Source organism: Camelus ferus, chromosome 11, assembly GCF_009834535.1.
Source record: "Camelus ferus isolate YT-003-E chromosome 11, BCGSAC_Cfer_1.0, whole genome shotgun sequence".
In the NCBI taxonomy this organism is placed as follows: Eukaryota; Metazoa; Chordata; class Mammalia; order Artiodactyla; family Camelidae; genus Camelus; species Camelus ferus.
In genome coordinates this window covers 20,815,289-21,392,004 of record NC_045706.1, presented here as the reverse complement: position 1 = coordinate 21,392,004, position 576,716 = coordinate 20,815,289, and the positions used below count along the sequence as shown (strand labels likewise).

The 576,716-nt window shown below is 37.3% G+C and overlaps 2 long non-coding RNA genes and 1 other non-coding gene across 3 annotated transcripts; 1 reads left to right on the top strand and 2 right to left on the bottom strand.

Moving 5' to 3' along the window:
- Window positions 1–143,998: 143,998 nt before the first annotated feature.
- On the bottom strand, window positions 143,999–573,448 carry LOC116667022. Its single transcript, XR_004323799.1, has 4 exons — window positions 572,788–573,448; window positions 372,239–372,317; window positions 279,449–279,543; window positions 143,999–144,076 (listed from the first exon to the last, which is right to left on the bottom strand). It is a non-coding gene; the product is annotated as an uncharacterized LOC116667022 (long non-coding RNA).
- Window positions 195,188–196,990, top strand: LOC116667023. The gene is made up of 3 exons (XR_004323800.1): window positions 195,188–195,539; window positions 195,714–196,089; window positions 196,927–196,990. It is a non-coding gene; the product is annotated as an uncharacterized LOC116667023 (long non-coding RNA).
- Window positions 306,804–306,876, bottom strand: TRNAS-AGA. The gene has a single exon. It is a non-coding gene; the product is annotated as a tRNA-Ser (tRNA).
- Window positions 573,449–576,716: the final 3,268 nt, after the last annotated feature.

The window sequence follows — 576,716 nt, the reverse complement described above, 5'->3', positions numbered from 1 at the left end:
TCATCTTTGGATTCCTGCTCAGAGAAAAATTCAAGTTCCAAATATTTCCATTTATCATTACCATACAAGAATACAAAAACCTCAAAGAAGTAGAATATAAAAAGTATGGTTTCCCATTTATCCTCACTTATGTCTGTACATTTTGCTTATTTAAAAAGTAAACAAAAGTCAGTAAATGAAAATTTCAAAAACTAAGGGGGTATCCTGGACACAATTCACATATTCACATTCAACTCAGAGTCTCAAATATTCTTCTATCCTTAAAGCATGGGTCAAGAGTACTGACTCTAAGAAAGGTTACTTTAATGCCTTACAGGGTCCTAAACACCAAATGACTACTCATTCACATTTATTGGACTGTTCTTATTAAAACAAGTAAAGTAACTCTGACTCTGGAAAACTATTTTCATCCTGTTAAAACATTGCATTTTTAATTTAATTTTTTAACTTGAATTCTATTAACCAGAATGTCCTATTCTCAAGTCTTTGACTCAATTGATATATTTACATTTATATCAACTCAATGATATAAAATCGCTTATATTTTCAACTACAGTGTACTGCCCAGAGCATGTTTTAGGCTTGGTTGACTCTTCAAGGAAGAAGCTAGGTTCTTAGATCCATTCTTCCTGTGGATTGATCGCTGTTAGGAAGAGGCCCTTTTCCCAGGTGTAGCAATTTCTGTTGACGATGGCCTGCTCTACATCTGCTTGTCCACCTCTAAGCTCACTAGTAGCTTTGGTGGACACATCCTGTACACCCTGAGAGCATCTGACCACAAGAGCCTGTATCTTTGTTTCTCTGCCTTAGAGCAGGGTACCCTGAAAATGCTGGAATTTGACATACCCAGGGCAACCTGATTGGAGTTGGAGTTGGAAATATTCCAGCTTCCCCAACTTCCATGAGACATTTGGGCAGTGCATTTTACAGACATCTGAGGGTTCCCAGAGGGGATGGAGCCCCAGTTCCCAAAGCATCACTCACTCATTAGCGCCCCGCTTGCCGGCTCCTTGCGCTCTCTGGCTCACTTTCACTGCGCCTTCACCTACGCTTCCTGACGGGGCTCTCAGATAAATTGTGCCGAGGTCTTTATCTCAGGGTCTGCTTTTGTGGGAACCCAAGAAAAGCAAATCACCCCTCTTCTGATTTTCTATCATGGTGAACTCATGTTGTTAAGTCAAATAACCACACTTTACTGTTAAACACAGAGAATAAGTCTGTTTAGAACCACTAGGTGATTTATAGGAGAGCTCCTTCTAATTCCCTGGGACGTGTCAAGAAAATGATGCTTCCTATTTCTGAAGGTTCTCAAGAACTACAGGTGATTTTTGCAGATGGTTAAGCATACTTCTTTAACAAGAATCCAAACTTTTGAATTACTATATTGCTTTTAGAAAAGAATTTAATAATATATTTTAAAAGCAGTATCAATGGTCACAGCCTTGGATCCATTAATTCTACTTCTAGGAATTTACTTAAAGAAAATTCATATCACAAAAGGCTTACATATACTACAGATATGAAAATATGCACTTCAGAACTGCTTACAATAACAGCTGAAAAAAATTTGAAAATAATCTAAATGTCCTACAATGGGGAATAGACAATTAGATTATAATGCATTAACTAGTTCTAAAATTATGTAGCCAACAGAGATGGCACTAACAATTATGGTTTTGATGTAACGGTAACTGAAAAGAAGCTATGAAAAAACACACTTGTGTTACAATTTCCTTGTAAACATAATATTTGCATACGGACAAGAATTAGAACAGAACTGGGTAAAGTTACCTAAAATCTATCAAAATTGTGCTCTCTTATCATCTAGGGACAAAACCAGAAATGAGAGGCAAAGAATGTTGTTAAGGCTATAAATACAATGTGTGTGTAATTCAAAGATTAAGACAGTGTTAACTAATCATAAACATTGTTAGACATATGCCTTAATTCCTCACTCCCCCTTACTATCAACTTGGAAATCCTAGATTAAGAATGTTAAGATATAAAGGCACACAGAAAAGGAGAAAATGCTCCTAAGGAGATAAAGCGATTTGTTAATGTTAATTAGTGGAGAGCCAGAATTAGCTCTGGCCCTCTGACCATCAGTGTAGGGCTCGGCCAATTTCCTTATCTGTAAGCAGAGTATTAACTCCTGCCCTACTGCAGGTCTTTGGCTTTTGTAGGAATTAAAGGATTTCTGTATATTGCAAACCCAGTCCACAAGGAAGCAATGCCAAATTTAAAAGAAAAGTCAAGTGATAAAGATGGCTGCCTGTACACCAGAAATTGACACATTGTAACTGACTGTACTTCAATAATTAATGGGGGGAGGGTGGAAATGGCTGCCTGATTTACAGTCTGTAGTGGTCCAGGGCATAAACTTTGGAAAGAGGGTGATTATCTAGTCTGGGAGGAGCAGGATGTTAGTTACTCCTACAAAGGTCTCTGAAAAATGGGTGTTTCAGCCAGAGCTGTGGTGGATCAGCTAGAAGCTACTGATGCCTGGTTCTCTTTCCTCAGGCATGAGATTCTTTGTACCTGTATCATCTGGGAGTGATTCAGACCAGGAAGAGCTAGAGCTGCCAACTTAAGCTCTGTTTCCTCTCATCCACATTTCCAGCACACTGCACACACTGCCTCCCTTAACACTTGATTCTCTTCCCTCAAACTAGGTCCCCTCTCCTGGGCTCAGCCAGGGACAGTTCAGCCCAGGCTTTTAGACAGATCTCTGCTGAGCTCCCCCAGTTCTCTGCAGGCTCTTCACAAACAAGTAGTCAGCAGGAGCTATGTGGGAATATGAAGGAACAAGTCTCTGCACACAGGAGATGCCCAGGAAGTGCTAACCAAGAAAGGATGGAACTCTGCAAAGTAGCACGAGGTTCAAATTGTGAACCACTACTTTAAACGTTAAGAACACTATTATTCTCCGGTACTGCATCATTATGGAAAACATATAACAGGATAAAAAAGGGACTAGATGTTTTAAGACCTGGATTCTGTTCTTGATTTGACCACTAACTTGATCAGTGACTGTGGACAGTTAGTTGAACACTCTAGGCCTCTTCGTAAAATAAAGGGATTTTTCTAGATGATTCCTAAGATGTCTTGTAGCTCTGACGTTCTATGACTATATGTGAACAGCATTAAAAATAGGAGGAAAATTAACATGTACATATACAAGCCGGCTTTCCTATCAAGGGAACAGTGCAACAAAAAAAACAAACTTTTTGACACATACTAATCAATACTAAATTACTCATAGTGTATATATCAATACAGGTTTTAATAATAATAAAGCCTCAGTCTGGCTGCACAGAGGCAGAGTGCAATAAATAGTATATTTCTGTCAACTTCTTGCTTAAGAAGGACTCTTTCTCCGTCTTTCTGTCCTCCTCACCTTTCTACAGAATACTCTAGGTTTTAAGAACACAGATTCAGCAGCCAGACTGAGTTCAAAGTCAAGGACTGCTAATATCTAGCTGAACGGCCTTAGAAAATGATTTAACTTTTCTGTGCATCATTTAAAATAATACAATGACAGTATTTACCTTGAAGGGTAGCTGCAAGGATTAGATGGCAATATACATAAAGCTCTGAGAACATGTAGTATGTGTTAACTCTTAAGAGCATAATTAGTCTAAGTATATTAATATCTGTCCTTTATAAGTGGGATATCCTATCTTGAGAAAACAATAAATAACTTGTAATGGGAGCATGTTGAGTATCCGTGGGATAGCCGGGTGGCCATGCCTAGTGGGCAGTCCAAAACTTTGGCTGTAGTTCAGGGGCAGATCTAGGCTGGAGGTTTATACTTATCAGGCTACCCACAAAGGCAGAGATTGCACACCTAGAAATGGCTAACTTTAGCCATGGACAAAAATTGTGCTGTGCGAGGAGAGGAGGGTGAAAGAACAGGGCTTTCATTTGACACCCACTCTTGAGGAACAGATTAAGGTAAAGGAGCTAATGGAACATACTCAGAAAGAGAGGCCAAAGAACTAAAAGAGAGTGATTTCATAAAAGCCAGAGTGCAAAGTTTCAGGCAGAAGCTACTCAAAGCAGTCAAGTTATGTGGCCTTGAGACTAGATAAAGGCTGAGAAAAAGGCATTGCCTCTGACAATTCAAAGATTATTGCTAACCTTAGAGAGAGCAGTCTTGGAGGAGTGATGAAAGAAGACGCTAGATTTCAGTTGGCTAAAGAATAAATAGGAGGTGAAAACCATGAGTCAAGGAATGTAGATTACAATTTCAATATGTTGTCCGGAAAACAGAGCTCATACCCGATAGAGCTGAGAACGGGAACCCAACCCTTATAGGTACCTACCAAAGAGTCGTATATTTTTTTAAAGACATAACTTAGTATTTTGTGCATTTCCTCTTGAGAAAGTCTTTTAAAAATAATATGCAATAAAGGTTTCACTGGAAAATAGCTTTAAACTATTGTGATAATATACAGAATTTTCAGGGGATTAACATTAAAATAGCTACTTGTAAATATCAGAAAGGCTATACTCTTAGCTTGCTGTTATGGGGTGAAGTCTATATGATACCCAGACAACCACGAGGGAAATGGAAAAACTGATTTCATCGGCCTATGTTTTGTCTGCATGGTGCCAAATAGCCGTTTTGACTGATACTCTCACTTACTAGTCTCAGTCGCATACTTGTGGTAGCATCATTTAGAGAAAGCCCCAGGTGTTTAATGAGGGCCTGGCTTATCAACATTGTACTATGTGGCTAAGTTTATTCATCTACGAAGGCAAGGTAAAATTATATATATATATAAAAGTATGTATATGCATATATGCATCTATATATGCATATACGTGTGTGTGTGTGTGTATACACCAACACATACAATCTTCCTACACTATTTAGCATGTACCAGTCTGGCTGATTTTTTTTAAGTTAAATTTTTTTTTCTGATATTTAGCATTCCCAGGATGATAATTTTGTGTATTCTGTTCTTAGCTTTATTTAAGTCAAAGGCAGCTCAGTCAAGTTACTATTTTAAAGTTCATTCTATTTAATTAAGATGGTAGAAAATAAGGGAAAGATGGTAGGGAAAAAAACAGGAAAAGTGCCAAGGGTTGTGAATAAAGAAGAAAAAAAAAATTAGAAAGCTGAAAAGGAAAAAAGAAAACAAAATATTGCTTTCTTAGAAAGAAGCTAAGAGTTAACTGCAGAAGTCCTTGCTGATGGATTCAGTTCTTATCCTGGATATCTTTTCCAACTATGAAGGTAAGACATTTTGAGAAAGATTTCTGGGGTCATAGCTGAAATTTTCACATCAGGATTAGTTTAGATCTGCAGATCTCTGACTCATGACCTCCTAAACAGAATATAAATTTGCTCTCAGAAGAAGGAAGGCGAGTTAATCTAGTGGAATGCTTTAAGTAGCTCCCAAGAAGAAACATTTTTATCCATTCTACTTAAAAAGGAGAAAAGCCTAAATTTAGCTCTAACAGACCCAAATTGTCCAATGAATGCCATCATGAATGCTTTCAAATAAAATAACCTTATACCTCACAGAAAAGGTGAAAGGACACAGTATGAATACCATCATTATAAGTAACTAATTCTGTCACCATTTTAGATTGTTTCAGCAAGGAAGAACCATAATAATTATTGGGCATTTGCTATCAAAAACATTTTCTATGAAAAATCACTCTTCTCAAAATAGATTTTGAAAAATAGATGTCATGTTAATGTCTGGCATGGTCCTGTCACATGTAAGTACACTTAGTGAAGAAAATCCAGGAATGGAGTGAGACTCCTAGTTCCCAGAAGTGTAAGAAGGTGCTAATGCACAAATGTGAAGTTGCCCACTCTGTGTTTACTTAAAAGAGAAAAAAAAAAAAGTCTAGAAACTCCAAGAGCAAAATTATAAAGGACACCAAGTTTGACATAGGTACTCTCTCTTCCTTTCTGTATTTACATATTCCTTCTTCCTCTATCAAAGTTAGGTGCTTCTTCTGAGTTCTGATTTTTAAGGATTCTATTCTCAAACAGGAGTCAATAAAGAATCTTAAAAAAAAAAAAAGACTTAAATGATCTTATTTATAAAACAGAAACAGACTCACAGACATAGAAAAGGAACTTATGGTTACCAGGAGATCAAGAGGGTGGGAAGGGATAAATTGGGATTTCGAGATTTGCAGATACTAACTAGTATATATAAAATAGATAAACAAGAAGTTTCTACTGTATAGCTCAGGGAACTCTATTCAATATCTTGTAGTAATCTATAATGAAAAAGAATATGGCAAGGAATACATTTATGTATATATATGACTGAAAAATTATGCTGTACACCAGAAATTGATACAACATTGTAAACTGACTATACTTCAATTAAAAAAAATTTTTTAAAGATATATTCTAACTAAGTAGCTGTTAAGATTTAGTCCCTCCAGGAGGGACTTGGGGTTACGGAAGTCCTAGATACTGCTCAAAGCATATCGTGTTAGTTTGAGCTGATAAAAGATGCACAGGGAACAACAAAGATGATACCTGATTAAGTGCTATTGACAGAATCACTGTCTCACAGCATTATCCCTTCCAAACTATTTAGTAGTAGGAGTATAGCCTTTGAGTGAAAATGACAGAATCTGGGTGGGTTCACACTCGGTTCTGCCATGTATTAGCTGCATGACCACCCACAATTCCCTTAAAATACATGTGCTTCGGTTTTCATGTATTTATCACAGAGGTAAATACAGTGTCTTCCATCTAGCGTTGTGAGTATTAAATTTGTCATTCCCCTACTCCATGAGAGTTGTCTGGTGGCAGGTGAACACTGCCAAGCAAGTTTCTCCAGCATCCTTTCTGGCTTTAGCAGGTAGATGGTAGATGGGAATACAAAGGATTCATCACATCCAATTTAACATTACCGGGCCATCTGGTAGGACTACAGCTGCCTCTTCATGCTATAGAAGAAAGTCCAGAAACCACATGAAAAGCCTGGTGCCAGGGTCCCAGAGGAGGTAGGAAAAGTCTTTGACACCGAAGCACAAGGCAGTGCAAGCCATTTAGCTCTGTGCTACCTATGAACACATTTTTCCTTACCTCTGGAAGGGGACATGGCTCAGTGGGGATGAGCAGCTCAGGCAGCAGGCGGCATCTAGGGGTGAGAGAGCCAACATAAAGCTTTTGTTGTGAAGGGAGGTAAATGTTTCAGACGCTAACAGGAGAACAGCAGGATGGTGACCTGACAATGGACTGGCTACTCCCTGAACCCCAGCCGATGCCCTTGCCTGTGATTCCCCACTCTTGGAATGTCCCTCTCCAAGTGCTGTTCTCCAAAGCTATGTCAGTTAGGAATATACACCGTGTTCTCTAGCCCTTCCCACAAGAAGTAAAACCAGGTCAACAAAAACTGGTAAGGAAAAACACATAGAGACTTACATAATTAAAGTACACAGGGAAGTCCGGGGCACAGGCTTAGCTTCAAGCGTGTCATTAGCGATAGTGATTTGAGAATAGAGCCACAGCCAAGCAATAGAAAGATAGTAGTCTTCTAGAAGAGGGAAATAGCTCTTTTGTTGGGTCAGAGCCTCAGCTAGACTCATTGCCTGATTGCTGTAGATTATGTGTGTCTCGCTAACCCCAACCAAGAATATGGAACGTGGAATCTGTTGACTAGGACCAGGAACATGGACTCTGTTGACTGGCCCAGATCTTCCCAGATACTCACACATCACTAAATGAATTCAGCACCACCAGATTTTAAGGGCTGACACTGGAGGGGAGGATGTCCCCAGATGAAATAATATCTAAGATTTTATCATAGGAATTGATCGATTTATGGAAGAAAAAAAAACAGTCACCACCATTACCAAAAAAAACAAAAACAAAGCAAAAAAACCCTACAAGTCCCACTAAGGAGGCCTTGTTCATATTTTATTTCCTTCAGAACTTTTCCCTGACATACCAATCAGAAGTGAGCCCTTCCTCTCTGAGCGCGTTTGGGTGGTTCGGTTCGTTTGCCTCACCGTGTTTACCTGTGCTGGTGTCTTCTCTCTCCTTTTACAATCCTTGATGAAAGAGACTGTGTTTATGTGCGCCTGAATTGTGCAGAGAGTCTAGCACAGAAAGTGTTGTATACAGAAAGTGTGTCATTAAGAAAGGTCGGCTTCTGTGTTTATACATAGATTTCTTTTCAATGGGAAGAATAGGTTATATCATTTTTAGAAACATGAAATAATTATAAATGATTAAGGACCCATGGAAATCAGTAGTGGATAAATTTGAGGGATTTTTCATGTTACCGACTGAGATGATTTACTGTCCTTATTTTTATAGTTCCTTAACCATTCACAATTATTTCATTTTCTAAAAATAATACCAATATGTGTCGAGTGCCTTGAGTATATACGAAGTGAATAACACAATTTTACTTTATAATCTCAGTTTCTCATGCAAGCCTAGAATTGAAATCTTTGTTTTACAGATGATGACTCTGAAATGTAGAGAGGCTAAACACTGAGCCCAAGTGCACAGCTGGAGATAGGTAGAGACCAGATTGGAATTCAACTGACTAGAAACCACTGTGCTTTCATTATGCCCTAAGTAGCTTATGCTTCATCATGTATGAGTCCTGGATTTCAGCAGGTGTGAACTGATGCTCTTCTGTGGTGCCTATCCTGGAAGATAAGGGAATGCTTTTACTGTTTTCTTATTTTTTAAGACCCTAATACTGGGTAATAATATTATTTCTTCCCTCGCTCCCTTCCTTCCTTCTCTTCTTCCTTCTTTTTTGGTTATTATCTTTGAAGAATGAGTAGTTGTGGAGCATTCAACATTAGAAAGATACAGTGGCACTGCAGTTCCCTGCTTGGCTTCTTGGGGTGAACAGATTTAGACTTAATCCCTGCTTCCACCACCAAAAATGCTATGATCTTAAACAAGGTAATAAACTTGTGTTTCCTTTTCCTTAAAGTGGCTAATAATAATAGTACTTACTTTATAGGGTTGCTGTGAGATTTAAACAGAATACTTTATGAACACAATTAGCTTTGAGCCTGGCACGTAGTAAACACACAATAAAACTTGTGCACTCTTGGCTACTACATATTTTATCAAGTAAATCTGATCTCCCAGACTTTATGACCTTCAAATTGTTTTAAAAAGTTGAATATCTATTTCCAGAACTAGAAAGTAGAGCTTCTGAAATAACCAAGAGATATATCAGTCAAATAAAGGTTAATGAGAATCACTTATGCATATATAGCATTAAATATATAAAGTAATAGCAATACTGTTGCAGCAGATTTTCAGATGAATCAGGATCTCATAGAAACAGCCCAGTGTGATCATGTCATGGACTCAAAAACTCAATAGAATCAGTTTCTAATGAGGCCAAGCCGACCTTATTAGCAAGAGAATAGATCCAAATCCAACTGCAAAGCAAAAATTAGACAGTGAAACTATTGAAAACATTTTGTTTTGGGATTACTACTTCTTTTTTCTCATCTGAAAAATGTGAGAACCATCAGAGGCATAACATCCAAACAGATCATTGTTATTTTTAACTATAACATTCCCTCAGCTCTGTGAGAGACTCCTTTTTCTTTAGTTGGGTCCGATCACTGGCTTGAAAGGCAAAGGATGGAATAGTAAACCCTGAGTCCTGGGTCTGAAGTGACTGATAGGTACACAAAAGAAAGAAAGAGAAGGACTAGATCAATCCATATTTAACATTTGCAGGGTTAATGATAGTGCCTTCTGTCTGCAACCTGCTCTAACATCTCCCTCTCGCCAATGTCCTGTGGTTGCTAAGCAACCTCTCATAGAAGTAGCAGAGTGAGCAAGGTCTGTCAACTTCATAATTTTTGCCTTAAAGAGGCAGTGGCTATGATGAAAGCAAAGGTAGTTTACTTCAACTCTGTTTATACTTGCTCTCTGTTTCTCTCAACCCCATCCCTTTCTCACTTCCTGCTTTTAGATAGGAAACTCTTCGAGATTTAGAAAGAACTGAAGGTAAAATTTTGTTGGCTGCAGTGCAGGAAGGAAAGTTGAAAACATAATTTTCGTCTCAATTTCCATTTGCAGTTACTCTTGGAAGCAAGTTACAAAATCAAACGCAATCTTAAAATTCAGCAAAAGAAAAGCAGGAATAAAGTTCATGGTAGCTCTGTCCAAAGGATCATATACTTCAAGGGGAGAAGAAATCATAGCTTCTCCGATCCATCTATTGCATGTTTCTGAGAATATCTGGTGTGTTCAAAGGTGTGAACTATGACTCTAAGTCAAAATTAGAGTCAGGCAGTGGTGACGGAACACTGAAGACCACGGTGGTTATTTCATTCAAGGCCTTTCTTTCTGCATATAACTTTCTTCTAAATATTTCATTGGGATTGGCATTTCTTATCTTTGGAGACTAGATTGATTGTTCTGTGTTTCTTTCTTCCATGGAAATCTGCTGAATCTCTCTAAGATAAAGTCTTACTCTCTTCTCATGGAATACATAGTTATACAAGATAAAGTAATGGCTAATAGCATTCATTTTGGAAGTATACAAATATGAAGTTGTAGTTTAATTGTAACTTACTAGTTGCATGATCTTGGATGAATTATTTAAGCCTGGCTAACTCTTGGTTTGATTATCTATAAAATGAGGACACTGAAAATACTCTCTCCATGAGTGGGTGTGGAGATTAAATGAGGTAATTCATGTAAAATGATTAGAAGAGTGAGTTACACAAAATAAGTGTCAAATAAGTACCTTGTAGGTATTATTTTTAATTTTTATTATTTTTAGTTTTAGTTATTCTCAGTCTTCTCAATACATTGTTTGAATGTATTATTATCCATTACTTCTTTGAAAAGGCTAAGTAAAATGTTAAAATATTCAAAAGCAAACATCCTCATTTAAAGTTAATACTTGAAAAAGTTAACATTAAAAAAACCCCACATTTTTAGTTCCACTGAATGTCAGAGGATTTTGGTAAAAGGATCTTGCTCTGCTGAAAGTCCATACATATGTTACTGATCAAGGATGGCGAACCAATGTCCCTTTCTTCCACCCCACTCTGGTCCTTCAGCAGAACCAGAAGGTACATCAGAGAATGTACATTTAAACAGTGATGCCAAGGAAGTAATTCGACAAAGTACAATCTGGGAGGATTTCTGAAATGAGATGAAGAATTCCACGTCTTCAGGAATTTATTAAATTTTCAATATAACTGTATCAGACTGAGATCCAGAGGGTCTTGTAATACCTAAACTATCATAAATAAAAGTCGAGCATTTCATTTTCACTCTCATAGTTTCATACTGACGTCTGAGTTTTGTTTAAGTTTCCATTTTCTCTGCAGCCACATGCTACTCATAAGCATGCTTAAGAGGCAAGCGCACAAAATTTGATAATTTTGAGTATAGAAGTTAGAGCGCCAATAAATTTTAAACAGTGGAGTGTTTGTATATGCATGTTGTATATTTTAAATGCGGTCTAAAAATTATTTGTGAGAAGACACCAAAATTAGAAATACGGGTGGATATTTGGGTAATTCAATGCATACCTCTTCAGTGGCCCTAATCATGCTTTTCTCTTCCTATTTCCTCACCTAATAAGACCAGTATCACACCACTACTGTGTGTCTTTCAAGAAAACTGATTGACAAAGAAGAACATTTCTAATTCTTCTGGAGAAAGAATGTCGGGAAGATAATTTCTGAGGAAACATTCATTGGGCTACCTGGGTTTGAGGATCAAAGCTGTATCTCTTACTTCTCCATTGGGGGTGGCAATATTTTACTGTGGTTTAGAGCATGTAAATGTAGTCATATCTGGATTTATATCTGGATTCTAAAATGCACTTACTTCACCTTTCTGCATCTTGGTTTCCTTGTAAATGGGGAGTAATAAAAGAGCTGGTGTGATGACTGTGTGCTTAGCACAGCGGCTAGAGCATACGTGAGCTGTTACAGCTGTTATCAGCATCTTCATCGGCATCATCCTTTCCTCAGTGAAGTCCATACCCTCAGGTGTGTGTGAATGCTTTAGAAATGAGCAAATATTCAAAAAGCATTCCTAGGCCCAGGATGTCTCTGTTTATAGGTAGCCCTGTAATTCTAGTTTTAGAGAAGGCACAAAACTTCTACAAAGAGATGGACTCCCACAGACGTAATTTTCAGTGGCTTAAGTTAAGTAGAAAAGTGAGTGGAAGTTAGGCAGCAATGAGTAGAGACCCTGGTAAACCTGCCCCGGTGACCAGGAATCTTGAGACTTTTGCCTGCAGACCTTATGGACCCTGTTGACTCTGACTGCAGTTTTCCAGTTCAGAAATTCACATGGCAAATAAGTTTTGAATGAGGAGCCAGAAGAAGTGGGGTTTAGACCTGAACTTGATTCTTTTGTGAGTGCCCATCTCTTCACTTACAAAATTAGGCATTGATTGAGGGGTTACTTGACGTCAAACATAAAGAGGTGTTTTATATTAAATAAATCATAAAATCTCATAATCCTAGCATTAAATACCTTCAGGTTACGGGTTCTTCCCCTTCCTCTCTCAACTTGGTCTAGTTATGAGGAGTCAATAAATGTCATGGCAAAGTGTTGAGAGTTCCCGTTCAGTTTCCATAAAGAGGATTATCAGCCATTTCGTGCATTACATTGGTCCTGTGCTGGGATCGTGCTTAAAGAAATTATCTGAGGTTGTGCCGTTAAAGATTCGTTAAGAAGTGAACAGAATCTTGTGTAAGGATATATAATATAAATGCCTACAATCTCATCAGGGGCTTTTGGGGGCTCCAAGTCATAGGTTATATTCAAGACACTGATTTCCTATTTATTTGTAAGAATGTGATCCTAGGCATTGAAATTTCTGCTCTACAAATGGTTTTCAACCATTGGTCAATCTATGTTCCCTTTCTGGGAAGTTACATCATTCAGGACCATTTCCCAATTCATTGGTGGTACTTATTTTGTAAGATTTAATCAGTATTAAGGAACTCTCCCCAAATATATATTTTTAGTTTAAACCAATGCAACTTAGACACTTCTAACATAATTATTCCCCGGATAAGATTTGTTTCATTCAACCGTCATTTACTTTGTGCCTATTGTGTGCCTAAATGATTGCCTTCCTAGAAGAAAATTCTGAGTTAGATCACATGCATCCATTTTTGTTTTCCTAGGATCAGCATGCACATGTTTGTGAGTTAAACGTACCATAGATGTTATCATGAGTTGTCCTTAGAGGGATGGTGTTTGGATGTCTGGAAAGGAAAACTTCCTCCCTCTTCTAGGTACAGTTTGCCTAGTTGGTAACACATGGCCATTATGATATGCGGAGCCGTAAATTGTTACGGGAATCAATTCCATCCAATGCAGAGTCTCTCTCTGTCTGTCTCTGTCTCTCTTGCTTCACATATATAAAGTGTTCCTTACTCCCTTCAATATTATGTACTGAACGCATCAGGCTTTATGTGTTTCTACCACAATTATGCGGCTTTAACCTTTACACATGAATAAGCTGCTGTGTGGGTGGCAGGATGAACAGTTAAAGAGCACTGCTCTTGCAGAACAAGGGTGTGGGAAATAGAACAGCACAATGACTTTAAAACTTTATGCTCTCTTAAATAGCTTTCTGTTGTGGTTACGTTAGAGCAGAGTCTCAAAAAGGATTACCAGTATGCTTATTATTCACAAGTGCATTTCTTCCATCCTTAAAAAATTGTGGATTTCTTAATCTTGTCCAGGAAGGTTTGTGTAGTTGAACGATTACTTCTTTTCAGAATCAGTTGTTTGCATCAAGGTTTACATCCATCTTTCTGACCCATGGTTGCTTTAATCCTTCCAAATTAGAAAAATGAAGAAGCTGCTCTGTAGTGTTTATATCATCTTTCTAAATAGAAGCACTGGATTCTTCTTGGGTCATGATCTCTCACAGAATACCTGGAATCTACAGGAAATGTACATAACTGTAATTTCAACAGTGTGAATAACTCAAGTTACCAATTTTTTAATCACTCTAAGATATTTTACTCTGTGTGTAGGCAGGTATGTAGGTGTATTAATGTGTGTATGCAGTGGGGTAGGGTTGGAGGGGATAAAAGGACACTAGTTATCAGGAAACTAATGCATCACATTCCTTTGTACATCGTTTCCATTAAATGACTTTAGATGCTGAACCTCTGCTTCCAAGAGATGGCTGAAAGCTTGCTCTGAAATACAACACTTGGGTTCCTTTCTTCGTACTACTGTGCTATTATTAGCACTTACACAGAGTCCACAGACCTGACAATATGCAAGGGACCTGAACAGAATTTAGAAAATCAATATATCCCTTTTTTCTCAAAACTGTTAGTGAAGGACATGGTATTCCACAGAAGGCAGCAGGGAAGTTCAAAGGATGGAAGGGATTAAGAGCACAGGCTGGAGAAGTTGGAGGCAACAGTGTGTGAGGAAGAACAAGCCAATGCACAAATCAAGTTAACTAAACTGTCCTTTACTGCACTGCGTTTGATCAGAGGTATTAATAAATTAAACTATTGGCTGAACTTCGATGCTATGAATAATTACTTATGAATTTCAAACACAAGGATTACTAATGACAGCTAATGGCTACTAATTGCTATAACCTGAACAGAAGCGTTTCACAAGCAGTATGCACGCACTACTTTTCTCAGTGAGCCGGAAAACAGGCTCAACACTTCTTCCCCATCAGAAGCACAAATTAAGAGTCAGTCTTTCATCTTGATGTTGATGGGTAAAATCTAAGATAATCTGGGCTTACTAATTTCAATATAAATTTTATATGGTGGGCTAAGATTTAATCATGCTAAAATCATGCGTTGCCACTATGTATTTTGGCCAAAACAAGGGTCTATGAAATGTTAATAACTTATTTTTTAAGACTGGATGCTACCTTAGGAATGTAGAAAGGATAGAAGAGAGAACCTGATTTTTTTAAATTTCTATTTATGCTTTAATTATCATTTTAGGTGTTTTTATAATGTTTGCTCTTTCTAGTTGGGACAGCCGTTAGTCATTTCCGGTTAGTATTTAGAATGCCCTCTTCCACTGGGATTTTGAGTTTCAGTGGGAATTTATAAAAAGAAGCTGCCTCTCAGAGCTCCTTGAGTCCCAGTGTTAATTGGAGCGGCAGTTTTATATGCAGTCACAACCCAGTCTCCTGTTCTCGCAATCAGAACGAAGGCTTCGCAGCACACTTATTAAATTCCTCCAGCACCAAAGCCATTGTTTAAGAAACAAAGACAAGCAAGTTTGCAGTTAATGCATCTAGAGGCGGGGGTAGGATGAGAAAAAATAAGTTGTCCTCAGTCTAGAGCTGGCAGACTTCAGGCAAGAAATACACAGCTGTTTTTTTCTCAGACTAGGAATTTGAATTTTAAAACATCTTTCAGATCAAGAAGGAAGCAACTGCTACCCTGATCAATAAGTACCAGGGGGATTTATGCTGATGGAATAAGGAATTCTGAGCCTGCGGTACAAGTGTAATGTGATCTAGGGATCTGCTGTTAACCCTGTGCTATGAAGACACAGTGATGTGAAAACGATGTTAATTGATGAAATTAAGGGAAGGGAAGGGAAAGACACCCAAGAGACATGATTCAAAGTGACGGCGCTGCGTCTCTGATAACTTGTCAGCTCCCTGTAAAGTGAGGGGGTTGTAGGAGGCAAATCCTAAGGTCCCTTTAAGGTCTGATAGTCTGAATCGCTGAGTGAGGGTTGGTTTTCTCCCCAATCACAAAGGGTGCTGAGAGATCACAGGCATGTGAATGGCACCAGGCACCTGCCCAGGGCTCGGGAGGAGAGGAATAGGAGCAGGTGGCAAAGTGCTCAGTGCCTCTGCCAAGGACGCGGCACTGCCTCTGCGTGCAGTGAGCCTCGGCCCACGTTAATTACAAGCTCGCCCCCTCGCCGTTTCTGCGCTCTCAGCCTGATGGCAGTTTCCCCGCGTTTCCCATTTCAGGATTCGGTGAAAGAGAATTTGTTTTGTTTTGTAAAAGTGCTTACTTGGCAAGCAAACTCCCCCTCCTCTCCCTCCTCGCAGGCACCATGATAATAAACGCCACCAAAAGAGGCTAATTTTGCCAGACTTAGATTCCAGCAGCCAGCGCTTCCCAAAGATCACCATGTTATTGCAAAATTAGACTTTTTATTACAGGAATAAATACTGTGCAGCCTTTGTAGCCAGCATGTAATGGATTCCTTTGCTAATTCCACTAAATAACAAGGATTCCTTGTGAAAATAAAAGGCAGGCAAGGTAGAGTAAACCGGCAATTACATATAATGTGCCGCTGTTAGTCTCCCAAAGTGGTTCATAAACCTGGCAGGGAAAGACTGGGCATTTTTCAGGGATTTCACCCCAATTGCCTTGCTGATCGCCTCGCTCTTGGTGAACTGTTTACATGGAGGTGAATGAATTCTGCAACTGTAACCTCACAGAAAGCCTTTATTACCTTCTTGTCCTCGTTCCCTTCTCTTCCTCCTGGGATAATTCAGTTTCTATCCTAATACCTTATTTGCTTATGAACCAAATACCCATGAAAGCCAGAAATCTGAAAGAACACTGTTATCAGAGGATAATAGATTGTATTGGGTGCATTGTTTATAGATTATATTGCTTCAGAGCATAGCATTTAGGCAAGAAAGACCCGTGTCCCAGTGTTCTATCCACCATGTGCAACCTGGGTAACTCGGGGACACATCCTATACCCTTCCTCATCTTTAGCTTTCCCGTCTTCAGGATGGATACAAGGCAGTGATACTGAAACTTCAGCTTGCGTGGGAATCACCAGGAGAGCTTGTGTCAGTGTACCAGGCAATTGCTAGCTTTCTGATTCAGAAGTACTGGGTGGGTTGTAGGGGACCAAGAATTAGCGTGTCTAACATTGCTGCCACGAGATGCTGATTGTGTGGTCCGGGGATCACACTGTGAACTACAGCACAGTGATATTATGAGAATGAATAAAGCGATGTAGTAAAAATGTTTATTTCACACAGTGCTGCCATTTCATCATCAAACACTCTATGTCTGTGTAAATACACATCGTCTGCTTTCTTGTTTTCATTGAGAAACTTAGTGTTTGCTCTCTTTTTACTCCCCAAAACCTTAATTTATTTCAGCCTCTCTTCCTGAAACTCTTTGCAGACCCTACTGTTTATTTTTATAGTCTTCCCCCCTTCCCCCTTCTTTAAAAAAAAAAGACTTTTTTAAACATACCAAAATTTATTTTATTGCTGTTCATTATTGACTTCTGAGATATTCATCAGTGCAGATATCTTCCTTTCTCTCTTTTGTTTGAGTGATGCTGGTGCCCACATAGTAATAACTGTTCTGTTCATGTAGGTTATGGTCCCCAGGCACAAATCAAATTTCTCTGGCAGTCATGATTTTAGCTTGTTGACACCCATGAGTAAAAACAGTAGACTTTTCTCTTATTCCTGGAAGAGAGAAGAGAGAGACCGACTTGATTCATCTCTGGCTCAGTTCCTTTGAACATATGGCATATGCGCCAGAGGTTTTAAAGGATCCTGGCCCCAGAAGGCAGTTCCTTCCCAAACAATGCACTATGAACTGTTTTGAGAGGTGACAGAAGGATAGATGAGCTGGCTTGTCACCCCGGTTCAAGCATTAGCTCCCTGAATAATTTTGGCTAAGTTGCTTACCATTTCTTGACTTAGTATGTCATTCCACAGTCCATTATACCTAAAACATTAGGGGAATGATTCTCTAAGATCCCTGTTGAATCCCTCACTTCGGTGATTTTTTTTTTTTTTTTTGAGATCTTTTCTAGAAATGTCACATAGCAAAGATTACTAAGATTTTGGGTAACTTCAGTTAGTTTCCTGAATTTTCCAGATGACATGACTAAATATAGAAAAGGGTACTTTAACAAAACAAAATCACTTAAACAGCACTTCCTTGTGTTTTAAGGAGGAATGTTCTAGTAAATCATAACAGATATGCCATTCCTGTCCTCTCCTAATTCCAGTGTTTCATAAACACTTGATAGTGAAGCCTCCCTTTGGAAATCCACACTACATATTAGCACCTCAAAGCCTCTGAGAAGTCCTGCAGTAAATAGATGCAGTCTGTTCAGCTCTGTCTTGTATGAAAGGAAAACATATATTTGCAACACATACACTTCTTTCTTTCAATATCAACTAACAGTCTCCTAAATATTGTTTACAGGTACCCATTTGGGGGGAAGCTGATCTGGAATTGAGCCTGAACAATTTGTCATTTTTTTTCCCCAGGAATTTCAGGAATTCAGAACAGAGAGAGATCACTATCGTAGCTGAAGAAAGCAACAGTGTCCAGGAGGCATTGACCTTGAAGACTGGGTAGACTTGGCTCCTGCAGCAGGTACAGTGCCCCATCAGAATTCACCACATCTGTGGGGGACGAAGTCTGAAACTTCTCAAAAAAGCAGCTTGTCCCAGAGCACAGAGTTAGGAAATAGAAGAAGTGGTAATAATGCACAAGATTCCAGCCCAGTACTCTTGATACTGTTTCCTGTCCAATGGCCCCTCCCCTTATGCACAAAATACCTGTATCATAAGGAAAGCAATTTAACAATGTGACAGATTCCAGTGTCCATCAGTGGCAGTAAGCATAAGTGTCATGAAGGCAGCTGAAGAGATGTTTTGATAGGTTGGGACTTCCAGCTTCCCTCTAAGGCACCTTGTGGCAACCAGGTTTGTGTATTTGCATGGAACCTGTCAAAGGCAACATGCCCACTTCCGGGTGTGGTGTGTATCATGTGCTACCAAAGACTTATTCAAAGTCTCAAGCTTATAAACATACAGGATGCACAGGAGGCAGTGTATCAAATGTGCCAGGATGACTTTCTCTGGCATTAGAGAAACAGCAACCTGGCACCTGCCTGAGTCAGCAATTCTGTCTTGGCCAATTTTTAGGTATACATCTGGGGGCGAGTCACTTAACGCCTCTGTGCATCAATGTTCTTATGTTAAACAGGGATAATACTTGGGACTGTCCACACTCTGGTCTCCTTGTGGGGTGGGTAAGAGCATAGACAACTCTGTGTTCTGTACCATAAAGCCAACACTGGAAGAAAAAAAACTTTTTTTAAAAGGTAAGAAAAATAGCCATGTCAGGATTGCCCTGGAAATCACTTGAGATGATGGATCTGCTTATAGCATGCTATAGAAATATGAAAAAGCACTATTTATTATATTGATTATATTAGCAGTGATTTACTTTTCTGTATTAATCAGCATCTTCTGCAGATGCCTGTTTTCAAATGTGTATTTCCCAAGGGTATTAACATTTAAACTTGAAGCATAAGTGCATTGAGTACATTTCGGAGGAACAAATCGAAGGTGAAAGAAGTGAGAAAGGAGAAAGATTAAAATGCCCAAATTCCAAGTGGAATCCCATCTCCTCTCCTCCATGGCTTTGCTAAAGGACAGTCTGGAGAGGTCTCTGAGGTGCGGGAGGGGAAATAGCCTGATCTCTCAGGGATAGTTTTGTGTGTGTTTGTTAAGATTTTTCAGCTGCAAGTAACAGAAAAGCATCAAATTGATGTGCCAGAAAGGGGGGTGGTATATTGAAAGGATCTGGAGAATAGCCCAAATAATCAGAAAATATTAAGTCATGAGGAATTGAACCAACAAATAAAAAGTTAGGTGCAAGGGTTACTTTGTCACTTTCTTTTAGAGCCACATGACCTCACATCTCTAATTTGTTTCAATGTGACAGCTTCTTATTTCCTCTCTCTAGAAGGGCTTTCTCTGCTTGACGTGAATATGCAAAATACGGCCCCTCTCTTTCTGATTTCATCACACTTCCCAATTGTAGAGCCTGCCCAAACTGACCAGACCCTCCGAGTCCTGCTTCTAAATACCCAGGATAAATCACACTGGCCTGTATCAGATCAGTGTCTATTGGGTCAGTGGCTATTCCTGATTTGTCTGTCTGTGGCCAGGACACAGGTCATACAGAGAGTGCAAACATGGCAGAGAGGAACCCTTATTTGGAAACAGGTGCTTCTCAGAATTAGAGGGCATAGGCCAGATAGAAATCTCAAAAGACACGTACCACACTTTGTGAGTAATACAATCACTGGAAAGATACAGACGACTTGTGTATGTAGATTCGATGAGAATGGAAAGTGAAGAGACTTAAAGAGGTTAAAGAACAAATGCAGTCAAGACTTACAGCCTGTGCATGTCAGGCTGTCATGCTCCCAGAGATGCACACTTACCATCTACTCAAGAATGCCTTTATTTAGAAGAGACGTTCCCTCTCGTTTCCTCCACTACCCTTGATGCACCCATGAAGAAGAGGGAAGAGAGAATTTGAGAGCAACACACTTTCTTGAAGCTACATCCTAGAAATGATACTTGTTTCCATTAAATACTCCCCATGCCTCTGTGCCTCTGTTGAACCATATGTAAAAGGAAGGTGGTGATATCTGTGTTGTGATCTTTTGGAGAAGACTGAATGAAATATTACCTGCAAAGTATTTAAGATGGTGCTTGCCATGTGGTCAGGAATCAACATATTTTCATTACGTATTACGATTGATGTAATTATTATTGCATGATGATATAAACAGCTTATATAAGCATAATCATATAGGATAAAGTTTTAGGAGAGGGAAAAAACATATTAGTTCAGAAAGAACTTTAGAGATGAGGCAGGGCTGGTGATTCACACTAGTCAGAGTGCATGTGGATGGAGCAATCCAGTTTTGGAGGTGGGGGGTGGGGGAAGCAGCAGGAGCAACAGCACAGAGGTGCAGGGGTTTCTGCTTTATGTATTATATTGCACATGAAAGGTTGGTTGAAGCAGAAATACCTAAGAGGATATTCAGGAATGCAAGGAGAGTCAGACTTTCAATCTCTGTCAAAACTTCTTTTTAAAAAAGACATAAATTAGTAATCTAGAAGAGATTATGCATCCAGGGAAATGTCTTTGTGCAAATAAAATAAAAAAGAAGAAGGAAAAAAAGAGAGAACAGCATAGAAATACCTATTGACTCACATCTTCCAAGCTAATTCCACTGTTTTCCAACTTTCCAAGGTGATTTCAATACAAGGAATGGTCTTTTCTAATCTGAATCAACCCTGGCACTTGTTGGAGTAACTATATAGAGAGGTCCTTTCTAAATTGTGTCACTTGGTTGAAATGCATTGATATAGTGGTGTAATTAACATGGCTGTCAAGGAGGAGCTTGGTGAATTGCCAGTCTCCCAAGTGAGGTTTGCCAGAGAAAAGTCACATGCATATCTTCAGGTGTTGCAGACGCATGACTATAGCAGGTCAAGATAACACCAATCCCCTTTAAATGTGTGTGATGAGTTTTGAACAAGACGAGTGACCTTTGGAAGAAAAAAATCCTCTCAAGACTCACAGATATGTGATCACGATTATGATTATCATCACGATCATTATCGTCACCACTGCCATCATCGCTATCATCATTTTCAGCAGCATCATTTTTCAGAACTTATTGTATGCCAGGATCTGCATTAGGTGCATTACATGCACTATTTATAAGCTTCTCAAGGTGCAGTGATGTGTATGTATATCATTATAACCCCCCATTTCACAGATGAGAAAACAGATGGGTAATTGCATTAATAAAATACCCAGTGTTACACGTTTATTAATGGTGGAGTTAAGGTTTAAATTCTGGCAGTCTTAATTCCAGAATCTCAATACTACTTCCACATTCAACTCTCCATATTGGATGTTCAGAATGTTAGGGGGGACGTAGTAACATTATAAAGCTATAAAAATTAAGACAGTGGATTATTGATCCAAGGATAAAGAAATAAACCAGTGTAACAAAATAGCAATTTGCAAATACTAACTATTATATATAAAATAGATAAACAACAAATTTCTTCTGTGTAGCACATGGACTATATTGAATATCTTGTAGTAATCTATAGTGAAAAAGAATATGAAAACAAATATATTTATGTACATGTATGACTGAAACATTATGCTGTATACCAGAAATTGACACACTGTAAACTGACTATACTTCAGTTAAAATAAAAAATAAAAAACTAGCCCAAATTTCTCACCAAATTCAATTCTTATAAGTAAATAAAATAAAGCATTCATTCAACATCCAAAAAAAAAAAAAAAAAAGAAGATTCTCAGACAGACCCACCTAGTTTATGACAAAGTGATACTGCTGTGTTTTGTGTTTTAGGGACAATGATGACCTTTCAATAAATAGTGCTGGATCAATTGTATATCAATATAGGTTAAAAAATGAATCTTGACTCCTTTTACCTCCTACCCTTTATTAAAAAAATGATTCTAAATAGGCTATAGATCTAGATATAAGAAGGTAAGACAATAAAAAATTTATGAAGAAGCAAAATATTTTCACAACATTACAGATAAGTAGAGGTATCACGTGCTAACCATGAGGTAATAGAATGAAAAATGGCATTACTCTAAGTAAAAATTTTGTTCATCAAAATATACCATGGTAAGTCACAGAATGGGATTGATGAAGCAAAAGACTTGCCAAAAATATAAAAAGAACTGCACAAATCAACAAGGTAGGGGAAAAGAGACCAATAAAAATGAGCTAAAAGCTCAAATAGACATTTCACCAAAAAAGGATATTCAAATGACCAAAATACATTGAAAATTTTCTCAAATTCACTGGCCCTCAGGTAAATGCATGTTAGAACCACAGTGCACTAGAACTGCATACCTGCCCAAATCAGTAAAACCAAGGCGGGCACTGCCAAGCTTAGGGAAGACACAAGCCAACCGGGAGTCTCACTCTTTGAGGAGGAATAACCACTTTTGAAAAAATTATTCATTGAGATCTTGAAAAGTTGATCACAGGCATAAACTTTTACCCAAAAATTCCATTCCTGAGTGTCTGCCCAACAGATAAGAATACACAAGCTTACAAAAAAAAAAAAAAAAAAAAAAGGCAAGACTGTTCACAATGCCATTCTTAATTGTCCCCAAACTGAAGCCAACCCAAATGTCAAAAAGTTGAATGGATAAATTGTGATATGTTCATGTAATAAGAAGTAGACTGATTCAAGCATAAATATATTAAAGCAAATATATATATTTATATATATATAAATAAATCTCACATTGTTGAGCATAATAAGTCAGATGCAAAACAGCATGGTGCATGATTCCACTTATATAGAAGTTCAAAAATAGGCAAAATTAATCTATAGTGTTAGAAGTTCAGGATTTTGATTATCCAGGGGAATTAGTGACAAATAACTAGAAGGGAAAATGAGGAGGGGCTTCTGGAGGGCTGGTCATTTTTGTTTCCTGATCTGTGTTTATGTTGGAGGAGTGTGTTTCCTTTTTGAAAATTCATCTGGCTATAAACATGTCTACTTTTCTTGTAATAGTATGGATTTTATTTCAAAGAAATGCATACTTAGCAAAAAAAAAAAAAACCCAAAACCACTCTAAATTATTTTTATTTCAGTATTTCTTGCTAAAAAGAGCCACAAAATAACTCTGTTATAGTTAGAGCCCTTGTCTTCTTCATTTAGCACTGCTTGTGTTTACATACTCTAAGATTTGTAAGCTCATTGCACATGAATTGATTTTGAGAGGACAGATACTTTATTTGCAAATCTTACCCTCTTGTGCTGCAATTAATGACCTTGCTAAGTAGGCTGCATACAGAATGTTCTGAGATTTATGGCTGAGCTGTACCTGCTCACAAAAAAAGATGGAAAATACAGGTCTGATCAACTATTGCATGATAATGAAGTGACAAGACATCTTAAAGTCATCCAATGTCCAAGAAAAAAACAGAAGAATCATTCAAAAGTCCTTGGGGTTGAATCTACTGGAAAGGTGGTCTCAGAACTTCTATGACATTAATATTCCTATAAGCAGAAGTTAAGGTTGAGGCATATCTTCAAATCCTCTCCTCCAAAAGAAATATTAAATTCCTTTTATGTGATCATCCCTGGAAGGCACTGTGGAATATAAGAGCAAAGACACAACTAATATGGTAGAAATCCCCTCTGACCTCAGGAGCCTCACAAGATAATCTCGCTAGTTTTGAAAGACCAAGAAGCATCTTGCCTTCCACTAAGCTGAACTTTAAGTTTGGAGCTTGATAAGAAATAAGTCACACAGAAGTCAACTTCATTTGGGCTTGCAGCAAGAGTTCAAGATGCTTTTGCCAACGTTTTCCTGATACCCTATGTGCACACACACCTTGAATTTTATGTAGAGTGTTTCTCTTAGTACATTTACTCTATCCTTTTTCTTTGTGGGGCTCTGAGATCACTGAACAGACCTTGGTTTGCAGAACCAATGATCAAATATAGGGGAAGGGTTGGGGCTAAGACAAAGACACAGGCCTGGTACATTAAACTTGTCTTCCACATTCATGATATTGTCCAGGTATGTGTGGCTACCACCAAGGTGCGGTGACAGCAGCCAACATTGATGTGAGCCTGAAGACCTCACCGTACCTGACTCCATCCTGCCTGCTCTTTTGGTTAACATTGTAGAAAAACCCCAGCTCACCATTAAACCAGACAATGGGTCTGTGCTCTCTGGTGGAGGGTGGGGGCCAAGCAAGTGCCATTTTTATTTTGTTGAGATGTTAAAATACAGGAAGGAATTGAATGTAACTAGTTTATAGAGTGTTAGCCATGGGTTATGTAATCAGTGAAAACTCCGAATCTCATTATTTCCTCATGTTGTATACATACTAGCAATCTGATACAGGAGCAGTGATGATGAGACAGCACTGACATGAAAGCAGATTTGGGGGAACTCTTAGCTTGCACAGAGTAGCAGACGTGATTGCCTTCACTGCATGCAATGATATACTGTATTTCTGCTGCATAGTACTTCTTCTATGAAATTTAAATTATTTTTTCTTGTTTAATGACCAGAAAATGAGCCATGCCACACCACACCACCACTGGAAGCTACATCACATTATAGAGGACATGCACTAAGTCAGATTCCTGGGCTGACTAACTCCCCTGAGGCAAACAGAAGTGAAGAGAGAGAAGTCATACTTCTGAGCAGAGAAACCTCAAGTGGTGTCAGCCAGGGTCATCTGATTCTAGGACTTTCTTCTTTAACAGGAAGCATTAAAGAGAAGAAAATTTTTTAAAAGACAGAATGATAAACTTCTATGGACTTAGAAGTTTATAAACTGTATTTCTCTAACATTTCACTAAATAGATAGACTAAGGTAGCCTGTCTATAGAATTTCTCTCAGAGAATCACCTATCAAACTTTTTAATATACAAACTTGTTATATATACATATGTTTGTGTGTGTGTATATATATATATAATATGTAAAACATGTATAACAAACTGATATTTAACTAATGTCCATGAAATAATTGATGTTGGATAAAGCTAACAGAGTCTACAAATAGAACCTGGACTATCACTGCATAGAATTTTCTGCACAGGGAGACAAGACTAATGACTCAGGAGGAAATGACATGTCATGTAGGCTACGTTGAACTACATAACAACATTACCAACAAAAATGATGGGAAGTAAGAGTAGAGGGAATTGAGGGATGTGTAAAGATTGGACACCATCCTTATGGAGAAATTTGGCTGTAGGCCCACGTGTGATCTTTCAGCCATGATCACACGCAGTCTCAAGGATTTGCCTGGCAGGACTCACAGGAGAAGTTGTCCTCCCTGCGCTAAACTTGGTGTACAGCTAGTGCAGGGCAGTTTTCTGAAGGGAGTTGGAGTAAGACCTCAGCCCTCCATTCAGAGGTCGGCTTACTGGGGACCTTCCCAGGCATCTCCACCAAGATCACTGTATTAGGAGCCTTAGCTGACGCATTGTTCTCCACTTTGACTCAGAAACTTCCATTTCTAGCCCTTCCCCAACTCCCTACCTTCTGGCTGTGTCCATAAATGGTCCTCTGTTCTGGGCTTCTCCGTAGACAGTTCCCCCATCTGTGCTGCACCCACCTGACCCTACCCTGGTACTGTTCTATGAAGATAAATGGAACATTGGGGAACCAGAGCTTCCTTTTGCCTCTTGCTTGTACTGTCACAGTAAGTGAATAAAGGTCTGATTGTTACGTTCAGTTTGGCCCATTGTCCTAATGGACTGCTGATTCCTTGACACAATTAGAAAGCCTGCAAGTGACTTTTGCTTTCCGCTAACGCAGCGTAGGTTTTATCAAATCTTTCTACAGAGAACAACTATTAAAGCTGAATGAACTAAAAAAGGGCTGTTTGAAGGCATCAGAAAGCAACTGAGAGGGTCAGGATTTGATGGGTCATGAGCCCCAAGAGATTGGCAGCACATGCTTCACCATGTTTCCCCTGAAGGCATTTGCCATTCGTAAGCATCACTGGGCTGAGAGGATAATCAAAATTGGATGATCTAAGCTTTTAGCAGTCACACGGAGTGGAGATGTAAAAGATAGAAATTGGTATCACTGAGGCCAAAATTTTGGAGAAAAGGAAACCTGAGAAGAAAGCTTGATACTTGACATCACTTTCCTCCTCAGGGCATTTTTCTGATTCCTAATCTTTATGAGGCAAAAAGGCTAGAAGCCAGCAAAGCCAGCAGAATGTGGAAGTTAAGAAATAGAAAAAAAAAAAAAAAAAGCTGAGTTTTTTACAGTTTCATAGTGCTGAGAGGACAAAAATTGGAGCAGAGAGTAACAAGGAGTCGGACCCCTAATAAAACTCAAGTTTCAGTTGAGCAAATGGAAATGCTGCTCTCAAATAATAATAGAATTCCATATAGACCAGCCTTCACCAAGACTGAGACCCATGCTGGAATCACTTGAAAAACTAAATGGATTAAGGCAATCTTCTCTTACAGTGTTTCTGCCAGGAGAACATGTAATCCTCTCTGGATGCCCCAGAGCTTTTGAAAGTTCTTACCCATATGAACAGAATTCAATTTAAAACAAGAATATCAGATATGCCTGAGAAAGGACCAAGATCAAAATCCAATAGAGAGAGAGGAAAAGAAAAGAAACAAACAACCCCTCCATAAGCCCCATAATGGAAACAGACCCAGATCTTGAGTTTTTATCTATAGATTTTAAAATAATTGAGCTAAATTATTAAGAAGATAGATAATAAGATAAAGAATTTCACTGAGGAAATAGGACCTCTAAAAACAATTAAATGGAAATTCTTGAGCATACCATAAGGCAAATAAAAAATTAATGAGTTTAATAGTATAATAGACACAGCAGAAAAGAAGATTAATAAATAGGAAAAGAAGCCAGAATAAAATATCCAGACTGAAGCATGAAGTACACAACAGATGGGAAATAGAGAACTGAGAGTAAAGACCCATGGACCACAGTGGAAAGATTGAACAAAAGAATTTTGGCCTCTTGATGGAGAGAAGAGAAAGAATGGGGTAGAAACAACATGTGAAAAGATATCAGCCAAGAAATGTTCATAATTGAAGATAGACTATGGGCTCAAACAGAGTAATCAAAAGAAAATATACATAGGCACACAATAAAAACAAATTTAAAAACTGTTAAAAACTGAATGTAAAGACAACATATTTAAATAAATCAAAGGGAAAGTATTAATTTAAAAAGAGTAACAAAAAGACAACTGACTTGTCAATGAGACAGTGCATATAAGAAGGAATAAAATGTCTTGAATGATCTAGAAGAAAACAGCTGCCAGCCTAAAGTTTCTCATCAAGCAGAAATGTCCACTAAAAATTAAGGAAAAATCAATGTTTTGAGGCAAATAAAAAGAAATTTTATGGCCAACAGTCCCACTCACATTTAAATACTAACCCAAATTCTTCATGCAGAAATGGTATTAGTTGGAAGCGTGATAATACAGGGATAATGAAAACCAATATATACGTAAATAGGGTGAATTTAAATAACAGTAGTTGTATACTTAATAGTTTAAATGTCTCATGTGATTTAAATTTAAGCTTAAAGTACAGGAAAATTGTAGCACATAAGGATGAAGGAAGTAAACGAAATTAAAATTTTATGCAGTTCTTTTATTGTTCAGAGGATTCAAAATTAATATTAGAACCAAATTGTTAATTTTTGTATGATACACATTGTAATGTCTAGGATAGACCTAAATTAATATTAGAAAACTGTAGCACTCCAGTTATGGGGGGAAGATGATAATGATAATAATGATAGTTATAATGATGATCATAATAAGTATGATCATACTTTATCAATGCTAGCAAAGACGAGAAAAAAGACAAAGGGAAATAAAATAGAGAACAAAGAACAAATGGGAATATTAGACATAAATATTATAGTAAATTTAAACTCAAACTAACAATTACATTAAATATAGAAAAACTAAATAATTCAGTTAAAGGACATAGACGTTCAGGCAGGATAAAAATAATGATGCTTACAAGAGAAACATTTTAAATAAAAGTCACAGAAGAGAGGATTGAAAAAGATATGACCATGTAAACACTACCCAAAACAAAACTCGAGCAGGTATGCTGATAGGAGACGTATTACTTAACTCATCAATTATTCATTCATTTATTAATCCAATTCATCTATTAACATGCAAAGTACTACTAGACTTATGGAAAGCTTTTTCATAACAACAAAAGAGTCAGTCGACCAGAAAGAGATTATAATTCTAAATTTGTTAAAATTCAAAAAACTGACTGTACTGTAGACACTGAGGGGCTCTGGAAATCTCACCTCGTACATTGCTGCTGCTCTAACACTAAAGATTAATAGTTACACTGAATAATACATTGCTCTCGTATATATTTTATGAGATTATTTATGGTTTATAGGAATGCTACAGGTATTTATTTGTATCTAGCTGTCATACTGTACTATCTCATTTGTTCTTAGAGCATTTTCTAGGTATGTACCCAAAATAATCATTTCCTTGTCACCTTTCTAATAGCTGACTCCTGCCCTCTTGTTTCCTAATCATCCTAGCTACAAGATACATGTTAGCTAATTGTTAAAAAAAAAAAATGATGATGGGGTTGCTGAGCACTTAAAGAGTGATGACTTTGGGTACAGAGATACTAGAGGCAGAGTGACAGCCATGGAGTTACAGCAGTGACAGCTTAGGTGGCATGAATTATGACTTAGACCAGGATGCAAGCTAGAGAGAAAGAAAATATTGTAGGTTACAGATATTTTACATAAATAATTGACTGACTAAGTGAATATAGAACAAAGAAAATGGGTAGAGTTCAGACCTGAAATGTGTGATCTAATTTAGGGGTTCGAAATCTGAGAAATCATTGGAATCAATTCTGAAAGTTTTTCAGAACAGATTTCTGGAACTTACTGATTTAGGTTTTATAATTTCCTAAATGAGATTACAGAAATATGTATGTAAAAGTCCCTGCATAATTTGAACCATAACCCAAATTTGGGAAGCACTGTTCAAATTAACAATGACTAAAGAATTTGCCACGGCTTTGCAAATACTTAAATGTATTTATCAGGAAAGAGTTTAGTGGAAGAATTCCCAGTTAAAAAAAAATTGTTCTAAGAATTCAATTTTGAGAGAAATTAGTAGATACTTAATTTTTTTATGTAGCTCTGTTGTCCACTCTTAAGTACAAGTGAAGCATCTTATAGAAATTTATATCTGTGTGTTTTATTTTTAATTGTCAATGCAGCTTTACAAATGCTGTTTAATTTGCTGTTCACAAGCCTGAAAATGAATAGCCATAGTTTATTGAGCATTTATGTATAACCACATACTGTGCTGAGCACACTGCATGCATCACCACGTTTAATCCTTACAACTCAATGAACTAGGATAATCAATGTCCCTGTTTGAGACCAGCAGATTCTGCCACTGATGCTTGCAGAGGCCTAGAGACCAACATATTGTCCAGGCTGACAAAATTAACAAGTGGTGAAGTCAAGACTCAAGCTCATAGAATCTATTACAAACCCAAGCTGTGACCGTTCCAGCTGTCATACACCCCACGCTCTTCACCTGGAGATGCACCGAACGTGTCCCTCACGCTGCAGTTTAAGGCCAAGGGCAGCAGTATGTAAAGCCATGCAAGTAAGATGCCCCATCGCTACCACTTCCTTGCAGTTTACTTGCTAACTAATCCCATCAACATACAGTTGCCAGAAACCACCGTGCCTTTCACACTTTGGTATTTTCAAATATTTGGTTCTCTCTGCCCAAAATAGCTATTCTCACCATGTGGGTGTGATGAAACTCAAATCATGCTTCAGGCTTACATCAAAGGAAGGAAGAGGAGGATGGTCTGGGTGTGTATAAGCAGCTTCCTCTGAGAGATTAAAGGGCCTGTAATTGCCCTAGCTTGCCGCAGTTTCAAGGCCAGGGGAGTGTGGCTGAGGGTGACTGTGACAAGGACTCTGTGCTGCAAGCCTAGATGGTGGCACTACCTGTGGGTTTGGGGGCCTGACAGTCTATCCTTGCATAAGCCTTCCGTTGTTACCAAAGAGGAGTGCTCATGGGCTCCTGCCCCCAGCCCTTCTTCCCAAAGCTTTGGATTTATCTTAACCAAACCTACTCCCCTGCTCGCAGGAGAGATGGAGAGGCCTTCATATTGTTCTCAGATGCAGACAGCAACAGGGGAGGGAGTTGGGCATTAGGCCTGGTCTTGTGGTCTGAGTCCTAGTGCCCCCTCTTGTTAGTGGGCCCTGTGATTTTTCTGTTTTTCACATACCCTATGTAGGAAGAATCTGTCCTCGCATAACCATCTGCTAAAAAGCAGAAAAGACAAGGTGTCACTTAGACACCAAGAAAAGGATCTGTGAGGTCTCTGACCTGTAATAATAAGTAACATTGGATAGGGCACTTTCTCTTTTCCAGGCCCTGCATCTTGTAAGCATTTTGGTTGTCCTATGTTATTTAAGTCTCATTACAGCTCTGTAAGGTTAAAATTACAGTTGATTCTTGAGCAATGTGTGGGCTGGGGAGTCTGACCCCCCCGTGCAGTCAAAAATCCACATAACTTTTGACTCCCCAAAACATACCCTCCTGTTGAGTAAAACCTTACTGATAACATAAACTGTCAATTAGCAAACATTTTGTATGTTGTAGGTATTACACACTGTGTTCATGCAAGTAAGCTAGAGAAAGAAAGTGTTATCAAGAAAAGCATAAGAAAGAGAAGATACAATTACTGTACATGCATGTATTTTATTGAAAAGGTCCATGTCTAAGTGGATCCTAGGAGTTTAAGCCCATCTTGTTCGAGGTTCACCCGCACTTGAATTTTCATTGCCCAAAGGGAAATAGGTCCATAGTTAGTAAACAGCAGTCATGATTAAGCACAGGAATTGTGTTGCTGGAATCAATCTTCTTCACCACTCCTCTGTGCTTCTCATTCACGCCAGACTTTAAGCTGTGTTTCAACTCACTCTACCAGACAGCTAGCACCAAATGTTTAAATATATTGAGCTAGCTCTAAGAGGGCTGTCCTCTCCCAAGTGCTGTGTAGAAGTGGTTCCAGGCTACTCTAAAGTGAAGCAGATGAATACAGGTAAGGACACAAGGGAGGTATGATCAGTCTCAATCAAGTTCACATATGAATCCCCAAATAGATAATAGAGAAAACTTGATATTCCTCCACAGACCATCACTGCCCTTTGTACGCTCTCCAAATGCCCATTCATTGTTAATGTCCCGAACTCCCTGCACGCGTTTTCCCAGTCCCATCAAACAGCTAATCACCATGGGTGTTTTAACTTATTTTACTCAGCTAAAGCATTTTAAGGCCGCAGCGTTCTTGAAAAAGACACAGTCAAATCAATAAAAGCACTAGAACAAAATCACTCCCCACATGCTACAGGAGGATACTTCAGTTTCTATTTTACTGGAAGCAATTATCAAATGAAAAGCGTTCTCCAATACTGAAAGTCTGCCCCTGCGTGTGCAGTTCCCAACTCTCTAGTTTTTGTTTCCTAAAACTCGTAAATAAAGAGTAAGCCCTCAAGACTGGTCAGAGGCATAGATAGAAACTACCTTTTCCATGCATTTCCATCATTTCTGCTATGAGAGTAGCGTGTTCACAGGTGCCAAGACAGTCAAGCCGGATACTCTTTTCTCAGATAAAGTATGGTTCTAGTAGTTGCTAGAGATTTTTGGAGTTAAATATATGGTGTAATACCATAAACATAGAATTATATTCTAATTTCCTTTCCTAGATTGAGAACTCTTCATATGTTAGGATCTAAATTTATTTGTTAGTATGCTGTCGGTGCAAAGGCTCATAGTAGGTGGTCAACACATTTTTTTTTTTAAAGGAACCAAACATGGTAGGTGTCCATGTACCTTCCTACGCAGTGTCACCTGTTAAAGATACACTGAATAGTTATTGTATCCCAAGTGCTGCTCATAAAAGAGGTGATGACACGACTTTTAAATGCTCAGTTAGTTGTGGGTCTCTAAAATGCCAAATTGGGCATCCTGTTCTATGCAGAACCTGACTTTCTTTTTAATGTAAGAATGATGATTCTGACATTGATGAGGGTGATGCAAAGTCTTAATTCAGGGCAATTCTGTATGCTATTGTGAACACTTTTGTTTATGTTTTGGCTCTAAAGCTATGGCACTATGTTTAAAATGTTCCCCATGGTACCACCCAGGGAAGGAAGGCATCAGGATCACACTGTTGCCAAGTCCACGAGTGGGTAAGAAACGCTGTGTAGTGCCAAGATCTGAATACTGATCTTGTCTCTGTCACCAACTCGCTCTGTGTACTTGGGTCAGTCTTCCAACTGCGCTGCACTTCAGTGCCCTTGTGGATAGACTGGGGATGGAAGCCGGTCTCATTCAGAATTGTCATGATGACAAAGTAATGTATAAAGTCACATGTCACAGCTCCTGCCATGTGGGCCTTCATGATGGCCCTGCCATATGGTCAGTATGACTTGCTTTAGGGCTGTCACAAATACAGTGATTCTCTCTCTGTCCAGGCATACATCACATTGCAGTTTGCCATCCAGATGGCTAGTTTTGTAAGTGAAATGTAAGCAGAAGTGCCCTTTCATCTCTAGGAGAAAGCTTCAAGGGCCAGGGTGTGCTGAACTCGGTTCTCTTCCTCCCTCTGCAACAGTGAGCAGCACATCATTGAAAGATGGTGACTTTCCATTTTCCTAGCATCAGGCAAGAGAGTGATATGGCACAGCACTTCCACCTGACTCTCAAGACGTAGACCTTTGTCGTTTAGCCCCCTGAGACTTGAGCCTTGTTACTGCAGCCTGAACTAGTTTACCCTGGCTGAGTTGTTGCTGTTACTATTTTTGTCTTTGCTATGGTAGGTACCTCACCTTTGTTTCTGAGTTCTTGCCAAAAAAGAGAGTTGATACATGTTTGGTGTGGTTGCACGTCTCTTGAACTACCAGCTACTGACAATAATAGTAGAGATAGTGGTATTAGCTTTGGAAGATTTATTACATAGTAAGCTCTATTTTAAGCAATTTCCTTATATAATAAGATTTAATTCTTACAATGATCCTATGAAGAGAGTACCCTACCCCATTTTACACATGAAGAACTTGAGACTGTGATTTGAGTTTGAATCTCAACCTACCCACCTACTCACCTACTTGTGTGACCTGGTCCAAGTTACTAAACTTTTCTGTCCTATTACAAATCCCTTGATTCTCTGGGTCTATAAAGAACGGCTTCCATAATCCAGCATCATGGCATGGCTTGAACATGAAAAGGTCAAAGAAAATAAGGAAACATAAAAATATTCAGAAACTTATATCTAGTTTCTTCTTTATTGTTCCTAAAGTATAAAGATTCATTTTCTTTCATTTTCTTTTCCCTTTTCTGCTATTTATTTTTTTAAGAGTTCCTTATTTGTCAGGGACACCGAGTTAATTCTTGCTCTGGGCCCAGAGTGGCTGATTTGAAGTTAGGCGCTTCTAAGTGGAAGATGATTCTTATTGATTTTTCTGTTATCTGCTTCTTCCCATCCATGTTTCTTCCTTTGTTTCAGATCACTTCTACCTGAAAGGTGGTAATTTAGCAGAAATAATGGCAGAAACTTTCTTTTCTTTCTATCTTACTTCCTTATGGATGTCAGAAGTTAAAAATACAGAAGGGTAGTTTTTATGAAAATAAAAATACTATCCCCAATTTCCTACTTACAGAGACGTACATCCCTCTAAGCATAAACCGTGTTCTGCCATCCTTCTTGGCTGAGTGCAGCTCAAAGGGCCTCAGAGAACACCAGTGTCCCCTCTGGAGGAAATGGCTACAGGGAAGAGAACCTACCATGGACAGCGCCAGGCTTCTGTACTCCAGGAGTTAAAACCAGAGTATAGGAAGGGAGTCACAAGTGATCAACATCTTAATTTGCATACATTTAATATGCTGTGCTCTCTGCCCTGACCAGCAGCATCTCTGGGAAATAACAGCACATCACGTTTGTTATCTAAGATATCCTAGAGCTTGTCTCTAGCTAGCCTCCCCGGCATCATCTTCTATCCCTTTCACATCTTTAGTCTTTCTCCTGTAGCTCATTCCCTTTCCCAGGCTTAAAACTAGACTCTACTGCCCTAAAACAATATAACATGTTTCATTGGTGGTGAAAGCAAATGCAAAGGTGTAAGATGGGCCTGAATAAGACAGACAGGACAGTGTGCCAAGCCTAGCTTGAGTGAAGTATTTAATGACATCTCTTGTTTAAAAATAAAATTTTTAAAAGCTGACTACACACACACACACACACACACACACACACACATACACACACATATAGCCTACTGTTCCACTTAAGATATAAAAAAAATCTATTTTAATCTTTCTCAAATGACTTGAGCAATTGCAAAAACACTTGAATGAAAACATTGCTTCTATGGTTGGAGGGAGGCAGGGGATATATATACATAAGGACACACACACCAGGTTGATCTAGGTATGTCAACCACAGGCAGACACCTCTACAACCTTATATGGACATCTAGAATCTCCCTGAGAAAAGGGAAGTGACTTTGATCTCGGCACATCTTTTCCCTTTATCCCTTGAGGAGAGTTGCCTTCCAGCTGAAGGAAAAGTCGGGTTGTATTCTGAGTGGTTATTCTCCAGAAGTGGAGCAGAGCCAGAGTACTTGAGTGAAGTCCTCACCGGTTGTACACTTGCTCTTTCATGATGGGTTGTGACCTTGATCTTCCTTGCTCATGGGCCTCCTTCTACATGGCCAAGGAGAGCAGTATATACCCTGGAAACCCAAGAGGGTGACACCAGGACCTGGTCATGAAGGCTCTGTAATGATTACTTTGTCCTCTGTTTTTTCCTTAGAATAGAGTCTGCCAGAGTCTTAGAACAGAGACTCCCGGAGTCACCAAGGAGAGATATTATCTGGATGAAGCCCAATGCTATTACAGTAGTTTTAGTGAGTGAGTTTATACAGAGAAATAAATATGTTTCCCCCCTTGAACTTCTGATTAAGCAAATATGAAGTAGTTCTTGCAATATGAGCTTTAAAAACTCTCTAGAAGTTTCTAGTGAATGATTGCATTTAGTAGCCAGTGGTGTAATCCAACCATATACCAATACTTTGGATTTCCTCCACCATTCCTTAAAAGTGATCGATCTGGTGCATTTTATTTTTGGATAGCTACACTTGACAAAAAGTCCTCCTTTACCTGAGTGAATGGTACTTTTGAAATAGTACCTAATGATTTTTACACTTGGATGTGTTTTGGGAAAGAGGAATCCTCAAATGCATCGGAGAAATAAAGGTTCTGTGAGTTTCCATCTGTGTGAAACTCTGGAAGGAATCAGTAGAGTTAATTGAATGTGATGACAGAGACAGAAAAGGCAACCGTGAAACTCTCGTAGCATTGTAATAGTTTCAGAGACAGCCAGATTTTCCTATGCCTCTAAAAGGGCTCAAAGGATAGGGTTCAAAGGTGAGAGACAGTGGATGTATCCAAAGTGGGTATATCATCTGGATCATAAAACTGAGCACCAGATAAAGATGTGGACAGTTTGTTGGACACATCCATTCATCGACAAAAGCCCAGTGAAGACAAGATAAATCTCAGCTGATACTTGCTTCAAAAAGAGGAAAGGCCATGGAAGAGATGTGTTTCCAGAAGCCAGGATTTTACATAAACCAAGCTGTGACTCTAAGGAGAAGAAGGGAGATGGGAAACATTCTGACTTCACCGAACCTTAAACCTGAAATAACTGAGAAAATACTGAAGCACCGCAGTTTACCCAAAAATGACTAAGATTATAGGTTACAACATCAAGTAAAGTGGGGGTTCAATAGAGAGGTTAAGCTGAGTATCCGAAAAGTAAGAAGATAAAGATAGTTACTTTTTTCCTTTTGCACATCCAAGTATGTCTTGAAAAATGTTATACCTGCTATATGTTGAATTGAAACTGACCTTTTCAATTTCTCTTTATTGATCTTTATTATACCTTCTGGAATCATTAAAAATATCTCTTTCCACATGACAGGCTCTACAGAAATTGAAAGTGAACGCTGATGCTTTCACTAAGTCACTTCTCTTCTGGGATGAACACGGGCAAAATAATCCAACTGAGAATCCAATTTCTTGATTCCCAAAACTTTCAGCATCTTGGTTTCTCTTCTGCCTATGTTCTGGTTTTAGACAATCCTCTAGGAACAAGGGAGGACAAACATTTCCTGAGGTGTTTTAAAAACAATCCCAAGGATTTAGCCCCCATCTCTAAGATTTCTTGATTGAGTTGGTCTGGAGTAAGACCCAGATTTCAGCCCACGATAGTTATGTGCAAATGCTCTTAGAGATTAGAGCCCACACTTGGACACAATGCACAAGATGAGAGTAGTCTAGGCCTTCATGATCACTTTCCTTTCCCTGGACACTGGTTCTTTGTATGGCTGCCCAATAAAGCATTTTCTCTTGGCAACCTGTTAGCTCATTGTATCCCCCGTCATTGTGTCAATCATCTAGTCTAGTCTCCACCTCCACCATTTTCTATTGGTGAAGTTATTGGTTGGCTTAAACCAATATTTACTGAGTACTCTTTGTATCCAGTGTCTAGCCCACTGTGTCACTGTTAACGTCCTACACAAAGGTGATACAGGTAGAAATCATATCATGGAGGGATATACGTTCTGGATGGAGTTACTGACAAACAGATAGATTCAGTGCAATGAATATGAAGCAATATGATAGATTAAAAACTATTCCGGGGATTCTGGAGGAGCACAAAAAAAAGATGTATATCCCATCTGGACAAGAAGATAATGAAGCAGCATCGAAGAAATAGCAAGAGTCAAGGCAAGAAAATAGTCGGATATGCATCTGAAGCTGGAAAAATTCTGGGCTGGAGTCTGAAAAGCATAACCTAGGTGCTAATCATTCCTGGAAAAACTGACCCAAACTACCATGCTTTCCAAACAAGGAAAAAAAAAAAATGTGGTCCCAGGGTTATTCAACCTAGTGTTGTAATCTGAAACTCCTGGTCTACTTAGCTTACTTCTCATTTATGCCTGGGTGTAGGCTGGGGCCTGAGACTCTAAATTTGTGACAACCTCCCTCGTGATACTCATATTGCTGACCCAGTGACCACAGACTGATTAGCAAAGTACTATAGAAATACCACGTGAGAAAGGAAGGCTCCGTGTTCCAAATCTGGGTATCAAAAAGATAACTTCTCAAAAGATAAATCAACAGAGCACAGGGTTGGAAGCCACATCAGCACAGTAAGAAAGGGAATTTTCACTAATAGATTCTAATTTGCCACCTAATCATCATCAACACAAATTATGAGAGAGACTCACTGTGTAGAAGGATGCTCGTTGGTTTGGTAATGAAGCCTGTGTAGACTTCTGGGCTACCCATCCATCAATCTCTTCTCTTGTCCTCCTGTCTAAGGTACCATTTAGTGATAGGCCCTCATTTCTCCCATTTCACACGTGCATACATTTTTATGAGAGGAGCGACAAATAGGAAGTGTAAATATGGATCTGGTACATGATTCAAAAAGACTGCCTGCCAGTCCTACTCAGTCAGCTCCTGTTCTCTCCGGCTAATTTATCCTACACGGGGATTCGTGTGCATGTCAGGGAATATTGGAACAGATTGAAACAAGCCTTCCATTCAATTTCACTGCAGATTTCAAGCAGCAGTGTAAGATGGCTTGGGCAAAATGCTCCCAGAAGCCTGCATCAGTTCACATTGGGAAACCTAGTCAATTTCGGATAGATCGAACGTTTAATAACACGTCACTGTTTGAAACTCAGAAAGACAGCTTCCAGGGTTTCCCAGGCTCCTTCTGGTTCTCTGCTCCCTTTGCCACAAACAGTAATGTTGTCTGTCTCATCCTGCTTGTCAGCCAGACTTTTCCTGTGCCACGTGGTAGAGTCCTGCTAAAATGCTTCTTTATGTGGACCTAGGTTCTGAGCATAGTAAGACTGATTTACCGAGTGTTCCCTGCTGGGTAGTGATCCCCAGAAGTATGGATGGAATATCTTAGAAACATAAATGTCAGGTCATCACCCTGGGTATGCTGCATCAGAAACTCTTGCCAATTAAAAAAAAAAAAAACAACCCTCACCGCTGATTCCAGTAGGGACCCCTGGCTGAGAATTCCTGGATTAGATCAAGTAAGAATTTCTCGGGAATATGGGTGGTTGGATACAGAAGGAATGGACAGAGGATTTTCTTTTCTCAAGAGCTGTGACATCTAAGCAGATACTAGGAGTCATTTTATATGCAGTCTAGGACTGAGAGCTTAAGGTCAGGATTTGGGACTGGCAGTCTACAAATACTTTTCTCTGATTTCTAGAACACATTCAAACCAAAAGAGATGTGATCACAAAGCAAATTTATGTAGACAGGCTAGCCAGTCTTTTACCTGCAGGAAATAGAAAAGGGCAATAAGTGAATAAAGGCCACTCCTGAGTGACCAGATTACCATTCCTTTACAATGGCCTTCTAAGTTTTTGGTGGTGGTTAAACGATGATGTAGATGAAAGCTTCTTGCATAGGACAAAGCATGCAGCAGCTGCGTCAGTGCTACTTTCCTTCCAGGCAGTGAAAGCCGAAAAGAAAATGTAAATGAAACTCAAATGAGGTTCAGATTTTCAACCATATCAACCTGACCAAGCGGGAGTAAAATACACGGCATGTCATTTTACATTTGAGACCAAAGTGAAACCAGAGACCAAGGAGGCCCTCAACCTAATCAAGGTTTGCTTCATCTCTGCTTTCTTGTCGTGGAGAAATGGCTGATCAAAATTAAGTGGCAACATTCTGACAGCAAAATAGTGACGTCTTTACAAAGATTAGGAAGATGTGAAAGGAAATTAAAAACCCTCAGTGCAAGTCCATTGGAACTCTGAAATCATGTTTTATCTTTTTGGCCAGAGTTATGGCACATGGTACGTGCTCTAGAAAAGAGTAAAATGCCTTCCCAAGGTGGGTAGAAGGGCCAGGTGAAAGTTTGCTCTGACTTGACCTCTTTAATGGTTCCCTTCTCCCTGCCTCCTATCTTTCCCCTCCCCTTCTCTTTATGAACTTAATTCTCACTCCTAATATTGGAGTGTTTTGCTCTATTTGATTCCTAAATAACACTTAGAAACACTGGCCTTTCTTAAATTATTGAGAATTTCAGTTACTCTAAAAAGAATGTTTAAATAATATATATATATATTTCTGCTAACTACTGTCCCTGACTTTGAACATTAGGGTATTTCCTAAAGTGCTGGGATGTGCCCTGAAGATACTCTGTGAAAACCTGGCTACCTTATCATATGTGCCTGGAATTGGTTTTCCCCTTGGACCTTAACAAAACTAAGGCATAGCAAAAGCTGATCATATTTCACTCATTATTTTCCAAATTAGTTTGAACACAGACCCCTTTCTTTGCAAAATGTCATCTCACATGATGTCGTGTGCTTTGCAAATCATGCTTTGGGAAGTCCTTGTTTAGGTGTCAGATAAAGATGGATGAGATCATCAGTTCTCCTGCAATTTATGAGATCTGCATGAATCAGGATATTCTCCTCAGTTCCCCCAGTATGGTTTACAATCTCTAAACAGAGAAGATCATAATAGAATTTGAAAGATACTGTTCTATTTTCATCAAATTTTCAGTATTGCTGTTGAAAAGTCCAGTGGGATTCCCCATTATTATCACACAATTGTGTGGTGATGTGCTTGACTCGGGGTATTTTTGCATTCATTGTGTCCAGCATTTACTTTGTGGTACCTGTTTTTGTATAAAATTTTTATCTTATACCAGCTTTAGACACAGAGAATTATTACGAACACAGTCTTCTACATTCTGCAGCCAGTTTCCCCTATGATTAACATATGATTAACATCATATATTAGTATGATACTTTTGTCACAACGAATGAACCAATATTGCTACATTATTATTCACTAACGTCCGTACTTTATTCAGATTACCGGCGTTTTTCACTAGAGTTCATTTCTGTTCTAGAATCCTACCCGGAATATCACATGACATTTAGTCATCAGAACTGCTTAGAATCCTCTCAGCTGTGACAGTTTCTTTGACTTTCCTTATTTTTTATGACCTTGAGATCATGCATTTTCAGATTTATGCTCCTCAAGGAGCACTGACCAGAGATTTTGTAGAATGGCCTTCATTTGCAGTTTGCCTGATGTTTCTCTTATGGTTAGACTAAGGTATTGGGGTTTTTTAGAGGATGACTGTGGCAGCAAAGTGGTATTTTCATCATACCATGTCTAGAGTTCATACTAAGAGCATGAATCATCACTGTGATGGCGCTGACTTTGTCACTTGGCTAGGTGTAGTGTCAGTGAGGTTTCTCCACAATAAGTTTACTCTTTTTTTTTTCTTCTTTTCCATACTGTACTCTGTAATAAAGCCACAATACTCAGCCCATAAGGACTGGAGAGTTATGCTCTACCTCCTTAAGGATGAGTATCTATGTCAGTTATTTGGAATTCTTCTCCATGGAAGATTTGTCTATTCTCCCACATTTCTTTATTCAACCTATATACATCAACATGAATTTATGGATATCCATTTTATACTTTGGGTTATAATCCAATACTCCTTTTACGTTCTTTAAAATATCTGGCCATTAGGAGCTCCTTCATTGGGTTCCTGTATCCCTTTGGCATACCCCCATCACTGTGTGTGTGTGTGTGCACCTTCTTACTTTCTGGAGCTGCATGAAGCTCCAGGCTCATATATTTCTGGCCCAAGACCTATAATCATCCACTTCTCTAAGGAGCTTCAGTTCCTTTTATTAAAGAATGGTACAGAAACCAAGGTATGAGCAGTAGATGTGCTTGTTGCTCCTAGGGTGAAGTTGCTTCCAGGTGTTCTCAGCTGACAGAGCTAGGAGATCTATGTGTGGGTACTAACACATGCATTCATACGTGCACGCACACACATGTATCACTGTCTGTGTTTATGTTAGGCTAAGCACGAGCTCATAATGATGTCTCCAACTCTTAGCCATTACCACAGTGCTAATTTAGCCGCCTCCTCTTGCTTAACTAGAACCTCCAGCTCCAACAGTGAGCAACCTGGCTCCTCCCATCCACCATTTATTTACCTAAGTGTTCTATTCCAGTATGCATGTAGAGTGGTTTTAGAAGTGTTAACCTGTCTCTCAGTGGGGAAGGAACTTTATCACCTAGTGCACAGTTAGTATATGCAGGTCCTTTTACCTTCAGCCTTTTAGAATCTTGTCCTTTCTGAAGTTACTTAGGTCAGTTGCTTATACGTTTATCCACTTCAGTGAAGTTGCTCAATATATTTGTTGTACATATTGATTCTTTGTCAGATTTTGCCTTTTACCCTGGGATTCGGCCACCTCCAATTAAAATATATACACACTCACACATTAAGGTTTACTCTTTGTGTTGTACATTTAAATGGGATTTGAAAAAGGCATAATGTCACGTATCCATAAATATAGTTTTGTGTCTATAGTTCCATTACCTTAAAAATTCTGGTGTGCTTCAATTGTTCAATCCCTCCATCCCCCATTTCTTTATTTTTTACCTTTTTCCTAATATCCTATGATTGGAATCATACAGTGTGTGGCCTTTTCAGACTGAATTCCTTAACTTAGCAATATGCCTTTAAGATTCATCCACATCCCCTCATGGTTGACAGCTCATTAAAAAAAATTACTGAATAATATTCTGTTGTAAGTATATGCCACCTTTTGTGTATCCATTTACCTCTTAAAAGCATCTTGTTGGTTTCCCTTTTTTGGCCATTGTGAGTAAAGCTGCAGTAAGCATTCATAAGAAGGTTTTCATGTGGACATAAGTTTTCAAGTCTGGGTAAACCTAGACACATGATTGTGTATTATACAGTAAGGCTATGTTTAATTTTGTAAGAAGCTGACAAACTGTCTTCCTTAGTAGCTGTTATAGTCTGTGTTTTCACGGAAAGGAATAAGAGTTTATGTTGCTCCACATCTCACTAGCTTTTGGCTGCTAATGGTTTGTATTTTAAATATTCTAATAAATCTTTAATAGTATCTTATCGTTGTTTTAATTTGCAAATCTCTAACAACAAATGATGTTGAGCATTTTTTTATACAAACATTTGGCATATGTAAATCTTCAGTGAGGTGTCTGTTAGGTCTTATGTTCATTTTTCAATTGGCTTATTTGTTTAGTATTTTGGATATTTTGGACATAAATCCTTCATCAGATATATATTTTGCAAATATTTCTACCAGTCTCTGGCTTGCCTTTTCATTCTCTTGACTGTGTCTTTCACAGAGCGGATGTTTTAAAATTAAGCAAAGTCCAATTTATCAATTTTCTTTTTCTTTCATGGATTGTGCTCTTGGTATTATACTTAAAATCTCACCACCAAACCCAAGGTCATGGTGATTTTCTCCTGCTCTACATTTAAATCTATGTTATCTTTTAAGTTAATTTTTGCATAAAATCAGATGTAAGGTCTGTGTCTAGGCATTTTTTAAAAATATATATATTGTTCCAAGCACCGTTTGTTGAAAAGACTATCTTCTGTCCATTGAATTGACTTTGCTTCTTTCTCAAAAGAACTGTTGACTTTATTTATATTGGTCTATTTTTGGACTTTTTGTGTTGTTATATTGTTATATTTGTCCATTCTTTGCCAATACTACAGTGTTTTGATTTCTATATTATAAAAAACATACTGAAATCCTATATTGTGAGTCCTCCAACTTTGTTCTTCTTTAGAGTTATATTGGGTAGTCTGAATCCTTTGTCTCTCGGCATGAACTATAGAATCTGTTTGTCAATATGTACGAATTAGCCTGCTGGGATTTTGACTAGGATTGTGTTTAATCTATAGGTCAAGATAGGAAAAATTGAAATCTTTTAAATGTTGAGTCTTACAATCCATGAACATAGAATAGCTCTTCATTTATTTAGATCTTCTTTAATTTGGTTCATTTGAGTTTTGTCGTTTTCTGCAAATAGACTGTTAGATTACACATTTATATATAGGTAAAACCTATATTATACACATTTAATATGCCTAAATATTCCATGGGTTTTGGTGGTATTATGCATAATATTGCTTTTTAAATTTAAAGTTCCAATTTTAAATTACTAGTGTTTTAATAAAGCAATTTACTTTCGTATATTAGCCTTACATTCTGTACTCTTGCTGTACTTACTAGCAATTACTGGAGATTTTTGCCATTTCTTTGGGAGTTTTTCCACCTAAGAAGAGATACAGTTTTATTTCTTTCTTTCCCATATGGTTAGCTTTTATTTCATTTTTTTCCTTTTTGTCTTAAGGCACTACCTAGGATTTCTAGTATGAGATGAGAAAGGACATCTCCTTATTCCCAAACTTAGAGAGAGGGCTCAGAGTCTTATCAGTATGACGTAAGATGTATGTTTTATATAGATATTTAAGTAGAAGTCCCTCTCTCTAGTTTGCTGACATTTTTTATTATGAAAGAGTATTTTTTGGATTTTTCCAGTACTTTTTCTGTATCAGTTGATATGATCATGTAATTTGTGTTCTCTCGTCTTTAGATATAGAGAATTGCATTGATTAATTTTCTTATACTGAATAATACTTGTGTACCTGGAAAAAACTCCCCTTGGTTGTGGTAAATGTTTTGCATTCATTGTTGGATTCAATTTGCTAATATGTTGTTAAGAATATTTTTGTTTGTGGACATCAGAGATGTTGATCTGTTTCCTTTTTTTATGATGTCTTTGGTTTTGGTCTTAGAGTAAGATTAACTTCATAGGGTGAGTTAGAGAATCTATCCACTGCTTCTATTTTCAGGAACAGATTATGGACTATCCTTAAATAATTATAGAATTCACCAATATTCCTTAAATGTTTGACCTTGTGTTTTCTTTATTGGAAGGTTATAGATTATTGATTTGATTTCTCTAATAGATAAAGAGCTACTCAGGCTATCTGTTTATCCTTCTATAAATTTTTGTAGTTAATGTCTTTCAAGGAATTGGTCCACATTGTCTAAATAATAAAAAATGTTGGTATAGAGTTGTTTGCAGTTTTTCTTTCTTATCACTTTAATATCTATAGAATTAGTAGTGGTGACTCTTGTTTCCTTTCTAATGCTAGTGATGTGTTGTTTTTTTTTTTCATTTATTCTTGTTTCAGTCTGGCTAGAGGTTTACTAATTTTATTAAAAGAACTAGCTTTTGATTTAGCTAATTTTTTTCAACTGTTCTCAAAATCATTGATTTCTGCTTCAGTTGTTATTGGTTCTTTTCTTCTGCTTGCTTTAAACCTGAACTTCTCTTCTTTCTCTAGTTTCCTCAACTGGAAGCTTAAGTTGTTGATTTTTGATATTTCCTATTTTTAAATTATGAATTTAATGCTATATATTTCCCTCTAAGTATTGCCTTCTCTGTATCCCTCAAATTATGATGAATTGTGTTTTTATTTTCATTTAGTTCAAGATATTTTTAACTTTCTCCTGACACTTCTTTAACTCACACATTATTTACAAGTGTATAGTTGTGTTTCTAAATATATGAATGTTTTCCAGCTATCTTTCTGTTGTGATTTCTAGTTTATTTCCATTTTGGTCTGAAAATATATTTCATATAATTCCTGTTCTTTTAAAGTGTTAAGCTGTGTTTTTTGGCCCAGGATACAGTTCCTGTAGATAAATATTCCATGTAAGCTCGGGCCTCTCTAATTACTCCTTTTCAGAAAGAGTCTATGTTTTGTAGCTCTTTTCAGCTGTAATTTGTTGTACTACCGGAGTCCTGCTGGTATAGTGGTCAGGTACAGGAGTGGAAAGTGTTTCATAGTCTTATACTTAAGTCTCAGACTTCTACTGGGCCTACATTTCTGGCCTGTGACTTTCATGACTGTTTCTTCTTGTATAGCTTCCCTACTTCCCTTCAGTTAAGAAGGAAGGTGGGGAGAACTGGAGTGAGAGGAGTCCTCCTCTACAGCTCTGGGACAGGCTCTGGTAACCCCATGCTGCCCATCCCCCCGCACCCCCTGCTGAGAGTTGGCTTCTGTACTAAGAAGACTCTGGGCACATGTCACAAGGACTACTCTCCCGGCCAAGACTGTAGGCTTTATCAGATCTTCACCAGTCACAAGAACCTGGTGAGTTTCTTGGAGATAAAGACCACGAAAATATGAGCGCTCTACTGGAAGTTTCCGATTCTCAGGTTAGCCTACACTCAGACTCCAGCAGTTTATTAAAGTTACCATATACATGTACCTACCAGTTTATGCATCCAACTGCTTCTGCTTTAGGTAAGCAGATCTCCTCTGTGGCTTTCTGATTTGTCTATATCTACAGATATCAGGGTAACAGGTATCTGTAAACTCAGTCTTCTGTTGGATCTAAGAAAGTCATTGATTTTCAGTATGCTCAGCTTTTTCCTTGATATAAAGATAGGAATGTTGACGTCCAAACTGTCCATGTTGGAGCTAAAATGGAAAGTAACACCTTTTATTTTGAAATCTCATGCTTATCAGTTCTGAGAATTTCCATGTATTTGACAAGTTCCTACCTTCTGTTTCTCTTTTCCTGGAGTTTTTGTTGGATGTTATGCCTCTTAAATCGATTTTGTAGTTCTCCTGTATTTTTAATCCTGTGTTCTCTTTCTCCCTGTGATGGGTTAAATGGTGGCCCCCAAAAGTTATGACCATATGCTGACTCCCAGAACGTGTGGATATGAACTCATTTGAAAAAAATGCTCCCTACAGGTGTAATTAAGTATTTCAAACAATGATCATCCTGAATTATCCAGGTAGTCCTAAATTAAATGGCATGTGTCTTTATAGGAGACATACAAAGACCCAGGGAGAAGAGGAGGCCATGTGAAAATAGAGGCAGAGACTGGAGTGTAGTCACAAGTCTCGGAATGCCTGCAGCCACCAGAAGCTGGAAAAGGCCAGGGACTTGTCCTCAGGGACTTCAGTGAGAATGTGACTCTGCTAACACACTGACTCCAGACTTCTAGCCTCCAGAACTGTGATAGAATATATTTTTATTATTTTTAAGTCACATATTTGTGGTAATTTGTCCTGACAGTTCTAGGAAACTAATATATTGCCCATTGTTCCATTCTTAGTAATTTTTACCCAAGTTTATCTTTTAACTATTCTGTTCACTTTAAATTTCTGCTCTTTTATTTTTAACACTAATGAGACTATTATTTCCTATTTGTCCTTTTCATGTATCATTTGGTGTTTTTTGCTTGCATTGGTCTTATTTTGAGGTTATCTTCTTTTCATTGATACTATTTTCACCAATTTCTTTTATTTTTTTTAATTGGTTGGTTTCTGTCTTTCTTAGTAAACTTTACTCAAACATTGGGTGTGACCTGGCTATAGATTCATAATTTATAGTGAGTTACCAAAAAGCTGATAGGAGGCTCAAGGTTTGTTGGTGGGTCTGACTGTTGGATGATTGATGGTCATTCCATTGGAGATTCCCGAACGTCAGTGTGTGTTTTCTTTTGGACGAATCCGTTTCTCCAAGGAAAATTCTGCAATCTTTTGCTTAGAGATAGGGACTTTAGAGCCAGTGTTCCGTGAGTTGAACAAAAGCAGGGGAATGGAAGTCACACTGGTCAGTATATGGATTGCTGATTGGTTCCTGAATGTCAGTAAACTACGACATCCTGTCCTCCAATGCTTGGCTTCCATCTGACTCCGAGGACTGTTTAGTAACTACTCCCCAGGGAATAAGCCTTTCTTTAGTGGTATGTAGATGGGAGGTCTGTTTGCCTGACTGAAGCAAAGGAATATACCTTTGGTAATTTGATAGACCTCTGGTGATTTTATATTCTTTCAGAAATTTCTTTTCTTAGCACACTTCTCACACATGCCTTAGGAATTTAGAGTGCTACTATATCTGAGACCTTCCCAGTGTACTGACTGTGATTTGGTTTCCTGTTTATTGGTATTATTCCTCTGCGGACTCATATTTCAACTTTCTCCTTTCTGTTAAATCATTTTGCACTCTTACATCTGCCTCCCATCTACCCTAAATTGTTTAAATTGCTCATTTGCTATTGTCTACTCTCTCATTCTATTATCCATTTAGGATTTAATATATAGCATTTATTAAAATTGATTTGTTCCTCTCTGCTATCTCATTAACATAGTAGTGGAGATAGATGTGTGAGTTCAAGTTGCTGTATGGTGCACAGAGGTGCAATGTAATTGTAGTAGACAGGATAAATGCCTCCCCTCCAAAGATGTGGATGTCCTGATCGCCAGACCTGTGAAGATATTGCCCTACATGGAAAAATGGAATTTTCAGATGTGATTAAGTTAAGGGTCTTAGTATGGTAAGATAAACCTGGATTTTACAGGTGCAGTGAATGAAATTATAAGGGCTTTTATAAAAAGGAGGCAGGAGTGTCAGTATCAGAGATGTGATGATGGAAGCAGAGGGGTGTGTATGTGTGTGTATATGTGTGTGTGTGTGTGCGTGTGTGTGTGTGAATGTGTGAGCAGTACTATTGCTGTCTTTATGATTGGAGGAAGGAACCACAGCCAAGAAATACACGTAGCCTCTAGAAGCTGGAAAAAGCAAGAAAAGAGATGCTCCCTTAGAGCCTCTAGAAGAAATGCAGCTCAGCTAACATTTGATTTTAACCCTGTGAGACCCATTGCCAACTTCGGGCTTCCATAGCGATAAGATAAGAAATTTATGTTGTTTCAAGCTGCCAAGTCTATGGTAGTTTGCATACATCAGAAATAAGAAACTGTTATAGCTATCTTAAGTTTTTAAAAAGCTGTCATAAAAGAGTATGTACAACACAATTCTGTATTTGCTTTAAAAATCTATATACTCCCAAATATACATGTATATCTACAAATACATATACAGATGTATATGCCTACACATGCACATACACAGTGGGAAAGAAGATAAGAATTATATTCACCAAAATATTAATAATGGACCTGAACTCTGATTCAGGATTGCACAGGATTTTTGCTTTATTCTTTTTACTTCTCATAATTTTTAAATAGCCCAAAAATGAACAAAGATTTGTGTCTCAATTGAAATCTAATTTTAAGAAGTCAAAGTTTTTACCTTAAAGCATTATGGGATTCCTTGCTATGGAGGTAGGGCCATTTATGTCAACAACGAATGCTTCTTAATTGTATGGTCCTGGAGCACAATTACACAGGCATTTGGGGCTAATACCCTGAACGTGCAAAACTCAAGGACTTACATAAAGAAAGTAACTGTAGGGGAGTCCAGTCTTACACATTTGGCTTAAGGCCTACCAATGTCCAGAGGTAGCCACTGCATAATAAACTCCTTGGGATACGGCTTTCTGATCTAGGGAAAACTAACAAATAAGGTACTTCAACGCCTCCCTTTTCCTACCTTGTTCCCATGGCATCAGTGTGATCCATGACATTAACAACAGATCTTGGTCCCAATGAATCCAGGCTACCCCTTAGAATATTTTTCTGGGCAGTCATTAACATCCATTTGGAATTTGCAAATACAATAATGTCTATTTGTCATGCCAGTCCTAGCTAAGTCTGTCTGATAAATCCTTGAGATTAAATCTGGCCTGACTCAGTACACAGGTCCTGTAGAAATTCCTTCTGTGTATTTCCCTACCCCTAAATCTACTTGAACTAGGAAGTTTTTCCATTTCTTCTCATTTCCCTGATTCTGACTACTTCAATTTATATCTGTCCAGAACTTCTCAACTGGTGTGAAAATGTGAGTGTGTGCTTTATGTATGCCCTGATCCCTGATCTGAACTTTCCATTTTAGGTGAGGATGGAGAGTCACGGAGATTAAGAAAATTTGTGGTCATCCAGCTAATGAAATTTGGGCTTAAGATTTGATCCAGACAGTTTAACTATAAAGCATGTAGAAAAAATGAAAAAAAAAAAACTGTAAAGGAGGATGGATGTGAATTGTGGGAAAGCCCCTAGAGATTAAGCTCTAAATGATAGAGTTTTGAGGTTAAAGGGAGATATTTTTTATCAAGACCAGTTTTGTGTAGATCTCTGAAGGCACACATCTAGACTACCGGCTACTCTACCAATATCTGGAAATGAATAAGCTGGAAAATTCTATGATTCTGTATCTGGACATCTGTACTCCCAGCTTTGGAGCTGGGCATTCAACTCTGCCCTAGCATACGCTGCTTTGAGACAGTGTTACAATAATTGGAGAAGAATATCTAGCTTTTAGGGGCTAAAGAAGTCTTCGCCTCCCCTTTTGTAGGAAAATTTGATTTCAACTGAAAATTTAGGAGTCACAAGAATTCTGAAGTTTTGGATTCTTTTCTTCCTTGCCTGGTCATTCCTGGAAAAGTTTGATTCTGAAACAAGAGATTTCCTTCATTAATAGAATACCTTGAGAACAAAACACACGTTTCTTGACTTGTTTGTGTGTGTGTGTGTGTGTGTGTGTGTGTTAGATTTTTTGGCTAAACTTGAACAATGGCAGTATCCCTGCCACATTCCCTCCTCATGATAATCTCTTCCCTGATGGTAAAAGAAACTCAAATCTCTGATATGCCTTGTGTCATTAAACTGGTCATTTACATTTCTAAAGGGTTTATTACAGAGATTCAGACTTAAACAATTTGTTAAGATTTGTTAAGCAAACTGAGAAGAAAGAAACAAAAGCAACCTTGCCCTAAAACAAATTTATATAAATAACACATTGATAATGCAGTATCAAATTGGAAGACAAAAATGTCCCCAGTATCCCCGCACCAGAGGTCTAAACCGAAGGAAAGAGGATGACAAAGTCCACAGGCTGGGCAGGATGATGCTGTGGACTAAAACTACAGCCAGGTTTAAGGCGTCAGGATATTTCTACCTTCACCCAAACTCTTGGTGTACAACTTGCTTACAGTGGCTTATGCCCAAATCCATGATTTTTTCTTGACACCTCTTTTCACGTAACCCACCTCTCATTCATTAGTATATTCTGTCGGCTCTAATTAAGATATACCCAGACTTTGAGCACTTCTAACCAGCTCCATTCACCTCTTGCATCAGATCATGTCACTACTCTACTCAAAATCCTCCAGTGCCTTTGCCTCTTAATCAGCCTAAAAGCTGAAGTGCTATCATGACCAGCAGGATCCTACGTGATTTATCTCTTGGCTATCTTTCCAGCCTCATCTCTTACTCTCTCTCTATCTCACTACTCTCCAGTCATTTTGATTCAAATCTTTGCCTGTGTGTGTGTGTTTTTTTTTTAATACTATTGTGGCCTTGCCTCTGGGCCTTTGCACGTGCTGTTTCCTCTGCTCACTCATTTCATTCAAGCTGCTGCTTCAATCTTAGGTTATGAGAAAGACCTCCTAAATCATACCACCAGAACTACCACAAACACAGCATTAACTCTTCTCTCTTTATCTCCATTTGTGGTTTTGCATTTCCCCATGGCACTCATTGCTACCCCAAACATATCCATTTCTTTTCTTTTTTTTTTTCAATCCTACTCACTTGAATATAAGCCCCCCAAGAATGGAACTTTGTTTTGTCTACTGCTTTAGTCACAGCCTTTGTGAGTACTCATAAAACATATGTTAAAGAAAGGAAGGATGGGAAGAAGGAAGGAGGAAAAGAAGAAAATGGATTTATAAAAATTCTATCCATTTTGACAGAGAAAGGGTATTTATCAGTACCTTGGTGATTTTATCAATGCTTTCTCCAGTCTTGAAAATATGTTTGTAGGGTCTATGGGGATATTTGGTTTCAAATCTTGCTGGCTAGCTATTAGCTATGCCACCATGAACAAATTGCTTTCTTTCACAAAGCCTTCTTTACTATTTTTTTTTAAAAACTGAAATCATAATATTTTATACGATACCCTTAGGATTGCAGGGAATAGCATATGTGATGGTGCCTAGCAGAGCGCCCAACCTGCTGCAGACATTCCAAAGAATACTAGTTCCTTCTTATTTAAGTGTGTCATTGCTCTTTCTTAAATTGTGGGGATCAGTCACCTTTTTTCCTCCAACTTCCAGGTTTATTTGGCAAGACTAAAATCATTGCATTTATAAAGGCAGGAACTAGAGGAAAGGAGAAAACTGAAAACAAAAAGGTAATGAGAAAGTAGTCTCTGTCTTCCCTTCCCACTTTTAAATAACACTAGTCCTCATCAAATATATTAAATGGATAAAATTTCTTGGATACCTTTCTGATTTCTATGATCACTTGCATCATCTGTCTCTGGCCATCCTAGGACCTTTGTCCTGTAAGCTAGTCGACAATCTCTTAGGTATTATTCTTCCATGATATACTTACCTTTCAGCAGAAGACTTGAACTTGCAGATTAACATGTCTCCAAAGTCCAAAAGAAAGAGCCTGAATTGGGTCAGCTTTGCACTGCCTTGTGCATTTTGCTTCCCCATCAGGCACTGCATGTCTGCTCAGTGCCCTTCAATTTTTGCCATGGAGAGGCTGACCTGGGGAAAAAGGAATCCTCTCCTCTTTAAGGAAAATATTGCATTTTGTGTGGCCTTGAAAGACCATTATTTCCCATTATAATAAGCAGCTCACCCTGGAATGAGCAGGAGGCAGGCTTATTTGTAGCATTGGTGTCACATGATCAGAAAGGCGCTATGACTGCTGTCAGCTTTGTTTGTTCTTATTTTCCCCATCTCCCCTCACCAGTAAGGGGGATTCCATTTGCCTTCCCTAGCTGTGTGCTCTGGGGCGTTTGAGGCCACTCCCTCTACGCCCAGGTATCCCTGATCATAAATCTCACATATGCTAAACTAAGTGCTTCAAGGATTCTCCCCTTGTTCTTTGTTTCAGGTTTGACAGTTTCTTACAGAATGAGGCTTGGAACATTCCTGGAGATGTGTTATAAATCATTAAAACTGACAAAGGCCCCTTTCCTTTCTTTGGTGTGTGTGTGTGTGTGTGTGTGTGTGTGTGTGTGTGTGTGTGTGTGTGTGTGTGTGTGTGTGTGTGTGTATTTTCCCCAAAGCTTAGGATCTAACATTGCCACTGAATGTCCTTTCGATCTTAATGGTACTTTTTTTTCTGTCATTGGATAGAATGGGTTTTTCACTCTTATGATTATTATTTTGGAAAGTAGGTATTATTCCTTTAGAAGGAAAGAAAGAAAGCCAAATCAAATCAAACACAAACCTCTGGGCTCTATTATGGCATTAGGCTTTATGTCCCAGAGCAGGTCAGAGCATACCTTTGATATATGAAAATTTGTCATTCCCGGCTACATTTCATTTACTGAAATGCTGTTTGAGAGCAACTTTATTAAAGATGCAACACACTGGTACAATGCTGCTTTATTTCGTGTCACTGCTTTCATATAAAATCCTTTCTCCAAACACTTTGGAGAATTAAATAATACAAGACAGGAGAGAGTGTTCTGTATAAATTATACAACACTGTGGCATAAGGAATAATTCAAAGAATCAGAAACCAATAGCTAAGGCTCAGAGAAATTGAAAGAGAGAGAAGAGATTTTAAGATTATTTTTTTTATCCAAAGGATAGTTTTCATTATGGATGAAGTTTTATTATTGTTGGAGTAGTGAGACGAAATGGAATTTCTGATGGAACATGGGGGTTGATGTTTTATGACCCTGAAGTGCAAACTTCTCACTGCTTCACTTCTACTAAATTCCTTTCTAGGTTGTCCCCAGAGCTTTTATTTTGTGAAGAATTTATAAGTAATACTAAGAGATATTAGTCACCTATTATAATTTAATTTGCATGATAATCCTAAAGTTCATTATCACACATAAGATGAGAATCACAGAGGTAAAATGACCTATACACATGATCATACAGCTGCCAAATAGTAAATTCTTGAGTCAGATCCAGGTCTAGTTGAATCTAAAGCCTGTTGCTTGCTGCCACTCCTGTGAGTTTAGCAAGAACTGGAATTAACAAGCCACATCTCTCACTGAGCATAATTCTCTCGTTTCCTAACAATACTAGATAGTCAAGCACTCTCAATCTTTGTTCTGACATGACTTAAGAGTCTTAATTCTTTGTTTTTAAAAAGTAGCTAGAATGGCAAGAGCCTCTAGGAAAGGGCTCAATAAAAATTTTTCATTGTCCAGGGAGCTCTCTGTTTCCATGCCTTCCAATTAACAATCAGGGTGAGTTGGACCATGAACCGTTTATCAGGTATACTGAGGTGATATCTTCCTTCTCATGACCCGGAGTAAAGGTGAATAGATGGTGTGACAAGTATTATACTCATTCTTTTCTTTCTTTCTAGCAGGAGCCTGATTTTGTTCTGGAGAGAGTATATTCCCTTTCAAGGGATGGATTTGTTCAAGCCAATCATGAAGATTCTGGTTCTCAGTTTCTCAGCATCTCTTACACTGAGGAGTGGATGTAAGTCACAGTCCTGGCTAATGAGACTGAAGTGAAATGTGCTAGTACTGTTGACCTTTCTCCTTCCCTTCTTCCTGCTATAAATGTGACTGTGATGATTAGAGCTACAGTATTCATTTTGCAACCACGATGCATCAAGCGTAAGAATGAAGGAGACCATGATAAGGACCAAAGACAAGAAAGAATCTCAGCTTCAAAAACATTGTTGAGTGGCTGCCATCCTCTAAATATTTGATATGTGGGGCGGAGGGGAAGCCAAAAAACTCCTATTTGTTTCAGCCCCTTTAGTTTGGTGGAGGTGATTATTTACAATTGAACTCAATCCTAACAGATACTCATAGGTGACTTCAGTAGATGCATAGATTTACATGGGGAGAGAGATAGGGTTGCATTATAGATACATACAAGACTTAGGAGCAACAAAATACTTCCATCTGTGATCAGAGATGTGGACAAGATTACACTTCTCCATGACATCTCAATTGTAGTCACTTTGTTGCTAAAGTTTCACATTGAGGACTCATGTCATAGACTTCAGGCCAACTGCTCAGTTGCCAAGACTGAGTAAAGAGTTCTGAAGCAGCAACTTCAACTGGACTGAACTTTCTTACCAGTGTGACCTGGTTATTTTCCTTTTTTTTCCCTCAGGGAAAATACATCATCATCTACAGGTTTACAGGGCATGAGCTAACAACTCAGCCTTGCAGTTTTTAGGTCAGAATTATTCAATTGTTTTGTTTTGTTTATTTGAGAAGTTGAGCAAAGCCCAGAATGATTCTACCTCTACACTTTTATTTTAAGAGTTCATCCTTGCCTCTTCTCTTCAGTTAAACACAAGGGATGGTTTCAAATGTGAATGACAAAGCTGCCAAAATGGTGATGAACATCTCCTTCAAAGCTGATAAAGCAGTCTCTCCCTGCCATCAGCCAAGGAATCACTGAACACTTTGAATGTGATTTGTATTATGTAGATTTTTATTTGCTTCAATTTACAATGAATTGAGTTTTTCAGATGGAAAATGAAAGCAAGGATTGTTTTATTTTGAAAGCGCCATGCTGAGAACAGGAAGGAGAAAAAGTCTCACGGATTCTTCAGCGTTTGCTGTATGCTCCTTGGAGAATGACAGATCTTCCTTCACATGTTACTGAGCAGATCTCTGTTATAGATTACAAATGAAAGGGATGGACTCCTGATGGGTGAGACTCTGGGAGGAGATCAGAGTGGTAAGGAAAGATGTAAGTTACAATCTAATGTTAGCCAACAATTCCTCTTGCTTTGCTCTTCGTGTTACTTCTAATTGAAGAGTTCTTTGCTTTTTTTTTTTTTTTTTTTTTTTTTTGTCTCTTAGCATTCTTGTCCCTAGTCTTCCATCCTATGCTTTCCTGTTTCCCATGTGCTGTACTCTTCCTGGATAACATCCTTTTCAATTTAAGTTTCCTGAGGGACATATAAGTAGAGTTCAGGTTGAACATGTTCAAAACTGAATGTCCCTTACTTTGCATATTTCTACTCTATTTCCTGTTTCAGAGAATGTTGCCATCATCTTTTAAATAGTGCACACCTGAAATGCAAAGAAATGTCTTTAATTAACTATGAAGATTAAGGGGAAAAGTAGATTCAGCCTACCAATGTCTAAATTTTTAACCTTAAAATCTTTTTCGTCCTCTCCCACCTCCTCAACAGCAACCCCTTGCCTTAGTTCAAACTCCATCCTGTTTCCTAAATCACTGAAATGATTTCCTAGCTGTCCTTACCCCCAGTCATCACCATTTAAAAGCCATAGTTCCCACCATGGCATTTGTTAATACTTGAACATGCAAATATGTTCAAGTCACTTCCCCACATGAAAGTGTTCTTTATCTTTCCAGTGCTTTGGGGATTGAGTTTGAATTCAATTGTTTATTATATAAGAGGAATTGATAGTAAATGAAAACATGGTTCATTCCCTCATGGAGAGAGTCTAGTTGGAGGAAAAACAGACACGTAGATTAACTGTTACATCCCAGTGTAATGAGTATGCTGATAAAGATATCCATTCATGCTATGGGAACATAGCAAAGGAATTGCTAAATCAGACTGGAGGTCAGGAGGGAATATTGGGAGGAGAGAATGCTTGGACTGAGTTTTATAAAGTGAGTAGGATAGACAATAGCAAGATGGAGAATAGACAAAAGGTATATAATTCGTGGCATATGGTAGGTGTTTGCCAAGAAAAAAACTGTATATAGTCTAAAATAGGTATGTTTGTATGAATAATTTCACACTATCTCATGGGCATTTATTTGAACTGATTAGGTCATTTCCCAAACACTTACGAGATGTGACTACTGTAGATCTCTTCTCTAAAAAGTGAGGGTTTGAGTCAATGGTTGTTCTATTATTGAAACATTAGAATCTCAGAAGAGTAAATATTAACATAAGGACCAGACATTTATTTGCAGGTAGAGATGGGCAAACTACATATGGATAATTGAAACAATCTGTAAGAATTCTAATATTGTAATTAGAGGTTCCCTCTTTAGCAATGGAAGTCTGGAATTATAGTTGTTCCAAACCATATATTAACTTTCTTGTCATTTTTGCAGGAAGTAATTTCAGAGTTCTCCAGCTTGTGTCTCATTATCTATCAAACGTAGCCCAGTGTGACAACCTCCCCTTCTGTTGTCCTAGAGTATTTCATCATTCTTCTGGTCGGTATGTATTATCCATGACATCCTGAATATTTGATTTCTCAACTAGAATCTTCAGTGTTTGTGGGTAGATTGCAAAGAACATAAGAGCTCAGAATTTATATAGATTTCCCAGAGTTAAATGTGGATTTTGGTATAAAATGTACTGTCCTGATAAGGTTTCATTTTTCTCTCCACATCAGCCACCTATGGCTTTTATATGAGGTATGCGTTATTGGTGTTATTTTTGGTAAGGGACTAAAATCAGAGGAAATGAGAAATGCTGGACAGGGAGACGAGATTTCTTGTGAGCTTCCATAAATCTTGGACAAAAGTAAACCCCTGTGGGACTATTTTATGTCCTTGATCTAGCTCATTGGCTGCACAGGTGAAAATAAAATTTCCCAGGTGGCTGATTAGACTATATAAATCACCCGAGAACTCTAATGGGCCAGACTACTCAAAAGGGAGTCAGTAATAGAAGATTCGGTTTGATCTGTTTTAAGAAGGATGTTTTGCTTCCTTACTAATATGCCTGCCTCATTTTAAGGCTCGTCCAGAACTGGCAGGCAGTAGCGCACTCAGCTCTGGTCTTGCCTGATGCAAATAAACGCCTCGATGTTTCCCCAGATCAGTTATTTTCTATCAAATACATCTGCCCTTTCTAGAATGGTCACACTGAAGCAAAACTTAGGAAGCACACATCAGTTGCCTGTTTCTGCTCCCTTCTCCTGCCTGGGTGACTGGTTACAATGTCTTGGTTTCTCAATTTTGCAAACTACTCACACTAGAAGACAGTAAGTTTTGACCAGCTAATATTTGTAAAGGACACCTAGGATCCAAAAAGAAAAAGTAAAGTTTATTATTCTAGGTTTTGATGAAAAACAGCAGACGTAAAGAAAAAAAATCATTCTTTGTTCATTATTTAAAACAATGCCAGTCATAAATAAATGTTGAGTAAAATTTCCTAGTCATTTACCTCTTTCTTCCCAAAGGAAACCAAATGGCTTGACAAGTACATCAAAATGAAATACTGGGTATATAGGAGAGGAGGGGAAAAATAAGAACCCTAGTGGTGTTGACTGCCTTTATCATTTTTGTTGTCCTTTTATAACCCAAGAAAATGACATTTCTCATTAAAATGCCGTATTTCATTTTGCAGGAACGTAATGTGAACTAAGTCCTTCCAGTGTTTTTTTTTTAATAAAAAACCATGAGAACTTAAGACTTAATGTCAACTTGCTTTGATTTTTCAATCATTCAAGATATATCCTTAATGTTATTTATTTTACCATGTTTGGAAATGTAGCTCTCTGCCCCCCTTAAAGATGCAGCTAACAAAGAAAGCACATCACCCTCTCCATTGAAGTCTTAAAGTGGATTCAAAATCAATTCTACATGCTGCTTTTTCTTCTCCATTTAAAAGTCCTTGTCATTCATAGAACTATCAGCTTCACAGAGTGAAAGGCCATGTACATTATTATTTTCTGTAACTGGGCTAATGCCATTTTGTTGATAAAAAAGGGTCTGTGTCCAGTACAGGCATGAGACTTCTCAGGGCATCATGACACGGTGCCAAGGAGCACGCTCTATATGTCACCCTTCTCACTCAGGGAAAAGCCCAAATTTCAACTGTCACCTCCAGGATGGTATGTGTCCTGGCCCCCTTTTTTTATGTCTGCTCTTTTCTCCTACTACCTTCCTCTTTGCTCACCCTGCTGCTTCCATATTAGTCTCTTTTCTCTTCCACAAACCTTCCCATCACATGTCTGCCTCAGGCTTAAGCTCATGCTGCTTTTACTGCTTACAAGTCTCTTCCCTCAGTTTCCCTCAAGACACACTTCTGTGTTTCCCTTTCTCAGCAGTCACATTCTCAATGAGATATTTCCTGGTTGACTGCTCTAAAGTATCATGCCCTCCACCCAAAAAATCTTGTTGCATTTACTTACTTAATATTATCCTTCATATCTGTCAGTATCTAACCTGATCTGTATTTACTGATTTTTTTATTTTTTTGCTTATTGCCATCTCACTCATTAGAACATGACTTTCATGAAAACAGAGTTTTCTTGTGTTTTGTTTTTTGTGATATCCCCATACCTAGGACATAATCTGGCACGTAGTAGGTGCTCAGTTAAAAAAAGAAAGCATGAATGAATAAATGTGTGAACAAATAAATATGTAAATAATTGAGTGGATGATAGACAAAGAGTCCTGAACTGGTAGAGGTCAGAAGGATTAAATTCCAGCTAGGGCTCAGACACAAACCTGGTGTGTGACCATGATCAAGCCATTTAACTTCTCTGGACCACAGCTTTATCTTTAAAATGTCATTTCTTCTAAATCAAAAGAAAAGGGAAATCTGTATAGTTTCATGATTCTAAAAGTAAAAGGATAATCTTTATTTGAAGTATAAAAAAATCTGAACAAGATGTCTATTGCATAATAAATCCAGTCAGATATATATATGTATGTCATTGAGGATAATGTGAAAGTTTCTGAATCCCTCTTCATAGGGAGCAGAAATAATTACTAAGCCCAAAGCGCTCCTTTATCTGGCAACAAACTCCATTTTTTTCCTAAATCTCTGGTTTCTGTTCTTTAATGCTGGTTTATGTCAACAAATCACTTTTGATGGCAGTCAGCGTTGTGGTTAGAGCAGTATGTCTGTGCAATGGACCATCAACAAATACATCGGGGTGTAGTTTCAGGTATTTTGAAGAAATTGGAGATTCTTGTGGAGGGGCACATCTATATGAAGAAAAATGATCTCAGCACCCTGCTCCTTACTCCTCGCATCTTCTGTCATATCACTTAACACCTTTGTCACATGAAAATTGTCACCTGTGAAATGAGGCTGTTTATACTGCCAACCTCATAGAGTTTTTGTGAGGCTTGCTTAATGTATTAAATGGAAAATACCTGGAATAATGCCTAGAATATGGTGAGTTCTCAGTAGATATTAATTATCATTATTCTTACCATTTTTACTATAATTGTTGACCAAATTGGCTTTCTCACCCCACTAGGCCCTGAACCTTTAGAGAACAGAATGCATTTCATTGCTAGGCACACCGAGGGCATTTTGTCACTCTGTTGAACAAATGAGTGCTTTTTAAATGCAGTGGGATCCAAATTTATTCAATAGGTTTTTGCTTTCATTTTGTTTTAGTTTTTGCATTTGCACAAAGGAAAGGATGGTGCTCTTTGATTCTTACAGATATGACATGCAGTATGCACAAGACTTAGTGTTTTAGACTTGACAGCTGATTAACTACAAAGCCCTCTTCAAAGACAGCTGAAAGAAGATTCATGGTTGATACAGGAGGGCAGCCCATTGACTCTTTGAAGAGGGTATGAGGTACATAAGTCATTCTCGGGATTACCAGAGCATCCCTGGCTGGACCCAAACATAGAAATGATAGTGGTAACAATACTAGTAATAACATCAATCCTTATCTTTGTATAGTACTTTCTATCTGTCAGACTTTATTCACATTCATTTGCTACCAATCCCATAGATTTGCTGGGAAGATTTAATTAAAGGAATTTTTTAAATCTTGTCCCAAAGGCCTGTATGTTTCCTTTTGCTCCTTTGGACGTCATTGAAATTATAGGAAGCACACAGTGTCAGATGCAGGCATTGTTTTTTCCCCTCGTCTTCACTACTACCAGCCTAGTCCAAGCCAGCATCCCGGTTTGCCTGGACCATGGGAGTAACTTCCTGTGTTACCTTCCGTGCTTCCTTTATGGCCTCCCTATAATCCCTTCTTCACATAGCAGTACTCCGTTGAAAATGTAGACAGGAGACTTCCTTGCTTAGAACCTGTTCATGCCTGTCCACTGAACTTAGAATCTAAGCCAATTGCAATTGTCTTAGAAGGCCCTCCGTGATCTAGCCTTTGAATTCTCAAATCTCCTCTCATAACCTGACTCCGCACTCACTGCTCACTCTGTTCTAGCTACTCTGGGCTTCCCTCCATCCCTCAGCACAATAAGTGCAATCACCTTGGGGCCTTAACAGTTGCTTTACCCTCTGCATGCAAGGCTCTACTCGCAGATTTTCACTTACCTGCCTCTTTTGCAAGTTTCAGCTCATATGTCACTCTCTCCTTGTTCACATAATCTGAAGTAACCCACCGTTCCCCCTTGCTATCACTGTGCCCTATTTTCACAGTGGATACTCAGCAAATAGTTGATTTTTCTTTTGCGTACAGAAGAAGAAAAGTAGAGTCCAGAGAGATTAAAGGGCTTGGCCAAGCCTGTAAGTGGGATCCTCGTGTAGAGCGCATCTCAAGAGCCCTAATAAAGAGTTATCTTTCCATACTCAGGGCACGATGCACTACCTTTATTGCTAATACTATTTCAAGTGCCTAAGATATCTAGGAAAAATGCCAGTGCAACTATCCAATGATGCACATTTTTCTTCTTTTTTTCAAGGGGTTTCCTCTAAATTTGATACAAGAATTACCTTGGCCAAATGGTCGTTGAGGAGTCCTCATCAGAAATGGTAGGAACACACCCAAAAAGTACCGGAAATGCTTGTGTTAGAAAGTTTCTGCACTTTGTGAAAAGTTAAAAAAAAAAAAAAAAAAAGAAGCCAGGATCAAAGAGTGTTAATGGTTACATACTCTGTAAATATACTAACAAGCACTGAATTATATACTTTAAAGGGGGAAATGTTACAGCATGTGTGTTACCTCTCAATAATACAATTATTAAAAAATAATCATGAAATATATTCTAACCCTACCCTTTAAGTAAAATCAAATAATTAATTTAATTTAATAATTTATTGCAGGTACCAAAAACCTATTAATTGGCATCTCCTTTTCTATAAACTTGGCTCCATTAATTAGGTCTCATGGCTGGGAAAACTTCTCCTTTATGGTAATGCTTGTTTGTTGGAAACAATTCTCCCTGGATTTCCTCATTATATGCCACGATTGTACACATTCTACCCTTTGGGGAAAACTTCATATATTTTGCATGTAGTGTCTACTGTTACGTTGCTTTGTTAAGCAGCTGCAGACATTGCAGAAATGGAATTGTGTTTTTTTAGATCCCCAAAGGGAAAAGAAGATACTTATTTACCAGGCAACAGTGATAAGGCAGGGCCTATTTGAGGACAGAACTTACTAACAATCTTGAACATGGTGCTTTATGTTCAACTGGGATGTGCCATCCAGCACGCCAGAGTCTGGGTGCCAGTGCTGACTCTACCACAAGGTCCAGACCCTTATCCCTTCCTGTTTCTGAGGTCTGTAAATCTCCCTTGCCTTGCTGCCAAGGAAGAAACTGTATTCTGAACTTGTCTGAGAAAATACACAATAATCTGGACTCCTTTTTGAATAAACCATGACTCATATGAGAAATCTGTAGGGCCAGTGGATGTTCATTTCCTGCAAGATCATTGCTCTGGCTCCACGACATCTATTTTGCTAACGTTTGATTCCCTTTCTTACTCAGCTAGGAAATGGTATCATCATCTAATTCTCCAGGAGACTGAAACGCTTCCTTTCTAGAAAGAGTAGATTAACTCAGATCCATTAATCACGTCCACAAACAACAGCTACGAAAACTAGAAATCAAGTCCTAGTTTCAAATGAGATCTTGGTTGCCATAGAGAAAGCTAAACAATGATGGAAAATCATCCAGCTACATTTAATGACATTTTCCTAATACTAAGCAAACCCTTGCAGTAAATAACTTTTGATTCAAAGGGAAATCATTTCATTAAGCATTTAGTCAAAAATAAAGATCTATTGGTAAAAGAATGAACCAACTGTAGGTTCTCCTGAAACAAAAGCCAGGAAGACATCATTTTCCTCTGCCGTGGTAAATCCCCTTAGAGGGTTTCTTCTCAGTAAGTGTGATTTGGTTTTCCTTTTCTAGCTTTCAGAATCTCTCAGCTCATGTACCAGTGAGTTCCTCTAATCTCGTTCACTGATTTCCTTTTTTGCCAAATTAACATTTTGTATTTAAGCATCATCCCCTTAATGCTCGTCTCTTGTGTTCTTAGCTGCAGCCCACCTGGAGAGCCTGAAATAACAGGCACCACATTAACACTTCTCTGCTGAGATTTTGATAACAGACACCTGTGCAGTCTAAGTAGCTCTTGACTTATTTCTTCCAGAATGTGTTAATAATTGTGGCCACATTTATTTTCCTCCAGATGTGAATTAAAAACACCACAAGGGCCAATTTCAGTGCAGACTTGGAAGTGGATCGAGCTGCTTCCTCTCCTTCATTCTCCCCGACACCATTTTGCCATTTTTCAAGTACAAGCGCAGAGCACACCCATCAATCAGAGAGCTGTTGGGCATCCCGGGAGCGCACAGCAGGTGGCAAGTCTCACTGCACATCCCTCAAAGTGCATCCTCACCTAACTGCTCACGTCGGTAAGCACTCTGGTGTTTAAACAGCAACCACCGCCACATGCAGATACAACACTATCAGTGTGACGTAACTATTCAAATTGGTCCCCAAAGTATGTGTCACAAAATAACAAGGCAGGACTGTAATCCAATCTGCCATTTTCAACCCTTAGAAACAATTTTTTTTAATCAACATTTTCAGCCTGGTCAACATCTCTTTCTCTAGGTTAATATTTAAGATCGCTAGTCAATTTGGGAGGCATTGGAGCTGTCATTAAAATAAGTTACTCTCTGGGCTTTTGCAATCTCTTTGATGCAGCCCACCCCTAACCGCTGGGGCTGGCTCTACATTAAACATTTCCTTTAAGGGTGTTTTTCATTTCTCAGAAGCAGCTTTACACTCTTCTATTCACAGGAGACGAGATCTCCTTTTGCGGGTTAGCTCACAGCCAGAGCTCTATTGATTTTGAAAGCTCATAAGGGAAGAAATCCAGAGAAACATCTTGGTCGTTAAACCGAGACACTTCTTTGTTGGCTGTGTTTAACCAGCTTCAAGAACTGCTTCCCGCCTCCATTCATCCATTTACTCGCATGCCCATGCCACCTGTACCTCCTCCCACCTTCTTGCCCCCCCAACACACACACACTCCTCTAGATATTAAAAAGCAATACAGAGCCACATGAACTGAACACTAACCATATAATAGCAGTAGTCATGGGAGGGGTAAGTTAAAAGCAGCAATAATAAGGGATTAAGGAGAGAATGAATTGCTCTCTTTTTTGAAGGCCCTTACCCCTTTTAGTGCAGCTGGGTTCCATTTAGCAAATGACCTCCTCCTGGAAATGAAAGGAAAATAATGACCAGGGCCCAGAAGGGTAAATTATGTCTTTCACTCAAGAAATGCTGAGAACCCTGCTTGCCTCACGCTGTACGTCCGAGAGAAGTGGATGCGTGGCATGTTATTTCAACAGCCTTCCTTATTGTTATGATAACAGAGTGATTTCTGTAATTTGCTATTCCATTCTCACCCTGGGGAAGAGAGTTCTGAGCTCTGGAAGGGAGCTCTCTGCTCTTGCTAAAGCTGCTAAATTCGGAAAGGAAGCTGTATTAACGTGGCTATTGGGTGTTGCATTCCCCAGGTTTTCCACAGAGCTGACCATTAAGAGAAGAGGCTTCCCCCATGAAGCAGGAGCATCCTCTGGTAAAGAACATCACCTACATCTGTGAACAATGGCTAAAAATAGTTCTAAGGTACGTAGCGTCAAGTTAAATTTACGACAAGCTGTTTAATGGTGCCAAGTGCAGGGAGTATAGGATTAGGGTTGGTTGACTCTTTAAGATACCTTTGTTCTGTTAAAAACTTTGTACCCTAGGTCAGTCATTCTGGGAACCTGGGCCATCCCTCGTAGACCCCGGTCACCTCTTAGGAATCACTCTAAAGAGCAGCCCCTCACTGGGCTGCTTTGCTCCAGCCTTGCCCCTCTCCAATCCTGTCTGCACACTGCAGGCAGAGGAGTATTTCCATGACGCTCAGCTGATCAGGTCAGTCTTGGGTTTAAAACCCATCAGAAGGAGTATTCACAAGGGCTGAGGTTAAGGTCTAAATTCATCATCATATCATGTCAGTGGCTTCCTAACCAATTTTTCCAGTTTCACCTTTTATCATTTGCCACCTTATATGTAACAGCCCAGCCAAACTGAACTTTGAGGAAGAAGAAAAAAATGGTCCAGCTGGTGAAGGAGTCAATGACTAACAGAACCTTTCTTACGTCACCTGCCGATTGCCCACTCCTCCTTCAGATCTCATTTTTAAAAATCACGATTTACAGGAGGGTTGTCCTGATATTCTTAGATCAGATTGGGTTTGTCTAAGATGTGTCCCCAACCCCAGCCCATAGTACACGTTTTGTCATCCCTATGGCATTTGAGACTTATTTTTTTGTTTGTTTATTTGTTTGCATTCTCCACTGAGTGTTAAGTTCCCTTGGGGCAAGGAATGTATCTTTGTTGCTGGAAAATTGTATTATTTTGTGTGTGTTTGTTTTTTTGAAGTATAATTAACGTACAGTATTATGTTAGTTTCAGGTGTTCACCATGGTGATTCAACATTTAAATGTATTATGAAATGATCACTTACAAGGTAAGTGCAGTGACTGTCACCATACAAAGTTATTGCAATATTTTGACTCTGTTTTCCTTACGCTGTATATCACATCCCATGACATTTATTTTATAACTGAAAGCTTGTACCTCCTTCACCCATTTTGCCCAACCCCACCACTCTCCTCCCCTCTTGCCACAACTAGTTTGTTCTGTGTCTATGAGTCTGTTTCTGTTTAGTTTTGCAAGTCCATTTATTTTGTTTTTTAGATTCTGCATATAAAAAAATTATACAGTATTTGACTTTCTCTGTCTGACTTATTTCACTTAGCATATTACCCTCTAGGTCCACCCGTATTATCACAGATGGCAAGATTTCATTCTTTTTTTATGGCTAACAATCCATTGTATGTATATACCACATTTTTTATTCATTGATCTCTCAATGAACATTTAAGTTGTTTCCATGTCTTGGTTATTGTAAATGATGTTGCAGGGAACATAGGGATGTGAATATCTTTTCAAATTAATGTCTTTGTTTTCTTTGGGAAAATACTCAGAAGTGGAATTGCTGGACTGTATGGTAGCTCTATTTTTAATGTTTTGAGAAACCTTCACACTGTTTTCCATAGTGACTGTATCAATTTACATTACCACCAACAGTGCACAAGAGTTCCCTTTCTCTACATCCTCGCCAACACTTGTTATTTGTTGTATTTTTGATGGTATCCAATCTGACAGGTCTGAGGTGTAATCTCATTGTGGTTTGGACTTGCTGATTTCCCTGATGAACGGTGATGTTGAGCTTCTTCTCATGTGTCTGTTGGCCATCTGTATGTCTTCCTTGGAGAAAAGTCTCTCTAGGTCCTCTGCCAGTTTTTTAATCTGATTTTTTTTTTTTTGATGTTGAGTTGTATGATTTCTTTACATAATTTGGTTATTAAACCCTTATCAGATACATCATTTGTAAACACCTTCTCCCATTCAGTATGTTGCCTGTTTGTTGATAGTTTCCTTCACTCTGCAAAAGGTTTTTAGTTTGATATAGTTTCATTTGTTTATTTTTGCTTTTGTTGCCCATGCCTGAGGAGACAGATCCAAATATATATTGCTAAGACCAGTGTCAAAGAGTGTACTGCCTATGTTTTCTTCTAAGAGTTTTATGGTTTCAGGTCTTACATTTAAGTCTATGATCCATTTTGAGCTTATTTCTGTATATAATGTAAAAAAAGGGTTATTTTATTCTTGTTTTGTTTTGTTTTGTAAATCAATGCCTGGCATATATGACCATTGAACAAATGTACAAATGAATGAATGAATAAGCCCTAATGGCAGAAAAGTTAGGAAAAAGTGGATGGAACCATGTCATATTATTGCAATGTGGAAGGTTTGACTTACTAGAAAAGTTAATGCCTCCCTAGATGAATCAATTCAGGCATCACAGAAGCCATCCCACCCAAAAGTTCCCCCTTATTTTCCCCAGTCTGAGTACCTTTCCTATAAAATTTCTGATCTAAAAATCTTACAATTAGAGGTTCATTGTGGAACTTAAGTCTCTGTCTGTCTTCTGTGAATTGTCCAAGGGAATTAACACTCCATGTAGTGTAAATACATCCAAACATTCCTGGGAGCAGTTCTGAGAAATTAGGGAGAATTATTTTACCAAGCGTCTGAGGGCAGCAAGGAAGACTTGAAAGGGTTCTGTTTTTTCAAGAGCCATAAATGAAAGTGGAAGACAAGAGCAAATTAACTCAAACTCTGAAAAATTTTACTTTCCCTACAAGCCTAGTGAGGAATGATCAAGCTCTAAAAAGAGAGAGACGTTTCAGAATCTTTCTTTGACTTTCTTTTCCATATCATCTTCCATTACTCCAAGACTTACATTTCATGCAAAGAGACCTCAGGAAATTATTATCAGTTGCTTAATTCCACCAATATTCCATAATGTGAACAGTCCATTATCCCTTGCCTGGATTTTTCAATTCATTCCTTCAACAAATGTTTACTGAGTACCTCCTACATGCTAGATATTCCTCCTGTCAGGGAATTTAACAGTGAAAAATTTTTTGACCTTTCTAACTTCATGGAACTTATTTTCTGGTAGAATTCTCCCTGGATAAAAAGTAAGAACTGGTTGAAAGATTATCAGATAAATGCCTTAATATATGATTGAATAAATAAACAGCAAAAAAAAAAAAAAAAAAAAAAAAAAGGAAAGTTCCTGTTTCTTCTCCTGGATTTCCACAGAGGCAATATAGTATCATGGTTAAGAATGTGGGCTTGGAGTCAGAGATAAACCTGGGTTTCTATTTTAATTCCACCACTTGCTAGCTGGGTGAACTTGGGCAAGTTACTTTATTTCTTTGGACCTCAGTTTTCCCACTGTAACATCGGGGTAGTTTAGTAGGACTTTGACCTTGTATAATTGTGATGAGGATTAAAGGAGAACATATATGGAAAACGTCTGGCAAACAAGACAGCAACACGATGTCTGGGAAATGGGGGAAGATTCGACAATGTTAGGTATTATTCCTTTTCTCCTAAGTTCCTAGCCTGAATCAGAAAGAGGATTACTATAAGTGCGTTTTGCTTTTTATACAAATAAATCTACATAGTCATATGGAGTGAAATTTTCATGTTCTCAATTATTAGATCTGATTTTAAAGGCAAACCACACTAGTTCCTCCTGCCTTCCTGTTGACAGCACCCTATTAAACAGAAAAGCTCACATCAGGGGCTATGGGACAAATCAGTCCAATTTCTGAAAGATGCCACTTCCCCAGCAGGCTTGGTGGGGAGTCAGAATGCTCTAGAAATAGCAAACAACACGTAAATGCCCTTGGGAAATGACTATCTGTTGTGAGTTATCCCATCACCAGAAAAACACAAAGGCATGTCTGAAACAAACACCCTAAATACTCTAAGTGATTATTTATCTTAGACCACATTCGCCCTTTCCTTTAAAAGGACTTTTGTTTTTGTTTCTGTTTTTGTTTTGTTTTGTTTTTTGCTAATTTTACACCAGGGAAATATATATATATATACACACACACACACACACATATATATACACACATACATACATACATATACATACAGAAGTATGTACATATATAAATATTTTTCCCTTAGGGCACAGTATCAGAAAATAAACTTTATTCCTAGTAATGCAGGGGCTTCTATTTGTTTATTCTATTTGTGATGTGTGACATTTGAGTTTGGAATATCTGTATGATACTGACCAAGATTTTCCATAATCTTTCGTTGTCCTAGAATCACTTGTCTTTCTCAAAAGACAGGAAAGCCAGGGGAAGACATTTTCACTTTTAAATATGATTTTCTTGTTGTTCCCATAGAACTTTTCTTATTTATTTGCTTATTTTCTATTAATACAACCTCTTAATATATTTTATGCATAATATATATAACGGGGGAGTGTTACTGAGTTTAAGAACTTAAAGTTAGTTCTCTACTCCTTTCATCTAAGGATCTTTCTGGAAAAATTATATAAAACTCTGTAGTTAGGTTAATTTGATCTGCTAAAAGAGAGGTACAAAGACAACTTTTGGTTTTCAGATGAGGTGGAAGACACCAGAATTACCCTAGTGGGCTGATTTGAATAAAAGAAATAAGTGGTGAGTCTGTGGTTTCCTGCCTCTAACCCTACACCATGGGAAGTGAGGTATTTTATGGAATTTAACTTGCAAGTAGAAGTTAGGTATCATTTGAAAATTATTTTACTTTGTAATAATTATCTTAAAACATTTAAATGCTATGTCAGTTTCAATTTATTTTAGCAAAATGCTTCTTGCCAAAGCTTCCTTTCAAAAGAACTATGGAAGAGCCTTCTTTTCATGAGGACTTCTTGGAACTTCTCTGACTTACCCTAGCAGGCAGGCCAACCCTCTGCCCAGTTTGTCCTACCTGAGCAGAAGGTGATGTCTGGACCAACTTTCTCAAATCCAACAGCTCAAAATCTATTCTCTTGAGGTTTCCAGGATATTACTTAGTTGTTGTTGTTTACTTGTTTGTAGTGCAACATTAACATCAATCATATTTATTTTTTTACTCCATGAAGTAAGCTTAAATGAAAGCAAATGATACGTGGCAAAAAGGGTAGTATTAAAAGAGTTATAATTGACTCTGCTGGGCTCTTAGAATAAAGACTATTCCAAAACACTCAAGGGTAGAAACTTGAGATAAGCCCAAGGGTCTGTGAACTTTAGAAATACTATTGAAAGAGACCAAAAATGTAAAATTTAAGAAAAAAAATTAGACATACTCATAATTATAAGGAAAAATTCTTAAATATTTCATTTGCACCTAACTTTTAAATAAGGTAAACAGGCTTTGGGACTAGGGTTATGGTGAGGTGGAAATGATTTATACTAATGAGTATGACCATATTACTACCAAATTTATTGGATCAAATCCTAGAAAGATGAAGATTTACATTTTTTTCTAGTACGTTATTTCTACTACTTTTATGATTTTGCTTTTTTATAAAAGTCTTCCAAACTAGTACTTTGCAAAACACTCTTTTGGATGATGTTAATAAGTACATCTTGAAAAAACAATTTTTAAATGATTCAAGGTCAAATACATTTTTGGAAACAGGGCATACTTTATTTGCCTTGGAATTGCAGTTCCTGTTAATATATTAAAAACTCTGAGTAGCCCTAAAGTAAGAGAGCTTGCTCACATTATTGAATCTGATGATTTTAAAATTATTTGAACCTTATATATGTGTTTTCTTGACTTACTTATTAATATTTCTGGAGTCATTTCCTTGGAAAACAGTTTGGGAAAATATATCAGGAGAAAATACAGCTAAGAATGCTCACAGTTTTGACATGGGGATAGTCTTTCTTAACATGGCACATAAAATAACTATTTTTTACCTCATGTACAGAAACAAAATTGGAAGATGGATAATTTATTTGAAAAAAACACCTACAATGGTTGTAATAAAAGATATCACTAAAACACGAAGAGGTCTATGTGTCAGTTAGAAATAAAACCGTGAACACCTTAAAAGGCCCTGTGGCAAAACACCTAAAAGGAAAGTTTTAAAATGTAGTAATCAGTACATATGAAAAAGATGTTTACTCTCACAAATCTGCAAAGCTATAAAATATCTAATATTAACAAGGCTGACAGAGTTCCCTGTTGCTGGGGATGACATGAACTGGGCACACATACTCACTTTTGATGACTGTGTAAATCGTGAAATATTTCTGGAGAATGATAGAATAATTATTTTGAAATATGAATACACACTGATTCAGCAATTTATTCTAAGAAAAGTGCAAAAAATGTATGTCAAAATATGTTTATGGCACTGAAATAATAAAAATAATTTTTAAAAACTGTAAACAACCTTGGCGTCCATCAATAGGAAAACTGGACAAATTAATTATAATACATACATAATGAGACATTATGCAGTTGCTTAAAATTATAGAAATTTATTTTATTCAAATGGATCTCTAAGACATGTTTTTGAGTGAACTAATAATATGAGCTTATCACAGGAAAGCATGGCTAAATGCATTTATTGCTAGACAACTGGAATGTTAGAAGTGTACGTTGAGAGTGGTCTCCCACGGATGGCAGTATAGGGTTCTTAGCAGATGCTCTCAGTGCTCTTCCTATAAAATTTAGCTTTTATTCTCCTGTGCAAGTTTCACAATTTCTACGGGAAATTTCTGAAACTCTGCCTTCCATCTTTCTCTAACTCCACATGTAGAGCAATTTGGAATTAAGAAAAAGTGAAGGCTTGAAGGGTAGCCCTCAGCCAATGATAAATGGTATTTAGAGAATAAACATTTCGGCTTATCCCTCCTCCCCCTTGGGGTAGAATGGTTACGACTCTGAGGCATGGCCCTGTACTCACTCTCTCGCAGAGCTCTCCAGCCAATTGAGGTCTAGCTGCTCTTGCAGTAACATTCTCATTAAGACCCTTACTGGATGCAGTTTCCTTGTCTCAATTCCACACTCCCCTAAGAATGCTTCCTGCAATCACCTTCCACACAAGCCAGTTATGCTCAAGTCCTTGCCAGAGCTGCTGCTTGGAGAAGCTGAAAAAACGAGCTGTTTGCACTTCTTTTCCTTATACTCTTTTGTACCATGAACATCTTTTTCAGTGTTCATGTGTATACATGTAAGATTGTGTAGTCCTCAGAATGAGGGACTCACTCCCATAGGTTTGCAATAGATATTCTTGACTTAGAAACAGCCTAGCTATGAATGAGCTATTCATATCACACTTCCCTGAAATTCTTCTGGGTCTTCAACTACTTCTTCCAAGGAGCTGCCTGTCCTCTCCAATGACCTGCTAGAAAGACATATTTAGCAGATTTCAACATGCCTCCTTCCCCAAGACCTGAATCAGTATTAGCACAGTGCTTGGTATGCTGATGGTACTCAGTAATATTTGGTAACTATAGGAATGAATGAATGATACCAAAACTGAATACTGAAACCTCTAAGATCTGCTTCTGGGATCCCCTACATCCTGCGAGCAATGAAATTAGGCTTTGGGGAGGATATTGTTCATCAGGATGCTTTTCACTAAATATCTACCTGAACAGATGGTGGTTGTTAGACACCTGGGCTGGTGTGTGACCTGGACAAGGTATTTAAACTCTCCAAGACTCAGTTTCCTGTGCTTTACAATGATTTCATGTTGACATGAGGATTACAGGGGTCACTTATGTAAAACACTTACAGTGCACAGTAGGAGTTCAAATAGTGTTAGCTTCTGGAGGAGAAGGGTTTGTGGATGTATCCAGCTCTTCAGAGACATATGAAGGACACACCCGGCCTTTGAAGATCAGCCAGTTCTTCACTGTGTACATGAGGTAGTTCTTAGGAAATTCTACCGGCAAGACAATAGTTGGGATTCAGTATCACTGATGATCTGGGAGCTGCCTCTGTAGCCTCATTTCCTAACCTGGAAATCTAAAGGCTTTTTGTTCTTTGAATACACTAAAGATGAATTCCCCACATTTGCAGGTTCCAAACTGTCTATTCTGTTTCTGTGAGACTCTTATTGTCTTTGCTTTCCATTTTTAAAAGAATTGTTAAATTAAAAAAAATAAGTCAGAATGTTCCCTTTGCCTTGGACTATAAGGGATCAAACTTGCAATTGCTTTGTGACATAAAATTCTGTTCAGGAGCTACAAATACATGTATGTCACAGCATTTCAAGAAGCTTCTAAACCATGTTTATCCACACTTCGAAGGCAAGAACATCTTTTCTCTACTATATAAAATTACCACCAAATAATTATTAAGTGCTACTCTTCTCCCTGCAGTTGTATTTAAACTGCTAGGTATGTCCTCCATGGTAAAGGCATCTAGAACTCACTTGCCTAGAGACTTACAATGTTTGAGAAACCTCACTGGTGAAAAAAGTTCCACACATGAAAAGATAAGTTGGAACTCCTAAATGTGCTTCCTGGGTCACAACAGGCTTTGTCTCATTTGATTTTCTGAATCTCCTTCGATCTTTTTCTATTTCTATTTCTGTTTCTGTTTCTCTTTCTCTTTCTCTTCTTCTTCCTCTCTCTCTCTCATTTCTTTCTTGCCTGTTGGTTAGACCTCTATGTCTGTCTTTCTGTTGTCTCTTATTTGACCTTTCTGGAAATAAAAATATCTTTGTCACTGCACATATGTGACCTTTAAGAGTTGGTGCACTAGACTTTAAAAATTTTATTCTAACTGCATTTTTCAATATTCTTCTCCATTGTCTCAATTTCTGTTGAATAAAAATGTGTGTGTGTATGTGTATACATATACCTGAAAAAGCTGTATTTATTTCAGGGAGTATTTATTTAAACATAGATGATTATTTAAGGCCGAGCAAAAAAAATAAAATCATGTGTAAGAGGAAAAGCTAGCATAAACCATATAAAGCACATATATAGCTCTATACAATAATAAAGAAATTTTTATTTTAGGCTTGCAAAATATTCCTGAACATCCTAATTAATTCCATATCAGTGTCCTAGAAATAGGGAGGGACTCAGAAAGTTTGGAATGGATTCAGAGAAGATTATTAAGATGAGCTGAATTTGCAGAAAAGAAGCCAGATGGCTAATCTAATATTGGCAGAGAGTATATAGAGCATGGCGAGTGACAGCGAACAGGGGTCACCTCATCCGCATCTTCACTGTTAACAAAATGGAGACATTTTCAGGAAAAGAGGAAGAAAACAATGTTCTGATATTGGTAATTCTAAGTCTTTAAATCCCTTTTAACAATTTTTTTTTTAATTTTAAAGTTGATGTTATTAGGAAAGTTGTATGTTTAGGCCTGCTGAAAGGCAGAGGGTCAGACTAACACTTTAGCAAATTTCCCAGTTCTTTGAACTTGTAGCTTTGAACTGGTTTGTTGAAACCCTGAGAAAGTCCATTCACCACTATAAGCAGGTGGCAAGTATACTGGGCAGCTGCAGGGCCTGAGCAATGCCTTCATTTGCTTATTGCTGAATAACTAAATGTCTTCTCTTCTTTACCTTCTCTCTTTACCTACTGAGCCCCTTGAGATCCACACCTATTTTAGATCAACTTAGAAGAAATGTAATTAGTGAACTTAATGGTATTTCATGTTGCTCGAATGCAAATAAAATGCCTGTGTCCCTGGCACCTTGCAAAAGGCCGAACCACGTGGTCTGAAAGTTACATTCCAAATTTATCTAGACAGATTTTGTCTTCGTTTGTGACTGAGACAAATTAAATAGCGATTGTAGGAGACAGTCTTTTGTCTTCGTGGAGGACTAGGATACCTTTCATCCACGAACTGCTGTTTTATTATCTTGTGCTCTTGCACTTTAAATTAATGGCTGAGTTAATTATGGTTGAATTCAAGTCAAAATTCTATACAAGTGCTAGTGAGTGGCATCTGTATTCATACTAGAGAGTTCAACAGGATTTGTTTTCTTAGGGCAAACACCAAAATGATTATAACTGGGCCACTATTTAAGGTGTCCTAACATCAACATTCTTCTCTTCTGGATAGTTGTGTTTTATAAGAATTGGGTAATTTGGGCATGTTTGATAGAGTCTTGTAATCATAAATTAATACTAGCAAAGGGCATGGCAATTTCCAAGTTGGCAGACAATCCAAGATACATGTTTTAAGGATAGCTGAGGTTCGAAGAACATTAGGTTGCTTTATGCCTATGGATTAAAAACATTCTTGATTGGAACTCTGCACCAGCCAAGTTAGAATCTTTGTTGCCCAGGGCGCAGACAGTGGGCATGGGGAAGATTTAAGAAACAGTGTGACTGCTATAGAAAGGAGTCTGGCAACAAGTCCCCCCAGGGAACACTCGGAATCAGATTGCTAGACTTGGTCTCTCCTATAAAGAGCTACTAGAACCATCACCTTTAATATAGTCAAGAGGAAACTAAGGGCTGATGCTGTCACTAATATTTTTACAAAGACACTTTTGAGTGTCAGCGAAGTGTGCATTTAGCATTGATTTTATGTGCATCGGCAACTTTGGGAATGATGTGAATTCAGCTTTCTGTGCCATGAGTATCATCGCTTAATGCCCTTTCTACCTTCACATTTTACTTACACTCTTCCCACTGTGGAAAGCAGCCTCCAAGAGATGTGCACACATTTTTAGAGGAGGTGAGGAGGAGGAAGGGGAGGAGCCAGGATGGAGGCTCGGGGCTCCATTGCCCACTATAAGCAGAACAGTTTTGCTCATCTGTTTTATGTCTCACCATTGTATAAAATTGCATTTGAAAAAAAACTCCATTGCTAAATATAATGGTATTTCATGTGTAGTACATACAACATCATTTTATTTATGATAATATGATATAGATAAATTTAGCATATTTCTTAGATATATGTTTATGCATTTAAAATAAAAATATAATATGGTATACACTAGATTGCATATTACACTCTATTATTTTATTATTTCAAACTATTTATAAATGTAAATATATTCATTAAGGTGGAGGTTGGCAGACTTAGCACACATGGTTTCATTTCCCCAACTTAAGCCACTTAAGACAGAGGGAAAAAGTATCTGAAGATAATTCGACTGTAGCGCCGTGGGTGGGAGGGCAGAATGCCACCGGCAGAGCAAAATTTGTGAGAAATTCTTGTGAGGCAGAGGAAGATTGGTAACTGATCCCACAAGTAATTTTACTTGAATTCTTACGACTCTAATGCATTTTTCTCTTTTACTCTCTTGACTCACCTAATAGAAAACAATGCTGTATCATTGTTATTTTACTTTGCAGATTTTTTGCTATTAATTTGTATTTCCTCTTGTTAGTTATTCATTCCTTTGTCCCTTTTAAAAATTGGAATCTTTGATGTTTTCTTATTAATGCATCATAAAATTTTCATCATTTGTCCATCAATGATATTTGACCTTTTTTCCTCCAACTATTTCCCCATTTTCTGTTTGCATTTAAATTTTATTGGGGGCATTTGTGTTTCAAATCTGTAAGATGGGAGAAACAGTTTTGGACATATGCTATATATACCTGTTGTCTGTGGTTTTAAATACCTAAAAAGATAAAAGCAGTGAAAAATATTCTCAACTTCATGGTGGGAAGGTATATTCTAAATTCATGGTGGACATAGTTACTATATCAATAATGTCAATGAATTCCGATAATACTTATTATTTCACTTGATTCCTAAATTGTATAGAAAGATTAAATTGATCATCCCCTCTTTCAACATTTTTAATTGCATGTTACTATCCAGATTTTGAAAACCCCCATATATCATAAAGAAATGGATTTAACACTTCAGATTTTTCAAACCTTCAATTTGACAGTATCTTTCATTTTTTAAATGAATGTAATTATCTTTAGCTATGAAGTGTGATAATTCACTCATATTGTACTTTGGAATTAAAAGCATTTCAAGACAGTTTTGGGCAGCTCATTGGTTATAAGTGGGATGTTGATATGAGGAGTAACTTAATTTAATCATTATTATTTGAATTATTGCACACAGATTGTATTATTCTTCTGTGAAAAAAGCTATAAAATGCTTTCAGTTTTTAAGGAAGTTCTGAAGGAAGTATAAAAAGCACGTTTTAATGTTAAGAGAAGCTTTTCACACGTTTAGAAATAGTATATAATCTTACTGAACTTTGCAGTTACAACAAATATTAATAACTAATAATTTAGGTTGCATCTTTGCTGGAATCCTCCCCATATCATAATCATAATACTAATAGCAGTAGTAGTAGTAGTAGTAGTTGTGGATTTTGAAGAACCATCTATCAAATAAGTGAGTTCATTTTTAGGCCATAATATTAGTTATTATGAGGCTTTGGATAAATCAATTAAGCTAACTGCATTTGGCTTAAATCTTCATTTATAAGTGAGATTGGATACTGTCAGGTATGCTTTATTTTTTCGTAAGATTCTAATCCAATTGAAATTTTTTTCTTTGCACTCAGATTTTCTTTATATGCATATTTGTTGAATTAGATATCTGATATTTGTAGCTAAAGTAATCCAGGCTATCTTGAATAAAAATGAAATTCATTGGTTCACAAGTTTCATTCATATTCTCATTCAGTATCATCACAGAGTGGTCTTTTTCTGTTTCTTCACTTTTTATTTTCCTGGGTGCTGGCTTTATTCTAAGACTAGCAGGGTGACCACAATAGCTCTAAGCTTACATCTAACCTTGTAAGCAATCCCATGGAAAGAGTGGACCTCATATTGCAACTTTGGGGAAAACATCACAGGAGTGGCTTTGAGCCACATGCCTGTCCATAAAACTACTGACACACCATGAGGCCAAACAAACCAAAATGTCAGAGTTTGGAGCAGAGAAAGGCTTATGGCAGGGCTGAGCAAGGAGGGCCTGGGCAAGGGTGGCTCATGCCCAAGAAAACCCCGGGCTCCTGGAAGAGTTCCAGCAAAGCAGATTTAAAGGCCAGGTAAGGGAGGCAGGCCATAGATATGTGATCAGCTTGTGCTCAATTCTCTGGTTGATGCTGAGGGAACAGGGCAGTCAACACTATCAACCCCTAGGCACCAGGTCTGGGGGCCACGTGCTCCTGATTATCAGGTAGTTCATTTCTTCCTTTTGGTGATGGTTTTTAGCATCTGAAAATCTCAGGAAATAGACACGAGATTCTGTCATCTGGATACTTCAGAGAGGAGATGCAGCAGAGGACATGGGGAGGGATCTGACCCTGCTCAGCTGCACAACCACTGTGACCAAAGGGATGTGGGAATTTGATTGGCCAAACCTATACCTTTGTCCATTTCTAAAACCGAACAGCTTCATGTGATGGTTGAGTCCTCTAAAGGAAAACTGAGGTGCAAATATCAAAATGAGGGATAGATACGGAGGAAACGAAAGCACCAGATATTCTCAATAATCAATCAGGAGACCCCCACCAAGTACCACACTGTGTTTAATTCTACTTCCCCTTCCACACATTTATGAGAAAATGTATTGAGATATCCTGTCCAGGAGGAAAGTTACGTACACATCTGTGTCAGACAATATGTGATTTATCTTTTCTGAAAGTCTTAATAAATATTATAACAGATAAATGCTAGAATGCATCAGTATGGGATCAGGTACATAAGTGGGATCAGGTAACTATGACATGAATGATCCTCTACTGCAAAGATGTAGGTTTGCTCGGATGAGAGGAGACCAGGTTCTTGTTGACACTATTCACAACCCTAAAAACCTGATCTGGAAACTGAATGCCCTGAAGCCCTGTAACAGGTCTAGACCAGAAAGGGAAAGATTGACAAGAGAATAATCAGTAGAATCATTAATTAGGTTATTATATAGTAACCAAAAATATATGATCTAATGTATAAAAATTATCTGATAAAACATTTGCATTGGTCCTTGATTTTCAAAAATTGGAATTTCAACCTTAAAGGACTCTGGGGCTTTAAATTTCTCTGCTACCTGAAGTGTTTAGTCATCCCCTCCCCACTAGGCTAGTCTAACTTGAATGTTTCCACTTCTGTAAGGTTTTTGTATTTGTAGGTGTTCTTTGCATCATATAATACACTGTACAAATAGTATCCCATGTTCTATGATGCCATGAAGAACCTATCCAGTCTCATCTCCTACCTCTGCCCTCTTTAAAGCCTATCCACCAGGCAGTCTAATGTACCTACTGACCACCCCCCAAAAACCACCTTTTATTTCTCAGATTAGAGCTTTCTGGGGGTGGAGAGGAACCTATCTGGCTTTCTTTTAAGGGCACTGAATTAATTCACTTTGTCATAAACCCTCCCTCTCCAGGCTTATCAGCATTTGAGTGTTTATTTTAAAGATGAAATTTGTTCTCAGAGCAGTCAGGGCACATTAACCCCTCTTTATGGGCCACATTATTACTTTAAATTGCCACATAAAGACCTGGTTTTCTTGCATTTTTCCCCAGTGATATTTGGATTTTATTTTTTTTCTTTCTATGTTGTAAAACTTTAGGTATAGAGTAAATATTTTTCTTTCCATAATGAGGCTCACAGATTTCAGGAATCTAAATGATCCAGAGGAAAATCAATCATTCCAATTTAGTCTCAACAAGAACCACCTTTATATAGTCTATTGATTTTCATCTTTGCATCAACTGCATATGGGGAAGAGGGATTGGACTCCAGCATGGTTCCTATCACTGCTGGATTCCTGTGCCTCTGGAAAAATCTATACTGCACAACTCGGAAAAACATATTACGTTACAGGTCTTACAGTCACATCCTCTTCCACCATACCCTGGCCTTCCTTTTTAGTCATGTCTCCCATGCCTGCCCTGCCAGGAACCTCTCCTTCAGCCATTCTGACAAACATACTGCGATGTAAGAATACCATATGAATTTCTCAGAACAGAGGCTCTTGAAGTAGAAAAGAAACTTTGAATTGAGATTTGAAAGATGGATTGGATTTCAGTGGTCAAACCTTGCCCATCTCAAGCCTTCCCTGAACATTCCAACTAGCATTGATGTCTTGCCCTTGCCCTGCTACACCAGGGAGAACAAATGGATGTCCATGAGATACCACTCCCAACTCCAGGCATCACTTATGTGGGGTCACAGCATTCTTTCTGTTAAACTCAAATATATTTGTCACATTATGTGTTTTGATTATTCATTGGCTAATTGGCTCTCTCATTAGAATGAAGGCAGGGCTTTTTGACATTTTTTTGATCACAGCTATATCCAGAGCACTTAGAATAGTGTCTCACATGTAAGGAGGCTCTCAGTAAAAGTTTGGCGAATGAATGTGGCTGGGAATCCTTCTCAGCCCAGAACTACCATCTAGCACTGTCAATTAATGAGCATTAGAACTCAAGATGGAATTCTATTCTCCACCTGCATTTTGCCACTTATCTTAGACTATGATGTATTTCATTGTTTGTCATGAATGTATCTTATCTCTTCCATTACTAGACAACTAATAGAGCTCCATAACTAAAAAGTGTTTAATTATTTTTAATTAACATTTTTTAAATGGTGGGTGTATTGTGAATAATCTAGATGCCATTTCAGTTAATGGGCTTCTATTGTGGTTTTTTTTTTTTTTCTTTTGAAGTATAGTCAGTTTACCATGTTGTGTCAGTTTCTGGTGTACAGCAGTAATGTTTTGGTCATACATACATTCAGTGGTGGTTTTGTAATGTGTTAACTTAGCTAGGCTGACATCCATCTCCAGAATTCCCTTTTTTGTAGGTTTCTAGTTTGGGAAGGCAAAAAAAAAAAAAAAAAAAAAAAAAAGATTCTCTTGTGAGATTTGGAGGGAAGACAGGAAGCCACAGCTATTTGATGGTTATTCGCAGTGCCCTTTATCCACTTGCTTACCTCATTGGCCTGAGGCAGAGACAGGCTGAAACAGTCACACCTTTCCCTGACCTTCCTTCTCATTGGACTCCTGGACTAGATTTGTGTGTGTGTGTGTGTGTGTGTGTGTGTGTGTGTGTGTGTGTGTTTAGCTCCATGACAAGAAGTGCTGATCTCTGCAGGACACCCACACCACCAAGGCCACAGCCAATAAGTACTAACACAGGGCTTAGTTTGTACTTTTTAGGTTTGCTCTTGTTCATAAAGCATTAAGTCTATCTACTCTTCCTGTCTGCCTACCTTATGGGCTTCAAGTTTCAGCACCAGTCACGGGGACAGCAGCCTTGCAGAGATCATTTATCCAGTTCCCACAGTTGCCTAAGGTCAAATCCTTGTCCAAGGGCCTTTCTGTCTATTGATCTATCCAATTGGACTCTTACTGATACTGCTATATGCCAGGAACTGAGTATGGAACCTTATCTTCAGTCCCTTCAACATCACTGCTGGTTATAATTATCCTCATGTTTCAGAATATTCAAAACCACATCTGCTTGGTTCCCAAATCTGTTATCTTTTCATACTCCATATTGTCTTCTCAACTGCAGATCTTTTCTCAAAATATTTATAAAATAAAACATTTCTGCATCATAAATTTACGAACATGATTTTACGATCTCCTGCCAAAGCATTTTGTATGTTGGAGGAAAAAGAAAAGTTGATGAAAAACAAAACACAAACAACAGAATGTTTCCCTTCACTGAGGTCCATCCAGGAACTCTTCCAGTGGGAGCTTTGAGAACTTGGATGAATTTTGATTGAAGCACCAATTTTAACTTTAGCTTGGGCTCTTGAAATTGAAAGGCAGGTCTACAGGATTGCCCTTGACTGTATAAGACAACTAAAAACCCCAACCGAATGAGTTCATTATTTATATATGCACCATGGTTTTTAACCTGAATGTGTCCTACTTGTTTTTTAGGGAGTATTTATTTCTGAATCTTCACTTCCAGAATAAAATGAAATCTCTCTATTGAAGTTGATGATCTAAAGTTGATGCCAAACAGAACATTCTGTTTTTTTGTTGTTGTTATGAGACTGAATGATGGCTCCTTTCCTACCCCTGCCCTGACCCCAGATTATAGTAATCTGTCTATTACCAGCCACAGAGAAATCTCCTCAATGGGAAAATGCATGTAAAGTACTTTAAAATTGTGCTTGGAACACAGTCAGTTTTAACAAAAATTAGCTATTATTATTTTCATGTTAATTATTGTTTTCTACCATTATTTTGTTGCAGCTGGTAAGAGGCTCTTCACTTAATCTTAACCAAACAAATTCTGCATCCCCAAAAGCCTCACTTGATTTCCATGTTCAGATCACTAAGAATAATGAGGAGGCTCCCAGGGTGTGTTCTGTACTCCATAGGGCCAGCAGAGGGCACAAGAAGTTCTTTATAAAAGTAACCTTCCTTTCTGCCACAAGCAGGCAGATCAGAGATAAAGTGCTCATCCTTGGGATGGGTCAACATCACAGAGGCGAGCTTCACACAGAACTGATGTTTTCCATTTCCAACTGTGGAATAAAAAAGAAATTGTTTCCTCTTGTCTTCCAGTTTTTTGAGCCAATGCCTCCTCTCCATAGAAATTACTGTAAAACTTAGCTCACCATGAATTGCTTCAGTAGCTAACTCATTCAGCTTACAAATAATCACGCACTCACTCATCATTCATGCATTCATTTCCTCATTCATACAGATAGACATTTAGCTAAGACTTACGAGACCCCCAACTGCATGAGTGAAAATGTGAATCATGTTTGGAGGGACAGAAAGAAGATTAAGCCAAGTAATAAAGGAGAACAGAAAGACGTTTGGATATATATTTTAGACGCCAACTCCAGTGTGGTGCTAACAAGCCATTTAATGACATGACTTCTCATGAGCAGTTTATGTATTGCTAGTTTAGGTATTATTCCTTGAATTTACCTAACATCTTAAGCTTCTCAAAGAGAGTTGACACAGTTAATCACATTTGCTCCATGTGGTGGACCTGAGTCCCAAAGAGTCGTTGTTAACTTCATCTGCACATGAGCCTTTTGTTATCTGTGGAGTAGGGGGGAGGTTAAGGACAGGAAGTTATGAAATAAACTGGAACAGGAATTCAGGCTCCTGAGTTCCAACCTCATTTGATTTTGAAGGTAGAACTATCCATAGTAGGTGTTCAGTGAAGACTTGCAGGTTGCAGGCTCAGCCTCAGTCTGTTTCGGTGATAGTCTCTGATACTTGCTGATTGTCAGTTAAGCAGAGAGAGAGAGAGGAAGAGAAAGAGAGTCATAAAGGATCTGGCTTTAAAAACAAATGCAATGATGAAGAAGTTCTGGAACTTGACAGCGGAGATGTTTGCACAACGTTGTGAATGTACTTAACAGCACTGGATTGTACACTCTAAAACTGTTAAAATAGTACATTTCACATTATGTGTATATTACCACAATTTTAAAAAGAATATCAGCAAGGGGCCATTTGCGTTCTGGCCACAAAAGCCACCAAAGAGCGGGAAGGGTACAGGTGTCTAGAAAAGTCACTGTGAAGAGGAGCCTTACTGTGGAGAAAGGTGACCTAGATAGTTCTCAGCATCCCTTCCAAGCTTGAAGTCGATGGTTCTGATGTTCTGACTTGTCAGCATCTTGATTTAGGGTTACATTTCCTCTGAGAGAAAACGTCTTTTCATTCTCCTCAGACAATGTTTATCAAAAAACTATTAAAACATGGATTTCATTCTCAAAGAGGTCATAGTCCTTTGGGACTAAGACTATATTGCCAAATAATAAGTGTTTAAGTAAAAACAAAAACAAAAACAGAACCCATCAGGAGAGAGGCATTTGTTCAGTGAAGACTTCAAGGGGTTTTCCTTGAAAACTGGCTCCTAATTTTGGTGAGAAAAGTCCCCACCTTGAGGCCCAAACGGTCCTGACAACAGTATCAGAAGTTACTGCATTTGTGTTGCAATCATCTTCATTCAGGTGTTCAAAATATCTTGAATATTTCTCTACAGCTGGTTAGGAAGAACACATTTTTCTCCTGACCACACTTTAATCCTGACTTTCTTCTGTTCTCTTTTGCTGCCATGTGTTACAGGTCCCCCAGCTCCCAGCCTATCATCAGCTTTCTCTGGAATGAAGAAAAAAATTATGCTGCAAGGTAAGAAGTTAACATTTGCTATTTTATTTAATTTTCCTCATTGATAAGATTTCCTGCTTTCATGATGTAAAGGCCTTGGAGCAACTTCCCTGCAGGGTGTTTGGAATATTTAATGTTTTAGGTGTGTAGCCATCTGTGCACTGCTCCTGCAGTGAGGTCTGCTCATGTACACGGCAGGACTCCTTCCTGAGGTCCACCCTCGGTCAGGGTCAGGAGAATGGCTTCCGTTTCTTAGAACTCATCTGTGACTCTAACTGTGCAAACTGAGCCAGAATGAATGCAAAAGAAACGGACTGGTTGAACTTTATTTCCTTAGCAATCTGTTTAACTCCCTAGCTTTGCTCTTTTATGTCTCATGGAAAATTACTGCTAGTTTGCATATTGTATGTTTGGAGAACAATATAAATTCCATGTCACATAAAATTAAAAATCCTTGCAGTCCCCAGTGAGGGCAGTGGGTGTGCTGGCCTAGCAGAAAGTACATTCTTAGAAAGAAAGGTATTTAGATCTAGTCTCTGCATCTCAACATTTTGAGCCAATACATATTTATTTCCTAGGATGCATGAGTGTGGAGGTACTTAGCAACAGATGGAGTCTACCAAAGGATTTGAGGTTGCCTGCTAGGTTTTCCATGGTCCTGCAGGAGCTCAACCATTGCTCTCGGCCTGGTGAAGGCAGAAATTGGCATCTCTTTATGCAATGAGTCCCTCAAGCTTCAACCCTAAGCCCAGAATCTCATTAGCCACGTGAAACTGCCTTTCTTCTCCATGTTCCTATACAACATTTAGTAACAGAATTTCCCCTGGATTAAATGAGAGAATAGGAGTGAGCTGAGGATAATAAATCCCGAAAACTTACATATGAACTAACCAGCCAGAGCAAAACAAGGCTAGGAGGATGCAAAATGAACAGATTATAGACACATATGGGAGGGTGCTGATCCTGCTCTGAACAGCATCATGGGATGATGCACAGGCCAGCATTTATTCTGATCGGTTGATGCCTTTGCCATGGGATTGGTTAATTTTTTTTTCTATTTTTCCTAATTTTTAAACTTTTATTTATTGTCTCCAGTTTTATTGAGATATATAATGGACATATATAACATTGTATATGTCTAAGGTGTACAATATAATGATTTGATATATGTACATACTGTGAAACAATTACCCCAATAAGTTTAGTGAACATCCATCACCTTGATTTTTACATTTTTTTCCTGTGGGGAGAATTTTAAGATCTTCTCTTTTAGCAACTTTTAAATACAGAACACCCCATCATTAACTATAGTCACCATGCTGAACATTAAATTCCCAGAGCTTATTTATCTTATTTATCTTATAAACAGAATTTTGTACCTTTTGACCATCTTTATCTATTTCCCTACCTTCCGATATCTCCCACCCTTGCTTCTGGTAACCACCAATCTGTTCTCTTCTTACGAGTTGTTTTTTTCTTAGATTCCATGATATTTGTCTTTCTCTGTCTGGCTTATTTCACTTAGCACAATGCTACCAATGTTGTTGCAAACGACAGGATTTCCTTTTTTAAGGCTGAATACTATTCTGTTGTACATAACATATTTTTTTAAATACATCCAACTTTCGGTGTACCCTTAGGTTGCTCCTATGTCTTTGCTTTTGGAAATAATGCTGCAGGGAACATAGGGGTTGCATGTTCTCAAACTCAAGAATTTCCTTGGTAAAATCTGAAATAAGCCCCTGTATGTAGTAGGCAAGGAGAGACCAATGGGGCAGACCACTCCAGATTGGTAGGCTTTGGCAGGTTTAATAAGCAAACTTACACATGAGCTTATCTTGGGTGACAGTAAGATGAGTAGATCTTCATACTTGCCTGCCAGAATCTTAAAGTTTATGTAGAGGCCTTACCTGGGTTCAATCAAGGATTCTGTCCAGGTGGCCTCAACAGCATATTACCCTCTCAAGGTTACATACTCACAATAGCTCCAGGTATGGGAATGGCAGACAGAACATACCTTCCAAGGACAGGGGAGGGGTGAGAAGCCTCTGATTTCCTGTGTCCAGCTTGCAGGTGAACTGGCAGTCATACCCTCTTGCATATCTCCTCCAGTGGGGGGATAGATACCTAGTCCAAGGTCGTGATTTTATTTCCTTAGGGTATGCACCCCAAAGTGGGATTGCTGGATCACACGGTAGTTCTATTTTTAATTTTTTGAGGAACCTCCATACTGTTTTTCATACTGGCTGTACCAATTTACGTTCCCACCAACAGTGCACAAGCATTCCCTCTTCTCCCTATTGAAAGGCAAAAAAAAAAAAAAAAAAAAGTCAACCCAGAATACTATACCTGGTAAAGCTGTCATTCAGATAAGAAAGGAAAGATAAGGACTTTCCTGAACAAACAAAAGCTGAGGGAGCTCATTCTCACTAGACCTGCCTTACAAGGACTGTTTAAAGACATCGTTTAGGTAGAAAGCAAAGGATGCTAAATAACATCGTAAAAACATATGAATGCATTTGTAAAAGCCACTGGTAATGGTAAATACATAGTCAAAGTCAGATTCTTTAATATTGTAATTGTTTACAACTCTAGTTTAAAAGTTTAAAAAAACTAATGTATTAAAAATAACTAACTACAATAATTTGTTATCTGTTAAATATTTTGAACGGTCACCTCAACTACTATGGCTTGGTTGAAGTATTGTATATAATTATACATTATATACATTATAATTGCCATTATAATTATCATCTTCAGTAGTCACAGGGAAACTTTTCTGAACAAAGCTAAACAACCTGGAATCAAACTCTGTTCTGGTTATTAGTTATGAGCCTTGAGACATGTCGTTTTCTCTGTGTGTGGTCTAGTCTCCTGACCTGAAATATAAAAGACAAGATTAGACAACATTGAACGTGGGATCCAGGTCTAAAGCAGTGTTTCTCTGTTAAGTACTTACCAAATACAAAGCGACAGCCTACTGCTGATTATGGGGTGCCATTCATGAGGGAAATCACTGTGACCCCCTCAGGAGGAGATGCAGATGCAGAGAAGTATTCGTTCCTTACACAGCCATTTATTAAAGTGTCAGGCTCTGGGTTAGGTGCTTGAACTTAACAGTGAACCAAAGCATCCTTGGACCAGATTGAGTTGAGTTTAGAAGATACTGGGAAGACTGATACTCTCAAAGAGACCATGGACTTTGGGGTCGAATAGATCTGGCTCAGAATTCCAGGCCTGCCCCTTACCAACTGGCATTCTGGTCTTAGCCCCATACAAGGTCTACATGGGATTATTCAGTATGTTTGGAGGAATAAGGTTCTGCACATGTGGCTGTAATAAGACACTTGTTCATTTGTTATCTTGCAAAGAAACTCTGCAGTGAGGAATTTTCATTGCTAGTCTCCCTCTTGGGAAGAATCGCCCATTAGTACTAGCAAATTGGTGATTGCATTATGTCTGTAAGCAGGAATAAGTAAGTGAAATGTATTTTTGATTTATGGATTTATTAACGTTTGGGTCCTACTTAATTTGAGCACATTTTAAAACTAGTATTAGAACAAGTGAAAAACAGGAAAGAAGGAGGCCTTCTTGTGAGCAGGTGGTAGGAGCAGGTAGGAAGGAGCATGAAGTGGAATCTATAATGAACAAATACTCCTCTTAATTGTATATTGACCAGACAGCTTTATTATTTGATGAAATAACTTGCCCATTTATAGCCCTGTCTTCTGGTATTGAACAACTGAACTGCTCATTGCTTCAGTGTAAACTGTGTCAGGAAACTGGTCCCAGAATTTCAAGAACACGTGATTGAAGGGATTAGAATAATCAGGAATAGTGGACCTCGTGTTCTAGCCCATCCCTCAGCAGTGATCTCTCCTCAGGAAATAGAGGTGACTAGGAGCAGGGGAATGATGGATGTTCTAAAATATTAACACAGAAATCCATGGTTGAGAGAGAGAGAGAGAGACTAACTAGCAAAGATAAATTAAAATAACACAGCCTTTATCCTGAAGAAGAGCAGAATTTTGTTTGTTTGTTCTTTGGTTTTTATTTTAATTTGTATTTTATTGTGGTAAGAACGTGTCATATGAGATCTGCCTTCTTAACAAATTTTAACTGTAAAACACATTCTTGTTGACTATAGCTACAATGTTGTAGAGTAGAACTCTAGAACTTACTCACCTTGTTTTACTGAAACTTTATGTTCATTGATTAGAAACTTCACTCTTCCCCTTGCCCCAGCCTCTGGCAACCAGCATTTCATTCTCTGACTCTATGAATTTGACTATTTTAGATATGCAATACAACACTAATCCTAATGCAGTATTTGTCTTTCTGCTGACTGGTTTATTTCACTTAGCGTATGGTCCTCATGGTGCATCTGTGTGGTTGCGTATTGCAGATTTTTCCTTCATTTTTAAGGCTGAATAATATCTATTGTATGGATTTACCACATTTTCCTTATCATTTGTGTTGTTTCCAGAACTTAGGTATTGTGCATAGTGCTGCAGTGAACACAGGAATGTTAACATGTCTTCAGGATCCTGATTTTCATTTTCTGGATATTTGTTTACCCAGAACTGAGATTGATAGATCCTATGACATATATGTTTTTGAGGAAACTACATGCTGTTTTCTTTAGCAGCTGCCCCATTTTACACTCTCACCAGTCATGTGCAAAGGTTCCAGTTTCTCTACTTCCTGGCCAGTACTCGTTGCCTTTTGTCTGAGGAGTTATCTCATTGTAGTTTTGATTTTCAAATCCCTGATAATTAGTATAATTAGCGATATGGAACATTTGTTCATGTACCTTTTGGCAACTTGTATGTCTTCTTTGGAAAAAATGCCTAGTCAAGTCCTTACCCCATTTTTTACATCAGGTGACGACGATGATGGTGATTTTACTATTGAGTTGTAGGAGCATTTTATATATTTTGGAGTCTAACTCCTTATCAAATATATGGTTTAAAAATATTTTTCTGACTCTCTAGGATGCCTTTGACTCTGTTGATTGTTTTTTTTTTTTTTTTTTTTTTTTTTGCTGTGCAGAAGCTTTTTAGTTTGATGTATCCCCACTTGTTTATTTTTTACTTTTTATATATTTATTTTTGGTTGCAATATCCATGAAACCATTGTCATGACCAATGTCATGAAACTTGCCCTTTTGTTTTCTTCTAGGAATTTTATGATTTCAGATGTTATATTTAAGTCTTTCAACCATTTTGAGTTGATTTTTGTATATAAGGGTCCATTCTTTTGGATTCTTATCTTTTATAAAAATCTTATTTAAAAAAGATCCCTTTATGAAAAGAAAACATTCCTTTTGCCTATAGATATCCAGTTTTCTCAACACCATTTACCAAAGAGACTATCATTTCCCTGGTATGCATTCTTGGCAACCTTGTTGAAGATCAAATACCTTTATATGCATGGCTTTATTTCTGGATTCTCTATTTTGTTCCATTAGTCTATATGTCTTTTTATTCCAGTACCATACTCTTTTGATTACTGTAGCTTTGTAATATAATTTGAAATCAGGAAGTGTGATGCCTCCAGGAGATTTGCTCTTCCTTCTCAGGATTGATTTGGCTATTTCTGATCTTTTGTGGTAACATGTGAATTTTATTTTATTCTCTATTTTCAAAAACAATGCCACTGAGATTTTGATAGACATTGCATTGAATATGTAGATTGCTTTGGGCAGTACAGACATTCTAACAATATTCAGTATCCTAGTCCATAAACACAAGGTACATTTTCATTTGTTTGTATCTTATTTAATTTATTTCACCAGCATTGTATAGTTTTCAGTGTACAGATCTTTCACCTCATTGGTTAAGTTTATCCCTAAGTATTTTTTGAAGCCATTGTTAAAAGGGGTTGCTTTCCTAATTTCTTTTTCAGATAGTTCAATGTTCGTATATAGATACACACCAAATTTTTGTATGTTGATTGTGTATCCAGCAACTTCACTGAATTTGTTGGTTAGCTCTAACAGATTTTTTCGTCAGAGTCTTTAGTGTTTTCTCTATATATGACCTTATTTTCTGTAAAGAGAGACAATTTGTATTCTTACTTTCTGATTTAGATACCTTTTATTTACTTTTTGTGCCTAATTCTCTGCACAGGACTTCCAGTATTATGTTGAATAAAGCGGTAAGAATGGGCATCCTTGCTTTGTTCCTAATCTTAAAACATTTTTATGTTTTCAAAGTTGATGGTAGTTATTACTGACGTTAACTGTGGGCTTTTCACATATGGCCTTTATCATGCTGAGCTAGTATACTTGTATTCCTACTTTATTGACAGTTTTTATCATGGCAATGAGTTTTGTCAAACTTTTCCTGCATCTGTTGAGACAATCGTGTGTTTTTTTTTCCTTTATTCTGTTGATGTGATATATGACAATTGATTTTCATATGCTGAATCATCTTTGAATCCCATGGATAAATCCGACTTGGTCATAGTGAATGATCCATGTAATGTGCTGTTGGATTCTGTTAGCTAGTATTTTATTGAGGATTTTTGCATATATATTCATCAGGGACATTCGGCCTGCTGATTTCTTTTCTTGTGATGCCTTTGTCTCTGGCTTTTGTATCAAGGTAATGCTGGCCTCAAAAGTGGAGTTTGGATGTATTCCATCCTCTTCAATTATTTGGAAGAGTTTGAGAAGGATCAGCATTAATCATTTTTTAAATATTTGGTAGAATTCACCAGTGAAGCCATCTGGTCCTGGGCTTTTCTCTGTTGGGAGTTTTTTGATAACTGATTCAATCAGTTTTGGTTTGTTTTTTTGTTCCTTAAACACTTTGAAAAACCCTAGAAAAATAGAGCCTGGGGATACATAAATGTGTATCAGGTTGAAATCCCCATAGGAACATTAAAGAAGTGTTTTGGAGTTAAATGTTAGTGTCTTATCAGAAGAATGACTAATGGTAATTCTAGCACTGTCCTCTGACCCCCTCTACCACACACACACTTCCAGGCTGTTCCTTCCAGTTAGTTCTCTAGGCACGTGAGTGCCTAGTACAAGGCCCCTGCTATTCTCTGTTCCTAGATCAGTCACTGACTCGATGTGATAAAGCAGAACATACACACCTAGCCAAGTCTTGGGGTCTGCCGAAATCTTCACCCATCCTAGCTGGGAACTGTTAATTTTTGCTTCCTTTAGAGCAGATGTAAGAAAATGCCTCACTTTCTCTGGGAGGGACCTGCATGGCTTTCTTCAAAGAGGCAGGGGATAAGACATGTGGTCTGAAGTAGGGGCAAGTGACTTGAAAATCCAGGGAGTTCTCCATCATCCTCGTAGAAGAAATGAAAGAGAAGCGCAGTGAGGTTAAGCCAGTTGCTCCAGACCGTGTGGGAAGAGGGCAGAGCTGGACTCAGCCCTTTCAACTTCAAATTCTGTTTTGGCTCTTCCATTATGCCATTCTCTAAACTGCCAGAGAATAAGTGATGTGGGCACAAGCCCCTAATCTGCCTGTGTATAAAGAAGAAATTCTTTCACTCTCAGATGTGTAGACTGCCTAGTGCCCATATTGGGCATGCACACTTCACATGCAAAGATCCCATTCCTGATCACTGGTGTGTAGAAGTACCACTTGAAATAGAGTCTGATGGTGAAAACATAGCCACACAAAGCTGTCCATAATTGTTTGTTCAATCTCTAGAGTCAAAGATTCTGGCAGTAGATCAGCCAGCCAACAGAGGGATGCCAGCTACCACCATGATACATAGAAGGGCTCTGCAGTGAGCTCAGGGCCTCAGCTGAGAGTTAGATCATGCCTGCTAGTCCCCGGTTAAGTGTTTTTCAGTACAGGCTTTGGAAATCTGTACAACCAGTGGCCAATGCCAGAGAAAGAGAACTACATCTAGTGCACCACTGAACATCAGAAAAGTGTCACGAAAGGGGCTGAAGGGTCAACAGTGAGTGGAAAATGGGAAGAGGGAAGAGGGAAGAGATGTAGCCAGCTGGTCAGGAGGCAGGCAGCACTGGCTCTGGGTTTGGATTGCCTGGTCTACTTGCAGTGCCTCCTCCGTTGTTGCAGATAAATCGCCTGGGAATCAGACTCTGATACAGGGAGGTAATGGCACTGCTGAATCACTGTAAGAGAGTGAAGGACGAGGGTGAGGCAGAAGGAGGAGTGGAAGAGATATGATGCGGGCCCAGCAAAGGGGCCCCTGGGTTGCACAGGAGTCAGAATGGCCTATTGGAATCATTCCCTGAAGCAGGGGTGCCAAACTTTTACATCCCTATTCTGAGCAGTCATTTGACACAAGCAGTTCCTAGAAAGGAGCATACCCCCGGGCTGGGCGTTCTCTTTCCAGCTGAGGACAAGTCCCAAGAAGCTCTTAGCTGACAGCTATCAGTTGTCAACACCTTCCAGCAGCTGGGGGGCAGACTGCCTTAGTCCCAGAGAGGGGGGAATCTTGGAGACGCACACAGTGTCCTCTGTCGTCCACCACTTGGGTCACTCAGATCCACTGGTTTCATGTAAATTGTGGGAATAGCACCATTAGGATTCTTTTCTTCTCGTTTCCCTAGGGAGGCTTAGAGGAGGAAGTTTAGTGGGGTAAATAAACTGCAGCACCTGCTGCTTCCGTGGAGCTTGAGGCGACTTCCGGAACTCATCATGTCTCTCCCCTGCTATCTTTGCTGAGCTCTCTACACCCTCAGTGAGCACTTTTGTTGGTAATTTGGTGATGTGACTAATACTGTCATCAGATCTGAGGGACCCAGGTCCTTGGTCACCCTGCTGCCCTTAGCCCATGGCCACTGCTCTTGTATATTTATTATCAAAATTAGCAAGAGACACTGTCATGGATAATCTGATGCCAGACGTATTTTTCCCTGTCCATAGTGTGTAACAGCTACTGTACCTCATGCAGATGATCAGGATCAGTTACTCCTTCCCCTGCCCCTCTCTGGTGCATCTCTTGGGAGGAGGAGACCAAAGTAACATGCAACAGTCACGACTTGAAGTTTATTAAAACCTTTTTCTCTGTCCTTGTGGTGAAAGCTTTTCCCTCTGGGAATCAGACTCTCTAAACCTGCAAAGCCCAGAGCTGGGAGGCTGAGAAGCATACGCCCTCCAAAAGGATCCCCTAGAATGATGGTAAGATTTCCTTCTTGATTCCTAGCCTGATGGATTTACCTACCGGGGAAAAGAACTACAAAGTGATTGTTGATTTTGTGTGTATTCTGCATTTTTGATGCTGGTGCTTTATCTCCAAATGGGTGCTTCTAGGACCTTCTGAGTGACACGCTATGTGACAGGGCCAAGAGAGCCCACTGTCATGTGCCAACTGCCACATCTTCTCTGCTGTTAAGTGGGGTTGTTGGCCTGATGTGATGTTATGCAGGGTGTTGTTGTTGTTGGGTTGTGTGAGCTGTTTGCATAGTTTGGAAATTAAGCCCTGGTCGGTCGGTAGCACCATTTACAAATATTTTCTATCAGTCTGCAGGTTGTCTTTTCGTTTCATTTATGGTTTCTTTGGCTGTGAAAAAGCTTGTAAGTTTGACTAGGTCCCATTTGTTTATTTTTTGCTCTTATTTATTTTGCCTTGGGAAACAGTCCTAAGAAAACACGGCTACGATCTATGTCAGAGAATGTTTTACCTGTGCTCTCTTCTAAGAGTTTTATGGTTTTATGTCTTATATTTAAGTCTTTAAGCCATTTGAGATTATTTTTGTGTGTGGTGTGAGGGAGTGTTCTAACTTCACTGATTTACCTGCAGCCGTCCGATTTTCCCAACACGACTTGCTGAAGAGACTTTTTTCCATTGTATATTCTTGCCTTCTTTGTCAAAGATTAATTAACTGTAGGCATATGGGTTTATTTCTGGGATCTCTATTCTGTTCCATTGATTCATATATTCACATGGCTGTCTGTGTGCCAATACCACACTATTTTGATTACTGAAGCTTTGTAGTATTGTCTGAAGTCTGGGAGGAATGTCCTTTAACTTTTACACATCCTTTTCAATTGGTGATTAATCATTCTCAATCTTGTTTTCTTTCTGCAATGAATCATTGGCACTGAGAAAAGGCCATCATCAATTTACCTTGTCTTCATAATTAGTATTTACCAGATCTTCTCATATTGTTCCTACCAGCACTCTTTTTCATCAATTTCTGGTCCAAGATCATTACTTTCAAAGTTTTAACAATTGTACCGTCATAGCATGTTGGGGTTGAACACTGCTCCACCAAACACTAGGACTTTTTATTGCCAACGAGATGGCTAATCCAGCTTTAAAGCCCATTTTAGAATTTTCTTCCTTGGGCCACTTCTGGTACCAATTGTCTTAGATGATATCTCAGAAATAGACTTTGAGAAGGAGATTTGAGTGTAAGAAGTTTATTAGGGAGTGCCTCCAGGCAGGACACCAATAGGGTGTGAAGGTTATAGGGTTGAGCAGAAGGAAGATTTGGGCTATGATGCATTTGCAACAGAGGCCTCAGTCAATCCCACTAGGAGCTCTGGACCTGGGACAAATCTTTGCAAATGCATCTCTTAAGGTAAGGGGACCAGACTTTTATAGGCTATCACCAACAAGGCATTGGCAGTCGGCTGCCCCCAAGGAGAGGACATGACTTTGGGCTTGGTGGTTTCTCTGCTCAGGATAATACTCAGAGAGAAACTCAGCTTTGAACAGTCAGTCAACAATGCTCTCAAAAACTGGGGGAAATAATAGCTTATTCCTGATGGTATTCAGTATAGGCTGGCCTTGTCTTTTCACCTTCCTTAGCTATAAATTTAAGAAGATAGTAGGACTCACCTCATTAGGTTATTAAAATTATTAGATAATTTTATTCATGTAAAGTACCCACTAGTGCATAGAAAGCCTTCAAGAAAGTGTTATGTTCCAATAAAATGTGCTAGTGTTTTAATAGTAATACTAACCATTTTGTACCTGAGTTAAAATGGTGTAGACTTAGAGACGAGGCATTCCATGTTGCATTAAGCAGTCCTCCTTAAGTTGTTTTAATAATTCAACTTGTTATCTAAGAAATCCCTAAATGGACAGAGGTGACATTAGTGGGTACCAACTCCAGAAGTTTCCTTTAGGAAACTTCTTGCTACTGTCTTGCCATATTAGTTGATCAGTGTTTACAGAAGAGCACAGACGTGACAGTACAGTACTACCATCTCACGGACGATTTCCAAGCCACAGGTTTTAAATAAGGATGGTTGTTCCAGGTTCTAGGAGGGGTGAGAAAGTTGAATTAAAATGGATGAACTGACATCAGGGTTGGGGGTTCTGGGCGATCAGGGTGGACACTGAGGAGCAGTGGGAAAATATTTATTGACTGTTGTATGATAAATGAAAGCACAACATAGATACTTTTAGAGTTAGATAGGCTTGTTTGTGAATCCTGAGTCGGATTCTTGGATATAGACTTTCTCTTAACTGGCACAAGCTTATAAAGCAATGGCATCTCATGAACTTTAAAGAATCATAATAATCCTGTCTAATTCATAGTTTTGTTGTGAGGACTAAATAAGACAAAGTATGTAAAGTGCTCAGCACAATGCATGGTTCAAGGTGAATGTAAATATTCATTGGTTGTTAGGATTATTATGAAGCATCTATCAGGAGCAAGGCAACCAACTGGGGCAGGTAAAGAATGATCGTAAGCAATAGAGCATGTATTTGAGAACTACCTACCCTCCTCTCTGTCCTCAAGGAGCTTCCCTCAGATAGTTTATGGTGCTTAATGCAGTCTCTACACTCACCTTGACAGAAATTCGCAGTCAAGCTCTGGTCTGGCTTGGAATCAAAGAAGAAGGGAACTGGTGCATTTTTCAGATGTAGAAAGTTGTTTCACCTTTTAAACAATCCTTTCTAGCACCTCTGCTCTCTCTCTTGTTTGTCTCCTCTTTTAGAAAAGTGTTAAAACCCTTTTCTTGTAATGACAGGCAGTGAAAAGGGCAGTGTGTTTCTGCTGGACCTGGCTAAGATTTGTTGACATTGAGCTGAAATTGGATAATCCATTCATTATTTATAGAGCTGTTCACATAATGCAAGATGTTTCTTTTTCATTTCTTTAAAAAAAAATAAGCCACACAATAAAAATGTTTAATTAATGGCGTGTGCAAGTCTTAAGCAAAGATTCACTTGTTTTATGGGTTTAGTGAATTCTTTCAGCTGCTTCCTCTCAGATGCTGACAAGCCTGTTGGTTTTATTCATTAGCTCTTCTAAAAACCAGCCAAGTATTAAGATTAATTTTGAAGTAGCTCAGGTAATCTCTGAGGTAGGAAATGGATGTCTTTATCACCTCACCCATCTCACCTAGGCCCTTTGTAGAGCATCTCCAGGTCTTCCAAAAAGGTTTTAGATAAACCAGTCCCAGCTTGCTGGCATTTAGAGAGTAATTTTCCATTAGATAGAAACTACTCATTATTAACTACTTACTTATGGACACGGCAAAAATGTATGTTTTAAAAATCTTCCAAGGCGTCTTACTATTTAAAAAAATTCCTTTAGTCTTGATTGAAAGCAAGACCCATCATTAATTTTAAATATCTCTGTTCACACAATAAATATTTTGTATTTACCAAGTGATTTCCATTGTCTCAAAAATAGAGACCTGCACACCTGCAGGTGAGCAATGTTAAGTCAGGTCATCAGAACAAGATTCCCAAAAGCTTTGTATTGCAGACACAAATAGGACACACCATCAGGGAGACAGGGTCCTGGAGACAGTCATTCAAAAGTAGGACCTCAAGTAAGAAATGAAAGATCCTGCCATAGCTCACTTTTGGCTCTTTCTTACTGAATTTAGGTTGGAATGCTCTCATCACTTCTTTGTGCATTGACATTCCTTGAAACCTGTACCTTCCCAGCTCAACATTTTGGCAACCAAGTTAACCTCACTGATTAAGTGGTGTATCTAGCATACTTGAAAGCCAGAGCAGAGAATTTATTTCCACATTTCCCTCTTCCATACAACAGATTTCATTTTAGTAGTAATCATAAAATAAAAAGATTAGCCAGAAATAATAATAGCTGGAGTAGGGAGGAAAATGCAAACTGAATATTTATTTTATTGAAACTCATATATATGTATAATCATGCTAGTTAACAAACAAAAATAATTAAAAATAGTATAATATTTAAAAAAGAAAAATTTTAAGTGTATTTAGATAAAGGAGGAAATGTATACCTACATATTGGACATTGTAATAAATAATAACATGACAGTTTCTATTCTTACACTTACCTTCCACAGGTTAGTAAATGAGCTTATAAAATTTATCCTCTTCACATTTTCTTGTTCAGTAGACAGTATAGCCAGATTTGTCAATCTAAATCTATCTTCACTGATAGTTGAAGAAGATATTTTATTAATTTTAATTTCAAAAGTTTCTTTCACATGAAGCAATATACATACAAATAATTAACAATTTTTAAATCCGTGATAAATTTGCCAGTCATAAAAATTTATTTCATAATAAATTCCAGAAATCACCATAACTTCATGTCATTTACTTTTCAAATTTATTCTGTCAGTTTTTAAATGTTTCTTCAGTAGAAAACACTTTTATTTTGAGATATCTAGGAGGCCTTTATTTTTCTTTTAAATTTTTTATTGAAGTTGGTTTACAATATTAGTTTCAGGGGTACAGCAAAGTGATTCAGTTATACATATACATACCTATATATATTTTCTTTTCAGATTCTTTTCCATTATAAAAAAAGAAATTGAATATAGGTCTCTGTGCTATACAGTAGGTCCTTGTTGTTTATCTATTTTATATATATAGTAATGTGTGTGATTTCAAGCTTAAACAAAAAATTCCAAGTGGTCAAATACAGTGACAGAATTAAAGTAACTTGAGTTCTGTCTCTTGGTCCTTATAATCCTTGTGTTATCATTATTTTGAATCTACTTTTTAAAGGCAGGACCATAAAGTTCCATAGAACTTAAAAATGAACTATTCTTGAAGCAAGCTTAAACAATTCTAAACACTAAAAAATAGAATGTGTGTAGGTTAATATGATCACCTTCCATGCAGAACACAATGTTTATTAAAGAATAAGTAATAAACATATACTAACTTGGATCTTATACATATATTTTGAAATACAGAAAACATTGGAGCAATTGTTTAGAACTTAGACCAAAATGTATTTTTTTTTCTGGGAGTATTTTATCTCTGACATTATTTAGAATTATTGGTTCAGAGTAATAATAAAAAGTAGACTGAGAGATCCCATTACACACCTATTAGAATGGTCAAAATCCAGAACACTGACACCATCAAATGTTGGTGAGGATGTGGGCAACGAGAACTCTCTTTTGTTGTAGGAAATCAGAATGATACACTTTGGAAGATAGTTTGGCATTTTCTTACAAAACTAAACATACTCTTACCTTACAGCCCAGCAGTCATGCTCTTTAGTATTTACTCAAAGGAGTTGAAAACTTATTTCACACAAAAACTTGCACACAGATTAGTAGCAGCTTTATTCATAATTGCCCAAATTTAGAAGCAACCAAGGTGTCCTTCAGTGGATGAATGAATAAATAAACTGCAAGACAGGCAGTGAATTATTATTCAGTGCTTAAAAGGAAATGAGCTATCAAGTCATGAAAACACATAGTAAAAACTTAAATTTGTGTTACTAAGTGAAAGAAGCCAACCAGAAAGGGATACATATTTTATGATTCTAATCAAATGACATGCTGGAAAATTCAAAACTATGGAGACAGTAAAAAGGCCAGTGCTCATCATGTGTCGGGGGGCAGGAGGTGAAGGGCTGAATAAGCAGAACACAGAGAATTTTTAGGGCAGTGGGAAATATTCCACATGATACCATAATGACGGATACGTGTCATTGTATCTTTGTCCAAATCCATAGAATGTATAAGACCAAAAGTGAATCGTACTATTAACTATGGATTTTGGATGATTATGGTGCGTAATGTAGGTTCATAAATTATAATAGAGGTACCTGTCTGGTGGAGGATGTTGATAATGGAGAAACCTGTGGGTATGTAGGGGGAGGGGGTATGATGGGAAATTTCTATAACTTCCCCTCAATTTAGTTGTAAACCTAAAACTGTTCTAAAAATTGTCTTAGTTTAAAAAAAAAATGTAGACTGGCATTATTTGGTTTTCTTTTTGTTTTAAAATTCTCCAGAGACAGCATCCTCCACCCCTCTTTTTCCCTGCTTGGGGCTGGACCGCTCCCCGGCTTGCTCTGGTCCCAGCCACTGCTCTGCTTTCCTTCTGGGGCTTCATTCCTCACCATCGCAGAACAATTCCCTGTAAGCTTAATGATCTTGTATCACAAATGCACCAGGGCTAGTATGATCTATTCTAAGCCATTCTCTACATTTTCTGATAAATTTGTCAAACCAAGTAACCATGAAGGAGGACTGTGGGCAATTTTAATTTTTTTAAAGAAAATGAAAGGAAAAAATTATGCCTGAAAGCGATGGAAAATGGATGAAATTCAACAATAAATCAGAGAGACTGAACTGCCCCGGCTAATTCTGTCAGAAAGGAGTAAACACCAGCAGAGGCTTGATTCAGACTATTACCTTTAATACATTAAGAGAAAGAGACAGAAGGAAAATGACTAAGTAATACGTGTGAATTTCACCCTTCACACTGTGTCACTTAGCATAGCTTCCTCCTTGCTCCTAAATCCTGCACTGATACAACCATAGAGAGAGACAGGAATGAAGGGCTTCTTTTTTTTGGAGAAATGAATTCAATGAGACATAAGTAAGTATACTCTTCTAAAAGAGAGATTCAAAAGCAAATGATAGGAAAACAACTTCAGCTAGGAGGAGCAACGAAAAGTAAACACTAGGTTGGGGAGAAAAAGGGAATTTTGAGTCTTTGTACCATGAATTTAATTAATTTAATGCTTGCATCCATTCACTCCTTTCAACAAAGCAGGTTAATAATTTATTAATGTCACGTATTGTCCCAAGTGATGAAAAAAATACAAGTGTAAATTAATCTCTATGGTCCATTATCGGGCGCACTGCTGAATTCAAATTGTCACACTTATACTGAATACCAAAGCTGAACATTCTGTACCTCTAGCTGTTTAACTAGGAGGCAGTCCAGTTTTCCTACGGAGACCTCCTCTAATTTTCTCTCTATACATCATTGGGATGGAGTGGCCATGGTGGATTGTATGCCATTATGAAATCTGTTTTCTTGGAAGATTAGGCAAGGATCAGATCATAAATGCTTTTCATGCCATTCAAAGGAGTCAGGAGTACTTAAGATAATGGGGGACCACTGAAGGATTTTTAACCTACTGCAGTGACACAGACAAATTTTTGTTGTTTGAAGAATTTAACACTGGTGTAGGAGGTTGAATGGTGACCACCTCCCCCCCCCCAAAGGTATATCCAGATCAAATCATTAAATCTGTAAATGTGGTCTTATTTGGAAAAAGAGTCTTTGCAGGTGTAATTAAGCTAAAGATCTTGGGATGAGTTTATCCTGGGTTATCTGGGTGGGGGATAAATCCAATGACAGGTGTCTTTATAAGAGAGAAAGGAGAACAAATACAAGAGAAGTCAATGTGAAGAAGTAGTGGAAGGGTGTGGCTACAAGCCAAGAGAGCCGGAAACCACGAGAAACCCAAAGAGGCAAAGAAAGGATGCTCCCCTAGATTCCCAGAGGGAGTGTAGCACTAGCAACACCTGGGCTTCTGACTTCTGGCCTCCCAAACTGTAAGAGAATAAAGTTATCTTGTTTTAAGCCACCAGCTTGTGATAATTTGTTAGGGCTGCCACAGGCAACAAATGCAACTGGCGACAACATGAAGACTGTGTTTGCTATAGAAGTAGGATTTGGGTTGGAATATAGTGGAAGAAACTATTACATATAGAACATACCTAGAAGAATATAAACCAAAATATTAACTTGGGATGGTGGTATTATATAAACTTACATCTTCCTCTTAATTTCTATTTATGTTTTCCATTTTTTTATTGAACTATGTGCACATACTATGGTATAATGTTAAATAAAAAAGAAGCCAAATGAAATAATAAGGACTTGCAGTAAGGCAGTAGAAGACAGCATTGAGAAAAGGAGATATTCTCTGCCTATCTATCTCTCTGTCTGTTTATCTATCCGACAGATATTCTCTGAGCACTCACTATATGCTGTTTTAGGCATTGTAGATACAACAGTGAATGTTACAGAGGAAAATAGAAAGCTCTGCCCTATGGGGAGGAGAAAACCATAGTTTTGAACCGAGGTAACTTAGTTTTAAAGGGATCACAGGGATCACTCTGGATGCTGTCGGAAGCCATTGCTCTGAATACAGTGAAAGCAGAGAGAAGAGTTAGGAGGCTATTCCAATCATCCAGGTGAAATGATAGCAGTTTATGTGATGGTATGACCTGGGAGGCTGGGGTTTCTTCTGGTAACTGATGTGAACAGAGCCAAAGGGAATAATAAAATTATCTTGATGCTTTCAAGGCATGGAGTCATGGTGAGGCTGTACGCGTGGGACTCAGCTCTTCACAGGCAACAGGCACATATGGAAGCTCAGTGTCTGTGCAGGGAATAGCCAACATTATTCTGAGTATTTGAGGTTCTCTCTCGAATCCTGTTTATGAAGTACTCAAAGGTACTCAAAATGAAGTGCTCAGAATGAGGCTGGAACACAGAGGAGGACCTCAGTGATAGTAAAATCTCTGGATCTGGCCCAAATCCACCACTCTATTTCTGAGGGTTATGCCCAAGGCACATGACTTGCAAAAACTACTCCCATTGGATGGCATCTCTTTCACACAAGAAAATTTTATAATAAATTAGGTGGTGAGGAGAAATTATTTCACGTGTTTAATTCTAAGTTGGGGACTATCCCCAGTTGCTCCCTAACAAAATGAACACCAGAGAATCACTGATGATATTTTTGTGATTGATCCTCAGGATATATTTGGGAAACAAGTTTAAGTACTGAAAATTGTCCAGCCAGCTGACAGTGCCAGTCACTGAGTCAGCTAATAAAATTCACTTGACCTCTTTTCTCAAAAATAACGATGCAATTGAGAAACAGGTTCTGTACAACCTTTTTCCTGCAGAAAGTTTTTCAATTATCCCAACTCCACTCCAAAAAAAAGATTTGCCATTGACTTAGTTTGGTCCAATTTCTAAAATAGTGCAAGTAAATTAAAACCCTTGTAGAGTATTAGAAAGTGAGACTGATCTATTTAATTTTTTTTTTTTAATTGAGAACTGGGGACAGGATGAATTGATCAAATAGTTAATGTGAATGAATGTCCTCAAGCAGGAGGGAGAGAAGTTGGGGGCTTAGATTGAGTTGAGGTTATTTGAGTAGCCCATGCCAGAAGGCTAGATCAGTAAATATTACATTACTGTCAACTTCTAGAAACCATCACCTTGCTTTATGAATGAGCCTATTTGCTTATGCAGACATCTCCACCCCAATGTGATTTACTATGATCTCAAATGCCAGTAAGAAGTCTTTTTCAAACCACAGCTCTCTTGAGCACACAGTTACAAGGTGCACGGGAGGGATGACTTGCATCCTCTACCACTGTCTCTTCAGGACTACAGATCGTTCCAAATTGTTAAGGGGAGAGTCAGGTGATCCCCTCACATCTATATTTAGGGTGACATTTGTTTGTTCTCATGAACAAGCAATTGAATTAAAGTTTTGTTTCTGAGAAAGTCTCATGGCTTGCCTTTCAAAGAAAGAAATAGAGGAGGGTGGAGCATATAGCTCGGTAGAGCGCATGCTTATCATGCATGAGGTCCTGGGTTCAATCCCCAGTACCTCCTTTAAAAAATAAATAAATAGACCCAATTACCTCCCACCCCTTTAAAAAAAATAGAAAATGAAGAAATACAGAAAGTGTCCTGGAAAGGAGGATAAAAGAAAGAAAGAGATTCTGCATCTACAGAAAGACTAGCATGAAGAAACACATTATGTGTATAAATACAGCCCAGATACCTGGCTCAAGGAACTAGATTAGAGTCAACGGGCTGTAGGCTGAAGAATTGGCTAAAGGATTAGGGTGCCTGTGTGAATCAAAGTCCAGGGTCGTGGAGATTAGTATTAAGGGAGGGTATACAATCTTCATTTCTGAATCTTGGGTCTAGTTGGCTGTCCCACTAATTAGGAAGTCAGCAGGAATATCCATCATTAGTTTAAACGACACCAGTGCATGTGGTTCTAGTCTCACTGAACCTCTTGGTGAGGCAGAGCGATTCTCTTACCGGAGGATTTTTGTAAGAGGAAAGCACAGTAACGCCTTTCCTACATTCCTAAGAGAATACCTCTTCCTGTGTTGATGGCATTCTGCTACAGTTTTTAATTGGAAAGACATCATAGCGTTTTAGTTGAGAGTCAAGGCTTACATATTCTCCTTATTTTTGTATCAAACAAAGGATCTGGTACACTGTTTTGCACACAGTAGGGACTCAGGTTGTATCTATATAATTGAAAAAGGAAGGGAGGTTAAAGACAAGGAAATAAAACCACATTCCCACAAAGATTGCACAGTGAAAAGTATCTCTTTCCAAATTCCTTGAGAAGCACAGATAAATGAAACAGCCAAGATCTCTTTAGGAACACCTGCATTCCATTTGTCTTTCAACCCTCAGCCCAGAAATCTCTCCTTAACATGTGCTTCATTTCTATTTATATTTACGATAGCTTGATAATCAAGATATGATTGCATATGCCTAACATCAGTTCCTCCATGAAAGATGTGTGATCCATTCCAATCATCCTAATTCCTTATGCAGATGCTCCTAAACTATTCCATTCTTCTTAATTACAGAGTCTCAAAGGGCTACACCTGTGAGGGGAAGCGGTCCACAAATCTGTGGAGTTTAAAGAGAACTGCCTTTCCCTGGGGTCTTCTCCCCCAGTGTTAGGAAATGTAACTGATTATTTTAACAAGCAGAATTTCTTACCCCTCGAGTTATGACCTGGTTATATCAGATAAATTCAAAGCTTCTGGGCAAGCACCTTAAGGCCATATCTTTTCTTCCCTCTCACAAGTTTTTGGCTGTTTGCCTTCAAACTGTAAGCTGGCAGACTTCATCCTTTAAGAGCTTAATAACCTGAAAACCCACTGGGCACCTAGGATACCTGTAGTTCTCAGCCCTAGAGCTTGAGTATGGATGGAATAAAAATCTAATGCACTTGACCTTCTCGCCTCCTGCTCACAGTCCATGCCTCCCATTACAGCCACACCAATCCTCACTGAAGCTAGGAGTACAGAGGACTTCTGCTGACAGACATCAACTACTGTTCATCTCATAGGCGATTGGGCCCACCAGGTCAGAAGGTGCTCAAAGTGTAGTCCCCATACCTAGACCAGCAGCGTCAGCATTAACATCACCTGGAAATTTGTTAGAAATGAAATCATTGGGCCTTAGTCAAGGCCTCCTAAATCAGGAACACTGGAGGTGGAATCTAGCACTCTGGCTTAACAAGCCCTCCAGGTGATCCTGATGCTCGCTAAAGTCTGAGAACGACTTCTCTGGGAAACTGAACCAATGGCATTTGGCTGTGAACCACGGAGTAATTTCTAACACTTTATAAGGAACACTTGCTAACCCTGGGCTCAGGAACTGTGGGAGCTGGTGAGCTCACTTCGAAGGTGCTCAGCTTCGAAGGTGCTTGGATAGTTGGCTGTGTGCATTTGGAAACAGTGTTCTCCTCTCGCGTGGCCCAAGAAAGATGAAGAAAATCAGCTTTCTAAACGTGAGTTGGTAAAACCTGGGGCTTCAAAGGAGGGACCTGGCATCACGGAGTTACTTCATCCTTTTAGATTTGATTCTCCGTTCTCAGCTATTGTTTTCTGCCTTTTATTTTATCACATAGATTTTGCTTTCTACTGTTTTTTGCATCAAGGGTGATTCAAAACAAGGATTTAAGTTCTTAACGTGAGGTACATGGCAAAAATAGATATCTTCAAAAACAGGGAAACAGCTTAATTTTAAGACGCTCAAACAAAAAGTTACCGACCATATGCAGATATACCTCAGGGAAAGCTGCTTTTGAATTCATCCTCCGGAACAGGAATGAACATTTTCACTTCGCACCCTTTCTCTGCTGCAGAAACTACGCAGTGCCGGCATAGTTATCCTCCTAAAATGTAGGGTGTTTCCTTGAAAAACTGTGCATCCATTTTAGTTTTCTTTTAATCCCAGGCGTTTAAGTTCATGAGAGGAACCCAGTCTCTTAAGAAAAGTTCCGGAGAATCTGTTTGAAACACCTTTCATGCTGGATGTTTGATTTTAAGAAATTTAAGTTTTTGTACCATCAAGTTTACATAAAGTCGGATTCCATTGAGTTAACATTTAACAGGGAACAGGCAGGGCGAATGGACGCACGATTTGGGGGTGTATAGACACTTTCTGGGAGGCTACAGTTTGGGAAGGCAGACCATAATCCTGTGCTAAGCACAGGTGAAATTAAGTCCAAGTTAACTTAGTTTTATTTGAAGCAGAGGATTTAGACTCCAATCCTTTGAGAATATCTCTCTCTCTCTCTCTCCCCACCCCCTCTATATAAGGATTATCTATTTATTTATATAATTTGGCCTAAAATGCCTACTTTCTTCTCTGCAATTTATTTTCTTTACTGACAAATTAGACACAAGGTTGAACGCCAACTTCAGTGGTCATGAGGGCTCTCTAGCAACACGAACTATTTGGTCGCTCTGCTAGTATTCTGTTGATGCAAAGAATTACTAGAACTGGAGGAAACCTCGTGATAGCCTTAGATCAGTGAGACTTCACATTTTCCTCTCTCACCTGTTCCAGGCCACCTCCCCCATCCCATGCCACCCATCTGTGTGCTGGGCTCCAGGCTCACCTCTCTTTCAGGTTGAACTAGTTTTAAGGCGAGGAGAGACAATTGCCAGCAGCTGAAATGGTGGGTCTGGGATGTGGGACTCTCTTATCATGAGCACATATCAACAATTTTTTATTCAAAAAATTTTGAAGTGTAATTGACATTATATTAGTTTCAGACATACAACAAAACAATTCAATACTTGTATAAAAATATTACAAAATAATCAACACAATAAAGCTAGTTGATGTCACTGACCACACATACTTGGTTTTTTTCCTTCTGATGAGAACTTTTAAGCTCTGCCCTCCTAGCAACTGTCAATTATGCAATACAGCATTATTGACTATAGTCACCATGCTGTACATTACATCCCTATGACTTATTTATATCTAAAAGTTTATACGTTTGACCCCCTTTACATATTTGTGCTCCCTCAACCTCTGACAGCCACACCAATCTGTTCTGTGTCTATGAGTTCATTTTTGTTTGATAAAAAGTCTATAAATTCATTGTGAAGATCACGGTAAAAATGAGGAACTGGCCTCGTCACCAGAGGATGTTATCCCAGCTGTTTTCCATTTACAATCTGGTTCTGATCAGACCAAGGGAAACATAGAATGACACTGTCCTCAGGCTCAATTATACATTCAAATTGCCTGTATTTAAAAACCTCTAAAAACTGTAATGGCTTAATTAAGCTGGTGACTTTATGGCTTGTTTCTGCTCACAGCCTAACTCTGAGGCCTTTTTCTTTCACTAAGAAGTCAGGGACAACATTGCTTTGCTGGGCTGTCTGGCTGCCAGAAGGAGGGAGGGTCTCCAGGAAGGGGAAATGAAGAAAGTAGATCTTGGGGAAACGAAATCCCCCTTGTGGCAGATGGTCTACAAATCTCCGGTCCTTTGGAATACATAAAAGAGGGCTCTGGGGAAAGAGTAGGTATTAATTCAGGTTCTAAAAAGAGTAGGGCAAGTTTTTACTTAGTGAAGCTCGCCTCTGGAATCCATCAACTAAAACACTATTTCAAAGAAGAGAAGAATGCAGGTTATGACTTGTATGTTACTTGAATGGAAAAGAAGAGCCTCTTATAAGAAAGTGGTATAGCCCCATCCCTGTCCTTATCAAAGTGGCATCCTTCTTACCTGTCATGCCCACATGATTTATAGCCTTGGAAGAACATTTAATGTCATTGAGTGGACTCGCCACCTTCATATGGAGGTGGTTGACCTCTGCTGAGAGGTGAGCTGTTCTTCTGAGTTGCTACCATCTGCTTTAGAGAAAGAGCTTCTTAGAGCTGTAACAGTTCCATTATCAAAATATTCAGGTCTCTTGGTGTTGTTTGAGAAATCCTTTATTTAGGGATGTTAAAGCATTTGTCCAAAGTAAGAATTAAGAAAATTAAGTGTTGATCACCTTATTGTTTCAAGTTCAGTTGAAGATGTGGGCTAAAGAATCCATTTTTCCCCCCTCATACCATCTCTCTCACTCACCAGTAATAGAGACTGAAGTTAGCAACTTAATTTCTTCTTATCTCTAAGATGGAATAATAATACTAGTTTCCACCTCACAAGTTTGGTAGGGTTTAATGAAATAATACCTATAAGACATTTAGCACAGTGCCTGGTTCTTAATCACTGATGTTAGCTTATGTTACTATTATCATCAATTTCACCAAGCTTGAATTCTATAGGATTTACACTGACGGCAACACCCAACAATTACATATCTGGTCATGGGTCAGATAAAGAGAGAAGTAGACATATTTGCCACCCTGGCTCCTCAGGGTTATGAAGAGGTGATTGGTGACCCAATTTCACTAAGTTTGGCTTATTTGGAATTCTGGTGTCTGTCTTTTTATTTCTCCTTGAGCAGCTGCTTTCATTAGCCCTTTGGGAATTGAGCAAAAGATTTTCATTTTTAGGAAGCCACATGTTCTTTATCTTTAAATCAAAGGTGACATGCAGCATGACACGGCAGTAATCCAAAGTTTGGAGGCCACATGGACTTCCTGGTTTAAGCTCATTTTCTATGAAGTCAAAACTCATCCTCTGCTTTAGAAAGCACCGGAGGCGATGAGCTGAGACAGAAATGAACAGACATGAGGCGGAGACCCCTGGTGGCTGAAGGGCTTCTCCCTCACAGCTTTTTAATGGCATGCGAAAGGCATTAATCCACACTTTCATTTCCTATTAGCCAAATAGGAATGTCTTGAGATAATGTGAATACTTACGGCATAAGTGACTTTCTAAAGTGTCTTCTTAGAACACCTTGTCTGTGTAATTTAAGCAGCGCTGGGGCTTGACAGCCAAGAACGTATGTCTAAAATATGGACTATGGGGAGCAGCCCCTAAAAAGTTAGCCAAGTACCACTGGGGAAATTCCCAGGAGTCCTGGCAGCTGTAGCCTTTTCTCCAGCATAGGGTCTTCCTGTCATGGCACATGCCAGTGACCGCCCGTGCGCCAGCTTTATCAGGCGATGACATCAGGTCGCCCACATGTCTCCCAAGAACCATGAGGACAAATCATGCCGTCACAAATGGAGGCTGGGGTGTTACCGCAGAAAGCAAGGGGGGAAACTCCATCCTTGAAGGGTGTTGCATATGCTTTTGAGAGCAATGCCCTAGGTTTCACATGCAGCCCTTTTTCAAAAGGACTTTATGGACAATCTAAGCTGCTTTGCTGATTTTTAATGTAAGGGTGGCCAGTGTGGGTCAATGTTGGAGAAAATTCAAAACAAAATACCCCCAAAATAATACCATAAAACCCAAACACAAAAAACATCCCTTCAAAGTGTTTTTGTCTCTTCAGAATGGAATTTTTTATTGAATTACAGTTGATTTATAATATATTAATTTCTGGTGTACACCATAGTGATTCAGTTATATATATATATATATTCCTTTTCATATTCTTTTTTATTATAGGCCATTACAAAGTATTGAATATAGTTCCCTGTGCTACTATGTTTTGTTTGAAGAGAGTGGCTCACCCGCGGGTGTGCGAGCAAGGGCTGGGGACTCGGTATCGCCCAGCTCCAGTCTCCACCTCTGTTTACTTCACTCGCCCTCTCACCACCCCCAGGGCTGCGCCGCATTAATCCCCACACTAAGCTTCCTACTGTTCTGCTCAGATGTCCTTGAAATGAAGTGTCATTTTCTCCATTTCCCTGGGAGAAGGCCAGAAGCCCACAGCGTCCACTATCTACACCGTTTTCCTTTATTTTTCAGTTTCCCTCTACAGAACTGCCTCCCGGTAAACTTGTATTTGATAATAGGAACAGACACCATGTCCTTTGAAAATGGGTTCACTTATTCCATAAATATTCACTGACCTTAATTATCAAGATCAGTATATTTCCATCATTAAGATGAACTTTCTACATTCAGATTTTTCTGGTAGGTGTGTGTGTGTGTTTGTTTTTGGCATCTGAGTTTTATGATTTATGCTTGCTTCCTAAAATGTGAGTGCATTTGATGTCTTAAATGCTGCCCATTTATCTTGCCACATGAATCAATTCTTTTCCTACTCCTGTTCTCATCAATATTGTTGCTTTTCAATTCCTCCGACGTATTTCGGGTAAATGGTTAAATCAGTGTGTCCACACTCAAATGCATCAGCTGTTTCCTGCTGAGGCAGAGAAGATGGACACAGGTAACGGGGAAATGACAGGCCAATGATGAGGTCAGTGTTTGCCCCCCGCTACAACAAATCTTGATAACTGGGTAACTACCAAAGCAAGATGTCAACAATCAATGTGATGTACTGTATCCTTCCAGGGTGATTTCATTTGAAAGCTATGGAAATTCTGGGAATAGAAATGACAATAATTGGGTGGTATGCTTTTGGTCCTAAAGGGAAATTATCCTTTATATCAAGATAAAGATTTAGAACCTCATTGGTGTTCAACCTTTAATATATATTAGAGTCATTTGGGGCACTTTTAGATAAATACAGATTCCTAGATTCCACCTTTGTTCTGATTGAATAAGGATGGGCTTGTGCCCACCTAGTGTTTCTGAAAACAGTAAGTGACTGATGCAGACAAGCTAGGGAGTATACTTCCCTAGTGTTTAAATCACAAGCACTGATTTAAATTGCACCGCTCTTCATTGTGTCCGGGAGGTAAGTGAGTACTTAAGTAATCAACTCATCAACGAACCGACGTCTTATTTAGAGACAACTAGTATATAAAAATGCGTGCATGTAGCCACTAGGAAGTACTCACCTGTACTTTTTTCTGTTGCTGCTCTGCTAGTACAATGGTGACTTTTGATTTTTACATATGAGTTTGAGTAAGGTAAGAACAAAGCTTATTGGCATAGTTGATCAATGATGATTGTTAAAAGAATCTCTTGAAGTAATTGCTTGTACTTGAAGACACAGCCTTCACCTAAATATAAATGCAAAAAAAGTTATTTGGTTTTATTTACTGAACTTAATCAAGTTGTAAAGTATTGGCAAACTTTTGGGAGAAGATCGTGTGTGTGTGTGTGTGTGTGTATATAAGTAAATTTTAGATTACTTATATATATGTATATACACACACACATAAAACTAAAATCAGTAAATATATAATTTGGTGATGTGTATCCCTATCAGTAAAACATTTTTAATACGAAACTCTCAATATATTGTTTATTAAAGACTATATAGGTATTCAGTTTTATTAATATTTTGTACATTATGCAGTAGGAATAATGATACAGATTTTTATACAATAAAATAGTTTCAATATTTTCTTCCTACATACCAACAAATCATGTTATATTCTCAACTGCCCTTAGCCTTGTTTGTCTAGCCTCATTTATATATTTTGACTGACCCTCATCTTTGACTCTAAAGTACTTAGTTGTCACATAATTAAAAAATAATTTCCTAAAAGTGGAACAGGAACTTTTTTTTTGGCTCTAACATAAGCTAATGTTTCTCAAACAGTGATTTTTGGTTGGTACGTTCCAGGTACACCACTGAAGTAGTTTTTAGGTTACCTCTCCCCCAGATAGCAGGGGAAAAATGCTTTAATGGATAGACTGCCTTCAATTTCTTTTTTTTTTTTTCTTTTTTTGATAAATTTTCTTGAACACTTAATTTTTTAAATTATTTTCTTGGGAAAGGAAAGAATATTAGATTTATTTATTTTAATGGAGGTACTGGGGATTGAGCCCATGCCCTCATGCGTGCTCTACCACTGAGCTATACCCTCCCCCTTCCTCAGTTTCAAGTTTGCCATCCCTAATTTGTATTTAAATGGTTGGTCCCTTGGTGATGCTCATCTATATGACTGTCTCCAAAGTGTATATATACATCTCAGGATCCTGTTTTGGTTTTGTTGTAGTTTGATGCCATTGCCTGTTTTCTGTATAATTCATACTGAAATTCCTTGGTACACCTAAGCCTCTGTAAGCTCCCTGGCTTCACTGAGTACTTTCTCCAATGGACAACCTCACCATCTATTTGGAAGTGCTTTTGAAATTTACATGCAAAAGAATCACTTACATATTCTTGAAAAAAAAGAAAAAACAGATTCTTAGTGAATCTAAAGCAGAGGCTGAGTTCAAGTATTTCTAACAAGGTCTTAGGCATAAGCTCGATGCTGCCAGTCTGTGAACGGAAGTTCTACATCACACATTGGCTCTCACCAAGTGCTACAATCTGTTACTGATCACATATCCAGAGATAGACCCATGATACTGAACTGAGTATGTTTCCTATGAGTGTGGCAGTCTCCTCAGAAAAGTCTCATCGATGAGATGATAACGTATTTGACATCAACTCTGTAGTCATTAGACACTGTTTATCTCTAAAAGCTACTTCCAAGAAAACATCTTGTAATCATGAATTGATCTTGGAAGAGTGTCAGCCCAATGAACGTGCCAAATCTTAATCTTTAAAAATCGCTGAAGGATGATAATCTTAGACAGTAGTGTTGTTTAGTTCTGAAAGCTTTCAGTAAGTGTGGAAAGACAAAAAGAGCATGAGATACAATATACTGAAATGATATCCACCAAAATGTTGAAACTGAAGATTTCTGGGAGGTATGATAACAGCAACTTTATTTTCTTCATTTTAAAATCTGTATTTTTCTAAATGTTTTGTTGTTCATATGTATTACTTTAAAAATAATCATTATGAACTTCAAAAACACAGAATGACTTGAATTTTTTTTAAACCTCATGGAAAATACCCACAATTTGGTTATTTGCCATGATTTCTTATTTCCTGTTTCCTTGTTATTTGTCACATTTTAGCTATTTGTCTAGCTGTGCTCACTGGAGAGACATTTTTATAGCCACATTTCTTAGCACTTTGTTAGTGACATGGTGGCTACTCAGGATCTGCCTGTAGATTGTCAATTTTCTGGCTTCACTGAATTTCCATATAGACTATATGGGAAGAAGTTTAACACATCAAATCAAGTAGCTTAAAATCACCAAGATGTCTGATATTATTGTACAGGTTTATATAAATATAGACGTTTACATCCCAAGTTAGAGCTTAGTCCTGTGTCTTAGCACATGCTGAGAGAAAATACATGGCCAGATAGCAATGGAAGCCCATGAAGAAAAATTTAGTGGGTATTATTCATAGCTCCTCATCTCTTAACTCACCTGTCTGCGGACATAGAAAGGACCATAATTCTGGCTGGTCTAGGGTATTGATGGACTGGCACTGAGTAGGTTCTGAGATGACAAGTTAAATGGTGTTCCCACTTGGAGAAGATGCTAGAGAAAAGGTGGAAATTACTTGGGGTAACTGCAAATCACACTAAATATATTTTCCTTTGTTTCTGCCAAAACTCTGCCAATATGTTCAGCTTGATTTAAAGGACATATGATGAAAATGGAAAATGGTTTCTAATCATAGCTATTAATTACCCAGAGCTAAATTCAAAGAGGTTTCCTAATTAAAATGTCAAAGTATCCTAAATATAATGTAAGATTCGAATGATGAGGCCACACAGGAGATTTCTTTAGAACAGCATACAAGGAATCAAGGAAAGAAGGGATATTCCCAAGTGTTCAGAAAAGTAGATTCTTTTAAAAAATGTTATCAGAGTCTCCAGCCAGTGGAACAAGCCATTCTTTTCTTCTTTCTAAATCCAGTAAAATCAAACATGGAACTGTTGGAAGTGATCCAAGAACTTGGTGGAGACTCATGCACTGTGCAGAATACAAACACAGAATAACCAACAGGGATAAGCAGTAAATAAACTGTACTGGTTTATTCATTAAACAAATATTTACTAGCTGCATATTCTGTGTCATGTACTCTCCTAGGGACCTGGCATACATCAGTAACTGGACAGATTCCTGCCTTTGTGGTGTTTACATACAAGCACGTAGAGAAAGACAACAGTATACCAACTGAATAGGTACATTATATTGTTTGTGAGAAAATAAGTCATAGAGATAAAAGGATAGTAGGAAGATGGAGAGTGCAGATTAGGAGGTTGGGTGGGAATGAGGTAGGTTTTGCAGTTTTGAGTGAAGGTGTCGGAGTAATCCTCATTGAGAAGGGGTATTTGATAAAAGACTCAGAAACAGTGAGGGAATGAGCCATGCAGCTATTTTGGGGAAGAGCTGCCTCTTCTCTAGGGCAAAGCCCTACTGCTAGAGTGTGCTTGCCACATCTGAGGGTCTTCAAGGAAGCCTGTGTGTCTGGCATGGAGTCAGCAGGTAGGAAAAGTCAACGGACGTGGGTTTATCAATGTAAAAGAGACTCAGGTCATGTAGGTCACTGTGGGCCAAGTAAGGACGTCCTGCTACTTGACAGGGTCAAATTTCAACCACAATCTTAGTCTCTATTCTCTCTCTGCTTCCTTTTATCATCCCTTTTAACATGACAGTGTCTTCCGGTCCTGTTTTTCCTGAGGCCTTTCTTACTACCTGTACTCTTGCAATAAGCTCCCTGATTTATGTCCTTGCTCATTCCAATTCATACTAACTCTGTGGGTAAATCTGTTTTCCTACGGTACAGGGAGTTTTTCCTGGTGAAAAAATATCACCTATGCTTGTCATTGCTTTTAGAATTAAGTAAAAATTCCTCACCTGACTTTGCAGCATCTAGCTCCTACCTACTCTTCAACTTAATAGTTTCCTGAGCACCATTCAGTTGTTTTCTCCAATTTCTATCTCTTGGCTTGCACCATTTTCTAAACATCTTCTCTCATCAACACCTTTCCGTTCTTCATTTCCTCTCTAAATGCCAGTCATCCTTATCATCACCCTAATTTCAGCAATAGGTGGTTCTCACTTTTACAAAGTCCCCAGCACTGAATTTTTACTTCTAAATTAGATCCTGTGTGTTCAAATATTAATTGTAAGTGGACTCAGAACTCTTGGGGAGTTAAAGGTGTGTCTTGTTCATGTTTCTATCCCACAGAACTTGGAAATACCAGTGCACTGATAAATATTGATAGAATAAATTTCAACACTCAGTCTTTAAGCATAGGTAGGGAGTTTTTGCATTACTGACACAAACCCATTCTGGACATAATGGTCAGTCCTCCATCATGACCCATGGGCATTTAACTTTGTGATTACAGATCCCTCTGTACTCTTTATGACTGCCCATGCTTCAAGTCCAAGACAAGGAATAGGGAATTAATTTGGGAATCCATCATATTTTTTAAAGCCATGACAACTTGCTGTATCATAAATATAGCAGATCACCCAGAAGCATAAATAATGGAAACACTGCCTTGGGGGCAATAAAAGTGACTGATGCTCTGAGTTGCTGTTAACCCTGGTTATCCTTGTACCATGTGGATCTTTGTAGCCTTCCTGTTTTGCCTGAGATTGGCACTGCAGAAGCAGTGTTTGTGAAAAAAAATCAGATGTGAGACATTCACTGCACTTTCCTGAATTTGCAAATGAGGGGGAAGGCATCTGATTCAGAATAAACTAGGTTCACGTGTGCAAATGTGTTCTTATTATATCCATATTATTAATTGAGGAGCACTGAAAAAAGTTAAGGTGTGGGATAAGGAAAATCAGGCCACCCTAAGTTTAACTCTTATTTTAAATATAAAATGCTTCAAAAGAATTCTCCACTTGGATGTCATAGGTAAAGGTATCTTTTTTCCTAATGTTCCATAGACATATGTTTAGTACATTCCATTTGGGCTCTAACATGCTGAAAATGAAAATTTTGCTGAATATTTGGTCCAAGAAGCATCGTATTGGAAAGGAGAGAATGCTGTCTCAGGACAAGAAAACCTGATTCTCATTCTATTTCTGTGGCTAATTAGTTTCATTAGCTGGTATGAGTTTTTCAGCTTTGTTCATAATGTCTCTACCCTTTACATATGCAGTAATGGATGTAAAAAGGGAAGAGCCTACTATGAACTATGTATCTACTTTATGCAAAATGCTTTACCAAACTTCTTTGCTATTAAGCTTTTCAGTAATATATTATGTCCATTGTAAAGAGGACAAGACTGGGATTTAGAGAAGCTTTGTCATTTTCCCAAGGTTATGTGACATGAGTGGGAAATCTGAATTCTGGTCAGTCTGAACCCAAGGGTTATACAATGATAATTGCATATATTAAAGTTTAAAAAAAAACCCAAGAGATTCTTTTCTGTTCTAACATTCTGTGATCCTGTCATCCTAAAGTACTATGGAGTTTCCATGAAATGATGAGTATTAAGACTTGAGCATTAGTTTCGCTAACTCCTAATTCCTGTTCAATCTCTGACTCCTTTATGGAACAGGACAAATCTGCTCATAACATGCTTCTCAAATCAAGTCACACCGGAAGGGGTACTTATTAATTGGCTAGTCAAGGAGAGTGCTTCCATTTTGGTTAAAAAAGGAGCATGTTGGAGTAATACTTGGCTTCATCAATGTGAATTCATTTACTAGGTCCTTCTGCAGATTAGAATTCTGATTTGGGGAAACTTCTATATTTGGCACAGTGGGAATCTTGAACTTTGTTTTCTTGGAGGTCTTTTTAAATGAATAGTTTTTTTTTTCTGTTACAGCAGCAACAAAGCATGCTTCTCTTTAGGTCTGTGTTCATATTATCACTGCCTGAGGTATCATGTCTTACCCACCTCTGTTTCCAAAATGTTTACTCGTTGCCTGATCTAGTAAGAGCTTATTCCAGCACAAAATTAAAATTTCCATCATTAATTCTTATACTCTACCAAATTTCACCTTAGTAACATTTTCCATATTTAGATGACCTATTGACTTTCAAATCGGGATTGAATTCCCAAATCAAGGGTGTTCAAACTTTATCTGAAATGGGCCAGATGGTAAATAGTTTGGCTTTGCAGCCCATAGAGTCTGTCAGCCACTCATCTCTGCTGTCCTACTGCAAAAGCAGCCATAGACAATATGTAGACCAGTGAACATGGTAGTATTCCAATAAAACTTTATTGACAAAATCAGACAGGGAACTGGACCTGGCCTGCAGATCATAGTTTGCTGATCCTTGCTCCAGATCGAGTGGGCTACAGAGTTTCTTGAATAGCACTTGTTGCCCCTGAACTCTTAGATCATTCCCATACAACCGGAATCTCTAAACCATAGTACTCATACCTGAGGCCTAACAGATTTTTTTTCCCCTTCTTAAAATGAAAATGATGTAAGCAGGGGTTAGAGATAGAAGAGGATTAAATGGTGAAGGAGGGAAGGCAGCACCTTAGACTCACTCACAAGCCTGACAGAAGTAGAGTGGCTCAAGCTTGACCTACTAAGTTCTCTCCCCATGATTTTCTCTGACTCCCCCGCAGCATTCATCCTCCAGCAGTGGATGCAGTTCACAAACAAACCTACCTGGCCAATTAAATTAGACCACTGACATAAAGTAGATGCCTGAGAGAGAAGGGCAGGTAGGCACATGGAAATATCAGTTGCCTAACAAGGTGATTGTCTGGATGTCTACAGATTTACTTATGCTAATCATCTCTCTTAACTGGGGAGGCCAGTCTGTTGCCAGGAAGCCCGGAGAGGGTACTGTTTTGCTAAAAATGCTTACCTTTCAGAGGTAGAGATGTCAATTCTCCCTCTGCTATGGAATCTGAGGTTTAATGTCATGGAATTTAGAGATGATCCAAACCAGTTTGGACAGAGTCACAGCTTTCCATCTGCTTTGTACTCTCTGGCACATGAGACATACAGTTCAGCCTTTGAACTTTATATAGCAACACATTGAAACATAGGAACACACAGAGACCAAAAAAATGGCTCTTTGAGATGAAAATGTGAACAAGAGAAAGAGAGAAGAAGTCACTCAAACAATGCAGGTTGTTCACCTCCTGCTCATATGTCCGCTTTAATGTGCTTCCTAGAGAGCTTACATACTCCACATTTTCATCTAATAATGGCTCAAAAATCTTATGTAAAGAAATGATTAAGATCTTTAAGCCATTCTCATATAAACCTCATGGTTAAAAAAAAAGTTGGTCAGAGTAAATACTTAAAAATAATTAATTTTGTTAGCAATATGTTTTAGACAACTGTGTGGTTCAAAAGACATGAAGTGGGACGGAACAGAGCCTGGTGAATTCAGCCCAGCACTCTGAAATGAGCCTCCCCTGACGCTGACCGTTGTTTTCCTTCTTGGTGGAGTTCATTTTGGTCCCAATCTGACTCCTGCAGGAGATCGATCCGGAAACCCAGTGTGTTGCATTAGAGTGTGACAGCCCAGAGATCAAGACATTAATGCTGTTTCATGTGTCATGTGAAGAGCGCAGGAGGTTCCTTCTTCATGGCCCTTCCTTCCCTCCCACCCCAGTGAGAGTCAGAGGGGCAGTTCGCAGAGAGGGAAACTCAGACGTACAGAGGTAGCAGGTGGCTGTTTGAAGACGTGTTTGCAGCCTTGGGGATAATAAAAGCTCCTGCCGAGAGTGAGCAGCTAGGGACTCTCTTACTGCCCTTCAGCCATCCTCTTGGTCTCAGAGGAGTCCTGAAAGCCCTTCACAGAGACAAATACGAGGGAAAGGAGGCCTTCCTTGTACCTATAACAAATAACAAAGGTGGCTCAACAAACAAACAAAAACTATGCCTACAGTGGGCTGGTCAGGCCAGGATTTTAAACTGTCTTTAAATTTTTGAGATTTTCTTGTGTTTTTTTTTTCTTTTTAATTTTCTTACTTTGGAAGTTACTATTTAGTGCACAACGCAGATGCAGTCCACACTCATCCGTAGTAAACCTGCCTGCTAGTCCAGGTTTTCTGGCTTTCCCAATTTGTAAGGTCTAATTAGAAGCCATAACCTTCTTTCCCAGAGGGACTTTTCCCTACATAACAGAGACTGAGTTGGAACAACTTGCTTGACTAGCTTTGTAACTTTACAAGAGTCTGGGGAGTTAAATCTCCCCCCAAACATGCTGTATGATTAAAGTGTTTCCAGAGTTGTTCACACTCAGAGCCAGAAACGGAAACAGGCATCCACTGCCTTCCCCAGTCTTGAGCAGGCGTCCATTGACATGTCCAGACTGGGGAACAGAACCCAGCATTCCTCGATAAGAGGGATTTAAAGGATATCCTTGCGGTACAAACACACTGAATCCCACAAAGCATTGCCTTCTTTAGGATCACATCTGAGTAGCTTCAACTCATCATCAAAAGGACATACTCTACAAGAAGAAAAGGAAAATAATGACCAATGGGAAACAGATCTATAAATCCAAAGGCTGTGACCAGAGCTGTTGAATAAACTGCTATTGTAGAAGAAGGCAAGGTCAAATGTCAGGGCTGGAGAGCATTACTTCACGAGGTGAATGAAAATCATTGGACTTTGCCTTTTTGTCATTAATTCACACTTTTTCGGAGAGAAGATACATAGAACTCTGAGTGAGGGGAGAAATAGAGCTATTGGTGACAATAGCTTTAAACTGAAAAAATATAAACCTTGGTTTCAACTTAACAATCTGGCACATTGGGTTTAATCTGCCTATCTGGCACTAAAGATGTTTAGAAGTTTCAAACTGATTTTAGCAAGGGTGGTGAACATCTAAAATCTATGTTCAAAAGATATTTTTTCTTGACTGTATGGCTCATCTTGCTATATCAAAGAAGTGTGATAGGGTGTATTTTCTGCAAAAAGATAGAATAACATTCACAGAGCTACTGGATGCCCAGGAAGAAAAAGAATAATGATGGAGAAATCTCAATGACATCACACTCTTGTTTCAAAGGTAGTTGTGTGATGGGTATGTTCATTCAGGGGAGGGGCTTCAGCCCTTCTAAAAATCAAGTAACTTTTCACAGACAATGAGTTTTTAAATAATTATTTAATGCATAGACGTGGAGAGATGTGTAAACATCAGGGAGGTTTCCATTGGTTAGAACCAGGACTCTCTACTTAGAAACATAGTGATGATGATCCTAACCATTTAGTTCTGGAGGGAATTTTAGACAGTATCTAATCCATACAGCTTCTTTTAAAGATGAGAAAACAGAAGCCTGTGGGGGTTTGGTGAATTCCCTGAAGTCTCATGGCTGGAATGTGAGACAGGGTTTGAACCCAGACCCCTGACAAATGATCTGCACCTGGGGGTTCAGGGCCCCTGCTGCATTTTGATTTCAGTTTGGTTTCTACAACCAGAAAACACAACGCAGCAAACCAACGCACTCATGACCATACTGAAAGGGCGTTGAGCTTTTTACTGATTAGTTGAATCCTAAGAGAAAAACTCTGAGTTTCCTAGAATGTGCTTAGGGAAAGATAGTCACTTTCACTAATTAGAAGAAAAGCCATCGTATGTTCCTTGACGATGATTGATCTGTCCATCACTAGAAATATCAATATGATAAAACAGGCGATGTGCTTAGTGGTCCCTCAGAACATTCCTAGTAGATTTTCTCTTTAGGGTACAGAATTAACTTGATTCCTCTACTAGTCTTTTGGACAAATTTTCAAGATCCAGCTGCTGGTTCAGTGGAAAAGTTGACCTAGAGCAACAAAGAAATGTATAATGTGACTCTCACTTAAACATTTTTGCATGTATGTTCATTAATGGGTTTTCATGAGATCTTGCATGTTCAAGAACTTCTAGTTCATTTATATAACGATAAATCTTCAAAGTAAGTTTGAGCATAGCAGAGCAAATGCATTTTTGTGTTGCTCACTCTTTTCAATATAAAGCTGCGCTGAAAGAAATTTTCTGGAAGTACCTTTTGGTCTCTGGTTTGTCTGGTATTCATCTACAAGTATGTCCAATATGTTGTTTGAAGATTTTTTTTCTTTCTTAGCAATGAAAACTATATCAATAATTATTTTCTTTTCCACATGAAAATTTCTTTATAGTGATTATACAAAAAGAATAAAAAGGAAACTCTAGATAAACGTCACATTATTTTGGTTTGAAACTGAGAGATCAAGACCTGATGTGACAGGTACACTTTGGAAGACTGAAGCTCTAAGCAAAATGCCCTGGAGGATAATAAAACTCCGGGAGAGAGGTTAGTGCACAGATGATGGATCTGTGACCCGTAAAGTAGACTCTATAAATTTCGACCATCAATACAGCAGTAGGAACAATTCTCCTTCCCTAATGGGCTTGGTGCCCTCTTAGGAAATGACTGGTCCTACAGGCCCATCAAGGAGCATTGAGGCCTCTGAAAATGTAGTTCACACAATAGAAGCAACTTACCCATGGGACTAAAGATCTGCTGGGAGAGGATAGAAGGACACATTCGGCCTAAATCTCAGAGACCATTAAAGAAAGCGAAGAGGTGGCTGTAACTGGGACTGTGGCAATGAGGCACAGAGGAATAACCAGGACTCCTTAAATTAAAGAATTGCTGTAGGTCACTTGAAATGCATAATGAATTGAGGTTATACTTGCATTCGATTATTTATGAGTGGAATTTTAACTCTCTGATTATTAGTATATTGAGGTATATTTGTATTTCAATCAGTATACTTCTATTTATATTTCATCCCAATGTCTATTTCTGTTTCAATCTACTTCTATTTGATTTTACATGGAATAATTTGTAAAAACATAAACAAATACAAAATAACTCTTTAAAAAATAACTTTTGGATTTCCTTTAAAGGGCTAAATGAATAGACATCTTCAATCACCATTTCATATTATTTACATATTTTAAATTATAAGATACAAATGAAGATTTGTAACATCTATGCAAGATACTAATAATTGTATTAATAATAACAATAGTGATAGGCACTTATCTCCCCAATTAATGAAAATAAACGTCAACAGCACAGCCACCATGTGCCTCTCCCTGATTTTCAGTTCCCATTTGACATGTTTTTTTATCCCTAATCTAAGAATTGCTATGTATACTCAATATCATACATACATCTTATTATATCTTACTCCCTGTATAAAATACATGTATGTGGAATATATCACTTCATATATTCCTAAATGATAGATTCTACTTTTCTTTTAACTGTAGATGGAAATTACGTTATTTTACCACTTTATTATTCAGCATTATCTTAGTGAGTTACATCCATGTTGATATATGTAGCAGTGGTTTTCCATTTTCACTTCCTGAATAGAATGTTGTATGAATCTGCCGTAGCGTATTTATCTGTCCACCGATTTTTCCATGATGAACCCCTCGTGTGTTCCCAGTCTTTCTGTTATGCTTTGTGTTTGTGTGTGTGTGCAGTATAAACACAACTACTGTAACATTTCTTATAGTATATGTTTCCAGGGATACATGCCAAGACTTTCCAGCTTCTATAACCAGAAGTATAACTGCTGGAATGTAGAATATGTGCAGCCTCAACTTTAGGAGATAAAGCCAATTTGTTTTCCTAAGATTGAGAAACCTTACACACTGAGCAGCGATGTACAAGAACTTCCATTGTTCTTCATCCTTGCCAGCAGCTGGCATTTAACTTTTCATTTTCTAAAATGAATAGATGTAGTGCTATTTTATTTTGACTTTGAACTTTCTTTTTCCTGATGCTAATGGTTTTAAGCAGATTTTCAGGTATTTCCTCATCATTTGTGTTGTTAATTTGTAAAATTTCTTTTCTTGTATGCAGCTGGCTGAGTTTTGCTTCAGTCTCTCACTCCTCTGTAATATTGTCATAGATGTCCTTGTTAGATGGGTATAGCCTCTTGGTGGAAAGGCTGTGTTTTCCTTCCTCCTGATTGTGGGTTTGGTCAGTCATTTGGTTTGGCCAATGGTGTATATGAATGAAAGTAATGTGAATAACAACTTGAAGTGTGCTTGTGCGTTTGGGCTGGCCCACTTGAGCATTTGGTCATGCCATGAGATTAAAAACTCCAAGTAGCCATTGTTTACTATTTACTAGCTTGGACCTTAGAATGAAACACATAATGTAGAGTTACCCTAGCTGACCCACAGACATGAGTGAAAAATAAACACTTTTTCTTGTGTGCCACTGAGATCTGACAGTTTGTTTGCTATGCAGTATCATTAAGGCAATGACTGATAGATACCTGCCATTTTTTTTTCTATTGGATTGGATATCCTTTTCTTATAGATTTATGGGAGTTCTTTATTCTGGGTTCCAAATCTTTATACTCTTATTTCTTCTTTCTTGACTGGTCTAGCTGGAACTTCAAGTACTATATTGAATAGGAATGAAAGAATGGACATCTTTGTCTTGTTCCTAATCTTAGAAGAAGAGATTTCAACCTTTCACCATAAAGTGTGATGTTAGCTGTAGGCTTGTCACATATGGCCTTTATTATATTTAGGTGTGTTCCTTCAATACCTAGTTTGTTAAAAGTGCTTATTTAGACAGATTTTAAGTTTTGTCAGCTACTTTTTCTGCATCTGTTGAGATGATCATACGATTTTTTTATTCATTTTATTAATGTAATTTATCTCATAGATTGATTTGCATTTGTTGAACCATCCTTGATTCTCTGGGATAAATCCCACTTGATCATAGTAAATGATCTTTTAATGTGCTGCTCAATTTGGTTTGAAAGTATTTTATGTATACTTTTTGCATCTACCTTCATCAGGAGTATTGGCCTGTCATTTGCCTTTCTGGTAATGTCCTTTTCTGGCTTTGGTATCAGGAAATGCTGACCTTGTAAAATAAGTTTTGGAGTATTCTCTCCTCTTTGGTTTTTTTTGGAGAGTTTGAGAAGAGTTGACATTCACTTTTTCTTTTAATATTTTGTAAAATTAAAGTGAAACCACTTGGTCCTGGGCTTTCCTCTGTTGGGAGATTTTTGATAACTGAGTCAACCTCTTTGCTAATAATTAGCCTGTATTATTGCTGTATTTCTTCCTGATTCAGTTTTGAAATGCTGTATATTTCTAAGAAGTTTTCCACTTCTTCTAGGTTGTCCAGTTTGTTGGAATATCACTATTTATAGTAGCTTCTTATTATCCTTTTTATGTTTATGGTATCAGTTGAAATACCTCCTTTTTCATTTATAATGATTTGGGTCCTCTCTCTTTTCTCCTTGGTTAGTCTAGCTAAAGATTAGTCAATTTTGTTTAACTTTTTAAAGAACATATTCTTAGTTTAGTTGATCTTTTAAAATCATTTTCCTGTTCTGTATTTCACTTATTTGTGCTCTAATTTTTATTATTTCCTTCCTTCCCCTTTCTTTGGTCTCATTTTTTTTTCTTTTTTTAGTTCAAGATATTTATTTCTACTTTCATACCATTGTAGTCAGAGAAGATACTTAGTATGATTTCAACCCTCTTGAATTTGCTGAGTTGTTTTGTGACCTAATGTTGAGATAATGCTCCTGTTGCTTAAGAAGAATGTATATTCTGCCATTGTCAAATAGAAAGTTTTTTATATGTCTGTTAGGTTGAAATCTGCTGTTTTCTTATTGACTGTCTGTCCAGACGATCTATCCATTGTTGAGAGTGGGGTATTAAAGTTTCTAGCTGTTATTGTGTTACTGTTATTTCTCCTTTATCTCTGTTAGTTCTGCTTTATATATCTGGGCACTCCAGTGTTAGGTGCATAAATATTTACAATTGTGATATCTGCTTGTTGGATTGACCTCTTTGTTATTATTCAATGATCTTCTCTCTTTATATCATTTTTGTTTAAAATATATTTTGTCTAATGTAAGTATAGCTACCTCCACTTTTTTTGAGGTGTCATTTGATTAAAATATCTTTTTCCATCCTTTCACTCTATGTGTGTTTTTAAGGCTAAATCAAGTTCTCTTGGGGAGCGTATCATTAAAACTTGTTTTTTTTTTCTTTTAATCAAAAAAATTAATCTATTCACATATAAAATAATTATTGATAGGTAAGGATAGGTACTACTGTCCTTTTGTTAAATGATTTCTGGCTGCTTTGCACATGTATTGTTTCTTATTTTGTATTCTATTGTCTTTTTTTGTGGTTTGATGTCTTTTGGTATTAACATGCTTTGACTGATACGTCATCTTCTTTGTTTAATCACTACAGGTTTTCCCCTAATGATTACCATAAGGATTACATAAAATATCTTAAAATTATAACACTATTTTGAATTGATAAAAACCTAACTTTTCAATAGCATTACTAAACTTTATACTTTTATTTCTTCTTTTCTCCTTTTTGGTTATTGATGTTACAATTATTTTATATTTTACAACTAATAACATTATTGTAGTTATGATTATTTTGCTATGTTTGGTCATTAACTTTTAAACTAGAGCTGTAAGTGAATTGCACATCACACATTTGTGTGACCACACTTGATGTGGTGGGCCAGTACCTTACATTATATTTCCGCAACAGGATCTCACTTCTATCACACATTCTTTATGCAGTGGTATATCAGTTGTAGGTACAAGCTGCACTGAAGAGTATATGCATTCAAAATCTGTCACACTGAGTCCCCAGTTGTGCTAGTATACATTAATAGTTAGAATACGTTTATACATAGTGGAGTACGAAAGGGCTCTTTTATTTCAGAAACGCATTCTAAGAAAATATGCATTCAACGACATATCTGAAATTATAAACTAAATACCCACTGAGTGCATGATGATACACACACCCACACACACAAAAGCACAAAAGTGGTGAATGATGTAAGACTGGGGAAGGGTCCATCAGGCTTCAAACACAGTTATTCTATTTATACGTATGTTGAAAAATAGTCATTACAAATTTGAATATGTTCTTGCATCAGTAATCTTAATGTTGGGCATGACTTACAAATCGTTAGGAGGAAGCTTGGTTTTGGGGGTGTTCCATATTACAGATTCTAATTTTGAATATATATTTACCACTGACAGTAAGTTTTATCCTTATGTTTTTACAAATCTTATTACCATCTTTTTACCTCCACACAAAGAAATCTCATTAGCATTTTTTGTAAGGCAGGTCTGGTTGCAATCAACTCCTTCAGTTTTTATGGTTTTAGAATGACAAAGGCTTTGTTACTCTTTCATTTCTGAAGGACAGCTTTGCCAGCTGTAAAATTCTTGGTTGACTGCTTTTTTCTTTCAATATTTTGAATGTATCACCCCTGGCCTAAAATGTTTCCCTTGAGAAATCCACTGATAGTCTTATGGGGGTTTCCTCATATGTTGTTTCTCACTTTTTACTTGCTGCTTTCAAATTTCTTTCCTTATCTTTACCTTTTGGCAGTTTAATTATAAGATGTCTGGATGTAGGCCTATTTGGGTTCAAGTTATTTGGGCCTCATAGGTCTAGATGTACGTTTCTCTCCCCAAGAAGTTTTAAGCCATTATTGCTTTAAATATACTTTCTGTGCTTTACTTTTTCTTTTTTCTTGAATTCTATAGTTATGTATATAACTCTCTCTATATATATATTCTGCCATTGTCAAATAGAAAGCTTTTTATATGTCTGTTAGGTTGAAATATAACTATATATATATATATAACTATATATATATATACAGTATATAACTATATATGTGTATATAACTATATATATACTATAGTTATATACACATATATAGTTATATACATAATCTAGTTTATAGTTTTTTAAATTGCTTTGTTGAATGCCTCATTTTGTTTATGTATTGTTTTCATGATTTATTTAGTTGTCTGCCTGTGTGTTCTTGTAGTTCACTAAACTTCTTTAAGAGGACAACTGTTCTGAATTCTTTGCCTGACAGTTTATAGATCTTTTTTTATTTGGTGTTAGTTACTGGAACTGTATTAGTTTCCTTTGTGGGTGTGATGCTTACCCAATTTTTCATGATCTTGATTCCTTACATTGGTATCTGCACATCTTGAGTAAGCAGCCTCCTCTTCCAGACTTTAGAGGTTTTCTTTGGCAAGGACAGTTCTTCAGCAGTAAGCTCCCTTTAGGTTTCTGGACGTGTCTGCTGATAATGGCAGGGCTATATATTAGAGTCTACTTTTAGGTGATGCCACTGCCTCTGCTCTGAGTTTGCGGTGGGGAGGTGCTGCTGGCTGAGAATGATTGGATAGAACTGCTGGCTTTGTTTTCTCTCTAAATGAGGCCATAGGATGGGCTCCATGGTTGCCTGGATTATCTCAAATTGTTTATATGTTAAAATTTGTTGATCTTTCCTTTTTTGGTTAGTCATCGCGTGTGTGTGCGTGTGTGTGTATATATACCTTGGATAAGAAATCCTTTCCTACTTCAGGTTCATAAAGACATTATTTCATCTTTTAAACTAAAATTTTTATGGTTTTCCTTTTATATTTAAGCATCTGACCCACCTGGTAAAAAAAAAAATTGTGTGTGCTGTGAGGTAGGGGCCTAATGTTTTTCCCATTAGAATAACCAATTGTTTGAATATCATTTGTGAATAGATAATCCCTTCCTCACTTATCCCTAGTGACATCCTAAAATACGTCAAGTTCCTATGTATGTGTGCTCAATCTGGCTATCCCTGTGATGGCAGACTGCCTTGATACTTATAAACTTGTAATAGTCTTGTTATCCAATAGGACAGATCGTTTTACCTCATGCTTCTTCTTCAGGATTATGGTGGTGACTTTTTGCCATTTTCTTTCTACTGTAAACTTGTATATAATTCATCCGTATTTCCCTATCATTCTACTTGGCCTAATTTATAGTCAGATAGGCTACAAATCTGCTGTAAGTGGAATTAAACAAATCAGGATAATTCTCATTTAAGGTGGCTATTTGTTACAAGTTAAAGGCTGCCATAGGTTAGATCCTTACAAATAAGTGTTAAAGATCATCTAGGGAGAGAATTGTGGTCTCTATTACTTAATTACCTGTTTCAAAATCATTTATATTTGTACCTCTGTACCTTTTTCTTGATCCCATTCTTTGTTTCAGATACATTGCTAGAGTCTAAAGATTTCTAACAAGGAAAACAAGTCATATTACCTAAAGGAACTCAGTCTGCTAGCTGTTGATGAATGAATATCGGATGTCATAGTGAGAGGCCCTAAAAGAGATTGAGCTTTGTTCTGTTGTTGTTTACTTTTTGCTGTTGCCACTGTTACCATGGATTTGCCCTGATTAGTTGAGAAACACAAAATATGTCCAGCCCTAGCCATGAGTAGTGGTCTTGATGTCATAAGGCTGATGGAAAGCAATGAGAATATCTATTCATAAGAATGTAGGCAAATGACTCTACAACCCAGAAAATGGAGACTCACCATCCCCTCCACTTTGAAGTTTAAGAAAGGGAAACATCCAGACAGAATGCAGTAAGGCAGCTGCCCTTAGCATTTAAGGGTCCAAAGAGAAAAGATCCCAAGCCCCTAGGAAAAGTGGAACAAAAGGAAGGAGGTTAGAGTTCTGATACCACATACACGTACCCAGCCCTCGAGTCTGAACTCTGTCCTCAGTACTGCAATGAGTTGTCTTGTGAATAAAGGATGGGCTTCTTTGAATATACCCTGAACCAGTAGTGTCAAGACATGAACAGGAGTAGATAACCCAAGATGACCTTCCTATGTGCATCTCTGTTCAAAAAAACCCTCTTATATTAATAGCTAATTATCAGGCACTGCATGAGATTGTGTCTTCCCTGTTTGTCTTTGGATCTATCTTTCCCAAACCAGCTGTGACTCCGCCATCAGCATTCCCTAACACCTGTTTTCACCTCTTACTGGTGCACCTAAATATTCCCTGGGAGGAATCAGAGAAAGATTTGTGGAAAAGGTAAACCTCAGGCAAAGAAATGAAGAACAAATAGGGATTTTTGACGTGGTCAATAGAGGAGGGAATTCTTGGTAATGGAAGCAGCTTACAAAAAGTTCAGTGGTAGAAAAGAATAAAGGTGTAACCAAAAGAGGTTTACTAAGAGTAGTGGAATATGAGAATGACCCAGTAAACAAAAGCCAAATTTTGAAGTACCTTGTATGTCATGCATACAAAGGTGAACTACTGAAGAATTTTGCACATGGACATGAATATTCACATACGCATTTAAGAACCTCTGATAGTGGTTTGGAGAATGAATGGGAATAAGGAATAGTGTGGTAGGCAGAATAACAGCCCAACAAAGATGTTCACATCCTAGTCTTCTGAACCTGTGAATATGTTACCTTACATGACAAAAGCAATTTGCAGATGTTTTTAAGTTAAGGATCTTGAAATGGGGGAATTATTCTGGACTGTCCAGGTGGGAAAAATAGGATATAAGAGTGATACAATGTGAAAATAATTCAATTTATTGTCGCTGGAGTTTAAAAAGGAGCCAGAGAGCCATGAGCCAAGGAATGCACATACCCTCTAGAGAGTAGAAAAGGCAAGAAAAGGGATTCTTCCCTGGAACCTCCAGAAAGAAGGTAGCCCTTCTGAAACCTTGACTCTAGCCCAGTGAGACCCATGTTGGACTTTTAACCTAAAGAACTGTAAGAAAATTAATCTGTGTAGTTTTAAGCACGTAGTTTGTAGTAATTTGTTACAGCAGCCATAGACAACTAATACAGATGGTTGAAGTGCTGGCAGAGAGATAAATGAGGAAGCCTCTATAATCCATATCAAAGAAAATATTTCGCAGAAAATGGTCGTTCATTTTGACAAATATAACGTTTCCTTGGAAAGAGTTAATACAGGCAGAATTTGTCCAAATGATTAAATTTTCCAGAAGGACGTGAAACAGAATTTGCTTTGAACAAAGATGAATTACCCATTTGCAGTCAATATCCTTCAATGAAGAGCAATGCTCCTTTAGACCTGGAATGAATGGGGCAGCAGGTAAAAAATGACAAGCTGTCTAGACCTTTGAGGCCTAGAAGAAAATGTCTTTTAATCAAATTAGTGGTCACCTTACCTGATCTTTTAAAGATAGAATTTTTTAAATTCACTATTAAGCAAAGACATGTCATTACTAGTTAATAATCAGTCTGTGAAGGATAATATTTTCCCATGGTTTGACTTTAATGAGGTTCCCATACATCTTGTGGCGTGATGGTCATGGACCATACACCTTAGGTCATGGACTATCAAGTCAGTTCTTCAAAAGACTATTTTATTGTTTCAATTTACAGATTTTAAGGAAAGAACCATACTACAGTTTAGGAGTTGTGACGACCTGGATTCATATCCTGGCTCTGCTGAGTTCCTGGCTCAGTGATGTTGGGTGAGTACCTGAATCTTCTCAGGCTGTTTTCTCATTTGTTAGATACGAATATTGATAGTGCCTATCTTGTGTGCTTGTGTGGGGATTGAATAAGATGGTTACTTAATGTATTGCATATGATGTCTAGTACATGTAATCAGCATTCAGTAAAATTTAACTATTATCACCATAATGTTTGATACTTACATGCACAAGCACATGGCTGGGATTGGCACTAAAAAGTTGACTGGAGTTTGAGAAACACATACCAAATTTTGAGTGTTGTGTTACAGTTGTGTGTCCTATGGCTGTCCTCACCTGCTAAATTTATGTTCCCATGTAGTAGACAAAGACTATGTGGCACCAAACAGTTTTCTAGATGGCCTAGAGAGGTAAAGACTAAGTTCTTGCTCTGTTGGTACAAAATGCGACATAAAGGAAGAAAGACTTTGATGGGGTCTGTGATTTGGACTGTAGTTTGAAAGACAGTAAGGATTTCAGAGACTGAAGAGAGTGTTCAAGATAAAGAGAAGAATTTGGAGGAAAAATTACAACATTTTTTAATCTGGGGATAGAATTTAGTTGGGCTAAAATGTAGAAAGTTGTTATGAGGGCGAGTGATGAGACATCAAATTGATAGTTTTCAGAAGGAGGTACCATTTTTTTTCAGAACTAGAAGTTTGTACCTTTTGAGTATTTTTGCACATTTTGCCCGTTTCCCTGTCTCTTGCCTCTGGCAACTGCCAGTCTGTTCTCTGTAACTATAAGTTTGTTTGTTTAGATTCCACACATGAGATCCTGTGGTGTTTATCTTTCTCTCTCTGACTAATTTCACTTAGCATCATGCCCTGAAGTTCTATCCCATGTTGTTGCAAATGGCAGGATTGCCTTCTTTTTTATGGCTGAATAATATTCATATATATTCACATTTTCTTTCTCCGTTCATGTGTTGATGGACACTTAGATTTTTTTCTGTGTCTTCTATGCAGTAAACATAGGGGTGCAGACATCTTTTTGAGGTAATGACTTTATTTTCTTTACATAAATATCCAGAAGTGGAGTTACTGGATGATAGGGTACCTCTGTTATTTAATTTTTTGAGAAGCCTCCACACTGTTTTCCATAGCTGATGTGCTAGTTTACATTCCCGCCAACAGAGCACCAGTGTTTCCTTTTCTCCACAGCCTTGTCAACACTGGCTTTTTCTTGTCTTTTTGTCATTAGCCATGTTAACAGGAGCATGGTAGTATCTTATTGTGTTTTGAATTGCATTTCCCTGATGATTAGTGGTGTTGAACACTTTTTCATATGCTTGTTAGTCATTTACAAGTCTTCTTTGGAAAAATATCTATTCTGATCCTCTGCCCATTTTTTAATTGGGTTATTTGTTTGTTTTTCTGTTGACTTGTGTGAGTGAAGAAGGCACTGAATCTGATGCTAGGGGTCTGCATTTCACTTAGTGGTGGGTGAGGAGTCATTGATTAGCCTGGTTCTCTACTATGACGTTGACCTTGCTGGTCACGTGCAGGTAGGATGGGAGGTAAGAATTCAGAGGCCAGTGGGTCAGCAGGAAAAACTGTAGTTCATACACATTTGAGGTAATCTGATCTTGAAATATTGAACTAGGGGCTCAACATAGGGGATTAAATCTAGAGACATTAAAATGTGAAAAAAAAAAAGGTCTATCAATAAGAGACTTGTAAAATACTTGCAGTTATAAGAAGAAACACTAGACAGCCATTAAAAATCGGCAAGAGAATTCATCTACATTTAATAGTGTGTAAAGAAATTCATCATTTACTATTAAGAGAAGAAAAGCAATGTGCAAAATGGCATGTATCATATGATGCCATTAGTAAAAGACAATCATATAAACATTTTAATAAAAATTACTTATGGGAATAGAGATAAGGAAAGGGCTGTTGTTTTTTAATTTTATAATGATGTACTACTCAAATTTTAACCATAAACATTATTTTAACCATAACATTTAAATGTTGAATAATAATAAGGTTTTTAAATTAGATCATCAGTAAGATCATTAATATCCAGCTCCCCTAGAAGGCTAAGTTATTTGCACATAGCACGTTCCCAATAATTACTTGTTTGACTGAGTGACTAAAATAAGAGGCAATATATCCATGGAATTCTGAAATAACGGATCAAGTATTTTTTAATTACTCTTCATCATGGGAACTGAGAATTGATCTTCTAACTATGATTCCCCATAAGATATGAAAACAGATCGTAGTTAATGCCTCAGTTTTTTTTTTTCACCTGTAAAATGGGAGCTGCTATTTCATTCTTTGGAAGACACGTTAGAGAAAAATGCTATTTCCTTGATAACTACATGATATTGAAGGTCATGTATAAATGTTTAAAGTGTAAGATTGGAGAACTCATGTTCTGTTATTCAGTTTTCTGTTTCTTGGTGTGATTTAAATCGTAAACCAAGAGTTATTACAGTTAAAGTACTGTCCTGAAGCACAGTATTCAGGCATGGGCTTGTTATGCTGCAGTGAACCCACGTCCCTCCTGGCAGAAATTCTGCAAAACAGGGGCCTCTTTGCTTTTCACACATGCATGTTATAACAGCAGAAGAACAGAATTATAATTCTTCCAGTAAATTTTACTTTCCTGAATACCACTATCTCTGAAGCTACAGCCACAGGAATTAATTACATGATCATAATAGATGCAAGGTGCATGGTTTATGTTTTCTTACAGATCTGTGAATGTGAGGACAGACATCCTTTACCTCTACATACATTAAGTGCTATAAACACACTCTTGGCACCAAGGCTGTAGTAACATACATCATGCATGTTGCCAAGAGTACCTCAAATACGTTCTTTAAAATTAATCCTTTGACCACTGCCCATTACATTTACCAAAATCATTGAGTTTTTGTCAAGATACAGAATAGTAGCTACTCCCAAGTCAATCTTCTTAAAATGTCTGGAGGGTAATGCTCCTGTACCAAAACTCAAGCTTAAAAACCTTAAAGAGAACACCAGAATGAATCCATCAAAAAAAAAAAAAATAGAAAAGAAAACCATTTTTCCCCTCAAGAAAAAAAAAATCCATGAAAAAGAAATCAGAAGCAGCCAGCTAAATTAAATGCAGTGTTTTCCCCATCTGTCCCCTGCAGGAGAAAGTGAAACGGCCTTTTGCAAAAGCAGCTTGCTTGCTTATCTGCTGTAATACATACAAGCAGCTGTGAGTTGCTGCAGTCCACTCACTTGGCAGCCAGTACAGAACGAATATCTAAGAAGGCAAGACCTTGTATTCTTGAAGTTTACAGTCAGGTGGACAGGAGAGCCGTTGACACTCATAAGAAAAACGCAGGCTTATCTCTGAGCACTTCTTTCCAAATTTGAGAGAAAAGCTTCTTTATCCCTCCCCTCATTGTCATCATCGTCATTGTCATTCCCATCCTCAGGTTGTCACCCTCCTCTTCATCTTCCCCATCACCATGGTTACTGTGGTCAGTTTCATCATCATTGCTGCTGTTGTCATTGTTACTCTTCCTCCTCCTCCTCTGCCTTGTCATCATCACCACAACCACAACCACAATAATCCCTTCCATTCAGGGCTTTAAAGACATGATCTTTGAAATCTCAACAAATTAGATATTGTTATCATTCTTTAAAGATGAAGTGATAAAACTGCAGCAGGAACAGGTTCAATAATTTGTCCAAGTCCAGACAGAAAATGAAGTAACAGAGTTAGGCCTTCTGACAACAAAGTATTGTCTTGAGCTGTTCGAATCCTTTTGAGAAAGCTCTTAATTGGAACTGACCCTGCAGAACCAGAACTGCACAAGACAGCGTGTCTTTTGGAAGGTGACTCAGGCAGACGGAGCCACCTTTTAAAAAATTCTCTACACGTGTGTCTTGCTTCTTCCCTCTGATCTGCTGTCAACCTCCACCACTTATGTGGAAATCAAATCCTGATTCATACCTTGTGGCACAGTGTGCAGTTGCCTTTGTCCCATCTACTCGACAGCTGACTGCAGTGCCAGAGACTTATTTGGGAGTTTTTAACCTAACCTGCCTTAGTTCTGCAATAAGAGTCCGGAACTCCTAGGGTTAGAGCTCAGCTCTGCTGTGAAATCTGGGAAACGTATAATGTCCTTTCTCAGGGCTTTAAATTATTATTATTTTTTAAACTTTTTTTTATTGAGTTATAATCATTTTACAATGTTGTGTCAAATTCCAGTGTAGAGCACAATTTTTTAGTTATACATGAACATACATATATTCATTGTCACATTTTTTTTCGCTGTGAGCTACCACAAGATCTTGTATATATTTCCCTATGCTATACAATATAATCTTGTTTTTCTATTCTACATATGCCTGTCAGTATCTACAAATTTTGAACTTCCAGTCTATCCCTTCCCGCCCTCCACCCCCTTGGCAACCACAAGTTTGTATTCTATGTCTATGCGTCTGTTTCTGTTTTGTATTTATGTTTTTTTTTTTTTCAGATTCCACATATAAGCAATCTCATATGGTATTTTTCTTTCTTTTTCTGGCTTACTTCACTTAGACTGACATTCTCCAGGAGTATCCATGTTGCTGCAAATTGTGTTACATTGTCATTTTTATGGCTGAATAGTATTCCGTTGTATAAATATACCACATCTTCTCTATCCAGTCATCTGGCGATGGACATTTAGGCTGTTTCCATGTCTTGGCTATTGTAAATAGTGCTGCTATGAACAGTGGGGTGTAGGTGTCTTTTTGAAGTAGGATTCCTTCTGGATATATGCCCAAGAGCGGGATTCCTGGGTCATATGGTAAGTCTATTCCTAGTCTTTTGAGGAATCTCCATACTGTTTTCCACAGTGGCTACACCAAACTGCATTCCCACCAGCAGTGTAGGAGGGTTCCCTTTTCTCCACAGCCTCTCCAGCATTTGTCATTTGTGGACTTTTGAATGATGGCCATTCTGACTGGTGTGAGGTGATACCTCATTGTAGTTTTGATTTGCATTTCTCTGATAATTAGTGACACTGAGCATTTTTTCATGTGCCTATTGGTCATTTGTATGTCTTCCTTGGAGAATTGCTTGTTTAGGTCTTCTGCCCATTTTTGGATTGGGTTGTTTGTTTTTTCTTATTAAGTCGTATGAGCTGCTTATATATTCTGGAGATCAAGCCTTTGTCAGTTTCATTTGCAAAAATGTTCTCCCATTCCATAGGTTGTCACTTTGTTTTACTTCTGGTTTCCTTTGCTGTACAGAAGCTTGTAAGTTTAATTAGGTCCCATTTGTTTATTCTTGCTTTTATTTCTGTTGCATGGGTAGACTGCCCTAGGAGAACATTTTTGAGATGTATGTCAGATAATGTTTTGCCTACATTTTCTTCTAGGAGGTTTATTGTATCTTGTCTTATGTTTAAGTCTTTGATCCATTTTGAGTTTATTTTTGTGTATGGTGTAAGGGAGTGTTCTAGCTTCACTGATTTACATGCTGCTGTCCAGTTTTCCAAACACCATTTGAAGAGACTGTCTTTATTCCATTGCATATTCTTGCCTTCTTTGTCGAATATTAGTTGAGAGCTTTAAATTATTTATCTATAATAGATGTATTTAAACAATTGGGCCAATGTGATCAATTTAAATTTCTTTTCAGATTTAAGATTCTACATGCTATCAGAAAAGATTTTACCGCTAAAAGTAGACTTACTTATTTGCTTCACAAATGAATAAATTATTAAAGAAATATTTAATTTATCCCCCACCAATAATTATAGTAGCACTAAAATGGAAAGACATCACCCGTGGTATCATCTCCTCAGAGCAACAACTGCTAAGATTTTAGAAATCTTTCCAGTTTCTTTCTCTTCTTCTCTGTGTAGATTTTTAGATAGCAACAAATAGGCTATATATGCAATTTTGTACCTTTTTTCAACTTGATGAAACAATGTAAACTATGTAAATCATGTAAAACTATGATTTAAAATCTCTGTAGCAACCCCAAATACAGGTAACATACTGATAACTGCATATAAATTGATAAAATTTCTATATAAGTGATTAGTAGCTACAGTTATTTAGGCCTTTTCAATCTTCCATGGAAATACCACACTGAACTTTATAGTTAATCTATAGATGCTATTGGAAGTAGATCATGATCAAAAGAAGAGAAAATGCACTAAGGATTTCCAAAGCACATTCACATTTCATTGGATGTTTTCAGTAACTGAGTTGTCAGGAATAGGACTATTGTTGACACTGACAATACAAGGCCAAGGTCACAGAGCTAATTAATGGCAGAACATGGCACTCAAGCCTGAGCTTTCGGGTCCAATCATACTGGTAATGTCTTTTCACTTCCCGCTCTCCCTGGGGAACCCCATTCCCTTCACTGGGTACCTATAAACCAGTCTCACTAAAATCAGGGACTCCAGGTTGCAACCATCTCTGGAGTTCCACATCTAAATTTCTAACTACGTAGATTATATATTTTTTTTTTTTTTCTGTATAGATTTCTATAGAATTTCAAGTGCAATCCTTCTGCAGCTGACCTTTCTTCCATTTCTTCTCTGGTTTCCCCTGTGTCATTATTCCTAGCCCCAAATAGATCTCTCCCCTTTTCTCACAATAACTCAGGATAAGCCCAGCAGATTAATTCACTGAATATTTTCTTGAAAATATGATCCTCTTTGCTCTGTTATTACTTGTAAGATTCAGTCCACCATCTTTTCTAGGCTAGATGACTAAAACAACCTTATTACCCTGTTTTATTTTTCTTTCTTTCTATAACCCACTCTTCACATTATATCCAAAATTATATCTCTAAAATCGATTAAAAAAAAAACTTCTTTCCCAAGCTTACATTTGAGATTCATCTCTTTTCCTCCCCAGCTTCATCAGTTGTACTGAATCACAACTGAGTGCCCCAAGATTTATAAACATTCAAGCCCTTAGGCTTTTTTTTTTCTTTTTACAGACGTCTGACTAGCCCTGCTGTCTCTCTCTCAGTGAAAATTCCACTCCTCTTTCAATGTCAACTGTCACTTCCTCGTGAAATCTTGAATGTTCTCGTGCAGAGTGGGTATGTCTTCCTATGTGCCTGTGTCAGTTTCTGCATCTATAGATTAAACCACAGATCATACGCTCAATTATTTGTTTACTCCTCTGTCACTCCTTCCATACTCCCCTTCCTCCATGACAGGGCACATTCCGTTCATTTCTTTGACCATAGCAGGTGGCATTTCCCCCAGAACATGGGAGCTAGGAAGTATACCTAGTGCTTCTCTGTGCCATCCCATTGTCCTTAATGCAAAGTTTGCTTCAACCCTCCACAAGCCCAGTCCATCATACAGTGGGTCTCCTGGCTTGTGGCAAAAATTGTGTTTCCAACAATGATATATGATATTGACAGATTATCAGAGAGAGCTAAGCATGGCTCAGGACCCAGAGAGTTAAAGTTGTTAGTACACGGACCAATTGAAATGGTGTCAAGAAACAACCCAAACCTTCTTCTTAGTCCTCCTTGTTTTTAAAGAATTCAAGCCCTAGATTAGCTGTGTTAATTAAGCCATTTCTGATATGAGCAGGAGGCATGATTTGAGCTATAAAGAAAATGAGACCAATGCTTGTTAAATCATCAACACAGCAACTTTATGTATGTTTTTATAACTTATTTAATCATTTCTCTCTGAAGACTGTATCAAATATATTGTGTGGGGTGGGTTTTTTCTCTGTAAAGACCTTCTATCTTTTTTTTGCCTTCTATCTTTAGTATTATAAATGAAATTTTTTAAGCAGCACCTGATTTAAAATAAGGAGGTTTCAGAAAATTGGTAGAGTTTATTTCTTTTAATAACTAGTTGTTTCCAAACTTCTAGGTTTTTATCTCTCAATTTAAGGACTGGAAGGGGAAAATGAGGGTGTGGGTTAATTCTACATCCATATAGAGTTTTTTAATTGGATAATATCTTAGATACAGCTACTAACTAAATCCATCTGGGTAAGTAATAATTGGGTCCCAAGAGAGCAAAGCAATTTGGGGTAGTTTTGTTTTTTGTTTTTTGTTTACCATTTCAAAGGCTAAGAGAATTCTGGAAGTTACTTATCCAGTATTTATCTTCCCAAACCAACTTTTGATGAGAAAATGATTAGACTCCCAGTGAGGATCATGCACTCTTGCCTGTTTGTACTTGTAAAAAACTTAAGACCGTGAATTTTTTTTACTGTAGAAAAAAAAAAAATGAGTGAAAGTTGCAAGTGCACTCTTTATCCCCAAGATCTAGTCAAACATAAGCAAATCATAAAACACATTTCACTCCAGAATTATCACCAAGCAGTTTTCTATTCTTTAAACTTATAGTATGTGAATAAAAATGCAACCCAGTTTCCAGGAAATCAGGAGGGATCATTGAAATTTGGGTTGACTATAAGTACAAAGTAACAAAATTAATAGCTAGATGGAAATATGGCAAATAATTTATGATATCTGACTCTCCATTTTGTGCCAAAATTCATATAAGATTACAGAAGAATTAAAAATTAATTTAAAAAATCAAACAATAAAATCTAGTAAAATATAAGGTGGGGTATTTATCAAAGTGATAGAGAAATAAAAATATTTGAAACAAGAGAAAATCTCAAAGAAAAAGATTGAGACTCTGATACATAGAATTAAAAAACCTCTTTAGATAAAAAAATGATGAACCAAAGAAAAATGACAGTTTAGGGAAAAAAAATTTCCATTAAACATGGAAAATGGTTAATGTGTACAGCTTACAAAGATGTCCAAATTTTATAGGAAAACATCAAGGTAGAAATAAATTAATAGGTAGTAGTTATAGTCAAGTTATATACATATAAAAATGAAAATGAAGTACAATTTTTGAATTGTGAGTTTGAGTTATTTAAAACTTTCCAAATTACATTATATATTTATTAAAAGGCATCCATATTGCCATTTTAAAATATGTAAATACATTCTTTATTTTAGAATTTATTCTAAATTCTAAACACAGACAAGCTGCAAGGTAGTACTAAGAGTTCCTGAACACCCAATAACCAGTTTCCTCAATTCACATCTTACGTTGCCATGGTACATTTGCCACAACTAAGAAATCAATATTTATATAGTATTATTAAATAAACTCTATTCTTTATTCAGATTTTATTACTGTTCTACTAATGTCCATTTTCTGTTATGTGAATCCACCCAGGATATCACGTTATATTTAATTATTTTATTAGGCACCTTTGATCTATGATAGCTTGTGAGGATTTCCATAGTTTTGATGGCTTTGATAGTTTTGAGAGCAATGGTCAGATATTTTCTAGAGTGCCCCTCTATTAAGGTATATCTGGTTTTTTTTTTCCCTTATGTGTATACTAAAGTTACTATTTATTAAAGAAAAAAAACTACAAAAGTAACATGCTATTCTAATCACATTATGTCAAGGATATATGCTATCAATATGACTCATTCCCAGTTACCATCTGAGCAAGGCAGTGTCTGGCTGGCTTCACCATATTGTTACTTCCCCACTCTTCCCCTTTTGTACTGCACTTACTCTTTGGAAGCAGATCACTAAGCATAGTCCAAATTGAAAAACTGAGAAGTTGTGTTCCTTGAGGGGAGAATATTTATGTATATTATTTGTAATACTTCTGTATGGCAGATTTGTCTTCTCTTTTTTTTTTAATTTATTTTTCATTGAAGTATAGTCAATTTACAATGTGTTAATTTCTGGTATACAGTGTAGTGATTATGTGTATGTGTATGAATACACACACATGTGCCTCTTTATATTCTTTTTCTCCTCTCCCATTTTAAAATGTATTCAATTACTTATATCAACATGGATACGTGGATATTTATTTTATACTGTGGCTGGTTATAATACATGACTATTTTTTCTGTTTTGTTGTTCAAAGTGCTCCACCTTCAGCAACTAAGAGCTCCTTCAGGTGGCTGTGTCCCTCTGACTCACCCCTGTTATTTTGTTTTCTGAGCACGTCCCAGCTCTCTGACACTACAAGATGCTTCAGGCTCATCCTGTAGATTCCCTACCCCAACTCTAGAGTCAGCCATTTGTCCAAAGCGCCCTGGTTCCTTTCACTGGAAAATGGTAATAGAAACCAACTAGGCACTGGGCACTGGGTGTAGCCACTTTTTAAATAAAAGATGTGCTCAAGGGTTAACAGTCAGTCAATGACAGAACAAGGATTATAACTCAGGTCCCCTAAATCTACATTCTTTGCTTTAATATTGTGCCAGTATGGCCACCTTCTGTTTATACATGTGGTCAGAGAAACTGATCTATAGATAAATGGATTTATACCTTTGGAGAACTTTCACATCAATCTACTCACCATTTTTGAATTATGCCTTAAATCATATGTCATTGTGCTTTTAAATCATATTTTATCTGTGTCTTTATCAGCTCTACATTTGCACAATTATCTTATCACTAATTCTTAAAAAGCAAACACTCTTTTCTCCTTTAAATTTCCTTGATCTTTAAATTACAATGTTCCCATTCTTGTGCATGAATAATCGTATGAGATCTCCTGACCCTCTTTGTATTCCATGCTTATTCTGGAAGAAATGCTTGGCTACTATTCTCCACTATTAATTTTATAGTTTCACCTTTTTGCATAGGAAGTATTCCAATTTTAACATTTTGAGTAGAAGTAATTGGTTCTGATTATATCCTTGGTTAAAGACTGAGGAGAATAAATTGATAATAGACGTGGTAAAAACTTGTGCTTTATTCATTTTTTACGCAGAAAATATTTCTGTTTGGTTCTATACAATGTTGGAATTCACCGTTCAATATAAACAATAACACAATAAACCACTTGGTTATTTTTTTCTATTTTAATTGATTTTCAATATTTGACCTAAATAAAATTATAGAGAAAAGGAGATAAAATGCTCTCAGTGGCTCTAATGTGACACTAAAGTGTCTTTGCTAGTTACTGTTCTTTGATCAGCTCATCACTTTCTATCAAAACTTAAGAAATAATTGGGCACTGAATAAACTGATAAGAAACATAAGTAAGGGAGAAAGAAACAAGATTGAAATGTCTAAATTCTATGTTATTTCTAAAGGTTAGGAAGGAATGCATGCTTTCTTTCTAAATGTCAATTTAATCTGAATGGCAGTGAACCTTGAATAACATTTGAATTTAATGTAGAACTTCTGAAAATGAAGCAATTGCCTAGCTAACTGCCTGTTTTGCTTTTCGAACTTCACGTTTGGCTTTCAGCTGATGGATAGCTGAAGTATCATTTACATTTGGAAATATAAACATAATAGTTGGCAGTTATTAGAAGGCAAGAGAGAAGCTTTATTTGTTGGCCAGTGATCATTCTGGGATTTCTGAGGCTCAAAGGGCTGGATAATGAATGGAGTTATGCAGTTCATCTGACTGGATGCCTAATTAGAATTAGAAGTGACCAAGCATTGAGCATTATTCTAGACATTCAGGATTTCCAAATGCCAGCTCTGTTGTCTCCAAACAGAAATGTTTCTCTCAAGGCAACTACAGAGAGGAGCTGAGTATATCACAGAATTCTTCATAGACTGTATGTAAGTGGGGAGGATTTGGTAAGCCTAGGAAGACAATTGGCTAGTAGACTTTAATTTCCTGTTAGTTCTAGGCATGAGTGCAATAGCTTTGTTTAAACTTTTTGAACTTGACCTAACTATTGGCTGAAAGGATATGGATTCAGTATCATACAAACTGGGCTCTGGGAAGAGTCATTAGTCAAAAACACGGATGTCAAAGGGAAGAGTTTAGGGTCCTAGCTGAGAGAAGATGAGGCCACCCAGCCTCACTATCTCAGATACCAGCTAGAGGTTAATGGGCACCAGGACTTGGCAGTACCTTGTACATTCTGATCGACCAGTTACTCTGTCTGTGTATTAGCCACCTGAGTCAACACTAATCCCCAACTCTCATGACCTGTCTAATGTTTCTCATATTCTAGTGGGATTACTACTTTCTAGTCTTTCATGTTAATATTTCTGGAGATTGTAAGCATTGTTCCTGATTAAATATATTCTAGAGTAACATTTCAAAACTTACGAACATGTGGAAATCCTGCTTATCTTTAACTGCTGAATAACTCTGGGGAAGGAATATCACCACTACTCATCAGAAAATGATGTAATCGAACCAGATTCCCAAGGTCTTCTAGGGTGCTAACATTCTGGAAACAATTGTTCAACAAGTTAAAAATTCTAAAATTTGAAAGTCATAGATCTAAAGGCTCACACACTCCTAGATAAGCAACTTTTCTAACAAATGTTTAAAAATGAAAAAGGTAAGTAAAATTAAATTATTTAAACATGGCATTAACAAAAATCTGCACCCTAAATTAATCAGTATCTCTTTTTATATATTAGATAATAATCTTTAAAAATAGTTCCTCCCGCTGCCTTTGCTCTGTTTCTAATAGAGTGTCCATAGTTTATGTGGCATCAAATGAAAACTGGAAAAAAGAGTTATGAAGAAGGAAAGGCCTATAAGGTACATTGATATTAAAGTTATACTCAAGATCTGGTTATCTCTTAGTCTGATTTCCATTTCCGTGTAGATAGAAAATGTATAGGGCTGTCTCAGGCCCTATAAAGAAAGCTAAACACCTAGTAAGAACAGAATCCCTGATCTTACCCATGCAAAGAAGCTAGAATAGTCACTTCCCACCTGTCTACCTATTGCACAGTCAAAATCTCCAGTATCTTAGGCCAGGTCTTCTTAACTGCACATTCAGAGAAGACTACAAGTCACATAATAAGGCATTATATTCTCACAGCAAAACTTTATTGTAAAGTGAGTTATCAAGATGACTTTCATATATTCTTTATTGGACATTTATCAGTGACCAATACACATTGCTGATAGGTTCTTAGATGGATCCAACTCATCTTTCATTCTTATATCTTTTGACATTATCATATCTCATCAGTGGTCTGTCTTCTCTACATATTGATACATTAATAACATACCAAGATGATTCCATTTTTTGGAATCTTGTCTCCCTCTGAGTAGTCCAAATTCCATACTTCACTTTCTGCTCTATCACCCACCAAGAGGAGAAGTGTATCCTGGGGCTTAGTCTGGTCTGCTCTTGGAACAGTTGAGTTTTCCTAGCATGCTTGCAATAGGAAGAGATCTGTAGATTCAGATTCGAATGGGTAACCAAGCAGCTGCTAACTTCTCCTTGAATATCAATTGCCTGTCAATCTAATTTGCACAATTCTGCTTGTCATGGTTGTTTTTTTAGTGAGTCTGATGTCAAGAAGCTGTTGCTGGTCATCTCCCCTGAGTAAAGAACCTAGGCTGCGAATAAAAATTAGAATCATAATGGATCTCCATTGTCTGAATCTTTCTGTTCCTTGATATTCACATTGACTTAGTGTTCAAGGGTTTCACTGGAGCTAGCACTGGGAAAGAGCCATCAATGGTTTATTCCTCCTTCCTGGATTTTGCCTGCCCATGAAATGGATACTCCTAAGATTACAGGTTAGCTATAGTCTAGTAGAATTCTTGGAAATAATTTGCAACAAATCATCCAAATCTTGCTTGTTCTGGAATACAACTCTATGCTTTGACTCCTTGTCTAGCTATCAAAGTTTTTGTGGTCGTTAGCAATTTCATGAGCTAGAATGTCACAATCCTATTCTTAATGCTTAATCCCTGGTGAATATAATTTCAATGACAAAGGATTTTTTCTTGGGAATATAGCTGTTAGTGAACTGATCTACCAGTCTTTTAAGATGAACAAGCCATTTCAAGTCGTTAAGCCTCTAAAGGTAATTGAGATTTTTTAGCTCTGTACCAATCTACTATCCATGTTACAGGGTACCATTCGAGCAAGAAACTGATGCAATGGGAATAAAATGTTTTCAGTTAGGATATAAAACATTAGTCCTCAAGGCCATAAAGGTAGTTTGACACAGAGGAAAACCCTACACTGACAGTTTCAGGAGATCTGAGTTTTATAACAGTTCTATCAATTAACTGTACACAATTTCTTCAAAACAAGGAACAACAACAAAAAAAAGGCCAAGAGAATTAAACCCTTTCCCCCAAAATTATATAGTAAATATTTCGGTAATACATAGAAATAGCATTGTGACCTGAGAAAAAGAGCATAGGTCTTAAAACTAATCACAAGTGTCTATCAACCCCTGTTTTGTTAGGTCTGTCTGCCCTCAGAACACAAGTAAATTCTCCCTACTCTCTCTGCCTTGGACAGTCTCTTGAGCAGCAGCATCAGAACTGGCTTTAGTTTCTGACAGCCGGCCCTTTTGTAGTTCCATCTTCCACTCAGTAACTTAGGTATAACACTGCCTCCTGCATTTGTCCCTTTACCCTAGGAGTGCGAGTGGCTTCCCGGTGCTGCTAATCCTTAGGCTGCCTCACTGTCCCCTAACTGACCTTTTGCTACTTGTGTGACCCATTTCTTGTGTTATAAATTATCTCAGTTTCTGTTTTCCCAGTAGGACTACGCCTGATACATTAACTGCATGATTTTGAGCAAGTTACAATGACTCAGTTTTGTTTGTTTTTTTTCTTCCTCACTTACAAATGGAACTAATTATAATTGCTTATGGTACTACTGTGAACATGTAGGATACCATTCTCTGATACAGAATTGAAACTAAAAACTCATAACTGTTACTGTTATCATGGTATCAATTTTTGTTAGTTATATATGCTGTTGTTGTCACTAGAATGAAAATTAACACAAGTTTCCAACTGATACATTCTTCCCCCTGCCACACCACTGTTGGTTCCAAAGAAGCAAGACTTTTTTCCAACCATTTTATCATTTGAAAGCACAGGAGAAAATGATACAAGCAGGCAAGCTTGTTTATATGTTTTTAACCAACCATGTGTAAACCTTAAATATTTGGGAATATTTCTTATCAATGATTTAGGGTACAAGAAAAACAGTGAAAGTCATATACGTTATGCATATTAAAGCCTAGTAGTTATCTGTTCCATATGAGAAGGAATGTGGACTTTTTGAAAAGGGATAAAACTTACTTTCATTCTCTTTCAATATTGGTTATATTTTAGAAAGCAGTACATTATTGTATTATCCAAATAATTTTTTTCCAGCATTCTTTGTTTACTACATTAAATGCCAGCTCATCACTTTCCCCTGAAGAATTTTAAGTTCTTAAATGTCAGTATCTAAAGTGAATGAGAAACACAGGTCACACCACGTGAAAATACCTATTTCTAAGAATCTAAGATAGTGTACGTCCATGCAACTCAGCCCCTGGAGGACAACTCCTCTTCAACTGAGTACTAAAAGCATTCTATTTCCCTCATTAATTTGAGTGGGCAGGCAATTTTTTCACCAACGTCATGTAGTGGGAAGATCAAAGATGCTGAAATCCAGAGAGTTTCACTTCTAAAATCTGTGATGCCACTTCCTAGCTGCTGTGACTTTGGACAGTTCACCTCATCTCTCTAAGCATCACTTTCCTCATTTGTGAAAAGGGAGTAATAATGGCTGCTCCAGGAAGCACACGGCGTCAACAGTGGCATGTCCCCAGAAATACGGAAGTGGAACCAATCTCTCCCTCCGAGAGCTAAGTAATAAAATCAACTCATAAGCATCTGAATGTTAAGCACTCAGGCTCTGCAGACATACAGAGCTTGATTTTTCACCCTGATTTCTTCACATAACATTTTATGTTCTTGAGGATGGTTTTTAAATTCCTTAAGATCAGTTCCCTCATTTGTAAGGCAGGGATAAACAGAAAAAAATATTTCAAAGGTTAGTGTAAAAATTCATTGAAAAAAAATATTTGGTACAGTACCTGATTTATGACTAATTTAAATATCAACTTGCTGTTGCTGTGATGGTGTAAGTTCAAAATTGACAGTCTTAAGGAGACTCCTGAGCACCAACATGAGGGAGTAACCTGATCTGAAAAATATGAACATATCAAGAGAAAGACTGTGTCGATCATAAGGAGAAAGATTTATCAATGAAGGAATAAATACAGAAAAAGTGAGTGACAAGGTAATGTATTGGCAGTGAATATTCAAACTGGTCAGCAAGAGAGGAAACCCTATCAGACTGAAGTTAATACCGGGGCTGCCTGGCAGGCACATGAGAACCCAGTGCCATTAATTGTACAGCCTGAGTTCTAACCTCCATTTCCCCTTTATCAGGTACTGATCACCAAGCACACTTGTGATACTTTGGCTTTTATGCCACTAGTCTACAGCTAGTCTACAGTGAGACAACCCTGGTTAGACTAAAAGTACTGTTGATTGATCCAGAATTTTGCACGTCCCACGGAAAATTAGCAACTTGTCATTATGATTTTACATACCAATTTACTTTGTGTTCTGCTAGAATGAGCCAGCATCTGTGAATCCAAGCGACTGTGGGACGCCAATGAGGCTATCAGTGGAGACAGCTAGCTTTAAGAACAATTGGCACAAGCCATCTGGGCTGTGACAATTATTAACTATTGAATATTTGTCAGGTTACTAGAACTATGATTATAGGTTGTTATAAAAAATAAGTCTTCAAAACATGACATAATAACATAACTCAATACATGCTGTGTAATAAAGTAACAACAATAAAATTGTGATAAAATGCTTGAAGTTTGTAAAGCAGAAGTATTCTGTGCTTTGGCATGAGGCAGATGAAAGGAGATCGTCTTTGGTATCTACTTTTTCTGTTTTCTTAAATTTTCTCTACAGATAAGCAATATGGTCACTGCCAAAAGGTAATATATTTTAAGCTTTTCTTCCTCAAATGGAAAAGTAACTGTGCTGATCCTTTCACAAATTTCTTTAGAGTCAGCTAATTACTAACAATCCAAATTCACTCCTTTATTTATTACTTCAATCAATACGTCATCAAAGACATGTTAGTTATTTATCACTCAATGAATGCATATTGGATAAGCAGCAATATCCTAGGACACTGAGACTATAAAAAGAATGATATTATTATAATACCTGCTAATATTATTATAATAAGGACTACTCTTCCAATAGTCAGTTTAGTAGGGAAGAAATACAGAATGAAATTCCTATAAAATATAGACAGAAAAAATACAATATAATTGATTCTTTAATAGAAGAATGTATTTACTATTGTGAAAAAGTGAATAACTAAGGGCAGGTACGCAGTGTAATATTTGAACTGGATATTAAGACTAGTGGGCAGGAGTAGGATGGATATTCCAGGGAAGGAAATGGCAAAAAGAAAAAGTGGCATGTACCTACGTACAGACTTCGGTGAGGGCACCAAATGCTTGAGATCAGTCATAAGTTCAAGGTTGGCAGAGCACTGCATTTTCAGGCAAAAACATCAGGTGAGGGTGAAAAGATAGGGTAAGATTTTACATGGCATTTACTGTGTTATGCACACTAAAAAGTTGAACCCTTATCCCTCAGGTAGTGGTGTACCATAAAATATTTTTTAATAATGTTTGTAACATTTTATTTTTTTATTATGTGTATATATTATAGCTGGCTGTGCAAAGGCATTTACAGGAGAGGAGGAAACAAAAGTTTTGCTTTGGTTATATTTCTCTTTGGATTGACCAAATGGCAATCATATTGATGAGTTGAGTCTTACTATCATTATTCTTTAAACAAACCAAACTAGCCAAAATTGTGGTAACACAAGTGTATTAACATGATCACATTTGTTACTATCTTAGCATTTGATGTCACCTAAATTTTTAATCCCAAACAAGATGGAGCAAATTGCAATGAAAGATTATGAAAATAGCCAGAGAAAGTCAATTGGATTTGTTATAGTCTATGCAATGGTGTCAGGGGGGAAAAAAGGCAGATTAGATATAAATCAATGAAACATTCAACTAATGGGAAAATAACATCAGACATGATCTGTCTGGATAATTTATGTAATTTACCACTTATACTCAAATTAGAAAGTTAAGTAGCCAAAATATTTCTATCTTCATACTAGTCTATTGGAAAACTTTGGATAACAGAGGGAAGATTCTCCAAGGATATCTTGTCACCATCTTTTGCAAAAGCTACACTCCCATTGCCATCATTAATCTTGGCTTTCAACACTTCAGCACAAGAGATAAATAGACTATGTGAATTTAGAAGTAATGACTGATTAGTCTAGTACCCTTGACAAGAAGACCTTGAATTGTAGTTGTATATAGATCCCCTTTTCTCATATGTAATTTCTAAATTATCCACATACGTTGTTCTGCCCGATCGACTTCTTTTGTCACACAAAGAAATAGCCATTCACATATGTGATTTGGAAACCATCAGAAATACCCCAGGGAATTGCCTGTCACAGGGGCTGTTCTGATAACTAACCACTCTCAGGCAGCATGGAATTCAATTAAGCAAAGCAGTCCTGCAAATAAAATTTAAGAATGATGTCCAGGCTCCAAAAAAGTTGTTTAGGGGAAATTATAAAATTAGAAATGGGACAAAATGGAAAAGAAAATGCTGATGATCAACTGTAATATAGAAATGGAAATATGTGATTTGTTTGAATGGTTTAGATCTCTGGATGTCTGAAGTTTTACTCAATGTGATTTCCAAAAAACTTAAAAGTAAAAAGAACTGAATAGAGAGTTATCAAAAATATATACTATGAAATGGAGTCCGCTGCCATTAATAAATTCTTATTTATTTATTATAATCACAGGAAAATTTGCAGAGCCCAGGATCCCACACTAATACCATTTGAGGTCTCATACTACTGTGGGAGAGGGTAATATATACTCTCCTGCACAAGACACACTATAGATACAAGACAGGTTGGCTTCCTGCTATGGTACAGGTGGCAAGAATGCTGAGAGAACTCATCTCCAAGGCGCAGGAACACAGGGCATACATAATATTGAGTCTGGACCAGGACAAAACTGAAGCTATCTTCCAGCATCAGCTTGGCAAGCACTGAACAGCAAGCAATAGGAATTTAGTGGTTATAGAAGGCCAAGAGCGTAGAAAGACATACCCTATGAAGCAGAGATATGCAGTGATGGCTGAGAGATGCCCTTGGTGGGCAAAAACATTAAAAAGAACTCTTCACCTGTCAGAGCCTCCTTTATAAACACAAAGCATAATTAAATTAAATTTGAAGTTTGTGTTGCATGGAAGGTTAACAGAATAACAGTGAAATCTATGTAGTTAAATTTCTGATAAGAGTAGTTCAATCTTCCACACTTAATGATTGAGAAAAGATAGGTATATTTTCATATAAAAAATGCTACATGTATAATACTACGTATCTTAGTCTCTGATATACTTCACAAGATGTTACAATGTATGGCATTTCATCACAAATTTAAAAACACTAGAGAAAGCAAGAAAAAAAAAAAACAATCCATCATCTAGAAAAAAATGCAGCAAAATAGCAAGGACTGTATTTAGATATGACCTAGTAATTGGAGTCATCAGATACTTTAAAATAACTGTTTAATGTTAAAAGATCTAGTGAAAAAGATGTACATGATGGAAACATGAGGAATTCTATCAAAGAAATGAAAACTAAAATAATCAAATAAAAATCCTAGAAGACACAACAGTAAAAAAGGGAGACAGAAACGATGCATGAGAGAGGGAGCAGAGAACACAGCAGCTAAGAGCTCAAGAGCAGTATCAGACAGTTTACTGTGTGTGTCATTAGAATGCCAAACAGGAGGAGGAAGACTGGAACAGGGGGGGAAAAAGCTGTACACCATAAATTGACACAACATTGTAAACTGACCATGCTTCAATTATATATTTATGTATTTATTTATATTTATGTATTTAATAATATATATAAAGAGAGCTGTCCAAATCAGAATCCATTCTTGGGATCAGAAAGGTACAGTAAACATCAGATAAATATTATCATAATCTACAGATATTACAGCATGAAGGATAATGCCTTAGACAGGTATGATGCTTAATGTATAGCTGTTGCTTTTCTGTATCTATGTAACGTGGTAAGTCAAATAAAGAATAAATCCTTAAAAAAAAAAAAAAAGAATAGAACAAGTAAGAAAAAAAAACCAAGTTAAATCCAAAGCAAACAGAAGAAAGGAAATACTAAAGGTGAGAGCTAAAATCAATGATACAAACAAAAAATTACAGAAAACCAAGGAAACTAAAAGCTAATTCTTTGAAAGGCCAATATAATTGTTGATTCTCTGGTTATATTGAAAAGACTAAGAGGGAGAGAGAGAACACAAAGTGTTAATATCATAAATGAAAGGATATAACTACAGATTTTATTGACATTATAATGAATCTAATAGATTGAGTTGGGAAGAAATGACAACTTAAAGATCTTAAGTATTATCTATCAAAGTGGCATATTTCTCTATTTACATCTTCTTTGATTTCTTTCACCTGTAGTTTCCCTCATATAGATCTTATATATATTATATTTCTATCTAAATATACCCAAATATTTGTTAGAGGAGAATATAACTGGAGCAGTATTTCAAATTTCAAATTCTAATTGTTCACTGTTGTATGACAGATACTGACTTTTGTATATAACCTTGCATCCTGTAATCATAACATAATTGCTAAATCCAGGATGCTTTTCTGTTGTTCTTGATCCTTTGGGATTTTGTCCTTAGACAGCCTTGGCATCTGTAAACAAAAAGGTCTTTATTTCATTTTAGAGAGGACAGCAGGTAATTTTATTTATTTAAATTGAAATATAGATTATTTACAATTTTATGTTTATTTCAGGTGCACAACATAGTGATTCACTATTTCTAAGGATTATATTCCATTTAAAATAATTACAAAATAATGGCTACATTTCCCTGTGCTGTACAATATATCCTTGTTGCTTATTTATTTTATGCATAGTAGTTTGTGTCTCTTAATCTCATGCCCCTTTTTCACCCCTCACCTCTCCCCTCTCCCCAGTGGTAACCACTAGTTTGTTCTCTATATTTGTGAGTCTTCTGTTTTGTTTATATACATTCATTTTATTTTTTAGGTTCCTCATATAATTAATAACATATACTATTTGGCTTTCTCTTTCTGACTTATTTCACTAAGAATAATACCATCTAGGTCCATCCATGTTACTGCAAATGGCAGTGTTTCTTTTTTATGGCAGAATAATGTTCCACTGTATATATATACCACTTCTCCTTTATCCATTCATCTGTTGATGGGGACTTAGTTTGCTTGGCAATTGTAAATAATGCTGCTTTGAACACTGGAGTCCATGGATTTTTTTCAGATTAGTGTTTTTGTTTTCTCTGGATGTATACCCAGCAGTGGAAGTGCTGCATCATATGGTGGTTCTATTTTTAGTCATTTAAGGAAATTCTATCCTTTTTTCTACAATGGCTAGACCAATTTGCAACTCCAGCAACAGTATACTAGTGTTCTCTTTTCTCCATATCCTTCCTAGCATGCGTTATTTGTAGATATCTTGATGATAGCCAATCTGACAGGTGAGATGATACCTCATTGTGGTCTTGATTTGCATTTCTCTAATGATTAGCAATGTTGAACATTTTTTCATGTGTCTGTTGGCCATCTGTATGTCTTTGGGAAAATGTCTAGTCACGTGTTCTGCCCATATTTTAATTGGTTGGGGTTTTTTTTTGATATTGAATTGTACATGCTGCTTATAAATTTGGGATATTAACCCCTTATTGGTCATATTATTTGGAAATATTTTCTCCCATTCGGTAGGCTGTGTTTTCATTTTGTCCATAGTTTCCTTTGATGTGCAAAAAAATTTTAAGTTTAATTAGGTCCCATTTGTTTACTTTTGCTTTTACTTCTTTTGCCTTAGGAGAGAGAGCTAAAAAAATGTTGCTACAGATTATGCTGAAGAGCATTCTGCCTATGTTCTCTTCAAGAAGTCCTATGGTTTCAAATCTTACGTTTAGATCTTTAAGCCATTTTGAGCTTAAACTAAAAACTAAAAGTGTTTATCAAATCTAAACAGATCCTAAAAGAAATGTTAATAGGGTCTTCCGTAAGTAGAAAAGAAAAGGCTGTACCAAGAAGTAAGTGTCTATAGAAAAGGAAAAATCCCACTAGTAGAGGCAAATCTATAGTAAAGGCTAAGGATCCACCACTTAAGTAGGCTAGAGCAGAGTAAAAGGAAAAAAAATGTAAAATAAAGTGTAACTACAATAAACGGTAAAGGGACAAACAGGAAGATGTAAAATGTAACATCAAACACACAAAGTGTGTGGGAAGGGAGTAAAAGGATGCAAATATTTTAGAATGTGTTTGCACTTAAAGGACTACCTGTTTAAAACAAACACAGTTACAGATCAACATGTATGAACCCCGTGGTAACCAGAAATCAAAAACCTACAATAAAAAACAAAAGAGAAAGGAACACAATCAAGCCACTAAAGAAAATCATCAAACTACAAGGGAAGAAAAAAAGAAGCAAAAAAGAATAGGGAAGAATTACATAAACAGCTGGAAAACAAGCAATAAAATGGCAATAAGTGCATACTTAATTACTTTAAATATCGATGGGCTAAATGCTCCAATCAAAAGACATAATTGGTTTTAAAAAGAAAAAGACCTTTCTATATGCTGCTTACAAGAAACTTACTTCAAACTTAAGACATATTTACACCAAAATTGAAAGGATGGAAAAAGCCATTCCATACAAGTGGAAACAACAAGAAAGTGGAGGTAGCAATACTCATTTTAGAAAAAAATTAGACTTTAAGGTAGTCTATTACAAGAGACTGAAAAAGACATTCTATAATGATAATGGGATCCACTCAAGAAGAAGAAATTAGCAGTCATTCACATGCATGCACCCCAAACAGGAGCACCTAAATAGAGAAAGTAAATATTAACAGATGTAGAAGGAGAAACTGACTACAATACAATAATAGTACGAGTCTTTAACACCCCCACATGCATCAATACACAGATCATCCAGACAATAAAATCAGTAAGGCAACAGCGGTATTAAATGACACAATAAACCAGCTGGCTTTTAAAAAAGCTCTTTCTTATCTGTATACCTTTTATTTTTCTTACATATGTTTTTCTTTTTTGCATTAGCTAGAACCTTCAGTATTGTGTTGAATAGGAGTGGTGAGAGTGGACATCCTTGCCTAGTTCCTAGTCTTAGCGGGAACACAACTAGTTCCTCACAATTAAGTGTAATTTGAACCGTACATTTTGATAGTTTTTTAAAATGGAGGTAGTGGGGATTGAACCCAGGACCTCGTGCATACTGAGCATGCACTGTCCCACAGAGCTATATCCCCCACTCCCTATGATAGTTTTTAGAATAAGGTTAAAGATGTTTCCCTTCATTTTCAGTTTGCTGGTAGTTTTTATTATAAATGGATGTTGGGGTTTTTTCAAATGCTTTTCCTGCATGTTTTTGATATGGTCATATAATTCTTTTCTTTATCCTGTAGATGTGATAGATCACATTAATTTATTTTGGAATGCTGAAACAGCTTTGCATAATGGGGATAAATCAGACTTTGTCATGGTATATAATTCTTCTGCTAATATTTTGTTGAGGATATTTGCATCTATGTTCATAAGATATATTGGCCTGTAGTTTTCCTTTATTGTAATGTCTTTTTCTGGTTTTGGTATTAAGAGACTGTTGGCCTCAAGACTGAATTAGAAATTCCCCCCCCACACACTTTTTTGGTATATTCTGGAGCAGTTTGTAGAAAATTGGTATTGCTTTTTAAAATATTTTGTAGAATTCACTGGTAAACCCATCTGGGCTTGTTACATTCTTTTTGGAAGACTATTAATTATTGATTCCATTTATTTAATAGTTAAAAGTCTATTCAGATTATCTTTCTCTTTGTGAGTTTTGGTGGATTGTATCTTTTAGGGAATTGGTCTGTTTTATCTATGTTACCAAACTTTGAAACACAGATTTGTTCATTGTGTTATTTTATTATCCTTTCAGTGTTCATGTGATCAGTAGTGATGGTGCCTCTTTCCTTTCTGATATTAACAATTTGTATTTTTGTCAGCTTTTTTTTGGGAGGGGTGTGTTTTAACCTGGCTAGAGGTTTTTCAGTTTTATCAGTCTTTTTAAAGTATTAGATTTTGATTCCATTCGTTTTCTTTATTGACTTTTTTTTTTAGTTTTATTGATTCTCACTCTATTTTTAAAAATTATTTCTTATCTTCATCTTACATGGGATTTAATTTTCTCTTTCCTAGTTTCCTAAGGCAAAAGATTAGATTATACATTTAGAGATTTCTTCTTTTTAATTATATGCATTTTATGCTTTACATTTTACTTTTAAGTGCTGCTTTCACTGTATCTCATAAATTTTGATAGTGTATTTTCATTTAGTTTAAAATATTTCTTAAATTTCTCTTGAGACTTCTTTGATCCAGGTGTTATTTTAAAATGTGTCATTTAATCTCCAAGTATTTTGGGATTTTCCTCTCTTTCTGTTACTGATTTCTTCAGTTACACTGTGGTCTGAGAACACATATGGTTTATCTTCCAAATTTGTTAAGATGTGTTTTATGGCTCAGACACTTGTGTATCTTGGTTAATTGCATGTAAACTTGAGAAGGGTGTGTATTTTGCTGTTGTAAGATGGAATATTCTGTTCATATTAATTAAATCCAGTTCATTGATGGTGTTGTTCAGTTCAAGTATATCCTTCCAGATTTTCTGCTGGTTGGATATGTCAGTTATTAATCAAAGGGTGTTGTCTCCATCCCCAACTGTAATAGTGGATTTGTCTATTTCTCCTTGCAGTTCTGTCAGGTTTTGCCCTGTGAATTTTGGTGTTCTGTTGTTAAATGCATACACACTTAGAACTGGTATGATTTCTTGGAGAATTGACTTCTTTTTCATTATGTAATTTCTCTCTTTGTCCCTGAGAATTTTACTTTCTCTGAAGCTTGTGTTGTCTGAATTTAATATGATTACTTCAGCTTTCTTTGTATTTTTGTTAGCATGGTACATTTACTTGTATCACTTATTATGTGTATTTATTGAATCTTGTTTTTTGTTAATTCACTCTGCGTATTTATTTATTTATTGAAGTACCATCAGTACTATGTGTCCATTTCTGGTGTACAGCATAATGTCCCAGGAATGAATATACATACATATATTCATTTTCATATTTTTTTCATTAAAGGTTATTACAAGATATTGAACATAGTTCCCTGGGCTATACAGCAGAAACTTTTAAAAATCTATTTTTATATATAGTGGCTAACATTTGTTAATCTCAAAATCCCAAATTTATCCCTTCCCACACTCTTTCCCTTGTAACCATAAGATTGTTTACTATGTCTGTGAGTCTGTTTTTGTTCTGTAGATGAGTTCATAGTGGCCTTTTTCTTTTCTCTTTTTTTTTTAAATTCCACATATGAATGATATAATATGGTATTTTTCTTTCTCTTTCTGGCTTACGTCACTTAGAATGATGATCTATAGGTCCATCTATGTTGCTGCAAGTGGCGTTATTTTATTCTTTTTATGGCTGAGTAGTATTCCATTGTATAAATATACCACAACTTCTTTCTCCACTCAGCTGTTGATGGACATTTAGGTTGCTTCCATGTTTTGGCAATTACACTCTGTGTATTTAGACACTGATATTTACAGTGATTGTTGATATAGTTGGTTTAACATCTACCACATTGGTAACTTTTCTGTTAGTTGTCTTTTAATAAATGCCTTTTTATAAATTTTATAAATATCTTTTTTTGGCTTTGGTCTTCCAGTCTTTTTCTCTTTTCTCTAGTTTTAATTGAACATTTTATGTTTTTCTTTCCTTTCTTAAAATATAAACTATACTTCTTTTTCTAACTTATTTTAAAACCACTTTATCAAGGTATGATTGACATAGAAAAAGTGATACTTATTTAATGTATATAAATTGATGGGTTTGAAGATAAGAATATACTCACTAAACTGTCACTGCAATCAAGGCCATAAACATATCCGTCACCTCCCAAAGTTTTCTCTCACCTCCTTTATGATTATTTGTGTGTGTGCAGTTAGATTGTTTAATATAAGATCTACCCTCTTGGCAAAGTTTAAGTGTAAAATAAAATATTGTTAGCTATAGGTACTATGTTACATCATAAAATCTCCAGAATTTATTTATCTTAAATAACTGAAATTTTGTACCATTTAACCATTACCCTCTTAATCCCCTCTCCCATTAGTCATGTCAACTACCATTCTACTTTCTGCTTCTGTGAGTTTGACTATTTGAGATTCCACATATAAGTGAGCTCACACGGTATTTCTCTTTCTGTGTCTGGCTTGTTTCAAGATCCGTCCATGTTGTTGCAAATGGGAAGATTCCTTATTTTAAGTCTGAATATTTTATTGTATGTATATATCATTTTTTAATCCATTTATCCACCAGTGGACACATAAATTGTTTCCATATCTTGGCTATTGTGAACAATGTTGCAGTGACCATAGGAGTCCAGCTATCTCTTTGAGATCCTAATTTCAATTTCCTTGGTTAAATATGCAGAGTGGTACTGCTGGACTATATTGTAGACTTATTTTTAATTTTTTAAAGAACTTTCATATGACTTTCCATGCTATCTACACCAATGTACACTCCTAACAACTGTGCTTCAACGTTCCATTTTCTCCACATTTTGTCAACATTTGCTGTTACTATTTTTTTTTAAGTAACAGCCTTCCTAATAGATGTGAGGTAATATCTCAATATGACTTTGATTTGCATTTCCCTGATGACTCTTAATGTTGACCACATTTTCATATACCTAGTGGCCATTAGTTTTTATTTTTGTTTTTTGATAAATGTCTATGTAGTTCCTTTGCCCATTTTTAAATTATATTTTTAATTTTTTTTACTGTTGAGTTGTATGAATTCCTTATATTTTTGTTATTAACCTCTTTTTAGATATATAGCTTACAAATATTTTTCCCATTTCTTATGCTGCATTTTCATTTTGTTGATTGCTTCCTTTGCTGTGCATGAGCTTTTTAGTTTGACATAATTACACGTGTTTATTTTTGCTTTTGTTGCTTTTGCTTTTGGTGTCATATCCAGTAAGTCATTGCTAATACCAATGTTAAGGAAATGTACTCCTGGGCATCTATAGTTTTACAATTTCATGTTTTACATTTAAGTCTTTAATCAATTTTGATTTGATTTTCTGTATGGCTTAAGGTAAGGGTCCAATTTTTTTCTTTCTTTTTTTCACATCTGTATATCCAGTTTTCTCAACATTATATGAGACAAATCTTTCCCCACGGTATAGTCTTGATGCTGTTGCTTAATAATAGTTGACCATATGTGTGTGAGTTTATTTCTGGGCTCTCTATTCTCTTCCATTGGTCTATGTTTCTGTTTTTATATCAGTACCATACTGTTTTGATTACTAAAGCTTTATAATATAATTTGACACCAGGAAGTGTGATAACTCTAGCTTTGTTCTTGCTCAAAATTGCTTTGGATGTTTGGGGTCTTTTGTGGTCCCATATGAACTTTAGGATTTTTTTTTTTCTATTTCTGTGAAAACTGTCATTGAATTTTGATGGGGATTGCTTGAACACATAGATTGCTTGGACAGTTTAGACATTTTAACCATATCACTTTTTCCAAAACATGAACACAGAATATTTTTCCATTTATTTGTGTCTTCTTCAATATATTTCTTCAGTGTTTTGTATTTTTCAGAGCACAGATATTTCACCTCCTTGGCTAAATTTATTCCTGTGTATTTTTAGTCTGTTTTCAGTGGCAGTGTTTTCTTAATTTTTTAAAAGTACTTCATTTTAGTGTATATAGGAACACAACTGATTTTTGTATGTTGATTTTGTATCTTGTAAGTTTACTGAACTCATTTATTTCTCTAACAGTTTGGAAGTGTAGTCTTCAGTGTTTTCTATCATAAGATCATGTTATCTGCAAAAAGAGATAATTTTACTTTTTTCTTTCTGATTTGAAGGACTATAGTCTAATTGCTCTGGCTAGGACTTCTAGTACTGGGTTGGAGAGAAGTGGTGAGAACAGGCATCCTTGACTTACTGCTGATTTTAGAATAATAAAAAGCTTTGATCTTTTCATCACTGTATGTGATTTTAGATGTAAACTTCACATATATTGACTTTATAACTTTGAGGTATATTTCATCTATAACTAACTAATTTAAGAGTTTTTAATCAGAAAAAGATGTTAAATTTCCAAAATGTTTCTGTATCTGTTGAGATAATCATATGACTTTTTACTCTTCATTTTGTTAATGTAATGTGTCATGCTTAATGATTTGCATATATCAAACCATCCTTGTATCCCCTACTTGATCATACTGTATGATCCTTCCAATATGTTGCTGAATTTAGTTTGCTAATATTTTGTTGAGGATTTTTCATCTATGTTCAACATAGATGAATATTTGCTTGTAATTTTATTTTCTTGTAGTATACTTTTCTGGCTTTGTATCACAATAATACTGGCCTCCCTCAACTAAAGGGAGAAATAGACAGCAATGCAACAATAGTAGAGGACTTCAATACTTCACTTTCATTATTGGATAAGCTAAAAGGAAAGAACAGATGCATATGAAATATCCCATTGTGCAGCAGCCAAATACACATTCTTCTCAAGTGCACATGGAACACTCACCAGAATAGATCAGTCAGGCTACAAAACAAATCTAAACAAATTTAAGAAGATTGAAATCATATTAAATTATATTTCTGACCATAATTCTGTAAAGCTGAAGGCAATAAGGAAGATAATTGGAAAATTCATAAATAAGTAGTAATAAACCATACACATTAATTATTTTCAAATGCATTACACTAAGAGAAAGAAGTTGGATTCAAATGTCTACATGATTTTATATTTATGACATTAAGAAAAGCAAAACTATAGAAAAATAAATTGGTTATTGTTAAGTTTGGAGGTTAAGTAGGAAATTAAGTTTAAAGGGAAATGGTGAAAATTTTAGGGGTAATAGGAATGTTTTGTGTCTTAATAGTGGTCATGGTTATAAGACTGTCAGAATTAATGTATTTTTGCCTCTAGAAGGCGTGAATTTTACAATATGTAAATTTTATTTCAATAAATCTTATTTTAGTACATACGCACAATTATACAATTATTGAACATTGTACCCAGGATTTCTAATTTCGTAGATCTAGGGTGAGGCTCAGATTTTTCACTCATAATAAATTCCTTGAGATGGTGCTGATACTCCTGGCCTGAGACCACATTTTGAGAACAGTGACCATAGACTAATGGTTCTGAGACTTAAATATGCATTGAATCAACAGAAGTACTATTAAAACATGTACATTGACTTAGTATTAGAAGAGAACCTGAGATTGTTCTCCCAACAAGCTCTACTGCTGTTGATCCTCATGCTGTTGGCATATCATGTATAAGGTCTAAGATATTAGTGGTTATTAGCCTAAATTCCTAATAGATAGAAACTGAGGTTCATAGAATGCTAAGTAACAGCCACTGAGTGAGAAAGCAAGAACTGATGCCTAATTTTCTGACTTCTGGTGTGGTGCATTTGGCTATTTTAAGGATAATTACAAATTTAAAATAAGGTAGAACCCAGTTGGAAATAAGAGACTTCATCCCACTCCCTTAACCTAGAATACTTACTTCAGAAAACTTGTATTTGCAAATTCTTTCTCTCTTTAAAATGTATTATAATTCTTTTAAAGCTAAATAACCCTTTCACCAGCTTTAGGACCCAGAAATATATTTTCAAGAACCTGGGTAGGGTACCATGTCTTTCAAATGTAATTATCAAGGAAGAGAGCATCCTTACTTCCCAGTTTCTGTGTGAGGGTAGTAGCCTACCTTTAGTGGGACTGATGCCTTTCTCTCAAACTACTTCCTGTCATTAAGATGTGAGAAGTTTATTTTTCCTTTGGAGAAAGCCATTTAGCTAACACAGATTGCCACCCCAACTACCAAGTGGATCTGGGATAAACTGTGTGTGACAAGTAGCTCTGTCAAGTCCCCTTTTTCGGGATTGGTTATTGTTTATCTTGAGAACATATATGCAATGGGTTGTATCTGCTTGACTATGTAAAAGGGTGAGATTTTTTTCTGTCTCTGCAATCTCTTTATCAGCTTGCCTGTGATACACATCTGGCTTAATGCTTATTCAATTAAAATTTGTTTATTTGAGAAGAGAGGTTTTCTGAGTTGGAAGAAGATTTTACTTTTAATCATATTTTCCCAACACTGACTACGCCCTTCTTGTTTGTCAGTAAAGTCCTGCTGGTAGATACTTCTTGGAAGTGAAGACTGGATACTAAAGAAGAAAAAAGGAGAAAGGGAGCAAAAAGAGAAAGAAAGAAATTAGAAAATGTACCTGTCATTTTCACTAAATAAGTAAATGCATGAATATACAAATAAATAAGCAGACACATACATATATACAGACATGCATTCATACATACATACAAAAGAAAACCGGTACAGACAGAAAAGACAAAATAGCCCTCACACTTAATAGAGCACAGTCATCAAAACAGGATTGGTGTGTGACCCTGACATTCTTGTTTTTAACTCCCTACAGGAGGTAAGGAATGGGGAGATAGGGTGGGAGAATGATTCACAGTAAAAGCCACTTGATGCTTCCTAAAGTGGTAGCCAAAATATACTGAAAAATAAGCACACATTAATTTCAAGGCTCTCCATTTGGGAAAGCAGATGTTTTATTGTCCTATCTCAGGAACCATCCAGTGTCTCATTAGTGCCCTTTATTCTGTCATTGGAGAGTGTGGACTTTGACTATTGTATACTGAAATACAAATTGGATTACATTCCATGTGTGAATTCCAAAAAAGCTAGTAAAATTTATATGGATATTTTCTTGACAATGTCCTTTTAGGAACCCCTTGAAGAAGCCCATTTCTGGAGGGAAAACACATGATGAAACATTCCAAACCACAAAAGAATGCAGCTTACAGAGAAATGTGGACAAATTAGATTATAGTTCAATGAAAATAATACTTTTTTAATTTCGAGGACAGAAATATTAGATTACTTCTCCAAAAAGTTAACTGATTAAGACGAATATTATTATCAGTAATATCTCAGAATTTTACCAACTTCACATTAAAAGAGCAAAGATGTATTACAAAGCTGCAATTTTACAGTAGTACAATAAAGTTAATGCACAAATGAACAGTTTATTAAAGAAAGAATATTAAATTATAGAAACATTTCAAACATAAAAAGAGTAAGTAGGAGACTGACCTATGTCTACACTGATCAGCTGTCTCCCCACATGAGACAATTACATCCTGATCACTACTCTACACAGTTGTCTATGGTAAAGACCTGGCTAGTTTAGCTTCCACAATTCCTTCCACAACCTGGTCCCAATCTTTCCATTTGGCCTTATCTCCAAAACTTGTACTCAGGACCAGGGGTTCTCAGACCATGCATCAGAATCACTTGGATGACTTGTTAAAACACAGATTCTTGAGACCTAACAACAGAATTTCTGATTCAGTAGTTCCAGGTGGGGTCCAATAATTTTCATTTCAGACAAGTTCTTATGTAATGTTGATGGTTCTGATTTGTGGACCACAGTTTTAGGACTATTGCTATAACTGTTGAAACAAGTAGATGGCTAGAGATGAGCAGGGAAAGAGGGGCATGGGCCAAATGGCAGGAAACCATGTATCTTGTAAACAATGGGGGTCCTTGGGCACACAAAGAACAGTAAGAATCTCCAGACTGACAGAAAACTACATTTTTGAGTGATAAGGATTCTAGAGGCAGACACAGTTGGGAAAAGGTAGGAATCTCTGGTGTCTGAATGTAACGTTTGGCTCATTGTGCCTGCATTATGATAAAATTAGCCTCGTAGCCTTGCAGAAAAGAAGCATCCACCTTGCACCAATGCCATGACACTTCACATGAAGACTAAATAAGGACAAAATTCTTACCCCACCCAGGAAGGGGGAACCAGGATGAAAATTAGAAAATATGGTCCCTAACCCCTCCCTCCCCAGTGAATATTCTGCCCATTCATTTTTACACCCCATATAACCAGTTTGCCAAAAAAACTCAGGGCAGCTACTCACCTGAGTCTTCCCAGTCTCCCTTGGAGAGTGTACTATTGCTTAATAAATCCTCACTTTGCTTTCTTGGCCTCCATGTCTCATCTCTAAATTCTTTCTGTGACAAGACAAGAGCCTTCTCTCCAGTAACGTAACCTCACAGTATATTTTTTCTAATAATCACAGATACGGCTTTTTGACTCTGTGCTTTTGCACCTGTGCACTTCCTTCCCTGGCCCTGTAATATCCTTTATATCCATCCTAGAGAAAACACATACTTTACTGCCAATTCAGTTTTCTCTTAACTGTATGTAACTGTTTGGCAGGTATTAAGACTGAATATGAATGTTGTGTATTTACCTGTTAAGAGTGGCTTCAATCCCAATAAGAAGCATATTCTAAACACCCTGCCCCCCTTAAGCACTTAAGATGTTCTCGAGTAAAATCAGCAATGATTGCTTTTTCTTCCCTGGATTGTCAGTGTGACTATCTGTACTCTTTTATTTGAGATTTCATTTTTCTCTCAGTTGATATGAAAGATCTGTTCAAGTTTGATTTTTTTTCTTCTTTATTGATTATCTTCTTGGAGGAGGACAGCAGTAATATCCTTGTTATCAAGATACTGACTAAAGCTTGAGTCCTTAAGTTTTAACAGGTAAAAGGTTGCATCTCACAAAAAGGGTAATTTTCTGCTATTGTGAAGCTTATAGTTTATAAATTTTGATCAAAATACATCCTTTTGGTCTAGATAGAAATCCTTCTCAATCTGGTTTCTCATGGTTCTGAAGACATCATGATGTCAATAATTCCTTAACATTACCCTCCAACTGGTCACAGTTTCTGAAAAGTGGGCCCTGATACCGGGAAAAATTTGACATAGTTTGATAGATTTATAAATACACCAGACCTATACAGCTGCCATTTTTTCTATCTACCCTTATTCCTTTGGCGATGCTTCATCCCTCTTAAATTTCAGCAAGATGCAGAGTAATTGATCAAGACAGCAGGGGTGGGGAAGGGTATAGCTCAAGTGGTAGAGTGCATGCTTAGCATGCACAAGGTCCTGGGTTCAATCCCCAGAACCTCCTCAATAAGTAAACTTCATTATCTCCCCCCAAAAATAAAAAATAAAATATAAAAAAAAAAGACAGCAGGGGGATGATCATAACAATGTCCTCGTCCTGGAGTTTTCTCCTTTGATTCAATGGCAATCAGTTGGACAAATTGAGGCATGTATCCACCAACTCTTCATATAATTACATTGACTTCATCTAGTTGGTAATATTAAGAAGTCTTTAGTGCTTCAGATCTCCTGGACTCATAGACTCAATAAAGTCATTTCAACTTATAATGCAGGACCTTATTAACATGATCTCATCTCATCACATATTCATTGTTTAGTCACCTCCCCCAGCTCACCAAAGAAGAAATAACTAGATCAGTGCTTCTCAAACTTTGATGCATATGAGTCTTATGGAGATTAGTTAAAATACGTATTCTGACTCCATAATTCCTGTGTTGCAGCCAAAGATTCTGAATTTCTAACTTGAGGGTCATGTCAGTACTGCTGGTTTGCAGACATTTTGAGTAGCAAGTTCTATAACGTGTGTTTTTTCTTCCTAGTTTCAGTAAGGATTTGAAGTTTGTAGAAGTATACCTGTGGAGTGTTTGAATGCTTTCAAAGGAAAGAATCCCCAGTCTTGCTTGGTAGAAGTAACCTAGAGCTTCAGGTAGCTGATGAAAGCAGCAGAGCACTCTAATATGTTAAAAATATGAATTCTCCTCAGCCACTCATTGAAGGTGAACTCTTGCTGGTTTGGTAAAACTATTTCTAGAAAGTTCAAGGCCCCAGTGAGACTCCCCATGTCATGAAGAAGCAATTTGAGTTCTATTTGACTGAATCTCCCTTCTCCCCTGAGCCTTGGTGATGGCTCTTTAGTCTAGGAAGGACAGTTGAAGCTTCTGTTAATGATGGAGTCTCAGCTCATGGTTACTGAAGGTAAAAGTAAGTGAAGTTAATTATGCAGTTGTATCCCAGGTGCGCGTGGTGGAGGAGGGTCCTGCTCCAGATCAGGTGGTCTGTTCTGTGGTAGGTGAATCACTTGAAGTTATGTAAAGATAGGAAATGCATTCATTGCCTGTGCTGTAACTTTGAATTTCATACAAAGGTCAAGTGTGCAAATGAACTTGTTGAGTCTTGGCACAAGTTAGCTATTTATTTTTTTTCCAACTTTACTGAGGAATGATTGACAAAGATAATTGTATATATTTTAAAAGCATATGACATGATTTGATATACATGTACATTGTGGAATGATTACCACAACAAGATAATTAAAACCTCTATCACTCACACAGTTAAGTTTTTTGTGTATGTGTGTGAGGTGAGGAAGCTTAAGATCTATTCCCAGCAACTCTCAAGTATGCAATACTGTATTATTAACCATAGTCATTGTGCTGTACATTAGCTTCTCAGAACATATTCTTGTAATTGAAAGTTTGTACCCTTTCCCCTACATTTCCCCATTTTTCCCTCCTCTCCTCCCAGCTCCTGGCAACCACCATTCTATTCTTTTATTCTCTGTTCTAGAAATTCACTTTTCTTTTTTTAGATTCCACATATAAGTGATACCATGCAGTATTTGTCTTTCTCTGTTCAGCATAAGTCATTTAGCTTAAAGCCTTCCAGGTTCATTACATGTTGTTGCAAATGAAAGGTTTTCCCTCTTTTTTATGGCTAAATAATATTTCGTTTTCTTTATTTGTTCATCTGTCAATGGACATTAAAGTTGTTTCCATATTTTGGCTACTATGAGCATGGGAGCACAAGATATCTCTTCAAGATTCTGATATCTTTTGGATATATACCCAGTAGTGGGATTGCTGTAACATATGATAGTTCTATTTTTAATTTTTTTGAATCTCTCTACTATTTTCCATAATGGCCACGTCAGTTTACATTCCCACTAATGTTGTGTAAGTATTCCCTTTTCTCCACACTTACATTTGTCATTAGCAATTTAATGTTGCATGAGAAAAAACACAGTATCTTAGAAACAGAACATAATAGGCACTTCTTTCTTAATTGTAGTTTCTGTGGATCAGCTGAGTTTCAGTTGATCTAGGCTAGGCTCATTGTAGCTTGGATCCTGGTTCTGAGTTAAGTCCTGTTCCTCTCCACGTATCTCCATCATCATTAAAGGGGAAAATACTGAAGGCATGTTCTTCTCACGGAGGAAAGGCAAGAATAAAAGAAAGGGGCAGAAGAAATATGCGATGTCTCTTAAGACCCCGGCTAAGAACTTTAAAATGTCACCCAAATCAGTCATATGGCCAAGTCGAACATTTTTGAGATGGGGAATCACATTCCTCCTATGATGGTTGAAGGGAAGAGTGAATTATGTGCTCATTAATAATCTAATCTTTCACAATCTCTAAATTTCTATTTTCAGTATTGCTCTATCAGTCTCCCACCTTTCAAATTTTGATGACAGAATTCCTTTGCTTTGCTGCTCTTGTCAAATAAAAGGATAAACATATTCAATATAGTTTTAACTTATTGGTAATACAAGTAATCACTTTTTTCTTTCCATTCACTAAGTGTGTATGTGACCAACGGGTCACAGCTGTCAGTAACCCAGGAAAGCCAAAGTGAGTCATGTAGACAGTAAACAAAACTAGCATTTGGGAGTCACAGAATATTAAATATCTTCAAATATCTTTAAATATCTTAAAGAAACTGTATTCAATGAACACAGTAGGAAATGGAGGAATAGAGTTTTAAGTCATTTATTCAATTTCCCCCGCTAATTAATAGCATATCCATGACCCAGTTTATTATCTTTTCCACTTTTCATTTAGCTTTGTACATGCTCACACACACACACATGGTATTAGGAAGGAAGTTAATATATTGCTACTTCTGCAATATTTACTGGGATCCTATACCTTCTGTGACTAAACTCTGGATTTTGCATTAGTTTGGATTAGATGAGAACCCAGAAAAGTCTGGAAAAGAAAAATCAAAACACTACCTGCATGATAGATAATGCTGATTGGGGATGTGGCTTATGTCTGAGGACAAACAAGCTTTCTCCTCCCTGTCTTAGATCATTAGTCTCACCCACAGTCCAGTCTAGATTTGAGACAGCCCACATGGGGAAGGATGTGAGTTCTGCAGAGCACATTTTGAATCACCCTCCTTCAATGGTCTAGGAAAGAAAGAGAAGTAGAGAGACTTAATCTTCAGTGCTCCCTACCTTCTAAGAAATTAGCCCTTCTTAATTGAGAAAAGTAGTCACTCACAATGGGTAGTATACGTGGAGAAATAAGGTAGAAGTGGAGTGTTGGGCCATGTGTGTTTCTCTTGGGAAGTTGCTGCACATGGAAACATTAGTTTGGAGAGGAAGAACCCTCTCCCAACAGTAGTAGGTAATTATCCATTCCACCAACTCCTAGCTTTGAAGCATTTCTGTAGAACATATGTGGCTGTCATTGCTGAGAGTATAATAAAAGCCACATGCTATCACTTCTGTGATTGTAGCACTATGATTCTCGTATCATTTTGATTAGTGAGCACATCGATCTCTGGGACTAGGCTGAGCCTGGATCTGTCGACATATGCACAGGAGCACATGACTGCACTCATTGAGCAACTAATAGCCCTTGGAAACTCCCTTTATGTTTATTCTCTTCATTTGGGTTCCACTTGACTTTTCCTTTCTTTGCCTGTCTTTTCCTCATTATAGGCAACAGAACCCCAAGGGAGTGTTCTAAAGAGCTTCATAAGGAAAGTTTTCTCAGAGTACAGACGTTGGAGCTATACATCAGAAGTTGTGAGTTGTCTGGATTGACCTGCCAGTAAATGGAGGTAGTCCATTTGTCCTCGATGTATGTTTAAATGCAGATACGGCATTCAGGGCGAAACAGAATTGCTTGGCAGAGCTCATGTATTTGTTTACTGACATTATATCTTATTATTTTTTTTTTCCTCCTACCCCTTCTGGGGAAATCTGCTTCCACACTCTCTTCTTCCAAGAACTAGAGTCAGCTCCAGTGTACAAACTTGCGAGTGGCAAAATCTTTTTATTTTAATTTATTTTAATTTAAATAAGTATATAAAGTGAGTAATGGTGGTGTTTACCATTCTAAGACAACTATTTCACCCTACTGGACAGGGCCAATTATTTTTTTCTCTCTCTCAGTATCAAAGATGGCATGGGCCAGTGCGGTAGTTTAGTATTCAAACGTCTACTCCTACCTTAGTGAAGTTTCTCTCTTCTTCCCAAGAGTAAAATCTAGAGGTTTTGTGGTTTATTCCTGAATTTTTAGAAGACTGAGGGCTGTAGTGAAAAAGATTTTACTGGATACATGAGGAAGACATCTAATTTTAGCCACACCTTGGCAAGCTTGGAAACTAAGGTGTTATTTGTAACATCTGGCATCTCATGAAAAATTCCAAATTTCTTGGCATGGAATTGAATGTCCTTTATGAGTAGGCTTATTCTTTCTTTTCATCGTCACTCATTTCCCCCCATCTATTCTTAGTGGATACACATGCCATTCCACAGACACACCAGGTTATTTGACTTCCCCATATATTTATGAATATACTGTCCCATCTCAGAAAAATCAGAATTTCTTCTGCCTCATGTCCATTTGGTGAATTTTAACATAATCTCTAATACACAGTTCAGTGTTAACTGCTGTTTTCTTCTTGTGTAAAATTTCCCATTCTCCCTCATCTTTGGGCAAACTTGATTTTTACTTCATTTAGCTTTCCCGGAATTTATCATTTGTCTCTATTATACCTTTGTACTATAGGAATTTGCACAATTCTGATTCGTTAGATTGTGAACTCTGCAAGGGCAGGTGCCGTGTCTTCTTAATCTCTTATCCCTAGAGCAAAGCACAGTTCCTGATGCACAGTTCATATTCAGTAGAAGTTTACTGAATTAAATCTAACACAAAACAATGTCATATAGAAGGGTGCATGGACAGATGAGTAATCACTGCTGAGATGCACAGATTTTTAAGTCACAAGAGGGTCAGTCACTTCACAGAGGCTACTCGGCAAAGTACTGTTATCAATCAGGGACCTATTTTCAATTGGATGGTGACAGGTTTACTTTACGGCTATAAGGACATGAAATATGTTATATGTATAATTTATTGTATTTCATAAAAACTGAAGCGCAAATTCCCTGACAACAGAAGATACACTTGCAGAGCATCAAATAGGCTAATATGAAGGATGCTTACAAGGAAATATTTTAATGCACATAATGTTACTATGAAACTTTTGTCAGTTGAAAAATTCCAAAAGTAACATAAATGTATTTTTAGATTTGTTCCAACTTTTAAAGGAGAGAAAATGTGTTGCAGTTTAGGCTGGATGGAGAGCTGCAACCATACACAAAGGAGTAAAACTCAAGTATCCTTATGGGGACACACAGTATCAAAATTCCCACATTACCGGGGGGGGGGGTGAAATTAGTAATTTCTTTAATCTCAAAGGACATAATGAAGGAACTTCATATATATAACTTTAGATATATATCTTCCATGAATTTCCGTCTTCCCAGTGAAACTTTTATCTCTTGCTCCTGCTCCACAGTATCGATCTTTTCTCCTCCCAGAGAAAAATTTACTTATGTGCATATCTTTGCCTCAGGATCTGCTGTGGAGGAATGCAGGCTAAGACACCAATGCAACAGTTGATATTTTTAAAAATGAAATATTTCTTCTTTTAAACTTTTGCTTGTTTGTTTTTACATCTTTTCAGGTCCTTCACTTGAATCTGTTCTAAATCTGCTCAGGGAGGTGTTTTAATTTTTATTTATTTATTTAAATCAGAATTCCCACAGTGGTCTTACACAGGGATGCACGTATTCGTGGTTGTGTTCATCACTGAGATAACACTGACAGCTGTCTCCTTTCTTCCCCGAGATTGGACCCTACTCAGGTCGCCATACAGTGCTGGTCACTCTTGCACTGAGATTAGAAACTCACCTGCCCCAGGATCAGTTACAGAAACTTCAGTTTAGATTGGAAATTGTTACCTTCTTCAAGGTCTTCCTAGCATCAAGGTCTTACTGCAGCATCAAAAGTGTTTTCTACTGAATGATCATTAAAATACTTTGTTAGAATCTGAAGCTTAGGGATCTTGAAAGAAATATATAAGACACCTAGTGTATTTCCTTTATTCTTGGTGGGGCTGTACTAAAGAACGAAAGCAGAGGGAATGTACCGATTCTGTTCACTTCTGCATTCCCTGTGACTGGCACAGTAGCTGCTTGATAAATGATCATTGAACAGATACAAAAGAAGAAATTTGGTCTAAAACATTATCAACACTAATATTAATCAAGTCATTAAAGGCTTACAGAGCTTCCTGTATGAATCTGTTTGTTGGTGAGACAGAGGTGGCGGCACCAAACATGTCTTCCTGTAGTCAGATATCTTTATTGCCTCAAGAGTCTTCAGCAGGCCTGAGTCACAGATAAATCTCTTGGAAGGCCCGAGTATCTACATATTTCACAGTTAGAAATAAGGAAATAAGAAATGTTTGGAGAAAGAGAATTTAACAAATAAAATATTAAACAAGGAGAAGATAAAGGAAACAAGTTCTAGTTATGGTGATTTTTGTGGGGGAGGGGGTGGAATAAACATGGTTAGCGTGGATTCATAACCCCCTGAAGAGCTGCTTGCATTGCATCCTGGGAATCACTGTGAGGCTTTTAAGTCCTGCCATCTGGATCTTCTGTTGTGTATTAAAATATGATTTTAAAAGCTATGACTATTGTGTGCCAATCGTAAGTCCCATTTCATCTTCAGTCCTTGGAAAACAGTATAGCAGTTCCTTAAAAAATCAAAACTAGACTTACCAATAGTATAACAGTGTAGAGATTTCTAAAAAGAAAAAAAACTAGACTATATGAAAGCAATCCCACTCCTGGGCACATAGCTGGAGCAAACTCTTAATTCCAGAAGATACATGCACCCCAGTGTTGTTCATAGTAGCATTCTTTACAATAGCCAAGACATGGAAATAACCTAAATATCTACTGACAGATGACTGGAGATATCTATCTATCTATCTATCTATCTATCTATCTATCTATCTATCTATCACATCTTCTTTACACACACACACACACACACACACACACACACACACACACACACAATGGAATACTACTCAGCCATCAAAAGGATAAAATAATGCCATTTGCAGCAACATAGATGCACCTGGAGATTTTCATACTAAGTAAGGCAGAAAGAGAAAGAAAAATACCCTATGATATCACTCATATGTGGAATCTAAAAAAAAAAAAATGACACAAATGAGCTTATTTATAAAATAGAAACAGACTCACAGACACAGAAATCAAATTTATGGTTATCAGTGGGTAAAGAAGTGAGGGAGGGATACATTAGGAGTCTGAAATTTGTAGATACTAACTACTATATATAAAATAGATAAACAACAACATTCTACTGTATAGCACAGGGAACTATATTCAGTATGTTGTAAAAATCCTATAATGAAAGTGAATATGAAAAAAATACAGATTTTATATATATATATATGAACAGAAACACTATGCTATACTCCAGAAATCAATGCAACATTGTAAACAGACTATATTTCAATTAAAAAAAAATCCCATCCTCAGTTGTTTTTGCTAGGAGTCTGTGAGGATGAAATTTTGACCATCATACCATCCTCTCTATAAATGTAGTCAAATCCAATGCATTAAGATTTCTGTTGGTTTAGGAAGAAAGGCCAGAAATCTCCTTAATACCTTAGGCTGTATTTAGTCCTCTTTCTTTGTGAACTGTAGGCCATTTTGTAATATTAAAAAACTGTGATTATTGTTTCAAGTGTGATGCTAAGCACTCAATCTAGTCAGCTAGTTAGTGAGTTAGTTGCAGCTTATGGGTTGACAGTCTTTGAAGTTCCTCCCATCTTCTGAGCACCAGCATCTTCCATTCTAGTCATAACTTTCTTCAATGATATTTGATAATCGATCCAAAGGAAATGAGGCTCACTGGTAAACTTTTGTGTCATAGCATTGCACACCAGTTTACACACTCACAGTTCCAACGGGCTCCTTTTTCATCTCTAGGGAAGTCATTGTCTTATAAACTGCTGGGTTTCAACAGTTGCATTTTCCTCTACATTTGAGTCAATTTTCATAAAGCTTTTGAAACTGTGTAAGAAAATCTGATCAAGTTCTCAGATTTTCACGCCAGTCTGTGTTCATAGGTACACTGACGTTTCCGTGAATACTCAATTTATTCCTGACAGGAGATTTATTCAGTGTCATCAACTAAAATTGAACATATTTTGCCAGCCTTACCCAATTATATCAGTAATACTCCACTCCATGCACTGAACAAATCTATTTTTTGATTTTGTAGAAAGGCATATGTCACTTAGAGACAAAAATTCATAAAGCACTCCACTCTCTAAATCCAATTCAGCGTCTCACTAAATTGCATTTTGGGCAGTCTCATGGGGAATGCATAAGTATAAAAACAGACTTTGGAAATAGGCAGGGGTTTTTATGAATCCTTTCTATCATTATGTTCTCTCTGTAATTATTTTCTTGGATTTTTTTTCCCATTTCTATTCAGCACATAAAGTCCCCCAACTGGAATTCCATGTGAATTTGTGTATCTATTTGGTGACTCTCAAAAGCGCAGTCTGCAAAAGTAAACCAAGTCCTGTATTGTTAGGGTTAGAGGAAGCCCTAGAGAGTAGCTGCCCAGCCCTTGCCATTTCTGAGATGAGATACAAAGGTCTGGAGAATTAGGGAGACTCATGTAACCAGTGAAGTGAAGATAAAAGCTGATACAAAAGAGTAGCAAGCACCCTAATAAAAATAATGATATTAAAGATCACAATATTTGCCAGGGACTGTGCTAGCCATGTTAAATGTGTAATTATGAAGTACCGTAATGTAATTTTATTATTACTATTGTTATCTCACTTTAAATCTCACCATAATCATATGAAAAAGATACTATACATGTGCCAAGGGTACAGAAGGAAAATAAAACCTGCAGCTTAAAAGGGTTATGGGATGTGCCCAAACCAAACAGACACAGTGGTGAAGCAGGCAGAAAAGCTCAGGCTGCTTTTCCCCCAAGTCTAAGCTGTTAATCACTGCATGTGTTTCCTTCTTCTCTGTTCTATTTTTTTTTTTCCTTGTGTTTCCTCACCCAAGCCCTCCAGAAACCATCCCTAAGCAGCACCAAGGCAAGGCTGATTGTCCTCCCTGTCTTGAGTCCCTTTACCACTTTGCTCTCTGCTTGGGTTAAATGAACCTTCAAAATGCAGTACATTTTCTGAATGAACCACGTAGTTAGTCAGCACAATACTGTGGGGTGAAGGGATGTCCTGCCTTCCTCTAGTGGCTCACAAGGTGCCTTATTTCCTTATGAGTTGATACAGGTTTGGTTGAAGAACCCCAAGAAATCCCTTAAAGCTCAGAACATAAAGTCACAAAAACTATTTAGGGATGAACCAGGACAAGGAGCTTGGAGGCATCATGGCAAAGCTTCCTTCATGCCTGGGAAATAATCAATATTGTGGAAGGAGTTACTATGAGAATACATTTTCTTGACTGGAATTGAGCTCAACTTTTGATTTCATGTTCACTTCCCTGTTCTGGATTCCTAATCCCTGAGGACACTGAGATACTGAGATGAATGTAACCTTGTTCTGTTGTTCCAGAAATTTGTCAGAGTCGGACTTCTCCTGATTTACATTTTGAGGTAGTTGGCAGTATGGAAGGCAGTTAAACAGAAGCTAGTAGTCATTGAATTTACATATTTTGTGAATAAAACCTTAATTGGTTAAATTTCTGATATATTAATTTAAAGAATGCATGTGAAAATCAAAAAGCATATCTATTTTTGTAAAAGATAAATGTCTTTAAAAATTTATGCATCAAATGGGATGGTAACTTTATTTTCCAAGATTCTTCTCCTATTAAGTAAGAAACATCTTTTTTTTCCCCCTTTCAAATTACAGGGGATCTTCTCTCTGCCAGTGTGAATCATGAGAAAGCTCTGTGCTGTTCTCATAGAATTAATTAATCTTTGGCATTCACTTTTCAAAATTCGCAATATTTTAGATTTATGGTTCCTCATGGGTCTCTACAGTAGGTTACAGGAAAAAAAGGCTATTTTTAAGTTTGACACAAAAAATTCATCTGCCTAACAAATATTAACTTCTGTATTATTGCTACATTGCTAAATGTGCTAAGTCCTGCTCCTGTGAGAGTTTCAATCCCATAATGCTGAACCAAATCGTTCACATTAGCATCGGATAAAATATTCAAACTTGTGCCAACCTCCCCAAATTCCCAAGTTCTGCCCATTGCTGCTTGTAAAGCACCCATCACTTCTGATGAGTTCATTTAAATGCTAAATGCATTTATCTTGCATCCTTCACCCAATGAAGTCAGAGGGGAGTTTTACTTCAAATATGCATGAAGGCACTACGTTTTCAATGAACGTTGTATGAACTATGAAGGAAATAAAATATGCAGGACTCACAGACACGGTGTATTAATATTCCCTGTTTTTTTTTTATTCATGTTAAGTGTTTCCTTGGGGGATTTTAGTTTTCTCTGCCTAATGTAGGAAATCAATCAGCTTCATCGTAAGTCATTTAAAACTACTGTGAAAAACTTTATTTTTATGTCTCTTTAAATGGGGCTCGATCCAAATGTTAATACTAAAGTAACTTTGATACTGACAAATCTCTTATCAGCTAAAAGCCACTGATTTTTCTCAGCTTCCACATAGCTGGTCTAAACTGTAAAAGAAGTGTGATTCTGTCACTATTATTCTAACCAGGACTGAATCAACCCTTAGGTCCTTATAAGGGTTTATTTTTTATTTTTTAAGTACTTTTACAATTAAACAAAAAGCCCTCTGAAACATAAATTATGATTACTGAAAAACTATTAGTAAAATATCTCTCCTTTGTCTTTACCTACTGAAAGAGAACTTAAAATTTTTTAAATCATAATTTAAATACAAATCTGTAAGGGAGAAAATGGAGCTAAACTATCTGCATGTATTGTTTATGTTTTCTTATAAAAGCCATTCAGACGCAATGAACCCTTGCTCTCCTGGTTTTCTAGAGATGCTCAGTGTCTCTACTATACTTTCCTCAGTCCCTTGTACACACCTGTTTCAGCCACCATCATGCACATTGTAATAGCTCATGGACTTGTCTGTCATCCCAATAGGCCCCTTGAGAGACCACAGTTTATTCAACTCTGGGTCTCCAGACCTCAGTACAGTATTCGGCAGAGTATAAACCTGGTAAATATTAGAAGGAAGAAAAAGGGAAGGAAAAAATAGAAGAAATGAGGGGGAAAGGAGGAAGGGGATAAAAAGGGGGGCTAGAGGGAGAGAGAAAATCAGTTAGCAATTTATGTAGAAAATGGGAATTCCAATTTTTAAGAAAATAAATACTATCAAAACACACTGCTATAGCAAGCCGGTTCTCAAAGGATTATTTAATATGTAAACACACATTTTTATAATTACAAAATGAAACCTTCAGGCGGATTCTAAAACCTGCTAGTAAGCAGTGAATACTACCAGATTTTCTGACTTTAGATCCAATTATTAACTTTTAATAGTGAATAAGATCACCAGGTGCACATAAATGAGCAATAAAAAACAAGTTTTTAATCTGACTTTGGTGAGTCTTAAATCAAGACAGAAATATTACAAATGTGAACTGACATCAGCATCATGTTTTTGTCTAACTTGTCTTTATTTCAGCTTATTCTATCTTTAGTTTTAAAACGATACAATTATTACATGGTCAACATCAGCAAACATAACACACGTGATGCGGAAACAGGGAAAAAACACCCGCAAGCTCACCACCGTAACACAGCCCCTCGTTATTTTCCTGAAAATCCCTCCAGATCTTTCTTTTTATGCATATATAAATGTTTCATTCCAAAATTTAAAATGGTGTTATATATGGGACACACTTTTGAAACATGATTTCCTTAATGACACACTGTTGTCAAGAAATATGTCTCTGATTTCTGGTAATAGTGGAATAGCTTCATGAGACTAACCCTCCCGTAGGTAACAATTATATAACCCAGCGAAACATGCACAGCACACTGTTTGAAGGCTGGAAGTGTCGTGGAGACTCCATGTCTGAGTCTGCTCAGGCTGCCATAACAAAATGCGATAGAGCAGGCTTACCTGCCTGAAATCGGAGGTGGGACAGGCATAGGACAAACAGCCCCATTCCAAACAGAAATGAGAAAGAAGCGTGACAGACCTCAAGTAAGTTCAAAACTTGGCAAGGCAAGTTCCACTGGCTCCTAAGGCTCAAGAATAGTCCTCTTTGGTTCAGTGCTCTGCCCCGCCGGTCTGCTGGCGTGGCAGTGTCACCCCTATGGCGTGGCAGGGCAGATCTGCCCCGTCACCTCCGTGGGGCACCACCTCTAGGGCTCGCTGCTTAGGGCTTTCTGTAGGGCTCTACCCATGTGACTCTGTCTCGTTTAGTACAAGCTGGCAGTGTTTCTGCTGATAAAATCCCATCTCTAGTCCTTGCTTCTGCTAAGATGGCTGTTGGAAGTTCATGAACTGTACCCACGACCTCTTTATTGAGCGACAGTCCAGCCACACCTTTGATGTTCTCTTCCAAACATGCTTTTTTTTTTTTTTTTGCAATATGGATAGGTTGAGAATTTTGCAAATCTTTAAATTCTGGTTCCTTTTAGCTTAACAATTTTTTCAGTTCCTCTCTGTACTTATATTCTACTATGAGAGGTCAGGAGGAACCAAGCCTCTCCTTCAACCACTTTGCTCAAAAATCTCCTCAGCTAAATACCCATTTTCATGACTCACAAGTTTCACGTTCCATAAAACACTGGAATGCAGCTGAGCCAAGTTCTTTGCCATTTTATCACGATGTCCTTTTCTCCAGTTTCCAGTAACACGTTCCTCGTTTCCCCTCTGACATCTCATCAGAATTGCCCTTAATGTCCATATTTCTAGCTTTCACCTCAAAACTCTTCTAGACGCTACCCATGACTGAGTTCCAAAGTTGCTTCCACATTTCTAGATATCTGTTACAAAAGCATCTTACTTCTTGGCACCAACACCTGCTTGGGGCACTGTACTCACACACCATAGCCTGGGCGGCTAAAACAATAAGCATTTCTCACTGTCCTGGAGGCTGGCAAGGCAGGTTTGATGCTGAGGTCTCTTCTCTTGGCTTCTAAGCAGCTGCCGCTTTGCTGTGTGCTACTTGACTTCTTTTGTGTGTGTGCTCTGAAGGTTCAAGCTCTAGTCTCTCTTCTTCTTTTTATAAGGACACTAATCTCATTATGAGGTTCTCCACCCTCGTGACCTCATCTAAACCTTTTTAACCCCCAAGGACCCCACCTCTACGTATCATCACATTGAGGGTTAGGCTTCAACATATGAATCTGGGGGGAACATAAACATGCAGCCCAGAGCACTGCCCCTGGAAGACAGGAATTATACCTGGTGAAAGTTGCTTATTGGTGCTTTTTTGTTGTTGAAGGAAACTCTCAAATTGCTTGGTGCTTGGGGCAGCAGAAAACTATATCCTTCCTGGCCTGAGATGTCAGAGGACAGTTTATTGCTGGTGTAACAGACTAAAATTTAGTTGGGGAGATTTCCGAAAGAAGGAAGACACAGAAGGAATACACATGAAATCTTCCCGAATTTTACTACTGAACAACTCAGATGTCAGCATGACCCCAGGAAGCTGAAAAAACTGAATGGAGATTTCCACTGCAGCTCAAGCCCAGGAGACAGAGTATCCAGAGTAAATCTAGTCATAATAATCACCTGCTAGAACAAAAAAATCACACCTCAGGGAAACATAACATTATCTGGAGTTTCTGTAACCGAGGTGACTTTGTACATGCCAGTTCAGCCACATTGGGATTGCTTTCCCAGAATTCCTTTCTCTGTGTGGTTCTGAGTTAAGTGTTGGCCAGGAAAGAAATGTGCATGAGATCTGGATGGCAGACATGAAGGAGCAGCCATGGTTTATTTTCTGAAGGTAACTGCAGTAGCCCAGGTGCTGTCACTGATCTGCTGGCTCATCTCGTAGAGTGAGGCAGTACGTGGGCCCACAATTCCTCCAGCTTTTGCCAGACTTCTTTCTTACCTTTTCTGACTCCTAGGACAGCTTTATGTGCAGCTCTGTGGTGAAAGGTGCAGTTTTATCGTAGAGCTCACCAACCATCAGTGAGGCTGTGGGCGGTGAGAAACAGACACAGTCCCCCTAGATCCAGATTCGTCCCCTGGCATTTCCCCCTCCATGCCCATCTCCCCTTCTTGACGGCTGTCCTTGCTGACTTCAGCCCCAGAGAAGACAGATTTCTATAGACTGATTTTAGTTAACACCCACAATTGAGTTGATCTCAACTTTTAAATTCTGTTTCTTCATTGGTAAAATAGGGATAGTAATCTCTCTGCTGATTCACAAGGTGAATTTAAAATTAAATTAAATACATTTTTAATCACCTTGCCTGCTTTTTCAAGTACATTCCAAATTATTTCGCTATACGCCTTCCAATTGCAATGGATTCTCGTGTCCACATTCCCTACACACTGATTGGACTCTCCTTCCTCTATGACTTTGACATGCAAAATATGAGATAATGGCATTCCATTGAGGTTGGGAGACCTAAACAGTAACTTATGCATTGTTTAAGGTCAAGCTCGAATACCAAAACTTTTAGAGACATTCCCTTACATGCTTCTTAGCCATACTCAACCTTCCTTCTCCTATAACTGCCTAACACTCTGACACAACTTCAAATTATTTCCTTAATACTAATCTCCATCAGGAGCCTGAGTTGTATCTAATTTAGCTACTAGACTGTGTACTTAATTAAGAAAAGAGCTTGCTCCAATCCCTGCTGCTCAGTACAACGCCTAGCACTCTATCTTTACAGTCACTGGCACTCCAGAACTGTTTCTTGATTTAAACTGGACTTATTAGGTCCACATAGTTATTTTGAACATATGAAACAACTCTTGAGAGCAAGGATTCTGTTTTTTTTTTAAATCAACATAGATATATTTTGAGAACCGGGATTAGTATGGTAGGGTTTAGGGGAGGCAGTGTCAAGAATGATACCGAGTGAGACTGAAGCATGTCAGTATTTGGAAAATGCTACAAAATACTGGTTTAAGCACGTGGCAGAAGTCTGTGGTAGTTTTCCAAAAAGTTGGGAATTCTCCAGATATCTTTTTACTGATTGCTAAATTAATCCCATTGTGATCAGAGAACAAACTGTCAGCGACTTGAATCCTGTCTCAGTAGAGACTTGTTTTATGGCTCAAAATATTACCTATCATGGTCAGTGTTCTTCGTGCACCTGAAAACAATACATAATTTGCACTATCCATACTTCATTTCTTGCAACACAAAGTGTGAGTTGCAACTTATATTCATTTAAATAGGAATTTACATGCACTGAAAGAGACAAGCATTTAAAAAGTAATTTAGTACAAAGAAAGTTTGTGCTGAAGGTGAGCTCTGTGAGAGCAAGAGTTTTTATCGTATTTATTTAGTATTCTGTTCCCAGAGACTAAAACAGTGCCTGGCACATAGTAGGTGCTCAATAACAACTATTTAAATGAAAGAAAAACTGAAAGTCAATTGGTTCTCATGACAACCCTGTGATTACAATAGCATACACTTGCTGTGTGCTTACCCTTCATCTGAAATCATTCTATGTCTTTACATGTGTTAATTTATCTAAATCCTTATGATATAGGAAATTGTATATAATAACCACAATTATGTCTGTATGGCAGTTCCATACTTTTTTGATTACTGTGACTTTGTTATGTATTTTGAAGTCAGGAAGTTTGATGCTTCTGGCTTTGTTCTTTCCCAAGATTGAATTGATTATTTGTGGGTTTTTATGGTTCCATATGAATTTTAGAATTTTTTTTCTATTTCTGTAGAAAAAAAATGCCATTGGAATTTATGGGGATTGTACTGAATATGCAGATCACTTTAGGAAGTATGGACATTTTAACAATGTATGACTTCCTATCCACAGACATGGGATGCCATTGTGTATCTGTACCTTCTTTAATTTCTTTCACCATTTTTTGGTAGTTCTCAATACATAAGTCAACTCCTTAATCAAATTTATTCCTAAGTATTTTATTACTTTTGGTGCTATTGTAACTGGGATTATTTTCCTAATTTCCTTTTCAGCTAGTTCATAGTTAGTGTAGCTGTTTTTTTTTAGTGTTGATTTTGTACTCTGCAACTTTACTATATTTGTTAGTTCCAATAATTTTATATGGATTGTTTATGATTCTACTTTATTTCACCAATTTGTAGTAGTGACAGGTATGCAGGAGTTATTAATGTAACAATTAAAAAAATAACTTTAACTACTATTTCAAATAGAGTTTAGAGCACCCAAATGCCATTGTTTTACTCCAAGATTGAAAAACCTGGATAGTCCTATTACAATGAGGAAATTGTAAGGAAATGTTTAGAAAAAGAACTACCTTTTATGTAGACTTTTACACAAACTTGAGTTTCTTTAATACTCTGTTAGACAATTCATTGTGGAAATGTAAACTGTTAAAACTGAATTCTTGACAAATTTTTGTTTATTAAGAAATGGACAGGTACTCTCACCTTGCCTGGGTTTTATTATTACTACTGTCTGTGACTCCCAGAAACAGTCATTCTCTATTCCATCTCATTCATCTCAGGAGAATCAGGACTTAATTTGTGTATGTGTGTGTGTAATATTAAGCACATATGACATCAGTCAGTTTCTCTCTTAGGATTGCAACAGGCTTGTCCTATATTCCTTAGGTATAAAAATAGTACAGTAAAGCTGCTATTATTGTCTCCTCCTTCTCACGCGGAGCTACATCTCGCACTGTAATTCAGAAAACAATGGTAGTGGTAAAAGCTGAAGTAAAGATGTGGCCCCCTCACTGTGTTTTGCTCAAGCTAGAGATGTCCTTACAAAAACTTGAGGATGCATAAACTTGGAGTCCACAGCCTTCCCTGAAAGCCTGAACAAGCTCACTCATGCTCTTTCTCTCTCTTTCTCTCCTTAACATGCCACCCTAGATCTAGTGAAATAACTCATTTATTACAGGTTTTAATGCACAAGCATGAAATACCAGAAAGACAATTTAATCCTGAATTTCTAGAAGCCAATCCTCTTCCATTTCCTTAGGGTTTGGGAGAGTGTAACTAACTACAAGTTTAAGGTAAGAGTTAGCCTTTTTTCCATTCCTTGCCTAGGCTGAGTTTACTCCACCAGCAAGTTTAAATACTCTGTTTGTGCTTAGAGTAGATTCGCCATGATAGCACCGTAACTGGAAATAATTACTTTGATTTCAGCAAATCTTACAAAAGAGTAGTTAATCCTACCATGCACGTACCCTTTTGACACAGCCTTAATCGCACCATTAGGAGAGGCACGATAATAACCCTCGCAGAGAGGATGCTTTTCGTGAGAGGGTGCATAATGGGGAGAGAAACAGAGAGGCCTGAAAGGAAACAAAGCTTTGAATCACACAGAGCTGAGTGAACAGTCTGGGGCCATGTATACTAAAAGCGATTTAAAATAAGAGCTGTAACTGAATTTTACAGAAGCAAATTGAGTAAAGTCATTAGAAAAATGGATATAGTGTTCAGGAAAAAAAATGTATATTGGTACAGATGAATCAGGCTTGCCATGTGTGGTTTCAATTTTTGATCTCTTGCTAAAAGAGATGAGCCGAACTTTTTCTTTTATCCCCTTGCTCATCGCAGGGGAAGCAGGTCAGTGTCTTGACTTTATTTGCCTAAATAGAGTGGTCATTAAAGGAAGGAGGTATCTTTTAAATCCACCTGCATTATAATCTTAGAAGGGGTGTGAATCTTGGAGAAGGATCCTTAGCATATTCTGTGACCTCACAATTTTACTCCAAGTAGGGACTCTAGCCCTCAGCTCCAGCCCAGCCATCAGTGCTCTTTCGCGTCAGCAGTATCAGAACTGTCACTGCTTGAACTTTAATGGTGAGTGAAACCAACAAGAGACTGACTGTGACTAGACAGATGATCTTTGACACGATTGGAATGTGGAACTGGTGGTTTTATCCACAAGGGGCCAAGAAAGTTCATCCATAAAGGATGTATTCATTTTATGTATGTTTTATTCCTTTTAATTTTTTTCCCCTAGTTTTTGAAATATACTTGCTTTGGAGTTAGGTATAACCAGGTCTTATAAAGCCATTTATCGCACATGTGTGATTTCATTTTATGAGAGGGAAGGAGGGAGGGCTGGAAGGGGAGGAGAGAGAAGGAGAGAGGGAGAGGGTTTGTTTACCAGTTTGAGAGATACTTTCTTCTGTCTCACCCAGTGCGTGTATGAGTTGGAACAATGGTTATTTAGGTGCTAAGTGTGGTGTGCTGACCAGTGGCATCAACCTTCACGGTGAACCAGGATGTGTTAGAAATCCAATTCTCAAAGACCTACCCTACACCCACTGAATCACAAACCCAAGGGGTGGGGCCCAACAGTCTGAGTTTTAATTAGCCCTCCTCACCAATGCTTCTGATGGACAAAATTTTGAGAGCCACTGACTTGGAGTAGGCATGTGATTGAAGATGTCAGTTTACTGTTGCCTCAGTCTTGGCTGCCCTGTTCTCTCATTATGTGAGCTGAATAATCATGATTCTGCATTTAAAATCAAGTTTATATTTTCCATGCAACATAGCTGCTACATATAAGTCAATATTTTGAGTAATATTAAACAAAGTAACACCAATGTGTTAAAATTTGGCTGAGAAAATAACTATATATATACACACATATTTCCTGAGAAAGGTGTCATTTGGTACTCAGCAAAATTAAAAAGATTTCCGAGGGAATTCTGACTATATGCAATTTTTACATTAGAAACAACTTTAGTATTTCTGGCATCATGCACATCAAAGGTAATTTCATCTAGCTACTCCCTGTTTTTCTGGATAAAATTCTTGACAGGTTAGGAAGAGGGAGGAGATGGAAACCAATGAAAATATTTTTGACATTTTCATTCATGTGATACTGTAATATAGTCAAGATTTCATTTAATAGAACTGATTTAACACTCCCAGCAAGCACGCAAAATTGTTACAGAAAAGAAAACTGAGTGCTCAGAGAACGTAAAGACAGGTTTTAGAGGTTTTTTTTTTTTTTGGTATTCTTTAATGATGCTAAAAATAACATCATAAAATTTACCATCTTAACCATTTTAAATGTACAGTTCAACAGTGTTATGTATATTCCCATTGCTGTGAAACAGACCTTTTCATCTTACAAACCTGAAATTCTATACCCATTAAATGACAACTCCTTTATCCCCCCTCCCCCTTCAGCTCCTGGTAACAACCATTAGGTTTCTCAGAATTTGACTATTTCAGAGATGATGTTTATTTAATCAGTATATAAATCTAAATATTTCTGGTCCCAAAGTCTGTATTCTTTTTCCTTCATAACATATTACTTGTTAAACTGAGTGAAAACAATATTCCTGGTATCTAAATTATATTCCTTTCTTAATAATCTGAGTATGTGCTGTATTCAGCTGTATCAAGGCTGCTCTCTTGACAATTTTTCATGAGCCCAGGCTATTTTTTCCCATGTATCTCTTGCTGATCCTTAAAGTGGCCTCGCCGTTCCTTTCTATCTATGGAAACTCTAACCTCCATTTAAGTTCCAGTCCTCCCATTCTCTCTACAGTGGTGTCTCCACTTATCTGTCTTGAATTTCCCATAGAAACTACTGCTTCACTACACATCTCATCAATAACAGACTCGCTGTGCTTGGAAGGACCTTAAATTCCAACTAAATCAACAATTCATCCAGTACTTGAATTTCCTCAACGATAAAGCATAGGCTTGTTCACCCCCAGAAATGTCTGGAGTTTATTCTATTTTTGTGCATCTCTATTAGAAATCTCTTCCTCATTTGGAGTAAAAATTTGCGCCATTTCAACTTACACCCATTCTTTTTTGGTGCTCTCCCTTGGTGCCATATGGGGTGAGCTTAATGTCCTTTCCAAACAATAGCTCATAAAATATTAATATTCTCATGAATCTTTTCTTGTCCAATATAAATATTTTCTACCTTTAATCAATAGTTTTCAAAGGTCTTCTTTGCTCTGGCTATAAGCTTAAAATAAGACCAATTGCTTTTTCTCTTAAAAATGATATCCTAAACTAAACTAGTTTTGTGTGTTCTACCCAGTAGGGTTAGAAAAAAAATTTCCTCATACTTGTGTTTAATAAACGCTAAGGTGATATTATTATTATTACTATTATTTTTGGCAGCCAGTCTTCTCTGATGTCTTTCAGCTCACTGTTTATATAAACTCATCACTGATAGAAACTATTAACTACATGCCAAATATGCCACTAAGACAGATGAAGGCAATCCTGATTCCATTCTCTTTTTACTGGTTTCTCTCCAGTTCACATGTGTATGTCTTTCATGTGTGTGTGTTCCCAGTGACAGAAATATGATCTTGCCTGGTGCAGAAGTTATAAACCCAACTTTTGTAACTTACTCTGGAGAACAAGTTTGAGCATACTTAGTAAACATATGTGGAGAAAACTATACACACATTTTATTACTTTATTCTTTTTAAGTTGCCCTAAGTCCATTACAGAGTTCTTAAGTCTCACAAAATTGACAAAAAGCTCCCAAACATTTCATGAAAACATGCCCAACTTCGCAAATTTCTATCTCTGAAACCAGGTGGGTTTTTAAAACTACCCTAATTAACAGTTTCAGGAAGCATGTCATTGAACATATTTATAAGCAGAAAGCTTTCTCTGGAAGTGAACCAGGATGAGCTGAGATGAAGCTTTGGTGTCTATTTCTGGCTGTCACTGACTCACCTTCCACTGTGGTGAAACGCCAATTAACCTCCCCCAGTTTCCTCATTGGTGATATTTTTAAAAAATCACTTGGAGGTTGAGAAAATGGAGATTGTGGAAACTTTCTGTATGTGTAGGTAACAGGTGCTGTGTAAATGAAACACCTAATTTTTTAAATGATAGAAGCAGACTAAATTTGAGCAGGAATTAATGATAACCATCTAAGTCATTTTTAGCAGGCAGCACTTAATATTTGTTTGTACTTCTTTTAAACATTTATACAGAAGATATCAAACATCTTATCAAAGAGACAAGGCTGAAGTAGGATTTCCAGAATTGAAAACTTTTCTAGACCATTTGGATCTATATACCTAAAGTATTCTTATTCGGGTTTCTCAGGACAAAGGATTAAATAGTATATATTTCTCATTAGCTGTTGTCTTAGATTAAATGTGTAGTTTACATCCAGGGATTACCAGCCTTTCCATTTGGAGCTGTGTGCGTGTGTGTGTGTGTGTGTGTGAGAGAGAGAGAGATGCTGATTCAAGGTCAATTTATTTAATCATATGCTATTGGTTGCATCTTTTTAAAAAAAGAAATTGGTTCTCTTTTTTAAAATGTATTTTAATGAAGTATAGTCAGTTCACAATGTGTCAATTTCTGGTGTACAGCACAGTGCTTATCATATAGGAACATACATATATTAATTTTCATATTCTTTTTCTCAGAATTTGCTTTCAGTAAGAGAGCTCTCATAACTTTCCAGTAGTTTCCGTTTACCTAATTTAATAGTCAAGTTACTAAAACTTTTATGTGATGTCATACAAATACCCTAGAACTGAAACGACAATTTTTGTTAAAACACCATATTGACGTCTTGGATGAATCTTCTAGTTTTATCACTGTTCATTTTACCTATTCATAGAATTTAATTTCATAATTTTTTTTCAACCTAGAGCATTTTAACTGGCTATTTGGTGTATTAAAGTTGTATTTTAAAGAGACATATTCATATAAGTAAGAGAATAGAAAGTAATAAAATTAATTGAAGCTAGGATTGAGACACTGGAATTACATGCAAGAAAAAGTTTAAGAGAAGGATGATCTAGATTTTTTTTTAAAAAGTGAAGGATAAGGAGTTGAAGGCTAGAAGAGAGTTAACAGATCCTAATTTTTGCCGAGCCTGGTCCAAACTTAAAATCCTTTTCCAAAGCATGTTCCAGGCATTCACTACTGATTGATACAAGTGTGCATTTGAGATGAAAAACTATTTGGTTTCTATTTTGGGATTCAGGCACTTGAATGACTAAGTCTCTTGCTTTTGATGGCAATATCTTGAATGAGTCGTTTCTCAGCAGTGGGTGTCAAATAATGGCATTTAAGAACTTGAATGATGATATCTGCATCAACTCCCTCATATAAGAGAAAACAATACCACTATGAGATCAGAAGAAATCAAGACTCTGGCATTTACAGAGCAGCAGGAAGGAACTGCCTTGTGACAACATTTCATTTCACTGACAAGAACATGCTTGGCTGCGAGTCTTAGGCACTGATACATCAGCCTCTCTAGCTTCTTGAAGGAAAAAACCCTTTGGGATGATGATCGAAGGTGACAACTACATTATTGTATCCTACCTCTGTTGTGTCAGTGAACATGACATGATTTGCTAGAATACAGCATGGGTTACCATCAACTCCACTCGCTAGAAGGAATATGCCAAGGTTAATTAGAACAGGTGCCCTTGTTTGCAGAGCCTCTTAGTTGCATGGACTGGCAGGCATACTCATTTGGGGGTACCCCTCATAGTGTACCTCCAAAATCAGTCTTTAGAGTGATAGGATAGGTACTGGGGCAATACTGAGATATCTTCATTCAACAAATACTTCTCATTTACTAAGTGGAAAGCAGAGTTGATAGTTACAGGAGATAAAAATACAAAGCATGTAAAGACCTTGTCTGCAGAAATTCAAAGTTTATCAGAGAAAATACTTGTATTCATTCATTCTTCATATCTTAACACAAATGTGATTTCTTTGAGATCAGTTTTCTCATTAGTTCTTACATGTGCTCATTTCTCACAGAAATCTTGACAATTGTAATGTCTTTCTCCCACTGGCTTATGAACTTTATGTGGCCCTACTCTGAGTCTGCTTCTCCATTTGTAAACCTAGTGTTGTTTGATCTATAGGAGATGCTCAACAGATAGTGTTTAAAAAAAATAGATCAATTCATTATAGAAAGGCTGAGCAATAGCACGTGTGTTGTGTTAGCACAAATTCAATGTGCCATTGAAGTCTGGGGCAGAAAGGAGTTGCCTCTGACTGGATAGAACATGAAAATTTTCATGAAGCATCTCAACTGAGCTTTAAAAAGTAGAGGTTGTTTGGATTTACAGAGATAAGATGCAGTAATAGAAAGAGGTGAAAACTAGGTACAAACTCAAAAGGAAGGCAAAAGAAATAGTTTTGTCTATTTATCTATCATGTTTATTCAAATATAAGTTGAATAAGACTAATGGAAGTAGTTTTCTTTCTTTTTCTGGCTTACTTCACTTTGACATTCTCCAGGAGCATCCATGTTGCTGCAAATGGCGTTATGTTGTTGGTTTTTATGGCTGAGTAGTATTCCATTGTATAAATATACCACATCTTCTCTATCCAGTCACTTGTTGATGGACATTTAGGCTGTTTCCATGTCTTGGCTATTGTAAATAGTGCTGCTATGAACATTGGGGTGCAGGTGTCATCCTGAAGTAGGGTTCCTTCTGGATATAAGCCCAGGAGTGGGATTTCTGGGTCATGGGGTAAGTCTATTCCTAGTCTTTTGAGGAATCTCCATACTGTTTTCCACAGTGGCTGCATCAAACTGCATTCCCACCAGCAGTGTAGGAGGGTTCCCCTTTCTCCACAGCCTCTCCAGCATTTGTCATTTGTGGATTTTTGAATGACGGCCATTCTGACTGGTGTGAGGTGATACCTCATTGTAGTTTTGATTTGCATTTCTCTGATAATTAGTGATATTGAGCATTTTTTTCCAGAAAGAGAAAGAAAAACACCGTATGAGATCGCTCATGTGTGGAATCTAAAAAACAAAAACAGAAACAGAAACAAAAAACAAAGCGTAAGTACAAAACAGAAATAGACTCACAGACATAGAATACAAACTTGTGGTTGCCAAGGGGGCGGAGGGTGGGAAGGGATAGACGGGATTTCAAAATTGTAGAATAGATAAACAAGATTATACTGTATAACACAGGGAAATACACACAAAATCTTATGGTAGCTCACAGAGAAAAAAATGTGACAATGAATATATATATGTTCATGTATAACTGAAAAATTGTGCTGAACACGAATTTGACACAACATTGTAAATTGATTATAAGTCAAAAAAATGTTAAAAAAAAAAGTAAAGTAAAAAGAACTAGAAAAAAAAAAGACTCATGAAAGTAGAAACATAGAAATGGGTATTAGGTTCAGGATATAGAGGGATGGTGATCAAAGGAAAACTTGAGCCTAGTGAAAGACATAGCCAGTGTTATGTTTCAGTTATATTAAGTCATCAGTGGCATTTAAAAGGCCAAAAGACTAACGACTGTGAAATCAGGTAGAAAGCTATTGCAATATAGACAATGAGGATCCGGGGGTGGATATAGGGAGAAATGAAGCCCCAGTTCAAAAGATGTTGTGAAGGTATTTGAAGCACCTGAAAATTAACTGAATGTGGAAATTGGGGGTACAAGGAACAGAAAGGAGTAAAAACTGCATTGGTTTATTCAACTTGTTTTTAATGAGCACTTATATTATGCCATACAATAGAGATTTTTAAGCTAGAGGGGTAATAAATATGGTGGGGACTTACTTTTTTCATTTTACCAAGATGTAACTGGCATATAGATTGTATGTTTGTTATATAAAATACTGTATAAGTTTAAGTTGTACAGCATAATGATTTGACTTACATATACTTTAAAATGGTTACACAATAAATGTAGTTAACATTCATCATGTCATAGATAACAAAAAAAAAAAAAGAAAAAACTTTTTTTTTTACTTTTTTTACATTTTGATCACCTTTTCCCTCTCCCCACTCTCTATCAATGGTAACCACAAATTTAATCTTTTTTTTCTATGAGTATTTTTTATTCTTCATATAAGTAAAATCATGCAGTGGTTGTCTTTCTCTGTCAGACTTGTTTTGCTTAGCATAATGCCATCAAGGTCCATCTATGTTGTCACCAGTGGCAAGATTTCCTCCTTTCTTATGGTTGAATAACATTTACTTGCATGTATGTATGTATGTGCACACACATACATGCCACATCTTTCTCCACTCACCCATCAGTGGACAAGTGGACACCTAGATGGTTTCCATGTTTTGGTTATTGTAAATAATGCTGCTATGAATGAGGGTGAAGGTATCTTTTCAACATGGTGTTTTCATTTTCTTTGGATCTGTTCCCATGAGTGGAATTGCCAGATTATATGGCTGTTCTTTTTTTAATTTTTTGAAGAACTTCCATACTGTTTTCCTTTGTGGATGCACCAGATTACAATCTCATTAACACTGTACGAGGATTTTTCTCTACACCCTCCCCAGCATTTCTCTCTCACAGTTTGATGCTAGCCATTCTAACAGGTGTGAGGTGGTATCTCCGTGTGGTTTGATTTGCATTTCCCTAATGATAGTGATGTTGAGCATCTTTTCATGGATCTTTTGGCCATTTGTATATATTGGGGGGAAAAAGTCCGTTTGGGTCTGTGGCCCATGTTTTATTGCATTATTTTATGTTTTCTTCTAGTGAGTTGTAAGGTTTATACATTTTGGATATAACCCATTATCAGATACAGGGTTTGCAAATAGTCTTTCTCATTTTCTAGTTGTCATTTCATTTTGTTGAAATTTCTTTTGCTGTGTGGAAGCTTTTTAGTTCTGACGTATCCCCACTTATTTTTGATTTTTGCTGCTTGCGTTTTAGGTGCCTTATCCAGAAAAGTCCTTGCCAAGACCCGTAACAAGGAGAATTTTTTTAACAAGGAGAATGTATTCACCTAGGAGTTTATGGCTTTCCGTCTTACATGTAAGTCTTTAATCCATTTTAAGTTAACTTTTCTGAGTAGTGTGAGATGGAGATCTAGTTTTATTCTTTTACATGTGAATACCCAAATCTCCCCCCACCATTTATTGAGGAGGTGTCATTTCTCCATTGAGCATTCCTGAATCTCTTATCAAATACTAGCTGACTGTACATACACTTGGTTTTACTTCTGGGCTCTTGACTGTGTTCCATTGGTCTACTTGTCTGTTTTTAAGCCAGAACTGTACTGTTTGATTAATACAGCTTTATAATATCGCTTGAAAACAGGAAGCCTGATGCCGCCCCCCCTTTGTTGTTCTTTCTCAGGATTGCTTTAGCTATTCAAGGTCTTTCATGGTTCCATATAAATTTTAGGAGGGATTGCATTGAATCTATAGATGGCTTTTGGTAGAATGGATGTTTCAACAATCCGGATTCTTCCAGTCCTCAAACACAGAATTACGTCCCCCTCCCTCTTCCCCTTCTCTTGTCAGTGTCTTATAGATTTAGTAAAGAGGTCTTTCACCTTACTTACATTTACTGCAAAGTACTTTATTGTTTTAGATACTATTGTAAATATAATCAGTGCCTTTAGTTTTTCAGATAATTCACTGTCAGTATATAGAAACACCACTGATTTTTTGCATGGTAATTTTGTATCCAGCAGCTTTACTGAATTCATTGATCAAACATAACAAAGTTTTGGTAGGAATCTTTGGGATTTTCTATATATAAAAATAATATAATCTATAAATACAGACATTTTCTTTTTTTTCAATTTTGATGCATTTTCTTTCTTTTGATTGCTCTAAGACTTCAAGAACTATGTTGAATAGGAATAATGAGTGTGTGCAACTTTGTCTTGGTCCTGGTCTTAGAGGAAAAGCATTGTATCTTACACCACTGAAAATGATATAAGCTGTGGACTTGTCATATATGGTCTTTATTGTGTTGAAGTATGTTCCCTCTATACCGGATTTGTTAGGAGTTTTATCATGAATGGATGTTGAATTTTGTCAAATGTGTCTTCTTGTGTTGAGCTAATTTGCTTGCATGCTGTTAATGTGATTTATCATATTGACTGATTTGCGTATGTTGAACCATCCTGAATTCCTGGGGCTTAATCACAATTGGTCATGGTCATGGTGAATAATATTTTTTATGTGATGCTGAATTTAGTTTGCTAGTATTTTACTGAGAATGTTTGCAACTATTTTCATAATATTTATCAGGGATACTGGGGCCTGTAATTTTGGGATTTATTTTTGTTTTTTCTGGTAGTGTCCTTTTCTGCCTTTGATACCAGGGTAATACTGACCTCGCAAAATGAGTATGGAAGCATTCCCTCAAGTTTTTTTTAAACACTGAAAATGATTGGCATTAATTCTCTAAATGTTTGCCAAAATACACCTGTGAAGCCACCTGGTCCTGCGCTTTTCTTTGTTAGGAGATTTTTGATACTAGTAACTAGTCTGTTTGGATTTTTTTAAGTTTCTTCCTAATTCAGTCTTACTAGGTTGTTTCCAATAATTTTTCCATTTCTTCTAGGTCATTCAGTTTGTTGGTATATAGTTATTCATAGTAGACTCTTAAGTTCCTTTGTACTTCTATGGTGTCAGTTGTAACATCTCCTTTCCATGTATAATTTTGTTGATTTGGGTCCTCTCTTTTTTCTTTGGTTTATCTACTTAAGATTTTTCCAATTTTGATTATCTTTTCAAAGAACCAACTCTTAGTTTTGTTAATCTTTTATAGTGTTTTCCTGTTCTCTTATTTATTTATGCTCTGTTCTTTATTATGTCCTTGCTAATTTGGGGCTTGGTTTCTTCTTCTTTCTCTAGTTCTTTAAGGTGTACAGTTAGATTGTTTGAGATCTTTCTTGTTAATTTAAGAATTTATTGCTATGAACTCTCCTCTTATAATTGTTTTTCCTGCATCCCATAAGTTTTGGTATGTTGTGTTTCCATTTTAGTTTGTCTTGAGATAACATTTTGTTTCACGATTTAATTTCTTTGATTAGTTGGTTGTTGAGGAAAGTATTGTTTAATTTCCCTGTATTAATATATTTTTCCAATTCCCCCCTGTTGTTTATTTCTAGTTTCATACCATTGTGGTCAGAGTGTATACTTGGTAAGATTTCAGTCTTCTTGAATTTGCTAAGACTTGCTTTGTGGCCTAGCATATGGTGTATCCGAGAAAATGTTCCATGTGCACTAGAGAAGAATGTGTATTCTGCTGTATACATCTGATAGGTTCATTTTGTCCAGAGTGTTTTACAAATATGCTCTTTCCTTATTGATTCCCTCTCTGGATGATCTATCCATTACTAAGAGGGGAATATTAAAATCCTCAACTATTGTGGGGCATAAATTGGGGCATAAATATTACAATTGGTTTATCTTCTTAATGAAATAACCCCTTTTCTCAATATATAATAAGCTTTTTTGTCTTACTTTTCTTACCATTTTTTTTTTTTTTAGCTTAAAGTCTAACTTGTCTGATACAAGTATAGCTACTCATGCTTTTTTTTGGATACCAATTTGCTTGAAATATCTTTTCCCATCCCTTCGTTCTTTATGTGTGTCTTTGAGGTTAAAGCGATTCTCTTGGAGGCCACATATTGTTGGATCTTATTTCTTTGTTTTAATCCATTCAGAGATGCTATAGCTTTTGACTGGAGAATTTAATCTATTTCCATTAAAGCAGTTATTGAAAGCTGTGAATTTACTATTACTGTTTTATTTTCTTGCTAACTTTTAGATGCATTCTTCATATTCTACTGTCTTTTTTGTATTTTGATGTCTTTTGGTATCAGTATGCCTTGACTTCTTTATTATGTTACTTTGTGTACTAAGGGTTTTTCCCTTATGGTTACCATGAGGATTATATAAAATACTTTAAAATTATAACATCTCATTTTAAACTGATAATGACTTAATTTCAATAGCATTCCTAAACTTTACACTTTTACTTCTCTTTGCACTCACATTTTAAGTTATTGATGTCACAGTTTACATATTATTTATATTCTGTTACTAATAACAGATTACTGCAGTTATCATAAATTTTACTGCATTAGTTTTAAAATTAGGAAAAAAAGAGTTGTAAATGAATTACACACCACCATTACCATATTATAGAATCAAATTTGACTATATAGTTACTATTACCACCTCACTTTATGCCACCTCCTTGTGTTTTTATTATGTTAATTCGTATCCTTTTATTTCTAGCTAAAGAACTCTTCAACATTTCTTGTGGAGGAGGGTACAGCTCAGGGGTAGGGTGTATTCTTAGTGTGCACCAGGTCCTGGGTTCTATCTCCCAGTATCTCCATTAAAAATAAATAAACAAAAATAAATAATTTTAAGTATTTGTGAGGCAGGTGTAGTAGTGGTGATCCATTCCCTCAGCTGTTGTTTGTTTGGGAAAGTATTTATCTCATCTTCATTTCTGAAGGACAGTTTTGCTTGGTATGAAATTCTTGGTTGACAATTTTTATTTTCCACTATTTTAAGTATAGCATTCCATTCTTTCCAGCCTGGAATGATTCTGTTGAAAATCTATTGGTCATCTCATGCGGGCTAACATGTATGCAATTTCTCTTTGACTGTGTCCCAAATGTCCCATAAAGTTTTCTTCACTCTTTTAAATTTTTATTTATGTTCCTCTGATTTGATAATTTCTAATGTCCTCTCTTCTAGTTTACTAATTCTTCATAGTCAAGTCTGTTTTTGAAGCTCTCTATTGAATTCTTCAATTGAATGATGATACTTTTCAGCTCTAGGATTTTGGTTTTTTTGATGGTATTAATTTCTTTGTAGAACTTCTTCTCTACAAACTGTTCAAGTGTCACTGTAAGCAGGGCTATTGGATGGGCTGTGAAGCCTCCTGTGTTATGTTCTCTGGCTGGGGAGTCTGAAAGATGTATTCAGCAACAGAAAGGTTTACAATTAGTTTCCCTGCCCAGAGACAGTGACAGAACTATCTCCAATGCCAGTAAGTTTCTTTGTTTGTGGTCTTAAGCTAATCCATGCCCTAAGTTACTTGGTCAAACAGAGCCACTGGCTTTGCTCCACAGGCTATCATCTCTGCTGCCAGACTCCCGTTCAAGTGTCTCGAGGCTACACAACTTTCCATGTATTCTTTCTAGGCTTTCTGGCTGGGAAGGGCTAGAAACATCACTCAGGAGAAGGCTAGGGTATAATTTAGCTCAACTGCCTGGGTAGGGGCAGACAAGGCTCCAGGACCAGCTCATCTCTTTGTTTGAGGACCCCCAAGTGGGGGGGGGGGACCCTGCTGAGTTCTCTGGTCAGACTATGCCACCGCCTTGGTTCTGTAGAGGAGCAAAGCTGTTGATGGGGATTTCTACTTGGTTAGTGCAGGTAGGAAGTCAGTCTGCTGAGATCCAACTGCTGATTGTTATAAGCCCCTCTCCTTATCTCAGTCCCAGTGAGGTTCCTAGTGGTGAAATGACACCCCAGGGAGTCCCAAGAAGTGACACACAATGCTGGGGGTTTGGGGGGCAGGGCTGGATGTCTACCCTGGTATCTTTTACCCTGGAGGGATCACAGGCTCAGGGGCTATCTCTCAGCGTGGTGCTGTGCCAGCCTCAGGGAAGGGCAGTGTGGTCAGCATGTAGTGACTCCTCTTACCCTTCTGATGCAGTCCTTCTTCGTCTCTGTGGTGTGTGTGGTGGGGGATGCTTCACCTCCATATTCAGTAATTCTCTTGGAGGTGTCTTGTTCATGAGTAGTTGCTAGTTGTTGTTCTTGTAAGGTAGAGCAAAGTCTGGAATGACCTGAGTCACCATCTTGGTGATATCACTGATCAATTCTTATTGGTGGAGCATTTATAGAAATGGAATACAATAAGAATGGGAATGAGTTTTGTAACAGTTTTATAACAGAAACTATGTATATGTAAAAATCTCAAACTTAAATATATTTGTTTGAGAAGACTTCAAATAAAGATACCTCCTGAAAAGATGGAACAAGAAGCAATGAGAGGTCAGGACTAGTAATACTATAGATTTACTATAGATTTGAGCAGAGAATAGATTGTAAGGGGACAAAAACAAAGTATAAGTAGTGTTCAAGGGTAAAAAAGGATTTGGATGAAAAAAAATACGAGTATTATAATGGGCATGTTGATTTTCAGGTTCAAGAGGACTATCAGAATGGAGGCACTGGAGGACTAATTTTGAGCTCAAGAGAGAGGTGAGAACCAATAATATAAATTCATTGTTATAGATGTATGTATGGAATCATCCAGAGAGGGAAGGATAGGCTCCAGGAAAGCAATGACATTTGAGAACACAACAAAGAGGAATGTGGAGAGATAAGTGATAGGATGAAGATAAAATACTCATTTTCAGGTGAAAAGAGGACATTTTAAGGAAGAAATAAATTGTCATCAACACTGTCAAACATCCTGTTCCTGTCTTGGTAAGTAAGGACTCTTGATGTTTCTATTGAATTAGGCAGCTGAAAGGTCACTGGTATGCTTAGGAGATCATCCTTAATAGACTGATGCAGGCCCATGATCTGAGGTTTAAGGGGAATATTTACTTAAAAAAATTAAATGACTAGTGCTTCCTTATTGAATGTGGTCATGAAGGAAAAACTGGTGGCCAGAATGGAAAAGAATATTGTGTTCCTTTGGCATTAGAGTGATTTTGATGTATTATATTTATTTAGGGTAACTAGCGCAAGTGTTCACATTTTAAAGCAAAGGTAAATTAGTAACAACAGAGGGAGGAGAACAAGAGAGACAGAGATAAAAAGATTTCCAGAAAGTCAAAATCACTGACCTCAAGGATGGATAGTGGTGACAGAATTATTTGCCAGGGCTTTTATTTGCATCTGTAATTACCTTTATTTATTTCCTTCCTTCATATATACATATATATATATACAGATATCCTTGAGTTAGGCTATGAAAATATTTATGTGTGTGTGTATATATATATATATATATATATGTATATAATGTCTATATTTAATCTTAATTTATATTTCAGTCATAAGAGTTTTTCTTTCCTCGGAATCTACTCACACTTAAAACAGTAAGTGAGAATTCACATGCAAATGGTGTATAATACAGTTGTATTGTTTCCTGGGTAATTAAAATAGGGTAAGGCTTTACATTTGATGAGAGAGATTTATTTTCATTTCTCTTCTAATTAATATTGAATTATAAAAATTATAATTACTAAATTATACTTAGTCTTATTAAGCATACTGTAGATGGAAAAGAGCTAAGAAAGCAGTTTGCCCAGTCATTTTTAAAACATTTTAATATGATACTTTATCAAATAAAACATTCACGAAATCTCAACAAATAAATCAAGGCAATTACACTTCCCTATTTTACAAGCAGGGGTTATATTTTTTTCAGTTTTTCCTTTAAACATATTTCCATGGGGAACACTAGATATGTTTGCAGAAATCCAGATATGAAGAAGACATAGGTCTTCCTTGACTCATGACAGAGTTCAACATTCAGTGGTTTATCAGGCTGTTAAAGTTTCTAAGTCAAAAATGCGTCTGAAAAACTAACCTACTGAACATCATAGGTTAGCCTATCTTAGCTAGGCTCGGAATATTTACATTAGCTGACAGTTGGGCAAAATCATTTAACACAAAGATTAAAGTGCTGAATAGCTCATGTAATTTATCAAGTGTCGTACTGCAAGTGGACGAAGGGTGGTGTGGGTCCAGTAAGGGCTGTCACTGTGTCAGTTGTTTTCCTTCACAGTCACCTGGCTGACTGGGAGCTACAGCTTGCTGCCCAGCCTCTCAGGACAGCAAAATGTCACATAGCCTGGGAAAAAATATTAATTCAGAAGTTGAAGTAGCATTTCTCCTGAATATGTATTGCTTTTGCACACTCATAAGTCAGGGACCATTTATGTTTTGAAATCCAATATTTTTTAATCTTTTCAATTTTATAGATGGCTTAATAGGCACAATGAAGACTGATTTTAATACACTGCTTATTGAACTAGTTGGGACCAAAATCCAGTGTTTAATCATATCACACTGATTCATTACCTGGGTCATCCTCAGTAACTTGTTTTTGCTTAAGAAGAGGGAGACATGGATGAATATTGGGTCGATGATGAGTGTCTGCAATGGAAAACTCAGAACCCAAAGATAAGTCACTCTTGTCATACTTTATCATAGTAAGCCTTATATTTTTGCCAGTATTTTAAGACTTTTTTCATTTAATGCATGCTCTAATAACCCAATTGTCCAATTACAGCCAAGCAAACATCTGATGCAGAGATAGCTGAGAAAACGTTTGTACTGATTAGACAAAGTTGGCACTGCTCTTTCCTCCCATACTCCTACCTTAAACATATGTATGGCAGCTAGCACTAGAGTAGCTCTCTTATGACTATGATGCAAGACAGCATCTCTTCCAGCATTCTGGAATGGAAGAAGAGATGTCTTATAAGTAAGTAATCTTCCTATTTATTTAAACTATGATAATGCAAGTTTTTATTGTTGCTGTTATTATTTGGAGCCTCATATTTCTCACTGACAAGTAACAAATTCTACTGAGTTTTTATTTTTCCAAAGGGAAACTATCCTCTGATAAGATATTCTTGAGTTATCAATGCCTTTTATACTGGCAAGTGATGTGTAAGAAAAGAAAAAGTCATGTATGTTTTTATACCTCCCTTTGTTTTGAACCAAAACTTAGAATGAATATATTAATGCTTTGAATGTTAAATGAGTTTATGAATATGATATACTAATAGTTTTAAATACTTTCTGTCACCCAGAATCCATCATACATGCTGGGGATTTATTATTGCAGTCAAGGGGGTAAGGTAGAGTCTAGTGAGGAATAGTGTGAGATATAATAATTAGTCCATCAGTGCTTTAACTGGTGAATTAGAACCGCAAAATCTTCCTCACTGCATTGTCTTTGCCCCTTACGTGGGTATTCCTAATCACATATATATATTTCACTCTTTCATTACATATTACTGGTCAGACTTTTTTTTAATCTATTGCAGGTAACTGCAGTGGGAGTCAGGAAAAGTTTGTAACTTCTCTTGGCCAAGTCTGCCATACTATAAACCCTTAAAATTCTAACATTTATGCATTTCTATATCTTCTCTTAAAAAGAGTTCCTCAAGCACATTTCAAATAAGAACATCTCCAGCACTTACTAAGCTAACTGTATTTCCACCCCACATTAATCTTTGATTAATCTGTAACAGGTAAATCATTTTATTTCTTCAGGCACCGATTCTGATGTGGACAGTTCCCCATAATCTACACACCTTTGCTAGTACAGACTCCAAACAAAAATAATACAGCAGTAATGAAGATTAACTGTAAGTAATTGCCGTGAAACTGACTGACTGAGGCTAAAGGAAGACAGATGATTCATATTTAACTTATTTATCTGGTACCGACTTCCTGTTCTAACTAATCATGCAGAGGCATATGGTTATGAATATTCAGAAGTTTCTTTAATGGCTTAATAATCTTTCTTCCTTTGTTTCTAGGAACAGACATCGCAACACACACTGAAATAGAGGCTCGCACGTGTCGGAAGCAGATAAAGTAATATATCACGTGCTGATCTTCCATCGCACCACAAAGGTGGGCCAGCCATCAAAGGAAAAGCACCACTCCCATCTGCATTTTAATGCAGAAAGAACACAGAGCTGGCTTAGCCTGGACTCTTTGGATTAAAGTAAAATTTCGACTTCACTGCGAGCCACCACACGCGAGAGCATGTCACAGAACTATTCAGAAATAGATAGTCAGTTAGCTCCGAGTGTCCCAGCACGGCGCGTCTGCTCGCTGCTTTCCCCTGAGGAGAAGGAAGTTCACCTGCAGTGAAGAGCAAGATGCTGGTTTTGCTTCACGTCTGACAAGGTGATGCTTGTGTTGTTTACGCTCCCTCTTCCTCTCAGACTCCCCTTTTGCCCTTCGTCTGCTTTGTGCCCTGGGACCCTGACCTCCCTGGACTATGTCACTTGAGCTTCCTTGACCTCTGATTTCCAGCTGAGTTTGGCCCATGGGAGGCACTATGGGGAACTGGGAGACAGGAGGAGATGGAGATATTTACTTCCCACACTCCTTTACTGATTGTCTCTAGTTCTTGGTGGCAGCCACTCAATATTCACAGGTCCTCCGGGGTGATCTCTCTTTCATGGCTCAACACTTTTCCCTCCGCTGAACCTAAGGGTAATAATTGCTAGCTTCTGTTGCTCGTCCCTGGGTGCATCACCTTTTTTTGTGGTTTAATCTTACTTGAAAACTCTATAAAAGTTACCTTAATTTTAGAACCAGTATATCAGTGAGCAAACTCAAAGGTTTATCCAAATAGCCCACAGAAAACAAACATCAAGATGCTGATAAGATACAGCGTACAGATTCTCAGGTAAGGAAGATTAGAGGTATCGTAAATTACTGCTCTTCTGAAGGCAAAAGTATGATCTGCAGGCAAGTCGGTTTGGACCTTTTTTTTTTTTTTCCATTTTATGATACACCACATTCACATAGTCAATTCAGAGCTATGCACAATATAAGGCTAATGACTGCATGAAGTAAGAATCTATTCTTTCCTATCCTGCTTATTAAGAAAGCATATTATAAAGCAAGCGTGTGAGAATAAGGTCGTTATAAGTAAATCCTTGAAACTGTGCAACTGTAAAGAAAATTATTTGCAAATTATGGGATTACTCCTAAAAAATTTGCAACATACCACAGATTCACCTATGCCGCAGTCAAGAACAGCTTTCATGAAACCAGAGTGGAAAGATACTTCTTTCGGAATCCTCTATCAGGGGGTAAGTGACAAATTTTCCTACTTCTTCTTCTATTGGTTATAGTAGTCCAGCACTTTATGAGTGAGTAATATGAACTGAGTGACTAGAAGCATGTGTGATAGTTCAAAGAGTTTTGAAAAATCTATGTTGAGATTTAGTTTACCTGCAATGAAACTATGCATATTGTTAGCTATTAATGTTTAACGAAAGGAATCTAGAGGTGACTAGCCAAAAAAACATACTTCCTGTTGTTAAAAACTTCTTAAGTATCTATTATAACATTCTTTCACTGCCTAATTGTCATCAAGCATGACTAAGGCCTACTTCAGAGTGAAATACGTATTGTACTGAGATGATCAACCAAAATTAATACCCACACAGAAAGAGACTGACAACAGAGAATCCAAAGCATAGTCTGAACACTCTACGGATGGATTCTGGTTCTCAGTTAAGGGAAAAAAAATCATAGAATCCCATTAGTATTATCTTTGTATAAGCATTTATGAATATGTCAGGGTACTGTGATTTCCAGAAAAGTAAGAAATATATGGTTGAATATGAAACATAAATATTTTGTAGGAGTTTATTCATTAACATTTATTTATATCCTTAAAAGGTTCATAGATAGCTCCAGGTAACTATACAGATTTATACACATTTTTCTCCTACAAACTTAAATTTCACCATCTGTTGATTTATTAGCAAAACCACTGCATAATACAGCTTCAACATCTTCAACAACAGGAGACACTCTAGAGACATTTGATATGACTGGCTCTCTAAGTCATTCTTATAAAAGGGAATACTTTTATATAAACAGCTTTGTAGAGTACTCATAGTTTTAGAATTTCTTGTTCCTTGCTTCCACTTGAGAAAAAAACAAATATTTTAAGGGAAAATAAGTTGGACTGAACATTTGTTTTTTCCCTGTTTTCCTCACTATAACAGGTAAAAGGTACTATATGGACAGTTTTAGGATCTGGCTTGTGCACTGTCTGAGCTGCTACGTTAGAGTCAGGATTTGTAAGACCAAATTCAATTCCCATCTTCCTTCTCATGCACCAGACTTCTGGTCAACATCATACAAGCAAAGGAATGGCAGAATTGAGAGCACTGGCAAATCCTAAAAAAGATTTAATAGCCAGCATCATCTATGTTCAGAATAAAAGGAGCTAAAGTATGAATGTTTATTAGCTCCAGATAACTGCTTTGCCAATGTCAACCAGTAAAATTCTCCCACCATACCCGGGATTCAATGACTCTAGAATACTGTCCAGAAGTCTGGATTTTTGGCAATCACCTTGGATGATACAATACAGGGTTCAAAGGCAATACTTTGAAAAACACGGCCACGGGGAATAAAAAGGTATAATTTTGAATTTCCCATTAGTCATTTGCTTGTCATTCATACCTCTTTTTAAATCTAATTCTTAAATTATTTAATTTAAAAAGGCATCCTGTTTAGGAGAAATGGGATGTTACTAAGAGATTTAAGGATGTGATAACCTGGTTCTTAGAACTGTTGCTAACTGATGATACTTAATTCCAAGATAACTACCAGTGAACACAGTGTAATAAGGTAGCACCAGTGTGCACCAGAATCAGGGAAAGAAAATTTTGTATCCCACAAGTTAGATAGATATATTCTTAAAACGAGATACAGGAACCCCAAAGAAGTATCCTTGCATGCTCCAGGTAAACACTGCAGTCAGCACTGTTCCTAACCTAAGTGGTCCCTCAGAAGAGAGCGCAGCAATGACACTTCAAACACCCCTCCCCACACACTGTCCCTGTGCTGCCTTCTTAAGGGCAGAGTTCCTCCAGGCAGTCACTAACTAGCCACGTATGTAAGTGGGAGACGCTGACTCCGTGGGTGCCACTTTTCACCGAGGTGTGTCTTTCAGTCCTAAAGGGATCACGAACACAGTATTTTCAGGTAGTTTATTATTCTCTTGGTTTTAAGTACAGTTTATCAGGATGTGGAGGAGGAAGAATGGAACTCAATCATTTTATAAAAAAGAAAACTCCAAAATAGAGATAAATGTCTGTATCTATATGTATGTATCGTGATGCTGAGAGGCAGCAGGTGGTGTGTTCAACTGCTTTCAGTATTACCATAGAAAACCGAGGTCATCTGACAAGCATCAGTGGGTAGTTTGGGCTGAACAATATTTATGAGCTCTGTGGGGCGTGAGCAGTAAGATCAATACAGCAAAAAGTAGGAGTTGACAGATTTCCAAGCTTCATTCTGCTACCATTTCTGGAAGTCAGGGACCTTTGTGTTTGGACTCAAATTGAACTGAACATTTGTTCAAATGCTGCTGGAAGAAGATATTTAAAATCCCATTTTCTCTTCTACTTAAAAGTTCCTGGCCTTTACTATTAATGATCAGACCATCTACACACTTTTAATGTATGCAGGTTTTATATCATTTTTTGCATGAGGATTCTTTTTGAAATACATTTGTTCCTTGCTAATTTTCCCCTGTTATTAAAGAGACCTTGAGATGTGGGTACTTTCTATTCACACTTCAACAAAAGCTGAGCAGCTCCATGTTGTCTGATTGTTTCATAAAAACCACAAAGCATAGGTGGTTCATTTCCCTTAAGAAGCTGAACTGTAGTGAAGGATGTCACCTAAACTTGGCTTAAGAAAGTTACAAGACTCTCATTCCATCAGCAACTACTTTCTGGCAACATTGTTCAGACCAAGTAAAGGAAGTTAAAAATAAAAGCTGTACCTTACTGATCAGTCCTTTCATGATGCACATTTAGCTATAGTTAACACTGGGACTTACTGCTCAAAAATAAAACCCTACATAGAGGGCTGGGCCATATGTACGGTGAAGGTGCTAAGCCTCATTTTGTAGTTATGTAAAGAAAGTAAAATGGCTTTACCTCTACCCTGCCATAATATCCCACCAGTTCTTACACTTGAGCCATCTTCCCTAAAGTTAAAGAACACAGATGGTAGACGTGAAAGGTAACTTATGCCAGGATCACCCAATTCTCCCTACTGTGAGTCATCAATTAGACTGGGAACCAGCGAAGGTGAATTCTGATGGACAGACTAGCTGGAGGAAGAATGATGGAGCCACTAACGGTCAGAAGCTGGTGGAGGGCAGGCATAAATGGTACACCAGCACAATATTATTTGTTGCATGACAGACAATACAAGGGCACTGATGGTGAGGCTAGGATTGAGTGGAGAAAGGCTCCAAGAAAGAACAAAGTAAGAGATGGACTCAAAATTGAATATTTTCAAGTATGATGGAGAATTTTGTAGGCAGAATGTAGGCTTGTAATAAAAAATATATTAGGTACAAAAAGCTGATACAAATGAAAATACACAATATGATCTCGTATTTGTGTAAAAGAATCATAAATCAAACTGTCAGGAGACCTTTGACCTACTGGAATGATAAAAACTAACTGGATAAAGACGTCTGTCTCCCTTGCATTTAAAATAGAAATACATAGAGAAATTTAAGCATTCAGTTTTTTTCTGAATATCTTTTTGATTTTGATCCCACTATTTAGAGATCTACTGCTGCTGCAAAGACAATGAGAGTACTGGCTCTCCAGAGCACTGCCTGATTCTGAATCGTAATCCAGATCCCAAGAGATTTTTCAGGCTCTTGAAAGCTTTTTATCTCTGTTTTTTCCTGACACTGAACAATCTTCTGTGTTACTGTAGGGCCAGATCATTTGTGCTCAGGGTTCTTAACTTTAAACCCTCGAGACCCTCTTCGCCTCTCCTCCCAATTTTTCATATTTCCTAAATGAATCTCTCTCTATTCCATACATCAAAAATTTTACATAGGTGTTGAGTCAGTTACTCAGTCTCTCTCTATAGAAACAGATGATGTAGGTATAGACATCTATACAAATACATCTATACAAATAGATATGATAAATATATTTGTGATAGATGTAAGATAAATAATATCAAGTGTTATAAAGATACAAGGCAGTGAGAACTAGTATAGGGAGAAATGCAAATTGGTATAAGACTTTGGAAAATAACTTGTCATTACTTTGTAAGGTAGAAAATGCAAATATCTTACCAATTATTCTTTCTTCTTTTAGGCATTTACACTTTGGAGAAACTCTAGCATCAGTGTACCAAAACACATGATAAACAAATCTTTGTAACAGAAAAGTTGGAAACAAACCAAATGTGCAATGCAAGGAGAATGTATAATAAATTAACATACAGTTCATTCATTCCCAAAGCTGCATCGAAATATGATTATTTGTATCAATAATGTTCCTTGATAAAATGAAGTCAACAGACTAAAACTAAAAACCAAAGATTATTTTATATGGGGATACTTGTCTATATTTTATAACTATGTTTTCTGTTTTTAAGAAAGAGAGTGATAAACGTATGATCAGGGAAGGACACAGTTTTTCCACAGGGTTCTGTTTTTTAAGCTGTGTAGTGAGTATATGTAGCCATTTGATTATTTTGAAATAGTCAAAAATAGATAGAAACATTTATGTAAAGGATAAACAGATTTAGGATGTTATAGTCAAAAAGTATTTTCAGTTGTATCAGGAATTTCTGTGCCTTAAACTGGGAAAAAAATACTACATAATGTGAATAATAACGCATTTGAATGGAAGATTGGTACTAATAACAGAGAAAATACCAAATATTGCTTATATCTTCTGAGATTACATAGTAAATGTTTACCATGTACCAGAATTATAATAACTTTATATATGTTAACTATTATCCTCTTTCCATCACCACAAAATAAGTATTTGGCTTTGGAGTAATTAGTCATGAGGCAATAGACAACAGACTAAATATCACACTCTTAATCACTGAGTTTTAACCTTAGTTCTGGTCACTAGCTATGGGACTTGTCATACTTCTACTTTGTACCTGAGTTTATTATTTTTTAAATTGATAATACTGATCGGTGCTACTGTGAGGAGTAAATAAGATAAAAATCTCAAAAAGAATTAATATTTAATAATTTCCATGCATCAGGTGCTATACTGAGCCCTTTATATAAATTAATAGAAATAACAACATAATGGCCATATCAGTTTCCTGGATGATTCTACTCATGCTTTAGTCCATTTGTTGTTAATGACCTTAAGAACTAACTATAGAAAAACTCAAAGTTGATAATCACCTGGTTTGAATGTCTCCTATTTCTAACCTATAATTTTGCTTTTTAGTTGAGAAAAAAACCATTGAATTGCTATTCTAATGGTCAAAAAAGGAAAAGCAAGGAAGATCTTGAAGAAAGAACTATCAGAAAGATCACATCCGTATTCCTGAAATAATTACACAATCTGATTAAATGCCAAGCTGAATTGGACTTGCAATATTTTAGAAAAAAGAAGATTGTTGTGGAGGCCAGCTTAAGGTCTAAATATTCACTGCATCAGAAAATAGGCATCTTAATCTCAGACATGATTTTAGGTATGTCCTTTTGTAACAAAGAGACCTAAGGTCAAGTTCAAACAGGATTAGACATGTGTAAAAATTTCCACTTCGTGTGATTTTGTTTCCTCAGTTGAGTACACTGACTGCCAAGTATCTTCTTTATTTAGGATGGGCCTTGGAAGACATTTCAATATGACTTTCTGGAGGTTTCAAATTGAGTAAACTATACTTGAAAGAATACATATAATTGTAATTTTATCACAAGCAGAATTTTCTTAAGTTCCCAGTTCAAAGTCAGTGCATTTTGCCACCTATTAAAAATAAAAAGAAAAGAAAAAAAATGGAGGAATGACTCTACCTGATTTCAAGACTTCAATACTCAACATAGTATGGACTTCTCTACAAACAGATCAACAGACTAGAGAGCCCAGAAATACACACCTATAAATGCAGCTAACTGACCTTTGACAAGGAAGCAAAAGCAATGTGATGGAGCAAATATAGTCTCTTAAACAAATGATGCTGAAACAACTGGACAGCCGCATGTGAAAAAAGGATTTAGATACAGACTTTACACCCATCACAAAAGTTAACTCAAAATGAATCAGGGACCTATGTGTAAAATGAAAATCTATAATATTCCTAAAAGAAGAAAACTGAGATGTCTTAGAAATGGTGATGCCCTTTTTGATACAACAGAGGCACACAGTCCATGAAAGAAATTATTAGTAAGCTGGAATTCATTAAAATTAAAAATTTCTACTCTGTGAAAGACTCAAGAGAATTAGAAGACAATTCACCAAATGAGCATAAGAAAAGATGACACACATTTTGGGTCAAAGAAATACAAATTAAAACAAGAATGAGATACCACTTCACATCTATTACAATGGCTAAAATCTCAAACACTAGAAAGAATGCAGAACAAGGGGCATTCATTACAATGATGGTATAAATGCAAAATGATACAGTCATTTTGAAAGACATGTTGGTGTTTTTTGCAAAACTAAATGTATTCTTACCCTATGATCCAGCAGTTGTTCTTTGATATTTACCCAAAGGAGTTGAAAATTTATGTCCATACAAATTGACAAACTAGCTATCAAGTTTTGAAAAGACACGGATAAAACTTAAGTGCATATGAAAAAGTGAAAGAAGCCTGATTGATGAGGTTTATCTCCTACAAGTGATCACTCCATCAAAATTCCACTCCGTGGAAGAGGTGAATATTTTATCTAACCTGCAGAAACCCATAGAAATAGTAAAAGTACAAAAAAAAGGGGGATCATTTTTTAAAATCTTCAGAAACACATTTTAATGAAATAGGTATAAGTGATCTGATTGAAAGTTTAAAAGTCAAAGTTCATCACCTAGGTGAGGACAGCAATGTAAGAACAAAGTGAGAATTTTAACAAAGAAATAGAAAATATAATACAAAAGTTATCAAACAAATTATAAAGCTGAAAGGAGTATCATATCTGAACTGGAAAATTCAACAGAGGGATTCAACAGCAGACTAGGAAGAATCTGCAAACAAGACATTGGAATTGGTGGAATTGATGCAATCAGGAGAAGGAAAAGAAAAAAGGGAATGGAAAGCTGTGAAGAAAATTTAAAAGACTTACAGGACACCATCAAGCCCACCAATATTCACATTATAGGGGGTCCCAGAAAGGGGCAGAAAGCTTCTTCAAAGAAATAATGGTTGATAACTTCCAAAAAGTGGAGAAAGAAACAGAACTAGGAATCCCAATGAGTACCAAGTAAGATGAAATCAAACAGACCCAAACCAAGACAATAAAATGAAATTGTCAAAAGTTAAAGACAAAGAGATAACTTAAAACATCAAGAGAAAAGCAACTGTTACATACAAGAAAACTTCTGTAAGACTATCAGCAGATGTTTCAGGAGAAACTTTACAGAACAGAAGGGAACAGCATGATATATTTAAAGTGCTGAAAGAAAAAACCTGCCAATTAAATATACTCTACCCACAAACTCATACATCTATATTGAAGAAGAGAGAGAGATTTCCAGACAAGCAATAGCTGAAGGAGTTCATCACCACTAGACAGCCTTATAGAAATGTTAAAGGGAGTTCTTCAAGCTGAAATAAAAAGAAAACTAGTAACAGGAAATCTTATGAAAGTATAAAAATCAATGCTAAAGGTAAATATACAATTAAATTCAGAATACTGTAAGGTTGAAATGTGGCTTTATCACCTGAAGTGTTAAAAGACCTTTAATTAGTAATAACTTATTACTTATTAACAGGTACACCATGTTAAAAGATGCAAACTGAGACATCAAAAAGATGAAATATGGAGGAGGGAGTGTAAACAGAGTTTTGGTATGTGTTCAAATGAGGTTGTTATTAGCTTAAATTATTAAAAACAAGTTTTATATATTTAAGGTTAATCACAAAGAAAAAGCCAATATAGTAAAGAAATAAATGATAAAAAGAAAGTAGTCAAAATACACTACTACAGAAAAGTCACCAAATCACAAAGGAAAAAAAAAAGCATGAGCATGAAAGGATCTACAAAACAACCAGAAAGCAATTAACAAAATGGCACAGGAAGTCCACACCTATCAATAATTACTTTAAATGAGAATGGATGAAAATTTCCAATCAAGCAATACCCGATTATATTACTGCCCATAAGAGATTCACTTTGCTTTAAGGATACATTGAAAGTGGAGGAAAAGAAAAAAAAAATTCCATGCAAATATAAGACAATAGAAAAAAATAAACAAAAAACAAGGATAGTTATATTTATATCAGACAAAATAAACTTTAAGCCAAAAACTGTAATAAGAGACAAAAAAGGTCATTATATAAAGATAAAGAGATCAATACAAGAGGATATAAGTTTTTAAAATATTTATGCACCCATTGTAGGAGCACCAACATATTAGTAGTATTAACAAGCCTAGAGGAAGAAAGAGATAGCATTAATATTAGGGTGTTAAATACCTATAACAGATCACCTAGACAGAAAATCAGTAAGGATACAGTAGACCAGATGGGCCAAAAAGGTATTTATAGAATATTTTATCCAACAGAATACACATTCTTCTTAGATGCATGTGGAACATTCTCCAGGATAGAGCATATATTAGGCCACAAAACAAGTCTTAAACAGTTTAATAATACTGAAATCATATCAAGCATCTATTCCAATTACAATGGTATAAAACTAAAAATCAGTCAGAAAAAGAAAACTGCAAAATTCACAAATGCATGGCAATTAAACTACAAACTCCTGAACAAGCAATGGGTCAAAGAAGAAATCAAAAGGAAAATTAAAAAGTATCTTGATAAAAATAAAAATGGAAACACAACATACTAAATCTTATGGGATGCAGCAAAGGTAGTTCTAAGCGCAAAGTATAGCATAAGTGACTACTTTAAGAAAAAAGAGATCTCAAATACAAAAGCTTTGTACCTCAAGAAACTAGAAGAATAAAACATACTAAACCCAAAGGTAGTATAATGAAAGAAATTTTGGGTAGTATAATGAAAGAAATAACAAGACCCAGAGCAGAAATAAGTCAAGTAAAGACTAAAAAAAGACAATAGAAAAGATCAATGAAACTAAGCGCTGGTTTTTTGAAATGGTAAAATAGTTATAATACCTCTTTTTATTTCTAGTTTTATTTACTTGAGTCTTCTCTCTTTTTTCCTTGTAAGTCTCACTGAAGTATTACCTGATACCACACAAATTAAAAAAGATAGATTACTGAGAACCATTATATAGCAACAAGTTGGCTAGCCTAGAAGAAAAAGGATACATTCCTAGAAACATACAACCTATCAGGACAGAGTCATGGAAATATAGAAAATCTGAACAGACCAGGTATTAGTAAGGAGACTGACACAGTAATTAAAGGATCCCAACCAGACGGTTTCACTGGTGAATTTCACAGAACATTTAAAAAAGAACTGATGTCAATCCCTCTCAAACTTTTCCAAACAGAAGAGGAGGAACACATCCAAACTTTATGAGACATGCATTACTTTGATACTAAAAACAGATAAGGGTATAATCATTACAAGAAAAGAGAGTGCATGCTAATTTCTAATGAACTTAGATACAAAAACAATCAATAAAATATTAACACATTGAATTCAATAGTATATTGAAATAAAACAATAATAAAGTAGGATATATTCCAGAGATATAAAAATGGTTAACATTCTCGAAGTAATAAATGTGGTACACAATACTAATGAAATGAGGGATAAAAATCATGTGGTTATCTCAATAGTTGCAGGAAAAAAAAATTTTAAAAATTCAACTTCCTTTTATAATAAAACCTGCAAACAAACTGTATTTAGAGGGAATATATGTCAGCATAATAAATGTAATCTGTATATGACAAGCCCAGAGCTAACATTATGGTGAAAAGCTAAAAGATTTATCTACAAGATCAGGAACAAGACGAGGATGCTCACTCTCACCAATTTTTTTTTCCAACATAGAATTATAAGTTTTAGCCAGAGCAATTAGGCAAGAATAATAAAAGGCATCAAAACTGAGAAGATTCAAAATTGTCTGTATTTGCAGACATCATATTATATACAGAAAACCCTAAAGACTAAACAAACACACACACACGCGCGCGCACACACACACACAAATCCTGTAGGACTAATAAATGAATTCAGTAAAGTTGCAAGATACATAATATATAAACAAATTTGCATTTCTATACACCATCAGTGTACTTTAAGAAAAATGATTTTTTAAATATCTCACTTACAATAGCATTAAGAAGAATATACTTAAGAAAATGAATAATAGCCAAAGAGATGAATGAGCTGTATGCTGAAAACTCTAAAACACTGATGAAAGAAACTGAAGAGGACACAAATAGATAAAAAGATATTTTGGGTTCACGAACTGAAAAACATCATTAATTTTGTTAAAATATACATACTACCCAAGTGATCTAGATTTACTGCAATCCCTATTAAAATTCCAATGGCATTTTCCACAGAAACAGAACAAACAACTCTAAAACTTGCATGAAACCACAGCAGAACTCAAATAGCCAAAGCAATAGTGAGAAGAACAAATCTAGAGGCATCAAATTACATTACAATGTTATAATAAACAAAACAGTATGCTATTGGCATAATGACAGACAAATAGATCAATGGAATAGAATACAGAGCCTGGAAATAAACCCACACATATATGTTAAATTCATTTATGACAAAGGAGCCAAAAATATACAATGGAGAGAGAAAAGTCTCTTCAATAAGGGTGATGGGAAATTTGGGTAGCCATATGCAAAAGAATAAAACTGGACCCCTGTCTTCTACCGTAAACAAAAAAGCAGCTCAAAATGGATTAAATATGTGAATGTAAGACCTGAAACCATAAAAATCCTGGAAGAAACCATAGGACATGAGCTCCTCAATATTGGTCTTGGTAGTAATTTTTTAGATTTGACACCCAAACCAAAGGCAACCAAAGCAAAATTAACCATGTAAGATTACATCAAACTGAAAAGCTTCTGTACAGACAAGGAAAACTTCAATAAAATGAAAAGGGCAACCTATGGGATGGGAGAAATATTTGCAAACCAAATATCCAATAATAGTCTATATCCAAAATATAATAAGAACAATACAACTCAATAGCGAAAAACCCATGTAAACCAATACAAAAATGGGCAAAGGACCTAAGTAGACATATTTTCCAAAGATACACAAATGACCAGCAGGTACGTGATAGGTACACTGTGTCACTAACCATCAGAGACACGCAAATCAAAATCACAGTGAAATATCACCATTAGGATGTTAGGTAATGTCTATTATCAAAAAAAGGAAGCAATAAATGCTGGGTAGGATATATAGAAAAGGGAGATCCCGTTCATGTTATTGAAAATGTGAACTGGTACAACCATTATTGAAAATATTATGAAGGTTCCTAAAGAACTTAAAATTCCGCCACCATAGGTTACAGTAATCCCACTTCTGCATATATACAAAGGAAGCAAAATCATTATTTCAAAGATAGTTCTCTGCTCCCATGTTTACTGCAGCATTATTCACAATAGCCAAGGTTTTAAAACAACCTAATTGTTGACTGGTGAATGAAAAGATGAAGAGAAAGTAATACATATACACACACACACAAAAATTAGTAAGCATTTAAAAAAAAAAAAAGGAAACCCTTGTCATTTTCAACATCTTGCATGAACCTCAGGGGCATTATGCTAAGTGAAGTAAGTCAGGCAGAGAAAGACAGTACTGCATGGTTTCACTTATATATATGGAAGCCTTTTTTTTTAATAGATAAGGAGATCAAGATGACAGAGTAGGAGGACATTGAGGTCACTTCCCCCCAACAAATATATCAAAAATATACCTACATGTAGAGCAACTCTCACTGAAAACAACCTGGAGCCTGACAGAAATGCGCTTCTACAACCAAAGCCGTACAGGAAGACACACATGGGATTGTGCAGGAAGAAGGAAAAGTGCTTGGGTCGGGACCTGTGCCCCTGGCAGGGGACACAAAAGAGGATGAGGATATCATGGGCTCAAGGAGCCTGCCTGGGGAGTGAGGGGTCCAAGCTGCATCTTAGGTCACCCAGCCCTGGGGTCTGACACCAGGGAGATGATTCCCCTTAGCTGGTTTGAAAACTAGTAGGAAACAAAAGTTGTTTTTGTTTGTTTGTTTTTTTAAATAAATCATAGCTTGAGTGACCAGTAATGTTTCAAAGCAATCTTGACATAAGCCCACTTATCAAGGGAGTCAGTTTCAATATTCTCAGAAATAAAAGCTCAATACAGAGTCATAAAAATGCCACCAGCCTTACTCAAACTCTTTTGCATTTTCTCCTTGGAGGAAAATAGAATTGATGTCTGATTGTGAATTAAATATTACCCATGAATGCAAGTGACATATATGCATTGTGTATTCAGACTGTATCAAAGCAATAGAGCCCAGTAGAAGCATTCTATTTGTGTCTATCTGTAAATTTACCTGATATGACCTGCCTCCTATACCATACTTGGACATTAAGTAGCCTCAGTCAACACTGTCCCATTACCTAAAACCCCCAGCTGGTTTGGACCCCTGAAGTAAGAGTTAACGCTTGCATGGTTTTCATTATGCACAGTATGGTTTAAGCCAAAGCATCCTTAGTAACCAAGCCTGAATGAACAATGCTCACAGAGGCTACAGTTCTGCCCAGTTCTCGATTCAGAAAAACACCAGGCCATTAAGTATGAGATTTGACCTACACAACACATATCCAGAGACACATGATGACACACCAGGAAATGCAAGAAATTAAAGCCCTGTGGTAACACAGTTAACAGTACTGTATTATACACAGTTGACCCTTGAACACGGGTTTGAACCATGTGGGCTCACTTACACCCAGAGTTTTTTCAATAAATAACCACTACACTTCTACACGATCTGCAGTTGGTTGAATTCGCAGATGCAGAACTGTGAATATAGATGGCCAACTGTAAAGTTATACGCAAACTTTCAACTTTGTGGGAGATCCTCACCCCTCACCCCTGAGTTTCTTAAGGATCAACGGTACTTAAAAGCTGCTAAGTGAGTCAGTCTTAAATGTTCTCACCACAAAACAACAAAAAATGCTAATTATGTTAGGTGATGAATATGCTAACTAACCTAACCGTGGTAATCACATCACAATATACACTTGTATCAAATCATCATGTTCTACACCTTAAACTTACACAACGTTTTATGTCAATTAAATTTCAATTTTAATAAAGCTGGAAAAAGACAAAATCTTAAAAGCAGTCAGATAATATGACATTACATACATAGGAACAATAGAAATCAAGGCTGACTTCTCAGTAGAAACAATGAAGACTTAAGGAAAATGAAATAAGATCTTTGAAGCACAGAAAGAAAAAAATTAAATCATTAACTTAGAATCCTGTATTTTTCAAAAATAAGGACGAACTCCAAAAAACTGAAAGCAAGGACTCAGATACTTGTATATCAATGTTCACTGCAGCATATTTATAATATCCAAAAGGTGAAAATAGCACAAATGTCCATCAATGAATGAACAATAGATAAACACAATATATCCATACAGTATAATATTGCTCAGTCTCAAAAACGAATGAAATGCTGATGTTTCAACATAGATGAACTTTGAAAACGTATGCTAAATAAGGCCAACACAAAAGAACAGATAATGTACAATTTCACTTATCTGAAGTATTTAGGATATGCAAATACATAAAGACGAAAGGTAGATTAAAGGAGCTAAGGGGAGGGAGGAAGAGGGAGAAATGGGAGATTTATTGCTTAATGGTTATCAAGTTTCTGTATGATTTTATGAAAAGTTTTAGAAATAGTCACACATTATGAATGTACTTAATGCCACTATATCATACACTCAAGGATTAAAATGGGGAAATCTATGTTATATACATTTTGCCACAATTTAAAAAATCAACATGCCAAAAAAATAATTGAATTGTACACTTTAAATGGGTGAATTCTGTGGTACATGAATTACATCCCAATAAAGCTGTTAACTAAAATGGAAAAAAAAAAAAAAAAAGAAAAGAAAAAAGACAAAAGCCCTGTGGACAAATGTTCATGAGAGAAGATAGGAAAGAGCTGGAAAAAATTTATTCTACCTTTTCTCAACAGATTCTTCAATAGGTGGGTGGTAGTTTTTACGGCCTGTCCCAAATTATGCCATGTGACTTGGAAGCCACTGTATTTATGCAAAACTGTGGCCATCTTCAATTCTTCATTCCTAGGTCCTAGGATTATACGACCCTACCCAACCCCTCCCTCACGCTGCTACATCATTAATGTGTGAACTTTACTTCCAACTATATTCTCAACAGGACTGGTTAAGACAGACTAAATCCTGTATGTAGTCGATTAGTTTGTTTTCTGCAGAATTTTGGCTTCAGCCCCAACTGTGGTAGAGTTTCATGCATATTGAAAGACCCTATTTATCTCTCTTTGTCAACATCAGGGCACTTCCCTAAAAGGGGGGGAATTGGCTTAGTTCACATATTTTTGCAAAACTCTGAAGTGCATGGGGGTTAATACCCTCAAAGAGCAACTCTCAACTGGTGGGAACTACCATGCTTATTGGGCATTTAACACAGGGAGGCATTCTGTTCTCACAAGTACCAGTGGAATCTAGCCCTTTTGCCCTTAGCAACAACTTAAATTTCACTTACAATTTAAATTTTTCTTCTTTACTTTTTCTTACCTAGTCTATCACTCTTGTTTCATGGAATAACCTTTCAAATAAACTACCTTCACAAATTCCCTTCTTTCAAGTTCTGTAATTGGGAAAGCCTAAACAGACAGTTTTTTTTGTTTTTTTCTTCCAGAAGTGGTCCTAGAAAATATATTCTTCGGATGGGATTCTGGAACTGGATCCCTAACTGCTCAGATATTAGTTATTGCTCACAATAAGCAGGGTGATGATAACCTCTGACATGTGATACAATATCACAGTCACCATTACTGTCACTGTTTACAGATAACATGATATATAGAAAAACCTAATGACTTCATCAAAGAAAAAAACTATAGGACTAATAAATTCAGTAAAGTTGAATACAAAATCAATATATAAAAAGTGTTTCTATACACTAATGATAAACTATCAGAAAGAAAAATTAAGAAAAACTTCCCATGTACAATTGCATCAAAAGCAATTAAATATCTAGGATTACATTTAACTAAGGATGTGAGACCTGTACACTGAAAATTATGATACTGATGAAAAAAAATGAAGAAAACAAAAGACAATAGAAAGGTATCCTATGCTCGTGGATAAGAATAATTAATATTTTTTAAATGTCCAATCCACTCAAAACAACCTATAGAGTAAAAGCAAATTCAGTCAAAATTCCAGTGGCATTTTTCACAGAAATAGAACAATCCTAAAATTTGCATGGAACCACAAAAAATTCCAAACAGCAAAGCAATCTTTAGAAAGAACAAAGCTAAAGCCATTATGCTCCCTGATTTCAAATTATATTGCAAAGATATAGTAATCAAAATGGTATGATGTTGGCATAAAAACAGACACATAGATCAATGGAACAGAATACAGAGGCCAGATATAAACCCACACATATATGATCAACTAATTTATAACAAAAGAATGAAGATTATACAATGGGGACAGAACAGTCTTCAAACAAATTATGCTGTGAAAAACTGGACAGCCATATGCAAAAGAATGAAAGTGGACTACTGTCTTACACCTTACACAAATAACTCAAAATGGATTAAATATTTGAATGTAAGTTCTGAAACAATAAAACTTGTAGGAGAAAACATACCCAGGAAGCTGCTTGACATTGGTCTTGTGACCTTTTGGATTTGACACCAAAAACAAAAAAGCAAAGATAAACAAGTGGGACTACATCAAACTAAAAAGATTCTGTACGGCAAGGGAAACCACAAACAGAATGAAATGGCAACCTACTGAATGGGAAAAAATATTTGCAAATCAGGTATTTTATAAGGGGTTAGTATCCAAAATATATTTTTTAAAAAAACTTATATAACTCAACAGCAAAAAAGAAAAAAGAAAAAAGCAGAATATCTGAATAGACATTTTTCCAAAGATGACATACAGATGGCCAACAGGTACACAAGAATTCATAAGCATCATTAATTATCAGGGAGATACAAAGCAAAACCACAATGAGGTATCACCTCACACCTGTTAGAATGGCTGTTTCCGAAGACAATAATTGTTGGCAACGATGAGGAGAAAAGGGAATTTTGTGATAAGTCTTGTCATTTGCAACAGCATGGGTGGACCTTGAGGGTATTACGCTAAGTGAAATAAGTCAGACAGAGAAAGACAAATACCATATGATCTCACTTATCTGTGAAACCTAAAAACAGCTACAATAACAAAACCAAGCTCATAGGTCCAGAGAACAGATTAGTGGTTGCCAGAGACAGTGGGTAGAGAGTAGGGGGTGGAGAAAATGGGTGAAGATCAAAAAGTAAAAATTTCCAGGTTTAAAATAAGTAAGTCATGGGAATATAATGTACAGCATGATGACTATAGTTAATAACACTGTCTTGCATGTTTGAAAGTTGCTAACAGTAGATCTAAAAAGTTCTCTCAAGAAAAATATTCTGTAACTCTGGATGGTGATTGATATATTAGACTTGTGATCATTTTACAGTATATACAAGTATTGAATCATTATCACTTGAAACTAATGTCAATTATACAAAGCAATAATAACAGCAAAACAGGCTCAGATCTGGCATGGACACTCAAATTGGTTATAACTGTAATACATGTTCAAACAGTTAATTATAGACATGGAAGATATAAAAAAGAGCCTGCCTAATTTCTTTAATGGAAACTACAATTACTGAGAAAAACAAACAGCTGAGTAAGATTAACAGCAGATTATACATTATAGAAGAAATGCTTGGTGAACCTGATGACAGGCAGTAAGAACTATCCAAAATGAAGTACAGAGAGAAACAAGATTTAAAAAATTAACAGAGCACCCATGAAAATGTAAGACTACTTTAATTGGCTTTAATATATATTTAAATGGAGAAACCATATTCAAAAATTGGCCAAATTTGATGAAAACTATAAATCCACAAATCTGGGAAGATCAATGAACTCTTAGCATAGGAAACATGAAGAAAACTACAAAGACGTATCTCAATCAAATTTCTCAAAAGCAGTAAAGAAAAAATCTTAAAAATGGTCAGAGAAAAAGACATGTTACATTCAAAGGAACAAAGATAAGGATGACAGCATGCCTATCATAAACCAAAGATAGTGGAGCAACATATTTTAAACTGAGATGAGCAGAGGGAGTGATTACAAAAGAACACGAGGCAAGTTCTGAGGGTGATGGGTATGTTTATTATCTTGATTCTGGCAATGGTTTTACTGGTGTATACAGATGCTAAGACAACAATTTATTTAAGTTAAATACATATAGTTTAGTCTAATCAATAAAGTTATCTAAAAAATGTGTGAAAATAGGTTCACCTTCACCAATTAAATATGAATCAAAAATAACAGTGAGGTTCTTTCCCATTTCATGTGCCTCAATGTATGATTTTTGATTTTAATGATTAATGATGCTGATAGTCTAGTGAAAAATGGCACTCAAAAAGTTCAGTGGGCTTATGTTAGAAACAACCTTTTGAATGCCTCAGAACTTTGAACCACTAATTCCACTTCAGATCTTCTATAGCAAGAAAATAATTCCCTAGATAGAAAATATTTAATCCACAATTATTTTTAATGTGGTATTATGTTTAGTAGTCAAAAAATGGACCCAAACCAAATACCCCTCTATATCAGTCCAGATAACTAACTCTAGGCTACACTGTAAACAACACTTTTCACAATTTATTGCTCCCTCACACAAAGATGCAGGTCAAAGGAACCTACTCTGTCTATTGATCAGGGATCCAGACTCACTCCAACTTGGGATTCTGCCATCTAGATTGTGGCATGGTGGCAGGTGAAGGGCAGATGAGAAACTGAAACCTTAATTGCTTCTTACCAGAAGTGAACAACATGATGTTACTCACAGGCTGAACTAGTCACATGTTCCCTAACCTGGATAAAAGGAGGGTGGGAAATGTCATGGCACACACCAAACAGCACTACAGACTGCCTGTTGGGGGAGGTGATTGAGAGGGCAGTACCACCAGTTGGCCCAGGAGCTGGACCTGACAATCAGAGGCTCCCTCCACTCCACCCCATCCTTGCAGTGTGAGCCCTGCCCACTATGCGCCCATGCTGCCGACCGGCTCAAGAACAGAGCCTTGAGAAAGCAAGATGTTGTGGGGACCTCCCAGGCAGTGTACATGACTGAAGCCAGTTAAGTCCTCCACACAGACTTTAAGATCCTTGTGAGCAAGTGCAGAGATCCACTCATCTTTTGGCCTCCCAGGACAAGCCTCCCCAAATTCCCACTGCTGGCTAAATCTGCCATCTACCGGTCTGGCGAGGTCTGTCCCTGATCTTAGGTCTCTCCTTGTCCTACATGAATAAGGACCATTTGTGAACCAACATGTTATAACCCACATAGAGGAATAATTTTTTTTTTAATATATAGTCTGGTATAGCCTGTGCCTTGGTTATCCAAAAAATGTTATGTAGAAATTTAAAACAATGTTTAATAAAAAAAAAAAAAAAAACTGGTGATAACATGGGAAAACACTTTTGGTATGATGTTTGAAAAAGACAGACTTGTCCAGGTCCCTTACTAGTTCTACAGCCCTGAGTAGAGCGCTTGATGTCTATACGCCTCATTTCATTCATATGTAAAACACAGGCAGTGGTATCTCCTTCAGCAGACCGCTCTGAGAAAAAGACAGCTATCCATGTTGAACCCTTGGCTCAATGCCCTAATTGACAAAATGTCAAGAAATAGTGGGAATTTTTAAAATGCATTTCTGTCTGTAGCACTCATCATCATCTAACATGTTATATATTCATCTTCTAAGATTACTTATTTTCTCTCTCTTCTCAGTAGAGCAGAGGTTTTGCCTGTTCAGTGATGTCTTCCTAGGGCCCAGAAAAAAGATTCAAACTGAGGAAGTATTTTATTAGTTTGGTGCCCCCTTGTACTGTTCTTTCAGTGGGTACTCTAGATGTGCATACTTGCCAAATATTGTTCATCTTGAATTAGTCATAATCACATCTAGAATAATGCAAGAAACTTCAAAAAGTGTAACCCTATGTAACCTCTCCTGTGTTTTTGCCTCATAGTTTCCTTCTACACATCATGTAAGATAGTAGTTGTTTTATACAGCAAGTATTCTTTCAAATGTACACCCATCTTTATCCTTTCCGTAATTTTTTATTCTTCCATCTAGTTCAAAGCTTCCATCTGAAATTGCTTTTCTTCAGCCTAAAATTTTTTTTTCTTTATGATTTCATGCAGTATGACTCTTCTGGTAATAAATTCAGCTTTTCTTTGCCTGAAAAAGTCTTCATTTTGCATTCACTATTGATGAACATTTTCACTAGGGTATAGAGTTCAAAACTGAAATTCTTTTTTTTTTTTTTTTTTTGGTGCTTTAAAAAATGTCATTTTATTGTTTTCTGGATTCATAGTTTCTGTCAAAAAGTCAGACATCAGTTTTACTGTTGCTTCTTTGAAGATGAGGTACCTATTTTCTCTGGCTGCTTTAAGGTTTTTTCTTTAACTTCGATTTTCAGCAATTCGACTACAAGATATCTGGTGTGTGATTTTCTTTGTACATCTCCTGTTTAGATTTCACTGATCTTCCAGAATATGTGGGTTGAGATCTTTTATCATTCTGGGGGAAATTCTTAGCCAACATCTTTTTCAAACATTGCTTCTCCTGCATTCCCCCCTCTTCTCTTTATGAGACTCCAATTACACATGTTAGAAGATTGCACCATGGTGCCAACAGCAAGGGCCCCTTCTGAGTAAAGCTGATACTGAAACTGCTCAACACCAGACACATCATCAATACAATCAACTCGGAGACATCAATGTTAAAAAAAAAGATCCCTTGAGGGGATTTGCTTGCCAATTTCTGTCAAGTTGAAAATACTGGATCCCTTCTACCCTATAGGGGGCAGTTACAGATCCTTATTAGATCTGAAACCTTCTGTAGATATGAGCAGCTGTAGGCCTAGAAGTATGTTCCATTAACTCTCCCTTATTTAAACATCTTACAGAGATTTTATCTGGCCCCCATCTTCAGGAACCAGTGAGAAATGGGCATAATATTGGGCAAAAGTGGATCTGAATCATGCAAGGGAGGGACTGTACCAGATGCTTTTTATGTCCTTTATCCTTCTTACTTGGACCAACTCTGATTTCTGCTGCAGCAGTGGTAGACATTTCCGTGCCGACAGCACCCCAACTTAAACGCATGCTGCGCATCTTTGTCTGCTTTTCTGCTTCAGGGTCTTCCCCAATGCTACAAGATTCCAGTCAGCCCAAGCGAACATGGAGTGCAGACACATGAGAGAATAAATGTTCTCAGAAGCTACCCCCGACCAGTGAGGGCTAGAAGCCAGGACACAATTCTGGGAGGCGTTGGCCGTGCTACTCAGAAATCCTAGAAGGATCAATCCCTTATCGCCTCCAGCAGCAACCACAGTAACGCACTTCTGTATTGTTATTTTTTCCTCCTTTTCTCTCTCAATTTCCTTTCTCCCTCACTCCAGCTTTCTGGGATGACATCTCAAGTAATCTGCCTTCAAACATGTCTTATGTCAGTCTTCTCCTTTCATGAGAAGCCAGTCTACCAAAATGCATCATTTGAGAATTGAGCCCACAAAATTCAAAGTCAGACGTTCACAATCTCAGATATGTAGTAAGCATTTTATTGAGCTCTAAAGAAACAGAAAGTATCTCAGTCTCAAACCTCCATCAACTAGGACTGGGAAAAGGGGGAAAATCTCCCCATTTCACCAAAATCAAACCATAATCTCAGAGTTCTTCTAGAGTTATGCCAAGTTACTGGGAAGGCTACATAGTGCTAAGGCACTGGCAAGTGGAAAATCTGTTTTCTAGTCATTGGTCAGCCCAGACTGACAGCATCTTCACTGGCAATACTTGTCTTCATGGCATCCTAAAGTCTACCAGCGCTAATGATTCCCTGTCAATGTCGGTTCAATGGGATTATCCCTACTTCTGCTGTGTTACCAGGGACGCAGGACTGTCTGGAAGGCTTTCTGTGATCATGCCTACCTTGTATCACCAGGCAAACTTAACAGGGGCTTTTTGTGAGGAACGGAAAGGGTTCCTTCTTCTTCAACACATCAGTGTATTTCCTTTCCTTACTTCTTTCTATCTACTTCATAGGCGAAGGGGAACCTATTTCCCGTCTAAGATGGTGCATCCTAACTACTCCATGTTTCTCCCCATCACCTTCCTGAGGTTCTAAAGGCTCTGTGTTTCCACAAGGTTTTGGTTTACAGAAGCCCAAGCCAGGAGAACTTACACATTTTTCTACCTTCCCTCCTACCTCTGAGGCCAATAAATATAGAACAGTAGGAAGAGCGTGGGGAGTAAGAGGGAAAATTCTAGGAGAGAAAAGAAAAACCCACATACAAACATAGATTAAAAGAATGTATGTGAAATATTCATTGTGTTTTTATTTTTTTGTCTCCTCATGGGAGCCTAATCATTCAGAAAACAAAAAAGTAGTTATTTGCTATTTCCCCAAACTTCAGTCACTATTCAAAATGCTAATTGTATGCTGGTTAGAAAAGGGCCATGTGCCTGTACATATGTGTGTGTATCAGATACACCACTAGTGCCTCTGCCTGGGAGGGCAGAGAGGCATGCCTTTCACGTATAATCTGCTCAGGCTCAGTGTATATAGTCCCAAAGCAATCTGTGCACTAAGAAAAGTAACCAAACAAATTTGTGTCCGGCCCAACACATGTGCCGTAACACCCAGGTGCCTTTATTTCTTACTTTTCAAACTGCTTTTAGAGTGATGCAGACAGGTCCTCCATCCTCTATTTTCATCTTCTATATAGCACTTATTTTCCTCTCTGCCAAACTTTCTTTACACCTGACAAGTCCATTTTCAACACAGGATGAATCCTGGAGGATGACTGGAAAATAAATTCCGCCTCGTGCAGAATTCCAGGATACGCTGTGGTTCTCTCTTGCAGAACTGCAAATTATCCCCAGTGGTTTCCCCCATGTGTGCGTCCATCTATGTGTGTCTTTAAGGTGGCTGAACTCACCATTTATTCAGCTAACTTGGGGCAGCAATATCTAATGTGACATTTTCCATATGCACTGATGAAAAAATAAATAATGTAAATCTTAAAATCTGTCTGGAGGAAAACAAAATCCCCATGAGGAACTTTCACTGTGCTTTACTCTGGTCCTCCTTTACTGAAGGCCCCACTGTAAGGGAAGAAAAGATAAAAAGCAACACTGCCCAATACATGTTAACACGCACATTTCATTACTTAGAGGGCCTGGATAGCCAGGCTTGCAAAAGAGTGTGAGAAAAGTCCAGATAATTATGATTAAATGAAAGATATTTTTAAAAATAAACTGCACCCTTAGAACATTGATAAAATCACATGGAAAACAATGTGATTTGATAGAACAACACCTATTTTAACCTTACTCAGTATGGTACGTATTCACAGCATGAGGTTGTTTTTTTTATGTTTCCTCCCTCCCCTCCCCCCATTTTTCCTGAGTAGAAGAAAAGAATTTGCTGCACAAAAGAGAAATGGCACTATTTGAATTGCAAATTTCTGCTGCAGCCATTTGTATCCCCTTAGTACTTTCTAGGATGACTTGAAATTTGGACTATTTAAGCTTCTCCAGTTGAAATGCATTGTCCTTACTCATGAGCACCTTGAAACACAGTCAACAAGATCTTTCAAGTCTCTGCTGCTTCTAAAAAATTTAGAAAATTATGCTGAGATTTCATTCTTGAATGCTCTTTTGTCGCTGTCTACCAGGTATTCCCTTAATATTTGTTTATTTAAATACAAGAACAAATCTGACAATTTGCCACTAAGCTTTTAGCACTGAAGCTGAAATCTCTGAAGTGGTACAGGATCCAAGGTAGAATATAAGCCTGGCATTTTCAGGAACAAGTTTTCCAAAAGACACTGCCTTCTTTCTACTAAATGAAAAAAATGGGGGGGGGGGGGCAGGCATTGTATCAGTTTATCAATGTGATAAACTATTTACAATGTCATCCAATTTTAAGTGTTTGGCCATCAGAAAGAGCAAAGTATTTTTTCATTTGAAATAGTGAAGCAGAAATAAAATGGGAATGAACTGACATCCAATGAATGGTTGACGAAAGCAACTTGCATCTGTTTACTTCAGGGTTACCCATGCGTGTTCTGGACTGCTCTGTAACGTATCTATTATAGGAAACTTCCATACACTGTGAGAAGAGCAGTAGCTTGAGTAAAGAACAAACTGCCTTTTAATTACACAGTAATTGAATAGAGCTCCCAGGTAGACACTTGGTAAATGCATTGTAATCAAATATTCCTGTGGACAGAAATTGCCTGCTCTCTAATTTCATTCCATACTGTATGTTGGCTGGACAGCACTGAATGACCTGTCAAAGTAAATGCTCATTTATATACAGCCAGTGGGGAAACCTATTGACGTTTGTAATAATATAATATCCAAAGCACAGGAGTTTAAGGAGTTTTCCTTACACCCACTTTGGTAGTTCAAAGGAGTGTTTTTTCTTTTGCGTGATGGGCAGAAAAGGGCACTGCCACGTTTTGGAAAATGCTCTGGATTCTCGAATTACCTTCCCAGTATCTTTTATATTTCCATGTATAATAACAAAGATGGCTTTCATGTATAGACTTTTTTTTACCTGGAGATCTCAAAACACTTCATATATATTGTCTTATTTCTGCAGCCTCACCATCAGGTATAAGGAATCAGGCAGAGAGTGCCATCTGTTTTTGTCTTTATAAGACGAGTCACCTGGGGAAAGACACAATAGTCCAGATCCTGGCAGGGATAGTGTCTTTTCACCACTGTTGAATCAACCAGGTGACACAGAACTTTTTTCATGCTTATTTTAGGATCAACATTTCAGTAACTCAATTCAAGTCACCTAAAACAGAGTAATAGAGCATCCATCCAAGTTGATGTGGGGTTTTATTTGTATGAGAGTCACAGAGTTCTCTGGTATAACCAGAGAACACTCAAACCCCTTGAGAAGTATTTAAATATTTTTTGGAAAAGCACTTGTTTATCAAGGACTTTGACAATAAAAAACTGAAAAGATAAATTTCACTCCACTGTGAAAAGGAAAAGCAGTCTTTATTAGGGTCTCTAGCCAAGTAGCTTGAACAAAAAAGTGAAACTATAAGGGGCCAAAAGAAAAACAAAATGTTTCAGGGAGAGAGAATGAGATCTTTTTCAAGTAGCAGTAATAGTATTTAAATAACTTCGTATACTTTTCAGCATGAACTATGTTATTAGCAAAAGCCAAGACTATCCCATTCCTACTAGATGGAATCATCACAAGGCATTTGGAAGTAAAAGGTGTTAAAATATTATTATATCCATTCTAAAGAAATTATAGCCCCCGATTTGCTCCTAGGACCCCATGCAAAAGGAGCAACTGCAAAGAGTAGGAATGGTTTCCCGCACTGCTTTGCTGCAAGGCTTGCCTCTCTGTGCAAAGTAAGCAACACGGACTAAGACTCACTGTGAAAACTGTGTGAAAAATGAGCAAGAGCTTGGATGTAAACAGCCATGAAAGGAATAGAAAGACACTAGGGTCATGGAAAGCAAAAAAGGGCATGCAATTCCTTCATTAATTAATTTAAAAATACGGTTTCTACTATCATGGTTCATTGGCCACTGTCCCCATTATACTGCGTCAAGTAAAGTACTGGTTTGCTTTTCTATTTTACACCACTTTACTGATAGACTTTCTACTGTTTCCACTAAGAACACACAATTTGTAGGCGCCAAGTTGATCTGTGAGATAGTATGGCAAACTTATTAAGACTCTGCCTGTTGGTGAGCCTAATCTTCCATCCTTATCTACGTCTTTGTTCCATTCTATCTTCACTTCTAATTATCTAATTTCTAATTCAAACTTTCTTCCTGCAGATTAACACTTTTATTTATCTATGCAGGTCAGCCCTAGACAATTCTTCTAAGCTTCTTAATCCTTTAGTGTTTAAAACACGTACACCATCATGGAAAATGGGAAAATGCAGACTCTTTTAACATGCACGAATAGAAAGGTTTTTGTTGGGTCTTAGAGACCTTCTGCTGTGCACACATCTAAATGGGATAATTGGAATTTCCAATTACATGACTATCTGAGTCATTTTAAACTGTGGGTAAAGGCATTTGAATGAAGTCTGCAATCACTTTCACCGGGCTTTCCGTATTGCAAAGTGGGTAAATGAATTATGTGTGCCCATCTGATTGGCATTTTAATTTATCCTCTTTGGACACTAATGCATCAATTTGGATAAATTCTATATAAAGATTAAAAAGAGACAACCGTGCGCAGAGACACTCTGACGATTTTCCAAGAACCTAGAACCTCCTGGGGCTCTGAATGAGCCCCAAGTAGGAGAGGACAGTCCCCTTCTCGTGCCTCATCTTGTTTCCTAGGCTGCGACAACTGTCCATAAGGAGGTCAGTTACAGTCAACGCCTGTGGCCATTATAATGACTGCTTTTAGAAACATCACACAATGGCAAGATACCAACATAGGGTCTATCTGTCCAAAGACAGAAATGCGAAAACCTAGGGAACTGAGAAAAGCCATATAGTAGCGTTAAGCAAAGAATCCAAATACTTAAGGAGTCTAAGACATGAGGCGTCACTGAAGATGATGCAAAGTGTCTAAGAGATCAAATATAATATCTATTCACGTCTCAGAAAGATGTGAGTGCTAAATGGTACATAGTAATTATTTTATGATCCATATAAAAAAGTAAAATTAGTATTTTTTAAAAATACTGCCCCTTCAAAGGCAGCCTCTGCGCAGTGACTGCGTCAGGCGGAGGTATAAAGGCCTGGCTAGTCTGTTCTGATGCGGGACAGTCTGCACTCAAAAACTCCCTGCTAGATGGCCAAGGCTTCTCTGGGCCTGTGCCACAGTTTGACTTCTTCCTCTGCCCAGTCTGGCTTCTACTTCCATATTTTCTGTAATAAATGTCTTTCACCCCGCCTCCCAAATTAAATAAAAGATGGGTGGTGAGTTAAAGAGGTATTTGGAACAGCAGCCTGCGCCGGCTTTTACAGCATCAGCTAAGGTTGACCTCAAGCTCCCCTCTGCAAGTGTTTAGTTTCTTTCTATTCTGGGTTCATTCTTCCCCTGACAATCCCACATTTCAGAGGGTTTCCTACTCCATCCTGCTCAGCCTGGACTCACCAGAATGGGGGTACCTCACATCATCTGACAACACAACTGACACCACAGGTCTGTGGCTCAAGTCAAGAGCAGCCCTGGGTGCTCCCAGGACCCTGCACAAGCGTGGGCTCCTGCCATCAGTGCTAGTGCTGCTCCCGCAGTCCCCCTGCTGATGTGTTTGCAGGCCATCCCAGCTCCTCTCCCTTTCTGACAGAGACAGAGCTGGGGCTCCCAACTGGAGACCTGAGGACTCCTGCACAGACACTCCATCTTGGTAAGTGAGAGCAACACACTTCCTGGACTTCTCCACTATCAGCTGTGAAAATCAGGTTCACAGCGAGCTGAAGTCTGAGGCCACCTTGCCTTTCAAAGAGGCAGCATCATTAGGAAGGGCATCTTGTCACTGCTAGCCAAGTCCAAGAGGACAGTAGTGTCTGGTCTGTCCAGGACAGCTGTTTGGGTGGCGAGGACGTTAAATGTGAGATATTTGGGGAGAACATCGTACTTAAGCCTCCCTTTAGGTAGTGTCAGAACACTGAAATTTCTTTCAAGGTTTTAGAATTTGGACAGCAATTCCAAGCATGTTCTTTACAATCTCTAAGAGTCAGACAAGGTACAGTTGTCATGCTTCGAAATCCAAGTATTTGTAATTACAGCAAACTTATGTATGAACAAATGTGATCCTACAAAATAGATGCTCTCTCTCCCCAGCTAGTCTGTAAACATCATGAAAATAATACTTATCCTTTTTATTTTGATTTTACCTCTGGATCATCGCATCAAACAGATGTCTAAACGATCACTGTGATTGATTTCATCTTCTGTATACTGTTTCTGCCAGTTTTATCCTTTTGAATATTTTGTATGTTTGCTTTTCAAATCAAGTCATTATTTTGCCTAGAAGATCTTTTTTTTTCTCTCATATCAAGCTAAATCTTACATTTTGTTTCAAGCAAGCTCATATTCCACCTTATCCCGGATGTCTTTCCATCAGCTCCACTCAGACTTAATCACCCACATTCTCATAATATATTGACTGGAAATCAGATCACTTACCCCTCTCTGCCAGCTAGCAGGGCTATCTGAGGGGCTTTCTCTGTCCTTCACTGGATCTTAGGCACCCAGAGGCCAGGACATACATTTTTGAGTCCCGGAGTCTAACAACTGACACATAGTAGATACTCAATAAATGTTGGATTACTCATTTATACCACTCTGTCATTTTAGGATATAGTACTATACAACCAAGAAAGAATCACGTGCTAGACCATGGTCCCCCTGAGGTCAAGGATCATTTCTAATGATATTAAAAAGCCAACAGCATAGGGCTTTGCCTATTGGTAGGTCTCAATAAATGAGTTAATTGTACAACTACAAATGCAATATAAATTTCATGATGGTTTAAATTAATCTATGGCTAGGTGAGCCTATCTGTTCACTTTTTTATGATATTGATATTATGTACTAAAGAAAAACAGCAGGGTTGAGGAGTCCTCACCCAAGAAGAACGGCTGCAGGGCAGAAATATGCCAGCCTTTTAAAAAATGCCCTTTCTCACTGTCTGCCTGGCAGTGCACAGAGAGAGCATCGTAGATAAAAACTACCTTTATGGCTTCCCATTAGTAACAAATCACACTCCTCGCTGCATCTGCTGTTAGTCAACAATGCACAACCCCCCGCTCTTTGGGGGGCTTGTAATGACTGGGAGTAGTAGCCAGTTTAGGTAATGCTGGGGGAGCCATAAATAGTAATTAGAGGTTTCTATAAAAGCGTTTTAATTTGTTACTCCACAGCTCATTTGCATTGTATGCTATATGTCACTGAAAATGCACCTTCCACAATGCAGGGACTAGACAGAAAACATTATGCACATCAAGGTATGTGTTATAAAAGGCACTTTTTTAAAAAGTCCTCACTAATGTGGCTATAGGAAGCAAGAAGCTCAGAACTTTCAAGCCACAGTGCATAATTCAGACGTAAGCACGACTGCTCCGGGCTGTGTGTGTGTTTCAGACAGCTGGCAGGGGGTGGGTGCTGGGCTTTGGTGACTGACTGAGGCAGTTCTGTAGGCTCCAGGTGGACATGGAAGGCTGCCCTACCCTGCTTTCTCTTTTCTTTCTCCAAACCCTAATAAGACGATGATTCATTCTTACATTCTTAAGATCGTGCTTTCCTTAGAGGACCACCCATGTTCATGCTTCAACAGTGGGAAAATAGAACTTTAAAACTAAACAAAATAACCTCTTTAAAGTATCTTTGTAAACCATGGGGACTGTTTCTTAACAGAGGTAAAAAATGGCTTTCTATTCTACAACCAAAGAGCTTTTTTTATCTATTGGTAAGGAAGATAGTTTTCAAATCCTCCAATTTTCAGATTTGGAAAAAAAAAATCCCATATTCTTTACATAAATCCTTCAACCAACATGTAACAAGTCTTAGAGTGGTTTGACGGGTACTCTCTTGCTCACAATATAGATCCATACTCTCTTCACTAGCAGCTGATGATGCCAGAGCTTCTGTGATTACATCCATTACCTCATACATCATTATTTTCAAATTAAAATCTCAGCAGCCCCTGAAGATGGGGCTCGATGTCACGGCATGTGGAAAGCTCTTACTTCAATTCCTCTGAAACAGAGCCTTGGCCATATTTCTCCCAAACTGCATACTTAACTGTGTGCTTAACCCTTGCATCAGAATTTTACGTATTTCTTAACATTGCCTATAATAGAATGATTTACAAATCCTTCCCTTTCCAATCTACAGTGGCCACAAAGCTGATTCTATGATGAAAGATATTTTAGAATATGGTGACAATTATGCACAAGGATGTGATTACAGGAGTAAACTAGTGAACGTGGAAGTTGTACCCCACACTTCAGCTGCCTTAGACTTTAAACATATTTACCTTCATCAAATTTTTAAGATTCTGACCCAAGAATTCTCAGCAAGTTTAGAGACAAGCTTTACTGCTTTAACATATGCCAGATTTAGGGCTGTTTGTTCCACAAAGATCATAGCAAACAACAACTTAAGTATTCTTTTTATTCCCTTTCAGTGCAGCTCTAAAAACTGGGGTTCGGATCTTGGAAGTCTATTTACCAATCCCCCAATTAATGTAAATAACAATCATTTTGTTTTAATAAGCATTCTTATATTTTAATTTAGAACTGAAAACCAAAATAATATTATAAATGTTTTTATTTTGGTTTTGTTTTTTGTTTTTTTGCTTTTTTTTCAATATGAACCAAACATCTTGAGTGTGGCTCCTTAAACCATGAATCTAATAAACTCTGTGCTAAACATCTGTCCATTTTTCTAGTAAAGATACCTTTATGTTATTCAATAGTTGAAGACAGTGATCAGCAATAAAAGGCTTGCAGGCCAAATCTGGCCCTCCACCTGTTTCTGTAATAAAGTTTTATTGGAACACAGCCATGCCCATTTGTTTACATACAGCCTTTGGAAGCTCTCACCCTATGATGGCAGAGTTGCAGAGCTGTAACAGAAACCATATGGCGCACACAGCCTAAAATATGTACTATTTGGCCCTTTCCAGAAAAAGCTGTCAAACCCTGATCTACGTAAGTTGATTCTGAGTACGTATATCTGCCAGCAAAAATGTCACTTTCTATTGAATATCTATAAATACATCACAAGTCTTCAGATGACTGGAGAATGGAGTACATTCTACTCTTTTTTTTTTTTTGTCATCTTCTTATAAGTCTCAGAAGGAAAAGGTAAGAGTTCAGGGTCTCTAAAAGAAGAGAAGAAAGAAGAGAGAACAATCCTTCCTCAACTGCCTTATAGTCAGACATTTATTTTTCTTTTCATTTTTTCCCCATGTAGCTTTGTAAACATACACTTTCCCAGAAGGGTTCTGATGCTTAATAGAGAAAGTAGCTTTCTTCTACAAATACTTCAATGAACTTTTATAATCATTCCTTGTTTTCTATTGGCATTTTCAATTGACCCCTGTCCTCAAATGTTCTAACAACAAAGTCTCTTCCAGAGTCATGTGATATTTGTCAAGAACACATTCCTTGCTTTACCCTCTGGACTGGCCGACCTCTAAGAAGGTGGACATTGTTTTGGCCAGAATCCATTCTTGATTCAGATGTATATGATTCTAGATTTGTCAGCAGTTTTTCTTCTCAAGCATTCAATTGTATGAAACTTCTGCTTTTCAAGCCTTTTTCTTTTTTCTATGTTCAAAATTGTGTGAAAATTTTGATTTACAGAACAGCTCTGTCACTTCTCCTGAGGAATTTTGCAGACTCAAAATATCATGCTTCATTTATAAAAATATCTGGCATTCTGTGTACCAGTTTCAATTTCTTATATAAGACTAAATCAATTTCCAGGTTTGAAAAAAAGGGGAAAAAAATAGAATGAAAGGGTCATGATAAAGATGTTTTTCCTCCGGTTCCATGTGCGGACTGAATCAGTCATATTACATTTGACCTCGCCCTCCTAGGATGGTCATCAGTGGGTTTGATGCTATGGAGTCAGTTGTCAGATGTTTGTAAATAAAAATCATAGCTGTTACTATAGAGGTTTGAAAATGAAAAGTGTTCATAGAAGAGGGATGTTGTAAATTTGGAATTTTGCTCTTATTTCATTCAACAGTTATATTTCAGACACATTTTTTTGAATATCATTAGATTCTATGCATGGTCCCATCATTAAAAATGCAATATAATAATGCAATAAAAATTAAGAACCCAGAAGCCACTTTCACAAGATAATAGATAAATGAGACCACAGCTAAGGAAATAAAAGAGCTTAAGCCAGATAGAAGAAATATACATTCAGTCTCCCACTAATATTTCCCTATAGGAATCTTATAGTCTGATCAAAATTAACACTCCATGCTCTCTAGGCTATAGAAAAGAATTAAGAATAACTAACTATATTTTGAAGTGAAAAATGGAGTGGAATGTGTACTCATTCACTGAGATAGGGAAGGGTAGAGAAACATATTTCCACGGAAAGTTGGGGGACCTATCAAATTTGAGATGTTTAAATGTATTGTCAGTTTAATCTCCATTTTAATCTTTAAGTCCAGAGCTCAAAGGAGAGTGCGTAGCTCTTGCTTCAAATGTGAGTCATTGGAGCACAGAGAGTATTTCCAGCATGGGGACTAAATGAGGTACTTAAGATATATCCATAGGGGATCAAAATAAGAAGACTCGGCTTTCCAGTATTCAAAACAGAAGGAGCAGCTGGGAAAGGAGACTGAGAAGAAATGCAATAAATACATGAGCACTAATTCAGTATGATCCCACTATCCAAGAGAGGTTTACAATCAGAGAGCGAGAGAGAGAACAGGTCAAAAGCCACCCAGACCTGTGTTAGGTGCTGCTGCTGAGTGGTGAATTAAGATAAATAAAGTCAGATGTCCATTGGGTTTGACCACTGAAAAGAGCAGTTTAGTTGGGGTTGGGAACAGAATAGAGCAAACTAAAGAGTGATGGGAAATAAAGACGACAGAACAGAAAGAATAGGGACTTGTTAGAAGACATCTATTCTTCTCAGACCATTTCACAGCATCAAGACTAACTCAGATCTCCCCTTCCCATTTAAAAAAAAAAAAACAAGAAGCAAAGAAAAATTCAAGCCTTATAAATCGAAGCTGATCTTTTAAATTCACGTTCTTAAGATATCTGGGTGGTGTCTGGAGCCATCAAAGCCCTCTTGGCTGGTGGCTAATGGGAAAATGTTACATCAGAGTCAGGATATGAACTTTTCTTTCTTGGAAGGATGAGATATCTTGTTGATAACTTGTGGAAGCAAGACAGTTTACCTTTATAAAGCAAAATGCCTTTCCCTGGTACATAATAACACACTTAGACCAGAGCCACAGACCTTGTGAGTGTGAAGGTCAAAAAGAGGCAATTTAAGAAGAGGATATAGACTAAAGGATTTAGGTACTACACTGAAGTACTGAAGGATAAAGGGAATTACAGACAATGACTGGAATGTGCAACAACGTATTTTACTCTACTGGATTCTACCAAGGGAGAGTCATGTGTAAAACCAGCCAATGACCGGCAGAACACAGCAATTTGGGTCAAACTTTTAAGCAGATTATCATTAAATCTGAATTTTAGACAGAAGAATCAGTCTATTTTTTTAAGTATCTGTATTGAAAAAAACTAATGTGATAAAGGAACAGAATTTATGAACCTGTTTATAGTAGAAGGTCATTTTTCATACAGTAGGTACAATGAAAGAATTATAAAACTCAGGAATATTCATTAGGAATTTATTATTCTCTGGGTCTCTTATGAGGGTAAATCTGCTTTGTGTCTATTAATGAATTATAATTCAATGCATACATTTTCTTCTTGCTATTAGACAATTTATTCCATAAGTAAAATTCCTGATTTGTGCTATGGATTATAAGCTGAAGGAATAATCTAGCAGTAAGGTGATCTCTGTGGTCAATAGAGAGGGCAGGGATGCTATTTCTTTGCTGACTTGGGCATATATTTTAAAATACTATTTTATACTTTTATTGATCATGAATATGATAGTTGGTGATGATGAAGTTTATGATGATGGTATTGAACTGCTATTCTCTCGAAAAAGGAAAGATTAATTCAAGAGTAATTTAAAATAATGTGTTCTTGCAGGAAATCTTGTCTGTGGCTTGAAAACCACTAAACTTTTACCGTATTGCTACGTGTTTTTCCCAGCTAAGGCTTTGACAGAACTTCCCACAGGGGAACGGATCAATTTATTTGCAGAAATTTTCCCGACATCATCCAAGTAACAGAATAATAAGTAACCATTACCCATCATTTACTTGATTTTACCATGCACATGCATAGACATCTTTAATCTTTACAAATATCCTGAGACGTGCACCTTTCTTATCCTTGATTTACAGATGAGGACACTGAGTTTTAAGTAGATTGTGCAATTTACTCAACGTCATACAACTAACACAGCATAGGGCCTGGAATGTGGTGTACTCGTACTGCAGAGCCCATACTTTTAAATTCCCTTGTGTACAGTACAGCCACGATTAGATATTCAGGGTCTGAACAAAGACTATGTGGGTTTGAATCTTAGCTTGGCCCCTTACTATCTCTGTTTCCTTGGACAAAATAACTTACTTTTCTTGTCATTTCAGTCTTCTTATTGGTAGAAAATAATAACGTGTGTAATATTCCTAGTAACTTCATAGAACTGTGGTGGAGATTGAGTGGAACAGTATATTTAGAATTATCCCTGGCACTTAGTAAATATTAGGAACACAACAGGTTTCCACCACAACAAGAACACAACAATAATACCACTGTGTAATTTGATAACTTTCCTCAATCATTTAAAAATATATGTCATTTGGCAGAAAGAATAACAAAAAGACAATTTAAAATTTGAGAATTAATAATACGGATTATGAAGCTGAAATCAGAATTTTTTCATCTGCCCATTATTCTGCTAAATTAATCATTTTAAAGGCATAGAGGAGCTTCCCCAATTCACTGTTGTCACCATGGACTTCCCTAGTTCATAAATAATTTCAGCTGAAACCTTTCTAAAAGGATTACACTTGTCAAAAGCAAAACACATGAAGTGACAATGGTTCATTCTCTGAATACATTTTGAAGAGGACAGAACACTGGAATTCTGTCAGAGCAGACTTAGCCTACATTCAGAGCTCAGTCTTAATCCAAATTAGTCAATTCATTTGATCATGAAACCAAGTGAAATTCCAACCTCTTTCTTCTCTAAAACCACCATCTTTGACCTCGTAATCCTTAAAAATTTCATTGTCAACGAACATTTAAAGGGTGGAGAAAAATTCAGATTGCCTTCTCTCCTCTCACTCCTATCAAAAGTTCAAAGGCAACTCCTACTTGTCAACTTGATTTTGACTCAGATGTACAGAACAAGTTTCCACAGTGAACTATTCAGCAGTAACAAGGGATGACATATTCTTCCCAGATGCCCTATCGACTCACTGCTCACTTTGGAGAGTACAAGAGGATTGTACAAGGAATGGAGGTCAATTTAACAGGTGGGAATTCATTTTCAGGAGGTTAAAAAAAAAGATTTTCTTTAATGGGCCACATTGAATAAAGAACTAAAGTCCTGAACTCTGTAAGAACTTATGTGTTCATCTAGTGATCATATAGTACCTAACATGTGAATCAATAGCACTGAGGGGATTTTGAAGATAAAAAGAGATCATTTGTCCAAAGTATGAAATACAACAAGATACAATAACCCAGATATAATAACACTCAAAGAAATGCTTAGAAGGAAATTATTAAAATTTTTAAAGGAGCTCTATGGGCAAACAAATTGAATCTGCATATTATAAATCCCTCTTGAAGATTCATAATGCACATTAGCAAATGAAATGCTTTCAATAGATTTGTAATTAAAATCATCTATTTAATTTTTTTCTAAACACAGTCATCCCAAAATTTAGTTACCATGAAATCTCACCATGGGTTGTCTTTCCAGATGAAAATAGTAAAAAAATAAAAACTAACCTAAATTTTCATCAACAAGGAAGTGAATTTTTTTTTCCTCAGAGTTAGGAGCTAAAGAAGTAAGCAGAGTGTATACAATGGCAACTGTAATTTTCAATTTTTTTTTTTAACATACAGAAAACTTGTTCGTGAGTAGTAAATGGTTAGGCCAGAAAAGTAGGTTGCCCAAGGAATGAACATCAAATGAGATAGGTCTTAAATGGTAAGCAAAGGACTTAGTTGCTACCAAATTTAAAAATATAATATTAACATAAAAATCATTCTGCTTATAAAAATAAAATGTGTTGTTTTGAAAAATAAAACAAAGAAAAAAATCACTTAAAATCTAAGCATTTTATAAAACATAAAAAGTAGAGAAAAATACAGAGAGTTATAAAATACCATGTAACTTTTACTCAGATTTACATAATCATACATTTATATAGTCTACGAATATTTTAAGCACTTACTGACACACCTTTCCAGATATTGGGGATATAGCAATGACTAAGATAAATTGTCTAACCCTCATGGAACCTATAGTCTAGTGGGAAAGAGAAAGAATGAACTAATATTTTAACAAATAGTGACATGAATAATAAATAATCCACATCCTTATGGCATTGTAGTGGGAAAGACCAATGCAAGTAGGAGGTAAACCAATAGTGTAATATAGTGTCAGACAGTAAGAAGAACTATCAAAGGAGTGAAATAGAGATAGAAGGAGATTGGGGTGAAGGGAGTTCAATCATTTTAGCATAGTGGTCAAGAAAGGCCTTTCTGAAGAGGCAACTTTAGAGCAGAAACATGAATGGAGTGAGGAAAAAAAATTCACTTCCTTGATGAAAATTTAGGTTAGTTTTCTTTTTTTGCTAATATAAGCATATAAAATGATCAACTGTGTTTGTCTCCTTTTGCATTACATGGAAGAATGTATTTAGGGTATATGATGAAAAACAGATATACAGGCTGTTCATCTTCACGTTGCTAGATACTATCTTGCATAACATCCTTCAAAATGTCTGTACAAATATACATCCACCCAGGAGCACGTGGACTTAGAAGGACGAGACCATTCTTCTCTGATTGGAGGATCTGTGGTCCCAAGAGGGTGAGGAAAACCCCAGCTGCATTTTCCCCCTGACCTCCCTCTGTCCAGAAAGCTGGAGCTTGTCTTATTCTGTTCTGCCATGACCCTGATGTTGGCCCAGACATGGGAAGCGCATGGCAGGCAGAGAGGATAAAGCTCCACCTTTCAGGCTGGAGGAGAGAACTGGAAAGTACTAGGGGGATTTTGGAGAGAGAGGAACAAAAGAATGCAAGCCCATATAGTTGTTTATGGACTAACTGAATCTAAATGATCTAAATACACTAACAGAAATAGAGAATGGCAAAATGGGTTTAAAAATTTGACTCAAGTCCATGCTATCTACAAGAAACTCAATGTTAGCTTAAAATTAAATGGATGAAAATATATTACCATACAAACACTAATCAAGAGAAAGCTGGGGTGAATACATTAATCATGAAGTACACTTGGGAGCAAACAAAATTACCAAAAGTCAAGTAGAACATTACATAATGTCAAAAGGTTAAATCTACCAAGAAGCCATAACGGCCTTAAACGTATATGAACATAAGAGGAGAACTTTAGAACATGAAGTAAAAACTGAAAAAAACTAAATGAAGAAGTAAAAGTCCCCAATTACAGCTGTAGATTTTTTAATTAGTCATACATAGAACTAGTAGACAAATCAGCAAAGATATAAAAGAACTGAACAATATCACCCAACAGTGGGTTCTAACTGATATTTACAGTGTACTGTACTCCCAGACAGCAAGATACACATGTTTGTAAGAGGGCATACAATATTAACCGAACAACCGTATCCTGGTTCATAAAGCAAACCTTAACAATATAAAAGAATTGAAATCATACAAAGCATGTTCACTGACCAAAACGGAATTAAAGTATAAATCAATAACATAAAGATTACATGTAAATCTCCAAACAATTGGGAATTAAACAAGACACTTCTAAATAATCCATGGGACAAAGAGAAGATTTCAGGGGAAATTGGAAAATATTTTCAACTGAATGAAAATAAAAATAAAATCTATCAAAATTTGTGGGATGCCACTAAAGCAACGCTTAGTGGGAAATGGGTAGAACTAAATTCTTATTCCAGAAAAGAATAAAATTCTCAAATAAAAATGGTACAGCCATTTTAGAAGAGTCTGTCAGTTTCCTATGAAGTTAAATAAACACTATGCTGCCCAGCAACTCCACGCCTAGATACTTAGCTAAGAGAAACGAAACATTTCCATACAATGACTACTTAAAAATGTAAATAGCAGCTCTATTCACAACAGTAAAAAAGCTGGAAAACAATCCAAGTGTCCATCAGCTGGTAAACAGATAATTTAATTATGCCATATCCACACAATGAACTAGCATTCGCCAATAAAAAGAAATGAATTATTGACACATAAAACAATGTGCACGAACCCCAGAAGCATCATGCCAAATGAATGAAACCAGGCACAAATAAAGTAAGTATCCCTGTCTTTTTCCCAAACACAGTGGACAGGGTTTAACATTTTCTTAACTATGAAGAACCATGTTACCTGATGCCTTTGTGCTGAAACCCTTCATCATATCAAGAAAGTTTCCAGCTATGTTGAAAATGTTTACCATGTGTGCTTGTTTAACTCTATCAAATGCTTTCTTTTTCATCCATTGAGAAAAATCAATCATTTTCTTAATAATAAGTTTTGAATATTAAACCAAATTCTCTTAACTGGGATAAAACTTCACTTGATGATATTATATATTACAAGACTTAACTTGCTAACATTTTGTCTAACATTTTTGAGTTCATGCTCATAGATATAATTTCCTTTTCTTACTATGTATTATTTAGGTGGTGTTGTGGTGAATTATAACATAAAATGAGAAAAATGTACATTTTCTCTGAAAGCACCTTTTCCTGCCCTAAATGTTTTGTTCCCCAAAAAGATATTGCAGCTTGATTTTTTTGTGTGAGATGTTTTTAAATTATGGATTTATTATTTTTAACAGATACACAGAAATTCTTTTTCAATTTTTTTCTGTAGCTTTCATTAAGTTTTATTTTGCAAAACAAAATATCAACTTCATCAAAGCTGTCAAATTTATTGGCATGAAGTTTTTCACAGTAATCTTACAGTGTTTTTAATGACCACAGGATCTGGAGTGATGCCCTAAATTTCCTACACTGTCCTGCACTCAGCATAAATCTCTTGCAAAGAATCAAATCAACAGGCAGGAAAGCTAGCTCTGTGCTTAGTTTTATGGATTCAATTCTACAGGAGAGCCCATAAGCAGCCAAGAAAAGATCTGCTCACTTTTCTATGCCTCAGCAGAATACTTTGCTCATCTATACCAAGAATAAAGAATTGCCTACAGTAGAAAGTAGTGTACCTCTCCTCCTACTTGGGAAGAGCAAGCACCCCTTTTAAATTTGGTTCTTTTAGATTTCTTTACATCCCCTGCTCTCTAATGAATTAAACACAAACAAAAGCATACCTAACACCCAGATCTTGGTTTCAAATACCATGCTCTAGTAAGAGGAAAAAGGGCTTCTTGAAGAAATGGCTGATTCTTGTGCTGGAGCAGGAAATACACAAGATGAACAGGGGCCATTGATAGTAACAGAAAGTAACAAGTGTGAAAAAAAAAAATCCCACTTTGATGGAGGTATGTCAAAGAGATTCAGAAGCCAACTAAAAGAGTTCCCGATGGATAAAACCAGAGTAAACTGCACAACAAAATCAGTAAAGTAGTATTGAATTACTACCCAAAGTATAAAATAAACATCCTTGAGTCCAGAATAATATAAATAAATGATTGAATAAATAAATAAATGGGAAGGAAGAGACAAATCTCCCATGTAGAGTAATTCCAAATAATTTATGTAGATACTCCACCCGAAAGGAAAGGAAGATAACTCTTTTCTCTCCAGCCATGACTGTGCACAGTGACATGCTTTACTATGTTCCAAATGCTTTAGTGTAGAAAAGAGGTAAAAAGAGAAACTTTACAGTGGAGAAACCTGAAAACTACTACCTTATCCAAGTTAACAAGACCAACATCAATAGTGATGTTGGTAGTATGTACCATTGATATAATATTATGAAATGGCACACACCTCTGTGGTTTTCTTCCAAAAAGTACCCATAACAAGTATAATTGTGGGGAAAAAATCAGACAAGTTCCCACAGAGGAGCATCTTACAAAGTACCTGACCAGTACTCCTCAAAACTGTCAAAATCATCGTAACACATGAAAAATCTGAGAAGCTGTCTCAGCCAAGAAGATGCTAAGGAGACATGATAACTAAATGTAATATGGTATCCTTGATGGACTCCTGGGACAGAAAAGGTCACTGGATAAGAACTAAGAAAGTGTACATAATCTATAAATGTTAAATACTAATAAAGTTTCAATATCGGTTCATTAGTTGTAACAAATGTACCATATGGTGTCGGCTGTTATCAACAGGGAAAACTGGGTACGTGGGTAAAAGGGAAATCTGTTAACTTCTCAAATTTCCTATGAATCTACAAGTATTATTTTAAAAGTCTGTTTTAAACAATAAAAATAAAATAATGTTGTAAGCTCATCTTTTTTCCCTTTTATTTAAGGGGGAATGACATTAAGGAATCTCTCTAAATCATTTTGGAGTTTGTTGATGTGCACCTGCTATGTTGGCTTGCTTTTTTTTGTTTGTTTGTTTTTAACATTTAGCCAGTTTTCTTCATATATTCACTAACTAGCCCATACTTTCATAATCTTTTCTTTTTTTTTTAATCATACATTATATTCTTACATAATTAAATCAATGGAACAGGACTGGGAGTGATCCTTAAGCAACTCTCCAGCTACCACTCCAGGACCTATGTTAGCCCTTTAACTTTTCATTTCAAGGTATCTTGTGAAAAAAAAATTATGCCTGCTTCTCCTCAATAAATCTATTTCTCAACCAAAGAGACCTATAACTCCAATTCTGCTATCACCAAATCCAAATCCATTTAATATTTCTTATTACAGATGCAGTGTTTCCAAAACTCATTGACTCACAGAACATTTCATTTTTATGTTAAGCCATTTTTCAGGCTTGTCATTCCACAGAAGTATTTATAAATCACTGACAAAAACAGAGTTAATTAAAACCCAAAGTATCTATGTGTCTTCTAGACTCAGCTAATAATCATTCTTTTCATTTTTGCTCACGTATTTACCAATGACTTCTAACAGTTTGAAAAGAAAAATACAATGAAAATTGCAGTTAATATCACAAGTAAAAATGTTCTCTTCAAAGCGTGAGTTCAAAGAATAGGCTACAGATTCAAGTGAGAACAGCCTGTACATAAGCTTCAAGCTATCTTTTGCCACATACTGATACACTGGGTGTGGAAAGTGTTTCACTCTTTGGACGGTAGGCTCAGTGAGATGCTCTTGCGATTCCATATTGATTCCTTAATGCTTTCATTTCCTTTAAATCTACTCACTTGTCTTGATCTGATCCTTTACAGTAAAAACTTACTCACAGTTATTCACTGGTTCACCACTTTGTGGTCTATGAAAAACTTTAAGGACTTCTGATTACCATTTGAGATTAAATAAGGCTATCATTGAGCTTGGGAAGTAGGTAGGATAGAACAGGTATGTTAGTTTACAGAAACAATCTTTTTACTTGGAGATTTTTGTTGTTGTTCTGTAGCTTTCACTTTGTTTTCCCAGGAAGTCTAAGTAGCACTGATCTATGAAGATATTTGCCTTGTATTATTACCGAAGGAGTGTATTTTGTGTTTTGAGACTACAGAATATCTTTCCCAAGTCTTAAACCAAAATATTCCCTTTCAAGTCCTCTGTACTGGTGTTAACACATTTCATTCTTTCTACCTCTAATTTTAGCTGTGTATCAGACCATGTAAAATGAAGACAGTAAGTGCATCCTTTTTTTTCCTCTGTTAGTGTGGTGACAAACACCAGAATGAAGTATAGAGTTGAGTGTTACAGGATTAAAGGCTATAAGAAGTCTTTGAAACTCCACATCCTTAAAAAAATAATTCATTCACACTGGCTAGTTATCCAAATTCTGCCACTTTCCTGCTAAAGTAGGAAGCCATGCTTGATGGATGATGTACCTGGAGGATATCATTGAACCTTAACACTTGAATATGATATTTGCATTTTTTGCATCTTGTGTCAGGTCACTGGTGAAGACTGAACTCTTTTGGGACTCAATGTTGTAAATCAGGATGGAATTCTGAATTCTGATGATATGAGTATGTTACTGGCATCCTTCACACAAGGTTCTCAAGAAATATGTATGGAAAATGGGATAATGTTTTTTCATGTTTCTGCATTCCACACAAGTCCAGAGTCTTCCAGAGTGCCTTCCAGTTAGATAAGCACATTTTTGTGTTTTCCCAGTAGTCATAATCTATTCAAATGGCTCAAGAATATGAGATGGGCTCTAACTGGAGTTGGAATAAAATTATGATGGTTTCCTATGGATCCTATCTTCCAGAGGATCAAAGAAAACCCTGCCCTAGGACGTAATACAAGAAAACTTACTTTGCTGATACTGTGGGTCTTCGGATTCGGTTCCTATTTATGCAGGAGGGTTCTTTGCTCAAATGACCCTTCTGATTCTGATTACTGTGTTATGTGTCATCGCTTAAAGCTCAGCAGAGAGGAGAGAGCAACTGAGGTGGAACTTGTTTTCTCTAGTCAGTGTTAGTCAGCCTGCTACTTCCCTGTGCTCCAGTCCTCTGTTGTAGGCATGGGAATCTGGAGCTGTGTCTGACATATCCCTGAGCTCTAGAAGCAGAAGCAGAGATGATCTGTAGAAGTATCATCCAGGTAATAAAGGATTAGCTTCAATCCTTTTGCAACATTTTCTCAAGACTAAACCCAGGAACTTGGTTTCCTTATAAAAATGGTATTTGCAAATAGATGCCATGTTTGTTTCCATCCACACTCTCAATGACTTCTGTGACAAGCTTAATGACAGTGACATGGGAGTGGAATGTCTGTGCCTCCTGATCAAAATCATGATCCTGAAGAAGAGATCAAGGTCAAGTGAAACAGCCTCTCTCTATAAAATGAAGGCAGTGGAGCTGATGCCAAGACTCAGATCATGAGTGAGAAGTCAATTTGCCTTAAAGATTATGTCTTGGACATGACTGTGCCGTCACTGTTGGCTTGACCATTGGTCATACGTTCCTGGACTGATTATATCCTGAAGGCCTCCATGTGTCTTTAGGTAAAACTACCAACATTTCCAGTGAGATATCCAATACCAGGATCCAAGGCAAAATGCAGGTCACTGAAGAAGTTCAGGGCTTTCAGCAAAGTACAATTACGTATGTTTGATGACAGAAAGTTAGCCTCAAGGGGAAAGGCAAACTGCTGACAATTTCTAAACAGAGAAAACCAGCAGAAATGAATTCAATCAGGCCTTTAAACTTAGAGGAGAAAACATATGTTGATAGAGCCGAAATTCCAGACTAGACAGAGCAACAAGCTGCCCTCAGAGCTCTCTGTAATCAGTATGCTCTCACACTGGGACTGGGGATCTGCAAATCACTGGACTCTCTGCCCACACCCCCCTTAACTTCCTGCCTCCCATAAAGCCGTGGAAGAGGTTTAGGGAAACCTGTTCTACTTGTACTTGTGAACCACAGTCCTCCAAAAGCAAACATGTCCTGAACTCCTTGGAGAATGGAGTCTGTGGCACCAACCTAACGTTCTAATAGCAATCGAAGAGAACATGGGATGGTTGAGAGGGACATTAAAAGAGCTAACAGCTGGACTGGGAAAGGAAAACTTTTCATGGCGTATTTGCAAGTTGTACAGTACCGTTAGATTATGCAAATAAGCAACGATGAATACATGTGAATATCAGAGTGCTATAAACATGTACATATACTGCAGAGGAAATCTGCCTCCATAATCAACTCAACCCCAGAATAGGCTCATAATCTCAGAGACAAAAATCTGAATTTACAAGGAAATTCTTAAAGTTCTACTCCCCTAAAATAAACAAAAACATTGTATTCTTATCATAAACTTTGAATACTTCACTTTTGTGAACAAAATTTCTTCTTATTCCCAACATATTCCTGGACAAATGTTGTGACCTTTTAAGAGGTATGTTTTTAGTACTATTTTCCAAAGGGCTAATTTCTTGTAATAAAGTCCAGTTCCCTGTCCACAGATGAGTGCCATGTTGCTGTCGTCTTGTGGACCGAGAGTCAACATGCCCGAAGATTATAAGACAACTTTTGGAGGAGGTGTCAGGTTTTACTCATGTGTTTGCTTCCTCCAATGTAATTTTTATCATTAGGAAAGTCATGTTTTTGAATTTGGTACCCATAGCCTTAGTCATACAACAGAATTCACATGACTCCACGTAAATATAGAGATTTATGTAGTAGAATGTGTTTATTTAATCTAAGCACCTATATGCAGAGCACAGGGAACAAGGTCTCTTACTTAGATGCCTGAGTTGTTGGTCCTAGGATTGGTGAATTGGCTCTGAGGGTTAAGAATTTTCAGAATTTTGTCCAGGGAGACAGCAAGCGTCTTGGTGCTTGAGTCGATAAATCTTAAAAGATGCTCACAGTGACTTCTGCACTGAGACAGAAGCAGGCCAAAAGGCTGCAGGTGCTCCCTTTCCCCTGTTTCAAACTTGGACAATGTTCAGTCAGGACTCTGGTGAGCATAACCAATTGAAATTTTGAAATCAGGTGAAAAGGTCATGACTTAGGACATACAGATATCCAGATAGTACACAAGAACCTTGTACACAGCACTGCTCATATATTGCATAGAGACTGGTAATGAAATATTCACAAAATATTGCTGCATGGACTTTGCAATCACTAACTTCCATTCAGGTAGTTCTTTGCTAAGAAACAGAGACAGGATCTAATACTACTGAGATGTTCTGTAATCATCACCCTTTGTAAATGTCAGTAGTATTACATCTGCATTTTGCCAAAGTGTTCTCCATTGCTTCACTCATGTTGATGTAACTTTTATCCTTGTTACATATAAAAAGATCTCTTCTTAAATCTGTAGTATCATTGATTAAAGTGAATAACTGAGTATAAATTCATATAAATGAATGCATGAATGAGAAAGGAAGGAAAAGAAAGAAAAAAGAAAAGGAAGAAGGAAAATGAGGAAAAGAAAGAAAGAGAGACAAAAGGGTAGAGAAGGAAGTGTTCATTTTTTGATAGGGAGGTAAGAGAAAATGTCTTTGAAATTCAAGTAGAATGAGTAAAATAAGATCTGGCCATAGGAGCTGGGAAGGTGAGCCCCCTAGTTTCCTTGAAGAAGAATGGTTCAAGCCAGAAGAAAGGGGGAAAAAAAAAAACCCTAAAAAGATGCAAAGGCAGAAGCACACGTGACATGACTGAAGAACACAGTGAATAGTATGGCTGGAGCTGAACGAATGAAGAGGAGAAAACTAGGTCACGGGCCCCACTCCCAGGGGCCGGACCGCACGGGCCCACAGAGACCAATGCATCTTAACACATGTAAACTCAGTAAATACCTATTTTCATTTTTAAAAGTCAGAAGAAATTGAAGTTCATCCTTCCTTTGGCACTCAATGTAGTTCATCTGTCAGGTGTTATTTTTTCAGTAGTGGGTGAGTGTTCAATCAGCCACTATTTCTCATACTATTCTCTTTATTGCCAGTAGTCTTACTTGTCAAGATTAGAGGCCGGTAGCTATGAAATAAAAGAAAATTAACTGTAATTCTCACTGATTTGGTATGAAATATTAATAATTTTCATTAATTCCTTCTTTGGATGAGTGTTCTTAAGCAATTTCTGTGTGCGCAGCTCTGTTCTAGGAACTAAACTGTGAACTCTGGGTGGATTGGGACATGATTGTTTCACACTGATCTTTTTCAGCATTAGCATAGTTTATGGTGTAAACAGCTACCCAGTAATATATGTTGAAGAAATAAATTATTAGTATGTGAGTACAATGCTCAAGAGTATTACTTGGTGGCTAATGCTGTGGAACTTACAGTCAAATGGAAGAGAGATTTTAAAATACGTGATTCTATTTGGCTGTAAGTGTGATGAAGTATGGTTTCACTGTAACAGTGATCAATCATTGTAGAAATTTATAACACAATGGCTACCAATCAACAAAATAACAACAGCAGAAGTCAGGGATCAGTGTTCCTAGAGAATACAATTTTTAGGTATTTATTACTTGCTTAGAACATGATTAGGCCTAGCGTTGAAATGCACCTAAAAAAGTTAAGTCAACTTAATACATGGTGCCAGGATGGTTATTGGATTTGTTTGTGGAGATTGCTCAAAAAATAATCTCAGACTTTGCCAGTTTACCACAAAGCTAATTCTATGATTATAGCCACACACACACACACACACACACCCAAATCTATTAGCACAGCATCTTCGCTAAGAACAAGAGTAGACACAAAAACTCAAGAGTAATTTGAAAGATGTTGATTTCTCCTATATTCTTCTTATAGCTAATTCATTAAAAGCTTGCAAATGTCAATTCACAAATCAAAAACACATTTGTATCTTCAGGTTCTTACATTTACAAGGAGAAATGCACCCATGTTTATGTAGGATATATCATTTCAATTTATAATTGCCTATCAGCTTTCAGGAAAAATGAATATTCAAAGACACAGGAAGAATCATCCATACAACAAAAACAAAAACAAAAACAAAAACGTCCCTGATTGTTCTGGAAGGCTTTGAATAAGTTGTCTATTTACAAACCTTAGTACAAATCTAAAATTACCTAATGCTTGACTTGTAGATCATAAAGAAAGAAATAGAATCTAACAGAAGCTTGATTATAAGAAATCATGTTTATAGTTTCTAGAGCAGGAATTGGCAATCTTTTTTTTTTTTTTTTTTTTTTTTTTTTTTTTTTTTTTGGTAAAAGTTCTAAGTATTTCAAACCGTGCAGGCCAAACATTCTCTGTGCAAGCTACTCAACAATACTCTATTAGTGTGAAAGCAGCCAGGGCAAACAAATGAGTCTGGCCGATAAAACTTTATTTACAAAAGCAGGCAGTCAGATTTGGCTCAAGGGGTTTTGTTTACAGATCCTGTTCTAGAGAATACTCAGATCAAAAGAGCTCACAACCAGGTATGCTACAAAGTCTTGAATGCCATAGTATCTCAGGTAGTATCTAGTCTGGTGAATAAGCCCCATCTATGTGAAATAATTAAAAACTAAATGAAAACTTCACCTGAACTTGTCTGTTGTTGATACCTTCAGGGAGACACAGGGAGGAATTTTTTTTTTTTTTAAATGACAGCAATAAACCCATTAAAAAGATGTTTAAGCAAGAGTATGAACTGAGTACTTTAAATCTTTCCCAGGAGAATCAAACTGAAATTCATGAAAGCAGAAAACAGATTAAACTAGAAGTCAAGATGTCTGGATTCTATAACTGACTTTGCTACTAAGAGCTCATGTGACCTCTACATTTCAGTTTCCCTAGCTCTAAAAAAAAAAAAAAAAAAAAAAAGGAAAATACAGGAATTCAATGAACTTTGAAATTACTCCAAGCTAGAAAAGTTGTTGGTGTTATGTATGAAATGGACTCTTTGATGATAACACCAACAGTAGGAAGTCAGAAAGAGCCAATGGCAGCTAAGAGAATAGGGCTCCATCAGGCAGATCTGCTGTCAGCATTGAAAGGTGAGTCACCAGGAACTTTTTAAGGACAATTACAGCAGGATGATGGGACGCCCCATAGTACACATGCATACGTTACACTCAGACTCTGTTCATCACCCAAATAACCAAGTGGAAAAATATGCTACCAGTAAGCTAAAATACTTAACTGCTTGCAAAGCAGAAGCAAATGTGGCTCGTCTCAGAGCACACGGAGCAGAGCCTCATATACTGATGTATTAGTATCCTTGCATGTCTTTAAAAAGTGCCAATTTGTACTTGATCCTATTTGATTACTGAAGAGTGAGATACTGCATTTAATTGTGAATCTAGAATAGCCTCAATACAAGTAGTTTTCAAGACGCATCATCACAAACTCCCAGAAGCTCAGCTGTTAAACTCAACAGAGAGGCGCTGTACACCAGAAATTGACACAACACTGTAAACTGACTATATTTCAATTAAAAAAAAACCCCAAAACAAACAAAAAATAAACTCAACAGAGATAAAGTATTGACAGAGGACTGCCTGAAGTATATACTGCCTACTAATTAGACAAGATTCTTTAATTTTTTCAAAATATAGTTGATTTACAGTATTAGTTTCAGGTATACAACACAGTGATTCAGTATTTTTAGATTATACTTCATTGAAAGTTATTAGAAAATAATGGCTATATTTCCTCGTGTTGTACAATATATCCTCATTACTTATTTATATTATATATAGCAGTTCATATCTCTTAATCTCCTATGCTTTTGCCCCTCCCATTTCCCTCTCCCCAATGGTAACCACTAGTTTGTTCTCCATATCTAGACAGAATTCTTTAAAGCCTACCTTCCTATTAAATCAGACCAGTGAAAAACAAACTTCTAAAGTGCATTATATTGTCCATCCCACCCCTCCAATCTGCTCAACCAAGAATTGCTTTTACTGAGTAATACTTTGCTGTGATGCTATAAACATTAAGTTCAGAATTCGTACATGCAGTGTGGCTGTGTGCGCTGGTTTGCCTGGGACGATACTGCTTTATGCCTGTGGTCCTAGCACAATGACTTATAATTCCCTTCCAGGTGCCATTTTTTTTTGTCCTAAATGAAGAGAACTTAATTAACATCTTTTTTTAAAAAAATCAGAGAAAAAAAGAAAAAAAAAAAAACCAAACACTAATGCTATCTCAGTTTCCCTAAACCAAGTGGGAAGAAAGAGAAAGATCCCCACCCAACAGACTCTCATCGCTGCAGAACAGGCACAGCCAATGGCGACGTCCAAGGAGGAAGACGAATGGCTTTCTGCTTCTTGATCACCAAGGAAGCTGGACCCTGGCCTGGGCAATCACAAGGGGAACAGCAGAGTTCGGCACGCGGACGGCAGTTGTATGGACCAGACAGAAGCCACCCTATTGACTCAGGTTGCCCTGGAGGGATGCCCACAGGGCTCTCACTTTCTGAGGACCAACCATTTTTATAAGTAGCCAAGCATTTAGGACCTAGAATGTCTAGGCAAAGAAATAAATCATCAATCCTTTTAAAATTTATCATTCCCTTTAAAGCATTCCTACTTGCACTTGAATTCAAACAGATACACAATCTTCTAATCTATATATAACTATAATCCAGTTATATCAGTTTACTATATTTTTTAAATACACAAATTTCAACTAATGTATAAGATACCAGGCTGATCAAGTAGAGAAAGCTGCATTTGTTTTGGAGGACCCAGTCTCCAAAACATTATTTTCTAAATCCCTCATTTTCTTCTTTAGTTTATATTTGTTATAGCTTCTTGACTGCATTTTTACATAATTTTAAATCGTTGTTGGAACAAGGCAAATTATAAATAAATAAATAAATAAATAAATAAATAAATAAATAAATAAATAAATAAAAAAGAACAAATGAAATGGTGACATAGCACAGTATTTCTCAGGCTTCCTCAAATCATGCTGAGACTTTCCAAAGACAGGATGGTACTAGTTTATTTAACAGTCATTAAGTATTAGCATTCTGACTGCATTAGGGAAGCTAGCATTAAATCATCCTCTCAAAATCATGTATAATTTAATCTTTTCCTTTCCTTCTTCAATAGTGCAGTGCAGTTGTACACAGCAAACCCCTCTTCGCTACCCATCTTTTTGTGAGCAGAGCGTATACTTTCTCAAAGGACCAGCCTAAAGTATGCTCATGAGGCAATGGAAGATTTTGTCCTACGCATTAATTTATCTAAAATCTTTGGGCCTCTTTTGCATCCTACACTAATTATAATACATTGCCAAGAGAGAGGTAACCCAACATAACTTCTTAGAGAATGATGGCTAAAAAGGAAAATGGGATGGTAGTGTTCTTGGTAAAATTATATTCCTCAAAAAGATAAACTGAATCCCTAACCTCCATTTCCTGTAAAAGTGACCATGTTTTGGGGATACAGTCTTTGCAGATGCGATTACTTACAACGAGGCTGTAGTGGATTGGAGAGAATCCTAAGTCCATTGCTGGTGTCATTGTAGGAAGGCCATGTGAAGGCACAGACACACAGGGAAGAAGGCCATGAGACAACAGGAGCAGAGATTGGATCGATGCAGCTGCACACCAGAGGTGCACCTGGTACTGCCCTGTGAATGTGTTTCCAGACCCTTCGGCTAGAAAAGCTTTCCTTATACAGCCCATTCCACTTCTTCCCTATACCTGCTGAAATCACACTCCTGGTTGGTTTGAACCGAAATCCTAAATGGAGAACTGGCGAAAGCCTCATCAACATAATGATTATCTTTAAATGAACATTCTACACGTCAGGCACAATGCTAAGTGTTTACCTCTACGACCACATGAGCACATTAACCCGACCTGCGTGACCCATAGAAAACGTTCAATAAAGTTGGTTGAATAAAATGAATGAATAAACAAACGAATATCAATGTGTCATCAAATTTAACATAAGCATCAAATTAGAGAGAAAGCATTTGAAAATTCCTATAACAACAAAGGACAAAGGAAAGGAGATATTTCATGCATTATAATGACCACTGAGAAACTGATGTTTGAAAATTCTGCAGAATACTCTTTTACTTCAATTACATTAGTCTGTATTTTTAACTAGACTATCGAAAGTTGTATTATTGTTTGTGCTGTTTTGTTGTTTTTCCGTTCTCTGACCTGTATTTCAGAGCTGGTCCTGCACTCTCGCACCCAGGGCTCCCCTCAAGTCGAGGTATTGCCTCAAGAACCAGGGAGATAAAGGCTCTTCTCTGGAGCAGGTCTTGCTGCTTATGCTGAGTCTGTAAGAGATCGTCAGATCCTCTGTTCTCACTGAATTTTGTTTTTAATTGGCCATTCTGCCTCTAGAGGTCAATAATTATGAAATTAGCCCCTGGAGTCAGACTGCCTGGGCTTACCATTCACACCACTTAAAATCTGTGTGACCTTGGCAAGTTATTTCACCTCCCTGAGCCTCAATTTCTCCAGCTGTATAATAGATCTAAAATAGTATGTAATTCAAAGTTTTGCTCTAACGGTTACATTTGGAATTAGGAGCTCATAGCACAGTGACTGGTATATTGAAAGCATGTAAGAACTGCTAGATTAAAGGATGGGGATAATCAAACTGTAATCTGCCTTTCCGTTTCTCCTTTCCTGCCATGTACCGCTCCCCACCACCATCACCTTACACACATACACTCTGAAAATAGGCTGATATTTGAGAACCTTGCATTCCCATGAAAGGTGTGGACATGGAAGATGCCCACGGCACCAGAACCTGTGTGCAGATGCAGTGTCCCCACATCTGTGTATAATTATGCTTCAGTATCTTAGGTCCAGTGGATTCCTTGCAGTTAGAAGATTCCGCTGCCTCTGTCGGTTGTGATGGTATAAGAGCAGGGAGAATCGTGGGTGGAGACAGGCTCAGGATATAAAGAGATGACAGAATGTTAGAACTGGAAGAGATACTCTAGATCAAAACACTTATTTAATAGTTGAAGTCAACAAAGCCAGAAAAGTGACATGCCTGACTCAAGTCTGTATTCAATGAAATCCTTGGGTCCTGCTCGAGTCCGTCTCCCTATGTCTGCCCATCCCCCACCCACCTAGAAACTATGAGTTAAGCCAACCAGAAAACAGCAGAGAAGAGACTCAGACTACGGGAACCACTTTGAGAAAGAAGATGATTCCGTATGATTAACTGATTAAATGAAACCAATTCCAACATAGCATACCTTTTCTCTCTGCCCTCCCCTCTTGGAGGAAATTTTGAGGAAGAAAGAAAGTAAATTAAGTATTAAGCACTTCAAAAGTCTATCTTTAGCAGGCTATGTTAGTATTTTACATGAGAAAAATAAGCATGAGTGGTTTAAAATCAAGATCTACTTTTTCTTTGTTACTTTAACTTTTGATTGGCTACACTATACCATTTTTCTGGCTATATTAATCCAAATCCAAACAGCTCATACAGAGAAACATTTCAAGAACTTCCCATGGTACGGGGAAGGGATGATCTCATGAGGAAAGGGTTTCTGTGTTTGTTTGTTTTTTATGACCTTGGGATCCTCAGAGGCATTTATTGATAATCATCAAGTGAGGTGAGGGTGGAGTATCATGTATCTTTTAACAAATGATGACAAAGTATTACTTAAAGCATGTGTACTGAGCAGGCATTGTTAGGTATCATATAGGCTACCAGGGATATGAAAATAAGGCTTAGACCTTGTTCTCAAGAAACATACAGTCTAGTAGGAGATCCTAATACGTTAATTATTAGAATGATTAACAGTAAGTCTAATGCTACAGGTACACCCTGTGTATTACTGTAGTCTTAGAAGTGGTCCCTAAATCACACTGGAGCTAAAAAGACAGACATCCCTAAGGAGGTGAATCTTGATGGACAATTTGGGAAGGAGAAATTCTTTGAATTAAAGAACAGGGGTCTAAAAGCTTTGATTTCAAGTCAGCAGATTTCTGGCAAAATCTGATCCAGCCTCATCTCGTGTTCCCTTTAAAAGCTAATTAAAACCAACTGGGGACACTCATTAAAAACTTGTAAGATTCTATGGGGAAGTTTCATTAATCAAAGCCCAGACGCAGCCTTATGACCAAATACGTAGAGAACAACAGAGAAACGCTGATTTCTCCTTTCAGAAATTGCCTGCCCCACCCCAGTAACAAGGCTTCCATTTTTGAGAGAGACAGGAACACTGAATATGTCTGTGCCCCGAAGAGGATCTTTCTAATGGTGCTGGCTCTCTCCTGTCTTCTGCTCGGGTCACGGTCTTAGTAATTAGCAAATTAACCAACCTCTGTATGTGAGTTCCCCTTTCCACTTTCTGGGTTTGTGAAGATAATTACCTAAGCTCTTGACACTTACACAACAGGATATTTAATATTTGTCACATCAAGGGCACTTGTTTCATTAGGAAGATAATAAATCTCAGCAAAGATAGAGTTTGAGCCGTAGTGAGACACACAGCCATGGGCTCACAGAATCCCCAGTTCTTACAACTGCCTCACATTGACCTACTCTCCAGGGTTCGGTTAGGAAAGGGAACTTGGGGGCTAGGGCTCTGATTCGGGATCAGTGTTTGGAGTTTTAGCCTTTGACTACAGAGACCACAACCAATTCCTTGGCTTGGGTCAGTGTTAAGGTTTCGTGCAGTCATTTAACAATTATTGGACACTCACTCCACGCCAGGCACTATTCTACGTGCTGGAATACACCAGTGAATGACAGCGAGGACTGTCTGCACGCTGTGATGGTTTCTGCAGAACTGGAAAACTGTCCATCAAAACGAGACCGCAGCATTTACCTTGTCAGTTCAATTGCTTGTCAATTTTATGGCTCCTCCAAGCTAATAGTGAATTCAACTCCTGTTTAGACTTCAGGAAATAGGAAAAGTTTGACATTGGTCATTTCCATTGCAACAGTGACTGGTGTAACAAATGGGCAAGAGAGGGAGGAAGTTATGATAATCAGAAGATGTAGTGTTTAAGTGCAGCACATCCTTGTTTGTAAACATTCACTGTGCTACCCGTTTAAAACCTCACTTTAAAAATATAAAATACAGAAAATATGTACACAAATCACAAGCGTATTGCCCTAGATGATTGACACCTTGTTTCAATTTTTTTGATTTTCTGATTAGAAGTTAATACATGCTTGCGATCAGCTCATATGTAACTCCAAATTCCATATGTAAAAATTGATAAATATAATTTTAGTAATTATAAATTTCCTATTTGAAATATAAAAGGTGAATGGCAAGAAAAATCTTAGGACCAGAAACAAAGAGCAATCACTGAGCATGGGTAATAGTTACTTTTTCTTTTTCACTAGTAGACTAATTTTTGGAGCAGTTCCAGGTTTACAAAAAATTGAAAGAGGGTACTGAGAGTTCCCTTATAGCCCCCACCACATCCAAACACACAGTTTTCTCAATTCCTTTTATATTGAAGGATACTTAAGTTACAATGTTATATTAGTTTCAGGTATACAACATAGTAATTTAATATTTTATAGATTATATTCCATTTGAGTTATAAAATAATGGCTATATTCACCATGATGTACAATATAGCCTTAGTGTTTGTTTATTTTAGACATAGTAGTTTATACCTCTTAATTCCCTACCCTTACGTCTCCTCTCTATCCTTTCCTCTCTCCACTGGTCACCACTAGTTCGTTCTCTGTAAGTTTGTTTCTGTTTTGGTATATTCATTACATTATTCTTTAGATTCCACATAAAAGCACTAACACACAATATTTATGTTTCTGACTTATTTCACTATGTATAATACCCTCCAGGTCCATTCGCGTTGTGATAAATGGCAAAATTTAATTCTTTTATATGGCTGAATAATATTCCATTGTATGTATATATACCACTTCTTTATCCAGTCATCTGTTGATAGACATTTAGGTTGCTTCAGTACCTTGGCTATTGCAAATAATGCTACTATGAAAATTGGGGTACATGTATCTTTTAAATTGATATTTTTAGGATTATTTGTTCTAGTTTTTAAAAACGTCATGGGTATTTTGATAGTGGTTGCATTAGATTAGGCCTGTATCACTATAAACTTCCCTCTTTGAACCTCTTCTGCTGCATCCCATAGATTTAGGAAAATTGTGTTTTTATTTTCATTTGTTTTGAAGTATTTTCTGATTTTCTCTTTGATTCCACTGAACCACTATTTTTTTAGTAGCATACTGCTTAGTCTCCACATGTTTGTGTTTTCCTCATTTTTCTTCCTCTAATTGATTTCTCATTTCATATAGTTGTGATTTTGAAAAGATTGTTGGTATAATTTCTATCCTCTTAAATTTGATGAGAATTGTTGGGGCCTAGCATGTAACCTCTCCTGGAAAGTATTCCATGTGAACTTGAAAACAACAAGTATTTTGCTGGTTTTGGGTAGAGTGATCTGTAGATAACTATTGAGTCAAAGTGGCTGAATGTGTCATTTAACACTAATTCCTTATTCATTTTGTCTCTTGATGTAAGTGTCCGTTGATGTAAGTGAGGTGTTAATCCTACTATTATTGTACTATTGTCAATTTCTCCCTTTATGTCTGTTAATATTTGATTTATGAATTAGGTGCTCCAATATTTGCTGTATATATGCTAAAAATGTTATATCCTCTTCTTGTATCGATATATTTATCATTATATAATGTCCTCTGTCTTTTGTTATACGCTTTCTTTTTCAAGTCTATTCTGCCTGACACAAGTATTACCACCCCTTTGTCATTTCTATTTGCATGTAATATTTTTTTCCATCCCCTCACCTTCAGTCTGCATGTGTCTGTAGCTCTGAAGGGTTATAAGCAGTGTTTAGATGGGTCTTGTTTTTTAATCCAATCAGCCACTCTGTCTTTTGACTGGAGTATTTAGTCAATTGACAATTAAGGTGATTTCTTAATAGGTCTGCACTTACTGCTACTTTAGTACTTGTTTTCTGGGTATTTTTATAGTTCTTCTCCGTTCTTTTAGGTCTCTTCCCATGTGATCTGATGATTTTTTTCTTTTATTGGTATGCTTGTGTTCCTCTCTTTCTAGTTTAGGTGTACCTACTGTAGGTTTTTCACTTATAATTACCATGGAGTTCATCTATGTTAATATCTAACTATTTCTACTTGTTTTAAACTGACAGTCTTTTAAACTCAAACACATTCTAAGTGATGTATGTTTTTTACTTCCCTCCCCCTCCATTTTGTGTTTTTTGATAGCATATTTTACATCTTCATGTTTATCTCTTATCTGTTTATTATAGTTACACTTGATTTTACATTTTTTTGTATTTTATTCTTAATATTAGCTTATTTAAGTGGCTGGTCCACAGTCTTTAACATATAGTTGCCTTTACTAGTTGGATTTTCTCCTTTTCTCTAAATTCTTACTTCTTACTGTAGCTTCTTCTTTTCCACTTAGAGAAGACCCATGAAGACTTATTTTAGGTGTGGTTTACTATTGATGAACTCTTTTAGTTTTCACTGGTCTGAGAAGTTATTTGTCATCATTCCCTATCCTTCTTTTCATCTCCAACTCAGGTGATGAAAGTTCCACTTTAGGCATTTGAAATCAAGAAGATGGGTCTTCCTCTCTATCAGCTCTGTCTAGAGACACAGTCTGATCCAGGAGGGCATCCACATTCCACCCCAGCTCTGCAGAAACTCTAGAAGCCAGGAAGACTGGTCTCTTCCTTCACTCAGGCCCCACTCCAAAGGCAGAAGCTCTACTGTAAGCACAAGGGAGCAAAAAAACTGGAACCCAAACATTCCCACTCAGTTTTCTTCTAGTGTAGAGGTTCCATGCTAAAAAGGGCAAGTCCAGAAGTTAAGGGGCTACTTCCCTGCCCAGAGTTCCACTTGCTGGGCACAGATGTCACTCTAGGAGAAGTGAGCCATCTTCTCTACCCAGAGCCTATATGCAGCGGCACAGTGGCTCAGTAAGAGAGGCAGACAGTAAAAACAAAGAGTTCACTTACTTTGGAAGAGACTGTGGGAAAGTTCACATCTAAGGGCATTGTTGAACACAGTAAGGATCATCAAATGAGCAATTAAGAAGAGACTGGTTGTTCTCTGACACTAATTAACAGAAAGAAAAGCTGTAAACAACCAAGAGAACCAAGGAAAAGAGACAATTATGGAGAGCCTTTACAGGGTGAGAGCAGCCTCAAAGACTGGTGAGACAATGTCCCTATAAAGAGGCCTTAGTTTAATTGGATTGGACTGTGGAACAATATATACCACAGGATATTGTTGCAAACAATACAGCAATCAGCTAGTAGTTAAGGATGACAACTGGGTGTGATATTAATAGAGGTCGACCATCTCAGGTTCTTAGGGAGCCTGCATGCCCAAGGCTGCCCACACTAGGGAACATCAAAAACTTCACACAACTGGAAAAGTCAAATTCACTAAACTATTCCAGTTCAGTCATTAAATGAACACAGAAACAACATGATGTCCCAAAAGATGGAAGGAATAAGGATCCAGAGTTGTTACAATATATTAACTAAAATATCCAGTTTTTAATGAAAAGTAGTGATTCATGTGAAGAAACAGTAAAGTGTTAACCATAAACAGGAATAAAAGCAGACAACAGAACCTGCCTGTGGAAGGGCTCAAGTAGCAGATATAACAGAAAAGTTTACCACGTAATTATAAATGCACTTAAATAACTAAAGAGAACCATGCTTAAATAAAAGGAAGCCATGATGACAACGTTTCTTTAAATAAAGAAGATAATATGGAGATACAAATTATATTTTAAAAGAATCAAATGGAATTTCTGAAAAGTTGAATCACCAAGTGTAGAATTCACTAGAAGGGTTCAACAGTGTATTTGAACTGACAGAAGATAAAATAAACAAACTTGAAGATAAATTGATAGATACTATGCCATCCAAAGAACAGAAAATAAATGTGCACAGCATCAGAGAAATGTGGAACACCATTAAGCAGACTAACATATGTATAATGGAAGTACAGAAGCAGAGGTGAAAAAGAGCAGAAGAAAATCTTGGAGGAAATTATGACTCAAAACTTCTAATTGGTGAAAATTAATCTAACTGTCCAGGAAGCCCAATAAATTCCAAGTAGGATGAATTCAAAGAAATTTCAGACACACCAGAGTAAGAATGCTGAAAACTAAAGACACAGAGAAAATCTTGAAAGCGGCAAGACAAAAATGACTTATATACAAAGGAACTCCCAAAATATTAAGAAGTGACTTCTCATCAGAAAGAACAGAGGCCAAGAGACAGTGGCTGACATATTCAAAGTACTGAAAGGAAAAATACATTCTGTCTACTAAGAACTGCACATTCAGATAAACTATCTTTCAAAAATAAAAGTGAAATAATGGTAATTTGAAATAATATAAACTGAGAGAAATCATTGCTAGCAGACCCATCTTAAAATAAAACAGTAAGGGGATTTCTTTAGGATAAAAGCAAGTGTCCAGAGACAGTAATTCAAATCCACATGAAAAAATAATGAGCACTAGTAAAGGTTATTATGTAATTTTTAAAGATGCTATTAGTGCATATTTCTTCTCTTTTCTTCTCTTAACTAATTGAAAAAGTAATTTATAATACAATATGCATAATTGCATTGGTGATAAGCATATGGCATACAGAAATCTAATATAATTGACAAGAATAGAACAGAAGAGGCAGGTGAGGGCAAAATTGTATTAAACTATAGAAATTACACTGTAATTTGAATTCACAGGAATAAGAGGAGAGAATCAGAAATAGTAAATAAAAAGGATAATATAACAAGCTCTAAATATATGCTTCTCTATTTTCTTCAATTTCTTTAATAAACATAAATTTAAAGTATTTAAAACAATATATTATTGTTTTTATAAACCTATATTTAAATGAAATATATATAACAATCACAGCACATAGGAGAGGGGAGTTGAGCTATACAGGAGTAATTTTCTGTACTTTACTGTAATTAAGTTAGTATAAATCTGAAGTAAATTCTCATAACATGTTTATAGTAAGCTCTAGACTGGTGCCTAAGAAAATAAAAGCCTTTAAAATGTAATTAAGATGTTACACTAGGAAACCTTAATGCAAAAGAAAGCAGAAAAATAGTAAGGAAGAAAAAATGATACGTGACATATAGAACACACAAAAAAATGGCAGACATAAACCCAACTATATCAATAACATTAAGTGTGAATTGATTAGACAGTCCTATGAAAAGGCAGAGATGCTTAGAGTTAATATATTAATCTTAATAATATTAACAATCTTAATCTTAATAATATTGAAAAATAAGGTTGGAAAATATTTTGTTCTCCATAGTTTAGATTCAAAAATACAAATAGTTTGGGCATAGGAGAATGGAGAAAAATACGCCAGGAAAAAGAGCAACCACAGAAGAGCTGAGGGACTATATTAATATTAGCCAAAATTGACTTTGAAACAAAAGTGTCACCAGAGAGATATTTTATAATGATTAAAGTAACAAACCTGAAGATGTAACAATTATAAATGAATATGCACCTAAAAATAGATCTCCAAAATTCATAAAGCAAAATATAATAGAATTAAATGGAGAAATAGGTGATTCAATAATAAAGTTAGGTACTTTAAAACTTCACTTTCAGTAATGGATAGAACAACCAGATGGAAGAATAACAAAGGTATAAAGGACCTGAATGACTAAGCCAACTAGATACCCATTCAACACTACACACAACAGAATACAAATTCTTCTCTAGTGCATATGTAGCGTTCTCCAAGACAGACCATCTGCTAGACCACAAAACAGGCCTCAACAAATTTAAACACATTAAAATCATGTAATTCTTTAGCCACATTAATATTAAATTAGAAATTAACAGAAAAAATTATAAAACTGACAAATATTTGGAAATTAAATGACATTCACAAAAGTAATCACAAGAAGGATTAGAAAACTCTTCAAGATAAATACAAATAATAACACAACATATGCTTATTAGGCACAACTAAAATAGTGCTAACAGGGAAATTTATGGCTGGAAACATCTATATTTTAAAAAATAAAGTTATCAAGTTGATAACTCAAGCTACTAAAATAAGACTTTTTTTTTTTTTAAAAAGAAGATACAACTAAACTCAAAACAATCATGAAAAAGGAAATAATTTAAATTACTGGAAATAAATGAAATAAACAATAGAGAGAATAACAAATCCAAACATTAGCTTTTGAAAACATCAATCAATTGACAAAACTTTAACTAGACTGTCCAAAGGAAAAAAAATCCTCAAAATATTTAAATTTCTAAATCAGGAATGAATGAGGGAATATCATTACCAACCTCATGGAAATAAAAAGGATTATAGGAAAGAATATAACAACTATGTACCAGTGAATTAAATAACTTGGATTAAGTGGGCAAATTCATAGAAAGACACAGATTTCTAAGACTGACTCAATAAGTAATGGAAAATATGAATAGATCTCTAACAGATAAAGAGATTAAATTAAAAGTTAAAAGTTACTTTTCATAAATAAAAGCCTAAGACCAGGTGGTCTCATTTATCATTTTTTACCAAACATTTAAAATGCAGTTAATACTAATATTATACAAATTCTTTAAAACAAAAAAGGGAGAGAAAAGTCACCATCTCCTTCTATGAGCAGTATTACTTTGATACAACCACCAATGATATCACAGGGAGAAATCTAAACAAATTTAAAAATACAGGCTAATACCTCCTATTAATATAGATAAGAAAATCCTCAACAATATATTATCAAAATGAACCCTGCAACACATAAGGATTTATACCATGATCAAGAGGGATTTATCTCAGGATTGTAAGGTTGGTTAAATATTCAAAAATCAATCAATATAACATCATATTAATAAAGGACAAAAACATATCTCCATAGATACACAAAAGGTATTTGGATAAAGATTCAACACAATTTTATGATTGAAAAAATTCAGTAATACAACACATCAATAAGAGAAAGGACAAAAACCACATGATCATCTCAACAGATGCAGAAAAAAAGCACTTGATAAAATTCAACACCCCTTTATGATAAAAACTTTCACCAAAGTGGGTATAGAGGGGACATACCACAACATAATAAAAGCTATATATGACAAACCTACAGCCAGCATAGTACTCAATTGTGGAAAACTCAAAAGCTTCCCACTAAAATCTGGGACAAGACAAGGATGCCCACTATCACCACTCCTATTCAACATAGTCTTGGAAGTCTTAGCCACAGCAATCAGGTAAGAGAGAGAAATCAAAGGGATCCAAATTGGAAAAGAAGAGGTAGAAGTGTCACTATATGCCAATGACATGTTACTATATATAGAAAGCCCTAAAAAGTCCACACAAAAACTACTAGAGCTGATCAAAGAATTCAGCAAGGTAGCAGGTTACAAGATTAACGGTCAAACATCAGTTCCATTTCTTTACATTAATGATGAATCAAAAGAAAAAAAAAGTAAAGAAGCAATCCCCTTTAAAATAGCACCCAAAGTAATAAAATACCTAGGAATAAATCTAACCAAGGAGGTGAAAGAAAACTATAAACCATTGATGAAGGCAATTAAAGACAACTTTAAAAAATGGAAAGATATCCCATGCTCTTGGATTGGAAGAATCAATATTGTTAAAATGGTCACACTGCCCAAGGCAATCTACAGATTTAATGCAATCCCTATCAAATTACCCAGGACATATTTCACAGAAGTAGATCAAATCATAATACAATTTATATGGAACCATCAAAGACCTAGAATTGCCAAAGCATTACTGAAGAGAAAGAAAGAGGCTGGAGGAATAACTCTCCCAGACTTCAGACAATACTACAGAATTACAGTCATCAAGACAGCATGGTATTGGTACAAAAACAGACATACAGACCAATGGAACAGAATAGAGAGCCCAGAAATGAACCCACAAACTTCTGGTCAACTCATCTTTGACAAAGGAGGCAAGAATATACAATGGAATAAAGACAGTCTCTTCAGCAAATGGTGTTGGGAAAACTGGACAGCAGCATATAAAACAATGAAGCTAGAACACTGCCTTACATCATACACAAAAATCAACTCAAAATGGATCAAAGACTTAAACATAAGACAAGATACAATAAACCTCCTAGAGGAAAATATAGGCAAAACATTATCTAACATACATCTCAAAAATTTTCTCCTAAAAGAAATAAAAGCAAGAATAAACAAATTGGACCTAATGAAACTTACAGGCTTCTGCACAGCAAAGGAAACCATAAGTAAAACAAAAACACAACCTACAGAATGGCAGAAAATTTTTGCAAATGAAACCGACAAAGGCTTGATCTCCAGAATACATAAGTAGCTCATACGACTTAATAAGAAACAACCAAACAACCCAATCCAAAAACAGACAAAAGACCTAAACAAGCAATTCTCCAAGGAAGACATACAAATGATCAATTAGCACATGAAAAAATGTTTAATATCATTAATTATCAGAGAAGTGCAAATCAAAACTACAATGAGGTATCACCTCATACCAGTCAGAAGGGCCATCATTCAAAAATCCACAAATAACAAATGCTGGAGAGGCTGTGGGGAAAGGGGAACCCTCCTACACTGCTGGTGGGAATGCAGTTTGGTGCAGCCATTATGGAAAATAGTATGGAGATTCCTCAAAAGACTAAGAATAGACTCACCATATGACCCAGGAATCCCACTCCTGGGCTTGTATCCAGAAGGAACCCTACTTCAGGATGACACCTGCACCCCAATGTTCAAAGCAGCACTATTTACAATAGCCAAAACATGGAAACAGCCTAAATGTCCATCAACGGATGACTGGATAAAGAAGAAGTGGTATATTTATACAATGGAATACTACTCAGCCATAAAAACCAACAACATAACGCCATTTGCAGCTACATGGATGCTCCTGGAGAATGTCATTCTAAGTGAAGTAAGCCAGAAAAAGAAAGAAAAATACCATATGAGATTGCTCATATGTGGAATCTAAAAAACAAAAACAAAAACACAAAGCATAAATACAAGACAGAAATAGACTCATAGACATAGAATACAAACTTGTGGTTGCCAAGGGGACGGAGGGTGGGAAGGGATAGACGGGATTTCTAAATTGTAGAATAGATAAACAAGATTATACTGTATAGCACAGGGAAATATACACAAGATCTTATGGTAGCTCACAGAGAAAAAAAATGTGACAATGAATATATATATGTTCATGTGTAACTGAAAAACTGTACTCTACAATGGAATTTGACACAACATTGTAAAATGATTATAAATCAATAAAAAATGTTAAAAAAAATTCAGCAAGATGAGACTAAGAAGAGACTTCCTCAATCTTATAAGGACATCTATGGAAACCCATCAAATTTAATGGTGAAAGACTGGATGTTTTCCCTAACAACCAAAAGCAAGACAAGCAAATCAACTGAAGTTATAATAAATAGAAACAACGACATAGGCAATTCTTCAAAACAGTGTGATTGAGTCTAGAAATGCAGGAAAATTATCTTAAAAACTCCTAACTATTAAAAGATCATAGACTGAGTATATAAAATACATATAAAGCTGCTATTAGTTTTATGAATTTCTCAGTCTTGAAACATGTTGAGAACTCAATTCAATAAACCGTAAAACTTCACTATAAACATTAAATAAACTAAAAATTGAGAAATATACCATATATCTCATGGGAAAAATAAGTATTTCTAATATTGTGATCATTTTCCAAAGTATGCATTCAACAAAATTAATTAAAACCCTACTGGCATTTTTAATAATGTTATCTTAGAGTTTACTAAAAAAAAAAACTGAACTTCTGAAGGTTTTTCTAAGACAGACTGAGGGGTATTTGTCTTATCAGATATTAACAATATTATGAGGCTTCCTACTAGAAAGGTACACTACTAGAGTTTGATTCATCTTTTTAGTGAGCCAAGCCAACCTCTTCACAGTACAGACTGATATTAAAAAAAAAATCTTGAATTCACAGTCATCTTCCTTGCTTGTTGCAAAGTGCTAGCCCTGATTGTCTACAAAGAAGTGTGTAAGAAAATAGGCATAAATCTCAGCAATGTTCTCCTAGGGCAGTCTATGCAAGCAAGAGAAATAAAAGCAAAAATAAACTACTGGGACCCAATTAATCTTATAAGCTTCTGCTTATAAGGAAGGAGACCATAAGCAAAACAAGACAACCAACAGAATGGGAGAAAATATTTTCAAAAGATGAGACTGACAAGGTCTTCACTTCCAGAATATATAAACATTTCATACGACTTAATAAGAAAAAAACACACAACCCAATCCAAAAAAGGGCAGAAGACCTAAACAAGCAATTCTCCAATGAAGACATACGAATGACCAAAAGGCACATGAAAAAATACTCAATGTCACTAATTATCAGAGAAATGCAACTCAAAACTACAATGAGGTATCACCTCACCAGTCAGAATGGCCATCAGTCAAAAGTCCACAAATGACAAAAGTTGGAGAGGCTGTGGAGAAAAGGGAACCCTCCTATACTGCTGGTGGGAATGTAGTTTGGTGCAGCCATTATGGTCTGGAGATTCCTCAAAAAACTAAAAGACTTATCATATGATCCAGCAAGCCCACTTCTGGGCATATATCCAAAGGGAATCTTAATTCAAAAAGGCACATATACCCCAGTGTTCACAGCAGCACTTACAATAGCCAAGACATGGAAACAACCTAAATGTCCATTGACAGATGACTGGACAAAGAAGCTGTGGTATATTTGTACAAAGGAATACTACTCAGCCGTAAAAAAAAAACGATAAAATAATGCCATTTGCAGCAATATGAATGGACCTGGAGAATATCATTCTAAGTGAAGTAAGCCAGGAAGAGAAAGGAAAATACCATATCATATCACATACATGTGGAATCTAAAAAAAAAAAAAAAAAAAAAAAGACAAATGAACTTATTTACAAAATAGCAACAGACTCACAGACATAGAAAACAAACTCAGGGTGAAGAGGGTGGGAAGAGATAAATTGGGAGTTCAAGATTTGCAGATACTAATATATGTAAAATAGATGAACAACAAGTTTATACTGTATAGCACAGGGAACTATATTCAATATCTTGCAGTAACTTATGGTGTAAAAGAATATTAAAACAAATATATGTATGTTCCTATATGATTGAAGCATTGTGCTGTACACCAGAAACTTATACAACATTATAAACTGACTATACTTCAATAAAAATATATTAAAAGTCAATCAATCCTAAAAAAAAAAGAAGAAAAGAAAATATACTCTTGTGGGATTAAGGAGTACAGGTAGGGCAAAGAGTGGTTCTTGGATACAAGCTGTTAGGCTCACCTCTCCTAGGGTAACACTTCTCTACACCTTGTGTTTGAGAAACTCTTTTCTGCCAGGAAGCCAAATATACTACATTTCTGAACAATCTCACGCCTCATGGGCCAGACCTTGGTGTCCAACAGAATCAGAGCACCATAACCAGCTCTCTACCATTTCACTCTCATGAGGTAATAGACTGTGACATTTTGTCTGGAAAAACTCCTTCACCAAGAGTCTATATACTCACTGAACTTTCATTTAAAGAAACCTAGCCTTTGCGGCTGGGAACCTTAGCTGCCATGGGGGATGATACCATCCTAGTATCGAAGGCAGTGACATGGCCTGAGTTTGGTTCATCCTCTGAACTTTGGACAAGACATCCCAAGGCTGTTTTCAACTCAGTCACAATTCACTACGATAGGACAGAGCCAGCCTGGGCATTCCCACTGCAGATAATCAATCAGCGGTACTGTGAGACCCCTGAACAAGCAGCAGGAGGAAACTGTAATCTGGGGATGGATGGGTTTCTGTATCCTGGCTTATTACTATCAAGTCAAAAGAGTTGGGAATTTGTACTCTCCTATTACCTGCTTAGAAGAGAATGATTTTTCCATCAAGAGATGGGAAGCAAAGTTTTATGCCATACCTTAATGTGCACACTCCCAATCTCTTAACATTTTTATAATCCCAACTAAACTTTAACTTTCTCTTTCTAATTTATTAGTAAATTTTACTCCTAATGTGCACACACACAAACACACATGCTTCTCATTCTAGAGCAAATCTGTTTTCAAATTAAACAAAGTCAGCGCCAATGAATGCATCTTGTGACTCAGACACTCTGAGACCCTCAGTGAAATTTCTCTTGCTGTCAGGTCTCCCATATCAAGTATGTTCCTCAAATGCTCCCGATTACCCCTCTTCATTTCTAAAATACTAAAAAAAAAAAAAAAAAAAAAAAAAAAAAGGAACAGAATATTCACAATAGCTGGGGGATAAAAATTGTTTTCCCCTAGAGCCTTTGAATCCTTATCTAGTTGTTTGGTTCATCTATGAACTTGATCATCAGTAACATCTTGGGGGTCTGCTGACCACATCCATTGATAAGGATTTGACTAGACCTTACACTCTTTGATTCTTCTCCCTGGAAAAATGTTTTTTTGTTTTTGGTTTTTTTTTTGGTATTGTGTTGAAATCAACTGCCTTATCACCTAGCCACGTGGTTTCTAATGTGCTCTCAGGAGCAACACAGAATAAACAGACAGAGTTTTTGTCTCCTAGGTCCTGCAGCAAATGCCCTTTATCCCAGTCTCGCGCATGGTGTATCTCTTCTGTCATGCGATTTTGAAACTCTTCCCACAATGTTTCTTCCCACACTATTGACCCAGATTTGGTCACGCTGCTACATCTTATCTGTGGCATCAAGTGATAAGGTACACCTAGTGAAACCAAGTGATGCTGTGAGGGTTTTAGTATATACACCTTTGAGTAACAGACATAGCCAATATCCAACTCAAGCTACTCCTCACTTCTATTTCCCTGCCTTGTGTACTTAACTGACCACCATAACCTGAAACATCCATGACTTCTTGCTCACAGAGTCATCACATGTGATTTCCTGCAAAACAGGAATGATCAGGGAGGTATGGTGCCAAAAGTTTGCAGAGTAAAGACTCTTCTCAAACATTTCACAACACCCTGAATTATTACTGCGGTTTACTAATCCTCACTCAGTTTGTCTGAGGGTTTCAGTATGAGTTGCTATGAGCCTGGGTTTCTGCAAGGCAGTGATATGTTCTCAATTGCTAGTTATTTTCCAGGAATGTCATTTCTTGTCATGTATTCAATTAGCCATTTAAAAAAAACACATTTATCGCTATAAAGCAAAGCTAGGATTAATGCTGACCTATTTCTTTCTGCAGGACTAGTGTTGTTTTTTTTTTCTTATTTGTGCCTCAGTACCTGAACCCTATGTTCTTTTATTAAGGAAAAATAATTTATATTGGCCAACTTCACTGTATTTTGTTCAATGCCATTTATTCTAAAGGTTTTATCTGTGCTCTGATCAACACTGTTCATATCTGAAGTGGTCATTATTTAGTCAGATATTTCCTACTCCACTTGGGATCTCCTTGGTCTAAACACTGTCACACACTTGAAAACTCGTTTCGTTTATTAATTTATTTGGTACTGAAGCTCAGATTTAGAAATGGTATTCTCAAACAAATCACAATTGATGGCAACAAAGTCAAAGTTACTTCCCAAGTTGTTTTGGGGCCTTAAGATGCTAAGAACAGTATGCACGTTGTATTTAAGTAGACTATAATGTTTTCTGTGGAATCTGTTTGTTTTCTCTTGTTTCACTGCATAGATGGCAGATGGTCCCCATGTGGTATGATTCTGTTGCTAAAATAAACCTACCTGAGCCTACACTAACCATATCCTCTTCCCTTAACCTATGTGCAGCAGCTGAGAGGTAACAGCTGTTTCAATGAACATCAAATCTTGCCCAGAGGAAAGCCTGCATTGCTCTTCCTATATATATACATAGAAATTTCTCTTGGCTTTCCTACTCCTGCACATCTGCTTGGGGTGTCATGGCTAACAAAAATGACAGCAGCTCTTCCTGAACACCAAGGACAAGCAGAGTGGCCTTAGGACTTTCTTGCATATTGAACCCTCACTCTGGATTAAAGGCAAGGGGATAGAACCACATGAGATGCTCCTGCCAAAGAAAATCAGATGCTAATAACCACCACTGACATCTGTATGGCGCCTTATGGCTCTATAGAGAATAGTCACAGGTGTGATCTTAATTTAAGTTGCACCATAGGGGGAGATAACACAATAGACATTTTTGGTTATCTTCGTAGCATCCACCTAGCTCTTTACCCTTCCCAAGAGATCTGATTTCTACGAGGGGAATTATGTGGGTCCCAAGAAGCTGCTTCCTTTCTCTACTCTAGGGTGAAATCCATGAATCAGTCTAAGCCAATAAAACTCCTTTGTTTGAATCAGTTTTAATTTGGTGTTTGGTAGCTTACAACTGAAAACAACTTAATCAAGAGGGCTGTATTTGATGAACTCCCCTAAAAACAGAGCCTAAAACAAAGCCGTGGGTATAGGTAGTCTGTTTCATATAAAGTTCTAAGTAAGACAACGAGAGAAAGAGAGAGAAATAGCAGAGAGACAAAGTCAGGGAAGGATAAAAGCCAGTAAAGGGAATGTTATCAGGCTGCTCTCTGCTATAGGCAACTGGGGTTAAAATCCTAGTGACTCTGAGGGACCATGTAGGATGGGCCTCAGAATTGCTCCTCTGAAGGACAGGCGGCTGCACACTTACTTATGCAACAACTCCCACATCCCACTGATGCAGAGGAAGTGTTACTACCTCTGCACTTCCAGGTTGCACTTGAGGTCACGTTGAATGACTTCCAGTTTGCAAGAAAGCCTTGGGGCAGAAAAGTGAAGAGACTTTGCAGTGACCTTCAACTAATGTATCATTGAGTGCATTGACAACAGCAGTGCTGACATCAGAAGTGAGTTGAAAGGATGGAGGTAAGGCAAGAAAAATGAAGGACGGAAAGGAGGAAAGAAAGAGCACATGCTACACCAGGCAGATCGGGAATTATTACCAGTTTCTTGCGTCAATCTGTTTTAGAGAGGTTAGTATATATCTTTCAAGTCAAAGAACTAATAAGCAGTGGTTATAACACGACAGTACTGAAAATGGATAATTATTGAAATTTTCCTACAGGTCTCTAATCAGGACTCTGTGCTAAGTTCTTTTTATGTATTAGCTCATTTAATCTTTAAGACAGTCTCTTGAGATAGTCATTATAATATCAGGTTTATAGAAAAAGAAACCTAGGTAGAGAAAATTGTGTAATATACTCCAAGTCACACGTTGGACATGCCAGAGTGGATCCCAAATTGAGGTCTTTCTGACTCCGCTACCCTGTGCAGCAGTGCCCCATGCCCAGCCACAACAAGTAAGCAAGGAAGGGAAGAAACATACACCAACATAAAGGAACACTTTCATTATTGAAATAAATGTTTATGTGAATGCTTTGAATTTCCTTCAGAGCATTTAAAATTTTAAAATAAAGAAGTCCTAATTTACCGAAGGTTCTATTTTATTCTCAGATAACATGAAAGAGTTGGACCATATTAGCTCTAAAGACCCTAAGAACTCTTAGATTATATAACACAAGCATTGAAAAAAATCAATGTAAGTGTGCTTTAAAATATTGTCCATATATAAGTGCATCTGAGAACACTTTATTTTTCTAGACAATAAAGTTTCAATGTGCATTTGAGTTTTCTAGGACCTGAGGGAAAACAAGTATCATTTGTAGAACCATAAATGTAAGTACAGATTTACAGCATGCAGCCTTTCAAGGACATTTGAGTATCTACTTTGGGTCAAATACCATGTAGTCATTAAAATATCAGTCATTGAAAACAAATGGGGACAGAAAGATCTCCAAAAGTTGATGGCAACAAACTGTATGCTACCAATGGTTTTTTTTTTTTTTCTGCAATAAGATGAAGATAGTATAGTTTGGGATTAGAAACAAAAAACAATCCACTTATAATTTGCAACTCAGTTTTTTTCCAAATCTTGAAGCTGGTTAAGGACTTGTCTAAGCATTCAAACGTCTGACATAAACCTGTACATCTGTGTGTGAACACACACACATATACACCTATAATTTGACAACTTCCTACTATGGTACTCTCTAAGGGGACAGCATAACCTGGTAGGAAGAGCAATGATTTGGGAATCTGGTTGATTTGGGAGTGAATCTCGTCTGAGCCATTTTCTAGCTGAGTGACAAGTCACCGCCATCCTGAGCCTGAGTGTTCCTGTCTTTTGAATGATTTGTTGTAACTGGAAATTTGTCAGCAGGGGTTGAAGTATATATAGTGCCTGATCTATGTACTCAACTAGAGGAATAATTATAATAACTACTATTCATTGAGCAGGTACTTTAGAAATCATTTAAAATATGAATTTTGAAGAACTACTTCCTTGAGAAATATAATTTTTTCAGCCCAAATCACAAAGTGAATTAGAGTTTTTAAACATTTTAAATTCACAAATGATTGTACATAATTAATAACCACTGATAAGATTTTTTTTTGATCTAATGAGTAATTCTCCCTGGGATCCAAAAGTTAATTTTAAAAAATTGGTACTCAAATTAAACTCATTTAAGTGTAAGAACTGTTTTTCTATTTTAGCACCTTCACCTCTGTTTTAATCAAATAAATATTTAAAAGTAAAGATCTTAGAAAGCTTACTCTCCTGAGCTATAAAATATAGCTCTTATACTTTTAATCTCTGAGATCAAAGACTAAAGTTAATTCTTGGAAAACCATAGATACTGAAACAGAATCATCTATATATACATCTATTTCACTTTACCTTAGACTGTTAAGTCTTATTATCAGAAATCAAATAATTGTATTGGATAAAAATTTGTCCAAGAAATGGATTTAAGTGATCTAATTTTCCCTTTAATATTTGTGATACAGTCATAGGATTTGCTGCTCTGTAATTCCTCATGTATTATGTTGTGATATTTTTGTTCTATTTTTTATTAATACTTATATTATCTTTTTAAAATATTTGTATTAAAATCTAGCTTATGTGCTGACATTTTTCCTTCCCAATAAGATTATAAAATTCTTGGTAAAAAGTGGTGGTGTGTCTTAACACTGCTCCTGGTGTAGCCCCTGAGGTCACGTAGTACATATTCTTTATGCACAGCAGGGGCACAGTGTAATACTTTATTTAGTGTCTGGCTGATTATTTCACTCGCCTCTACACTCATCTCCATCTCTTCATGCTGATTTGTTTCTCCTCTGCAACCCCTGTTCTCCAATCTGACCTCTCCATCATACTCTGTTTTATCAAATTCCCTCCTCATTTTAAATCAAATCAAGTCCTTCTGTTTACTTTCCACTTACACTACCGCCTGCAAATGTCTATCAGGTATACTTAAACCTAGATTATTTATGCTGGGGCCGTAATGCATTTCACAATACCTTATGCATCAAAGATGCTTCCCAGAGCAAACTCCTTCCCATTTTATTACATCTACTCAATTTCGCAAGCCCATAACTCCTCCCAGTTGTCATTTCTGCAGTAGTGCCAGGGAGAACGCTGACTGTATGAACATTTTACAGGATGCCTCTCTGTCCAGTCCATTTCTTAGTTGATCAGTTTATTTGCTTTTATTTTTTTTTTTGCTAGTCCCTGGTAATCATCACTCACTCCACATTCTCCCATACTTGAGAATTTCTACAGGTTCCTCCTCCTTTAATTTAAATTCAGTTCATTTCAGACAGGAGCGTCTCTTCATGGACATTTTAATAAGCTGTTTCATGTGCCAAAAAAATGTTTTGAAACATAAGCAGGCAGCATCTCTAACATTAATAGAATGCAGAATTTGTTGCTGGTTTATCTGTACCTAAGTAATGGGCAAAGATTACAAACGTAGATTGTAGCTAACCTGTTAGTATCATATTAACCTCATAGTGACAATCATTAACAGTGTAACTCTCAACACATCCCTGGTCCTCACTAGACCTCAGTTTCCTTGTATATACATAAAGGAATTGAGGAGGGGCTGGAGGACCTGACATCCTTATTTGTAGGCACTACCCAAACAGTGTCTGCCTTGTCAGTTGCATGACGTAAAACATGTTTAGTTCCCTCTACCAGCAATCTGTTTAGTACAAAATTATGCAATGGTGAGAGAAGAGACTATTAACTTCTGACTGGAAGAATCAGAACATAGAGCAATGGATGGTTTTGGATGGGTGTTCTAGTATTTCAGAGTTTCATTTCAAAGGAGGTATCTCAAGCCCAGAGTCACGGTATATCCTCTTCCTGAGACAGCTGTAAGACAGGCAGTGAGAGCTGACAGGGGGGACCTGCTCCTAAGACCCAGCTGCCAAATCCACATCTTTGTACCATACTCTGGCCCACGAGCAGGCCTGAGCATCTGTTTTCCTGCTATTGACAGGCGCCACGCATACTTGATTGAAAAGTAAATCAAGATTGTCTCTAAAATAAACTTTCTTCAAATCTAAAAAACTTACAACATGAACTCCAGCACTATACATGGGGGTGGGGATTACCATTAGCTATTTAAAATTATTTTTGTGCAGAGAAATTTGGGATAGATGGTCACTGCCTGAGTCCTATCTCTTTCCATTTTCGCCCACTGGAACATACCCGTGGGCTTCCCAAGAAGCAATCTCAAATAGAGGGACTTTAGGACTAATCAGATTTGGTAGGAACAATCTACTTTCTTGTTCATATCTGGAGGGACAAAAAAAAAAAAATCAGACCTAAATGTACTGATCTAGAATTAAATAGTTTACGCATTTGCAGTATAAATAATGGCACCTTGTTAGTGATCTATGTGACACACTTAACCATGCTATTTTTCTAACGTGCATTAGTGAATTCACCTTGCTTTTGGGGAAAGCTGTTAACCACAAAGGCTGGTTGGAGAGGATTTCTACTTTGATGCAACTTTATTAAAAAGGCTTGAATTTAGACATATCTAGAGAGTGCCACCTTGTGGACAAAAGGCAGTAGAGGTAGGTGAGGAAAGCTCACACACGCATGTAAATCTGTACTATTCGTACCCGCTTGCTGTCTTTACAGTAACCTGAACAATCCCAATATTTCTTCAGTCATACACAGAAATCACAATCTAAGAGAAAGTGGTGCAGACTGACCTAAAGATTACAGAGAAACCATGTATTTCCCTGTTTCACTATCATTATGTAAGGGAAAATATAGGGCATTTTGTAAAAGAGGGAACATGTCTACATTTATATAAAATGGCACTTTGGTAGCATTCGTAAAATACAGAGACGAAAAAGTCAGAAAATCTTATTTAAGGTAGAAATACTAGATCTACCTTCCACTTTCACGTTTTGGTTAGTGAGCCACCAGCCCAGCCCCGACCCCCTGTAATTGTTCATTCTCAGGTACATCGATTCTAAAACTCTGTGTTCACATTGAATTAATCTAATTGAAGAAAAAAGTGTGGTTATGGAAAAAAGAACACAACACTGTAAAGGGCTTCCAATGGTGGCAACCTCTCATTCAAACATCATGTTAACACTATGCAGCTTTAAATGCCAAAAAGAAACACAGTTCAATTCTGGAGAGTACCTGGTTTGATCTAGAGTTTTATAATCTGCCAACACTGCCCTGTCTTTGCTTCTAGGATGATAAACTGGGAAGAGATCAAATAAAACCAAATCTTTCCAAATAAATATTAGCATTATTGCTGATATCTGTAGCTGTTTATATTTGTCTCATTTGTCTCTCTTAAGTTTACCTCTTAATATCCGACTGCTTTGACCTCTTCAGAAGCAAGAATTTGGACACAAGGGCTTCTGAGAAATTATCATAAAGAAATCAATTTCTGCCTAGTTTACCAACTATTTCCTGAATTCTGATTAAAAGGATTGTGAATAAGTCAGCTGAACTCCATTCCAACCTCAGATAAAAATATCTGGAGAGGGATTAGGCTAATTTGTCTCAAAAAAAAAATGCTGTCTTAGTTCTTGGTCTTTGAAATGTCCACACTTGTGTCCTCTCCTGCCAGACACCCTAATGCTGAACCATTGTCCATCCACGTCTCTACCTGTCCTGGCTGCCTCCCAGAGGTACCCGTCACAAGGAAAAGAGCTAGAGAAGGGGGTTTCATTAGGAAGCACTCTCCAATGACCTTGCTGGTTCCCCTTTGTTTCTCCCCATCTTTCCATGAAGTCACCCTTGACTTTCAGCACCCATCAATCTCCCTCTCCCTTCCCTTCAATCTCTATAAATGTTCACCACACAATTAAACTCTCAATTATATAAGGTTGTGTTTCATCCTCGAATTGCTTTACAAGCATTCATCTCGATTCCTCACTACATGGTGAGCAAGTTGGTAACAGGGATGATGTATTTTCTTTTCTCTAAGTCCTGCAAAGCATCTGTCACAGGGCTGAACACAGAGAGAGCTCCCTAAGTATTTTACAATAGAACGAATGTGGAGTGTGGCCGGGTGTTGGCCTTAACCTGTTTAATATTTGAGAAAGTGGCTTAGAAGACCTGGAAGAAATGGTTTTCAAGTTTGCAAATAACTCTAGGTTAGGAACGAGAGCTCAGTCTAGTCCGGGAGACAGAGATGCATTTAATTAAATTACCATGCAGAGTCAAATATTAGAGAGATGAAAAAAAAATACTGTGGGGAAATTTAGGATGGAAGAACTTTCTGCCTGGGATGAATCAGTAAATAGGGAGAGAGGACATTTGAGCTGAGAGAGAAGGGCATTCTGAACATAGGTGGCATGTGCAAAGTAACAGAAGAGACAATGATCCAGAATTATTTGAAGAATATTGTATTCAACAGATGATAGAAACGTATGAAGGTAGGTGGGCTGTGAATACGCTACTGCAGGTGAGGTGAATTAAATGCACATCGCAAAGAAGCTTATTTATCCTGCAAAATGGCTAGAATTCAACCCATGGATTCTGTACATTTCAGTCTTCCTCTCATTTCTATTTCCTGTGCCACCACTCTAAAGTTCCTCTTTCTGTCTTGAATGAAATATTGAAATGACCATCTAATGTGTCTCCCCACCCCTAGACTTTTTCTATACAAATCATATCTCTACTCAGTTGAATAATATCAAGCCACTTGTGGATTTCCAGTTCCTACTGAACTGAGAAGAGCCTCTCTGGCGGTTAGTGCTCCCTGCAGTAGGGCGATGAGCTGAATCCCCTGCATCAACTACACCACTCCTTACGAGACAGTCAAATCCAATTTCCCCTGGCTCCCAAGACAATTTCCATTTTGGGAAATTATTCATGCTTTCCAATTACTCAAGCTTTTCGTTTTTGCTTCAAGTGCCTTACAATCTGCTTACCAAATTCTACCTCCTTCAAGTCCCACCTTGAGTGGTAAATCCTCCATGAATTATCCTCAGAAACCCACTAAATCAGATGACTCCTACCTCCTTTGAATCTCACAAGCCTTCATTTATGAGTATGACAACTTGACATACATCTTCTGTCGTAGGTAATAGTTATTTGTGTTCTTGTCATTACCTTATCTATCTCACCTTGTTCTCTCCTTGAAGGAAAAGAGGTGGATTATAGCCATCTTTGCAGACCCTAAAGCAGTTGGCACAGGACCTTGCTGATGCCAATTTTCAGCATTGTACAATTCTGTCTGTCTGTTTTTTGCTCTTGGCTCACGGTGTGATGTGCACTGGGCTGGCACTAAGGACATATTGCAGGATCCGACACTACATCCTCCATGGAGCCCACAGTCTAAAGAGAGCTTGTCATTTACACACATAATGAGGTGAAAAAATACACCGAGGAGGCTGATGGAATTGCTAAGTGTGAGTTCCTGATGGAAGTAGCAGGAAGTCCTCATATCTTTCATTCTGATGGAAAAAAAAGATGGATGCGGATATACTCCTCATCTCGCGCCCAGCCTCGCTAAAGCTAATCATCACGGCGCTGTTGCTGTTGCTGGTAGCGCTACTGGGAATGGTACTCATGCCACATTTACCCTATTCGTGGTATCATAATTCATTTCACACTTAGCATCTATTTGTTGAGTGTTGCCATTATGCACTAAGCTAAGCAATTGATATGTTACCTTTTTTAAAACTCTGTGGTGCCCCCAAGACTCAGGTCTAGTGAACATTTCCTATTTGGTTGCTTATTTTTCTTTTTCGGGGGAAACATCCCCTTCCCTATTCCATGAGGTTCTTGGGGGGCTGCCAATCAAAGGAAGTTGCTCCCCTTGAGACAGGGACAGGCATGAGACCCAGACTAGAGCATCCAGATTCTGTCTCCCAGAAATCGGAATACCATCCGCCGAGAGATGGAGGATAGTTGGAGCCAAGTCATCTGTTCAGAAATCCCCGGCCCTGCTGTGGCTCTTCGCTCTTTCCAACCATGTTCAGCCGCTTATTCTTCCTTTGATTCTGTGAGCTACAGTACTCTTATCTTTTACTGCATCCTTTCAATAAAATTATTTTTGTAAAAGTAAGTCACTTTGATTCTGCTTCTTGCATTCAAAGCACTACTACTGAGGTTCACAGATAAAGCCATGATGACAAAATGTGGAGAGAACCACACAGAAACTCACCCAACTAGTAATTAGGATTTAAATACACCCAGAGAGATTCACTTGAGATTTCTGCCACTTGGGCTGAACTTGCAGTGAGGAGCAGTCCATCAAGGATGTGTGGAAGCTCAAGCTATTACTCTCGGAGGCAAATTTTCCCTCCATGTGTTTGCCTTGTAAAGAAACAGTGCTTAGCTTCCTGCTTGAAACTCTATTTCCATAGGATTACACATACCGTTTTGTGCTATAATGATCTCTGGTGAAACAGACTATGTCTCAACATGTTTGCCTTTTATGTGTATATAGTTCACATATCAGGTCCTTTCTAAAATGTCCACATAGAGGGCTTGGCACAGGCAGAAGCTTCCCATGCCTCAGTAGGAGGCTTGTTTAAAATACACAGTTCTTGCTTACAACAGAGAAGGCAGGCTCACACCTTCTCTCTTTCTCACTCATTTCCCTCTTGGCAATAGCAAAGTCCATGTTCCTCCACGAGGCTCTGCATACGTTCCCACTAGTCTCCGTGATTTTCCTCCATAAAACTGTTAACTAGAGTCAGAAACTAAAGCAGATGAATTGGACCTGAGGGAATGTCATACAGTGAGCTGTGGTCCCAGACAACCTCATTACTTTAATTACCTAAAATATATATATATAAATAGTTTGCCACGGTAGGAATCTCATTCCTCAGCCTGCACGACATTAGTGGCTGGAAACAATGGTTCCAAATCATCCTATTTATAGATTGCTCAAATTTTTTTTTTCCCTGGGAAGTAGTCCCAATAACTTTCATGTGCATCGAAAATATGTCCTTGAACAAGGCTGAGGGGCTGGTTTTAGACACCTAAGGTATTAGGATAGGAAATGGGAATGTGTATTTATTACAAGCCTACTATGCACCATTCTTCCATGCAGTGAGTAGTTACTATGTAGCTACTTTGTACCAGACAGGCTTCTATGCACCAGGAATACAACAGTGGAAAGACAGCCCAAGTCCTTGCTCTCCTGATGCCTATGTTTTAGCTGCGGTTGGAGGAACAAGAGAAAACAATAAACAAATACGTGGACATACTTTATCTAGATCTTTAAAGAGAGAAATGTGAAGATCTGGGGTGGGCAAGACTCTTCCAGGGAGTTAAGGGATTGTGAAAATGCCCCCAAGTGGGAGGCAAGCAGGGCAGGGTGGATACAGCTCAGTGGTACAGTGCTTAGCCATATGCTGGGTCCTGGGTTCAATTCCCAGTACCTCAACTAAAAAATAAATAAATAAGCCTAATTACCTCCCCCTGACAACAAAAACAAACAAAAAATCAAAGCGGTAGGCATCTTGGAGTGTTTGAAGATGGCAAATAAGGTGGACTGAGCAGAACTAGCATATATTTGACAGCTCAGCTCTGCTGCTTACCAGCTGTGTGAACTTAGAAGAGTCACTTCACGTCACTCACTTTGTGTTTCTCCATCACTATATTGGGTTAATAATGCTCCCCTTACAAGGTTTGTTAAAGTTAAATTGCAGAATATAGATTGGCAATTTAATGCTTGGCAAATATAAAGATCAAAATAAATGATGTTAGCTGTCTGCTATTAATTTGTAATATCTTCCCTTATCTTCAATGGGAAGATACTATACTCCAAAGTAAATCATTAGTCACTACATGTGTTATTTCATTTTCCTGAGATGCCATCCTTCATTCTGAATGCTATACAAAAACGTTTGTACCATTACCCTGTCATCCCTTCTATCAGCCTGCTCTAAAGCTCCAGCATTCTTGATGTCTCTTAAATGACATACTTTCGACCATGTCAGTTAATTATATATATAAATGTGTGTGTGTATCACATATCTCAACTTAAATTTATATTGTCTTCACCAGCATTCAGATACATGAGGGCAGACTTCAAGGTTTTGTAGGCTTGGTGCTCCCAAGATGTTTTGTCATGGGACTACATCAGAGAAGTCATGCCCATTCCAGGTAAATAGCTGCATTTTAATATAGAAAACTAGTTAACAAGATATGGGAGGAGCTGACACACAGAACAGTAGGAAACTCAGAAATTAACAAATGCAAGATCACCATCACCCTTAGGCTATAGGGATAAAGGGAGGAAATGGAATTGCTAAAACTGAAGAGCTTGCCTATCTGATGAGAGGCGGGGCCAAAGAGAGTCAAGATGTCCAGCAAGGGTGGGACACAGCCCTATTAGGAACAATGCCAAAAAATACCCAAAGAGAAAAAAAAATCCCGGCTCTCCTTTTCTCCCTCCCTCCAAGCTCTTGAAAGTGTTGACCGTTGGGTAAACCCAGCTGGGGCCCAGAGGGAAAGGGAGTTTGGCAAATACAGTCTGCAGAGGTCAACTGTTTGTAACAGGCGGTGGAGCAGGGGATGGGCAGGGAATGCATCTGAGCCCGAACAAGCCAGGTGAACAGCATGGCAACAGACACCAGGGCTGCCACACCATACGCTGCACATCACAACCTGACTACTCGGCTGTGGCATTTATGCAGCTCACACAGGCGCCTGGGGAGGTGAATAGATGCCGAGGAAACAATTCGTCCTCAAACAAGAGTCAGATATTCATTCCTGCCTGAGGGGAGGGACACTTTGTGAGGACTGCACCTAGCTAGTCGCTCAGCTTCTCCATCCAGCCTGAGCTTGGCCCGAGGATATAAGCTTGAGCAGCCAGCAAACCAAAACTAAAACAGCTGGTTAGTTAAAATCTGGAATGTATAAGGGATTGCAAACAGCACTGCTGTAAGTTATAATTCCATAGTCTGACACAAAGGTACATTCAAGAGTTTATTCCTATGTTAGCAGAAATAAAAGCAATTTTTAGTGTAATAAGTACTAACCAGTCTTGAAGTCACAGAAATGACTGCTTTCTAAAGATATCTTAACACTCCGGACCTTGACCCAGACACCCCATTACAGCAGCAGCAGCACAAGCAATTTTATTAGGTTCCAGCTCGAATGCCCACCTCACTACGTGAACCAGAACCTGAATATCAGATTGCCACACTGAACAGAACCAAGATGGAACAAAAGACAGAAATATTAAGGAAGCTGGTGAGATTACTCATGAGCCCACGACAATACATATTATTATAAATGTTAATATGCCTACATGTATGCTATATAAATATACATTTTATACAATAATCTTTCATTGCATTTAAGATACTATTGCTTCGAATTCACATCCCAATTTCAGAGATGCTAACATAAGGAACAAGGCATCTAAGAATTATTGAGACACAGGTCCCATAATTATACATATAATTATAATAATACATGATCACTATTGAGAAGTTATTTTATATCAGGTGCTACTCTAGGTGCTTTTAGACTAATTGATTCTTCTAAAAAAAAATCTAGGGGGAGAGGGTAGGTGCTTTGTACGTTTTCATTTTGTAGATAATGAAATTGAGATTAACTTGTCCAAGGTTACAAAACCATCACGTGGTGCAGGCTGGATGCAAACTCCAAACTCATGCTCACATCCCTGTGTTTACTGTGCGTCCACGTGGGGCACTTCTCGAGAAGGTCCAAAAACTGTTAGGGCTGGGAGAGACTTGAAAGAGAGGATAACCTTCTCCTTTGAAAACAGTAGGTAGGAGACAGAGCCACTTGGGCTTTATGTTTTGCTGTAAACTGATAGATAACGTTCATTGTGCATGAACACCCCCCCCATACACACACAATGATGTGGCATAAGGAAAGCAGGTGTATAATTATAATGTCTGCATTCTGCTGGTAGGCTTGGACTGCCTATCCCTCATCACTATATACCCCAAAGCACTTAACAGTGACCTGCATTTGAGTAAAAATTAAACGTCTTCTCAGTGAGTGAATAAATGCAAAAAAAACTAAGCTGTTTTTGGGGGGGGGGGGCGGGGGTGTTACCAGTACAGTGATGCTGGGCACAGAGGATCTCAGACACTGCTCCTAGCTGGATCAGAACCTAGATCATCAATGCCACAAAGGGATAAGCAGACGGAGATGACAAGTGGAAGGAGAGATCTTTTTTTTAATTATATTGGGGTCCTTGCAAAAGGGGGGCTGTCTCATACATTTTTCACTAGCTCAAATGATAAAATATTGATTCAGAATTCACAATTAATCCTTATAAGCAGACCAGGTTTTTAATAATTCAGTCACATCTCTCCGTGGTCTTGTTGGCTCCCTCCCCATGGCTGAGCAGAAACTGCTTGTTGAAAAGACGGACAGTTTTTACCCACGAGCATCAGCTCAAATTCCTGTAATTACACATCATGGTAAATATTAATTCTTTCTAAGTGCTTAGCTTCAGTCCCAAAACACTTTCTAAAGGAGAAACATAGTCCATTCTTTTCCTTCCATGGCCACTTGAAACCTGTTTTCTTTCGTATGTTCTATTGGATGTATTCTTGTTTTGACTTCCAATTAGTTCTGAAGCCCCTTGAGTTACAAAATACACTATAGCTTTGAGGCTGTACATACAAAATGACATGTGGATAGCCTCTTAAAGGGCTGCATATGGGGTAAATGGAAACATGAATCTCTGTCTCTGTCATCAGCCTGCTTGGAGAATGAAGCCAACTAGGGAGCCATACAGTCTCCTTATTTGGAAAATGTAGGACCCCTTAAGGCCTCTTTTGACTTAAATACCTCAGTTGAACTTCAGTCCCATTATTCTTTGAGTTCAGGAGCTATGGTTCAATACTGCAGAGTGCACAAAGTAAGAGAGACAGTATCTTAATCAATAAAAACAATTTCTTATTTCAGTAGAGAAGATGCCAGCTGTGGGGTCCCTCAATTCCTAAAGACTTGAGGGTGTATGTGATCTGGTGTTTGGTCTGCCTCAAAAGTAAACAAATTCCCGTCTAAGCTATATGCTCAGTAGATTCTGATGATACAATCCAGTCATTTCAAACATGTACATGTTACATTTTTCTTTTGTTTTTGTATCTACATGTCTTTGGCAGTCATCTTGGGTTCACAGGGTAAGAACACAGACCATCATATAATCTTGGATGTTTACAATCTCCATGCTAGTGTGTCAACTGCATAGATGTGGTTTCAGAAGGAAGGAGAGATTCAAATTTCCAATGAGGTTTTCAGACACAGGAGTTTAAAAAGTATTTTAGATCAAACAGTCTCCTCTGGCTCTGTCTCCTAACCTTCTCTAAACTTATGCAGTTTCTTCTCTTCTTTCCCTTAATAATATCTGTTCCCATTCTTTGGTTCTATTTTCCTACTCTGATGACAAACCTCAGTACCAAGTGATAAGGAAAGATTGCCAGGCTGGGAAACAAACTTGGTCCTTCTTTAGCTACCAGAAAGCTTAGCACCAAGTGGAGGTTTAACTTTAACAACAACATACTCTTACAGGATGACAATCTACATTTACTTTTTGCTTTGTTCTGATCCATTAAATTCATCAATGGGTCTGACTTTTTGGGTCTTCTTTTCTTATATAAATATGCAAATATGTATCTGTCTTGCTATAAGTTACATCAAATCCTTTGTGAGGGGAAAAAAGTTTAATATGCACTTGGAGCCATTTCCTTAGGTAAACTATTTCTTTAAGTGATACACTTACAGAGAAGTCAACTGGGAAAGGTTTCAGAGACAGTAATTATGTGTATCAACTTCCTGGATAAATAACAATGTTTTTAAACAATCACCTTGAAATATGTCACATTTAAAACACGAGGGAACTTTCCATCTACGTGTGACACGAGAAAGTATTACTATTATCCAATTACTCATGCAAAAATTGAAAAACGATGACTTCAGCCTGGGTCGGGGTGGGCTAGTTAGTCATTCAAGCAGAACTGGAGGCTAGGTTTTTAACTCTTGGTCTTGTATTTGTTCCCCAGTTCAGCTCTTTCCCAAATTATGTTGCACTAGAGATACTGTTCTGTCATATAGCAATTATGTTTCGTACTATATCTCCCTCTTGGGGAGGTATTACCAGAAATAAACTGCCTTAGAATCATGTATCCCAGATTTCTCATGAATTCTATCCCATGTCTACCCAACAAGAACCACCCCCCAAACTCCAGAATACCTAGTAATATCCTGCAGGGGTATTAGTGCGCTGGGAATCTAACTGGAGGAAGTCACCTTAGACCATCATCAGAGCACAACAGGGTGGTAGTTCTAGTCCTGACAGTCCTCCAGGCACCTGCCTCCTAGACCTGAATTCATGCGTCTGACTTCTGTAATATACAAGCTGGGTCAACTCATTCTGGTATATTATTTACATTCTCAAAGCCTGCTTCTTTCATAATAGAAAGAGGGTAATAAAGATCTTTTGTGCTGGTTTTAAAAACTAACTGAAAGAATATGCAGATGACACCTAAATAATAATGCAATCAGTAATTACTGTTGCTAATATGGCTTGTACTATCATCATTTCCATCTGCTGCCGGCCTCTCATGATACAAGGACATGCTTATGTAGGGACTGACTGCTGCCTTCTGCTGGAATTGTTAAGAGTCTATTTTTACCTCCTATGACAAACGAAGGTCATTGATCTTTTCACAAAACCTCTCAAATTCTTGTCAACCCTTTACTCAATACTGGCCCTCTCAGCAGTGGTTACACTGGCCTTGCAAATAGTAAAAAGATGGGTAATTAGCCATTCTCTCAAGTCATCCAGACCATCATACCAGTCTCTTTAAAGCGGGGTGATAAAATTTGTAATTTTTATGAGGCTTACCCTGCAGGTGCTAACGATAAAATATGCCACAGAAAGGCGGTGGGTAACAGAAAGAAAGGCTCCCTGAGTTTTAAAACATGACCCTAACAAATCCAGCTCAGTCCCACCAGCCATGTTCCATGCTTCAGAATCCAAGAGAATGGGTACCTGTGACTACAAATACATCCATAGCAAAGTCTCCTTTTCCCTCCTTCTCCCCTCTCCCCTATTTATGGGCTTATGTATCATCGAGGTGTATCGCTCCATATTGGGTAAAACGGAGTATATCTAAGGAGTTAACTGTGAAAGTCATTTTTCTCCTATTAATAGAATCCATCATCAGCTCAAATAAGTTTTCGTGAGTGTGGGATAAAGAAAGCTGAGGCTTAAGACCCCTTATTTGAATGGCCCTGTTATTTTCACTTTTGACATCACAAACCTTTTTTTGGCCCAAAGTAGATTTTTTTTTCCACTTCTCTGCTTATAATTTGTCAACAATCACCAGCTTAATTTGTCCTACTTCCTCTCTCCATATCATCTGGGGATTTAAACTTGCCCTATTGATTCTCTATCATGCAAATCCTTCCTATAAACTAATCTATTCATTCAGGAAGTATCAGCAGTTATTAGTAAGCAGAACACACTGGCAAAGTTAAATACTGCAGATGAGTTAGAAAAAGAAGTGACTAATGCACTAATCCAAATTCTTCTCTATTGGCGGAAAAAAAAATTGTTTTTCTTACCTTTTCTTCTGATAACAGTTGTGTAGGTGTGTACGCGTCTAACGGAGGATTAAAATGCTGGTGACTTCCTTTTAAAACGCATTGTGACTTGGAGCCTAGTAACAAAGATTTTCATGGTTTCAGACTTTTTTTGAATTGACAAAACAAATATCTCTACTGCAGTTTTCTTTTCAACTATAAAGAGTCTCTGAAGCTGAGTCCCTTTTGTGTAGGCTAACACAAAGGAGCGCTACATAATTTCTGAAAACAAAAACTTACAAAATGCCCCGAAGACTAACCCAACCCACAGAAAAATTCATCCGCTTGTGAAGACACTGTCTTTCTAGGAGAAACTGGCTTCTCCTCTTGCTCTTGAGTTGGCTTTTAACTCCTGCGTCCTGATTGCTCAAGACAAGGATTCACAACTGCCTACATTAGAAACACCTGGCTTTTCCCCAGCTTAATTCAAAATCAGGATCTAGTCTGGAAACTTGTTGTTCAAAGCGAGGTTTGTGAACCAGGGGCACTGGCATCAGTTAAAGAGAATTTATCAGAAATGCAAAATCCCAAGCCCCACCTCAGATCTACCGAATCAGACCCTGCATTTCGGCAAGACTTCCAATGGTCTGTGCACACATTTAAACAAACAGATGCCTGAGTCTCTTCATCAGAGATTCTGTTTAATCTGCTCTGAGATGGGGCCTGGGCAGCAGTTCTCAAAGTGTGGTCTCTGGGTTAACATTAACATCATCACCTGGGGAAGCCTTAAAAATACAAATTACTGGGCCCCATTCCTACTGAATCAGAAACACTGGGCGTGGGGCCTACTAATCTGTGTTGTAACAAGTATTACAGGTGATTCTAATGCAAGCTAAAGACCAAAAACCCTTGCTCAGGAAGAGATAGCAAACTTATCAGTATATTCACAGTTTATTTCCCACATACTACAGGTAAAAAATGAGCTTATAGCCTCGACCTACATACTCAGAACATTATGCATACATGAGATTAAAAATGGTGCACTTCACTGAAGCTTTCTCTTGCCTAAATATGAACCAAGATGAATGTAATTCAAGATAGGCCAACTTGTAGCCAAAGTGAGTGAAGCCAAATTGAAAAATGAAACTGTATTCCTGGTGACAGGGGTGTATGAACTTAACCATTCCTGAAACCTGCCCTATTACGTAAGCAAGTGAGTTCCATTACAGGTGAACTGGTTTGAGATGGATTACATCTTGTTTGAAACATAGAAAATTCTGGTGTTAAGGCATTTTCCACATCCAGTGGAAACATTAAAGAGGACAATACCTCTGATGAGGTTGTACAACCTATAGTTTCAAACCTCCAGTGATCAGAAATTCACCTCCTTCAGTGAAAATTCTTCCCTCTTAGAACCAATTATTAGAAATGCCCTTCCTCTATTGAACTGAACTCTGAAAAAGTTATATTTTACAATCCAAAATGTTTAATTTCCTCTACCATGTATGAAACAACCCTTTAACATTTGAAGATATGTCTGCTGCTCCCCACAAGTCTTCTCTTCTTTGAATAAATATCCTGATTTCCTTTCCATCATAATACAATTTTGAGCGCCCTTACCCATCCTAATTGCTTGAGCCTGGGGACTTAAGAGTTTTATAAATTTCTCTTAAACAGTGCTTTACAAATAGTTTTGTGTTACAAGTATGATCTGACCCATGCAGAGAACATGCCAAATATTCTTGGAATATTAAATTGAACTATGCATAATATAAGTTTCTTCTTTATGTTGCTGCCAAACAATATTTGTGATTCAGTGATTCTCAAATAGGTAGGAGAGAGGTTCCCAAAATCTTCTGGGGAAACTTTTTTTTTTCCTCCAATTTTACACAATTTTCTCACCCCTCACATTTACTATCATTTGATTGAAAACCAAAGAAGTTTCAAACTGTTCTATAACCAAGATCTGACACTATCACTCTTCTGGTCTAATTGCTTCATTGATTCCTTCACTCTGTAGTTATTTGCAACTTCTTAGCATGTTAATTCAAACTTCTCTACTTATTCTTAGTTATTTAACTTTACTAAAGTTTAGTTTCTGCTTTTATAGGTGGATAATAACGCCCTTATCTTAGGATGGTGCAAAGATTAAATGAGATGTATTATTTGTAATATACATAAACACAATTTCGGTATCTGCATATATTCAGCACTCAATAAATCTCAGCTTAAAAATAATAGCATACAGGGCTTTCATGAACTCATTTTTATGTACCTTCCCAACTTCATGTGCTTTCAGCCCTTGTATCCTAAATTCCAAACATTCTCAATGATGTATAATTTCTGTAACATGCAGATTATTCTAAAATGCCTCAGTTTCCAGCCAAATACAACACCAAAGTCCTTTTTTTTTTAGCATATATTTCTATTCTACAACATAACCCTGTTATGCACTTGTCCTATAGTTTCTGTAGACCAAAAGATAGTACGTTACAAGGATCAAAATTCAATTTCACCTCTTCAGATTAGATCCATGATTTCAACATTTAATTTGTATTATTTTTAATTTTTCCCAACTCTGTAATGTATTAATTACATATTCTCCGCCATCATTCTTTAAGCCCTAAATAGGTAGAACACTGAGGGGATAAAGTTTCTGATAATAAGAAGCTTACACTCTAAGAAAGATGGAATTCAATTCAAGAATAATGGCAAAATAAAACACTAACAAGTTAGAACTTCTGTATGATAGAGTAAATATATGACTCTGATTATATATGTACTGAATGGAAATCTGAATAAATGAATTATCAGAGTAGGAAAATCTTGAAAGATAACTTGGAGAAAACTATTTTGGGGATGGAATTTCAAGTCCCCACTCGATAAGGACTGATGAACAAGAGAGGAGAAGAGAGAATTACTGTGAGGAGCTGTGTGTGAGAATGGCCGGAGGCAGGGATGAGCAGGCTCTGCATTACTTAATGAAAGTTGATATAAGTCTCCCAAGCTTTATTTTCCCAAGGTAAGTAAATACTTCCATTTGGATTCTCTACCTGTGTTTACCTAAACTTATCAGTAGTTGCCAGAGATTCACGGGTAAAGCCTTAGTGCGTGCTAACTATTTTAGAGATGTCTGGTCTGGAACAATACGTCACTGGTCCACACTTCAGAATTTGCATACCAAAGAAAAATACTGCCAATGTGGGAAAATGTTTTATCTAAATCCTTGGAGATGGAAAAAGGAGAGAATTAAAAGTATGATTAACAAAGACATTTTCATGTTTTGCTCTTTTGATTAATCTTCTCTGTATTGTATGAATACCCACAATATGCAATGTACCATCTGGAAAAATAAACACAGGAAAGCTGCAGGGCTAATGTTTTATAAATCTCTTGATTCCAACATTCTCTGGTCTCTGAAGAGTTATAAAATAGATACAGAACCAGCGTACTGTCTTGTCTTTTCCAACTTTCTGACTCATGTTAACTAGTTTCTGTTATAAAACTTGGACTATATCTGCAATTGCTCAAAACATCTAGATTGGAATATTTTAAGCAATCACTTTTAATATGGTATAATAATTGTTGTAAATATTTTTATAGTCAACTTTTTTTTCTCATGAAAAAATTATACTCGGTAACTAATTTATGCAAAGCTCTGCTAATCACCACTGGAAGTTTATAATGCATTAAGGGTACAAAAACGTGTACACCATTATTAAAACTGCATGACAATGTTGGATAAGACACAATAAAATTCCATTGGTGATCACTGTCAATAAGGAAATCATTGGAAAAGGGGTGAAATTTGAACTATGACTGGGTAGAAAAAATAGCATGATTTTGTTGGGAAGGACTTGCCAGGAGGTGAAAATGGCAGGAGGAAGGTGAAATCTTAACCATGAAATTTTTTCATGGATCCCTCAGAAAACAAACTTGATTAAGCTAGGTAGGATCTGAAATATCAACCCAGTCAAAACTGCTAAAAGACCAGCTATCTTTCGGTTTTGCATTTAGAGGGAAAGTTTTGTTTGGCAGGGCACTTTGTCTGGTTTGAATAATATTGATCTTTAAGTAGCAGAAATTTGTGGGGGGTTTTTGCCTTGCTCCCATAAACTATCTACGCCAATTATACTATAAAATTGTGTTGTGTATAAATATCTAAGAAAAAATAAATTAAAAAGTATATTACTTACAGTAGTGAAATCTTTGCTTAAGAATAGAAAAAACAAGGAGAGCGATTATTAAATATTAAAATGTCTGATAACTCATGACAAAGATTTCACTCGGCTTCCTCTGTTATTACAAAACCATTTTAGACTGAGACATAATACTGAGCACAGCTATCTGCTCTTAATTTAGACAGTAATTCCTTGAGATAGAGCTGAGGGAAAGCACAATTCCCAACTCAGATTTTTTTTCCCCCAAACTAAACGTGGACAGATCTACTGACAAACTATCTATCAAGCTTTTAAAATAAATTATATCAGTTAATGAATGTATAAGAATACATTGATCAGAAGGCTCTACATTGGTAAGGCATAATAAAAGGTGTGATAACAGGATAGTCTTTTAGGAAGCTGGTTCTGTATGAGTGAGAAATCTCTTTTTTTTTTTTTTTTTTTCAAGTTTTGGGTATTCAGATTATACCTAGAATCTGACACTGGGATGGTAACAAAGAGAAGTTGAAATATATATATAATATATATATATGTAATATTAAGTGATGTTTTATGTAGTTTTCCTTTTCTGGTCTTCATTCTTATTTCAAAGCATTTGCTTTTTTAATGAATCAGTTGTGATATTTTTAATCCATATAACTCTAATATTTCCTCTTTTCCCTCTTCATTCCCAACGGAGTAATGCAGCAATTACTGTTCAGTGCCTATCCTTCCATGATGGCTTTCCATCCACATATAAATGCACATGTGTGTTTTTCTTTTTCCTCTTTTTTGGATAAAATAGGATTATAAACATATTACTCTGTATATTTTTCTTGTTAACAATAACATGGCCCTCTTACCAGGTCAATACATGCAGACATAACCTACTTTTATTAGCTTCATACTGTTTCATAAAATGAACACCCATAACTTCTTCAAACATTTCCCCTGTGGTGGACTTTCCCCAAGCCAAGTATGCACTGTCACAGTGTAATAATAAACATGCTTAGATACTGATAATTTTATTTCATTTTGATAGGTGAATATGGGATTGCAGAAGCAGAGTCATATTTAGATTTTACGATTATAGATAAAGCCAATTAACTCTCAAATAGCTAGTTGTGGAAATTTATACTTATACCAATAATCTATGATAGCGTTTCTTTCTGTGCACTTTTTTCATCACTGAATAAAGTCAATTTTTCCATTGTGTCAATGAAAAATGACACATTATTTTAATTTGTGATTACCTAGCTACTAAGGAAGTTGGACATCTTTTCATACATTTATTTCACATTTGCATTTAATTTCTTGTACATTTACTGTTCAAATTTATTTTTCTGAGTGTTATCCTAAAAAATCTGTAGATCTTTGTAAATTAAGATATTAATATTTGTCTATTTTATATTAAAATATATTATATTTATATAATGTCAATATTTTCATCTATTTTTTAAAGTCTTCTTTTTGATTAGTTTAGCCAAAAATCCTAATTATGTCATCTAATCTCTCAGGGTATCTTGTTTACCTGTTTTGACTTTTAACTTTATGGCTTCTCAATTATGTGCTTCTCCCTACAAATTTATGCAAATGTTTTCTTCAAAAGTTTTATGCCTTATATTTAAAGCTATAATACATCTGCTGTGTGTCTGTGCGTATGTATACGTGTTGCCCGTGATATGTGATGACGTATACTTTTACACTCTTTGAATTGAGTAACTATTTCAATTAGGATTCTGACATTAAAAAAAGGTGGTGCAAACAGCATAAATTAAAAGGTTTAGTAAAATGACTATTTATAAAGATGAGGCAAGGCTGAGGGAAGCCAAGATATAGTGAAATACCCTTTTTCTTCCTTCTACTTGGAGGGACAGGAGGGACAAGAAAGGCAGGAGAAGAGAGTGGTTCCCAGAAACCTGAAGGAGAGGGGCACCCTAAAAGTATGGCCTTCAGCTACTATGGAAAACAGTATGGAGGTTCCACAAAAACTGAACAGAACTGCCATACAAATCAGTAATTCCACTCCTGGGTATTAATCTGAAGAAAATAAAAACACTGATTTGAAAAGATATATTCACCCCAATGCTCAAAGCAGCATTATTTACAATGGCCAAGATGTGGAAGCAACCTAGGTGTCCATCAAAGATGAATGGATAAAGAAGATGTGATACATACATAATGGAATACTACTCAGTCATAAAAAAGAATAAAATCTTACCATTTGCAACAACATGAATGGACCAGAGGGTACTATGTTGAGTGATGTAAGTCAGAAAAGAAAGACAAATACCATATGATTTCACTTAAATGTGAAATCTAAAAATAAGACAAACTTAAGAAAACAGAAACAGACTCTTAGATACAGAGAATAAACTGTTGGTTGCTTGAATGGAGGGAGGTGAGAGGATGGGCCAAAACTGTGAAGGGGACTAAGAAGTACAAACTGCCAGTTAGAAAATTAAGTCATAGGGATAAAACATACATCATAGGGAATGTAATAATATTTTAATAACTTTGCATGGTGACAGTAACTAGAATTATTGTGGTGATCATTTCATAATGCATAAAAATATTGAATCACTAGGTTGTACACTGGAAATTAATACAATATTGTAAGTCAATTATACTTCAAGAAAGAAAATTTGATATCAAAGTATATGTGTATGTTTGGAAGGAAATGTCATTTTTGTGTTGCTAATTCACGCCATCTAGTGAAATGATCTGCTATTCCATTTAACAGTATCTTCTTTAATGCTTGTCTATAGCATTTTATAGATTTCTTCATGTTGGGTGTTATAAATTTCTTTTTAAATTCACTTCTAGGTATTTTATACTTTGTGGTCATTATTGTAATTGTTTTTATTTGCATTCTTGACATACATTATTATTTGAATAAAGAAAACTATTGGGATTTATAGATTTATTTTATAATCAAAAATCAAATTATTTATTAATTTTTATGTATTAGGTTTGCTTGGGTATTTTAAAAACACCAGCATGTCATCTGCATTCTAAATTAATTTTTTTCTCATGTTATGACCTATTTTAAATTATGTTATATTAATTTGATAAAACATCTAATGTATTAAACTATTGAATCAGTATGTTGTATACCTGAAACTAACATTGTAAGTCAATTATACAAACAATATTTATTAGTAATGCTGATTAGTAGTGGTTATAGCAGTAATTCTTGTTCTGATTCAGATTTTAATGAGAATGGCTTTATTATTTCACTGTTTAAGACGATGTTTGCTATTATTGTGGCGTAAATAAATAGGATCAAGTATAGGTAGTCCCCTGCTACTTCTACTTTATTCAGAATATTTTTTACAGTAATTTTTTGTTCTTTAACTTTTTGATATATTTATTTAATAAGTTGCAGGTGTTATTTTTACTTTAAGTATTTGTTCATATTTTGACAGATTATATAACATTGAGCAATACTGGCATTCCTAAAATAATCCGAATTTTCTCATGCTATCCTTTTCTTTAAATACATAATTTATTGATATTTTTATTTAGAATTTTCACACCTGCTTTTATAAATAAAAATTTGTCTATGTTTTTGTACTAGATTTTCCATGTTTGAGTGAGACAGTTTGTGATAACCTACTGGAGAATTACCTGGGGAAATTTCCACATTTTTCTTTCTGTAGGATTATCAGAATTATAAATCAGCTTTCAACTCAATTCCTATGTAACTCTTAAGGAACCTATAATTCTTAAACCCATCAAAGTTTGACACCTTTTAAAGTTTAATTACTCAAAAAGCTCTTCAATTTTTCCTACAATTATTTGTCTATTGTTATTTTATAATTCTTTCTGTACCAAAGAGATATTTATATTTTGTTAAACATCCTTCATTTTTCCTATAGTTTAAATCTATTTTCAAAGGGTTACTCACATATTATGTGGTAACTTTCTACATTTTTATCTACAACAGGTTAAAATTTGTCATTCTTCTGTTGTGTCCATTTGTTTCCTTTTCCTATTTCCTTATTCAAACTGACCAACATTTCAAATGACAGCTACTTGTTGTTTGTAAGCTCTCCACTTTCTTATTTTATTAATGTCTAGTTTTGTCTTTATTTAAAATCTCCTAATTCCTTTCTACTTGGGGGACTTGCTTTTAGTTTTATTTTAGTAGTTGCTTAACAATAATAATTTGCTCACAAGTATAATTTCTTTTTTAATTAAAAGATATTTAAAATTACAAATATTCCTGAGTCTAGGTTTCACTTAAGCTCGTGTTTATTACTATGATCTGTTACTTTCATTAATTTCTAGATAATTTTTAATGCTGGGTTTAACATCTGATATTAGGAAATACTTTTAATTTTTTTTTTTAATTTTTAAGGAGTAAAATTTGTTTCCTTTTATTGACACTTGGAAATTGCGTGTTTCTTCTTTGTTTTTGTTATGTAGTCTTATTGGACTATGATCAAAGAACTTGGCTTATAAAGTACCTAATATTTGCAAATTTAGGTTTTCTTTGCTGCTAATTATATTAGTGATTTTTTTCTAAAAATATTCCACTGATTTTAGAAAAGAATGTATGTATATGCGATCTCTTTGAAAATACCTTGATTATATTTTTCATATTTTTGTTTGATTTATGCCTACTGGAGCAATCAAATTCTGTAGAAGACACAAATATACCTCCCTTTATATATTTCGCTGCTGTAAGATTTGGTACAATACAGTAGTGACTGCTATGTTACTATAGATTGTTTCCTTTACAATAGAGAGATACCATTTTCTTTAACTGAATTTAGTTAGTATTCAATAAAACATCGATACTAATAAAGCCAATTTCATTTTCTCCATTTACGTTCTGTAGATATAGTAAGGAACAAAATACACGTTATAAATGTATATGTTAGTATGTGGGTGTGTATGTGCTTAGGTAGACTTTTTTCAAGAGCTTTACTGAGGTATAATTGGTAAGCGAAGAACTGCACATATTTAAGGTGTACAATCTGATGGGTTAGGATACAGGCAAGCACTCTGCTAACATCGCCACAATTAAGATAAAAGACACATCCAACATCTTCCAGAACTTCTTTGTCTTTCTTTTTGTTTTTTTGTGGTAAGAACACAACATGAGATCTACTCTCAGAAATTCTGAAGTGCACAATACATGTATTGCTAACAACAGTCACTATGTTAACAGCAGTTCTCCAGACTTTATTCATCTTGCATAACTGACACTTTGTATCATTTGAATGACGACTTCCCAATTCCTCCACACTACCCAGCTCCAGTCAACTACTACTGTATTCTCTGCTTCTACATGTTTGGCTATTTTACATACTTCCTATAAGTGGCAAAGTACTTGACAGACTTTTCTCCAAAGAAAACACACAAATGGCCAACAGGTATACGGAAAATATGCTTGACATTATTTTAAGTAAACTTTTAATCAAAACATAATATTCATAAAGGTCAAAAATCCTAAGTGCACAGCTTGGTAAATTATTACGATGTGATTATACTTCTGCAGCCACTAATGAGATTTTAAAATATAGTTTTTTCAGTATCAAGAAAAATAACACTTGTTTCTGATTCCAGTAATTTCTCCTTAATTAAATACTCTTGCATATGTACCTGGGCAGAGAGGGGGCGTGCTTCTGCCACCCCTCCTCCCAAACCCCAACCCGGTGAATACTGCCTTCTTGTGTTCACCCCTCTATACAACCCCTATCCTAGTGAGTGTGAATGGGACCTGTGACTCATTTCTAACCAAAGGAAATGGTAAAGGTGAAAAGATGTCACTTGCTGCTTGTTATGTTATATATAACGTCGTGCTAGTAAATTGGCTTTAGAGACTTGCTGCTAGTTTGACAAAGTCAGCAACTATGTGGGGAAAATCCACATGGTAAAGAACAGAGGGCAGCTTCCAGGAGCTGCAAGAAGCATCTGGGACAGGAAGGCAGCTTTCAGCTGACAGCCAGACAGAAGCCCAGATCCTCATTTTTTCCAACCACAAGGAAACAAACTCTGTGAACAAACCGAGTAAATTTGGAAGCAAATTCTTCCCCAGCTAAGCCTCCAGATGACAATGCAACAGAGCAGATACCTTGACGGCTTCTTTGGGATACCTTAAACAGAGCAGCCAGCTAAGTCATGCTTGATCTCTGAACCCACAGAAATTGTGAAATAGTGTATGTGTGTTGTTTTCAACCTCTAAATTTGTAATAATTTGTCATGCAATGATACATGACTAACATACCCCTGTTCTGAATTCTTCCATCATAGTTTTGCCTGTTTAGAATTGCACACCTATTGATATGTTTAGTGTGTGGTCATCTGTATCTGGCTTCTTTAATTCAGTGTTGTGTTGCTTCTCAAGCTCTCTGATGCCTTCATGCATGTAAGTTTTAAAATGTATCTGCTTTTTCCCTTTGTTTTTACAGGAGTATCAGCCTGTCTATCTGCTTCTCCCTTAGGCATCTACAGTCAGCCCCAGTTACTTTACAAGTTAGGGTGCCAAGTAGATGATAAAAGTGCACGCCAGGAACACCGATCTAATTAGCCATCTTCCCTGATTCCCCTCCGTTTTATTTTGTTACTAAATTATACCAAATGACAAATTATACCTGTTATTTCTGAATGTTTGTTTACTTTTGAAATTATGCAGACAAATTTATCTTTAATTCAATTTACAATTTTAATATTTTCCCAAGTTATTTTGGATGAATGCTACTTAGAAAATCCTGGTTGTAAAAAGAGTTTTATTTTGCCACTAGCTCACATGACGTGTTCTCAAAGCTGTAAATGAGCTCAGTGTTCATTATCCCAATGAAAAGAACCAGACAAAATTAAAAGGGTTCAGCTTTGTGCCATCAGTTCAAGGCTCTAATTTGGGGGTTTCAGGCCTCTTGGCTAAGAAAGCTATAGGAATTACATTAATTTGCTCTTGATGAATTATAAACATTTTAAACAGAAATTGTGTTGAAAGAGGTATGGACTAAGGAAAGGAAAGATTACAGAGAGAGGACGCTAGGAACTGATGGTAACACCGTCTCACATGGCTCCATGCCTGGAGGCGACTTCACCATTCCATTCCATTTTATTTGGTTCTGTGATCAACTGTAGCTCGCCATTTTTAAGGATCATCTGTTCTTACCAGCTTCTTCCTGATAAACTAGGAGATACATATTCTTATCTATGTGACTTCTTGAGAGATGGGTCAAACAAGGAAATGTTCCTTCTGTGGTTGACACAGAATTAAACTTAGATACTATTTCTGGCTCCGGCACCAAAAAAGCTGTGTATCTTTGAATAGGTAACTTCATCTTTCAGGGTCTTGATTTCCTTCTGGATTAAATTATGATGATGATGATAATAATAATAATAACAACAACAACAATAACAACAACAGAGGTAAGCTAGATGGACCAGATGATCTGATAGACAACTTAAACCTTAGATATTAAGATGGAAAGGGTATTAAAGACAATTGATTCATAGTTCTTATCTGCTGTGGGGTAAACTGATGCTAGGTACAGTAATTTATCTCATAGAACCTAGTTAGTGACAAGGTTCCAGTTTTCTCAACTTTTTTTTTTTTTTACTATGACACTCTAATTTCTAGGTTCACTTATTTAAGCTTCAAAAATATATACATGATGGGGAGAGTACAGCTTAGTGGTAGACTGTCTGCCTCACATGCACAAGGTCCTGGGTTCAATCCCCAGTACTTCCATTAAAAAAAATAAATAAAAACAAATAAAACTAATTATCTCTCCTCCCCCCCCCAAAAAAAAACCAAAAAGAAATTTAAAAAATATATATATACACACATAATTCCACATTCTTTTCTAGACAAAAGATAAAAATGTCCAAAAGAGTCTGCAATATAATTGTCAGCGTATTGCAAAATACATCTGGATCTCTTTTTGTGAGCAAAATAAGTTAATCAAGGAATAAACATTTCTGGTTTATGGACAATCTGTGGAGAATTCCGTATTTTCTGTTTTTTTTATTTGACAGTATTGAAATATTAAGAGAGACATTGACCGCCCCAACTGAAAGAAATATGTGAGAATAAATTATAAAAGTATGACCCTAAATATGGTTTAACAGAATTGAAAATTTTTACAATGAGGAGTAGTTCTTGGCCAATTTTAGAAAAAGAAACAAGCTAATAATTTTTACTATTTTTCCCATTTAAGAAACAAGTGAATGGATAAAAATAATAATGAAATCCAACTTCATTTTATGGTTAAGAGAATGCTTTCTATATGTAATATAATTTGATTTTCTACCAATCAAACCATGAGAGGTAGATATTGTTCTTGTTACTATTATTATTGCTGCCAGATATAAAATGTATCTGCATTTCTCTGGTGAGAATTTTGCCTCTGTTTTATAGTATCACCAAGAAAACAGGGGACCCCCTATAATTGACTCAAAACATCTAAATGAGCCCAACTCTCTTTCGAGACAGCTGTAATTACTTTGATGAGGTTGCTAAACACCCAGCCATCCTCTCTCTGCAGGATTAAACACAATAGAAGCAGTTATTTCTCTAATGCCTTCTACTAACCTCAAGGAAGTGCTTTCAAATGGGGAGGAAAAGTTCATCATTTTTCTTACAAGCTATTTTAAAAGTATTATTACAAAAATAATTGCAAGTTCAAACTAATCAAAGATGCGTTTGGTTGAACTAGCAAATGCTTAAGGCTAGCATTGCATCGGGGTGCTCAGAGAATTTTATACTTTATACCTCACACTTTCCCTCACTAGCTTCACATGCCTAATTCTCTCCCCAGATCTGGCTGAAAAATCTCCCTATCCCTGCTGGGTGTTGAGATCTTGAGATAAAACCAGTTAACTGCTGGCATAAGCCGCTGACAGGTCCCTGAGGAAGCCTGCATCTGTCAGGCAACGGCTGATCTTCCCCAGATCTCACTCCTGGTGGTTATTATTTTAACAAATAGCCATTTTCACTATGCCATGCCTTATAGGACACCTTCAGCAACACTGATGTGTGCTTGAACATGTGTGTCACAGCATAAGACAGCAGAATGGTTTTAATGAGATATTCTTCCCTGGCCTTAACGACTATTTTCAAGTATGTCTTACAAGGATCCTGTGCAGTGGTTTTGAAAAATTAGATGAGAGAAAATGAAGTTTTCATAAATCAGGGTAGATTTTGGTGAGACATCAGGCAAAATGGCTTGTTTGCCTGAAATAAATAACAGAAATGAGTGACTGATGGAGGCTGAAAACCTTCAGGAATAAAAGAGACAATATCCATTTCAGAGTAAGCCTGCAGGCAGGGCTTGTATTAGACGGTCTCTTCAAATTTTAATCTGAGAAGATGGAGTTCACTTCAGGTATTCATCCTCAGCAGACAGGCAAGGAAACAGGCTTCAAGAAGAGCCTGATTAGAGGATTATTTATTTTGAACACTCAAAGTCACCTTCGCTGCTTTTGAAGAGTTTATAATCTTGTTCTTACATGCACCCCCCACATTTAGTCTATCCCAGGTGCTCAAAACATATTAGTCGAATCAAGTTATAAGGGTATTAACCGTTGCATTTTATTTTATGGTAGAGGTATCTCAATTCTAAAAAGATAAATGAAGGTGGGGAGGGTATAGCTCAGTGGTAGAGCATGTGCTTAGCATGCACGAGGTCCTGGGTTTGAGCCCCAGGAACTCTGTTCAAATAATTAAATAAATAAGCCTAATTACCACCACCAAAAAAAAACCAAAACAATTTTAAAAGATAAATTATTTGTCTGAGGTCACACAGCAAATACTGAAGCTCACTCCTAAGTTGAAAAAAAAAAAGGAGGGGAAGGAGGAGGAGGAAGAAAAATGATCCTGGAGAAGAACAGTGCATGGAGAAGTCCTCCCAGGGAGCCTCCAAGTCAAATCCCCAATAAGAGGGCCTGAAAATCAATGCTACCCCCACAATTCTTTGCTCAGTGACTTTCTAACATAGCAATGCAGCCAAACCTAATATTAGCAATAATTCCTTCCAGAATCCTTTTATCAAGGCCCAGCATTTCATTAGCCTATCAAGCTGGTTGCTCACTTTCACTGTTTTTGTTTTTCCCTTTTACCCTAAAGAAATAAGAACCAGGCTCCTTATTTACACATCTTGTGCAAAAGGTTTTGCTTAAACACCAGCTTGCTGTATGTGAAGTGTATGTATTTTTGAACCCAAGAGTTAATCATCACCCAATTATCATCTTACGCATTACTTGAGAACTTTGTTTTTCTTGTTTTCTATGCACCTGATGTATAATGAAGGACAGGTGTATGTAAGGGAATCAAGTGTGCTGTTGCCATGTATTTATCAAGATAATGATATTGTCCAAATGGACTTAAGTGGTGGATACAAAACAGGCAGATGCTATTAAGATTTAGAAAATAAATTAATCCTTGGGCCTCTTGAGGCATCAAGTCTCTACACAGAAAGAGACTCTAAAGGTCATCTTGTTCCTCTGTAACATCCCCAGTCACTTGATCACTCTATTTATGCTTGAAAAAAGGCAATTTCCAGTCTCCACCATCCTTGTAGGTTTCTCTCACTCTTGGCCAGCACTTCAACTGATCCTAATGGCTTATCTTGTTGGAAGACCCAGGCACTCATCACTGACACATCTGTGCCCTTAATTGTTTTACTCTTTTAAAGTCAAAGTTTTTCAAATATTCATTCACTCTTGCTGCTGACGTCAGAAGCAGAAGGGGCCGTGGGGAACCCCCTAGATTCAAGACATCCCTTTTATCACTATTGTCAGGAATTACCCCAGCTCGTTGTGGTCATCAGGGTCTGGTATTCCCAGCAGTGCAGTGACTCTTTTTTATGCCTGTTCCTCAGGCATAAGAAGCCCAAAGCAATCAGGAAAATAAAGTAATAGCTTAAAATTCCACAGCACTCTTACTGTCTCTAAAAGAAATACTCTTTCTCCCAAGATCTATGACCACTGACTTGGCAAAGCCCGAGAAAGCACCAATTCCACAAGCAGCCCACTAAGAGTAGGCTGCCAAGAACCAATCCTACTTCCACTGCTTGGTTCCCAGACCTGTATATACTAGTTACTACGGACACTGTTGGCCCATCAAATAGACTACATTCTGGTAGTCCGTGCCCCAATCCCCGAGATATTGTTCCCAAACTGTCTGTTTCCCTGAACCTTTAACAATCCATTCTACTCATCTGTCCGCATGATGAAGTTTATGGTAAGATCAGTGTATCTATTATCATGCAATCATTGCCATAGTTTCATTGCTGTAAAAGAGTCCCTTGTCCCGACACAATTTTGTGTGGGCTACCATGGCAATGAACCCAACACTTCAGACATTCTTAAGTGGTAATGGTGGATGCACTGCTGGTCGGGAGGGAAACCCACATATGTAGTAGATGTCAAGTCTCTCCCTTTTTGGGTGGAAGGAATCCAAGTTAACTGACCTGCTACCATGTGGATAGCTGGTGTCTGGAGGAATTATGCCTTATGGAGGGATCATCCTTATAGTGGGTGTAATTTTCAATGCAGTCTGTTCTGTGGCTTCAGAAGATGAAAATCTCCTTTAAGAGCTGCCCAAGAGGTGCTCTGGCTTTCATGTGCTTTGAGTTAGCACTTGGCTATCCTGAACCTACCTTCTTGTTTCAAGTTTTTCAATAAAGAATCAAGCCAATTCACATACCTTATAATTATCATTTCCCCCACATCATTCAAGCCCTCAGTCACTTCCTAGTTGGTGCCTTGCCTCCCTCCTGTACTTCATTCCGATGATTCACAAGTGAAAGCCACAGTGTCAATAACCACCCCACTTATCACTAGCAGTGAGATCCTTATTGTCGTCAGATCAGAGAGTAATCCAGCTCCAAATCCCCATCTCCTTTCTAGAGTGACCCCTTGATGCCAAGGTCTTAGTCTGCCTTCCTGCACAAGGCAGGGTCTCATGTGAAGAGGTAGAAGTTATCCTTTATCGGGAGTGCTATCTCAAGGACCAGACTGAGGGAAAGGAAATTGAGTCAGGAAGCAAGAAGAAACGATGTAATGTTGGATCACAGAACTAGAGTCCAGGAAGTGGATCTCATTCAGTTGTCCTTCACAAGCCACGTTAACTCTGTATCTTGAAAGACCACCCAGAAGGGGACACAGGGTTTATGCACTGGGTTTCATCCATCTCCCACTAATTAGAGGTTTACACCCCCAGTACATGAATTCCTACATTTCTCTGGGTTTCACCAATGCGATCAAAAGGGCAAACGGCCCCTTGTCACACAGAAGACCCAGGCTGGGAGGCACAAACATGAGGCAGATCCCTGTCAGGAAGAGCCTCGGTAAAGCTGGTTTGAGTCCATTCTGACAGTGGATGAGTGCATCACACAGCTTCCGCTGAAGTCTCAGGTGAGACCAAGAAGCTCTGAAGTTGTGCATGAACAGTGCCTGCTGCAGTGACTAAGATTGGGAATAGGCGAACGCATTTATCACAAATCATGGCCTCACTGGCTGCCCTGAAACCATCCATCTTAGACAGTCACCCACCCTGTTTTAGAATGCTGCCCCTCATCAAAGGATTGAATTTTCCCCCCAAACTTCCTGGAGAGTTAGAATGACCCTGAGGTCTGCTAAAGGCTGTTAGGCCCTGAGCTGGTGAGTGGGGTTTCTTCTGTAACCTGGTTTGTATATACAGGCATTGCTCTTGTTTATTGCCTGCACAGAAGTGCAAACCCAGCAGAGAAACATAATGAACATCTTATTTTGATTGTCCAAGGTGAGAGTAATGAAATAGGCAAACTGATAGAAATGAGGATATATAAATCCAACTTACAAAATTCTGCCAGGGTTAATAAAACAAGGTATACATAACACCCGTTGCACAACCACACCACTGCTATTTCATTGTCATTTTTACTGCACGTGATTTTGACACTGACAACATTCTTTTCAGTGTGCTACTTATATGAACATTTGATTCAAAGTTTAAATTTTAGAAGTTGTAGAAACAAAGCAAAGATCACAGCACTCAATGACCAGTATAAAATGCCACTAAACTAGATTATAAAGTATATATTAAAAATGATATTATAAAACAAAGACTTTCAGAGGCCATGGATTCCCATCATACTGCAGCTTATGCATCCACCTCTCACACTTAGCTGTCCCTTCTATTTCCTCCTGGTGTCCTGTGCATACCCTAGGATCGTGCCTTCCACACGTTGCTGAGAAAGAGGCCCGAGATAATTCTTCCACAGCCTCACTTCAAATAATGTAAGAAATGTGTGTGGTCTTAAATTGTCAGTTTTTGTTAAGTGTGTGTGTGTATGTGTGTGTGTGTGTGTATAATATATTATAATAACATTTATGTAACATATAACCATGTATACACACACACACACACACTAATGGGGCTCCTATATGCAAAGCTCTGGGTCCTAATAATATAACACTGTAAACAGAAAAAACTGAAAAACTGCGCATATGCACAGGGATTACATTCAAGATGTGGAAAAATATACGAAGTAAAATAGAATACATAGTATACCAGTTAATGATAAATGCTGTGGATAAAATAAAATAGGGAATGTGAACAGAACTGGGGGAGGGGGGTAGTTGCAATTTTTAAAATGGAAGCCAAGGTGCTACTAAGAAAGCAACATTAAAAAAATTTTAAAAAATAAAAGCATAGGCAACAGAAGCAAAACTATATCGAACTTAGAACTTTCTGCACAGCAAATCAACAAAATGAAAAAGCAACCTATGGAATGGAAAAAATTTTTGCAAATTATATAACTGATAAGGGGTTAATAAAAAATATAAGGAACTCATACAGCTCAATAGCAGAAAACCAAAGAACCTGATTTTAAAATAAGCAAAGACTCAAATAGATATTTCTATAAAGAAGACATACAAATGGCCAGCAGGTGTAAGAAAAGGTATTCAACATCAACAATCATCAGAGAAATACAAATTAAAACCACAATGAGATACCAGCACATACCATTAGGATGGCTGTTATCGAAACAAACAAACAAAATATAATGAGCATTGGTAAGGATATGAAGAAATTAGAACCCTTGTATGCTGTTGATAGGAATGGAAACTGGTGCAGCCACTATGGAAAACAGTATGGAGGGTCCTCAAAAAAAAAAAAAAAAAAAAAAACCCAAAAAACAAATAAATAAAAAAAATAGATGGAACTAGCATATAATGGATTCACTTCTTTAGTATGTATCCTGAAGAACTGAAATTGCGATCATGAAGAGATATCTGCCCTCTCATCTTCACTTCAGCATGGCTCACAATAGCTAAGATATAGAAACAATCTAAATTTCCAACAATGGATAAATAGATAAAGAAAACGTAATATACATACATATAATGGAATATTATTCAACCTAGAAAAAGAAGAGAATCTTGCCGTTCGTAACAACACATATGAACCTGGAGGACATTAGGCTAAGTGAAATAAATCAGACATACAAAGACAAATGTTAATTTCACTTACATTAGGTATCTAAAATAGCCAAATTCACAGAAATGGAGAGTAGAATAGTGGTTACCAGGAGCCAGGTGGGAGGGGAAAGTGGGGTCATTGCTGTTCAATGGATATAAAGTTTTAGTTATATAAGATGAGTAAGTCCAGAGATCTGCTGTACAGCAATGTGACTGTAGTTAACAGTACTGTACTGGATACATGGAACTTGATAAGGTTAATCTCAAGTATTCTCATAACAAAATGAATAAATAAATAAATAAATAAATAGATAAGAATATTAGAACTAGGAGAGGGTATAGCTCAGTGGTAGAGTGTGTGCTTAGCATGCATGAGGTCCTGGGTTCAATCCCCAATGCCTCCATTAAAAAACAAATAAACAAAAAAAAAACCTAATTACCTCCCCCCACAAAATAAAACAAAACACCACCACCAAAAATACTGTAACTATTTGAGATCTTAATTATCTTGATTGCAGTGAGTCCTTCACAATGTATACGTATATGAAAACATCAAGTGTACATCTTAAATACATACATTTTTGGCCAACTATATCTCAATAAAGTTGAAAAAAAAAAGAATAAATATATAAAAATCAACTTGGAGTGGGAAGTTAGAAACAGAGAGGGGAGAGCTATTCAGCCACCCAAAGGAAACTCCTCCAAGGAGAAGAAATAGCAGGAGGAAGGCCTGGAGGTAAGATTTGGCTCGATGTGTTCCAGGTCCAGTAGGAAGTTAGACTGGTTAAAGCAGAATGAGCAATAGAAAAAGCAGCTGGAGAAGAGGCCATGGAAGAAACAGGGGCCCTGTTTGCTCTGTAAATCACAATGTGGACTGTCATAAGAACACTGGTTCTCATTCTGGACGAAATAGGACATCTCTGGAAGGCTTTGAGAAGAGATTTAAAATTCTGATTTAGTGTCACTGAAAAACAGAACAGATCAAGGTCAGCATTCATGCAACATTTAAATATACAAAATATAATGCTAAGTTCTAGTCCTCCAGGACCTTAAAGTCTAAAGGTCACAAAAAATACATAGTCTGAGGACCATCTCAAAGAGATGATAGATTGATGATAGATAGATTAGAGAAATAGATGAGAGAAAGATAGATTTCCTAGGTATTAAATAAAACAGAGATGACTCCAACTCTACCACCTACCTTTCTAGAAAAGTCTCTCTTCTCCCCCACCTCCATCTACAACAGTGTACGTCAGGCACCGTCAGGCTTATATAACACAGTTCTGCCTCTTGACCACAGTTGTGTGATTCATATTTGAGTTTGTGACCTGTAGTTCATCAACTGACACGTCTTCAAAACCTCTCTTTTGATACTATAAATAGCTATATTCCCATCCACAGTAAGTGCCGAGAATGCATATGTCACTCCGCTAAGTACCATGTGTAATTTAAAAACTGGCAGTTGTTTTCTGCCATCATTTGATTCACAATTTAGATAAAGAAAATATTTAATTATTACCACAGGGAAATTTATAAATGCCTAATAAAATTATAGGTGGAGAGAATAAATATTGTATTTTGAGTTTTGTTAACTTGTTTGCCTTAAAAATTTCAGAACTCTGAAAACAAAAGCCTTGACAAACATGAATCAATGTAGCTCTCCTACTATTTTTTAGAGATCTGGGCAAAATGGAATATAGGGAACAGTAAACTAACACGGTATTAATTTAGAAACTGAAAAAAAAATTGCTATAGAATTTTGAAGATTGATGGTGAAGACAGCAGAAACGGGCTTTATCATATTGACTGAGAATAGAATAAAATGCCAATAATCCACATAGATAAGATAATAAATTCACTTGATTATATTACCACCAATCTCCTACTGGCATTTGAGAAGAAAAATAATGTGAATCATATAGCAAAAGTAACTTTTAAACATCTCATAGAAGTTATATGGCTAAACATTTTTCATCAAGATGTAAGACAAGGGGAGGATGTAGCTCAGTGGTATAGTACATGCTTAGCATGCACAGAGGTGCTGGGTTCAATCCCCCAGTACCTCCATTAAAAATAAATAAATAAACCCAACTACCCTCCCCAAGAAAAAGATGTAATATATACAAAACTACCTTGAATAAGAATCTTTTATTAGAAAATCTCAGAATGGTTTTCATATGTTTGAAATTGATAGCATTTCAAAACAAAGTAGTAAATTAAATTAAAGTATCATTGTTTCTCTGATAGTTGAGGAGGAAGAAAATCAAGCAAGCAGGCAAGCAATCTATCAAATCAGTAGGCAGCTGGCTGGCTTCATTGGACAATGAACAGATCTTTATTTATCTATTTTTGTTTTAACCTGCCCACCATATTTTCCTTCACTGTTCACCTGGTAACACATATAATAATTCTGACCACATAGATTGGCAGGTGAGTTATTTCTGCAGAATCACATAACCCCTTTTTCCTGGTAACGGTGATTAAAATAAGGGATAGCCATTCAAATCTAGAGGATCTATCAGGGTTCATCGCCTGGATGGATAAATGGACCCTAAGGAAAAGAAATTCCTTCCACTGGAGTTGCTCATCTGGAGCTGACAATGGTCATCCAACCCATCATGTTAAGACAGTGTTTCTCTAAGTAAAAGGGAATGACACCAACACACTGAAAAACTGGGAAGAGATCAAATGTGGGTTGAGTCAGAGAGAGAGAGAGAGAGCGCGCGCAGCGCACCTTCCCCAAACGGTGTCTCAGATTCCAATCCTGTAGATCCTAAATCCTGTAAAACAGTCTTCATTCTGCTGATTCTCCAGTATCTTTCCTAACTTCACGAGCCAGTAAACCCTTTCTTCATTAAGTTAGTATGAATTGGGTTTCTGTTACTTGCACCAGAAAGTGTCTTGACTGCTGAAGGGATATAGTTTTAAAATGCATTCTAGTAAGCTTTCTGACAGAATAATTTCACTCTACTTCAGAATAGCAGAAACCTGACCTAAACGTGATTTTCAGTATAAAAGAAGTTAGAAATTTTGAAAATATTTCTAATAAACGTCTAGGCTTTTGCACATGTCACCTCTGCACCACTACACTACTCCTCAGAATGCTTTTTTTTCTTCTCTCCCTCTAATCAAGAGTTGAAACCTCTATGTAATTATATTTTGAAGTTTGGAATGATAGTTAAAAATGCTAAGAATAAGACAGGATTCACTATCTTAAAATAGTTACTGATTCAGAAAATGTACCTGTTTTATTCACAAGAAGAGTTCGTCAAATGGTAATTTACATCCAAAGGCAAATGACAGGAGTCACACTAGCTCCACAGCTATCATGGTTCTCAAATTATGTGCAGATGTAAAGACGGGAGCTAAGGAAAGGGGAGAGGAGCTCCAGAAAGAACACCATGTTCTGTGTCTTGATTCCCACCCATGGAGCAATGAGAAAGCTTCTCCTTGGGCTGTATCTTGTAGCGATTCAGAAACAGAGTGTGTGGGGAAAGACTCTGGGTTCAGATCTTGGCTCTGCTGCTCATGAGATGCATGACCCATATGCGAATCACATCAGTCCGTTACCTCACCCACAGAACAGGGCAGATATTAGACCATATCCATATGATACAGTCATTGTGAGAATTAAATCAGTTTATCCACAGGGTCACCATGTGCTACAGTCTTCACTCACTCTGCTCTTTCCCCCCTCATCTTGGTGCCTGGGAGGCAAACCTTGGTATTGTGAAGTGTCTAGATTCCCTCTGACTTCTAGTCAGTTTTGTGGGATACTAGACACACCCAGAGGAAATGGGAGGGCACAGGGAAAGTGAGGGCTGCACACCTTCCCCATAGCAGCTCCCTGCCAGGCCACAGATAGGCAGTGTTGCCATCTTCTACCCAAAGCCAAGTTGGTATTGAGAGGCACCTTTCCACAGCTACAGTTTTGCCAGTTTCTGGTACCCTCTTCTACCTCCTGCTGTTTCTAGCTGGAGAGTGGTCGCCATTTCCTTCTGTTGTTACCTCTGGAATCCTTCACCACCCCCTGTTGTTTCCCCTTAATTCTGCTCAAATGTTTGTAAATAGTCACTTAATTAAACTCTCTAATAATTCCTTTTGAGTGTGACTCTTTCCTGCTGGATCCCTGAACAACGTACACTCAGGAGAGTACCGGTCATGCAGTAAATATTAAATACATGTTATTTAGTAGAGAAATTGTAGAGGCGAAGGTGGTGTTTTTTCTGGTAAGTACACAAATCACTGTAAGAACAAGCAGACATAAACTCTTCTGGAACACGATTATAACTCAAAGATTGAAGAGCATAAATCCTTCTAGAGCGAGATTATAATTCAAAGATTTAAGAGGAGCAGGATTACTACTTCATCCTGGAAGCAGTGCCTGGGAAGATGACTGCTTGTAAAAAGCAAGACAAGCAACAAAGATTCGGATATGCAGTAAATGAGAATGTTTGAGTGAAAAAAACAAGTACTGTTACACTTAGACTTTAAATACTACATTCTCTTATTCCAATAAAACAAAATATAGGAAGGACAAAAATAGAATAAACTTCAGAATTGTTTTGAAAAACAACATGCTAAATTATTTTAGAAAACAGGCACACTAGGGTGGGGCTAGTTCTTTTTAACTTTTTTTTTTCACTACATTAAGAAACCAACAAACATTTTTACTACACTGAAAAACAAACTCACTATATTAATTTTGCGGTAATCTTAGGGGAAATACAGAGTAGATCTGAAACCTGGTCTGACCACCTGGTGACAATATTATGCCAGTTTACCTTACAGAACATATCAAGAGAAGGGATTATGGAAACAAGTGGTTGCAGAGATTTGCATCTTTCTTATTTAAGGACTGGAGGGAAGTGAGCACAATGAATACTAGCATTGTTATTTGTAGAGGAAAAACACAAGTGATCATGAAAAATATAGATAATACGTATTCAGCTTATACCCCATGTATTTAAGTGGCTAAACCATAACATACAACTGTATAAATATTAGAATTTGTAATTATTAGGATTTTTATTTCCTTATAAGCAAGTAAGATGCAAGTTTGTTTTTTTTTTTAAAGTCTTGCCATCTATTTTAAAAAGCTGGATGGAATATCAGCAACATACTGCAGGGAGAGTCCCTCTAAGTAGAAATAAATGCCAGACAAAACATTGCTGCTGGATTGTTCCTGTAAGTCTGCCAAAAGGATTACATTATTACAAATAGAATATACTCTACTACTAGGGTTTTTTTTTTTTTAGTATTACTGCAAAACTATAATGATTTTCCATTTAATAGGAAAAAAAATCCCATTCCTAGAGAATTGTTTCTTTAGGAGAAAAGAAGAAGAAGAAGAAGGAGGAGAAGAAATAAAAGACTGTGCTCTTCTTCTCAGCAGAAATCATTGCCGGGGTGAGAAGGTAATATATTTCATCTTCCAGCCTATTACAGACAGTTTTAAAGGTTTTGTTTATTTTTTTCTTTCTCCATGCTTCTTTTCCCAGCTTCCCATTGTCTCACCAGCTCTTCTGCACTGATCAGATGTCACTGTCATTATTCTCTACTGTTAAAGGTGAGGGATGTTTCTAGGGTATTTGTTTTGCTATTTATGTTTGAGGCAAAGAAAATACAAGCAGCTTCTCTTAAATCAAATCAAGCTTAAGGTAAAATAGGGACCAGGCTCTACATGCATAGGTAATTGGGGTAAGTGGAATGGGACAGATTGAAGGTAGCATTTAAACTTACAGATACTGGCTTCTATTAGAGCTGTTCAATGAACCAGTGAGCTGTTTGTGTGCTAAGCATCCTATGAACTAAAATAGCCTTTTCCTATTATAGGCAAGTGGGAAAAATATATATATTCAAGGCTAAATATATAATACAACCTAATAGAATCTTCTTCTACAAAGTACTAAAATAATGTATTGGGTGCTGATGGAAAAAAAAATCGAAAACTATTACAAGTCATCATGCTATTTTAATAAAACAGGAGGAAGAAGCTGTTAGCAGGATATTGGTTGAGAAACCATGTTTGCACACAGGGGCCTGGCTAATTCTTCTCCGTGACCAATCTCTACTCTATTGGATTCAGATCATTCTCTGTGTTTGATGTTCAAACTGAGCTTAGGCTCAGGGTAATGAAGCAAAGGAAGAGAGGAACTTCAAGTCTTCCTCTGTGAAGGCTGGATGGTATATTCTGTGTAAACTCTTGCAATGAAAAAATAACAAGGAACCTCATGTTGTTGTTAGTATCAGCAGGTTTTAGTTGCACAACTTGCAGGACCAGAGGGAGATAAAAGTTTGATAACAGATTGAAGGCATCTCAAGACAGAGATAGTGATTAGAAAAGTAGTGATTAGAAATTCTCTTTGGCATATGACTTCCCTGCCTTGTCAGCATGTCAAGGAGAGTAGCTGTGAATTACACCAGTGATGGTTTAGTGGTTTATACCATTTAAGACTGGATTTCAACGCCATTGGGCTAGGGAGCCTTACTTCGGTTTGACAGCACTTCACTGCCACATTATCTCCCTCTCACACCTTCAGGGAAGAGGTAAGTGCCTTTTGTTGAAGCTTCAGTGCAATAAAAGTCCTTCAAAATCAGCCAATGTCCTACCTCTTATAAAATCACTTTACTTCAAACACATCATTTTCCTTTTATAAACACCAATCCTTCCTTGTATAGCTTGAAAACAGGCTAAGGCCTGTAAGACCTTTAGATTGAGTGGAATTAAAGTTACTGATGGTGATCTCAGTTTGTGGGGCATTGGACTGGTCATGGAATCCCTCAATATTTGCCCACTGGATTAAACTTCCATCATAAAAAATCTAATTTCCGAGGAAATACAACTCCTCCTATAAAGAGAATTTCTAAATTTTCTAAGAGCTTTTCGTCAATTGGAGCAGTTGTCTAAAAGCATGCAGCATGGGCTAGGCAATGGGTGGAGAGCTGGTGGAAAGGGAAACAGGAAACAGAAGAGAAAAATCCATCCATTTGTCATTCAATACACACACACACAACCTTCAATATACAGCGCATATGGCAGACACTCCGTTGGACATGGAGATGGAAAATGAACGCTCAACACAACAGGCAGGCCCCTGCCCTCACAGAGGTCTCATGTTAGTGAGAAGAGATGAACAATAAACAAACAGTCAATAAATAAGAAAGACAATGGCAGGTAGTGATAAATGCAGAAAAGGAAATAAGAGAATACCACTGCAGAAGGTTCTGGGGGCAGGGGATGACTGGAGATACTCTAGATGAAACGATCAGTCATAACCTCTCTGATGAGGGCGTATCTGAACTGAGACTTGAAGAAAAGGAGCCAGTCTTGAAAACTACCAGGAGAGTTCTGAACAAACTTCAGTGTAGGAGACTTAATGACTACTCTTAATCCCTACAAGCTTAGAATATCCAAGGAATACAAGTCAGTATGGATGGAATGAAAAGTTATTGACAGTGATCTCAATTTGAAGGGCATTAGACTTGTCACGGTATCCCTCAATATCCCTCAATTAAACAACAGAAATTTATTTTCTCATGGTTTTGGATGCTGAAGTCCAAGATCAAGGTGCCAGCAGGACTGGCTTCTGGTAAGACCTCCCTTCCAGGCTTCTGAAAGGCCTCCTTCTCACTGTGTCCTCATGTGACCTTTCCTGTATGGGAACACACTCCTAGTGTCTCTTCCTGTTCTTGAAAGGATACCAGTTCTATCAGATTAGGGCCCTACCCTTATGACCTCATTTAACTTTAATTACTCCCTTTAAGGGCCTGTCTTCCAATATAGTCCCTTTGTGGATTAGGGTTTCAACATATGAATTTGGATAGGGACACAATTAAATCCATAACACAAGGTCTGGGTAATACAGTCTTCACTTGTAAAATACCTCTCCGGCTGCCATGTCGAGCTTGGATCGGGGGAGAGGTCACACTAACATAGAGCCAACACAATCTTCCTCTCTCCATATTCTATGCTAATGTCCCCCAAAGCCTCATCATGGTCAAAAGCACATAAACACACAGAAAACATTTTAGCTGTTCATGTTTGACATGAAGGTCAGGGTTCAATCTAAAGAAAGGAATCTTGGACATACTCAAACAAAACCCACAAAATTCATGTGCCAGTTTATTTTCCTCTTGTTTTAAGGGTTACAAGGCCATGTTTATTCTTTCTATAAATTTCAAGAAAGCAACTATTGGGTCATCGGCAGCAATATCAATGTTGTAAAAGACTAACAGATCAGAAAGGTCCTGTCTCCCACACAAGGCAGTGCGTCAGTGCCCTTCCACAAGCCCCAAAGAAGAGACTTGTTGCCTGTGCCAAGACGAAATGATGATGTATTTCTTTAAATACTTTATTTATTGAGCTCGCTCATCTGTGGAATCTAAAAAACAAACAAACAAACAAATACAAAACAGAAACAGACTCATAAACATAGAATACAAACTTGTGGTTGCCAAGGGACAGGGGTGGGAAGGGATAGACTGGGAGTTCAAAATTTGTAGATATTGACAGGCATATGTAGAATAGATAAACAAGATTATACTGTATAGCACAGGGAAACATATACAAAATCTTGTGGTAGCTCACAGCAGAAAAAAAATGTGACAATGAATATATGTATGTTCATATATAACTGAAAAACTGTGCTCTACACTGGAATTTGACACAACATTGTAAACTGACTATAGCTCAATAAGAAAATGTTTAAAAGATAAATAAATAATAAAATATTTTATTTATTTATTATTGTATCATTTAATTATTTCATTTGGCGGGGAAGGGAGGTCATCAGGTTTATTTTCTAAGGAGGTGCTGGGGATTGAACCCAGGACCTCGTGCATTCTAAGCATGCGCTCTACCACTTGAGCTACCCCCTCCCTTGCCCCCACATCTTCTGACAGTAAGGGCCTCCTTGCAAGATGTTGTCTAGTTTGGATATCATTTTAAACAAAATTACAACTTTCTTGATAGTCCATTATAGCATGTCACAGAACATAAACCTAGAGAAAGTGGGAGTGACCCACTGAAAGAATTCCTTTGCTTGAAAACCATAAAGAGTGATGCTGCTTAGCTTTTAATAAGCCCTGAGAAGATAAAGATGGTGACTGTCTTGCTGCCTGTTACCCCCAGAACTTAGAAAATAATCTGGCACAAATGAAAGGTTCAATAAAAGCATCGAATGAATGAATGAAGGGTATTAATATGACGTAGTGGCTACCAGCTTGAGTTCTGGAATCTTACAGACCTGTATTTGAATGCTGACTCTCCAGATTTATTAGATGCGTGGCCTTGAACAAATAGGTTGAACACTCAGAGGGAAAGGCTAACTCAGGGGATGTTGGGCTCCTTGAAGAATGGACTCCCAGAGTGGGAGCTGGTCTCCTACAGAATAGTACCATCGGGGAACAGAAACCTGCTTCATGGAAACTGGCTGCTGCTGGGAGTTTTAGGCAATTTATTGTGGTTACAGTTGTGAGGTAGCACATAGCCTAGAGCCACACAGCCTCATAATATAAAGGACCTGGGCTTCCCAGCAAGAATCAGGGGCAGGAAAACTGACCAGACAGCTGCAACCAACCCATGGACTCCTGGTCCTAGTTATGTCAGGGGAGGGGCCAGTGCTCTACCAACCCCGAGTACTGAGGTGTAAGAACAGGGCTTGGAGGCCACTGACCTACCACAGTCTAACAAGTCAGCCTCATCCCTCACTGTAGAGCTGGAAGATTCCATAACCTGGACCCATAGCGCCTCTCTGCCTCTGACATCTGATCCTACCTAGATCCCTGGGCACTGCCCAGAACACAGTGGGCAGTGGGAGGTCACACATCTCTGTCTGCCTCTGTATGTATCTCCCAGCAAACACTATTCCAAGCTTGGAGGATGAAAACTGTCAGGTCATGTCCCCTCCTTTTGCTCTTTACTACTCATGGCCGATCAGTAAAATATGTGTAAGATAAAACCAATTGTATATGGCTGTTTGGTCATTAAACCAGACAACGGAGATGGAGAGTTTAGCACCTTACTATTGAACTTGTCTTTTCTTAATATTTTAATACTTTTTCAAAATGGAATTTTCGCATTGATTTTGATTTTTAACATACTGCTTTAAGTATTATTTATTTTGATTACTGAGTTTTGGGGGCATTTTCTTAAATTTTGCTTCTGAAGTGAGTTACACACTTGTCCCACCCTAGTGTCAGCCCTGCCTTAGCGGACATATATTAAACACTAAGTAAATATTGTGCGTCATTTTTGTTCCTGTGATTACCATTATTATATTACCAGCTTTTATCTCCCTCTCTATTTTGATCTATGTCTCTCTGTTTCTCTCTCCCCTCCTTCACACACATACAAGCATCTGCACACTCTCAGAGAGCTAGGACTACAGTTGTACATTTGTTTCTTGATTTAGAGCTTACTTTCTGAAAAATTAAAAAAAAAACATAGGACATTCATCATAGACAGCCTTTTCAATTTTAATTACTCCCTATCACAACACACGACGCACTTTGGTTTATAAAGGACCCAGGGCTGGAACTGCTGTGTAATGAGTCTTTATCTGTCACTAACATGTGCTGTTCCTATAAGCAACATTTCCATCTAATCCAGGCAACAATTTCAACAATTCCAGGATCAGGCCTCAGGAAACAGGTATAGACTTGGAGCTCAGCACAACCTCTCATAATGCCCAGCATGAGAAGGCAGCCAAGAAAAAGTTTCTCCACCTCTGTTGGCATTCTCAAAGGACAGTGACAAGATTAGGGGGATATGCTTTAGGGAAAGGGCTGCAAACAATCTCCCTGTGCATTTAAAAAAAATGTACAGACAGTTAGGCCAATGGTCATTTCTTACCACAGATGTTTACTAATTTTCCTACATGTTTTTTAAACATCAATAACTAATAGCAATACATTATTGCGCTCTCCCTTACAGCTGCATGCTCATGTCCTTGACAGGGGCCATGCCTAACTTTTGACAAGTACAGTCAGTACAAAGACCACAGAGGGGGTGCGAGATGGGAGGAGAAAGCAAGAGGAGATGGAAAGGGAGGAAAGAGAGAGGCATGTGGCGGCAGAAGAGGGTGCTTATAAATAACAGAGCATTTGAAAATCAATTTTGGTCTTACAGAGAACAGACCTAAAATAAATCTGGAAGCATATCAAGACTCTGACAAACATGAAATGTGACACCCACACTCCGATGCAGGTAATGTCCCTGGATTTTCATGCTTCTGGCCAATAAAGGATTGTTCACTGATTGATCACAGAATCTGAATCCTGCCTGAGATCTGATTTAAAAAAAATAAAGGCTAGGAAGAATTAGGATTAGGATTAAGGCAAACAAAAGACTTGTGGAATCACTTTCAATTAATTGACCTTATGCAGAGCAAGAATCAGGAACGATGTATATGCTGGCAAAACACCCTGACCATCCTAAACCAGGTGCTCTCTTGAGAGTGGATGGAATTTACGAAGTCCCTCACTGGATGCTGTAAAGACATATCTTTCTATTATCAGGGGCTATAGAATTGGAGAGTACCAGAGGGAAGGAGGGGAAGCTTTCATGAGTGATTAAATAATCAGAGGAAATAAAATGGGGCAAACCCAGGAGGGGCATAGTATTTTGAGCAGAATAAAAGTGACTCGCTATAAAATCCTTAAGATTAGTTGCCGTTTGGGTTTACAGATAAGCAGGGGTAAGAATTAACGCAATTCTTTGAGTCATTGACTTTCTCTGGACTTTGCATACAGGCCATCTCTCTTAGGACCCTTCTCTCTTCCTGAGTATGTAGTTTCTTCAGAATAGAACTCTCTTGTTCAGGGTACCCCGAGTCTCTCTAAAACAAGTGAGGTTTCAGATTTCATTGGTGAATTCTAAATTCTAAACACTAGGTTGATTTTAAACCATAGGAGGGGGGCCAAAACGGATTTTGCTGTTGTTAAGGAAGTATATTTTCATCTAATGCTTGCTATCCATAATTTGACTCTATTTTCCCCGACCCCAAAGTGACATACTGTGTGCCGTGTACAGGCTGATAACTAACCCACTACAGGCATCCTGTGCTCTAGCAGACTTGTGCTATAAAATAATTGTCTATAGATAAAATATATGTCTAAGATTTATTCTAACAGAAAATTTATTTTAACAATTTGAGTTTTGGATAGTCTTAACATACACAGCACTTTGAAATTGAATGTTCTGCTAAAAGAAACAGCTGGCCAAAGTTATGATAGGTTATTATTATTTTTTTTTTTTAGTATTGAGAGGCATTATATTTTACAATAAATTAAACATTTTTTTTTTAAAGGCTACATTCTTAGGGGTATTTTGTTACTAATGCTTATGAGGTTTGGAACATCTTCAAATTTACCAGTAAAGAGTCTTCAAGGAAATATTCAAGCATACCCCATCTCTTGGTTATTCCTTAATGTGTAAGAGAAAGAGGACTCATATTAATGAGTTAATGGCTCATATTTAGGCCTCCAATAAAAACCATCTAATTAGACAGTCACTGAACCTTGTGTCTGGATATCAGTATGACAAATAGGTACAACCTATGAGTTTGTCAACATGAGAAAGAATAAACATTATTTTGTATGTTCATTTCTTGTTGTTGTTTGGTTTTGAGTGAACTCACAGAGTCTTACTTAGTACCCCAGGGGAAGACAAAAGTTGATTCTTTTTAATGTTTACTGAAAAAGCAGTGTCGGAACAATATGGGCTTCAGGATTAGACACAAAACACTATGGGCCTGATATCAAAAAGTAACCACCCAAGTATTTGCAGAGGGAATAATTCTGAGATCTCTTGTCAGCTTCATCATTCCACTGCTTGCAGAGACAGAGGCTCATGGTAGAACAGTTTCTTCTTAATCTAGGTTCACAAACATCTTCTTGGGGATCAAAGTCATTGTTCCCCTTTTGAAAGGTACCCAGGGCCACTGGCATTTCAAGAGCCCTGTGATGGGATAAGTCCAGAAAAACACAAAAACGAGGAGCTGGTATTATGTGTTTTCCTGTGTTCACTGACATCTTCAGATGAAAGTAAAAACAGATGGGTAAAACGATACCCCACGTTCACTCCTGGAGCTGTTTGCTCAGGTCCCCAGAGGATTTTTCTGTTTCAAAAGAGAGAGCCTGTGTTTTGCTGGAATGGCCTTGAGGGTAGGGAGGTAGGCAGCACACAGTAAGTTTAAAGGATCATTTCTTACATCGATCTGAGAGGCTATGTCTAAGCTGTTCTGCTTCACAGACACATGCTTATCAAGGTCGTACGCAGAAAGCAACGCAGTACCACAGGAAGCAGTGTTTATCAGAGCTTGCTTACACGCAGAGCTGTGTGTGCCACGGCTTAACTAAAAGGAATGGGGAAGCCTGAAATTCTGTAGGACATCTTGAGACTGCCAGGTCTAACATATCTTAGAAGATGGATTGTGGTGGGGAAGCAGAATAGACCGATAGGATTAGCCTACAGAGGTCAACCCTGAAAAGGCACCATTTAAAATTTTCTTCCCCCAAGTTTCCAGATCCTTTGGGTGATGCCAACCAAGGACTTCAGTCAATTTGAAAATGATGGAAAATTAATCTTTCCAAAGCACAACTCTGAGTACATCACAGATTTCCTCCAGAAACCTTCAATACTGGACCCTCAGCCATTTGGCTGTGAGTCTAACATACTTGGCCTGGCATTCAAAACAAGCTGCTCCAAACTACATTTCCACTCTTAGCCCTTCTTTTTACTGCACTGTGTCAGTCTTACTATTTTGTTGTTGTTGCTGTAGTCTTCCATTGTTTTTGATGGAAGTTCTGGGGATAGAACCCAGGACCCCGTGCACGTTATACACGTGCTCTACCACTGAGCTATACCCACCCACCCCCACCCGATCTTCAATTTTTGTCTCTATTTCTTTATCTATATTGCATTTTTGCCTATAATATCTAATTCTGCCCTTCCATGTCATACGTCCTAACCCAGCCCAGCCTATGTGCTACCTCTTCCACATAACTCTACAAAAATTCCCCCAGCAGGAAGCACTTTTTCCTCCTTTGCTGCTCCTCTGTTCTTTGTACACTCTAGCACAGTCCACATGATGGAGAAAGACAAACCTAGGCTTGAGAGTGAACTGGGGTGGGGTGGGCATCACAGGGCACTAAGCATGTAATCTTTGACATTTTCATCTTGCTTCATTCCAATGTCCTCATCTCTACGATGGGAACAAGAGGAAACTCTAACCCTACAGAGTTACTGTGAGGCACTTAGTGCAGTAACACAGTAGGGCCACAGCCTAGTACCTTCCCTGGGTTCATCCCTTCTCCCCTTCCCGCGTAAACTCTCCTTCTGGAAGAGCTCATGAAGCTTGTACCCCTGTGGATTCAGCTCCTCTCCATGTTAAAACTCCACCTTTATCCCTCATTCCAAGCAGGATTCTCCAATGTGTGGTCCAAAATCAGACCCATCACCACTCCATGACCTTTCTCCAAATCTATACATCATCTTGCATATCCTATTTCCCAGTGTAGTGACAAAAACAGAATCGTAGATTACTAGTCAACTGACAGATAAGGAAATTGAGGCCCAGAGAGGGAAAGTAACCTGTTGAAGAACATGCAGTGAGTAGACTCATAACCTATATGAATATCCATTCCTTGAAATCAAAGACCTCGTTTTTCTAATTGAGGCTGTATCCCTCAGAGCTGGCACAGTGCCTAGTACATTTCAGGTGCTCATAAAGGTTTTCAAATAAAGGAATAGGGGGAGGAAGGACACCAGATCCCTTGGCTTGTAATTAGGTATAGTTTATATTACATTATGCCATTAGACTCCTTAACAGGCTTTCCTGGTTATATTCTTTTCTCTGGGCTTCTTTGGAGAGATGAGGGCAGGGCAGGGCTTGGCACCATTCTTAAGACACCATTTCAGTCATGATGTCTGCCCTCTTGGAGTGCCTCCCTGCAATACCAGCATTCTGACAAGCTTACATTTTTCCTAGTCATACATCAGTAGGTTTAATTAACTTTTTTTTAAATGGCACTAAATTTTGCTTCCCCAGGACAGAGGGTAGACGCTGGTGGTCCACCACAAAAATCAATGTCTGTGTCTGGATCTTTTACAAAATATATAGCCCCTCACTTTGCCTTTCAGTGAATGATGCAAATGACTTCCTTTAGGTCTTTAATCATCTTGGGATGGATGATAGCACCTCTTAATCTAGCCATTGCTGTAGCTCTCCTAACTAAAAGAAACCGGTTAAGCAAAGAATTTTTCCCCATGGGGAAGAGGCAAAATGTTTTTTACATTAAAAACACAAAATCCCAGTCGGTGTATGTGGATAGCACACCAATTATTTAGTGGAAATTACATACCAAATATTTTGTTATCAGTGTTTCAAGTTTATAGTGCAAATATTTGTTACCTTTTCTCCCAAGCAAGGTGGGAACCTCCCCCCAAGTATTTTCGTGCTTTCCTAGCCAAATCTGTGGCCCATAATAGGATGCCTTCACTGTGTCTGTAAACCCTTCTGTTGTCTACAGTCAGTGGGAGGAATCTGCCCTGTCCTTTCTCCACAATCAAAACTCGAATTGCTTATATGGCTGCTTGGAGAGATCTCACAACTGCTTCTACTAATCATGGGAAAACTAATGCCTGTGCCAAGAGGGCTATATTTTCATGTGTCCAGAGTTTGAAGTCCCAGTGTCACTAAATCAATACTGGGTCCCACGCAGACAATGAAAAAATTGCCCCATCATGTATGAGCGTAATCAACCTAATACTCAGGAAAGCCCTGTTTGATGGCACTTGTATTAACTCCACTTTATAGATGACTGAACCACAGCTCATGGAGGTAAAAAAAACTTTCTCAAATCACACAGTTAATAAAGTGTTAGAACCTAGATAATACCCCCAAGTGACTGGTTTATTGCAAGATGGTTTTACATCAGTCAGTTTTACTCCTAGTATTGCACCAGCCTTTTGGAGTCTAGGTTTTGTACTTGGTGTATGTTTAGGGACACAAAATAATTACAGTCATTAGAACCACAGTCAGAGAAACAGAGTGCTGAGGTCTACAGGGAACTGAGAGCACATGGGTCCCGATGCCCATAGAGTGAAATGACAGGTAAAATAGCCTCAATCTGTGTTCTTTTTATTATTGTAATTATTATTATTTCCCTCGTAAAGTTGCATTTGCATATGCTAAATATTCCCAGAGCTCAATCCCAGTGAATGGCTTAAGTGTATATTACGTGTGTCTGGTACTACAATCAGCAGTGTCCGCATTACAGATGAGCAGTAAGCATGGATCTTAAGTTCAGGGAGCTTGCAAATGGCGTGGAGAAAAAGCATGTATAAACACACGCAAGCTAGAAAGAGCTAAGGTAAAGAGATGCACATATTAGCATTGAGGGAGTTCATGGAACGGGGAGGCAGTAGTTTTGGACTGGGAGACATTGGCATCTAAGATAAACAAACGTGATGATATATGGAAACAAATACATGTTTTCTAGGGCTTTTCTTTCTCTGGATGCAAACAATCAGATTTCTGTGACTGTAACAAAATAGTGCTGATCCTCCCCTTAGGAGTCAGTGGTAACAGGTTTGCCTGGTATTTATTTGGCCACATCTTTTGTCAATTATAACTGACCTAGTGGCAGCAAGATAATTATTGAGATACTAGCTTGGTTTCATTTAGGGTATAGTCCCCTTCTTCCCTGCCTTCTGACCCTCCTCCAGGCCACATAGGTCTTAATGTTTCCTTGTTTCTGGAATGTTATAGGTGTAAAGAAAAACTTCATCAGGAAATGCCTCTTTCCCTTCTTTAGGAAAAGCTTACCCTCAGGGAAGAGAACACTCTTGGTGGACTGGAGAGGACTTTGCAGGTGGTGGGAGAAGTGGAGATATTTCCCCCAGGCCAAGTAGGAGAAGAGGTCTCTGGGATTCACAGGCAATGGAACAACACGTTCACCAATTCTGGACATTGCTCCAGTGTAATGGTGAAAAGTCTAGAGGGTGGAGTTGGGCAAACTTAGGGAGACTCTTTCCTGGCCCTTGGCCCGTGATTCTTGCTGACATAGTGAAGAATCCCATGCCAGCATGTGGCATGGAACCCAAGAGCCAGCATCCTTCCAGAAAGCATGTGGAGTTGAACAATAAGGCCAGCTTGAACAACCATCACGGCCTGGAGGGTGGGACGTGCTGGATTCCCAGAGGCACACAAACCTTCCACGAATGACTGAGAGGACTCCCCACTGTGTTCTCTTGCGCACATGAGTTGGGAAGTTAAGTCACATCCACTACTACGTACATTCCCCCAATAAAAGTAAATACTGATTTGCAGCTCCGCAAAAGAGAAAAACATACTCACACCCGGAGCTGTATGGGCTTAGAGACAAGGAGAATAAAATCCTGCTGACAGATTTACCTCCAGCTGTTGCCAAGCATGTGCCCGGGGCCTAGCCACTTTGGGAAGCGGGAACCTTCACATCCCATTTTATCTCTGACCGGTTGTTAGATATCATTTCATTTCCACAGAAACAGGTAAACTTATATCTGCTACAGTAAAGTTTCCCCAGAGCCATTCTGCTTTAATCAGAACCACAGAGAGAGGTCAGAGGACGATTCGAATCTATGTAGTTCAGCCAGCCCAATGCACAGAGGTGTGATTTGAAGCAACAATCCCGTTTTGGAAGCATGTACACAGTTCTGAATCACTGACATAAAAGTTTTTAAAAAGTCTGTTGGATTTTTGGCATTTTCCTCTAAAGGAAAAAAATCCAGAAACAGAGTATATGCTCTGTTTCTCAGTGAAAAAAAAAAAATTAGGTTATGAACCTCATACCGTGAGATGGTTTCTTAATTCATTTTTGACATTAAAGGACTATCTGGAGAATGCACATGAGATTGAAGGGATCTCAGACAATATTAATTTTGATAACTATAGATTCCTGTGACAAATAATTTTAAAAGGAGACAAATAAATTTAAGATAAATTATTAACCATTATTTCAGTTGTACTCAACAGTTTTCATAAATAAATTTGTGAAAGACTATTTTAAAAACAATGTAGTAATTTGCTCCACAAAAAACTACTAAAGCTAATAAAATAATTTGGTAAGGTAGCAGGGTACAAGATTAACATACAAAAAAACTCAGTTGCATTTCTTTACACTAACAGTGAATCAACAGGAAAAAAAAAAGAAACAATCCCTTTTAAAATTGCACCCAAAACAATAAAATACTTAGGAATAAATCTGACCAAGGAGGTGAAAGACTTATACATGGAAAACTATAAAACATTGATTAAGGAAATTAAAGACTTGAAGAAATGGAAAGACATCCCATGCTCTTGGATTGGAAGAATCAGTATCATTAAAATGGCCATACTGCCCAAGGCAATCTACAGATTTAATCTGATCCCTATCAAATTACCCAGGATATTTTTCACAGAACTGGAACAAACAATCCTAAATTTATATGGAATCACAAAAGACACAAAATTGCCAAAGCAATAATGAAGAAAAAGAACGAAGCTGGAGGAATAACCCTCCCAGACTTCAGACAATATTACAGAGCTACAGTAGTCAAAACAGCATGGCATTGGCATAAAACCAGACATATGGATCAACAGAACAGAACAGAGAGCCCAGAAATAAATTCACAGACCTATCATCAATTAATCTTCGACAAAGGAGGCAAGAATATACAATGGAGAAAAGACAGTCTCTTCAGCAAGTGGTGTTGGGAAAACTGGATAGCAGCAAGTATATCAATGAAGTTACAACACTCCCTCACTCCATACACAAAAATAAACTCAAAATGTTTAAAGACAAATACAAGACAAGACACAATAAATCTCCTAGAAGAAAACATAGGCAAACCATTCTCTGACATAAATCTTAGCAACGTTCTCCTAGAGCAGTCTACTCAGGCAATGGAAATAAGAGCAAAAATAGACAAATGGGGCCTAATTAAACTCATAAGCTTTTGCACAGCAAAGGAAACCATAAACAAAACAAAACAACAACCTATGGAATGGGAGAAAACATTTGCAAACGATGCAACTGACAAAGGCTTAATTTTCAGAATATATAAATAGCTCATACAACTTAATAACAAAAAAACCCAACAACTAAATCCAAAAATGGGCAGAAGACCTAAACAAACAATTCTCCATTGAAGACACACGAATGGCAACAGACATATGAAAAAATGCTCAATATCACTAATTATCAGAGAAATACAAATCAAAACTACAATGTATCACCTCACATCAGTCAGAATGGCCATCATTCAAAAGTCCATGAATGATAAATGTTGGAGAATATATGAAGAAAAGGGAAAACTCCTATACTGCTGGTGGGAATGTAGTTTGGTGCAGCCATTATGGAAAACAGTATGGAGATTCATCAAAAAACTAAAAATAGAGCTAATATATAATCCAGCAATCCCACTTCTGGGTATATATCCAGAGGAAACTCTAATGTGAAAAGATATAAGCATCCCAATGTTCATAGCAGCACTATATACAAGAGCCAAGACATGGAACCAAACTAAATGTCCATCAACAGATGACTGGATAAAGAAGCTGTGGTATATTTATACAATGGAACACTATTCAGCCATAAAATATAAAATAATGCCATTTGCAGCAACATGGATGGACCTAGAGATTGTCATTCTAAGTGAAGTAAGGCAGAAAGAGTAAGAAAAATACCATATGATGTCACTCATATGTGGAATCTAAAAAAAAAAAAAAGGACACTATGAACTCATCTACAAAACAGAAACAGATTCACAGACTTAGTAAACAATCTTACGGTTACTAGGGAAAGGGGATGGGAGGGGACAAATTTGGGAGTTTGAGATTTACAAATGTTAGCCACTATATATAAAAATAGATTTTAAAAAGTTTCCTTTGTGTAGCACAGGGAACTGTATTCATTATCTTGTAATAACCTTTAATAGAAAAAAATATGAAAATGAATATATGTATGTATATGCACGACTGGGACACTGCTGTACACTGTGCTGGGACACATTGTAACTGACTGTTCTTGAATAAAAAAAGTTTTAAAAAGTTTTTAAAAGCCTCTTTTTATTTCTTCTCTTTCTGTCCATTTCTATTTTTAGCTGTTGAATTTTTGATTCAAGGCGTCTCTCATATCCTTAAATGCTTGTTTGAGTATATTTAACTCTGTTTGGACTGTTGATTTGTAATTTACTTCTCTTTCCTGTTTTTTCTTAAGAATTATCTGCTATTGATGTGTTTGGAATTTTGTTTTCTGAATTTTTCCAATAGATCTGTATGGGTTTATTAATTTTCCTTTTTGTGAATTTTTGTGATATTGGGGAATTTTACAAGATTTGTAGTTTAAAAATACTCTACCAGTGCAGACAATTGAATAGATTTTGCTGTTGTTCTGGTGGGGGGGGAGGGGTTATGAGTCTTTAAATTCTGTGGCTTGCAGATCTTAAATTTTGTCTTCCGAACCCTGTAGTTTGCTCTTTTGCTTCTTTTCCCCTTCACTCAATTGTCAAAAAGTGTTTATTTCTTCCCTTTTTGCCCTTTTCCTCCTTCAGAAACTATGCTTATCAAAGTGCCCTTTAAATCATGCTATTTTTACATCTTTTCTTGTAGTCCCTGCTCTGACCTACCAAGAAACATTTCTAATGTTTTCATACTAATTGGGGTGGCTTTGTAGTAAGCTTGGGCCTCCTAGTTAACCACCTTCTTACCTCCAGTTATTCACAAAGCTTTGCAGGGGGAGTATGAGCAGTTACAGCTAGGATCTGGTGATTTTCCTCTTTATACTTCACTTATTATGAAAATTGGATATTCTTATCTTTAAGTTATGCAGAGGACATGGTATATATACATATATAATGACATGGATAACTGATATACCATGAGACGTGTGTAGGGATGTACATGACTTTATCCACAACTACGTATGTATAGAGCCAGACCTAAATACCCTCTTCTTATTGTTCTGTGTTGTTTGGAAGGAAATATTGAGAGGGAGATGGGAAGGTAGGTAACTGCCTTTGTCTTCAGCTGTCTAGACTGTCTTTTTAAATATCCATTATTTTTCTTTTCCTTCCCTTTCTTTCTAATCTTTATCTCTTCCTTCTTCCTAATTTCCTCGCTCAGCCTATTTTATGTGATTAAAGTATAAGCCTTCCTATTTATGATAGAACTATTTATGCTTGGATTCTTCTTTGCAAAACAGATGAACCAAGCAATTGTGCTATGAAAAAGAAGAGCAATGTTCCTCAGCCACATGGCCTTTATTTTTTATCCTCAAGATAGACGAGCAATCAGCCTGATGTATGGTTTAACTTTTTTAATAAATGAAGAACATCACAGCACAAATTCTTACTTAACTTTTTCTAAATGCAGAAATATGTGTTTAATTGTGTACTCTGGATCAAAGAACTCAAAGTAAACAGACATGTTATATTTTTATGTGTTTTCACTTGTTTAGACCATTTGAATTATACAGCCAAAATATCAAGCCATAATAGGATATTTTCTCTCACGTCACTTCAATATGTGATTCATTTCTTTGAGTGTGTTTATGGTTCCCATAATTTTTTACAAATCTCTAGTCAGAAATCAAAGAAAACGTTTAGACATTTTACACATTATGAAATTCACATTTTCAGTTTTTCTTCATTGAATAATACCATCCTTGCAAATGATGTCTGTTTCATGGTCTTCTGTCTCTTGACTTCTCTTCTCCATGTTTATCTGACACATCATAAATCCAATTGTCAAAATTGGGCTATGACTGGGGACAACTCCTAAGCCACTGTAACAAGCAGGCTGACCCTGGCATTGAAGGACTCACACACAAAAAAGTGTAAGAAGCAGCATAAGCGAACACCTGTTTATAGAGTCCCGAGTGGTAAGGCTGGAAATTAGGGAAACACAGCTAAGGAAGGTCAGAGAAAAAGTAAGTCAGGAGATGGGGATGGACAGACAAGAGAGCTGGCTGGAGGCAACAACAGTCAGGACTCCTCAAGGAGATCCTCACGCTACATCCCCTCCAGTCCCGCCCAAAGATTCTTCTGTTTCCAATTACATCAGAACCCAATTTTTAGACAAAGCTGGCAAATGTATTTCAACTTTCATGCTAATGCTCATCTATTGACAGTGAATTATGGAACTTTTATGAGTAGAGACACAATACATCCCATTTTGCCTAGGCTGCTCTCATTTCATACTTTCTATTCAAGCATTTATTAATAGCTCTCACTTTGACTCTCAGAACAGCCCTAGCTTCAACAATCAATTATGTTGTCATCTCACCTATGAGAAAGACCCTGAGTCTTCCTAAAGCTCTGTAAGAATGTTTCTGATTGATCAGTGATGTCTCCCCAGGGTTAAAAGTAGTTTAAAAACCTGGCAGAGCTGGCAGTGTACCTCGTGTTTGCCATGTCCATGTTAACGGACGGGTCGGATGCAAATACATTGTTTAACTAGAAGATAAAGGGAGTCGACAAACGGGAGTGTACAGCTTGACAACATATTCTCTATGGGCACATGTGAAAAAATACAAGAGAGAATGGGGATGACAGTAGGAATAAATGCTTAATAAAGTTTTAATATCCTTTTCCAAAGTCACTGATTATAAGATGCACATTTTTCACACTGTATCATAGTTGAAATCAAGAAACATCTTACAATTCATGAACCACGGTAGTTTAATTACCAGCATATTTGTTCTTAATGCTACATAAAATAGCACTGCATTATACCTTAACTGATTTACTTTCTCTTTCAAAGGCCACCACCCCTTTCTTAAAAGGTATGTCCTCCAGCTGTGAGTGAATATGAATTTACTTCTCCCTGGAGTGACCCATAAGGAATTATCTCTGAAGTGAATTTACGCTCCTGAGTTTCTCTGCAGGACTTTTCCTGAGATCACTCCCTCACATGGCTCCCTCTCTGTGGTGGGCAGAGTAATGATCCCCGCCAGGATGTCCACAGCCTAATACTCAGAATAACCTGTGATTAAGTTGCTGCATGAAAAGAGGAAATTAAGGTTGTAGGTGGGATTAAGGCTGTTACATTGTCAGTCAGATGACTTTAAATAGGGAGATTATAGTAGATGACCCAGGTGGACCTATTATCATCACAAGCATCCTTGAAAGTGGAAGAGGAAGAAAGATGAGGAGGTCAGGGTGATGACATGTGAGGACTCCACCTGCTGTTGTTGGCTCTGAAGGAGGAATAGGGCCCTGAGCCAAGGAATATAAGCACTCTCTAAGCAGGAAAGTCAAGGAAGTACCATCTTCTCTACGGCTTCCAGAGAGGAATCCTGTCCTCTCAACATTGACTTTAGGCCAATGAGACCTGTGCTGCACTTTTGACAAAGAAAACTGTACGATTTAAGAACTGTGTTGTTTTAAGCCACTAAGTTTGTGGTAATTTGTTACAACAGCAATAGAAAACAAACACTCTCTTATTTCCTGCGCTGCTTTAAACCCTCTGGTAGTTTACCACCCTTAGACAAAGTCTAACTTTCTCAATTTAGCTACAGTGTTCTGCATGATCCACCCTGTGCCCACCTCTGTCAGCTTACCACTTCTCTGCCTCTGCACCAGCTTCCTTCAGATGCTCGAGAAAACCAATTTCCTTTCCTCTCACAGAGTTTGCATCTGCTTTATTCTCTCCCTGGGACACTTTTTCCCCTTCGTTTTTCTCTTGACCAACTTCTACTCATCTTTCCAGCCCTAGTTTAATAGGCTTTTTTTTTTTCCTTAGGGAAGACTATCATGTTTACAGACTCCTAAGAATTTCACTAAACCTGGTAAAAATTTCTAGCAAATAGCCATTCTATGTGATTTAATGCTTCAAGACTCCTCCCCCTGCTCAATGGTAAATTCTATGAGAGTACAAACGTGTTCTTTACTGTGAGGCAAACACAGATGAGAGAAACCTTAAAGTCAAAGAAGATAATAACTTGCCCCAAGACTGCTCAGCTGGTAAGGGGCAGATCTAGGATTCAAAGTAAGGGTTTGTGTTGTTGTCAAAGTTTGAATGCTTATAGTAAAATATTCTATTATACTGCCTCTCATAGGCTTAAAAAATAACTTCTGAGTATAATAAATACATGCTCAGAAGTATACAAAATATTGGGTAGGACCAGATATCTAGGAGGCTTTTAATATGTGAGCAATGAATGCACAGAGATAGTTGGAAACTATATATACTAACAGAGAAGATATACGAGTGAAATGGACAGGAGCACTAACGTGAGAAAATGGCACTGTCCTCATCAAAAATGCCAGCGTTTTAATCAAGTGGAAGTAATTGTTGATTAAACTTCTGATGGTTTCTCTGACTTCAAGATATCTTCTCAATACAAACAACGCCATCAACAGTGTGTTGACCTGCTTTGCAGGGCCCATGCCCTCCGGTGGTTTTATTAAATGCTAGAGGGAAAGTTAATTTCCCTAAATTATTCAAGTTCAACTATAGTCCCTGAAAACAAAGTTATCCCACCTAACCATTAATAAATTGGTGGAATGTTAAACAGCACTTTAATTTTGTTCCATTAATGTTCATTAAACAACCAAAAAAGGGAAGAAGTTGATTATGCCAAGCTCACAATTTTTAATTAAAATGGAAAGAAGCAGGAGCTTCTAATTTGCAAACAGAACTTCAGACAGCAAACAGATAAACTTTACTGTGCACACTGTGGAAAGGATAAAAATGAGTGGTTAATTAAAACTTCAGTTGTTTAAAATGTCTCTACTGCAAACACAAATTGCTACTCTGCATCTTCCTGTAAACCTCCAAACTCTGTGGAATGTTTCATATGAAGAAATCTTAAATACTGATGATGCATTTTTGTCATTGTACTCTGAATCACATACATTCGAACACTTTGTAAAGGAGGCACAGTAGTGGAAGAAGTTCTGACCAGGAATCAGAAAATGTGGTTCTAGATCTGGTTTGTCTTTTATCCAATTTGTGGTGTGATTAGGAATAATATGTCACTAAATCTTCCTGTGCCTCAGTTTCCAATAAAACGAAATAATACTTGCTCTCAAAAAAGCTACTGGGTGTTTGTATTATTTGATTTATCTTTATTTTCTAATCTGCGCATTTTGCCAACAGGGATTTGCGGCTGCCTTAGAACTGGGTCCTCATTCAAGCCAATTCAATATCAGGAAATTCACAGACTAATTCACTTTGTCAACCTGACCCTTGAAGAATTTGATTCAGACTCAAGGTGACAGCCTGTCAATTCAAAGGCTATCTAAAAACCACAGACTTCCTTTTATCCTTACTGTCTGAACAGAGAAAGGAAATATGCAAACTTTTCAACCCCGTTTCCTCCAGGCAAGCTAAATCAGAGAAGTTATGATTCCATGCAAAGTAACCACATTTCAGAGGATGACAAGTGAAAATACTTTACGTTACAGATGTGTTCATGGGGAAAAAATGGTATATACTTTGAATCCTATTTTAAATACACTTGGAGAACTTGCTGTTTAACAAAGTCTTGCAAGGAACACACAAAAATACAAAATGTTTATACATGTATCACATAATCAATTTTACTTGTATCTTTTAATTTTATCTGTACCTTAGGTGCACAGAATTAAATTAAATTAAATTATTCATGCCTTCTCTCATATTTCATTATTATTTTCTGTTCATTTCTCATCTGTACTGCTATTGCCCTCCTTATGAAAGGTTCTCATACTAGTGTTTTTTATATCTTTCCAATTTCCCTTCTGTGTACCTATTTAGATATATGCGTACCCTTGAGAAATATATGGTGTTAACATGTGTTATTAATTTGCATAAATGGTGCTATAAATCTTTTTCTCGCTCCCTTTTCTGATTAACATGTTTGTGAGATGTAGCCTAATTGCTATAAATCTGGCTCTTTGCTTCCAACTCTGCATCACATTTTATTTTGTGCATATACCATATTTTAGTTAATCATTCCCCTGGTAATGGGCATGTAGGTTGCTTCTAACTAGTGACAGCCACCATCAAAAAAAAAAGAAAAGGTTGTTATAAAAAATTTTGTACGTGTCTTTTTACAAATTTATGCAGGCTTTTTAGGCTATAAACCTTGGAATAGAATTTCTTGGTCTTACTGATGTAAAAACATATCCTGCATCATAGGCATTGACACTCTCTTCTTCACAATGGACAGTTTAATCACCCAACAGCAATGCACAAGAGTTTATAATAGTCTCAGCAGTACGTTAACATATGCAACTTCGTAATTTTGAGGGTTTTTCAAAATTAAGTTACCTTTTGTTTAAAATTGACTTTTATTATAAAGTCATATAGAACATCGTCATACTTCTGCACCTTTTGAGCTATTTGGTGTGTTCTCCCTTATAGTCCATTATTAACTACAATTATGTTTTTCTAATATTAAAACATGATTACCTTATTGGAATAAACCCATTGGTCCATGACGTACTTTTTTTTTTTTAACATATTACTTGCTTGTATTAGACTTATTTCAGATTTTTCACGTCGATATTTAAAAGTGAAACTAGCCTATGATTTCTCTTCTTGTACTACCTTTAACTTGTTTGGGTATTAATAATAATTAACTTTATTAAAGCCACTGAATAAATTCATTATTCCATTTCGTTTTTTACTTTTCATAATCTCTCATATAAGACTGGGATTATCTGTTTCTTGAAAAATTAGCCAAACTCATTTTAAAAATGGACCTGAACTTTTGATGGAAATGGAGTTAGAAGTTCATTACTAATTTAAGGTTTTATTGCTGTTGTGTTATTTTGTTTAATTTTTGGTCCTTTTTGGCATTTTATGTTTCTCAAAATGTATCAAGTTTATGTAGATTTCCATGCTTATGATATGAAAATTGCTAAGTGTTCTTTTATTTTAAAAATATATAATATATATAATTACTTAAGAACAGAAGAAAAATGCAAATAAACAGAAAAGAAAGCAGAGAATAATGAGCACATGTATATTTCACCCTTGTTGATTATAAAGTTACATCCAGTACCTAATACTCGAACTGCCTATGTATTTGCTTATTTGTGTTTGCTTGACCTCTTAATTCCAGTAGTGGGTATTGTTAATTTTTGACTGTACCTGTTCATTTATTTTTTTAAATTCTGTTCATTAATTATGGGCTTTAAATGATATTCAAGTCATATTCATTATGTATCATTTTTATCTTTCTGATGCATTTTCCTTTTCATCTACATTTGTAAGTTAGGTTCGACATTAAAATTCCTAACCTGGATTTCTTTGGGCTTATCTATTATTTTCAAACAAATCAGAAGTAATTATTTTAAATAAAAATTTTGAATAACAATATTAGTGTATCTTGAGTTTTATTCACTATGACAGTCTATTATTTGATTAGTGAGTTGACTCTATTTATATATATTGTAATTACTGGGGTATTTGGATTTATTTCTCAATCTTATTTTGTGTTTTCTACTTGTTGTGTTGTTCTTCTGTATCTTTCTACTTTGCCCTTTTCCTGACTTTGAAAAAACAGATGTAGACTTCCTTCTGGAGATATAAAAGTTATTCTTTAACTTTTATTCTTTGGGTGGTTCCTTTTACATACAGAGCACAGTAAAAACGTTCCCTATTAACTCCCTAACCTCAAGAATATTTCTGCCTCAAAACTGCAATCACAAACATCACCCTAACATATTCTCCTCTCTAGTCTTTCCAACCCTAATAGCCTCTCCCCACGACACCAGGCAGAGAACTTCAGAAAACATGACTGCTAGGGGTTGAATTGCGTGCCTCCCATTAGGCGTGGCCCTACTGATTATTAGACATGTGAATTTGGACGAGAAAATGAAGTGCTCCCAGCTGAGTGACCTCACTTGTAAAGTGTAATGTTTTTACTGGCACACCCGTCCCACAAGACTTTTTGGTGAATCATACAATGCCAAAGGAAAGATGGTGATTCCTGCACAGTGATACACCGTTTGTATGGAAGGCTTGATGTCCAAGGTCATGTATCAGCTTATATCAGTTGACTGACTTGATTCTGAAAGAAAGCAGGTAATCATGCTTCATGTTGTTATGATTCCCAAGTAATATGAACCAGTCATATATATGCATATATATACACACTTCTTTATCATATATGTTTATATTCTATAAAACACAGCATGTGAAATCCATTCAATATGAAAGTGAAATTCTGATATCCAAGAAGAAAATTAGAGGTGTACAACAGGCATGTGTTTTAAACACAAATGTGATGTGAGATATAGAGAGGAAAAAAATAAAAAACATTTACAAAGCATTTACAATTGGGTAATCATTAAATCACTCTGCCTAACTTCTGTTGTATGTGATCTCATTTTATTCTGCCAACAAATACATATTTATAGGTGATGATTCTGAGACATGTCTAAGGTCACAAAACTATTCTAAGTAAATGACGCTAGAACTGAGCTTTGAACCGAGGTCCATCTGAAGTTTAGGGTCAGGCCTTCTCTATCCCGCTAAGCTGCATTCCAAAAGGCATGTCAGTTATCTTCAGTTGTTTATATCCATGCAGCCTCCTGTGGCCTTTCTCTCAACCATCTCTAAGAAGGAGGAAAAGGTATCAAGGGAGGGTACTGTCTAGTCCAGTTAAATCCTTTCACACAGATTTTGATCTTTATCCTTCAATTCACCATGATGCTTATCATCACGGACAAGTGATTTGCCCATGCTTCTGCTTCTTGTCATCTTAAGTATAAAATTTTTGTGAAAATTAAGATATTTAGCCTCTGAACTTCCATTCCTCATGAATCATACATTAATTAGTGCCGGACTGGATACAGATTTTCATAATACCCAGGTGAACTGCACAGAAACTAAGACTGATCAACACCTTATTTTACTTTCAATCTACTGAACCGTGAGGTTAACCGTATTCCATCAAAATTCACTTGATTGAGAAATGTACCAATTCAATGTAGCTACTGAACTTGTCATCATGTGCTCTAAAGAAAGGCATTCTCACTTGCTCATTATTTCCAAAACATTTATGCCTCAGTCTAATTAACAATAAGGGCATCCCCTCTTTCCCTTAAATACCAGACACAACGCATGAATGTATCTTTCTGTGCTCTGGGTATTTTACTGAAGGACTCTCTGTTCTGAGGATTATGAGTAGATACATCTAATGCTCTGGTTTTATTATATATCAGGGCCATTAGGTAATGAATTATTCCTGGAATTACAAAAGCAGTGAAAAAGTCTACTTCACTGACAGTGATCACTAACCATCTTCTACAAAAGTGGAAAACAGCACAACTCTCAAAACATGTGATTCTTTCTCTTGTTCTCAATAAACTAACAAATGCAATTAAATAATTGGTTTTTCATGTAAGTACATACATTCTACCCCATACATCAAAGTATTCTAAAGAAAAGAGAGACACAGTGGACAATCACAAACAATTGTGAGATTTCCTCAAAGTTAAGACTCTAAGTTGGGGACACATTATCAAATATGGATAGAAGAGATGTTACTTAGAAGCAATGGAATGGGATTGACTTACATGAGAAAGAAGATCTCACAGTGCAGATTTAGAGAAAAACTTTCCACTGTTTCACCTGTCAAATCAGAATGGCAGTCTGGGATAGCCACTTCCCACATTTTCACATTTGGGATGACAGATGATTTTTATGTACAGATGGTAACAGTTTCTTCCTGTATAAAGTTATCAGCTACTCCAGTGAGAAGGAAGGCACCTGCCATTTTTTTTTTCTACTAGCATCTGACTTCTCCATATGCTGCAGAAAATAATTCACCAACTTTCTTCATGTGGCCCAATGACTCTCATGCCAGCTAAAGGGAAGGAAGTTAAGCAGCTGAAGCTGTCCCCACACAAAGCTGATAACATCACAAGAAGTACTGTCAGTGGAGGGTAGGGGGAGGCAATGGAATCACTCCAGGCATCACATGACAAGAGTTATTTTTTTATCCTGCTCATACACTCCCTACATAACATTTATCAAAATATACTTTATAAAGTAATAGTTCCAGAAGACACTCAGTTCAAGAAGCATTCAATAGGTAGGTTTGGGAAACACTCAATGTATAGTTCTCTTGTGCATTCACATGGGCCTTTATACTATGTATGGCATGGAGAATTCCAGTATTGAAAAATCTATTTAATGTTTCCTACCATTTGTTAAATGCATTTGACCACAGAACTTAAAAAAACTTTCTATAGAATTATTTTCCACCAAATACATTTCAAGAAATATCACCTTACACAATTCAAGAATTATAAATCATTTCTATATCCAAACCTCACATTATTCATGCAGAGGGATTTGATCCTTCCTTCCCTTTAATTAAAGAAAGAAACATCATTTCAGACAAGCTCCAGGAGAACAGGGATTTTGGTGAGGGTTTTCCCCTCACTGTTCAGTGTATCTCCAATATCCATCAGAGCAACCAATACAGAGAAGGAACATCACAAGTATGTATTGAATGAGTTATAAGGTCTTCCACTGGCATTGCTTTCCTCTCTCTTCTCATCCCTGCTATCTTCCTCTCCCACATCTACAGCTCTCTTGATCCAGGTCAATTTGCCTGACTGTTAGCTCTCTCACTTTGCCTGAGTTTTATTTTTGGGTCTTCTTTGTGTTAAGTTGTCTGACTGCATCCTGCCCACTGCCTGTCATGACGCCATTCTGAGTCTGCCTTCCCTGACTCACGTTCTACTCTGACCTCTGAATCCTGGGGGATTTCTCTGCATTCTGCTTCTTGTTTCCCAGTAGTGACTTCCATCCTGATACCTACAATCAATTGGGAATACATGAAGCAATGTGAGAGTCAGTACAAGAACAAAGCCCATCCAAGGAAGATAGGCCAGTTGGATTTGGAGAAATATCTAGGCATGCTGCGAATCAGAAGTTTTCTGAACTGTCTGCAGTCTGGAAGCACCAGTAGGGGCGTATGAAGCGGTGGGTCAAACACTAGAAGTAAACTGGTGCCAACATGCAAGTTAAGGAAGTTGGACATAGGATCAAATAAAAATAGGAGATCAGTGTATCTGAAGAAATTAGCTTTTATCTATCACATGCAAAACTGTCAGGAGAGCCTCCATGAGTAACAAAGGAGCACTGATACAGAGATAATTTATGGCTTATGCATGAAAGTGTCTGAATGCTTGCCCCCCTCAAGAACAGAACAATCTCTTATCATACTGCAATCTGTTAGCCTTGATGTCCTTAATTCCATCAATTAGAGAAACCTGACAGTTATGCCTTTTTGTTCTTTTAACTTCTTGATTTTCTTTTCATCGTAAGAAAATCCATGTACCAGAAATCCAGAGTGACAACACTTCACACTCATCACACCCACAGAGATTCTCAGTGTGAGCCACTGCCAACTATAACGGCAAACAACAGTCAGGGTGCAGGAGAACGCTGGATGCTGCTATGGGAAGGACGTGCAGTCACGGTAGGACAGACCACTGAAAGCTATTCTGTCCTTCTATTCCTCCTATAATTCAGGCAAACTAGATGGTGAAATATAATTAAGGCTCAGCCTCATTTCTGTTCCCTTACAGAATCAAGCAACAATAGAAACATAGAAGCAAGAATAGAAAGGATGACTGGTACCCTGAGGGGGCATGAACATAATGAATTAATTTCCCTACAGCCTTCTTATGACTAAATGTGCTATGCTGAATGTGGTGAGTCTGAGAACAAATGCCAGTCATTCCATGGCTGCCCCAGCTCTTTCATATTTAAAACACAATAACTCCCATATGCACAAAGACATATGTACAAAGATGATAAATGCATCATTGGTTTTAGCTAGCAAAGGATCACAGACAACCTAAATGCATGTCAGTCAGAGATGGGATCAATAAACAATGGTACATAAAAGGAATATTCTACAATATTAAAGATCATTGAGTGTATCTGTGATATAAAATGAAGACACAGAAAGGCTGCAAAATGTGCACATTTTAGCATGTGTGTATGTGTATATTATATATAAGAAACATATGTTTACATATGCATAGTATATCTCTTGGCAGATACAAAAGGAACTGACAATAATAGTTGCAGCTTCTGAGAGGAAGAATGTAGAGTTTTTATACCATTAGTAGTTTTTTATCACATTTTGTATTAAGAAAATAACCCATCCTATTGAGACACCAACACCTATAGTCTCTCTCAGAGAGAAAGAGGAGAAAGGAAATAGAGACCATAGTCACAGTTTCATGTTAGAAATGTCTACTATATGCTATCATTATGACTAATCCATTTTATAATCAACATAGTAGGCATCCCCAGCCTGGACTCCAGGACTACAGAGGATTCATGAAAATTGAATGAAAAAATTTTAGTGTGTCTTCCTATATCCATTATTTCTCAGAAGAGGGTCATAGCTTTTATCATATCCTCAAAAGAATCTAAGAACTAAAAAAAAAAAAAAAAAAGTTAAGAAATACTATTCAGCTTAGGCAGATTTTATAAAAGCCTTTTGTGAATTTTTGTCAAATTCTGTCAGTTCTTTAGATGACATATGATATTATTTGATAAAATAGTCATGTGACATGTTTGCTTGGTAGGGTGATAAATATTCATCCTTTTTAGTGAATACTAAGGTTTATGATCTGATCCCAAAGTTCTGTGGTATAAATTTATAACAATGATTATCTTACTCTGTGCATTTTAAAGGAGAAAACACAGACCCTCGTGGTACTTACCAGGTGGCTAGATTCCTTGAAACACAGAACAAACAGAATACACCTTTGGTAGCATCCATTCTATTCAGGAATTGCAAAAAGTTTCATTTTATAGTAGAACAGATTCAGGTTGATTATGTAGTATTTAAACTTATTTTTGAAATAACACTTGAGTTTAAAAATATTTTGTGTTCCAGGAATGGAGATCTCGGCTATGGCCTCAACACTCCCAGAGTTTTCATTCCTCTCTGCAGTAGTTCGATAGAAGCATTTGAAAATGTCTGCCTTACATTTATTAATGCTTTACAGTTTACAATGCATTTACATTCCTTGATTCCTTCCTTTCTTTCATCATTCAACCCTTGAGTAGATGCTGGGCATGAGCATACAAAGTTCTTGCCCTCTCGGAGCTAATATTCTAACTGAGACACATAGTGTTCTTAGAACCATCATTAAATCTCACCTCACCTGAACAGTAATTGAAAATAATCAGAAGATAAAAACCCGGGTAATTTTTAATGGTATGTAGCCTAATATGGGTTGAGACCTGCCATCCCTCATACGCACTGGAATCCATCATTTATTAACTTGTGTTCTTTTGTGTGTCCATTCCTCTGCCTTCGTAAAGCAAAACATACATGGTATATTTCTTTTAAAAAGAGGAAAAAGTTCTCCAGTCCAGCATATAGGAGCTTGGAAGTTACCACTCCATCCTCCTATCAAGTAAAAAGCTGAACAAACAAAAGAATCAACATCTCTTCTTAGATCTATTACAGAAGTGAGGTCACAGGGCAAATGTCTGCCCCCAAATTGGGGAGACAGGTGGACACAGAACACCACAACTAACCAATGACAGAAATCCACATGCAGGAATCTTCCCGAGAATCAGTGCTGAGGTAGGCAAATCTTAATTATAATTAGCAAATTGTTGGAGACTCAGTGTGGACAACTCTGAGAGTTAAAAGATCCATGGGAACCCCATCACAGGGGCACCTCACTCCTTTGTCATTTTATTTCCAGGAGCTCTACTGGTTCTCACAGTGAATATCAGACAAAAATGGGGAAAATGAACCATTTTGAAAAAACCGAGAGTATCATACTCTTCTAACTAGGCCTGCCCTCAGGAAGAACCATCCTACCAGGTATTAACCTGGGGAGGGGAATGGTCAGGGATATCTAACTCCCACTCCCTGTAGGATTCCACACTGGAGAAGGAAATATACAACTCCAGCCCCCTCTCGCTATCCTGTCCCATCTAAGGGGAGAGAAAATCTGAAAAGCACTGGAGAAATGTACAGTCCAGGGGTGCTGGTGTACCCAAAGACTGAGATCTAATCAAAAGACTGTAAAAAGCTTCCCCTCCCCCATGCCTCACCACCACATTACTGAAGACCTATTTACTTTAGTTCCTTTTCCCAGTACATTGTGTTCACTTTTCAACAAAAATTGTAAAGCACATTAAAAGGCAAAAATCTCAGTTTGAAGAGACTAAACAAGTATCAGAACACTAGAGTCAGATAAGGCAGGAGAGTTGAAATTATTAGGCCAGGAATTTAAAATAACTATGATTAGTATACTAAAGTTTTTAATGGAAAAAGTAGACAACATGACAGAATAGGTAGATAATCTAAGCAAAGAGACAAAAATTCTAAGACATAATAAAGAAATGTTACAGATCAAAAAACAGTGTAACAGAATGAAATATGTCTTTGATGGGCTTCTTAGTAGAACTGACATAGATGAGGAGATAATCTCTGAGCTTGATTACGACAGTGGGAAAAACAGGACAGAAAAGAATGTCCAAGAACTGCGGGAAAACTACAAAAGATGCAAATGTAATGGGAATAACAGAGGAGAAGAAGAAATAAATATAAGAAATATTTGAAACAGTAATGACTGTTAATTTCCCAAATTAATGCCACCCATCAAACCACAGATCTAAGAGATTCAGAGTTTACCAAGCAGAAAAAAGAAGAAAAAAAATTATATTTAGGCATATGATATTCAAACTGCAGAAAATCAAAGATTAAAACATCTTGAAAGATTCCAGAGAGAAAAAAAAACTTATCTATAGAGAGGGGAAGAAAACAATTTCATTTGACTTCTGTTCAGAAATCATGGAAGCAAGGAGAGTGGAGTGAAATGTTTAAAGTATTGAGAAAAAAAGAAACTAATCTAGAATTCTTTACCTTACAAAACTACCCCTCAAAAGTAAGGAGAAATGAAACTCTCTCAGATAAAAAATAATCAAAAGGGTTTGTTGCTAGTAGGTATATCTTATAAGAAATTTAAAGATAAGTTCTTCAGAGAAAATAAAAATGATACAGATAAGAAACTAGAATCTACATAATGCAAGAAAGAGCAGAGAATAAATAAGTGAAGGTAAAATAAAACTTTTTATTTTGATTCTTTAATTGATCTAAAAGATGAGAGTTTGCACCAGAAGTATCAACAATGTAGTCAGTGATTATAGTTTATGGATAAATTAAATGAATGACAGAAATGTAATAAGGGACAGGCAGGAGGAATTGGGGGTACTCTATTATAAGGTACCTCCACAGCCCATAAGCAGTATAGTGTATTTGAAAGTAGATCTGAATTAGTTGTAATTGTATATTGCAAATCCTAGAGCAACCACTAAAAAAGGTTTTTAAAAAATAAATATAATTGATATACTAAGAAAGGAGAGAAAATAGAATCACAGAAACTACTCAGTTAAAATTACAATACAGAAAAAGTACAGAACACAAAAATATGAACAAAAAAGGGCAATAAACAGAATCAGCAACAAAAATGGCCAATGTTAATCCAGCTATCAATAATCCAGCCATCTTAAACATCAATGGTCTAAATATACCAATTAAAAGGTCACCAGAGTGAATAAAAAAACAAGACCCAATGGTATTTTTGTCTACAAGAAACTTGTTTTAACTATACAACAACATCTAGATTAAAAATGAAAGGATGGATAAGGGTGTACCATGCTAACACTAATCAAAGGAAAACAAGAACAGATCAACTGATTTCAGACAGAAGATTTCAGAGCAAGGAATTTTATCAGGGATAAAAAGGAGCATCACATAATGACAAAGTGGTCAATATTCCAAGATATAACAAACCTTAATACGCATGCACCTAACAAAAGTGTGTCAAAACATATGAGGCAAAAACCAATAGAACTGCAAGGAGAAATAGATGAATTCACTATTATCACTGGAGAATAACACTCCTCTATCATAAATGGACAGACGTAGCATGCAGAAAATTAATAAGGACATAACTGAACTCAATAGCACCATCCATCAACGAGGTATAATTGATATCTATAGTCTGCCCTATCTGACAACAATAGATTATGCATTTTTCTCCAAGGTCACAAAGAACATTCACCAAGATTGGCCAAATTCTAGGCCATAAAACACATCTTAATAAGTTTAAAAGAGAAGAAACCATGCAATGTCTGCCCTCAGCCCAGAGTGGAATTAAACTAGAACCAAGTAAGAGAAAGATGGCTGGGGAATCCCAAAATACTTGGAGATTAAACAGCACACTTCTAAATAAAACATGAGTCAAAGAAGAAATTTTGAGAAAAAATTTTCAAAGCATTTGAATTATATTAAAATGAACATATAACATCAAAATTCGTGAGCTGCAGTAAAAGCAGTGCTTAGGAGAAAATATTTTAGCACTGAATGCCTATATTAGGAAAAAAATGATCTAAAATCTATCATCTAAGTGTTCACCTTATGAAACTAGAAAAAGAAAAATAAATTAAAGCCAAAGTAAGCAAAAGAAAAGAAATAGAGGAGAAATCAAAGAAATTGAAAGTAGAAAATCAATAGAGAAAAATCAAGGAAACTAAAAGCTGGTTCTTTAAAAAGTGAAATAAAATTGATAAGCTTCTAGCCAGGCTAACTAAAATAGAGAAAGGATACAAATTACTAATATCAGAAATTAGAAATTAAAGAGAAGATGTACAACAGATCCCATGGACACTGGAAGGTTAATAAATGAATACTAAGAACAACTCTATGCCCACAAATTTGATAACCTAGATGAAGTAGACTGATTCCTTGAAAGATACAATCTGTTAAAACACACTCAAGAAGAACAGGGCCATATCTGCTAAAGAAGATAAATTAATGATTTATAACCTTCAAAAAAGGAAACACCAAGCCCAAATTGGTTCACTGGCAAAATCTACCTAACATTTAAGGAAGAAATTATATGAATTCTCAACAATCTCTTCCAAGAGATAGAAACAGGGAGAATACTTAATAACTTATTCTATGAGGCCAACATTATTACCCTATTATCAAAACTAGATAAATATAGTAAAATAAACCTACAGACCAGTATCTCCCATAGACCTAGACGCAATCCTCAACAAAATATTAGCAAAATGAATCCAACACAGTATAAAAATCATTACACATAACAAACGGGATTAATCACAGGTACGCAAAATAGTTTCAACATACAATAACTGATTAATATATCACATTAACAGGCTACAGAAGGAAAATCGCATGATTAAATCAACAGATGCTAGGGGAAAAAAACATTTGACAAAATCTAACACCCATCCTTGGTAGAAAAAAAAGTTGCAAACTAAGAATAGGGGAGAACTCTTCAACTTGATACAGAACATCTATAAAAACTTCCAGCTCACATCATATTTAATGATAAGAAATGTGAAGCTTTCCCACTAAGATTGGGAACAAGTCAAGAATACCCCTCTCACCAATGCTTTTCAACTTTGTGTTGGAAGTCCTAGATAGTACAATAAAGCAAGAAAAGGAAATAAAAAGTATACAGATTGGAAAGGAAGAAGCAAAACTATCTTTCTTCACAGATGACATGATTGTGTCTATAAAAAATCTGAAGGAATCAACAAAAATCCCCTGGAACTAATAAGGAACTATATCTACATTGCAGAATATAAGGTTAATTTACAAAAAGCAGTGACTTTTCTGTTTACTAGCAATGAAAAAGTATAATTTGAAATTGAAACCCATCATCATTTACATTAGCAGCCAAAAATGAAATAGGGATAAATTTAACAAAATACGTGCAAGATCTCCATAAAGGAACCTACAGAACTCTGATGAATGAAATAAAAAAAGAACGAAATAAATGGAGGTGTATTTCATGTTCATGATTAGGAGGACTCAATACTGTCAAGACGTCAGTCCTTCTTAGCTTGACCTATAGAGTCAATGCAACCCCCATCAAAATCTCAGCAAGATGATTTGTACAAATCGACAAGCTGAGTCTAAAATTTACATGAAGAGGCAAAAAACCAGAATAGCTAACTCAGTATTGAAGAAGTAAAAAGCCCAAGGACTGACACTACTTAACTTCAAGACTTATTATAAAGCTACAATAATCAAGGTAGTGTAGTATTAGTGAAAGAATAGACAAATAGATTAATAGATCCATAGAAAACACAGATCTCAGAAATAGCCCCACGTAAGTATAGTCAACTGATCTTCGACAAAGGAACAAAAGTAATGCAATAGGAACAACCGACCACATGAACGTGAAGACAGTGAAATCTGACTCACATCCTACACCCTTAACTAAAAATGGATCACAGACCTAAACATAAAACACATAACTGTACAACTCCTAGAAGATAACAGAGGAATAAACCTAGATGACCTTGTGTATGACAGTGACCTTTTATAAATACAAGCAAAGACATGACTCATAAAGGAAAATTTGATAAGCTGTACTTCATTAAAATTAAAAACTTCTGCTCTATGAAGGACAATGCTAAGGAAATGAGAAGGCAAGCCACAGATAGGGTGAAAATATTTGCAAAGACACATCTGATTAGGGATCATTATCCTAAATTTACAAAGAATTATAACAACTCAAAAATAAGAAAACAAACTACCCAATTTAAAAAATGAACAGTAGACCTGAACAGATACCTCATCAAAGAAGGTACATAGGTAGCAATCAAGCATATAGAAAGATGTTCAACCTCATATGTCATTAGGGAATTGCAAATTAAAATAGTGAGATACCACTACATACCTATTAGAATAGTCAAAATCCTAAAACACCGACAACCTCAAATATTGGCAATCATGTGGAGCAGTGGAAACTCTTTTTTTATTGCTGGTGGAAATACAAAATGGTATAGCCCTTTGGAAAATATTTTGGCTCTTACAAAACTAAACATACTCTTACAATATGATCCAGCAGTTTATAGCAGTTCTATTCATAATTGTTCAAACTTTGAAGCAACCAAGCTTTCCTCCAGTAGGTCAATGGATAAATAAATGGGGATACATCCAGGCAATGGAATATTTTTCACTGCTAAGAGAAGTGAACTATCAAACTTTGAAAAGAACAAAGAAAACTTAAATGCACATTACTAAGTGGAAAAAGTCAATCTGAAAATGTCATACACTGTATGATTTCAATTGTGTGACATATTGGAAAACACAAAACTATGGCTGCATAAAGATTCGTGATTGCCAGGAGTCAGGGGAGAGGGAGGAAGAGGCAGAGCAAGGAATATTTTAAGGCAGTGAAACTATTCTGTAGGATACTACCGTGGTGGATACATGCCGTTATACATTTGCCCAAACCGATAAAAGGTACACCACCAAGAATGAACTCTAAACTATGGACCTCAGGTGGTAATAAAGCATCAATGCAGATGCATCAATTACAACAAATGCACCACTCTGACGTGGGATGTTATCAGTAAGGGAAATTGTGCTTGTGTAGGAGAAAGGGATATACGACAATTCTACATTTTTTGCTCAATTTTGCTGTGAACCTGAAATTGTTTCAAAAGTTTATAAATTTAAAAAGGAGGAATATGAAATTTGCTCTCAAGAAAGACCCCAACCAATTTTTACATGGGTATGTCTCATTTTAATTGACAGAAAAATTAGCCCTTTCAATCGAAGAGTTCCTAGTGGAACAAAAGCATTTGCTTAAGCATATAGAACCTAGTGAAAAGAACGTCTACTGGTACAAAGTTTTTTACTGCTTGCTATAAACACAAAGAATCTAGTTAATTATATGCAAATAAGCCTCACTAACAAACACCTAAATAACTCAGCCTTGTCTTCATTAAGCTAGAAGATACAGTACATTTCTCAGGGAATTAGACAAAGAATATTAATCAAAGATGTTTGTTAAGTTCTAATGAGTTTATTGATTGTTGACCTTGAAGCTACCACCAGTGGCTGAAACCCAAATGGCAAGAGTTATTTGAGTAAGCAAATGCTGATCTCCGAAATTTAGAATAAAGTTACTTGCTCATTTTTGAGATATTCTGCCCAAACCTTTTCTTTCTCTGTGTTTAACACTGTCCCTATTACAGCTCTGCTGTGCACCAAGATTCATGAGCAATTTCTATTTTGCAGCAATCTGGAGATTTGTGGCTGAGAGAGCTGGAACTTTCTCTGTGAGCTAAGGGCAGAGGGAAAGGGCAGGCAACAAATAAAAGGCAAAGGATGGAGAAGCAAAACTGAATTTCTTCATTACCAGCAGTTGACCTTGAAGCTGACTTCTCCCCTTACTCTCGTATTCTCAGATTTCAATAGCTTCTTTTCACTTCCCCTTGGCTAAAAGTGGCTGGAGAGTATATCCCATCGCGAATTGGGCTTAACGTTAGCAAAGTGCTTTCAACACCATCAGCTGCTCCCGGAACATGGTTACCTTTCTGTACAGTAGTTGCTTGGTTACTTTTCTGTAATAAAACACTCAGTCCTCGAAGGGCTGATGACTTGATCGAAAGTTTTAAAGCATAATTTAGCCCTTGTTATTTTCCATTTTAAACCTCTCCAATTGGGCCTTTATCCCATTCTTCGATACCATTGATTTATTTCAATTAAGATTCTCCACGTTCAAGCACCACAATTAGCCACTGTCACTATTGATTCCCATCCCCAGGGATTTGTGCACGGTTTCAAAGTTGACCACTGGCAGTTTAGCACTAGTCCATTAGGGCTGAATGAAAAGTGATGGCAGCAAGAATCTTCTAGCAAAAAACTTCCTTGTAATACTGATAACAATAGCAACTATAGATAAAGTGCTTACTATATAGAAGATGTTATTCTATAAACTTTATATATATACTTAAAGCTCATATACGTACATAAAATTCATATCTATATATATATACACATACATATACATATGAGCTGTTTTAATTCTCACAATATACCAATCAAGTGGTACACTTAATATCCTCATTTTCCTGGGAAGCAAAGAAGTTAAGTGCCCAATTCATGGATGAAGTAAGGTAATCTGGCTTCAGAATCTGTGTCCTTCATCAACACAGACAACAGCCCCTGCAGTTAACATTAAATGAGTGACAACACTACTAGTAATAAAGGCTGCCTGATCTGATAAAATCAGCTTCCTTCATCAGTATCTCCTGGCTCTACAATTCTGCAGTTCTCCACATACTCCAAGTTTTGAAACTGAACAGACCAATAGCGATTAGATACCTAGCCAATGGGAGAATCAGAACGAAAATACAGGTTCTCTTCATGCTTTACTCAGTGTTCTTTCTTCTGTCACACTGGACATGTGGAGGTTGAGCCTTTGTGATATTTGACCATTTCTGATCTCCACAAGAGTAACTATCTTCTGGTTCAGCCTCATGCATGAGAATGACAGCAGCTCTTTTCTGCTCGTAAAGAGATAGCATTCTCTGCCAATACAGTGAAGAGTAACTAATTTGGAATAAATCTTTCTTTGTCAGAGGTGTTAACATTTTGGCAAAGCAAAGCTCCTCTGCCAAACTTCTTACAAAACATACCACATACAGGGTGTGACTGCCTGGCCGTTTGTATCCAAATAGGCTTATGCCATTCAAATGGAGAGTACACCTGTCCAAAGCCAAAGGTAGGTTAATTGAGGTTTTACCTTTTTGAATTCTTGATTTTTTAAATAATATATTCTAGGGGCCCAAGGTTGTTGCATGGATTTCGTTCTGACAGTTGCCAAGACATACAAAGAAGCTATGTAATGTGAATCCATGGCCACAGCTCAACCAATTCTTAAACATGGACACAGGATACCGCTTAATGTAGGCAGGTCTCATCTCCTTCTCCTCATCTTGCAACCAGTTCTTCCTCTGATTTCTCTTAGTGTCACTTTTACCACCACCTCCCACCGTTTAGTACTTTACAAATTCCTTCCATTCTACCTACACGGTTTTGCTGCCCTCATAACATCTTTCCTGTACTTACGCAGCAAACTTCTAACTGCTCTCTGTGCTCCTCCCTCTTCAATTCACCCATCACGTGGTTGCCTGACACGTGCTTGTCCATATTATTTTTGTATTCAAAAAACAATCAGTGATTCCTCCATTGGTTACCAACGAAAATGCCCTGCCTGACACTCCAGGCCATCTATTCTCTAGTCACGGCAAACTTCCCACTCCTGCTTCCCCTACTCTCCTACAGGGGCATACTTCTCTCTGAGCCTCAATTATACCTATGCTTTCTCACCCCTAGGCTTTTGCTTAAGCTCTTGCTCTAATGTATCAACATTAGACTTACTTTTTGAGGCTTCAGTCAAGTGCCATTTGCTAAAGCAAAGAGGAAGCTACCTACTTGAACTCTTACTCGGGAATGATGAGCCCCCTACTCTCAAATTCATGCATTTTATCCCTTAAGGCACTTGCCACATTTTTACATCCTCAACCCATCTGCAAGTTTCTTGAAAAGAAAGTCTTTGAATCCCCAACATGTCACTTACACAGAGTTAGCCATGATCCGTAGCACAGGAGTGAGTGAGTATGTATCACCTCAGTACATTTTCAAGTTCCTGTGCTATGCACGGCATTTTCTTTCTGCATTTCCCAAAGTCCTCATAATAGCTACTATGACAGGTGGGATTCAGCTGTGTTCACTATATTACAAAGAGAAACCCGGGGGGATGGAATGTTCATATTAGACATTGGGCCCCAAGCACTAAATAACTGTTTTTAGTCTATATTATAATACCTTTGGCCTTCATTTATTTTACGTAATATCTACTTGTCATTCTCTGAAAAATCAGACTGTGTCTGTCCTTTTTGCTTGTCTGCACATAATCTCTGCTTCCCAGAATGCCTTTTCTCAATCTGACACTCTGAGCCAATTTCAAAACATAGCTCAAACATCTCTTCTATGATCTTTACCCTGAAATTCACTCTGGGGTGAATTGACTTCTATGTTTATTATTGTTTTACCTTCATTTGTCCCTTTATTGTTACTCACGACATTATAATGGAATTGTTTTAATGTTTTTCTTTTCCATCAGACTGTGATTGCTTTGAGAGTAAAGACAGGTCTGATTTATTTCTCTCTCTCTAGTAGCAACCCTAAAAAAGTTTTCTTTAAATGCACATTATGCTGAACCATTTAGTACTATAGTGAGACTCAAATTCAAGGAAGATGAATAAAAGACTGACCAGTCTTGTCCTTAGAGCAAGTCCCTGAGCCAAGGGAAATAAAAGGGCATTAATGTAAAAAAAAAAAAAAAATTAACCTAGATTAAATTCAACTGGAATTTTCCATAACCAAACATGACAGGAAACCCATGGGATCTGTCCAAAATATTGAAAGCAAATTTGACAGAACATAGCTAAGCAAAATACTGGGAGTAATATTGCTTCAAGTTTGTACTTAAGTTCAGATTTTTTTTTCACATATTGACTGTACTAAGAGCCTATGACCAAACATAGCCCAACATTTACACACAATTTCTGAGAAATATTAACACATTTAGTTTATTAAATAACACAATATAAGCCAATATCCCAATACACTTGAGAAAAATTGTGTGCATCCTTCTCATAGCACAAACACAGAATATCTTTCTGTCTTTCCCAATGTATACTTTAACTTGTGAAGGAGGGCTAAAAGTGTAATTGCTCCTTGAAAGTCTATGTGATGAATAATAATTTACAAAATCACTTGGCAGCAGTGTTAACAAGGTAGGTTTTATAAAAGCCTATTTTTAAACCCATGCTCATTCTTTGTACTTTTTAGCTCTGCATAAAATATTTGCAGTAACTCCACAAACCTTTAGTCTTCTGTTTGCAATATAAGTCCTTGCTATTGAGAAGGTAAAAATTTAATGGCATTTGAAACTGTTTTAGACAAAAACCATCTATTAGAGGTATGGGCATGTTTTGTCTGTTTATTTGTGTGTGTGTGTGTGTGTGTGTGTGTGTGTGTGTGTGTGTGTGCGCGCTCCTTAATTGTGTCCATTAAAAATACATAAGCTCTTCTGAATTTAGGTCAAAGGCTATTGGTAAGCACAGGCCTGAGAAGGAACAGAGACAGCTATACGTTGATTCTTTCAAAGACTGAGTAACAAACTGCCTTAAAACTCCCTTTAACAGGTCATCATCTATCAAACATGCTACAGAGAGATAAGGAATTATAGGCTTAAATTTGCCAAGTATAATCTCTTAATCATAAATCTCAAGATATGTTTATTATTCTTTAAACTAAATGTTTAGAAGCTTAAAAAGAAACTAAGAATTTTTACTACTTTGAACTTGGCTATAATTTTTCTGAATTTCATAAATTACACATAGGATAGATTAAAGGGTCAGACAACTTGAGAATGAAAATCAGGATTATTGTTCCTGTTTTGGGGAATATACTGTAGTAGTTAGAAGAACAGCCTCCAGGGTCAGATTAAACCTAGGTTCAAGTCTTACACATCAGACTTAATTAGCTGAGGGACTTTGAGCAGACTGCCTGAATCTCCCAGGCCTCTGTAAAAGGAGAATACTAACAGTATCTACCCCAAGGCGGCCATAAGGTTTAAATGGCACAACCCATGTAAAGGGCTTAGCCTAGTGCCCAGTGCGAAATAAATGATTAAGAGATGCTAATCACTGTTCTGTTTCTGACACTAAGTGGGAGTGCATCCACTGAGGCAGAAATAAACAACGTGGTCCACATTACTCATAAAACCTCAGGGGAAGGAAAGAATTTCTATCATATTCCGTCATACATTCTTGTGTGCCAGTCTGCTCAACATTATCTCTAATTTCTCCACAGTTACAAAATAGCCAGCACTCAAAACGCCTGGACTGCAGGGCCTCTTTGTGTGATTTCACTTTGATGGATCATGTCCAGATCCAGAGTAAGACCACCCAAGGGTTGCATGCTTAGCATGTATTCTACACAATGTTAAACTTTTCATACATATAATTATATTTCATCTTAAAAACACTATTTTGGGGGAGGAAAGCAGTATTAATCCCATTTTCCAGATGAAGACATTGATGTTAAGGTGCTGTCTCAGGTCACATGGCAAGTAAGGGACTTCTAACACAGTGTTAGGTTCTAAAAGCACCGAAGTTACCACTATCTATGAGTTCTTATGATCTTCAACTTCTTTGGAGTTGAAGAGACAGTAGAACCCTCGTGTGGCCATTCATACAAGTCCCTATTTAGAGAACAAATGATTATGCTACCTTTGCACGGTCAGGATACCACGGCCGTTTAACTAATGTCACTGGGCAGGCAGTGCCTCTAATACTAGTAATGCTAGAGGTGATGTTTTTGGTAAACAGGCGGGGCTCGTGTTTGCCGAGTTCCTTTTGCTTCTTTTAATGCTACCTAGACTTATGGGAAGAATTCCTGATTTAATATATTTATCAGTATGTAAAATCAAGAAGCATTTAAGGGCCACCTATTCTAAAAGCAGAATACTTAAAGATCTAAACATACAATGAAGGGAGCATCTTCATTCTCAAGAAACTTACTCTTTTGCCTGTATGATTCTACGCACATGCAATTTTTAAAAATTAAATGAAAAAGAATGTATATTCTGTGTATACATACATGCATATGTTGCAATGTTAACACTGCAATTATTAATAATAGCCAATCTTTTGCAACACCTGCTGCATATTACACACTTTATAAAATTATGCTATGCAATTCTCCCACCTAACCTATTTTATGAAGTGAACATTATTATCATCTTTCTATAATTAAAAAAAATCATGGGCGCTTACATGGCTTCCTACAGCCAACAGATGGCAACATCAGGATTTCAGGATGATACCTGGATTTTTAATTACAAACATACTACATTTAACTAAAATCCTACCAGAAGTTAAACTCCCCTTTAGAGACTCAGCTCATGCTGTATTTGTATCTGCGTGCCTACGTCTCCTAGTAGAGTGTGCTGTACAATAAAGATGTCTAACAAGTATTTGTTGGAAGGAGGATGAGTAACTTCAAACTGATCTGACGATTCCATGGTGAATGCTGTCAAGGCCATAGAAAAATAAACCATTTGTGTCAATGAAAGATAAATGAATTGAGAACAAATTAGGGGCTTCCGATGGGCAATGAATGAATACAGCACGGTAACACTTTTTGCATGCATAGTAATACTCGAAACAACTATATGGTAAGTTTATATATGTAGTGATGAGTTGACCATAATCCTCAATCATTAGCCGATATGTTTCCTTCCTAGAATCAAATTCAGGAAGTGCAGTCTGATACAAGGTTGAACGAAGTGGCACTGTTAGGAAAAGGCAGCTATTTTATGAAGAGACCCTACTGTTGGTATGCTGCCATACTGATGATTCAAGTCAAGTATACAAAAGCCTAAAGAGGGGATTTCTGTACCAGGACTGTGATACAGTACATTCTGCAGGTAGCATATTAGAAGGCCGGCTGTCAGCCCTGCAACGTGGCGTAACGCCTGTAGAAGTCCCGGTGCACGTATGCAGGGGAATACTGCGAGCGGGGGCTGCTGGTGAGGGATGGTCTCCCTCTGCTGGGTGTCCAGGTAGTTCTCATACAAGGCTCCAGTGTCAAAATGGTGAAGTTTCCTACTGCTATGACTCTGTGATTGGCCTCTCTGTGGATGGGGAGGAGCAGGAGTGGACAAAGCAAATCTTATCTGAAGAGAGAGGGCACTCCTGTCTGCACTCAGCCTGAAGGGGGAGCCTAAGGGGCCTGGATGCTCTGAACCTGGTCCCCTTTCTGCTTGGGAACACTGAATGGATCCTCTAGTGCGGGAACTCCTCTGCACCAACGTGGAAGTAAGAGGCTGAGTCTCCTCATGGAGATACCGGACAGCTGAGAAGGAGAGTCGAGGATGACCAGAGGCTTTGTACCAGCCATTTGGTGGCACACACAGCATGGCAGGTGGCAAGACCTGGCTGGAGGCTCATTGTCACAAAAGTCCTTCTCAGATGTAGACTTTTGGTCTTATGAGAGGTTATATATACAGCCACTGAAAATTTAGAAAAATTGTCAACTTATTAAGTGGAAATTTTGTTAAATGGAAAACTTAAGATGTCAATGTATCACATGGAAATTTTTTAAATATCCAAATTTGCATAAACTTTTCTTATTTGCTAATATAACTGGGGACTCAAAAATGGAATGGAAGTCTGCACCGTGGTTTCTCTTGACCCTGAGAGATGCTGATGGTAGGATTAGTAGAGTGTCCTTTAGAAACTCACTTCCATTCTACTTGTCTGTCCCGTCGATGCTTCCCTCTGTTGTTAATGAGTTTGTGTTTTCCCACGTCAATGCCTCCGCCTCTTTTCTAAAGAAAACTGGCTAAAAGATTCCTGTGCAGACTCAAGCAAGGGAGGCAGGCCTTGGGCTGGTGAGAGAGAGGGCCAACACTCCTGACAGCACTTTTGCTGACCAGGTCCCTCTGCATTTCAGTTTCCATGAGGAAGGCTGCTCCTGCGCAGCACACATCATCCTCGAGGAGATCAAACCCACGTCTTTCCTTTGGCAGACACACGACTGTATCTAAGCCCTCTCTACTTCTGAGTGACCACAGGGAGCTCAAACCAGGTTTACATCCTGCTCTAGATTTCTCTGGCTGTCTTGCAATTAGTTAACAGAAGAATCTCATCATTCAACTCACAGGCAAGCAGGAAAAGCAGCTATTTTTTTTTTATTTGCCTTCTTTGGGCCTGTCACAGAGCCATGATGCTCGAAAAGACAGCATCTGCATAGTATTACACATATAATTGGGGACTTCCAAAGAAAGCTTGGAACAATGGACTCCACTGCTAGCTTTGTTACAAAAAGCATTTCTTTTAGATGACCGCTATCAGGTGCACGCTAATTGAAATCCTGAGGATGGGGGCTGGGCATCAGTACAGAGATGCAGTCTGGTTTGGGGGGGGGGGGGCTTTTGTCACAAACTTCACCAGAAACAAAGCTTATGCACTGATCCTGGAACAAGCTGAGCAAGGAGAAGCTCCCCGTCTTCACGTGTACACCACGGAATAGCTTTCCACTGTAAAGCACCAGGGCCCCTGCGGCTGCAGGATAAAGCAGATCAGATGCTAATGCTTCTTGTCTGCGTGCAGTGTCTCAGAACATGTTCTCATAGAAGGGAGGCAGCTTTTAGCTTGGAGAAACCTGGCTTTGTGCTCACATGTGCTTGGCTACAGAGTGTCATTTAATGAGTGCCCTCCTTGAGGGCACAAAGGAGGGAGGGTGAGGAGAGGGTATAGAAAGAGGTGTAAACAGATGAATAAAAACTGAGCTTTCAGACCCAGTAGCCAGCACCTGCCTATGGTCAGATGCTGGTTCAAAAGCAGGTAGGATAAGTAGCTGCCCACTGGGATAAGTCCTTTAGGAGGGAAGACACACGGTACTTTATTTACCTCTTCACCCCCAAGCCGTTAATGACAATTAAAAAGCCCTCAAATATATATTTGAAAGGATCTAAACTAAAATCTTTAGTGTTGGTGGAGGAATGGCAAGGATTCCTCAACTCAGTTGCCTTTGAAATCAGAATGTTGGAAATGCATGCCTCTAAGTGAACATCTCCACCAGAATCACCTGGAACCTGATTCAGCTGTACTAAATCAGAATCTCTGGGGTGAAGCCCCTAAGTAACCTCCAACCCAGGCCCCCAAATCCAGGTGAGTAAAACACATGTTAATATTTGAGATCCATGGCCCTAGAAACTTCCAGGGGGGATTTTTTTCCATGGAAAACAATTTGGACTAACCCTCATCTGAATCTTCCCTTTCATACCAAGCAGACTATTTCCAATTCTTTATCATCTGGTATTGTTTTCATAATTTCTATATCTTGAAATGGCTTGTTTGTATATGAATATGTTCTTCTGGCCTGGTATGTCTTTTCACCCCGTGATTCCAATTGTGTCTCTAACTCTAAGGTTAGCCCATGAATTCAGTTCTCACTCTACTGGAGCTCCCAGTAGGAACATCTTCACAGCGTGCCTTGACTTTGCACTATTATTTCTTTAAGCTTTGAAGAGGTTTTGGTATTAAACAGTACCTCTACCCCCATTAGAAAAACATTCTCATTAATAGTGAGCAATTTAGAAACAGTTATTAAACACAATTTTAACTGTTTTTACTTATCCAGTAAATAAATAATCAGTGATATATACTAAGATAAAGAGAGATATGATAGATAGATGATAGATAAATAGATATTCATTATTCCCCTATTCAATCTATAATGGTAAAAATTTGGAATTAACTTAAGTGTCTGTTAAATACATTTTTATATTCCAAAGGAAGAAACACTATTAATATTCAAATGTCTTTGCCATGTAATATGAAGGACAATTTTTTTTAAACAGTGTTAAATTTGATTATTGAGTTTGAGCTCTACAGCTTTTATCCTGAAAGCTATCTATGACATTATAAAATGAAAGCTTACAAAATAGAAAAAAAGAGTGAGAGTGAGAGAAACAGAGAGAGAGAAAAGAAAGGAAAGAAAGAAAGGAAGGAAAGAGAGAAAGAGAAAGAAAGAAAGAAAGAAAGAAAGAAAGAAAGAAAGAAAGAAAGAAAGAAAGAAAGAAAGAAAGAAAGAAAGAAAGAAAGAAAAAAAGAAAAGAAAGTAAAGAAAAGGAAAGAACAAACGAAAGAAAGAAAATTTAGAATGGGCTAGATGATGAAGAAAAGAGAGCAAGAAAATAAATTAAATTGTTAAAAGATAAAGTAGGTAGAATATGATGCCAAAGAGTTTATTAAGCAGGTCATAACCCAGCCCCAGACACCTGGGCCCATGTTGTTCTCACCTAGGTAGAATTCAACAGGGATTCAGTGAAGTCACTGGCTTGGCAGCTGGCCATGACAAGAACTCTAGAACTGTGAGTACTGCCAAGGGCAGTAAAATTTTAGAAAAGGACCCTCCCCCAAATAAGGAAAAAGTTGAAAAAAAATATAATAATAATGCAGTGTGTTGGTCCTTGCCATATAAATACAAGCAGCCTTTCCCCCTGACCAAACATTCTAGTGTAATCATCATTGTAGGGGACAAATTAGATAAGTAACAGAGAAAATTAAACTAGGAGAATGAATCTTGGACCACAAGTTAAGAGATGCAAAAAACAGAACATTCTTTAATTTTCTGTATTGCAGCTGAATTTCTATTCCAAGCCCTTCTTCTGCTAAGCTATAGGAATACTCAATCTATTTCAATTTATCTGCCCTTCACAGCCTTTTCTCTCTACATTGACTCTAAATACCAAGTCATGAGGTCTCATCATACTGTTTGTTCAGCTTGTCATCGTTAAGCCATCCTTCGTGCCCACCCACAAAGCCTCTTTATATTAACCAGCTCTTTCTATTACCCTGTGTCACTTATGGGTACAAAGGAATCTTCCTGATACTTCTGTGGCTTTCTGAGGCCCTGGAAATACCTGTAAGGCTCCATTTGTTGAGGTGCATTATTGGTCATTTCCCTTTTATGGGGTCTCATCACCTTTCCACAAATTCTTCCCTTTCCGGTATCCATCAGTTTGCAGTGTGACTTTGCATTTCAGTTCCTTGACTCTGGCCTCTAACTTGTCTTAGTGAAGATGTATGTAGCATATGTGGTATAAGCAGAGACTTGAGAAGTGCTTGAGCCTTGGTCTTGGTGTCTCTTACTTTGCTTGGAAGCTGGAGATTATCGTGAGAATGATGTGAATAAACCCGAGCTAGGCTTCTGGAGGCATATGTTCCCTTTACTGTTTGTCCCAGGGGTTGGTGGGGCCTCAGTCTTCTCACTAGACTTAGCTTAAACAAATAATTATAAAACTAAATTGGGGGCTTATAAAAGCATCTATAGCTGTATCTATACCAAGCCATGAATTGAAAGACTTGATATTGTTAGGGTACCAATTTTCCACAAATTGATCTCTGGATTTCAATAATTTTCTTACCAACATGCCAGCAATATTTTATATAGAAATTTTAAGACATATCTTAAATTATATAGGAAAATTCAAAGGACCTAAAGAGCTAGGACTTACACTGCCTGATCTCAAAACTTATTATTTCAGAGGACATCAGTAAGATGGCAGAATAGGAGGTTTTGCCTCTCACATCCCGGCAGAAACACTAATATAAACAATCACCATGGGCAAGAATATTTTTATGGGAGTGCAGGAGTACAACTGAGAGATGTTAGCACCTCAGTGATGCAAAAAGTCTGAGAATAGATGCATTGAAGAGGGTTGGAAGAACAGTTTCACTTTATCCACATCACCTCTCCCCTAAGGGCCACAGTATAGAGCCATGAGAGAATCACTTGGTCTACAATTTCTCCCACAGAGGAAATTAAATACAAAGTGCATGCCTGACTTCCCCAGACTTGTGAGATGCAGCCCTAGAGGCTCTTTTCTGACTTGCCCCACCCAGAACACTGAGTGAATCAGCATAGCTGAATAGTTTGGGAACAGCTAGGCACAGAGAAAAGATGCAGGAACCCACAGCTAACAACACACAAATCTCAACAGTCAGCCTCAGATCCTACTCAGTGGTCCACAATCTCCACCAAGAGTCCTTCCCACAAACCCCAGAGGATGCTAACCTACCAGGCGCCCCCAGCTATCCAAACTATGCCCCCAGTTCTCCACATGCCCCTGCTGATGGCAGTGACCTATTACCCCCCACAGAAGTGCATCTCTGCAGATGCTATGCCAGCCTCCACAGATGGCACACATGCACTCCTGCAGATAACACACAAATATCAACAGACATCTCAACTCTGCCAAATTGGGAGAAGGTGCCCAAACTTGAACACTTCCAGGCATTGCCTTAGGAAAAACTAACAGGAAGTTCTATGCACCCAGAACAGCTTTGCAGAATCAAGGGAAAGCACGCCTAAAATTTCACCCTCAGGAGGGAATAAGAAGGATGGAGCAGGTACATCTGTAGAAAAGTTTTGAGAGACCAGTATTTATAGTTGGGCTGGCTGTTAAAGGTCTTTCCCTCTTAAAGCCAGTCAGTAAGGACTAGAGCGAAATGTGGAGTCAACAATGCAAGGCTTCAAAGAAGAAAAGAATAAAGAAACAAAATAATGCTCCAGTGTCTGACATTAAAGAAGAAAAAAAAAATCTGTGTTTGTCAAACAAAGAATTCAAAGTGAGTATCTTAGAGAAGTTCAATGAGGTGTAAGAGACAAATAGACAACTAAACAAAACCAGGAAAACAATACATGGACAAAATGAGAAGTTCAACAATAAGAGTAACCATAAAAAAAAGAACAACAGAGAGTCTGCAGCTGTAGAATTTACAAATAAACTAAAAAATCAGAAAGAGAAATTCAACAGCAGATTTAATTAAGCAAAAGAAAGAGTTGGCAAACTCAAAACAGAGTATCTGAAATTGAAATTACATTGAATTATTTGCCATTATGGTCCAAGATTTTTAAATTATTTTTGAATGTGGCTAAGCAATTCTAGCATCTTTTGTTGAAAAGACCATTCACTGAATTCCCTTAACACCATTTGTCAGGTATCAATTGATGATAACTGTCAGGGTTTACTCCCAGATATTCTATCCTATTCCATTGATTTGTATGTCTACACTCACACCCAACACCACATTGTCTCTATATACGTTTTTCATTTTTAAATCACTTTATAAAACTATAATTGACATGGCAAAAAGCTATATATATTTAATAGAGACAATTTCATCAGTTTGGGAATAACACCTGTGAAATCATGACCGCATGGCATCAAAGTCATAACCATATCTATCACCACTCCCCAAAGTTTTCTTCCACCAACATCATCAACATTACTATTATTATTATGTGGTAAGAACATTTAACATAAGATCTATCCACTCAGCTAATTTGAAGTATACAACACAGTATTGTTAACTATAGGTACTATCTGTATGGTAGATCTCCAAAATGTTTTTTTATCTTTCATAACTGAGACTTCTTACTGTTTGACAATCACCTCCCCTTAACTCCTCTCCCCAGCCCCTGGAAACTACCATTCTATTCTCTGTTTCTATGAGTGTGACTATTTTAGATTCCACAGGTAGGTGAGATCACTCAGTATTTGTCTTCCTGTGCCTAGCTTGTTTCACTTAACATAATGTCCTCTAGATCCATCGAAGGTGTTGCAAAGGGCAGAATTTCCTTCATTTTAAGGTTGAATAACATACCATTATATGTATAAACCATATTTCCTCTATTTACTTATCTGTCGGTAGACATTTAGGTCATTCATGTATCTTAGCTATTGTGAATAATGCTGCAATAACCACAGGAGTGCAGATACTTCTTTGAGATTATGACTTCAATTTCTTTGGATAAATACCCAGAAGTGGAATTTCTGGATCATACAGTAGCTCTATTTTTAATTTTCTGAAGAACTTCCATATTGTTTTCCATAATGGCTGTACCAACTTACATTCTCACCAACAGTATACCAGTGCTTCCTTTTCCCCATGTCCTTGCCACAACTTATTATCCCTTGTTTTTTGGATAGTAGCCAACCTGACAAGTGTGAGATGGTAGCCTGCAGTTTTATTTGCATTTCCCTGGTGATCAGTGATGTTCAGGGTGTTTTCATACCCTGTTGACCATTTGTGTATCTTTGGAGAAATGTCTATTCAGGTCCCTTGCCTACTTTTTAAATTAGTTTATTTGTTATGGTTGCTTTCTATTGAGTAGTATGAATTTCTTATATATTTAAAATATTAATCCCTCATGAGATACTTGGTTTGCAAATATTTTCTCCCATCCCATAGATTGCTTTTTTATTTTGTTGTTACCGTGCTTTTCAGAAGTTTTTAGTTTGATGTAATCATATTTTTTGTTTGTTTTATTTTGTTGCCTGTACTTTTGGTGTCATATCCCAAAAACCCATGCCAAAATTATGTCAGGTTTTCTCTAGGTTTCCTTCTAATAGCTTTACAGTTTCAGGCCTGATATTTAAGTATTTAATCACATTCAGTTGATTCTGGTGTATGGTATAAGATACGAGTCCAGTTTCATTATTTTGCATGTGGAGATTCAGTTTTTACAACATCATTTTTTATCTTTCATAACTGAAAGAGACTATCCTTTCTCCATTCTGTATTTTTAGCATCTCTATCAAAGAGTAGTTGACCGTATATGCATGATTTATTTCTGGGCTCTTTGTTTTGTTCCACTGGTCTATGTGTCTATTTTTATGCCAGTACCATACTGTTTTTTTTTTTTTTAATCCAGAAATTGACATAACATTGTAAACTGACTATATTTCAGTACCATATTGTTTTGATTACTATAGCTTTATAATATAATGTGATATCAGGATTGTGATTCCTTCAGCTTTGTTCTTACTCAAGATTGCTTTGGCTATTCAGAGTCTTTTGGGGTTCTATATAAATTTTAGTATGTTTTTTTTCTATTTCAGTAAAAAGGTCATTGGACTTTTGACAGGGATTGCATTTGAATCTATAGATCACTTTGGGTAGTATGTAAATTTAATAATATTTGTTCCTCCCATCCATGAACATGGTATATCTTTCTCTTTATTTATGTCCACTTCAATTTCTGTCAGTATTTCATCAATGTGTCAGTTTGTAATGTACAGATCTTTCATCTGTTTAAAATTATGCCTGAATATTTTATTCTTTCTGATACTATTAGAAATGAAAGTGTATTCTTAATTTATTTTTATAGATAATCTAAAGTATTAGAAAATAGAAACACAATTGATTTTTGTACGTTGACTTTGCAACCTGCAACTCTACTGTTTTTGTTTATGAGTTCTAAGAATTTGGGGTGTAGTCTTTAAGATTTTATATATCTAAGATTATGTCACCTGTAAATAGAGTCAACTTTACATCTTCCTTTCCAATTTGGATGCTGTTATTTTTCTTACCTAATTTCTATGGCTAGGAATTCCAGTACCCTGTTGGATAGAAGATGCAAGAGTGGGTGTATTTATCTTGTTCCTTATCTTATAGAAAAAGGTTCAGTTTTTCACCACTTAGTATGATGCTGGTTGTGGGCTTGTCATTTATAATCTTTATTATGGTGAGGTACATTTTTTCTATACCTAATTTTTGAGAGCTTTTATCATAAACATCGCAAATTTTGTCAAAACTTTTTGCATCCATTGAGATGATCATCTGGTTTTTTTATACTTCATTCTGTTAATGTGGTGAACCACACTGATCAATTTGCATACATTAAAATATCTTTGTATTTCAAAGATAAATCCCATTAGATCATGGTATATGATCCCTTTTACATTTTGTTAAATTCAATTTGGTAAAATTTGGTTGAGGATTTCATTCTAAGTTCATTAGGGATACTGGCCTATAATTTCCTTTAAGAAGAAAATTTTTTCTTTAAGAAAAAGAGGCTATCTAGGATACTTGTAGTATCCTTGTCTGGCTTTGTTATCAGTGTAATACTAGACATAAAAATGAGTTTCAAAATGTTTCCTCCTTTTCAATTTTTGGTAGAGTTTAAGAATAATTGGTATTAAGTCTTTTAAATGTTTGGCAGAATTCACCACTGAAGCTATTTGGTCTTCAGCTTTTCTTTTTGAGGGGATTTTTAATTACTAATTCAATCTTCTTATTGGTCTGTTTAGATTTTCCATTTTTTTCATAAATCAATCTTGGTCAGTTTTCTGTTTCTAGAAATTCATTTATTCTAGGTTATGCAATTGGTTGACATATAATTGTTTATAGTAGTGTCTTATGATCCTCTGTATTTCTGTTCTATCATTTGTAATGCCTCTTATTTATGATTTTATTGAGTCTTCTGTCTAGCTACAGATTTGTAAATTGTATTAATCTTTTGAAAAAACAACACAGCTTCATTAACCTTTTCTATTGTTTTTGTCGTCTCTATCCATTTGCTCTACTTTATCACTTCCTTTCTTCTGCTAAATTTGGGCTTAAGTTGTTTTGTTGTTGTTTTGAGGTGTAAAACTAGCTTTTCTTAACTTATGCATTTACTGCTTTAAACTTTCCTCTTAAAACTGCTTTTTCTGCACCCCATAGGTTTTAGTATGTTATATTTCCAATTTTGTTTTCCTCAAAATGTTTTCTGATTTCCCCTTTGATTTTTTCTTTGACCCACTGGTTGTTCAGAAGTGTGTTGTTTTAATTTCTACATTTCTGTGAATCTTCCAATTTTTCTCCTATTATTGACTTCTAAACAATAGATTTATAATGTGCATGAAACATCCTTCAATTGGAAGAAGAGGCTATCTGGAACTTTTGTGGCTAGAGAGAAGTCAATGTCTGCCTTCAGAGCTTCAGAGAAGAGGCTGGCTCAAGAGAGTTAGGGACTAATACAGTTGGTGACTTTTAGTTGAAGCCAATGCTTGTTTACCATTCTGAAAATCCTGAGGTCCTTAAGAATTATGCTAAAATTGATACATCTTGTGTTCTATAAATGTAACAACAAAGCCTGGATGACAGCACATCTATTTACAACATGGTTTACTAAATATTTTAAACCCAATGTTGAGAACTACTGCTCAGGAAAAAATAAAACAAAACAAAACAAAAAAGGTTTCTTTCAAAATAGTACTGCTCATTAACAATGTACCTGGTCACCCAAGAGCTCAGATGGAGATATACAAAATTATTGGGGTTGTTTTCATGTCTACTAACACAATATCTATTCTGTAGCCCATGGAACAAGGAGTAATACATTTTGTAGGGCTTTAGACACCGTGGATAGTGATTCCTCAGATGGATCTGGGAAAAGTCAATTGAAACCTTTCTGGAAAGGATTCACCACTCTAGATGCCATTAAAATATTCATGATTCATGGGAAGGGGTCAAAATATCAACAGTAACAGAAGTTTAGCAGAAGTTGATTCCAACCCTCATGGATGACTTTGAGAAGTTCAATTTCAGTGGAGGAAGTAAATGCACATGTGATGGAAACAGAAAGAATCTGAGTTAGAATCGGAAACTGAAGATGTGACTATCTTGTTGCAACCTCATGATAAAACTTTAAAGAATAAGGAGTTGCTGCTTATGGATGAGCAAAATATATATATATAATTTATATATATGTGTGCGTGTGCATGTATGTGTATATGTGTGTGTATGTATGTATGTGTGTGTATATGTATGTGTGTGTGTATATATATATATATACACATATATATATACATATATATACACATATATGTATATATGTATATATACATACATATATATATATATATATATATATATATATATATATTCGTTCCTGAGATGGAATCTACTCCTGGTGAAGATGTTGTGGAGGCTGTTGAAATGACCACAAACAAAAATTAGAAAAGTACATAAACTTAGTTGATAAAGCAGCATCAGGATTTGAGAGAACTGACTCCAATTCTCCACTGAGAAAGCAGCTCTACTCTGGGTAACGTGCTATGGAATAGCACTGCATGCTACAGAGAAATCATTCACAAAATGAAGAGTCAATTGATGCAGCAAACATCATTTCTGTCTTATTTTAAAAATTGCTACAGCCACCCCAACCTTCAATAAACACTGTGATCAGTCATCAGTCATTAACATCAAAGAAAGACCTTCTACCAGCAAAAAGTGTATGACTTGCTAAAGGTTCAGTTGATGGTTAGCACTTTTAAAAAATAATTTATTTTTAATTATACATTTTTAGATATAATTTTATTGCACACTTAATAGCCTAAAGGACAGTGAAAACAAATTTTATATACCCTGAGAAATTTTTTTTTTAATTGTGTGACTCACTTTACTGTGGTATTTACTTTATTATAGTTATCTGGACTTAAACCTGCAATATCTCTGAGGTATGCCTGTAGCATTAAAAAAATACTAAATACTTGGGAATAAATTCAATAAAAGAAGTGTAGGACTTGTACACTGATAGCTACAAAATACTATCAAAAGACATTAGAAAGACCTAAATAAATTGAAAGAGTCCATGTTTATAGATTGGAAGATTTAGTATTGCTAAGGTGCCAATATTCCCCAAATTGATCTACAATTGAAGACAATCTCTAATAAAATCTCAACTATCATTTTTTTTTTTTTGTAGAAACAGATAAGATGATCCTGAAATTCATGCAGAGATGCAGGAAACACAAATTAGCAAAACAATCTTGAAAAAGAGCAAAGTTGATGGACTCACACTCCCAACTGCAACTTACTAGAAAGACAGCATGATACCGTCATAAGGACAGATACACCAATCAATGGAATGGAAATTAGAGTCTACAACTTAACCCATATGTTGATGGTCAATTGATTTTCAATAAGGGTGCCAAGTCCATTTAATAGGGAAAGAAAAATCTTTTCAGCAAATGGTGCTGGGATAAGTGGATATCCATTTGCAAAAGAATAAACTTTAAACTTAGACTTCTACTTCATACCAAATTAAAAAATTAACTCTATATGGATCAAAGACAAACTTAAATGGTAACATTATACAACTGTTAGAAGAAAATATAGTTGTAAATCTTTATGATCTTAGATTAGTTTCCTAGATATGACATTTAAAGCACAAACAACGAAAAGGAAAACAGATTAATTGGACTTCACTAAATGGAAAAATGTGTGCTTTCTAAGAACACTATCAAGAAAATGAAAAGACAATCTATAGAACAGCAGAAATTTTTTTTCAAATAATATATCTTAAAAGTATTCAGTATCCAGAACATATAATGTCACAATGAAACACAAAAATAATAAATGTAACAATTCAACTTAAAAAAAAACCCAATACTTTTAAACTATCCCAATTAAAAAATGGTCAAAGCATTTGAGTAACCTTCTCCAAAAAAGAAATACAAATGGTCAATAAGCACATTAAAAAAAAGCTCAGTATTGTTAGTAATTAGGGAAATGCAAATCAGAATCACAGTAAGATACCACTAAGATGGCTATAAACAAAAAGAAAAAAAAAAATCCCTCAAACTAACAAATGTTGGCAAAGATATACAAAAAAAAAAATTGCAATCCTTATATATTGCTGGTGGGAATGTAAAATGGGGTAGCTACTGTGGAAAACAGTTTGGCAGGCCTCAGAAAGGTAAATACAGAATTACCATATGATCCAGCAATGCCACCTCTATGTACATATCCAAGAGAACTGAAAATATGTTCACACAAAAAACTGGTACATGGACATTCATAGCAGCATTGTTCGTAATAGTCAAAAGTTAAAACAACCCAAATGTCCATCAACAGATTTTGTATTAAAAAAGAAAAAGATGGCATATCCATAGAATGGAATATGGTTCATCCATACAAGGACAAAGTACTATTGATTCATAACATAATAGGAATGAATCTTGAAACATTATGTTAAATTAATAAGCCAGACACAAAAGGGCACATGTTGTATAATTCCATTTATATAAAATATTCAAAATAGACAAATCCATTGAGTCAGAAAATCAATTAGTTGTCGTCAAGAGCTAATAAAGGAGAACCTTGAGAGTGACTGCTAATGGGTATGGGATTTGGGGGGAGGCGATGAAAATATTCTAGAACTAGGTAGTGATGATAGTTGCACAACCTTTTGACGGTAGTTAAACTCATTGATTTATACATTTTAAAGATTGTTTTATGACATATGAATTATATCTCAAACAAAAAAAAAGAATGAGAAGGCCATTGCAATTAGAGAAAAAAAAAGGCAGTATGCTATTATGAAAGCTAAGAGATGAACAAAAAGTGTTTTATTAAGAGAGAGTGGTTATCTGCATTAAAATCCTGTTTTGAGATTGATTTAATTGTGAACTGAAAATTATCCATTGGATTCAGCAAAGATAGATTTTGTTGATATGGTAAGAATGTTTTCAATAAAGTGGTGGCAATGAATGTTTATCTAAATGAAAATAATTGAGGACAGAATGGGAGATAGGGACTGGAAACAATGAGTAGAAAATATTCTCCCCCAAATTTTTGTTATAATATTTAATGGCAATACGAGATTCCAGCTGAAGAGATTTGCTAAGCCTAGTTGATTTTCCTTACTTACTTATTTAGGACTGTAAATTTCATAGCACAATTGTATACCGATTGACAAAGATTTAGCAGACATGGAAAACATGCGGATGCAAGAGAGACAACAAGGGATAGTGGCAGGTGTGAAGTCCTTGAGTAAACAAGAAACAGTGGAACTCAGAGCCCAAGTGTAAAATCTGGTTAGTGACAGGAACAGAGACATGCCACACGTAGGTAGCAATGAGGGGGAATGCTCAGAGTGCGAGTGTAGTTGAACATACACTGGCAGATTTGATGGTGGAAGATACTGTTTCTCATTTTCCATGAATTCTGCACTGGGAGTAAGGGGATATGGTACATGATATGAGGTTTGAAGAAAGAAAATAAGTAAAACATTCTGAAAAAAAAAAGTGAAATGATTTGACTAGGAAAATGTAGAAGGGTATTTGGGCACTTCTGAGACATTTTTTGAGTCCTCAGTTTAAATTTGCAATAGCAAAGAAAATTGAACCTTAGTAGTAAGAGTGTGTGATTTCTCTAGGCACTGCTTTATGGGAGCAGGGACAGAGTAAGGAGAGAGCTGGGTTTAAAAAATGTTGGGCTTTTGTGAGTTCATCAGTGGGCATTGGTACAAGGGAATTACAAGTACGTTCAAAGCAAGCAACTAAAATGATGGACTATGGAACCTAAGCTGGTATGAGGGGAAATGAGGACATAAAGCCAAGAAAAAGTGAAAAAAAAATGGTAGGATAAATGGATGAGAAGTTCAAAAGGAGTCAAGCTGTTGTCATGATGGAACGCGGTAAATGAGCATAAAATATACGACATGGTGGTCAGATTATTTGAAATTGAGATTTTGGAGAGATGATATAGTTATGACTGGTAATGACTAAGCAATGAATATAGGACTTTATGGCTGAGGTGAAGTGATAAAAATCTAAGGAACAAGGGCTCAAAAGGAAAACAGTGAGTTTGGTGCTAAAATTGGAAGGCTGATAGATGAGAGCAGTAAGAAGGGGTAAGCAGGTAGTTAAGTGTGATGCCAAGCCCTTCAAAGGAACAGGGGGTTCTGAGGGAGAAAGATCTGGAAATGACAACTAGGATCAAGAAGCAATGTTTTTTCTGGGATTTGTGGTATAAGGACTATGGGAGTTAAAAAAAGAAAAAAGAAAAAAAAACAGCATCATAGAGCTGCAAGTGAAGCAGTGGATTCAGGAGAGAAGCATCCATCACCCTGTTCACAGCAAGAAGAAAGAGACCAGTAACTGAAGAAGTTAAAGAGATGGGGAATTTTCAAGATGACACATTATGAGATCTTGAGGGTTTGGGGGGAACAAAGAAAAGTGTGAGAATGCATCAAAATGGGGGATATACATATTCGCCACAGGAAAAAATCCATCTAGGTGTAGAAACAGGGAATGTTAAACCTCTTATGGTGACTGAGGTAAATAGGATATAAAAAATGGTCCCTTTCAAAGAATTTACCAAAGAAAGATGGGCATGTTCTAATGATACCCTCTGCCTGAGACTGGTTGAAGTAATGCATCACAGACTCTTTGGCATTTCATGGATTTGTGATTTACCAAGAGGAAGAAGTGTTATGGAAACACCTTGTTTTTTACAGCATGGTATATTACAGCCAAAAGCACATACAGAGTTTTAAGGATTCTGTTTAAATTCAGAATCCATTAATTTTTAAATAAAGTATGCCATACTGGGCCCTCAGAAATGAGTTTATGGTCATCATAGTTACAAACATGCCTTGGATTTTGTAGGAGAGCTCTCAGTATTAGTGGTCTTGATCAGCAGTCCCCTCATCAGAGAAGACTGAGCTTTACTTCTCCATTCTTTAAAGGAGTCTGTGCCCTTGCATTTGGGTAGTGCAAAAGGAACAAACTGGGCATGAACAGGGCTTTTCAGCAAAATACCTCTGATGTGCTTAGTGCAGTCCATGAAATTTAAACAGGACCGAGGTAACTGGGCTGCAAAGTCCTAACATCTCCTCTACCTCTCCAACCTAACACGTTCATTTTCAAATGTCAGTGTTAATACTTTTCCACCCGAAGCTGCTAAAATGGTGCAGAAGGATTATAGCCTTATCAGTAAAGTCAGAATGGAAAAAAAAATGCACCGCAAGATTTAATTTTCAGATCCCTTGAATTTCTATTGATCTGGGAGTACACAACCAGGAGTCGTGAGAAAGTAATCTGCAGTTTGTATCAAGGATGCCTATTTCAAATGCCTTTGTGTTCCAGAGCTGTTTCTCTGCAAAAAAAAAATAAGTAACCCTGCTGATGGGAAAACTCATGAGAATCTTCCTAGATATTATTTTTTTTCTAAAATCAGTTTTAAATGTGAGAATAAGAGTTAGTGATAGCCTAGTAAAGCTGTGAATGTATTTACTTAAAAAAAATTGTAAGTGAAGCTGTGAAAAGGGAAACAAAGATCATATTCAAAATGACCTTACAAGAAAACCTTCCTCCCTTAAGTAAGTTTTCTCATAACTTTATCTTAGAATTTACCCTTTAGGCTTAAAAATATCCAATTATTAGAATAAAAAGAACAAGGAAAAAAATAGAACTATTGAAAAAAAAAGAATGTTGCCTAAAGACATTGCATCAAATATTTCCATGTGTGTCTGATTTTTAACTTGAACTAGAGTAAAAATAGATGAGAAAACTTAGAGAATCAAACAAGTAATGATTATACAGATAGTTGCTTCAAACATGGTGTTTCCTTAGTTTCCTCTACAATATCTAATTCTTAGCAAATAAATAGTGATGTTTCTTACCACATTCACACAACTAGAACACACAGGCAGCACAAACATGGTCTCTGCCAGTAGAGAACTTATCCTTTACTTGGAGGGGAAAAAAAATTTTTTATATACATACATATATGTGTGTATATATATATGTATATAAAGTGGTACACCTAGAAATCTGATAGTTGCTCATAAGAGCTCTTGTAGTTCAGCACTGCCCAAGGGATATTGGAGGCGGCTATGACGCAGAAGGAGGTTGCCTTAAATGAGTGAAAGAACATACTCTAGAGAAGAGTTAAGTGTTGATGGTAAGAATTTGGACAAAGCAGAACCAGATAGAAACATTTTCTCAATGATTTAGTAAATCATTTTGAAAATGTATTCTTTTTCATTTCAGTTGCCAAGTCATACTAAAAAAATTAACATTTCTCTGTAGTGTTTCTCTAAAAAAGTAATCATACCTATGAATTGTTTGTTCTTACAGTCTTTGTTTTTAGAGTTCTTTCATCTCTAAAATGCAAAAATACACACATCTGAAATTAATTTTACACATAATTCTGGGTGGTTACAGAATTCCTGAATCACTCTTGGACCCATACACCAGATTATAAGTCCCTGCCTGTATTGCTACTCTGTAGTGCATTTTTTTATAAAAAACCAAAAAACAAATACATAAAACAAATATACAAATTTTTCTCTCTGGGAATTAACACATTAGGTTTTATGAAGGAAGATTTAATTAATATATTATCTTTCTTCTAGTATTTTTAAAGATTTTTTAATGAACTTGGAACACTTAGACAGAATACCATCTATGAGCTTATGAACTGTCATTTACCCTTCACCCAGCTTCAACAATCATAAACTCACGGTAAATCACGTTGAATCTATGCCCCATCTACTATCTCTTCCTTACTTTGAAGCAAATGTCATCCACCATAGAATTACATTCATAAATATTTCAGTAGTATATCTCTAAAAGATAAGGACCTTTAGATATAAGAAAAATACCACTGTCACACCAAAAATAATTTAACAATTATTTCTTAGTATAACCAAATTCACAACTAGTGTTCAAATTTTCAAGTGTCTTACAGAGTCTCAGTTATATTTACCATTTATTGGAGTCAGGATTCAGATAATGCTCACACACTGGAATTGGTTGACATATATTTTAAGTCTCTTTTACTCTATATGTTCTCTCTCTCACTTGCTTTCCTCTCTCTCCTGCAATTTATTAATCAAATAAACTGTGTAATTTTTCCTGTGGAGTACAGAAAATTAAGATTTTGTTCACTGCCCTCCCATGATACAGTTTAACATGCTCCTCTGTCCTCTGTATTTCCTATAAAAAGGAAATTGGATCTAGAAGCTTGAGCAGATTTAGAATAGATTTTAAGTCTTTTTTAAGACTCTTTCGTAAGTGATGTGTTTTTTTCATCAGGAGGCAGGAAGTATCTGGTTATTCCTGGGGTTTTTTTTGATGTAGGCAGTCTTTGATGTTGAATGCTTAGACTCATTTCTTGATTAGAGACTGAAAATGGTGGTGATTTAGCATTATCATTTCTTTTTGTTCATTACTTATCTATTTGATTACTCTGTGATATAACTGGTATAGAAAAAGCAGGATAAATAATTGACTCTTTCCCTTTATTTAACAGTTTTCCAAATAATGAACTGGTTGCTACTAGGCTTTAAGAATAATCATTTTTCTTATTGAAATGGCAGATTTAAACATCTTGATGTGTTTTAATTTGTTCCCGTTACTGTATTTATAGATGATTAATACCAAATCACTGGCCGGTGGAAGCCTCTTTAAGGTAACATTTGGTGACTGTGACTTGACTCTTGCTACTTAGTATGGGAAGATCCCTCATATTTTTCACATAATGTGGATCTAATGAACAAAGAAAGGAAGGCTAGTCATCAACCAGTAGTCACTAACTGAGCACCTACTACCTGTAAGCTTGAACTGAAGGACATTATGGAAGAATACAAAGACATATTCCTTGCCACTTTGAGTGGAAAATAATGTGGAAACAAGATGTATATACATGGATATATAAAAGATGATGCCTTATTGAACTGAAATATCAGTGCCTAATGAGAGGCACAGATAATAGTTACCATGAGTTTAAATTTAGAGAAAGTTTCCAAAGCACCAGGGTAATAAGTTGCTGGGTTTGTTTTTTTTTTTTCAAATTATATTCAAAAATGTCAAGGAGCTTCATTGACAGGGTAGTAAATCTGAGGTTCAGCTTTTGCTGAGAACTTCTGCTCTACTTGATCAAACTCCAGCTCTACTCTGAGTGCCATTCCTGTGATTGAAATATGTAAAATATTCAGCAGTTTCCTATTTTGTCTCATTCACCACTAAGTCTCATTTACCTGTATATGCTCCCTGCATCTATGCCTTTATATGATATCTAGTCATTAACAATGGTTCAATATCCCCTCCACTTGTGAGCAGGCATTACTCACTGCAGAAAGACAATCTTCAGTCATTAGTTAATGTTGTAAACTCACGTAAGAGCAGAAACATGGCAGTATGGGGGAAAAATTACTGGCAGTATGATTAAACAATATACTTTTTAACACAACAAGGATTTAAAACAAGACTTTATCTCATCTTTGGCTGATTCCCCAAAGGCCTAGACAAGTGCAATAAATGTTAATCATCCTCATATCAAGAAATAAGGTGGCAGACCTGTGAGTCAGGGCATGCAAAGAGACTGTAAAACTGTCCAGATTGCCTTAACCTAACATCCCCCTCAGGAGTATAAAGACTTAAGGTGAGGAGGCTGGAAGGAGAAGGATAGATTTGAAGAAAGCTTTTAACTTCCTGTGTGTTCTCTCTCTCTTCACAGAGGAAATGACTGGTGGGCTTTTCGATTACCACATGTTCAACAAAAGAGGCTTCGAAGGTACTCTTTGGAGAGTAAGCTGCATTTTCTCTGGAGTCTGGGGATCAGTGGCTTGAAGTTCTGATGTACTCTTGAAAACTCTGAAGGCAGAGCCCGGCCAAGACTCTCAGAACAGAGACAGAGAATTTATTTGGAGAGAGCAGTCCCCGCACTATTTATATTTCCAACTATGCGGAAAGGTAGGGGCAGCCTTCTTCCTCAATTCAAATCAAGGTAGAATTTCAGGGGATCATTCAGTGAGCCTGAAAGGTATCCTCTGGAATATAAGGGCCGCAGTGACCAGTGTTTGACTCACACTTGAGTGTCCAAAGGTGAGAATTTATGACTACAGGTGTCCCTTCATGAACCTTGGAGTATGGAGGTTTATGTTGAGGGTCAAGTTGCATTCTCCTTCACATTTTACAGAAAAAAAAAATCTGCCTATTTTCTTAAAATTTGATGTGGATCCTCAGAAAGTGAAGTAGACTAAGGTCTTATAGAGTCCTGAAGAAGACCACAGGGAAGGATGAAGGGGCTCCAGTGTAACAAGTGGAGGGTAAGTCGTACTGGCCAGCCAAAGGAGAGGCAGTACCCAGGACGAGAGATCTGAAGCCTGGAAGATATCTGAAGAACCTGCAAAATGTCCCTGAAGAATCATCTTTGGTCAACTCATGCCTAGAGGCATAGTAGTGCATCTGTATGAGCCATGTAAAGCTTTTCCCTTTTCCTTCTAAGCTCTTCTCCCTGAGGTCCAACCCTGGAAGGGCAAGAATCAGTAGCTAGCTAATGGGAGAGGTGGCAAATGAAAAGAGGAAAGAAGCTAGCCAAGAGCTCTTTTTCTACTGCAGTCTCCCAACCTCGAAGCAGGCTGGATCCTAGGGAGGGAAGAAGTTTTAATGTTGAAAGATTAAAAGTTTAGAGTTGTTATGTCATGTCGTTAATGCTTGAACATGAACAAAGTTCTTTTTAATTGTCTAAAAATGACTGAGAAAGCCAAGAGAACTGACTGAGATTAATACTGCAGAAAAGAGGGTCCACAGACCAGATTAGTGGGAAAAGGTGAGAAAAAGCATTGCTTTCATAACAGCACCCTACTAAGTTCAGCTCTTTTCAAAACCTGGATATGTTCAATTATTGCATCCAAAAGGTATGGAATTAAGGGAAGAGTCCTTGGAGAAAGCAAACTACTTCACTGATGATACTAACTATTCCCAGAGTATGTGGCAGAAATTCCTAATTTAGGCCAGTGGTGGCAATAATTCTACAGTTTATCTTATTAGACTTATAATCGTTCAAACTTTGATCATCTACCATATGCCAGGCAGTGTTTTGAGTTCTGGGGATATGACAATAAATAAGACACACAGGTCTCTGTTTAATAAAGCTTAAATTCTAGCAAGCACAGATAGATAAAAAAATTAAAAATCAGGAATTGTAAACAGTGCTAAATGTTACAAAAACTAAAACTGGGAAATGAGACTGCTGGTGTGTGTGTGTGTGAGTGGGCGTGGGTGGGTGGGTGGGAGGGTCAGGGACGTTTAATAGAGCTAATCATGGAAAAGCTCTCTGAGGAGGTGATATATGAACTGAAATTTCAATATTGACAAAGCCAGACACGAAAAATTTGTAGGATGGGTATTCAAGGTAGAAAGAATGTCATGTGTAAAGGCCCTGAGACAGGGAAAAGGAGGGTATATCCAAGGAATGGAAAGAAACCAATATGGCTGAAGCAGAGGAAGATGGAAGGACAGTGAAATAAGATTAAGAAAGGCAAAAATACATAAGATCTCGGGGACACAATAATGTTGTGCTAAGTACCTTTGGGATGTCAGAGGTAAAGGTCATTGTGCAGACCAGTTACGGAGACGAACAGATTTGACGAGTCAAGTTCACAATACGGCACCATACACGTAGCAGACTCTTGAGTTAGAATAAAGCATGACCACGACCCTAGTGAATTAAGTAAAACAACCATTTGCTGCAGTGACACCCTGTGACCCTTTAAATGCTCCCAGTGTATGCTATAATTACCACTGAACACAACTCGAAACATATCATCATGCGTCTATGTCTCACAGGCCTGGTGAGGCATGAACTCCAACTTGAAAGAACCATCCATCTCAGATGTACTTTCCCCTCATATCATACAAGTTACTTCTTGACCTTAGTCATGAGGAGACAAGTTCCCAAGGTAACTAGACTACTGGATATAGTTGTCTGGACAAAGATGGCTGATGAATTCCTGAAGCATTCAAAGCAGCCTCTCTATCTAAGCAAGATGACGGATTTGTTTAAAAGCATTGTTTCCCTACTAGAGCTCTTTGCTGGATCTGTGTTGTGTTAGAATTACCTGTCATGGCAGGATACAATGTAGTATATTTTCCATAACCCCAGATTCTATGCATCTTAATTGGAAAGTAAATAATTAAAAAAAGAATCTTTCTGTAACATTCTAAATCTGTCTCATATAAATACATTAAATATATATATACTATGTTATATATTTATATTCTTTTATAAATTTTCTTTTATATTCTTTTAAATATTTTGCACATTTTTATATAAATATATAATATATTTATGTCTCTCTCTCTCTTCTTTTGCTCTTGCATAACTACAAAATTCTCTTACAAGCTCATTACGGGAGAGAATAAAGATCTACCTTGCTACATCTTGCCTTAGGCAGACATACATGATCTGCTCTAGTCCTCAAATTTCTATGGAAGGATGAAATGCAAAAATACCACAAGGGGATTAGCTATGATTGGCAATGCACCTTCTAAGAAAGAAAGAATAACACTTAAACTACCACCAAAAAGAATGCAAGATTCCCCTAAAGCCCAGACTGGCATCTCACAGGGTTAGTGGTTAGAAAAGTCTTTGGACTTATTCTACTGTTTTATTTCACATAGAATGAGCCTGCAGAGATGTAGAAATCTCTGTTGTAGCTTCTCAGGCTACTTGAAAATATTTTAACTTAATCCTCCCTTCCTCACCAAAGTTCCAGTAAATCTCCTGGGGCAGTCGGCCAGAGAAAGAAATCTCCTAGACTCCATACTTCTTTAATACTAGACCCCCACCTCCCCAAACTTCTCAAATTCTACCTGTCAGTCCATGTAGCCCCAGGAATGTACAGAATCTAATGCTATTAATTCCTCTAGGGGGAAAGGCCAGTGATCATTTCAAGTTGGCAGTCAGAGATCTGCAAATATTAACTACTATATTTAAGACAGATATAAAACAAATTTCTTCTACATAGCATACGGAACTATATTCAATATCTTGAGTAACCTATAATGAAAAAGTATGAAAATGAATATATGTATGTTCATATATAACTGACAGCATTATGCTGTACACCAGAAATTGACACATTATAACTGACTATACTTCAATATAAAAAAAGTTTACAGTGTTTGAAGCCTGTGTGTCAATTCATCAGGGTTTTCTGTTTGCTTTTTAACATCCTGATTCTTTGATTTCTCTCTGGCATTCACTAAAACGCCACCAGTGCTGCAGGCTGTGTGGATATTTGCATATCCAGGTGGTAGTCAGTGGGTGCTTTTCAGGGGCCAGTGAAGTTGCTTCTATTACTGTTTTCCAATCAAGTTAACTGAGCCCAAGACCCTCTAAGACCAGGGTCATGCCTCAGTGCATTCTGACTCATGCCATTTCTGCCTCTGATATCCTCCATGACCTCATCCTTGGTTTTGTTTTGTGTGAAATAAGGAGTACCCAGAGTAGGTGCTCAATAAAAATTAGTCTCCACCCCCATTCCTGATTGAGACCTTTCGACTACTGGGAGTCTCTGATTGGAATGCTGAGAAGTATGCTAGTGAACCAATATTAATGGCAACCCTTACAATCAGAGCACACAGAGATGCTTTGCACAATGTCTGAAACATGGTAATTACCCTCTCATTACGGAAATACAGAGATGAATCTTTGCATCCAATGGAACCATTTTCTTACTCCTCTATACCCCCATGTTTTGCACTTGTTGCTTCTCTTGTCTGTCTCCCTCACTAAACTCTGTGGTCACAAAAGAAAGAGCTGTCTCTCACTTCACTTCTAATCCCTAACATTGTACCAGACAATGGGAGGCTCCCAGTACATTTCTTGATTGAATCTGACTGGCAACAAATGAATTGGAGTTCAATTCTAATTGGAATTAGAAGGGTCGGTTACTGGATTGCCTCAGACTGAAAGAGAATTTTTCTTATTAGGATATTTGCATTCTTGCTTTTGGCTAAAACATCCATTCAATAAATGGCCCTAACTTCTCTGAGACCTTAGTTTTCCATCTGTAAAGTGGTGATAGGTATTGCTGACTTTCCATATAATACAGAATATCAGGTGCAACACTAGATGGAAGAATACTGTGTATATATATATATGAAGGTTAATTAGGTTTTTTTCCACCCACTATGTTCCTAGACCTTTTTTCTTTGTTTCATTCTCCATAGCCATTTGCTCAATTGTAGTAATGACTCATAAACATAAAAAAATCAGAATCAAAAAAGACAAACAACCCAATCAAAAAATGGTCAGAAGATCTGAATAGACATTTACCAAAGACGACATACAGACGGCTAACAGGCACATAAAAAGATGCTCAGCATTGCTAATTATTAGAGAAATGCAAACCAAAACAACATAGATATCACCTCACACCTGTCAGATTGTCTACAAATAATAATAAACAAATAACAAAAATAATAACAAATAAATAAGCAAATAATACAAAAGTCTACAGAAAACAAATGTTGGAAAGGATGTGGAAAAGTGGGAACCCTTGTACACTGTTGGTGGGAATGTAAGTTGGTGCAGCCACTATGGAAAACAGTATGGAGGTTCCTCAAAAAACTAAAAATAGAATGATCACATGATCCAGCAATTCCACTCCTGGGTATATAGCCAGGAAAAACAAAAACACTAATTTCAAAAGATACATGCATCCCAATGTTTGTAGCAGCACCATTTACAACAGCCTAGATATGGAAGCAAGCCAAATGTGCATCAGTAGATGAATGGATAAGGAATATGTGTACATATGTGTGTACACACACATATAACTGTAATGGGATATTACTCAGCCATGAAAAAGAATGAAATTCTGCCATATGCAGCAAAGTAGATGGACCTAGAGAATATTATGCTTAGTGAAATAAGTCACAGAGAAAAATAAATACTGTATGATATCACTTATATGTGGAATCTTAAAAATAATACAAACGAATGTGTGTGTGTGTGTGTTATAAACACACACACACAAATACACACACACACACACACACACAAAACAGAAATAGACTCACAGATACAGAAAACAACTATTGGTTATTAAAGCAGAAAGGGAAGGGGAGAGGGGAAAACTGCATATGGGATTAAGAGATACAAACTAATATGTATAAAACAGATAAGCAACTAGGATACATTGTATAGCACAGGGAATTATAGCCATTATTCTGTAATAATTTTAATGGAATATAAGCTGTAAAAATGTTGAATCATGATGCTGTATACCTGAAACTAATATAATGTAAATCAACTATACTTCAATTAAAAATATTAATTTAAAAAATCAGAAAGCCCTGGAGGAAATTATTTTTCCCCAATTTTGTCTTTCAGCCCTCTGCCTATTTTGTACTTTGTTAACATGGTCACAATGCCTTGGATTTTCTTGCAACTTTGGAAAATATTAATGTTGAAAATTCCAGCAGCTGAGTTTTCCTTCAATCAACATCTATTCAACCAAAACTAAAAACTAATAATCATTACTGCTTCATCGCCCCAGAATTTTGCATAGGGTTTTTATTCACAAATAAAAGTATTTGGTTTGCAAGGAAGACTACGCATGCTAATCCCTGGTGCACTGTCAGACTGTAAGACACAAGGGTCTCTTACCAAGCCAACTAGTAGTTTTTGCTTTTGGAGAACAATTTTTTATGTTAGTTTGGGGCTGTAAAAAGATCCATAAAACCTGGATCCAGCTTGAATTTGATGGACTTAATGAAACTAGTTTTAATTTTAAGGGTATTCCAAAATGGACTGCCAAAAAAAAAAACGTGTATTCAGTCAAAGAACACCACCAATATAGAAATCAGTTATCTTTTAAAATAACCTCCTTTGATTTTTAGTATGACCTAAGATTATTTTAGTTTTCCCTACCATATTTAACAATCTTCAGTTAGACTGCGCTTATCTTTTGTGATTAAACTTACTTAGATGACCAGACATGCAACCACATTCCATGAATAAACTAATGATGACACAGAAACCACAGGAAAAAACAACAACAAACTATGCCTTTTGTGATGCTAGTTTATTTTGTTTTTTCAATAATAGCTTTTCCTATGTGCTTAGATTTTGACTGCTCTTCACATTTAGGAACTAATCACCTTTTTATCTTGTTTGGCCAGCTGAAAATGATGCCCCAACAATCTTCTACCCCTGTTTCTTCTCTTTGAAATGATCCCTCTTGTGTAGTGATGGTAATTATCAAACACTCTCTGGAATTGGGAAGAATGTGTCAAGTACCCATAGTAGAGCAAAATTATTATTTACTAGAAAAGAGGGCAGGTTGGAGATCCTGTCTTGCTTTAAAAACGACCGGAAAAAAAAAACTGTCCTGCAAGTACTGACAATAAGGTAACCAGCTCTGAAGATCTTAGGACGGCTGTCCCACAGAACTGTTACATACTGGAGACAAAAGGTTCTGCCTCAAAGAATCCTTATAAACCTCAATGACAAGAGTGACCTTTGCTTGGTTAGTTTTGCTGCCCTGGAGATGAACATTAGGTCCACAAACTCACAGGACCAAAATGTGTAAAATCTCCAATATCTGTTCTGATATTTCAGAGTAGAGATAGGGAGGAAGGAAAAAAGAGAGATGAACAATTCTAAAAGCATCCTTTCAAAGGCATATTTAAACTCTACTACTAAGACATTCTATGCCAAGCACTATAACTTCTTTCATACTGTCTTAGGATCATGGGTACAGGGGCGGGTGGCAGATCCTCCAGGCTTCAGGAACTGATGCCTCACCAAAGAGCGATGTCAAAGAGCTTACACTGAACAAAACTTTGCACAATCCAGGAAGTATCATCCCAAATGGAAGCCTCAGTCCCTAACCTCATAAAGCACACCACCATTTGGAGAATGTACCTATGCCCATTGCAGACGTTTTAAACTGCTACTGTGTTAAAGGCAAGAAATTAATTCAGGGTCAAACTGTTTTACACAGTCGTCCCTCTGGTATCAGCAGGGGATTTGGTTCCAGGACCCCACGGGATACCAAAATTCACTAAGTCCCCTGTAGAAAACGACATGGTAGTTGGCCCTCAGTGTGCACGGATTCCATAGCCTCAGATTCAGCCAACCATGGATCGAATTCAATCCCAACAGCAGAACCCACAGAGAAAGAAGCTTGGTTGTGTTTAAATTACTTGTACTGAACCGCAGTGAAGGTGGATGCAAGCGCTGCTTTTTCAGTCAGCAGAATCACTAACTACAAAGGGTGCTAATTCCAAATTTGGAAGGCAAGCTGGTTTTGTGATATACTGGCAGGGAACAAGACTGAGGTCCCTAAGATCTGATTCTAAACTTGGCTCCCTTTCAAAATAGTTATGTTACCTGGAACCAAGGCATTTCTCCTCCCTTAGCCTAAGATTGTCACCTAGGGGGGCAGATTACATTTTTACAGTTATGGAGTTTTTAAAGTCTGCGATTCGTGGTCCAGACTACCCTGAGTGCCCAGCAGTATGCAGGCCACCGCATTCCATTAAGGCCTTTCCACGCCATTAGCGCACTGCTTTCCCGAATCAGGGCTGCTTGTGGGAGGTGGACTCTTCCTTCATAGTTTAGGTGCAACTTAGGATCCCCTGCGTTCCATGGTATTCCCAGATGATCAAATTTTAATTTACATTAAAGGGTAAAAATTCCAGATCTCAGAATACTTGGACAAATACATCAGAACTCAGTCCTCATTATTTCTTCAGGGGAAACATATTAACTATGTTAAAGGGTCCCAAGGAGAGAGTTGAACTTCAACTTCATCTTTGCATGTACAACATCTCAATATTTTGAATAGCTTCAAAATGCAAGCAGAAAGAGTATTTTCATCTTCCACTACTATGTGTGAAACCAGACACCTCTTTAAATAGAAAAACTGCTCTGGAATTCTGTTTGGGGCTGTGGATGCTGATTAGCTCTCTGTGGAAGAATTTCTGTTTCAAGTATTAAAAAAAAAAAAAGTGCTTACAGTCACTAATGAGTACTCCCACATGGGAACGATAAAGACCCCTGCTACATTCCATCTGCGGGCTGCACACAGCTTGGGCTGGGTCCTCTGAAGTCTGAATTTGAGATTCTAGGCTGAGGTCTGTGATAACTTAGCCAAAGCACTGCAAACGATCTCAGCCATGCCAACACAAATCAGTTTAATTGAAACATTTGGTTATAGGGCAAAAGCAAATCAAATATTGTGAGACGTTTCAGTTACGGCAATTGGTTCTCTTGAAAGAAAGGTTTCACATGCAATAATTTCATCCAATGTTCCATTTGTTTCTCTGAGCTCTTAGGAAAGCCAATTCAGTGTCAGTATTCCTTGTTCTCACTGAAAGGTAATTAAATCTTACGAAAGTATACGTGGCATGCACCATTTTACTGCAGCAAATGATTACCTGAGTTATGCATGGGGGCAATGACTCCAATTTCATCTCTCCAGCAGTCGTATTCAACCCGGGTTGCACAGATCATTCACTGCGTTAAAGAAAGAAAATATTACAATTAACTTAGTTATATTTATTTTTATCAAAAACTAAAAAGGTAAGCTTTACTAGTCTTTACATTGCTTTTGTGGTTACTGTTGTTGTGGTTACTCACCATATGCAATAAGACGTCCTGAAAGAAGAGGTGACTTTAAAAGTCAATGGTTTACTGAAGGCATCTGAAAATCCTTATTTGTTTTAAGTGTTTTGCAACTTAATGAATCTATGTTTATCCAGTTAAGACAATTAATAGACAATTTAGCTAATTTAACTAACCTTCAGGAAATGTCTATATGGCTTGAAAAATTTACAGAAAGACATCGTGGGTTCAAAAAAAAAATCATTGTATAAGCACGGACAACAAGAAAATGGCAAATTCTTATAGTTAGTGTGTGTCCCCCCTTTTTACTCTTGGACCTAAAGTCTGAAAAACGTCCCTGTATTCTCTCCTACTCCAAATCTAAATTTTCTCTGATGCCCACTGCAAGTGCCATCTGATGTCTGAACTTCTGATCACAGACTTCCATGATTGACATCAACTTAGCTAAAATCATCATTCTCATTCCTTTAGCAATTAACTATGCATGACCTTAACCTTAAGTATGTATGTCTTCTTTCTCCAACTGGACTATGGAGGATATGAGTTTTGTGTTCTTCAGCAGAGACCTTTCTGTCCCATAGAACTTAAGTGCAGTGAGGAACTGCTTTAAATATGCACTTTCCTACATGGTGACCATTGGTCACAGGTGGGTTCCTGAGCTCTTGGAAAATCACTAATGCAACTAAGCTTTTATTATATTTATTATTAAATAATTTAAATGTAAATAGGTTCACATGACTAGTAGTTATCATATTAGACAGCCCGGCTCTAAAACATCTCACATGGTCTCCTGAGTATAGTAATTGTTCATGTTTCTTCCTTTGCTCCAAAGGCAAGAAAGACTCCTCCAGTTACTCCAAATCCTCAATGGCCCCTGACTGAAAATCTGGTATCACTTATTAGCGAATTCATTTCCTTACTTCAAAGCTGCATTTCTTGCCAAATCACTGAGCAGTTTAGGAGTCTTACTTTGTCACAAATATTCTACCATATTCAGCTCTAAATTTTTCACTTCATAGATGATCTGGGGGGAAATATTTAATTCTGAACTCTCTTTTCACTCTTAATCCTGACCTCCCTTTTTCACATGTGGAGCTTGCAAAAACATTTTAATATCTACTTAATTAGAAATGCTTAATTGGAAATAAAAATTGGAGCAGCTACACACACACACACACACACACACACACATTGACATGCAGAGTATGTATTTTTATGAAAGCATGACTCAGTTCAGAATATCTGTGCCTTTTTCAGGAGAATAATTGCTTCATTAATATTCCCACACCAGTTGTCTGTTATCAAAACAACAAGTTTGTATACCGGTGACATTAGAAGAGAGAAAGGGCCCTAAGCAAGAAAGAGACATAAGCAAGAGAGGGTAAAAAGGAATTTAATATTTTATCATTTTAATTTTTCAAAAGTAAAAAAAAGAATGCACATATTGATGTAGGAAAAATGTGGATGCATATAAATGAAAATGCCAACACTAATTTTATCTAGAAAACAGCATTTCTAGTGTTTTTTAAAAATATGTTCATGTATTTTAAGTGTACTAATTTATAAAATTGAATACATTTTGCATGTGTAATGAAACACAAAAATAAAATAATGTGTATACATTTTTTAATTTGATATTTTGATTACATATCAAAGTACTAGGAATTTAGATCATCTGACACTCTGCATTCCACTTAAGCTCTGGCTTCAAAGATAATACCTTAGACACATGCCTCAGTAAAGCTAAGTGAAGCTCACAAACATGTTCGGTACACATCTGAATTTGGTCTTTTGATTTGAGTACATCGCTAAAGTGTAAATAGCTGTCATTTCTTTTCACTGTATCAAATAGTCGCCATTTTTTAAACTCTTCGCCCCAGTTTCTAGTCTAGCAAGTTTTTGGAATTCACATAATTTCTGGTCATTTGTCTTGAGCAGTTTTCCTACAATTGTGCCTCACATTCAGTAATTCCACCCCAAAATTGCAAACTTTTATTTTTTGTTACCTTTCATCTTATTCTCATGACTATTCCCTTTCTTAGCAGGGAGGATTGAAAGAGGATCGCAACCCAGACGAAGCTTGAGTTGACAGTGAGCTGGAACAGGGGAAAACAGAAGGAATGAGAGCATCTGAGTGCTGGCAGCAGCTATGCCATTAACAAATCCATTCACCAGTTCACTCAATCGATGAGCATTTACAAAGCACAGACTCTGTACCAGGGACACGCTAGGCATGTGCGGGATGTTAGTGGGAGGGAGAGACCGTCTCTGCCCTGTTGTTTGACACTAGGTAATCCATTTCACTTCTCTCAACTTTAGCTCTCTCTTCTGGGGAGGAGAGGCTCCCAAATGTCCTCTGTAGCTCTATATTCTGTCGATTCACAGCTTCCTCTCTCTCCATTAACTCAGGAACAGAAGATGATCCCTGTGCCCACCCTAAAACAAACACATAACACTTTGAAGAAAAGAGAAGGGAGAGAGGAATGTGAACAACTGCCATGTTCTCAGTACTGCCATGTGCCCGTGAGAGCCCTCTGTCACCTCTAGAAGTAAGTGCAGCAGCGGTATTCACGGTTCTCTTAATAACCTCATAAATGTCTTTACTACCTTTTCTTGAAATCCTAGACATTTTGGAGTCAATTTAAAAAAAGAAGAAGGCGACAATGACGACAGGGAAGTACCCTATGCTGTTTGCTGCCTGGCTAGGAGAACAGTCAGTGCAATCTGAGAATGGGACCACTTACCTACCACGTGTTACTTCTGTCAAATTCCCCTTATGTATAATGGCTTCAAGTCCACACAGAAATACCTAAAAACTATGCATCTTTTTTTTTCCCACACACGTAGATATAACCTTCAATTTGTATTGCTCCGAATATAGATGTGACTGAAAGTATGATTCCCACACATGTCACTGAATGAATTTCTTCTTGCCAAAGATATCCCTAACAGGTGAAGAATGCCTGGGTTGCAATATTAGAGTTCATGGTCATATGCCCAGGCATCAAGGGGTCAAGTTAATGGTCTGAGATGTGATGACACTGAGCAAGGTGGAGCACAAGGAGATGGAATCCCTTCAAAATAAGGCAAGGACTGTGTGATCAGGTAACCCACTTCCATCAAAAAGAAACTGTATTAAGTACACAATTATGAGACTTAAAAAGAAATGGAATGAGGGGTCCTTCTCATGCCTCCTTCGTAGTTAACTGGTGCCAACTTCATGCAATGTTGAAAGTATTAAGGGACCTGTCATCTCTAAAGAGACAAGTGAGCCTGCTGTGTAGACTGAAAGCTATAATTAGCAGAGTTGTGCTTTACAAGGCAGCTGTTTCACAGTGCACAAAACTTTGAGGAGGCTTACTGAGTAGAGAGGATTTTCAGGACGTTTTGTTGTGTGCTGGGTTGTGTAGTTCCCCTTAAGAAAATCTTCAGCAAAGATGTACATCATTTTTTTCGAACCTTTTGGAGTGATGATGTGGACATTTGTTTGTATCGCTGCACTGAGACCAGGCCATTTCTACAGTGAGAACCAAACGAGCCAGTTTTACTTCGATTGCCCATTAACGCCGGTGAGGTGGAACAATGAAGTAGAAATCGCAGCCCTGACTTTTAACTCTAAAATGCAACACTTACAAAAATATCTTTCCTATTGCCCTCAGAGCTGTAATGATTTCTGATCTGAAATGATAGGCAACCAGTTCGGAAGACTGATTTTATTATTACCATCTGTTCTTGGGGTGTATTGGAGATGGTTTCTGTGCCCCTAAATCCAATGATTTCAAATCACTGCTGACCAACTTACATTTTTCCCTTTACCCTAGTCCATGGAGGGTCTTGAGGAATTTATTATGATTTGGATACATGAAGTATATTATTATTATTATTATTATTATTATTATTATTATTATTATTATTATTATTATTATTACTATTACTACTACTACTACTATTACTAATTTTAATAGTGTGAAATTAAATACTGTAAAAAGATATCCATTAAGAACATTTAATTTCAAGGCAAAGTAAATCTGACTGCATTTTAATTTTGGCAAAATAGCTTAAGCCTTTGATGTTATTCAACCTGTTCAGAGGATCCCAAACATACTTCATCATTTTGGACTTTCCTCCTCTATTAAGTACAGCATTATTTTTGGCAGTGCTTTCGCTGGCTCATTGAAAATGGATTTTTGATTATTTTGGAAGTTGTCTTTTTCATCATATGTCTTCACTGTCTTGAAAATTCTGATAGAAGCTCCATCAAAACTTTTGTCTTAGGAAGACATGATGCAGTGGAAAGTGGCTTTTGGAGTTTTGTAGACTTGGGTTCAAATTTTGATTTTCATTTAAAAATATCAGTTTAACTCTTTGTCTTTTTAACTGTGAGAACTGAGGTATGTTTCTTAATTTCCCTGCATCCTACTTTATCTACCAAAAAAAAAAAAATTAAGGAGTATGAAGTATTTATACATGTAGGTACAGATATATCCCAAGAATACATAAATATAGTATTTTAGCTTCTAAGATCAAATTTTAAAAATTCCAAGTACTTCTTTCTATTTACAGAAAATAAAATGTTAGTTTGGTCTATATCTGAGTTTTTGACAGTATGCTTGTAATGAAATCTCCTTTACAATTTAGGTAATATTTTTCTCTCAGTTGAGAAAACTTTAGGAAGATTCTTTTTTCCTTTTGCTAAAAAGAAATTGTTCTTCTCCCAAAAAGAAGACCACACAGATGTTTGATAATCCTGTAATTTATGCTGACCAATACCCTCTATTCAGAATTAGTGGCTTGACCTACGTATTATTTTTATTTATCCAAAGTTGAAGTTGCCTGCAGTTTTGTGGGACCACATTTCATAGCAAAATTAAAATACATCTTTACTAACTGTATGCATTTGAGGCTCTGAGCATGTCTCTAATCTTCCCATGGGACTTTTCATAACTGTGTTACTTAACTGATTCAGGGCCAACCTGCACCACGGTCATTAAATGAGATGAGCTTACAAATGTCTGTTTCCCCTTTTCATACAATGTAGGGGTTTCCTAGCCTGTAATTAATCTGGGTCTGAGTAACCAACCTTCCAAGTTAGGATGGGATGGGAGGAACAAGCCAAGAATTCAACCATGAGGGTGAGGTGACAAAGGTAACTGATGACATGTTAGAAGGTAAGTAACAGTCAGCGGAAAGTAAGGGCTGGAAGAAATGGAAAACTGAATAAATTCCCTAAGGCAAACAGTCTCATATTTACAATGGCTTTTACTTCACAGTTGTCCGTAATGTTGGAGTGAGTCTTGTGGGGAAATCTGAAGAACCTTTACTGTTCATACAGGTATTACGGGAACTCTGCAAAGGGGCCCCTCTCAACTCTTCATGATAGTCATCCAAGCAAGCATTTTTTCAGGGTCTACTCACTGCACAGAACTACAGATCCTTGCTCTTAGCAAAGCCACTTTTACACCCATTTCACCAAAGTATGACGGAAAACCATTAACTGTTTTGCAGAAGCAATACTACAATCCACCAGAGTTTATAATGAAGCCACCTCTCTTCAAAACACCAGGTGAAAAAATGTAGCTCAGTGATTAAGTCTTATTTCATACAACTCAGTTAAAATAGGATTTCCTACACCTTCTGGGTAAAGATGACAAGCGATGTACCTCAGTTATAGGACAGGTAATGCGGGTGCCTCAGAACATGCCGGGGCACAATGCTGAAGTCAACAAAAGACTTGTCGATCAGATCTTCAATCCTGGTCTACCTAGAAACAAGCTTATAAGTCCTTTCTTTGTAAGTCTCAAACTGCTTCCTCTACTGTCTCTTTGTCACAATCTCAGCAATAAGAAATCCTACCTATTTTCTAAAACACTTCGGGTCTATAGAGACTCAAATGTAGCAATTATACTCTTGGGTTGAAGGGAGAGTTTTAGGAAGCAAATCATCAAGCATAAAAGTATAGTTTTATGTCTTCATTATAGAAAGGAAAACTTAACAAAATCTGTGTGGCTAGAGGGAGCAGTAGAGTTTTAGTTTTTTTCCCTTGAAGATGGTGGATGATCATATAATCTGGGGAAAGTAGAGTTCGAGATAAATTTGATTAATAAAATAATCCTGGTAGAAGCCAAAGAGAAGAATGTTTGCTTGCAGTTTAGTAATGCTGTGATAAACCTGCGAGCCTCAAGAAAGCACAAGTATTTGTCTCATGAAGATAGAGCCTCTGGGCTCTACCATTAAATTAAAACCATACTCAGGGCATCATTCGTCCCACCGTTCCTGTGATGCTTTAGTTAATTGAGTGACAGCTCTTTGCCCCATAAAAGAATGCCCCTGTTAATAAAGAAGGTAATATTTATATTGCCAAAGATTAATTTTTAGCCACCACAGATGCTATGTTTTAGAATTTAAAAATCCCTCAAATCTGCTACATTGATATACTTGGGCTGGTTAGCATCAAAGATGCAGATGGACCATGCATGTGCTCTGGGGCCCTTACACCTGGCTTTAGAGTTATACGTCTCCACTATTCCAACCATCACCAGATAACTAATGACATCACCCTGGAATCTGTGCTTAGACCTCCATTCTCTTATCAGCTTCCTATGAAACAAAGATAACAACACCTTCCTCAGGAAAAACAATTAGACACGTGATAATAAATGTAACGTTGTCCATGTAGAAAAATCACCTGACACATTCCAGCAGCTCAATAATGGGTTCCCTGGTATTGCATTTTAAACAACTATTGTAGCCTAAAAGTATTTTAATTGGTGTTAAGAACGTCTATGTGGACTAGAAACACTAATAATTACAGATATGGGGAAAATCTTTACCTGGGAAAACCAATGATTGTAATTTTTATTACTTTTTGTTGACTTTTTTAAGCATCTAAGAAAAAGAACAAAATAAAAGCTTTTTTGCAATTTTATGCCAAAGGCAATATATTTTTAAAATATTCTATTTGTGATAAGTTTTGGAGAAAGAGAACTCATTTGGGGAATGGCCAGGAGAACTGCAATAGAAATTAGAAGAAAAGAGAAGCAGAGAAATAGAAATTAAACCATTTAATTTTTAGAAAGGGGTAGAGGAATAAGAAGAATAACGAAATAACAATAAATGGTACAGCTAAAAAAAAGGTTTTTATCAAACATTGAAAGAGGACCTGTGAGTTAAAACAACAATAAATATGCATCTACATTTCTGGGAGTTGCTCCAAGCTACTCTAAAAATCAGAACTTGTGGAATTTTGCTCATTACCCTTTTTCTTTTAATAAGTTGTTAATAATGAAAATTGCATTTTTTTATTCTCAAAATGAATCATTTAGAATTAGTTCTCCAAAAAGTAGGCTCTACTGCCCACCTCACAGTAAACAAACTGACAGTTATTAAACTGAGAACTTACATATGCCCTTGTAAGTTACTGACTTTTCTGTTACAGAAGAAAAACTTTTAAATGCACAACATAAAATTAATTTTTGGCCTTTTTTTTTGGTGGTGGTGGTGGGGACCAGGCAGCTCCAAGTATATAAATAAAATCAGTGTCCAATGCTGCCTGGAGAATTACAGAGGAGAAACATAAGATGTTAGTTTAAAAGGGATCTTGGCCACCTGTGTTTTATAGATGAGGTCATGGAGGTCCAAAGAGAGAAACTGTCTTTGAGTACAGGTGCTCAGGGAAAAGAGTAGCTAAGTGTTGGCTAATCAAGTTCAAGAAAATAAATTTGAATCAAAGACAAAGCTGAGACTAGAAGGAAACTTTGTCAGAATGATTAACACAATCAGCCTTTAGAAGAGAGAACTGTATCTATGCAAATATGTATCTGAGAAGGGGTGATGGGCATCGTAGATTGAGTGGGAACATTAGCTTCTCTGCATGGTTCTGAGTAAAAATAAAAGAAACACAGATTTTTCTCCATAAATGTAGAAAATGTATGACTAATCTGTGCTATTTTGCCCCCATGGTCTTGCCTATTATTAGGCTTCCATGGCAAATCAGATTCTTTCACTTGCAGTAGCTATCATCATATGAATTACAGGTTTCATTTAGACACATCTCACCTCTCCCAGTGGGAAGTGTTCTGTCACTTCCACTAGACAAAAATAACATTTGCCAATATGAATGAAGAATCAAGATGCTCGATTACATAGCTGATCTCTGTCATCCACGGATGTCTGAGGACCTTGTGCCTTGCCCAGAACTTTGTTCTGATTTGGAAAAGCATATTGTGAACCTTTGATTTCCATCATGTCCTTTTGCATAATCCTCAACTAATAGTTATGAAGACTGTTGTAACCTGCATTCTGTCTGTTATCAGAAACTGCACCTTCCCCTCCCTAGGCTATGCATCTTCATGAGACCTCAGAAATTCTCAACAGTATTCAAACTTGAAAACAGACTACTGGTTTTATGAGAAGTTTCATTTCTAGTTTGTTTTGACATTTCCATTTCAATCCTGTATACTAAATGTCTCTACAGAAAGCTTAAGGAAAACACTTTTAGAATCCATCCAGTAAGGTTGGACACATTTGTGCAGATACAGGCCAGTACATATAAAACTGCTGTGAGGATGAAGGGGAGGGAGGGAAATGCACATTGCTCTGTACAGTGTATGTCCAGGTGGGACTCATTAACCCCATTCTAACAGGTGAAGACTGGTTAAGTTATTTAAGTGACTGGTATGAGAGCCTATAAATTAGGACCCAAACTAGGCAACATCTCCTCCAAAAAGCTTTCCCTAATACTATGTACCTGCAGTACTTCATGCACTATATATAATACGTAATACTGTATAACATACCTGCAAGACTACATACCTCCAAGCTGCAAACTAGGTCACGTGCTTCTGTCTACCTGTTCTTTTCTAACAACGTTAGTGATAAAAAATTATTATAATGGAAAAGAAAAGAGTCCATCTTTCAGGACTTACTCTGTGATGAGTTCTATAATGAACACATTTCATCCCTCATCTTGTTAATTCCTCAGAGCTCACTATTGAACTTGAGTTGTTTTATCAGTTTACAGATAAGGAAGCTGAGATCTTGAGAAGTTAGGTAATACACCCGAGGCTGCAAAATGAGCAACTGTCTGCACTAGGAATTCAGACTGGAACAACTTTAGTCCAGATCACGTCCTCTTGTTTTGTCCTCTCTGATCATTATATTACATATTCTTTAAAAGCACAGCCCTCCTCCCATTTGTTTTGTATTATTCAGAGCCTGTGAAATGACTAGACCATATGATATGCTTAGTAAATGCTTGCTTTCAACATCATGCACCTCCTAAAATTCAGGCTTTAAAGTGTACTTCCAAAAGGGTGAAGTTCCATTTAAGTATAAGAAATTAGAAGTAGAAGCTAGAACACTTGGGTAAAGTGATGCTTCTGAGGCTGGTTCTAGTTGAATCTTTTCCTTTCTGAATCACATCAGGGACTGCTTTAAGAAACTAAATTCTAAGTTCTTAAAAGGACAGAAGTCCAAGAATGGTGGCTCCATGTGCAAGAGCTTAGACAGAAACAAAGATTTTGAGAAGGACTATGATGGAAGGAAAAGTATCGAGAAAAAAAATGATACTTTAGAAAATATGAATGAGGTGGTTTCTTTTCCTTCCTTTCCTACTGCTTGTTTTTATTAAATTTGTGTGTTCTACAATAGGCAGTAGCTCACAGAAGTTTTTAAGTCGCCCAAGGATTTAAACATTTAATGATACAGAATTGTTAACCTAAGCAATAATCTAAAACCAAAGGGAGTGGTTCCTCTCACTTCTAAGAATTTGGAAGCAGTGAGGGTGAACACCAAAGAAAGCAATAAAGTTCATGTTTTGTGCGTGTATTTTTACAGATCTCCTTCAGGCGAAAGACTTTACCCTTTCACCAGAGACTACAATTAATATTTTACACCTGAATTAGATTTGCTCACCAAAGATGGAACAGAAGACCCCAAGGAAAACACTGTCAGGAGAAGGGTATAAAAAAAGGCAAGATACTGCCTAAAAATGTACCTTAAAAGAAGTATGGAAAACTTCAACCAAGAAAAAATGTTACCAACTTTTTCCTAAGAAAACATAATAGAAATTCCTGTCCAGGTCCTTCCACCTGAAGTGAATATTTAAAATCTAGATACAGTATATTCCTTTTGGAGATAGACTCTCAAAACACTTGAGTATTTGAATGTAAAACACAGAACCAAACAAACCCAAAGAATAACTGAAAAGGCATTCTTCCCTACAGCCCACGTTCCTCTTCCCAGATAGCCAACTTAACCTAATTCCTCAGTTCTTAAAAAAAACATCAGAATCTAAATACCAATTCATGAGGAGAAAATCAACCCACCTCCCCAACTCTACCCCATAGACAGCTGGTTCCTGAATGGAGTTTTTATATTTAAGGACCATTTCAGAAACAGCTCCAGATTCTATTAGAATCACAGTATTGAAGAGTAAGGATAACTCCCTCATTTAAAATCGATTATCCTGACACTAACGTAACTCGTAAGCTCTCTTCATCAACATCAGTGGGTCTAGCTATCCCAGCAAGTGCTGTATCTGTAACTGGCCTGGGTGAACCATGACCCACGGGTCAAGTCCAACCAGCTGACTGCTTTTGCATGACCCATGAACTCAGGATGGTTTTTACACTTTTAAATAGTTGAAAAACATTCAAAAGAAGAATCACATTTCACCACATGTAAACATCATGTGAAACTCGAATGTCCGTGTACCAAATGAAGTATTGTTGGCACACAGCCATGCTTGTTCACTTACACACCACCCATGGCTGCTCTCACCCTAGGACCGCCAAGCTGAGCAGCTGTAACACAGAGTATGAGGCCCAAGAAGCCTAGAATATTTACCATCTGCCCCTTTACAGAAGAAGTTTGCTGCCCCTCGACAACAGTTGTGATCTCCTTGGGACAGAGGTCATTTTATATCATCTTCTATTGTGAATATGAGTCCTAATGGCTTGACAAAACATGTGTTGACTATAAACCTCTGTCTGAATGCTATCAAATGACTTGCCTCTCAAAATGATCAAGTTCGTGGCATTCAATAGGCACTTGTAATAGAAATTTGTAGTTGTTCACTGAGTCCTGGTTTCTCACCCACAGCCTAGTGAAGAATCCAAATTTTGATCCACACTCATTCAACACTGAGTGACCAGAGGGTCATCTATAGTCAAACACCCTGAAGGATGACGTGTGATCAGTTTATTCAATAACTTTATACCTAGAATGAGTCAGCAGCAATGCTTGGGAAGTTATATCATTTCTTTAAGTGTATGGCTTTGGCAATCCAAAATAAAATGAGACAGTCTCTCCCCTAAAAAAACTTTCCAACATATAGAAGGATGCCAACTAAGGTGAGAAATCACAGTATATGTCTGGGAAATGAATTGGTTCTGTGGTTTTTATACCAGCATGAGAGTTACTTACAGGCTGTTGATAAAACGAGGGAAATAAGTACATAATTGTTAGTGTTTTTTAAAGACAAGTTGGTTCAATTCAAAAGCAATTATTTATTCCAAATTTGTCATCTTTCTGATTTTTTTCAGTTAAGCCTTTATTTTATGAAATAATGACATAATTATAGATGATATTTTATGTATTTTTACTTTTTATATTAATCTTATCCATTATAATCTTATATATTAAACGTATTTCCACATCCCCAAATCAGAATAACAATCATCATCATTACTATTATTATTATTACTATTATTATTACTATTATTATTATTAAAAATCCATGAAATCCCAAGTCTTGGAACTACTGGCCTGGCTGGCAAAACACAGGCTCTATGTGAGGTTGGTATATTCGAATTACTCAGAATTATGATGGCCAAGTAGAAAATTTTAAATTTAATTTATGAGTCAAAGAGGAGCCATTACAAGTTTCTGAGCTAGAGAATGACATAATTAGAGCTGTGCTTCAGGAAGATTAATTTGGCAGCAGGAAGGACTGGCTGAGGAAGAGACTGGAAGCAGGGAGATAATTTAGGAGAAGACTGCTACTGTCCAGATGAGATGTAATGAAGTTCTGAAATCTGACAGTGATCATGAGAACAGAAAGGAAAGAACAGATGGGGGACACATGTGGAATCAGACTTGATAGGACCGTGTGACTAACTGGATAGAAGGGATGAAAGAATAGAAAAAGTCAAAGAAGATGTGATGGCACTAGTCAACTGGATAGATTTGAGTGCCATCACAAGAAACAGCAAATGGTAAAAGAAACAGGTTTGGGGTGATGGCAAATGCAATATTAATTCTAAAATGAAGAACAGCATCTAATCTAGATTTAAGGGCATAGACACTGAAAATATGAACTCGACCAAGCAGATGCCGTAACACTGCCATAACCTCTTCATTATAATGCTTGGTGATGTGCCCTGCCAAGGACCCGTAGGAACAGAAATCTATAGTACTAGGTTTCCAGAGGATGTTTCAGGGTGTTTTACAATTTTAAGTGAACCGATAAAATGAGGGCTCCCCTCCTGTAACTGAGAAAGCACCTCAGGGGAAAAGCAGATTATGAAAGTCTAACACTCTAATTACAGATTCCTTAGCTTCCAGGCAGGATAACGGCTCCTCCGGTTCCCACCAGAAACCTGCATCTTCTATGTATATGCTGCCTGGATCCATCAGCCACCCATTTGGCTCAGGGAAACAGTCAGTGTGCTACAGTGTTAAGTTATCACTCCAACTGCCTTCGTTTCCGGTACCTAGGACCATGGGTCATAAATAATTCCAACAATTCTAAACTTCAAGAATGTAATGAATTATGAGCTTTTCATCAGAAGACACGAGGATCAATAGAAGCAGAGGGTTTCTAGATAAGCACATTCCATAATTACTGCTTAGGACTGAATAAATCAATTTAATACCATACTTCAGAAAAGTTTTCAAAACGTATTTTCCCCCAGATTTATTAGAGTAATGGTGTGTTGGTTCACAGTTCCATCCCATCTCCTTCTTAATATAACCTTTTAAGGAAATTTAATTTCTACTTCAAAAGGAGTTACATAAAACATCAATTCTCTATAACTGGATTTGACACATTTATGTTTTATTTTTTTCCCCTGGAGGAGATGAATCAATCATTCTGTTACTTCTCAATTTATCTTATTTTTTCCAGTGTGCCAGTAATTTAAATTTATCAGGCTTCTTTAGCAATTAGATAAAAAATAGGTATTTAAATATTCTTTGCTTGCAATCTAATAGCCCAGGTAATGAGGCTGAAATAGACAGTGTGATGCATGTCAAGCTGGACATTTCTTTCAAATTTAATAAACCTTTTGCAGAAGAATTAAAAATGAACACTTGCTGATCACCTAAACAGTCTACAAAACTGTAAATAATTGAATATGTTAAAGCTCAGTGACATTAACTATAAAAAAAAATAATTCATTTGGGTAATTATTCCTGTTGTAAGAAGCCCATCAAAGATTAACACGAGCCATCATACAAATGCATATATTTGTTTTGTGGCATACTGTATGTGTCTGTATTATAATATGCATATATAATTAAAAATTCACTGGTCTTCCAAAAAAGAACTGTTTGCAGTACATAAAAGAGGATTGTTTTACAGCTCAACACTGCAATGCTGCAAAGATGAAATAACTGATGATGTTTTTGAAAGTGAAAAAAGAATCTTGAAAAAAACTAATGTCATCTAAATCTCCAAGGCTTTCTTACTGTTTCTGTCAACTGAGTATTTTAGTATAATTGCATTAATGAGTTTTAAGTATGTATGAGTTCTATTAAATATGCCATGAGAAAATAAAATGAGAGATCTATGAGTATGCAAAGGGAAAAAATCAGGGTTAAAATCAGGAAGCTCTTGCAACAAAAGGGATATTCGATGTTTACATCAATGATGCTCACAGAAATTCTTTTGCTATTGAATTAGGAATTTGAGATCTATAAGCCTTTGAAGATCCAGAACTGAGTGAAAGGAGAAATAACAGACTTTGGTGGTCACGCAAACTCCTTGTCACCCAAGAACTTGAGAAGGAAGGAGGGCAAGCTAAGGAACGTCTTGCCTTCCTCTCTCAACTGAAAGGGCCCCAGACTGGCACAACCTTCCCCACCTAGGATCCTGAGGCCACATCATTATAACTCAAACCCAGGAGAAATCAGAATATTTGAGAGTGAATGGAAGATTTCTTTGCGGGAGAGAAAAGTAATCCATAATAATTACAGAAATGGCACTTCTAGAATTCATTTTCAATCAGGCAAAGGTATTTTTAAAATGAGACACTGAAAGGAATGTTTGGAGAGATTGTTGCACCCCTTTATATCACGTAATTTTTCATGCCTGGCACAGTGTGAATCAGTCTCCCAGTCCTCAATTTTTTTTTTTAAGTTCTGACAAGCAATTTTTTGAAGATAATGATTACATTCTTTAATTACTGAGGCTTTTAAAAAATAATTATGTTTTGTTTTTAATCATATTCTTAATAAAATAGGACCCTGAGAATGGAATGGTGATTCTTCACCTTTTATGAAATATTTCTAATAAGCAGAGAATTTGATATCAAGAATAGGACCTTGAGCAAAGTTAAAGAATGAGAATTTGGTGTAACCTTTGAAGTATTAGCCAATATTGTGAATTCTTGCTTGATTTTAAAAGACAGGCTGGTCCCCCAAAGCACTGTAATCTGAGTTTAGAAATTAAGAACTTACATTAAACTATCAGTAAATCACAGATGTTCTAACAAAGTAACATATCCATATACATTCCAGGATTCAATCTAATATTGAACACTGGACATGATGATTGTGTTAATTTCTGATAATAGCACTTAGCAAAGGAACTGAAGTCAACCAGAGAAAGATGACTTTGAGTTATCGATGTCCCAGTAATTATGGCTGTAACTGGAGTTAACAAGTTCCTACCTTGACACACTTACTAAAATGATGTGCTTGCCTTAAAAATGCTTCAAAGCATGAATTAAAACTGGAAGTATCTTTTTCAGATACTCAGTTGAAAAAACAGTTTCCCACCCCTTTTCTGGGCCCTTTTACCAATAGCATTGTTATTTCAGAGTGACTTTTCTGCCAGCATTACAAGTGCAACTAATCCTACCAAAGGGAATATTTGTTTAAACCTTTTCATTAAATCAAGTTTTTCTGCCTAGAACATTCTTCTCTGCTACAGTAAACAATCATCCCAGGGAGAGGGAGAGGAGAGATAAATAGAGGAAGATCTTAGTGGATGGTTCCTGCACTCCAGACACACTGATCCCTCCTTGCATGGCTGCTTTTGGCTGTGCACTTTATTTTAAGCCCTATGGAGGAGGCAGGATGATGCAAGTATCTAGCTCAGTACACAGCCTAGCCAGCTCAGTGAATTAAAAGCTCTAAATAGCAAACAGCAAAAGCTTTATAAATAGCAAACATAGAAGAAAGCAAGAAGACAATAAATTGTGAACTTCAGACACCATGGAGAATTTGCCTGTAATAGATTAAGAGTAGAATTACATTCCTTTAGGGAACAGAGTTTATAATAAGAATAACCATCACTTGGAAGATATAACTCCAGTATCCCTAGTCATGAAGGATGGATGGATGAAAGGAAAGAAGGAATGAACGAAGGGAGAAAGGGAGAGAGTGAGGAAGAGAATTCTAAAGAAGGTACACTGGTCCAATACAGAATATCTTTTTTTTCAGTGAGCTTCAGGACACTCTTAATGGGAAATTTCAATCTGGCCACTGTAACTCCCAGAAGTGTTTTATCTTGTGCTCAACATGTAACTGAATCTCATATTCTGCAAAAAACTAGAAGTTACAATGAGTCCAAATTTTTCTAATTATTTTATAGAAAAAGATATTATTTTTATGATGTTTTGTGTCATTCATGAAGTCAAATGTATGGTAATACTCTTCATGTTCCTTTTCTACATAGACTTACCATGATTTTAATGGGGAAAGAATGTGTAATACTTAAAAGTATTGACTTGCAAGTCAGAAGAGCGTCAGTTAGATGTCCAAGTCACCTATTTTTAGCTGTGTTATTTTAAGAAGGCAATTTGTCTTTTTTATGTCTTAGTTTTCTCATCTGTAAAATGGATAACAGTATTTATCTAAAAAAGTTGTATTTACTGAGATAGCGTAGACAGCTCCTGAAATAGATGTGTCCAATGTTACTAGTAATTCTTATTATTATAGTTTTGATAGTAAGATCTTTATCGTTGTTGTTGAAAATTACTTATATTACCCACAAGAAGTTGATTTTGCTCCCTGGATAAGTATATGAGACTATTAAAAACTAAATAAATAAACATATCCTTAGCTTCAGGGTTACACACTACAACTACCTTAATATGTTCCCCTTTCATCTTGGTGAGAAAAGAGAACATTCATGTTGGGGGAGAGAATTTCTGTACTATGACAGCCTTTCCTTATCTGCATCAGAGCACTTTTAATTATCTGCTGCAGTGAAAGGGAAGAATAAAATGAGGAATATACTAATCAAATTCATCAGAGACAAGATTAATGAAAAGCACTCAGACCAAATGATACAGACTACAAACACGGGAGTGGCAACTTGACCTTACCTTTCCTGAGAGAAAAAACCAAAGGCTCTTAAACCAAAACAAAACAAAAATGCTGTGAGATCTTGCTTAATGTCTCTTTGCAAACCTGGTCTCTTTACAAACCTGGTACATTATTCTAGTTCTCCAAGGAATATTTTATTCATAATGCAGAGGCACCATAAAAATCAAAAGTCCTCAAGCTTAAGGTCTTTGCCCACCTTGAAAGGACATTTGGAATAAATCAATGCCCCATCTTGCAATTTTATTTAAATTGCAAATTCAACTGTCTCTTCACTGTTGTGTTTTTCTTCTGTTTGTTAATGTTATCCTTGCTCTAGAAAGATAATTCATGAGTCAAAATGCTCCACCTGACAGGAAGACAGACCTCCCCAGAGGTCACTTGCAACAGAGACAGTGCAGAATAAATCAAGAAATAATTCATTTGTGGAAAATAACTGAAGAAACATCTAAAGATTTAGTGTTTGCATGTTCAAGTTCAGACCATTTCCACTTCACAGCTTGCCCTTGATTGGCAGTGTGGCCACCTCTTACCATCTTCATCTCAGGAAAGGACAAGTCACCATAAGGAAGCCATCAAAGCAGCAGTTACTATGAATGCTACAGAACTGCAGAGCTGAATCAGGTTCCAGCAGTAAATCCTAAGTGTTGTGGAGGAGACACAGACACGACCACTCCTTAGTTCACCCAGTCAAGTCCACACTGCAGAGGCAGAAGAATCTGCAGCCCATCACAGACCCTGAGAGCTTTAATTTCTCACTGACTTCATTTGATAGATTAGGATAACAGCACAGAGAAATGGACTGACAAAGAACTTCTTCATGATATAGAGCAAGAGTAACTGAAATGCAAGTCATTACTCCAACCCATCTGACATTTACTGAAGACACAACATTTATGGCACCCATAGAGTTTATAATCTACTAAAGGATGGACTTATAAACATCTAATCATCATGTAATGAAGATTTTTAAAGTATGGTTATTAATTGCTTCCTAGGGCTATGGTTATGGCTTATAATAATAATAATTTTAAAAAAAACACATTCACATTAACATCAAAAACTATAAAAAAAAAAAAAGGTACCCAGAAATCTAACAAGAAAAGTGCAAGACTTTGTAGAGAAAATTGCAAAATATTCAAGTTACCAGTGCTTTCCTAATTAACTATTGAATGAAATAAATGCAAATTATATTAAAATCCAAATAGGGCATTTCATGAAACTTGATTAGTTTATCTATTTTTACCCCCAATCTATCTGGCTAGCTATCTAGCATCTCAAGACCAAGAATATATGACAATTTTGAAGAATAAGAATGGAAGGAGAAAACCTACCATACTATATATCAAAATTTACAACAGAATTGTAATCAAAATAAAATGGTGTTTGCACAGAGATAGAAAAATTGACGAGAAACCAGACTAGCAATCACGGGGGGAATAAAGACTCACAAATATTAAAACTTGAAGATATTATTACAAGTGGCATTCTTCAATAAGTAACACTGAAATAATTACTCATATGTATTAGCACCTTAAATGGTTCACAAAAATAATCTCCAGATCATTTCCAGATATTAAATATATAAATGTAAAAAACAAACTTTAAAAAAATGTCCAAAGTATTTAATAACCAGAACATTGAGAATATGTTAGAAAGACAGAAAATGTATAAAGTATAAGAGCAGAGTGACCCATTAAAAATGACTATGTAAGGGTAAAACTTCATATAATAAATAGAAGATCATAGACAATGTTAAAAGAGATACTAGCAATGCACTAAATTGAAAATTTTTGTGTGTGTACAGAATATACAAATCTCTCTCTTCCTTATATCCCATAAATCAATAACAAATAAATAGTCAAAGATCTCAATATACAATTCACAGGAAAAAAAGGACAAATAGCCAATGAAAAATTAATGTGTGCTCAATTTCACTAGAAGTCTGGGAAATAAAAGTATAAACAATAATATATTACATTGTGACCATAAGTCTTTTTTTTTTTAAGTTTAAATATGCCAAATGTTGGCAAAAATAGAGTAACTGAAATTCTCATATCCTACTGAGGAGAGTGTATAACTATTATTAAAAAGTATTATGGCAAAATCGTGTATAGCAGAAGATGTGTAACTTCCTTCTAGCAAGCAATTCTTTTCTTAAGTATGCACTCCTGAAAAACTCCAAGGAATATTCAGGGAGACGTATCAAAGAATATTTTTTATGTCATTGTTTGCTATAGTGAAAAATCAGAAACAGCTAAATATCCATCACTGGAAAATGAATAAATACATTGTGGTAAAGCCATATAATGGATTACCATAAGCACAAATGCAAATGACCTAGAGCTATGTCTGTATTTACACATATATCACTACCTATTGGCCTAGGTAAGTCTCAAAAAAGTAATCTTAAGTAAATAAAGTTGCAGATTGAAAATATACTGTGATACTATTCATATAAAATGTAACAACACAGAGAATATATTACTACACTACATATTTTATACTGCACACATTTAAAATTTATATATGGTTTGTTTGTGGTTGCATATGTATTATTGGTAAGTGATAACAATGTTTATGATGATGATAAACAACAAATCCAAAATAGTGATTACCTTTGAAGTAAAAGAAAATGATGTGGGGAGGACATAAAAAGGCTGTGAAAAGAGAGCAAGAATAAGAGTAAAAGTGCAATTTAAACTTAAAATGGCAAAACATTTGTTACAATTAGGTGGCAGATATGGGTGTCCATAATACTCTCTACTTCTCCTTGTATTGGAAATACTTCACTAAAATTACTTAAATGGTTGATTTAAATTATTAAGAATGTCTAAGCTAGAATGTTTGAATTTGAACCATTTAATGGGAAGCCCTTGAAGGTTTTTGAGTCATAGTATAGACAAATAAAGACCTCACCTTCCCCAGGTTAGCAGCCAAAAAAGGCTTCATTTGTTGCAAACAAACATCAGCAGCCCTGACCTATTTTTCAAACTCACGTACAGGGCTGTCTTCTTTACATCTCCACTTGAATATTCTACTCTAATGTACCATAGGATCCCTGAGCTTCCATCTAACGTGTCCTGCTCCTGTAGTCTTCACGTTCTCAGATCATGTTAACTCCATCCTTTGCGTTGCTTTATGAACCTTGGAGTCATTCATGACAGTTTGGTGTATTTGCCCTGTCTTCAAATCCTGCTGGCTCCACATCAAAATACATCCAGCTTCTTAATATTTCTTACCACTTCTATTATTATCATGTCTCTTGCCTTGATTTTTGAAATCACCTCTAGAAGGATCTCCCTGTTTCTATTCTTGGTACCCTGTATATTGATACAGATCTAGAATGATTCTTACCAGACTAGGAAGATAACTTCAACACTTTGCTCAAAAATCCCTAACACCTCACTGAAGTGAATGCTATGGGGTGTCCTTCAGAAGATCTAGCTTCAGAAAAAGGACACTAATTCCCCCAGCTGCTGGGAGTACAGGCTACTAATAGCGTATAGGTGAGTCTCTTTCCAGCAATTACCCTTGGCCAAAGGAAGCAGCCTCACCCAAGGCTGGACTCCCTTCCCAGAGGCAGCTTTCAACCAGTGACTGACTGGTCAATGCAGGAGTGCGAAGGTCCAGGCTCTTTGCCTCTGTTTGGAACAACCCAGAAGGATCAACTCAGCTCTAGAGTTGTGATTTTCTGAGTTTCTGTTGCAATTACGTCATGGTTCAACTTTTCCCTTTGCTAAATTCCATTTCCCTCACTTCCTTACACTCTTTGGTACTGACGTCATTCCCCATCAACCTCCCCTCTGGCTCTGCCTACAGCTCCCTACACAATTTGCTTTCTTTCTACCCCCTGTCATCTTTCACTGCCTCGTTCCCTCTGCTCCAGCCCGCTGGTCTCCTGCCCGTTTATGGGCGACTGCAGGCATATTCCCACCTCAGAGCATTTACAGTCACTTCTAATCTTACCAAGAATTCTTCTGAGATACACTACTCCTTCCTCATATTGCTCAGTTCTCCATTTCAAAGCCCATCCTTTCCTAAACACCTAACTTAAAACTGTAACCTTCTTTCCACTGCCCCACTCCCACATTCTGTGCCCTCTACTTTGCTGGAGCTTTTGCCGACACTGCACCATCGCCACCTTGTATCAATATATCTTATTTTATTTAAAGACTATACTCTCCAACTAGAACATGAACTGCAAACAGGCAGGGGTTTTGCCAGTGCTACGTATGCTAGGCCTAGAACATGACCTGACACAATGGAAGTGAGTTCAAGACAGAATTAGAATGATTTGCATGTCAAAGAAACTTCCAGAAGATTCTAGTACCTTCCCCCAAATATTTCCATGCCTCTTCAAATAAGTGGCTCTCGGAAGTAATATTCTGACCCCAAGTTGGACTACTAATAGTCCTGAGAAAGTAAGAATTGGCACCCACCTGGCCAAATGTAAGTACACTGTCAGTAACCATAGATTTCTGAATGGTGTTTTCCCTTTAGTTAAGCTGAATTTTTAAAATAAGTAAGAATATTACACTCACCTCCCCAGATAGGTGGAGAGGGATCAGGCAGAGGGAAGGACGGATTTTGAAAGAACTTCCAGATTTCAGCCTTGGGGAGAGATGTTCCAAGGTTGTAGAAGTGTAATGATAGCTAAGACCCAACTTTGAACAGCACCTCCTTAGTAATGAATTGCTTACAGATATCGACCTCCAAACTTACACTGCTAGCTCAGAATTGATTTATGTATTTCTTACAAGAAAAAAAAAAAAGACCTCCCAGAGTCTCTCTTTGATGACATAATATTAATAATCTGCACTTTGAATGCATTTAATGCATCTCTAAACTGACTTTATAGCCATTATCTCATATGATAATGAGACATACAAAGACAATTGTGAAATCAGTACAACCAGCCTTACTCCTACATGGCATGAAAGGACAGTCAAACACAAAAGCTTCCTTAAATGCCTATGATCACACTAAAGTCATCAAGGACTTTGAATCTTTCTAGTTAACTATATCTTTCTTTACTGTCTCCTGTAGGAAACTGCTGTGCTGTGAAAAAAGGACCAAGATTCCATGGATAATTATGAACCTGAGATCAAAAGGTGTTTTCAAGATTGTGTCAGAAAAGATCTGTTAAGAAAATGCAAACTGTAAAAACATTAAAGTACCACCTAGGAAAAAAAAACATTAGCTCACGGTAGGAAGAAAAAAAGGCTTTCTTGAAAGGAGATAATTTAGTACAAGTAAAATTGTAGTTTATTGTACATTGGAAAGCATTTTCCCTTTGTCTCCCTTCTGAATTACAAGTAACATCACTCACTCAGGAGAAAAGAAGCAGGGCAGAACATTTCAAATACAGTAAATTTAATAAAACTCTTAAGGTATAATTCAGAGAACCCTTTCCTTAGATTTCTTAAAAATCTTATTTTATTAGAATTGAAATTTAACCAATATGCAGTTCTGACTGCTTATATCCATGAACAAGTTATTAAGACTGTATATACAGAATGCTATGACTACCAGTGATTAAGTAAGGGCGGGTGGGGAGCAAACACACACATAGTGCTGTAGAGAAGAAATAACAGGGGATTGACTCAGAATTTAATTTCAATAATTGTGTAGGTAGATTTTAAGTCATTTCTCAATTATGTTCACTCATCTGCTTAAGACAGGGAAAGCAATAATTTTCTTTTGCCATAAATGCACTTCATCAAGTGAGTTTAAGTTTGCAAAATACTCTACAGCACAAGCCAGGTCAAAAGTCAAAGATACCCAGTACTACCTCACCAAATAGTCTGTGATGATGATGATGATGATGATGATGATGATGATGATGATGATGATGATATGCATGTACAGCAAACTCTTAAGTTTTTGACTATATTAACAATATCCTGAGTATACAGAGACATTCTGTATAAAGATAAAACAAACACTTTAGAAAACAGAAACCTATGTTGGACAAAGAAAGGCTAGATTTTAGCTGCGTTATTGTGATTTTTCAACACAGACCACCACATTCTTGGCCATTTAGAAAATTAATATGCAAACAGGTCCCTAATTTCTATCTCTAGTCTAGACCAGCATTTCTCCAACTGTTCATAGCAAAGAAAAATTATCCTTTTGTTTTCCACTTCAAATCTACTACAGATGGGTATTTTTATAAAGTACAATAAATATGGATTACTAGAATAATGAAATAAAAAACCAAAAGCATATAAAACGGAAGTCCTTTTTATTATTAGATTCAATCGGCATAAAATTACTCTGGCAAATTGCTATAAAATTATTTAAATGCTTTTTCTCAATTTTGGTACTTCTTTCATCATAGCTAGTAATAGTCTGCAGACTGACAACCATCTGGAACACCTACCAAGCAGTACCTAATATATTGCTCACAGGTCATGATGAGGATACTAATGACAATGGTTAAGGTTATGGAATGCTCACTATATGTGAGGTATTATGCTAAATTATTTTTATACATCATCTTGTTCAATCCTTACAACATTCTTCTGAAGTCTTTATAAATTTTAGCACCATTAAATGGATGAAGAGACTAAGATCCAGTCCTAATAAGCATCCGACTAAGTCAGTTTAGTGAGAAGCCCCCTATCTTCGATATCTATTACCCTTAGAATATGACCAAGTTCTTCATCCTCAACCTTGATGTTTAAGTCCTTGGCCTGCCTACAGCAAAATCCTATTAAGTCAGTTTAGCAAGAATCCCCCTACATTTGATGCCTCCTCTTAATTTTCTACTGATCTCTCTGTTCCTTGGCTATAAATTGCTACTTGTCTTTGCTATAATCTGAGGTGAGCCTGGTCCCTCTTTCATATTGCAATACCACTATTGCAATAATTCTTTCTTTTTTAGTTCAAGTATAGTCAATTTACAATATTATGTTAATTTCTGGTGTACAGCATAGTGATTCATTTATACATATATATATATATATATGTTCCTTTTCACATTTTTTTCTCATTATAGGCCATTACAAGGTATTGAATATAGTCCCCTATGCTACACAGTAGGACTTTGTTGTTTATCTATTTTATATATAGTAGTTAGTATCTGCAAATTCCAGACTCCTAATTTATCCCTCCCCACCCCCTTTATCCCCAGTAAGTATAAGTTTGTTTTCTATGTCTGTGAAAGAAGTTATGGTTTATATATACAATGGAATACTACTCAGCCATAAAAAAGAATAAAATAATGCCATTTGCAGCAACATGGTTGGATCTGGACCTGGAGATCATTATACTAATTGAAGTAAGCCAGAAAGAGAAAGAAAAGTACCATATAATATCACTTATATGTGGAATCTTAAAAAAAGAAAAGACACAAATACAATAGTCTTGAAGACTCCCTTACCACTTTGACAAGTGTCCAGAGTTACAGTGCTGTGATTCTGACAGGATCAGATTCATCACTGGACTCCTGGACCTCCCACCCAGAACTCCAAGTGCGAACCTTTGAAGCCTTTGTCTTTGCTCATGCCTAACTGCTCAGGGATCCACGGGCAGGTCTGACTCCAGAGCCAGGACTCTGTAGGCCTGTTGAAGTTCAGTGAAGTCAAATTTTGATTCTTAAGATTCAGAGTAAACTCTGGAGCCTGGGTGAGAGTCAGCCCCAGCCTTCCTTGTTTGCAAGGTACAGGTAGTTATGAACATGGGAGCTTCTCAGTAGACTGAAACCACCCCCTTCACAAGCCCCTGAGGACTCTGTATCAGCCACTAAGGCATGACCTCTGTCAATTTCCATTCTCATTGGTATAATTTTACTACAGGTAATTTGGAACTTGCATGTGTTCCCCAAACTGGCTCCTCTAAGATCTGTTCTTCTCCATTGCTTCTGCTCCTCCTTCATCCTTTTGATCATTCCTTCATCTGCCTCGAATCCTTTGACTTGTCCCCTTCAAACTCCTACCTCCTACATGCTTCCATCCAGGCCTTTCCCTTCCTGCTCGTGCCCTTCAACTCCCTGCAGTCACTTAAATTTGAGGTGCCTGTCCCTAACAGGAGCTCTCAAGAGAGTCAAGGATATCCTAAAGAGACTCCCTGTCAGGGCAAAAGAAAATATTAAGTCCCCTCTAGAAATATTCGTAAAAGCTTTAGTCTCAATATTGAACAGGTAATCTTAACTTGTTCCACCTGTCCGAAACACAATTATGATAAAGTAAGATTTGGGACAAACATAAGAGCCAACTGTTTTACAGACTTTATTTTATTTTGTTTTACCAGTGAGTTTTATTGTGTTTACCTGACTCGTGTTTTAAATTTTACAATAAAAGTTATAAGATCTCCATTTGTGACTGTCTGTGTATTTGTGTATTATCTACCTTTGGATGATAATTCTGTATTAATTCATAACATCCCATGAAGGAGTTCTGTTCTGATTGGCTTAGAGATAAAAACATATAAATTAAATATTCCTAAAACTCTCAGAAATACAGAAACAAACACAAATTCTTTTCCAGTTTATATAATCTTGAGTAAATCTTTGGCAAATAAGGCTGGGTTTAATATTGTTAGTTTAATAAAACTATGACAGGTGCTCTGGGGCACAGGCTTCTGATGGAATTGGTTAATAACTCTGAGACCATACCACTGGACTAAGAATTTTCAGAATTCTAGTAGAGATGATGATGGGTTCATGAAACTGCTAAACCAAGATCAAGCAGAACCAAACTTAATTACATGAGATTGCATAAACAGATAAAAGAATGGCTGTGATTTTTTATGACTTTTGTTGGAAACTGGTTGGAAAGAATTTAAAAAACTGAATAAACTGGTCCTTTATTGTCCTATTTTTGCTATACAAGTAACCCCTCTATAACTCACAAAAAATGAGTAGATTTTACTTATGTAGAGAAAAATGAAAGTTCATTTTTTCCTTCTAGTCTGATCCCCCTAGAATCCAGAAACTCTTATTGAGTGCTCTCATTTTCATGGCAGCATAATGATTTGCATAAGTACAATAAGAATATGTCCTCCTTGTAACAGAACATAATTGGAAAAATTGGTTATATAAGCAAGGCTTTGACTGGAATATATTTGAGAATGATGATTCATAGAATAAAATCTAAATAGCCAGTTTTGAGGAATTAAGGCTGACTTTGTGGAGCCAGTACTTACAAATCCTCTTAGGAAAACTGACTTAGTATCCGGCTTACAGAGTTCAAGCTTCACAGGTGAGTAAATAAGCCCACTTCTGGTTAGACTCAGGGAACTCAGGGTATTTTAGGGACATCTAGGAGAGAGGAGTTCACCAAAATCCAACGCTACTGCAGGTGAAACCTGGGGGTGAGACTCTTGGCTTTGTGTCCTAAACTCAAGAGGCTTTCAAGTTTATCCTGAGATTCCTTACAAAAAGCTCCAACAAAGCAAATCTGGACTAGGCAGTCAATTACCACTCAGCCTGCACTGAAGTATCGGTCCACATCTAACGAGGTCTCCATGATCAGACCACAGCAAATGAGATCAGTTTATTTTGTAGATGAAAATCACCTTTATTTTAGTCAGAAAGGGCATGTCTCTGGAGATATATTTTATATTTCAATAGAAAACTACGACACATTCCTTGTGGGTTTTTAGTTTCTACTCCTGATAATTGTCTTTGAGCTATTTTTCACCCCTTGGTAAAGTACATTTTTCCTTTTTATTTGTTATCGTACTGTAAACTGGGCTGATTCAGGCATCTTGCATATTTTGTTAGTCATTACCAAATTCTCAATTCTTCAACTTTCCTTTAGAATCTGGTTACAACCTTTAAATTAACATTTCCAATTTTTCTTGCACTTTCCTGTCTTGGCATCACTTAGAGCTAAAACTTAACTTCCAACATCCTTCCTGGGACTCCCACTGGTAGCTGTTCTTCCCAAGATAAAAATAAGCCCTGCAAGCTAAGGCTGGACAACTGGATAGAAATGTCAAAGAATTCATCACCACAACAGATCAAGCGTGGGCAACCTTCCTGCCTGTACTGGCCATTAAGGAAGTTCACTGGAACACCTGCATCTTCCACGCTCTGTTCCGGGGAAGAAAACCTGACTATGACACCGATGTCTATGCCACCACCAGACATTCAAACTGCAAACCAGGAAATCAGTCCTACTGCTGCTGCTGTCCTCATTCTACCAACTAAAGATGCTTCTAACCCAACATCCAGAAATCCTGCCCCAGACTCAGAGACAGGGTTTATGGTCTGTTTCAGTCATTAATGTTTGTTTTCATTTTGTTTTTATAGCAATCCTCCTCATTAAATGCCTACTGGACCACACCACCCAGCAAATATCCTCCACAACCAAGCCCCAACACATGTTTCAGCTGGTCCTCAATGAACAGAGATGACTGAACATGACATGGACATATGTTGCTCAAAGGAAGGAAGAAGGTCTCTTCTGTTACTGAACCAGAGCAGGGACACACACAGAGTCTCTCCTTGACCAGACTTCACTTGGGTTCTTCTAAGCTCTCTTCTCCACTGAGCCTCATCCTTGGCCTGCCTTGCTCAGTCTCAGCAAGAATCCACCCCATCCTTAATATCTGATCAAGTTCCTCATTCCCCACCTTTGTTGTCTAAGTCTTGGCCTACTTTTAGTAAGAATTCTGTCAGGTCAGTTTAGCAAGAATCCCCTAACCTCATCTCCTCTTACTGTTTTCTTTCCACTGACCTCTTCCCCTGCTCCTTAGCTCTAAATCCTCAGCTGCTTTTGCTGTATTTGGGGTGAGCATGATCTCTCTCCCCTACTGAAATAGTCTTAGACAAAGTCTTCCTTCCTGTATGAACAAGTGTCATAATACTGTTTTTTATTTAATAAAGGCAAGGATTCCTTAACCACAGAACTAAACAGCCTTGTTAGGAAGCAAAACAAATACAGAATGATGTATTTTAGGATAAACCACAGAAGAAACCATTTAAATAGCACACATAAGTATTTCTCACTGCCAATCATGAACTATTTTCTTAATTCTGTTATAAGAAATATACCATAATGGTTTAAGAGCATGAGCACTGGAGACAATCTGTCTTTGTTTGAATCCTGGCTCTCCCACTTACTAGCTGTAGGACTGGGCAATTACAGAGCACTTCTATTCGTCATTCATCCACAAAGTGAGAGTGTAATATCTCACAAGATTATTGTATCTATTAGACGTTAATATATGTAAAGCATGTACAAACTTGCCTGTCACAGGGGATATGTTTAAGTGACAGTTGTTTTTATTCTTGTCATACCCCTATTCCAGTAAGGGTTTTAGATATTGATGAGAAATTTGATACTTTTGCAAAAATTTTTTTAATAGCTGTGTAACATCTTGCTAATAAGTTCCTTGTAGATTGAGTTAACAACTGGGTTAACCCAATTGGATTGAGATAAGATAGGTAATGTTTTTTGGGACAGATGTCCAGCATCCTATGCTTGGTACAGTGCACGAAAGGAGATTTTAAGATTCTCATGATAATATGAAGTCCTCTAAGGGAGTTCAAAATATCTATTTTCAACATCCATGAACATTACTGATGAATTCTCAGGTGCTCTGAAGATCTTCAGTGATGTTTTGTCCTTCTGCTGTATCTCTTCTTCCAGGGTTTGGCTAAGGAGATTGTATTTTTAATCAAGTCTTGACTTTTACTTTGTATAAATAGACATTCTCCCTTTTTCAGTGAATATTCCCATAAAGAAAATCAAGTTTCAGAAAAGAAAGCTTGGTTCAAATTATTCTATTAAGATGATGGTCCTTTAAACATTTCATAGTACATTTTAGCTTTTAGTAACATTGCTTAATTTTCTAACTAGAGGTGCAATTTGCAAACTTCAAAATCCCTGTCAATTATGGGTGAGAGGAAAATATGCCACATAATTACCACTGACCATGAAATAACTTAATTCACACAAATAGGCATCTTTTATGTATTTCTCATTCTTGTCATTACATAGTCACGTGAATAACAAAGTTATAAAGGTCAAGAAGAAAATTGTCTCCACCTATCAATTTCCCAGGATACTATCTGAGATTGTACAATAGATCCTACCTACACTGTTAAGGGACAAAGAGAGAGTCAGGAAGTTTGCCAAGCTTCTGTGACACTCAATCAAATGACACCTTGTTTGTTTTGATGGCCAGAGACATATCATGATGCCCAGATGTAAAGAGAAGTATTTCAACCACCCTTGGTGTCTTTTGTGAGCAGGAAATGAAGTCCTACTTTTCATAGAAACTGTTCCTACTTTTCTTAAGAGATTTTTGACAATGAGAAGAAATCGGTTTCACATTTTCAAATTCTTTGTGCAACCAGTACCACAAGTTCATATAAACAGCCTTATAGTTTCTGACTCATATTCCAATATACAGATGAATTTTTCTACCTCTAGTAAAGAACTGATCAGGGTAGACCTCATTTCAGCATTAATTATGCTTTTGCTTTTTTCCAACCTGGTATTAATCTCCTGGGTGGCAGAAACCACCTTTCTTTTATCTCTGTATCACCCACATTATCAAAGCCTGATGATTTGTGCCCAGAGGCATTCAATATTTTTTTAATTTAGTTGATTATTGTTCGTCGCTAAAACCAGAAATGGTGTGTTTATTTAGGGAAAGGAGGCTTTAATGACTTAGAAGCTTTAGATAAAGAGTAAGTTATTTTGCCATTTTAATCATCATGGATCTGAGACAGAGCTACACAAAGATGACTTTTAACATAATTAAAGACAAGATATAATTGTTTCCTCAATCCAAAATGCCAACTTTTAGCAAATTATGTCACAGAAGTCACCATAGAAACATGTTTTTTCTTTTTTTTTTTTCCACCCCTAAGACCAATTTAAAGAGGAAGAATACTGTTCAGCTTCAGTAATGAAAGTGGGGAGAATGTGTTCTAAAAAGCCAAACTGAAATTGTTTCTAAGGTTTGTATGACTGTAATTACCCTGGGGCTGAATGTTGTAAATACAGTCTATGAAACAATAAGGAAGTAAAATTACCCTCCCTCCTTAAATGATATTGCCTTCTGACTATGGGGGGGGGGGGTAAGGCATTATTTTCAAAAATCATGATTCCCTCTTTGGATTACTAAACAGAATAGCTCATTGGAAGGACTTCATCTAAAAAGAAATACGGAAATCTTCTGATGACTTCCTAATTAAAGAAAAGAATTGAAAATAAATAGTTCAGTGGGGTTTTTTTTTTAAAAATGTTATTCAGAGAAGAATCGAAAATCTAGTTTCTAACATTTTTTTCTGTGATATTGAAGATTTAACCCATATCCAAATGATTTCCTTTGGCTAAGGCTTTCTGCATGTATATGCACCATAAATCACCAGTAACAAGGCTTGTCTAAGTGCTACACTGTCAGACTATATGATAGAAACCACAGACTATTCTGAGCTACCAAACACCCTACCAGTTCCTCATCTCTACCAAGACCATTTTCATGAGTCCAAGTAACCCTGCCACACTCAAGACTGGGCTGCTTTCTAGTTATGTTATCGTAGCACACAAGTAGGCTACATCACAGACAGATACCTATGGAAATAAAGAGGCCTTTGTCCCCTTGAATACAGAGACAGAAGACCAGAATCTATAAAACAAGCAGAGGATTAGGATGAACCAGAACCACCTCACCCAGAGGTCTTGGAAATATCAGCACATACTGGTAGGAATTAGGACAAAATTATTGGCACACTAACACAGGGGAAATAGAGGTTTGGGGTTTTTTTTTCTTAATTATATCTATCTGTGTATGCAGCTAATAAGGTGATAGTTTCCTTTATTACAAGGCCTTGACTTCCTTGGCAATGAACTTGTCCCTTGAGCTGAACTTCAACAAGTCAGTAGTATACAAAGGGTGAAAAATACATCATGCCAGCAGCAAAGGTTCTAAAATCTATTGTCAAAGGCAACTCAGCCAAAATTTATAGTCCTTCTGCCCACACTCTCCTGGAGAATAACGTATCAAAATTCTCTCTACTATATCCAATCACCATTTCGTAAACATTCATTGAGCACCCACTCTAGGAGACACTATGTGAAACACAGAATGAAACGCTCCTTACGTTCCAGTTGCTCAGAATGTCCTGGCAACGCATCTAAGAAAAATGAACAACTGTTACAGAACAGTGTTATACTATAACATAAAAGGCAGTAGTCAGCTCTTGACTAGAAATCCATTGAAGACTCAAAAGCAGGAAGCTGCTATGGGATTACAAAAAAAAAAAAAAAAAAAAAAAAACATTGTTAAGTATTTACAACTTGAAGAGAGAAAAGGAGAAAAGGGTCCATGAAGCTTAAAAGTCTCACTCCTGCTTATAAACCATCCATAACTCCCTACTGCAATAAAGATAAATTTTAAAGACATTATTGATAAGGCCTTTATGGTCTACATGATTTGACTTCGAGGAACTGTCCAGCATCACCACTGGATTTTATCGACTAGATTTTTTGAATATGTATTTAACTCAGTATTTGTTTCCACCATGAATCAAACAGTGTGTTATTTTCTAGGAGCATAATTATGAAACACAATGACACACTGCCATCATGACATTGAAAGTCTAGCGGGGGAGAATGATAAGAAGCAAGTGAACTAATAATCAAATACAATTATAACACATAGTCAGTGTGATGAGATAAATAAAGAAGATGTGGTAACCGAGTGATGAAGTGGGAGTTAGTCCAGGGATGAAGATATGCTCACGGAGGAAGCAGTATTTAAGCAAAGATCAGAAGTTTAAGAAGGAATTTACCTTGCTAAGGCCTGAAAAAAAATCTTTCCAGGCTTAGGGACCTGTTGATGCAAAAGTCACGGGATGGAAATTAACTTACTGTAACCAGAAAAATAGTATCAGGAGGAAAGGAGGGACTCAATGACACAGAGCTCTGTAGGCCCCTTCTAAGAGCATGACTTTTAATCAAGGCACAAAAATAATATGCACCATACCCTCTTTCTCACAGCAAGTTTTTGCACACGTGGTCCCCTCTGCCTGACCTATCTATCCCTTTACCTTCTCCTGGCTTATTGTTAATTAGTTGCTGATATCAGAGACTAGGTCTGAATTCACCTTTGCATCCTCAGGGATGGCTTATATTAGGTGTTTGACAATCGAAGAAAAAAAAAGAATGGAAATACAGAGACCATTCTTTTGCTTAATAAGATTTTTGATATGTTGTGGAATAATTTATTCTAAAATTCAATGAAACATAGTAAGTAATTTTAGGATCTGATGCAATTGAAGAGAATTAACTCAAGTCTGAAGTTACCAAAGTCCTCCTTCAGAATTACCAAAGTCTAATTCTTTACTTCTTGCCCTCAATGTTTTTAAATCGATACTGTTTTCTTGCTTTATCCCATCCCTTTGGCAAAATATTTTTAGTTTCATAATATGAAAAAATGACCTACTTTGCATTAGTATATTGAAGGACAGTATTGACTGATGAAGATAAAATTATAGTGACAATGACTGTTTTGCAACTATTAACAGGGTCACTGATAGAGTATAATGTTACCATCTAATGGGATACTTCGAATGATGCTGTCATGGTACTTATTAGCAACGGGAATGCAGCTATCACTGCTGTCATTGTTAAGGATATGCTTAACACACTCCACAAGGTGTTTCTCAGCCACCAAAGGACTCTTCATAGGGTCAGCTTCCAGTAATAATTGGTGAGCAGAAGCATCACCCTCCCTCAATGCAGATAGCTCCGATTGTTCAAGGGGAAAAAGAGCTAGTTGCCATGAATAATGACTAATTATGAAAATTTTGACAAGGGTATAATTTCAGTTGGTGATTCTCAGCACTGAGATAATTTCATGCTTTGTGAGAATCATTTGGTAAAAAGTTAATTCAAATCTAAACTTTATTTTTGTAGGAAACCAATAAAATTGATTTGACATTGGCTAATGGTTTTATAACAAGCAGTCAAGATGAGAGGCCTTTAGGGACAATTTTAAAAGTCCCTCTTGTTTGCCAAGTTATATCTAGGAAGCATCAGAAACACTTTAGCAGCTATCAATATACGTAAGACATATATAACTCAATCTCAGCTAAGTGGTGGGTGTGTAAAAAAGAAGCATGTACATTTATGTATCTATATTCACTGTTTCATAAGCAGAACACCTATAAACATTCATTTGAATCAACATCTTTTAACATTTCAATTTGCCATATTTAAGACGGTCTTTGAAATTCTTAAATGTGAGATAGATGGACATCCAAAAGTAACATCAAATTTCATACAAAAGCTCCATTTCTTGAGATCTTTTAATGGCACTGTATTTTAAAAATTTGATCTGGCTAATGTAATTCTTCTCTTCTTTGTAGTAACTATTTCTCAGTGCTAAACACATCTTTTTAAAACCTTTAATGCAATACAGATTTTGATGGATACTAAAAAATAATTCACAATTCCACAATGATTCATTTTCTATGTTGTAAAATATCCAGTCAAGAGTGTTCTAATCAACTAAGTAAACAAATATTGTAAGATTGGTTCATGTATTAAGAGAGCAGGAATTAGCAAACATTTTCTGTAAAAGGTCAGACGGTAAATATTTTAGTCGCTGTGAGCCATACAGTCTCCATTGTAACTGTTCAACACTGATGCAGCTGTAGACAATAGGTAAAGTTGTGTGTCCGTGTACTAATAAAACTTTATTTATAAAAACAGAGCATTAGCTGAATTTGGCCTATAAGCCATATTTGCTTACTTCCACTATACAGGAATAAGAAGTTAATATTATGTATTAAATACAATTTTATAATCACATGAAAACCATTAGCTTTTATTCAAGCTTCAGAAAGAGCCAGATATTACTAAATGATGTTCCACAGCAGTATTTCATATATATATACTATATACGAAGCAGGTGTCAAAGAAATTAGTAATATTTTGTAGCCATTTATACTAACACTCAGTGAAAGTATTGCTTTAAAATAATTCCAAATTTGAGAAATTTAACTTCAGGTTGTTCTTTATGCACAACCTAAACGGACAGCCAAGTCCCAGTCTACTGACTCAGTCTGTCTGTTCACACCTCTCTATCTCCACACCTGGTCACATCACTAGCATCATCTCCTTTCTTGGCCACAGCAACAGCTTCCTCACTTATATCCCTAAGTCAGTTCTCCACCTTGTCCCACAAGCCCCCATCCAAATCTCCATTCAGTTGCCAGGATGATCTGTGATAAATAAACATCTAATCATGTCTCTTTTTGTCTCCATTTAAAGCTTCCAAAATTTCTGACTATGATTAAGATAAAATTTAAGTTAAGGCAGCCTACAAAGTACTTGCCTTGATTTTGCCTGTCCACTTCAACACATTTCTTTCAAGTCGTCATGTTCCTTTTACTTAAGGACATTTGCACATACTGTTCATTTTGCTTGGAATTCTTTGGTTAATAATTGTCTCCCCTAAAAGGCTGGATGAGTGGAGGAGGAAGTAATATGTATTTCAGTATTTAACCTAGGGTCATACAGTAAATGATTTAGATGATCAATATAATAAGATCTCAATAAATATGTGTAAGGCATGAATGATTTAATGAATTAATGATATCCTAGAAGGTATATTTAGACATTTGTTGAAAATACATGCGGTCCAGTGATGGAAATGGGGCAAAATCCTTCATATTCCTTTTATCAAGGGTTAATTAAATGTCTATTATTGCTTGCTGGTCCATAACTTTTCCCATAAAACTTTCTAAGAGCCCTTTTCCTTCCCCTTGCCTATGTAATACTTCAAACAGCACTCATCAAATCCAATTGATTGGGTAGCATTTTTTTTTCAGATCACTAATACTAGTAATCAAGTATGCAACTTTATTCCCCTTAAACATTCCTAATCTGAGACCCTAGCAGAAACTTCAGAAAAACGGGTATCTGGAAACATTTCCAGGTCTTATATTCAGCCTGCTGACAGCTCATAGTTGTAAACCATTTGGAGCAGCAAAGCTGTTAGATCAACCTGTCTCGCAGAAGCTCTAAGACAGTTGACTCATGCGCACTTTCTTTCTGGTATGTTCAGCAGTCTATAGCTCTTTTGCTGAGCTGATGAAAGACATGACTTCCCAGATGTTAAAACAGCCGTCATGTTCACCCCTAAGGGATCACAGCGATTGCTGAAGTTTTTGTCTGTTTCCTTCTGGATGAAATTTGCAAAATGTTTGAAAACTTTGCCCCTGTGAGAGCTGATCTTCAGCATTCAATGCGGCTAGAAAGTCTTGTATATAATGGTTTGTGAATGGTGCTAAGTTCAGGGCAGCTGTGGAGCAAGGGTAAAAAGGTCATAAACGAATTTGAGATAGGATTCATAGAGGAGAATGTTATTTATTTTTTTTTGCCCTTTTAACCTATTTGTATCTTTAAACTGTATTTCTTTTTTTATACAATTTTTAAAGGTTATATACTTCATTTAGTTATTACAAAATATTGGCTATATTCCCCATGTTGTACATCTTTGTAGCCTGTCTTACAACAACAGCTTGTACTTTATACTTCCCCACCAGTCTACTGTCCCTCTCCACTCCCCACTGGTAACCACCAGTTCATTCTCTATCTGTGAGTCTGCTTCTTTTTTGTTATATTCACTAGTTTAATGTATTTTTTTAGATTCCACATATAATATCATACAGTATTTGTCTGTGACTTCTCACTTAGCGTAATACCCTCCAAGTTCATCCACATTGCTGCAAATGGTAAATTTTCATCCTTTTTGATGACTCAGAAGTATTCCACGGGGTGTGTGTGTGTGTGTGTGTGTGTGTGTGGAACACACTTTTCTTCTTTCTCCATTTATCTGTTGGTGTACACTTAGGTTGATTTCATATCTTGACGATTGTAAATAAGGCTGCTATGACCATTGGGGTGCATGTATCTCTTCAAATTATTGTTGTGGGGCTTTTTGGATATAAGCCCAGGACTGGAATTGATGGGTCATATGGCAGTTCTATTGTTAGTTTTTTGAGAAACCTCTATAATGTTTCCCACAGTAGCTGCACCAATTTATATTCCCACCAACAGTATACAAGGGTTCTCTTGAGAATGTTATTTCTTGATTTAGATGCTCTTCAGTCCTAAACTCAATTAAGAAGCCCAGTATTTAAAAAGGGCCCATTAGAAAGAAACATGAAAGTACCAGAAAGATACTAATATGTATTGAGGCTAAATGTATCCTCAAATCCCTATGAATGTCTGAATATATAATCTTATTATGACTTTTTAAAATTAAGAATCTAAGTGCATTTAATAATTTTTAATGATTTCTCACAGCATTTTTGTGATGGTAAGAGTCAATTCAATGAGATATATATATATACATACATACATATACATATATGTAAAGTATTATCTGTTTCTAAATATTTTTGGAGGGAACAGAAATAATATTATCAAAATATTTTGCAGATAAGGAAACTTGCATCACAACAGGAAATGACATTTTTCCAGTGTCACAGAAACCATGGCATAGTCTAAATAAACCAGCATCCAGGTATTCTGATTCAGATTCACAAAGATACTTTTCACTACACCACAGATAACTGTATTAAAAGAAAAAGGAGCCTCAATTCTATCATTCTACAAATACATTTCTTAGCTTAATTATGACGTATGATGATATGTTTTTAATGTGCTTTAACATTTGCAACTCTAAATCATGCAACTACGATTTTCCCCTCTTGTCTTAAACTGAATAAAACTCACACATCAACTTATACTAATCAGGTGTATTTGACATCCAAAGGAATGGAAGTGCTGACAAAATAGAAAAAAGAAAGAAAAAGAATTCTACATATTTAAAGAACATTCACATATGTTTTTCAGAAGGAAAGATTTTTGTGCTAAACCAGAGTAATCAAATTACAAAATAAAAGCCCTGGGACTATTTGCTCCAAGTGATATTTTATCTTAAAGTGCAGTTTTAGCCATCCCTGCCTTCTGCTCTCCTGAAATTAGGACAGATTACCTATAGTAAACCACCAGGGTAGTTCCTAAAGCCCAAATCGATTCACATGTACAAAGCAAGCATAAACTCCCCTCTTCGGTGTTGGGGGAAAAAAAGAACATTATTTTCTTGTAAAGATATAGAGTAACATAAATGTGCACCAGCAAGTTTCACCTATATAAAGGAGAAAGTTTTTAATGTAAGAGGAGGTGATTGATAAAATCCCTACCAATTGTGGCAGTAATAACACTGCTACTATCAGTAACAGTATCTTCAATTTTTCCGTTTGCCCTAAACAGAAAGAAGTGTCAATATACCTACTTGTTATATAGCTCCTGTACAATGAAGCAGCTGAAGAGGTCCCTTGACTTAAAGGATGAAATGTTTTATACTTTGTCACACAATTACGCAGTCACCTACTGATTTAAAGCCAAAGGATGTCATCTATAGATAAGACATTAGCTTATAAGATTTCCTAGGATAAGAACTCAGCCCTAAAGGACATTCAGCACTGCATATTGAACATTTAACCCAACCTCATCAGAAGCTCTGTCTTAGGGTATTTGACAAGCAAGATTACATATTACCCACAACATGCATGACATAGTAACTGCTACAAAGTAATGATACAAAAAACTAGTACTAGGAGTTGCTGTGCAAACAGTCTAGGTAGCACAAAGGCAAGCTGACTGATGATAGTAACACATTGCTAGAATGGCTTTTGGGTTACAGGGGTATTCTGGGTAAATGTTATTGCTCCATAAGAAATCACTGATGAGTTACTCAGGTAGCCTCCTGAGCATCCTGACTGCCACTTGTTTCCCTAAAATTAACCTGAACCTCTAAGTAAATCTGTCCTCATCACCTGAAAGAGCCTAGCTCTGTGGAAGTGGTTGTCAGCGAGGCACCTGGAATCTTTTATTGTATATAATAAAAGACATTCAACATTCTTGGCAGAAGGAATAGTCTTGTAGTCTTTTTTTTTTTTAATGGAAGTTCTGGGGATTGAACCCAGGACCTCATCATGCTAAGCATGCGCTCTACCACTAAGCTATTACCCTCCCTACAGAGGGAAGAGTCTCTCACTGTCAACTTTCTGTCTCTTAACCTTGTTTAGTGAACCTGTTAATCACTTTGATGGAATAGAAACCAATCGATTTCTCTTCATAAATGTGTAAGACAGTCTACCTCATTTATCTGCCACCCTTCCAATATGTCTGAATCTCCAAGGAATATTCTGAGAGCAAACTCAAAACTTATGAAAGGCTTACAAAAACACTTCAAAACCCAACAATCAAATGGTCTTTGAAGGATGTCCTTAGTAATGACTGCTGCATTGTTTCTCCTTTCTTTCACTATTTGTAAACAAAGCTGAAAGCAAAAATTAGTTACTGTCAATACATCAAGCTATGCCAATAGTTTCTGTAATTGAGAAAAGCTGGGACAATGTTGTTCAAAGGCAGTACTGTATTATATCCAAATGTATTGTATCCAAAGTACAGAAAGTCATAATAGCATCAGATAAGAGTGTCACATGATAATTCTTACTCTGACAGTGATGAAGACAATAGCCTATCTGGTTTGTTTTTACCTTGAAAAAAGTGAGAGTTGAAGTAGAAAAGATCCAGGAAAGTAAAGCAATCCGTAAATTTGGATCAACACTTACAGGTTTCAACAGAAATTCTAAGAATGGAAAAGAGCTCGCACAGGCTTAATTAAGGGATTTCACCTTGTGAAGGGCAGTTACCAAAATGATCTCTGTGAATGCTCACTCTCCCTCTCTCTCCATGATTCTACAGAAGCTGAACTAAAATTTACTTTCTCAAATTAAAGGCCTAACACGCAGGGAGGCTGAAATGAAGAACTTCTGTAAGCTGTATGTAGTTCAGAGTTGATTTTGGTAGGTCACCTTGGGGACAAGGTAAGAGACTCGCTGCTTCCTGATTTGCAGTGCTCAATTCCAGAGCATGAGGGGACTTTAGATCGTTATTTAGGGGGTTCATATGATGCCAGGCATTTTATTTAGATTACTGCTTTATCTTCACATCAACCCCAAAGTAAGGACCGTTATCATCTCTATTTTAAGGGTAAGATAAATGAGGCTTAGCAAGGTCACATGACTTACTCAAGGAACGGTCTATCTGTAACTGGTAGAACTGAATTCCAAGTTTAGGTTGAAAGCCTGCACTTTTGGACTTTGAGTATCACTTATTCTAACCCTATTCTTTCTACAAGAAAAGGAAAAGGAAAAGTTTGGGCCACCCCCCAAAACTAAGGGTTTGAAAGATTAAGTAACGTGACTAAGGTCATATGACATGTTCACGACAGAGTTGAACTTGCAAATCAGTCTCAGAGCTATTAGTTCAGAACACTCCTTCCTGCCATTCTATGTTATGATTTACTTTTAGTCTAAAGGATACTGGCCTGGAAGTCACGTGGCATGTCTACAACCTGGTGGGTGAAAAGTCATTTCATCTTTCTGTGCTCCATTTTCTTCATGTTTACCATGAGGACATTATACTGTCAACCAAGAGTCTTCCCGTTTCTAAAAGGTGATGCTTCTATGTTTCTGTGGCCTCTGTTATTACTGTAAATCTACTTAGCAAACACCTAGGCTTCAATTTTACCTTTTGATCAAGAGGATCAAAAGCGTGTGACATCCAGGACCGTTAATCATGGTCTAAGGAGTTAGAAAATCTAGGTTCAAAACCCAGCATCATTTCCTAGTTATGAGAACTTGGGGGAATTTATGTAATAGTTCTGAATCTCAGATGTCTCATCTGTAATATGAAATTTAAAAGCGTCCCTGTCCTATAGGTGGTAAAGATTAAATGAAACGCCTCACAGAAACTCTGAATAATTCGCCGGGTTAAGCATTCCACAAGTGGTATATAATGATGATTGTGATGGTGATCATGATAATGGGGTATGCCCTATAATCACAAGACTTATAGGTCTGTTTCTGTGCTATTAAGTACAATATAAATCTATTCCCATTGTGGACAGTCTTTGATAATGATGCTCCACAAAGATTTAAATAGAAAAAATAAGTAGATGAAGATGAATGATCAAGTTATAACTAAGGCTGAAGTCATATGACTCATATAACTTGGCTTACCTTCTCTCTCCTGCTATGTTTCCTATATCCCTCCCTGTCTTTACTCCTCTCACCACATCCTTTCTCTTTTCTACATCATCCCATTCTTTTTTCTCTTAATAACTCTGATTTAAATGAATGATTTCTCTAACAAGACAATAATAGTTTATAAAGAGATTAAAATTATATATCAGGTATGATATCAAATTGTTAGAAAATGTACCATATAAATCATATCCTTATGTCTATGTCTATGAATATATAAATCTATATAAATGAATAGATGCATATATATTTTATGAAAATTCTCCCAAATGTTAACATATCTAGACTGTGGAATTACTGGTGATTTTAACTTTTTACTTTATAAATGTCTGCCTTTCAGAAATAAATGTGCACTACTTCCAGTTTAAGAGAAAGACTTTTTAAGTCCATGAAAGTCATAGCAAAAGGACTGTGACCAATCACAGTCCTTCAGAACCTTGACAATGTTTTTTTTCCTAGGGGGCAGGATTAAAGGTAGCGTCCATTTTCCTCTTTATCAGCTAACGTCCTCCACATTTTCTAATTGAGCATGCATTCTTTTAAAATTATTTTTAAAGTCTTTGAAACCACTTATAAATACTCTAAAAGAATATGGCAGGGCGCTTCCCGCCCACTATTCAATCATCTGATTTATGGGCTTGAACAGCTCCCCCTGAGAGACAGCTGCATCCTCACACTTCAAAGGGTCTCAGATTGCCTGACATTAAGCATGTTGCTTAACTTATACCTCATGTTCCCCTTCTGGATAATGTATGTAAGATAATATTTCCCTTGTAGGGTGATCATGAGGATTAAGTAGAAAAATGTACACGGAGTGCCTATAACAATGCTTGGCATTTAATCAACCCACGTCACCATCACTCCTCCAAATCCAACATTCTCCTTTATCTCTGCTAACGTCTGCAGAACGACAAAGATGGCTTCCTGGAAAACAAATCACCGCAGAATTCGACCTTCCCTCGAGTCTCTGGTACATCTCTGTATTCCCACCCCACTGTAATCTGTTAAGAGTTAAGGGAAAGATCATAACCATTGGGATGACACCACATCATCAAAGAATTACTGCCTTATTTAACAAAGCTGGTATGAATGTCTTCAAAAGGAACAAATAGTGAGTTGAATTATGATCCCGAAGCAAAGAATTATTTACCAGAATGCTTGTTTTCAGGCTTAAGTGCAGGACAATTTGTCTACACAGAGTGGTCTCAAGGCACAGTGGATCTCATCAGTGCTGGCGCCCTTCTCCAATGAAGCGGCTTCGAATGGAATTGCTTTGGATAAAAAATGTCACTTCAATTCACGGTGCATTTAAATCTCATGCTGTTCACTCAAAGTCTCTGCCAACCAATGCTACAACTCCTTGTTTACTGACAAACCAAAAGAGCAGATAAATTTGGAGGGAACAATTGGACCTAACTCCTCAGTGAAGAAGCCTTGAGACTTGGTGATTGTTTACCACCCCATCACTACTTACCACAGATTAGGCATGTGGGTATTTTACGTATTAAGCTAATTTCGTCCTTCCAGCCCAGCTGTCATCACGTGTATCATAATTTCCATATGCAGATGATGTTCCAGTTGTATTATTCTTGTTGCTAAACAAACTACCCCCAAATTTAGTGACCTAAAACCATGACCACTTTAGGATTCATTTTATGTTTTATTATTTATGGGGATGGCTTTTCTTGGCTCCACAATGTCTGGAGTCTCTTTGGGGAAGGCCTGAAGCCTGGGACGACTGGAGGACTGGAGGATGGGATGATGTGGGGTCTCCTTCCTCTACATGTCGGGCTCCAGGATGACTTGGAAACCAAAACTGCTGAGTGGTGTGGCTTCCTCACAGCATGTTGTCCCCGGTGTTGGCAGACTTCTTACCAGGTGGCTCAGGGCTCCGGGTGCAAGGGTTCCAGACACCAAGGCAGAAGCTGAATCGTCTTTTTGACCAAGCTTCATGAGTTAACCAGACCATCTCTTTTGGATGGAGTCGTAAGTCATCCAGAGTCAAAGGGAAGGGGCACAGACCCCACCGTTTGATAGGAGGAAGGTCAAAGGGTCATTTGATGGGAGGGGGACTCTGAGAATTAATCAGGAACTTGATGCATTTTCAGACTTGGAATTGGGACCTGGCTGTTTTGAATCTAAAGCACCAGTCACTCTGTGTCTAATTCAAGTGGCAAAGGTTTGCAAGAGAAGATTCTTTGGGATTTGTTTCAACAATAAACAGAAAAAGTGGGGGCAAAATTGTGATCAACAACTTAATTCAAGAGGGTTCAGTTTATAAGGCAAAATATTTCCCTATAACCTTTATTATGTACATCTTCAACAAATCCTTCTAGAAAAAAAAGGCATTAATGTAAATCACAGCCCAGTCTCCCTGAATTATAACAAATATCAAGTTAATGAAGTCTGAACTAATCAAGTTTAATGCAGCAATAATTGTGCACTCCCAAGGAGAGAAAGAACAATGGTTATTTAGACTTTGTTTTGCTCTGGAAGCAGAAATTATAGCTTTCAAGGTATTTGCTAAGTGACTGCAATGTGCACACACAAACCTCTCAATCCAGTGTTTGTCAGGAATACAAATGTGTCATATTGGGTAAGACTTTCACTGAAGAATAGTTGCATAGTAGTCAACATCTCTAATTAACATCAGAACATACTCCTAGACTTTTGGGTTGTTTTAACTGACTTGAGAGATCCCATCCAGAAGCAAATTTGTTCTTTAAGGGACAGATAGTAGGTATTTTCAGTCTCTGTTGCAACTCCATTTCTCTGTTGTGGTCACACAAAAGCAACCATAGACAATACATTAAGGAATAGGTGTGACTGTATTTAGTAGCACTTTATTTCCAAAGACTTTCAACAAGCTAGATTCAGCCCCTGGGTTATAGTATTCTGAGCCTCATCCAAACACTCTATTTCACAGGTGAGAAAACTGAGACCCAGAAAACAGTACAGTGTACTTTTCCATGAGAATCTAAGGACAATGGATGAAATTTTCTAGATTTAGAGAAAAATCCAATAATTAAAAACACATTTCCTTAATTTCCTAAGTTTCAAACCATCTTCTGATTTGCAGCATCATCAATGAATATTTATTGAATAATGCAAAGATCTATACACTGCCATTTGACTTGCAAAGTGTCCTTTTAGCCAGGTAACATTGCTTGTACTATTTTGTTTTTTTCTTGCCAAAACTACTCACAACCTCTCTAGTTTTGTCAGCATTCAGCATGCAATTTTGAATGTGTTTAATTTTTTATTGAGTCTTCTAAATATTCTTTGCATCTCTTCCTCCATACTTCATTGGGAAACCCAGACAACCGATGTTTGTAGCCTATTAATGATGGCATATCTCCTAGTTTACAGCAGTTAATATTTTCCTACTCATTCCAAGCATCAAAAATCTCTGGCTGAGCATCTATCAGTTAGAGATGCTGGCGCTGCCCTTGAAACAGCATCTTTTCCTCTGATCTGGCCTCCACCTGTTCTCCTGAGGATCATGATCTGAAAACATAACTTCCAGTTGCCTTGAGATGCTCCTTTCAGATAACTCAGACAGTGCGGGGGATGAAGTGCAGTTTCATTGTATCAAATAATAAGGATATATTTCTATTCCTGCTAATTTGTGAAGAATAATAGACATTAAAAATAATATATAGAGTATAGAATAGCCTGTATTCTCTCTTATTGGGGGTATACTGACTCTCTCAAAGGCCATTTCAGATGCACAGAGGAAAATTTTGTCTTTAAGATGTAACTGAACTATATTATGCAGTCTCAGGGGCCAAAGAGAATTTACATGTCAGCAGATTAACTGCTGATCCTTCTTCTAATTTATTTATGCCCCAAAGTACCCAACATGCCTACATCAGTCTTCCTTTTTAGCCCTGTTGTCCAGAATTTTACTTTGTCAACTTCACATCCATCATAAAAATTTCATTTTTTATGCTTCAACCTTCAATGCATCATTTTTCTTATCTATAGTTCTCTTCCTTCTTGCCCAATACCCATTCACTTCTACCCCTTCCTTGAGGATCATCCAAATACCTATTTTATCAAGAAGACTGTGTTGATTCATCCCATTAATTTTATGCATCAACTAAGTTCTCCCATATTTAACTCGGAAATCATGTTATTGCTACCTTTATTATGACATTTAATATATACTGTTTCATATTATAATTGTTTATACATGATCTTCTCTTTTGGTTTTTTTTTTTTTTACTTGCCCCACATCTTAAACACAAATAGGTTCTTCTCTCCCCACTGTGAACATTTAGCAACTATTCAAAGATGAGGAGATAATTGGGTAAGTACATGTTAAATTTTGTCTCAATGATTTATATTTTGCATCATTTTACTTTGTAATGACACTGAGAACATTTTTATACAGTCTATATAGTATGGTACATGTTGGAAAGAGATGTGAAATTTAATTAATATACTTTTTTAAATGCCTGAACAAATTGTAACATTTGAGAACACAATCAGACCACGTCTCTCAGAGAATGAGTTATGTCCTGAAGCACTTGCAGAGTGAAAGAATTTATAAAGGTCCCCAAACCTTCTAACTTAAATCCTAGGGTATATTTTCTATTCTACAAAAACGTGTTCAGTCATATCTAATGAGCAAAAAGAAAATCACAGAAATTAAACGCTGATGAATTTTCTCTCTCTTCTTTCATTCAACATATCATCTCATTTATCCCGTTTTTGTTTTATCCATAGTCCACTTCAAATTTATCCACTTTCCTCAAGAAACTGGCTAATTTATCATAATTAGTAATACTGTTTCTCTCAGTATTTAGGAACAATGTTCTAAAGAGTAGAAGCTTTAAACTTTCATGTAATAGATCAGATAATGAACTTTTATTAAAGCCAACCAAATATTGTCCATACTTGTTATCATATTTCAGTGGCCACATCACCACCTAATATTTCCTTCTTGCCCTGAGTGAGGCTGAGCCCTGGTCCTTATCAGCTTAGGATATTCTTAACTGTCAGAAGGAACTTTAATGATGATACCCACAGCTTTTAAGTTATTCTGACTCCACTGGTTTTCCCGAAGGAAGTTCAGAATAAGTTTGTTGTTGTTTGTTTGCTTATTATTAATCAAGAGAGAGTTGAGTGAGAATGTCAGAGATTAGAAAAAATAGGTCTTTAAGGTTGAGGACAAATGGAAAAGTGAAAAAAGGGGGGGACAAATGCAAGGAACGTTGGCTTCAGAATTCTTGCTAAAGAATCTTCAGTTGCAGCTGTGTTTTTATCTGAATGCAATATAGAATATTAGCTGACTACTGGCCAGTGGAGAACCCTCCTTCTTGGTACTCAATACTGGTAAATAGGCCAATTCTCAGCTTATCTGCCAGAACCGCAGCCCCCTTCTGTGTAAAGTGTCTCACCCATAGCCGGTTTGTTGTTCAGAAAGCTCTAGACTCTAGGACCCTGTCCTATCCCCAGGTGGCACTCTAGGCCAATGATACCCTGAAATGGTAAACTTTCAGGTGTGTCAGCAACGGTTGAGGTAGGAAAGCCTAAAAATAATGGGTTGAGTCTCAGGAATTCAAGCCAGCCACACACACACACACACACACACACACACACACACACACACACACACGTCCCATTCTGAGGAATTCAAGCCAACCACACACGCACACACACACACACACCCCCCATTCTGAGGAATTCAAGCCAACCACACACACACACACACACACACACCCCATTCTGAGGAATTCAAGCCAACAACACACACGCACACACACACACACATACACACACACACACACACAGACCCCATTCTGAATTAGGTCACTGGCAGAAGAAAGGATGATCAAAGGATGCCTTGGAACAGAATTTGACCATGACAGGTCCTTACTGTCAAAGCTATGACTAAACCAAAATTATAAGAAAGGAGAAGCATAATGTGGAAGAAAGGTCAATACTATAGAAAGAGAAAGATAACAAATAAAGGGAGAAAACTGAAACACTTCAACTGCACTGGTGTTACTAGTTTTCCTTCCCTCCCCTTAGTTTGGCTTGTCAGTTGCATCACATATTTACTCAAAATTTAGATTTCACAGTGAGGGCCTAAAACAAAAGTTCAAGACAGTTATAAATCCTAAACATACAAAGCCTAAAACAAAAATTCAAGATAGTTGAAAATCCTTTGGGAGAAAGCCAATACAGAGACTGAATTTTTTTTTCCTTCTAGCTTTGGAGCATATCATGGTTTCTCTGAGTACCAGATGAAGTGGCTGTCTCACTTTTAGAAAAAAGTTTGTGTGAACAATACGTTTCTTTAAGTTCTATAGTCCCCAGAGGCTCCATGTGGTGTTCTCACCATAAGAGAAAATGGCCAAGGAAACAGAAAATGCCCAATTTCCAGCTTATGCTCACTCCTGGGCATATGTTCATCAAAAATGATTGTCCCGTACATGCTAAATGTTCCATCCCTCTCCTTCCTCAGAAAAGCCAGAAACAATTGCACAAATGAACCATGCTTATCACAAGATGTGCCCTGGATTATTGTACGTATGAATCCTCCTAAATAATCGCTGATACTTTAAATAAAATTTTAAAAAGCCTCAGTCCCTTCCAACCAAGGGAATCTAACAGAATGAGAGAATTATATGTTTTATCACTTTATCTTCATACAGAGAAATAGATAATGAAAAATCTAAAATTAGTCCTGTTCAAAAATTATCAAGAAGAATTGTAAAGCAGGTAGCCTACAAAAATATTATGCTTCTGCATCGAAAAATCAATAAGCTAGCTCATGATTTTATTAAAAATAACCCCATTCTTTCCCAGAACTATTTGCCCATCATTAAATTGTTATCTCTCTTCTGTTTCAGTTAGCATCCTCTATTGAATACACCATGTGCTCCCCAGTTACCATCCCTTTGGCCACTTTGTATTCCAACCACGGCTGCAGCAACCAGCTTCACACAGGTGTGACTATAAAGCATCTCACCCCAGGGGCAGTAACACTCTGGCTTTCTGCCCTTTCACCTCTGGCTTTGCAGTGATAGTGTTCTTAGATGGTTGCGGAAACCAACCAGCACTCCTAGGCATGCAAACCAGAAGTGAGAAGGCGTTAACATGCCACTTGGATGAGGTGGAGGGAAGTGCCCATAGATAAATTCTCCTTTCTTCTTTTCCTCTGATAAGTAGTCCTGAGGCACATTCAATATGCTCCACAGCTGGTCACCATAAAAACAGACCCTAGAATGCATCTTTGCCTAAGCTTTGCCTCTCTCCCTGTTTGCCTCTTTTCAGATCCCTATTCCTGTTCCCTGAGATCACTTCCCAAAATAAACTATCTGCATGTGAGCTTTTGGATGAAGCTCTGTTACCCAAGAGCACTCAAATGAAGACAAACCCCAAAGTCCAGGAAAGGATCACAAAGGCAGCTAAGAGGGGGAAGAGAGTACAGCTCAAGTGGTAGAGCACATGCTTAGCATGCACAAGGTCCTGGGTTCAATCCCCAGTACCTCCTCTAAAAATAAATAAACCTAGTTACCTCCTCCCTGCAACATAAAGATAAAAAAAAGGAGTTTTAAAAATAAGAAAAAATAAAGGCAGCTAATATTGATGAAACACGCACTATGTACCTAGTGTTTAGCATGTGTTATCTCATTTAATCTTCATCTCACTCTTATTCATTGGCTATTAAGACACCACTGATCCACACGAGATAGCTGAGATTCTTAAAGGTAATGAAATTTACAGAGGTGACACATTTCATAAGAGATAAAATAAGGACGGCAGCTCCTGACGTCTCTAATTCCAAACCCACCTTCTTTTCACCATACAACAAAGTCTCCCTGTTACATAAATAGGCCAAGGTTGGCCTCCGTATATTAGTGTCTAGGTTGCTTGTTTTTTCACCACAGACTGAGACCCAATAGCTCAAAAGACAGCCAAAACCAAACTCAAACCCTAACACACACAGTTATTTTAAACATAACCCCAGTAAGCAGAGTTTTAGTCATTTAGAGCCTGCCGGCTTTGCATACGCCATGAAAGCTTATCCTGCATAAACTAGCTGAAGATGAAGTAAGCCTTGGGGCTACACAGACCCCACAGTTTCTGCTGCCCTTTGGGGCTCTATGACCCAGAGACTTCCCACCATGCTGCTAAGCAACACCACCTAGACATTAAGCATCCTCTCTGATCTACCTTCCCTGGGAGTTCTTTGCCCTCCATCCCATCTGGATGGTAACCCAGTTCCTGTTCCTGTCACCTCTAGATGGCCTCACGCTATGAGGATATTCAGAAGGTCTTCCAAATAAAGCTTTGCGAGCTACTGCCACCTAGTGGGCATTTCCTTTCCTTTGATAGGTCCCCCAAACCCTCCAACCCTCCTACCATCCCACTCTAGACTGACTACTCTTCTAGTCTGTTTGTCTGGCTAGTGTGACAAAATATTCCCTTAAAAGTGAAGACTAAAATCGTGGACTGATGAAAGGAAGACTTGTTTGAGAGAACAAAAAATAAATTTACACAAGCATACCTCATTTAATTGGGCTTCACTTTATTGAGCTGTGCAGATTGGGTTTTGTACAAATTGAAAGTTTATGACAATGCTGTGTCAAGTCTATTGGTGCCATTTTTCCAACAGCATTTGCTCACTTTGTGTCTCTGTGTCACATTTTGGTAAATCTCACAATTTTTTAAAAAACTATCACATTATTACTTTATTTGTTATAGTGATCTACGATCAGTAATCTTTGATGTTACTATTATAATTGCTTTGGGGTGCCATGAGCTGTGCCCATATCAGGCGGGGACCTTAATCAATAAACGTTGTGTGTGTTCTGATTGCTCTACTGACCAGCCATCCCCCGTCTCTCTCCCTCTTCTTGGCCCTCCCTATTCCAAGACACAACAATATTGAAACTAGGCCAATAAATAATCCCAAGTGTTGAAGTGAGAAGGGAGATTTACACATCTCTTACTTTAAAAACCAGAAATGACTAAGTTTAGTGAGGAGGGCATGGCAAAAGCCAAGACAGGACAAAAGCTAGGCCTCTTTCATCAGTTAGCCAAGTTGTGAAGGCAAAGGAAAAGTTTTTGAAGGAAATTTAAAGTGCTACTCCAGTGAACACATGAATGATAAGTTATTGCTGATATGGAGAAAGTTCGAGTGGTCTGGATAGAAGATCAAACCAGCCACAACATCCCCTTAAGACAAAGCAAGACTCCCCTCAATTCCCTGAAGGCTGAGAGAGACGAAAAAGTTGCAGAAGAAAAGTTTGAAGCTGGCATGAGGTTTAAGGAAAGAAACCGTCTTTATCATATTGAAGTACAAGGTGAAGTAGCAAGTGCTGATGGAGAAGCTGCAGGAAGTCATCCAGAAGAAGATGAAGGTGGCTACACTAAACAAAAGATTCTCAGTGTAGACAAAATAACCTTGTATTGGAAGACGGTGCCATCTAGGACTTTCACAATTAAAGAGAAGTCAATGCCTGGCTTCTAAGCTTCAAAGGACAGGCTGACTCTCTTGCTAGGGACTAAAGCAGCTGCTGACTTTCAGTTGAAGCCAATGCTCATTTACCATTCTGAAAATCCTGAGGCCCTTAAGAACTATGCTAAATCTGCTCTGCCTCTGCTCTATAAATGGAACTACAAAGCCTAAATGACAGCACCTCTGCTTCCAACATGGTTTACTGAGTATTTTATGCCTACTCTTGAGACCTACTTCTCAGAATATGAGACTCCTCATGAGTCCCATTGACAGTGCACCTGGTCACCCAAGAGCTCTGATGGAGATGAACAATGAGATTAATATTTTTTTCATGCTTGCCAACACAATGTCCATTCTGCCGCCCATGGATCAAGGAATAATTTCAATTTTCAAGCCTCATTATTTAAGAAATGCATTTTATAAGAGTATAGCTGCCATAGATACTGATTCCTCTGCTGGATCTGGGCACAGCCAATGGAAAGGATTCACCACGCTAGATGCCATGGAGAACATTCCTGATTCATGGGAGTCAGTCAAGTCAAAGTGTCAACATTAACAGGTGTTTGGAAGAAGCTGATTCCAACCTTCCTGGATGACTTTGGGGGGGGTGCAAGACTTCAGGGGAGGAAGTAACTGACAATGTGGTAGAAATAACAAGAGAACTAGAATTAGGGGAATGGAGCCTGACCTGCTGAACTGAATCATTGCAATCTTATAATAAAACTTTACAAATGAGGAGCTGTTTCTTATTGCTGAGCAAAGAAAGTGATTTACTTAGATGGAATCTACTCCTGGTGAAAATGCTGTGAAGACTGTTAAAATGACAATCAGGGACTTAGAATATTACCTATACTTAGTTCGATAAAGCAGTGGCAGGGTTTGAAAGGACTTACGCCAAACTGGTAAGAAATTGTACTGTTGGTATAATACCATCAATCAGCATTGCATCCTACAAAGAAATCATTCATGAAAGGAGGAATCAATTGATGAGGCAAATTTCACTGTTGTCTTATGTTAAGAAATTGCCACAGCCACTCCGAACTTTAGTGACCACCACCTTGATCAGTCAGCAGCCATCAGTACTGAGGCAAGACTCTCCACCAGCAAAAAGATTGACTCACTAAAGGCTCAGACCATGGTTAGCATTTTTTAGCAATAAAGTGTTTTTAATTAAGGAATGTACATTGATTTTTAGATATAATGCAATTATACTATTAATACACTATAGCATGGTATAAATATAACTTTTATATGCACTGCTAAACCAAAAAAAAAAGTGTGTAACTCACTTTATTACTGGAACCAAACCTGCAGTATCTCTAGGGTGTGCCTGTGTATCTGAGGTACGCAGAAGAGGTGACCCAAGTTGAAAATACAAGTCATGCCAAGAAAATTCAGATAAATCCAGACATGACAAGGCTATACTAGCTAATAAAGACTGTGATTGTCATGTGCCCTTAATCTGTGAGATGAGAGTAAAGGAAGTTAAAAAGTTGAAAGGAAGAACTGTTTTGTGGGTTTTTTTTTTTTTTTTTCAACTGTATTAGTATCTTTCACATCTACCTAGCGCAATTCTTAGGACAAGAAAAATACCTAAATGATGCTCATCAAAGGGAAATCAATTTTTTTTTCATAGTCCAGCCTTCAGTATTATGTTACAGAAGTATTTTGAGGCTGAGAGGTACACAAGACAGAACCAGAGGAACAATTTTAAGATTTGAGGGAGCCAGCTTTGGCCTAAATCTAAAGTATCTGACTCTATTCTATATAGTGTATTTAATTGTTATAAAGCTCATATGCTAGTCAAGATAAGATCCATTTGACTGGGAAATTTAAGCTCTGTTATTTACTGATTGTCAACAGTTCCCATTGCCATTAATTAAAATTTCCAAAACATTCTGAAATGTTCCAAAATTTTACAACTCGACTTGAGTCACAATAATCCACAAACTGCAGATTACAAGTTAGAACAATTAATGTATGGATTTAGAATAAGGGAGCATTAAGGAAATTTGGAGAGTGTCTTAATGTATAGGGTTATCACAATAAATGGGAATTAGGACTAGAATCTAGTAATTGGGTGTCAGGGATGGTAAATGTCTTGCAATGCATGACAGTTTCAGCCAATAAAAATTTTTCCACATCCTGTATGACTTTTGGATACATCTTGTTTGCAAAGACTTTATGTTTCCTCATTTCTCAACTTCTAGATTTTACAATTTACGCCAACTTGCTTTCCCTATTTCATGTAAGCATTATCTTTCTTCTTGCATTATATTTAAGTAAATCTAGCTGGCTAATACTTGATCTGACATTTTATTTTATTGTAGCATTTACTCATATAAATTATCTTTTAATTTCCTTAGTGTCTTGCATGGAAAAGTTTCTGATCTTTCACACCTAAATTTATTAATTATGTGGGTGCTGCTACTAATATTTAGTATTATAATCTAATATAATGATGTGTAAGTATTTATATGTATACACATGGTATTTTAGTTTACTGTTATTCCTCTTTCCTCTTATTTTTCCTTCATATTACATTTGGAGTTTTATATTGTTCTATGATGTTTTTAGGTAGGTCATGTTATTTATAAATATCACTTTTTAATAGTAAATGAGATATAAAAATGTTTATAACAAAAAAGGGAGCTGTTAGGTCTGACAGGTCTAAAAACTACTTCTTAGACTCCATTAGGAAAGACCATCTTACCGCTTGCTGGCTGTGTGGCTTCTAAATATTAAGTTTGACCTATTACCCTTAAATCTTTCCTGTGTAAGACAGGAAGCATAACACCTGAGTCACAAAAATAGGTTTAGGCTGAAATTAACTAATGCTTGTCAGAGTGCCTGGCCCATACAGATCATCCTTCCTACACTATGGTTTGAAATCATACATTTAAAACATACTCACCACTCCAAAATAGGAACACAAACAACCCAATTTCTTAAATTAGCAACAGATCTAAACATGCATCTTGCCAAAGAAGATACACAAATGGGAAACAAGCATATGAGAAGATGCTCAACATCACCTGTCGTTAGGGAAATAAAAATTAAAACAATGAGAAATCACTGTACACCCATTAGAATGGCTCAGATCCAAGAAACTGACAATACCAACTGCTAATGAGAATTCCAAACAACGGCATCTCTCATTAATTGCTGAGAATGCAAAATGGTACCTCAACTTTGGAGGACAGCTTGCCAGTTTCTTATAAAGCTAAACATAGTCTTACCATATGATTTAGCAATTGGACTTCTAGTTATTTACATAACTAATTTGCAAACTTGTGTCCACACAGAAACCTGAACATGAATGTATACAGCAGCTCTATTAAAAATCACCGTAACTGGAAGCAACCAAAGTGTCTATAGGTGAATGGATAGACTATGGTACAATCCATCCAGCAGAATATTATTCAGTGATAAAAAGGAATAAGCTCTCAAGCCACCAAACACATGGATGAATTCCAAGTGCATACTGCTTAGTAGAAGATGACGGTCTGAAAGGACTGCATGTTGTTTGATTTCATTTAGATGACATTTTGGAAAAGGTAAAACTATACAGACAGTGAACAGATCAGTGGTTGACAGAGGCTGGAAGAAAAAGTTTGCAGAGGTGAGACACAGGTTAATTTTTGAAGCAGTGAAACTATTCTGGATGACACTGCAGTGGTGGCTACGTAATATTGTGCTTTTAACTAGACTTGCAGAACTTTACAGGACAAAGAATGAACCCTAATGTATGCAAAAATCTAAACAAATTATTTATGAAGTTGGGGTATCTGGGTATGGAATGCAAAATATGAAAAAATGATAGCACTGCATTAAAAACGTACAAGACCAGAACAGAAACAGACTCACAGACACAGAGAACAAACTGGTGGTGGCCAGAGAGGACGCAGATCAGAGGGATGGGTAAAATTGGTGAAGGGGATTAATTGACACAAACTTCCACTTATAAAAGTCACGGAAATGTAATACAAAGAATAGAATATATTGTCAATAATACTATAATAACTTTGTATGGTTGACAGTTGGTAACTAGACTTATAAGGGTGGTCATTTTGTAATTTAAAAAAATACCAAATCACTATGTGTACATGGGACACTAATATCATATTTCAAGCATAATTTAATAAATAAAATAAGCAAATACATAGTTTTAAATGTATGAATTAACCACATTGAAGAGGATGGAGGGGAAGGTGGTGGTCTAATTAAGGAAATGAATGGATTATGTAAGGCTAAAGGTAAAAGAAACTGTACATAAGAAATGTACTCTAGCTGAGCAAGTTGTTTCTAAAAGGGATAAGGTTTAACAATTCTGAAAGCACTGTGCTGATTGTTATGGGTTGAATTGTGTCCCTTCAAAAAAGTTATGTCCTAAATGTGCCCCCCCACCACCACATTATCTGTGACTCTATTTGGAACTAGAGTTTTTGCAGATGTAATTAAGTTAAGATGAGGTCATCAGGGAGGTCCCTAATCCAGTATGACGGTCCTTATAAGAAGGGAAGAGACACAGGGATAGAGACAGAGGGAAGATGGCCAGATGAAGACAAAGGCAGAAATTGGAGTAATGCTGCCACAAATCACTGAATACCGAGGATTATTAAAAGCTGGAAGGGTAGGAAAGAATCCTTCCCTAGAGGCTTTAGAGGGAACATGGTCTTGTAAACACACGGATTTCAGACTCATAGCAACAACAACAAAAAATTAACTAGTATTGGATATAGCCCAAAGTGTAAAATAAATACCCATAAGTAATACTGATATAAATAAATGCTGAAACAAAACAGGAGAAAATAGACAAATCTTACATGCAGAAGAATCCAAAAATATATGTAGATAACAGGTAATTATCTAAACATGGATAAAGAATTTATCCAAGTAATGTATCAATATTTGAGGTGGAGCATAACATACCATCCTTTCTTTATATGTGATTGGCAAGACTTTAGTTCTTAACTTGAAAATGAGGATGATCCTTCGTCTAGAACTGTTTTAAGTTTAGATTAAGTAAAGTAACATATAGAAAAGTATACCCACTAGATTCTTATATAATGCCCTGGAGATTCTGGACCTTAATGGTTTTCTTCTGTCTTTGGGAATATATTTTAAGATCTATAAAAGACAATTAACTTGTAAGATAATATGAAAAACAGTGAACCATGATTTGAATGCTGGACTTCTGAAACTGTATTTCATTTTGATGTGGATTTAACCAAATATAAATTTCTTATTGGTGAAAGTTAGAGATTGGTTGCAAGTTGCATTTTTCTTGGATAAAGCACAGAATCAAGCTGCCTTATACACTTTGACTACTGGTGACCTTTCCGCCAGGTTTATGTTTTCTGGATTAAAGTAATGATATGAGGCATACAGGTAAAATGAATATGCCTGCTCAGGAGATGTTCATCTAAATCACTTACAAGTAAGGATGGAAATGTACCTCATTTCCAAACTTACTGAAGCACTCTTACCCAGTAAAATGGTATTAGTAACCAGTATGTCTTACACAGAACCTCTTAAAACCGTCTATAAATAAACATCAGTACAACAGAGCAGGCTTTACTGTCTAAACCAACCTATCTTGATAGTTGGGCAGACAAGCTTCAATCCATCTATTAGAAATCTTGTCCATTTTTACATTCATCACTGCTTACTAATTATAACAGCATTAGTTCAACTTGAAAGAATTGTGTAATATGAAAAAAAAAAAAAAGCTATAAAGCCACTTTAAGCCCGTGCATTTTTGTTTCTAATGCCAGCTGGTCAAGCTCTCACATCTAACATGCAAACCTGGAAGTCTTCAAAATACATATGATCATCACTTCCTTTAAACATACGACAATAACGTTGTAACCAAACAAAGGCTAGTAATGAGTGACCACTGCAGGCTATCTCCCCACTTTGCACAGTAAGAATTTTGGCTTGGCTTTCTCAATATCCTTCTCCCTCCCCTAGTGTCTTAACATTTCAAGAATTCGGGTAGAATATGGTATCACTTATACGTAGCATCTTAATTTTTAAAAAGGACACAAATAAACTTATTTACGAAACAGAGACAGACTTACAGACATAGAAAACAAAATTACAGTTATGGGGTGGGTGGGGAGGGATAAAATGGGAGTTTGGGATTTGCATATATTAACTACTATATATAAAAATAGAAAAACAACAAGGTCCTGCTGTGTAGCACAGGAAACTATATTTAATACTTTGTAATGGCTCATAATGAAAAAGAATATGAAAAGGAAGATATGTATATAAATGAATCACTATGCTGTATACCAGAAATTAACACAATAATGTAAATCAACTATACTTCAATTAAAAAATAAATAAATGAATAAAAAGAAAGGAAAAAAATATTGGGGTAGAAAGGAAGACAGGAGACTCCTGGGAGGGGCTTTAGAAAATTACTGTTGCAATATATACATTCTCCCTCGTGGTGTTCCAAAATCCAAGGAAAGAAATTGAGTCCTGTCCACATCATTCCTGGATTTCAGAATGCTTTACTTGGAAATGCAATGCCTCCCTGAGAAGGAGCTAAGGAGACCTTTACCGGGTGGCAGAGTCAGATGTCAGCTTCACTTCTCCCAACATGAGAGATTCATGGTTAGCTCAGGTTGCAATTTACCTGCCTCTGTTTTGATTCCCAGCTCATGCACTACATGGATTTGGATCCCAGTTCTCTGGCCCTTGGTTCAGTTGCTTAATCTCTCATTGTCTCACATCCCTCATCTGTCAAATGTAGATAGTAAGACTACAAGCCTGGTGGGATTAGTAGTAAGGAATTAAGTGGGTAACTCATGTAGAAACAACAGAAGAGAGCCTGGCACATAGTAAGAACCGTGTTACTAAGGTTTCCTTTGTATTACTTCTCCACAGCTACCTGAATCATGTTGTTTTCTAGTAGTTTTTTTTTTTTTTTTTTATCTTTAGGGAAGTAAGAAATCTACGTTAAAAAAGAAGATGTATTTCTTTTGTGATGAATTCCCATTTACTGGGACAGCTAAGTCTTACAGATATAGTCAAGATGTTCAACCCAGTAATTGTGTGCTTATGTTCTTTCCTGCTCCTAACTGGCTCTACAAGGGACACATTTCATATTCAGTGAATGTGAAATCCAAAATGATCAATTTCTAAGTACCACAGTTATCAAGGACACTTCATAATTTAAACGCAGTGCTTTCCCACTCTCCTTGCTTTGTGAAATGATGAACTTTAGTTTACGAGGCTTAGTTCTTCCCATGTGAGTTGGTCATTGACATAAAAAGAAAATCAGCGCAATGGAGACACCACAGACAGCTCACCCAGACAGCAAGGATGCTTGATGAGCTGAAAAAACAGCCAATAGCGAAAACACAACAACAATAAAAAGGTCTCATAATTTACATCTTCTTTTTAAAATTGTTATTATTAACTTTACAGGAGCAGCTGAACCACATGTTGTACCCAGTTGCTGACTTTTTTTTCCTAACCGTACTGAGAATCCTTTTTCCCCATTATCTGCTTTTGCAACTTAATGCTTTGGGGAACCAGTGGACTAAGAATAATATTATTTATGTTAATTGTGCTGTGAACTGCATTAATAAAAGTTTTTAAAAAACATCTGTGATGTTATGCATTTAACTTCTGTCTATATCTTCACCCTTCAGTGACAGCGGCATTTGTACAAATGGTAAAGGATTGAAAATAAATTCATTTTTTGTGACAAGCATGCAAATGTGAAAGCGGATATTAATGACAAGGCGTGAACAAATGGGACATGTTGAATTTTCACAAAAGAGGATTTCCAGTGGTACCACACCCAAGAACAGAGTTTACGGGTAAGCAGGTAACTCATCCACGTGAAGTCCTGTAATTTAAACCTGGAATAATCCACCTGCCTTTGCTAAAATGAAGGGCCACAATGTGTTACTAAAGTCATTAACAACCAATCTCTTCTTATCTGAAACCAAGAGAGAAAATCAAGAACTTTAAGTGGAGAATCTGTCCAAGTTGGACATATAATTAATAGTAGGTCACAGAAAGTAGAGGAGAACTCACTAACACTATATTAATACTTCCACTTAGAAAACTAGCATTTTAAAATTGTCATTGGCTTTCGTGTATTATATGTGAAAGTACTGTACAAGAGCAAACCTAACAATTATTTAATTTCAATGATCTCAATATAATCTTACACTAATCCTTCATGTAAATAGTGCAAATATTCTCTTTCTAGAGATGAAAAAGGTAAGACCAGGGAAACTGTGATTTGCCCAAGTTAACAGGCAACTAGTCTTCTGCATTCATACAATTGATTTTCTTGTGCACAAACTCTTTCAGAGAAATGCATGGATACTCCTAAATCAAGTTTCTCAGGTTGAATTCATTCTTCCATGCATCTACTGACCAGTAACATTTTATCTGTTAGGTGGTGAAATTTTCTGCCACATACAATATCCTCATCCTTGTATTAGTTATCCATTGCTGCATGACAGTATGACCACAAAACTAGCAGCTTAAAACAACACACATTCATTATCTCACTGTGTTTGTATCAAGAATCCAAATTTGGCTAAGCTGGACCCCCTCCTCAGGGTTTCACAAAGCTTCAGTAAAGGCTACCTGATACAGGGTTGTAGTTTTATCTGAGGCTCAAGTGGGGAAGTTTTTGCTTTCCAAGCTCACTCATGTTGTTGACAGAACTGAGTCTTTTGCAGTTGTGGAACTGGGGGCTTCAGTGTCTTGCTGACTATTAACTGGAGGCCACGGTGTCACTCACAGTTCCTTGCAATGTAGGATTTCCCAACATAGCCACTTGCTTCCTCAAAGGGAGCAAGGGAGGGAGAGACTCCAGCAAGAGGAAAACTACAGTTTTATGTAACGTAATCATTTAGTCACAATAGTACAAATAATCATGGACATCCTATCACTTTGCCATCTTCTACCAGTTAAAAGAAAATCAGAGATGTTGTTCATACTCAGGGGTAGAGGATCATGTAATAGCATGAATACCAGGAAACAGATTATCAGGGCTACCTTAAGAGTGTATTTGCCACAATCACGACCAACGTATGCAACGGTATGAATAATTCATTGTATTTTGTCCTTCTTACGAAAAGCTTAAAAAATAAAATAAATATGCTGATGTTACTGGTAACAACTTTAGGTTTATCAATTTGATACAAAGCTAGAAACTGTCACATAAATATTTAGCCCTTATCAGATGCTATTATAACTTAGATTAAAATGAAGAAAAACAGAAATAAAATAACATGTACAAAATTCCAAACTTATATTGACATAGGCAGTATATATAAGAAAATTGGGAAATTTATCATTTGTTCTATCTCTCTTAGAACTCTTCTTATAAACCGTGAGAGCACAGTTCAATTTTTGGCACAAATCAATTCCATATGAAAACATATACATTCACTGGATATGAGAGTAAGCATCGTCTCTAGCAAATATTGGTCAAGAACTCAAAAGTAGATTCTGGAATACTATGGAAGTTTTCATCTCAAAGTTTTTAACTGTCAAAGCTTAGAGCTAATTATGGTAACCTTTCCTTACAATTGTGCAAAGACTTTCTGTTGTACATAAAATCAAGTAAAAACCCTTAACACAGCCTGCAAAGCAAAGTTCTTGCTCACCCCTCCCCAACAGTCTCCCCACACCCTTCTCTCAACCACTGTGAGCTTCTCCTACAACTCATATGCCTTTGTCCAAACCGCTCTGGCAGCAACCAGTCCTCTTTCATCACTCCCTTCCTTATTTACTCATCACTTACTAATATCACAAGTATACTTTTCTTAGGAAAGCCAAGTTCTTTTGTAAGTAACTTGTTGAAGAGTGGTGTTTCTTTCCTTCGTAATTTTTATCTCAGTTCATAATTATCTACTTATTTAAAAAATACATTGTGAATATCTTTCTAATCCATCAGACCAGAAGTTGGGAAAGGCAGGGACTGACCACGTCTAATAATATGCACTAGTGAGTCCTTAGGGGTTGGCCTCATGCTTGGGACACAGATGCTCAATAAATATGTTCCAAGATTAATCAATCAACCAACTGGCCAGTCAATGATTACCAATGTTTTCACACAGGAATCTCAACCTCCATCTCCTAATTCAATCTCTCTGTTTTATTTCCTTTAACTGACTGACTGTTCTATGTACTATTAGAAGTAAATCATAATCCATTTTCAATAGATAGAGTTAAATGGGATGTGTTTTTTTCTTAATTTGAAAGATAAAAGGACATAATTGAAACGCTGAGAATTTTTTTTAAGTGCTCTAGAAAAAAATAGTTTTACTATATTTTCAATGAAGATAAAGGCATTAAGCTTCTAGGTAAGTAAAGAGTGGTATCAATTTTATCATAGGCAAGTGGGGCCCAATTTTCTCTCCTTTGTAGCTTGCAAGAAATAGAACTGTTGGAGTCAGTGGGTGGATATAGTTAAAGTCTTTATATTCTTTTAAATGTTTCTGATTTGCAATGAAGTAGCAACTTTTTTTAAGGAACAAGAGAAATTTCCTGAAAACTAAATGTAGGAAGCAGTTCTCATGGAAGTTAGATAACCAAAGAGAATTCGTTCTTACATTAAAAGAAAACTGGAAAACTAAAATAAAACTAAAAACTTTATACTAGGGTCTCAAATTTGATCAATAATTACATCCAAAATCAGAGAGAAGAAATTCACAGTGATTCTGAGAGAGATGGGTCAGCAAGATTTACCTGTTGTTTTTTATCTGATGCCAGTTTAGACACCTGACATTCTGTTAGAATTACTAAATGCTCATTGTAGAAATTGACACAACACTGTAAACTGACTATAACTCAATAAAATAAAAATTTTCTTTAAATGCTAATTATAAATAGATCTTGGGTAATTTTTCCCTCCTTCCTACATTAAACAACTATTTCGGCTAAGAAATTTTCCATTTGCTGACTCTATACATGAACTCCATGGACTCTGCCTTTGCAAGTTGTTCTGTTTGTTAGAGCAGGCAGATAGCTAGATATGAGCAGAGAAAGGCGGATGCAGGCCAAATGGCAGGAATTGGGCAGCATCATGTAAGCAGAGAAAGAAAAGCAGGAACCTCTGGGCTGATAAGTGGTCACAACTTTTGGGGTGATAAGTGGCCTAGAGGCCAACAAAGAAAGGTGAAAAAAGGCAGGAATTTCCAGTGTCTGAATGTAACCTTTTGCTCATTGTGACCTCATTTCAATAAAATTAGCCTTGCAGATTAGAAGTACCCATCATGCACTGACACCATGACACTTCCGATTCAGACTAAATAAGGACAAATCTTTCCTCCCTGTGGGAAGGTGGAGTTGGGATAAAAATCAGGGAACACAACCCCAGACCTTTCCCTCCCTAACACATATTCTGCTCATTCATTTTTATACCCTATGTAACCAGCTTTCCAAAGAAACTCAGGGCAGCCGCTCACCTGAGCCTGCCTGCTCTCCCCTTGAGAGTGTGCTATCTATCCCTTAATAAATCCTTGCTTAACTTTTTTAACCACTGCATCTTGTCTCTGCATTCTTTCTGGAATGGGACAAGAACTTGGAAACCAGTTACATCTACTGGCAACATGCTGACCAGATGAAGCAAATGTGTATTAAAATCAAATGAGGATATCACAGTAGGTCTTTCTGAATATCCCCTTTAGCTTCTAAGGAACTACTACAGAGAAAACTTGCTTAAACTGTCCCCATTAATCCCAGGATGGATGTTCCAATCAACATCACAAAGAGTAAACATATCTGTTATATAAAAGGAGGCAGTGGGATCTGGAATCAGCTGCCATTTCTCCTACTACTTCTGCACAGAAAACTAGAGCAAGACACACTTTCCCCCAAACCATTAATGGCACACTTAATCCAAAGAAAGAAGGCTCTTAAAACTTTAAGTCAAATTGATTATAACATTATTTTCTCTACCCATAGCATCTCTGGTAATTTCTCCCCATTGTGACAAGACATTTAAGCCCCTGAACTATTTCCATGTAACTGCTCAAATCTGAGATTATCAGTATTATTGAAGTGAATGTCTACATTTTAATGGAAAATGTTCAAGTATGGCTGAGGGTTATAAGCTTTTTAAGTAGGTTGATCTTTAAAGCAAGCTGGACACTTTTCATAAAGAGACATAGGCTTCACTTTCAGAGATACAATTGGGCAGAGGTTTTAAGGTGCCTCTAGTTATAAAACCAAAAGCAGTGTGGAGTCCATTAATCCAGAGCACTCATTCCATTCTGGGTCAACCAAACCCTAAGCACACACACTGCCTGAATTACCCTGATTATTTTCTCAATTCTTCCTTTTACCTTGCGTGTGGGGACAGTCGGCCAATATTTAGGGCTTCAACCAAGAATGACAAGAACCCACAGGAGGTTCCATTTGGCTCTTGCCAGTGAAGGAGAGAAATGGAGCAGAAATACAAGCTATTCCTTAGACTCCCAGGTGATTTCAGCCTTTATCTGTCCTAAAAATACCTGTATTTTTCATACACACATTATAAATCAAATCATATCATTCACTTCAACTGTGCTTTAAGGCTGCTATTTTTAATTGCACCCAAATTTCCAAGCAAATGAGGATTTGCTGAATTAAAGTCCCCAAGTCTAACAATAAGGTGTTGTCTATTTCAGGATGTAAAAGATCACCTAAGCCTTAACAAGACATGCATCATCTGATACGTTTTGCTAGATTCCAAAAAAAAGTGAGTTATCTTCTTGAGGAGTGTTGGGCTGAAAACTATACAATTCAACAACATCACTTTCACTTACATATACAAGTAAGCAAGGAGAACCCACTCTACCCAAGGCTTAGAGCAAGGCACTGTTGGATTTAAGGACAGGCCATATAAACATAAATAATTTTAGTTTTGCCCCTGCCTCTCCCTCCACCCTAGGAAAATATAATTTAATTAGGAAAGAAAGAGCTCATATACAATTGTTAAGTACAGAACTAAGTCAAAAATAGAAACCTTAGAAGGGAGAGTACAGCTCAGTGGTGGAGGGCATGCCTAGCATGCACAGGGTCCCTGGGTTCAATCTGAAGTACCTGCACTAAAATAAATAAACCTGATTACCTCCTCCCCCAAAACAAACAAACAAACAAAAATAGAAATCTCAAAATTAGGAGGTCAAAGAAAGTGGTTTATATATCAAAAGAAGAGAAGAAAGTATTTCTGCCAGTGTCAAGGGGCAAAGTAAGAAACTGGGAAGATATCAGGGCAATGAGTATGCACTTGAAGAATAGATAAGAAAGTAAATGGGACAAATCATGAGTAAGGTCTTCAAAAATTTTAGAGTGTCTTTGAACATGATCATCTTCAGTTCAGTTGTAGTAAATCAAAAAGGTAAATTAAAAAAAAAATTCTGCAAGCAATACAAGGAATTTGGCATTCCTAAAGGATGTTATCCAATGCCAGCCAACACAATGAGGGTATATGCACAAGAATAGAGTGATTAACAGACCATAAAACCTGTATGATAGACTAAACACAAGAAAGCCTAGAAAAAATAAATTCCTAAACTCGAAAGAACTGGTGTACTAGTTTCCTTATGTTGTATAAGAAGTTATTAAAACCTGGTAGCTTCAACCAACACACATTATCTTCTTAGTGTCAGGGTTCTGGTTTCGGCATAAATGGGTTCTCTACTCAGGGCTTTACAAGGCTGCAGTCAGTGTCAGCCAGTCTGTGATCTTTTTTTGGAGCAGGAGGTCATCTTCCAAGCTCATGTAGTTATTGGCCAAATTTAGTTCTTTGCAGGTTTAAGAATGAGACCCTCCTAAGGGCTTACCCAGTTCCTTGCCACGTGGTCCCCTCTATAGGCAGTTCACAACCTGGTAGCTTGCTTCTTTAAGACCAGCAGGAGAGTCTCTCTCTCTGCAGCCTCCCAAGACTGTCTTAGGTAAGCATCTCATCATCTTAGCTGTGTAACATAACCAGTGATATCTCATCACCTTTGCAATATTCTGTTGGTTAGAAGTAAATTACAGATCCCATCCATTCTCAAGGAGAGGGAATTATACGAAGGTGAGGATCATTTGGGGGTCACCTTGGGGCAGTGTCCCCCACAAATAAAAAACATGTAAATATAGAATGACAGGGCTGATATTGACATGATATTGATCAACAAGTACAATGTGGGCACTCACCTACATTCAAGTAGGAATGACCATAATTCATTTTCTTTTCCTTGTGTCACAAAGGAATAAAATGTACATTCAGTACAACTTTAGACTTGGGCAACCGGGTCACTGTCCTAGGCCTTATGCTGCAGAGGTTCCCACTACAGCACCCTTCTAGCTGTGTCCCTCCCTACAGGAGGAGGAGTCTGTGGGGCAAAAGAAATAAGCCCCACTGGAGCCCACATGTGCTGTCCTGCCAGTACTCAAGTCTCCAGAAATCCGTGCTTCCTGTGGCACGTAGTCCCTTTCTTCAGTCTATCCTCCTAAAAGCTGAACATGTCACTGATATGCATAACTTTAAGTTCTAGGAGTTATCCAAGGGGTACCTCTTTTCAAGAAGCCATTGTCTGGCAGAACTGGGACTCATGGTCTGAGATATCCACAAACATCTTGGCTCTCCACAGTACAGGTTGGAACCATGGAAGGGAATTAAAGAGGCAGGGCATTAGATGGAACAGTCTCCCCCCAAAATGTCCTTGTACCCCAGACCTTACCAGTATGGAGGTGGGCCTGTTTCCATATAGGAAATAGAAATCGAACTTTGAGCAAATTTTATTCATGTCCATGGGGCCAAGTGACAACTCAAATATTTTTTTCTCATTGCTGAGTCAAGAACAGACTCTTAAGAAACTGGAATACAAAATGCTAGCTCATCAATAAAAGCAAACGCATTTTTTAAAACCTTACAACTATTCAGGGGAAAAAATGGTTTTCTGTAGGGTGACTGTAACATAAGATACTCGAGACACTCAAATGTTTTAAACTCTACATTTTTAAAGGGAGTAAGAGGATTGTGAGATTCAGTTTGGACTCTCATCATATAAGGCATGACACAATAAAATGTTGAATGTAAAACAAAAAAAAAAGACATCTGACTCGAGGCTTTAGTGCAGAGCACAAGCACTTTGTGCACCCTCTATTATTAGAAAATCGTAAGAGAATCAGGTATTCATGCTACCCACTGGAGGCTGTCCTGCCTGTTTACAATATGGTATTGGAGAGGGTTTGGAACACAACAGCTTTCTTCCAAGTTTTCATTTCCCAACTTCATGGCCCTTCCAGATAAACATCTGTGCTGCATATTGTGTGCTGGGCACATTGCTACTGATCTGACATCAAATGGCTTTTCTTCCATCTGTTGCCTGCTGAGGTTTGATTAATTTTTTTTTAAAAAGCAGTTCAATGAGGGAGGGGCGGTTCAAGATGTTAGTGTAGGAAGATCTTGAAAATGCACCTTCTCCCACAAGCACAACAAATATACAGCTGCATACGGAACAAACCACTCTGAAAAAGATCTAAACAGTAGCTGAACAGCTTCCTCTACAACAAAGGATAAGAGCACCACACTGAGTCAGGTAGGAGAAGCTGAGACAAGGTCTCACCAAAAACCCCCGTCCCAACATGGCAACCCACAACTGGGTGGAATCAAATACAAATATGGAGCTTATCCCAGAGGAGAAAGGGGTCTGTGCCCTACATCAGGCACCCGAACCCTTGGGACCAGCACCATAGAGACCAGATCCTGAAACATCTGGCTTTGAAAACCAATGGAGTTTATGCCTAGGAGAACAAGAGGGTTATAGGTAACAGAGAGTCCACTCTCAAAAAGCTCACACGCAGACTCACTTGTCCCAGGACCCAGCACAAAAGCAGCAGTTTGAAAAGTGCTTAGACCATGTGTAAAGAAGATTCATTTGCTAATCTTAAAGCATCTGCAGCTGGGGCAGGAGTCTGTTGGGACTCTCTCTGGAAACAGTGGCACTGGTAGGCACCACTCGTGCCCTCTCACTCTACCTTGCTAGCGCTGGCACTGGGGGGCATCATCTTTGCACTTTTCCTCTAATCTGCTCGCACCAGTGAGCACACACTGTCACCGAGTCACTCCTGTGACCCCAGGCACACGCAGCCCACACAGGAGATGCCCCTGCAGGGCTCTGGTGGCTGGCAGGTTTGCACTTCTGGGTCAGAAACAGTCAGAATGTAACTGCAGTCCCACAGGACTATATGTATTTGCATATCTTAAAACCTGCTGCCTGAGGATCTAGCTTCCAATCAGCCTGAAACTCGGTGTTGACTGAGATCTCTCCCTCTGGAACACTCACAGGTCTTGACACAACCTCAACAACTAGGACTTATCAAAAATAAGTCAGGCTGCTTAGATAACCACAAATGTTTGAGAGACAACCAAGCCTAGGGCAAGATTAAATAACAAGTTTCATCTCCTGTATGAAGTCATTCCTCCAAGACTAGGAGAGAGAGCTGTTTCACTTACCTAATACACTGAAACAAACATAGATAGAGTCAAGCAAAATAAGGAAGAGTATGTTCCAAACAAAAGAACAAGATAAAGCCCCAGGAGGGAGGAAAAAAAAAACCTTTAAAGAAACAGAGATGCATGATTTACCTGAGTTCCTGTAAAGTACTTATAAAGAGTTCAAAGCAATGGTCATAAAGATGCTCACCACACTTAGAAGAATGAATGAATGAGCACAATGAGGACTTTATTATAATTTCTATCTCTTTAATGAACTACCAAACAGAAGTCATAGAACTGAAGAATACTTGATCTGAAAAATACAGTAGAGGGGTTTCAACAGCAGAGTAGATGTAGCAAAATAAATGGTCAGTGATCTGGAAGACAGGGAAGTAGAGAGAGAGAAAGGGGCAGAAAACTTATTTGTAAAAATAATGGCTGAAAACTTTCCTAGCCTAGGGAAGGAAACAGACATCCAGATGCAGGAAGCCCAGAGAGTTCCCAGCAAGATAAACCTAAAAAGCCTCACACCAAGAAGCAATGTAACTAAAATGCCTAAATTTAAAGAGATAGTCTTAAACACAGCAAGAGGAAAAGAACTTGTTATATTGAAGGAAACCCCCATAAGACTATTTCTAAGAAAAAAATTTCATAGGCCATTAGAGTGGCATGAAATACTCAAATGCTGGAAGGCAAAAAAGAAAAAAAAAAAAAAAAAAAGAAAGAAAAAAGAACTTCTAACCAAGAATACTCTACCCAGCAAGGTTATCACTCAGAATTAAAAGAGAAATAGTTTTTCTGACAAGCAAAAGCTAAGAGTTCAAAAACACTAAAGTGGCCTAATAAGAGATATTGAAGGTAAAGCTGGAAAGAAAGCGCACTAATTTGTAACAAGAAAACACATGGAAGTAAAAATCTCCCCGGTAAAGGTAAATATACAGTAAAGTCAGTGCATCAATCACTTATAAACCAAGTATAAAGGTTAACAGACAAAAGTAGTAAAAATAACTGTAGCTAAAACAATTAGTTAACGGATACACAACATAAAAGATGTCAAATGTGACATTAAAAACATAAAACCTAGAGGGGGAGGAAAAAAGTTTTAGAATACATTCAAACATAGCGTGCGCGCTCTCTCGCCCTCTTCTCTCTCTCTCTCTCTCTTATATATATATATATATATACACATATGTTATATATGAGCCTCATAGTAAACACAAAACAAAAACCTATAGTAGCTACACACAAGATAATGCAAAAGAAATCTATGCATAATACTATAGAAAAGTCTTTAAACCACAAGGGAAGAAAGCAAGATAAGAAGAAAGGAACAGAGAAAAATTATAAAAACCACCAGAAAACAATGAACAAAATGGTAATAACTACATACCTATTGATAATTACTTTAAATATAAATGGACTAAATTTGCCAAAGACATGAAGTGGCTGAATTAAAAAAAAAAAATCCATCTATATGCTGCCTACAGGAGACTCACTGCAGATGTAAGGATGTACCCAGGTTGAAAATGAAGTGACAGAAAAAACTGTTTCGTGCAAATATAAGTCAAAAGAAAACTAGGGTAGCTATATGTATACTAGAAAAAATAGACTTTAACAAAAGACTAAGAAAAACAAATACAGGTTTTACGTAATCATAAAGGGGTCAATCCAATACAAAGATATAACATTTGTAAATATTTATGCACCTAACATAGGAGCACCAAAATACATAAAGCAAATACTAAAACACTTACATGGAGACATTTACTGCAATATAACAATAGTGGGAGACTTCTATACTCCACTTACAAAAATGGATAGATCATCCAGACAGAACATGAGTAAGAAAACATTAGCCTTAAGAGCTTATTTCTATACGAGTTGAAGTCATTAACAGATCACTGTGAAATAAGGAAAATTAAGCAAGGTATAGTTTTTCATTATATCAAGAATGCTCATTTTAATGCATTTTTATTGCAAGATTATGTTCTTTCCACATACTTTTGTTAACACCATTTTTCCCCTATGAAATGTTGATAGCAAATCTTTCTCCTTTTTTCTTCCTTTTTTTCTCCCCCTCCCCCTCCACTATTGCCTGACTCTGATCTTTATTCTCAGCTCAAATTCTCAATAGGTAATTTAAATAATCAACTTATGAATGGATGCTAACCCCAAGTCATCTGTCCTTTCAAGTTCCAATCAACACTGGCCACTGAGAATATGACCACATGTTGCAAACATGTCTCCTGTATATGATTACTTTTTTAAAGCAAGTGACAAAAAACACATGTTTAGAATGCAAATCAGTATGGATATAATGATCACTGCTTTGTAAGTAAGTAAAACTGTAGATATCATTAGTACAAAAAGGAACCCCACTCCCATCACTCCCACAAAAGAGACAGTAGCTTCACATCTCTTTAAGCCTGGTTCCAGGGGTATTACGCAGCAGAAGGAAAATGAAAAGTGATTAAAATTTGAAAATCTCATTACATTTGCAGACACTGCTTTTTCCAGGTGGTATGATGCAGTATCAGTCATTCAGTATTCTTGATCTCAAGAGTGTATTCACGTGTAGTCTTTCTGGAAAGTAATCCAAAGTTGGTAAAATTATGGGGAAGGATCAGACAAAACCCATGAATACACTCTAGTTTAGAAGGGAGAGGCAAGAGTGGAGGGTAGCCAAGGAAGAGACAGGCAACCAACAATTAGAAGCTCTCTTAGTGTAACTGCTTACTAAACAACACTTCAAAGAATCTCCAGTGGAAATATGGAGGGCTTTTGAGGTTACATCAAGTAAAATGTCAGCAGGGGTCTAGATGTATCCTGATCAGGCAGGGATCTAGTCTAGAATATACGGTAAAAGAGATGAGACAGAATCATATAATATGCAAAGAATGGCTATCAGATATATTGAGTTCACCAAACCCGTGGTTTCGTGTGGTCTCTTGATGTGAGTGCCTTTAATTCCAGCTTCCTCCTCCTCTCCAACCACCTGAGCCTCTAGATGACTGAGTACACAATAAAACATAACAAGTCTCCACTTATCTCCAACAGCACAAATTTGGACAGTAAGATAAACAAGATAAAAATCTTGACTTTGTGCAAATTAAAGAACCCCATAATGCTCTACTCACCACCACGACAATTGCTCTATGTAGACCTTGTAGCAGGACTATGTGACCATTCCCTGTGTAATCAACTTAGAAGAAATTGAAGAATCTCTTCACATAGTGTTGGAACAAGATCAAGAACCTTTGGTTTTGTTCCAACTCTACTCAAACTGGTAAATCATCAACAGAAAAAAATGATACAGTGTATGCAGCATTCTTCAAGATAAAAACAAAAAACAGAGCACTTAGAATCCAAAGGAAGAGACTTTGAAATAAAGATGTATCACAAGAATCAAAAAACAATTAAGAAAAAAGTCACATTAGAGTCAATGAGAATGCTTTACGGTGATTGTCACATGATAATCATATGGTAATAGTTTTCATATCCAATTCCAGTAATCTGTTTAAAAATGTATACACACACACACTGGAAAAATGTCATTTACTAAATCACCTATATAAGATTACTGGGACTAAATTTTTAAAAAATAAATTCACAGGGTCTATGAAATAGTAAATGTATCAAAATCCATATGAAAACTAAATATTCAGGCTAAACAAGGCTGTTTTGAAACAGACTTATAAAAAGTTTATTGTGTTTTCAAATGCAAAAAAAGAATAGTGACACTAGTGTTAAACAGGTCAGTGAAAGATAAATTAAATTTCCCAGAAAGGAATTTAGCATATTAAAAATACAGTTTTTTTTAAACATACAGGAAGGAAGGTTGTTTGCATTTATTAAGTTTTTTTAGGACAGTTTATTAATTTGAGAAAATAAAATCAATTTCTCTACTTCACACCATACACAGAAATGAAGACTAATTAAAAATACAAAATGGAAACAATAAAACTCAAATGATTGGAGAACATATAGATGTACATCCATCTATCTCATTTTCCAATGGATACACGTGTTCTAAATACAAAACTGAAAAAGAAAAATCTAGCTGCATGAAAGTGTAGCATATTTTTGTAATTAATAGGAAAAAAAGACAAAACCAAAAGAAAAATCACTAGCTGAAGAATATATTTGCAATAGAAGAGGCTAAAGAACATTATTGTTTTGTGAAGAACTCTGATGGTAATAGAGGACAAAAAGCTTTCCTTTTTTTTCCCCCGTTTTTTTGGTTACACATTTCAACTACGTTTCACAGTGTTAGCATCTAGTTGAGGTACACTGCTAGTTCTGACTAACGTCCTTAAGGTGATTCTTGTATTTCTATCCCTTTAGCTACTTTTTAAGAATAGATTTTCTGGCAACAAATTTTCTTAGTTTTCCTTTGTGTTAGAATGTTTTTATTCCTTTTACCCCTGATAATTTCACTGGATGAAGAATTCTTAGTTGATAATTCTTCTTTTTTTAACTCCCTAATGAAGTATGATTAACAGGCAAAAAGCTATATGTATTTAATGTATGCAACTCAATGAGTTTAGGGAAAAGTATATACCCATGAAACCATCACCATCATCAAAGCCATAGACATGTCCATCACTTCCCAAAGTTTCTTCCCATCTACTTTACTTTTGTTGCTGTTGTTGTGCATATGTAGTAAACACTTAACAGAATATCTATCATCTTAAATTTTAAGTATACAATACAGTATTGTTAGCTATAAGCTAAGTTCTGGAGGTCTACTATACTATGCTGTGTATATACATATATACTATATAGTAGACCCCCAGAGCTCTGTTACCTTGCAGAACCAAAGCTTTGTACCATTCTACCAGCACCTCCCTTTTCCCCTCTCCCCACAGCATGGCAACCAGGATTCTACAGTCTATTTACATGATTTTGACTATTTTAGATTCCACATATACAACAGATCATACAACATTTGCCTTTCTAAGTGTTTACTTCACTCAGCATTTCCTCCAAGTTCATCCGTACTATCACAAAAGACAGAATATCTTTTTTAAGGTTTGTTTATATTTCATTGTATGTATATGCCGTATTTTCTTTATGCATTCATCTGTCCATGGACATGGAGGTTGTTTCCATATTCGGGCTATTGTGAATAATTCTGCAATGAACATGGAAATGCACTGATCTCTTTGAGATTCTTATTTCAATTTCTTTGGATAGAAACTTAGAAGTGGGATTGCTGGATCATAGGTTAGTTTTATTTTTAATTTTTTGAAGAAACTCCATACTGTTTTCCCTAAAGGCTATACCAGTTACATTCCCACCAGTAGTGCATCAGGGTTTCCTTTTCTCCATATCCTCACCAACACCTTGTAACTTTTATTTTTTTAATAATAGCTAACTTAACAGGTGTGAGACAATGTCTCATTGTGGTTTTGATTTGCATCTATTTGTTGATTAGTGATGTTGAAGACCTTTTCATATTTTTTGCATAGTCTAAGTGCATAAAAATGCAACTAATGTTTGTATACTGATTTTGTGTCCTGCAAGTTATTGAATTTATTAGTTTTAACAGATTTTTTTGATGGTATCTTTAGAATTTTTTTACATAAGGTCATTTTATCTGCAAAGACAATTTTACTTCTTCCTTTCTGATTTGGGTGCCTTTTATTTATTTATTTTTTGTTTGTTTTTGCCTAATTGCTCCAGTTAGAACTTCTAGTACTATGTTAAATAGATGTGGCAGAAGTAGGCATATTTGTCTTTTTCCTTATCTTAATGAAAACGTTTTCAACTTTTCACCATTGAGCATGATGTTAGCTGTGGTTTGACATACATTCCATCTCTTTTTTTTATCAAAATATTTTAAGAATTAACACCATTTTTCAAAAAATAAAAACAATATAGTTACTTCCCTGATTATAAAGAATTAATTCTACAATAAAAGACAGTTATAAAAATAAGCAAAAAGAAGTACATAATTCTCTGCATTCAATTATACTCTATTAAAGATTCATTCTTTAAAACATCATGTATTTGAAGACAGTTAACATGTCAAAAAGCTCATTTTTCACTAGTGATGTTGAGGGATGTCTAATTTGTCTTTTCCAATTCCAGAACAATCTGTAAAGCAATACTTTTGAGGTCAACAAATTGCATATTACATGTAACAGAAATAATTCTTCTTGGAGAACACTGCTGTTTAAGTTTCCATCCATTTCTTTGGGAAGGACCAACAGGACACTACTGGCAGCCACAGCACTAGCAGTATGTGAGCCGACACTCATGTTGGCAAAACTTACTTCCTTGCAGCTGTAGAAAGAGGGCTTTACTTTATTGCTGGCTGTTCAGCAGGAACAGACAGCTCTCATTCTAGGGACTGCCCACAGGTCCTTGTCATGTAAGGTTCCCCCAAAAGTGGCCACTTGCTTTCTCACAGGGTGAGAATGATTCCAGCAAGATGGACACAAGTATTTTATGAGACATAATCACATACACAGTCACTTACATTCCCTCACCTTCTCTATATTCTGTGGTTAGAAGCAAGTCATAGGGTCTGCCCACATTCAAGCAAAGGGGATCACACAATGGCACGAGCATCAAGAGGTCAAGATCACGGGGGCCACTGTAGTGTCTCTCTGCCACATACGGGCAGAGTATGTATTTGCTGAATAAGGGGAATCAATGGTTCCCTAAAGAACTGACATTACCATTAGTCCTCAAGTGCAAAATCAAAATGGCGTAAGAAGTGTTCCAGCCGTTACATGCAAAGTTAAGGGGGAAGACAGAGGCATTAAACAAAATGTGTAATTAGAACTTAAGTTTGATAGTTTTTTTAAATTGTATTTCCTCATGGGTTTATCCACATTACTTATATAGTCTAATACAAAGGGAAAAAATAGAAAATGAAAAGTTGACTAACTAAGGTGATTTTCAAGGATTTCTGAAGATCTGCTTCAGTTTTCATTATCTCTGAACACATCTGTTAATGTTCCTGATTCCTTTCAGATGAGGTAGAATGACCTCTGACATTTCAAATGCATCATCCTAATCAACTCCCCATTCACTGAAATGATTTCAGAGAATGCATTACAAGCCACAGAAAGTCTTGAATGCCTAACATTCAAAGCACAGTAGACCTATTTGCAAAAAAAGAGGTAGGGAGGAAACCAGGAGGCCAGGAGTTTTTAGATCAGGTGGCCTGACATTCTTCATGATGAAGGCAAGAAATTGTCCTTATATGCTTTGGAGCCAATGAAAGCATGTATCTACACAGGCATATAACATCAGCTCTTTGAGTGACACATTTTAGTTTTTGCTATTTGTCATGCCAGGTCGAAAACTCTCTGGGGCAAAGGAGAAAAGTTTTTCTTGTGCCTGAAACTTTCATTGTCCAGAAGATTATGTGTCAGGGTCTTTCTTCCTAGACTCCAAACTGTCATGTACCAGTGATTAGATTGCAGACACTTAGGCTGAGGACTTCTTTAAATGTGACTTTGGGGAAAATACCTTAGACCTCAATTTCCCTCTGTGTAATAAGGATACATGTCTGTCATTTCCACAGTCAGCCCATTGATCTGTGCCAGTCTCTTTAAAGACATTGTATGGGGAGCTTGTTTAAAAATACAGACTCCCTGATTGTTCCGAGTGGAGATTCTGACACATAGGTTGCACAGGTCTGAGAATACATATTTAATTTTGTCCCCAGGAGACTGCAATGCAGGTTTGAAAACTGCTGATCATTAAGTATACTCTGCATCCAATACTCTGATTCTCCTATCAGCAGAGTACCAGGTCCCACGAGTCTGGGAGGAAAATGCTAATCATGAGAGCTTGAGCCCTAGGTTAACTTGATTTGGAAACACGAATTATTGACTCTTACTGCAAGAGGCAGAATCTGAAAGGATTTCTGGCTAAGGCAAGTTTTGCCTCAGTTTTAAACTCGTTACTTATTGTGGCTGTGGTTCTTCTACTTCCTGGACCCATGCTAGAGACTGTGTTTCCCAAAATTCTTATGCTGAATACCTAATCCCCAGTGTGATGTTACTGGAAGGTGTGGTCTTTGGCAAGTTCTTGGGTCATGAGGGTAGAATCCTTATAAATGAATTAGATCAGAGCATTTATAAAAGAGACCCTAGAGAGCCCCTTCACCACTTTCTCTATGTGAGGACACAGCATAAAAGATGGCTGGTTGTGATGACGGGATAAAGAAGATGTGGTATATATACAATGGAATATTACTCAGCCATAAAAAAGAATTAAATAATGCCATGTGCAGTCTACCCAGGCAATAAAAATAAAAGCAAAAACTAATGAATGGGACCTAATTAAACTTATACACTTTTGTACAGTAAAGGAAACCATAAAAAAAAAAACTACAACCTATGGAATGGGAGAAAATATTTGCAAATGATGTGACTGACAAAGGCTTAATTTCCAGAATATATAAACAGTTCATACAACTTAATAACAACAACAAAAAAAACCCAATCCAAAAATGGGCAGAAGACCTAAACAAGCAACTGTCCAATGAAGACATATAAATGTCCAAAAGGCACATGAAAAAATGTTCAATATCACTAATAGAGAAATACAAATCAAAACTACAATGAGGTATCACCTCACATCAGTCAGAATGGCCATCATTCAAAAGTCCATGAACCATAAATGCTGGAGAGGGTATGGAGAAATGGGAACCCTCCTACACTGCTGGTCGGAATGTAGTTTGGTGCAGCCATTATGGAAGACAGTATGGAGATTCCTCAAAAAACTAAAACTAGACTTACCATATGATCCAGCAATCCCATTCCTGGGTGTATATCTGGAAGGAACTCTAATTCAGAAAGATACATGCAACCCAATGCTCACGGCAGCACTATTTACAATAACCAAAACATGGAAGCAACCTGAATGTCCATCGACAGATGACTGGATAAAGAAGCTGTAGTATATTTATACCATGGACTACTACTCAGCCATAAGAAAGAATAAAATAATGCCATTTGCAGCAACATGGATGGACCTAGAGATCATCATTCTAAGTGAAGTAAGCCAAAAAGAGAAAGAAAAATACCATATGATATCTCTCATATGCAGAATCTTTTACAAAAATTAAAAGGACACTATGAATTCATTCACAACAGAAGTAGACTTGCAGACATAGTAAACAATGGTTACCAGGGAAAGGGAGTCGTTGGGAAGGGATAAATTTGGGAGTTTTAGATTTGCAAATGTTAGCTACTATATATAAAAATAGATTAAAAAAACAAGTTACTTCTGTATAGCACAAGAAACTATATTCAACTTTCAAACTTTTAATGAAAAATATGTAAACAAATATATGTGAGTAGATGCATGACTGGGACATTGTGCTGCACACCAGAACCTGACACACTGTAACTGACTGTACTCTAGTTAAAAAAAATTCATAGTAAATACTTTAAAAAATAACAATAATGCCATTTGCAGCAACATGGATGGACCTCGAGATTATAATATTGAGTGAAGTAAGAATTGTTAAAAGCACAAACATGTGTTATTCTAAGTCTCTAAGTTTGTGATAATGTGTTATAGCAGCTAAAGAAAACTAAACTATTACCCAATAAAATGTTTATCACTTCTCGTAAGACTTTTTCTCCAACTGAACTGGGAAATAAACAATGCACACCTCCTCCAAATATTTTTCTTTCTAGAATTTTGTGCTTTTGCTCACAGTTTCAGCATTTGTGACTTTCCTGCTCTCTCTGCCTCTCCATTTGATCTTAACGTTTCCTTTAAGGTCTGAAGTCCTACCTTCTTTATTTTTTTTTTTCCTACCTTCTTGATTAACTCCATTCATATCACACCAAAGGATATATGTATGTTATTCAAATTTTCATATTATTATATTAACCCTTCATTTCACCTTTATTCATATTGGTAGTTCTGTTTTTCAGTATTTAACTCTTCAAAAACCCATACTTTTTAAAGGCAAATATATCTTATAACAACTTAAAATTCTAATTTTGCCCTGAAGAGAGGTTAAGAGGCTGTGTATTTAATGTATACATTTGCTATATAATCCATTCATCAGAGGGCAGAAGTGTAATTTAAAAAAAGATATTTAAAGATAAAAGATAAGAGGAAAAAATATTTTATGGAAGCATTATCATACTTAGGAAAGGTGCTTCTGACTTCTAATATACAGAAACCAAGGATGCTTCTAAACACCCTACAATGCACAGGACACCACACAATCAAAAATTTTATCCTGCCCAAAATTTGAAAGTGCTAAAGTTGAGAAAGTTTAATGTACAGAAACTGAGACCCCAGCCTAAATAAATATATATCTAAAATACGTATCTATTTATACACACGTATTAAATCTAAGTGACCAAATTATTAATGGATGTTGAAATAACAATTGTGAATAAATTTTATTCACAATTAATTTTACTTACCAGGCTCTAGTAAGGATATAAGGATGTGACCCCTACTATCAAATGATCAGCATGGATTTTTAAGTAGGCAAATTTGTTAATATTCAGGTCATAGGAATGATTTCATGGCATTTCACTCTGGAAGGAAGTTGGATGGAGAGGACTGTGAGGCTCTAAGAAATATTATTCTACCCATGCAGTTGTAAAGTACCTCAGTGGGATAGAAAAGGGAAACCAGGGTGGTTGTGTAAAATATCTGCAGTGAGCTCAAATAAATGTTAGAAAGAAGGATATCATGATAAACCATAAAGATCACTGTCAGCAAAACTAAAGCCACTTTGCAAAAGGGATTAAGGAAATGAGAGCCACAGAAAGAATCAATTGTTGAAATGCTGGTTGTTGATAAAAATTCACTTGAACTATACAACTCCTACATTTTCTTCCTTCTCCAGTGAAGAAAAGTATATGCAAGTAATTACGGTAAATGGTTTCAGAAGTCTAAGGTAGGTGAAGAGACTGAAAGAAACTGTTACAATTCCAGGCTCAGCTTTAGAAGGACAGTATCCTGGGATGCTGAGGGAAATGCATAAGCTGTCTAAGTTTCATCCAGATTCTTGGAAGACTCAAATAGAATGGGAACGATTGGGGGGGGGGGGGAGTACTGGAGATGGGCTTATGTCTCTGAAGGACTCAAAATCAATCAGGCAAATTTTGCAAACTTCTGACTGCTAAACTTTAGGTAATTTCCAGGGAGACTTCTGGAATGACGTTATAATGGAGTAGTCTGTGAGTATTAAGAGGAAAAATGAATGGGTTTGTTAAGTACATGAGTAACTGAAAATGAGCCGTAGCAAACTGATCCCCACCACTTGTTACAGAGAGGAAAGACAGTTAAGCCAGACACTGATGTACACGGGGTCCAGCTGGACTGCAGTAAAAGCATTTGAAAATCCTTTCTTCATATCTGTCTGTAAACTATGAAAATGAATTTAAAACTAGGAAAATTTAGTAGATTTGCAATTGACTGAACTACCATGTCCAAAGGGCAGCGACTAACGAATGGACTCCCCACTGAGCCTGGCTCCCAGGCTATCCTACTCAGTATTTTTGTCAGCGGCTTCGCTGAAGGTATTAGAGGCCATATTTATCCAATTTGCAAGGACACAAACCTGAAGGTGTTGTGAATACAACACATAAAAGAATCAAGATCCTAAATTAACTAGTTGAGATTATTGCGAAAAACATAGTCACAGATTCATAATGTATTAGAATTGGAGGAAATTTTAATTGAGATCTTCATTTTATAGGCAAGGAAACTAGGGCACAGAAAGGTAACTTCACATAGTTTACGTATGGGTTTATAAGAAGGTAGCAAACCTACGAAATTAACTATGAAGGGCTGATGCATCAAAGAAAAAGAAAAAAGTTAACAAGGCTGACTGTCTTAAACCAATTAAACTTCAATAAATTGTAGCACTAGTAAATACAGCAGAAATAAATAAAAGATTATCAAAAACTGAAAGAACATACTACCCTCCCATTCTGCATGAATAAACCTGTAGTTACTGATGGCAAAAAGATAACTAGTTCCAGATTTCTTCCTCTTACTTGCAGTACATTTAAAAAGTATAACACAGATATTTATAGACACTAAAAAGAGAAAACAATTCCTCTGTATGCTGGGGTATTTGTCTCAGAAAAATGATCCACATGGGACTGCTTCAAGCTATAAAGAATGCCTTTATAAGGTAAACAGATGTGCTGGGGGAAAAAAAGAAGAAGAAAAAAGAAACTTTACGGTTAGCAAAGCTTATAATAGAGATGAAAATACACTGTGAAATTCTAGGTTCCTGGGTAATGTCAATCAGCCTATGCACTGGCAGAAGAACTTGCTGTTACTACCAAATAAAGTCACATCAAATGAAGGTGTAAATTTATTTCAGTTGCTGTGTATCAATCACACTGCTCTGAAATGCAAAAAAAAGTCAGTCATATATAGTCATCATAAGGACAAGAGGAAGTACTGGTGATAGTCTGACTCAAAGGTAATGACTGACAATTTTACAGCTATTCCAGAGAATCTCAAACTAAAAAAAAAAACTCAATCTATGAACCTACAAGAATTGGAAAAGAAAGCTCCTATCCCCAGCTCATAGGACTAGAATTAGAAGGAACTAAACTTTAAGGACAAGGTGATTATATCTGCTGATATACTTAAATATTTATTTCAATTTCGTGGTAATAAGTCTTGACGAAATTAAATTACTCATTTATTTCTTTCTGTCCTCATTCAACACATTTCAGTGAATGTTTACCACATGTCAGGCAGGAGATTCAAAGATAAATGAAATTTAGCCCTCATACCCAACGATTTATAGTCTTTTAGAAGACACATAAATCTCAAAAAAAAAAAAAAAACCTTTCAATGAAGTGTAACATATCCTATCAGAATCAAGAGTATTAAGTAAATGGTAAACTAATGGAGGGAGACTATAAACAGATTAATGGAGTAAGGAAAGGGTTTCCTAAGGGAAAGCCAGCACAAAACCAGCCATTAATAATCTCAGAACCCTGTTCTGGAGTTTTATAGAAATGTTTGCTTCAAGAAAAAGAGCTGAGTTGACATTTGTCATCAGACTGGGGTGTATAACTTCTTAATCTGACCTCAGTTTCAGTTTGGTAGAATCATAGCCATAAAATCTAGAAATACCCAAGTCTCGTCCCAAAATGCCTCTCTACCCTCAATTTTCACAAGAGGGCTATATAAACAAGAAACAAGAAACAGTGTTATCACAGAGTAGAAGAGCTATGTATCATGATACTACATTCTAAGTCTAGCTCCAACCCTATGGAAGAGGCCTCCTTCCCCACTGACCTGAAAAACGCACCTCAGGTGTTGTCATACTCCAGCAAACACTTGGGTAGACAGCCACAGAAGGAGAGGGGCAAGGGAATGATGGTCAGATCCACACTGGGACAGGATGCTCTTAGCACTCAGGCCACATGGAGTACAGAGCCTGAGACAGCCAGGTACATCCATATACAGTATTCACATCAGGCAAAAACCAGACCAATTCATAACTCCTCCTTGTGCAGTCTAGGTGTGGATAAGGACAAGTGTGAAACTATCAGAAATATTCCTGGGACCCCTTCCCTCAAGGAGAACACTGACCAACAGAAAGATGGTACCCTATCTAAGTCATCGATTGAGAATACGACTTGGAAATATACTTCACAAGTGCTTTGTCCTACAATGTACTTGCATGTTACAGTCTACAGAGTGGAAATATAGAGTCCCCCATTCATTTTTATATTTCTGATAATCCAGAACAGAGTCCGTAAAACAGCAGCTTTTAAGTCTTTTGAGACTTATAGAACATATCTCTTTTTTGTGAATGGCACCCAACATGAAGTCATCTGCTTTTAAAACATTTTCAGGTAGAATTAAAAAAAAAAAAAAAGCAACAATAATACACCCACCAAGGACCAACATGATATGCCATAAAAATTAATAATTTTAAAACCAAAAATGTAGGAGAGGGAAATCATAAAGAAAAATGTTTAAAATTAATGATAACAGCATTAAGAAGAATTGACAACATTCTCACTTTGCTTACAAGCCAGTGAAAGCAGCACCACAGACTTGTCATGGGCCAAGTACGGGTGTTTGGGGAACACCGCTCTATAGACATTATAATTTTCTAGTCTTCATCATTTCCACTCTTCATCAAGCATCTTACAAATTTTGGAAGTTGTCATATCCTAACATCTTGGACACAGAAGACCTTAGCACCTCATCCTTACTTTGATGGGGGAAAGTGTTCATTAAAAGTCACTACTGCCTCTCAGATTGTGTGTATTAGAAACAATCCTTTAACTGATAGACTTACCTCCCTTCATATGAGCCTTCCAAATCTCTTCCAACTTCACTTTCCCAGGCCTCAATGTGAGTGCATGGTTGGCAGGCAAAAAGGAGACTTGGGAGAGTGTGACTGCCTTCAAAGCCCCTTAGAATCATTTCAAGCGTTAGAGACTTTTTTTTTTTGTCAATAATGCAACATTTTCCTTGGTAAGAGAATGGTGAACATCACATTAGTTATAAAATTAGGGGGTTTTCCCAAAATAACGACTCTCAAAAGAGTTTTAAAGTCAGAGAAAGTTTTTAAGACTTAGAAGTATATGGCACAGAGCCGTCAAATTAAGAATAATTTCTGGGAAAAAAAGAGTTGCTTTAAGAAAGATTTACAGCAAATTTCATCATTCAAAACAATCTCAAGATTCACTGCTCCCTGTTAAAGTGTTAGCTGATTTAGTTTTGTAGTCAGAGCATCAGAGGAAATTCACTACATTAGCATGATTTTATGTGTAATTAAAACAAAACAGCTTAGGAGCAACCACGTAAGCAAAGGGTCTCGTGACCCTTTGCTACATCAAGGGACCCTACCAGGAAGGAATTGCCTGTGTCTACGAAGTCTTCATGCAATTGCAAGGCTGGTATTTATTCAGAATTCTGTAGACAGAGCAGATTGCATTTCATAAATACTCCTCTCTTGAAAAAATATAAGAATACCCCTAGAGAAGTCCCTGTCACAAATCGTTCTCTTCAAGCTAAGTTCTAAATACATTTGCTATCTGCAAAAAGGGACTAACAGGATTTTAGCCACTGAGCTGGACATCATGGCCCTAGTTACACAACACTGACTTGGTCAAAAGAGAAAAAAAAGTCAATTAAGATGTATTTAGATTTAAAACCTAAAATTAATGTCCATCATTGAAATTAAATATGGCTAGATGGAGTCATATAATAGTCCCATTCTTCATGCTTAGTATGTGTGTGTGTATTCATAAGCCATCTTTCTTTATAATAGAACTTCTGTATCCTTTGCCACATTTTTTAGTATACAGGTGGAGTCTAGAATCTGTTAAGGTCTAAATATCTACCTTGTATGACTAGAAATCGTTATCCCAGTTCTGCATTTATGTGACACCTTTTGCTTCCCTCAAAAATCACATTACTCCTCATTTCAATCTGCTAGTCATCAACTAGTAACCGTTAACCCCGCACCTTGCACTCAAATCACTTACACAACTTGTTCTCAGCATAAAATAGAAAATGTCTTTCCACCTCTAACCCTGAAGAGTAACTACTAAATATAAAATAATAAACAACAAGGTCCTACTGTATAGCACAGGGAACTATTTCTTGTAGTAACCATAATGAAAAAGAAAACTATATTAAATTTCTTAGAGTAACCATAATGAAAAAGAATATGAAAAAGAATGCATGTGTGTGTATATATAACTGAATCACCATGCTGTACACCAGAGACTAATGCAACACTGTAAATCGACCATACTTCAATTAAAAAAAAAGTTCATTCTGCTCTTCTGAAAGTAAAATCTTTTCAAGAACATATAGTGCCTCTGAAATCAGTAGCTTTCCTTTCATATAAATCTTATACCGCCTGATAGAGTGAGCTGTTTTCCATGCATCAGTCTACCCATCCCATCTTAGAGATATCAACACAGACTTTGAATCCCTGACATAGGCTATACTATATCTGGCTTGAAGGAGTAAAGAACAGTATCAATTCTGCCAAGATACATCTATTTAATGCTGTTGCACAAGTAGAGCTGTCACCTACCAGTGACAGCTAACAGCCAGAAAACTGCAAAATGGGAACCCTGATTTATTTAAGATCCCAAACACGAAGTGCCTCTCCCCTTGAAAGAGTCCCGCAGTGCCCTCTGCCCTGGTAAGGACGGGCATCGCTGGTAGACCACACTGGCCGCCATGCGCCAAGCTCTGTTCTATCAGAACCGGGATAGACACCTAGATGCAATGGGTTCTACTTGCATGAAAGAAAGATGACATAGAAGAATGTCAACTATATGATTCCATGGATACAAAGTTCAGAAACCAAGTAAACTGATCTTGGTACCAGCAACCAGCAGGGTGCTGCCCTTTGAGGGCAAGTTAGCACATGATGGCTTGCAGAGGACCTAGAATGCCAATCATGCTGTCTCCTGGTCTGCGTGGTTGTTACATGGGGGTGTGTGTTCATTTTATGATAATTCATTGAGCCTTAGATTTTGTGAACTTATTTGTGTCAGTTAGATTTCATGTAAAAACTTCACAAAACATGCACAAGGGCCTAAGCTTCTTTCTAATCAATTAAATCAGAATCTCTACAGATGTGATCCAAGCATCGGCATTTTTTCCCCAAAGATGGGAGTGCTGATCATGCGTCTTTTCTTCCCTACTCCCTGCCGTTCTCTGATTTGTACTGTGGGCGGCCGGCAACTCAGAGCTGCATCACCCCAGCTCCCTCACCCCGTACCCGTCCACTGGACTGAGCCAGTGGGGGCAGGGGAGTAAGCAGGAGAAGACGGGAAAGGACACTGGAGGGCTTGCTCCTCCCACCATGCTCTCTCCCGGCCTGACAGCGTTCCTTCTGGTGGCCATGGCAATGACCTTCGCTGAGCTCAAACTGCACTATTCTCTTATTTTGCCTCCTCTACTCTGGAGTAGTAATGGTATCCAAGGAACCTGGCTCCTGGTTAAAAAAAAAAAAAAAAAAAAAAGACTAAGTGTGATTTTTTTCAGTCCTGACCATAGGCAATTACAAAGGCTTCCCCTGCCAGGCCTTATGCTCCATACCCCAGACCCAGCGCACAGACAGTGCACTGCAGTCTCTGAAGGGAGCTGCACTCAAGGACGCGGGCCTCTCTCCTGGCTTCTGATAGCTCCTCGGCTGGTGGCAGCATAACTTCAGTTTGCTGAGCTGATGTCTCGCTGTGTGTGTCCCTGTCCAAACTTTCCCCTTTTATAAGGACATCAGTCATGTGGGATGAGAGGCTCACCCTACTCCAGAATGGCCTCAACTAAACCAATCGCGTCTGCAATGTCACCGTTTCCAGGTAAGCTCACATTCTGAGTTATAGGGGGTTAGGATTTCAACAGATGAATTTGTTGGGAGGGAGAACTCAATCCACAACCATGTAAGTGAATGATTTCATAATGAACTTTTGTCCCTTTTGTTGTTATTTCTCGTTTCTTCCTTTGGGAAAATGAACTTAGTAGATGTGGTTCAGATGGTACTGTTGCTGCTCACTGGCACACAGCCCAGATCTGGTTGATCAAAATACTCCATCTAATAGGCCACATTGATCATTTCTTCAGGGGTGGCAAATGGCCCAGGAGAGGCCAGTTCCCCTGGTACTCTCACTGAAGCTCTCAGAAAGAAGGTCCATGAGTATTACATAAGCCTCGATCGAGCTACCAGTGTCTCTCTTTACAGATAAAGAAGCTGCCTATAAAGAAAACAGCCTTGAGGAAAACTGACCCAGAAGCTGGAGAGAAACAATGCTATGATGATAACATTTGAATTCTAGGGCAGTGAGCTGTATCTTTTGACTTCCCAGACATGGGAGCCAATGTAAGTCCTCTTGGTTTAAACTTAGGTTGAGTTCCTGACACGTGCAAACAGCTTGGTCCTGATGAATACATCCAGTAGACACAAAGAGGTCTAGATTTTAGGGCACTGGTTTTCAAACTTTAGTAGCATCGCAATCACCTGGAAGGCTTGAGAAGACAACAAATTCCTGGCCATCGGAGTTTCTAACTCAATAGATTGCGGGAGCATCTTGAGAATTTCATTTCTAACAAGTTCACAGGTGATACTAAAGCACCTGATGCTGGTGCTCTGAGAACCACATCCTGAGAATTACTGTTTTAGAAACATCATTTAGGTGGCAGTGTGGTGGATGGAATAAAACAGCAAAACTGAGAATTACATCACTTTTACTTTTCTTAGTTTTAAAATTACCATTGATTTAATGAAAATATTAAATTATTTGGTACCTGGCATCTTATAAGCGTCTTCCCTTTTTCAACGATGTCCAAAACAAAACATAGTCCCCAGCTCTAAGGCTTCAACTAATTTCCATGCAAATGACAAGATCTGTGGGTTGTTTTCTCAATATCAGAAATCATTTGCACGCCTCTTTGAGAGTAGCACTTCATTGCTACTAGACTGATGAAATTTTCCATGGCAGAACTCAAGCTGCAACAAATCCCTTGAGGCTAAAGGAATTTATTACTACCTCGCGTCAACAACGACCAAAAAATGTAATCACATGCTGCCTGTTCATGTATGATGGATCAGTTTTGACACCAGGCGTTCATTTATGACCTCCCTAATTTGAAATCATTCCTACAGGGATATTCTTTTAGAAGGCAACCTCCCTTGAACCTGAATAAGGTCAAAGTGCTTGGTCCATCAGTGAATGCATTTCCAGATTCAAAGTGTAGGTGCAGGCTGTCAGCGAAGACAGAGGAGAGAATGTAAATGGCGAGGACCCCAAATTCACAAAGCCTCAACACTCAGTGCAAGACCCAAAGAAATTAAGGTCTAGGGGCAGAATACTGGCCTAGGAATCCAGCGTGATGGTTTTGGCAACACTGGGATGAATGACTTTGCAAAGTTATTTAGCTAATCTGAAAAGATAATAAATTTAATTACTAGAACTCTACATCTTTTTTCTCTTTGTCTTCTGCTCAGGTGTAGTTTTTTTTTTAATTTAAAAATTTAATTTTTTATGGATATATAGTTGATTTACAACATTGCATTAGTTTCAAGTGTATAGCATAGTGATTCAACTTTTTTATTTGTTCGCAGATTATTTTCCATGATAGGTTATTACAAAGTATTGGGAATAATTCCCTATGAATCCGTATACAAAACAGACTCATAGACATAGAAACAAACTTATGGTTACCAAAGTGGACAGGGCACGGGGGAAGGACAAATTAGAAATACATGATTAACAGATATAAACTACTATATATAAAATAGATATGCTTGTGAATCGCTTTGAATCCAACTGGGGAGGTGACATTCTAACCTGGAACTTCATTAGATAGAAGGTAAGCAGGGTAAGAGAGTTCAGAAAAAAAACAAACCAACTTTGGATTCAGATACAACTGGGTATGAATCCTGGGTCTGCCATCCAGTAAACTATACAACCCAAGAAAGATTTACTAAATGACTCTGAGTTATAAATGCCTCATCAGTAAAACCCAAGTGAAAATACCTTGAGAGTTCTTACAAGGATTAGAGGTAATATATGCAAAGCACCCTGCATCAGTTCCCAATCAAGGGCGCTGTAAATCATTTGGTGTCTTAAAGACTTCTGGAAGTGGAAGCTTTTGAATGTGGAACAGATGAACTGTACAAGCGAAAATGAAATCCAGTGGCATCGGGGCCCAGCCCAGGAGATTTCTAGCCCAGTGCTGTGGCTTTGCTCCTGATGAAAATGCCTAGTGTGTGCTGGGTTTTAATCCACACTGGCTTTCTAGCTTTTTCCTGAATTAACTTTCACTCTTCAGCTCTGGCTTCACCTTGGCTTTATTCTGACTTGTCTGTTGTGGCGATCGCCTCTACTCTTTTGAGATTTGGACTTCCTCAAATGAGTACTGCGATGCCTGCTTTTGGCATCTGACATAGTCCCTCTATCCCTGGCTTCTGCCTCTGCCTTAATTCGAGTATGTTTATACTGATAAGGGTTTATGTAATCAGTATTCCTAATAAAATTGAACGGAAATGAAACAATGTGTTTTCAGCTTACTGATTCCTCAGAACTGCCATGAATGCAAAAGAGCAAAGTGCTGCTATGACAGCAGCAACAGATAATGGAAATAATCAGGAAAATCAAAGCAAGGCTGAGAGAGGGTTTCTACAGGCAACAACACTGGTACCAGGGCTACAGCAGACAGCACTGTGGGCAATTCTCCATTTCTGAATTTAATGGTGAGAGACAGAGACATAGACCTCGGGGGAAAAGGTTAAGTCCTAAAATAAGTAACAAGAGACTAGCATTCCCACACCCTGGTAACCACGACAAGGACAGATTCCGCAAAACAGCTCCAAAGCTGCCAGGGCTCTGAACATCTGAATGTAGCAGTCACTCTGGAATCACCAAAGCTAATGTTGCATTTCTGATAGCTGTTAACAAATTAGATTTATTCAGCAGGGCAGTCCAAATGTCTGAGCCACTCCTAAACTGGCCTAGAGGTAGGAGGATTATCTTAATGATGTATGACAAGACTTGCATTAGAAAATAATTTCAATTACTGGACACGTAAAAAAGCCACTTTGCAGCTGTTAGAAAAATTTACAAACAGACTTTAAATACATCTAATGAAAAATAGCCTTTAACCTTCCTGTTTCGATTCTAATTTCACTCTAACCTGTGGGAACAAGCTAGGGAACAGATCCAGGGATGCTCTGAGAGAAACTGGGATGAAATAAAGCAAAAGAAGCCTTCTTCCAACTATGAGAGGCTTTCTTATTGGAGTGGCATCACGGACCCAAATGAAGATGCTTTATTACTTATGTTATTTCAATTTGCACCAAAATCCCAGTTCTACTTAAGAACCTCACTATGTGGGCAACAAGAAAAATCCTGAAAGACCCTCCAGAGAATTCTCAGCAGACTCCTCAGACTGGTATCAGAGGCTCTCTCTGAGCTGGCATCTTTGCCTGGGAAACCTTCAAAAGCACATGCTCTACCACATTTACGCTGGATCCAGGCAAGTCACATAGCTGCACAAATCCTCAATTTTCTGGACCATAAACTGTAAATAAGGCCTTCTAATGTAGGTTCGTTTTGAGATTTGACAAAGGCACATTCTTCAAATGACTAATTTGGCACTTTCTGGTAAGAATAGCTCATATTATTTAGGGGCACCTTCTGTTTCAGTCACACTGGCCTCCTTGTTCTCCAAAGGCAACAAGGTTTCGTTATTTGCCCCTCACCAAAATGTCTCTTATTTTTTAATTGAAGTATAGTCCCTTTACAATGTTGTGTCAATTTCTGGTGTACAGCATAATGTTTCAGTCCTACACATATATATGTAATATTCATTTTCATGTTCTTTTTCATTATAGGTTACTATAGGATATAAAACATAGTTCCCTGTGCAATACAGTAGAAACTTGTTGTTTATTTATTTTACACATAGTAGTTAGTATCTGCAAATCTTGAACTCCCAATTTATCTCTTCCCATCCCCTTATCCCCTTTCCTTTCTGGTAGACCTAAGTTTGTTTTCTATGTCTGTGAGTCTGTGTCTGTTTTGCAAATAAGCTCATTTGTCTTTTTTTTTTTTTTTTTTTTTTAAGATTCCACGTATGAGTGATATCATATGGTATTTTTCTTTCTCTTTCTGGCTTACTTCACTTAGAATGACAATCTCCAGGTCCATCCATGCTGCTACAAATGGCATTATTTTATCCTTTTTTTATAGCTGAGCAGTAGTCCATGGTATAAATATAATACAATGTCTTTATCCAGTCATCTGTTGGTGGACATTTAGGTTGTTTCCATGTCTTGGATATTGTAAATAGTGCTGCTACGAACATTGGGGTACATGTATCTTTTCAAATTAGAGTTCCCTCTGGATATATCCCAGGAGTGGGATTGCTGGATCATACGGTAAGTCTATTTTTAGTTTTTTGAGGAATCTCCATACCGTTTCCATAATGGCTGCAACAAACTACATTCCCACTGACACTGTAGGAGGGTTCTCTTTTCTTCACAGCCTCTCCAGAATTTATTGTTTGTGGACTTTTTGAATGATGGCTATTCTGACTGGTGTGAGGTGATACCTCACTGTAGCTTTGATTTACATTTCTCTGATAATTAACAATATTGAGCATTTTTTTTCACGTGCCTATTGGCCATTTGTATGTTTTCATTGGAGAATTGCTTGTTTAGGTCTTCTGCCCATTTTTGGATTGGGTTGCTTTTTTAAGTTGTATGAGCTGTTTATATACTCTGGAAATTAAACCTTTGTCAGTCTCATCATTTGCAAATATTTTCTCCCCTTCTGTTGGTTATCTTTTTCTTCTGTTTATACTTTCCTTTGCTGTGCAAAAGCTTATAAGCTTAATTACGTCCCATTTGTTACTTTTTGCTTTTATTTCTGTTGCCTGGGTAGACTGCCCTAGGAGAATACTGCTGAGATTTATGTCAGAGACTGTTTTGCTTGTTTTCTTCTAGGAAGTTAATAGTATCTTGTCTTTTGTTTAAGTCTTTAAGCCATTTTGAGTTTATTTCTGTGTATGATGTGAGGGCGTGCTCTAACTTCATTGGTTTACATACGACTGTCCAGCTTTCCCAACAGCACTTGCTGAAGAAATTGTCTTTTCTCCATCATATATTCTTACCTCCTTTGTTGAAGATTAATTGACCATATATGAGAGGGTTTGTTTCTGGGCCCTCTATTCTGTTTCACTGATCTTCATTCTGTTTTAGTGCCAATACCACACTGGTTGACTACTGTAGCTCTGTAGTATTATCTGAAGCCTGGGAGGGTTATTCCTCCAACTTTGTTCTTTTTCTTCAGTATTGCTTTGGCAATTCTAGGTCTTTTGTGACTCCATATAAATTTTAGGATTATTTGTTCTAGGTCTTTGAAAAATGCCCTGGGTAATTTGATAGGGATCACATTAAATCTGTAGATTGCTTTGGGTAGTATGGCCACAAAATGTCTCTTGAAGCTTCTCCAACTATACATAGCCTATCTAACCTTTAAGGTCTAATTCAAGTCTCTAATCTTCCACAAATTCTCTGCACACCCCAAACTATATTCATTTAGCCCTTTTTTGAACCACCAACCTCAGTGGTACCTCTCATTCTGACAACTAAGTAATTTCCCATACTGAACTGCCTCACATAAACAATCCTGTCTTCCCAGCTGGAAACCAAAGTCTGTAATGACAAGACCTGGTTTTCAAGCTTCTTTGTTGCTCTCTTCAAGATATAATGCCATGATATCCAAACAAAGTAGTATAAAAAGATAATTCACAATAATGTACCTTATTAAATAAGTATTTTCTCTATGTTCAGTGCCCTTAAAAGTATAGTGTGACATGGCCAAATTACCACAATTACAACTACAAATACAACTTGGAAATTAACACAAGTTATTGTGGCATCAAAATGAGCAGGACATTAAATGTTTACCTTGAGTCCAATTTATAAAGGAAGGCAGAGAAGATGACAAAAATACCAGGAAACAGAAAAATGAACCCTAAATTGAGTATTTCAAGAGAAGCACTTTCAGTGGCAGGTAACAGAAAACATGACTCAACACGGAAATGCACTACGTCCCATGACAAATAGGGCCAGGAGTGGGGCCTGCTGGGGATTATGACCTGATCCCTCTCTGCCCACTGGGCCTGTTCACCTGCACCCTCACTCTCTCTGGGGCAGCAGATCCAGCCTCTATTCTTTCATGACAAAGATGAGAAAAACAGAAAAGAGCACTTTTCCCTCAGCAATCCCAATAAAGTCCCATTTCATTTTATTGACTCTGATTATCTGTCTAGCACTAAAGCAATCACTACAGTCATGAGCATGTGATATTCTAATTGGCCAGACTCAAAAACACACCAAATCCTCTAGCTGGTAACTTAGCAGACTCCACAGAAAGCCTGTAAATTCAAAGTGGGGTAACAGGGTGGTTCCTCAGGAGAGAGCTGAAATGTTATCAGAAGAGAAGTGAAGAATTATAATATAAACAATATACAGAACAATATAAATGATGTATCTCTGCTATAGGTGGAAAATAACTATTTCATGGTATTTAAATCTATAGATACAGAAATGATCTAATTATCTCACATCATATTCATTTGACTAATTCTTGAAGGAAACACTCATGAGCATATTGGGTAAAAGAAAGAACAATTCTTTGGAGAACCACAGCTCACTGTTTGAGTTTCCCATTATGGGGCCTGGTGACTTCCCCAGATACTTCAGTGTTTTGACCATAACCCCCAAAAGCCACCTGCCTGGGTTGCTATTAGGGCCAGACATGAGGCAAAAGACCAAAGTACCAGTCTGGTTTTAATCTTCCAACAAAGAACATACCACAAAACTTTGGAAGTCCATGGGCAATAAAAGACAAAGACAATCTTCCACTATTAAAAAAAAAAAAAAAAGGTTATTTTTAATAAGATGTAAAAACAGGACCCTAAGAACTATAATCATTATGGAGTCTCATCTCCACCCAATTTTCTCAAAAGCATATTTATTTCACTTTGGTTAATTACATGCTGCCTCTGAAAACACTCAGTTTAGGGTTCAATCTTCTATTTGCTTTATTTTCAGTTTCACTGTTGTTTCAGTTGTATTGTGTCTTAATTACTATAATTCGAATCAAATTAGATGTTGCTCTTAACTTCTTCAAAAAACAAAATAAACAAATCCATGGCCTATGAAATGTCAATAGTGTTGTGCAAAAAATAGCAACAACAAATATTTATCGAGCATACAACCTAAAACAGATGCTGTTTCAGTCTCAAAAGATAAGTGATCTGCAGGTGATGAAAACAGTGTAATATGTGAGAAAAGGACTGGAGGGTCTAAGGAGGCATTTTCAGAAGGCAATAGTAATGTAGAAATCTAAATGACAAGAAAGGTACCACTCCGTATTTTCTGCTCAATTCTGTTGTGAACCTGAAACTGCTCTGAAAGAATAAAGTCTATTAAAAATTTTTTTAAAAAATTTAAAAAAGAAAGGTAGCCAGGCATGAATAAAGGGGAAGAGCATCCCAGAACACCTAGTGCAAAGCCCCTGCCATGGCCTGATTGTGTCCCCCCAGAATTCACATGTTGAATTCCTAATCCCCAAAGTGATGGTATTTAGGGGCAGGGCATTTGGAAGATGATCGGGTCATGAGAGTGGGCTCTTGTGAATGGGATAAGAAGAGGCCAGAGAGTCACCATGTGAGGATGCAACAAGAATTCAGCTATGTGCAAGCCAAGAAGCGGGCCCTCACCAGACACCATGTCTGCTGTTACCTTGATCCTAGACTTTCCAGCATCCAGAACATTAAGAAATAATTATTGTTTAAGCCACCCAGTCTCTAATGTTTTGTTATAGAAGCTAGAACCAACTAAGACAGACCCAGAAATATGAGCAAGACTGGTGTGTTGAAAACACAGAAAACACTGTGTGTGTGTTGTTTTTCTTGATTGCAAAATAAACTTGGGAAAGACTGGTATGAAATGATTTCAGAGAGCTGGTCAGAGGCCTGATCCTGTAGAACTTCGTAAATCAGAGTAAGGGATTAGATTAAACTTCAAAGTTCCATGGGAGGGTTTTATTTTCAGCAGAAAGAGTCATTATTTGTAAATTTTTTAAAACACAACATGGAACAGATAAATACAAAATACAAATACAAAATATCTGTATTTAAAAAAATTGAAAGCCAAGTATCTATTAAAGAAGTCCAGGCAAGATAGGATGGTGACTTGAGAACGACAGGGGTAGAGACAGAGAAGTCGGTGCATGCCCGATTACCTGGTGTGATTCAAAAGAGGCGTCAAAACAACTGAGCAGTGTATTTGGAAAGAAGAGTGAAATACAAGCTAGAGATTGCTCTTAAGATGGTTGGTATAAGCAACTGAGTGGGTGGTTTCAATATTTACTTGGGTGAGAAAGGCTACAGGATGAGTAGAGAGAAGATGCGCAGCAGTCAAGAATTCTAGTTCCTATCTCTTGTTTGATACATCTATTAGAAATCTCAGTAGTATAGTAATTATATACTGATGTAGGGATGTGGGAAGAGGTCACTGTGAATAGTGAATTTGAAGGTGAAGGGCATATACATGGTATTCGTAGGCAGGAAGTTCACCCTGGAAGAGCGATTAGTTTTAGGAAGAGAAGGGCAGCCCAGGGTTGAACCATGGATCAATGCAACATTGAAAAATTGAGCAGAGGAGGATCAGTTAGCAAAGTAGACCAGGAACAAGTAACCACCAAAGCAGGAGAAAAGACAGGAGCGTGTCTGCTACAGAAGCCAAGAGAAGAATGTTTGAATAACTGTGGAATAATCAGCCATGTTTAGTGCTTTTGAGAGCTTAAGAACCGAGAAGTAACCACTGGATTAACAACATGGATGTCATTGACAAGTTTGACCAAAATGGTCTCAACGGAGTGGTAGGGACAGAAACACAATTATAATGGGCGGATAAAAGAATGCAAAATAATAAGTGGAAATAGCAACTATACATCACACTTTTAAGAATCTCATGACAAAGAATAGAAAAAATAGGTTGTTGGCAAGAGGAAGTGCAGCAGAGCCAACAGAATGCATGTTAGATAGTAAAAATGTGGACAGACTTTCATCATGATGGGAAATTATCCAAAAGGAAGGGAAAAATATGATGCTGGGGAGAGCGGGTATAAAGCAGGAGCGAGGCTTTTGAGCAGGAGAAGACTGATTCAGGAGTCCCTATGGAAGTGCCAGCTGAGTCTAGGAGCTATGCCACATCAAGCCGTTGTAAGATAAGGGTGGTCAGAATGAGTAGAAATGCAGGTCAGTTGGTAAATACGACACTGGAAACATGAGGAAGTACCAACTGTTTCTATTAGCTCAGTAAACTATGAGAGAAGTTATCAGCTGAAGATACGGGATTGCTGAAATAGAGGAGGGTTGAGAAGAGTCAATCAGGGTGTACATAGTCTTCGGAGAATAGGAAAATATACATAATTGATATGTATAGTCAGATTGCTGGAGAGAGCTATGTCTACTCTTGAGATAGGCAATAAACATAAAGTAAATATCACTTTGTTTTTTCTCCATCAGTCCTGGGCATTTGCCTATAAGCAGGAAAAACAAGCATTCATTTGAGGTAAGTCCATTATTTCTGTAACAGAGATATCAGCCATGAACAACCAAAGAATGTTTGTTCAATAAAGGACAGAAGAGGTGTAAACATTGACCATGCAGAGCCAGAGGATGCTGATAAGGGAACAACGAACATTCAGTGCACAGAGAAAGGTAGGAAGCTGGATGGCACACACAGAGCAAAGCATTCCCCCATAAATACATAGCAACATGCAGGACTAAATGTTAATTTATTGCAGTTCAGCGAAGCCTCCTTGCAAATCTGATAGGTAGCACGTTCCAGGAGATGCACCTTCTGCAGTGTCTGCCTAGCCCCCAGATTCCCTCCTGTGAAACTTGCCTCTGCTCAACCTAAGCAATGGGCTGTAGGCTATATGTTCTCACAGTCTTTAGTGTGGTCTTTGCTGATTCATGCAGAGGTGGTTATCTCACCCAAGGTGGTCAATCCACTTTGTCCTGTTGATTTAAATCAGAATTGATTTTCTGCTAGTCATCTGAGTTAGATCTACAAAGTCAGGAGCTGAAGAATGAAGAAGAAATGCTGAACAAAAGCAGTGATGTAGTTGGGTGTCTAGAAAGAGAGACCCTTCTTTAAATCTGCTTTGATTCTTAAGAGGTTTACAGCCTCAGGTATTAGATCTCCCTGAGACTTGATTCCACTCCCTAAGTAAGGATTCTGGGAGAAAGTCCTTGTAGTAAATTCTGTGGTCTAAGCATTTTGAGTAGATTTTTGTAGTTTGTAACCAAAACATGCCCAAAGCTTACAGTGAATTCTGAATAAGTATACCGTTAAGCAATGGCAAGAATCTCCTGAAAATCATTAGAAAGTATGAGGAAGTCAAAGCTCAGTGTGGCCTGCCTGGTGCTTAGACATGGGCCATGAAGAAGGAATTAAGTAGAAATTCAAGTTCTATCAAAACAGAGGCTTTCCTCAGCTATCCCCAGCTAAGAGATTTCGCCAGCTACCTGGGAAGAATAAAAAAGCAGTAACCCTCTGTACACCACTCAGAGTCGCCGCATTCACTCGTGCTAGTATGAATGATGTAGCACAGTCTAGGCACTGATTCCAAAGTGTGGATTCATTCAGTCTCAACCCATCTTCCTGTTACTTGCATGGAGTTCTGAACCTCAGATCACTTTCAGTGTCAAAAAATAAGTAACTCAATGAAACTGGTACATCCTACCTGGCTATTTTAGACATGGCTCTTGTGGTCAGAGTGGGTAAAACAAGATAAACAATATATCCAAAAAAGAAATGTTGCTTTAACTACATTTATACCAAAGCAGGTGCATTACAGTATATTATAATTAAATATTATGATGAAACCTGACACCTTGGAAGAAACATGGGGAAAAAGGAACTGACGTAATAGTTGGCACTGCCACCAACATCTATTAATTGAAACTTGCTCTGTGATGTCATTGTGGATGTCTTGATGAACACATAGTAATCCACAGTATTCTTACTTCCAGGTCCCCCACCCCACAGCATGGTGCCTTTCCAGGAAAAAAAGACAAGACAGACTCATGGAAAAACCCTAAAACATATAGGAGGGAAACATAACTTTTTTACTTCAACATTGCCAATCCTTCATCTTTTTGGCATTGGCCCACTACGAGTCTATAAGGACTTTGAGATTTCTGTTAGCTTTTCTTAGCTGCAGTTTATCTCTAAGTGGAGTTAGCTAATCTCTAGTATTCATTTTTATGATATTAAAATCAATGTAGATTTTCAATTTCTTTAACTCAAAGTTGGCCATAAAAATATCTGTTCAGTATCTACCTTAAAAGGTTGTTACCCATGTAAACTGCCATTGTGAATCCTCCAAGTGAGGACTGGCTTTCAACAGAAAGCTCTATTTCTTTTTTAAACTATTTTAACACTTTGTATGTACCTGTGAAGATGGACTATTTAATCTTTTAGTGAATTTAAAAATCAATACAAGCAAATGAGTAATAAATGTGAAGGGCCCTATATTGATTCCATTCAATCTGACAAGCATCTATTAAGTAATTATTATGTGCTGATCCCTGCAGTAGGTACAGATTGTGGCATGGGCTCAGATCTGGAAGTGTTTACAATCTTGAAGGGAGAAGGAGTTTTATAAGAAAAACATACAAAGGAAATATACTGAGTAATTCAAATAATAAATTAGTATATGAATATGTGTGTGTTTACATGGATGAATATATGTGTATAAAATTCCTGGTATAGATAAAGAATGGTAACGAGTAGATGGGTAGTGGACAAAGGAGGTGGGTATTCTAGCTGTGTTAGTCAGGTGAAGATTCTCCAAGGAGGAAACATTTTAAAAAGTTGTAAATGAAATGAAGGAGTGAGCCATATAAAGATGTAGGGGAGTACTGTTCCATTCAGGAGAATAGCAAGTTGCTGAGTGGAAAACAAGTGTGATGTGCCCGAGAAACCATGAGATGGCCAGTGTGGCTGAAGCAATGTGAGTGAGGAGCGGGGAGAAGGGGGGGGTGGGGAGGAGGGAGAAGATAGGAGGGGAGGGGAGGGGAGGGGGAGGAGGGGAAGGGGAAGAGGGAACAGGAAGGAGGGAGTAGGGAGGAGGGTTGGGGAGGAGGGACAAGGGGGGAGGGAAGGAGACATGGTCAAGGACGGAATGTGTTCATAGCAGCACTATTTACAATAGCCAAGACATGGAAACAGCCTAAATGTCCATCAACAGATGACTGGATAAAGAAGCTGTGGTATATTTATACAATGGAATACTACTCAGCCATAAAAGAGAATAAAGTAATGCCATCTGCAGCAACATGGGTGGATTTGGAGAATGTCATTCTAAGTGAAGTAAGCCAGAAAGAGAAAGAAAAATACCATATGATATCACTTATATGTGGAATCTAAAAAAATAAGACAAATGAACTTATTTACAAAACAAAAACAGACTCACAGACATAGAAAACCAAATTATGGTTACCAGGGTGGAAGGGGATGGGAAGGAATAAATTGGGAGTTTGAGATTTGCAGATACTAACTACTATATATAAAATAGATAAAGCGCAGGGAACTATATTCAATATCTTGTAGTAACTTATGGTGAAAAAGAATATGAAAACAAACGTACGTATGTTCCTATATGACTGAAGCATTGTGCTGTACGCCAGAAATTGACACAACATTGGAAACTGACTATATTTCAATAAAAATATTTTTTTTAAAAAAGGATGGAATGTGTAACCAATAAGAGTCTTATTCAGTCAAGGTAAGAATTTTATTCTGAATGTGATGGGACACCACTGAACGGTTCTGAGAACATAAGTAACAGGATCTGATTTATTTGTTTCTTAAATGCTACCCTGATTATTAACATGGAGAACTGACCTGAGGAAGGCCAGGGAAGAAACAGAAAGCAGATTAGAGACCAACATAGCCAGCCAGGTCAAAGAGAAGGTCGGCTTGGATTAGGGTGGTAACACTAGAAATGGTCAGACTGGGATATATTTTGAAAATAAAGCTTGTAAAGCTTTGTGATTGGTTATGTATATCAAGGATATTCTGGGGTTTTTTGTTTGTTTGTTTTTGTTTTTTACACTGAAAAGCGGTGCTTGAAATTTTACAGAAAGGAGAAGTTTGTTTAAAAAAAAAATGGTGAGGTATGTTTGCCAGGATTGCATCAGAAGTTCTGTTTGAGACATGTTACTATCAAGATGGATATTAAACATTTGATAAAAGATGTGAAATCTGCAACTGGATTTTTATGTATGGAGCTCAAGGGAGAGGTCACAGCTAGAAATTAAATTGGGGAGTCACCAGCAAATAGATGGCATTTAAAGCCAGGAGACTGAATGAATCACCTTGGGAATGAGTGGGCAATGAAAACTTAAAAAATAATGAGTAATGAAGGTTAAATGACATCATATGTATAAAGCAGAGCTAGTAAAACTCAGTTGAAGATGACTTTTTAAGAGTCCCAGCAGAGACAAAATTATGGCCTAGGAGGTTTAATGATACTGTAAATGATGGAATAGAGAAACCCATACACACAAGCAAACCTACACACCCAAAACTTCCCAACATCTCACCAGTACAAAAAAGTTAATATGAACCAATTTTTGTATTTTCTTTTGCTTTTCTCACATGCCTTAAATTTTTTGCAGAATTATAACAGTACTTTGTATGACCTTAGATTACTCACGTATATATCATAAACACATGACAGGTGACTGCAAATGTGACCTATACTGAATGAGGGACACAAGAAGGGCTTCATTCAAGACTACAGTTCCCATGTGATGAAAGGGGCTGCAGAGAGGAGCACACTAAGGACTTGCTGAAATAGTGACTGAATAGCTGTATTCCATGCCCAGTCTCCAAGTCAGAAATTACATTCATGAATCACTAAGGCAAAGGAGGTCAGTATTGTCCCTGCATTTACTCAAGCTCCCCAGGAGTACTACTGGGGTGGTATTTCCTCTTTCTTAGGGAAAATGAGCCACAAAGTCATACAGGGGCAAGAAGGCAGTGCATTTCCCTCCCAGGTTCCCATGACTCATTTCATTGAAATAATTGCACAGCATTGTAATGGAACTTCACCAGTATTTTAATGCTTCCCATTTAATATTCAAAAATTATTCCCCAAGTCAACTAGCCATACATGATGAGAATGTGCTTTGTTTTTTTTATCATTTTTTAAAGTATCTTTCTACTAAAAAATAATAAAACCAGAAGGATTGAGGAGGAAAGGGTGTAACTTTTTCATTTCTGTTAATGGCAGTTTACCCACCAGCTAATTCCATTTCTTTTTCTTATTTCTCTGGAAAAATGGAGCTACACTGTACAGCAAGGTTTTCCTTACTATAACCTCGACAATGCAACAGAAACTCCCTGTATTACTAGTAACATAATGGTAGCTGCCATTTAACAAAGATCTACTACTATGCACTAGGTTTATAGCAGGCTTAATACAATCTTATTTAATTCTCATGGTAACCCTAAAATGTAGGTGTATGTGTAATATATCACATATGTGTGTAAGCACACATGCTAATATACACACACACGGAGTCATAACAGCTACAGGTGGCAGAGCTGGTACCTGAACTATCTGATGCCAAAGTTGCCATCTTAAGCACTATGCTACACAAAGGTCCCAGAGGTTTCAGTGGTCCCTGGCAGAGGCAGCGACACAGTATAAGATGGATGAACTGAAGACTCAAATAGTCCTTAATTGAAATACCAGATATTAAGCCTTCTCAGCCTGTCATCGTTCATGTATAAGAATTGAAGTAATCATGTTTTTTTTCAAGACTATTATGAGGATTAAGCGAGAAAATGTATGCTAAGTCCTATAGCATCGTATCTGTTATTACCGGATTCCAATTCCCTTGAAAATCTGTATTTATTTTTATTCCAAAATTCTAGCCCCGAACTCTTGGGAAAAACTAAGTGCACAAAAATGAATGAATTGCACACAGCAGGCAACCTACACAACACCTGCCTTGTTTGCCTCAGGCATCAGTGAAACAGTCCATGGATTCGCTCCTTACTTTGGATAAAAGAGGGCATTAAGACAGGTAAGCAAGTTCACTGCTTCAACTCTGAATGGACAGCCTCCTAGTTCAGATATTTTGCTTTATACCTGTATCACTGGGTGAATCTTGAGGAGATCACAAGTGTTCTACAGTAGTGGAAATCAGCCCATTTTAGGCTGAAGCAATTTCTGGGTAATAGATTAACATACTTGGCCCATAGCCCCACTAACATTACTTACAGTAAGTTGCATTTGCTAGAGAAAATTAAATAGGACTCTCCTGGGAGGTTCTCCTGGGAGCCTTATTTTAGGCAAGGATAGCCCCTGAGCCATGAAGATACTTAGAGAAATCCATGATGCTGACTGATGTCATCCCATGTTGATAACACATAATTTTCTCATGTAACCCAGAGCAGAAAGAGGTGTGTGTGTGTGTATAAAACAGCTGATACAAACCAAAAGAATGAGAATCAAGAAGAGCAATAACAATAACCAACAACCTTCCCAATTTGGTGGAACCTCTCAGATCTGAAAACAAAATAGGTGAGTCTTAGGGACACTCAGTGGGCACAGCCAACGCACAGTGAATCAGGACAACAGGGAACATAATGAAAGAGACAGCACATACTGGGCAAGGTGCTGTACACAGATGACAGAGAAAGGCCCCAAAGCGCAGTGAGACAGAAGCCGAATCTTCAGCAGAGAGTGAGTAATTTAGATTAGGGGAATCAGACAGGCTTGGGTTTGAGCCCATCTCTTTCATTTACCGGCTGAGTGACCTTGGGCAAACAATTTCTGTTCTAAACTTCAGTTTCCTCATCTATGAAGGGGAACAGTAACAGGACTTAGTTTATGGGGCTATTAGAAGATTTGTAGTGAGAATTAAGCACCATGGCTGGCATTTATTGGTGGGCACGGTGGTAGTAATCACTGCTCAGTGAATGTTCCTTGTTATCATGGTCTAGGAACTGAGCTGACTGCATTTCATCCTCCTGATAACCTTCTGAAGTGAGTGCAATTATTTTCCTTCAGTAACAAATGGAAAGACTGAGACACAGAAGAAGCCTGAGTAACTTGATTTTGATACCCAGCTTATACGTGGTAGAATTAAAACTGAAACAAAGGCAAGATGGTCCTAATGTCTGGGCTCTTAACGGTAAAGCAGTGGGGATGGTGGTAGTGGTGGTGATGGTGGCAGAAGTATAGTAGTTTATCGAAAGGCACGAATGCCTCCTTCTTTAACAAAGCATACAATAATTCATTTATTTATTCATAAAAAAGAAATGAGTCTTTGCTTCCTGCCAGACATTCTGAGATTCAGAAAGCAATGACTAGCTTCGGGAGAGCCTTAAGAAATCACACACTCAGATTCAGATTCAAGCACTGCAGTGTGACGTGAGGAATGCTGCATAACTAGCCCGGCTTCAATTTCCTCTTTGGTGAAATTTCCCCAGATTGCTATTAAATTAAACAGGATAATCATATAGTGCACCCAGAGTATCATAGAGCATTTGATAAGTGTTAACCTGCTGTCTTCTCTCTTCTCCTTTAAAGCAGTTGGGTAGATTTTCATTTGCATATGAAAAGTTAAACCAAAAAATGAAAGGTCAATGACGCTTTAGCACAATGTACACAATATCAAATTCCTTTCTTCCTTCTGCCTTTCCTTCTGTGCATCTTCCTTCCTTCTTTCTTTCTTTCCATCATGTAACCATGGACTCTGTATCTGCTGCATGCCAAGCCATATGCATAGCACTGAGGAGATAACAAAAACCAGACCATAAAGATATGATTAAGTGTCATACTTAGGGTTCCAGAGGAAGAGATCACTCTGTATTGAAGTGATCATGGACAGTCTTGTGCGGAAGATGAAACTTAAAGGCAGGGGTTCTGAATAGGGAACAATCACCTAGGAGCAGGGAAAAAACAGAAGCAAAATGTAAACAGTCCTCATGTGTGAGATGTTTGCTCATCAGTAAGGGGTGTCATGTGGCTGAATAAACTGTTCATAGACAATAAGCATTATAATTAATTCCCCCAATAGTCCTTTGGAAACTTTCACTTAACAGTAAACTTGTAATGAAACCCAATGTGTAAACCAGACAACACTTCTGGTCGAAGTGGGAAAAAGAAGTCCAGAGATCTTTCCATGAATGTGCCTTTTGCTCCAGAGCATCTACTGAGATCCCTTAGTACATGTGGCATAAAATGTAAAGCAAAGAAAAACAAAAGCTCCCTTAAGAGAGTAGTGAAAGTTCAAACACTGATCTGGGATCAGTCTAAGGAGAATGCTGAATGCAAGTCTGAGTAAGCCTGTAACTAACAGAAATTGAAGAATCTGAACAGGAAAGTAATATAATGAAAATCATGTTGGGAAAAGTCACCTGACTTAGCTGAACAGTCTGCTTTGGGGGACTAAAATAATGGCTGCAAGGTGATTACACAGACATCTCTACAGTCTAGTTTTAATGCACTCCAGAGATTCTTGTAGAGAAATCAAGATGATCTGAGCTGTCATAAGGGTCTAACCACACGTGTGCATATAGCTCTGAGTGTCTCCTTTAGAAGAGAAGAAAGTGGAGCCCTACCATTTTCACAAGTATAAACACCTTTGTGTATGAAATAAAATGTATAAAACCATTCTTCCACAGTGATTTCCTCAGGTCCATGACAACATGAGACTTCATCAATAGTTTACATCTTTACCTATAATCTAGAATCCCAAATGGGCAAAATTGCACTCAGTTAGCTACCATTTAATTTTACTCAAAATACATCTCATTGAACTATTTTAATATTATGTTACTTCGCATTAACAGTGCTGATTGACTAACCTCTTGAGGAATGTCCAATAAAGCCTAGATGTTTTCCTAACTTCTTTCAATTCTCTTTATGGACCATGTGGTAGGTAGAATCATGACCATCCCCAAAGATGTCCAGGTTTTAATCCCTTGTCCCTGTGAATACGTGACCTTACATAGCAAAAGGGATTGTTCAGTTGTTGTCCAGCCAAAAAAATCTTGAGATAGGAGATTATTCTGGATTATCTGAGAGGGCCCAAGGCAATTACAAGAGTCCTTCTAAGTGAAAGTGGGAGGAAGAGTCAGAGGAAGAGATGTGATGATGGAAGCTAGAGTCAGAGAGATGCTATGTGAGACTCAACTGGCTACTGCTGTCTTTGAAGATGGAAGAGACATCATGAGCCAAAGAAAGTGCGTGACCTCTGGAAGCTGGAAGACAAGGCAGCAGGTTATCTTCTAGAGTCTCCAGAAGGAACACAGATCTGTCAATGCTTAAATTTTAGCCTAGTGAAACCCATCTTGTTCTTCTGACCTTCAGAACCTAAAGGTAATAAATTCCTGTTGTTTTAAGTCACTGAGCATGTGGTAGTTTGTTATAGCAGCAACAGAAAATAAATGCAGACGACTCTCAGTAACTTGAAAAACAGAGAACTATACCAAGTGTATTTAAAGTCAAAGAGATTCATGGACCATTCCTAGAGTTTATTCTTAGAACACCTCTTTTCTGGCCACTTCACTTCTCTTAAAATTTCCTAGTGATTATCTATACCCTCAAATTTTCAAATCATCTTGAAAACAATACTCTAAGTCACTAATCGGATTATTCATGGAGTCTTAAAAATCCTTTCTATGTCTCAGTTTCAACTTATTTAAAACAAGATCAATAAAAACACCTAATCATAAATTTGGGGGAAGGAAGACTGACAATTCAATAAGAATTGTATAGCTTAATATGTTCACTCATTAAAAAAAATTTGCATGAAGCATAACTACTCTGTAGGAAGCATTCTATTAAACTCATAGATAAACAATGCAGACATGGTCTTTACCTTCAAAGAGCTTACAGTCTTACACGCTGAAGGTGCTCTATAAACACTGATTTCACCATGCTGGCATATATAATAAGTGCTCATAATGATGACATTTAGTCGGTTGTTATGATCTGGTATACAGAAAATGTTGGTTTGTTATGTTTAATAAAGACATGGTTGGCCATTCAATACTTCCAAACAATACGAAGTATCTCATACACATGCAAGGATCATATGTAAATATACAAATGCTTTTCTGTAACTATTCATAATTCCTCTGACTGATTATTGGAAATTTGCTACAATAGTGCCTGTGTCATGTGTCTCTCTTCTGGTCCATGATGCTACGGAGTGGTTTGAATGTACAATCAATACACTAATGCTCAGACTAATGAGCTGTAACAGCTTGTCCTATGTCACACTGACACAGGGCATTTAGCAAATGCAAGGAAGTTTCCAAGCAAAAGGTAGATTCCTTGCTTTACTATCCTTTTCAATTTTCCCAGTATCCCCATCTCTGCAGCAAGAGCAACATGCCTTCCTTAGGAGCTGCCAAATGAAAACAGGTATACAAATAGAGTGGTACACTGTTACTTAAGTAAATCACACCAGCCTTGAAGCCTGGGGAAGGTGGCAGAGCAAGGTGGACTTTCTTGAAGTCAAGATTAAAGTGTAGCTCAGAAAAAAGTCACTGGAATGAATGCTTCATATGCGAAGGCAACATATATTTACAGAAAATGAAATCTTGGTTAAAACATTTTTGAATCATGTCTAAGTGTTCACTATAAACTAGAAAGATTTGGCTTGATTTACTCGGTTCAATTTCTAGGCTTTTTCCTTTTCAGTGCTAATGGCAACCTATCAATCATCAAAGCTGTAATCAGATTTTGCAGAAGGCCACCAGCATCATTTTCAATCACTGAAACTTTGCCAGCCTGCCTCCCTTCTTTATGTATCACAAAGATTAATGGGAAAGGATTTTTAAACGCATTTTAGAAAAATTAGCAAATTATGATTGTTCTTTAATCCCCAGCTCACCATTTCACCAGGCATTACGCATAGTCTTTATTGTGGCTTCTAACAGTTTCATTACTCAGAGGAAGAAAAAAGAGCGAAGGCATCTTACACTCAACACTGGGTTGGCTCTTTGGACAGATAATGCATATATTCAAAATAGAAAGCTTTAGATAAAAGAGCTTTCATGGTTATACCTTTTCTCCCCCTAGTTAGTTATTTTCCTTAATAAATATCTCCTAAAGTAGCTGTGGTCCAACAGCAATTTTTTTAAATTACATAATTTTTGTTTTCAAGCTGGTCACCTTTTGAAATTCTTTATAGCTCCTTCAAGTATGAGATTTTTGCTTCAATTTGGACAAGAACATTTTTAGATTTTCAATCATAAAATTTTCTTTTAAAAACTTTTCCCATTCCATTGAAATCAGATTTGTTATGTTTTCCTGTTTATGTAGACATTGCAGGCTCATTTTTAAAAGGCAAATGAAATAAAGTATGGCAAATAAAGTAAAAATGACCTAAAATCCCATCTGCCTAAGGTAGCAACCATTCATTTTGTGACAATTCTTACATGTGTATTTAACACCTTCATTCTACTTTATCCTTCTCTTTCATTCTTTCTTTTGCTTTTATCTTCCTTTTCTACTCAAACTCAGTACCCTTAATCTCTCTGTAATTCCTCCTCAATACCACGGACCCAATGATCCAGCAATCTCACTCCTGGGTATATACCCTAATTCAAAAAGATACATGCCCCAATGTTCATAGCAACACTATTTACAATAAGCAATGTTTCTACATGGAAGAAACATAAATGTCCATCAACAGATGACTGGATAAAGAAGTTGTGGTATATTTATACAATGTAATACTTCTCAGTGGTAAAAAAACAAAAACAAACAAACAAAAAAACCCAAAGATAAAATAATGCCACTTGCAGCAATATGGATGGACCTGGAGAATGTCATTTTAAGTGAAGTAAGCCATAAAGAGAAAGAAAAATAACCTATGAGATCACTCATATGTGGAACTGAAAAAAATTAAGACACAAATGAACTTATTTACAAAACAGAAACAAACTCACAGGCGTAGAAAACAAACTTGTGGTTACCAGGAGGGAAAGAGGATGGGAAGGGATAAATTGGGAGTTTGAAATTTGCAGATACTAACTACTGTATATAAAATAGATATACAACAAGTTACCACTGTATAGCACAGGGAACTATATTCAATATTTTCTAGGTAACTTATAATGAAAAAGAATATGAAAACAAATATAGGTATGTATATGTATAACTGAAACATTATGCTGTACACCAGAAATTGACACAACATTGTAAGCTGACTATACTTCAATTAAAAAAAAAGACTTAAATATAAAATGTACAACTCCTAGGAGAAAACAGGAGAAAATCTACATGACCCTGGGTATGGCAGTGATTTATTTCTTTTAATGGAGGTGCTGGGGGTTGAACCCAGGACCTTGTAATTTTTTTAGATACAACATGAAAGGCACAATCCACAAAAGAAATAACTGATAAAATGTATTTCATTAAAATGAAAAAATTCTCTCTGTGAAAGACAATGTCAGAAGAATGACAACACACTACAGAATGGAAAAAAAATAATTGCAAAAGACACATCTGAGAAAGGACTGTTTTCTAAAATTGACAAGGAATCCTTAAAACCCAATAGTAAGAAAGCAAACAGCCAGATTAAAAAATGGGCCAAATATCTTAACAGACATCTTGCCAAAGATATACAGATGACAAATAAGTATATATAAAGATGCTCCATCTCATATGTTATCAGGGAAGTGCAAATAAAAATAACGGTGAGATATCACAGCATACCAATTAGAATGGCCAAAATCTGTAACACTGACAACACGAAATGCTGATGAGGATTTAGAGCAATAGGAACTCTCATTCATTATTGGCAGGAGTATAAAATGATAAAGGCACTTTGGAAGGCAGTTCGGCAGTTCCTTACAAAACTAAGTACGCTCTTACTATCATTCAGCAGTCATGCTCCTCGGTGTTTACCCAAAGGGGTTGATAGATTACGTCTCCACAAAAACCTACACATTGATGTCTATAGCAGTTTTACCGTAATTGTCAAAACTTGGAAGGAACCAAGATGTCCTTCATCTTGGTAAATGTATAGGTAAATGTATACATAAATGGTGGTGCATCCAGTCAATGGAGTATTATCAGTAGTAAAAAATAAATGACCTATCAAACTATGAAAAAATGTGGAGGAAACTTAAATGCATCTTACTAAGTGGAAGAAGACAAAGACTACACACTGCCTGGTTCCAACTATATGACATTTTGAAAAAGGCAAAACTACAGAGACAATAAAAAGATAATTTCCAGGGATTGGGAGGAGAGAACGATAATTAGGATGAGCACAGAGGAATTTGAGGTCCGTGAAAATACTCTTTACAATATTATACTGGTGGGTACATGCCATTACACATTTTCCACACCCACAGAATGAACAACATCAAGACTGAACCGTAATGTAAACCATGGACTTCGGGTGATCATGGTGCGTCCATCAATGTCTAGTCATCAATTGTAACATAAGTACCTCTCTCTCGGGGGAGATGCTGAAAACAAGGAAGTCAATGCATGTGTGAGTAATCTCTCTACCTTCTTCTTAATTATCCTGTGTACATAAAACTGTTGTAAAAATAAATTCTTTTAAAAAATTTGTGAAGTATAATTTCAAGTCTCTGGATGCATTTAATTTGCTCCTAGATATGTAACTCGGCCAGAGGCCCACTGTCTTAAGCAGCACTTAAAATTATTCAGTCCTTGAAGGGCTTTCCATTTCCATTTTACTTCTATTCTTTGGATGTAGCACATCAGGGTACCAAGCCTATGTTAATTATTAGGGCCCTTCCTCCTTGGCAGGTCATGAATTCCATGTTTCTTTCTCCTAGATACTGTAAGATTATTTAAAGCTCTGCTCAGTTTCTTAGCTCTGATTTTTATTTTCAAAAATGGCAGAGACAACCAACACTTAGAAATTATCTCAAGGAGAAAAGCCAGCACCAAAGATCAACCTTATTTCTTTTGAATTCCTTTGTTGTCTTCTAAATATTGCCCCATCAAATTATCCATGTCTTTGGTAACTCTCTCATTCTTTCAAAAATATTCATTTTTAATATTCTCTTTAGCTTTTACCCTTGTTCTTAGTGAGAGAATTTGTCTGAAATAAAATAATCAGCTGGAAGCACAATCCTTTTGTAAATTTTCTATGCATTTCCTTGTCCATTTTTCTATTGCATCATTTGACTTTTAAAATATATTGTAAGAGTTCTTTGCATATTATAATTCTAATCAATTAGTATCGATAACTATACATTTTACTCACCAATCAAGGAAGCTTTGCTTTCCTCTTATTTCCTCTTATTTTAACAAAAAAAATTAATGATTGTTGAATGTGAAATACTACACCAGGTACCAGGGACACAGTGAGCAAGACAGTCACGGCTCCTGACCTCGTGGAGCTTCCTGTCCAGTGGGAGGGACAAAATATACAAATATTTCCCTAAGTATTTAAAATAAAATTGTAATGCTATGAAAAAAATATGTATAGTCTGTAGGGAGGAATCTTGCTTAGTCGGAAGAGTCAGGGAAAGTTCTGAAGAAGTTTAATTGAAACAAAAGTAGAAGCTGAGTTATCTGGTCAACTGAAGATGGGAAATACACAAGCAAAGGCTTTGAGTCAACAAGGAACATGGTGGGTTCCAGGAATTGAATGAAGAACAGCATGGTTGAAGCTTTGTGTGTCAGGCGGAGTGTGGTACCTAATGAACGTAAAAGGAGGAGATATGAAAGAGATGATTTGAGTTCTTCTAGGACATGTATGTGATTTATACACTACAGAACAACAAACTATTGCAAAACTTAGCAACTTAAGACAATTTATGTATGTATTATCTCATACATTTTATGGAGGTCAGAAATCTGGGAGTTGGTGAGCTTGGTGGTTCTGGCTCAAAGTATCTCAAGAGGCTGCAGTCAACTTTTCATCCAGGCTGTAGGCATCTGGATGCTTGAGTGGAGTTGTGCCTCCACTAACAAGGTGGCTCAGACATACTTGGGAAGTAAGCACTGGTTGTTGGCAGCTCTTCCTCATTCATAAACTGTTCCATGTAGCAGCTTGAATGTCCTCAAGACCTGATAGCTTCCTCCCTCCAGATTCAAGAGGGAATAAAGGAATAAGGCAGAAGCCAGAATGTATTTTATGACCTAGCCTCAGAAGTCACGATGTGTCACTTCCACAAAATCCTGTTACACAGGTCAACCTCATTTAGTGTGGGAGAGCACTGAAAAGGTGTGACTATCAGCAGGTAATCTCCAGGGCTGGCAAGTACACCATCATGGACTTTTTGTCTTTCCTTTCAAAGAAATTTGAAATTATTTAAGGATTTTTACTAGAGGACAGCCATCATGAAATTTATATTGTAAGATGATTTTGATTGGAGCGTGAACAAAAAGATTAGAAGGGAGTAAGACTGAAAGTAGGAGACTTACGAGAAAGCTTCTGCTGTGGTCCCAGTCAGAGATAATGGTGGCTCAGGTCAGTCTAAGGGCAGGGAGATGGAAACAACAGAGAAGGAGATTTGGGATATGATTGTTTCAAAATTTTTGTTTCTTAAAGTCCTGGTGGGCTTAATTTAGAAAGGAAAAAGAATCCTTATATCCTTTTTATTTCCACTCCTTTTTTGTGGTCTGATCAGCAGGCCCATTAGTAGAACCGCCTCATAAGGAAGATGCCTGAATTTTAGGATGGTACAACCCTCCTCCACCCAAAAGAACAGATGCTTTAAATGGTGAAGCAGAATTGTCTTACTGAGCTACAGACACCAACTTCAAGTATGACTTTTTTCCCCTAAGAACTAGGATCACCTATAATTACAGAGAGTTGCATAAAGGAAGAAAATGTGGAGCCACACAGGAGAAAAAAAAAAAAAAAACAGCCAATGGATTAGAGGCTTTTAGCTCAAATGCCCTCTGACTGAGTGTTGATGGAATTTCAGCCTTCATCCCCAGATTGTCTGATTTTCCCCAGTCTGATTGCGTGGGCCTCCACGAAGTTACATCTGAAATATTAATCTTACCCCAGGATCCCATGTTAATTTGTTTCTTCAGTTGTCTGAGATCTAGATCTTAGGTCCAGGCTACCTGGAATTACCAACTTTGATCCTTGCCCGAATCTTCCCCCTTGAATCCTATTTGTGCTCCTGATGGATCAAATTATCAGAAAGCATTTATTGACACAAACAGAGATTTAATGTTATCAGATGGTAAATTCATTATACATATATTCATACTGACATATAAAGTATCTACTAAGCATCAATATGTGCGAAGCTCTTTGGTAGACCATGGGAGGTGATGCTGAAATGAAAGGACCCAGTCAGCCCCTGCTCTTATGGATCTTAGTCTATCCTTGTCAGACTGGTAGTGACATTGCTACTCTTCTCTGCTCTCTTCTTTCCTCTTTTCCTAGCAAAAACTTCTCTGGAGTTTTTCTAGCATGAGCTTCTCTGGAGCTTTTTCACATGTTTTAATTTGCATTAGTTTTAGGTTAATTTTCTTTTATTTTTATGTACAGATTGATTTTCCCAGGAAAGAAAACCAATAATATAATAGCTAATTTGGAGAAACTTTGCCAATTGGCTTTCAGTTTGAAACAGACTTGAAAGTTTTATCCTTCTGGTGCCACTTCATCTAGAAGTTTAGGATTCATTACCATCAAGGATCAAGTTTCTTTTCCTTCAATCCCACTTTTGTGTGTGTGTGTGTGTGTGTGTGTGTGTGTGTGTGTGTGTGTGTGTAATTTGTCAAAAAAAAAGTGACTGTTGTCTGCCGAGTAATAATGGTGATGGGAAAGAAGTAGCAAGTGTGGCCACTTTTTTTTGTTTGTTTTTGAAGGGCTTTTATTTCAGAAATGCAGATAGGGCTTTAATCCCAAAAAATGAAAGCAAATACATTTGCCTGGCTAAGTCCCACAGATTGTCTTCACTCTTGTGCCCTTATCTAAGCTTAACCCCCCTCCATTCCTTCTCTAGTCGTAACTTGCCCTTCCAAGCCCAGTTCACATCCCACCTACTTCAGGAAACTTTGCTTGTTTTATATTTTCTTCCCCATCGTCATTTCATCAGCACCATACATTCAAGCATTCAATTTCATTTCACTAATTTTGCTTTGTCTTCCAGGTTTCCTGTTCCTTGAGGCTGGGAATCACACAGCAGAGTTCTCACAGGAAAACCATGATACTGAGCACACAGCAAGAGACTCAGGGACACTACCTGAATTTTCATTCATTCATTAGTTCAGAACATAATCACTGAGCATCTGTTATATCATAGATGTTGTACCAGGTGTACAGTTGTCAACGAGACTCTCATAGTATGATAGAAAAGGCAAACATTAAATTAAAAAGTATTTGAAAACTTGTATTTACAATTACCGTGTGTGTTAGGAAGAAGGAATGAGACTATTGGATGGCTATACCTGGAGGAGTTATTCTGGTCCTCTCTGGTTGACGCTTGAGGTCCCTAGAGGCAGAGACATTGGAGTGCACTGTATGAAGCAAATGTGGAGACTGGGAGATCAAGAGTACTCTGCTCTTAGAGAGTCTGGCAAGTGAGACCATTCTGACTGTGGGATGAGATTGTCCCCGAGAATGGCAACTCTCCAGGGACCACAGTTCTTTGAAGACCACAAACTGAACAAGGCTGGTCCCTGTTCCAGACTCACATCCTAGCGGTTTCCTGGTGTAAGTGGCTATTGCAGGCATTCTAAAAAAAAGTCTTTTCAACATTCTTAACTGAATCTCAAGCGTAGGTCATTATCTCCTCTTAAGTGTTTACAACAAATCTGCATTTTTCACCTCTTGTGCAGGGAGAGGGGTGCAAATGTGTCCCTTCCCCCAAAAGTAATCTGTTGAAGCCCTAACCCCCAGTACCTCAGAATGTGACTGTATTTAGAAATACAGTCTTTACAGACATGATTAAGGTAAAATGAGGCCATTATACTGGGGCCTAATCCAATAGGACTGCTGTTCTCCTAAGAGGAGGTAAGACCCCAGGAATGCACACGCACAGAGGAAAGGGCACGTGAAGACACAGCGAGAAGGTGGCCGTCTGCAAGCCCAGGAGAGAGACCTCAGGAGAAACCAAGCCTGCCAACACTTTCGTCTTGGATTTGTGGCCTCCACAACTGTACGAAAATAAATGCCTGTTGTTTAAGTCGCCAAGCCAGTGGTATTTTGTTTTGGTGTAATCAAGTAGGACCCAATGGGGCCTTCCTGGGACAGACCCTCCTCCCCCCATGTCTTCTGCTGTAGCTCCTCTCTGAAGTGCCTAGATCACAGTATCTGATGCACATTTCCTGAGTTCCTTTACGCATCAAATGGAAGATGTTACCTGCTTAATGACCATGAACACATAGCCCCCAGACCCACTGGAGCCTGAGGAATGACAGTGTGAACCCCTGTGATACTGCCCTATTACCTCACCATCAACTGATCAGAATTTTGCATGAACCAATCTAACAGACCCTGAGACTCCCCTCCCTCACTTGGCTTTTAAAAATGATTTCCTAGATGCACATAACTACATATAAAATAAACAATAAGGACCTACTGTATCGCACAGGGAACTATACTCAATATTCAACTGTAAAGAAAAAGAAACCGAAAAAATATATGTATGTATATGTATAATTAAATCACTTTGCTATACATCAGAAACTAACATTGTAAATCAACTACACTTCAATAAAAAATAAGAATTAAAAAAAAATATTTCCTGAGACCCACCAGAGAGTTTAGGCTTTCTGAGCACTAGCTGTCCCAGACGCTTTGTCTGGTGCCTTACAATAAACACCGTAGTTTCCTTCACCACACCCGGGTGTCAGAAGATTGGCTTTAGCTCGTGTGGGCAAGTGGACCCACGTTTGGTTTGGTGCCAATGGTAGCCTAGCAAACGAACACATGCAGAAAGAGAAAGGCCAAATTATTTAGAATTCCCATCTTAACTGATCCAAGTTTCTGCCTCTGGTGAGAATTCACCTCTTCCTCACAACCCACCAAAATGTAACTCTCTTTTTCTTTAGCATCAAAATAGTATGTTATTCTGTCCAGCACCTGCCACAGAAGAACTTCGAGTCTAACTAAATGCTTTTCACACCGAGCAAGACGGGTCCAAGCAGAGATGGCACTGCAGACACAGAAAAGTCATTTGCTGCGACCAATGCCCTGCTCGTCCTCTCCTTAATTTATTTTGCCATCGCTAAGTTGCCAGGATACAGAACTCCTTTCTTCAGAAAATACTCCTCTAAAAATATTTTTACCTGAAGAGGAAAATGCATAACCCTTCCTCCTATTTTAGCCAGCTAGATCCTGCGCTGGACCTGCCTTTCTTGACTTACATCCTCCCTAGGTTTGCAGAGCTCTCCTCTGAAATACTATTTCTTGAGGATCCTAACTTGGCAAAATCCATCCAGAGAAGCTGGATAAATGTTATATACTTTGATTTATTATTTTTCCAGTTCCAAGGGGCTTCTACAAGGGGCATTTTAATTGGATTTTAGAATTAAGGGTGCCTTTGGAAAAGTAACTTCTATACACAGATGTATCATCTGTTCTTATTCTGAAGCAATATTGCATAAGCATAAAATAATCCTCATTGAATTCTCTTAGACAATATTACATTCTGGACAACTGAAAAGATTGTTTCCTGGAATTAGATATGGAACACTGCAGAACATTTCTGGCTCACTTTGGTTGGAGAGATACATTACGTTGCTAGGGCCAATACTTCTATGGCTCAAGAAAGTCATGATCTGAATCATCTGGAGTTCAGAAAGTTGTTTAAACATTTCAGAGAAGAAATACGTTGTAGGCAAAATGTGGTATAGAAGTTAGTATGTAGGGGCTTATGTAAGACATTGATAGTCTCCAAAGCTCATTTGTTTTAAAGATACATCTAATATGTTACAAATTGAAATCCAATGCTTTTAACAGAGTAGATGCTGACAATCTAAAGCTAAGTGGAACAAACTGCCCTCAATAAATTCATCAGTGTACGGTCATTATTCTTCTTTTTATCATCATATTCCCAGAAATATATTTGAAATTTAATTCATGGAACTTTAGGAATCTGCTGTTAGCAGGACAAAAGCAGCAAGAACCTGATCTTACAAATCACAGTATTCACAGTTGTAAAATGATGTCATTCGATACTCAAACCTGGAATTTTACCTCAAAACTAGGCACTTGATGAAATTTTTAAAAAATGAATATATTTCTCTATTATTTAATTTTTTAGTAAGAGAAAATATTGGCACGTAATTTTTAAATGCTATTTTGGGCAGATTTTTTAAATTGGGGAGTATATTTTGAAAGCGAGAATCCAGTTGGTTGAAGCTTTGGAGTCATGCAGAATTCTGATGTCATGCAGTTGTTCAGAAAGGAGAGGACTTTAGGTGGACTTCAGAGGCTGTATGTGGTTGAACCAAAAGAATTCATCACCAGGTCCACTTTGGCAAATTGTCACCATACCCTACTAAGGATAAGATAGTAACCCCAAATAGGTCAAGTTCCTTCATAGGCCTCAACACTCCCTCCTCAAATGAAAGTTAATTCAAGCAGCACAATTCTTTTGAAATATGAGTTAATCAGAGGGCCAACTCTTTGGAATTTAATCAGCCTTATGATATGCCAGCAGCACAATTGGGCCCCTAGTGTCATTCATCCAACCCCACTGTTTTGCTCATAAAGAACTTGAAGCCCACAGGCATTTGAAAAGCCACAGTTAGTGATTTAATTGAAATGGAACACTTGGTTCCCTTCTCCTTAGATCAAGACTCTTTCCAACCCAGCACACATGCTTTCCAGCTTGAGCTAGACCAGATTTAAAAAAAAATATGTCCCATGCTGAGCCTTCCGTTACACATTGTTCATCTGCAAATTTGATCTGGTCTTGAGGAACTATGCTATTTTGAGAGATATTCATGGGCAAACAAAGATAGAAACAGATTAAGTAGCTCTGTCTTACTGTCACACGTGGCATTTCTCCTTAAAACTGTTCTTTATATCTATAATTCCGTTAGATTCAAATACAGTTGAGAAATAATTTTCAAACATTACTTGTTTGAAGACCCTCTGGGTCCAGTCAATAAATTGGGATTCTGAGGACTCAGGAGGAACAGTCTGTTTTAGGTAGCCTTATCCCTCACAGCATCATTTACTTACATGACTTACAGCATCAATGCTTTGGGAGAAAGAAAGGATTATTATGAATTTTCCAATATACTAAAGAATAGCTAATCACTCTGTGTTATTTGTAAACATATTTTGGGTGATTTGGGGATGGGATCAGACATATTGTGGCATTTAAATGTTCACAGACCGAAGTAATTTTCATGGAAAAAAATGTACTTCATGATTCCTATTAATTTTCATGCAATTCTTAATCATACCAGAGGCAAAAGAAAGTAACGTGAGAGGAAGGAATCAGCCATGCAGTATTCTTGGGAGAACGAAAATTACAGAAGATTTGTAATAACAATGAGATGGCATGAACATTCCTGCTGTACAAAAACGACAGAGCTCTTTTGTTTTTGACCTCTCTGAGGTTAAGGTAGAATTTATATGTTCTTCTCTCTGTCATTAATAGAAAACTATTGACTAAACATTGAGTCCAAGGCCAAAATTTAGAAATGCATAGATGTGGCCCTTGCTTCAACATGAAATTTAATTCAAAAACAGAGGCATCTCAAATGGCTGTACTTTATTCCCTAATATTAAAGGACACACATATCCTCGCCTCTCTATCCAAGTTCTGTTGGTTGCAGCTGATTAATTCACTGAAATCAACAAATATGTATGGAGTCTCCACCATGCCCTGGACATTGTTCTTCCCATATTCTAGTGGGAAAAGACAAAAAATAATAATGGAACAAATATACCATGTCAGGTGACAGTACATGAGAAGAAAAATGAAGCAGGGAAAGGGATGTGGAAAGTCAGTCGTCACATGGGTGCTATTTTATATTAAAGTCACAGGGAGATAACTCTCTAATAAGGTGATATTTGAGTAGAGATTGGAAGGAAATGAAAGTATGAGTCATGTGTATGTCTGGAAGGATATTCTAGGAAAGGGAAATGCAAGTGCAAAGGCCCTGGGGTGGGAGTATACTTAGCACGTTAGAGAGAAAACAAAGGAGGCCAGAGGAACAGAAGAGGAATGACTGAGAGGGCAAGTGGTAGGGAATGAGGTATGAAAGATGTCGGAAGGAGAGGTCATATCCAGACCTTGGCTTTTACTCTGAGTGAGATAGAAAAAGCATCTCACTGGGTTTGGAGGGTTTTGAGCATAGAGTCAATAAATATTGGCTGATATGTGGAGAATAGACCATAAGAGGATAAAAAGCAGAAACAGGGAAACCAGTTCAGAGTCTACTGCGATGATCCACTTGAGAAACATGGCAGCTCAGACCCAGTAGTAGCTGATAAACATGCGGCCTAATTTTTCTCAGTTCCTGGGCCTACTCAGCAGGCCTTCCCTAACCTAGTGGACCCTATCTGCTCACGACATTTCCCTCCACTCAGCCTGCCATCAAGAACTTCTGGAGCCTGGGATGTTCTCTTCCTGTCCACTGGCCTAGGCTGTCACCACTACTGTGATGAGTGTGATGACCATCAACGCAGATCTACTGACCCTCAAATCTGTATTAAAATACATGGAGGCCTAGGAAGGCTCACAGGTGCAGACTATTAAATCCACTCTCCTCACTGTGCAGTATCCTTCCCACCTTAGCTCCAGTTGGGTCTCACGTTAGGTGGGGAAGCTATGCAGAGAGGTTTCCCCAAAAGGTGAAAGAATGCACCTGTGCCACTGGTTTTCCCCTCCACTCATCCCTAGAGAAGTAGACAGGATTCATGTGTGAGCCCCTCTCTTCCTACTGCTTTCTTTTCCCCTCCTTCCTTTTAATCCCATCTGGGATAGAAAAGGTTAATTTTCCTCTGAGGCCCTTGTGGCCTATTACTCCAGGATTTGGCAGCAAGAGCATGTCTAGCTATCCTAGGTGGAGGGATATTTCTTCCCTAAGAGAAGAGAAACATGAAAACTGCATCTGGGCTTTGTTCTCTGTAGGTAAAAGAAATTCGGGAATGTCTCTGGTTGTCTTGCTAAGGACACTGATCCTTTTGCTAAAGAAGTCAAGTATCTACTTTCTCCCTACTTGTGGCAAAAGGCCTGATAGGCCTCTGAGATGGAAAGCTAAAAGGGAACATGATTTACGATTAAAACATACCAGTTTGTCATTTGCTAAATGTTATCCCTGGACAAGTCATGATAAATTCCAAATATCAAATCGGTAAGGAAAATGATGAATTATTCAATAAATGGTGTGTATTAGTTTCCTACTGCTTTTTTTTTAACAAATAACCACAAATTTAGTGGCCTAAAAGAATGCAAATGCATTCTCTTGCATTTCTGGAGGTCAGGAGTCCACACTCAGTCTCAATAGGTTAACATCAAGGTGTCTGCAGGGCAATGAGCCTTTTGGAGGCTCTAGGAATCCATTTCCCATCCTTTTCCAGCTTCTAAGTGGTTCCTGCATTACTTAGCTCATGGCCTATACTTCCATCTTTAAGGTGTATTTCTCCAAATTGTGTTTCTGTCATTGTATCACCATCTCTGAATTTGACCTTTTGCCTCCCTTTTATCTGGATTCTTTTGATTACATTAGACCCATTCATATAACCCAGGGTTACACCCCATCTCAAGATCAGTAACTTAATTCCATGTGGAACATTCTTTTTGCCATTTAAGATAACATATTCACTAGTTCAGGAGATTAGTATGTGAACATCATGGGATGGCATTTATTCTGCTTACCACCTGATGCTAAAGAAATTGCCTAACTGCTTAAAAATTATAAAACTATATCTAGGCCTCACTTTATCCACCTCAGTAAATCACACTCAGATTAAAATTTTAAATGTTAATCATGAGAGCAGTATTTACAGGAAGGACTTTACTATGCATGACAGAAAGGTCAAATGATATAAACATCCATGATATTTAATTTTACTTGTCAATTTGGCTGGGGCATTGTGTTCAGATGTGTGGTCAAATATGATTCTGGATGCTTCTGTGGGGGTACTTTTAGATGAGATTAACATTTAAATCAGTGGACTTTGGGTAAAGCAGATTACCCTCCATAACATGAGTGGGCCTCATCCCAGTAGTCGAAGGTCTGAACAGAACAAACAACTGACCTCCCCTGAGCTACAGGGAATTCTGCCAACAGATGGCATTCAGACTTGAACCGCACCACATATTCCTGGGCATCTAGGCTGCCAGCCCAACCTGCAAATTTTTGACTTGCCAGCCTCCATAGTCACATAAGCCAATTCCTTAAAATAAATATCTTACTATATATACACACATTCTATTATATTTCTCTGGAGAACCTTAAACTAATACACAATTTTAACGGTCAAGCAAACAATTACATATAAAACAAAAAGGATACATATCCTAAATATATAAAAAGCTCTTGCAACTCAACAGAAAAAAAAGGCAGACAGCCTATAGAGATGTTTTGACATTGTCACAAACTAAAATTAAAGAGCTCACAATGACAGTAATTTAGTGGAAGGTTATGTACCTATAGAAACCTCTCTGTCTCTGTCAAAATTATCGTCTCTAGAATATACTATAATTATTTAAAACACCTTGTGAAAAAATCATAATAAGCTTGTGAAAGCTTATATAAACAGCTCCATTTAATGGTGCAGATGTCAGCAAAACTGGTGGAGTAAGGATCAAATTCAAGCCAAATTATCTCTTCCATAAAAGCAACAAGAACAAGAACAAAAATGGTCAGAATCGAAACTTTTTTTAGGACTCTGGAAATTAACCAAAGGTTTGCAGCAATCTGGGGAATGCTTACTCGGTAAAAATAGCTGATTCTCAGTAAGGACTCCAAGATTTGTGACAATTTAACTTGCAATATTCCCAGGTCCCCTTTCTCAGATCTGCAGTATCCTTGAAAACTGATAGTCCACAGTCAGTTAAAACAAAACAACAACAACCACCACCACCACCTAGAAGAGGCAGAACAAGGTTAGAGGCCCCCTCAAAGCCCAATTGCCAGGGAATTCTCATTACTTGACCTGTCTGTTAGCTGCCAGAAAGACCACATTTGCAAAGCTGATGTTATTTGACCTGACTCAGCACATGCAGTATAAAAAGCCTCTTTCCCAAGGCATTTATTGAAAACCAGAGACAACTGTTGAACACTGTGGCTGCCTGAAGTACTATACAACAGGATACATAATTGGCTACCAAAAAGCTTAAGAAAACTGAAGAATGAGATATTCATAAATGGATTTGAAAAGCTCAAAAATAATTCTTGGAACCTAGGAGGCCATGTATAAGGCAGTGCTTTTGCTCAGGCAAGACCTGAGAAGGCTCTACCTTCTCCCTTCTGGCTAAACTTGAGTCTCTGAGCAAGCAGAAACTGAAGGATAACATGGAGTTGTAAACTGCCTGGCTGAGTGTTGAAACACCACAGATACAAGAAGCCCTCAACAAAGACTGAGAGACTTAGTGGTTCCAGGCATCAAGAGAAATATCTGTTCAATTAATTGACTGCTAAGCTAACTGCGCATTTAGTGGCCACACATAAGAGTACAGAGTTTACATAATTCAGAAAACTCACTAAACACACAATAACAAGTAATAAACACTGGAAAATGAGAAGAATTTTATTTCTAGTTGTCGCATTATATTATCTAAAATGTCCATTTTTCAAAACTTGTAAGTCATGCAAAGAAATAATATGCCTTATAGAGACAAAAATAAAGCAATCAACAGAAACTGAACTTGGGGAAGGTAATACATTGGATTCACTAGACAAAGTCTTTAAATCAGGTATATAAAACATGTATAAAGCCCTATATGAAACCATGTCTAAAGAACTGAAGAGACATATGAAAATGATATCTAACCAAATAGATAATGTCAAAAATAGTTAGAAATTAGTCTGAAAAGAACCAACTATAAACTATGGGGTTAATATGATATGAATAACACTAATATACATAGCCAAGAGGTTCAACAAATACCAAGTAGGATAACTCAAAGATATCTACACCTAGACACAACATAATCAAACTGTCAAAGACAAGGACAAAGAAATAATCTTTAAAGTAGCAAAAGAGAAGTATCTCTGTATTTACAATGGCTTGTCAATAAGGTTAATGACTGATTTAATATCAAAAATCACAGAGACCAGTGAAGCAACATAGTCAAACCGCTAAAAAATAAATTTAAAAAATTTTAAAGACTGTCAACCAAGGATTCTATATCAGGCATAACTACTCTTAAAATATGAAAGTGAAATTAAGATATTCTCAAATAAAACAAATCTAAGAAAACTTGTTTATTACAGATCTGCCATAAATTATATTTTTAAGATTGGCAAAATAAACAGAAAAATATGATTGGACAAAGTAATGGAGTAATGTCTTCCTAACACTCGGGAAATCTACATCTCTATGCAACAGTGCAGACCTCTTCTATACCAACCAATGTGCCTAACGGAATTTTACATTATGTAGGCTACAACCCTCCTTCCAGCCACTGATTGGAAATGTATTATATCCTTGTCCTACTTTAAAGATTGAGTCATCTGCCTTGAGCTGTAACAATCCAACAGTGAATAACAAGCAAATAAATTATTAAGCCCCAGAAGCCTAGCTTCTGCAATGAAATCCTTGTTAATTTTCAAAAGTGGTCCATGGAAATGTCAAATGGAAAACAATACTTTCATTGATGAGAAATGAAGATTATTATCTACTCCCTATGATGAAGATTTATGAAAACAAACAGCAAAAAAGAATCACATTATGCTAATGTGTTATAGTGAGAACAGGTAAGAACATGACAGGAAAATTGTGTTTTTTACCCCAAGTTTGATGTCTACTAGAAATGAAAGTTCTCAATTTTAATAATGGTCATTGCCAACTCAGAAGATAGTGATGTTGTGGCAGATTTAAATTGTAATTCCTTTTATTTTTTTAATTGAAGGATAATTGATTTACAATGTTGTGTCAGTTTTGCATGTAGAGCAATGTGATTCAATTTTATATATATATATATAAATATTCTTTTTCAGATTCTTTTCCATTAAAGGTTATTACAAGATATTGAGTATAGTTTCCTGTGCTATACAGCAGGGCCTTGTTCTTTATCTTTTTTATATATAGTAGTGTGCATATGTTAATCCCAGACTCCTATTTTATCCCTCCCCCATACCCTTTTCCCTTTTGGTAACCATAGTTTGTCTTCTACGTCTGTGAGTTTATTTCTGGTTTGTAAATACGTTTGTTTGTGTCACTTCTTTTAGATTCCACATATAAGTGATATCATATGATATTTGTCTTTCTCTGACTTACTTCACTTAATATGATAATCTCTAGGTTCATCCATGTTGCTGATGATTAAAATCGCAATTTCTTAATTACGTAGTTCAGGTAAGCAAATGCCAGCTAGGATAATTTACTAGTTTAAAAGGCTCCAGAGGGTCACTTTGTATATTAATCTTCTATTGCTGCTAATCAATTACTACAAATTTAGTGATTTCAAACAAAACACATTTATTCTTTTTCAGTTTCTATAGGTCACAAGTCTGGACGTGGCTTATCTCAGTCCTCTGCTTTGAATCTTACAAAGCTATTAGCAACAGATCATATGGGCTGTGTTCTCACCTGACAGCTTGATTGGGGAAGAATCAGCTTCAAACTCATTTACATTGTTGGCAAATTCATTTCCTTGTGGTTGTATGACTAACTGATGGATCCAAGCTTTTTGCTGATTGTTGGCTGGAAGACATCCTCAAGTCCTAGAGGCCACTCATAGTTCCTAAAAGTATTGTTTCTTGCCACATGGGGCTTTTCCAACATGGACACTTACTTCATGAAACCCACATCTCAACCTGCTAAGATGGAGTCTTACATAACATAATGTAAAATGGAAGTAACAGCCCATCATCTTTGCCATATAAAAGACAACCCATCACTTTTGTCAGTCTATTGGTTAGACAAAAGCCAGAGGTCCTGCCTACATCTCAGGGGGAGGGGCACACAGAAGGGTGCCCCAAAGGCAAGGAGAGTTGGATGTGACCCTAAGGTCTGTCTACCACACTGCTCTATGGCTACTTTCAAATTCAAAAACTCATTCCAACAGATCTAAAAAGCTATTTAACAAGGGAGACATCAAAATAAACCTTAAAATAAGGGATACATTTTCTGGGACTCTTTATGTGCTGCAATAACTAATATACATTGATTCCTTCAGGAATATCACTACAATAACAGCCAATTAATTGGTTTGAACATGCTGAAACTAATTTTTAATCACCGGGATCCCATTGGTCAGACCATAACCCTTGCATCAAAAACCCCTGCAGGAGGAATACAAATACAACCCCTAGACAGAAGCTAAATGAAGAGCAACCAAATTGTAATCTCCCATAAGGTCATATGCATCTATATGTCTTTGTATTCCAGGCATGACTTTCTTTTGCTTCTAAAACTAGTAGGCTCAGCCCCTGGTGCCTTAAGGACCCAATTAATTGAAGGCCAAAATAGAACATTCCCTCTCACTTTTTTCAACTGCAATTATCTGAGGCTGAAAACACGTGAACCTGTGATATACTAGGAATGAGTGGAGTCATATCGTCAACTGTACATATCTGTAAGGAGGCAAAGGGTGCAGAAATTCCCCCAGGTACCTAGCTCACTTAAAAAATAATACATATACTACTATACTTTATTCACTTTCATTCTGAAAGGTTAAATTACACATCACACGCCTGTTTCAAATTGAGAGCAGAACGATTCAAAAGCAAACATTTGTTGCTGCTTTTGACCTAGCATCGAAACACTTCCCAAGCCAAATCTCAATTCTGGCAAAAGTGATAAACTCAGAAAAGCAAGCATGAGGGTCTCAGGTGTGAAAAAGGCATTCGTGGACTGAGGGGGTGAAACAGGAAAAGAGGCAACATGACCCATAGGTGTTTGTTTTCCTTTTTAATTCTCAAAGCTATCTTTAATGGTGACCTTGAAATGAACAAAGAATTAGTTCATACTACTGTGTAAGTACAGGCAGTTATCTTGATAATATAAAGCATTTTTTAAAGATTTTGTAAGCTCCTTTCTTTGCTCATTGAGAAGATAAATAGGATGGTGGAATTGTGCTATAAAAACCTCACAGTCCACTTCCCTCCCCCTGCAGGCAGCCTTCAGAGGTAAACCCATTGCACTAGGCATTTTCATCAAATACAAATTCTTAAAAACTAAGTGGGGGAAAAATTACTCCAGAAAGAAGAATCCGATGGTTTGAGTGGAAAGTGGGGTGGCGTAAGAGAAAAGAAAAGAAAAAGCATGGGGAATGACTTAAATTAGAGGTCAGAGTGATGTATTTCAAGTGGTTTTCATGAACTGAAGGTAAAAAGGGTGTCCTTTCAGTGGTTCTCAATCCTGGCTGCACATGAGAACCACTTAGGGAGCTTCTGGAAATGCTAATACCAAGGCATCATCTAATTACACCCACATCTCCAGAGGTGAGGTCCAGGCATGAGCTTGATTTGAAGGTATCCCAGGTGATGTGCAGCTATGGTGGAAAACCTCTGCCTAAAGCCAGAAAATATCAATTTTATATGAACACAGATACCTTCCTCAGTGCTAACCCTCCTGGGCTACACTTGTGAATTCTGGGACACATCCACAAATCAGCATCAGACCCTCTGGGGTGCTGCTCTGAATATTTTGTTTAAGCTCTCAGCGTGATTATGATGCAATCCTCTTGGCTGATCCATGATTCATGGGTTTTAGAAATGACTGCTCTAGGCTCATGATCTTGCTTCTTTTTCTTGTTAACCAACTAACCATTTGGGGTTTAGGATGCACCATTCTGTCTTGGAAAAAAATGTCTATTGTTTACTAACTCACATTTATATCACATCTACTTTGGGCTTCGTTATACACAGACACCTAATATTTAGTTTTAGTCCACATATTGCCAGCAGTCTGGAAAGCCTTACATTTATTAGTATGAGTTACTGGTTGAGGGATTCAGAAAAAGGAAAAAGTCATGGGGAGCTTATGAAGGCAGAGAAATCTTCCATAATATGTAAGCATAGGGGTAGCTCTAAGGTGTGCTCAAAAGAGACATCAGAGTAGAACTACTGGTGAAAGGAGGGAGTGTGAAGGGAGGTATTTATAGAACTGACAAACAGAAGAATAAAATGTTAAGACATATTTGAAAAACACTGAATGTGTTTTATGCTGAGGAGTAGTATTAAGTGATCCTGAAAATGGAGGCCAAGAGAGGATTGAATGCCAGCATTTAGTGTTCTAAATCTTGGAGTTAGATAACAAATTTATGAAGATGTTTTCATGTTTATTATGGTGGACAACAACTCTAAACACAATTTTCTGACCAGTTACTGATGGAGGTATTAGCCAAAGGTGAAATCGTATCTATAGCCTCAGTGTGAGTAAATTTGACATTTATTCAGTATTCAGGTTTTTTTTCCATCTTCCTTTTCTGTCATATTTTTGCAAAGCAAATATACACATAGACACATACATGTGAACACACATACAAAAACACATGCCCTGTTGTGAAGTAAAAAAATTCTACATGATGCTTGTTCTTTAAAAGGTATCACAGTAAGAGGGTACAGTAAAGATATTCAAAGCTCAACAGAGACATTGAAATTGAGTGGAAAGACGACTGGGATTTTAGTTTCTTTTTGCTACTAATTAGCTATGTGATCTTGAGAAAATTGCTTCCAATCCAAGAAGTAAACTTCTACAGAGATTAATAAATAGAGATAGACATTATATATAGAGAGAGAAAAATTAAGTACTTAGTAGCTCTAAAATTACACAGCATAAGCAATATTTTTATATATTAGTAGATGTCACTGGACAGATTTCAATGAATAAACTTTACCTTCTGCCTACAGTAAGGTAATACAATATCTGTTTTCAAGTGAATGATTAGAATATATTTGTGATCAACTGACTGTTACGATGATGACTTGCATTTTGCCAAAACTTCAGCCTTTCCTCCTACTCTGGCCATATCCTCCCTAACATTTAGCAAAACATTTCAGGTGCGAAAAAGAAAGAAAAAAAAAAATCAACTAGTCATAATTGGTCATACCACATTCCCTATAGCTCTATTCCCAAATGAAAACAAAGCTATTTTCATAATATTAAGGGTGTCTATGGATTTACTTTGGGTGTAAGTAGTAGTCATTACTATCTTTCAAATTTGCATAAAGCAGTTTTTAAATGATCACCCACCATAGTTGATTTTTAGAGAAAAGGACTTCTATTCCATATACAGACACATTATATTATATTTTATTTTATATATATATATATATAAAATACACAAAGATATTTAAGCATAGATGAATAAGAAAGTTAAAAGAACTCCCCCCCAAAAAACACCTGTTCTTGTAAAAAAATAACATTAAGCTCATAAAACAAAAGCTTTTATCCCACTCATTTTCATGAACTATTTCAATGTATTGTGTCTAAGTCAGTTGTTAGATCAGTGCGATGGATGTTTGAGACAAAAATGCTTTTGATGAAATGGTTCAAACTGGTCAAATCAAACATTTTCCAGAGACTAAGCTTCCTTTGCCCTCAGAAATCATCCTAAATGTGAGCAGTATATTTATTTCTAGACAGCTACAACCATTTTGGACATAACACTATCTGATGTTGAGGAAGTTAAGAATGAAACTCAAACTGTATTTGTACCATGTGCCCTGAAATCCACTGCAGTGGCTTTTCAGGTTCCCCTGATTCTTCTTCTATTTTTTTTTTCACGTTTGTGTTTCGCAGGCTTTTTTTTTAAAAAAGACTTTTTTCAATTCTAAAACATGTAAAATATATGCAGAAGTGGAAGACTGTAAACTCCCAAAACCCATCACCAACTTCTAACAGGTATCAACATATGGTCAGTCTTGTTTTGTGCCAACTTCCTATTTCTCCTTTCCTCCTTCCCAGTTGGGTTATCATGTCAGTTCTACTCTGAATACTTCTGGATATAACGCTTTAAAAAATAGAAATTGTCTTTTACTAATAAAATCCAAAATATCATTATCATACTTAAAACAATTCAAAATAATTCTGCAATATCATCAAATATCCAGTCACTTTTGAAATTTCGTCGTCTTATTTTTTTTTCATATAATTGGTTTCTTTAAATCACAATCCAGAGAGGTATCACAGATTTAGTATAATTACCTTTGACTGCCTTTTAAAATTTTTTTTAGTAAACTTTATTTTTGAACTGTTTTAGGTATACAGAAAATTTGAGAAAAATAGTACAAATGTTACCATATATGTCACAGTTTCCCCTAGTATTAATATTTTCCATTACTATGGTACATTTGTTGTAATTAATAAACCAATATTGATATAGTATTATTTTCAGCTAAAGTCCACACTTCAGATCTCCTTAGTTACAGTGTACATGTATTTTAGCATCAAATTTGTTAAGTTTACAAGCTCCATTAATTTCCAAAGTTACTTAGATTAGCACCATTTTTCCCCACCCCCTTCAGTGAGCTGTTTCATTCATTTGTAATAAAGTTAGATTGTTTCACATTTTAAATTTCACCATGGAATTCTCCCACTTTCTAAGTGGTTTTTTAAACTTGTGTATGTTGCAATATAAATTTCAATGAGCTTTGACTAATGCATACTGTCATATACCCACATATGGTATCATACAGAAGAGCTTGGCCAACCTAAATAGTCCTCTGTTTCACCTATTCAACCCTCCCTCCTTCCTCCTCTCAAATTCCTGACAACACTGATTTTTTTATTTTTAACTGCCCTACAGTGTTCACTTTTTCCAGGATGTCAGATAATCTGAATCATACGGTATGTAACTTTTTTAGACTATCTCCCTTTATTTAGAAATATGCATCTACTATTCATCCAAGTCATTTCATAACTTGATAGCTCATTTATTACCACTAAATACTTCATCGTATAGATGTACCAGAGTTTGTTTATGCATTCGCCTCCTGAAGGACATCTTGATTACGTTCAGTTTTTGGCAATTATAAATAAAGCCACTATTAAGATTGCTTGCGGTTTGATGTGTGCGGGTATTTTCAAGTCAGTTGAGCAAATACCCATTAGCAAAATCACTGCATCATATAGTAAGACTATCTAGCTTTGTAAGAAAATGGCAAACTGTCTTCCAAAATGGAAGTAACATTCTGAATTCCATCAACAATGAATGAGAGTTCCTGTTGCTTCACATTCTTAACAGCAATTGATATTTTCCCTCTTACTTTTCTTTAAATCAGTATGTTTCTCTTCTTGCTTTTTATTTCCTTACAATTGAGGTTAAAGAAATTGGATTTTTGTTCTCTGCTATTTTGTGGATTTTTCTGATTTCCATCCCCAAGCTCTTTCTTTCTATGTTGCTTGGAACTGAATGGTCTAGGAAGTGAAAATCTAGAAGCATGATTAGATTTAGGGCTGTTTGGGATTTTGTTTTGTTTTTACTTTTGTTGGCAACAACACTTCATAGGTGGTTTAGTACGTTATCTATTGCATTTCAACCACTGACCCGTAATTTTTCACTGACTCTCTTTTTTGTGACCCTAAACCTGATAAATATGCTTAGGTATAGTCAGTCTGATGCATCATTTATAATGGTCCCTATCAGGTTATCTTCTAATGGGTTTAGCATCCATTTCCTTGATCCATTATTAGGGGCTCTTTCCCTTTTTTAATCAGTGCCCCAATAGAAATTACTCTGATTTCTGTATTTCACACCTGTTCTTAGACTTTGTCCAACTTCTCTTGCTATTACAAAGCAAAAGCTTTGCTAACAAGTATTAATTTTAAAATACCAAATATTTGTTTAAATTATAGCCCTCATTAGAATCAGATATGACTCCACAGTGAAATTTTTTTATGCTTCAGTATCCCATGATAATTCAATACCTTCCACCAATTTTACCTGCTCTATGCTCTTTAAATAATTGTGTCATTTTATGTCCTTACTTTATCTCTTTTTGACCACATTTATGCCTGACAGAACTCTCTATAAACTCTGTCTCACATCATAAATCAGCACCTGAAGCTCTTTAATCATTCTCCTCTTTTCTAAACTGTCTTTGATTTATTCACTTGGCAACTTTCAATCAATGTGTTAACCACAACCCAAAGCCATATTGCAAAGGGACAATTAGAATGGACATCTATCTCAAAAGATTGTTTTAAAGATTAAAGGAAAAGATGTACATAAAGCTCCTGCCACATTTTTAACACATAATAAATACTTAAAAGTTGCTTGCTCTTAACTCCCTTGATTTTATGTCCTGTTCCAAAGGAACTTCATTGGTACATATAAAATAATGTTTTTTCAGAAAGTTGATTAATGCTGTATTGCATTTTTATTGTAGAAAATTTGAAAAAATCAGCACACAAAAAGATCATTCACAATCCTAACACACAGTAATAATGACTAATTTTAAATTACCTCCTTCACTTTTTTCTGCATACTGTTTACATAGCTAAACACATGCTAATATAAACCTTTGCATTTTGGTTTTTAAGTAACTTATCTTCCAATTTTATAATGTCATTTAAAATACTTCGTGAACATTATGCTTAATGTTATACTATCTTGTATGCGATACTTTTGACACAATTCTTTCTCAATTCCAATTCTTCAGGTCTATGATCCTCTTTCACCATGTCTCCCACCCAAACCCCTAACTCGTATCAGTATAGTTCATTTCCTTTCAAACTTAAAAACCTCTTTACTCTATAGTGGATCAAACAGTCCCAAGGGAAACTCTTAAGAATCAGATACTCTAAAACAAGGAAATATCTTTTAAAAATATCTCTTTAAGAAATGAAGGACTACAAACTTCTGAGAGCCTCTCAGAATGCAGCATTCAGAACTGAACTGAAGCCCAAGTTCAAATCAAGTCTTACCTTTACCTAAAGCTAGATCACTTTACTTTCAAATTCTTATCACTTTTCCTATTTCTCTTTAAATTAAAAAAAAAAGGAAAAATGGCCATTGAGTGCTAGTCTCATTGGCATGCATAAATGTGTTATGTTTCATTCTTCTAAACTGATACAAGTTTCTACCAACAAAATTGAGATCTCAAATGAGTTATTAAAATTCAGCTTTATTTTAAACCCAAATGGATCAGAATAGCCTACTCATTCCCAAACTAGATATTTAACTAGGTATTTTGCTGTTGATTTTTCACTGTTTCAGACCTTAAGTAGTTTTTCAATCCACAAGGCACTACTCATTTTCCAGCAAATTTGAGTTGATGTAAATTTCACTAGAGACGATCACATATAATAAAATAAAAACATATTACAATCACTTCCTTTCCAGTCTATTAATTTGGTAATCCTATCAAAAAGCTATTAAATTCCATCTGTCACAATTTTTTTCCTTATAAACCAATTCTATTTATTGTTCATGATTTTGTTACCTTTGAGAGATTTTTACAGGTTCTTCTTTTTAATAGTTGTCCCATTATTGAAGAATTCAAGTTACATTCACTGAACCATAATTACCATGATAGCGGTTCTTTCTATCCTGGAAAATGGATACAATGTTGGCATTCAATTCTGTCATTTCCCAGTTCTCAGCAAATTTTCATAAATAACCATCAGCAGTGATTCAGTAAGTTTTTCAACAAAACCCATGAACACCTTAGATGGTAGATCATTCAAACCTTGCACGCTTATTTTACCCAAGTGTACCCTTACCTGTTTTTAATCAACAGCTATTTTTGAATGTTACATGGAAATCCTAGAGTGAAAATAATGATTTTGTGTAAAGCAATTCCTTTGCATGAAATATAATTCCCATATTCACTCTGTACAATAGGAGTGGCAGTATTCAGAAGCTTGTAACACACCGTGTGAGGTCTGTGTTTAGAGAGCATCTCTTCCCTGCTACGAGTGCTCCAACTTGTACCTTCCCCGCCTTGGTTGTATGGAACGTATCCTGTTCCTGTCCTATGACTTCTTCTGAATGTGAAAATGAATCCCTTGAATATCAATAACCTAAATACAAATAACCAAAATACATGAGGCACACTGAATGGGTTGAATAGTGATCCTCAAAAAAGTTATGCCCATGGACTAATCTCCAAAATCTGTAAATGTGATTTTGTTTGGAAAAAGTATCTTTGCAGATGTTACTAAGGATCTTAGGATGAGATCATCCTGATTTAGGTGTTCTTATAAGAGAAAAGCAGAAGGAAACTTGAGATGCAGGGATACACAGAGGGCAAAGTCATGTGAAGATGGAGGCCAAAGTTATGCTGCTACAACCAAGGAAAACCAAGGGTTGCCAGCCACCAGCACAGGATGCAGGCATGGAATGGTCAGTCCCTCAGAGCCTCCAGAAGGAACCAGTCCTTCTAATACATTGATCCTGGACTTCTAGCCTCAAAAACTTTGAGATCATAAATTTCTATTGTTTTTAAGCTATCCAGTTTGTGGTGAACTCTTACAGCAGCCATGGAATACTGATACAGACCCTTTAAGGAGAAATGGCAAAACTGTGATCAATAATATTTCAACATATAAATCATCTAATTTTTTTTCCATTTGTGCTCAAGTCAAGCAAAAGTGTAAGATTATCTTTCAACTGGAATATTCACAAAGCTGGTAATTGTGTGTGATGATAGCATTGAATTTCTCATTTCTTTCAGAGTCATAGTCTCCTATCTACAATCCAAAAGATTTACCTAAAGGGTGAGTTGGAAAGGTGGATCTTTCCCTAGAATGGGCTAACATTTTTGGTATTCAGAGTCAATTACTTTAACCATTGGGAAGTTTGAGGGATTTATGAATTTAGCTATTTGTTCCCCTCACTAGATATTGGCACAGTGCTGATCCCTAGCCCATAGACTTGAATAGTGGTTGAGTACAAATAAAGAAAACACTTGTGAAACTTTAAAAGTGAGTTGACAGGGAAAAAAATAAAGACCTCAGCTGAATGTAATTGCCCTATGAAGAAACTGAAATATTCATAGGTCACAAGTTGCACATGTTTTACTGCAAAGTAATAAAGTAACTCATCCAAAACTATTCTTCTAGGTCTTTAAGACATGGTGGATACAGTCCCTTCTAAAGTTTGTCCTTTATCACAGTTCATTTGTAAGTGCCACAGGTAAAGTTGTCTTACTTCAAAGTCATGGTACTTCCTCTGAGCAAACTCTTCCTCTTCTCGCTTAAAAATAAGCAGTCTAGGAAACCATGTTAAGCTAGTAAAGAATATCAAAGAATCCAAAAATTATAACATTCAATGATGACAAAGGCGAAATCCCAGACAGAGACTAAAGGAGATGAAAATAGAGCTGGTAGAATTAAATGAGAGAACAAGGAGTGTATTTTAAGTGATTTGTGATGAAGAGCTAATTATTATGGACAAGACATAAGATGCCCATTCATAAGTAAGTGAAGGAAAAAGAGGGAAACAACTACAGATGCCCTATAAAAACTGCAGACATAAATTCATAAAGTTACTAAAGGCAGTGATGCCTATCACCATAACATGTCAAATATACTAAAAATAAAGACATTGGAAAACAAAATAAGGATGCAATTGGAATTAGGTTCAGGTAGGTACAAAAAACCTAAAACAATAGTACTTTAAGCAAAATAAAAGTCTCAATTACATTAAAATATATATATATAGTTGATCAGTCCAGGCCTGGTACGTGTTTTTGTTTCAGAGTTTTCAGGGAGCCACATTTCCTCTGGTTTTCTACTCCACTATGATAAAAGAGTTACCCTCATTCTTACAATCCAAGATAGAATTCCAGCCATTGTATGTATATTTCAAGCTGTAGAATGGAAAAACTGGCAAACAGGCTAGCAATGCATGACATCTATGAAGAAAGTCCCTAGAGGTTGATAGATGACATGCTGACATCCCACTGGCCAGAATTTCATCATATAGTTGCATGGAGGCTGAACACATTGTCTTTTTTCTAAGAAGCCATGGGCCCGTCAAAAACTTATATTACAGAAGGGGAAAATGGACAAATAATGTGGTATCTGCTAAATATATAAATCCTGAAATAGAAAATGTTATTGTTACAAATATCTGTGAAACATGTACTAAAACTGACCACACATTTACCAAAAGATAAAATATTGATTTTCCAAAATAGAAATAGAAATGGCATTTTCAAAATAATATTCAATACAATTAAAATTGTATCAGATAAAAGAAAATAATACCTCTAACTTTAATAAGGATTGTAATTGCAAAAAGGAAAACAATGTCTCAGAACAATTAAAGCAGAAATCAAAAACATAGCCTTAAATATTTACCTTATAAATAGTAAATGAAAAAAATAAATGGTGCAATTTAAAGCAAGGAGATAGCCGGAGTGGATCAGACAAGGTAGGTTTTAGAACAAAGGAAATTAAAGGGGATAAAGAGAAACACTGCATGATGATAAAAATGTCAGTCCTCCAAAAAGATATAACAATGTCACCTAATAACAGATTTTCAAAAATTGAAAAAAACTGAAGGGTGAAATAGACAAATCTATAGTTGGAGAGTTGAACACTTCTTTCCCAATAATAGAACTTATAGATAAGAAAGTCAACAAAGACATAGAACTAAGCAACATCAACCAACTGGATTTAATTGGCATTTATAGAACACTCCAATCAACAATGGTAGAATACACATTGTTTCCAAGTGCACATGAAACATTCACCAAAATAGAGCATGTTCTGGGCCATAAAATAAACCTTAACAACTGCAAAAACTTGAAATCATACAATATGTTTTCTGACTATAATGGAATTCACCTAGTAATCAATTACAAAAAGATTAAATCTGAAATTAAACAACATACATCTCAATAACCCTAGGTCAGTAAGAAAGTTGAAGGAAATGAGAAAACATTTAACTGAACAAACATGAAAGCACAACATATCAAATTTTATGAGATGGCACTAAAGTAGTGCACAGGGGGAATTTATAGCAATACAGTTTGTATTGAAAAAGAGGTGAGGGAAATGGGGAGATGTAGGTCAAAGGGTAGGAAGTTTCAGTTACACAAGATGCAAGTTGTAGGTTACTAATGTCCAGCATGGTGACCATGGTTAATACTAGATTGTATAACTGAAATTTGAAAAGAGGGTAAATCTTAAGTGTTCTCAACACACAGACACAGCAACTATTTGAGGTGATGGATATGTTAATTAGATTAATTATGATGATCACTTAACAATGTAGACATATTTCAAACAGGCTGTACAACTTAAATATATACAATTTCTATTTGCTCCTCTATTTGGGTATTGTATATACCAATAAAGCTAGGAAAACAAAAAAAAAAAGTTTTCGAAGAAGAGTCTCAGATTCCACTTCAGAAGTAAGAGAAGCAAAAGAGCAAAATAAACCCAAAGCTAGCAGAAGAAAAGAAAAGAATCAACAGAGAACAGAAAGTAATAAAACTGAAAATTGAAAAACAATGTTCTTGAAAGGATCAATAAAGTTGGTAAATTCCAAGCAGGAATGAGCAAGAAAAAAAAAAAGAACATAAATGACTCTTATCAGGATTGAAAGAGAGACTATTACTACAGACCCTCTAAGTATTAAAACCATGATGAGGGACTACTACAAAAACTCTGTGTATATAGTTGAAAATACAGATAAAATGACCCAATGCCTTGAAAATCACAAATTGCCCAAACTCACTCAAGATAAAATAGATAACCTAAATAGTCTTTTAATTATTAAACACATTGAATTCATAGTTAAAATCCTTCTGAAGTAGAAATCTTCAGGTCCAGATTGTTTCACTGGTGCATTCTACCAATCACTAAGAAATTACATCTGCTTGATATAAACTCTTCCAGAAAATCTAAAAGGGACCACTCCCTACTCATATAATGAAGCCAGAATTAATGATACTAAAACCAGACAAAATGGTACAAGAAAATAATACTACAGGAGAACGAATCTAATGAAAATAGTTGCCAAAGTCCTCAATAAAATATAAGTGAATTAAATTTGGCAACATACAAAAATAATAATACAACCAAGGAGGTTTTATCCAAAAATGCAATACTTATTCAACATTTGAAAAATCATGTAATACATCATATTGATAGTCTAATGAAAAAACTTCATGACCATGTCAACTGACTCATAAAAAGCATTGAACAAAATCAAATATCACTTTGATATAAATATGCAAACTATAAATGAAATTCCTAAAAAAAGATCAAGTCCATCTATGTGAGAATGAAACCTATAGCTATCATACTTGATTCTTAATGTTTTTCCTCTCGTATTAATATCAAGGCAAGAAAGTCCTCTCATTGTTCCGAATCAGCATATTAGAAATCCTAGCTTAACAATAAGTCAAGAAAAATAAACAATACACAATATTGTACTGTTTAATGTAAATTAATTTAAAAAATACAAATTGGAAAGGAAGAAATGCGTCCCTATTCACAGATGACATTACTGCCTACTGAAAAATTTCCAACAAATCTACCAAAAAGAAATTCTTACAACTAATAAGTGAGATTAGCAAGGTCATAAGCTGCAAGGTCAACATACAAAATCAATCACATCTCTGTACACAATCAATGCATGATTTATACTTATATTTAATAGACAATGCCACTTCAAATAACTTCAAAATAAAATATTTTGTTATAAATCTAAGAAAATATGTACAGGATTAGCATGCTGAAAATTATAAACTACTTATAAAATAAATTAAAGATGATCAAGATAAAAGCACATACAGTGTTCATGGATTTGAAGTATAGTATAAAATCTAGTATAAAATCTTGCAGAAATCTATACATAAATGGTTCTAGATGTCTGATGCTGTTTCTCATACTCTCCTTTCTGCCTTCAGTCTAAACTTAAGTCCTGATCATCCGCAAAAGGCAAAAGAAAACAAAGAGTCAGCTGGAGTAAAGTGTTCTGAAACTGCACGTGATCACTGACAAATGTAAAATGGTCGCCCTTGGTTGGATAAGGTCGAGTTAAGGCTTTGGAAGCATTTGTGAAACAAGAAAATCGATAGTTTTGTGTATTTAATGTCTCCTCTGCAAACAAAGTCACAGAAGAAAAACAATGCCACTTTGTATGTAGTGTTCCAAGGGAGATAAATCCTTTCAAATGATCTGAGTTGGAGGTATACATTATCTGAGAATTGGCAATTTAGCACGAGCTGATAAATCATTTCCCTTGACCTAACACTGGGTAGAGAAAATGTGATAAAATGGCATCCAATGCGCATTCTCTTGACACGCGTATTTTGCATAGATGACTAATGGCTTTTTTCACTCCTTCTCTGTAACATAAATTTAATGTACTATTTTAGAGATGGGAAGCAGATTTTTTTTTTTATTCACAATTCAACCGCATTGAAAATCTTAAATGTCAACAAGTTTTGCTGTTGCTGTTTTAATTTGTTAGGAATGCATTTCCAATGTGGTTGTGCCACATCCGAGTAAAAGGTACACGCACATTCACTCCAAGCCTTACTTTAATATGTAAGTATAGATCTAAATTATTTATGCAAGTAAGTATAATTCATAAATCTCATTTAGTCTCCCTTCCCAGTATAATTCACATTTACATTCTAACCCTATCTTAACTCAGGTCCTACATGTTCCTTTCTTATCCTTGAGGGATGTTCCTAGTCTATTATTTCTGACTCCAGGGCAATTTATATATAAATCCCAGATTTTTTTTCTTGAAACACTGTTTTATTAACAGTTATCCTTCTTCAAAATTAATCAATGGTTCTCTACTATTTTTAAAAATCAACCACAAACACCAACGCCTAACATCTAAAACCCTCTGTAATCTAGCCCAAGCCTATTCTGTACATACACACACCCTAAATCCAGTCATACTATCATTTCCTGAACATATCTGGCACATTTTCATAAGTTACTACGATGTCTATATAAACTTCTTCCCATTCTAATTTAATCCCTATTTAGATCCTTCCATTCATTAAGGCAGATTTCAAATGCACCCATTGCCATGAAGCCGTCTCTGATCATTTTTGCAGATAAAAGTGATTTTCCAGACCTTAGTACTTTCGTAATACTTACCATTTAAGTTTAGTGATAACCACTGGCCAAATACGAAACAGAATCTGAGTCTTGCCCATTTTCTCTATCCCTCAATAATTACGAAGGGCAGTCTCCTTTCTAGAATTACACGGTGCTTAGTCCACACCTGGTGCACAGGAAGCATTCAACAAAAACATGCTGAATGATGGAATATAGGGTCAGCCACGGTCTACCCCAGATTTATAGTACATATGATTTCTTTCCTAACACCTACAATACTTATATTTAATAACTGTATCTTTATTCTAATAGTGTTTTTCTCAATTCTATCTGTACCAATTCAAAGTACAGATATCTCTTCGAGAAACAAAGAATTAAGTTTTTGATATTTTATACTTATCGAAGTCCTCTCTTTTGATAAAAACTGAGGGGCTGTTAATAGGAGAGCTCTTAGAAGTATACGAAGGGGACCAGAATGGACACAAAGTGGATGTCTCTTGATTTCAACACTAATGAGAGGTGTATTGAACAACAATAAACAGATTATATGAACTGAGTGAGAGGTTCTAGGGAGGGATGGAATGTTAATCCATGAAGGAAGGTGATAGCAGAGGTAAGCCTTTAGTTTTAAGGATGGTCCATAAACAAAAAGGGATAAAGGGAGCATCTTGCTAAAAAGGGATAAAGGGAGCATCTTGCTAAAAATGACCATTGAGTCCTTGAAATAAACAGTCTTCCCCAGTGATAGTAGGAAATGAGGATTTAAAGAGAGCTAATGTTTATCAAGTTACAACCATAAGCTATGCACTTACATTCAGTATTTTTGTTTGAACCCCATGGTAGACAGATGTTATTACCCTTCCTGGATAGAGACAAGTAGTGATGGTTATGTCCTTTATGAAAGCACATGCAGTTAGAAATGATGTAACAAGGATCTGAAGCCAGATCTGTCTGATATTATTCCTGCGCTCATTTCAGTACATCATACTGCTCCAGCAGAAATTATTTTCCCAGGATAGCTTACTTTAGGCATGAACAAATTTTGGCACATGACATAGTTACCCCCTCCTAACCCTAGAGTAGACATTAGTGGTTGATCACAGTACTCTTTGAGATCAGATTCTGCATCAGCATGCTTCTCAACATAGTGATCTCAAAGACCACTAGAAATCAGATTTCTTCATGTAAGTTAAACTTTTTAGACAATCCTAATCCTGGTAACTTTTCTAGCAGTAATGAAGTGAGTAGCATGATCTCTGAGATCCTTTATGGCTTAGACATTGTATCAACAGTAACAACCACCAGCTAACCAACAAAATTCAAACTCATGTATTCCTAAGTAACTGTTTTATAGAGACATATATTACGAAGGCAAAGTTCTTTTTCTTACATATGCACTTCGAAACTATCAAAAATTCAGCACACACTAAGGGCTGAGCACTGTCCAGAATTTTAAAATACATCATCCCTAATAAAACTGAATAAGTCTGGTTACAATGTTTGCCCCTCCCTGACTTCCAGATCACCAAAGTTCATTTGACAGATCATTCCGACCATGGAAGTGTTTCACTTCTCCAGTGTCTCTCTTTGTTTTCTTCAATATCTGAACAATTGTTTCAAGAAGAAGGCCTTCCCAAATGGAGAATAATAATAGTTCTTTGATCAAAGTTCAATGCTGTCCAGTGTAAATTCCCATGCAGCTTCTCCAAGTCTTCTTGTAAGAAATCAAACTAGCAGCCCGACAGCAGCCAGTACAGGCCCCGGAACCAGCTAAGACACCATCCCAGAACAGCTAATTGGAAATTACAGAATATTTGTCAACTAAAACTTGGGCCCATTAGTTTACTAACCAATCAGTCTCTCCTTGATCTTTCTTTGCTTTGGAGGGTAAATCAGATTTATCAACTCACATTGCATAAAATCTTTCAATGGATTCCTAGTTCTCTTAGGATATCGAAAACACGCAACAGTTTCCTGGTCTGGCCTCAGCCTGCTTCTTCCGTTCTTTCCTTCTCCCAGTTACTCTCACTGCCCTCATCTCATTTTATTATTAAATGTTTGCCGCCATCCCTTTCACTGTGTGTCTGCACTTCTTATTCTCTGTGCCCAAATACTCTTTATTCAGTGCTTCTCAAGGCGGGCTTACCCTTCCCGTTTAGGTCTCAGATCGAATGACAGCAGCCCTGCCTGCCCCTTCCCCTCATCACCCTGCTCAGCACCTCCAGAGACTGAATCACAACCTGCATCTTTTATTCAGTTTTTACTAGCTTATTGCACTATCACAACACTAACATATTGTGTTTCTCACACAACAGAATTATCTTTCTTCCTTTCAAGACATCATTAAATATTTATTGAGCACCTATTATGTCTCAGCGTTCTAAGCATGGGATACACGATAGTGAACATGAAATCCTTGTTCTTCTAAGTTAATATTTTATTGGGGATGGGAATAAAGGAATAGAAAAACAAAATGCAATCAGTTCTCATTCTCCACAGTAGTTGTGTTCCATGAAGTCACCACGAGCACTGAATCAGTGAATACTGAACCACTGATCCTGCAGGAAATAGGTGTTAGGTACCTAGTCTAAACACCTTCATCAAACAACTAATGCATAACCTTGCTTTATGTGTGTTTCTATGTAAAGACACCTAATTTAATATATATTGCTGATTCATCAACACTGAACTTAGGGCCAACAACACTTGAATACATGCCTGAACAAAGCTTATCTAATACAGGTACTTCCTCTGTAAGGCACATCCGAGCCGTCTCACACTTAAGAACACTAGGACCCACTTAAGCTGTTCCACACAGCAAAATCGATAACAAAAAGAACAAGAATGAGGAAAATTTGGCCATAACAGACTGCAAAAAGGACACATTTATAGTACAAGACCTGTAAGAAGACAGAGCATCACCCTGTTCAGCCTCAGCAAGGAACGGCTGCATTGGCTCTGCGACTTTTCACCATTTCGCACCTGTCTTTGAATGGCCATGAAAATGCTGGAGGTATTGACTGGAGGTCATAAATAAATTTCAGCAAGTAGGAGAATTGACAAATATGGAATCTTCAAATAATGGAGGATCAGCTGTAATTACAGGTGATTAGAAGTATGAGAAATGCTAAGAAACATTTAAAGATAGAAGACAGAGTGTGAATGTGAGAGCTGGGTCAGGAAAGACCACTCTAATAAAGTGAAATTTAAAGAGTTATATAAAATGTAAAAAAATTAATTAATTAATTTTTTAAAAAGTTAAATAAAATGAAAGAAGGGTTATGCCAAGTGTTTGCAGGGAAGAACATACCAAGCAAAATGAAGACCAAATACAAAATCTGGGGGGAGAAAATGTGCTTGGAGTGGAAGGATGTGGACAGGAAGCAAAAAGGATGTGGACATGATAGAGCTGGAGGGATGTGGGCAGGCCACGCAGGAGGTCATTACTGGGGCTTTGCTTTTCACCCAGAATAAGATGGATAATCACTAGAGGGTTCTGAGCAGGTAAGTATCAAGATCTAACATTTTTTAAAATGTCCCTTCTGTCTGCTCTACGGAAAACAGACTGTAAGGGTCAACACTGGAAGCTGAGACCAATCAGTAGTGATTACAATATTTCAGATAAGAAAACCTGGTGGCTGAGTATAGCGTAGTGGTAGAGATAATATTTAGAAGCTATGGAACTGGGAATATATTTCATGGCTATCATTATAGAGTATGTCGTAGATTGGGTCTAAGAAATATATGACAATGAGAGAGAGAATGAACATAAATGGTTACAGATAACCCCAAGCTTCTTAGCAAGATCAGCCAGAAGAATGAAATCAGCACTCTGCAGATGGAGAAGGGAAGGGAAGAACAGACTGACAGAGACAGGAGTGGAGAGAGAGGAACAGAGGTTCCATTTTAGACGGTTAATTTGAGATAACAAATAACCGTCCCATTAAAGATGTCAATCAAGGAGTCAGATACAGGAATCTGAAGGTCAAGGGGCAGGTCCAGATGGAAGATAATCTGGGAGCCAACAGTTTATAGTTGATCTTAAAGCCAAGAGACTGATAAGACTGTCCGGAGAGGAACCAGAGATGGACATGTTAAGAGATCCAGGGAAAATGGAATGTAAGTTTCATGAGGGCAGAGATCATATCTGTCTTATTGACTCACTGACTCCTAAACCTATTACTGTTTTCAGTGTTTACACAAAAAAAATCCTCAGTGAATAATGCTGAATTACTTTTGAGACTATATTAATATTTTCATGCTGACGAAAAGACATGCAATGTATTATTATTTTGCTTTTTCAAATAACTTAAATGTTTTCCATGCATCTGTGGAGAGAGAAAGAGTAATTTGGCAATAACTAAATACTCTGAATTAGGCTGGCTTTATTTTAATAGAATTCATGTATTTTTGGACTTTGCTTATGATTGTTCAAAGATTTTTTTTTTCTCTAAATCTAGGCTGAGAAGAGAAATAAAGAATTGCCTCCAAAATGTCAATCAAAAAGAGGATGTTCATCCTCCTGTTTAACTTTCCACACCCACTCTGAGACCAACAGCTTTCTGAAATAACGAAGATAATTACTGTTGTTGTTACCAATACTGTGAGCTGGTACAGAGGCAATTTTTAAATGTTAATTCCTGTGTTGGCTCATCAGCATTTCATCTTTCTTTGTCAAAGGTTATCATAGTCTCCTAATTGAGCAGCCTTCTCGGGAGAATGAGCCCATCTGATTCATCTCTGGAATACAGTCTCCGACGCATCAAAGGGAAACATAAGAGAGACAAGGCAGCACGTGGCCCTGTGGTAGGCTTTGCCCCCACTGCATTGTCCCTATCAGAGATCTGAATTTTCAAGAATAGGAGTGGAGTGTGTGTTGTCTTGAAGATTTTGTGTCAAATTTAAATGATAAATCTTCCTACTCTAGTCTCTTGAGTTTGGGTTGGGCAGCTGGGAACTTTTCAGCATAATCCCAGACTTTAATTTAATGACTGCATTTTCAATTTAGATCTTACATCACTGAAATACTTCTCCAGACCTACTTACTTTGAAGAAAGGTCCTCATTCAATGCCTGAGGCTTAGTCCAAAAGATCTACAACTTTATATGTAGCAGCAGAAATGCAGCTTTTTTTTTTAATCAAGTGTGGTTATTGCTGTATTATGTAAATATGGTCCACTTACGAGCTCTTAGTGGACATTTTACTCTTCTATTTTTAAATCTCAAGGCAGAGCACTCTTAAATGTTTGTGAAATGAATGTATCTTCAAATTACCTCTATCATAATTTCACTTTGACACTTCTGATTTCTCAAAGTGAAAGACCGTAGCCTAGTTACCATTCCAACAAAGCCCCGTTAATCAATCATCTCTGAAGAGATCACAAGAAGTAAGCTAACAACGTAAGCTAACTTCTTAACTTCAGTGAGTTCATGAAATAGCACCTTGACAAAGTCATTCTTCCTGATGTCAGATGCAAGATTTGGGTTAAGAGACCACATTCGTCTTCCTAAATACCATATATCAGTATCCTGAGACACGGGTGCCTCTGAATGACTCACAATTACTGTATTTCTTCATTTAGTCTTCAACAAAATCAGTGGCACAGCATGCAAATGCCTGGCATGGTGTCCATACAAGTGCTTTGTCACAAGCACAATGATCTCACAGTGAAGGAATCTCTAACCTGTGACACTATCATTAGAAAGGATTCGACAAAGGCCCCTCACTGTATACAGTGAATAGAGTCACCGAGGTGAGTTATTAACACATCCTTTGTACTCAGCTAAGGGTGTGGGCATGCCTTTCAGTAGGAAACCCAAGTGGAGCCGAAGGACTCCAGGTGGGCAGTAAAGTTGAAAGTAAATACATCTTTATGTTTATGTTCAAATGAGTTAGAGGTAAAATGAGTAAGTGACAGACTTTTAGGCGCAGGAAAGAAGTCGTGAGCTGTCTCACGGGGAAATTTGCTTGGTGGGAAAGAATTCCAAGAACAGCCTCGTAAAGCTGTTTTAAGTCTGAAGCCTAGATGGTACTTAGAGTAGTAGCAGGACCGTTTGCTGCTGAAGCTTAACTAACTGTGTGACTCTTTCATTTTATGCCTTTTCTGTGGTTGCTTGGTATTTAAAAGCATTCTTTTTGAAAATGCCAGCCTCAAGTGGGTGTGCTGGTAGAAGGCTATAAAGACAGGCTGGGTGTGGTACAAATTCAGGGGAGGGCAACCCTGTACCTGCCGGGGTGACCTGCTACAAATTCATACTCCTGGGCCTCCCTCCAAATCTACTAAGTGAGAATTCATGGAAGAGAGAACCCAGACATCATTATTTTTATAAAGCATCCCAAGTGATTCTTCTGGTCACTAAAAGTTAATCCTTATGCCCCAGGGAAAGTTAAAACTCAGGAGTGTTGCCACTACTATATATAAAACAGATATATAACAAGGTCCTACTGTATAGCACAGGGAACTATATTCAGTATCTTGTAATAACCTACAAAGGATAAGAACTAAAGAATATAGATACACACATATATACATACGTATAACCAAATCACGACGCTGCACATCTGAAACTAACACAGTATTGTAAATCAGCTATACTGCAATAAAAAAAAAAAAAAAACCTCAGGTATGTTGTTCTCATATTCCCTTTCTACCCAGAGTCTCATGACAGATTCTCCTCTGTCAAGTACTCTACATCCAATGTTTTCTTTACAGCAATAGACGTTTTTCTCTTATGAGTTTTTTCATTGGATTTTAATTTCACCACATCCTTGTAAGTAGTAAGAAGTAATCCTAAGCCTCAAGAAAGTAAATATGAACAACTCCTTATATAGCCATCCACTTATCTTTTGAGACTCTATTCGATGTCAATTTTCCCTGGAAACTTTCCCTCACCCATGACCCATCCCAGTCTAAATGAGGTGCCCCTCCCCGATATTCCTAAAACATCATTTACTATTCAGACAGTGTTGTAGAATCATCTATTTACTTGTGTTTCCTAAACCGAAGATCCTTCATACTAGATTTTGTGCTGTCATTCAGATTTTTACCTCCAGGTTCTCAACCAGCCCCTGGAACCTGATAAGTACTCAATAAATGTGGGTTGAAAGCAAACATGCATACATGAATAAATGCATGAAAATATGATTCTTAGAGGAGCATTAAACTAAGCAAGTCTGAAGCTGCAGTTTTAGGAACTTGAGGTTCACCTTCTAGCTGACACTTAAGGGCATAAACAGACTTACCTAGGAAACAGTTCAGGTTATCTGAGTTGTACAACCTTAAGAAAATTAAATCTAACCGTTATCTTGCCACCACATCTATTTCCCAACATAACTTAAGGGAGAAACCAAACCCATTATTCTTTTCTCTGGTTCCAAGGTAACTCAATGCCTTGAGTGTCTCACCAACAACAATTGATAGGAAGCTCATTTAGTGTAAATGTATCTATTTGCCATGCAATGTACAAACTGGCAAATACAATTAACCAACTAAAAACTACAGCATAATGAAAGAAGAACCCAAGGCACCAGGGAAAGAAAGCTAGAATTATTACTCTTCCCTGGGTCTCTCATGCTCTTAGGGTAGTGTCTTCCCAAGATGGAGATCTTCCCAGTGAGGAGGGACAGATGTCATGGCCACACCCAGGTCTACTGCAGCAGTGCATTTATCTGTACACAGCATAGACATTTAAGAAAAACAAAGTATTATCCTCACTGTTAAGGGTTTCTGTTTGTTTTTACATGTCATGATGTTAGATTGTACCATGACAGCAAGTTTTCAGTGGAAGGCAACTTTCTCAACTCATTTACAGTGGATGGCCTCAGAGTTACCAGCTTAGCCACTAATGAGCTCTTGTCTAGTTGCTTTCCCACAAATCACCAATTAAAGTTAGGTTCTTGTTGGTCCAGGTACAGCAGAAGCAAAACAAAACAGGTTTACTAGCACCAGTCTGCTGAAATTAAGTGCAATATAGATTGACTCACAGTTGCTCCTTGAATAAATCCTTAAATAAAAGGTGTCTATGGAGGATCAAAAACCTAAGTTAGCCATCTGGCTAAGGATTGCCCTCTTAAGACTCATTTTTCTGCTCTAATTTAACACTAGGGGAAAAAACAGAACTTTATCCAGTGCAGAAGTTAAACACTTTCAAACTATCTATAATGATTCTGGTTTTGCTAGGGTTGTGTAATAGCAACAAACCAAGCCTTTACAGAATCTGCCTCTTTTTGACATTCTAGTTTGGAGGACCAAAATTCACATGTAAACTCAGGGCCAAAGCATGCACTCCTCTTCTGGGATTTCCCAGTTAAACTGAAAAAGTTTACCCAAACATGGAGTGGGATCACAGCTCCGCATAGGAGACATTTTAGGAGCCAGGAAACCCCGTTAGTGGAGACTCTCATGGTGAGCATGGGGAGACCCAAATCTCGAAGCTCTAACTAACCCTGTAACATGAAAATGGGTGCTCTGGCAAAACTGGATTCAACCAACCATGGATCAAAAGTATTAAAAAAACAAACAAACAAACAAACAAACTTCCCAGAAAGTTCCTCAAAACAAAACTTGAATTTGATGCATGCTGGCAACTATTTACATAGCATTCACAATGTATTCAGTACAAGTGATCTAAAGATGATGTAAAGTATATGCGAGGACATATATAGGTTATATGCAAATACTATGCCATTTTATGTAAGACACTTCAGAATTCATGGATTTTGGTATCCACAGAGCATCCTGGACACAGTATTCTGCAGATATTGAAGAACAACTATAGGAATAATTATGATGTTTGTGGGTGGTGGGGCTTTTTAATAGCCAGGAACAATATAAATATATATGTATGTGTGTATATATATCTCATTTAATCTTCTCAACCTATAGGACAAGAGCTCATTTTTTTTCTTTTAATTTTAATTTAAATATATGTGCAAATAGTAAAATTTTAAACAGAACAAAGAGGAATATAGTCAAATTTAACTCTTCTTATGATCTATGGTATTCCAGATGACTTTCATAGAGGAAACATAACCAATTTCATCATTCTTCCAGAAATGATCTATATATACACAAATATTCGATAAAATTTATTGTTTTTCAGGCAAATGGGCAGATACTGTGAACTATCTTCGAAAGTTTGTTTTTTGGCTTGTATTGTTTGTTTTGTGAGGGGGAGGTAATTAGTTTTCTTCATTGATTTCCACCTGGAGGAGGTACTGGAGATTGAACCCAGGATCTCTTGGGTGCTGAGCATGCACTCTACCACTTGAGCTATACCCTTCCCCCTCAAGTTTTTTTTTATACTTAACTATGATATTGGACATCCTGCCTGATTGGCACGTGAAGCTCTACCAGATATTTTTTAGTGATGTCATAGATTTAGATGCACCACAATTTAATCATCTCATCTCGATGAATACCCAGCACAGTAATAATAAAAACAATGTGTTTTGCATGTGAGCTAACTTAACCCTCATAATAACTCAAGGATATAGGTGCTATTATTAATTTCATTTCATAAATGAGGAAGCAAAGTCTTAAGAGAGGTTAGGAATTTGTCCAAAATCACAGAGCTCATGTATAAAATCTGGGGACTTAATCACAATGACTGCCTATTCTTTTCTTTTCCTTTCCTTTTTTTTTTTTTTATTGAGTTACAGTCATTTTACAATATTGTGTCAAATTCCACTGTAGAGCACAATTTTTCAGTTATACATGAACATACATATATTCATTGTCACATTTTTTCCACTGTGAGCTACCGTAAGATCCTGTATATTTCCCTGTGCTATACAGTATAATCTTACTTATCAATTCTTGTATTTTTCGACTTATTTTCTCTGTTCCCTTACTTTCTCTTTTCATCATTCCTCCATATCCCCCACCACCACACACACATACTTCCATTTTCTCTTCCTTTTCCCTTTTCTATTGGTCAGGTGTGTAGTCAGAGCCCTGTTAAGCTCAGAAAGAATGGGCTCACAAACCTTGAAGCAAGAGTCGCTCCTAGAGAAGAAACTGTACTGATAAAGTTTCCAACTTTGTGAGAAATTCTGTTCAAGTGCCTTCTTAACAGTAGAAGAGTTTCCATTTATACAGGCCTGACCTCCCCATTCACTTCTCTTTTTCTTTCTCCTCCTCCTCTTCTCTCCTTTTTTCCTATTTTTTTTATTTGTTCTTTTTCTTCTCTTTATAGCTATCTTTAGTTATGGTCAATCCTATATAAGAAATAGATAATTTCAGGGAGAAATAAAAATATGCACCTACCAGGTAAGCAGACCTTTTTCTTATCAGTAGATGCTCAATTTCCCCTTCCTCCAAAATCAAATAAGTTGTTTTGGTGTTTGTGTTTGTTGTTTTGTTTGACTTGATTAGTTTGCAATTTCTCAAGATGCCATGCATAGTGTGTTCATCTCTGAAGTCCTTGCTCTTCTCTGCTGTCACCATTCCAACCCTACCTTGGACTGGTCAATAACTGGTTCCATGCTTCCAGAATGGCTCTGTCTAGATACATAGGAGGTACGTGTGCTACACACATTGCATCGTACCTCTGGTTTTCCTGCCCTTGACTCAAAGAACAATGTGCACTCAGCAAATAACCAATGTTGGACAAAGCAGGTCTGAGAAGAAAGCTGAGACTGTGACACAACAGTATTGACCAATGAGAAAATCTAATAATCGTTGAGCACCTACTATGTGCCAGGCAGTTTATGTGCAGGTATCTGTTTGCTAGAGTTGCTGTAACAATATGCCACAAACTAGATGGCTAATAACAAACATTTTGTGTCACAGTCCTGGAGACTAGAAGTCCAAGATCAAGGTGTCAGTAAGGATGGTTCCCTCAGAGGTGTAAGGAAGAATTTGTTTCATGCCTCCCTCCTTAGCTTCTGGTGGTTTGAGAGCAACCTTCAGTGTTCCTTGGCTAGAAGATACTTTGCCCCGATCTGCCTTCATTCACAGCTTGTTATCCCTTATGTGTCTGTCTCTGTGTCCAAACTCTGCCTTTTTATAAGGATACCAGCCATATTAGATTGACGTCCACCCTAATGAACTCATTTTAACTCGATTACCTCTGTAAAAACTCTGTTTTCAAATAAGGGCACATTCTAAGGTGATATATTCTGAGAGGCTTAAGTCTTCAGTGTATCTTTTTTGGAGGAGGGTGGGTGGCACAGTTCAACTCATTATAGTGTGTTACCTCATTTAATTCTTAGTACTGTTGAGAAGGAGGTGTATTTTCATCCACACTTTAAAAAAAATACACATAGAGGTTTCGAGAGATTAAGTAATTTACTAAAGGTCACACAGGTAGAAGGTGGCAGGGCTCAGATTTGGGCATCTGAATGCACACTTTAAATCCCTAATCATCATGCTCTATTGTCTCTATGCAGAATAGGTCCCCTTAACCCATTGACTGGGCTGTGCTGGTAGACATTCTGTACTGCAGCATCACTAGTGCATGCTATAAAGTCTCTACACCAACTGCATGAAGGTCCAGCTAAGGTAAATACCACGTATTACCTGTTTCTTTCAGAGATGAGACTACGAGTGATTACTTCAAAAAGGGGCCAGCCCTCATCTACAGCAGGAGCAAGAACTGTCTTATTCCCTCAACAGCAGACTGACTTGAAGGGCAAAATGTCCTACCACTTGACACAATGTCCTACCATGGTACACAATTGCAGTGCAGTTGTGTACCATCGCTGGCGTGAGCGTGCCTAACAAAGAGCCTCTTGTCTGCCTTCCAAGGTCCTAAACATAGCACCCAAAAGTTTGCACCTTTCTCTAGACTCATCTCCAGCATTGCCTAATAGGTGTTATCTCCCAAAACATGACTTAATTGGAAATGACTCTCCCCACCCTATACTGCTTTCCCATCCTCCCAAACGCCCCCTGTTCTGGGTAAAGAATGCTCACCATTTCAAAACTGCCTGTGGTGTTATCTTTTTTTTTTTTTTAATTAAAGTATAGTCAGTTTATGGTATTGTGTTAGTTTCAGGTATACGGCATAGTGATTCAGTAGTTTTACAGATTATATTCCATTATGGGTTACTACAAGATAACAGGTAAAGTTTCCTGTGCTATACAGTGTGCCCTTGTTACTTACCTACTTTATATATAGTAGTTTGTATCTGTTAATCCCATACCCCTAATTTTCATCTCCTTGCTTCCCTCTCCCCTTTAGTAACCACAACTCTAAATAGCCAAAGCAAACTTAAGCCAGAAGAACAAAGTTGAAGGCATCACATTTCCTGATTTCAAACTATATAACAAAGCTATATTAATCAAAACAATATGGTACTGACGTTAAAAACAGATACATAGGCCAATGGAACATAACAGAGAGCCCAGAAATAGACCCACATATATACAGTCAACTAATCTGTGACATAGGTGCCAAAAATCCACAATCAGGAAAAGAGGGTCTCTTCAATAAATGGTCTTGGGGAAACTGGACATTCATATGCAAAAAAATGACAATGAACCCTTATCTTATACCACACTTCCCAAAATTAACTTGAAATGGATTAAATACTTAAATTTAAGACCTAAAACTACAACTCCCCAGAAGAAAATATAAGGAAAAACTCACTGACATTTGTCTTGAAAATGATTTTTTTGGATATGACACCGTAAGCAAAGAAAAGTAGAGAACAAGTGGGACTACATCAAACTAAAAAGCTTCTTCACAGCAAAGGAAACAATCAACAATATGAAAAGGCAACCTACAAAATGTGTGAAAGTATCTGCAAACCAAATATCTGCTTAATATCCAAAACATGTAAGAAACTCATATAACATAAAACTCAATAGCAAACAAAAATACAAATATGATTTTTTAAGTGGACAAAGAACCTCAATCAATTTTCCCAAAGAAGACATACGAATGGTCACTAAGTACATAGAAAGGTGTTCTGCATCACTAATCATCAGGGAAATACAAATCAAAACCACAGTGAACTATCACCTCATACCTTTTAAAAGGGTGTTTTTTTTTTTTAAGAAAGACAACAAATAAAAAGTGTTGATGAGGATGAGAAGAAAAGGGAACTCTTGTGCACTGCTGGTAGGAATGTAAATTGGTACTGCCATTAGGGAAAACAGTATGGCGGTTCCTGCCAAAAATTAAATATAAAACTAATATATGATCCAGCAATTTCACTTACGGGTTATCCAGAGGAATTGAAATCAAGATCTTGAAGAGATACCTGCACCCCAATGTTCACTGCAGCATTATTCACAATAGCCAAGATGTGGAAACAACCCAAATGTCTGTTAACAGATGAATGCCTAAAGAAGATATGGTTATATGCATTATAATGGAATACTATTCAGTCTGTAGAAAAAAAGAAATCCTATTATTGTCAATGACATGGATGAACCTGGAAGACATTATGCTAAATGAAATAAGCCAGAGAAAGAATACTGTATGATCTCACTTATATATAGAATCTAAAAAAGAGTAAAACAAAGTCTAATTCTTAGAAATAGACAATAGAATGGTACTTACCAGGGGCTGAGGAGTGGGAGAAATGGAGAGATGTTGCTAAGAGGGTAGACGCCTTCAGCTATAAGATGGATAATTTCTGAAGCTCTAGTATATGGCATGATGACCATAGTTAGTGTGATACTGAATACTTTAAATTTTCTGAGTATTAATCATTAAATATTAAGCATTCTCACCACACACATACATACATACATACACAAACAGGTAATTATGTGAGGTGATGAACGTGACAATTAACCTAATTGTAGTAATCATTTCACAATGTGTACATATATCAAATCACCACCTTGTATGCTTTAAATATATACAATTTTATTTGTCAATTTTATCTCAGTAAAGCTTGGGAGATTAAAAAAGAAATGTGACGTGAAGATTCCAGTTAGATTTAGCAAAAGCAAATTTGACAACAAGGAAAAGTGGGGGAGAAGACAGGGATACTTTATGCCACTTATCTCAAACTTTATTGTGCATAAAATTCAGATTCCTCATTTAGTAGCTCTTAGGTGGAACAAAGAAACTTGCCGTTTTAATCATCATCAGAAGTGATTCTTATGAACACAAAGATCTGAGAGTAACTGCTGTAGGTCTTACAATGGAATCAATAACACCAAAAGATAAAGCAATACAACTGTAAGCTTTTTTTTTTTACCCCTTTCCAAGGCATAATGTTATAATTTAAAGCAAGAGCAAGCTCATTAGTCATTCTAGCTACATGATTTCCTCCTTGTCACACACCTTCACTTTTCTTTGTGCAGACTGGTTACGTCATTTCTCCTACCTCTAATTCAATACAAAACCCTTTCTAAAAATTTGAGCTTCATTAATTCCATTTCATGAGGGCTTTGACTGAGAAATTCACCCAAAGATATTTTATTAAATCTTCTTGAAATAAAAAAGAGCTGAAGACATGAAGTTTGTGAAAAAATCAGGTAGTTAATGCCAGCTAATACCTCCCATTTCTAAACAGCTATATAAAAGTATCTTTCTGGAAGATAACCATAGTCAGAACTGTTTTTATATAAATTTACTCTCAAGCCTCACTAAAAGGAACTGGAAATAAATATGTAAGAGCATTTGTTCACATAGTACCACCTCAAAAAAAGAAAAAAAAAAAGAAATCTGATCTTGTGTTGGTCAAACTACCCAAGTTTGCATCCCTCAAACACCCTGAAAATTTTCTATCTTTAAAAGGTACCAGAAGAATCCGATCTATTCCCTGGATGAAAGATTCAGCCATGAAGAAGAACACTAAGAGAGATCACAGGCTCCGGAGGGCTCCCTGTCTCCTGTGGTTTAATAGTTTTAGCATGTTAACAAAACACTTAGTGCTTATTCCAAGTCAGTGATATTATCCAAAAGGGGTTTTATATCCAGAGAATGTAAGAGAATTGAGTGCTGTAACAACCTCTCTGGCTACATGTCCAAAGTAAAATGAGTGGTCCTTCAGGAATTGAAAATGTCTTTAGGAATAAATATAACTCTGATGAAAAATGAAAGCCTATCTAATAACATATTGGCTCCTCACACAAAGACTTCACAACTACTTGAAGAACTTTTGCCCAACTCTACCGCAGCAAGCTGGCCCTTCTCACGCTCAAAGAGGTGTCTTTATCCCCCGATGTAGAATGCTGGAGAGCTCTCCAGAGTGGATGCAGGGACTCCTACCCACTTAAGGCTGAAATGTCATCAAGACTGCTAAAACTTATATGTCTTGATGATCTGAGTAGTTCTAAAGACCTGAATGTTATCTATATTAAAAAATCAAAGAGATAAAAATAGGACTTAGCCGAGTATAGCAAGCAAAGGAACTTCTTAGTAATAAACTAAATTGAAAGAGCTGTTGAATGGTACTGAGTATTTACTATGCACCAGGGACTGTTCTTTGTGTATATTATTCTCTTAACCCTCATCAACTCCTCTAGGAAGTGGCACGATCGCCAGTCTCACTTTGCTCCAAGATGCAGAGGGCTTAAGCCACCTGCCCAAGATCATACCACCAGTAGCAACACTACTGGAATTCAACCCTGGGTAGCCTGGTTTTAAAGCCCAAATGCTTAACCACTGTATATACTGCCTCAACCTACTTTTGGTGGGTACCTCCACCCACTCCACCTCCTTCAAGATAAAAAAAAAAAAATTAGACTTCCTAATGAGAAGACTTTTGATAGAAGTTACAGATTCTATAATGGACTCTGAATGAGCTAAGAATAAAAAACTCTCTCTCACACACACCTTCTGCACCAAAGTCAATGTGAGGTATTTTGAGCTTTAAAATCATTTTCATTCTTGAAGCTTTCCCTCGCCTCCTATCTTCAGAGCACTATTTGTAGCTCTGAGTTTTGACAGAAACCCAATGAGCCAAAATTCTGTTAGAACAGCTGTTCTCTGGGCATTTCTAGATTGACTGGCTCCATGAGACGCTGAAGTACCCTCTTCATAAACCGTGAAAATGGAGCCCGTTTGTTGTTTAAAATCATCAGTGATAGTTTGTCAAAATGTATCCGTGGATGAATACCTCTAGGTTTTTAAATTTGTTTCCTTGAATCAAAATTCATCCAGAGGCCATCCCAAATACTCATAGTAGCGTGTGAATTTTTTTAATACAACACAGTATAAAAAATTGTGATTAATTGTCATCATCATTGTGTAAGCCAAAAGCATGCTAATATCCTCTATTTTCCAGATCTTTACCCATGGCTACATTTATTAAACTAACTGTCTGCTTGGATAATCCGGCATGAAGACTTGAACTATGGAGTTGAAAGGTTTTTCTGGCCATTTTGTTAGTGGGTAAACAAAAGTCCAAACTTCCTGATATTGCAAGTTTTTCAAACTATAATCGTAACTTCAGAGATCTTAAATTCATGTGACTATTTTATAACTATTTGAATGAAGTTAACTTTCTCCATTATCTTTTTGTGAATTCTTTGCTCACTCACATTAAATTGCTATTAAGTTCACGTTTAGTCTACCATTTGTACCAACCATATCTTCCTATGAGAAACCAGAATTCCTCAGAATTATTTAATGTCAGCACTGCATCTTGGTTCCAATGTTCTGAAGGAGATTTCAGATTTAAAGGCATATGAGCCTCCCCTCACCCCACAATATATTTGGGTAAAGCAAATCAGAATTTTAAAGCTTAAATAGGAAAATGCATGCAGTAGATTTTCAAGTCATGATCAGTGGGATTCTGGTTGTTTTTGTGGAGTGGCCTCAAGGACAAAGCCAACTTCCTAAGGAATGCAGAACAAAACTGTGGAAAGAACATGACTCTTTAATGATGATGTCTCAGAACCTCATCCAATCTCTGCATTTCTTGTCTATTTTGAGTTATTCTTTCTGTGACCTCATCAAAAGCAGCCTAATTAATATGCTCCCTGTGGGAGCCCATGATTGGGTTAACAAATTGTAACAGACCCCAGCCGCTTGTCTCCTTAAAGAAGAGCAAATGTGCTTAGTAACTGCCTTGCTTGCATAGTTGAGGTTTTAGATAGCACTCTGCCCATTGCAAAGCAACGACCCAGGCCCTCGGCTCTAAGCGCTGGGTGTGCCTGCCGTTAGTCTTCTATCCCCAAAGCAAGGAACTGGCTGGGCTGGTGGTCTGCTTTAACATATCTATAAGAATGTATCTTGCTCCCCTCTGCCAATGACTTCCCTAAAGGTAAACTGTAGGCCCCCAAAGGAATGAGTCTTGGGCTGGAATGGTAAACAAGTTATAAAAAGCTGCAGACTCAGAGGTGAGAAGGCTGGTTAGCCAATGACGGGTAAGATCCCCAGAGGAGGGCAACCTAAGACAGGCACAGCCACCTGAGTCCAAGAAAAATGTTAAGCAGCTGCTTCTCATACGTTCCGCCCTGATAAGCTGTAAGGCTCGCTGATGCCAGCTGATGCCAACGTGGACATGATTTACCAAAACATAAAGGGTCTTCTGACCTTGAGCCAAACTCTACAATCTCGACCCCACCCTGTCTTTCCCTAAATTCCTGCATTCCATCACACAACTGTCAGTGACTTCTTCTTTGATTGTACACAATAAATGTGGGGGCATTTGAGAGGTTCGTGGAGTTGGCTCCCAACTCCCTCTCGCTCTCTTGACCTTTCCAGAGTCTCAAGTAATTCATTCCATCTCGGTGGGACTTCTCCCAGCCAGAACCCACAACTGGTGACGAACCCACAGCTCCCTAAATCTACACTGTCCATTATGGTAGCCACAACCCCTGCATGTGAGTAAAATGTGTTGGTCAAAGCTGAAGACCTACTTTACCCTAAACCAAAAAAGCTTCACTTTTTCCTGACACACAGCAGCACAAACACACACTCATGTGCACACACCACAAGCTTGACTTCTTTATTCCCTGCCTTCAGCAAGGTAGTAAGTAAACTTCTAAAGATAAACAGACCATCATCTGAGTTCTAAACTTCAATGTAAGCCCTGTCAAAAAAAAAAATTTAAATTGACGCGATGTAAAATTTTCCCTGACCATTAGGCTGATATAAGGATTGCTTATGACTTCTCTTAACTTGCACCCTGATATCAGTGCTATACAGTGTTTCATTTTTCTTTTCTTTTCCCTACATCTGTGATGTGAGGTTTCCTTTTGTGGTGTTTCAACATAAAACTGATGGAAGTAAGTGCTTTTCATATGCATTCTCTACTGACTTTATGTCCAAGAATACATAATCTCTCGACTCCTCAGGAAAGTCTTAGAAGTGTATCGGAAGCATAGTTACTTGGCAATTATATTTTAGCCAGTAATTATAATCCAATCATCTGGTTCGGCTTGCATCAAAAAAAAATGGCACATCTTTGAGACAATTTCTAATTTACACTACTTGTTCAGGTGAAAGCTATCTTCAGAAAGATTAATAACATGTCTCAGTGTGTGCTAAACTACATCTTACCCCAATTAAGCATGTGAGAAGCTCATGCTAAGATCTCTGGTTTCTGGTCAAAGTACAGCTCAATGAATTGGTTGAAATTGCACAAGTTTAGAAAGTTTTATTATTCACTGTTTTGATGTTTGCATACTCTTTCTACTCTGGCCCCTTTGCTGTGAACTCTGTACCCAGAACCTTCTGCTTTGAAACCACAACAGCAATCTAGACCCTGCTTGATTCAATCCCTGACATGTGATTTGAATAACACCTGTTAGTCATCCTACTGTGCTTTCATTTTCAGAGTTTTTCCCTATACTTCCTCATTTTCAAGTTGATCTGAGAAGCTTTTATGTCAACAAGAAATGACAGGGCTTTTTTCCTCTGCTTTTAGTTCACTACAAATGCAGAATATTATTCCACAGATCAGTGCTGAAAGGATTCCATGACCTAGACTTTCAGATTTTCTGCCTATTCCATCGTGCTGACTCCTTAAGCATATCCTATGGTCTTCTTGGAGAGACTGGGAAGGCAGATGATCAGTTGATACACTTAAGATGAAACAAAATCCAACTCAGAACGTCCTTAATATTCGGGAAAATAGCTCCTAAGAAATTCCAAGGTAGGGCAGCTCCAACGTGGTTCATTCATCTGCTCAACAATGTCAAGGACATGTACACCATTCATCTCCACCCTGAGCCATTTTCAGCTCACTGGTTTTGCTCTGAGGGTCACCAAATGGCTTCCACAACTCTAGAGAGAATTGTCAGGCGTAAAAATTTCCAGCAAGGGAAAAGGGACCACTTCTTTCTTTTGTCTCTTATCACAAGTTGGGCAAGCTTTCCCACCGGTGTCCCCAGAAGACTTTCCCTTGCCTGCCTTTGGCCAGAAGTGTATCATATACACCCATTCCCAAACCACTCACAGGGAAAGAAGAATGAAATTCCTGGGGGCTGAGACATATGGCCATGCTTGAGAGCAGATGACCCAAACAAAAGCAGAGTTTTGTTAGAATCTATTGGACAGGTAAGTGGCCATGCATATGTCTGTTGCAGCCTGGGAGAATCAAGCTGAAGCCCGTGCTTTCACTAAATAGCACAGAATTCATGTTCGATTGCAAACTCCAATGAAAAACAAATAACACCAGCTACTTCATTTAGTAATTGCTATAAAAATATGTATGTTCAAATTAGGCACAAATAAGAATCTGGACAATTGTTTTCCCTGTTACATTTGGTAGCTAGAGCACTGCAATTTTAATTTTTGTTCAGAAGCATTTTTTTTCAGGAACATGTTCAAGTGTGGGTGGGTGGTACTTCAGAGATTCGTACGATTTGGAAGAGGACTTGTGTGCTTTCTCGTCGGCTGCTAGTAACCAATTAAGAATCACTTTGGTTGTTTTTTCTTCTCTTTACATCAGAAATATTTGACAAACACTAACCTGAGACATGTCAAAAACATGCCACTCCAAGCTGAAAATGTTCTTTTCGGGAAAAGATCACTGGTTCTATCTAGCAGCTGAAACAATGCTTTTTAGGAAAAACTGATCCTCTAAAAATCTAAGGAAAAGAAATCTGTAATTTGTTTCCTCACCATTGAATTCTCCAGGTATTTTTGAAGCCAAGAGACATTTCCTTATCAGAGAGTCTTAGTGCGCAACACTTAGCAGTTTTCTGCAAACGAAGGGTACAGTTAAAAACACAGCTACATGTGTTTTCTGCAGCCCTGAGATCATCATGCACATGAGATCTTTCTTTCCATCTGTTAGAACAAACTGGTTTCTGGTAAATGCCTGTTGCTTGCCAGAGATGTGAATTAACTCATCTTTCTTCAGTTTATGTCATTATCCATCACTTCCCTCCTGAAATTCCTTCACATTCACTTTTTGTGGCACTGGGATTTCCGGGCATCTTTTCTATGACTTTTTCAATGCCTTTCTCAGTGTCCCTCACTAGACTCTCCTCCTGTTTCTACTCACAAGACAGACGCTCCTCAACGTTTGTTCTCAACCTCTCATTTCGCTCCCTCCACATCGCCTCACAAATCTCTCTCACTGGTCTTAAGTGCCTCCAAACTTTGGCATGTCTCTCTGCAGAGGGCTGCCAAATCCGTATCTCTAGCCCTGATTACCGTATTTCCAATCACCTCCTGGGAAACTCCTCTCAGAAACCATCCAAATGAAACTTCACCTTCTTCTCATGCATCGTGTTCCCTATTTCAGTTAACGGCATTCCTTTCTTTCTAATTACTGATGCCTAAAATCACAGATATCCCTGAACCTTCCCTCCTCTCCTAATTTCCATTCTAATTACTCAGGGGCCAAAGTCTTAGATTTGACCTTGGTGGGCTTTTGTATCTGTACCTCTTGCTCTATTTACTACTAAAACCAAAATTCAATCTTTTTAAAATGACCGTGCACAATGGCAATAACCTGTAAACTGGAATTACTCTTTTCTGAAACTCCTTCCAAACAAAATGCACTGCCGATGTTCTGCGGTCACTTATCCTAATGTGTAATTCTCATTTCATGACTGCTCTGCCCAGGAAACTTTCATTGCTCCCTGTTACCTTCATCCTGGCACATAAAGCTTTCCAACTTCAAGCCCTGATCTATTTCTCCACACTTATCTCTCGATACTCACTTAACCTGTTTCCTCCTTTTTATTCACAGGACTAATTTTCTTATGTATCACTGGTGGTAGGTAGAATTCTAAAGAAGTCTCCTCACCTCCCACCCTCAATTTATGTCCTCTGGTTATTAAATAACACTAACCTAGGTACTGCTGTGAAAAGGCTTTGAAGATGAAATTAAAATTACTACTTAGCTGATTTTTAAAATAGGGAAAGTATTCTTGATCATCTGGGTGGGTACAGTGTAATCTTATGAGCCCTTATAAGCAGAACAGAAAAGCACAAGAGTCAGAGAGAGATAATAAAAGAGGAAGGAGGAGATACTAGGAAGTAGGAGGCAGACTTCACCCGCAGACCCCACCACTGCTGTGGAGGGAGACAGCATGCAAAGCATGAGAGGAACCCAAGCAGCCACTAAGAGCAGATCAGCCCCAGCTGACAGCCAGCAAGGAAATGGGACCCTCAGTCCTACAGCTGCAAGGAGTGGAATCTGGCCAACAGCCTGAGTAAGCCCGAACGTGGATGCCCAGCACCTCCAGAAAGGAGCACAGCTCTGCCAACACTTTGCTATGGGCTTGTGAGACGCCAAGCAGAGTACCTAGCTAAATGACACCGCATCCAGACTTCTGCCTACACAACGAGATGATAAATGGGTACCGCTTTAAGCCACTAAATCTGTGCTAATTTGTTATGGCAGCCATGAAACCAGGGGTAATCATCAGTTAGACCCGTTAAACTATAATTTGCTTAATAATCAGCTGTAACCTGCCTTCCCTGATCAAGCTGGCTTTAATAGTTTTTATGAAACTTTTATCTCCTCTAAGCATCACTTAGCCCAAACAGTAAGTTACAAGACCCTCTCACCACTTCTACAGATACTATCTCAGACTTAGGAGTCTTAAGATGTTTACCCAGGTTGTTTTTCAGGAACTTGGAAGTCAGCTGCTGTCCAGTTTGAGCCCCCGCCGTTTAAGACTGGTTGGGACCATGCAGGGAAAACGGAGTCCGCCAGGCTCCCTCCTCCCTGGACGGCCAGTGCCGGCGCCCCGTGACTCAGCAGTATTATCCCGCAGGCGCAGTACTCATGCATTGTTAGGTAATGGAGACTTGCCCCACGCAAGTGCACTGGTTAGCCTATAGGTCACAGCTGGATAGATGCCGGCTTTGTTTGCCTTGCTATGTAAGGCACCCGGGACTTTTCACCACCGCTGCCACCGCTATTGAAACCTGTGTACGCCGCTCCACAATAAAGGCAAGTTAGAGATAACTACCGTCTGCCCGAATCCGTGAAACTGCCAGGCCTTGGGCGCCCGCAATACAGACCACTAACCCTCCACTGGCACGCAAGTGTTCAGTTGGTGGACTTCTGATGTCACAAGGGCAAAAACTCCACCCTCAGAACACGCAAACTTTGCCATTTTCTGAACATGCGTCCCATGAAGAAGCACGTAGCTTAGCTGCACCTGCTCACAACTCCAATTACCTCAATTTTCTTAACTCCAATCACCTTTCCCCATGCCTCAGACCACCGTCTCTTCATCCCCTAAACATCTCGAAACCCTGTCAGTGGAAGCAGATTTGAAATTCGTTCTCCCATCCCATTGCTTGCTGTCTTGTGAATATACCTCTTCTCCACTGCCAACCTCAGCGTCTCAGCGTTTGGCTTACAGCACGTTGGGCAAAAGATCTGGTTCAGCAACAGAAATTAACACCACCCCCCCATGTATATACGCTTCCTTCTTCTCCTAGTGTCTTCCACCTTCTGAACTGCGATACTGTTTTGCGCCACGGTCTTAGCCTTTCCATAGTGATGCCGTTGGCTAGAAATGCCGGCGGCCAACTCACCTGGGCCGCAGCAGAGCCCCCACAAACATTTCCCTTTTTGGAGCCAATGCTGTAACTCGACAATCCCTTGTGGTTCTTATTATGACTGTAAGACACACCTCAGCAAGAAAAACCATCACGGAACTTCGAAGAAAAAGAAGCAAAAAGCAAAGCTTATTACTCACAAGTCCTGGAGGGTACACGGCACGCCTGGGGCCACACAGCAAGGTCGCAGGTAGAGAAAGGGAGATGCAGGCCTCGGGTTCTGATTTTATTGGGGCCTAGGGTTTCACAGGTTCACTCTTTACGGGGAATTTAAAACATAAAAGCGAGAAGGGAAAAGCGAGCAAACATGGTCTCTCACGAAGTCAGCCAGAGATCTCGGAAATAAAGGGAACTTCCGGGGCGGGACTTCCGGGGCGGGACATCCTGGCCCTTTACCTAGTGTTGCTATCTGGTAACGAGTTTATTTCTAACAGCTGTCTTTGAAGTGGATGCCTCGGCAAAGGCTTAATGTCCACCACGTGGGTTGCAATGAAAAAAACAACTGTCAGGTGCTTACACTACGGACCCTTGTCCATCCTTCGCTTGCCCCTTCACAATCTGCTCAAAGCCCACCTTTCCTTTAAGGGTATTGCTGTCACTTTCAAGAAGTCTTTGTAAACCTGAGCCTTCCTACCTCCTCTGTGACCCCAGCTCCCCAGAATACTTTACACTTCTTTCAAGACACTCATCCTATTTACTAAATACTATAGTTACTTGAACACACACCATGATCTCCCCTTTAGGTTAAAATTTACGGAAAGGCAACCTTAATTTAGCATTTGCTGTGCAGCAAAAGACTGCAGTATCTTAGCAGCTTATAACAGGAAGCATTTATTCTCCTGCTCTAATCTGCAGGTTAAAAACAAATGAGTGGAACTAATCCGAGCTCTGCTGGGGAACTATGCTTCAGGATAACGGGGTCCTGAGTGCTTGGCTTGGATCTAGCTCCACGCACGTTCCCTTTCAGGTCTGGGTAGAAGAAGGACTACTTCAGCAACCTGCTTTATGTAGCAGATCAAAGACCACGAGACAGCGAGCTGAACCTCAAGGGCACGTGTCAAGCTTCTGCTCCCATCACAGCTCATTTGCCAAGTCAGGTGGCCACGACCAACGTGAAAGGAAGGTACAGCTGTCCACCATATATCATTTTACCAGCCTCAATGTATATGTCTATTATAGGAAAGTGAAACATTGGAACCTCTAATTCCACTGACTGAGATATTCCCCCTGATGATATTCTGACCCTTCCCCCAGCCAATATAAGCAACACGGTTAGCACATAGCCTCTCCGTGGTAGGTGATCAGGTGGAATTGATTTAATCTCTCCTCTCGACCATACTTGTTCCTCCAAGATAGCTATCCCCTTCCTGATTATTCAAAACATGTATTCCTTTTATCATCCACACACACTCTTGAGTATGTGTCAATGTAGCATTCAGTTCCTTTAAGATTTTGTAAGAATTATCTCCAGCATATACATTTTACCTCCGCAGAGAAGTCACAGATTCCTAAAAGGTAACTCTGCTTCATTTACTTGTTCCAAGACTCCCACGCAGAGTCTCGCCAAGGGCTGAATAAAGTAGATACCAATTAGTACCCGATGACTTGCTATTTCCTATTAAAAATGATGGCTCCTCTTCTCTGGGAGTTTTCTGAATGTGTTTCCTGTCTTGATATACAGAAAACATCAGTGATGCTCATCTCATTACAAACCTGAGTGTCAGCTTTAGCTGTATTTTAGTTAAAGGTGAATAATGATACATAAAAGCTTTCATAGAGCCTTGAGAAGCTGATGTGCGACATTTCCTGTCAATCTGAGCTTGTTCTGCCAGGGTAACTGACACTGTGCTTGAAATTCCTGCTGACAGAGAGCATATCTGTGGTGTTGGGGAATGAAAGGAATCGTTCCTTTCTTGTAACAAGTTATTGCTGATAATCTAATGCTACTATTTATTTATTTGTTGGACACTGGTGATGAGTTGTCGGGGGGATGCAAGGCAGCAAGGAAGCGTGGGGGTAGGAAGTGTGCTATTGCTGCATTTGATTACATTCTAAGGGATGGAATTGAGGGCAGGAACATCTCTTGAATGCAGTCTTTCAGCTGCAAGGTAATACTCCCTGCTTGACTTCATTATTATTCATAGATATGCCTCTGACAGGTTAATAAACCACTGCAAAAGGCTTTGGCATTGTAGTTCATGCTATTAAGAAATACCACGACATTAGAAATTAGTCTGAACAAGTTTCTTAAAGATCTCCAGCTGGTTCCATCCCAGAGCAGGTGCTTGAGTCATGCTCTGGCTTCATCTCCCGATCAGATGACCCCAGAGGTATTAGCAAAATCATCACTTTGGCACATATATGAAAATAAGTGGCTCTCCATAAACCAGAGGAGCAGAAACGCTTGGGTGCAATGCTCTCAGCAATATATCAAGGCCTCCTGCTCAAACAGACTTAAATAGACTATAATCCAATAATGCTATATAGTCCCATAGTTACCACGGAATCAGGGAGAGAGAGAGCAAGAGTGAGCAAGTGAGAGAGAGGGAAAGAGAGATTTAATGAATGACTTCCTACTCACTAACTTCAAAGCTTCAACAAGACAGAAACTCTATAATCATCTTTATGTTTGGGGAGATTCTGGAAATCATGGTAGAAAGTATACAGGACTTACTACCACAAACATTGTGTTTAAATCATAATGGTACAAATAACTTAGGGCAAGTCAATTAATCTCTCCAGGCCTCCATTATCTCAACCATAAAATGGAAAATAATCTCACCTGCTTACTCATAGTGTTGTTGTATTACATGACGTCATATTTTGAAGCATTCCTGTGAACTAGAAATAATCGCATAGAGATCAATGGTTAAAATATTACATGGAAACTCAGAGTAACAGACTTTCCCAAGGCAAACAATTATTGTTATCTGTGGGTACCCATGGAATAACAGTAACAATAATAGTAATAAGAATAGCCAGCATTTAGAAGTTACTACGTGGCAGACATTCTTAAGCATTCTATGATATATTGATATATTTAGTTCGCTCAGAAACAGATGATGAAATAGCTACTGTTTTTATTCCCATTTTCCAGGTGCAAATCTCAGACAGAGAATTTCAGTAACTCGTCTGAAGTAATACAAGTAGCAAATGGTGGAACCAGCATTTAAACCAAGAATGCTAGTTCCAAAGTCTACTTGAAGAATGAGGCACAGTAAGATTGCTTTTGCAGATATGCCAGTCTGCTCTAATCAATATGCAAGTTTATTGAGTCTCTGTTATGAATATGAGTGGTACTTTCCATTTTCTAGAAGCTCCAGAAGTGTGACATTTTTCTAACCCTAATTGTCCTTTCTCCTCTAGGTCTTCCCACAGGGATTTGGCAGTGGTGGTAGTTTGTTTTGTTTTGTTGGTTTATTTTCCTTATGGCTCTGTCAATCAGCTTACTGAGTGCTATGTCTGAGCAATGAATCTAAATGATTTCTGACTCAACTGCCTTCTATTAGCTCTATCTGAGATGATTCATATGGTCTGTGAATCGCCAAGCTGAACCCTGACTTCTGCTGCCATAATATACCTTAGAAGTGAAGGACACTTACCTTGCCAATTTCATTTCAGGCCTAACATGAAATTAACTAGCAGGCTTAGCTCGATAACAGCTCTAGCAACTGCCCTACATTAAAAATATGTATGTGATTTCTAAACAAGTCTTAGTGACAATCTGCCCCTCAAAATCACTGTTAAAGTTAAATGAAAAACTTTCACTCTCTCCCTAACTCTCACACAGAGGCAATTCCTTGAAGTATCTTGCTTTTTGACTAAAAGAACGAGGCTTCACCCTACAAACCAAACTCTAGCTCAGTGTGAAATATATTCGAAATGTAATACGCATTTTGGCTGGGGAAAGCGCTCATAATTTAGCCCATGCCTGTACACTGCCAAAATAAACGAGAGAAAATGCAAGGCCAGAGAGAAATAATTCTGCACAGTTGCATACAAAGCTGAAAGTTGTCAGGAAATCTTTAAGGACATTGTATCTCTTTTATGTAGCTGCATGGATTATACGCTGGATACAAGAAGTCAACTGCGTAGTTATGATCTCTCCTTCAACTGGAGCACAGGCTGGGCTCCTGAGATAATACAAGTATATAGAGAGCTTTATATTACACAACTATAATTGTTAATATTTTATATCTGTTTGAAAAAGAATAGAAACATATATATCAAAGTGACACCAAGTGACTACTTTGCAGATTAGCCATGAAAATTCTTGGCATAGAGCCACATTTTTATGGATACCTAAATCTGTAATTCCCTCATATACTCTATTTCCGTTTGTTTGAAAAATAATATGCCAAGCTCCCCAGGTAAGGATCATACCTATCTTAAACCACTGTTATCTTTACCTCCCCAACATTTTTCTCCTTTCTTGGAACAAGATCATAGCTATTCAAGGAGTTACTTTTCCTCTATTGTATATAGTATTGGTGGGACTTCCAATCAGGGAGCTCAGCATGCTCTCTGTTGACCCGAATTAGGTAACGTTAACTCTGTCCCTGGAATGTATCTCTTGAGAGGAATAAAAGGGCAAGAAATGTATAGAGGTGATCAGCTCCAACTGTGGATATCTATACCAACTCTCCATCAAGTTTTAACTCTACCTAGACTGTCCTTTCTGAGACCTATTTATTCATTAGTTACTTTATATCCTTGAGTTGCCTATCCTTTATTTCCTTTTGACTTTATCTATCAAATTAAAAAAAATCCAGACTTAGTAAGGAGAGACTATTCAAGAAGATTATTACACGGTCAGGAGGGGAGGGTAGAGAGGTGTCTATTACAATAGGGAAAGGTGGACTGTTCAATCAGGAGTGTGCTCAGACCTTAAGATATGCAAGTGCTCTCACAGGCTGGACAGAGAGTTTTCTTGTACAGAGAGAAATAAACAAGTTTAGAAAAGAATAGGTTAGAGAAGTGGGGTGAAAGTGGTTTGATGGATGGTAGATCAGAGACCAGCCTGTTCCCTGAGGGCTGTGAAGGAGAAGTTGTTTGTAGGCTCAGGCTGAGGAAAACTCAAAGTTCAGGGGCCTAGGGGAAGGTAAAAAATTAAATTTGATTAAAAAAACATTTTGTTCCAACTGATCGGTATTTGAATCATTTAGGAGCCAAAAAGAAGGGAATTGAGAAGGTCTGTATCTGGTTCTTTGTAGGAAGCTGTTTCCCAGGACATAAAAGGGTTAGAGGATTTCTTAAATTCGCTGTTTTCCAGAATCCCAGGGCTCCAGTAACATTCAACCTTGTTAGTCGCCATTGCCTTCAACAAAAGCATTCAAAATAACGTACTACCTCAAGTCCCAGATTATCTGATCTAGAGTGCCTTTGATTTCTTATGTCATCTGATGCCTGATGCAGGGAGGGAGGCAGGCAGGAAGGAAAGAAGGAAAAAAGAGAAAGGGAGGGAGGAAGGAAAGAGGGAAGGGAGAAAGGAAGGGAGGCAGGGAGGGAGGAAGCCAAGCCTTCTTACTCTCACCACATGCTGAAAGCTGGAGGGAATGATGATTCCACCCTGGGCTCATATGAGTAAAGGGCGTACTACTCACAATCTATAAATATGCAAACCTGCAAAGGCACATAGAGCCCCAGATTACCTCTGCATGTTTCATCCAGTCTGGGAAATCTTCGGGGACATTCTGAGCAGCTCTTTAGTGCATCTCAGAGACAGCCGCCAGAAGTCTGCCTTGCACGTTTATCCCAGTGCAAGAACTGCACACACATGATATCATGAATTTTCCCAAATGCCTCATTCTCCAAAATAAGAAAAGAAACTACATGAAGTGTGAGATACTCTGATAATGAAAAGAGCTTCCCTCTTGACTTCATTTCCTCATCTCTGTTGCTAAGCCTTGCACAGAGGGTACTGTAAAGTTCTCCTATTATTCCAAATATGATTGCATGCTAAGATAACCCTGAGAAAACCTGACGGACCCACTGCAAAATGATCTATAATCACTCTAGGAACAAAATTAAGACCACTTAACACATTTTCTTCCTTGAAATAAAGTGTACCATGGTTCAGTGTCTTCACTGAAAAAGACAAGAATCTGAAAATCTCATCCTCTCTGCTTTGACCATGGCCATGGGATACCTTATATTATTATGGAAATTGATGAGCAAAGAGAAAATTTGGAAAGAATATTCAAAGAACCATGTAAAGTCAATGTGTTTTTAAAGGAAAGGAAAATAATCATACTTGGCTTGAAATACCTATAAATTCCTCATTAAGATCTTGAAAGCACATTATAAATTCCCATTTTTCCCCTGGGACGTGACTCGTTACTGGCTTTTAATTGTTCATCACCTCTTTACGCCTATTTTATGGAGTCCCACCATGAACAACAATCTGCTTCTCTTAATAGCACCTCCTTTCTAGAACAAGTCACTTCCATTTACCTGCTCGTGGACAGAGTGTTAAATCCAACTTAATCAATTTTAACAAACCCCTTCTTCAATTGTGAAGAAGCAATTAGCACTCAGTGATGTTACCCAAATTCCAGTAATTGTGAAGCCAATGCTTCCATCTTTCCTCACAGGTTTTAAAACTGACAACTCGGCATAGCTACTGATCCATTCGCAAATGAAATTTAATTCATCTTTTTTTTTTTAAGTCATATTCTTTCTAAGTTGTTGGAGTTATATAAGAAAAAAAAATATCTTGACACTCAGAGAAAAATCTATAAAGTATCTTGGCTTTTATGACACTCGGGCCTCAGAGACGTCTATTCAGTAGTACGGATGGGGGCCAATTCTAGGAGAATATGGTGTCTGATTGACAGGAATTCTCTCTTTTCTTTCCTATTCTACCTTGATCTATCTTGCCTAGGTAAAGAATCTCTTCATGACTCTCTTTTCAGTTTTCTAGGGCCTCAATTCTGGTCTCATTACCTTATGCTAATCCTCATCTTGCTGAGTTGGTTGCCTATTGGACCACATGCTGATACACAGAGGGGTTTTGATTATTTTTATTATTTTTATCTTCTTCTTGACTGAATCCCTCCAATGTCATTTCAGGCCACAGATCTTTCCTATGACTGGATGTCTTCCTTCTCATCCTAGCCTCTCCTATATCAAATGTCATGAGACTGACAGTGAGCTCTTTGAAAATTTGATGTATTTTATTATTTAAAAGAGACCTGTTCACAAAGTTCCTATTAACATGAAGAGGAGATCAATTTGGTTTCAGTTTTGGGATGGATTTTCAGCTGTCTCAACTCCACATCAAGGAAAAATGGTCCAGGTTATAAAAGCAGATCTATATGTCTGTTTATACTTCCATGGGAGGCTTTCATTTTGTATCACAAATAAATGCAACCATGACTTTCTATTTTTAGGAGGAAAAGAAAAGCTGTGCTTTCTTTCTTTAAAAGACAATAGAAAAAATATTTTTTAATGCATTGACCCTTAGAAGGGAAGTAGAGAAAATGCATTACACATTTGAAGATTACTGGATGTTGAATACTTATTGTTAGGTAGAGACTGGAAAATGGAGGGAAGGGAAACACAAAGATGACTTAACAGTCCCACCTTCAATGGCAGTAATATTTCAGCAGGAGAAAAAAGAGAAAGTTTTAGAAATAACATAGAGGTTCTCTTGAAAATCCTTAGAAATGTTAGAGACTCTTTGGATAAAGCAAGGAAAAGAAAAGACAGCTAGCTTATGAACAGTCTCCTGAGAAGCACTGGTCTGTATATTTTCTAGGACTCCAACTCTTAAAATGTCTTCCCTCCTCACTTATCCTCAAACCATCCGAAATTCTATTAATTAAATATACTTTGGCTTAAATAGTTTTTGAAAAACAGAACTGCCTTTGGAAAAGTTCTCATTTCATCAGTAGTTCTGAGTTCAGTGTACATTTGTTCAGTTTACTTTTCTTTCACAAATAGCTTAGACCAGAAGTGCCAAGGAGATGGAGCATGGGAGGGGTGTAAACTCCTGCAGCAGAAGGCACCTTGGGATCAGAGGCAGGCAATGGTGGCAGTCACAGTGGGAGGCTCAGCGACATATAAAAGCCTGGGGAGAGAAGTCGAAGGTGAGAGAGCTGGGGAGAAACTGTGCTCTCTGTCTCTATGTGCTTTCACTTTATTTGCTTCCCACATTCCTCCTCCTTTCCTTTCACCTCCTCTTCCTCTTCCTCTTCCTCTTATTTCACTGCCTTGATTCAGAGACTCAACCTCAAATCAGCATTATATAAGCACAGATGCATTGTAAGTTAAATCAGTTAGGGGTCCTGGCCTGACAAAAGAACTATCATTCTGAAGAAAATGTATTAAGAATTAGCAAGAACCGAGTTACAACCACATTTTGGAACAAAGCAATGTATAAATTGGGTCCTGAATTCTTCTGCACAGATCATGCACCTTCTAGTTACAGTAATCTTAACAAACTGATTTCCCAAACATAGCTGACTCTGGATGGCATGGGCCTGGCTGGTGCCTCAGCTCCAGGGCAGACGTGATGGAAGATGATTGAAACACGAGATAAAACACACTTTGTTCCTTGCCCAGATTACCAGTTTTGACTGTTTCTGTTGATTATACCCATTCAGAAGTCATCATGGTACTATCCCTGTATCATAAACACTTCCCTGTTCTCTTCTTACTGAATCTGCTTTGACTCCACCCAAAAGACTTTCTATTCTTGATCACCTCATTAAAACCACAAAAAAAAAAATTTCATGGCTTAAATGCTCTACACTTAAAATTTGTGCCTGAACATTTTGGTCCCGTGGACTGGCCAGAGACCTTACCCTGACAGAGAAGCTAATTCAGTGGAATAGTTTTTCCCTTTTAAACATAACATTTCCACATGGTGTTAGTTACTCTGCAGATGTGTGGCTATTCTTGAATTTACTATGTGATGGTGGGTAAGTAATAGCTGATGACTTATCGAGGTTCAAGTGCCTGTCATTTAAGCCACACTAGGGATACAAAGAGATGAAAAGACAAAAACTCCAGAACTACAGTTATGTTCTGCACACAAATGCTTTGGTTATGGATGTGGGTTCCTCCCAGAAAGCTGCCATTTCCATTACAAGTGCACCTGTGAGGACAGATTCTGACATTCATAGCTTCTCATCCTCCTTCAGTCTTTTCCACTGTGATTGCATTTTCATCTGCAATCACAAAGAAAGTGCATATAAATCCATGATTTCATTTGGGTCATTTTATAACTGACCCTTCTGATTCCCATGAGATTGGCATTAAATGATAAATGATAGATGACAGATGGCATTAAACAGTAGACAAAAGAAGATGGTATTACTAGGAAGTGACAGTAGAGCACAAGAGAAAAACAAAACAGTGATTGTGGCTTATTTAGTATGCTGCATTTTCATTGTGATTAACATAAAATAAATGCACCACCATTTTTAAAAAAAAGTGTGTCCCCCCCATCCACCCAAAAGAGTCAGGAGATGATCAAGCTTGGATTTACAGGCCTTAGCATCATCTGATTGCTTCTCTTATGATCTCTGTGATGCCCTCTCACCTACTTATTGAGGTATGCAAGACGCATCCCACTCAGAAGATGTTTTTGGAAGCACTGCTTTAGGAGAGAGCATAAATTTAGACTAGCCAATGGGTGAGCAGAATGCAGAATTTTCTTCTAAACTTGGCTGCAGAGATCTATTGACCTCTATTCTCTGGCAGTCTGATGACTAGACTTACCTACAGGCTAACCTCATAGAGCCGAACCAAAGTTCTACTAACTTCTCAAATGCCAAAAGAGACTTCCTGCTTTAGCGTTCTACCTCTGACATGTTCATATTTCACTCTTCCTCCTGCAGGCCAGTTTATGTTCCTTCCCAGACTGACCCAGGTCTTCTCTATGAAGAGCTCTCAAAGCACCCTCCATGTTCCCCCAGTACCCATACACATTGCAATAAATTCAGCTCATGTAACAATGTGATGGATTCTGAGATAAGACGTTCTTAGGCTGGCTCCCAGAATTAGACAACTGCCCTCAGAGGTCCTCGGAGTTCCATGGCTGTGGCAGCCTGCCAACTGGTTCTGTCTCTGAACATTCTGAGCCATTATGAGGCTCCCCAAACATTCTGTGACAGAGATCCCCAGCTCTAGACCTGTTAAGTGACATGTGTCAGTGGGAAGGAATTTCACAGGTTCCAGGTTGGCCTGGATACACTAAAGGAACTCATCACTGGAGGAAAGAAACAAAGGAAATCCCCAGGTGCATATTCACTGCTGTTGCAGAATTGAACAGGTGAAATAACGGGACAGAAAGGAAATGGTGATTCCAAACAAGGTGGGAAACTTCGCCTCACCATCTCCTGACCCAGGCTCCACTTCTATCATTGAGGCTCACTGGACATACATTTCCTGGTGATGTGGCTCGTTCCTTCCTGGGACTAACTTTCATTCACAATATATACCACCTTGGGAGTAGGTGGTAAATATGTTATCAGATCTGTCACAAAGAGCATTTTTGCTCTTGGTCACATCTGATATCATCTCATAAGTACCCATTTAATTAATTATCTGCTTTTGTTTCCATAAAAAAAAATTAATGACCACTAAATAATCATACCAACCGCCCTGCTCCTGACTTGAGGTTTGTGGAAATATTACGCCAATACAGGAATGGTTCTGAGTTCTTTTGGTTGTACTTTCCATCTTGTCCTTTGTCTGCATAGGTTTCTATTGACTATTAAAGACTCATTTCTAGTCCTGATTATCTTCTTCTTTCTTTCTTCTCAATTACCAATCCAAGGACTTAAATTCCCAGTCAAGTTTTCTAACCCAGCATTTATTTATGGATTAATTTTATGGTATTTTATGGTATATCACACAGTATTTTAGGAAGATTTTCTCCCAAGTAACAACTAACATGTATTGAGCATTTACTATGGAAACAGGCATCATTTTAAGCACTATATATGTATTCACTCATTTGATCTTTATAGTAACTCTACGGTGAAAGGAATCTGCATATTCTGTCAATGAGGATACTGAGTTACACAAGCAGCTAGCACATGGGAGAATAGGATCCAAACCCAAACAGTCTAGTTTCAGAGCCCAGATTCCTCACTACACCATTTTAATAAAATGCAAGTGTTACTGATGGGGTTAAATATATGGCAGCTCCAGTGCAAGGTGCTTAGAGCAGAACAGCACTTCAAATAAAGCTAAGATTCAAATATAAAGTCTGTGCTGAAATCACTTAATTAGCTATTAAAATTTCTGAAACATATATTGGATGATAATAGATTTCAATGGGAGGTCTTGGGTTTTATGCTTCAGGGCCCATAATTATAGTAATCAATGGAAAGGCACCTATGAGGGAAAAAGCAGAGACACAGATTTTTATTGACAACTGATGTTGTGGAATGACATCTGTATATAGTGTCAGTGATCTGGATTTAATTTTAGCTCCAACACTTATCACTTATATGATCTTTAAAAGCCTACCTTTCTGATACTCCATTTCCCCATGCGGCTGAAAACTCGTATTTTGCTGAATGTCTATTACATGCCAGGCTTTCTGCTGGTACTGTATGTATGTACATTTAACTGTCAGATCTGTCAGGTGTTTAATATTATCTGTATTACATACGTTGGGACCCTGAAGGTCACTGACTTCAAACAACTTGCCCAGAAAGAGTAGCTATTCAACAGTGGAACTAGAATTTGAATCTAGTTCTGCTAGAGTTCAAAATCTCTCTGATCTCAACTGTACCACAACGGCGTGTAGAGGTAACACCGGAGGGCTGCCTCTCAGAGTGCTGAGGTCTGAATACGGAAGCGTGGAGGAGAAGTAATACTATGACTGATACCTGGCAAGCATTCAGTGTGAGCTAACTAGGGACATCAACTTGACTTTACACAGGTCTCCAAATTTTGTACATTGTTTTTTTTAAACAGAGACTCAATATTGTAATCAAGTTTAACATACCTATTAGTCACATAACAGACAGCTTTCAAGAGATCTCAGTATCAGAGCTATCACGATCCTGTTTTACTTGAGGGGTCCTATGTCCACGATACAGTTGACCCTAACAAAAAGCCTTCATGTCCTGCTGTAGAGAAAACCCTGTTGGGCCCCCCACATATCACATTACCCTTTTCAATTCCAGTGCACACGGGCTAGAATTTCAACTGCCAGCACGTGAATATCTTTGCATGCACCTCTCTTTGTGGCTACAGAGCCTCTCTGGGCAGCGCACTGCTGGCCTGAAGGTCAGGAGTCAACGCCCATCAAGAGGCGCTCCCAAATAATGACTGATGGAAGTTGGTGTATGAATAGTCCAATTTCCTCACTTCTGGGGTGGGATCACTCTGGGACTATGGTCTTCAGTGTTTCCTGAGTTCCCCAAATGGAGAAAGCTCCAAGTGGTCATCTTGGAAACTGGCTTAGTTCCATGCCCTTTATTTATCTTCACTTTTCTTTCTCATGTCCCTCATTTACCTGCTAAACTTTTTGCTCTCTAATCTTTGTCTCAGGGTCTGCCCCTGTGAGACTATAGAGTAAGACAGATCCTTTAGGCCAATTCCACTGGTAGGGTTTAAGGATCCCAAATAGAAGCTCCCCTGTTTCTAGCAGAGTTCTGAACTAACTATTTTTATAGAAAGTCAATCACATAGGGACCATAAATATTTTTATTACTGGTAAATCTGATCATCATCTCTGGGCAAGTAGCCATATCTATCTGTGAGCAAATGACCAACCTAACAAAGACCTTCAGAACCAAACAGCAAGTCACTTAGTGTCAGGTAGCCCTGGACAGGGTATCTTCTGCCCCTCCCAGTTCAGAGGCTGATGTTCCTATAGGGAACATGGCATGGAGAGCAGAAGAGAGAGCATGTCACTCTGAGTATATCACCCTAATAGGGGGAAGAGAAAGACGCTGGGTTACACATACCAAGTTTCCCTTCAACCTCACCAGTCAGTTCTCTCTCCATCTCCTGTGGACACACTGGGTAACGAGGCAAAGAGAAGTGAGAGGTATTGTACTAACTGATATCCGTCTACATGGAAGGACACATCCAGAGTGGAGAAGATATGATCCCTTTTTAATCTTAGCTTAGATAGTAGCTAAGCCAGGTTTTATAATCTTAGGACAAATCCTAAACCAGTAATGTATCTCCAAGTCTGCCCATTAAAAAAAACTGCCAGAATCAGAAAAGAGCAAAACATTACATTTGCAGGTTACATTACAAAATGTCCATCCAAATCTTAAATGCTAACCCATGTATTTAAAATTATATTTAAACAAATTGTGGTAATTGTTGTATCATTTAAAAGCATATTTATCTGCTATAGCTAATTAAAATTAAGAATAGTTTAATGATTATCTGTGATTTTATATTCATAAATTTAAGTTTCAAGATATATTAAGACACATTCATTGGTAAACAACAGTGAAACAAGACTTTCACACCTGTTACAACAAAAATTATATTTAGTAGACATTTTTCAAAAATCCAATGACCAATGTCAAATAATTTTAATTTTACTTTGTTAACTGTAGAGCATTAATTGTGATCAGAGTTATGCTAATGAGTACAGTTCTCGCACCGATGTGCTATTGGAAAATGATATCCCTCACCCTTTGCATATCTTTCCTCCTGCCTTTGGCCACCAGTAAACTCTTCTTGGTCCCTTTGACCTAACTCAAGAGTCAACTGTCCACTGAACCCCAGCACAGCCACCAGTGTCTCTTGAACCCACCATGATTGCACATGACAAACTCTATTATATCAGTTGAAATTTTAAAATCTCTGATGTCAATTACTATGTATTGTTCATATACTTAGAGCCAAGTAACTAATATAGACAATCAGTCTTTTTTTTCCATGATTGTATAAATCACATAAATATATTCATATAGACAAGGCAGTTAGGTTGAAACACATACCGTTAACACAGTCATCTATAAACTGTCTTTCTTATAGTACATATCACAAAACTCTAGGAATCTTAACTGAACACTGACCCAGGAAAATTTGTATGTAATCCTTTGATTCTCCTATTTCTTTCTTTAGTCAACCAAGAAAATAAATAGGACATATAAGTAGAATAAAAATGTTTTCCACTTAAAACATGTGAAAGGCTAAGGCTTGTGGGTCTCTCTTTAATCAAAATGGAAGAATATGGGGCATTTGAGACACATCAGACATGCATAGCACAAGTTAACCGTGAACCCTTTCTTGCCTAACATTTAACCCAGAGCTTAGGAAAATACCATCCAATTTTTAGTTCTTCTATTTCTCCACTGAGTTATGATATAATGTTTTACAATAATCACTATATTACTTAAAGACTATCCTTTATCTTTGGAGAAATACACGCAAAGGAATCATTACTTATTAAGTTTCATATGAGAATTAATATAATAGTAAACCCAAGAGTACATAGCCATTATTAATTTAAAATACCTCTAATTCCGAATTTGTAGTTTACATTTACAAATTTTATGTGATCTCTCATACACAAATGTACACACACACACATAAAAGAATAATTGATATTGACAAAATTATAATAAGAGAGTAAACATGAATAATAAAAAACAAAAATACTCCCTTTGGAATTTTTTTAAAACCTACCTTTTTTTCTAATTACATAAAGAAAACATGTCTGTGCTAGAAAATCAGGAAATGAAGAAATGTCACCTGTGCTCACCTTCAGACAGATCTGATTGTTGGTATTTTAGTTGGTATCACAAAATGTTATCTACTTAGTTGAGGTGTTTTCAGCCATCTCACACTTGACAATAAATTTTTCCTTTCAATTTTTTGTTTCACACTTTTCAATACACCATATATTAACCAAACCTTCATATAATGGCTCTGAAGAGCTACAGAAGAATATAAGGTAAGATGATATTTCAATACAGACAAACAGACATACATTATATAAAAACACTTAACATGTTGTTAAAATGGCAAGAAAGGATGTGATTAATTCACACACTTTATCAGCAGGTATCTACAAAGACCAGGGTGCTTAAGAAAGACTTTATGAAGATGATAACATCGTTTCCCTGATGTGTTGAATTCATCAATAAAAATTTTAAAAATATCTTTATTTTAGAAAATAGAGAGTAAAACTAAAAACCATTGGAACAGGCTTCTCAGAGGAAGAAAACCTGGACTTGCTGAAAAAAAGGAAGGCCAATGGTTTGAATACGTAATATCAAAGGAAGCATTTGCGAATGTGTGTTGAGACTCTATCATGGGGGCGCTGCTTAAGTTCATACATGAGGGAAAAGGCTACTTTTTCTCTGCCTTCAAAAACCTTACACTTCTGTGGAAGGGAAAGACGTCCAAGGAAACAGCAATGTCAGTGATAATGATGTGACAGTGTAAGAGAAGTTGTGGTCAAGACATCTTTGAGTGCTTTGAAAATGCCAGGTGGTGAGGGACTTGCTCTGCCCAAGGAATAAAAGAGGCTTTCTTCACAAAGGAAGTTAAGGAAAGCCACTAGTTAAAACATTTCAAAGGCTGGTAGATTTTTGACATTGTTTGTGTGGATTTGGCATCCCTTCACCCCTAGACCAGTAACCTCACCCTGATTTTCCAACAGGAAACCATCCGTCTTGTACTCTCACCCCAAGTTTTGACAGTGACCCACACCTGGTCAATCAGATACACTCCATGTCACTCAGGGGGAGTAACTGATTCAGAGATGGCCTGAAATCCATCAGTGAAATGCAGATGTGAGGATTACTGGCTAAGATTAAAAACCTGGACCTATTACACCACTGCAATCTGGGAGCCTAAGAAAACAGCATTAAGAAGGGGACAGAACTAATAGGTGGAGAGAAATAGACTAAACTCCAATGACATTACCTGAGGCCCTGAATGTAGCTGTGAATAAAGCCAACTCCAATTATGGGCTTTTCAGGAACATGATTTTGAGAAGGGAAGTTGTGCAAGAAATTCCCTTTTGCTTAACCCCCTTTGAGTTGGGTTGCGTTCAATTAAGAGTAGGAAACGCTAAGTTGTCATAAGAAATTAATTATGAGTGTGTTATTCCTGATGAGATAACATTAGCCTCAAGTGAACAAAGACATTTTCTAAGAGAGAACCTCTGTTTGTTTTAAAACGGTCACCTGCAACACCTGCTATGTGGCGGTATGTTCTGTTTTTATAGCACACCTACCAAGTACAAGAACCTTTTTATTTCTAATTCTGTGACTCATAATAGCTAAACTGATACTGTTTGTGCTGATAAAAACCCTCTTAGGGACCAGCTATGCTTCGTTTGTTTTGTTTCAGACACAGGATTTGTTTTGCACCTGCAATTTCCCTTATTTTCATTGACGTGCCAGCCAGTAGTGTTAGAGATGGATTGGTGTGATTCCATTTATTGGTACCTTCTGAAATGAAAGCTGCCACACAATAATTACTGGTGAGAAGGTGCCTCGCTAGTTGCAACGAAACAGAGATGGGCTTTACTTAATCTGCCTCTTCAGGAAGCCATTTGTTTCATCATAGAATCTGGAAGCAACTCTTTTTCTTTCGCTTCTCTTTTTTCAAGGGAACAGGATAAAGATACAGCTAAGTAAGGATGTGCATGTTCTGAGTGATAGCAGAACTAGAAACTGTTACTGAACTGGAAACCTACCAGACACTGATACTGACGGTTTAAAAAAACAAATAAAAGGAGTGAAGCTAACAGAAGGTATTTGTTACTATCGAATAGAATGGGTTTTTTTTAACTTGATAATAAATCCTCCTTGGGAAGCATAAAAGTGCCTTAAGCTCCCAACACAGTCTGGTTAGTTCAATTAAACAATTGGTTATTTTAAGAGTAACTAGATCAACAGCCACTGGTAAAGGGACATTGGTATAAGCCGTGGTTGAGGTAGACTGTGGGGATAAAGATTCTGACATCATTCATTGGAAGGATGATTTTTCAAAACCGCCAGAGAATGAAATCAAACTGAGTATAACTGCAAAAAAAAGAGGGACTATATACCCGCGTCAGCTTTATTACTGTAACTGAGAAGTGGCTCATTGTAAGTTAGGCTACAAAATAAATTACAGGTCAAAAATGTTAAAGTAGCAATACCACCTGAATTTATTCCAACTGATTACCAATTTAGTTGTGTGAAACTGGTTGCATAAGAATTCATGAGTTCAACTGCTTTTTTGTGTTTTTGCTTTGTTTTGGCGTAACTCTCTTCTTTTAGGGGGGAAGGGTTGTGGGGTTGTAGCCAAAGGCAGTGGAGGATTTAGTTCATTCACCCTAAAAACAAAGGTCATAATAAGGAGCATCATCTTACAATTAATAGAACTATAGTCTAATTTTGGTAGCCATTGCAGTTGCTAGGCTATTTGCAGGTGTACAACAAAGCCTAGCTAAAAAAAAAAAAAAAAAAAAGGCAGCTTCTCCCAACAACAACAAAAACACATTTTTCAATAAAACAGGAAAGTAAAAATAGAGGAGGGTTGGCCCTTACAGATATTTTTGAGAAGGGAGGAACACCTGAGCTTTTCTTGAACTACTACAGTGATACTAATAAATATTTTTTTTTTGCAACAACAAAAATGGCAAGCATGTTGTGAGGAGTCTTAGATTGCCTGAGAAGAAAAATCAAAACCATTTAAAAAAAAGAAGCACTCAATATTCAGAGGTGGTATATGCATTGAATAAAGAGCCTACAGTTTTCTGGTAGCTTCCACTCCTTGCATGAACACACTGCCCAATCCTGCCCTTGGTGATCTGGAATCAGTGACCCATCAAGGATGTATGTGGTGTTCCCAGCGGGGCAAAGACTCACCACAGATGCTCTGTCTCTTGTAATGACACTTCCTAGAAGTTAGACTTAAAAAAGTGGTCACTGAACACATCAGTAAAACAAAGACATCTCCTCCTTCTGTTGAAGTCAAACCCAAAGAGCAACCCAAGCTGTTCTGCTTTCTCTACTCTTTACTTCATAATCATCTCCCCTTTCTCTAAATGTCCTTAATTGATGATCTAACATTCATGTTCAAAGGTCTTCATGCTCCAGAACAAAGAACAAAATCATATCTCCTATCAGTTTTCCTGGGATTAATTGTACCATCATTCATCAGCCACACAGCTTTAAAAACTGTGGCCACCTTTGATTTATGTTTCTCACTGTCCCTTCCTTTCAACTGATCATTTGCTAAACATGACCAATTCGAGTTCTGCAGTCTTTCACATATTTTTCCATTATTCACAATCTCATGTCCCATTTCAAGAGCTTCCTAACTCGCCCGTCTCTTTATAGTCTTCTCTACTGGAGGGTGGTGTACATTACACACTAAAAAGAATTTGCTTGTGCAAATATTCATCTCAGAAACTTTTCCTGATCCTCAATTACCCTTGAACATTGCTCTCAACACCTTCAGCCTTCACTCATCTACCCTGCTTCTTATGAGGCCTTCAGCCAGTACTAAACAGTAGACTATCACTGGTAAGTCCACAGTTCCCTAGGAAAAGGCGCAGATTGCTGTGAGGGCCTTTTGTGCATTTTCCCGTGTTAATATTTTATAACTGTTTTGACTTCTTCAAATTTTTGGTGTTCATTCTCCTTGACTAAATTAAAGAAAAGTATCAAATATATCAATCATGAAATGAGAAAACGGGAAAAATTAACTCACTTACTATGTGAAACAGATCTGCTCAAACAAGTATTAAGTAGAACTCTCCCCTAAATGGAGACAGGTTGAGAAAAACCTTACCCCAGGCAGGTAGCTAGAAATGATGGGTGACTTGCTGGAGTGAATTAGGCCTTGTGCATGGTCAGGTGAATCCCTCACCATCTGCCTTGCCCTGACCAAATCTTGAGCCAACAGGGAAGGAAGGGGTAGTAGGAATTCTCTGCTCAACATTTCAGAGGTGTCCTGTTTATTTCGTATTTGGCTTTGATTAATTTCCACATTTACAACTGTCTGCAGGAAGGCTCTTTTCAGAATAACTCCAATAGAACATGGTCAGATTGCATCTACCACAAATCAGCCACAATTTCACCACAAACTGTCTCCTCCTTGAGACCTCCCAAGTTTTGCTTATGACATCACTGTTTAGAAAATATTGATCTAGGCTTTTTCCTTATTTCTTCCCATTCAATCATCCTCTACTTCTGAACAATGAAGTAGACTCAGCAAGACTCTTGAATCTGTGTTCTTCACATTTCTGCTCCCACCATGATGATTAAGACTCTCATAACTTCATAGCTGGAAAGCTTAAATTAAGTTCTGGTTTCCTCTCTCCTTTTTGAATCTATGGAACATTCCACTGCTGCACTTCCAGGCACATGGGTTCTTCCCTTGCTTGAAGGATCTTGTGGCTCCATTTGCAAAGGTTTTATTAGGTCTAAATTTAATAATCTAAGGACAGGCCTGGTTGATGCACCAGTATGACACTGACGAGCTTCTCACCACCTCCTCTGCCTTATTTCCATGTTTTGACACTGTCTTATAATCAGTCAAGAATGTTTAAGATGCACGTACATCTATAATTTCCTTCTAGAGCTATGTTAAACTAGACACACCAAAAAAACAAATAAATAAATAAGGAAAAGGCTGGATAATGTTTCAGTATTATTTATGGGACAATAATAATTCCCAACAGTTACATAGTACTTACTCTTGGCCAGATAAATGCTCTAAGAGCTTTACTTATATTAAGTCATTTAATCATTACAGCTCTCCTTAATGAGTATAATAAAGGAACAAGACCACAGTTCCCTCCCTCCTTTGTCAGATTAATCTTTCTAAATCAAAGATCAAAGCATAACACTCACCTCTAAAAACCTTAAATATTTCTCTACTGATTTATATTAAATTCCACTACCTAACCTGGAAAGTAGAGCCCTGAATGTTCAGACTCTAACTTTCCCAGTGGATGAATGATAGAGATATTCTGAAGGAAGAGTTGACAGGAGTTGTGATACATCGGAAGTGAGGTGTGAGAGAAGGAAAGGAGTCAGGAATGACACCAAGGTTTCTGGCTGAGCATTTAGAGGAATTGCTAGTTGAAATGATTACGGAGAGGTTAACTTGTTAAGATGATGTTAAAATTATAACACAAAACCATACGTTCCCTGCTAGAATGGCTGAAATTTAAAAGACTGTTTATATTTGATGTGAAAACTAGAATTCTCATGCTCTGCTAATGATAGTGTAAAACGGTAGCAAAAAAAAGTGTGACATGATTATAAAATGGAGGATTACCCACTGTTACACATGGATAAATCTCCCAAACATTTTTCTGAGAAAAATAATTCAGATACAAAAGAATATAAGCTATTGATTGGTGCCACTGAAATGAAGTTCCACAACAGGCAGAGCTGATCTAAGATTGTAGCCCAGAAAAGCACGTGCTTCTGGTGTGGTGTGACGGTAAGAGGGCTGAGCTTGGATAAAGCACAATTCAGCTTTCTGAGTGATGGAAATAGTCTGTATCTTGATAGAGGCATGATTTACATCAATGAATGTATGTTTTAAAACTGATCAAACTATACACTTCAGTGTAAACTTCATTTCACTATATGATTATTATACCTCAATAAAAAATGTTTACATAAAAAGGAAAAAATACAAAGTAAAATATTATAAAAAATAAAAGTATAAATACCCAATGCCACTTAGGTATAAAAAAAAAACACAAAAATCTATATACTTCTATCAATACCAATATGTAAATGTGTACAATTAAAGGCAGTATTTTGACATTAAAAAAAAAAACAGCTTTCTTACATTAACACCTTCTACTGCATTAGTACAATTCCAACAACAAGCATCCATCTCTAAACACAGCCCATGCTTTCCCAGGTCCATGCCTTTTTTTTTCCTACACTCTTGCTTCTACTCCTCCGAGGTCTGCAAACTGAAGTTATACCCAGCCTTCAGCTACGAGCATCTGTTACCAGTTGCTTTTTCTGAAGATTTTAATTAACCCACCTGTGTGTGTGATCGCTCCACCCTCAAGATTTAATATGTTGCTGCAAGTCCTTTAGCGTTTACCACTTGACCACGTTCCGTCTTGCAATGTAGCGATTGATGAATGTGTTTTTTTCTCCACTGCAGTGACAAGTCATTGAAGACAAGTCTGTGCCGTTCTCATCTTTCTTTTTCAGAGGAGAGTATGTTGACGAATATAAAATGACTAGAACCGTGGCTGGTAAATGCTCAATAAATATGAGGTATTATTAGCTAGGAAAATGACTGGATTTTCATGAGAAATCCAGCAGCACCAGAATCCCTTGAGTTAAGCAGTGTTATTCCTATTCTCAAAGAGAGGAAGGTGCATCTTAATACGTTAAATGACAGCCCCATATTTTTAATACAGCAAGGAGTGGTAGTGCAAGCCAGATTGGGAACACAGATATATTTCACTTTATATAAAGCTCATGCTGTTTTTATTCTGCTGTCCATGAACACACAGCTCTGGGTGCTCATTTATTAAATTACTGAATTCTGAGGCTAAAATCAGGATTAATGAGTTGCTAATCCAAATCCTTAAGGTCAGGCCAAATGTGGCTTGTTGCCTTGGTTACTTGAAACGGTTCTGAGACCCAATTACAACATGTGTGTGTGTTGGGGGAAGGTACCCCGCACCAAGCAATTCTCTGTGGCACCAGGTGGGTATCCTACAGTTTAACTCAATTCTGACACCATCTACCTACAGATAGCACCAGATTCTATAGGTTAAGGGCTCAGTCCCAGAAGACTACCCTCCACCACACCCTGTAAACACACACACACTCAGACAGCAGTCAAAAGTTCAGGTTATTGTCACCTGGGCTTCTGACCAACTGGCTACAGATTGGAGGTTCCAAGGATTCCCCTCCTCAGGCTCAATTATTTTTGCTAGAGCATCTCACAGAACTCAGAGAAACATTTTACTTATTAGATTACCAATTTATTATAAAAGGATATGGATCAGGAACAGCCAGATTGGAAGAGATGCATGGGTGAGGTGTGGGGAAACAGCACAGAGCTTCCACACTCTTAAGTGTTGTATATTCCCCCAACCTCCATATTTTCACCAACCCAGAAACTCTCCTAACCCTGTCCTCATGGGCTTTTGTAGAGACTTCATTACACAGGCATGGCTGATTAAATCACTGACCATCACTTTTACCCCAGCTCTTCTCCCCTCCCCGGAAATCAGGGGGGTGGGACTGAAAGGGCCTACCCTGTAATCACAGTGGTCGGTTCTCTTAGAAACAAGCCCCATCCTTGGGTGTGGTCCAAAACGCACATCATTAACTTGAAAGACACCTTTGTGCTCTCTTCACTTAGGCAACTCCAAGGATTTTAGGAGCTCTGTGCCAGAAATAAGACCAAGACCAAATATATATTTCTTATTATAAATCACAGTATCATAGTTTTAAATAAAGTTTTACTGGGACGCGGCCAGACCCATTTGTTTACATATTGTTGATGGCTTCTTTCATGGCAGAGTTGTGTACTTGTAACAGAGTTGAGTGGATGTGACCCAGCCTATGATATTTCCCCTTTACAGAAAAATACTGCTGCCCTTTGGTCTCTGTCAGCGATTCCCAGCTCTGGTGGATATCAGAATCACCTATCATGGGTCCTACTTATTACGTTGTTCAGGAACAGGAGTTTGGGCATTTGTGGTTTTTAAAAGCCTCTCAGTTGATTATAATGTGCAGTCAGACTTGAGAATCACTGGCTAGGGAATGCTTTTACAATCTGTGATGACAGTCAAAGCCTCTGGATACAAAATGAGAAGTCATAATTCAGAATTTTATAATATGCCTGCGTGGTAAAGATTCTGGCATGATGAACTCAGGGATTACATGAGGCTCGCAATGTACAAGCACTAATTTTCTGGCTCTGATGACAAAGCTATTGCAAAGAGGAAGAAGCCCTATGGTAAAGGCTAGGATGCTTCCACCACCTACTCGATTTCCCTAAACAAAACAACATTTTATTCCAGAGGATCAAAGACAATTAATTAGAAGATCATTTGTGCCTTGATTAGAAGCCTCACTTGGTGAGAAATGCAGAATGCCACTCACATTAAACACAATGGAAACAAGTGGAACACAGCTTTAGGGCATTTGTGTTGTCGGTTACATACCTACCTAATCGGCTTATAATTGTAGCTGCTGCTGTCCTGTGCGTCACATGATAAAGAGTGATTCTTGAACAGCTCCCCTCCACACACACACACACACAATCTCCAGTCCACATGCATAGGGAAAGGTTTACAAATTATGCAATCACAATTTTTTGGCTGGATGTGTGTGATTGAGTGAGAGATAGGAACTACCTAAACACTACTAAGATGAAATTCTGTAGCTTGTGTTCTCCCAATTTTATACCAATATGGTGGACTATGTGAATTATGAAAAAAGATCCAAAGAAGGATTAATCTTTGAAGAGGATTTTTCTAGAGTTTTCATACTTTCAGCTCGTAAGAAATACTTTCACCCAACTTTACAGGGTGTAGGGAAGGAGACTACTAGAAAGACTATCCAGACTACGGAATAACCAAGTGCTGGAGTTTACTGCCTGGTGTCATCAGAGTGGGTTATGGTAGCCAGAGAGAAATCATGCTAAAAGCTAACAGAGACTTGAACCCTATGTCACTGATAAGGGAGGGGAGGCCACAACGGTAATAGAGAAAATCATGTTAAATAGAAATCACTTCCTTCCTCTCAATTCCCTCCAGCCTCTACATGAGGGCCTTCTTTTGCTCAGATGTAATGGGAAGAAAGAACCTACTACCCCTTCCTTCCTTTCTTACTAGCTGCTCCCCCACTGAGTAGGGGTGATGGTTTATTTGTTTGGTGAGGCCCCTCAAGTAGTAGAGCCATTGGTCCTTATTTCTCTCTTAGGCAGAACTGATATGGTAAAGGCTGACTGCGCCATTTGAATCTTGGAATCTTGGCCTTTCTGTGCTTGATAAAGTATAGGGCTGGCCACTATGGTCCATGCGGCCAGCTCTGTAAGCGTGTGCTCTACAGATGCAATCTGCCCCCCCCCCCCGAATCTTAAACTGGGAAAGGAGAGAAGGTATGTTAGGAAACCTATTCTGTTACATTCCTGCTATGTTCTTTAATCAAAACGGGCAGACGTGAAGCTGGCTCCATTGATTTGGAACTTGGAGGGGAAATGAATGTGATTAACCAGAAGCTTCAAACTCCCAAAAAAACTGTTTGTCTTATTTACTATTCTTTATAGGATTCACAGCATGGGCCCTTCATAACACTGTGAAGGCATCTGAAAGTGATGCAGGGAAAAACGGATGTGGGGCGCGAGGAGGGCCATGTCCCAGGCCTCAGCTGAGATCCTGGGACGTGCCCCGCCAACTGTGGGTCCTTGGCTTCACTCAGTTAAGAATTCAAGTGCGAGCCACAGTTGAATAAAGGTAGATTTGTTTAGAGAAATACATACTGCATAGAGTGTAGGCTGTTTCAAATGGCAAGGAAAGAGGTGTGGGAGTTGGGTGCTCAGGTTAAAGTAAAAGTAGGTACACTCCATAGATGAGTGCGGGCCATCTCTGAAGAGGAGAGAGCAAACAAGGGCGGCCAGGCGTGGTGTTGCCAGTTTTTATGGGCTTGGTAGCTTCATATGGCTACAGGTGGGACCATTCCAACTACCCTGGGCCAGGGGCTGGGATTCCCAGGAATTGGGCCAGCGCCCACTCTTTGGCCTTTTGCATTAGCCTTGGTACTGTCAAGGTGCCTGTGGGCATGTTATTTATCATGCTAATATGTTACACTGGGCATATAATGAAGCTCAAGGTCTACTAGAAGTCAAACCTCCCACCATCTTAATCCTCAAGGCCAACTGGGAATTGAATCTTCCACCATTTGGGTGTTAATTGCTGTCATTCCTTGAAAGGCTGTGACCTGCCCCCTTTCATTCTGTCTCAAAAGTGTTTCAAATCCCTTTTAAGTTTCTGGCTATTCCTTCCCATTGTGCTCTTACATCTGTTAAAGAATCCACTGCAGTTGATTTCTTCCTCTGTTATTCCTTCCACCACACCTCCACCAAATTTGTCTCCTTGACAACACACAGAATTACCCCAAATTGGGGTGTTTGTTCTCCAAAGAGCTCCATCAAGCAGTCTGGTTATCACTCCAAAGACGTTTCCAGTCCCTTAATTTAAGCATAAGGGGTCACAAACTGGTGGTATGAGCACACCTGGATGTAGAGAGGGAAGAAGTGGGGCTGCCAGTCTCATCGTCAATGTAAATGTCCCGATTTCCTACCATGTGCTGGGCGCTGGAGATACAAAAGCAAAACATCAGTGCGCACTGCTGTCAGAGACATCCCAGTCCAATGGCTGAGGTTCAGCGGTACCGAGACCAAGCAGGACCTAGTGGGGCCCTCCTGGGTACAAATCCTTTCCATGTCTCCATCTCTTGTTTGGAAATAGGCTTCATTCAGCCTCCTACACCTTCCCTGAGTTCCAAAGGGCAGATTCAAACAATTTTGCTAATCAGGGAAGGGAGGGAAAGCAGAAATAGACGAGGAGCAGTCAAGAAATCATAGTGCAGAGATGGGGCAAGGCCCTGGTTCCTCCTGAAGGAATATGCATAATAATGTTTTTTGAGTTTTTCTGCAGGAACTAAGGCGCCCACCCAGGTGGAGGAAGGTAACTTGAGGCTAAGCACACGATTCCTGGGACACGCCCCATTACCTCACCACCAACCAATCAGAAGAAAGTCACACACCCTGCAGCCCTCACCCCAAATTTTGCCCATTAAAAACTTCTCCCCAAAACCATCAGGAGTTCGAGTCTCTTGAGCATAAGCCACCCGTTTTCCTAGCTTGGCCCTGCAGCAAACCTCTCTCTACTCCAAACGGAGACGTTTTGGTTTGTTTGGCCTCCCTGTGCAGCGGGCACATGAAATCGCATTCAGTAACGCTACACTAGTTTGACCAAACACTGGATCCTTGTACAAGCCCCATTTGTGGGCTTTTGTTTCCCAAAATCTGGTGCTGCCCCAGGATGGCACACGGAGTACCCTGGAAAGAAGGATATGCTTATAATAGCACAGCTACAGAACAGAAGGTAAGAGCAAAAGCCCCTTGGGCAAAGATCATCAGAGGATCTACTTCTCAGTCCTGCCCTTCTTAAACACAACCATGCAGGGGATTTTGTGAAATCTGATCCTCTTCTTCCCCGAACCACAGAACCAGAAAACTCCCCATCACGCAGAACAAAGTAGCTCATTTGTCCTCATGGTAACTAATGATCAAATCAGAAGAAATATACAATTTCATTAGGAATAGAGTAGTAGAAATAGACAAACTTTTAAAAGCAAAAATTATGTCTGTATTTAACAGTCTTTATGGGAGAATTACAAAAAATAAAGAAAGAATAAAGGATATGACAAGAAAGGATGCAGTAAACAGCGAGAATTGTTTCAAGATATGGTGGAACAGTCTCTCCTAAGGATGGCCCTGAAGCATCAAAGTCTATTTAAAATGCAGCAGTCGTATAAACACAATTTACACAACATTCTGCATTATTATTACTTCAGTAATGAGAAGCACTTTTTAGAGATTGGTTTAATATTAACATACTGGAAGGCAGATGGTCATCATAATTTTAAGAATATCATAAGTTAATCTTGGCCTTGGCTTTCTTCAGATATTACAAGTCACACAACTTTAAAACTTCCCAGTTTGAGTGTAAATTGTATCTTTTTATGTTCTTTAAAAAAAAAAGGCCCCCCAATTTTCTTCTTAAAAGAATTCATCAATCTCTCATGGTTTGGAGAGATAGCAGGGAATCTGGAAGAAGTCTATTCAGTTTGCATTTTAGATAATTGCCATGAATATTACAGTCTTTATTAACTTGGTCATAATCACTGGTCTGATTTTTGAAATGAACTAGAAGACAGCCATTATAAGATATGAGTTCACAGTATGCTTGCATTTTAACAATATATGACTATAATTTTTATATTCTAGGTGATTGTTTCCTGTATATAATTCTTACCATGATACTCTTCTTATAGTTTTTAAAAATCAGGTCTAAAAATCACAGATGCTCCTTCTCTAAGGGCATGTAAAAACGAAGGAGAATCCATTCTGAAAGCCTAACCCTGCTATTTCTCAGCTGAATGTCACTGAAAAAGTGACTTAACTTCTCTGAAGATTTCTCATCTGTAAGATACAGATACAGTACTACCTTAAAGGTTAACATAAAGGAGGAAGTTAACTTTACAATATTTATTTTCGCCTCTCCAAGGAACCCACATCAACAAAATCCTAGAAATGATTCACATACTCAACATTTTCTGAATTACTCTTTTCTGATATGTGTATTAGTCTATCTATTAAAAGGAATTTTTGCTGAAAGGTGGAAAAATGCTAGAAACATAGTTTGTCATGGTTCTCCCTGTTTTCAGGTTTTAGACTTGAGATGTGGGTTTTGGCCTTGGTGTGGAAATGGTTAACACCTACCAAGAAACACTGCTAGCCTCTAAATATATTATCAATTGCCTGTGTGAATTATCTCCTCATGTTTGTTGAGGGAACAGTGCTTACCTGAAATGCTGCAGTATCATAAAATCATTCTTCAATAATAAATTCCGGGTGAAGAGGGGATATATCAGTCAGACAAGATTCTCAGGCCATAAGGTTTAAGTAATCAAGTCAAGTAATCAATGGGTTTTATATAGCTCATAATGGATGAATTCATCTTTCCCTTAAATAACCTGAGTAGCTAAAAGCTTCTGGTAATTTTCTCATTATAAAATTCAGTTGTTTAAAGACAAACTGTTTTCTAACATCGACCAAGCATATTCTGTAAATCACAGCTTTGGCACCTTGTTCTTACAACCCCATATAAATACCTTCCTTTTTGAAGTAGATTTTAGATTCATGGAATATTCATTTGTGTGCCTGGACACTCCATCAAACAAAAAAAATTTCCTGCATGATTAAACAGAATGTATTATTCTGGCTCTTTATTTGCATAATAAATCAGGCCCACACTGTGGGTCACTGAGTGCTGGTTATAGCATCTAACAAGTTGTGCCTTCAGCCTCACTCTCAATTTTTAAAATAAAATAATTTCAAAGGGATACAAAGTTTCCATAATTCTGAAATTGTGGATATTCGAGAATATATGGACTATTTTAACACGGACATTGCAGCTATGTGATGCCAATGCAACTAATTCTATCAAGGATAGGGTCTGAGGTTTGACCTACTACATAATGGCTCATCCACCTACTTTTGAGATTGCATGCTGTACTGGAATGTTGTAGATGTGCTCTTCCCTCACAGCCTAGACTCAAGTACCAGCAATGAAATGCCTCTACTTACACCACTCTGGGTTCTCCCTAGTCCCTGCTTAGGTAAGAAGATACTAACTACAGCAACTTCAAAGGAGGTATATACCAAGATAATCAGACTCAAGTCATAAATACATTCATTAAATATTTAAATTATTAAAATTTTAAAGTTGAAAATAGCACTGATCTAATTTGATCTTCATTCTGTTTATAATTAACCATTAAATGCTTAATATATGACAAAGCACTATTCAGGGTCTCTGTGACAATACTGCAATTGCAATTTATTCTACATGTGGACACTTGTACACAGTGAAAAAAAATATTGATAGTAAAATACATGAACTAATCATAGTGCACCTGTGTATGTGGATGCTTCGAAGCTGAAAGCTAAATTGTATTTTTTCATGGCTTCTGATTTACCCTATCTTGTCTGAAGATGGGTGAGACAAGTCCTCCAGAAAACCATTTATATAGTGGATCCAGTAGTCCTTTGAGAAATGACTTATCTCCAGAGACAGGAGAGTTGAGGAGCACTAAACTGGTCCAAGAAAAATAAAATAATGAAGAGGAAGTGATCTTGAGTAGAGAAGGGTATTGATCACTTACAGCTTTAAAACCCAGTGTTCATGAAGTTTTGTCTGACAGTTGAGTAGATTGGTTAGAATTCTTCAAATTAGTAAAAACAAAAGAACTGTGTTACTGAACTTCAGGAAAGCACTGAGAAGATGAGGTAGCTCTGCTCTGTAATCTGGGTAACATAATAAATCAAAAGCAGGGGAATAAAATAGCATCTCTCTTGGTCTCCTGTGTTGGAGAATGTGGAATATGGACGTTAGCATGAGCAAAACATGAACCGAAAACAGAAAAAGAAAAGAGATGACACGACATATTAACAAGGGTTTGATGGCCTCAGCACAAGATAATGAAACAAAAGAGAAACAGAAGCAAAACAAATAAAAATAAGCATGAATTCATAAGCATGTAGGATGCCCCCTGGAGACCTTAATAACTTTGAATTGAATGACATTTTTATAACTTTTTTCCTGATTTTATAAATGATATATAAACTGTGTAGGAAAAAAACAGAAAAGGCACATCTTAAGGCAAATGTAATTTACTTGTGACCTTATGAAAATCAGGAAGAATTAGAGGAAAGTGGAGTTCTTGTAGGTGAACACAACAAACAATAACCACAGCAAAATTCTACCACTGTTATGGTGATCTCATGTTTCCTCTCAGCTGGAATAGTCTTGTTAATTTCATATGCTCACATTAGCATACTATAGATATCCTCTGTCTTATGACTTATTCTTTAAACAGTCAGCTTTTCCTGTCATGTTTACATTTGCAAATCAAGGCAACAGCATCCCTAGAAACGTGGAGTCACAAGGCCAACAAAGGCCAGACAGCCTCAGATGTATTTGTTCTTCCCTTAGCTGTGTGCTAACGACTCTAGGCTTACATTCCTTTTCCTTGAAATTCTTTAATGTATAGCAGTCTACCTACTCCAGAAGAAGTCAACACAGTGATTAATACTGACCTTTGGGATATAATTTCATGTCATTAGCAGAGTGAAACCAACAGCAGTAGCAAATGATGCATATTTTAAGCTTCTCTGCTCAGCCCTATTTCTGCAGTTTTTAATATGCATTACAAGTGGAGTTTTTTCATTCCTCTTAGAAGACTGAATGTCTAGGATAATACTGTTGCTTTAGCAAACATTCATGTCTACAATGCTGTCAGATGGAACCCCCAAAATTGTGCCATGACGGTATAACACAACTGAGTTTGATGCCATGGCATAAAAAGCATAAACAACTCTAAGACATTATACAAGGAAGGGTCCTTTGCTCAAAAATTTTATAGGTAAAATTAGAAATTTGAACTTAACATTTGGAGACAGAGTGCTTCAGCTCCATAGCCCTAATCAGCCACTGAACGTTAGAATCCTCCCAAACTGTATGGTCTCTGTTACATGACAAATGTTCAAGAAATGTATACTGAATAAATGAATGAATGGATCCTCCAATTTTGAGAGTGCAAGAGAGTTGCAAATACCTACTTTCATTAACTTACCAGCCTTTGTAGGCTGGACCATGGATGGTGGAATCAGATTACTGGAAGTCATGATGTCACTGCTGTGTTGCTGACAGCAGGGACACACAGATCTGTCCAGCTGGTTTTCCTGTTCATTCTGCACCTCTCTGTCCAACCCCCACGCTTGGTGATTGTCTCCACCATCTCACTCCACTGCCCAAAGCTCTTCATTCCCTACGGCAATACCTGTGAATTTCAACTTCTTGTCTTGACTTTCAAGGGTTCCCACCACCTATAGTCTACGAACTTGACTTCCTACCATTCTCTTTCCCCTAACTTTATCCTTTTCTTGCTGTAGTGCTCATACCTTACCAATCCATAACCATTCAACAACCATCCCTGTCTGTGGTTTATGTCATCCAGTTCTCCAAGCCGCAGATACTCTTTGTTCCTTTCGGTCTTTTTATTAATTTTTTTTTAATTAAAAAAAAATTGGGGGGAAGGTAATAAGGTTTTTTAACTTATTTATTTTAATGGAGGTACTAAGGATTGAACCTAGGACCTCATGCATACTAAGCACATGCTCTACCACTGAGCTACACCCTCCCTTACTTTTGTCTTTTTAAATACCATTCTGTCCTTGAGATACAAAGTTACCAGCTGCCAGAGATCCAAGTATTAGTAAAATAAAGGTCCAGCTCCTTAAATTACTGTGTTCTAGTGGGAAGATCAACACGTAAACAAATAATTACAATGTAGAGAGACAAGCACAAACCTGAACATATACCGATGGCTAGGGAGTACATTTATAACCATTACGATATCTCTTTATATGTTTGAGGCAGCATTGAGTATTTATTTCATTTGTTGATTTTTATATTATATGTGTGTTCAGCTTGATTTTCAGCTTGAGGACACACATCTTGAGGACAAGAACAGTATTTAATTCTATTGTGTGTGTATATATATTTTTTAACATCATCTTCCTCTTAGTTCACAGCTGTTCTCAGGTCACTTATCCAAAATGTGCCTCAGAAGACTTTCTTTAGGGATAGTTGAAACTGTCCCCATTTTTTTAAAGACAGAAATACAAGACAAACAAAACACAAAAGGCGCACACAAACACTAGCATCCAAGGGAATGAGCCATTTCACAAATCTCCCCACTGCCCAGCACAAGAATTCTTATTGATTAATTGTAGTAATAAATTACTAAAAATTAAGATAAATTATTTTTAGATAGCATCCTTCAATATGTCCTTTTTAAAAAATTCCTTGATTTATACAATGGGAATAAGTAGGTAATTAATACAAGGAGAATACAAGTAGAAATTACTAGTATGGAAAGATATTCCAACTTTACTAATGTTAAAACTATGTGAACTAAATCAACAGGATACCATATTATACAAAGTTTCATAGGTTTAGAATAGTCTGAGTTATGTATCATATAAATTACAGTATTTTGTCAGTACATAACACTTGGATAAAAAGGCCATTTAAATTATAGGATTTATTCATTTTATATTATAAGAAATCTAGAGGCATGTAAAGCAACTCAGGAATGTTGTCAGAGAGTCATTCATTCATTTATTGCACTGGGGATTCAGCCGCGCACGAAATAATTGGTATTCTCTTGAACTTTTATTCCAATTGTGTTTGGGTTTGGAAGTAAGTGACAATTGGAAATATATGTACATACACCCACATATATACTGTATACCTATATATACACACATGTATACACACTTGTGAATGTTCAAGCATGTAGTGGTAACTAAGAAGAACAGTAAAGCTAGGTAATATGAATGGATAGGCTGAGGTTGTGAGATGACCCTGACAATTTCTATCTTTCTGTTAATACATGTTGATTAGCAATAACTCCATTCATGTTTCCAAGGTGGCTACAGCCAATATCACATGCACCTGATAGCCTTTGACACAGAAAGACTAAGAATAAAGGGGGAAAAATCTCTCTCCTTTGGAACCTTTCCGCTTTCATTGGGATGGGAGATATTTCCCAGAATGCACTCAGCCACATCTCCCTATTTCTGGCTGGGCAGCCATAGGTCACATGTCCTTCCCTAAACCAATGGCTGAGAGTGGAGAGTGAGACTATCATGACTGGCAGAAATAAAAATGATTTGTCCTCTGGAGCTGGACCAGGAGTTAACCTTCCCGCAAGGGCATTGCCCAGCTTGATACCTGAACAAAATCAGTCTTCTGCTGAAGAGAAAAGGGGAGGAAAATGGCTTTAGGGAAAGACGATAAACAGTGTCTACTGCAAGGTTAACTTAGAGAGTTTAAATTGGTTGCCATGGTCACATGATTGTTGATTGACTAGAACCCACTTTTTTGACTCAACACTTAGGGCTTTTTCAGTACTGGGCAGACTGTAAGCTCCATGCTGCTTGGCTTTGCAATATATGCACAGACCTCTAAGGCAGAGTCATAGAGTAAATGCGTGTGGAAGGGATGGGTGAATGGATAGAATACACTAAATAAAAAATACTATAATGTTTCTCTGAAATGTTAAGTATCATGTGTTTGTTTAAACACATTCTAGTTTTTCAATTCCCCTCCTAAAATGTGTCCACAGAATTGAACACTGCGAATTTCAGTTCTTTGATTATAAAACAAAGTGTTAAACCTTAGGATTTCAATGGCCTCTCCGTTTAATATGTCCCCTAAGTGCAGACATACTCTTATTTTACCCAATAAATGAATTCATATCCGTTAATCCATAGACCTCCAAGGGCCTTAATATTTATGCAAAATGCATCATTCCACTATCAGCATCGAAACATATTAAATTAAATACCTTGTTTTTCAAAGAGCTATAGCATCATAGCAGCTTGCACACCAAAACAGGCACATATATTGATGCCTAGAGAGAATACACATTTCCTCTAGCTAATCTCATTTTATACTGATTTCCTCTTGGCTTTGGGTTTGACTTTTCTCCATGTGTAGAAGATGGTCCACAACTGTGGATATTCCTTGGGCTTCAACTGGTTCCAGTCTTACCTCTACCATAAACCTGGCAAGTGGCCTTAAAGCCATGTGATCATTCACAATCTCTGTCTCTTCCCTTTAGAAAGAGACTAATTGTATCTATCTTGTTGAATTTTGGTGAAGATCCTATGTGATTTTTCTATGTAATAATAAATGTGCAGTGCCTGGCACATAGTAATCATTTATTAAGTGAAAACTGTTGTTTTTAATAATACATTGTACTTTTTATGTCTAAATTTTATTTACTCTCCACCAACTTAATCATGTCTTCCTGAATCATCTCTAAGAACTTGGAAAGCAAGACAAAGAACAAATTATTTCTTTATTTTTGTTCTGCAGATTTCTGAATGCACACCAATTAACTAACTATATGTTAATACTATATTTATAGTATTATATATGCACACACAAAAAAATACAGTGCTGGCTGTAAACTCTACATAAAGAAATGATGAATAAGCAACACTGAACCTCCAAAATCTTATGAGTTGGTGGTCCTAAAACAATACATTTTGACTTACTATGAATATGACACACTGTATGGAAAGTCCTAAGAAAATGATCATTTTTTCCGTTAAAGCTAAAACAGAAATAAATAAGCAGATAATATGAAGGATTTACTCAGTCTCCGAAGACTAAGGACTCCTTGCAGTGAGATTCAAAGAGGTCAGTCGGCATAATCCCTCATAAAATACTGGCTAGAAAACATTCAGATTTAGCCAAGATATTTGAAGTTAAGTCTGATGTGGGAATAAGAGGAAGTCCATCAATCTAGTTAAGTCTTCTCTCATTTTACGCTAGAAGAATAAAAAGTATTTTTATCAGAAGTATCCTTCAATGCTGACGTCAGTTCAGTTGCCCTCCCAAAGCTGAAGTTCAGCGCAGGGGCCCAGAAGTGTTTATTTCCCATTCAATTATCTCCAAGGAAGTTATATGAAGTATATATTTGCATTAGTCTGAAGCACCAGCCTAAGGGAAAGAAACTGAAGCCTATCTGCTTGTGAACAATGGGCTTCATTTTATGCTTTGTTCCAGTGGGCAATGGGCTTTATTCAATCACTGAAGGACAGTAACTAATTTTCCGTTCTAGTCCTCAGGGCACAATTGGTATTAAATGAAAACAGTAAACTGGCATATAGAAAGCATTCAATAAATAGTGGCTAACGCTTATCTAACCTTTGGATCAGTACTACTGAAGGAGGCTTTATTATTCTCATTCTGCAGATAATGAAATGGAGGCTCACATACATTATTTAAATTCGGCATAGAACAGACCTGGATTTGAATCACGGTTTTGCCACCTTCTAACCCAAGACCCTCGGGCAAAGTCCGTCCTTTTTCTACTACAACCTAATATGTCCATTTTCCCCTCCAAGAGACAGTCGACTTCAGTGGAGCTCGTATTTTGTGGACTTTCCACATCAATCAGCGGATCTTCACTCTGGACTGTACAGACTGGACACACATCAGCATGGGGCTCGCTGCAGATTCACTGCTGTCAAATCAGGATGCATTTTCTCGCTCTTTCATTGTTAGTGCCAAGGAAATTTAGAGCTTATTCTGCTTATGCAAAGCTTAAACTCGTGAGCTAGGGGAGCGTTCCAACTTTTCAGAAATGATTTGTCTTTTTTGATAAAATTTCATCTGATAGTTCATAAAAAAATGAGGTAAAGCTATCACTACAGGGCACCTTGGGTAGATCAGAGCCCAATTTCACAGAAACTTTCCCCTATCTTTTCAGATCATCAAGCTAAATAATGAATCTGAAGTTTCCTGATGTCTTCCCTGCCATGAAGTTTAAATTAGATGTGGTCTCCCCTGGGTACCATTCAAAAGAGCTCTAATGACAGTGTAAAAATATTGAAAAAAGCTAAACTAGATTCTTTTATTTAAATATGCATAACTATATATATATACACACTAACTTCATTGAAATGAAAAGGAAAGTGCTAGCTTCAATGTTAATATCATTCTCTCACTGCTTGACTTTCTATATAAATGCCAATAATTCTGAGGTTTTGCAAGATGGATATTTATAATTACTGCAGATTTCATTAGCTAAAAAGCCAGCATTAGAAGGTAAAAATTAGAGTTTAATGAACAATTCTTTGGAAGGATGTCATGAATTGGTATCTGGAGGATATAATCATGACTTAAAAATCAAGCAGATTAAATGAGTCCAGGAAAGGACTAGACAGAATAAAAATTAAAATAACTTCAAAGACAGGTCCATCTTGAACCACTTCCCCACCCCACCCCCAGGGAAAATAATATAGAAAGCAAAGAAGAAAAAATAAGAAACACGTGCTTTAAAAATGTAATTTGTGTTTTAATGTTTTATATTTGATGGGGAAAACTGGGTTGACAATTTTTACAGTTGTGATTTAACACAGCAAATTAAAGGCTTTGGCAGCAAATAAATAGATTCCCAGTGATTGGTGCTGAAATTCAATGGCCTGCCACTGGGCATTGTCCAAACTCTGCCTTGTCAGACTTCGTGAATCCAGCACCATCTTGGGAGAGGTTAATGACCAAGACAAATTTAGAGTACAGGTTTTCCAATGCAGCCTAAAGGAGATCTGCTGCTGCTGGCAGAAATAATCACAAGCAATACTGTTACCATAGCCAAGTGCACAGAGAGGTTCCCCTGCCCTGTCCTGTGCTTAACACTCTATACACGTGTTTATGTGAAGAGATGATTTAACAAGGAGATTTAAGAGCCAAAATGAAAGAGAACCTTGCCTCGCAGTCTTCATTTACTTCTGTTAAGCATTGCTTATTGGGTCAGGGTAGCTTCACATCAGTTTAGACCTGAAACTGCCTTTCTATTTTAAAAATAATAAATTGTTAAATATCAGAAAAAGGAAAAGAACCACCTCTATATACTTAGTGGTAACCATTAAGCATGAACACTCTACTCAAGAAGTGAACACGTATAAGAAGTTTTGAAACGACATTGAACACCTAACAAGGGTATTGTGCTTGCGACAGATTACAGTAAGTCTGTGCCACTCCCGTATGGAGTGAGAATTATAATTCAGTGGAGGTAGTGGCCCATTTTCAGCACGCACTCATGGCCATTCATAACCTCCTTCCCTTTTGCTAAAATATGTCTTCCCTTCAGTGGTCTCATTCTGAAATATCTCTATCTCCTATAGTGTGTATTTATAAATGAAGCAAGGAAAGGAGATTCTTTATGGCTCTATTTTTGATAGTTCACAATTCTGTTGTGAGGTGCTAGGAGTGAATCATTTCAAAAACGGACCGTGCTGAATTCTTTGATATATTTTTGGCTCTTATGGAAACTTCATGTTAGTTTGTTGCTGTTATTGTTTGTTTGGGTGTGTGTCTGTGTGTGTGTGTGATGATCAGGGAACAGACTAATAATGACAGCAGGGAGAAAACAACACTTTAGCAGGCACACCTTAGCCTCCATGTGTCCTTCCACATTCATCTTCCTCTAATCCTCTACAAATTCTGATTATAGAGTAACTGGGTTATTCCTTGTATTTGCTAAAATGTAGCTTTTGCTGCCATAAAATCTTTGCTTTCACTGACCCCCTAGTATTTTCATATCTGTGCACTGAAATATAACCTATTTTTCAGGATGTAGGTAAAATGCCACCATGTCTAACAAGCCATCCATTAACTACTAATAAATCCCCCTTTTAATACCAAAAAACCTTTAGAAACATCCCCTGGAGCCCCCTCCACCTCCATATATCATGATACTTTGCTAGCTACACATTTCCTCTCTTACTAACTAAAAGAACTTTGAAGACAAGGTCCACGGTTTATACACCTTCATCTCCATCATGGCTCCTTATTCAAGGCTCTGCATTTTGAACATATTCAATAAATATCACTGAATGATGTATGCCTACAGAGAAATTTAAATCCTACAGAACTTTGTCTTTAAAGATCCCATTAATAAATGATTCCTATAAATAAGAAAAACTCCTTACTTTAGTCTGTAAACCCGGGGCTGAATGCAAAAACCTTTGCAGTCAGATTACATAGGTTCAAATCTCAGTTCTGTTGCTAAGGAACTGAGAGACCTTGGGTAAGTTACTTAACTTCTCTTTTTCTTGGGTTTCTTCATCTGTGAAATGGACTTGATGATAATCAAACTGGCTACTAATACCTATTTTACAGCATCATTGGAAGGCTTAAGTATGCTCCTAGATGTCAAGTACAAAAGTTTGTCCACTGAGCATACGGTATATGCTGTATAAATATTAACTGTATTGCTGTCTCTTATCTTGATAAGAGGTTTCAAATTGTGTCCACAGGCTAAATCTGTCCTGCAATCACATTGTGTTCAGCCTGACACTGTTGTATGCACAGTAGTTTTTAGTTTGTTGCCAGCATTTAAAGGGGGATATTTTGTGTTATTCAGATTTCTGGACTTTCTTGGGAAAAAAGCTTGGCTAACACTGAGATCTTTGTTTGCTAAAGAGGAAAATCAGCTAGAAGCAAGTAGTGCCTGGCTGATTTAGATAGGACATGTGTTCTCAGGTGTTCCAGCTCCACAGTGCTTTCTGCATCCCTGACCGGGAGTCTGACTTCCTCACATCACACTTCCTCTAAGACACTCATCCAAGCTATCTAGCTCGCACTTGTTTTAAAAGACTCGGAAATTTTAAAAAATAATAAAATTTGTGAATAGATGGTTAATGATCACCTACAGCAAAATGACACAGCCATCGGATGGTAAAGTTACTATTGCAACGACTGTGACCTTGACTGTCTGTACTACCACTGGCCAGTGTTTACTGAGTGCACGTTATTTACCACATGCTGTAATAGACACGACATACATTATCGCTCTTAAGAGAAACTTCCAGAGTAGATATTATTAATTTACTTATTCTACAAGTGAGGGAATGGAGGCTCAGTGAAATACAGTTACTTGTCTGAGGTCAGTCATGGTGTCAGCAAGAAAACACAGGACTCTCTGGCCCCAAACTCAATGCTTTCCCACCTCACTGACCTAACTTCCCCTTGACAACCTTTCTAGCTTCTCTCACACACTGTTCACCCACATCCTGAGGGAGAGTGAAAGAGGATGGTTTTAGCTTTATTGTGCACATGAGGAATTAAAGCATAGGGAGACCCCCCGAAGGAAGAAAGTGGCACAGATGAGTGGCACAGTCCGACAATGCAGACACTGCTTCTCTATTAGAAGTATCATGAAAACTGACTCAGAAAAAAATCCTCGCGCTCTTTCCTATTGAATCCTCTGAAGTGAGACAAAGCCTTTAAAGATACAATTTTCCAATTGCTGATGCTCAGCTCTATTTTAGAATATATAAAGATTTCTGTTTTGAAAGCTTAACAACCCCTTTCTAATGAGGCAGAGAAAACAGTGCACTTCCATTAACATTACAAATAGGGAAGGGTATTTCAAGCAAGGGAAAAAAAATATATATATATGGAGTGTGTATATATATAGACAATGTGTGTGTAAATATATATACACACATATATATATATACAGAGAGGGGGAGGGAGGGAGAATTAAGTATCCATTATTCATTTTCATTAGGATACATAAACATTTTCACAATTTTACTAAGAATAATTAGCAATTGCTTGTTAAATTTTGTTTATAGTTTCATTGATCTGCTTGGTGCTCAAACTACTACTGTTTTGCTGGGTCATTTGAACCATAACTAGGAATTATACTTCATGATCTGCTGGAGATAGAGGATCCATTAAATTGCCCTGAAAGTCTGTCTTCTCTCCTTCTCTCTCCCTCTGGGAGAAAATAGGAAAGCAAGGACTAAATTGCCACAGTAAGCGTCTGGCGCTCTGGTAGCCAGTGCTTCGATATCAAATCGTATTTATGTTGGACTAATTAGTAATATTTTTCAAAATACAAACCTAAATGTAGGTGAGCTGAATAATGCTTAAGAGAAAAGAAACAAACAAAGAAACAACAACAATAAAAAAAATTGAAATAATTCAGGGAAATCACTCACAGACCAATTCCTCTAAATCCTAAAATAATTAAACCCAGAGGGTTCTTTGAATGTTGATGGGCATTGCACCATGGTTGTCACTAAATAGATTCACCAAAACTATTTATAAATAAACAAGCAGTTGCTTCAGAAAAAGGGCAAAATATATCCCAAAATTCTTTGCATTTGTTCTAATTTCCATGCTTACTGTGCTCCCAGCAGGAATAAGCAGGGTGGGGGTAAGCCTAAAAGAGTACCACAGAGGGCAAATCCTTGATCTCCAATTAAATTACAGCAAGAACTGATAGCCATAAGCAAAATAAACAGATGACCAAGCTCTGGGTTCCATTGGAATTAACCTTAATCTTATTCAGATTTTACCAACTCATTCTACAGTAATTGAAAATGTCACAAAAATAACGCCATCCTTACTACAGTATGTAATGAAGCAATTACTACAAATAAGGAATAATCAAGTTCAACTATCTTAGCAGTAAACTGTCACTATGCTGTTTTCAATCTGTATCTACAAAATAATTCATCATGTATATAGCACCTACTCCCTTGAATATATCAACACATCAGTTTGGCTTTCTGTCTCCTGCAAGTTTTCAATCATCTTTTTAAAAATAATTTTTTAACTATATTTGGGGGGGATTTTTTTCCGGGGGGGGGTAATTAGGCTTATTTATTATTACTATTTTTAATGGAGGTACTGGGGATTGAACCCAGGACCTTGTACATGCTACAACCCTCCCCCAACCCAATCATCTTTACATGAGCAAACAGTCACATTCTAAGGGAAGCAAACATCCTAATATATTCATGCTATTATTGTTCCTTGGAAAAGGTCCAGAGCCTCAATAAGGCAGTGATTGGAAATGCACAAAGTATTTTAATATCCTAATTATTCTGATTTAACTTCCTCTAATAGTTTAAATTGATACTGAATTTATTTAGAACCCATTAGAGGTTTTTTTTTTTTAGCAGATCATAAACACAGACTGAACTTAATCTCAAGACAGAAATTAATTATTCATGCTTCAAATTGCCAATACACTTTTCCAAAAACCTGCCACCCCCTTCTACACTCAGGCTCTGATTTTAATTCCTTTTTCGTTTTCCGAAAGTAATTACTGGCGATGTATATGTCATTCTGAGGAGCTGTGAGGCCTTCTTCTCACTGATCTGAACACAAAGCAGACACTCACAGCTACAAGGAGGGAAGCTGGTCAGTGTCATCAGCTCAGTACCACGTCACTGCCAACCATCGCCCTGAAGCTGAGCTGCAGCAGGGGCGGGGGCGGAAGGACACAAAGTTACAAGAATCATCACTCCTGCGTTAGTAACAGGAGAATCAAACATCAAATTACCTCATACACGCTACGCGACGGAAAACTCAGGGCTGTGTTTTCAGTGCACACACTGCACTTCTCTGTGAGTTAACGCTTGCCTCACCTTTTAGCCATAGTGCTGAATTCAAATGGCTGTTTTGGAGAGACGTGGGCTTTTGGCTCAAGGGAAACATTAACTCTTCAAACTTGTCAGTAACCGACTATGGCAACACAAGACTTTTTGACCCTTGTTTTTTTAAACGTGAGTAGGCTTAGATAATAGTAACAATTAATTAAAACCCTACTAATACCACAGATGGTACCAAGCATTTCCCATGTATTAATCCATTGCAATTCTCATAGAATCTTGTGAGATTAAGTTCTACTAGGACCTCCCCTTTACAAATTAAAAAAAAAAAGAAAATTCGAAAAATTTAAAAAGTGAGGCAGCTTGCCCTAAATTCTACAAAAGGTAGATAACCGAGCTAGGTTTGTTTATCCTTTAACCCTAGTGTGATTAACTGTATCCTGCTACCTCTCTGCTTCAGTATCACACATACATTTATTCATTCAACCTTTTAAAGCGGGACATCCTTGCAAAGGACCTTGGTGTATACTGGAAGCTGTGAAAAACACCGAGATGGTTAACACATGATCCCAGTGTTCAAGGAACTCTTGGGTGTAAGAAGACAGAAATACTTAGCAAATATACATTTTAATTGTAAAGAATGGAAGTGGTGATTTGGAAAACTTCCTTAAAATAAGAGACATCCAATAATGTGGGTGACACACACATCTACTATTTCTATTAATTAGAAAGAACATATACCATCTAGTTTGACCAGGAAGAATCCAGAAGACCTCTAGTCTTACTTACTTTTGTCACTAACATCCACATTGCCTGGGCAAATCTTTGACTCAACCTAGGCTTCACATCTTTGAAGAAGGGGCTACATTACCGTATCAAATTTCAAAATAAAACATACCACACACCATATAGAAAAAGAATAGAGTCCTATTCACCTGTAAGACGAGATGATCTCTAGCTTCAGCTACGTAACTCATTTCATTTCTGTCTTCTATTGTACAGCACAAGAATTACTCTTCAAAAATGACAACACTGATTTGTTTTGTGTTGCTTTTTGATGAAGAGCATCTTTTTTTGGAGGAAAGATCTAATTTTTTTTTCCTTTTTTTCTTTTCACACTGATTTTCCTTAGTCAGGGGGTCTGATCAGTGATATTACCCAGAGCCCAGGGCAGAGGAGTAAAAGTGTAGTGATTCAACAGGCTTGTCTTTCTTTTGTTCTAGTTGAAGTAGCAAATGGACAGTAACCCTGTTAACTCATCTGTCTTGATATGGAACACATCTATTTCTATGCAGCCAGTTCACAATATTCCAAACAACTACCCTTTTGTTTTCATGCCATCAAATATTTATTAAACTTAAAATCATGTAAGGCCAATGGTTAGATAGGATAAATTACAAAGTAGTTTCCTATGGGTATATTTTTTTTGGAGGGGGAATTTATTGCTACAGGAAGAGTTTTGCTATTTCTACTTTTTATAAACAAAGGGTTTATTAGTAGTGTTTATTAAAACAGTTTCTTTATAAAGTCATAATAGTTCATGAACATATCTGGTAGCTTGGAAGACAGCACTAATAAATATTACAAAAGTTAAAAAACAAAACAAAACATATCACACTTCACGTTTCATAATATAGCCTAACATAAAAAAATTTTATGAATTTTGCCATTAGCATAACATTTTCTTACTGAAATTAAATTTTATTTAAAAATATGGAATATACTCCCAAATCAGAGTAATCATGAAAATAAAACTCTGCCTCCTAAAAATAGAAAGACATAAACAATCAGATGTATGTTAGGATTGGCCCTGCCGCAGTGCACCATCAGCATGCCAATTATGTGATCCCAACAGATGTCATTTGGGCATAAATTATAAGCTTCTGAAACCATGGAGGTCTCTGCCGCTTCCACCTACTCCCCCCAGTGATTGGTCCTTCTCTTTCATTCTCATTGACTCAGATCTCAATCTTTGGTTCACTGTCAAGTCTTCCATGCAGACTTCGTTTGTCAGAGTTTGGCTGTTAATTAAAATCCCTGGAGTTGACTCCTGGCCCCAGTAATTCATAGCTGTGCGAGTTTGGGCTAGTTAGTTAAAACTTACCAAGGTGTAGCACCTTCGTCCTTAAACAGGGAAATACATAGTCCACTTTAAGAATTTAAATAAGCTAATACACGTGCTTGACACATAATAAGTGAACAAGATCTGTCAGTTAGTGTTGCAATTTGTCATAACCAGAGCCCTAATAACTCTTGCACTGTGTGGAAATTATACAACATTTTTACCCTGGGCCTCACATTTGGTTCTCAGCACTAATTTTTTCTATTTGTGATAGCTTCTCTTCTAGAAATTTTTTAGGTGAGGCTTCCTAATTCAGTTTCTAGAATAAGAATAGATGAGCTATTGATTGTATATTCTCCAGATTCTAGTAGAGTGCATTCACACAGAAGGTGGTCCATAACATTTGTTGTATAAAGTAATGAATGAACAGGTGACTTACCTGGCTCCTGGGGTGTGGCTTCTAGCTCAGCTTCCTCTGAATATTTCACTTGTTGGATCTTCTGTCACCACAAGGGTCTGATATGTGCATTGTCTCCCTGCCGGTGGGCAGCTCCTTCCCTTTTCACAGGGGTACTAGGCAGCCAGGATTCACTCTCACTCGGTCCGTGGCGGCCCATTAGGAAAGGACAACCTCAAACCAGCAATGCTGAAGGCAGTTAAGCTCCAGGGCACAGAAGCCCAACAGGAGTCTGGACTTCTGTTTGATTGACAAGAAAACACATTAAAATTTCAGGAGTTTCTCTGAGGCCAAGTGTGCTCACCAAACATTCAAGATATCCTTTCTAGAGGGAACAGAGCCGCGCCTTCTCTGGAATACAGACTCCAGCCCTGCGGTATGAGGCGAAGAGGCGTGCCATGAGAAGTATCCTGGCCTGCGAGTGGAAGCAGGAAGGACCAGAATTCCTGTTAGTCACTGTCTTCTTTGGCTCGTCAGGGACGGGGGCGATCTTTCAGCAACAAGAGGGAGGATGGTCCGGAAGAGGGAAGTATGCTCACCTCCACCATAAACGGACTTGACTTCTTCTAAATGAGTGCCAGCAAAAATACTGGTTAAAACCGGACAGCCACGGCTGCACGGTAGCAGAAAGGACCTGACGGGACACGACCAATGTCCACTGTATTATCATTAACGTTGCGGTTTAGGTTCCCCTTCCTCCCGCTCCCGTGGGCTTTTCTTTGTATATAACGGGTAAGGACATGCGCAAAGGGGCCAAACATGACTAAGCATTCCAGGGGAAGCCGTCAATCAATTAAAAGACCACCTCTAAGCGAAGATGTAAGAGAAAGGGAGACAAAAACTGCCGCTTTTTCCTCCCTTAGATCAGCCCGCCTCCCGTTCTTGTGGGTATACTTTTCCTTTCTTTTTAAATAAATCTTTAAAATGTTTCTCTACATAAGGCGCCATCTCCCGACTGCAAACTTGCCTTTCAGGTATGAAAGAACCAGGATATTTACCTTTTGGGGTAACATACTTTAGAAAAATGGAAGCCCCATTTCGGTGGTTCAAGTTCATACAATTAAGTTGACGTTATCAAAGAGTCATTTGATGTGGAGTCAGAATGCGAGGAATAAAGAAGAAGAAATTAAGTTCCATGTGACATAAATCAGCCTGTTTCAGAATAGTGCTTAACAAAAACAAAAAGCAAAAAGTTCAGTTAACTTTAACTTGATTGTTAAAAAAAGAATTTAAAAAGTTAAAACAAATTTGAGACAAACGCCGTACAACGTTGTCCTTGCAAGTTCTTGGCTAGAGCAGGTTATGAAGATAGGCTGATTTTTTTCCAAAATCTTTTATGTCTCAAAGAATGTGAATTCTAACATACTGATCTGAATTTAAGTAGTTCCTATTTAAAACCTCGACCTGAAAATCCTTCATATGAAATGCAAATTAGAAACACTCTAACAATTTCCTATAGTGACCCCAGGTCCTTTTGACAGCTATCTTTTTCCCCACCCCTCTCCGACACACACCCAGAGCCTGTAGCTGCCTCTCCCAGAGATGCTATGGGGGGAGGGGAGGAGAGGAACAGAAGGTGATGGAGGAATCTGTTTGCCATTTGTAACTATTTCCCAACAACTGCAAAAGTTTCAAGTTCCTTGGCAGCAAGCTACGCATCAAATTAAATCTGAAGGGCTAATTTGGCACAATTTTTTATTCGTAACATCAATTCTTGACATTAATTTTGACATGCCCTTTTTTTCCCAACTGGAATTGAAAAATATTACTTGGCAAAAGCAGTATTTGATGAGAAATAAGATGAAGTCCCTGTTTCTGGCTACAGGTGAGCCCTGTTCCCTGCCCCCTCCTTGGCAGGTGAGAGTTGTTTGCTTATTAGGCCTTGGAGCCGGCTCTTACTCCATCTGCCATTGACTCCGCAGAGCTGATAAATGGCACGTATTTCCTACTCATGACCTGGTTTGTAAGCTCATAAATCACCCCCAAACACCCTGAAATCCATGTGCTGGAGCCTCCTCTTGATAAACCACAGACTTTGGTACCTGGGAGAGTCAGGGGGTCAGCTTGGAGGGCTGGAGTCCATTAGGTTCACCTGTAAGTCATTCACTCATTACAACACTGGCCAGCTGGAAGGTTTACATTAGAAGTGTATGTGGGTGTGTGTCTGAGGTCCTGGCCAATGAGTTGGGGGTTGTTTGTGTTTGTAAGGAGGAGGGGGGAAAAGGAGGTGCAGAGGGTAACACAACGCTAAAATTCAGAGTCCTTAGGCTAGGGTGATAAATCATCCTAGTGTGTCTTGAAGTAGTTTCTCCCACCCACAAAATCCAAGCATTTCCGTATCACCTTGATGACTTTTGCCGCACCTGTGGTCCCCACATATTAATTAAAATTTTTACTTACATCTCCATTTCGACTCAGTATCCTTCTCAAGCCTTGCCTGGAAAAACATCATCTATGAAATTATAGAAATTTATGTTCTGCTTATATATTTTATAATGTCTATGAAAACAAACACAGACATATTAAATTTTTTAAAAGTCATCTATGTAGCATCCAAAATTGTGCATTTATCATCAGTAAATTTTATACTACACCTTGGAAACTTGCTCTAGAGGATTCGCCAGCAGTAATATTAAAGGTCAGAGGACTAGTATGAAAAACAAAATAATATATAGAGAGTAAACCCCATAATAAATTGATGCTGCTGTTTTAATAGTTAATTATCTTTTAAAGACACTTAAAATGTGGGAAAATGTCCTCTACATTTATCATTTGTGGTGATCTTCATTTATTTATGTAAATCCAGTCTCTCTGGTGTTATTCCTTCTACCTGGAGAATTCTTTAAATACTCCCCATAGTATAAATCTGCAGGCATAAAATTCTTTCAGCATTTGTTGTCTGAGGATTTCTCATCTCACCTTAATTTTTGAAGAATTTGTTTTTAGCTGGATGTTAGAACTCTAGGTTATCAGCTTTTCCTCACAAGTACTTTACAATTATGCTCCATTATCTGCTGACTTGCATAATTTATAATAAGACATCTCAAGAAATTATCATCCTTGTTCTACTTTTGATGTGTCCTTTTTCTCTGTGGTAATTCTGACCTTTGTTCTTCAGTATTTCATTTGTCTTTTGATCTCCTGGTGCTTTTACGATATTTTCCCTTTGTCATTGGTTTTTATCCATTTGATTATGATGTCCTTTGGTGTGGCTTTTAGAACCTGTGTTTTTAGTTTTCATCAAACTTGGAAAAATTTGGTCATTGTTTCTTCAAATATTTTTCTGCCCCTTGCTTTTTTTTTCCCCCTGTGGCACAAATGACATGTGTGCTGTACAACTGGTATTATTCCATAGGTCACTGGAGCAATGTTCTTCTTTCGGTTTTCTTTTTGTCTCATGTGCCATTTTGGATAAATTATTTTGCTCCTTATTCAAGTTTGATTATATTTTCTCTGCCATTTCTAATCCTTTATAATTTCATGCTGTCACAGCAAAGTTGAGAGGAAGATAAAGATTTCCCATATACCCCCTGCCCCTACACATTTAAAACCTCCCATTATCAGCCTCACCACCAAAGTGATGTTTGTTACAGGTGATGGATTCACATCAACACATCATTATTACCCAAAATCCATAGTTTATGTTACAGGTGACCTTTTGTGTTGTACAGTCTGTGGGTTTAGGTAAATGTAGAACAACATGGATCGATCATCAATATGTTATCATATATAGTATTTTCATGATCCTAAAAATCTTCTGCTCCTTGGTTTTGGCAATGATGCATAAAGCTGCTATAAACATCCCTGTGTAGGGTTTTTGTATGAACAGAAGTTTTCAACTCCTTTCAGTAAATATTAAGGAGTGTGACTGCTGGATCATGTGGTAAAACAGGTGTAGTTCTTTCAGAAAC